Source organism: Strix uralensis, chromosome 4, assembly GCF_047716275.1.
Source record: "Strix uralensis isolate ZFMK-TIS-50842 chromosome 4, bStrUra1, whole genome shotgun sequence".
Lineage (NCBI taxonomy): Eukaryota > Metazoa > Chordata > Aves > Strigiformes > Strigidae > Strix > Strix uralensis.
In genome coordinates, this window is record NC_133975.1 from 93,519,891 (window position 1) to 94,096,606 (window position 576,716).

The following is a 576,716-nucleotide window of genomic DNA, read 5'->3' on the forward strand; positions in this document are numbered from 1 at the left end:
TATTCTCACTGCAACATGCAACTGCAGCAAATCCTTCAACAAGCCCAAGGTAAGGGAAACTTCAAGAAGACATGTTGCCTCCACTGCTAAGAAAATTCTTCACCATTCCTTGTTCACCAATAATAGTCATTTTATCTGCTGCCTAACTTCTTTTTTTTTGTGTGTGAGGGTATCACACTGCTGTGTCCCCACCTGCCCAGGTCTGTCCTGAGAGATAGGAGTCTGCTCTACATAATTTTTGGTTTTGGGGAACTGATCACTCTAGGCTCACTGACTCTGCTCTTCCCGTTTTTCCAGCCAGTGAAGCTGTATCATCAGCTGTATCGTCTGCATCCTCCACATTTACAAAAAAGCCAGCTCCACCATGAGACATCCATGTAGCCTGGTGGCCTTCTGATGGAGTCGCTGTGAAAACTGTCCTAGCTTAAAGCCAGAATATATATTTTAGAGACCAAGACAAAGAACAGATCCTTTCCTAATTACAGGGTGGAGAAAGGGCTATGCTGGGTCATTCACAGCTGACTACAGGAAAGTGGGGTAGGGCTGTAGGTCTGTACTAACCAAAGGATTTGCCATATCCTTCTGGGAAAGAAGCAGGTCTAGGTCAGCCAGCAGAAGATCTGCCAGGGAAAGGGCCGTGGGTCTCAGCCTTTTATCTGAAATTTAACTTCATCGTAATGTCAAGAGCTCAGCTGCTGGTTCAGCACAACCCTAATTAAAACTGTATCTTATGTCCCTTTAATGAATGGTGTAACAAATGGGAGTAGGCACTGATCACATATCAAGTCAGTTCATGTTGGCTGCTCCAGTAAAACATGAGCAGTACTTGCACATAGATTCAAAATAGCTCTTAGCCTGACACACAAATGGAGTAAGACACAAACACAGAGTTAACTCCTAAAAAACTTAAGGAAAAACATGCTTTCAATCAAGATTCTGGGAGAAGAGGTCCTTTTCCTCCCAAAGTGCCTGTCCTAAGTTTGAGAGAGGATGGATGGATGGATGGATGGATGGATGGATGGATGGATGGAATAAGACAAAAGAAATGATTGAAATCACTGACATGTTGCTTGTTTTTAACAGAAGGAACTGGTTTGGGGTTTTTTGGAAATAATCAACCACATCTTCCATGAAGTCCAGGGGGCCAATAATTGCTCTTTGCCTCCTAAAAATTGAGTCTTGGAGTGGTGCCAACTCTCAGAGAAATAAAGTGCTAGCCAGTGGCAAGAAAATGCAGTTTGATTTATTGTACACCTTTAAAGTGAGTGGTACGCCTTTTCTATGTACATTAAAACCAGCAGCCTTTTAATTATGGACTGGTTATTTCTAGTAGCCTTAAGATACAATTATTATCTGTCCGAATGAAAAACCACCTGGGTGGCAAGGCTGGAATACAGGCCTGCTGGTTTTGCCCAAACAAGGAGACTCTAACAACTTTCATGGAAGTTTTAGCTGCATAAATACTGTAGGCACCTACCCTGCAGCTGGATACAACCCTGTACGTCCCATGTCCAGAGCACAGTGAATGACATTGACTACAGTTTTGCAGCAAATAAATAAACAATTTGGCTGTTTTCATACCCCTTTTCTTTCCAGGAATGGTCTGAGTTAGAACTTGACTTAGAGGAATGTTTCTGGAAACAGTCAAATGAAAACAAATATCAGAGAAAGGTTGAGCGTACCCAACTGTAATGGTTGTGTCCATATTTTTGGGTGGCGGAGACAATACCAGGTGACCTGCATGTCCAAGCAAAACTAAACAAAGCTCCTTGAATTTCAGCTATCCAATGCCAGTAGCAACAGCTTTGCGAATGAGCTGCAGATCAAGAATTTCTCCAGGAATAACTCTCTGGCAAGTAAACATTTGGCAAGTATATTCAAATAGTGAATAAATCTTGAAGATACTGAAATCTACTTGTGGGCAATTTGTTAGCACAAGAAGAGATGGAATTTATCATAAACATCTTTGCCCAGGAATGACAGGCTCATAGGCTAATAGAAATTAATTTTCCATCTCTAATACTGGGCACTACTTCTGCCTGGTATCAGAGATCTTGACACTTCTTTGGCATGTGATGTTGAAAACAGCCAGTTGCAATTTGTGTTTGCTTTTAAATTTACAGTTTAGCCGAAGGGGGAGAGAAATGCTTCCTGTTGGGAGCGAATTCACCCCTCCACTGGGCCCACACAGAGTAGGCACCATGCTTTGAAGTTCCCTGTAAAACCTCAAAGCAGCATGGCCCCACCTGGCCCTGGAGGGAGGTGTGTCACCTGGTATGTGACCTCTCCGGCTGTGGCTGGGGCAGGGACAAGCTGCCTTCAGCGTTTGAGGTTAACACCTTGTGCTCTGCCTGCGTTTTCAAGTCTCCCATCATCACAGTTGTGTAGTGATAATGAACCTAGTATGGATGATGATATCCCCCTCCAAGACAATCATAAATTGCATTCCTGATGCAAGTGCTATCTTAAAGAAATGACCCTCTACTCCAGGCCATTATCCAAGCATGCTGGAGAGGCAGGAGGTGATGGTCAAATTTTACACACACAGGAGCTCAGCAGCCTCAGGGGAGCTGAGATGGTGGGAAGGCAGCAGGCCAGGAAGATCAAAGGACTTTCTGAGTCACTGGCTCATCAACTGGGTCCTTGCCTTCAAGGACGGCGACAGAAAGAGTGGGAAGGGGGCTTGCTGGGAACTCTTTCTCAACCTCCTCCCCTGTGGGGATCTTCCATCAGCCTAAGTGGAGTGCCTACTTCTGTCCTGCTGAGACAAAGCCCATTGAACTAGGTCGAGCTCTGCCCCCTCTGCCGTACGTATTGCCAGGGACCCCGCTGCAGCGGGTGCTCCTGTGGTCTTCCAGGGGAACGAGTAAATTGGATCATTTCAAGTGCGCTCCCACACAAATGCTCCGCTGGGATGAGTCACCAGGAGGAGGCTGGTAATCTCAGCAATGCCTCGTGCCTGGCTGCAGTGTTAATACAGCACTGAGGGGAGCACACATTATCTCCAGATAAGAGCACCTGCAGGGTATTCTATAGGAAAAAACACATTTGCCTTATTTTATGGGGAACTTATGCAGAGAAAGCCCTACTTGACTTTGGAAATATCTGCTCAAACGTATGTATGTATTGTCCAAGCATGATGGTACAGAGTTGTATAAAACATTCTCTAACATGACTGCAGGATGGTTGTATTACATGCAAATAAAAAAGCCCTGTGGGTATTACACAAGCCCATTTTGTGGAAAAAACGATTACAGAAGTGATCTAGGTGGCTTGAACACATTTTATTGGAACTGTTTTTGAAAAGACCTTCACTCATTGCAGCCAGGTGCATTAGTTTCTGTGAGGACAAATGTACAGGGTTTTAAGAATGTCATGTGTGTCAATAATAGAATTATTTTCTTTTCCTACAGATATTACAGTTTTAAAGCCTTTGATGATCTGCTCTTCCTGGACTGGGCACAACTGCTGATTCCCCTTGTAGTGTTGGGCATGACCCCCTTCTGATGGGAGTCAGCTCCCCTTTTCAGCTACTGTGACAGAATTGAAAATGTGCCCAACAGGAAAGCTGGAGCAGGTTTGGCATTGACTCTGTCTCCCCTTGGCACTCTTGCTAGGGTAAATTTGCAACTGAAATTCCAAATTTGGCAAGAAAAGGAGGAACCATTTTCCTGGCAGCCCTCCATAGGTACTCAGGAGAGTGGATGGGGGGTGGTAGCCACAGAACAGATGGCAGTGTGGGCTGAAGGTAGGTAAAGTGGTCAAAGATGTGCAATAAATAGATTTAACAAATATGTTACACCACAACATGTGTGACACATGCATGTAGATTGCCATGAAGAGCATGATGCCAGGGTGATACCTCACTTACACAAATGACTGGGTAATTGTGCCGTATGGACGAGCACAACCCTTCTGTCTTCACATTATTATGTTTTTCCTGAGTGATCTTTTAAATAAAGAGAAAGGCAGCAAAGTTGATAGCAATCTTTGAGAAACTGGCATATGAGAAGAGCCTCAGCCGTTATAGTCTCAGGTGGGGATAAGGCTGAAAAGAGACATGATAGTCTGCAAATATCTGCACTGTGTCATGATGGAGAGTGGATGTTGATGCAAAGTGCAATAAACTCAAGACAATGTAAAAAAATACATTAAGGGAAATAGTTGGGGAAAAAATCTACAGTGCTGAACACCTTTGCTATTTGTGGCCTACAGATGGCTCTCACTTTTTAAAGTTACTCAGAGATGGCTTTTTATGTTGTACATCAGATGTTTGTTTTTTTCCCTGCAGTAAGAATGCTTCAAGTATGGAAAAATGTGTTCCTGGGGGCATCTGCTAAGGTCCCATCCCTGGAGATTTCAGAGGCGTGCTAGATAAAGCAACCTTGGTGAATATTCAGTAGGTAAAATCCTGCTGATTACAGGGAGCAATACACGATGAGCTGCCAGGTCTTTTATTATCTATGACTCCATGACTATTGGTAGTGAAGGGAGTTTTTGCACAAAAGCCTTTACTGGCTTTATTTATGCCACGGCTGCTTCCAGGAAGGGGGAATCCATCATGTCAGAGATGAATGCAAACACAAAGCTCTCTCTCTTGCCCCCTCTCTCCTTTTGGACTGTCCTTTCATCTGACATGGAGACTGTGGTGCTCTGTGTATACTCTGCAACTTGATTTGCTTAAGACTTCCCAGAAACAAAGAGACACTGAGGGCAGGATCACCTTAATATAGTAACTTGACTGTTTTCTGGGAACTGCTTGCTTGGTTAGAAGAGGAAGTCAGGGAGGGAAGGCCGAGTCTCACAAGAGTGGGCTGCAGTGATGCCCCGAGAGCCAGGCAGGGAGCCAAGAGAAGGATGCTGATCTGAGTCCCTTCACCTGCAGCCAGGGCACATCATTCCTGTGACACATTAGAGACCTCAAAGCCCTGGCAGATTAGTTGAAAGGTCATACCCAAATCACTGTTAGGAGTGATGCAAAATTGTCACCATATCATCAGGTCAATAATACCCAAGGTGAGACAGAGAAAGCCCACAGAACCACTTTCATTTCCTATTTGGTGCAGGTAGCTCTAGCACTGCTCTTGCCATTGCTTCCACATTTTAGAAGCCTGTGGTTTGCTGTGCTGCTTTCCATAGGGCTCTGACAACTCTCTAATTAAAGGATGACAGAAGGCAGCTAAGCTCTGCCCGGCTTTGGCTGTGAGGGCTGTTTTGCAGAGGCGGGGAGGCAGTGAGCAGCAGAGGAGTTTGGCATCACGGCAGAAGGGCTCTGTGTCCAGAGGCAGGTCATCATGGGAGGAGAGGCATTTTGGGTAGGGTAGCTACCTACCCAAAATGCATGACAGGCAAAAGCTCAGGAGTTTGGCTACAGAATAGGGCTTGCAGTTTGCAGGTGGCCCACAGCAGATGATCCATCACACTGAGCCCAGAAAGATGGGTTTTTCCCATGTATTGGATGTGTGTGTGTATGAGCAGGGCTGGCTGAGGGTCCTTTCTGGTACTGGCAAGACAAGCTTTTTCAAGACTACGGAAGCTCTAGTTAGCTTGAATTGGCCAGACCATGCCCAAAATCTGTCTGTGCCCCAGCATGGAGGATCTAACATCTGGTATCAGACTTGAGGCCTTCCCTGCTTCTGTCTGTATAAACAAATATGCAGCTGCACTGACAGACACACATACAGAAAATGGTGTCAGAGATTTCAGCTGTCCCGGAGGTGACAAAACAGCCAAGTAGTCCTGAATGTGCAGGCAAATGCTGCAAACTGGCTTTTGCCAAGGTTCTGCCACTTCCTGAGTTCAGGATGTGCCAGTCCTGCTCACAGGCCAAATTGTGCTGTGGGGCTGAGATTCAGAGAGGGGTGAGTCCAAACCCGCGCATGCATCCCCCTCCCCCTGTTTTTGTAATTGCAGAGAGATACAGAGCTCGGTAGCCTTGCATGTAGCAGCCCTTGAAGAGCATTTTAGTGAAGAAACTGATTCTTCAGCCACCTTAAGGAGGGAAATGTCAGTTTGACAACCCCTTCGTGAGCTGCACAGACCAGCCTCTCTAAGAGAGGGTCAGAGAAAACAAGAGTGAAGAGCGACGAGGGGGAAAGGCAGTGGAGAACCGCAGGTGCTGAAGCAATGGGGACGTGGGGAAGATCTGGTGTAATGGCGATGCAGTGTGCTGGCAGCATGACACACGGAGGAGCACTGATTGAGGAGAGCTGCAGGATGGCTGGAAGGTAAATAAACAAAGAGATTAAGCTTGTCCTGCAGGACAAAGGACTGCACATGGCAACTCTCTCAGTCTGACTGCCAAGATACTAAAAATGGATTCTCATGTGTGCTAAGCAGGGAGTCTAGATGATGAAAGTATCAGTTTCTGTGGCCTGTACTGGTCCCTTGCTTCAAAACCAGCAAAGGTTACAAGTCCTGCAGAGACAAATGGCACAAAGAAAAGGGAGATGCTCTGAAGGACAGAAGTGTGTAACTCCTTTCAGCCCAGTGGCCCCCAGCTGCCACGGCTGGGCACAATGCGGGGGTCGCAGGCAGGTCTGGGAAGCAGCACAGCCCTCAGCGTGGGGTCGCTGGTGGTTGCACCTCGTAATGCTGCTGTTTCACTCGCGCAGGCGTGCATGGGCTAACCTCACTGAAGAAGAGAGCTTGGGCTGCAAATGCCTCTCAGCTCTGGGACCTTTCAAACCTGAGAGCTGCAGTCACAGCCACAGGTCTTGCTCTCCAGTGAGGCAGCTTTCCCAGCTCCCTGACAGGCTGCTTCCCAGCTTGTTTGACGGGAGCAGAGCCTTTCACAGGGTGCTGGTGCCAGGGGAAGGGATGATGGTCACAGAGGAGAGCACAGCTGACAGCAGCACGGATGTGGGCTGCGGGGAACCAGGTGGCTTCAACACCGCTCTGGCATTATACAGAGCTTTCCAGCTCGAAGAAGCCTTTGTTTGCCGTGTTTGCAAAAGCTGGGAGGTGCCTTGGGAAGGGGTAAGTCTCGCCCAGAGGCGGGAGGCCAGTGCAGGCTGTGGCAGCTGGGCTCCTCTCCCTTGCAGCCCCGGTTGGCTGGCTCCCAGCCCAGCCAGCAGTGTCCAATGGCGGAATCCTGAGTGGCCTCCATACTTGCGTGAGGCCAAAAATACAGTTCCCACTGTGCTGGGAGGGCGGTTGACAGTTGTCATGTGAGGGGATGATGCTTCTTCCCACCTCCCCTGCCCAGCTGTTTTAGCAGTACACAATGGGGTGGCACTAGAGGATGATGCTCCACATCCCCTGCGTCAGGGATTCGTAGATCCCATCTACCTTATGGGAGCTCACAGCCACCTTCGTGCTCCTCATGCACCGGCCACCATAGCCCTCCCATGTCCCCCCACAGGACTCCCCTCCAGCTGTCCCCCAGGGCTTGCCCTCTGCCAGCATGGGGACACAGCCCTGGAGAGAAACAGTGAGCCTCTGGTGTTGGGCAAATCCTCACAGACAGAACTTGCTGTCCTGGTCTGGATGCCTTCGATCACACCACGGGGGTAGGAGGCCCTTCAGATATTTTTTTCCTTGTGGAGGAAAATCCCACAGTGCCTCATTTTTCTGTGTTTGGCCCCAAATGACCTCCAAAGAGCAGAGTGTGGCATTTCAGAATCCCAGATGCTTTTAGGGGAAATGATGTGTTGTATAAAGCAGCCTTTGAATTTTTTATGTGGTGTGCCTTAATCCACATGGCATCAGGCTCATGCTGAATTATGACAAGAATCAGACACCCATGGTGCTGAGCTATGATGCTATGCAGCATACGGGAATAACTTGCACGTGGATGGACAGGAGAAATCTTGACAAGGATCCAAAAGGGAACAATCACTCCTGAAATCCCAGGTCAGATGAGGATTTCCTAGTTACCATTTCCTGGTGCTGTCCAGGGCTGGCTGTTGCCTACTATTTATGGAAGGATGGCATGGTTTAAGTCCCCAAAGATGAGAGGGAGAAGCTCAGTTTAGTATTTCTGCTGACAAATAGCAATATTCAGGGATCAATACCAATGTCACAGAGAGTTGTCCTCTGCCACATGAGATGTCCAGGGTATCTTCTGTGTCCCTAGATGGGAATGCACTGGTAAATCCAGTGTCATCACTGTCAATCCTGTGTGGATGACCTGGGCACTTTTGACCATCTCAAACAGCATTAGATTCCTTCATGTGCAACTCATTTGAGCCCCCAGCCTGCAAATTGCTCCCTAAATTCTGCCCACTAACATCCACCCTCAGCGTGGGGTGAATCCACAGTTTCCTATTGCAAATGCAAGAGGGCAACCACACTGACACTTGTGGCAATAGCCATAAATTCACATTAAAAGGCTTCAAGTAATAGCATTGCTGTGTAAAGAGAGCCTTTGAAAAGCTTGTTTCCAAATGCTTAGCAGCAGGATTAGAAGGTTGCTGGCTCTTAGCTGCGAGCTTTGCAGATGCTAGGGGCTGGCAAAGCAAAATCTGTATCACATGAAAAAGTTGATCAGGTCTGACTCTCTCCTGCCGTGAGATTACTTTTCTCACTACAAAGCATTTCTCCTCACCAGTAAGTTCAAAGTACGTATGGGCATGAAGATAGCGTATTGTTCACCAGCCCACTGTTCTGCTGAGCAGCCGCCTCGCTTGTTCTCCATCTCAGGTTATAAACAGTGTTGAGAAGCTGCAAAATTGCTCCCAGCTTAAACGACAAAATCATGATAACCTAGCCTATCTTACCCTACTGTGAGCTTGACTTTAATAATCCCGCTTAATCATTAAACCACAATAAGAGCAAGCCAAGGAGTTTAAGGCAAGAGCCAAGCCGAGGCATATCAGAGCTCAAAACTTGAACTGAGCACAGTCAGCTAGAGACAGAGAAAGCCACATAAAGGGATAGCAAAGCTGTTGTGCAAAGGGTCAGAAAGATGTGGCAGAAAATTCCTATCTGTTGGACTGGCTGAAGAAGCCAGAGCCAGCTGTGAGCAGCCAGTCAGAAGTCTGCAGTGGTGCCCTATTTACATCCTTTTCTCAGGAGACCAGCTTGTTATCTAGCACACACACTCCATTCAAGCCTTGCTGTTCACATAGATGCTTTGACTAAACCCTTATGCCTGATGATTACTGAGTCTAACAATGGTCACTGGTTATTTTCCAGAATGCTTTACCCTCCACTGAAGGGTACAAAGACAGCAAATGGACACACCTATTCTTTGCCCACCATGCTGAGTATTATCTTATGGCATATCGATTTTTTCTAAAGATGTTTCACTCAGAGGTGAGGTTAAATTTAAAAAAAAAAAAAAAAAAGGAGAAGCAGGAAAGGAGATAATATTAAAAAATAAAACTTCAGAAGACACACTGCTTCTGTCACTCAGCTGGAGACACTGAGAACAGGGTTAGGCCAAGCCCTGCCCATGGAAGCATCAAGGACTCGCACTGAATCCATCACGATTATTCATGTGCGCATGTGTGCATGACAGACAGAACAGATTTCGTCCTTATTGCTTTGACTTTTCCAGGATGCTCAATTTATTTGCGCATTTCAGGAAACAGACCAGTACAATCAGATGTTCTGTACCTGGGTTTCCCTTCCCCCACCCCAGAACAGAAATAATTATAGGCTAAAAGCATCACCCATGCCAGAAGATGAGAGAACCAAATCCTTTCCAAGGCAAAGGACTCACCAAAATCACCGTGGTTTCACCTGAGTCAGGACTAACTGAAGAACTTCACCACAGTCTGTGACAATTTGCTGAAGAGACAATGAGTCCATTTTGTATTTTCAGACCAAAATAATAGACTGGATGGGGGTATGCTCTTGCTTCAGCTTCCTTGAAAGCGGGGAGTGATAGGATTGGTATTGCTGAGATCATTCCAGAATTTGGGTTACCGTGCAGAAAACTGACTCATGCCTTGCAGTCCAAAATGGGGCATATTTTGTCTTCATTGTCTTGCTACCAGCTCTTGTAGGATTTGACTGCAGCATGGAAGCATCCTGATATAACTTTACAGTGCATCATGTTGTTGTTACTGTAGTAACTTATTACTAGGACACCTTGTGTTATCTTTATTGCTGCAGTACCTGGTACAAATGTACCACCATTTGTCCGCACACACCATTATTACTGTCTTATTCCCCAAACTAATTTACTGCAGCGTCCTGTTGTGTCTTATTGCTGCATTATCAAAATGCTACTTTACTGCAGTGGCCTGTGTTACCTTATTGCTACATTTATCCTGGTATTATTATGTCAGCTTACTGCCACTTTTTATGGCTGCCCTGCTACCATTTTATTACAGTACTCTATGGGATCTTAGCACTGAGTTATACTGAGAGTACATTAATCCATTTGCTTTAGCCTAACGCTGTCTGCACAGGCTTGTCGAACCTTCCTAGTGCTTGCCCTGGTGCCATTTCGCCACAATAGCCACAAATGCTCTGGATACTCTATTATCCAAGTAACAGTGTACAGCCATATTTCACAGCCATAGCCCTGTAAGTATGGGAAGCTTTGTAGCTAGCTTGCACAGCATGGACATCATAAAAGCTTTACAGACTGCCTTTCCTTGAAACAATGCCGTTTAGAACATAAATAGAGGTGGAAAGCCGATTTCCTAACTCATCTTCAGGACGATGAGGTAGTTGGAAGACATGGGACGCTTATAAAGCAGCAGATTACTGCTTGCAACACTCAACAGGACACCGGTGAGTGTACAAGAGTAGCATCACTTGGAATAAGCAATGATGTCATTAAAAAGCAATAATTCAATGATGTGGTTCATGTGGAAGTAGTTACATGTTATTATCATCATATGTGAAGTAAAAGACATGTGAAGAGCAGTTCATACATGTTCCCAGGAGGAGGCCTTGTCTACTCTCATGTTTGTTTTAGAGAAATTTAGTCAGGAAATGAGGAGCAGAGCTTTCTTCTCTCCAGAGAATAGGCAGCTCTGTCCGCTCAGCTAGCCATTACTGAGCAGATTAGCTTGCACGAGTGTGCATTTAAATGGCAAGCTGTTCAGCATCCAGGCCCCCTGATGTACGCCCATATGCATGCTCTCTGTGTCTGTAAAAATTCCTTCCATGCACTCAACTGTTCAAACACAGCATATTCCCCACAGGCAAAACACTGCGGCAGCCAAGACGACGGTCCTGCAGGAACGGAGCAGGAAAGCCAGAGCAGGGTGCTTCGCTCACGGGGCAGCGGCACATCTCCAAGCTAAAGCCTGGCATTGCTGCTCCCTGGACAGACCATAACCCAAATTCCACCTGTCCCATGCACCCACCAGCATCCTCCAGTCCTGTCCACATGTGCCTCTATGCTGCAGGACACTGAGGAGTACCTCCATGGAGCTACCCCATCCTTCCCCCAGGAGAAGACCTGTCCAGTGTCAGGAACTCACTGCAAAGCAGAGAGCCCCTGGTAGCACTTCCCTATCTCTGCATCTTGCTACACACCAGAGTTTCATGCTTTATGCATGCATCCCGCTCAGGAATGCTCTGCAGACCAGTTTGTGGGTTCACAGGACAGACCTCCTGTGGGAAATGCCTCAGTCTAGAGGCTGGGCAGCCCTGGCAGTAGAGTAGCTTGGGGTGTGAGCAGCTGTTGGTTTACAGAGCTGCAGTGACACATGGCAATGGTGGGTTTGACACAGATAAAAACACCATCAACAAGGCTCTGGGAAGAGCCAGCTTTTGCATTTTCCTAGTGACGATGTAAGGGGACACATACGAATATGCATGAGTGGACAACCGGGCCTGGTATGCAAAGACCCACTATTATCCGAGGGGACCCTCTGGCTGGGTGAGCAACAGAGGACAAATGGGTCCTGCAAGGACAGCTGCATGACAGTTTGGAGGGGATCTAATGTCCCCTTCAGCGGCAGGACACCACATGAATGTACAGGCACAGCCACGATGGTTCCGCAGCCCTGGAACTCACTTGCGTGTCGTGTATGTGTAGGACGAACTTGGTCTGAAGACACACAGCAGGCTGTTCATGGGAACAGGCATGTGTAAAGGACAAATATCATACTCAATATTCTACTGTACATTCATGCACGTGTAGAGGGTCCTATGGACCTTAGGTAAAATCGATAATAGGAGTTCTCCAGGAAAAAAAAAAAAAAAGAGGTATCAAAATGAGAAATGGCATGGGTAAAGAGGGAAGGTAGTTTTTCTGACAGAAACTACGCTGGCCTGATTTTGTGCATACATAGGCCTTAGATATTAGAATAATACTTGCCTCAGAAGTGAATATTGTTGCTAGCCAGCTGTCTACTTAGCTAGATGGTTTTGCCTAGGCAGGAATGCAAACTTGTAGCCATATAGCAATTTCTACCACCTGCACAAAAAAGCCAGTTTGCCTTGGCATGAGTGAAGAAGGCCAAAAAATGTCTATTTTCACATATGCTTCAGATCTGAACTGCTTGCAAAATACAGGAGGTTTTGTGGCACTAAGTCAACTGAGTCTTGAAATTTTCATATATAGGCAATATACTGTATGTGAATGCAGTCCATTTTCCTATCTGTAGCTAGTATGTGTGGGGTTTTTAATTAAAGTCACTTCAGTTCTGTGCTCATCCTGACCTTCATACTCCCAACAATTTGAAACAAGCTATTGGGTCATCTCTTGCAGTTGTATTCAAGGGCTGTAGGTCAGATGAGTTTTAGTGGAAGCTCATTTCCTCCAGCAGTACAATTTCACTCTTACAATGGTGCTTCTCAGCAGAGTCAGTTATCTGAGCATTATACCACAGCTGGGTGTGCTGCTGTTTAGGAAGGGTTACCTGGCACCCAGCGCCCTGCCCATTCACACTTTGCTTCTGCCAGTCCCATCTCCATCAGTTCCCTCTTCACTGTAGACTGAATTTTGATACCTGCCCACATCAGAGTTGCCTTTCCCTGTATACACATGAGCAGATTTTTGGCCCTCTGTGATTGGAGTTGGAGTCCAATTCTATCTACTCGGAGTAAAGCTTGAACATCCATCATCGAGTAAGTATGCAAAACCTTAAATAAATAAAAAATCAAATACAGTATAAAACAACTCACTTTTAAATACCGCATGTGTGTGTGTGTGAGAGAGTGTGTGTGTGTGTTTGTGTGTGCATTACACATCTAAAACATGACTTTTTGAGCATCAGGCACAGTCTGATCACGTTTGCACTACACGCACATGCAGAGCGATTCCGCCGATGTCAGAAGATTTGCACCAGGATCAGTCTGACTCAATGGGGCAGATCCTCAGATGATGAAAACCACTCACACTCTTCTGACTTCAGCTGAGGATCTGGCCATCATCTCTTGACCTGCTACATGCTATTGGAGGGACAGCAGGTGATGAACCTAAATAGTGCTTTTTTTTTTTTTTTCTTCATTGCTTTAAAGGAGGGGAGACATAGGAAAGAAAAACAAAGTCAATGAATCTGCAGGAGAGATGCATTTGACATTTTGTGAGAAGGAGAAGCAGCTTCCAGCAGATATTTTATTGGATCCAGATGGCCACAAGAAAGGGAGCAAGTGAGATTGCGGCGCCATCTATTACAGCCATGTTTGTGCCAGGGAGAGAAGAGATGAAGGAAAAATACCAATCCCTCTCAGCTCTTCTTTCTCTAAGTTGCAGCTGGGTCTGTTTCCTTATATAACAAGACAGCAAGCCCTTGCCTTGTCGACCTTCTGCCTATGGTTAAGTGTGCTCCTCCAAACCCCAGTCAGAAACAAAGTACCTGCACAGAGCTCGCTGTCCTTATAAAGCTGTGCAGGGAGGAAAGCGTCGATGTAAACTGTGAAGAGAGGTGCTCCCCCGGCACATGGCTCTCCGCTTGCGCTTGCCCAGGCTCTGTTCCCCGAGGGGACCTGCTCTCCCCGAAATGCCCCATCCCCGGCAGCGGTCCCAGGCGTCTCTCCCGCGGGGCAGTGGGCTGAAGCCATCAGGAGGACTGCATCAGGCCCGTGAGGCGCTTGCTCGCCAGAGACTTTCCCTGGAGGGAGGGACAGACAGACAGACAGAAGAGACCCGGAGGCGTGAGTGATGCTGTGGGATAGCTTGGCTGTGAGTGAGAGGCGGGGGCCTTCCCCCAGAGCGGGGTGCATGGCTGCCCACCCCGGCCCTGCCGACAGGGAGGCAGGTGATGGGGTGAGCGTGCCCCCAGCATTTCAGGTGCCTGCGGCTTTGCCCCAGGCAGGTGGTTGGCAAAGAGGGGTTGTGGCTAGCAACGTCCAGGTGGCTATCGTTCAAGGGGACGCTGTATGCTGAAGATGTTTCCTTTCTCCAGTTACATGGGAACTGGTGAAAGCAAAGTCCTGCTGGTGCCAGGCCACGGCTCCCATGCAGAGCCCTACCCCAGGCCGGGCAGGGCTGCAACACCGAGGCTGCAGTGAAAGCTGGGACATCACAGCCTGTGAATCAGTATCCCCTGCACAGCGTACATCATTAACAGATCTAGGAAAAAAGTCTTTTCAGAACTAACTTAGCCTGTCCCTGCCCTGCTGCCTCCCCACTTTGTCCACTCCTTGGTCTCTTGTCTCCTCAGTCACTGCTTGCCCACTCCTGCCCGGCCTCCCTGCCTTCCCCGCGCTCCCCTCCAAGCCACCACGCAGGTGCGTGGCCATGGCAGCCTTGCTTGCACGCTGTGGGCACCCACATGAGCTTTCCCACTGTCTGGCGGGACCAAGGACCAGGGAGAAGGTCACCTGCCCATCTGAATCCCTTTGCTGGCATAGGCCACACAGTCCCTGCTTTCAGGAGCAAGGGAGGACCTACAGCTGGGCCTCTCCATTTGCAAGCAGTAGGAAGGGTACATCCCCACAGGGGATATTGATGGCTTTGCAATTACTGATGTAACAGTGAAAAATTGTTTCAGGTATTGCACCAGTTGCTGTGTTCCTTTGGTGAGTTTTCCTCTTGAAGAATGATGTTTTTCTTAAAAGAAAAAAAAAAAGGCTTGATTGAAATAAACATCCAGGGAATACCAGAGAGCTGTGGAATACCTAGCAGCTCTTAAACAACCTCCCCTACGTTACTATATTTAGCCAAGATTTCCTTCGCAATAGAAAGTCTTACTAATTGCTGTTTGAAAGAGCCACAAAAAGAGCAAGAGAAACAGATTATACAGTGAAAACGAGTATGTGCAAAATGTAGGAAATTTTGAAATGTAAAATTTAGCAGGCTGTTTGAAATAAGCCTCGTTTAACAAGTTAACACCCTAACAAAAAAGGAACATCCACCCACCACCCCCCTTTAATTTCTAATCTCATCCCATTTAGGGCTGTTGCAGGAGGATGTAACTGTTCCCTTATAGAAGTCTCATTTTGTTATTCAGATGTGTGCCTTTTACCAAATAATTTGCTCAGCTGCACAAACACATACTGCCGAATCTGGCCACTTTCTGTACATCAGCAGTTGTCTACTGGAAACACTGTCATCATTCAGACTGTCCTGCCCAGGATGAGAGCGCCACAGTCACGGCTCGCACCCAGGTCACAGCTTGGGAAGGACCAGCTCCCTCCTGGAGCTCAGAAGACATGCCAGCACCGCTGCCATTTAAGGCATGCATGCTTTCTTACGCTATAAATAAAATTCTCGATTATTATTATTATTTTTAAATACGCTTCTGGGAAGCTTGGCCCAGTATTACCCCAGGAGGTGGCCATGTCTTCTGCGGGGCAACATGTCAGTGCTTGGGGGGCTGCAACCCCGGTTGTCATTTTGCTGCTGTTATGGAATACCAGAGAAAGAGAGATAAGGAATTATCAGTTCCTGGATCCCCTTTATAGGAAAAACATAAAGATGTGGAAGTTAATTTCTGGAAGAATAACATGGCTGGTTTTAGAAAAAAAAAAAAAAAGTTCGTTTCCACCTATATTTGGATACTTCCTTAGGAAAAAAACCCAAATAAGCCTTGGGTTTGTAAAATGACTATTCAGTAAGACTCTAACTAATCTGCGACAGGCAGTTTCTCGTTATCTTCTCACAGGCAGGCGGCTTGGGGGTACGCCAGCTCCCTGCGTCAGGGTCCAGTGGGGGTGAGGAGCAAATTCTGGTCCACATCCAGTCCCGATTTCAACATGCACGTGTTCAAAGTGGGAAGGGGGAAATGCCAGTGCTGGGCCGGGCCAAGGGGAGGGAGCAGCTGACAGAAAGGCTGCCCTGGAGAAGGTGGTGGGTCAGAAACAAAGCCAATGGCTGTGGTTTCCGCAGAGCAAATGCTCACTCATGGGTTTCCCAGTGGCAACTGCTCCCCGTCACAGGCAAAGGTGGTGGGCTCCATCTGCAGCTCTCCCACCTCACGGGAAAGGCGTTAGCCTGGGAACCCAGGTCCAATGGCTGGTTCTGCTGCAAACTTCCCGCCTGCAGGCTGGGATGAGTCCCCAGCGTGGAGCCTGGCTGCCCGGGAGGATAACGGCGTCAGGGAAGTGTGAGGTGCCGAACAGCCTCACGCACAGGGACATGCAAACAGATGGGTGTGAGAAGCTCTGTTTTAAGACAGCGAGAAGCAGGCAGTGATATTGCCTGCGCAGCTGTTGTGTCCACCTCTGTGATCAGACAGATGGCGAAAGGATCCCTGGAATCACACAGAGGGTGAAATTTTTGGCTACAAGCAAGAGTGCTGGGGTGTGAGTGCAATGTTCAGCTTTGGTACTTTAGTGGCCCCCAACTACAGGCATACTGATGTAGGGGATTTTGTTTCAATTCAATGCAGAGACAAGCATCAGCCTCACAGCGTGGGTCTGAGCAATACGAATGACTGCAGGCTGGGGGTGGGTGGGATGCAGGCATTTGGTTTGGGATTCTCTCATCTTAGACATCCTCATTAAAATAAAGAGGATCAGGAAAAAACTGCATTTCATTAGGAAAACTGGTATCTGCTTCCTGTTACTAAAACAAACAACAAGGGAGCAAAATGTTGTGTCACAGGTGGAAACGCTGGATCCACTTGCTAAGGTAAATCAATATGACTCGGTTGCTTTCACAGAACTGCTGCTGATTTACACCAGCTGAGGGGCTGGTCCACAGGCATCTCTGTTTCAGGTTTAGCCCTCCAGGGCTTCTTAGGCACGGAGTCCAGGTTTGTGCTAGCCGACTGATAAAAGCCAAAGTGCAGCACATGCAACAGCTCCTTTGGGATGGCGCAGCAGCTCACTGCCAGCCTGCCAGACCTCTCCCCAGGACCCCCAGCCTGCCTGGCCAAACCCGCCCCCCCTGCTCACCAGGAGGGCATCCACGGCCAGACACTCTGGGATGGCACCAGTGGGCCTTAGTGTCATCGTGGTCCTGTGTCAGAAAAGAGGCGTTTGGGTGACCAGGCGAGGGTGGCCTGTGTTTGCCTTGAGACAGCAGAGGTGAGGTGCACCCCTCAATTTCCTGCAATCCTGCGACCCTTCCCTGAGGCTTGTGGGGCGTGAGCGCCTGGCTCAGTCAGGTGAAAGGCTTCTCTGAGAAGTTGGAGGTGGCTAAATTGGGTCGTAGTTGGGTACAATACATGCCAAAAACGTTCAGGCCCAAGAGGTCACGTTGGGTCTCATCTGACACTTGGCCGGGATACCCTTGGGGAGATCTCTGAGTGAGTGAGGAATTTTCAGATTATTACAATGTGGAAATCTGGCACAAAGAACAACTAGTTTCTGTAAAAAGGTTCAACCAAAATTAATTTTCTCCTTCCACATGTCTTTGTTTAGCATGAAACCAGTGAGTTCCCCCACATTTCTACCTAGTCTTTTCCTACTGAAGGAAAATGTCCACAACTCCTGCCTTATTTCCAGGAGAAATTTCATCTAAGCTGTGCTGACAGGGAATTTGGAAAGTATATGATTTCAAGCTCAGCATGACTATAGTGCTTCTTTTACTCTGTCATATGCATATGCTGAATAACTTAAGGCAGAATTAGAGTGGATGTAAGGAATAAACTTTTTAAATGGAGTTTAAAGCTTATAAAGAAATCCCCAGTCCTCCAGTTGCAAAATATTTGTCACTACAAATTAGGGTTACGACAATTAAAAACCCAGACTGTTGTTGCCCAAACAGCATAGCACAAGCAGTAGGGCATATGTTGTAGGGCATATGTTGTGTGTCTTGTTGGATGCAGGAAGGCTTTCTTTTCTCTCATTCCCTGCAAGCAGCTGAGCTGTAACACAAGCTTTCAGGCAAGGATCACTTGCGGCTTCACCGTGTCTTGCTAAAGGTAATGTCTGGTTCTCTCCATGCAGCTGAATGAATTTTTTTTTATATCCCTGAACACTGGCATGACAAGAGCCTCAGTTTTTAGAGGCAGTGTAAAAATCTGAATTTGGAGTAACCCAAGGAAAACGTCAGGGAATTCTTAATAAACCTTATGAAAGCGCCCCCCAGAATCTGACTTCCAAGTACTTGGCCCATCCTACTGCTTGGCTGCATGTCAGGCAGAGGACCAGACCTCGGCACTTGTGGACCATCAAGGGCTCTCACTGAGGCTCAGCGAAGTGAAGATTAACCTGTAGGTCACGGGAGATGCTTAGCATCTTTGATGGGTGAGCCTTTGCTGAGCAGCTACTAAACTAAAGTGTAAAATGCAATTAGCAATTATTTTAATGAAGCAGAATTCAGCAATTTAACGTAGGCAAGAAGCCAAGTAAGAGAGGAAAGAAATATGTCTGGGATTTGACATGAAAAGGAGACAGCGCTCCTTCCAAACGTCCTGTATGAGCCACCGGAGTCTCCATCTTGCTCTTTGCTTATATCTACCAAAACCAGCACTTTGTACAGTTGGGAGAGAGGGCAAAGGCTATGAACTATCTGTTTTAAACAATTTTAAACAGAACGTTTAGTTTGGTCCAGTACCTGTGGTTTCACACAATGCTAACGTGCTCTGCCCAGCACAGAGTGCACTTCGTGTATCTAGCATGCAGACATTCACCACCAGCATGCACGAGTCAGCACTCCCATGCATGCTGCCAACAACCTACCTGAACACCCAGGCAGGATTTATCCCATAGGGAGCTTTGTGGCTGCAGCGATGGGGGAGAGGAGGCATGTGGGGAGCTTCTGGTATGGCAGCACAGGCTCTCCTTTCTGCCATGTCAATACCGACCAAAGCGCTTCCATGCTGACTGGTCACCTCCCACTGCACCCACCAGCTTAAGACTTTGCTATAGCTGACTCCACTTCTTGCTTTCCACCCCTCTTTGGTCTTCAGGGCTGTCCTTTTCCCAGACTGTTGCCCAATCTGCTCCAGCCAGAAGCATCACCTTCTCGAAGGAGAAGCCATCTCCTGGGGAGTGGCGTTGCCCCCTCCCTCTGTGAGACCCCCAGCAGAGAACTGGGGTGTGTCTGCACCTCCACCGGACATGAACAAACCCTACCTCCATCACCTTGAATTTGAGGTTTTTCACATGGTGACAGGCACTACTCAAATCTCCTACATTTTAGCTAATGTACTACAAGAACTTTGGCAGCAGGCAGACAACATCCTGCCACCAAACTTTACTTCTGAAGAAAGAGATTGCCAGGGCCCTAGCCCTGCCAGCACTGTTTGGTTTTCAATGTTATATTACACTGCAGATCTTGGGGAAATTTTATTTTTGTGTCATTTAAAAAATATTCTTTTTATTAGATTTTTTCTCATTAAAAGATACATTGCAAACGTAAGATAAAGTAACATAAATTAATGATGTTAAATATGAAACAGAGTTAAAACATAAACAATAAAGGAAAATAACTTAGTTCAACACAAAATAAACACAGACACGTAAACTATGAACATATATAACATAAATTAGCACACAAATGCGGTGGATAATGCCACCAATTAAATGCTGACACAGACTGAAAACAGGAGCTGCAAAGTGGCTGTAGAGGGTAAGTAGGGGAGTGGCTGCTCCCAGCGTGCAGGGTGCTCACCCATTCTCACCAGCACGGTCTCACGAGTTACCCCCAAACTCCTGCAGAGTGGGCCCCACTCCTCTTGTAAGGCTTGGCTGACAAGTTACCTGAGCTTCTCACCATTACTGCCCATCGCAGCGAAGCGATGCATTAGGTTTTTACATTTGATACTGCTTTTTTTCTCTTCCAGCTTGTATCACTAAGGGAACAGATCAGAGCTGCAGTCCAGTTAAAGTTGTTGTTGTCCATACTCATTTTATTTTGTGAGGATTTCCTAGGCTTCCTAAGCGAGGCATTGCACTTTGCTTTGAAAAATACCAGCACACCACTGCGTATGGCACAAACCAGGAGCTGACACAAGCCCTGTACTCACCCACTCCTAGAACAGCTTCATAACAGTTGGGGCTCTCCTCTAGTATCCTACCAGCACCAGGAGGAAGATCCTCTTCTGCTGTGGAGCAGTCTGGGGTCCTTGCATCTGAGAATGTTTTTGAGCCAATTTCGCCATTAGTTGAACCATATGGATGGCTTAAACTTACCACACGGAAGGAGGGCCCTTCAGCACAGCCCTGCCAGGTGGGCCTCGGGCTATGGATCCAGGGCTCGTCCTTCCCTCCAACAAAAAAATGGGAAGACAGAGGCACAGATGGATCACTGCAGTCAGTATACAATGGTGTAGTAGAGTGTTTTTTCAGGCCACCTCAGAAAATGCCCTTACTGCATATTGTTAGTCTAGCTCTCAGGCAGGGTGCGATTCTGTTCTTCCCTTTATGTGCAACCAACTCAGTTTGTTTAACTGTCTTCAGGGGGACTGGGAACCAGATACGTAAATATCTTGCACAGTCAGAGGGAAACAGAACCACCACTGAAATATCAAACCCCTCTGGAGTATCAGAATAAGATTGGCTGAAATTGCAGCAGGGGCTAAGTCCACCCTCCCCTCCCAAACACCTTGCTAAGGTCCTGGTTCAGTACCTGCAGCCAGCAGCTAGACCTGTCTGTAATGGAAAGGTACCAACTTTTATCTTTCAGAGTTTGTATGTGGCTGGAATAAAAGACAGTAAATGAATAGCAAGTGTGTCCTGAGCTCCACAGAGTGCCTTTCATCCAGAAGGATCCCAAAGCACTTCACAAACCGTACACACAAGGATCACTCACCCACCGCTGGAAGGTACCGACCTCAGGGGCGAAAGGCAGCTGTCATTCTGCAGCACTACACAGTGGTCTTTGTAGGAAGGGAAGTGAAGAATAACTTATCCACTAGAAACAATGAATACTTATCCTTCAAAGGAGCCCCTGTACACAGAACAGACTACGCAGCACACATGCAACACATACATCCCACCACTTACCAAACTGACGAGCGTGCAGCGTAAGCCTACGCAGCACAGGCATTTTCCAGGTAAGGTGCTGTGCCGATACCAGGAATAGATGTGATGTATTCAAGCGTGCAGCAGCCAGTCAATACATGCGCTGTACAGGCCACGCACCCAGTCCTCCGCAGTGTCAGGTGCTGACACTGACTAGTTATCGCCCATAAGAGAACAATCAAACAGGTTGTGGATGTTGACTGGATCCCCTCACACCTTGGGTACATTCAGATGCTGTCCATCACCTATGTAATGCAAGTACCTTTTCGCAGCAAAACCCAGTATTTGTTAATGACGGGAGTAGTGGAGCAAGGACATTTTCCTTTAAAGTAAAATATCTTCCAGAGATAAAAATAAACCTTTTCCCAGATGTCTTTTATTGGTGCCAAATCTAGGAAACTCTGGTATCCATTCCTATATCCTTCCCTTCTAGCTGTCTGTTCTGATATCCACTTCATTAGCATTTCAGTGTATCACCTTTTATACTTCCCAGTTTTTCAACCACTATTCTCTACCCATAATGGCTTAAACCTTTGTCTTTATTATATTGCACGTCATGAATACTTTCCATGCCTTCAAATGCTGTTATCTATTTATGCAAGCTGGTAGAGCTGGGAAAGTGAAAAACTGGGAAAGCTGGTAAGTATATGACATTTCTATGAGATTATCAAGAAACCAGTTAAAAAGAGAGCCCCGATGATATCAGGCAGCAATTCTTTCTGCAGCCTTATGCCTTCTTCACTGTGTTCATGGTTAGTATTTGTAATACATCACAGTGACACACAGCTGTGCAAAATATCAGCCAGTTCACCTGAGAAAGATAAGATCCCATCAACACATTTCATGCATGTGACACCATACTCATTAATTAAGAATAGGATCAGGACAGTTTGAGTGTGAGTTGGACTCTGATCCAACAGCAGACAAACCCAGAGGACATAAAAACCAGCACGAGGCAGTAGCAGTGGCCAAGGGATGAAGCTGAGGATCAGGAAGATGGGAAGTGGCAGCAGGGAAGAACAACGGTAACAACACGGAACTGGAAGAGAATGCTGACAGCATCTAGGAAGGGACAGCCAGGCAAGCAGGGTAGACATGAAGGCTTTCATAGCTGTATAATGAAAATGAATACATACATGTGGAACTGAAACTAAATGTGGGAGTTTGGGTTTCACTGGGTACTGAACTGGGATGCACTTACAGTCCTGAGCCAAGGTTAGTTCGATACAAAATAGCCAAAAGATACCAGAAAGCTAAAGCAAAGGAAATGCTATCATGAAAATGCTTGTTTGCACCACTGCAAGGAGGAGGAGGGTGTTTAGGCTCCAGACAGAAAGCATCCTGGCCACTGAGCAGGACAACTATGTCAAATACAAAATCTCCAGTCCTATTTTCATTCCTGGAAAAGTCATCCTTGCATGAGAAACCAAGGTGGGACACTGTCTCCACAGTCATTAAGGATGTAATGTGGGACTTTGACTACAATGCTTTGTATGCTACAGAGCATACAAACCCACCCTGCTGCTGTTAACACCAGGACTACAGCGGCTCCTGCTTACCAGGTTCTGCCTTCTGCCTACTGCAGCTCTGCGTCCGATGGTTAATGAAGCTGGGCCAGTCTTTCGATTCAGTTATTCACCTATGTCTGGGAACTGAGACAATCTTCAGTGTTCATTGACTTGCTGTCCCGTACAAAATGTTTCATCCATAATTATATTCTTAATCTACAGTCTACTTCCCACGCAGCTCAAACACAGGCCACCTCTTCCTTCATCTTACTCTCTTTCTGCACCGAGTTGAATTTACCACTTGGAAAAGCTCCTGGTTTCTTCATACCTGACTCCTCAATACATTTCACACCACATCTCTTCTATCTGATGTCCTCTATTATGCTGACTTTAAAATAAATGTCCTGAGTCTTTTAGTCTCACTACATAACAGGAGGGCTCCTTTTTCCATTAAGTATTACACTCTTTACAGACTGTAACGGTGAAAGATAAAGTACAGTCTGTAGCATACCATGTGCAAGCATAGGCTGTAGGCAGCCACAGCAGGCCTGCACATGTCACACCTCCACATATACTGTGCTGGACCACTACAGTTTGAGGAAGAAGGCAGGGAAAACACAGGAAAAGGGATTTCCCACAGACTCCAATATCCAGCCAAAAGCCTGGCATTTGCAGCTTCACCCCCGAGTCTGCAGCACTCTCTGGCTGAGGCCGTTCGGTTTGCCTGGTCCTGCCGTTGCTTAGGCTCAGTTTCACAAGGGGCTCTGGCCAGCAAATGCCTCTTGCTTCTCCCAGGTTGTGCAACTCTTCTCTCCGTCCTCACGCAGTGGAAAAGATGCACAAAAGCTTCTTTACCTTCTTCAGGTAAAGAGCTTTTTCAGTCCAGGAATGTAACGACTAACAGTGTACCACATCAGTTGGTTCAGACAGAAGTTGTAAAAACTCTGAATAAACAATATATTACTGGTCTGGCTACTCTCTTGTCCTTTAAAGCATGAAGATTGAGAACTCTGATCCTCTCAAAAGCTGTACGTGTGTGTGCACCTTTTGTTCTTAAAGAAATGTCAGCTGGGAATAAAAGGCAGAGATCTAATCAGCATTGGGTCACCACCTCCATATTGAGTCAGAAAATTTAATACCAGTCTTCTTACAGGGGAAATTCCTTCCTTGGAATATAGAAATTTTAGGAAAGTTTGAATTCAAGTCTGAGTATCATGGCCCAGGCTTATCTAAATTACCGGCCGAGGCTGGTATCCATAGGTTTAATCCCTGTTATTGCTGGAGTAACCATTGCTGCTTTTAGAGATAATACTCAAGATGCTGCAAGATGCAACAAAGGAATCCCCTCCTGTTTCCCCCTTTATTAAATGTAAATGGACACCAACACAAGTTAGGCAGAGACTTGGTAGCTTCCTTTGCGAGACAAAAGCAGCAGTGGTTTCTCTAAATGTACTCATTAAAATATATTTTCCTTCTACTCTTGGCTCTGAAGGATCATCTCGGCTTATGAGAACTAAGCTTCTGTCTATCTGATTATTAAACCATTTCTAAAGCAGATGGGAAACTACAGTGGTTTAAACAGCTAGGCTGAGACTGCATGGCTAAAAATAGTATAGCAGGCTCCTTTTAATTAGTAAGATGATCAAATATGACAGAAGAGAGAGATGTAGATATATGGATTTGTGTGTATGTGTGTCTTTAAAATTAAGTTATTACCTCAATACCAGGTATTATTTATAACATATATGATACATGATGTCTGATTTTTATGATGTCATTTATCTTCACTTGGGAGAGGAGACAGGCTAACTCTGCTTTCATAATGTCAATTCTTGCTGGAATCAAAAGGAAAATTGTAATAAGATAAACCTGCCACCATGCGCAGTGCCATCATTTTTTAAATGAGGTGGATTAGTAAGTGCTCTGATGCAACAGACTGTCAGATTCGCCACTCCCTGAGATTGGCCCTTCCCCAGGGTCCCTGAGGAGAGCACAGAAGAGCCAGTCTAACTTCATACCTGCGATTTCAGGGCATGGGAGCCCAGCATAGGGCTGTAGGGGTCAGGGACCATGATGTCTATCCTACCACTGTGCTGCCCACATATTTTTGAGGACTCTTCAAAACCTGAACAGGAGAGAAAAGAAATCTGCTGCCCCTCTGCTGGGCACGCCAACGCGTGCCCTGTAATGATCTGCTCCATCGTGCGGACATGGCCCTTTGGTGTTCACCAGATGACTGATGACCGTGATGCTTGGTCCTGGGACCACACAGCTGCTTCCCAGGCTGTGGTGGGAGGCTGCCATGAAGCACGCACAGATGCCGCAGCTGCAGGCTTCAGGGAGGTAAGCTGAGGAGGTTGAGGATGTCTGGCACGTTGGGCGCTGGGTCAGACAGACGTCCCCTTGCTCCAAGAGGAACCCAGACAGGGAGACACTGCAAACTATGCCCTTTGCTACACAAGGACCTGACCAGTGGTGGGTACAACCCCCTTCTTGGCCACTACACAAAGGTATCAGCTTTGAAAGGACTTGGAAGTAAATGGTGAACCCTCCCCACAGTGAGAATTCTCCTGGCAAAATCTGGCTGTCAGTGTCCTGCTTAATGCAGACCATATAGCACCTGACTTCCAGAAAGATCTGGTGCAACAACTTGGTGCATTCATTAGTCATGAGCTGCCTTCTCCTGGTCAAAAGTACCAAGGCAAGGAAGATGAGACAGTGGGTCTTGTAGGAATTGAAGAGTGATATGAAAAAAAGAATAAATCTGTAAACCCCTGTTCTTTCTTATTCCCCACTGATTCCCTTGAATGTGGCAAGCCTCTGGCTGGTTAGCAGAGCTCCATGGTGACTTTCTAAAGGATGTCAAATAGTCTGGGGTTAATCTCTGTCTCCTGGGTTGTGACTCTGAGATAAGCAGGAGCCCTGCGGGTAAGATGACTTCCACTTGCTCCAAGTCTGTGCTCCCAAAGCCAAGCTGTACAGCTTTCCACCCAGTGCAGGAGAGCAATTCAGAAGCACTGAAATTTAACCCAACTAAGAGACAAAATGCCTGCAACACTGTTTGCAGTTTGTTGACAAAGCTTTACTGTTTCTTTTTCTGAAGTGTTGTATTTTTTTCCTGTCTTTCTCAAACAAGAGATGGTGAGATCTAAGCACCTAGTACAAGCAAACCTAGAGAGTCTGACTTTTCACTCAAGTGAAGACTCACTGTCTAAGGAGCTGGGCATGTCTGCATTCTGACTACAAATAGGCCTTCTCTGGTGTGGAAAGCACCCCTGTAAGTACAGCATCATGAGCAAGGAAGGGGTCATGAACCTCCACCTCCACGCTCCTGCTCTGGCTCTATGCCACCTACACTGTTAGTGGAACTAAGTTCCCCAAATTTGAGTACAGCGATGCAAAAGGAAACATCACTAGATATACGTCTTCCCTCTGTTGCTTATCACAGCTGAAAAATTATAGCAAATTCAATCAATAGTAACTGCTCTATTTGAAGAAATAATGAGGAAACAATGACTTTTGGGGGAGGTTCTCAATAGGCCTGAAGTGCCAAAGTACTACAGGGAACAATAACTGATTGATGCTGGGAGAGAATTTGCTCTGTATTTTAAAACACATTTTAAATATTCTTATGACCTTACTAATCATGGTGATGCAGAGGCCACTTTATTCCCCACTGTAAGTGTCTTTGAGCTATTCCTCAACTAAAAATTTTCCTGATATTTCTGCTAAATGACAAATGTCTTCGGTAAAACTGTGTTCTTGAAATCCGTATTTAAATCTTGAAATTCAAATGCAATTAAAATTCATGTTTTTGCCCAAAAACAAAGTTCTGGAGGTCTACCCCAAGTTTTGCATCATGTTTCCAGTTCCTGTAGCTTTGGCAGGGATTCCCGGTGAGTGCGAAGGCTGTGGGGCACATCTGGATGGGCAGGGCCTGCCAGGCTGGCTCGGACCTCCAGGAGCTGCCCCAGTGGGCAGCGTATCGGCCAAAGTGCCCAGGGCCTGGAGCACGGGCTCCCACGGTAAGGTCAAGCCTTCAAGGACCTCAATTCAATCATTTCCCAAAATGCTGGGTCACATGCCACAGTCAAATCTGGAAATTTCCCTGGGGGTCTACTGTGCCCTCCCGGTGCCAGACAGAGCAGCATGGTCTAGAGGTGGCCCAGGTCCATGGGCAGTTTATAGTACAGCCAGTCTGGGAGCCACTACTTCATCTCAGTGATGGCTCTGTAAGGCAAATAAACTTCTAGCCCTGGTTGTTTTGAATGTTCCTCTTACAGCCATCACTAGAAATGTGACCTCATATTATTCTGTTTGCAAAATAGGTTTAGGGCTCCCCCCTGAAGAGAGATGAGCACTGGGGCTCTGTTCCAGCCAAACCTTAAGCATATGCTTAACTTCAGCACGCCTGTGCATGGTCAGCTTGAATATGTGATCCTGTAATGAGCAATCACTAAAGCATAGTGGAGCTCTGGGAACGAGGGCTGCTGTATTGCTCTAATCCTACGCAGTCGGGGAACTGCAGTGCAATTTGGAGAACTAGAGCATGCAGAATTAACTTCATCTTAATTTAGTCCCCTGAGTAGGCCATAAAGTTACCACTTTGGTAATGCTGTCCTCTGAGGACATTATGACATGCCAACACAGTTTTCTCATCTGATGGTAGTGACAAACTGCCATAATGCAAAGTATAAAAAATTCAGACCCTTCCTAGTTCTGGTAGCTACCATGCCATCAGAGGATGACATTTTATATCTGTATTAAGAAAAATGAAAGAAAATATTTACAGTATGCTAGCCAGTAAGACAAAGATGAACTAAAGTGCTGACCAATCTACAACTATTTTCTTTACAGGAACTTACATGATAATTCTACCATCCCAAACTGAGCTTGTCAAGTTACCTTTCAAATCAAATGCAAGACAGAAAAATCCATCCTTGGCTGTGTTACTGTAAACCCAGCCAGTCTTGTAAAGTGAGAGTTACTCTTTCGTGTATTTGGCAAATCTGGGAGCAGAATTTAACCACTCGGTGTAAATATTTCTGCATAGTTTGTTTGAAAAAATCTTGCCTACTCCTTTTTCTGGCAGACTCTTAGAAAGTAGTAAATATGCAGATGGGCATAGTGATATATTTTGTATCAACATATTTTAAATGTGTGCATATGCATTAGCTATATAAATACATTCCCCAGGAAGTCTGCCAGTGGATATACTACAAAGCTCTGCGTGTTACATTTGGGTTTGCTTGTGCAGAAGCATGGCAGCATCAGAAAGAACCCTCTAGGCTTATTTGCTCTATGACAGCTCACACTTACCTGTGCAGTATCCCCTTTTCTATCTGTATGTACAAATATTTTATATTGATATGCCATGTGTATGTATATAGTGTATATATAAATACACATACATACATACACACACGAATGCAAGCATATATATTGTATATACACATAGTCCAATGCCTTCATTACAAAGCTGTTATAAAGCCACAAGAAGGTCTGTGAACTTTCTACGAAATATTGTTCTGTACAGTAGCTTCTATGGGAATCACCTGCGTGATGACTCTCTGCTGACCCAGTATCACCTTACAACTAATGATGGGCGATACATGCAGACCGTAGCAGTATGCCAAAACCGTAAGATATATCAAGTCAAAGTGTACGTAATACTGAACAACACAAGAGTAATTCCCCACTGACCCAGTTGCTGCATCTTCAGCTCTAGCCCTGTGCTTGCCCTGTGCCACCCCATGCACATGGCCTGTCCCCCTGTGCTGCCCAGTATCCCTGCTCCTCCACCCCACCTGCAGCATCTGCCTCTGGCCCTGCCCCCTCTTCCTGCTCTTCCCTGGTTCTAGAAAATCTGCTGCACTCGCAGACCCCTGAAAGCACGTGGGACGAGTGGGTCTTGCCCAAACTCTGGGGTCCTGCCCTGGGGGCTGGAGAGAAGCAGCCCCGGCCGGTGCCCAACACCTCCCTGTGCTGCAGCATCCCTTCGCAGCCAGACCAGCTTCCCCCACTGGAAGGACTGGCTGGAGGCTGGAGACTGGCAAAGGACAAGAGAGGAGAGGACATCTGTCCGCTGCCCTTGAGATCCCACCGTCCCCTTATCTAAAAGGTTTAACAGTGTCATGTTTCTTGCTGTTACTGTGCTCCTTCTCCGGTATCGGTATCACAAACAAGTCAAAGGGTATCGCCCATCACTATTTACACGAGCACTGACAGACGGGGCAACGGAAGAAGCAGCTGCAGTGTTGTGGGTGGATATGTACGTGTATATACATACGGTATCGTTAACCATGCACTACATAACCACACGGATATTGTTGCAATGGTGCTATGAGAACCATGCTCTTCTACTTCATTGCACAAGGAAAAGACATAACAAATACCGCAGTGGGAACACAGCAAAAAGACAACCTTGCGTTCAATTCTAGACAAAAATCAATTTGCTTTTGCAGTGATGATAAGCTAGAATGAGCATTATGGAATTTTGCTTCCCGCTTCCCCCCCCCCACCTTCTGTAGAGCTACTGTTTAGATGAGCTACAGTATTAAAAGAGAAGCTGCAAAGATGCTAGCTGAAAAAATAAAGGATGAAATAAAAAGTCAAGCATCCACATTCCCCCCAACTAAAAATGAAGTTCTGAGGAAAGGGAGGAGGGAAAAGAAAAGGAACTTACCACACTGCGAGTGAACTTTTCTAGAGAAGTTCTACGACCTTGCTCATTCTCTGGCTTAACAGGGAAAAAAGTGGGGAGAAAAAAATACAGAAAAAAACCCTTCAGCTTAAATGCAGTTTTTCTTAACAGCAGCAAAATATAAGGAAGCAGCAAGGGGGAAAGTTGTAAGAAAAATTTAAAAAGCAGAAATCAATGTTTGCAACAGCAAACATAAAAAACTAAAACCCCTTAAAGGATGAGAGACATCACTACTTTTACTCTCGGAGAATGTCACCTTTTCTCCTGTGAGTTTTTTGAACGGTTCAAACAGGTCTGTGCATCTCTGCGTCTCACAGCTATTGGTATTGATCTCTTGTTCATTGAATTTTCCTTCTGTGGCTGTTTGAGCTGGGACCTCTGGTTCTGGTTAACATCTGCCAAACAGCTGATTGGAGGCTCCCATCTACTTGCTTAGAGAGATGAAAAAAACCACAGTAACTTTTACAATATTAAAAAGCAATGTGTGAGTGAATACAGCGCTGGACGAAAACCACCACTGAACTCATTGCCAGGGAACCTACACTCCTCTATTTATCCAGAGGGTAGAAGCACATTTCCAGTAAGTTTGGCTACACTGAAACACAAGACAGCATACAGAAAGATACAGGCAGACTTGAGGCACTGGTATTTTTTTCTCTGGAGTACAGGACTATTCATATGCAAGAAGACATTCAGCTTCACTGCGAGAAGACAAGCGTGTGTACCATGGCTTTATTAACGTATCCCTGAGAAGGTTGCTCACTGCAGCACTTCATTCATTTGGCACAAGGGAGATCTAATTGTCACTAACAAGGAAGAACTAAATAATTTATTGGCATGTTTGCTGGAATATCTAAGAGAAGAAAATTGTTATGGAGAAGAGAAGAAACTAAATAATATGAAGGAAAGCTCATTGCAGTCAGAAGGCTGTGGGCACTGCTGATTTCCAGGAGAGAAACTTATTTTACTGTGGTGGGACAGCAAAATGGAGGTGATAAGATGGAAGTAAAACTTCAGCCAAGGGAATAAGGAGCTACATATAAGGGAAAGCCACAGTAATGATGGTGCATGACAGTGCACCAGAGACAAGCATTTCACTGGAGGTGCTCATCAGAGGCACCTGCCTGCCATATCATAGGCCACAGATTCAGCTGCAGTAACAACCTCCAGGCCAAAGCACCCATGCAAAAACCAGACCGGGAAGATGTAAGGAAGTCAAAAGCATATCAGATAAATTGGATGAGAACTTGTGTAGGTGACTCCAGGCAAAGCCTTCTGATTCTTCTGCATGTTCATCACAGCTGCCATAACCAGCAGCTCTCTGATGTCTACAGGGTTAGTCTGAAGCATCCTAGGCAGAGAGGGGGCTGATCCTCCCTGCTGCATCGCCAGAGGTGAGAGCAGAACATAAGGCCCTTTTAAGACAAGCAATAGTCTCTGTCCAGAAGAGTCAAGCAACCTCCCCATTATAACCATTTGAGGAAGTCACACCCTCAGCTCTGATGTCCCAAAAGTGGTATCAAAAGTGAAAGCTAGAGGCACGCAGTTTTAGCCAACACTGAGGATGACGCCAAGGCCTCAGAGCGCATACCAAGCAACAAAGCACACCTCCTGGCTGGCAGGGAGGCTGTAACGTACCCAGTCCATTGCTTCCCAAAGGAGTATTTAACATGCACTAACCCCGGGGTTAGCTCTCTCTCCCTGCATGTGAGAGGAGAGGAAAGGGAAAAGAAACGTCAGCCTCCCTCTTCTGCTGAGTGCAACAGCAGTGCAAGTGCTCAGAGCACCACAGACCCCCTCCTTGAAGGAGCCTCAGAGGAGTCCCTGCACCCCAAGGCAGCAGAGGTGACAGAGAGAGGCTGCAGCGCTGCCGCCCTGGCTGAGCACCTCACGACGAGCAGGATTGAGGACAGCAGCGCGCAGCCACGCACTGGCCTCCGTGCTGGCCTCCTGCAGGGGCAGCAAGACCCACCGGCAGCCAAATTAAAGGCACAATTTCATCCAGGAGAAGAAATACCTAGACAAAAGACAGACTGTTCTGCAAGGCTCCCTAGGGGAGCAAGGCACTTGGAGTCTGCAGCATCACATTGCTGCGGGCTGGAAAATCAGTGTCTGGCCCAACTGCATTTTGGAGTGGAGCTTTGGTGTGCACTGCGGGCAAAGGAGAGCAAGCTGCTGAAAACAGGCCACACTGTGTCCCTGCACTTGCCGTCAAACTTTAGTGTCTCTGGTTTAGCTACCAGCAAGGTGATGCAGCTTCCCACCCAGCAGGAAGGCAGGATGGTGGTTTCCAAAGATGATGTGCACCTTGTTGGGGTGCTGAGAGCTCGTCTAGCACAGGGTGACACACACAAGGCTGCTTCCCTACCACGGCTGAAGACACGCGTGGGGAAGCAGACACAGAGAGCACCAACGGTGTCCCACAGAAGTGCCTTGCAAGCACAGGCTGCAGCAACCCTCCACATTTGGCACAGGGACGGCAGGCTGGGACCAGCTGGATGCGTGGAAAGCTCATCCCCACAGCATCCAGCTCTGAGTCAAAGCATGACATTTTCTAGTAAAATAAAAAGCAGCTGAGGCAGGCTGGCTGCAGAGTGATGAGGCAGCTTGAGCAGTTTTAATGGCAGTGGGTGTGGGTGCTGGCTGTATGGCTCTCCGGCTCTTCCCGCCTGCTTGCCTGCAGACCGTGCGGCTGGCAGCCCGCTGCGGAGGTAACCGCCTGCCTGCATCCCTCCAGCACGGCACCGAGGCGTGGAGGCTGCCTTGCACAGGAGAGGAAGGAAATTTAAAAATAACAAAGTGGAAGAAGAAGAAAATAAAAGAGACTGAATCAGACATTTCTCGGTCCCGTGAACAGATCTGGGGTCCTGCACAGGGAGTGTCTGACAAGGCTGCGGACCTCAGAGCCATGCCTGCTGCAGCACCACAGCAGCGTTTGTACAAACACACACTGCAAGTGCAAAGGGCAAAGGCAGAGAAACACATGTGCGTGCCAGGTCAAGCAGTCCTCCTAGGTGCAAGAAAGGCCATCTTTGCCAGTAAATACACCAACAGATTCTACCAGCTAATGGCAGAGGACACATGCAATTGGATAAAATATGAAACAACCACCCCCGCTGCAGATGAAAATCTCTCAGTCCAGGTAGGTGCAGGAAAACAGATCTCACCACTTAGGAACCGTTCACTAATTATTGACGGTCTCCTCCAAATTTTCCTTTTTTTTCATGATTCATTATTTAGCCAGCCATCCCGATTTTAAGTTCCTTTGTGTAGATTCTGCTGGCACAGAGCAGTGTAAGTAGAAAAAAACTTATGAAAACCAGCTGACACTGATTATTAAAAGTAATTATGAGAAAATTGCTCAGCATCTTTACAACATACAAGCCAAGTCCTGCCACTGATTCAAACTGGTCATGCGTGACTTGATGGGACCGAGACGGGCACAGAATCGGCAGTAGGAACCTTCCTGGACAATACAGAGCAGATGGGACAGGGGGCCTGGATAAAAGCAATGGTTCAAAAGGTGTGTGCTGAAAAGGGAGCCTGTCCCTCATGGCATGAAGCTCCTAGCCATTGCCTTGCTAACCCTTTTTGCCAGGGATGTGAAAAGGGGTAGGGAAATACATCCAAATGCTTGGTCTTCTGAACTACAGGTCTGCAAAAACCTCTCCCTCCCTCCCTCTCTCCATCCCAGGATTCATTTTGTTGGCTATTGAATCCTTTTTTTGGCATGAGACTTTAGGGCTTAGGGTGGGGTGGGGTTTTTTTGAACTTTAACTTGATGGAAACCATGTGTTCCAGAGGGAATGGCGTCAGACAAAAATAAAGGATAATCCCTTCCCTGACCCTGGCTCAGGAAAAGGCCAGGAGCAGGTCCTGGGCTTCTCAGGCAGTCATGTCCACCTGTCCAAAGTGAGAAAGCAAAGGGCATGTACAGTGCTACCAAATGGCTGGAACAGTATTTTGCATCTGTTTTGTGTCCATTTGTATAGGACCACAGAGAACTCGTCCTTCTCTGAACCAGCTGGAGAGGAAAACAATGTTCTAAACCAAGCAAATACCAACCTGCTCTTCTCCCCGTGTGATGGGGCTCACTCCCGTGGCTTCGCAGCATGTCTGCACTGCAGCTGTAGCCACCTTTCCGGGCTGCTCCCCTGCCTGTGGGCAGGGCCTGATGGCGGGAAGGCACCCCGTGCCAGGCTGACATGAACGCCAGTGCCATGACAGCTTGGCTGCCGTTTCAGCTAACGCGGAGATACCCACCAATGTCACCGTTTCACCTTTATGGGAAGTAACGGAAAGTGCCTTGAGGTCTTTTCTGTTCCTTTCTCTCTCTTATCCTCAAAAATAACTAGCAGAGCACGTGTCTGGATGCTCCTTCATCGTTAACAAACCTCCTGTGCACCCCCATGCCCCTCCATGGTGCACTAACTCATCTATGCTGCTCTTTCCCCAGGGAGTAAACCCCTGTTTTGCAGCCGAGTCACCCAGCCCAAACGCTTCTTTGCTTTGAGCGAGGAGGTTTGTCACAGCATTCATTCTGACATGAGGCTCGCTGCCATCTAAGGATGTCCAGCCACCATTTTGGCTACTATGGAGGAGGGCTGGGGAGCAGTGCGGTGGTGATTACCTGCTGTAATGTAGCCTGCAGTAATGTGCCTATCAGCAGAAATAGGAGCAGATCAACACTTGACTCTGCACAGCACAAGTGGGGCATGTTACATAGATACACAAATAAAACGTGATGAGTCGGTCGGGGATCTCAGCACCATCCAGCTCTTCGCTGCTGAGCCAGCTGCTTTCAGCAGGCCTGTGATTTCTACCTGCTGCAGGGGGAGGCTGAGCATGGAGCACAGAGCTCGAACTGGGCCAGGCATACAGGCATTCCTCCTGAGGACAAGGCTCTGCCCTCTCATCCCTCCTCTTCTCCAGCCTGGCAGGGGAGGAGGACTTCTGTGCAAGGCAGGGAGCTACACTCAGCTTTCCCCCTCTGCAGCTCACTGCTTCCAATCACACCCTTGCTGGAGGCCAACCTCATGTTCCCCGCTGAGCACCATGAATCTGCAGGATTGAGGCCAATAATACTGTGGTTATTTGTAATAATGAGACTGGGAAGAACGGAGGAAAAAAATCTAGAATGGATTAACAAAGTATGTATGCCTGGTCTGTACGCGGCCTATGTCCACTGTCTTGCATCAGTTAGTGGTGTGAACAATATGTTCCTTTTATCCTCCCTGGTCCCCATCATAATTCTGTCATTGTATCTCAGTCCCGACCCATAACTTCTCCTCCCTCCCTCCCCTCCATTACTGCACTCCCAGAGCAGGGAGGGGAAGCTCCCACATCTGTGGTTATTGTACGGTGTGGAGAAAAAGTAACTCTTCAAACTTACAGTATCTTACAAATTTCAAAAATGTCAAGCATGTTTTGAGGCACTAATCAAGCTTCTCCACCTCTCCATTGAGCAGGTCACTATTATTATTCCCATTTGACAGAGAAGAGGATATGAAGCAGGCAAAGTTGAACGTTCTTTTCGCTGAGGTCACACCAGAAAGTAAGTGGGGGAACCAGGGGAAGTGCATGGATTTTGTGGCTCCCAGTCCTGTGCTCTAGCCACACAGTCAACCTTTCCCTTTTTTCTGCCTTCTACCCTGTTTCCTGCCAGAACACAGTGCTGGAGGGCAAAAGATCCCAAATGACACAAACTTATCCACAAAATATTCATGTGTGAATCTCAAGCCATAGAGATGCTCATTTGCTTTGTACAAGCAACTCTTTTAGCCCAAGTCCATCATGCTGTGCTTCTGACAGAACTTATTTCCAGTAATAAAAGTAAGGCTGTGTCATAGTGGTGTGGTATAGAGGCAACATTAGGATAACGTCTTGGGGCAAGACATAATCATGCCCCAGAGAGACGTATTCATCAAGTCTTAAACAACTGCAGTGAATTTCTACTCACATCAGTGAATCCAGGACTTCATATTCAGTCTCTAAACCAAATCCTCCATCCACGCAGGCTCTGATATGTCACTGGGTTTCTCTCTTCCTTCCCTCTGCTTTTCAGCTATTTAGAGGCATTTTAAAGGGATGCCTCTCAAACCTGCACCAAAGATCTTACTGTGTATCTCAGCGTACAGAAACTTCATGTTCTTTCTGTCAGCATCTCTGCACCTACACTGTTTCAGAAACGTTCACTTGCCCAACACAATGCAACATGATTGCAAAGAGCTTTACAGATTCTGGAGTAACATCAACTCCCCTCCCGCATCATGTGAAGCTGGTGAACAACTCATCTGCACAGATCTACTCCTGCCTTTTTTGTGCCTTGCTATGTTTACTCATGCACCCACAGCTCTTTCTAAAAGAAACCTGATTCTTACTTTCACGGCTGCGTTAACATGACACCAAAGCCTGCTCCTCCGGCAGTGTGCGGGGGGATGAGGATGTCATGCTGACACATCCAGGGCTTGATCTGACAGCAAACAAGGATTGCAAAAAAACCCCACAACAACCACCTCCGGTTTGAATGGGCTCAGCTGGGAGAAGAAAACTCTTCTGCTTTCAAGCACATGAACCCTCATGTGTTCAATGGAGACTTGGGGGTGGGGGAACCATAAGCTGATAGGAGCAGGAAGATGGCAAAGGTTTTTATGCTTTGTACCATCAGAAGACCTTGTCTGGCACCTCCTTCTCTCCCCACAGTCTCTGAACTCTAAGTCAGGTCTAACCTTTCCAAATGTAAGCAGCACTGGTTTATGCTGTCTCAAACCAGACATTTTGAGACATAAGGCCAACTGCTGCCCTCCATTACCTTCCCCTAATCCACCTGCCAGTAGTCCCAGGCACAGCAGACAGAGGGGTTTGTCTCCTTTTGTCACCATATGCATGCTTTTAGGGCACACAATGACAATCAGGACAAAAATACCACTGGGATTTCATTGTATTGTGCTGATGCAATGTAATTTGGCAGCACACAGAGAACGAAGCAGAAAAACAGCAGGGAAGATGGTGATGGGAAACCACACACTCAGGCTGCAGGAGTCAGGAGTTGGTTTATGTACAGTCCTGGGAGCCAAATGTAAGTGGGACACGTACACGTGTACATGCATGCACATGCACACAGGCGGACATGTAGACTTACGGGAATAAGTCAGGAGGTGCAGGAAACATCTGAACACAGCCACAAATGCAGAGGTCATTAGCTTACCTCCCAGACCCCTCTGAAGGAAGGGACACTTGGACAGGAGCTGCTGTTACTCTACGTAATCACTCCCTGAACTGGGGGTTCCTGGCAGAAACATGGTGCTGGCAGAGCACATGCAGACACCAAAAAGGCTAAAAAGAGCTCAAACCCAGTTCTCCTGTGAGACAATGTGGCTGGAATTCTTGATTACTGCACGGGTTGCAATTATTTCTCGTCTCCAAAAAAAAAAACCATCTCTGGGGAGCCAAAAGCAAGGGAATGGGAGAAAAGGAGCATGGGAAACACTGCAGGGGGATCTACAGGTAAGGCATCCAAAGGGAAATTCACATGGTGAGGCTAGGGAGGTGAAAACCAGAATGGGTAAGATTTGCAGCAGCAATGAATAGATTGATGGGTTCTGCTTCTCATACCAGACACCATCTTTGTCATGAGGAAGAGGCGATACAATTTTAATTGCCTGCACTGAGTTTGGGTGACAGCTGTGCAAGACAGACACTTTTCTATGTTATTTTTACCTTGTGTCACCATGTTTTCCCCAAAACACATGTTGAGGCTGTACATATGGATGCCGTACCCTGTGTTCCCAGTGAAGAAAACAAAAGTGCTCATTCCTTTCTTAAATAAAGGAAAAAAAAAAAAGGAAACAATATTTTCATTTTCACACTAGCAGCAAGCAGCAGGCGAGAATCAAGAGGTGCTAAGAGATGCAAGCACGTCCTTTCCAACAGATACCTTCTTCTTCGCCAGCAATAAGTCCTGGTAAGCATTCGAACGGAGGAAGCGCGCGTAGCTGTCACTCTTCATCAGCTTGTAAATGTGCTCCTGTGGGACGGGAGGAAATGAGAGACAGAGAATTGTTATCAAACCTCATTTAGACATCACAGGGAGTTAAAACACAGCGAATTAGAAGGAAGAAAGACTGATCAAAGTTCTAATTAAGTCTGCTATTATTGATTATCTGTGTTGTGGTAGTGTACAGGAGATCCATCCTGGGGCAGGACCCTGCTGTGCCTGGGGCTGTACGAACATGAAACAAAGAGATGGCCCTCACCCCAAAGGCTGGCACACATTATTCAGTAATCAGCGTTATTCTGCAAAGACTGCAACTCTCTGAAGTCCCCAGGTTATAAGCAGGCATCTAGCCAGGCTAAAACTACTGGGATGTCTCAAGAAGGAAGAAATAAACACCAGAAACTGTCCCATAGATTACATTCCATTTTACCACTCATAGATACTTGAACTATCACCCAGCACTCCCCTCCTATTCATGGAGAGGAACTGATACCTGGACACACTTAATCTCCACTTAAGACACATACGTAAAGCAAGCCAACCTGTTAACGTCCAGAAAAAGCCCGTATCTCTGGTGACTACGGTGGGAGGTTATATGATTAGCTCAGATCTGGATGGCTACATCACATGTATAAGGTTGTATCAGATGAACCCCTCCCATAGGGTCTTTTTTCCCCTAGCAAGTCAAACTACTGATACCAGTCTGCTCTGAGAGGTCTTCCTACATGCATCTTCAAACTTACAAAGTGGTGTTTCATTGCAGCAGAACTGAATGCCTACCCTTTTCCAATTTCCTTGCTTAGTTTTACTTTCCTGCTGAGAATCCCTTAACGCAGTCGACTCTTCTCCTAATTATCCCTGGATTTGTAATAGATACTATCCCAAACACCAAGAAAATCAAATCAAAATACTTTGAAAAAATAAAGACTGAGAACACACTAAAGGAACTCAAGAGAAAAACATGCACCCTGGACATTTCTCTTAGACTTTGCCCAAGGAAGCACTTTTATAGAGTTAATGAGCAATTTTATCTATACTGATTTATACAACGTGAAATATCCTCTCCTGCCCTCAAGCCATTGTACATGAAACTTTAGAAGAGCCAAACCAGACTGAAGCCACATAGCTTATTTCACAGTGTTAACAAGCCAAGCAGAATTCCCTTATCTTCACCATCATGGGTAATTAGTGATGACCTGTCTATACACAGAAGAACTGCTTAATTCAGCTTTCTTACACTATTTGGTATAGTCCTAAGAGGGGCATAACTGCCACTGGTTTTCCTACGACACAGCATAAACGTATCCTTTGAGCTGCAACCTGGTGTGGAACAATTTTTACTGGTTAATTTCCATACTTGCTTCTAGCCCTGACAAATCCTCATTTGTGTAGCACTATCTATCTGAAGGATAGCACAAGATTTTGCAATAGAAATGCTCATATAAAGCCATTTAGCAACTGTCACCCTTCCCTGCTGCAGAAAAACACAAGGGAGGGCACAGCTTCATACTTCTCACCTACAGCACTGTCATGAGATTTCACATCCAGCTGTGGGACATTTGTTCTATCTATTCAGGACAGAATGAGCCAAGTATGCACTAAGACAAGAAGAGGGAAAATAATGCACGTCATGGATACGGTTGTCAAAAGGTTTCTATCTCTCTGGTGTGAATAAGGATTTTCAACATCAGCTCTCTCTCAAATACTTCAACTAGCAGAAACTCAGGATACAGCTGATTTGCAACTGTATTGCAACCAGTTCACCTGTATTGTTACCTCTTAAGGTTTCTCAAGGAGACTTCATGTCCTTCTAATGAGTTCTTCATAATTACCTGGGAAAAAAACCACACCTAACTATATACCTAAAAGTCTTTTTCCTTCCTCTTCCAGGACCATGAGGAGACTGATGAGTAAGTGGGGTGGCCACCTTGTAGCCCATCAACAGTAAAAGGCCTGAGGGGGGTCTCCAGAGCCTCCCTCCTCTTAGTGGTTCTCCCCTGCAGCACCCATACATCCAGGGTGCTGGTGGGAGGGGGTGCTGAGGTGGGCAGGAAGGTGCTATGGGGCTGAGGTAAGGTAGTGGGCAACAGGGGTATTCTGATTTAACATTTTGATAGACATGTGATTAATTTTTTTTTACTGCCTTGGACTCCAAACAGTTTCTTTACCTGTTGTCAGACAACTGGGTCTGCTCTGAAAAACAAAGATTACATTTTTGGAAAATAACATTCAGTTTTCATTGCTGTGCAGACAGACCACATGAGCTGTTTGCAGGCAAAGGAGAACACACCAGGCTGGCCATATAACCCGCCAGCACGCCAGCGACAACTATCATTCTTGCTCATGTCAAGGTGACTTCATGTATTTGACCTTAAAACAGTATAAACTCAATATCCAGCTGAATTCCAGGTAGGGCTCAGACTCCCAGCTCATTGCTCTAGCGTTAAGACAGCAATCCTTTAGGCAGTCACACTGCAAAAACAAAAATTTAAAACAGTATCTGGCTGTGGAAAGGGGGAAAAATTACTTTGATCCTGAGATAAGTGAACCACAAGCCAACTTCTTAACTGAAGCCCTTCCCTGAAAAGCAGGACCATTGCACACCCACAGCCCAACTGCCACCGCAGTTAGCTAATTGGTATGAAGCATTTTCTCTGCTTTTCACATCTTGGAATCACTGAACAGCAACACCGCTACCTTTCAGCTGTTCACCAAAGATCTGATCAAACAGGGAATAACTATTCCTAGGCTTTGAATGCTAATGAAGAAAGAAGGCTGAGCATAGGGGAAAGGGAGGGACACGCACAGCTTCAGAAGCAAACTTTACTGCTTAACTGCAAGAATTCAAAAGGCTTGCTTTGAAGAAGCTCTGGACTGGAGGCACGAATGATACACTGATCATTTATTTTACAGCACTGCATTTCTGAAGCACCTACTGGAAGTCTGAGCCAGTTGCTCAGGTCAGCAAAGATTGCCTTCCAATTTGCAACAGTACAGGACAGCTTACATTGCTGCAGCCAAAATCCCCGCTGAGACTGCACCATGAAGATTCCTGCTAAAATTGTGGCTGCAGCATGTGTTCAGGCCAGTTACACAACAAATCTATCTGCAGGACAGGAAACGCCAGTGGCTAGGACATTTGTTTTGATCTTTAGTCTACTCTGTTCTTTGCCACCAAGCTATTTGCTGCTATACTTTGTAGAATCTGCAACTTTCTAGGGAGAATTTACAGCTAGCGTTTAGCAGCTCCTCATTTCATAAATACACTGGAGGTCTAGCAACTGAGCATATTCTTCTGTGGAAGCCTGAGCAACACAGGCGTATCAACAGAGGCATGGGCACAGAATTAGCTGCTCTGTGCAACTTGTGCCAATCAGCTTGTCCCCTTCTATCATGGATTTTTAACTCACTTTGGATTATTGCAACCCACTGGTCTCTAACTTCTTATTGAGCAGCTGCTTTTGTTCTTCCTCTTTATCACATGGTGGAGGGGCAGCACAACCCCACCAAAGACTGAAATCTCCACCTGCAGCCAGCAATGACGCACTGCTGCATCTAGTGATGCACTTTATACACATGCACACTCCCTGACATACCTGACACTGCTGGCAAGAAATCTGAGCCTTCTCATCCTTACACTGAGAGAACTCTGCATTTTGTAAAGTTGTTTATTATAGGGTAACGAGCTCATTATTACTGGCTCCCTGAATGCACAAAGCAAATGCACTACTTGTGTAAGTTTTACCAACGCAGCTGCAGCTCTAGACATTACAGTCTCTCGCACTGCGAGCATTCTGGCCAGAATTATCATTGTGATATTTCTTTGCAAGTGCCATGGGAAGTTCCTGTGCCATACCTGCACAACAGCAGGAAAAACTTTTCATCTAGGTAGCGTAGCGTCTCCCAGCCATTGCTGGGTACCACTTCCCAGGTAGGGCTCAGACTCCAAGCTTCCTGCTCTAGCCTTAAGACAGCAATCCTTTAGGGAGTCACACCGCAAAAGCAAAAATTTAAAACAATCATCTAACAAAATTGCTCAAGTGATCTATTAAACCATTAAACATGGTAACACCCTGCCTTTAAAACCAGATAGAAAGAAGAAAAAAGAAGTCTTTCAATATTTAGCCAGGAGTTGAAAGGCATCATGCATCCCCCTGGTCTCCCCTGCAGCCTTGCCAGCTACCTCTGAGCACCAAGCCACCATCTCAGGCCACTGCAGCGGCAGCTGCGAGTGGAGACAGGGACTGACTTGACATGTGCAAGCAAGTCCTGGCAAGCTGGCTTTTTGAGCTGACCTGTCACTTAGTCCCTCACACAGCGTGCTGTTGATGAGTGCTGGCTGTACTGATGCTTCCCTGCGAGGATGGATGCACATTTAGAAATGTCAGTCTAACATGGAGGGTGACACAATAACCTGCTTTTGTAATTATGGTGGATTTCATCTCCAGGAAGCAAACAATTCCCTTACAAGACTTGTCCAAGCAGAGCGGGTTTGCTGTCAAACATCTCCAGAACTGTTCCCCAGATCCTGAACCAAGGCAACAGAAGCAATAGGGTCTGTGTGCATCTCTTCTTGAGAAAAAGGCAGACCCCCTTTTGTGTTTCATGTACCCAAATCACACCTCCTCCATGGTGGTGAAGAACTATGCAGCAGTCCTGAGGGCTATCTGGCTCCACTGAGCATCTTCTCTGTACCTAGGCTTGTATCATGATAGTTACACTTCAGACAGCGTAACCATTCCACTTGCCATTGCATGATGTAAAGGAGAACAAACAGTAAATTTTAAAGGGGGAAATGTTGTCACTTCTGTGAATTAGAAAACAAAGGAACCAGCCAGGTAAATCACAAAAACAAAATCTTTTCCACAGTTACATGAAACCAAGAGGAAATCCCGCCCCTGACAGCTGACAGCTTAAGTGCAGGGAAATAAACCCTGATAAGGTTCAGTATCTCTCGGCTGTTTTCCTTACACAAGCTCTATCTTTGGAAAGAGATGAAGGACAAGCTCTGTAAATTTTCTTGACAAGAGGGGAAAGGGGGAGAAAAAAAAAGAAAGTTTGCAATCCAGACGGGAACGTGGGAGGTAGTTGAGATAGCAGAAACTGTCTCAAAGCTGCACCTGCTTCAAATCAGTGTTTTGCAATGTGATCTCAGGTCTCTCTCCCCCCTTGCAGGCAAAGCGCAGTGACCCTGAGGAGGGCACAGGTGGCAGCCAAGCAGGACCTTGGGAACACCCAAGAAATATGTGGGAAAAAACCTGAAAGATAAAAAAATAATAACAACACCTGACTCACACAAAGCACCTGACAGACCTCAGGAATTGTGCTCTCTGTTAAGAACATTTCTTTTTAGCAGAAAATCTTGGTTCTTTCCTCTGAATTGTGTATATGAGATGAGAGTAGTGTTGGTGGTTAAACATCCATTTCTAATCCCACCTGTATCTTACCCACTATTACATTTTGTGGCAGGTTTGAGACTTTCTGGGGGTTGTGAAGTCCAAGCACAATGTTCTCATGACCTTTGAACACCAGTTAGATTCCAGAAAGCCCTTAAATTTTAAATTGCTGATAGAAAGTTTTCCCTGTTTGTGTCTAAACACAGCTGTAAGCTTTAGATGACAAGGGGGAATAGGGGGAAATTGCAAATTCTTTGCTCATTTCAAGCACAGGTTTTCCATTTAGCACATTTTTAGCCCATTCTGGGGGCCTTACACTAAGACTAGATAGCTGTTGAGATTCGCTTGAGTCCCAAGGGCCCACTTTGCCCTTCATAAACCTGTCAGAAACCTCCTTGCTGTAGCTATCCCACTAACATCTTTTGGATTGTTTTGGAGCACCCCTTCACCCCATCACCAACACCTGGTATTAAACTAGTGAGAGCTGATTTGGAGACCCTTTTGTATTGCAAGCATGTGAACACCAGCAGTTGCCCCTCTGGTCAACTGCAAGGGAGATTTGCAGAATGTCAGACAAATCCATTAGAAGAAAAGCCCACAAGCAACATAAAGCAGTAGATTAAACAACTGAATAAATAACAGCAAACCGCAATGAATGTTAATGTTCGTTCTACCTGTATGCTGGGCACTGGGGAGGAATTTACTGCAGATTTGCACATGAGAGAGCAGTGCCTCAGTGAATGCCTTGTGGCCTTCGCTGGAAGGATGATAACAGATACCAGCTGAGGACCTGCCCGGGGTTCGCTTTTGGAAGAGCTGTCTCTACAGCACAAAGAGGACGTGGGAAGAAGAGAGCAGGGAGATGCTTTTCTGAGCACACCGTGTGCAACTGCTGCACCTTCCAATTAGACTTGGCAGCAATCTAATGTCTTTCTGTAGGCACCTCTACTCTGCACGGACATCTGTGGCGGAGGAGGTGAGGCTAACCCCTGTGCCAGCACGCATGCATACTGCAGTCAGCAAAACCTGCTATCCAGGTGCTGTTGGAGATGTATCCTATTCACCCTGCCAGCCCATCCTCAGGAATCCCGCCTGATCTGCAGGACCCCTACCACACCACCACCAGGATCTTTCAAAAAGCCAAAGAGAGGAAAGGAGACCTACTCCTCTTTAGCAGTTACTTGTGACACTGCTGAATGCAACAGTTTTTAGGAGCAATTATGATCAATTGCCATTCAGTCTAACTGATGGTGCTGAAAAGCACTTTGGAGAAAGCAGGAAAAAATGCTGCATCAGCTTTGGAAGCAGAAGTAGTTGGTAGCAGGCACAGTTGAGATGAGGCAAGCAGTGAAGAAGCTTCAGAAGAAAAGACCTTCACACTTGTCCTGACTGAACCTGTCACGGAAAACACCAGTGTGGGGGGAGGAGGCAGGGAAACATAGGGGTTTTATTCCAATTCCCTTAATGTCTCCAAATCCCCACTATGAAAGCCTCTGGATCTGCTTATTCTGGTCCCTGCGTTTAGGATTTTACTCGTCTCAAAAGTGCTGTACTGCCTGTTTTGAGCTGTCTGCATGCATTAAGCAGGGAGAGGCCCCCTCCCGAAGCCTCACTGGTACCTGGCAGTACTGCCATCTAGCAGGGCGAGGGGTAAACGGGTGCTCCGGCTGCTGCCAGAATGCTAGGCTTTCCCTGATTTATAGTTTAGAAAGAAATGCTTCAGGTTGGTAAATGGCACATAAGGGTCTTGGCCTGAGCATGAATTGCTCTGGAAAATCTGAGCAATATCTTTTTTGGCCACTCTCAAGTTATTTAAGTGACACAGTAATTTACACCCACTGTTTTAGTTGGTGCATTTTCTTCACACTCAACCAAGTTGTTTTTGCTACTAAGGAAAAAAAAAGGATGAATAATTATACTGTAATATAGACTAACCTCCCTGCTAAACTAAAAAAGCATAAAACCTCTTTTCAGGCCACAAATGAAATTACACTGGGCTGAAGGCACAGGAACGTAAGAAAGAGCTTTAGCAGGAGGGATAACTGTAAGCAATGAGAGCTCATTTTGAGTAATACACAGAAATCCTTTGTTTAGCCCTGTAGATACATAGTTGGAAACACAATGTAAATCTTTTGTGGGAAAGTGCATTGATAAAAGTAACACATAAATTTAGCTTTGGCTCCTCTGTAAATTAATGAGAACTGGTTTGCTTCATACCTTCAAACATACAAATGGGAAGGCAGAGCTGCCAGGGGTCTGTGGCAGATGCAGTGCGGAGGACTACAGAGGCGAGGGGTTGTCGAGCACTGCGCGGTTAAGGGGTCAGCCTGGTACTGCAGGAGGATTTAGTCCTAAATATAGCAAGGGCTATCCTGGGAGGCAAGAGTGGGCTGCCGGGAGTCTAATGCCATATGAGCAGCTTTAGGCTTTGAGAACAATGATCGTGGCTAAGAGGCTGATTCTCTCAATATGGGCCAAATCCTGGCTACTGGCAAAAAGCCCAAGTGAACAGGTTTTGCCTGGGAGGAGGGGACAACCTCGCGTAGCATTTGGAGACTGGCATCTCTTTTCCAAACAACACGGTTCTAGGAGTTGCAGCAACAAAGATGGGGTTTGCCACTCCTATATGTGCTGTGCTATAGCTATGAGATGTAACTACTTAACTTTTTGACCAAGAGCCTGACACTTGCAGGGCTGTCTGCAGCTTCCTCTTTCTGTTTTCTCTGGAGAAAATCCTGCCAAAAAGCTGAGTTGTGTCATGGAGAGGAACACACAGAATCCCTCACGCATCAGAAAGCAAATTCTGTTGCACTGAGACAGTCTGTGTCCCATAGGTGACAGAGCAGGATGCAGCCCTATAGAAACAAGCAGCATGCAGCTTCTGAGTAAAGGTGGCTATGCTCAAATAGGGACCACCAGCCCTGCTTGGATGCCTACCTAGAGAATATGTGCTGGATACATAAGCAGCCTTCCATGCCTCACTGACATTTTGGCTATAAAATACCTACTGCTGGATCACCTTGGACTGCCTTTAAGTGATTGAGCTCAAGCTCTTGGAGTCCATGCTACAAACGCATATCGAAATCTTACAACTGTGCCACCAGATCCCATCCCGACAGCATACAACATTCGTACCTGCTGTGGGCTGAAAAGAGGAGATGTGAAATGCATTCTTGATAAATCTCCACAGGGTTGGGTTTTTTTTTAATTAGAAGGGTGAACACTTTTAGAGATAACAAACCCTTAGGAAAATTCAAGACCGCAGTGTTCCTGCAGCACGTGGGTTTGGCAGGTGTGGAACTGAGTCATCTGCAAGAACATTCAGCCATTGTCCATGAGAAGTGGACTCCTGGAGTCCTGGCTTATCCAGCAGAAAGGGATGCACTTGCAAGCACTTTCACTCCCTGCTTGGGAGAAACAGAACAGCATCAGCTGCTTCCTGACCTTCACACAGAGGAAATGCTCTTGCTCTGGATTTGACATGCAATTGTTTCCTGCATTCAAGAAGCACAGTGCACACTACTGGCACAAGAGTCCCAGAGTCTGAACGCTGAATTCAATTTTTAAGCAAGCTAGAGACTTTCCCATGTAATCCCTTTAAAGGTATTTTTGAAGTTAGGAAATGTCTGGCACATGAGGCACTGTTATCGCCTGTGCATGTAGTTATAAGCCAGCTTGGCAGGATCAACACCCCGAATAGCAGGCAGACTATTGTCCTGTGGGAATATGCTGACTGTTCTTGTCACCCCACTCCCATGATCTTTCGTTGGATAGACCTGCTGTCTTCTGTCACTGTGTGCAAGGAGATGCATGGCATTTTCGTAGTCCTTTTTCTGCCCATGTGTAACAGAGGGGCATTAGCTTAGGGGGTAGTTTGATCCCTGATGCCTTCAGAGACAGAAAGGCAACAGCAAGACAAAGGCTGGATGTTAGATGCTTTTCATATAACATGACTACTAAACCACAAATTAAAATGAAAGGCAAAGGATAAAAAAAAGTACTTTCTGATGTGTGGTGCATATGTACATTTCGAAAAAAGACCCCAGGAAAGTAATGACACTGAATATCTGCTCCTATGTAGACCTCTGCTTCAAGTCTTTTGTTTCCTGCTTTGCGCAGCATCAGGCATGCCAGCATAAGCCTCCACCAGCACTTTCCTATTTTTGCTCCAGACACCTAATTGCTCTTCTGGGTGCATTTGTGGGGCTCTTGGTTTTAGATTCTGTTTGGTTGTAGGTTGTTCTGTAAAATCCACAAGGGAAAGAGCTTGCATTTTTGTTTGTGTGTGTAACAAATACACAGCAACAGCGAGGCTTTGCATGAAGGCTGTTTCTACAGTCACCATAACCCACACACAGGGAAGGCAACTTGAGTGCAGCCGTAAGGAAGGATTTTCTCCTCCAGTCCCACAGAATCAGAACCAAAGGAGGAGAAGAGAATACAGGTCAAGTGCTCGTACAGCCTCTAACCTCTACAGGGACGTCCAGGCTGTCAAAAGCCTCCAGGAGGCCTGGGCACCATCCATGTACACATATGGATGCAGTGCTGCAGTGCTTTAAATTCTCCGTAGCGCAAGCGCCAGGTCTCTGAGCAGCGCTGGCTCAGGCGGACTTGAACCCCTCTTTGAGGCAGAGCACCCAGGTCTGCCCCATGTTCCCTTGCTGACTGCCCACTGTTACCTTGATTCTCCATCCTTAGTCACCGTCCTTTACAGGCATGCATGCAACTGGGGTGACTGGGTGAAACTTTAAGAAACTAGGAATAATGCTTCTTTAAGTTCTTACATGAAAGATGATACAGATGCACAATGAATGATTATTTTCACATTTTCCTTCCATGCTGTGATTTTGCTCAAGACCTACAAAAAGAGTTCTGTATGCCCACTGAATGGGCACCAGGCACACACTCCTCTGTATGCTTGCTTTCACGTCCTGTGCATGCCTGAAAAGACAAAGTCACCGGAGGAGAGGTTACCCTTGGTAGAAAATGACATTCCACTTTCAAGAGAGCCTTGCTTACACTTGGAGTTTGGTTTTGAATTCAACAGGATCCTGTCAAGTTCAGTCAGCACTCCCAGCTTCCTGATGGGACCAGAATGCAAACTGAGGACTGAGGACTGATGAATCCTGCACGGGCTCATGTCTCTATCACAGCCCAGAACAAACTGAACCAACACCTGGGGCAACTGAGAGCATGAACTGGGCCCAAATCTTAAACCTCAGACTAGATTTAAGGAAGAAACTTTTTACAATGAGGTGGTGAAACACTGGAACAGGCTGCCCAGAGAGGTGGTAGATGCCCCATCCCTGAAAGCATTCAAGGTCAGGCTGGACAGGGCTTTGAGCAACCTGATCTGGTTGAAGATGTCCCTGCTCATTGCAGGGAGGTTGGACTAGATGACCTTTAAAGGTCCCTTCCAACCCCAACTGTTCTGTGATTCAAATCTGGGCCAGGTACAGTTCTGGTTTGAGCAGCCTGGAGTTTGGCATTACGGTCTAAATCTGCTCTGGAATTAGCCAAGGATCTGCATAGTACAGTTAAAATCCCTAACTGAGCCCAGATTAGATCTGAATTCCCCTGAATCATCTTCACAGATACAATAGCCGATTAGTTCAGGTAAAGGAATGTCGATCTAAAACTCTATTTATTTATTAGAGAAGAAAAATAAAGCAAACAGGAAGGTAATTCCGAAGACAATTACGTGGCTTACCTTACTCTAGTATACCTGGCTCTGAAGCCTACCAGTAAATGCCCCTACAAGCAAACATTACTACCAGGCAATACTAGTCCCCAAAGTCAAGGAACTGAGGAAAGGATTAAAGACTTTCTGAAGGCAGAAAGACATTTCAGGGGAGGCAAGGAGATGCTTGAAGGTGGGTGTGTCGGATGTTTAAAAACTAATAATGTATTGTACAGTTAAGCCCTAATTGTCACACTCACAGCTCCGGGTTCCCATGTTAAAGATGAATTACTTTGGCCGTCAGCAGCTTCATCAGCCAAGAGAGGCCATTCAGACGGACCCGCACCTATTTACTTTCCAGAGCTGGCTGTGCCTGCTTCATATGGCGGGGCCCCACACTGGTTGTTCAACGATGCTGATAACTCCTCTGGGAGCTTACATCCTGCTAAGCAGTTCACTGTTTAATTGAACTGACCTTTCCCGACGGTGCCCCTTGTATTAAAAGCTGCTTTACTCCCCAGTGAAAATGGTTTGATAATCATAATATTTTACTCAGTGGACAGTTGTTTAAGAGCAGAAAATAATCAGCTAAATTGGCAGACTCGCCTCTGGAGGGGCCCAGCACTAAGATGACAAAAGGTGCTGCAGATCAAGAGAGCTGGCAGAGCTGATGATCAGGACAGAGGCAGGAGCAGGGGCTGTGCTGCTCAAGGATGGGGGATGCCAACAAACTGGGTGGCTGGGGGAGGTGAGCACAGGCTGAGCTGGCACAGCACACTCTGATTGGAGCCGAGGCGAGCTGGCACAGCTGGAGCGGGGCACAGGGTGGGCGAGGGCACGCACAGGAGACACAGCAAGAGAAGGCAGCTCTGTGCAAGCGGAGCGGTGCAGGACTGCAGAATGCTGCAGCAACAGCGAGGGACACACAGCAGGGCAAATATCTTAAGCTGGGATGGGGAAATGGCAAAACACTTGCTTCTGTAATACAGGAATCCATCTTAGAGAGAGGTCTGTCTGAAATAATAAATGCACACCAAATTCAGGTTTGGAATTGGAGCCCTTCGAGGACGTTTGGAGCTGAGATTTTCAGTGTCACTTTTCTTAAACAGAGGAACCATTTGCCTTCAGAGTGTGAGTGGCCTTGGGATGAAGAGGTCTTAAGTGAGAGGCATGTTTGTTGGGAGCCCCTTTTTCTCCCTGTTTTCTTCTAGGCCAGTTGTCTTACCAGATGGTCGTGCAGCAGCTGGGAGAGCTCTCTGGGGCTGGGAGCCAAGGCTGTGCAAAGAAGCACATCCATGTAGACTGTTAAGCACCTGGTAACAGATGATGCTTTGCTTTTGACTTATGGTTATAATGCATTCACTAGCCTGAAGTATACTGTGCTCTGCTACACCTTCCCCTTCCCAAGTACAGCAATGTGTTCATTCCCAGCGCTTCTTACACAGAACTGGCATTTTGCAGGTCTCCCAGGTCAGCATAAGGGCTAGAGTGCCACATCACTTTCTCCTATTTTTCCACTGCAGGAGCAGCAATTTCATTTTCTCAGTTCAGCCAACCCTTTTCTTTCCTCTTAGTATCTCAGAGCTGCAGGCATTCAAAGAATGTGCTGTTCAGTAAACTAAATTTTTTCTTGTTCTTTAATCACAAGGACATTTCAGTTGTTTTCCTCTTTGTGCTAAAGCTACACAGGACAGGACAACACTCATATTTTCCCTCCCACAGTGGGGTCTTTTGATTGGTTGTGTCTGGTTGAGTCCCTAGGAATGCGGGATGTGTGGCAGCTCTCATGGGCTCCTGGTGCCAGGGTGCTGAGATAAGGCAGCTGGGCTACAACCTGCTGCAGATTCATGGACAACACAGCCCCTGAGGTGGCAGGGCTGACCTGGAGGAAACGCCAGGACAGTACCTGGGAGATTCAGAGTGCACTGGGGGGACCTACATTGGCTCCCATGAAGTGGATGTGCAAACAAAATAGTCCCCTCTCCAGGGTGAGCCAGTACAAGCCAACATTGCTCCCGCTCTGCCAGGGCACTACACCCTTCAGCAAGTGTCCTGTTTCTCCCTGCTTTTGTTAGATAGCCTTCTTAGCTATCTGGTCAAGCAGTCAGAAACAGGTTCCTTGGCCTTTGGAGAGCTACCAGAAGTCCACTGCACAAGAATGTAACTGGGTTCTCCTTCCTCATTGCCCTATCGTCTCTTGGCACAGATTCAGTCTCCAAGAGGACCATAGCTGGGCCTGAAGTTCTACCTTTGCCTCATACTTCTGTGTCTGTGAACCAAAACAGATGAATTGAGGAGATCCGTCAGCATAAAAATCCTCTGAAATAAAATTAACCCAAGGAGCTAAAATTGCAGTCTAACTGCAAGAGCTCCAGCTTGATTTCATCAACTCCCCTTTGAATGGCAATTACATTGTGAACTGATCAGTTCAAGCCTAAACCCTCCGTGTCTTCTTCTGATTAAATACCCATTGTCTAAACATCCATCTTATTCTCAGTACTTCTACTTATCAATTTAATCAATTCCCCCATTATTCACCTATCTGCCTTAGCCTGCATTTTGCCATCATAATTTTTTTCAGGTGATGCAAATTTGCAGTTCTTGTTCATTATAACTGCAAAGCAAAAAATACATCCTAGCCAGAATGTCTTCATTCTCCTGTGTTTCTCAGCTTTAAAAAGAACATTTAAGTTGCCTGATATTCACAGGGGATTGCCTTGAAACTTTGCATAGGTTCCTTCTATGCTGGCCCCAAGGAGCAAGACTGCATTCAGGAAAATACAGTATTTGATGCTGGTTTAAAAAATTCATTGCCTAACCTTGTATAAGTGGTCCACAACATCTCCCCTGAGACAGAAATATTTTGTTAGTGGAGTATTTTGAAGAACTGCCTTTGAACGCCAATCTAAAGAAAATATAAGAACAAGGATTCTTTTCATTTGCTGTTGGTTTTACTACATGCTTTTGATAAAAATGATTATGAGGAAGATATCTTTTAATTGTGGCCCTGGTAATATTTGCCAAATGATCCCTTCTTCCTTTTTCTTTTTTAGCCTTCATAAAATGATGTTTTCACTTTCTCAGAAGGTTATGCAGCTTTATCCTTGCTTGTAGCAGTTTTTCTCAAATTATCTGTTTTCCTAAAGGCATTTTCTGTGTACAGTTTATCTGCAAAATTTCCCTGATAAATCTGGGGCCCTTAGGAGGGAAGGATTAAGCTCACTGCATTGCCTACTGTCCTATCGTTATTCTAAGGTATTGTCTGGTGGACAAGTTTCTAGCTGTGTTGGAGGGAGTTGCTGCATTTGGGGTTTGGCAGCAGGGGTGGATATAATTAGCTATAAATAAATAAATGATAAAAAAAAGTATATTAACCAGTATTTTGATATGATATCAGCCATTCTGTAAATACTCCAGACTTTGGTGACAGGGAGTACAGAGAGCCAAACTGAACTTTATAGCACTCTTTCATCTCTGCTTTCTCTGAGACATAGCTCCAGCTCGCTGCGCCTTGCAGACTTGTAAATTTTGGAACATTTGTTCCCAGAGGAGCATTAGCCTGTTATAACTGATAGATTCAAAGAAAATATCATTTACCCAGCTTGAATAGATATTCTCAAAGTCACTTCCAACTGTGCATCTCCTTTTTCTTACAAGTGAGCAGTGACAATGTGATAGTAGAATATCACAGTAAAACTGAGAGTTTTATTAGCAGCAGTTCCACAAAATCAAAAACAAACCTGTGCATCTTCATATGTATATCTCCCTGGGTCTTTGACATTTTGGCTTGTTTTCTCATAGCTGTGGGAATCCAGGTTGATAGCACTTTGGGCCCCAGGAGCTAGAAACTCTTGCCAGATTTCTTCCACTCTGGTGGTTACATCCTGTAGGGGTTGTTTCTTGAGATCTTGGACAGCCAACCAAAACCTGTACTAGGCAAAAATTAGAAGGGGAGAAAAGAGAAAAAGAGAGAAATCTAGGTAAGACTTTGTGGATAAGTCTGGGTGGAGTTCCAAAACACAGATGTAAAGCCTAACCCACATCTAGCTGAATTCACAGAAGACTCTCCATCTAGCATGATTTCAGGGAAGGTGTGGTATACTTTACACTAAACCCTTACACCAGGGCTAAGATCAGAACCACGACTTTAAGAAGTGATATGTTCTTCTTCAAACTGCCCCTGAAGAAGTGTGACATTAGGGCACACAAACAGGAAACCTCCAGAGCTAGGCAGCTGGAAGAGGGGAGCGGGCTCTGCCTCCCACAGCCCCGCTGCAATCTGCTGGTCATTCCTGCCTGCAGGATCAGTTGTCCGGAGGGAATGCAAAGTGCAGAACAAACTTGATATCATATCATTGCCAGGGTGAAATTGTAGCAATGGCACTCAGAGAAATTTTTTTTTTTTTTTGACTTGTAAACTGACCAGCATTCAGATGGATGTCATGGGAAGAGATGAATCTTGTCATGGCCATACTCCAATTTTACAGGGATATTTTCTTGACTGGACCACACTTACAGACTAAAGTAAGTTCATAAACATTGAGAAGATAATCTTTTTGACAGCTAAGGGCATAATCCACATCTTGATCTGTGAAACCAAAGCCCATAGAACATTTTTGCAAGAGAGACATGCATTATCTTTTTCCCTAGAAAAAAAAGAGGGTATTTTGTTGGTGGTGCAGGTTTATTGTTGACAGAAATATACTCTTTTGGTTGATTAATTCAGAAGATGCATGGTCCACAGCAGCCTTTTGGTCTGGTCAATTCTATCTTCTAGCAAGAAAATATTCCCCGAGGCCTCTGCCTGTGGAACCCAGGTCCTGCAACCCGGCTGAATGGGCACAATAGTGCTGTACAGGGAAAATAGGTACAGAAGGGACCTTTGCAGTCACCTGCAATAACCAGCTCTTTCCTACCCCATGGCAAAGGAGCCCATTGCCCAGGGATGACAAGGAGGGCAGGGCTCGCCTTGGCCGTCCCTGCCCTGCACTCCTCTCGGACACTCGCCTCTGCTTAGCGGACTGTGCAGCGGGTACAAGGTTTGTCTGGGTCACTGCTTGTCAGGGGATCTTGCAAGAGCTGCACAACTTAGAAAATCCTGTGTCCCCTCCTTGTCATTATGGGACACTACTAAATAAACCAGCTGAACTTGAACTGAAAGCCCAATTTCCCACCCTGAATGACTCAATGGTGCCAGTGTGCTGCCACTAAGGCAAATATTCCCTCATGGTGGAAGAAGGAAGATACAGTCTCTCGCAAACCAAAATCCTGCTGGCAGCAAGGGTGGGTGGAGGAGCCAGCAGCCTGGTGACTCCTGCCCTGTTTCTGACCCTCTGCTTCCTTACCAGCTGCAGGCAGTACCTAACCACCCCAGAAACACTGGGGTTATCATAATCAAATGAGGCCACTAACCCCCATTTAGCCTGGTTCCCTACCTACAGTAGAGGGAAACGGCCAATTTGGGAAAAAAAGACTTCTGCACTGCATGCAAGGCCAGGCTAAATCCTCCTTGTCTGTCCCCTACTCCTCCTGTACCAGGAGGGGGCCTAATGCCACAGTCCTGACTCACCCAAGCCACTTGATGGTATTCCTTCATACAGTTTTCCCTGCTCCCTGGCAGGCTGTCAGTAACACGGACTGGGGTACACTCAGACACTACATCAGTACTTGAGGAGTCACATCCTAGTGGTGCTCACACAGTGACATTTGGTTTTATAGAATGAAATAGAGTAATTGGGGTTGGCGGAGGGGTATGAGTGGTTGGTCTTTTTCCATCTTTGAGACGTTAAGTCTGCCTGATGTCCTGCCTTGTTATTTGAACCATAAGTGACACCCTCACTTATCACATGCGCGCAGAGAGTAAAGGGTGGCACTCACAGTGCAACAATCTGATGCCATATGTAGCTTTCTTTACTTCGAAAATATTTTATCATTCAATTTCAGATGTGATGGGAACACGCGAATGCAGAAAAGGGATAGAGAGAAAAGATGCTAATCATTCCAGAGTAGCTGGGACACTTCAGACAAACACTTGGCTAGAGAGAACGTTTTCTGCTGGCTTATCTTCTGCCCCTGGAGCCGGGGAGGCGGGCTGGGAAAGCATGCTCGTGAGACAACCAGGCATACTGTGAAGTGACAGCTTGCCAGAACAAGAGCACCATCCATTTTAATAACCATTTGGCTCAATCTGAAAACCAACCAACCAGACCAACCTGACACTAACAAGAACAAGCTCTTTTTACTGCAAGCGATTGTGAATTCATGCCCAAGGCTGGATGTCCTCTTCAAGGCAAAGGGGAGTTTTGTCTTGGTAAAAATTTCAAAGCAATTCACTGTAGCTGGTATCTGAAAATCGAGGAACATCAAAGAGGGGTACCCAGCCCCGCAGTCTCAATTCTGAGGCAAATTCTCTGCCACGAGGAATCATCCTGAAGCCAGTGCATAAGCAGGGTTGCCTATGGGATTTATACAGCATTTACAAGAGAGAAGCAGGTATTTCTGCCCAGGAAAGGAGCAGACACACAATGGCTGCGCTGGAATTTGTGCTCAATTATAAAGTGAAAACACACTGAGTCAATCCTGCGATTTCTGAAGCATAAGCCCAGCCCCAAGGAGTCAGCAGAAGATCCCGCACTGCCTCCTCCCTTTCTCTGGGAGGCAGATGTCCGGTGGAGAGCTCTTGCACAGGACAGGGGAGGAGGGAGATGTCCTCGTGTGTCCTCTCTGCAGGCACCCTATAAGCAGAGCAGGACTGGCACAGGGACTGTCGGCACAGAGGGAACAGCAGCATTGATCACAGGTTCTTTGTCCTTTATAAAACAGCATGTAAGATCTGGAGAAGGCTGATAATATGGTGTCCTAAACTGTTGTCAGAGGCATAAACCATTCCAGCCTCATCCAGCTTGTAATTAAGCTGCTGTCACTTGCATACCCCATAATGGTGCTTTATCCTATGCAGCCCCCTCAAGGCACTGAATGCTCCTGGGCCTCGGCATGCCAGCTCTGCCTCCCCGCAGGGCGCTGCGGAGGTGCTCCATCACTGCGGGCTGCTGTTTGCAGATGGCCCTTGGTAAAAAGACTGCTGGGGAAGGACAGGGCGTAGCTTCTGAGGTACATTGTAAAACAAAAATTAATTTTAAAACCAGATCAAGAGGAGAAACATGGATGACTCCAGAGACTGAGGAACGACTGTCAACATAAGGACAGTGCTGTATCCCCATCTTGGGGGAGGACATGACACCACTGGCTTGGCAGTGAAATCACCAAGTGACTGTCTTGAGTTTGGAATCTGAGCGCACTCCTCTCCTCACCCAGCAGCTCCATGTCAGTATCTGGTGCACCTCCTGTCTCACATCTCTCACCATTCACAATCTTGTTTTCACTTCCACTCCCTGAGAGAAATATGATTTTAACATCACAGTTAGGAGGGGAAATACATTAAAGTAATAGGTATAAATCAACATGCAGTTCAGAAAGGGGAAATATTTACATCTTTGTGTTGCTTAATAGCCAGATCCTCGGTAGGGTGAGCTTGGCGTGGCTGAGACCAGCAGCAGTCTGTGTCCTCCGTGGGGCACGCTGGGGACAGACGCTAAGGGCACAGGCCTTCACTAACGCGGCACTTCCAAGGAGGCCACAGTGCCGGTGTGAGCGAGGGCGAGCTTCCCGCTGCCCAGCTGGCCTCCCCCTCACCACCCTTCCTCCTCCCTCCTCTCCCAAGCTGCGCACCCCACGTCCAAACCCGAAGTCCCTCTTCCTGCTGCCTCTCAGCTGGCTGGGGCACGAAGCGTCTCTCCCTAGCTAGGGCAGCACCTCGTCGTTCGCCAGCGAGCAAACAAGATGCCCGTTCGCTCAACGAATGGCAGCCGGCACGGAGAGACGCCGGCAACCTCACTCCCGTCTCCCGGGGGAGCAGGGCAGGGCGGCAGCCGGTCCCGAGGCCCGCACACCGTCCCGGCAGCGCAGGCAGCGCGCGGCCCCCTCAGGCGCGGCCCTGCCCTGCCGCCTGCTGGCCAGGCGGGAACGCGCCCGGCCGCCCGCCGCCCCCACAGCGGGAACCCCGGGACCGCCCCTTCCTCGGGACACCCGGGACGATTCCCCGGGACCGCCCCTTCCTCGGGACACCCGCGACCAAGCGCTAGAGGCCGTGTGCTGCATCTGCCGATTCGGTGGCTTTGGGAGTTGGTTAGAAAATTCCTGTATAAACGCTTTTTATTTGGGAAACAAGGGGCTTGGGTGGGTTTTACTTAATAGATGTGCTCTCTGCCATGCCCCAACTTTTCCCTTCCTGACAAAAAAACCACCAAACCAACACACACTGGCAACAAGTTTCAGCCATTAGAGGTCATATAAGATGTAAACACTTTCTGCAGGTAAGATTTTTTTTCCAGATAACTCGATTTTCAACATATGTTCACAATAACGCACAAAACTCCTGCATTTGTGCACTGCAAGCTCCACAGTGCATTCCTATAAAGCGTCATGTGTTCCCTATTTAGGTCTATAAACAGGTGTGCAGTCTCCTTCCCCTTCGGGTAAAATTCCCGTGTCCCATATTTCCACTTAGTTGTTTCTCTTTCCAGCTGACACTCTTTGAAGTTGGTAAAAAAAAAATTCAATCCACCAGTTAGATGAACATCTCAGCAATCTCAAGATGTCTCGGGAGATTTCCAGGTCATAAAAAATGTATAACAACTCTCTGTTGGCCTTTTTTTTTTTTTTTAATTGAAGCTTGGCATTTTGTCTGCTATATTTTGGGTACTTCAAAAATCAACATAGTCAAAACAAATTGTAGATGAAAGATAGCAACAGAGAGGAGAAAGAAAAGAGCAAGAAAAAGAGTTAAAATAAAGACAGAGAAAAATACCCCACTGACTGGCTTTCCTGCTCTCACATAAATAATGGACAGCCAGTAAATAAATAAGTTACAGGGCTCAGCTGAGCCCAGGAGACTGGTGGACATGATCCTGCAAGTTTATTAGAACACAGAAACACAGCTGGAAGGAGACCTGGGAGGTCACTGAGTCTAGTCTGCTGCTATCTCTGGCAGTGCCTCACTTAAGACCCCCACCGGGACCAATTTTTCTCAGGGAGGAAGATATGGAAATACCCCACCACAGTCAACCCTGTGATCTGGGACTTGCACCACTGGGCACAAGAGCAGAATTTGGTCCCCTTGCTATGCCACTGAATTATATTCATTTCAAAGCATTCTCAAGTGAACACTTCATGAAATCTTTCCTAGCACTACCAGGAATTTCTAGGTTTTCAGCAGTAACTTTCTCAGGTGTGCCTTGAGGACAGTGCAGGGGCTTACAGGACTCCTGCCAGTGTTAATGAAGAGCCTACTGACATTCCCAAGAGAGAACACATCCCTGCTGCAACAGTTCCCAGATCTCTGGGAGGAGAGTCCTTAAAAGGTAACTGCAAATGTAATTTTTCCAGCAGGGTACCAGATGCTGTGCCCTCTGAAAGTTCCTTACAGCCTCCCAGGGTTTGAGTGGGATGCACCTCACCTAACTGTAGATGTCTACCACGCAGACACCATCACATGAATCAGTCTCGCCAGGCTTATAGATGGTAGAGAGAGACAGGTGCTTTGCAGTGTAATTTAAGTGCTTTTAGCTTTGTTTCCACTTAAAGCTGAAACAAATCCTTCCCAGGTGATTCACTGACTCCTCTTCAGCTTCTCCTCTCTCACTCTAAAGGGAGCCCGGATGATACAGAAGAAAGCACATGCTTCCAAGCTGCCAAATTAGGTGAGACAGATCCCAACCTTGCTGTTGGGTGTAACTTACACTTTGCTTGCATGTTTAAGCATCCAGCAACTGCTTTCCTTTCTGCCAAACATTCTTAATGAGAATCCAGGAGCTTTCTCTGCCACACCTGAACCCTAGAGAGCCATGTTCTGCTCTCTAGCACCACTGCTAACATTCCATCCTATTCCAGTTTTCTCTGTTAATATTTCCACCTTCACGTCCTGTTGTTATTTAAAGCTTTAAACAGGCTTGCTAATACTGATCCAATATTAGTTAATAACAATGCCACATAAGCCAATACCATGATAATGATACCATAAGAATGACAGCAGTGTTCCCATATTAACTAATAACGATACCAGTGTCTTCCAAAAAGAATGCAGGATTTAACCTCTCTATCCCAACCCACTGACTTGCAGCCTCCTTTCGCTACAAGCCATCTCAAAACCAAAGAGAACACTCATCAGCAGGAGGGGCAGCTCTGACTGACTGAGGAAGGTACATGCTTGCCTCCTCATAATGAAACTTTCTCCATTTGTTTGAGTAGGATGAACATGGGGGACACCTGTCAGTCATAAAACCTGCTGGATTTCATTAGCGCAACCCCAGATATATTTCAGAAAACCCATTTGAGGAGTATTTCAATACAGTATATTAATTTTGCACTTCACTACAATTGCAAATGAGCACTACTGTACATAAGTGCAGTAAGCATATACAAGTTCAGTACCTGTTCAGCAATAAAATTTCAAGCTCATTTACGTAATTTAGTAACATTCCCTTGTTTATCTTACAAGTTAACTTTTAGGTTTTTAAAAATAACAAACATAAAAGTGTGTTGATTTTTCACTGTTCTGCTGCTGGCAGGCTTTCTGTACTTCTCCTCCGACAGGCACATCTGATAAATACGATGGTCAGTTCCAATATTGTTTAAAGTCACTTTCTGGGGAATTTCCCTTTCAGATCTCGCAGGCTAGCAGACTGCACTAAAGTGGTAATTGTTCACATGCTTTACTAGTGTATTTGATTTTCTAAGTGAAAAAAAAATAACAAAACATGAACTTAAAGGCTGTGCAATCAAGCTCCTAGTTGGTGTAAACGAAGAATGACATCAAACCTGCTCCCTACCAGCAAGGACCAGAACCCGCCTGACTGCATGCTCAGCTGACAGATTTCCTCATCCTGGGAGCAGGCACAGTTCTGCCAGTGAAACTGCGAGCTCTCTGGCCATCTCTGCTAATGATCACTGGGCCTACTGGAACAGGACTGCCCCAAAGAAAGAATGTGACCATCCACGTGCTGAGACGGCACCAGAGCACCACAACAAAGCCTCTGCAGTGTAATTCACTGCGGGTTTTTACTGGATACCACCGTATCTAGGGCAGTCAAATGACATTATTGCTGGATCCTTCTGTGTCTCCAGGACTAACCAAGTGAAGGAGCAGGTGAGGACTGTTGCAGATATCCATGAAGTGCCTCTGACCTGCTGTAACCTCAGTTAAAGAGCAAGGTTAAGGATCCCACACACGAGTACAAGAGCACAGTCCGGCACCCCGACACCAACTTACACCCTCACCTTCAGCACAAGCCAGTGGCTGCAGCCTGCCCTGATGCCAACCCCAAGCCATCTGCCCTGCTGGTAACCACCATCTTCCTGCTTCTGCACAAATGCATGGATGTGGCAGTAAATTTGGCTGTTTGTCACATGCAGGCATGAGTCTGAACTGTAACCTCAACCACTGAGTATCAGCCTCTACCTGTGCAGGCTGCCTCTCTGGCTGGCATGAGCCCTCTCCCATTTTCTTTGGGCTTTGCAGCACCAAAGCAATGAAGCTAGCATTAAATGTCCGCAATCCTGAACACTAATCCCAAGTTTTGTCCCACTCCTGTTTCAAGCATAATCCCGGGAACCCCTGGGAACCCCACTTTCTCAGAGCTCACTGTAGTGTATTTGCTTCTGCTGATAGGGGACCTGTTGTCGTTTGGTTGTATCTGAAAGATACAACAATACACCAGCTCTTCCATGGACCTCACCCTCTCCACAGCAGGAGAGCTGCTTTCCCTAAAATAAACTTCAGGGTTAGTGTTGGAATTAGAGTTAAGATTCAAGACAAGGATGATAAAACCTGTGACAATATCCTGATTAATGCTAGGACAAGCAGGGGACTCAGATCCTTGCTATGTACGCAGGGTTGTGGCTTTAGCTTAGGGTCTATGGGGAATATCTAGTTAGACCTCTCTTTGTCAGTGTGAGAAGATACCTGGTATCAATATGGGAAAATTACTTAATACAGTAGTTCTGGGGTATGCAGGGGTGACTAATGAATCCTAAGGTGTTGAGTTTGGCACCTAGTTTTGCAGCTGGAAAGGCTGAAGAGATAGGCATACTCTTTGAAGCATTGCTACTCCAGAACGAAGCATGCTGTTGGCACTTCCAATGTCTTTTCATCAATTCTGCAATGGCACTCTATCTTGAAGCAACGTGCTAGGGACAGAGATGAGGTTTAGAACAGTGTTATGGACAAGGCCACAGCAGCTGGACCTCCTAGGAAAGGTTTTGTCTTCATCTAGTCACCAAAAAACTGGCAACTTATTACTGCTGCCTATTCCTGCTGCAGTTGAAGTAGCAGAATTGTCCGCATGAGATTTATACTCTTAGTCTGATGTAGGATCATATGGGTGTCTACATAATGTTTCATAATAGAAGTTTTGTATTCTTCACAACATGAGAAGCCAGGTATTCAGAATCCCCACACAGAGAGAGTGCTATTAAGGTGACAGTCAAGCTCTTGAATAGTTCGGAGGTGCCAGAATTAAAAGTAGGTGCTGGAGACCTGATATGGTGACTGCCAGTACTGCAACAGTTTTTAGCCACATGATCACCATACTCTGTTTCCCTCACACGACCCCTGCCACAAATACACATGTAAATCCTATATATTATTAAGGGGCTTAATAGTGATATGCTGTGCCTCATCACATTATTACAACTTTGCAAGTCTTTGCATGCGATACTTGACAACACTGGCTCTGCTGAACACTGTTCCTGAGATTACTTACATAGTTCTAGTGTAGGCATCCATAGCAGTGCTATGGGCCAAATCCTGCCATTCTCAGCTTTATTCAAATGGGTGTTTTTAGAAGTTCAAGGCAGACCAAGTATTGCCCTTCACCTATCCAAGAAACTAGGATTGGTCCCATTCATTTAGTTCAAGTCAAAAAAGGTTTCACCTGAGGTTTTCTGAGCTGAATTCTGATTCCAGGAAACGAAGGAATTGGTCTCGTCCTACTGGGTCCTTCAGCACCTCATCCATGGAGAAACCCCATCTTTTCACACGCTGCTGACTAGGTTCTTTGCTGTTTGGAGAGAAAAGGGAAAAAACAGATGGAATGTGCATTTCAGCCTGCTGTCTGAGCAGCTGCTGCTGTTTCTGCTACGCAGCAAAGGGAGGAAGATTATCAGATGAGGAGATGGTGTTTTTTTCTCAAGGTTTTGTAGAAATACAAGTTAGCAAATAAAATACAAAAAGAAGTGATAAATATCAGGGTCACCATTAAAGCAACTGTACTATCTGGGCGCTATGTACACAGCAAAAGAGAGACAGTGAGACATGATTTTCAGAGTAATTTCTGGTAGGTTTCATGTAAAGAACAGCATATCATACTTGAATGATTATCCATTATGCACTTCTTATATATCTTCTCAGATGTATCTTGGGATTTCTTATACATCAAGGCAGAAATTTGCCAGCAGTGTTCCCTGGGTCGCTGGTGAGCTCCAGAGCATCTCCTTGTGTCCCACACAGTGCTGGCTGGTCACTTGGAACTGGCTTCAGATTTTCAGTTCCACATTTGCATTAAAAAAGCAGTTTCACTAAGAAGCAGTGCAGACAAGATTTCTAAAAATGATTACTGGTTTGTGGTCTTTTATTTTTCAGTGCCTCTGATTTTTGGATGCCTAAGTCTTGGAAGACTAAAAAGCATCTCTCTCCCACCCTCCAAGATAATCAGACTCTTATTTTGTGTCTCAGCTGGGACACTGAGATGCAGAGGCACCCTAAAATTACTAATAACCTTTCTGCTAAATTATTTCTTAATATAACCCCACTTACATAAGCTGTTGTTTGAATTACCAGACATGTTGCAGATATGCCTATGGGGAGAGGCAGTGCCTGGGAATCACAACGAGGATCCTACAAGACAGTCCGCGCATCAGAGCGTAATCTGGGCTCACAAAGTGTTTGAAAGCTTCTGGTGTGATGGTGCCATACTATGAGACAACCATTAAAATACAGCTCAGCTGCTCACGTTTGTGACAGTAGAGCCACTGTTAACAGTACATATCTATTAAACTACATGTCTTGTCATGTAGGTTACATGTCCACAGCGATTCCTAATCCTGGAGCCTTAGGGGACAGTGGCGATCTGTGCTGAAGACAAATAACCCAAAGGGGTAAATAAAATGCCCGCTTTGATTTCCTCTTGGTGTAAAGACTAAGCAAAATTGATGGGCAAGTCCTCACTTGAAGTGCAGAGCACTTGGGATGGCTCCTCCTGCACTCACCCAGGAGCCAGCAGCGCTGCGGACAAGGGCACAGATGCCATCCTACCTGCTAAGTGAGCCAGCCCAGACATGGGGACATGAAAGCCATGTTTGTGCAGAGCTATGCACTAGCTAAGCTGAATCTACAGATCTGTAGCTGCTCTCCTTGCTCCTGCACAATGTTCTAGCATGAACGAAAAAGCCAAAGTGCTGTCTAAAATTGAAGGCTTTCCATGGTGTTTCCTGAGTGCCATGAAGGATGAACTGTAGTGGCACAGGGCTGTCCAGGCTCGGCAGCTGGCCCTTACCATTAGCAGTGAGAGGCTCTTTGTTTTCCTGAGCAAAGGCTCTGCTCTCCTAACTGAGGAAACAGCTTTGCAGGCAACACAAGGGCTACCGCAGCTCTCGGGGATCATTTAATTATTCATGCAAGTTGCAACTAGATGCAGATGCAGTGAGTTCTCTTACAATAGAGAATAAAATGGAAATACAGAGCTGTTTGTTCTTCCATCTCCCAACAATACAACCTTCTCTTTTTCATCAGCAGGAGAATCACCTTCCTTAACTCTGAAATCATAGCAGAAGCCAAGCATTTATTTTAAATTCCTATAAAGTCTGTGACATCATGTTAATTGTATTCTTCAGGAACACAGACATCTTTTCTGGGATTTGCAGATACCTCAACAGATGTGGAAATAATGGACGGCTGGATTACCCTGTAGGTGGGGGTTCCTCCAGAGAAGTATTTTGCAGGGCTGTATCTAGTTCTAGCCCTGCTAGGGAGGATGGAGAAAATGAGAGAAACTGACTAAAAAGAAATCCAAAATATTAAAATTATGTGAAGAGGGGCAGAGATTCCAGAGCAGCAGGTGAAAACATTTTTCACAACCCAGACCACATGGTTTTTAAACAGGGAAAGAACTTGTCCTCTTCCTGGAACACTGATTCACTATGAATTGGCTTTCTTAGGCTGGTAGTATCTTAAAGTTTACATTATTATTCAAGAACACACAGGATTAGGTTTGGCATTCTCTTTGCAAAGATTTGCTAAAGTGAACTCCCAGTTCAGATTTGGTGCTGAACGGCAGCAGCTAAACACTAGGAGAAGCTGCTGAGCAATCGCAGTAGTTGGCCACAGGATGTGAGAGAGCAAGGAAGGTGACATGTGGTGTGGTGATGCCATTCAAACCTGCTGCAATAGCTGCTAGGCATAGAGGCAGGCAGGACAACTCTAGCCCCACTACAAGGGCTGCGGATAGCCTGTGACGGCAAGAGATGTAGACACCAGCCCGACCTCCCTTGCACCAGCATCACATGGGCAAAAACCAAACTAAATTGTAGTGCTGTGCTTGCTTTTTGGAGAAGCTCTCCAAGGTGCAAGGCACTGGAGGTCCTACAGTCATTCCTCCTCCTTTTCATCTACTAGACACCGTAACAGAGACAAGCCAGCTTGTTCACTAAGAGGTGAGGCCCAGCTCCCTTTGTCAATGTATTATAATTCTGACCCGCCAAATCTTACACATTACGTGTGAGCTACACTTCTCTGGCTCCTGTGCCAAATCCACCTCTGCACAGTGGGAACGGCCACTGCCCTATAACCCATGCTATTCTGCCAGCAGCATCTCTCATGGGATCCCAGGAGCAGGGCTGGAGCACTGCAGCTGAGGGAGGACCGGAAAGCAAGCTCTCAAGGGTCAAAGGAGCCATGCCGGAGCAAGTATCTCTTAGCAGTATTCTACACCTGTGGAATCTCTGACCTGAGTCTGTGCATGTCCTTGACAGGCATGAGAACATCCATTACCTGACTTAGAATACCACACATAAAGTCATATGGAAGTGGAAAGGCTGAATAATTCACAGAGGAAGTGATAAGCCTCTGTTTAAACTTCAGCTATGTACTTGTATCTTGTAAAGTTAAACATCCAACTTCCTATCCAAGCAGGGCAGTGGGAAGACCATACAAACAAAATGGCAAGACAACTCTAACATTACTTAAAACTACCAATTCTTACCTCATTTCAATGTCCCACAACGCTGCATCATCGCTTATCCAGGGATTGGAAGGTTCAGCAGGAGTTATAAAGGGATCATATTCCACATACTGCTCTGTGTAGGCTATTAAACTGAGAGATAAAACAAAGAAGAAAGAAAAGAAAGAATGAGGGCCTGTATGCTCAGTCACATGTCAGAGAGGTACAGCTTTTCTTTTTCTTTTTTTTGTGTGCTTCTTTTTACTTTTATAGGTATTAATCTGCTTCTCAGCAACCACAGGAGTCCCTTTTCCCAGGGATGGTGCATGCAAGGATTTCTCTGCAAACACCCACCTGCTCACTGCAATATCTTCCTCAAGCTTGTCTCTGTCAAGATGCCCACAAAAAGTCCAATGAGGCAACAACTGCATTGCTATGGTAGGACTTTCACCAGAGAGCCATAGGATGACTATGAAGCACATGTCCTCCTCTTCATTTGCTGCATGTTGCTATTGCCTCTTGCCCTTTTGTTTTTTGCAGATTTTTGCACCCACTTAACTTTATGCATTATGAGTAACTAATCTAAATAAGGTCATGTGCTGTAGCTAAGAATATACTTTAATCTTTGGAGGATCACAGTCCTGAGCATCGACGCTTCAAGATATAGATAAATTTGTTGTTATGTTGGTATACCATTTAGTCTAATGGCACTATTATAAAATACTTCAACAGTAGTTTATAATAATTAACTTAGAACGTAAGTAAATTATATGCATGTTGGAAAAACACCTGGCCCTTATACTGGCTTGCTTCATGACGAGTCAGATAAGATATACAGCCTCTAACCCTCACTAGGATGACATTCAAAGAGCTTCCTGGGAAAAGGACTGTGTCTGATTGCATAAGTGATTCAGGAATTCCACTGGGGTTGGGGCTAGGGGTGCATTTTTACAAAAGAAAGACAGCATATATGAAATAAATCAAAAGAAATTTGTCCTAGTCTATATTGGAAATACTCTAAGGCACTTTTTAATTTTTTTTGCCTAGGTCTGCCAAGTAATTAACTACGTTAATTGAGTCTCATCATTCTGAACAACTAATCTACTTGCACTGTGATTGTCCATGCTAAACTTTACCTCTGGTTTTCCACATCTCAAAAAGGCAGGAGAATGAAAAGACCCTGTGAAACAAAGGGTCACAAAAGGCAGAAAGTTTCCCTGACCTGCTCTACAGTAATTATTTCTTTTTGTTTGTCCTAGCTCTTATCATGAAGCATTAAAATCATACACTTTTGTAACCACAGCAGGTTCCCGTTGCCCCTCAGGGCACTCAGGGCTGTCTCATCTCATTTCATTAATTACATTTCATGACTGCTGTGGGTCAAGGGTTGGAGGAGGGAGCAGCGTCCAATTTCAGAGAGCAGCAGCAATCCCTGAGACATCAATGAGAGAAAGGGTTGTTTAAAAAAAAAACAGCAAAAAGGATCAATCAGGAGATATCTGCTGTGAAACTTGAATTGCTCCTAATAAAATAATAAGAAGGCATCAGAGGTGCTAGTACAAGTACTAGCAAAAATAAAAGGGGAAAAAACTAAATTAAATGAAACAAGCGGGAATTGCTAAGCACATTTTGCCGATTCAGTATAATGACAGCAGTGGAATCATTGCCTCATTATCTTCTTTAGATGGCTACAGGAGGGGGACTATGAAGGGAAAGCATTTCTGTTAGAATGCAAACCTGGACTTTTGGCCTTTCAGGTGACACACTGTAATTCTGGTAGAAAAGGGTGGGAAGCATTCACTGAAGGGTGCAGAGCTTGCCTTGAGAATCCAACTGTCTTGCAATCAGGGGGCCCTGCTGAACCTTCATGGTAACTTTGAGGAGCTGAGAGGATAGCACAGATTTTCATCTAGGGAGCTGAGATTGCTTCTGGTAGGAAGACGTTCTGGTTTTCCCCAGCCATTTCTGTGATGCCACATGTAATGGGATTGCATTAACACTGCACGATGCAGTCAGGGAAAACAGTAGGTAGAATATATTGATATTTTATCTCAATAGTTCTCAAATCCTATTTCCAAATCCTAAACCTGACAGTGTGCAGGTCCCAAGTGGGGAGAAAGGGATGTGGAAGAAAGAAGAAGAAAGTTGTTTCCAAGGTGTCTGGAGCAACTGAGGGATGCCTGCTCCCACAGTTCGTGCAGACCTATTCCTGGAAGGGGCACAGGGAGGAGAGGCAAGAAAACCTTTAGTAGTGGGCATTTATTTCACGGGAGCTGGGGATAACCTTTGGAGAGCTTTTCCATTCCTCTTCTGCTGGACAGAGGCCATCCCATAGAATAGCACGCATTCACGGAAAATGTATGTGATTGGTCTATCACTACTAAAATAATTTATATCTTATTCCTATAACAGATTAGAGAGCAGCTTGTTTCCCTACCACCCCCTGCCTTATTTGCTCCTTGTTACTTCCCTCATCCTGCCTGAAAATGCCTTTGCACTGTACTGAAAAAATGGCAGGTGGTGCCACTGTCAGGCTTGGCTGTCGAAAAGAGCATGCCAAGAAGTCGTCTCCTGCACCCCGATATGCCACACTGTCACTTAAACTAGTCCCAGCCTGAAAAGTGACTTGCTAATAACGGCATCTCCTCACACAGCAGATTTGTTCCAAGCATTTGTATTCAGTGTTTTACATCAGGCTTTCAGGCCACACAGGATTTTATTTCAGGCAATCGTTTGACTCAGGTCACCCACATTCATTCCTCCTCACCCATCCCCACCCCTGCCAAGCCACTGGACACATCAGCCCCTCTATTTCCCTCCTGCCTGCTCCATGACCCTCCACATCCAGGCTGCACTTCCCACCACTCTCCGCACCAAGCCCTGGGACCCTCCAGCAACGCTGCCACCCAAAGCCATCACATAACCAAACACTTCTTCACAAGATATAAATATCACAACCATGATTTTAATTCTTTGTAATTTCAAAATGAAACTTTCAAAACAGGAGAAAAGAACTTTTTGATTGTTCTTTTCTCCTGGTTATCAATTTGCACAGGTTTTCACAGCAATATTTTCTTATCCAATTTGGAACCAGTTAAAAAAAAAAAGCCCAAAGCCCTTTCAAACCAGGAAACTTTTCTGTCCAGTTTTACTGCAAACTAACAGGTTTTTTTTTGGCATTGACAGTGTTATATTTGTAATGTCAGTAGCTCCTTATGAATAACAGGTGTGTTACGTGGACAGGATTCGATGTTCACAAGTGAATGAGTTTTACTGAGTCCATCTTATTGAATAAATACCCACCTAGAAAAAATTCAAGCAAAACAGATCTGCTTGCTTGTAAACTACCAGCCTGGAAATCATTACTGTCTCAGTATATTAAGGCCATTGTAAGTAAATTCAGTACCAAATGTCATTTTTTAGTAAAGCACAAATGTATCCTCTTAATAAAAAAGAACCAGAAAGCCCAAAACATAAATATGAATGTGCTAATTTCAAACAAACAGTATAGTATATGCAGGATTTCAGGGAGCCTCTGAATATTTTCTATTCAACTGGATAAATTTTCATTTTAATCATTAAACTTTATGAGTCAATAGGAACTTTTAATTTGCCTAGTTTAGCACACATATGCTAACTACAGGTGCAGGCACTGCAAAGCACATTTCATAGGGTAATCTGGTTTTAATTTGCTTAAATAAAAATTCCTCTATTATTTCTCTACAAGGCACCAGCCCTTATTCACATCGCCCATGTTCAACACAGTTGTGCTCTAAAACTGATGTTACTGAAGTGCATGCCTATCCCTGCATTTGTCTCAGCAATTCCCCTGCAAATGTCTGTAACTTATAAGTATCTAAGTAAAGGTGCTGTCATTCTCAATTAAATTTGAGTTTATTCTTTACCTGTTTATACTTTCCTACCAGAACGAAATATTCTGCAAGTCAAATTGTGCCTTGATTTGTCTCTATGAGAAATCCACCTCTTAAAACACTGCCTTGAGTAGTCCAGGTACAACCCCAGCACTTCCCATAGGGTTTCATATGTATGAGTGGGAGCAGAAACCTACAACCCCAGTATGAACACGGACATGAACGCAGCTCCTTCCCCAGAGCTGTGCCAGCTTACAAGAGATGAGCACTGAGAGTTCATCCACAAAAGAAAAAAGGGCATTTTCAACTTGAAACAGGAACAACTTTTCTGTAAATAAACTCTAGGGTTGTGAAGGGGAGGGAAACAGAAGTACTGCAAGGGTTCTTTCTTTTGCAAATAACATTTCTTTTGCTTTTACAGTATGACCACATCCTCATTTTTCACCTACTTGTTCTCAGAGGCAGAAGAGTGAGTGCAGAAGTGCCAATGGTCAGCAGACGGGCAGCATGGCTGGTCAAGGAGGGGGAAGCACAGAAAAGGGACCAGCCTTTGTGCGTTCCTGCCCTCTGTTTCTGGAAATGCCAAACTGGACATGAGGAAAGAATGGGAAATCATGCAAATGGGACACTCACCTTTCTGCTACTTTGGACATCTTTAAACAATGCCTCTCTATCTGCACGTTCAGAAAAGTTATCTGAGGAGAGAGATGACAAGGACATTAACAATCCAGGAGCTCTGCAGCATGCACTGATCATATCCCTACATGCTATTGATTTCTCTTTCCAAACAGCCTGAAAATAACTCAGAAGGAAATGGGACCCTTCCCTAGGTATTAGAAGCAGCTTATTAACGGCTTCCAACAGGAGTCTCCATTTCCTATGGCAAAGCCCCAGGGGAAGCTTCAGAAGACGTAATTAAAAGTAGGAAAGGCACATTCCTACTTTGGCGCTGAGGTTCCTAGACTACTCAGGATGCAATGTGATCCCCTTTTTACACCACACTCCTCTCTTCCATTTCTCTAACTGACTGACATCACAAGACCAATAACCATTTTACAGCACATTTGCACTCTGCTATATACTTCATATAGCATATACTATGTTGCCTTACGACTATGTTGCCTATGACAAAAAAAGCTCAAGAAATACAGTGTTCAGGTTTAGTTCAGAAGACCACCCCAAAACTGGATGCCCAAGAAACATGTTTAAAGCTGCCTTTACTAAAATGCTGACCTAGCAATTCTTGCCTGTACTTCAGTGAGTGCTTCTTGTTTCAGGAAAGTAATTTCAAAGGAGAGCTCCCTGTGCCAGGGCAAGGATGTGCGAGTTGGCTGGCCATTCCTTAGAGTGATTGTGCAAATAACTTTTTCCCAATTCCCTAAAAGCTCTGACTGGACTGTTTAATAGTAATGCACCAAACAATGCCTTTCCCCACCACCTAGCCCCAGCCTGCACGCCCGTGTGCTGGCTTCTTCCCTAGCTTTTGTCACTGCCCACTTTTCAGATATCCTCAGTGATCTGGAAATTAATCTGTCTACTGGCCCACAGAGAGAGCAATAGTAGACTCAAAGGTCAGTATTACCCATAATATGTATTGTCATACAACTGCACTGCTCAATTAATATATATATATCTTTAAATACTACTTTACGTAAAGTATGTGAGGATTAAGGACAGGTAATGCATACAATTGGTTTTGCTGACATCTCCATAAATTCATGTGGGGGTTTTTTGCAGGTAACAGTTCTCAGAAGAGTTGCCATATAGCCATCTACTTACCTGTTTCCGGAAATCCTCTTTTGTAGTTTTGCGTACAGGTTGGGAGGGCATGTGTACAGGGCTTTGGGGCTGAGACTCTTCTGTAACCCCGTATACTGACTGTGAGGAACCAATAAACAAACAGAAGAGATTACGGCATTTTTCTCTGTCACGCAATAAGGAAAAGTGCAGTATGCAAAACAATAAGGTAAGAAGCCAGCAATTTCCTACTATTTATATCCACACAGGTCAATAATCATTCAACCTGGAGTAAAATTTACAGATCAGACTGTGCTTACAGGTGCCTGCATTTGGAAGATCTGCAGGCACATTAAGAAAAGAGTTTATTTTAAATGTTAAAATACAGCTGCTAATTTTTAGGAGCTCTGAGAGCTGTGTGTGTCAATGCTTGCAGGATGAACACTGGGAACGGTTGTTGTGGTGAACCAAGTGGAGAAAGAAAAGACAAGAACCTAATCCTATGCCATTTTCTTCCACTTGGTTTAATGTCTTGCTGTAAAACTTATCAGTGGATAAGGAATGGACTGGATGGTTGCACTCAAAGAGTTGTGGTCAATGGCTCAATGTCCGAGTGGAGACCAGTAACAAGTGGTGTTCCTCAAGGGTCAGTATTGTTTAATACTGTGCCTGTTTAAACATCTTTGTTAAACCAGGGCTGTTTAACGTCTTTATCAGCAACACAGACAGTGGGATTGAGTGCACCCTCAGCAAGTTTGCTGATGACACCAAGCTGTGTGGTGCTGTCAACACACTGGAGGGAAGGGATGTGCCATCCAGAGGGACCTGGACAGGCTGGAGAGGTGGGCCCGTGCGAACCTTATGAAGTTCAACCAGGCCAAGTGCAAGGTCCTGCACATGGGTCAGGGCAATCCCAAGCACAGATACAGGCTGGGCGATGAGCGGATTGAGAGCAGCTCTGGGGAGAAAGACTTGGGGGCATTAACAGATGGAAAACTGACTATGAGCCAGCAATGTGCGCTCGCAGCCCAGAAAGCCAACCACATCCTGGGCTGCATCAAGAGAAGTGTGGCCAGCAGGTCGAGGAAGGTGATTCTCCCCCTCTACTCTGCTCTCATGAGACCCCACCTGCAGTCCCGTGTCCAGCTCTGGGGCCCCCAACATAAGCACATGGACCTGCTCGAGCAGGTCCAGAGGAGGCCACAAAGATGATCAGGGGGCTGGAGCACCTCCCCTGTGAGGACAGGCTGAGAGAGTTGGGGGTGTTCAGCCTGGAGAAGAGAAGACTCTGGGGAGACCTTACAGCGGCCTTCCAGTACTTTAAGGGGCTACAGGAAAGGTGGGGAGGGACTCTTGATCAGGGGGTAGAGGGACAGGACGAGGGGTGATGGCTTTAAACCGAAATAAGGTAGATTTAGATTAGATACAAGGAAGAAATTCTTTACTGTGAGAGTGGTGAGACACTGGAACAAGTTGCCCAGAGAAGCTGTGGCTGCCCCCTCCCTAGCAGTGTTGAAGGCCAGGTTGGACGGGGCTTTGAGCAACCTGATGTAGTGGAAGGTGTCCCTGCCCATGGCAGGGGGGTTGGAACTAGATGATCTTTAAGGTCCCTTCAAACCCAAACCATTCTATGATTCTATGAACTACAGATTGAATAAAGAGCTTAACCAGGTGTCAATGGGCCAAGTTCAAATGAACCTCTCAAAACGAAAACCTGAAGATTGACTTGTAGTCATTCATTTTCAGAACAGAGACATGCACTGAAAACAGTATCAGTTACCCTTTCATTTAGTGGTTTTGCTTTTTATTTAACATTCATAAGAGACATGTGAATAGCTCTGATGCAATTTAACTTCCAGTGGAAGTTCAGGAGTCTGGTGTCACCTCCAAAACTAATATAATACACAGAAGAGCTAAAACTTGCTGGAAGTCAAAGGCACCCAAGTTGCTAGTGATCCAGCCTTTGAAATGATTCAGGAGAGTAAACAACTCTGAAAAATCTGTGCCCAAATCATTTCTGAAAATGGGACCTAGGTACTTTTGCCAATTGCTTTTAATTTTATGGGAGTGCAGAGCCAGCAGACATCTGGGACACACAGCTCCTTAATGCCCTTCCTAGCTATACCAGTCACCCAGTCTGTACCTCTCTTCTGGTAAAACGGGAATAGTAAATTCACAGATTAGAACAAAACAGAACTGATACCTGCAAAATTCTTTTTTGGTTCCCATTGGGAAACTCTGATATACTGTAGCAGTCAAGCGTGACCTGCATTTAAAAAACAAAAAACAAAACTAAAAACTCAAAACTGACCTTTTTCACCTTCTGTGGGTTTTTCATACGACGACACTTTCTAATGTCCATTTCTGTGGTGTTCACACAGCCCGGCTGAAAAGAGGTGTTAATCGTATTACTCCTCTGTTTACAGTCCATATGCTACTTTACCTTTCTAAAATACACAATTAGATCTTGTCCAAAATTCTTTCCTGATGACCCATAAATTATTGCTAAACAAGATAGTACATATACCCGAAGTTGGCATCTCAGCATCAAAACCATTTACTTATAACTTCGGCACCAAAAGGAAATGTCTTAGCTAAGAGGAGAGCTTTATCTAGGAAGTCTGAGCCAAACTGCGTAAGCTGCTTTTCTTCTGTATGCAGAATAATCTTCAAAATGACACGTTTATCATATATTTCTGTATTGGGTCTGGCTGAGATGGAGTTAATTTTCCCCATAGCAGCCCTCACAGTCCTGTGCTTTGTATTGGTAGCTAGAAAGGTGTTGATAACACACCAGTGTTCTGCCTACTCCTGAGCAGTGCTGGCACAGCATCAAGGCTGTCTCTCCCACTCTCCCCTGCCACCAGTAGGCTGGGAGTGGGCAAGATCTTGGGAGGGACATTGCGAGGACAGCTGAGCCAGACTGACCAAAGGGATATTCCATACCATGTGATGTCTGCTCAGCAATAAAAGCTAAGAGAAAGGAGGAGGGGTGGGGGGCATTCTTTATTACGATGTTTGTCTTCTGGAGCAACTGGTACGTGTACTGAAGCCCTACTTCCTGGGAAGTGGCTGGACATTGTCTGCTGATGGGAACTAGAGAATAAATCTTTAGTTTTCCTTTGTTTCCACAGACACCTTTTGCTTTATTAAACTGCCTTTATCTTGACCCACAAGGTTTTTTCTATCTTATTTTCTCCCGCCCTGCCACTGAGGAGGTGAGCTTGGTGGGCACCTGGCATTCAGCCAAGGTCAACCCACCACAATTTCTAAATCAATACTTCCATGCTGGACAAGCCTAGAATATCTAAAATAATCTTGTGAACACTTGGCTTGTTTTGAACTGTGAAAAAATCCATGTGGTGACTTTCAAGGCAATGTCTTTGTGCAATACATTGCACAGTTCTTGCTAGTATTAAAACTTTCCAGTCAAAACCTGGAAAGTCCCATCATTCAAAAAGAGCTTTACCACAGGCCTGTGAACATCCCAGAATGCTCTTTCCTGGCTGTCCAAAATCTTTCTTTCTGTTTTATCCTTTTTCCTGTCGATTCTGAAAACAAAAGCATAAACATATGAGTCAACACACGGGTAATGCTTTCTTCTTTGTTACAGTTCCTAGCTTGGGTTTTAACCCCATGACAAAAAAATTCATAAATCCACTTTTTTTGTACAGAAATGTCACACTCCCATTTGCAAGACCATGTGCCATGACCAAAATAGCACTGATGTTTGCTCCAATATGTGTCAAAGGAGATTTTCCTATTAAGGTGGAAAATTTATTGTAACATTTGCTTTTTCATCTGGTGAGGAAAACCACCTTTCCTGATATTCTGTTCCTAGACCCTGATTTGGCAGGCTGGGGAGGTTCATGTTTGGCTTTGGCTCTGTCAGGAGACCCACCAGGACCCTCTTTACTCCAGGTGAAGCTCTCGGTCAGTGATGGACAGAGGTCCTCGCCGGAAAGTCCTGTTGCACGCTGGTACCCCAGCAGCACCGCTGCTATGACCACAGATTGAGAAGGGGCAGTTATCCCAGGCGTTTCCAGCAGGAACAGCATGGGCAGCACTTGGGGCCACCCTCCTTAGGGCTCTTCCCAGCTGCCCCGGTGTTGGCAGAGTGAGGGGTTACAGCACAGGTGACTGGAGCTGAGCTTGCTGCGTGGTCCCGTGCAAGCTAGCGCTCACCCAAGAGACATGCAACTGGGCCAGCACAACTGCAACTCAACTGCAGCCCTGATGCAGCCAGTGAATTGACTCGCTCAAAGCACACAGACCAAAGGCCGCCAGAGGTTGTTCAAAGCAACTGTTCCCCTGTTCTGGCAGCATTGAGCAATGCATGTCTGGTGCCTCACTCTCATGCTCAGCTCTACCCATGAGCACAGCAAAGTCACCACGAGCTTGCAAGATCTACCTGCAGAGACACTGGATGAAGCACAGGAAAGGAGGAAGTACTTTCACCTCCAGAGCGGGACTGAGAAGCTGACAGCGTCTCTCTGCTGGGTTCCCGCACTGCTGCCACCCAGGAATATCAAAGCAGTGAGGAAAAAAAACATGTGAGCTGGGATTTTGGATCAACAGGTTCTCCCCTCTCCTGTTTTTATTTTGGAGGGGCAGTGATTCTCGGCTAAGTCTGTGCTAGAAATGTACCAGGGGGATAGAAAGCTGGGGACTGAAACTGAAGTTTCTGAACACCCCTCCCCACAAAAAGCCCGAGTCCTCTGAAGTTTGGTATCACTCTCTGAATATTCCCACTGCAAGGCTGAGATGAGAAACCAGCTCTGCACAGGCTCTGTCCCTGCCATCAGACAGCAGTCACTGCACTGTGCTGAGGAGCAAAGGCAGACACCCAGCCCAAAACCTCTTTTTTCTGAGCGAGCCCTTCACGCTCAGCCAAAGGGGAAGGTGAAGTCTTCTGCCAACTTCACAGCACACAGCACACACAAACTGGAGGGACTCTCCGGAGGCTCTGGGAATTGTCTTCAGGGGTGCTTTATGCTGAAGCCAGGTTCTCGGCTCAAATCCCCAAACTTAGTGATAACTCAGTATTTCACATTTTAAACCATGAAGACACAACATAATTAGATGCTCTGTGGCTGCAGTTTTTGAGCAATGTAGGTACAGCAATGGAAATCCTGTGTGCATGAAGATGTGGAAGGCAGAGCAGAACTTGATAATCAGGAGGAATGTTTAGAGGTAGTTTTGCTTTGTCTTCCCTTTTAATCAATTCAGGGCTGTGAATTACACTGTGAATGCCAGCACTGCCTTGTTGGAAACCTGAAGACTGAACCATCACATGAACTGGGAACCAAGAAGCTGAAACTAGCCAGCAATAAAAGTTGATAGTGATCAGTCTGTGGTTATGTTTCAAAGAAAACTGAATGGAGAAAAGATGAATAAGCAACAGTGATCACATCAAGAATCTGATATTTACATTTCTTTTTTTAGGTAATAATTGTATGCTGTGGACAAAATGCAAAATTTTGTTTTGACTTAGATTTTATTTTTTTTTCATCTTGACAATAAACCTTTAAGTAACTGAAAGCACAATTGCTATCGTAACTTCTAATTTTCTCTTCCAAACAGAACACTGGTATTCCGGTTGGAAAAAAATCCCTTAATTACCTTGTAAATTAAAGGATAATTACCATGTACTTAAATAGTGCATAATTACAATGTTATTAAGCAAAGAATTAATCAAAATTCCAAAGAGCTCAGCCACACCCTCAAGAACTGATGTTCCCTAACTTTTTAGCAGCTAACGCTGAAAGTGCAAATTCCTTCCAGTGGTACAGAGTGTTAGTACTGGTGTTCTCATGTGACATCTTCACCAACCTTTCCATTTTATAGGTGACAACTACATGCACAAAATGGACATGGAGCGTTTTAGGCACTAGTTTGTAGACACTAGTCTACAAACCCTGGACCATACCCATTTTGCAGCAATAATGAAAACATGCTCAAATCATTGAGAGGCTTCAAACTGTTTTCACAAGGGAAGATGAGAAAAGAAAGGTAGATTTCAATTATGAGCAGAGGATAGAAAAAACCCAAATACTAAATCTGGATGAGTTTCATGCAAGTGGTACTCAATTCTCCATGCTAATTTAGTAGCACAAGTCAGACTGCACAGAGTAGAGGTACGATGGAGTCAACTGGGATTGGTATAAATGAGAAAATCAAATCCAGTCTGCTGTAAATACGACCCTTATAATCACTTTGAAGTAGCAGTATTTTTAAACTCAGAAATACTTTACGAGCATAGAGTAACACAGACAGATGACAACATGCTGTTCTTTCCATTTATACAAAACAAAAATGCTACACAAAAGTAGAAGCAGAATGGGCAAGTGAATTGCCCAAGCTCCCATGGTGAATCCTGGCTCAGGAGCTCCTGACCAACATTTCCATGTACAGATAAATAAAACCATCTTTCAGATTCCAGCACCAACCTTCAGAACTGGCTATCTATTGCTGCTCTCTAGACTGCCAGTGATTAAAATTTACCAACACCTTCAGAGCTTAGTTGCAGTAAAGACTTTGACAGAGTTTTATCTTTACAGAATCCCCTTCACAGCTCTAAATACTGGTGCAGTTCAGTGCTCCAGGTTTACTCACTTCACTTGGGCCTCAGCTTGCATGAAGATGAATTCCCACTTTCTTGCAAATGCTCTCTGAAGTCTTGCTAAGTTTTCCTGACAAAAGATGAAAATAGTAAGAACAATTAATCTCTGTAATTACAACAACTGCTTAAGAGCACAGTTATCATGGCAGGTGTTTATTTTATTCTTTTTTTTTTTTTTTTTTTTTTTAAAAGCTGGAAAACTCAAGACACGGAAGCCAGTATCTTGCAGGCAAAACAAGGCTGTAACACATCCTTTTGGGCTGCAGCCCCATAGCTGCAGTCAAGAGGGCCCTGTTGGGGAGAAGTAATGGAGTGTGATGAAGACAGCCTGAGCTCTACTATGAAAATAATGATGGACTTGTTCCCAAAAGATAACACTGGGAAGCTCTGTGAAGCTGACAAATTCCATTTCTGATAGCAGATGGCTGCCACCTGCATGTTTCCCTCTCATCCCCACTTTCCCTTCCTCCCCCCACTGCTCTCTTCTCTTCAGGCTTTTGCAAAGGTGCAAAGCCTGAGCATCCCTTGCTTTACTCATCCTGAGAACTGCTGAGAGCATTACGCAGCTGCACAGCACTGAGGGCTGGGGATTGCAAGGATGATTCATAAAAGGAAATAGCTTGTTTGTCTGAATAATGAGCATCACTAACTGCAAAGACTGGGTCCAGATGCAGCCCTGCTCTGCATCTGAAGTAAAGAGTTCTGGTCCAGCCCCATTACAGAGAGTGTTGTGATCTGAACATTCAGAGGTGGATGTGACTTCATCACAGCTCAAGGTCAAACTCGGGACATGGCCAGAATTTCAGGCTCAAATGGCACCCCGAAGTCACATATCCACACCCACCCTGACAAGGAGGCCTATGAGACCATTAGCCTGACGCTCTTCTCCATTACAGCTGATTCAACTGTTGCAAATTTTCATTGAAAATGAACACTATTAATTCTACTGCCCTTCTTTTTATACCTCTTCCCTTTATTTCAAGAAAGTGCTTAAGTGCATGCATTTGAATGCTAGAAGAAATCTTCCTACTATTTACTTTAAACTCTTGTATAACACAAGGCATAAAGCTTGGCCCTGTTACCAACAAGTCTATGTAAGAATTTCAGTTCATATACACGGAGGAAAACACTTAAGCAAATGATTTACAGCTGTGCTGAACTGTGATGATTTCCTCAACTGTGGCTATGAGAAAGAACTACTAATTATCTGCAAAAACAATTTTTTGTGGGCTTCTCTTTCTTTTTAATTTTGTTTTAAATTATGTTCACATGTGCCCTCCGGAATAAATATGCCGAAGCCAATGAAAGATCACGATTGAAGCAGTATTTGAATCATGCTTATGTTTGGCCAATTATAAACAAAATTGAATACAATTATGCAAACTTAATCATATCATCAAGACCCCTGCTCTACCAGGATAAATGGAGGGGTTGTCTATGAACGCTGCAAGCAGAACCTAAAACTGAGATGATGTCCCCTGAGATGCTTTGTAGAGATTCTCTTTGGAAACTCCAGGTCAGTGCTGATACCTATGGAGAAGCATTCTCATGCCACATCTCCAAAAATGTGTACTAAATGTAGAAGGCTCCTTCCCACTCCTGTAAGCCTGTTTCTCTCACTTGTGCTTAGCTTACATCTCCATTGCTGGATCTGCTTCAGCTCCCATAATGACTAGGAAGAGTCAGTGCCATTCTTATCTGATTGTCTCTAATTAAGAGAGCAAAGTTTGAATGCAGAAGTAATCTCTAATTGTGCAATGCAATATTCACAAGAAAAACGAGAGACTGCCAAGATCTAATTATTTGCCATCACTGGAGCATTGCTACTCTCAGTAGACAACGATGTGCAAAAGTACTTAGCCATAGCCTCCCTGTATGTGTGTGGGAGTGTGCGTGCTGCTGAACAGCCTTTTGTTGCTTTATGATAGATCTTTAGAGTACTTACAGTTAATTGGTTGGCTGTGAGCAATTTTAATGGTTTTAATAATGAAATCAGCAATATGCAGAAGAGAAAACTCAGCAAAAGGATATGTAAGTGCATGCAGATGATAATATTCCTTGCTTTATGCCCGTACTTCAAGATTAGAACTCTTGGGAACTCTGGATGCATTTCCAGGATGGACTGGATAAGTGGCAATTTTTGCATGCCACTGAAAGGACCAAATGGCATGTATATATATATCCATGTGCACAAAAGCCACAAAATGTAGAAGGTAAGGAAGAAGGAAAAAGTCCATTCTTGGAAAAAACCCTACAATATACGTAACATAAATGTTTTCATTTTAATAAACATGAACACAGAAGTCCACTAGAACTGTCTTTGTAAACAAACCCTCCAATGAAAAACTCCACATTGGAAATTCAGCTGTTACACTGTTGAGCTAGTAAACAAAGAAAAGTCAGTATGATAGAAAGAAAAGTTCAGCTGGTCAGAGCGCTACACTGCCAGTATTCAAAGAAACTCACACCAGCCCTGCCCCTCCCGCCTTCACCCTCCCACTCCTCTCCACCCAAACCCTGACCAATCTGAAGCCAAAGTTGGGGATATTTTTATGGATAACCATTTCATAACAGAAAACATGCCCTGAATAAGCTTGAGTAATAGTTTTTTATATTGCACACAGAAAACAGTCCAAGTCTAGTATCTCAAAATCACTTTCATAACTAGATAGGTCATCAGCAATTTAATTGCCCAGTAATGCACCTGAAAAGCCGTCATTTCCGTGTGTTAATATCTGCTGTATAAACCAAGAACTGTTAACTGGAAACAGGAAAGGAATGTAAGCTTCTGTGTAATTTGCCCCAATCTTGGAGGGCTGGCTATCCAGCAGATGCTTTAAGATGTTGCAAAGCCAGGGATGTTCCCTGATCGTATACCTGATGTCTCCAGATCAGCCTTCACACAATTCTGACAACTAAAAAAGGACACAGTAAAGGCTGATGCCAAAGCACAAAATGGCAGCATTCAATTGGCAAGCAAATCCCTCCCTGTACCCCCCAGCTTTAAACTCTAGCAGCAGTGTACCTACGGCTTCATAATCCGCCAGCTCCAGCCTAGCTTTGTTCTGCATGGTCCGTTTGCAAAGATAGATGGCTAAAGGGAGAAACAGAATGGAAAACAATTACAGACAGATTATTAGTACTAGATCTTAAAAAAGAAAAAAGTGGTCCATGCACTGTTCATTCTCATCAGAAAGCAACATGAGCCAAGAAATGAGAGGGCTGAATACCCAGCTGACATTACCCACTAGTAATCTCAGAGGCCTTAAACATCTGGGACATCTCATTTAAAAGTGCTGAGAGTAGATGCCAGGACCTAACAAGATGTCTGAGAAAGGCACAATTGCTTCTGGGGCTGGTAAAAGATTTAGCATTAGCAACCTGTTCCTCTCAGCACTTTGGGAATATGCCTGCCAAAGTGAGCATCCCTGCACTTCTTTTCCCCTTTTGTTTAAAAAAAAACAAAACCAAAAAAAATCAGGATATTGAAGTGAAAGAGAAATACAGGCTAGATCCTAAAGGTATGATCTGAGCATTTTTTCATATGCTCCAGCCACTTACTCCACACATTTCAATTGGACAAGAAAAGCTTTCTCACACTTCACCATAGGCAGAGACTGCAGAAACTGATGTGGTTTGGGATTCTGAGAGTCAAGATGAGCCCGGTGCACAACACCAAACCAGTCCCAGGCTGCCTTCTGGGAAAGCCTCAGCTGGACCTGCTAGCTCACCCCATTTCCATTACAGGCTGAAACACAAGGTCCTCAGCACATCCTGTGTCTAAGTCAGGTCTGAACTACATAATAGAGGTCCAGTGCTCTCATTTTGGGATTAATCTAGATGTGAATTTTATAGATTCCTTGTGTTTTGCCCTCTCTCATGCTGCAGGGCCAGGTACTTATTGTCCAGCAGCATACCAAACCAGACAGGGCAGAAGGCAAAACATCATCTACAGAAAACTGCAATAAATCTTTTTCAGAAAATTTCAGCTTTTCTTTGTAAATCATGGGGTTTTGGTTTGCTGGTAAATACAATTTTCTGACACCTTCATGGATGTTTTTCATTGGAAACCTATTCTTCTACTGAAAAAAATATATAAAAAACAAACAGTGCTACTTATGTAATTCTATTCTATGCTATTCCTATAATTCTAACATTTATATAATGAGCCAATATTATGCATGGTAACTAGAGCTGATCAGTTCATGTATATTTATGCATCTCAAGGGCAGTTTCCTCTGTAAACCATTTATAACACCAAATAAAGTGAGTCAGTCATCTCACGGTATTTCTTCATGCTAGGCAGTGACCTGTCATTAGCAAGTTAGTTCCTGTCCTGCAAGTGGATCCATGCAAATAAAAAAAGTATGAAGTGCTGCTGGGATTTCAGTTTTATTTGGGTCTACTGCTAGTTTGGGATTAATTCCTGGGAAGACTCCATCTGTACAGACCTCTGATATGCAAAGACTGATTATAAGCATATGTTAGAGATTTCTGGGACAGATGAAAATCGAAGTCACTACAGGGCTCAGAGCTAATACAGTTGCAGCTTGTCCAGCTGTGGGTCAGCTCATATAGGGCTTTATTTTGAGGCGCACTGCTCTACTCAATGCCCTTGCAGCACAATAATCTGATTGCAAAACCAGTTCTTTATCAGATACTATAGGAAAAAACCAGAACTTCCCTCTTTGGATTGTTATTCTGATATTTACAGAATACACATCTGGCACAGTTCAGACAGTTATATATGGTGACTGTAATATCTGGACATTATTTTGCATATAATGAACAGCATCATGTTTTCTCCTAAGCAGTTCCCTCACTGGGATAAACACAGAAGTCTGTGCTAGCTTCCTTGCAGATGAGGACTCCAAATGAACTGTCACATGACAGACACCATTGCAGGCTACTTTTCCATCTCAGCAAATGATTTCCAGAATCCATAATGATAAGTAATTATTGCCCGGGAAAGAAAAAGACAAAAACTGATTATTCAGGGAGGAGTTCTAAACTGATTTTAGATTATGAGATATTTCAAAAGAAGGACTTCCAGAAGCTCCTGTTCTATGAGTGCACACATGGATTCACTTCCTCTTCCAATGCCTCACCAGGATGCAACAATTGATTTTATCATTTAACTGTGAAAAAAGTGCAGTTCTGGAAGAGACAGCAATATTGCATGCAGACAGCTAAAGATAACAACACTGACATATTTTCTTTATGTATTATCACTGTCTGCAGGCCCTCACACGTTTAACACACCATGTTGCAGTTTATTAGCTCATAAACTATGCTCAGTCTCTTTTTTACCAGCTATCATCTGGTAATCTTAAAAAAATGGGAAAAATAAGTCTGATGTCATATATCAGACGACTTTAACTATGAGTTGCCATCAGTTATATACTGGTTTATTGATCAGCCAGATGAGTGCCCAGATGAGGTAACTTTTTATTGATCAACATATCAGATTCAGCTACAGATCAGAGTATGTCCTCCCACAAAAGCAATATGGGATTTAAGATTCCCAAGGAGCTGTATTCTGCTCACCATAAATCCTGCCAAAAGTAACAGAGCTATAGGAAAATGAAGGTAACGGTAGGTAAAACCCTGGTCCCACTGAACTCGACAGCTACAGCTCCATGGGCTTGAGACACCCTGGGATTTCACTTCATGTATTTGAGACGGGCACATATCTGCCTCGGATGCTGCGGTCTGACAAGAAACTGCTGATGAAAAGTTTAGATGGCCAACAGTAATTATTTTAAGGATATTTTTTTCCATCACAAATTTTCTGTACTAACTTTCTATAATGAAATAATTATACTCTCACCATAATCTGTATTTTCTGGTTCCCAGCAGTTTGAAGGCCAAAAGTAGGGTGCCTAAGAAACAACATAGGCATTTTTGTAATTTAAGAGATGAAAAACAATTCAGATGCAGAAAAACATTGCAAGTACAAAAAGAAGAATCACAAAGTCTACAGCCTAGTCTCTGCCCTCAGGGGAAACACTGCTACAGATCTCAGTAAGAGTGAGGATGCTTTTCCAGGGAGGTATCACCTTTAACATTCCTCACTGCAGGGAAATAGAGATGCTGTAATACAAGCATCTCTTGAGGAGGATGTCCATTATCATGATTATATTTTAGACACTGTTGCCAGCTCATCTGAATGTGGATCTTTTACCCTCTATCCCCAGAAACTCCTCTTTTCCCAGCAATTCACAGGCACCCTGAATCTATTCTTTTTTTTAAGAGCATGAGAAACTTCATGGCTCTTATATATGCTACACACCACTTGCTTTTTTGGAGCAGCTACCAGTGTGGTTGGCAGCATACAAAACAATTTACTTTTTAAATATAACAGATGACAGAGGTCAAAACTCAGCTGATTAGAGTTGTTCTGAAAGCAGAAGTCCCGCTAAGCTTACTGCTTTTGTTTTCTATCCAGGTCTGCATATTGCAGTTGCTACAATTAATAACAATATATTACTATGTGTGGCTGTATTTCAGTTTTAACATGAATGAAAAATAATGTACCTGTGATCACACAAATTACAGAACACTGTTTTGCATTACTGATGTAATGCCACAAATGGGTGTAGGACATTACACACAGACTATTCCTTGCACCAAAGTACAGTGGGAAAACATGGAGGGATCAAACAATACAAGGTTCAATGCTCCTCACTGACATGCATCTTATGAACTTCACAAGATGATAAGCTATTGTCAAAGAAGGGACCGGTGCTGAGGTAGAAAGTGGCAGGAAAAGAGTAATGGAAAAGAAACATGTTTCTATCAGGTTATTTTTGCAGAAAACAGCTGAGGAGAACTGTTGCAGGAAATTACAACAGGCAAAGAATAAGCAAAAGTTGTAGGAAAAGATAAGGAAAAGAAAAGAAAAGTCAATAAGCAGTCAAGACAATTTGATGATGTGATTTACGCAGGCTTAAAATAAGGAAAAGAAATTAAATGATATTGAAATCTAGCTCCTGAGAGCTGCACAGGACTTCTTATGGTGTCATTCATTTAAAACAGAGAAAAATAACTAAATGGGCTATCAGTATTACCCCTGCTTTTGTAAAGCCTTACATGACAGGAGGAGCAGGACTTCAGAAAAGCAAGGGAATTGTAATGAAAAATCTTAGTCTGAATGATGCCAGGTAACCAGAAGGTGGGGTGAGATAAGGGGAGGTCTTTGATCTCCTGGGCTGCTTTGTTCACTGTGCCATTGGTCTCATACGATAACACAATACCACATTAGCAGTAGGACAGTGAGCATGAGCAGCAGCGAGATCAGATGCAAAGAGGAGAACGGGCTTTTCAAACAAAAACTAAAAAAGAGAAAAAAATGTAAAGGAGGAACAGGAGGGTGAACAGAAGAGAGGCCACAGGAAAGATAAGGGAGCTGGCTAGGATCATGTAACAGAAAAACACAAATTCAGCCAGCAGGATTAGGCAGTAGGACTCCAGGTTTGAACTTACTGCTTCTTTTAAAGTTATGCAATCTGTCCAAAAGGAGTTGTTGCAGCACAAGCACTCAGTTATCTAGGAAGTTGACAGCAGCAGATTTTGGACAGGGCATGAAACTCAAGCGCAGGATGCTTTAAAAATTCAACACATCTGGAGGCACAGGGACACTGAGGGATAGAGATGTCCCATTTTAGGTGACTGCCAAGGTTACACATCCTTTGTAAAAAAGCCAAGTCTGAAGCTTGCCCCCTTCCACACCAATCTGTAACCAAGAGAGGATAAAAATTTGAATTTTCTGCTGTGCCAGAGCTTGAATGTCCAATTCCAAAGCTTGCCCTGGTCCATTCTGGACAGGAGGGTGGCTACTCAATTCTGTGCCGAAGTTAGAACCTGAAAGCCATTTTCTTTCTTCTGGTTTAGTTCAAATCTGAGTACAACAGCCTTGAAACCACATATCAAAAAAATCGCAGGACATATCTGTTCATTTATGTAAAAACTGTGGGTCAGAAATTAGAAGAGGGTGGTTTGGGATTCTAAAGCAGATCTTTTGGAAGGGACTTCATAACTTTCTAAGGCCTCAATCCCTGGCTTCATAAACCTAATGGGTGCTTAGGGATAAAGAGCAGGTGATTTCAGCAGTACTACTGCAGGGACAGTAGAAGGGGCCACAAGGGAGGCAGAGGGCTCACCAACCTGAAAACGATAGAACGTCCCATCATCTTTCAGGGTAAGGACATGATCTGAGATTGGAAAGACATAACCCTGTGCAGCAATAAGACTTCCCAAGTGTATTGCTTCCCCTGCGAAAGAGAGAAAACAGCAGGGATATGTCAGGAAGACGTGCACTGCACACTCCTTTGCTTTCAGCAGCGGCTCTGGCAATGACTCATGCGAAGACCTGGTGCACACATGCCTCTCTGTAGCCACACCACATCCTTATGCCTTCCAACCAAACTGTGCAAAGCAGAAGAGCAGAAATCAGCCTTACAATACAGATGAAACACTGCTCAAATATTTAACCTGCTGGTTTTGTGTTTACAAAATGTCACACACCAGTTCAGCTCTACAGTCTGAAATTCAATTCAAAGCACATTATCCACCACAGGTGACAGCTGACAAGAAGACTGTTCCATCAGTGAACCCCACTTGCCTCTACCAAATCTGACTAACACCTGCAACACTAGGTCATTAGCAGCATGTTTATTCATAAAGACAAATCCTGACACTGTAGCACTGCCATTCATTAGAGGAAACGGTGCAGAGGCAAAGGGGAGTATATAGCCTAGCAGTGCCAGGGCAACCTTCACCAGCCCAGAGGCACATCTGCACAGATTTTCAACCAATGTCAGCTATCAAAAGCTGCATCAACTTTCTCAGAGTTGCAAAATACACATCAGCTGCTCATGCACCCCCAGGTAGATAATAAAGCTATTGTCTGCAGCTGAAATCTGGATTTTGGACTTAACTGGACTCATGAGAAGGCATGTGTGTGTAGGGATGCCCTGGATGAGACAGCACTGCCTCCATCTCTGCTTTTACATGGTGACAGTAGGCAGCAGAAACAAACTGGGAGGGGTGAGATGCAGGATTTTTTCCTTTTTTCCTTTTTTCCTCCTTTCCAGAGGAGGAAAAGAAACTTCTGGACCTGAAGATCTTTTCTTCCTCTTTTTCCAATAGTTCTTAACTGTGCCAATATGATTTTGGCTTCTCTGAAGAATTAACTATTTGGACTCTGCCCATGCACTGATCATTATTTATGGCTGATCATCCATTTATCTATCTGTTGTGATAAATTAGCAGCCATCATCTGATCCTGTAATGGTGTCTGTGTCACCCTTGGCTGGTATGTCCTGTCAGTCATGGCTACCTTCCTCCACACCATGAGAACGTCCCACTGCATTTGCCTGCTTAACCACACACATCCACCAACTTCCTTTCCAAGTTTGGGAACAACCTTAAAATCAATCAGTCTTTCTCAGGTAGCAACAATTTCACAGACAGGCTAAGACTCCTACAAAGTGCTTTCTGTGTGTTGCAGTGTAAGGCATTAGACTTAATTAAGATGTTGATTCTTATCTCTTTCCTGCCTTCTTCCCTCCAATGCTTAAATCAACCTTGTTGTTCCGCTACTATTTTAGACTGTAGCAAAATAGTATCTACTGTCTAATGGCACACGCAACACAGATAGAGTATGTGCTCCTCCCCAGCTGTGGTCACCTTACCTGGATCATCAATGCTGAGGTTCTTCATAAGCCACTGCACAATATCAGCACCTTAAAAAAAAAAAAAAAAAAAAAAAAAAGAGAGAGACAGAGAGAAGAAAGAATTAAACACTGAGACCAGAGGGTTTAAGAGCCCTAGAGAGATAACACTGAGATACATACAATATAACTGACATGACTTTTATTCCATTTTCCTTTTTATCTCCACGGAGGTTTCAGAATGTTTTTCCTTCTTGTGACACACTATAATTATATACTTACTGACAGGTACTAAGTCCCAAGAAGTATTCTGTGTGATAGGGGACTTGATATACTTTAAGTCAGATATTACTCTAATGGTTCCATGTAACTTGTTCTCTCTCAGTTGCTTCTCTCTCACCTCAGCACACCAGGAGTTATGTTTCTGCAAGCACTAGCTAGCAAGGAGACAAAGGAGCATTTACTGGCACCTTGCACCTGTAATGTCACAGGCAATAATCTAAAAGTACAGAACTAAGTTATCAGTCAAAAAAAGACAGAGGAAAGCCTCGCTTATGCCAAAGACAAGCAATATCTTGGAGAAGGAAGTGGTATTCAGTGTGCCTCTAACCAAGCTCCTGTTGAGCTGTCACCTGCTAGTGACTGCACCAGCAGGATGGTGGCCAGGAGCAGGGAAGCGAGTCTTTAAGGCCTATCAGGTAGTTTTTTAGGCTTTCAGGGCCCATCAAGTAGTGCAAAGGTTGTTGCTCTCTTCGAGGCAGCGTAAAGATCTCTAGGAGTGATCCTCTGCATGCATACAACCCCTCTGTTGCTCGCATGGAGATCATAGAAGTGGAAAATGTGTCGCTGTTCATTAGAAGCTAAGGCCTTTTAACAAGATACAACATGACAGGGCAGCAAAATTTATTTAAACCCCATACTCACAAAGTTAAGCTTAAAATGAAATATAGTAGTGTATACAAGTCAGCTAACTTGACTTGTCCAAAGTCAAAGGCAATCAGCAAGGGCACTTGGAGGCAATTTAGCAAGTCCATGCCAAGTTACAGCAGCGTGCAGCACAACCTAACAATGCCCTGTCTGGATGCAGACATTAACACCCAGCCCTTCTTAGCGTACTGTCAATTTGTTGAGAAATAGTTGCGTCTGCATACAGTAGGCTAATAGCCCTGGTAATACTTAGTGCTATGCTTTGTGATATATCAGTTGAAGATAGCATACAAAAAGGAACTGGTCAACCATATGGTTCAGGCTTACTAAACAAACCCCAGAGAATCTTATTTGCATGGAGCACTTCTGAGTTCAGACATGGTGGGCACTTTAAGAAACAGCATAACCCACGTGATGACTCTTCCAGAAAAGTCTGAAGGACATTTTGCTTTCCACAGGCCCAGAGCATCCCCACACCCTCAGCAAACCTTAAATAGAACAAACGTCAGGAGTCACAATTACGATGTGCCACAGAGAGAAACAACAGGCTCTGCTAGTGTCCCAGGTCCCTGCAACATCTGCAGGTCTGAGTGACTCACCCATACAGGTGAAAATCCCACTAGAAATGTGGATTCCCGCTCTCCCTGACAACGCAAGTTGACCCACGACTCCGCAAGGAGCACCAGTAAACCCTCATCAGCCAGGCTTCAGCAGCAAGCAGGAATATGAACCTGACATCCCTCGTCCCCCACCCAAGGCAAGTGAAACAACCTACTTTTCCCCTGCAAGCAATCAGCAGAGCTCATAAAGATCAGGGAAGCATTCACTTAAATACTGGGCAAACAGATGTGACCAACAAACATCAGCTGGACATTGTCTCAATCTGTCTTGAAGGTATCAACAAACCAGGCACTAAAGGACCCATCTCACAAGCTTGTAATCTCAGCTCTATGGTCACTCTCCGCACCTCCCAACTCCACCTAGAAGCAATTTAAGTTGCCACTATCCAATTTGGAAAGCTATTCCAGAATTCTTTTTTTTCTTTTTGGTTTGGATAGATGGAACTCTCCTTGTAACTTCCCAGACTAAGTTTATTAATATGCAATTTATTTGATACCATACCTTTCTTATCATTCAACGGAAAGAATTCTTCTTCTTCCTTGATAGCTTCTCCTGAGTGTTTCTTCAGAGGGCTGACACAACCAACCAAACTCTTTTAATGTCCTCTTAAGATGGTCTCTCTCTGCTTTAGCATTCAGCAACTTTTCAAATTTAAGTTCCATTTCTTTACACTGGGGTCACCAGAACTGCAGGCAGTACCTTGCAGAATATCTAACCAATGCCTCTGGCAATGCTGCCAGCGCTTTCTTGTCTCTACTGAAACTGCCTTGCCATGTGCATCCTAAAGTCACATCATTTTTTGTGAATAGTAAATTTATTCAGAAAAAGATGTCTGAGGGGTCCAAAACTACCTGCTAGATGAGAACACATCTAGTGAACGGTGCTTGCTGAATAACATATGGGAAAAATGTTCAGAGCCAGTAACTGTTGTTTTGACAAGTTTGTTAACAAAATATTCTATTTTATAAATATGGATGTTCCCTTTTGCCTTTTACAAAACAAAAATATCCTAAAGATACAACAAAACATTTGGGGTTAGAAAACCATTTCAAGAAGAGTCAAACTGAAGTGCTTCTGTATTGTTAGAAACAAAACAAAACCTCACAAAACGTTGTCTTGGTTCAAGCTAAACCAGAATCTTTCTTGGTTTTTCTCTTCAGTCCCCAATCTAAACAGTCCACTGTTTCTCCTGATTTTGGTCTCAGATTACATGCTTGCAGTGATCTCTTAGGCATCTTATTGCCAAGTGACGTGACAGCGGATATCTGAAAATCACCTAGAGTAGCGCATTGCTTTGCTCAAGGGAGATGAAGTACATTGCATGATCCCTTTCCAGATATACAGGAATACTTAATGCAGGATTAAGTCCCGCTCCATTTTACACAGAATGATCGTGTCCCCAGCTCTAGGCCTCTTTTGAGGAATCTATTCAATTTTCATCAAACTACAATGAAAAATTCAAGTAACGCTGAAAGCTGGTTCCTCAGTCTTTCTTCCCCCCGTTATTAAGATTTAAAGAGAAAGGTTTAAAGGGGTAAGTAAACTGAAGGCACCAACTCAACCAGAACTCCTGTGATCAGCCACTCTGGAATATAAACAACTCTTGAGATCAGGGATTTTAATTTGTCTTTGTTAAAAACATGAAGTCATTCCTGAATGTTGCCAAGAGCCTGGAAGATGTTATAGCTGTTCTCCAGTTGTCCTGAGGCAGACATATTATCTTTCTGCTGAGTTTGCTGAACCATTATTTATCACCTGCCAAGACTGATTACTCACCCTCGGGACAATGACAAGTCTTTCCTTCCTCTGTTAATTACTGTCATCATTAGTAGCCATGTCACTAATTAATATTCAATCATAATGAAAACTCTTTACTGCCATCTTCATAACACCTTCAATTTTTAGGGTTACCCTCATACATTGGCTTTGCCTCTGCTTGCGGCTGTTTCTATCACTGCAACCTACTTTTGTCCCCCTACAAATACTACTTATGCCCTTCCTCAAATGAGAAAATTCAGATTTATCCTTATAAGACACTGTGAAGACTTGAGTGAATCCTTTACAAGACTCTCCTCTGTGAGATCAAGACACAGATTCCTTTATGTGTAAGTTTTCCAGAAAACTTCACCTTAACCTCTCCTGTAGGTTAAGCCTGATGGATGGTCCTCACATGACTCACCTTCCCAAAAAGATCTTTTCTGGCTGATTTTCAGACTCCGCATTTCACAGGCTCTTTCAGAGGACATCCGAGGGAGACCCTTGACCCTGACGTGTTTCCACTAAACATAACAGGGCATTTGAGATCTTCTGAAAACAAATAGTTGCATGTGTTTTTGTAATAGAAAGTGTTTCTAGATCCAGGTAGAGGAATGGCCCCCATCTCCTCTATGCCCCTCTCCATATATCCACATTTCCTCTGAGTCAGTATGCTCAGTTCAAGGATAGTCAAGTGAACATCTTCTTACTCCTCACCTATAATGAAATATATCGTTTTCCTTTAGGCTCTTATTTGAAGCTGAAGTAGATCAAGTTGCTTAATACCAACAGAATAGCTGTATTTCTATGCGCAAACAGATTCACAACGACCATTTATCCACCTACCTGGTTTAGAGACAGACTAGCACTTTTATATTTCTTGCTATTTTCTCCATTTTCTGTTCGGCCTCAGTGATCCCATAATAGTAGCTAGTGTTCTCAGAAGGCCATTGCCTGTCAGCATGACAAATGAGTGGCCAGCCATGAAAAGATAAATTAAAAAAAAGTTCACAAGGTGTGAGGCCATCGGCAAGATACAGTTAATGAGGTGAGTCACCACCACTGTATTCGATGCCTTTTCTACTCAAGTTGTTCTACCTCTTCCAGAAAATCCAGCACTTACTTGGAAAATGTAGAGGCATCTATAATCTGATTAGCCCACCTTCCACATGCTGTGTGAAATGGCAAAGGCAGATAGAATGCTGTACCCTCCTCCAGCAATTTCTAAAGATCTGCTGCCTGGCATGGAGACTGTGCCACTGGTTCTGGGCAAAGGAGCCAGGACCACAAGGGTCTGCTTGTCATCCAACAGAGTTGGCATGTCCCTGACAAGGCATACACACGTACACACACACACACACACATACGTATACAAATAAAAAATACATGAGTATTTCTGAAACTTCAGCAAACGTGCACCTTTGCATTTCTTTTTAGGCCTGATAAGACAACTGCATTTTTTGCTGAGTGTCATGAGATGGCAGAGCTGGCAAGTCCTGACAAGTGGAGGTGCACAGTGATTTGACATGGGACATGGCATGTTGCCCAGGTGTGGCATCAGTGACCAAGGACTAAAGTCTGTCCTTTCTCATGGGAGTTGCTAAGCTGAGCCCTGATCACTGGATGCCATCCAGCAGCTACAGCTGATCAGGTGGGATGCTTTGGATCGCAGATTGTTTACAGACTCACCTTGCACTGACAAATACCAACACTGAAGAAAGTGACACCTTAAAACAATAAAACCACAAACCAAACTGTCTGATCATGTTATGAAAGATTTTGTCATATATGCATGTCTATAGGAAGAGACATAAGATTGCCTTGTTATTTCCTGTCTTTTTCCAGTGTTAGTGTAACCCAAATATTCTCTGAACATATTTTAATGATTTAAAAACCAGTATTAAATATTTTTGCATAGTAGTGTGTGGGGTGTTTTTATTTTACAAAAGGAATATGAAAAATGTGAAATGTTCAGCTCTATCCTAGACCTTATCTACACACTCCATGACACACTCTGTGGGCGAACAAGCTACATGCCTAGCCTCCATGTCAGTCACTTCCAAACTCAAGGTCCAGACAGTCTTTTTATGCAAGTGTGAAAATGTGTTCTCCTTCCTGTCACTTCATTCTTGAAAACAAATGAACCCATTTTAGCACCAAATTTTCCACACAATTTGCTCCTGAACTCAGACCAATTTTTAAATATTTCTATGAGAAAAGCAAGATTGGAAAAAAATAAAAATTACAAGCAATCAAAATGTCATAAGAATACATGCATAGGTGTACAAGCAGCCACTCAAGCTGCTTTTTACCCTGTCAATCACAGCAATCACACTATTAAATGGAAATAATGTGTTTTGGTCCCTCCACAAATAGCACTGGGTCCTTGGTAAATCTAGGACAGAAAGGTTAATTAATTATCCACACTTTTACCACCACACTTACAAAAATAAACAAATGAACATCATCCGTGATAAAGGGCAAAATGATTTAATAAAAAATTTCTCAAGGCCTCCAGCACTCCCTGCTACTATTTTTCTTACACAGAGTCCCCCACCAATTCCCACAGTGATTTCAGCTAGGTTGGAAGTATAGACTCCTGTTCACAGTAAGGATTTAATGCAAACCACTGATATTTACAGTAAGAACAAAAAAAAGAAATATCTAGGTCTCTCCCTAGTATTCTGTTTCAAATATTGGGGAAGCACTTTACAGAATTTGCCTACAATAACCACATAGATAAACAGCAATGCCAACTAAAAAAATATCTCAGCAGTTGACTCAGAAAATGTGGTAATCGCAGCTCTCTTCCATCAGCATGTGGTAATTGCACCACTCAGTGTCAGCAAGGAGCATCATCAAAGCTACAACAGCTTAGAGCTTCTAGCAATAGCAATTTCCCTTTACATTATATTCACTTAAAGTTTTGTTTGTGAATTATTAACAATAATTAGCAGCAGGGGTGTTACCTCTTTTTGATCAAAGCAAAGTTTCTAAGGAGTCTTTTTGTTCATTGTAACTTTTGAGTGCTTGAATTCACAGCTTACTTTTCTTGTAATAAAAAAAATAAAAATATAATACTTTGTGTGAAGTAAAAATTATGTTTGTTAGGAAGGTGGAAAACAGCACATGGAGCAAAGTTCCACCTAAACATTCCAGGATGATAAGACAACGACAAGGACAGAATATTTGTAAATTTAATGGGTCCAAAATCTCTGATCCTCTACCTTTTGCTGACAACAGTGTGGGTTATTTATCACAGTGTTTGGGCTGATATGACATTCCAACCATTTCCTCATCCCTTCTCTGCCTCCTTTACTAAGTGTTATCTACAGAAAGCTGTTCAGTATGCTTGTCTATCTACTCCAAATGCTGGTATTTCAGAGATGAGTCCCATATAAATACTAATAATTGGGTTTTGTATGTTGCTTGTGAACTCAAGAAGCACTCTGTAGCTCTGTTGCATGAGTGCCCATATGTGTGTAAACAAAACCAATTAAAAATCTGATCACAGATTTATCGATAGCCTATTAAAATTAACAACTCTGATGTTTGACTTGTGCACGCTTCTGTCCCTGACACCAGGCCCTGAAGCAAAATTAACAGCAAGTCTATTAATAAATTCTTTCACAAAAGGGAGTCATGACCCAGACTTGCAGCTGCACTGCAAGGTGTTGATAAACACTTGTGGTGTTGGGAGAGTGACAGAAGATAACCTTCCAAGGAGGGAGAAAATGCCACACAAATGTAGTCATGGTGGGGAAAGAAGATGAGCAGCTGAGGGAATCAGGTCAGGGAACGAGACCAGGTGGAGGGCAGCACACCCGTCACAGAGCTGCTTGTGTGCTCTAAGAATTGTACAGGAATTTCTAGCAACCAAGTGCTAATACGCTTTGAAACAGCTTACAAAGTAATGGGCTGCAAATTCACAATTTAACCATCAGCACTGCAGTGTAAATTTGATCTTTGTCTCCAAAATGTATTTTACATGTAACACACGCACACACAATCTCTCCTGCCTGCATTTTAAATACAGACAGATATGAAAGATGAAAGACGGAGATTTGCAAAATCCAAATTCCTTGTGTATTTTCACCCTGTTAACAGCTCCTTCTTCTGAACTGCTACTTGGAGGGACTTCTGCCTTCTCATCATATCAGCCAGGCTACCAAAGCGCACATACCCGCTATGATGCAGACTTGTAGAAGAAGATTTTCACTAGGCAGGAATCAATAAATGATCAGACATGACAGCGCAGAGCTCTGTGCGGACTAATTTACCCAGGTAACAAAGATAAATTAGATCATAAGGTCTCAGAAATATCACGGCCAGACTGCTTTCGTTACAGTGCTCCCCATCTAAAAATAGTTCAGGTAGCTTTACAAGGCGTGAAAGCAAGTGGCAGAAGACATACCCGAAGACAGGCTTCTGGCTTGCAGTACCCTCCCATCAACAACACTTAAAAGCAGGCAGCCAGCACTGAGGAGCAGAAGGATGCCACTAGCTGAGAGCTCTGGATTTAAAATGATTGCTCTACAGTGGTATTAGTAAGGCTGAGTTAGCAAACCTCTTAATGGACACAGTTAATCCCAGTGAGAGAGGTCTGCCAGGACAGCTTAAACCAGGTCCTCAACTGGAAAAAAAACGATAGCAGCAAAAGGTCTTTTTCCAGTTGACCTGCACCAATATAAAGTGTTGGTGCTACGCCAGCCTCAGCCTTGTTCTCACTCCACTTCGACAGAGCTGTGTCACATCAGCCCAGCCCTCGCACCCGCTGCTCAGCGCCTCTGACTGCTGACACACCGGCACTTGCTCACACCAAGAGATGCCAGCAGTAGTCTTACCGCAGGAGCAGCCACGCAGATTTATTTGTGCTAAACATTCCTCACCTGCCTTGGAAATCATGAGCTGCTATCAGGTCTGTGTTACCTACACAGCATCAATAAACATGCTGACAGACCCAAACACACACACCCTCCAGAACCCGGAATATACCATAACCCCAGTGCAATCCCCTCTGCTGTTGCTTCATCTGCTATAATTTGGCCTGCTCTAAATTAGAGACATACTGTGTGACCTGTGCCCACATCTTCTTCTCTCCCCAAATGCAACTCTGAACAAACTGCTGTTATTATGAGAGGAAACTGCAGAACAAAAAAAAAATTAATAATTCCACACTTTGTGGCATTCAAACCTGAACCTGTTCCTCCTATAACACCCACAGAAGACGAGCACATTGCCTTGAGAGCCATTATAGAAGTATACAAGAGGCAGGAAAATTGTACCTTGCAGTCCCAGCCTTCCAGCAGCAGTAGTAACAGCATTTCATAGCAGCATCAGAAGTCACCTCCTTTTACAAATCGCTAAGAACTGCAGATGTCTCAAGATGTACCTTTACACCTACAATTGATCATAAATTTACAGTTGCTTTTCAGGCTGCTCTGCCTTTGCATTACTCAGACTGCTGAAGTGGCTCGTATAGCTTAGCAGTTTGGCTCTTTGCCATATAGTAGTGTTTAGACCCTGTTCCTCACGCTGTCAAAATGATTCAGCAGCAAAACAGCAAGGGAAGCAACTCCGAGCACTGCTGGAATTGGGGCTTTTGAAGATTCCTGTGTCATATCTTGTTAGGGCTGAAACATTTTTACTGCTATGCAATTCATCCGCACAGCCTTTAAATCAAAGGCAATCTTTCTGTCATCTCCATCATACATTAGTATTTTTAATAACAACTTTTCTTCTCCAGGAAAGAGAAGGATCGATAAAACGTAGAAGGAGACTGGTGTATTTCAGCATGCGACTATCAGGTTGCTTCACACTGCATCCTCATTCACAAAGCGGGTTTCAAAGGCTGTCACATCAAGGTCCTCCTTGCCCTCACCAGTGTTATAACAGTTTCCCTGCGAAGGTGTAAATGTCACTGACTGGTGCAAGACAGTAAAGTGCTCTGAAAGCTGCAGCATTTTAATGATTTTGGCACAATATTTATTTACTAGGAGATCTGACCCTGTAGTCCTCACCTCCACTGGGTTCCTATGAATTTCTACAGTAATTCTGTTTGCAGAAGCGCTCAATTTTTAAACCTTCTAAAGAGCTCTGGCCACAACAGATCTCTTTCACAAGATCACACACTTCCATGTTGAGTGGCAACATTATTGTCTGTGCTCTCTATTACAGATAAGGATAATCAGCATCATCAAATTCTCTAAGAAACCAACTTTAACCTGACACATTGCTACACTTTTCCCTCTTATTCTTCAGGAAAGGTGAGAACCACATGCAGTGTCTGCAGTGATGCAGTAACAGTCATGTTACCTGGAAAATGAAATAATATGACATCTGTAGCTCTCTTCCCTCCAGGAGTTCGTTGTCCTGAAAATGAAATAATTGGCTTTTCCCCCCCTTTCCCTGCTAGGCCTTTCAATCACGTATAATGCAGGGTGCATTAGAGTGCAGCTGGCCTCACTGGAGCTCTGTACTGGTGCAGCAGTCAATCAGGGACAACTCTCCAGTGCGATTAAAGTTGCACATATAATTTCTTTTAGTCAAGGGTAACACCGGATGAATTATGATCATATATTAATTGCTGACAATTTACTTACTGCCATGTTAAACAAAGAGACAGTATTGGTAGTAACACTAGAGGTCATATTTTAAACTGGGCTCCTTAAGTCATGTGTTAAAGGTGCTTATACTGGCAAGGAGCAACTGATTTGCCCACAACAGCTTGTTCCTGCATTTCAAATTTGGGCAGAGACATTTATATCAGGAGGAGTTTTAAATGTGCAGAGTGATTTAATTATAACACTGAAACAATCAACAAGCACAGATCTGTTAGTATTTATAATTAACAAGTTCAAAATAGGTAAATTATTGTTCTTTCTTTCTTACATTTGATGGATTTCACAGGGCTGCGCATAATAATAGAAGCAGTAAAACCAACAATCAGCGTCTCTGAAATACTAGACAGGAAACACCATTTTTAAATATAGGTAAGTCCTTCAAGTTTATTTTACAAAAAAACCTCTGAAAATAAGAAACATTTTGAAAAGCTGAAAGCTGCATTAAACGGGTACTATTCAGTTTAAAATAACTGACTCTACTGTCAAAACACTGTGTGGCTTTTTAGAAGGCATTTTTGTTTCCACACTAAGACAGAGGGAACTTAGTAAAACATTTTCCTTCCTTTCTTTTTCTTTTTTTCCCTCTCCAAGAATTTGAAGACCAACATTTTATTTAACTCCTTCTGATGTAAGTATGGGTTTGGACTCGGAAAAGCTGGCGGGCTGCTCCGAAGCAGCGATGATTTGAGATAGCAACAGGCACTGAATGTGGGATGGGCTCAGAGCAGCCACGGCTGCGTATTTGGTTGTTATCCAAGCAGGAGCACAAAGCACAGCCTTCATAAAGCCATTCATCGTGCAGTGAGGATCAGCCTCGTTCAAAGTAGCTCTCTTGTTTCGGAGAGCTTCGTGGTGCAACACCCCACAGCAGTGGCACAAACCAGACAGGGCTGCTGCTTTCCTATTTCCACCCAACAACACCTCGGTCTGAGGCCCAGCAGCTTCACCTGTTTCTTTCTGGAGGCCTCTCAAGGGTGAGGGGCAGTTGTCGACTGTCACCGCTGACTCTGGACAAAACCCTGCCTGGTATGGCTCTCTAGAAATACACTACTGGGCATATCAGCTGCTTCGTGTTCTCTGAACTCAGTCATGTCCTTGCAAGAGCAGCAGGAACAGCCTCAGACCTCACATTTCTGAGCAGGCATAGTTTGCCTGGGCAAATTTGCACAAAACATTCTTATAATGCAGCAAAACACATTCTGGAGCTTTTAGTTTCCAAATAGGTAAAACTCAAAATTCTCTCTATGTGAAGCAAAAGCTTTTTTCCGTGCCATCAACAATGTGTTCTGTTAGGTCTTAGGAAGTACTTTAATTCATCACAAGTTTTGGGAGAAAAGTCTTAAAATATCTTCAGAGAACAGTTTCACAAGTGATTGGAGAAACTAGAACTGTGTAAGCACTTTAACAAAATATCTTCCTGTAAATATTATAATTTTTTAAAGGAAATATATTTCATTTGTGCTCACAAGACTTCTGTATTTGATTTTCAGTAATAACAACTGTTTCACATTTATACTGTAATATCCTCAGGGTCCCACCAGTAGGCGCTGGGCAAATACAGAGTTAGTCCTGCCTCTGAATTTCATTACACACTAAGCTGGCTGACAGGGATGTCAGAGCAACAGTTACGTTTCAACGAGCAGTGACGGGAAGCAAACGCTGGTTTTGCAGATGTGAGTGTGTCTGCTGGAAACCTATTTCAGAAAGTCCCAAACACCGACCACCGAAGAGGGACCACACCATGTGGATTTTATGGCCAATCAACACTTATTACAGTGCAACCAAATCTTTCCCGGGCTTACAAATATTCTTCGAACACTTTCAAGACCACATTCTCATTTAAAAGACACATTGCTCCTTCCCTCGTTTCACCTTTTGCCCATTCTCCCTTCTCCTTGCCCCAAACCTCTGGGTGGCAGCTGTGAGGCTGAGCGGTGTCACCGCGCACCAGCCCTGACACAGGGGACTGCGGAGAGACCACGCGGGGGCTGCCGCGGGCAGGGCGGGCAGAGAGGGCAGGGAGGGCAGAGCGGGCAGGGAGCGCAGAGCGGGCAGGACGGGCTGGGAGCGCAGAGCAGGCAGAGCAGGCAGGGAGGGCAGAGCGGGCAGGGCGGGCAGAGCAGGCAGGGAGCGCAGAGCAGGCAGGGAGCGCAGAGCAGGCAGGGAGCGCAGAGCAGGCAGCCGCCCCGCGCGGCCGGGAGGTGGTGGTGTTGCCCAGGGAACGGGAGGCGGCGGCGGCGGCTCTACCCGCGGCCTGCCCGGCCCTGTGCCGGGGCCTGGACCGCGTCAGCGGCTCCCCGGCAGCCGCGGCCACCGGCCCGCCTCGGGGGCCACCGGCCCAACGTCCTGCCCAGGCCCTGCCCCGAAGCCCGCCGACTGCAGCTTACCGGGCGCTGGAAGCCAGCAGGCCAGGCTGACGGCAAGGCAGAGGCAGCCCGCACCGGGTTTGAAAGCACCGCTCATGATCTTAAAACGTAACTAATTTGGCAGATAACGACAGTAAACGCAGACTCCAGGCGGAAAGGAGCGGGCACGTTCCTCTCCCCGCCCCGGGAGAAACACGGCAGGGAGAAGGACGCCGTCTCTGCTGACACCACTCACTGGGTACAGGATTGGTGAGACGAAAAGGTCCCAGGAAATCAACACGCACGCGGTAAAATACAACAGGTCACACTATCAGGTTGTGTCTGAGAACAGGCGTGGAAAGGCGGAGGGAGGAAAAGCTTTGTTTATCTTCTGTTTATTTTTCACTTTCGCCTCAGGACCACGCGTTCGCGAGGAACAGGCTCAGATGCGTGATGCTCCTCTTTTTCCTCAATGAGTCATCAGCATCTCGCACCAACAGTCCCCGAGAAAGATGGCAAGACAGCGGACGCGGCGCTCCCATCACCGCACCGCCAGCCTGGGCGAGCTGCCAAGCAGCATCTGTCACCCACCCCATCCCATCCCAGTGCAGCCAGCTCGCCAGCCCACTCCCAGAATAAAGTTAGGTATGCACGGAAATATTTGTGAGACCTAGTGGGAATGCCAAGCTTTTTACTGTGCGATAGACCTTGCCTTTTATAAATGTATTTGCTTCTGTTTCACTAGGGAGGTAAAGGGACATCTTTGTTTCTGTGGATCTCAAGAAATGCAAAGTCAGATAAGAGCCTGGACTCAAGAGGAGAACTCCTACGGCTGAACATCTGTAATCCAAACTTCTTCTGTCCTCCCAGAGGAAAGTAAACACCCAAAACTGAATGAGTTAAAGCTATGACCTTATGGATTAAACTGAATCACAAGAAGGGAAATGTAAGCTACAAAGATACAGAATGTATTGAGAAGAATGAAAGTTTTGAAGAAAAAAGAAAGTTTTGAAAGTACTACAGTAAATTTATCTAAAGAACAGTATAACAGAAACAAGTAAAGAAAGTCAGTCCCCAAAGAGATCATGTTAAACCCAGGGGAAAAATGAGACAAAAGTAACTTCTGTCTAACAAAATGTTCTGTCACATAGAGAGACGGGCACTAAAAATGAGATAAAAATACAGGAATCCATGACTTTGTCTCCATATACCCGTACAATCCCTCCTCGGGAGCACAGGTTAGAGAGTAATTTGCTGGACTGCTCATTGTATGATCCCCGCTGCAAGAACAAGCATGAAGGTGATGTTTGGAAGAAGTGGGACCAGAAATCCCACTGTACAAAAGCCAGGTATCTCAGTGACGGTTAATCATGACAACTGATTAAGTATAACGACACTCAATACATGTATTAATGTTATAAATACTACACAGATCTCAATACAAAATACCCTTCCAAAGGCCATATAAAAAAATCACAAACGTAATCAACTCTGACATAGCAAAGGCATCCCAAGTAGCCTTGTATTTTCTATGAAAATGTGCAATTACCAAGTTCCAAACCAAGAGTTACACTGGAAAAGAACTGTCTTTGGTGGGCTACTGGGAAGCCTTTTCTGGATCTGTCCTCTCAGGACTGCCAGGCTAGGTATCTCGACCACAGGAGATTCCGAAATGAAGTACAATCAAGAAATTATGCAGGCTCTTGTGCTACTTGTAAAACTCAGCTGGCATTGACGATTCTTCCCTTACTCTCTTTGCCACCAGCTGCACATTTTATTATCAGTATTTACTGACAAAAAGGGTGAAGGAGACAGAGTACCTGTGCTTCAGCTAAAAGCAAAATACAGGCAGGAACTGTATAAAACTTCTCCCAGATTACCCCTATGACAAAGCTCCCTAGAGGGACCTCGCAGACTGCGAGGGTTACTTATTCCTCCTCCTGGCCACCTAGCATTATCACAAGGAGAGTGCCAACAATTGCCATTTTTTGCGATGTAAAAGTTTTTCCATAAGGAGTTAAATTGCAAGCCATAGATCAGTGCACACACCAGCAATTCTGGGAGGAAGTTTTGAGAAAAGCAATTCTGAGATAGAATAGTCTAGAAAGGCCAACTTCTTTTATTCTTTCTTTCCTCCTCCTCCCCTGTGGCCATACCTCACATTCCTCGGTCAAAAACCACAGACAGAGTTTCTTCAGCCGTCTGCAATCATGCCGCCCCACCAGCGCTGGCTGTGCCTTCTCCTCCCTTGCTGCAGCCAGCATTTTGGGGTTTGTACCAACTGCACTGCTAATGGCACTGTCACGACTCTGCTGAAGCCAGTTGAAAGCATGGCTGGTCACTATTTACAACCATGGTATCTCACAAGCTCAGCAGATTCTGTCCACAGTGATTTATTCTGAAATAAAACTTTTCAGCCTGTTCACACTCTGATTAGCAGTAGCTTATGCTGCATATACAGAAGCAAGTGCAGATGGGCCGAGCTGTACGCTCTCCTTCACCAGCTCAGGTTTGTTCTTCCCTTGCAGTTAAAAGGGAAAATGAGACAAAGTGAGTGGAGAAAATGTACCAGAAGCAAGAGGATAAGCCTGTAAAAACCAGTCCCAAGGAATAAGTACATAGATGTTGAAAACAATGACAGGTATGCAAAAATAAATTACGCTTGCAAAACCTAAATGGTCCAAATGCTTCTCTGAAATATGTTAACATACTTTTCACCAAAGCCTACAAGAGTCTCTGCATATGCCTGAATGTGAGTCAGAAATATAAAAGATGACAAAGTCCTTTTCCGCTACTCATTGTATCTGGACTTCTTCATCTAGTACGTGGGAGCTTGGCAGCAGGGATGTCCAACTTCAGTTCTGCTGTACATGTTGCTGTACAGCTTTGGAACGACCATGTAATGTTTCTGCAGGTCAATTATATCACTGAAAAAGTGTAATAATAATATTCAGGTATCTGCCAGCGGGGCTGTAAAGATTAATGAATTGATGTTTACCTAGCACTTTGAAAACATAAAACACCATACAGCTTCATAGTGTGTTGAACAATAATACCAATTCCTGCCAATGGAGTAGCCAGTCTTGCTCTCCTGTGCAGAGTCCCTCCTCTGTAAATGCTCATTTCTGGTTTTACTTTGACAGAATGAAACCTGTCAGTGCTTTGCAGATTTTGCTAGCATTATGCCCAGAGCAAACTACAGCAGGTCCCAAAGCAGGTAACTCAGAATATTCTCTCCAATTTAAGAAATTGAAAGGGCAATATTTACATTCTCTCACCAGCTTACTCAGAGACTTGTGCATACACTTGACAGACTTGTGCAAACACCATCAGTCTATGACAAGGCCATGCAAACCTGAAACCAAGATCCCAATCAAGTAACTTTATTGTTACAAAATATTACTCAGCATTTGTTCAGTACTGTCTAGTACTGGGCTGGTCCCTTTTGTAGGGCCCAAAGATACTAAGCTCATTCAACCAAGGACCATGTCCTTTATTTGATTCCATTCTTCTTAAAACGGTCTCAGACAATGACCTCACACAGCTTCACTCCATGTCTGTGACTATCCATGCTGCAAACTTCAAGCAAAGGCTGCCAGATTATGGCTAAACCAGCAATTTGCTGCCAGGAGCTGGTCTGGTGAGAGAAGAAACTAAAGCACGATTTGATACTAGTTTCTGAAAGTCTTGAGGGTCTTCTTTTGCATTTAAATTTGAAAACACACTGAGAAGCATGTCACAGATGTGGAGATAGCCTTACAATAAAGTGCAGTGCAGCATGACAAATTATTGACCCACTTCTTAGAGAAATATCTCTCACAGCAATGACATGTCCTCTTCCTTCAACACACCCTTCCAGCATCTAACATTGCAAGCCACAATCAGCATCTCCAACTTTCCCTCTACACCCCATTAAAAATAAAAAACTTTCTTCAAATTATACCTATAAAACCCCAGAATGCTGGTCTAGACAGATGACTGTGTTTCTGCCAGCGATGCTTTTGATACTGTGACTTTTAACGCTCCTTAAATTTAGACCCGGACCTCACAAATACCTGGCTTAACAGCAACAGTTGGTCTTCTGAGGCTCCCCTAAGGATATCAGTTCCCAGTAAACAACAAGCACTTGGATCCATCAGTCAAAACCAGTATCACAGAAGCCTCCAGAAAAATACAGAACAGGCCAACAGACTTGTGGCTTCATGAGTAGACCATAAAAAGATAAAAAAATCCACAAACAATTTAAACAGCACAAGATATTTTTTAAAACGTGATTAAACTGTTCTCCTGCTCTTCCTCCAGCCCATGGGAAACAGAACTGTGGCCCCCAATCTAGACAGGTAGTAAGCCAAAGGAGAACAGATTTATCCCTTGTTTGAAACAAACACAAAATGGTAAGGATGTGTTTATTTCACCACTATTTCAGATTTAAGTTTGCAGAAAACTGGCTGATTCAGGATATGCAATCAAGTCCTGCAAGCAGAGCAGTGACAGCAAAGCAGAAAAGCATACACCAGGCTTACCATGGGCAACAAAAAAGCAGTTTTCAAACATTTGCAGCTGCTCAGGAGCTAGACAGTTGTTGGTAATACCCATCTGAAGCATTACTTGCAGGGATGGTCAGCTTATACCTTTTGAGCCACACAGCACTCATGAAGGGTTCAAGTGAGGTTCCCTTGCACAGGACCTTCTAAGGTCACCCAAATCCCTGACTGCAGGAGAAAGAGTGCTCACACCACTGGATTGACATCAGAGCCAGCACGGGGAGGTGGGTACCATGGGAGGCCATGGGCATCTCCAGCTGCTAATCATTCTTCCAACTCTCACACTTCTGCGGCTTACAAACTGCGGTCAGGAAGTTGGTTGCCTCCAGTCTTTTGGCATCACCCTGTCTACCCACTCCGTAGCACCAGAGTTGCCTAGCTAGCCCAGTGAACGCTTTGACCTATCACCACACGAAGCTGTCCTGGCTGGGCAATAGCTGGTTGGGTTAAGTTCTAGTATTAGGGAAGAATGTGACTACCCACAAATACACACCAGTTTGACCACTAATGAATTCCTCCCTGACAGGAGGAACCCACAACACCCCCTGCCAAAGCATATGCTAATGAAACAGCCACACTGTTGATCTGGCTTAATTGCTTTGTTAGTATTAAAATAATATAAGAAAAGTTGACCTATAGCAACAACAAATACGGGCCTTTATACTTTCTGCAGAAAGGATAATCAGTGGTTATCAGAAATGGAGATAAGTAGGTCCCCAGTTGGCTTAGATCCAACTAGATTTTCTTCCATGAAGATATCTTTCAATTTTATCATCTGGTTATTAAATCCACATTTTTCTCTTAAACCTATTTTGAGTAATTATATGGATAATGCTGGTTTAGAATGCTCCCTTTCATGAAACTAAATTGTTGGGTATTTGTATGCTGTCTGTAATTTGGTATTTAAAGTAGTAATTCTGAGAGCAAAACAATGCACCTCCTTGCCTGCTTCTCCTTTTCTTTGTAGTTGCTTGCATCCCTTTGCCTCCTTGAAAACACAAAGACATGGACATTTCCCTCAGATTATTACTGGCCCATGGCAGCCTAATAACCATTCATGCTTTTGAAAACTTCCCCTAGATAGATTTGTTACATCTTTTGACTATAAAGGTTGTCAACCCAGACAAAATACCAACACAACAAAAGGTGTCCTACAGACAACCTTTCTGTATTTTTAAAAGATGATGCTGGACACAAGTTTCAAAAAATGCCAAAGTGATTTAGACTGTTGCATTTTCAAAACTGAAAGGCCCTCTGGAGCCTACATCCTATCAGCTTTCAACAAAGATGTATTGGCATAATAATTAGAGCCATTTTTTAACATCAGATTTACTTTTTCAAAGGCACCTCAAGTGTTTCACATAGCTATGTAGATATTGGAGGAGCCTGCCCTCGGTTTCAAGCATTCAGCTCTTTCTTAAGCTAGGCATAAGTCCCAGACTAAATTCCATAATTCATCAGGTTAATTCTTTTTGCTTTACAATTCAGCAATCAGCATTCTGTAAAACTGATTAAGATTTCTGAGAAAACCTGGGCATATGTTTTTCTCTAGTTACACTTTCATGTGTGATTACCAAATAAAAAAAAAATTCACAATGTGTAAACATTTTAGATCATACATAATAAAATTAAGAGCTACGTAAATCACATCAGTCTTCCAGTACCGCAAAGATTTCTTCTAAAATGACCAATGATGCATATCTAAATTGTCCCTTAAGGGTAAATGGATAACATCTTGTATGAAAGTACTAACTAATTGTCCTGGTTTAGCCAGGATAGGGTTAAGTTTCCCCAGCAGTGGGGGAGGAAGCTCTAGCCGGGTTATTCAATCGGTGATCGGTGATCATGTGGGGTTGGCGCAGCCGGGTTTTCTCTCACTGCTGTATTGGTAGATATCTTGCTCTGTTCATTGTTATTACTGTTACTGTTATTGTTATTGTTGTTGTTTGTTGTGTTGTTGTTGCACTGTTGTATTAAACCTTTCCTTATCTCAGTCTCGGGGCTTTGTATTTCACTCCCTTTGTGGGGGAGGGGCAGCGGCCGCGTTGTCTCAGACCCCGGCAGGGGCTAAACCACCACACTAATGCAACGTTAAATGGACAAAGCACTCTGTAGTTCACACACTTGATTAACTGTAAGCCACACACTTTAGACCTTGGTGGATGTTTGGGTTTTTTGTACAGAATCACAGAATCATCTAGGTTGGAAAGGACCTTGAAGATCATCCAGTCCAACTGTTAACCTAGCACTGACAGTTCCCAACTACACCATATCCCTAAGTGCTATGTCAACCCACCTCTTAAACACCTGGAATGCAGCTGCCATTCATGTTAATGTGCAAGTCTATACAGGTTTTCATCAGAGGTAGGACAGCAGAATTCAACAATACCTCTCCAGAAATAAAGTTTGCTATGCAATGGGACAAGACAGGATGTACTCTGTGAGTGACTCCCTCCCTTAGCAAAGAGAGGCAGAAACAGGCTCAGAGACTCAGTCAGGCTGAGCAGGCACTGCCAAGTGACACAGCTGAGGAGCAGATGCTACCTTCCTTTAATTTAGTAAAGCCAGCAAGGTGGCTTAACAGACCCATACAGACATGACGCAAACCAGCTGCGGGTTTTACCTCTCACTGCGGCAGCATATTAATCCATCTCTCTCAGTATCAGCTGTGAAGGACGCCCCTCCTGTGCTACAGGGCAAACCTCCAGGTGCATATTAATGATCACTGTTACCCAGAGGTAGCCTGAAGTGAAAATCTGTAATTGCAGGTGACCATAACAATCAAGATGTGGTAGCTTTTCAGCTTTTCCTCACACACACCCCCAAGGTCCCTTTCCTATGTGCTGTCTTGCCACACATTAGAGCACATCTGCTCTAATCCCTGAGAAATGTGGACTATTTTAATCTGACTCTGCCCAGGATCCTGCTTGCCATGTCTGCATCGTCTCATAGCCATAGTGAGGAAAGGGATGGTCTTGTACCTGGGTCTCCATGTTCACCTGCGCTACAGCCCTCATGTCTAACACCAGGAAAGTCACTTACTCTCTTATCTTCACTACTTGTGTGAATGGATATAATAAGACCTCAGAAGGGTGCTGTCAAGCTGCACAGTTTAGTAACGTAAGAGACAAAAAAAACATATGAAACCACAGGCAAGGAGCTCAGCTGCTTGTGTCTGACCTGTCTTCTTCACTGGTGAGTTACGGTGGTTAATACAGGTTTTCATTCCTGAAAAATGAAAGGCACTCGAAACATACAAAGGCTTTCTGAAAGCACCACTTTGATAATTGTAAATGTCCCTGGTATACAGGTTGGGAGAGGCTGCTCCAAGCACAGGAAATGGCAGAGAAGAAAGTGTGAAGCTGGGAGAAGAAAGAGGACACCAGAAGGTGGTGGAGGGTTAATGGTACCAAGTGCAGAATGAAATGATTGTGGGCTCGAAGCAAACCATGCTGGATGAGGCTGCGTGCAGCCTGCCAGTTGGAGGAGGCACCACACACACAAATGCAAAAAGAGCAGAAGGGGACTAAAGGGTGAACTAGGAGGAGGAGCAGCAGCATTTCTTCATTTTAAAAAAGAAGCTTTTTTTAAAAGCTGCTAATTAAGGCACCTACTGCAGTACACAGATGCAAACCTCTAAAAAACTACCCCTAAAATAGGCAACCCCTCTTCCATGAACAAACTAGTCCAGGAATCCCAGGAAAGAGGAGTGGGTGGTGACAAAACCAGATGTCTTTTTTTAAGATCTTTTCGTTCGACAGCATGGGCCCTACAGAGTGAACCCTACTTGAACAACAGTAGTCACAGACCAACAAACCTCCAGCCTGACACTGCACATGAAAAGTTTTTTTCTTAGTCTGGTACTCTACACCCCAGTGTGACTTTTCCAGTGCTCTCACAATCTGCTCCTATAGTGTTGGTACTATTTTAACTCACATAATGTGAATCTCTCTTTCAGAAAATGCTTCATGGCCTGAGAATATTTCGACGAAAATTCACACAACACATCCCTGAATCTATCCAAACTGGTTACAAATCCTTTGACTGCTGAAGAGAGGTAATGAAAGGGAATTTAATATTGAAATTTCTAGATTAAACAGTTGACAGGCAAGTGCTAGAAGACTTGGTGGCACAGAGGACAGCTGTTTCCAGAGCTGTGCCTAAATTGATAGTCTAGACGTTATGAATGAGAGCTTGGCAGAGCTCAAGAAGCTTGTCACAGCAGAGGTGGGTATCCAAATTTTAATGATTCAATTAAAGAATGCCAAGACTGGTGGAAAACAGTGAGCTGTTTCTACCTCTGTGTCCCTATGACTGCCCTCACGCTACCGTGGGCGTAATTACATAAGATGCACAATCCTTAATGGAAGGTGGAATTATTTAAGGAAAACAGCTGGCAAATTTAGAGCTAAGTAGGAGCACAGAAACGTCAATGAACCAAGAGTGTGTCAAACATGACCCAGATACCTAATTAGAAGATATGCTCAAATCTAACTTGCACGGGGCTCAAGAAACAGGCTGACTGAATACAGTAGAGAGGTATGTTCTTGAGCTTTATTGCCCTGATTGCATCAGATACTGTTCTGTCTTCCCACTCTTCACCAGCTTTAATGTCACAACCCTAACAAATTTGCCAGGAAAGGGGTGGGGAGAGCAGCATTACAAAATAATGATGCAAAGAGCCTCATCTGTGAGCTTTGAGGGGGGTGTCCAAGGCTGCCAGAGAGCTTCCCCCAGCACAGAGAGGTGGGAACTCAAGGCTTTGTGTCTGTCCCCAGCTGACCCACTCTGAGACAGCACCCGGCCATGGGGACTGAGGAGCTGGGTAACCCTTCTGCCTCAAGTACCTCAGCCTAATGGGACCCTGCATTCCCAGAAAGTACCTGAGGAAAGAAAACTGGGGAATGTGGATGAATCTGCAAAACCTGAACACCATGGTTTGTTTATGTTCACACACAGAACAAGCGTCTGCAGCCAAGTCCCAAGCCACCAAAAGGATTAGCAATGTAAGGTAACATAACACATTAATTAAGAATGGCTCTATGAAAGCTAACTGTAATCAGTCAAAATATTATTTTCTTAAAATGCAGCACCCTGCAAGAAGAAAGCTCTGTCTACATTTATTTTAGTTTTTCCTTATGCTATTCTCCACCAGGGCAGAAAAATACATCCTTTGTGTTTTTAAATAAAAGTATCCAAATACAGAGGAATACACTCATGGATGTCTGCTCAGCTGTCCTGTACAAAAATCAGGGGAATCTACAGAGATCTTCAGTTATCTGAATGAGAGTGGCCCCATGGGACAGCCCATACAAGTTAGTGGGGAAGAACAGTCTTCAAAGGAAGCTTGTAACGTGTCAGTGTGCTCTCTTATTGTAGTCAAGACATGAAATCAGGTTTGTAGACTAAGTATGTTTCTTAACTCGATGCTCAAGGACCCTTGCTGGCAACAGGAGCAAAAAGCTGAATAGAGAACAAATGAGCAGTAAGTCATTGACGGAGACAGCGCTGAGATATGCAAACATACTACAAGAAAAGCAGAAACTCATTAATTTGCTTATGTATCATGGATAAGAAAAAAGGTAACAGAGTGCATACCAGACCCCTTCTTGACAGGTGTCTTCCTGTTTGGGGATTTGCACCCAGTAGGCAAACGGGTAACATGAGCTGTCAGGTGTGGTGCTCCACCTCTGAGGGGGAAGGTGGTTGTGGAGCAGGATCAGGGAGGTTACCTTACCTCTGTACTTGGCACTAGCACAGCCGTTAATGGAAAACTTCAGATAGTTCTGGTGCTCACTGTTCAAAAACGTTGTTAAAAACTTGGGAAAGGGTCCAGGGGAGAAGCACAAGAGGAATTAAAGGCCTGGGAAAAGTGCTTTGTAGTCAGATATGCTTTCAGGGACACAATTTATTAAAAACTTCAGAAAGTGAAGCAACTATTTCACTGCAGTGACTAAGTAGCTTTTTGGGGAGAAGAGATGTCTTCATTATCAACCATAACACCAGCTTCAATACCAGAAGGTGATTCTGACAAAGTCAGACCAGAAACAAGGAATAACTTTTGGGCATATTACTACTTTACGGGTGACAGTAACTTTTTTAAAGGTTACAGTAGATTTTTTATGCCAGGTATTTTAAAATTGGATACTTTCCTGTAAGATGTACAGTTGTAAAGAGGATTTGAGGCAGGAAAGCTGTATGTAAGCAGACTGCACCAAAGGACCACCACAACCTCTTGCTGCACAGGTCAGCATGTTGGACAACAGTCTCCATCCCTCCTCTGCCCAGCCACTGTCAGCCCTCTCCTCCTGGGAACATGCGCTGCCCTTACAGTTCAAGGACTCACAACAAGATTTGTGAGCCTTTACACCTGTGTTATTTACTGCTGGGGACACACAGCTTCAGTGTCTAAGCTGGTCACTGTCAGCTCCCACTGGGCACAACATGGTGCCCAGGCACACCAAAATTGTGACAAAGCAAGTTTCTGAAAGCAGCAAACAAAGGCGCAATGACAAGCTCATTTTGAAAGGCTTTTTGCTGCGTTTTTTGTTGGGTTTTTCTAACAGTTTCAAGTGGTGTCTTTTCAACTTCTAGGCATGTGTCATCTGCGAGTACATCTTACAGCTCTCTAAGAAAGCCACTCACTGTGTCAAGGACCCGACACTCTTTGGAGCTCTAAAATCCTACTTAAAGAAAACAAATCTGTAATGCGATATCCATGTAGCAATGATGTAAATGATGAATAAATGATGCTACAATGCAAAACTATGAATTCCATTTTAAAATATCTAGTTTTCTGACTCTATGTTTTCTACTTGACAAAAGAAACAAACTTTGATGAACATGCCACTGTCCAATTCATTAGTTTCAGTAACCACAGCCCTGAATAGCCTTGTGATTGAAATTTTATCAGAATACAGTAACTGTTATTTCTCTTCCATGGCTACTACTGTTCCCATAGAAAGCTTACCTGTTACTGTGTCTCTGGTAGGAGAAAAATTTAGACACCATTCAATAAAATAACACTGGACATTTGGCAAATATCTCATTTGCTAAAACGTGTGGTTTTCAGTCAAAAATTCAGGAAATAGGAATGAAATTTACTCAATACTTAGGGCAAAGGTAAAATATCAAAAAAGAAAAACCCATCAGAAATTATTCACTCAAGTGAATTTGACAATGATTCTGGCATCAACCAGTAAACAACCAAGTTTCCAAAAAAAACAAACCAAAAACCACAAGGAAAAAAAAAATGCAATCCTATCCACAATAAAAATAGGTACAAAAATCACAGAATAAGACTTTCTATGCAATACAACACAAAACCCCACAATAGTTAGATGTAAAACCTTCCATTGCTACAGACATACATTACTGTTCTTGTCAGTCTATGTTATGTTCCTTTTTTTTTTTTTATGTGAATATAATTAGCTTTTCACATTAACCAACTTCTCCAAGTTTCTTGCATGTTTTATTACTCATTTCTGGGTAAGAGTTAATCTGCAATCCTGACCATACTGTGGAAGTATCTGCATTGAGAAAATTCTCATTGTGCAAGTGACCTTGTAATGGAGCAGAATCCTGAGACTCTCTTCTTGCAAAGCATGCAGCCATCAAATAGAATTAACTGAATGAAGACCTAATTGCTTAGTTTTATTTCTCTGCAGGACCAAAATATAATTTTCTTCCCTGCATGTGGTAGTGAATCATACATCAAAAATATCCAAGCTCATCAATTCACACCATACTCAAAACAAATCCATGGGAAACCAGCATGCAATTTTGAGAGATTTATCCCCACAGAAAAAAAAAAGTTAAAGAAAACATGCAAATGTGTATTATTTATAATGATGGATATGTAAGGAAAGCCTGAGAGGTTTTTCATTTTCCTGTTTGCCATTTCTGATGGAAGCCGTATCTACGGCACTCTTAGGCGCTATGTAGTGCAAATACATAACAGACCAAAGAGCTGAGTATTCCTACTGCAACAGACAGAATAAAAAAAGTTATTCATCAACTGTTCAGGTAACACAGCATGTCCACCCTAGCACTACGTCAACCCCCTTCAGCTACAGCATCTCCTAGAGACGTACGCTAACTGTCCCCAGTGTGGCTTTTAGCAACTGTGATTTCTGACTGGTACACTATTTATGGCTTGTAAAAAAAGCTGTGGCACTATGTAATTCTTTCTACTATTTAAAGTGAAAAAACAAAACCAACCCTTCCTTTTCACCCCGCCCCCAAGAGTTACATTAATGGTAACTTCAGTTTTGTAACTGGAATATGTCATGCACAGAACCCACCATTCACCTATCAAACCTAAGGTATGTGTAAAAGAATAGAAAACGATTCATGAGACTGGATTTACAGTTACTAAGATTAACTTCTGCATTTCATTAGAGGAACACATTGATTAAAGTCAGGAAATTTAAACTCTGGAATAAAATGTTGTGTTTTGCAATATAAGCCCTTTAATTAAAATGCAAGTAAGAATCTGCTCAATAAATAATACCCTGAAAATTACTTTGACTAAAGCAGCCAAAGAACGATAGATAAGAATGAATAGAATATATGCACGGAATAATGAGGCAGATGCATTCACCGAATAATGAGAGGGATCTATTTTTCTAATGGCTGGAATATCATTGAATTAAAGCAACAGATCCAAAGTAAGGGTTCTCAAATTACACTCAAAGATTTGCTCTTTCACATTGCTATTGATTACCATTGGGCACTTATATATCACTGCTTTTGCAGAACCTCAAGGTAAAAACAGTTTGTCTAAGGCTCAGAACTCCACACACGCCTCAGTGGGTATGTGGCTTCTCAGGCACAGCGGGAGCAAAGTTGCTCTGCTGTGTATTTGATGCTTAGCAGCCCACAGGAATGTTGGAGGCAGGGCAGAAACAAAGCAAGAGGTGTGAAAAAACAAACCTCTGTTGGTAGAGCCTTCACCACGCAACTCCCAGGTTGCTATGAAGTGGAGACAGGAGAGGTGAAGTATTGCAGCTCAAGTGCAGTCTGCTCAACATGAACATACAAAAATCAAAGCCACGCAGTACTTATAATTAATCTCTGCTCTTTTGCTGTGTCATTCAGATCTGGAAACAAACTTTTGTAATAATGCGGCGCTTTTAAAGATAGCAAGATGAATGCAGAAAAGCATTAATCATTCATTCCTATGAATTTCTACAGGCATTGAAATATTGTTGACTTTACTTTTTAATGCTTTATTCATTAGCCACAATATTCCATCAGCTAAATGCTGTGTTTCAGAATAAAACTGCAGTCAGCAACAAGAATGCTCTTAATATGTAATGTTTTTTGTTATTGTGGCTGAATTAGCAATTCATCTAAACACTGGAGTTCAGCAGGTAATTTATCATCAAATCTGTCTCTATTCCAGCTTTTAGTCTCTACCGAAAGACTGAAAAGGCCTAAAAGCAATTCTTGAAAAAAATAAAAAAATTAAACCATTTTTAATAGACCTGTTTTGTTCAAGGCTCATAGCTTTCATTTGATGCCTTCCAGCCCAGTAATTTTTATGCTCATATTCTTCAGCAAGAGAAATTTTAATTTTGTGTTGTTCTAACTTCTGCCCAGGTGGCTGGAAGGTCTTCTTTGTTTCATCTTCCCTTTTGAAAACATCTCTGGTGACTAGGAAGAGCAAAGTCACTGCAGAACCATTTGCTGATTTTGGAGATTTTTCATTTTATTTTTATTGCACAGGAACATCCGTGTTAGCACAATGATTATTTAAGCTTCCAATTATTTAAGATTCTGATCTTCACTTGACAGATGCACAAGTTCAAATCCAGCAAGGACAAGGAGGATCAGGATGGACCTTCACAATTCTAATGTAAGAAAGTTAAATGCCTCATAATATTCAGGGCTTTTAGAGAGCACTTGAGAGGCCATTTTGCTGACTCAAGACTAAAGCCTCAGGATGTGTTTCATAAGCATTCTCAGTGGCCGAAGCCAAATTTTACTGTGCCCACTGCTGTGATGTGCTTTTCCTCCAGTGTTTTCCACCTCAGGTATGAGTGCTGTCATATGATAGTACATGATTAAGTAAAACGTCCAATTTTGGTAATTTTTAAAGCGATGCTTAATTTCATGTAGTCATTTAGGATTTATCACATAATGTGTTCACACATTATTAAGGGATGCCTAAGCTTCATGTGATGTACAAGCACACTCATGCAGAGATGAGTGGTGCAGATAAGAACAGAGAACTATGAACGAGACACATGGAAGTGGCATCAACAGTCAGCTCTGAAAACCATCCTTCCCCTCAAGGCTTAGAGTAGCTGTGGAGTCACACATACCGCAGTGCTGGGTTCATGCCACACAGCTAGGGAGGGCCACTGCTGTGGAACGAGCCACACACAAAACGCCCCACACAAACTACACCTGAGCTGGGAGAGCACAGTACAAACCGAGTGTGGCTTGTGATGGAGATGAAGCTGCGTGAACTGAACTATAGCTTGGTTGCAGCAGAGGGCAGTGACACACAAACGCTAGCAGCCCTCATTCTGCATAGCACCTACAAATGCAGAAGCCCATCCTTGTTTATTTCTAGCATACAACACTTAGCACTCTTAGGCTGCTTCTTCAGAAAAATTTTACAGAATTTCACAGAATCATCTAGGTTGGAAAGGACCTTGAAGATCATCCAGTCCAACTGTTAACCTAGCACTGACAGTTCCCAACTACACCATATCCCTCAGCACTATGTCAACCTGCCTCTTGAACACCTCCAGGGATGGGGACCCCACCACCTCCCTGGGCAGCCCATTCCAACGCCTAACAACCCGTTCTGTAAAGAAATGCTTCCTAATATCCAGTCTAAACCTTCCCTGGCGCAACTTGAGGCCATTACCTCTTGTCCTATCGCTTGTTACTTGGTTAAAGAGACTCATCCCCACCTCTCTGCAACCTCCTTTCAGGTAGTTGTAGAGGGCGATGAGGTCTCCCCGCAGCCTCCTCTTCTCCAGACTAAACACCCCCAGTTCCCTCAGCCGCTCCTCGTACAACATGTGCTCCAGACCCTGCACCAGCTTCGTTGCCCTTCTCTGGACATGCTCAAGTGATTGAATGTCCTTTTTGTAGTGAGGGGCCCAAAACAAACACAGTAATCGAGGTGTGGCCTCACCAGTGCCGACTACAGGGGTAAGATCACTTCCCTGTCCCTGCTGGCCACGCTATTTCTGATACAAGTCAGGATGCCATTGGCCTTCTTGGCCACCTGGGCACACTGCTGGCTCATGTTCAGCTGGCTGTCAATCAACACCCCCAGGTCCCTCTCTGACTGGCAGCTCTCCGGCCACTCCTCCCCAAGCCTGTAGCGCTGCTGGGGGTTGTTGTGGCCCAAGTACAGCATCTGGCATTTGGCCTTATTGAACCTCATACAGTTGGCCTTAGCCCATCGCTCCAGCCTGTCCAGATCTCTCTGCAGAGCCTCCCTACCCTCGAGCAGATCAACACTCCCACCCAACTTGGTGTCATCTGCATGCTCCTTATGTGTATTTAAGTGTATGCATGTGCATAGAGATATATATTGAACATTCACTGTTTAAAATACTAATTCTGGATGCTTTCTCTTATTTCTTTGACAACCATATCCTAATTCAATTGATCTTATTATCCCTGTTGTCCTCTGGAAATCAAATCCTTTAAACTTTTGCTTCTCTTGCATCTTGAAAACAGGCAAAGAATTGCTACACTTCAGAGCGCTGAGTTTTGTCTTTCCCTCCTCCATACTTCTCACCCTGTGAAAGGTAGGAAGCTGGATGCAGTTAAGAGAACAAGGGAGGGAGGAGGGTGCTGTGGATGAAGACAGCATAACTCTTCGGCTCCTTAACTGGGTTAATTTGTCTCCTGGCATGGGAATAGAGAGCTTAAGAGAAAGCTACAGGAAAAAAAATATGCAAGGCATGTGCTCCTCGTGTAATAGCTGACTTGTCTAATGCTATGCAATTCACAGCAGCTTTGAAATACTAGATTAAAAGGTCTAACAACCTTCTTATTGAGGGATGGACGGATTACATTTCCACTGAGTGTAATTTGAAGAAGAGATGCATAAAAGAAGAAAATCTAAGTTGTGATGAAGAAGCCCAGTCTTGACTTGAATTAGTTTAAATTCAGCTTGCTCAGAGCAATTGATTTTTGATGAGAAATAAATGGATTTGTATGCTCAACCTGTGTTTGCAAGCTAGTTTCCACCACACAATTGCACAACTGTCGAATTTACTGTGTGGCATCTGCTGTACATAAATGTGGAAATCCATCAGAAATTATACAGTACTACATATGTATATATAAATATATGCCAATTTTGACCCATGAGCATGTTTCTTTGTATCATTTACAAATCAGTAATCACCCAAACTTAGTCTGGATACTGATTTAAGTTTTGGCAAAGTTTTATTTTGTCTTGTTTTGCTTGTTTTAACTAAATAGGGTCATTCATATTTATTGATTGAACTTGGTTTATATCTACTAACTTGGCCTGAAACACAGTCAGTAGCACATTTCAAGTCTCCTGTTTCTCAAAGCAAAACTGCAGAGGAAAGACAAAATTCAAAAAATTAAAAGAAAAAAAAGATCTACCTGGGCTAGAAGTTCAGACCCATACACTCGTTTTGACAAATGTTTCAGCTGTTCGGGTTCAGAGACTGGTGCTGTCCCAGATCTAGGCATGAGTTGTCTAGATCTAGAATGAAACTACCCAAATATTCCAGGAAATCTGTATCAGGCTCAGTCCTCCAGTTAAAACCCTGTGGGCAGGTGATGCAAGCAGCTGGACAGAAGTCAAATCCATTTGCAGCCAGCTTATGGAGTCTTTTGGTCCCAATTAAAGCAGTTTCTGCAAGGCACCAAGGCAAGTTCTACCCCTGAAAAAAAGTATTAAGAAAGTGAACATTGTGGCAAAGCACTTGGCCTCACACCCTGCGCTCCGGGTCCTGCTAGGTAATGGGTGCTAGCTCTCATCAGCATTGCCAGTCCTGGTCCTGCTCCCCACACCACAACCTCTTTCTTTGTACAGTTCCTCCGAACAGGGACCTTTCAAACCCCGGAGACAAGGAACTTGCTCTTCTCCCTTGCGCCTCTGGCTGCCACATCTGGATGGGAGATGAGTTTGAGCTCCTCTGAAGGGAAAAGGCAATGAATACCCTCACACTGACACCACGGGAGCTCATTTTGCAATGGGTGTATGAAATTCTCCAGCAGAACTTGTCTGTCCTGAATTATGCCTTCAGGTAATGCTATCAATAATAAAGTCTCGCTTTCCCAACACTATGGGATTTCCATATTCCAGCCAAATGCATTTTCTTAGAGCGAGTGACATTCTGCTGTGTTCTGGGACAACTCTATAGGCATTTGCCAAGACACATGCTGGCTCCTTCAGACAGAGACACACGGCAGTTTAAACTTGGTTTAGATCATGAGTCTCGAGTAACGACAGGCCATCTGGCACATTTCAGTAATACTGGCACTTTCTGCTCAGAGAAGTCCGGGACTTAAATAAGACAGACGTGGCAGGTCAGGAGTGAAATGCATTGGCAGGGCTGTGTGCGTGAAGCTTGCATGGCAGCACTTAACCTCAGCCAGTACAGCCGGGACATCACCCATCAATCTGTTCACAGCCGTACAGGCAGCTTTGGGAGCAGAATGAGAAGACAAGCAAGTGTCAGGGTGAGGGTCAGGAGCAATGTGTGAGCGAGGTGCCAGCCGGGGGACTGTGGCTGGAAGGAGCAGGTATCACTCAAAATGGAGCTGTGGGGACAGGCCTGGCTAGAGTCCGGGGTTATGGGTCAGCATGAAGCTGTATCAAAACCTGTCGGAAGGAGGGCAGAATGGTGCAAGGCTTGCAGACTGCACGCCTCCCTTGGGCTGCAGTAGCAGCATCCAAGTAGTCCCTTGGGATGCTGGTACAGAGGATCAGACAGTAACAAAGGACCAGGAGAAATCTGGAATGAGGTTAGGGGCGGGGGGGCAGATTGCAAAGTATGAAGGAGGCTTTTTGCACTGGAAAGCTCAGCTGTTGCAGCACTGGCTTCTTTTGGCAACGTTGTATAGGGCCAAGTCTGAATCACTGGGAGAAGAAAGTATACACATTTGGTCCTCCTACCAAACAGGAGGTTAGTTTTAAGATGCAGTTGTACAGAAATCAAAAAGAAGATTAGAAAGCCAGTTTTGTTGCTGGTTACTATAATGAGATGTTCTTACAACAGTCTGATGACTGGGAAAATAGATAATTGCTGATTTTATTTCATTTACAGAAACAAAATCATTACTGAAGAAAATGTTTTCTCACTAAAAAAGAAATGTGCAACTCCATTTATTGCAGCAACTGCCATCATGTGCCTTGGTTGATGACCCAGTCTGGGCATGGTCCACAGCACTTCTTAATACCTGCCCTCAGTCAGTTTTTCATTCCACACTCTAAACTTACCATTGGACAACGTCAGATATGTGCACACAGATGCCACACAGACTTTCATCTTACTTTCATTCTCTGTGGCTTGCCCATAAAAGTGAAGACTTAACCAAGAAGACACCAGTGTGATGTATCCTCCTTTGACTGACCTACTTTGAGCCAAAAGTCAGGGACGAGGATACACAAATCTACTTCTAATGCAGACTAAAACGTGCCTTTGGCACAGCATCCCCACACGGACTCATCATACATTCAAAAAAAGGTTTTTACATCCTTTTCCCAGATTCCTGTTGTCGAGAGAGGACCATTAATGGTAACTCCCTGAGGCTCCTTCTCCTTGTGTTACACAATGCCTCATTCACAACTTGGGCATCAAGACTGATGAAAGCAAAACAGAGATGAGTGGTTCTTTCTCTGGTATTCAAACTTTAAATCAAACACCCACTTTGCTGTACTATAAACAGAGCTGCCTGTTTAGAGCACCAAGGCGCTGCTGTAATGTTTCTTTTTCTTTAAGATTTTACATTTCTCCTGTGAGAAGCAATTACAATAGAAGTGTCAAGCAAAAATAAACCCCTGTTAATCACAGTCACTGTGAGACTGCCAAGTAAAACACATCTCAGCGTTGTTCTATTTTTCAGGTAGAAATAAAAAGTGTGTGAGAATGTCAGGGTCTAGAAATTAAGCTCTTCCTAAGAGGGGCTCCAAAGTTTTTGAAAACAGAAGCTCTTCTCTTGTGTTCATGACATTGAGTGGAATTATACAAGCACTAAACTTGACTATCCAATGATCATAAGAATAATTCAGGTTGGAAGGATTCTCTGGAGGTCATCTAGTCTAACCTCCATCCAAAGCAAGGCCAAATGCACAGTTAGGTCAGACTGCTCAGTTCAGCTGGGCTCAGGGGTTTCTGAACAGCTCCAAAATGCTGGTTCCACATCCTCTCCAGGCCACTGGGCCCATGCTCAGCTGCTCTGACCATAAACAACTTTCTTCCTAAATCTAGTTGGGACTTCTTTTCCTGCAACTTGTGCACATTGTCTGTTAGGTCTGACCCTGTCTTCTCTACAGCCTCTCATTCCCTTCAGCTTTCCCTTCTCCAGACTGAACAAAACCAGTGTCCTCAGTTTCCGCTCAAACACAGGGGCTCTTGCCTCTTCAAGTGTTCCAGCTCTTTACTCATCTATCACAAGTCCTGAAATCATACATAAATTAATTTTGCTACAAACAGGCAGGTCTATGCATCTGAAAGGAGAAATAAGAAATGGAGAAAACTTTGGGCCCTCATCTGAGCCATTATTTTCCCACACTTTTCAAACTCAAAGGCTTCATGCACTGCCCAGTGCATCACAAGGGAGCTGCCTTCAAATCACCTGAAGGGAATGGTGCTGAGCTTGTACCCCTCCAAATCTGAGGATTTTCTGTGATCTGTGGGAAAAGGTTTTGTTCTTATTTTATCTTCATCTTTTCACTATTCCCTGTGCTGTGAAAAAACAGCCATTTCAAGGTGATGCAATTGCAGCTGCTGTTCCAGAACAGCAGAGTGCAAGGGAGCATCTTCCGTTGTGCCAGGGAGCTGCCAAACAGGGTGGTACCTAAGAGTAAGTTTAATCAGTTCAAAGATGCTGTGAGGTCTCCCATTTCCTTTTTCTTTTGAGTAACAGGTGGTGGCTTGATGACTAGATCAATTGCTTAATCAATGCTATGAATATTAATAGGGATATCAGAAACCTGTTTTAGCTGAGACAATTTTAAGACATCCAGCCTGTGTGTTGCAGACTTGAGCTTATGGAGTAGGTTTTCAAATCAGATAAATGGTTATTTTCCCTAAGAACCTTCAAGAACAGTTAGTTCATACCCAATCCAACCATAACCTGAAATTTAGTAATGCAATTTCCCCATCTCATTCTAGATTCGTGTTTCTTTTCCACTGTAAAACCCTAATCCTGCAGCTGCCAGTTACACTGAGTCACCACCCTGAAATCAATTTCAGACAGAAGAGCCTGTTGCTCAGTAAAAAGGAATTAACTGGACTGACCCTCATTTAAGTAAAAACTTTATTCCAATTCCCTGCCTATCCCCAAGAACCCCGTAGATTTGTATTCCATTCCTGTAGCTTAAGTTGGACATTTTTTCCTGAGACAAGGATATCGAATCACGCTCCTGAACCAACACAGCCTCGAGCTCCACTCAATCCAACCATTTTCACAGTAAAGATATTTTTGAAGTGCTTCAGCTCAGATATGCTCCACCATGGGGAACTCTTTTTGCAATGGTTTAACACCAGCTGAATCGTCAGCATACCTGTTGACAAGATATATTTCCCCATTATTTTACAACAGTATAAAGACCCCAAGAGCAAGTAAGGCCCCTTTGAACTGCCAGTCGTCTCTCAGTTATTGGTGTTCTGTCTATATGTAACAATGCAACTTTTGCATTTTTAGTGATCATCTGAATTTTACTGCAGTGAAGTCACAGCCACAGAGAATGAAGTCCTTCACTTTTCAGAACAGGAGGAGAAACTTCCCTAAACAGACTTATCAGCGTGTGTATCTGGTCTGATTTGGAAAGAGACTCCGCAGGACAGAAAATTGTATTTACTTTACTGAGATACACAACATCATAAATTCTAAGTCACAGGAGTAGTTGGGTAATCTCATATAGGACAACAGTCTACTGGTAGAGAAAGGGAAAACGGTAGTTTTGTGCCACTGTAGTGAATACTACTATCAAGTTAGTGAAAACAGGTACCAGAAACTCAAATACAAATACTCCAAGCAATTTACATCACCCTGAATAATCTCATCATATATCAATGGCAAAGTTCTTTGTTGCACTGGAAGATATTCTGTCTGGAAATACATGTAGGAATGATTCTGTACTCTGACTCCCAGTTTCTGCACCATCCACACTCTTGTACATGCAGCTTTAATAAAGCAGCACGCATGCATAAAAGGTATTTCACATTCCTCTATCTGTGATCAAAGTCCAATAAGAGTATCTGGGTATGAGTGAGAAAACAGTTTCAACTTTCTTTCCTGAGCTCTTCCCTACGATTGACCTACCCCTATCACAGGGAATGACTGACTGGTGATACTGTGATAGTCACAAAAGCTACATGACATTTTGAATAACTCACCTCAAAGAAATAGAAATTCTTGCTTAATTAAACTGAATTAAGAAATCTTGGTTCAATACTTCACCCCGTAACAATGATGTGCAGGAAAAATAAGCAGAGGGGGACATTTTTTTCTTATGTTCCTTCTTTTTTGTGGCCTTAGTAGTCTGTTTGCTTAGAGCCAGCAAGTACCAGCTCATACTCTCTTCCCTGCTAACCAGGGTCCTTACCGGTGACGACGCTGGGGATTTTGGACAGAAAACTCTTGACGGTGCGGATGGGAACTCCACCTGTTTTGTCATCCTGCATTCTTGTAATGATGTCTTCAATCTGTCAAAAGGAAGGAAAGACTTAATGGTTTATGCAAAATGGTGACTGTAACATTTATATACCATGAGTGCTTTGGAGCCCTGCTTGTAGGATGGGCTTCAAATACACCATGTGAATTACTGCGCAAACACAGACCTAGAGACACAGCCTCCCAAATTTAACCCTGAGACTAGAAACCATGAGACAACATAGACCAGATTGGAAGATGGTGGTCAGATACTGACCATCCAACAGCAACTGTGCTTTTTTTGCTGACCAAGCCTGACAGAAAGCTGTTGTTTGGTCCACATGTGAATTGGGTTAGCCTCTCTACTGCAACCAGCTTAAGGAGCTTCCCATCCAGTCCACTTTCCCCTCTTCTCCCATATTCAGTTGAACCCTCAATACTGTGACCTTGGGAAGGTTTTCAATTTCCAAAGTGTCCCAGCCAGTCACCAACAGCCTACAGCTTGAGAAGAGCATGAGACAGAAAAACCGCGGGATTATTTCCCCTGCCTTGTGCTGCAGACTGGGATGGTGCGTGTCCGTGGTCGTCGTATGCAGTAAAAAAACAAAAGTAAAATATCATAGAGAAAAACTTAGATTTTCACAGCCAAGTTAACTTTTACTTCACAGGCACACACATAATCCATCAGATACAGCAAAATATACAGCCATCTTCAAAAGCCATGGCACTCAGAGGATCTGATTACTGGGGGAAGGAGCTTAATCCTCCTCCTGTTTACTCTAAAACAGGAAGGGATTTTTGCTCCTTTTGGGCTACTCCTCCTGCGTTTACTTGAAGGCAACGCCAGAGAGAACAAAAAGCTGAACATAAGCACAGTGCAGAAATTCGGTATCTCCAAAAACTCTCTTCAACTTAATAAGGTCTCAGAAGCCCAACAAAAATAAACCTGAAGCTGTTGGCTCTGTTAGCTCTAACAGTTGACAGCACAGATCTGCCTGCTGCTTCTGACAGGGGACTGAGGCTGACATTGGCCAGACAAGGAGCACAGCTCTGATTTTACCTAAAGATTTTCTCCTCACAGATGCTACAAAACACAACCTCAGCAGAGAGGTTACATGGTGAGAGCACGGCCCTCTCTCTCCTAAAGGTAGCCTGAGAGCTCAACCAGCTCTCCAAGTCTGGAAAGCCGGCTCCATTTAGATGTGCAAGTGAGTTTCTTTCACAGACTTAACACCTACATTTCAAAACAAGTTTAATTTCAAGTCTTCCCGAGGCGTTAAGACAACCTCCCTGCCAACTTCAGACACTGAATTTGATAACTGTGTTTTTAACCTCAGGCTATCACTTAACTGAACTGTTCGCACCTTGTTTATATATTATTTTTAAGTTAACACATGCCCTGAACAAATTCTCAGTGGGAATGAAGTCACAAAGATGAAAATATCCTGAGATATTTAATAGATTACGGGAGAGTTTGGTACCTACAGTTAATTTGCGATAGAATAATTCTAGTTTTCCCCCAACCCAAACACTATGAAAATTAATACCACCTTTTCCCCTTTACCTGAACTTTATGCAAGATTATTTGCTGATCAAAACAGTTTCTCCCAGTCAAAGGATACCTGGAGGAGGAACTGCTCCTCTCAGGCTGGACAAGAAGCATTTCACAGCACCTTGTGGTGTTGTTGAGAGGAGCCTGACAGCACCACCCATCACCAACCCAGACCTACGAGGCTACAGCATTCCTACACCAGACCTGCCAGGGGGACAGGACAGCTTGGTTGCCTGGTCAGCCAGACTAAGAACCACTTCAACAAGGCAATGAAAAAGTCTTTTTGTGACCAACTAGTTACGTGTCTTCATCCATATGCACTTGTAGCTGGCATCAGAGAGAGATTTTTTCCATGCATATTAGGAGGAAACTACCCTGGAACGTGTTATGAGTCTCATGTTGCCAGGAGCACTTAAGGGCTTTAAAAACTGTAAGCATAATTTTTGGTAAAATTGTTGTGTTCTCTTTTTCTATTTCAATGAAAAGTTCAGAATGAAAAATAAGCTAAAATAATTGTTTTGATGCAGGAAAATAAATTTCTTCCTCTTTTGCTCCCTGTAAGCTAAAGGAACACCAGACATGATTTATGTCATTATCACCCCAAGAAAAGTTCCATTTCAAGCAAAATAAACCTTTAATTATCTTAAAAGCAAAATATATTGTTTTTACCGAAACTATCCCCATTTCAAGCAACTGAGCAGGCACTGATGTCTCAAATGGGGCCATTAATTTGGGTTTCAGTCACAATCACAAAAGCCTACTGCAATTTTAAATCAAAATAAACAAAACTGCCTCCTTCCCAAAAGGCTCCTTCTTCCTCTTGTCTTCCAGCCTGACTACTTGCACTTTCTGCTCTCCTTATTTCTGAGCACTGGATGTTTCTTCTTTCCTTCCCTTTTACTCAGATGTCACATCTCCTTTCTCCCCTGTCCTCTCATCTGATCCAGACAGGACTACATATGTCATCCTCCTACACATGCCAGCATTTGCAGTCTGCTGCCCGAGAGCCCGCATGGTTACAGCCTCTGGCTGTGCATAGTCTTTCCAATCCCAACATGCTTTCCTTGTGCGCTCCAGCAAATTTCTACACTGCTCAAAGGGGACAGTATAGCCTACTCAAAAAAACTCTTAAAGTTATAATCGAGTTTTAAATAAAATATTAAAAAACTATATTTAGCATTCTATGTCAAGTTTTTGTTCAGTACACTGCAAAGAGATCTGACCCTTTGTACTAGCCTTTGTGTTTTGCATCCACCCAGCATTTGCAGATATTACCACCCTGGGTCCAAATTCCTGCCCAGCTATGGAAATGTTTCATGAAATAAGTGATACTGTGACAATGTGGAAAAAAGTGATTATTCGAGCTTCAAGTGTAGAGAAAAGCAAAGAGGGAACATCAAGCGTGAAGGTCACTTTCATCAAAGCTTTTCATCTTAACTTTTAAGAGAGCTACCTAGACACTTCATTGCTAATGATTCTCCCTTCAGTTTCTGCATGTCATTAAATATCCTTTAGGTTTCCCTATCTGGCAGGGAATAAGAGTCCCTGAAATAAAAAGTCCATTTCATCAGGCTAGGAAGCAGAAAGTAGTAATACTAAGCGTTCTTCACATTTATCACTCCTAAATGAGCAAGCTACAGTGAACTAACTTCTGCCTGGCAAAAGTCATGGTAAGAACAGGCAACATTTTTTTTTCCTATTATGGGGGTCACTGCTATTTCAATCTGGTCTGATTTTGCATCAGTAAAGGGAACCATTACTCTTCCCTCCAAGTGGATTCTGGGTCAATATCTCCCTGAGAAAAGCCAGAGCAATTTATGTATCTGCTGCCACTGTTAGCTACACATTGTAATGTATGCCTAACAAATGAGATCTGTCTTTCTTCCTGACTGGTTGCTGACAACTCTGCTCCCTACATTTGTCCAGAATGATTTTATTTCACATTACCCCACTTTCAATGCATTGAAAAGGGCTTTTGGCTTCAGGAACACATTATTAACGGAGACAGGACTCTACAGCAGCTAGTTTATGAGAGTTTACCAACATATTCTGTTACACAGAACGTGTTGGGGATTTAATGTATATGTGGGATTTGTTGGTATTCATTAGACCTTCTTCTTTACCACTATCAGCACTTTTGCTGGCCTAAGGAGGGTGAAGGCACACAGTAGAAGACCTTGAATTTCTGTCTGTCAGAGCTGAGATGTCTGTCACTGGGAGATGAGAAGTCCCTTCTCTGAGGCAGGGGAAAATAAAATATTTGTTGATGTGTTATAAGTAAGTCATTAATAGAACAACAAATATAGAACAATAGAACAACAAATATAACCATCACAGTCTGGCAACTTTGGGTCAGTACTGCACAATATTCCTAGTGTTACCATTATATGGGGGAAAACAACTCTCAACTTTGCAGTAGCTTCTCCTTCTCCCAGAACCAAAATAAAGCAGGGATCCAGACTGCAGCACATTAGTATGCACAGTCTTGCTGAGGCCTGGAAGCACCCTGCTTATGGTTGAGGCTGACCTTAGAAGCAACATGCTGAGGGAACGGCAAGTAACACACAAAAAAGGAAAGCCAACAGCTTCCACCTCCCACAACCCCATCCCTGGACACCAACAGCTTACTGGAGCTACCTGGCTGAACCTGTTTAACTGCAACTGAGCGATTACTACATAATGATGTCAGACGCCATCACAGTCCCATTTTGCCAGCTCATTTTTGTGAGCTAGTGAGGGAAATGGTGCCTTTTTTATATTCTAGCCTCCGAGTTAGCTGTACATACTTCCTCGGACTCAGTGGGAAAGGTCCTACTGCCTATTTCTGAATATTTTGGTAGGCACCAGGTTCCTGTCTGATTACTCTCAGGAGGTACCCTACTCTTGGGGATTCCTGTCACCAGCTAACCTGTGGCTAGGGAGTCTCTGAGCATCACTCATCAACGCCAACATTAAACGTATAGGGTTAGATAGACAGCCCTGTGAGATGCCAAATATCCTCTTCACAGATGAGAGCTCTCATGAATATTGGTGGAGCTGGATAATACATGGAGGAAAGGATCAGTCTGTTTTCAGCTAGCATGATGGCAACAATAAATACATCTGATCTTTTACTCTTGACTGAAATATAGGTTTAAAATAGACCACTTCTCACGTTGCCAACCCCTACGGGTTCCACAAGCGCCTCTGACCAGCATTCTGACACTACCAGCATGACTGCCTTCTGCAACGTGCTGACTCCTGCCATGCAGCCCCACACACGGACAGACAAGGAAAGTTAATTTGACAAGATGTCTGAAGCCAACTTGCTTCACCAGTCCAGACAATTTGACTCTGCTCAAACACAGGAAGAGGAGACTGAAAAAGAAAAAAAAAAAAAAAAAGGCTAATACACCTCTCTTCAGCACCCCCGTGGGAGAAAGGACAACCTTGCCTCTGAGACAGCGCTGCAAAGCAGCACAGCAGCACTGCCAGAGAAATGCGGCGTGACCTTCAGCAGACAGCTTCATCTGTCTCTGCCCAAGTCTCCCCTCCTGTATAATGGAGATAATACTGAACCACACAGGGGCAGTGAAACTTAATTCAAAGATGTCAGAGAAGGACTTGGAGTGCCTCGGATAGTGGATGCTACACAACTATGAAAGATATGCTCCCCATCTCCAACAACATTTCACAATCCCAACAACGGCAACAAAACCAAAGCACAGCAGAGCACTGATGCATCAGCTGCAGGGCCATTTGGCTGCTTCCCACATGACTAACTTCCAACGATGGCTGGGGACAGGGACACTGATGGAACTTGTCCTCTTCCCGATGGAGCTTTTATCTCTGCTCCTTTTTACATTTCAGAGCTTATTTCAGATAAAGGCAGTGTATACCACACAGCTCCCTCATGCTTGAGTGTGTTTCAGGGAAGAAAGAAAATAACAACTATGTTCTTCGAATGTTTATTGGGAGGGTGAAACAGAGCTAATAATATCACCTTGAAACTGATAACATGCTTTAGTGTTTATATATCTCTGTTGTGAAAAGGAGGGTACCAGTGAAAGAACAACTACCAAGGCATGATTATTTGCATACTGCTGCTAATCTAGCTAGAGCTTCACAAAGTGAGTACCTACTCAGCAAGTCATCACATGGAGGGACAGGTTTCACCACATCAATTGAATTAACCAAAACCATGCTTACGGAAAAAACTGTGACACTTGTTATTCAGCGGCTGAGGTGCAACACCAGAGTCTGGAGAGTACCAGACAGCAGCTTTTTGATCAGTCCACGCCTCCCCTAACACAGCCTACGGCAGCAGCTCTGCACAGCACCCCTGGCTCGGGCCTGAGCTGCGCTATAAGAAAATGTAGTCATGGAAAATGAGAGCTGGAGCTATTCCCCTCAGGCAGTATATGCACAGTTGGAAAACAGGATTTAATATTCAGCAGAAAAACAAAGCTTAGCAAATTAATTCAGCAAACAGAGATTCTCCAAATGAGCTGAACTAATGCAATTTTCTCCCTCCTCAAAATCAAGCTTTTTAGTCCATCAGTGTCAACAGTTAAAAACAAGACATCAATGCACCAGTGTTATGCAAACTCAGTTTTTCATTAAAAGCATTTTGACAGACAACTTTCAATGAACTCAAATTCTACATGAGCTATAAGTGCTTAAAAGAGGAAGCTATTTTGGCATGTTAGAAAGCTGTGTAAAATACTAAAAGTGAACTCTTGTTTACTGATTGTGCAACTGTAATTACAGTTAGCAAATGCCTGAGACTGTTGCATTTTATGGCATAACAGAAGTTTCTTGTGAATAGAGGGGTGCATTTTTTCCCCCTGCTTTCTACAGTTATGGTAAAGACGTCAGATATATGCATGTAATCAGCTTGAGAGATCTTACACCATTTAGAGCATGGCCATTCTAATTAGAAACCTTCTCAGGTTAGCTGCAAATCGGACCAAATATTTACTTTTCTCCTAAGCAGAAGTGTTAAGCTTTTTATGACTGTAGGAAAGTATCATAAATACCCAGTGAAGACAATGTGAATTTTAAAATAAAGCATTCCAATGGAAACAAAATGGCCCTAGAATTATCACTGAGGTGTGATACAAGTCACATTTTGGTGAAAGAAATTATACCCTTACTGCCATACAGTATGTATTGAATAGGGGTGGCTTTTGTGCGACTTATGAATTAAGCAAACACATATGCAAACCTATGCACAGATACACACATAAGTGCACAGATTGTTTCAGCTAGGAAAACTGTAGAGTGGAATAATCTATAAACTGTTTCTCAGTGTGCAATCTGAATTGAAGGAACCCCTTTGAGGAAAAAAGGAAGAAGTTCAGTCCCTCTGTCCCCTAAAGCGTGCTGCTAAGGCAGCATCTGGGCTGTTGGTGTTGCCAGCACTGAGCCTCCCAGACCATTTTTCACAGGTCACCAGTCACCTAGTACTAACTACTTCTGACCATGCCATCCTCAGCAAAATTTGAATGGATAATCCTGAAGTGCTCCGCAATGACTATCTGCAGATTGAAGACCAAGTCAAAACAGAGCAGCAGCATGGGTTGAAATATGAAGGAATAAAGTTACAGTAGGAAATCTAGAGCTGCACTTACAGTCTCCTTATGTCAATAACCAAGAGGGGCTTGGGGGGAGCACGAAAGCATGTGCTTTCTTTTGAGAAGCTTTTACTGAAGTCACCGACTGCAGGGACTGACTGCATTCTGCTGCCTCACACTCCAGCCAGGGTCCGACGCACAAGTTGCTGTGGAAACGGTAGAGATTTTCTTTTCTGTTGCATCACTGCACCAAATGTAAAACTACGCAGGTCTCCAGATTGCTCATACAGTGGTGAATGAGAAGGAGTGGAGCAGATGTGCCTACCACAGCCCGCACGGGGACTATCATAGAAGGAGTAAACTCCGTACATTACATGGTCGAGCCTCTTTGCATGCCCGCTCCCATGTGGGCATGCACAGTTGGGCCCCTTGCCACTCCCACCACAAGCAGGGCACCAGGGTGAAGCCCATTAACCCAACCTCAGGAATGCCCAGAAGCAAAGCCATGACCCAGCTTCCATCTAAAATAATGCTGCACAAACTGCTTGAATTGGCAAGTGCCAAAAGTAAGCGAGTTTAGTTCAACAGCTTTGATTTTACTAGTGTTTCTTTTGGAGTTAGCTCCCACACCTTGAATTTCACTTTGAGTTCTGGCCATCAACTAATCATTCTCACACAAGACAAAATTACACTGAAACCTGGTTTTGTGCTGGAACAACTGAGAAAGCTCCAGGAATCTTAAATCCTCCACCAACACTGGGCTGAGTCTCCAATTTGTAACATGATTTGAGGCCAGTTTTTCAAGTCTGATTAGAAGTAGTACAGAAGAGTTTTAGTATTACACTAGATTACATGAAATAATCAATAATCCTAGCCTGTGGGGGTCGATGCATGACCTGGCATGAGAAAGCAGCACCTCTCTCTCCTCCACAATGCTGAACTGCAGTTTGAGAAACACAGTACTTGGCAGAGGAAGTTCACTTTCCTCTGGAGCATCAAATACAAAGCACTTCCAGACAGAAAAATGCTGGACTTTGGTGGGTCACCAATCTGTTCCCACACAGGAACTTGCAGCTGCCCAAATCTTAATAAAAATGAAGAGCTGGTAATGAACTGCACCCAAACCACTTCAAACCATATCCACAAACCCAAGCAGACTCCCACTTGCAGTTTCCCAAAGCTGGGAAACGGACAATATTTTCAAGGCTCATCATCCTTCTCCTAAGCTGGAAACACAGAGCTGCCACCTCCCACCCCACCTGCCTTCAACACAAGGCTGGGGAGGAAAGGACCATCCAGCCACCTCCTTCACAGCACCACTGGCATGTGAAAATGAGCCTTCCCATGTAACAGGGTGGGAAAGGCCATTCCTGGGTCTGGCAGAAAATAAGTTACTTTGAAGATTGATGATTAGGTGTAAAAAGACAAGTTGTTCCTCATGAGTGACTTTTTCTCCCCGCTGCTACAAAATGCAGTAACTGCTACATGATTAATCTGAAATATTTTGCTAAGTATATTACTTATTGAAATGAAGTACAGAAGCATAAATATTAAGCAGATAAGAAGTGGGGATGGAGTTGGTGGATGCCCAATAAGAGTTTTGGCATTCCTGCTGCTGTCTTGAAAAATCTGAGTAATTATGAACAGGGAATGTCATTGTATCACCTCAAACACTAAAGAGGACTGTGGTTCTCACTTTTTTTAAAGCAAACCAGATTTTCTACCCCACTAGCAGATCTTCAACAGGGAGTAAACTCTGCAGTTGAGGGGGAAAAAAAAAATGCTGCTTTCCTGACCATATTGTGCATGCAGAGGAAGAAAACAGAAAGAAAGTAACTCCCATTTAAAGTGACTATTTTCTGTTTAAAACTGTAAGGCCTAAATTTGCACTTGGATTTAGGCCCCATGCCTGAGGGAAGATTTGTGTTCATACCTTTGTGAAAGGGTAGAAAGGTATTTGTAGTGAAAAAGGAGGACACATGGAGCATAAGACAAGACCTTTACACTGTGGACTTCTTGTTCAATCTGAGCTTCAGCAAAGCACTATCAGCTGCAGGCAAAATCAGATGAAACTGTGTAGTATGAACTTGAGAATATTATGATTTAGTAAGAAATGCAGTGTACCATTGTTTTCTATTAATTTTGCTAAGCTTCATAAACACACTCCTAACTTCTCCCACACTAATGAAGCTACTTGGAGCCATTCAGAAGACAGTTCATAAGCTATTTCTAGTATGAGATACAAAAGTTTGGTTTTGTTGTTCGCTGCAGGAAAGCTGTACCACAGGCTCTGAATCTCTACCGTTACCTTCCCTAATGAATTGGTGAGGGAAACTATCCAGCACATCCTGTCTTTCTGTTTTGGTAGCTGATGGGCTCCTGTGGCTTAGCTAAAATAAATTATGCAGAAATATGTACGCACACACCAAATGTTTCTCTTCAAAACAACAAAAAAGTGGGGCTTCAGGAATTGTTTTTTCTGCCCTTTTTTTTAAGCATTCCTCTGTGTATATAATACTGTGGCACATAATACAGTGTGACAGGTCATTTCATGCATCATTTAACTCTTTGCACTGCAAAGTGCCATACCACAATAAAGATCAGATACACCCCCCTCACCCCCCCAAATGCTGTGAAGTAGATGCAAAGCAGAGCAGTTTATAAATTATGGGAAAAAGAGGAAACCCTATTCATGACTTAAAGACGTTGTATTTTGTTTCTGTCCCCCTCCATGTGATAGCGTTACCTTGCAATTTTTTTTTTGTTAGACATAAAACTAAAAAATTACTTAAAATTATAAAAGCAAAAACACAGGAAAAAAACTCCGCAAATTTTCCACCCAGGATTAAAAGGTATCACTACAAAAGGAAATGTTATTTTCATTTGAATTTCAAATCAGAAAGAAGAAAGAGGCCTTGTGAAGATTTGTTTGTTGGAGAGTGAAAGAATGCAGATTTGGATTTTTTGTTTCATATCTCTACAACTCTTTTCTCCATATTGCTTTTTAATGCCTTTTAAATACATATATCAAAAAATCGATAGTGTTATGACCACAAAAATGTACCAGATTACAGTGTTGGAAACTGAAGACCTTAGTTTAGCCCATGAAGAGACTAAGCTGAAGTGCTTAGCACTGTAAGACTTTCTGTACAAGCACTGGGGAAGAGTTCCAGACAAAAGGCAGTGATGGGAAGAGCTGGTCTATCTATCCACACCATATCCAAAACACTCTGCAAAGTACAGATACCGGTTTTTTTAGTGAGTTGATAAGGTTTGGTCATTTAGCAATTACAGAAAAAACATTTTTCAAGTATCTACTTCACTCTCTGTTAGTGAGCAGCAGTAAAAGTATTAGAGAAAATTTAAAATAAATCAAACCACATCTGATACTGTCTGACCAAAGTAATCTTAATTTAGGAATTAATTTATTCAAATACACTAAGGTATGCCAGTTTGCATAACATAGGAGTTCCGAAGCCTCTAACTGAGCCACTCAATTGCTTTGGCCCTTGATTTTGTTAGCAGCTGTTGCTAGAATGAAAAAAACCCAAACCTCACAGATTGCTAAATGGAAGGCAAGAATTAAAAATGCACATATAATTCTTATAACATGATCATCATTACTGTTCATTAACATTTTCATGCACTGCAACTACCATTTATTATTCTAAGACTGACTGGTGCTTTCCCTTTGGCAAAGCAAATGTTGCAAATCAAACAGTAGTTTTAAGTTCTGCCGTGACTCAATTACTGTCCTCACCATGGGTGAAGTCATTTACTTCAATGCTGATTTTATGATTTATTCAGTTGTTCTACTACTGTTAGCTCTGTCCTTTGGTAGCAACAATACTGTCTATTTATTAAGAGGAATACTTAAATAAGACAATTTATAGCAACACTTAAAAAAATAATAAGTTTCCTTGTTCATATAAAAAGAAATGTCAAATTCTTTTTCCCACAACAAAGTTTTCTCTCTGCCAATAATGAATCAAGGAACACATCGCTTGAGCTAAGCTTATTGCTGTTAATAGAAATGATGCCATGTCTGCTTTGCTTTCAAATCTCAGCATCAAACTGCTGTTTGATTCAGCTCTGGCATTTAATGTGTTTAATGCCCAAATGGGGCTCTACTGTTCCTTTTAACCCTCTATTTTACAATATATAAAAGAGTCAGAGATGCCCCAACTCTGCAGAACAGAAGTGCACTTTGGTTGAGCAGAAAGAGCTACAACTTCTGTGAACCCTGCTGGAGACACCAATTTTAAAGACTTCTACCTCTTGACACCTCACCAGTATTTTTTTTTTAATTCGGGGGGGTGGGGGGGTGGGGTGAGGAAAGAGTTACCTGTAGAATGGAAGTTAGAAATCCTACCAAGATATTGTTTACTTTTGGTAGCTTATTGCTATCTTCTCTACAGGGGCGTGTGTAAGAGACAACCGAAGACACCGTTCACAATGAAGAATCATCCAGCAAGAGCACAAGGTGCTCTCGCCTGCCTCTCCTGACAGCAGACAACACAAGAACCTGCCTCTGGCCCTTTAAACAGCTAACTTGCTGGTTTATTCACTGAGAAAGGACAGAACAGAACAGAAGGAACGGACACTGCATCCTGTGCATCCTGTGGCCACAGCTGGGTGGCTGTTTCAACATGTGAACATACCAAATGAGAGCAAATGAGGTACCTCCAGAGAATGAAATAACTACTCTTACCTTTTTTTATATTGTAGTCATGTGGTATCTGTATCCATACAGAGGTTTTTTTTTTTTTCTTTTAAATGCATAAAGTATGAGCTCCAAAACATAAATAGTAAATAATCCTTTTGCATGACACAGGTACTTTTTTCTCATGGATTTCATGTTCAATTAACTGTGTTTTCATGGTGTGGAAGGAGAACATCTAGCATAGGTAACAACACCATAAATGTATTAAATCTTATTACACATAAACAACTGGTTGTACAACATGGTCTTGATTTCCACTCTACCCTACTTTCTAAAGCAATGGTTTCTGCACTAGCATACTTTTGCTTGAAGAATACTGTTTGATTAAAAAAAAAAAAAAAGTTAAATGCCTATACATCTCAGTTATGTAAGTCTGCAAGAATGGTTAGCCAGCACATCTTTTCCACTACATTTTTAACTGCTTGATGCTGAAAGATGGAATTGTTAAATGCACAACTATGTGCAAGAGTAGATTTTTCTTAATTGTCAATGACAGGTGAGAGACAGATGGGTATTTGGTCACAGGTCATATCTAGCTAATGTACTGAAACAGAGTAACATACTAAGCAGCACACATAAATAACATGAGTTTTAAACACACAAGTTACAATATAAATCATAGACCACATTAAAGTGATTTACCTTCCTCATTCCAAGACGGAACTAAAGCAACTCTACACACAGATGGGAAATAAATACATTTATGGTTTTAGAAATACAATGGGATCACTGTTTTATGATATTTTAAATTGTTTTCTTCTTCCAACTTTTTATAAACACACAACCCTCAGGCATATGAGTTTGACTTTTAGCTACAAAGGGGTTACATATTAGTAGGCCTGACTTGCACCTTTATGCTGTTAAATCTTATTAGTGCTCAAGTCTGACACTAGTACTTAATGGTAAATTATTAACAAAAGAGTATAAGGGGTTTTCACTTTGTTATAAAATCATCTTCTTACGAGCTAAGGTCATTACTAAAGTCACTGAAGTATTGAAATATTCACTACTGAGGCAGATTCAAAGTCTCTCTGTTCTTTTTCTAAGAAATCTCCTAAGTTTCTTCTCTGTCTGACTGCAAAGCAACATAACTATCTCTAAAACAGAAGTGAAAGATATCTAACACACCTTCCAGCAACTCATCTTTCAGTGTGCTTTTTGTAGCAATATAGTTATAGGTCTGTCTATAAATGGACAGAAACAAAAGTACAATAATTCTTGTTTGTAAGAACAAACCTTGCACCAAAAAGATTTCCTTGGAGCTTACTCATCTCACAAAAAATAATACATTTTTACCTACAAATTCTACCCTATAGTAAAACTATGTAGTTCTGCAGCAGTGGGTTGTTTTTTTTTTTTTTTTACTTGCATAGTAAGAAAGAAACCTTCAACAACAAAACAATCCAAAAAACTTACTCCAGAGTATTTTCTCCTTCATGTTCCTCTGTCCTCAGCAGCCTCTTGTGCCCCTTGCCCACCCTCGTTTGCTCCTCCATCCAGATGCCAGTTCCTGCCCCTAAGCCTCCACCACCTCCCTCGCTCATTTGCACAGGTTGTCTGAGGATTTGAGCACACGCACCTCTAAAGGGGTAAGTGTTCTATCTATTGAAATACAGTGCCACATTTAAGTCTCACTGTCTTCATATTTCTGCACATCAGAACCAGACAAGCGGTTCGGCAACCTTCGATCTGAAACCTCTCCTAGGCAAGGAAGGGAACACAGTAACCATAAGCCCTGTCAGACTGAAAGCCAAACGTGCTAGCTCACACCAGAGCTGCAGTGGATGACCGCTTCCTCCTGGATTGCTAACGCTCAGGTTGAAGACGGTGCTATGACAGTAAATGGTAGATAAAATGTTTCTGCAGAACCAAAGGTGCACGCACTTGACCATCAGCTACCAGGCACAGAGGAGTCCCGAGCTGCCTGTATCCAAGACTGTGCAGCAGAGAGAAAAAAACGGCTGGGCTCTGAGCTCCATGTTGCCATACAAACTCTGACTGTTTATTACATTTGGGAAGCTTATGATGCTATTAGTCTTTGCCGATTAGCAGAGGAGATTGGCACAGATAAATTACCAAAAACTTGTCTTAGTGTTTGTCCGTTACATTAGTTGAACACCGTAATTAGATGCTTGCTGTTAATATATCCTCACGATAGACTTCTGGGGGCTTTGGTTTTTAACCTGCTAGCAGAGAACAGATAAAGATGTTTAAACTAAAACCTAGCTTTGATGAACATTTTTCATTGTGATCAGCTCCCAAACCTAAAAATGTATTCATATTTTTCAGGTACTTTGAGTAACAAGCTTTGCAGTAAGCTTCAGTAGCAGTTCAGTTTGCCGCTTGCTTTCTACAATCTAAGAGCAGTTTCTTGCTCTGACATGGTGTTACTTTTTCTGTAAGATGTGGAAAGATCAAATGCGGATCCTTCTATTAATTGCATGAATACTGCAACTTGATTAAAGCTAAGAATACTTATTTGAAGTAAAAAGACAGATGCATATAATTCTCACCTGTGCACATGCTTACACTGTAAAAAAAAAAATCAAACTTCAAATATGAATGAGTGCAAGTGAACTGAAATTTTTTTTAGACTCAACCATGTTTGAATGCTGTGTCAATTCACATTTCCACAACCATGATTAAATGCAAAGGGCATACAGTGAATTTCTATTTCTTCTCTTTACAGAGCATTCCTTTAAAAGTGACATTTTATGTCCTATATAAATGCTACCAAATGAGAAACTTAAGAAACCTCTGAAATAAGCAGTACTGACAGATTTTTCTCTACTTATTTTACCATAAGTCAAACAAAAGCGAGTGAGCAGGATTTGGCACTTAATGCTAGTAACTTCACCAAAAAAACCAGCCCTACCACCACCACTGGTGAAACAATCAACAGGAATTAGAGACTTAACCCCCATCTAACATGTCTTACGATGCCAGTTGTCTGAAACACAAAGGCAGAAAACATAAGACTGCCTAAATCTGTTACTTAAACAGGGTGGTGGGTGACAGTGGTGGAGTATCATTACACCTGCAGTCAACTCAGCAAGACACAGCTCTGCATTTCTTATCCAGCCGACCAGCAAGATATTAAAAAGAAAATGAGTAACAACTGAGTAACTGGATAAAGAAGAAAAAAAAAAAAAAAAAAAAAAAGAGATTCTCTACAAGTCCTCTTCAGTTTCTGCGCCAGTATCAAGTGATCCCTATTAGAGCTAGAAGTATGCATGAAAAGAAACAAGACCTGACAGCCTGGAGATCAGCAGCTCAGGCTCCACACTGGTCTCTGCACCTGCCTTGGCTCAGCGGTGCACAAGAGCTCGGCAGGAGCTGGGCGAGAGAGGACGGTGGAAGGCCATCAATAATACATGTCCGATCAGCCAGAGGCAAGGAGGAGGGAACTGCACGCTGCAGGGTGGTTTCAAAGCTGGCGTTCTTGAGAGCGTTCAAGGCCATTACTGTGAGCATGGCCACCCTGTATTTACTGGTGCCTTCCAGTAGATAAATGAGCTGCTGGAAGGGGCTTACTCTAGACTGCATCCTAGACCCGAGCAGCTTGCCAACACACTTGCAGAGAGATGGGACAGTCTAACAGAAATTCAACACCAATTCTTCCCCTTTCACATTCAGGACTCAAGTTCATATGCAGGGAGGTCTGACTGCATTCTCACATTTGCCACTGTTATCAGAATTTGGCTCCTGATATACAGGCTACTAGCAGGCAACTAATGCTGCAAAAGCTTTCTAAAACCCAAACAATCCATGGGTTGCTCATAATCCTTATTCAGACAAAAGATTCACCATCAGCTTCCACATATCATTTGTCTGGTCATTTCTGTTGATATCCTGCGTTCTGATGCATCACTCCATACAGTCAGCAACAGCCTTTTTGATTTTCCTGGGACACACTTCAACATACCCGAGTGCAAAATTTTGTAGCACACAATCACAGCCTCTGAAGTCCAAGTCATCCTGAGGGTTTAATGCTAATTTTCCTAGCATTTGCTGTTTCCTATCCTGTCTAGATTTCTGTCCTTCCCACTAGCCTGCTGCTAGCAACAGGTGACTGGCGACAAGCATTTTGCCTTTGCTTCTGTATATACTAAGAGAGTAATTTGGATCCTTTTGCTACAGGACGTGCAGCTCCTCTTTGTCAGTTCCCTGGGCTTCAGGGAAGGTTACTTCCCACCTTTCTGCATCTTTACCTCTGAGCACCTCAGTCTCCTCATCTACTTTGTCATCCTGCTCCCCACCACACATCTGCTTCTCTTAAAGTATGAGAACTTGTCACTTCCCAGAACCCCACTTGGGAGAGCTCTCTCGGGGGTACCACACGTGCACAGGAGGGAGAGTGCTGCAAAAATTCAGTTTATTCCATCTTACTGCCTATGTATTTGATTCTCCGTCTGAAACTCGCAGTTTGTACAACTTTTGAACCCACTGACTCGCATTTGGTGGGGAGGGGAGATACCAGATACAATTACAATTCTACAGGTTCTACAAAAACAGGGGAGGACAAATTCTTGAACAGAAAGACAAACAGTCTAGAGTTCATTATATACAACATATCTGATTACCTGTGAAGAAATTCACAGGAAGCTTGTCCTCCATTTCAGACAACAGCAGAAGTGCAAAATTTGTGTTGTTTTCAACAAGAACAATAAACATTTAATATCACAATCATAAAAAAAAAACCCCTACTATTATCATCTTGATAGGTAATTACCACTGGGTATCACCAAGTTAATTAACATTGGCTTATCATTAAGCACACACTGTACTAGAAACTTCAGACACTGCAGGAATCCACGTTTCCAGTTTAACTAAATATCTACTGAAATACCCATTCACGTAGTATAAATACACGTGTACCCCTCCCCAGCTTTCCACGCCATCATTTCACATGGCAGATTTAAGAATAAGTGACACTCAATTTTTTGACATCTCCACATAACTTCAGTAGAAGGTAGGTTTCCTCCCTGTTTTTAGAAATTAAACTGCTCAGTTACCATATAGTATCTTTCAGTGGTTTTCTTTCTAATTCTGTGTGGGTGTTCATGTTCATGGGAGCTTCAATAGGAATTTGGCCAGGAAGTTTTTCTTTATAAAATACCATAAAATATTTTATGAAATTATTCCTTTATTATTTAAAAAACACCTCTTAACAATGACAATCTCAGATTTTCCATAGCTTTTTACATTCACAGCTGCAAATAATTACTTTCTGATTATTTTCATTGAAAAGCTTATTAAAGTTTGTTTCTGAGCATTTCTATTAAAGTGTAATAACTCATACCACTGGAGAGTTGCGTGTGTAATTTGTTCACTCCTCCTAGCTCTGTTCCTACATACATTGATCTTACAGCAAAATGCAGGTCACTTCTGTATCAGTTTATTGATAACATACTGACAAAGCTATTAAGTAGATATTTAGAGTATGTTGAGTATTGCCCAGCTGAACAGAACAGTTTAAAGCATCTGTGAAAAGTAGGAGGCAGGGATACATTCATGCAAAACCACTGAACTAGACCAGTTGCCACTGCCAACAGCTACGTTTTGGCTGATGAGTCTTTGAGCCAACAACTTGCTATATGCTCTGCACATGCTAATACAGAAATGAATTATCCACAAGTAGTATTATTCTGAATTGCTTTTAGCTTTTTCTTTACTACAGCCTTCCCCAGATCTCTTGTGCTACTTAAAAATATTTTAATGACATTTCACTCATTTAAAAATGCTACATGTATCCTGGTGCATTTGCTTCATTTGAATGACGCTAGAGGCAACCCTTGGCATGCCCTAGTTGCTGAGCTCAAAACAAACAAGTCTTTTAGCAATGTATGCACGAACAGGGGTCCATTGCTGTATAGCTCTGTCCTAAGTGGAAATATCAAAAAAGCTACAAGAAAACCTATCTTTTTCAATAGAGTCCTCTGTTTTGTTCCTCTAGGAACTGAAAACTAAACTAGCATAAAATATCCTTCTCTCCCCTCCTTTGAGGTCACAGTACAACACATGGGCAGCGGCTGCAGATACAGGCAGAGATGAGCAGTGTGCTGCCTAGGGGGAATGCTAAAAGAGACCCTGCTTCACAGAAATTTTTTAAAAGCCTGCACTTAGTCTCCGATAACTGTATTTCTATTCTTGTTATTGTTGCTTTATCTGCTAATTCTTCATCAGAATTTCCTCCTGCAGAGAGCAAAATGAGAACTCCTTCTCTTTCCTGCAGTTTATTCAGCCAACCAGCCTTGGTGGCTGAGGTCAAGTGGGGACAGAGCCACAGCTCCTCTGCCAGCCTGTGGCCTGCTTTGCCCTCCAAAGCAGGGCAAATGGGGCTATCCAAGCAGCATCTGGACTTGAGATGCTGTCTCTTAAAGCATGCTGTTGAGGGATCAATCTTATGCTCCATTTTCTTTCACAGTGTCAGATCACAATCTGGTCTCTTAAACCAGCCACAGCCCTTCTACAAGTTTTTCTTTTTATCAATAAGGATCTCAAGGAATTGTAAAAACATGTGACTTAATTGTTTTTCTCTTTTTAAACAAATAGAAATTTAGGAAAAGTCGATGTTCTGTCTCTTCAGTTTTATCTGTCTGCATAATTTTTAAAAAACCCTTGTGACTACACAAGTTACAGGATGCTGTTTCACACAAACTTCTGCTGCTTACATTGCACTAAGTCACATTTAGGAATTGGGTCTGCCATCACTAAGGCATAAGCAAGCTACAAATACAAAAGCAGCGGCTATTACTATTAACACTGGGACTCCAAAACTTAGTCCAGGGACATTTTTAACTACAATTGACATGAAACTTGGATTTTTGCTCTAACTTAATGAGAACTGAGCATAAAACTATTTTGGTAGAGAAGAGTTGCCTTACAAACCTGTTGCCATACGTAAGAAATAGTCAGTGACCTTCACAGCTGGGTGAGGAGTTATGGAAAAGCAAACCCCAAGAAGATACAGAGCCCCACTGACTCAGACACAGGCCAGGGAATTTAACCCACTGTTTGCTCCAAGTCACAGCCAGCAATCAGAAATGCAGAACTGCTTGCTTGTCTTTCTCATGGATTTTAAAGGTCCTTCTCTAACACAATTAAAACTGAATGCCTAAACATGACTTGAATAAACAAGTAAAAGCCGGAGCAGGCCCTGGGCTCTCACCATCCCCTCTCCTTCCTTGACCCAGCCGGCCTCAGGGAGGGGGACAGGCCACCACCGCTCCAGCAGCTCCCACGACTGGTGGCTTTTGCCAGTAAGCATTTCCAGTCTCTTCACAAAAAGAAAAGCACACACGTTTCTGGGTAAAGGCAAGGCAGCCCCTAATTCTTGCCACAGGCAAACCGGGGACAGGCTGTGCCACCTCCTCAGTCCTGTTCAAACCTGCTGCATGGGTTAATGCGGACGAACAGAGTTAGATGAAGCCATGCATGTGGGACAGCTAATGGAAATGGATGCAGCTTCCTGCACAGACACAGCAAGTAAAATGGCTCTTGCCTAGCCAAGCAAAGTATCTTTAATTAGAAACACACCTTCATGAAAGTCTTTAAAAGGAAAATTCAATTTGCACCTAACTTGAAGGTTTTTTACATTGCTTAATTAGTAGCAACTATCCTAGCTAATGAAAACTAAGTACCTTCTTCACATGCTGTTACTTGAGAGGTCATGACATGCAGCTGCACACGCAATCCGGCTTTCACAAGAGCCCTCTGCAGACAGAAACAGTGACAAAACCTGACATTTGACAAGGGCTGATACCACCACTGCAGCAGCTTCGTGCAGGGTACCCAGCCAAGCCCTCTCTGCAGCTCATCTCTCTGGAGGACTTTGCTCTCCACAGCTCCTTCAACAGGCTCTTCCAAGAAATGAAGAAATGGCATTTTTCATGTGAGAAATGTCCCAACTGTAAGAGGCAGGTTGCCCTGAGCATAACACCATGCCTTAAAGTGAAAGCTGTTGCATTTCCTTGCCCTGTCTCCATCCTGCCATATCAAGCAGCAGCTTAGTATTTCCAAGCTCCTGATCTTCCCTGAGCAGAGGAACATTCACAGGTAGTGTGGGATTGCTACCACAGTTACTCTCACACAGCTCCTGAAATCATGCTCATAGTTCCTAGTAATCATAACTCCCTTCAGAAATGCCAATGGGCATAACACCATGCTTCAGGGATTGCAAGTTCACAGGAAGATTATACAGGGTGCCTGTTGTACACACAGGGTGCTTCAGCTCACACTTGCTGAATGAACCACTGCAGTAGTTTAGGTTATTAGTGCCCCCAGCTGTGTGCATGATAGGAGTTGCAAATTCCCCCCAGCAAAGTCTGCAGAAGCAAATCTATACTTAAATTGCAGTTCACACTCCGATGTCTTAGTGCAAATGCCATTTCAGAATAGCTTTAGGGTATTATGCTGGACTGTGAAAGGATGCAGCTAAAGCTTACACCACATATTCTTTTCAGTCACTTGTAGAGAGGGTAACATTCAGAATAATAATATCTGAAGCCACTCTAGCAAGGTTCCCCTCAAGCTCATCCCTAGCACCCTCCCCCCCTTGTCATAGCCTGTAGTGGACACTTGCAAACACAGTCATTTTTGTTTACATATTGTCTGTTTCTCCTCTAGATCTGACTTCCAGCAATGCACTCATAAGTGCTACTGAGGATACCAGTTTACCAGCTAAACTCTTAGCTCTCCTCTTTTCAAGATGTTGACCACTTGCAATTAGACTGTAACAGGTATGGCTGTTAGTATAGCTCTTATTGTGCAGATGACTTTGGAAACACCAGCCTCTAAGCAGTGAGTCACAGCAGTCATTTACCTTTGGTTCCCAAATGGCATAACCCCTGAATTTAGTAACTTGAAAGCCTCAGAAATCTGGGTAGAGCAAAGCAGAGCAAGCGTGTCTGCAGCATGGGACCCTTCACCTCTCTTCTCCCTCAGGAGAAAGCCCACCAGATGAGAGTAGGCTCACAAAAACCCCAAACCATGGCACATGTCTAGGATCTTCTAGTCTCACATGTGGCACATCCCTTCTGCACAGTGATTGGAAAAACAAATGCCTCACTGCTCTCAGTGCCTTGGTCTCCTTTAGAACCTCCAGCCACCTGACCTTCGTTTGAGCTACTCAACTTCAGCAATTTTCTTTTAAGTCTTTAATTGAGATATAATCTGTCCAGTTCAATAAAAAAGCCTGCACTAGGAAAAATCAAGCGTTTCACTTAGAGACCCCATTTCAGAGGATCTGCTTGTTTTCTTTAGCGGCGTATTTTGTGGGGGATGTACCTACCACCTTTGGCAAAGGTCTGGCAGCATTGCAGAGTCTTTGACAGTGTTCTAGAAGTGACTTATTAACTGATTACGGCAAGACTGCAATGTGCTGGTCACATCACTTCTTGACAGCCCAGATGGTGAAAAAGATGCTGTATTTTGTTCTTGTTACACCTTGGTTTCCCCTTGTTTTTATTTTCATCACCACTACTCCATACCTGTCAGCTTCTTCCCACTCAAAACAGATTTTTTTACTTTAAGTACTCTTTTACAAAACTGAAAGTAAATTAAGTAATTAAATATGCATATACATTATATTACCCCAAACACTCTCGTTTTATTCAACACATAGATAAAGGGCATTTCCCCATTCAAAGCAGAATCTGAAAATTGCATACTTATTTAAATGAGATCTCAAACTATTGAAATGTACAGCAAAGCATCAAAGGTTACTATCAAACTCTGGTCCATTTGACAATAGCATGTATTTAAACTACTTAAAAGCTTAATGGAAAATTGTACAGTTAAAAAATATCTTTTAAGTGCAATACACATTTCCATAAAAATACTGACAATTAAAACAGTTCACCCTCCTGTGGCAGCAGTGACCTAAGAAAGCATATTTGTTGGATCTGTTACTACTGGCAATTTTCAGTACACCAGAGCAAAACAAAGAAAAATCAAGGTCTTGTTCTCTGCAGGAATTTCACCCAGTGTGTCTCAGCAAGACTTGGAAAGCCTAAAGCCAGCCCATGCTTTCGTTGGCAGGTGCAAGCCAGCTGGGTCTACCAGGATCTCTCTTGCCCTACACTTACAGCAGCTGAACCATTAGTACATGACAGGGATTTCTCGAAGTTTCAGAGCACAAGACAAAAATCACACCAAATTTACTCTGAACTGTTCAATAGCACCTTCTCCTCCCCTGGCAGTTTTCCCTGTAAATGGTCAATATATTACCCTTATCCATTTTCAGTGTTACAGTCACTGATCGTAAGTAACAGAACACACACTTGAGGACACAATTCAAGCAGTGTTATGTTGCTTCATTCTGTTATCAGCATAAATTTCAGCATTGCATTTTTCCTGGACACTTCTTATCACAGGTATAGTGCCCTGTCATTCCTGATTATAATTCTGTAACAACCTTAAGAGATATGTGTACATTTAAGCTAATAAGATCAGGTTATATCCCCTTTCTCTCCACGTTAATCTACGTTGTGTCCTCTGCCACAGTACTGCAGACCTGGATGTCAGCAGAGCAGTTTATGACCAGCAACAAGCTGTGCTGCAGGTCACATCTGAGTTATGTTGGCAGATCAGTTCAGAAGCCTGGGCTGGAATAAAATTGTGGCACAAGAAAGCAGGCATGCTGTCAGAGCTGTGCATGCGTAAGCATCTGTTTATGTGTCTAGTGGTGACCACGGCGGGGAGCAGGTCCAAAACTGAACTAGCACAAGGAATTGCTAAAAATCAGGATTAAGATGCATTGGTAGAGCCATGCAGGAAACTTTGCACATAGGCTGCCTACCCTGTGTCTGACTCAGAGCTCTTAGTCACATCTGTATGAATAACATTCATCAAACACTCAAATGCAACTGTTTGTGGAACAGTATTGCTGTGACTGGGCCAATTCAAACAGTGCAAGGGACTCTCCCCTCTGCTGCCCTGGGATCCCACCACCGTGGCTTAGGCAAGGCTGTGGGCAGTTAGGGAGCAGAGGTGGGAGGCCAGGCTCTCAACAGGGTGAGGGGACAGTAGGTGCTGGAGCTGTGGTGTGGGCCTAGATTCTGAACCATCAGTCCCAATAATCACTTGAACTCATTAATGGAGCTGCTGAGACTTCCTTTGTTCCCATGCATCACTTTGGAGGCAAGCTGTCTGTAAGTGCAAAGCACTGTTAAATTTTTTGATCAGTGGTCAGACTCTTCAGGCAAACACTGCTCAGTCCCGGTGACTTATCATGTGCGACCCCATCTGCCTTGGCTCCTCCAAATTTCTAGCTCTGACAAAATCTTATCTTCTTTTCTCTGAAAGGTAACCCCAAGGCAGGGGACTCTTCCTAACCTTTAAAATAGATAACTTGTCAAATCCTCCAGTCCCACAGTTACTGTGTGCTATGAATCTGAAGCAACAGTTTTACTCTGCCCCACACATGAACATGAATACCTGACACAGGATTTTTGTTTAATTTTTAACCATAGACGAGGATTCAGCTTGGCTCTGCAGGTTCTTAGCAGCGGGTGATGGGAGGACAAGCAAGTGTCTGAAAAGCTTATACCTGCAATCTTTTAATGATGACAGCACTCATCCGCATAGCTTCTTTAAGTAATAACAACTAAGATATTTTATAATAGCTACTGTACAAGATGATTCCAGGGGACACAGCTACTACGGGAGTAATCAATCCCATAGGATTAGAAGCAGTCTGCTGAGCCTAATGCCTTAACATCTGAGAATTATTCATCATCTCATGATAACCATATTTTCTCTAATGTATTATTACTTATATGTTAATGGCACCCTTACAGCATTGAAAAGCCTGTCATGCCCAGCACCACACTGCTGTTTATTTCCTGTATATATACCACTTGCTGTCATCAATGTCTCTTCTCAAGCCTTTTTAGCTGTTGACCCAATTTAATGCCTTGCTGGAGATTGTCTTCCCAGCTGTAATTACAGTAAAAAAGAACTTCACAATAAATGCATTTCTCCAGCGCCCATAGCATCTGTTAACTCTTTTCTCGGCATACATGCTTGCCTGCTAGACACATTCCAAGAAGATACACATTTGGTAGCATAAATTCTGTGTCTTCCCAGTATAATTTGCCTCAGAATAAATATTTAGATTCTGTAGTATTGAAAACCAAGCTAACGCTTTAGCTGGCATTTTACAGTACTATACATGCTTAGGAAAGAACTTGGACATTACAGCAATTTGTAGTGTGTTACAACACTGCAATCCAGCTTTACCTCAGTGGTGATTGCAGCATGGCCATCAGTCAATTTAACTTAACTTGGTTGCTCTTTCTCTGACAGCTTGACACTAAGATTGCAACAAGCCCTATCTACAACATGATAATTAGTAACACATTAAACAGCTCATACACTACGCTCATTAGATTACTTTAAGAGTACTTGAACTGAATGACCTTCAGATATAGCCCTTCTAATCCTGTAAAGTGATATATGTTCAGGGTTTATTTGAATCTTCCTGTGATTTCTCAGGATTCTTCCCTTTCCGCATCCTGAATCTACATTAGAAATAGATAATAATGCTAACAACTTGCTGGATAATCCTACTGCGTGATCATTTATAGTATCAGATCAGGCATCCCAAAACTTAAAAAAAAATCCCCACAAATAAACAGGCCACTACTATTTCTTTGTTGCCCACCACTCCCTACATTTTGAGAAGAAAATGAAACTGCGTTGAAGGTGCGCTTGTGGATGTTCCCTTCTTGTGCTCCGTGTATATGTAGGAGGGACATCATCCACTCTTTGCCGCTCTTCAAGGAAAAGCACTTCCCTGCCCATATGAACCTGATGGAGCTTAGAAAACAATTTGCCATCACAGTCAGCCTTAGGATTTCCAAAGCTGGGGCACAGAGCTGATGGGACCATGCTGTCCTGTGCAGATAACAGGCACCAGCTTTGAATGCAGAGTGAGCATGTCCATCTGGGCTCAAGGATCTCGGGTACGGTACAGACTCATTTCATGCATAAGGAGGAAATTGATAGGCATGTGTCAATCCCGACACCAGGTGAAGGTACTCTTTGACATCAAGACACCCAGAATAGAAGGATGCAGAGCCTCCTACACATCCATATTTGTTAATCAGATCTGGATATGTAACACTCCAAGAAAGTTTACTGCATCCTAACTTGAGAGAGATGGAGGAAAGGGAACAGGGCTAGATGCCAGCAGGGAGGGATGAGAAAAAATCAGCCATGTCAGTCCCCGCGGTATGTGTGACACTAGAAAGCAAAGCTTAGACTGAAGTGTTCTCTGCCGTTTACTAACACCTTTTGTAGGATGGGGATGCAAAGTGATGAAGCACTGTCAAGTAAGGAACAAATATCACAAACGAAAACTCACCAAAAGACAGAAAGCTTGTGCCAGTCTTGCCCTAGCTTTCACATTTACCCCAAACTCACATAGAGAATCTTCTCTACCAGATAATTAATAAGGAGAGGAAAGTGCTTGCAACAATACAGTCCCATTAGAATCAGTGGAAAAAAATAACAAAAAAACCTACCAGTCACAGGTAGGCAAATGCTTTATTCTGACACAATCTTTGTTAATACTAACAACTGTTAACTCTGAAGCAAGAACCATTCATTCACTCTGTAGGTAGCACACAGGGCCTCCAGTCATGCTTGCCGTATGCATGGGGAGGTACAAATACCACCCCAGGACAACTGGGTGAATGTACCTCATCAAGTGTTTGTCGATCTCCTATCCAGATACAGCTCTGTGATGCACCACTAGTTATATAGTGTCAGACAGACAAGATTATTCAACCTGAAAAGGAGTATTGTTCAAATGAACTTAGTTTCCTCACACTTGATAGGGGGTAGAAAAGACTCACTGAACCCTTCTTTCTCTTTCACATGAGGAAAAGGAACTGCTTGGGGAAACAAATGTTCAAAACTTAAAGAGATAAATTCCTTAACGTAAATTACTACCATATTTCTCCACAACTTCCTCTCAACCTACTGTCTTGTTTTGCTTTTAAATGCTTGCATTGTTTTTTCTTTTAAATTGAGCTGTAACCTTTTTGGGGTCAAGCACAATCTTATTCTATTCGCATACAACTAGGGCAGTGGACACAATATTCTATAACATATAATTTGGTTTCTTGAAGCTGGTGAATTCAATATATCAGGTTGCTACATCTGGAGACATAGTAATTCTATGTGACAGTGACGAGCAATCACAGTAGGCTCTCCCGAAGCCTACGCGTTTGGTACATGATCCTGTTTAAATGTTAGACATAATACACCGTATTACACAAAGGATTGATTGAAAGAACACTCCATGGTAAAATTCAAGACTACACAGGAAACACCTTCTTAGAAGAGAGCTACAAAGATGCTCCTTACTCCTCTTTTTTGAGGGAAAAAAAGAAATCCTACAAGAAATGAGTGGTAAGAGGGCAAGGGAAAAGACCCTTCAGTAATCAACAAAAGAGGGGCAGAGACCAGAGATGATCTCCACTCAGTAGCTTGCAGAAAGCGGGAGCAGTGGTTGTCATACAGCCTACAAAGTTTTGTAGTGTCATGCTTTGTGACGACCCAAGAGCTGCTATGCATGGTCAAAACATCGTGGCCGTGTCTCCAGCATCACAACACCAGGACTTAGCAGTTCTCCAAGTCACTGGTAGGAGATATTAAGCTGCATTCAGGCACTACAGAAAGTGAGTACCACTATTCAATAAAACTTGCAGCTGTTCAGTCTTATACAATGGGACAGGTTAATCAAATCTCGTGCTTCAAGGCATAATATGATTGTCTACAAGATGAAGAAAGCACTTCTTGCCCATAGCGTTTTTATGAACAGTTCTTATCTTTCTCCAAAACAAGAAGAGAAATAGGTGTCACAAATACGGTCAAATCCTACAAATTATGACAAATCATATGCAGGACGCTAATTTCCACAAAAGAATTATCAGAATCTTTTTATCACTTCTACTTGCTTCTTTTTTAGTAAAAAGAGATATTTGAAAAAGGCTGAAGTGCTATGAGTTATTAACAGAAAACTGGTAGAAAAATGTTCTAGTCTCTGCCTTCTCTATTTTTAACATACACTTAACCTGAGTACATTCACAGCCTGTTGATTAAAACTTTTTATATGCATGTTTTGTTTCACCTCACATTAGAAGATTATTTGTAGCTATGGCACAGCTAAAAAACATCCTCCTCTGCTAAATGAACAGGTATGAAATAAACACCATTAAAATCAAGTTATTTTAAGCAGGTATTTTCCTTGAACTGAGGCAGTATTGGCTAACTTTCATTTATGATTTTTTTCTCCCCAGTGGCTAGACTAGATTTTTTCCTTTTTTAATTTATACCTTTTTGCAATAGGCCCAAGTGCCTTGCCTTCTGTGCAGGGCATGAAAAAGGTTAAAGTTACATCGAGGCTGTGAAGTCAGCCTCTCAAAAATTAAGAAATTCCAGAAAACAAGGAGAATACAATTAATGACTGTATGGTTCAAGCAATTTGCTCACAACCACGCAGGTTCTCTGTGGCAGAGGCAGAAAGCAGCAACATGGGCTACCATTGCCCTGCCTTCTCCTGCCTGTTAAACTCATCCGCTACACATCTGCTGCCTTCTGCAACAAGTCAGGCGAGGCCGTAGGGGTGAACTGCCAAGTTGTAAGAAACTCCACAGAACAGGGACACATATGGTAAACAAAGGTGCAACTGCAGGCAGAGGTAAGATTGTGGAGATGGAGACATTTAACATCCAATACCTCAGGAGGAAAAGCACTGAGATGAAAAGACATCAAGCTCTTCAGGAAAACCATGAAGTTGAAAGACCACAGCTGAGCAACACAGAGGACCAGCCCCTTCCAGGGGGCTGCAGAGCCCATCCTGTCCCCACCTGCTGACAGCTGCCTAGCTCATCGCATGCCTTACTAGGACTGCTTTGCTCAACAGCCCCCCAGTTATACCCATCTACTTTGTGTATTGCCCAATAAATAACTGCTCTATGCTTTAACATTGTGAATATCCTGCTTGCAGAGTCTTTGTGCACAACAAAAGGTACCTCAACAAATTGACCCAGAGAGGAACTGTTACAGGGTTGCTGTAGAAAATTTAAGACTGAAAAGTATGGGAACTGCTCCCACAATAGTATCTCCATGCACAAACTGTGACTAAATATCTATTTTTTCAAATCTGTTTGTAGAAGAAAGAGTGAAACAATCTACATTTACAAGGATCGATCCTGAAGATTTATCAGATTACCATAATAGTTAACAGATGAAATCTGTATGGGAAACATCCCCTGAGGAATGAATTTTACTTCTCAAACATAATATGAATAATACATGACAAAGTAGGGCAGAAAAATATACCTGTTTTTTCTTTATGGCAGTATCACTGCACAGATGGCAAGGAGCTCTTATTAACCCCAGTAACAATATTTCATCATTTGCACAATAATCTAAAATTCTAAGAGCAAGACTTTAATGACAGCATTAGGTAACTATCCACAGCTATTGCCTAAATTGCCAGACAATCTGTAATGTGAACATTTTAGTTTTGCGTAAAAAAAAAAAAAAGAAAAGAAAAAAACCCAGACATGGTGGAGAATACATACTGGATGGAGTTTTTCCAGGCTGTTTACTAGCACCACGGCATACAAACTGTCAAAAGGTTTGAATTGATAAATCAAAGTTATAACCAGTGACAAAATTCTTAGAAAAAAACAAGAATAACTTGTCAAATTAGCTTAAAGGATGTTCACGGTGGGATGCAAAGGTTTTGGCATTCTCCAGTCCCTCTCCACTCACTGATCTGAGTGACAGAAATTAGAGGGTTTGAGAAAAATAGTTCTCATGAATACCTGACTTTTGCTTGTATCCTGATCAAACCTGGGAAAAATTTCCTGTGCTAGGTACAAGGAGCTAAATATAATATCATTAACATAAGATTTTTTTTTTTTTTTTACTGTAGATAATTTGGGACCCAATTCTGCAAGGTTCTCAGGTAGGGAATGATAAATTGCAGAGTAATACTGCAATTGCAAAGAGGATGGGAGAACATGTGAAAGCAATTCACTGCCGCTTCAAAGCCTCACCCCAGAAGAAGAGGTATATGGGACCTTTGTAGGTACTGGAACCCCAATGGCTGCAATTTGATGGATGCAGAAGAAAACACAGAAGAAAAGTATAAAGTTACAATTGGTACAGGCTCAGGAATCACACTTAAATTCTCAGGGCTCAACTCTGGGCACTACCATGGTTTACTAAGGGGAAAAAAAAAAAAAAAAAAAAAAGTTGAGCATTACCATAAACTGATCTGAACCCAAGTTCACATCTGGTTCCAAACATTCATCTGACCATTTCATCTTCTATCCATTTTTGGTGGAATGGCTAAAAATGTGGATCTTTAACTGTTTAAATGAACTGAAAAACAGTAATTAAGCTGTCTTCTGGTTCCTTCCATAAACAGAAGGCAATCTTGGAAAATGCTGAAAGAAAAACTATTACTGTTAACATATTATTTCTTGCCTAGAAGGAGGAAAATATGCTTTTTCCAACACACCGATTTTTTTTTTCCACCCCCTTAAAATGCATTTAAAGCAATTTTAATTTGAAACACTGAGGTAAAACCTCTGATGACCTTTCAAATTCAGGAAAAGACAAGTGCAATGACTGATGCAAGTCTCTTCCATCATCCTCCTCATTTTTCTAAACATAGTACAAAATGCCATTGAATTGTCTTCTGGGAAGCTAAACTTCAGAGTTCCTTCCTCTGCGGTTATATAGGAAGCTTTTCCATTTAAATCCAGGCACTTTTTCTGAAAAAAGGTGCAGAACTGGCAGCTAAGAAGAGTCCAAGACAGCAGAGAACAATTTTTAAAGTCTGCCAATAATGAAACCTGAGAGAGAAACATTCAGGTTTTTTACTTTCTGTAGAGTGTGCACTTCTAAGAGTTCCTTCTTTACCAGTCAAAGCTCCCAGATCACATCTCTTGGGGACAGCTGGCATTTTAAGGCTCTTTTTCTTCACAGCTTCTGAAATGAGGTCATTCTTTTTACTATTGTCACCTTTTAGCAGACTGAAGTTTCTTTTATCAAAATCTTATCTTCTCACAATGCACTTCAGAGAAAACTTTCTATCAACTTTTCTTCAGTTTGGATTTTGTAAGGAAACCTGAACGACTACTGAAAAATTTTCCAAATATAGATTCTCTATTTAAAAAAATCCATTATCTGAGTTACTCTGCTTTGAATCTACACATTTTTCCTTTGGAGCTCAACATTTCAAAAAAAGTACCTAGCAGAGCAAGCTCCTCACACAATCTGCACCATTCTCATTAGACTTAGCTGGTACCACATTTCAGAAAGCTGCTGAAAGAGCAGGAATGATTCTGACCATATTCATGCCACATCACTAGTATTTTCTTGACTTCACCAAACTACTCCAAACTTGTATCAGAAAGGTAAGCTAAAACTCAGGGCACATGCACCAAGTGGAAACAGGGATACCTGGGCTTATTCTGCACTGAGATTTCTGGGATTTTTATCTGAAGTCAGCTGTGCACGAGCCTGTGGCACTATGTCCTGCTGAACATACACCTGTAAACCCTGCAGCGCTGCACTGTGTCCTGCTGCCTCAGCCCCTGCTCACGGGTGGGTGCCCGACCCTTGCTCCATTAGGTACTGTAGACATTCCCCCATGTCCGCTGTCTCTGTGCTGATTAAATATCACAGGATCTGATTCAGCAGCATAGGAATCCTATTTCTTGTTGATCGAATCCTGTTGGTTTTACTGGAATTAGTTCAGATTTGGACAAGCCTAAAGCAGCGATGAATCAGACAAAGTGCTTTTGAACTCTAGTTCTGCAAAAGAACAAGCTCTACCATCCCTTGTTTTCAAAACAAGGTGTTTTTTAGAAGATTTTCAGTTCTTTATAACTGAAAGACTTCATTATTCTGCTGGGTAAATTAGGAACACATACTGGTTTGCCTCCTGCATAATCCCTTCAAAGAACTCTAAAATATTTTCTAGTCCTTCAAAACAAGTGAGCAATTTCAAAATGTCAAGTTGAATTTGGCATGAGAATCAAATTAAGAAATTGCCTTTCATTTTCATCATATCACTGTGTCAATGATGCACACTGCAAATATTTTTCCAAAATCAAAAAACAGGCAATGCGAAAGTAACTGGCAATTTCTTTCTTCTGTGTAAATGTAACCTCCCCGCAAATAATTTTCCAGCTGGCAGCTGGTCTGCTTGTACCATTTTCTTCCCATTAGTCCTGATTTAAGCTTAGAGGTATCAGGGCCAAGTGGGACATGGCTGCTACACTGATGAGATCTTCCAGTTCCCAGCTGATGTATGGGAGCCCACCAGGGCACAGCATTGGCCCGCACATGCTGCCCCACCACCGCCGAGGCAAGGCCAGGCATCACGACAGGAGAGCTTGAGGGAAAAACACAAGATTTCTGCACTGTGCAGCTCTCCAGGGAGACCAGACTCTAATCTAAGTAAGAAGCAACCTAAAAGTAAGTTTCTCCATCTGCAAACTGTATGCTGTTCACATTTTACAGTTCTTGGTAGTCTCCACAAAATCCTGCTCTGACTTTGTGGGGATATGAAGAGGAGTAAATTAGTCTTAGGACTGAATGTACACTAGGAGGCAGATGTCTGGTTAGAGTCTACATATGATTTTAGAGTCTTTCCGATGGAAATATGCAGTGTATCTTGCACATGGTAGGCTGCACTATGGAAAAATGTTTACAGCTATACCACAAGCCATGAGAAATTAACACAGTTATTTTTGAGTCATGACACTTGCCAACACTTAACTGAAAAGCAGGAACCTTTTGATGGAAATGGTGCCTGTTCCAGGTGAGCACTGCAAAACATGCCTTGGGAGCAGCGTCACTGCACCAGATCAGCTCTAAAAGGGAGCTTGGAGCTTTCAAAACTGGAGATCAGGCCATATATATGCCCATATGTTATTCAGTCTAATTCTAGAATAAAAGCAACCATGTAAGTGACATCAGGGACCAGATTACCTTTTCCACCTGTTTCCTGCAGAGGAAGGAAGAGGCAAGCACAGAGACCAGAGGCTATAGAGGGATCAGATTAAATGCTGCTGTGCAACATTTAGGCAGCTGGGGAGCCACATCAGGTAGGGTTGGCCACAGGGCAGCGGGAGCCAAGCACTGCCTCCTCCCTCCTGGGGAGGTACAGGAGACTGCCACACTGCCATAGCCCACAGGGTCTTCTCCATTTCAGGCTTCGATGAAGAAGGGGACTCATGGATGACTACTCCTCCCTTTTAAGCAGTACAACACAAAATGCAAAACCACAAAAACACTGGTGCTGGGTCAGACCAGAAATCCACCTACTCCTGCACCCTGCCTAAAACACTGATCAGCAGAACATGTCTAGAGAAAAGTGCAAGGGCTAGGCAATTGCAAAGATACTTCTTCTAAATCTACTTCTGTGCGCTAGTTGTGCCTCCTGGACATTTTATGTGGTACTCAGGCTTGAGGGACTTCTTAATATTTTTTTTAAAAGGACTCCTTTCCACTGACTGCAAAAGAACATCTTTTACAGGTATGGACTTGGCAGAGCAAGTGTCATCTTTGCTTCAGCTGCCCCTTGTAATGCAATAGTGTTACAGCTGATAATTTCATGCCACTTCATAATTAATGTATGCCTTCCAGCACCCAGATGAGTTCATAAAGCTGCTTTGACAAGTGAAAAATACGAGCTGAGGAGAGAGCGAATCACCTGTCCACAGCTATGAGAAAAGTTAGCAAGAAAGTTAAAAGCAAGTCCATAGCTTCAAAGTTTTGATTCTGCTTTAAAACCAGTCTGTCCTTACTTTTACATTTCACTCATGAAGTCTTCCAAAAAAGCTAGAGAAACTAAAGACTGTTATTGCCTTCACATTATGCCTGAAAGTGCTATTTTCATGGCTGTATAGACAACGACATTACAGATGGTTACAAAAATCAAGGTAATAGTTTGTGAGGCATAGTGAGTACAGCCTGTTTAACTGCCCAGTGACAAAGTCATCATTACGGTCTTCATTCAGAAAAGCATGGAAGCATATACCTACCCCATTCCTATGAAGTAGAGCATTTAGGTGTGTATTTAGCTTTAAGCACCTGCTTAAATTCTGAATCACTTATTTTGGGAGTTAGGTGTATATTTACTGCCCTTTCAAAGAGGGATGGTTTGCTGATGTGATAACTACATAAAATCACAAAATGTAATCCCAAAGGAAATTAATTCAGAGGCTTTCTGGAATATCATCCCACCATTCAAGCTAACCGGGCAGGGCCTTAGGCTGAACCAGCAGAGGGAACCCAAATGCTGCACACTCGGGCTGCACCCAGCAGCAGCAGCGTGATTCATGTGCACACAGTGGTGAGAGCTCCCTGCTTTTCAGCTGCAGCACGCCTGCTTCTGCTAGAGCCACACAGAAAGACACACTGTTCTTAGTTGACTCATGGTCTACCACGGACACATGGACATTTCAGTCTACATACATCGAATTTCTTAAATTCGTTTTAAAGGATAAATATATTAAATGTAGTGTGTTTATACAGCCTAAACTCGCTGATTTACCACTTCATTCATACTATGCCTGTCTTCTATCACACTAACGTCCACAATATGCACCATGATGAACACCTGAAAGAAAGGCAGGCATGTAAGGACTCAATCCACAACTGTGCTATCTTAATTATTTTTTTATATATATAGCTGTTTGGTAGCACATTTGTACTGTTTTCTCACTGGATATACTGGTTTGGGGGTGGGGGTTGTTGCCATTGATACAGGTTTTTCTGGCACAAAAAATTTGCAAGTGGGAGTTTCTCCCCCACTGCCTGAGAATTTCTTCTGCTTAAGTGTTTTGGAAAAGCTACAGTGGGTTTCCCATGAGTTTTCTGGCAGCCTACATGAATCCCTTTTCAGCATCTTGAACTGAATTTGCATGTGAAAACAGACTACCCTAAAACAATTACAATGTCAACTGATTAAGAAACTCCTGCACTGTCTAGGGTTGTGGAATTTATTTAAAAAGGACAATGAGGACTTTGTGGACAAGTGAACACACTTGAAAGACTTTAGGAAGCTCGACAATTGCTTTTTTCTTATAGCATCACATTCTGTGGGAGAGAGTTACTGGCTTCTCCGTAAGTTAAATTCACTCAACCACACACCATTTCTTTCACGTTGGACTGTCCACAGCAAAGTTTCACACACTTCAACAAGAGCACATCTGTCTCTTTCTCCTGAGATGTAAGCACTCAATAGATATTCCACTGAGTGAGAAAGGCAGCAGAGCCACATGAAAAGAGTGCATGGAGTCAGAGGAACCCTCCACTGAGTCAGACCAATGTGGATCTGAATAGTAACTCCGCACTCACTTTAGCCACTGCCTTCATGACTCCATAAAACATGATCAACCCTCCTTCAGACTTCTCTCCAAACTGAAGAATCTCAGCCATTTCAGCATCTCCTCATAAAATGGCTGCTCTATGTCCTTGATGATTTGAGATGCCCTTCTCTGTATGTCCCTAAACTCCACCACGTCCTCCTTGAGATGTGGACACCAGAAACATTAGCTTGCGTAGACTTCATATGAGGAGCAAAAGTATTTGCTGATTTCCTCTGTCAAAAATATGTAATTCCCCTCCAGCCCCGTTTCCTCTACGAAGATAATCTGCTGCTGACATCTGTTGTCAGTAGTGAGGGTAGTTTAACAGGGAGTGAACATGATCTAGTGAAAATACTCTCAAGTCCACATTGCATGCAGCTGGATTTCAGAAACTGCAAATGGGTTACATCCTCCCCCAATCCCAGAAAAATAAAGAAAACAGTGGAAAAAAGAGGGTTTTTGCATAGATGCAAATCTAGCAAATTTGTCACAGATGTTACTTGCACAACTCCCTGATTTGCCTTTAGACAAAGGATAAACTCAAGGGGTTGGGAACCATGAAGTGGGAAGTTCATTCTACTAATGTTTACATGGAGAAAGAAAAGTACAACCCTCTTGTATTTTTAGACCAGAAACATGAGACCATAATTCATTATGTCAAGCACTGATGAAGGTTTGGGGAAGAAAAGAAAGTAGGTTCTGGCTTAATTTGGAATCACATCGGATGAATCCAAAAGCAGGTCTGTGCTTCTGTGATTTATAACAGGATATTGTAATAGCAGGATAGAAGTAGATTTATATGGCCTGTATGTAATTTAGATCCAAAAAGAGAGGCAGTCACTTCTAATGAGCCTTAGCTGTGAGGTATCTCCCCCATTCTCTTGCTTGTCAGGCATTTCAATTATCTCCCTTGTACTTCCTTATAAATAAAGCTGCAAGGAGATGTTCTAATCCAGGCTGGCTGGAAAAACCAAGGGCTCAAAGGAGCCAAGATTCACTCGCATAATAACTGGGTTTTAACTCAGAACTACTGAAATCAGTGATTATATTCATACGCAGAAAAAAACCAAAGTGTTTTACTACCACAAAAGTGCAGTTGTATTTATCCCACCAGGGATACACAACAGTCACCACCATCTCTGGATTTGAAAGACAAAAAACTCCCAGACATGTGCAATGTACACTTCCAAAATCCCCAGTTTCCAACATCTGGATTTCTGACCAAGGAAAGGTCAGCGTTACTCTCAAAAGCATGTAATTTCAGACACTGACAACTGTGCTACTATCTGAATTGCAAGAGAGTTGTACTAACATTGACCAACTTAGCTCTACAACCTTTTTCCTTCTTTCATCTCCTCTCCATAGTTTGTCCTGCGCTTTGCCACATGCAACATCTCTCTCATTTCAGAAGACTATTATATGAATAAAAAATTTTATAGCATTCATAATGTAGAATATATCTATTTTATGCCTCGTATAATACTGTACATACACATGATAGCACTACTTATATGTTAAATGGACTCTATTTTGCTGCTTTGCAAATATATTTTCTGGCAAGTCAAGAGCTTTTTACAGAGAAGATTACTTTCCTGAATATTAAATTCAGCCTACACTAACAGGAACACTCTCCAGTCCTTTCTCACATACTTACTCGCAGGCAGCCTTTGCTAAGACTATCTTTTGTTTGTTAAAACTCTTTTTAGCTTTAATAAGCTACAGCTTCAAAATATTAACTACAGTTACAAAATACAGAGTTTGAAAGTCAATTCTTGAATGAAAAATACTACTATTTTTTCACCTGCACATCCATCCAGACTGCTGAGATCCCATGAAACACACACAGCTCAAAGCAGCAACTCCTGCACAGAGCATGCCTAAGAAAGGGAAGGGGAATGAGCTGATTGCAGTAAATACCCAATATTAACCACACTCAGAAACAGAACAGCCTCATTTACCTGCATGGATTTCATCTGGGCAGTTGTGTTCCAGGAGTTTTCCTAGAGATAATATCTATAAGTAGCCAACCAAAACCATGAAGTATATACAATTTTAAACTGGGCAAACAGCCAACTCTAACCTTAAAATGTCTAAAATACAATCCTGAAAGGTACAACACAATTTTATTACCAGAGGACACTTTCTGCTTTCACCTCTTGAAATTCAAAAAGCTAATTAACAATGTTTTGTTTTTCTGTGTCTGGAGGGCAGGTTAAATTTAACCTAATTCCTCTGCCACAGAAGGTGACAGCATTTAAAGGCATCAACACCACCATTTTCTTGCTCTCAGTTACTTATTGTTCTGGACTTACAACTGACTGGTAGTATAAGGAAGCACATACTGCTCCACTACTAATTTGTTTCAGATTGAAACTAGGAATTAAATCCCCAATGGTAACCTCAAACATAACACAGCACTTTACCAAATATGTATCTTCCCAACAAGGGGACAGTACTTGGATCCACTGTGTACTTTTCACCTGACATTGCCGTGCTTACAAAAGTGAATAATCCTTCCATGGCAAGATGGGGACTGCTATGTTAATAACCTGTACTGCTCTGGTATAGTGTCTTTAGGACCACAACAGTGGTCTGGCCAGTTACTGTATATTTCCACCCTGGGGGTGGGTAAGCACTGGAGGAGGATGTTCCCACAAACCTGAGAATTATCTAGCCACTGGGTGTCCTGAAGTGGCAGCACCCAAGCTAAGGCCAGGCCAGGTCCCAAAAAAGGGGCTTTTTGGAAAATGGCCTCCTTAGAACAACTGTGTGGACGTTGGTAGATGCCTCACAAGAAGGGTGCAACTGGTTTTGCAGTTGTAAAAATATTTTTCAAGAGTGCTACTGTTCTCAGAAATTACATTTTGCCTTAAAAAGGCTGCTGAATCACTGGTTATTATTGGCACTCAACATAAATAATAACTACCATGAAAGTGACCTGGATTTACCAGTTCATCAACTACGCCAGTAACCTGTCTCCTAAACTGGCTGCTAAGCAAAACCCGGTAACTTCAGTCCAGCACAATATTTATACATGCACGCAATATTGCTAATTTTGTGATTGCTCTGCTAGAAGAGAGAGGAAAATGGAGCTCCCTCGTATTCTTTTGAGTTTGGAGCACACTGTGGAGTTGTGCTTAACTATGAAAGAATAGGGACAGTGAAAGGATGTGAAGGAACTGGTTGGTTGTACTTGTAGGGCATCCCCTGCAACATACCAAGCACTTCCCAGCTTAGCACAAGTGATGAGCAAGCATATATACATACACACACACACACACAACCCTCCCACAAAGGGATATATATGCATTTTAAAAGGACGAAGGTGTGCCCCTCTTTAAAGAACACTTTGCAAGGAGGGTGGGAAGCAGAGGGTTTGCCATTACTCTATTTTAAAGCGTCTGCCTAAAAACATTTTAATTGCTTACCAGCTACAAATAAATGTATTGCAAGCAGACATAAATATAGATTTATTTTGAAACAATTGGCATGATTACTTTTCTTAAGTGATTAAAATTACTATGTAAACCAAAGTCATAAACTGAGTGAAATGATGGACTCCGAAATCACCATCCAAGCATTAAAATGTCCAAATTGGTAGTAAAACACTTTTATGTTCGAGTAAATATTTCTTCCTTCTATTGATACTTAAACCTAGGAATTCTTGGTGGAAATTGTTACAACTGGAACTTTTTATCAACAGAATTAATAATGAAAACAAGAGCAAAACCAACTGCTAATAATTATGCTATAAATTTAATTAACAGCAATGAAAAAAGTGACATTTTAATTGACTCGTACCATACGCAAGTGTAATACAGGACAGTCAGGCAACCATCCGACTATATCAATCCTTGTGATAATAGAAAAATGGTAAATGGGAGGGTAAGAGAAGACATATTCTTTTGCAAATCATATAAATACCACAAATATAATCTATATTATTACTAATTTTTATGTGGTCACTCTTAAAAAGCTGAAGGCAAGTTAAAGTGTGATTAGGTGCTGGGAAGACATGTACTGAAAATACTTCATAAAAAGTATAGAAACTGTAGTAGTAATCTGAAAGATGCTGTAATCTCCCCAGACAAACTCATCCTGAAAGAGAAGCAACGAGAACTGTAAGAGCAGAGAATCACACATGGTAGAGTTTTTTAGTGCTACTAAAACTGCATTTTAGAGCAGAAGAAATATAGGTGTGAGAAAAGAATTTCTATTTTAGTAAATGTAGGCAAGATGTATTTGCCCAGAGAGAGGTCCAGAGGACAAAGCAACCCTGCAGTAGAAAACAGGAGCTTCCCAACACACAACCAGTTTAGCTACTGGAGTAGCTGGGGCCGTCTTTCAGTACTACCTAGGACTTCCATTTACTGTTACAGATTTCTCTTTTGTAACACTGACCATAGCTTTGCATGCAAGAGTAGGAACAACTTTGCTAGATTAAATCTGTTTTCTTAAGCTTGTTTGATTATATTATTGCTCCCAGGTAATTTGCAATACTTTGGGAGTAATATATCTCCATAATAAAGGGCTAAAAATTCAGCAGCATATCTTCTACTGCAGTCTGATTTTACATAGTGCTTACCATGGCACAGAATTGCCGATGTCATTATTTTTTAAATGTGGGGGTTTTGCATAAATTAGACTTTAAAATGGTGTAGTACATTGCCATGCTGCATGGTTAGCATGGTTTGAGGAGTAACCTTGGCCTTGGTGCCACAAGCTGGGGCGGGAAGCTCAGTTCTAACCCCCAGGAGCACTGTCCTCAGAGAACCTCCCTGAAGGCAGCGCAGAGTGGCAGGAGCCCCCCAGGTCCTCCAGGGTCCCTGCAACGGCTACAGCGCACGCAGCACCACACTCCCTCCTTTGTGCAGTGGCTCTGTTGGTGCGGAAACCCTGCACCTGCCCTTCTCTGCTTTCTCCTGCCCCCACCAGCCCCTCCAGGACTTGACAGGCTTCACAGTGGAAAAATGCAGAGGCTAATTCAGATCAGATTTCTAGGTATGGGTCTGGAAAGACAAGACTATGAGGGAAATGAATACAAAACACAACCTGAGTGTCCACTGAGGTAGAGGCCGCCCCCCGGCTGGTTCCATCACCCATCCCCAGGAGCTCCTCCATCACCCCAAGCCTCACCAAGCCGAATCACGGAGAGCAGCCACACCCTTCCTGAGCTCTGCCTGCACCTCTCTCTCCTTACACTCCTCCAGAGATAAAGTTTCGATACAAGCGCGAATGCCCATGGCTGCTCTGCCTGGGACTCAGCAGCTGGGGTTTGAGTTGTGCTGTCCCCTGCCCGGCGCTCCACTGCCCAGGGACATGTGCTGCATAAATGCCAGGGACAGGCCTTTAACCAGGGTCCTTACTTTGGCTGCTGCTCCACCCTATAGCCAGTGGTCCTTCTGTTAGGGACTTATCAATACATTTATAGTAAATATGACACAACACTTGGTTATGCAGACTTTCTGTGAAACTCAGGATTTTGGGTCTGCTACCAGGTTCCCAACAGATCCTGCTACCAGTGATCCTGCAGACCAGGGGCTGGGTACCAGGTTACTCCCACTGTCTCGTCCAGAGAAGAAAGCCCCGTTGCCTTCTGCCTTGTGAGGCAGGAAATTTTTGCTCAGATTCCTGTGTCATACTTATTCTCTGGATTTCTAATTTGTGAATCCTCAACTGTTTAATTAAAAAGAAGCTGGTAATCATAAAATTGAAGTTTAAACCTTTGAATTATTTCTTGACAGTGGTTTACTTATTTGCTTATTCAAATCAGATGCCTGGTACGTGCCTTCCAGCTACCCAGCAACCCAGAGGTATGTAGTAACAATCCTGTCTTGCAGTGCTGAAGGAAGGGACCTGTTCTGAGAGGGTTCTTCCCTGTGATAGTCTGAATCATCATGCCATCATTTCTTGATGAACAGATAGCAACTTACCTCCTTGACACAAAACAGAGTCAGTTACTGTATGTCTGTGTGAAGCAGGCTCAGATAAGAGGTTTTTTTCTGGGTTCCCCTTCTGGGGATTGGGTGTTTTGCTAATCCTTATAAAGCTCTCAGTTATTCCAGTGGCTGACACGTTCCAAAAACCATCTAATACCCATAATCATCTGTGAGACAGAGCTAAGTGAGCTGCTATGAACACTGAGCAAGTATTTGTCAATTTTATACTTCCAGAACTAGAAAAATTCCAACATTTTGATACAAAGGGGTGTCTGACAACAGTTCAATTTCTTATACGCTCTCCATTGCTAAAATATTGTTATACCTTCTGACATAATATTGCATTTCAGCAAGTTTGGTGGTAGAGCACACCACCAAACACAAGCACTTCATCAGAGGAAAAAGTAAGCTATTAAACCTGTGTTTGTATCTCTTTTAAAGTAACTACGGACACTAAGGCACTGCAGGCAAAAAACTGAGGTGGCAAAGAAACCTCAAAACAAAAATGACTGAAGCATAACTAGGTTATGCTAGTAGAAAATACCGCCATGTAAACATAATATGCTTGGATATCTTTCAGTGCTTTCCTGTTCCTTGAAACCATTTGCATTATGTTTGTAAGGATACATTAGTGAAGATGAGCAAGCTTAACAGATAAAGTTTCTGTGATATAATATCTTAAAATTAGTAATTAATATTCTAATTTGACATAATTAAAAAAAAAAATCTCTTGAAGCAGACCAAGAAGAAAGCTACATATCAAATAGTTGGTTAAACCAACATTTTAAATTTTCTCTCATTTCCAGAAGAGAGAGTTTCCGCACAATTAAAATGAAAGAAAACATTCACAGTTAAATTCAAACACCAGAAGATGTGAGGCTGTTAAATGATGCTTTCTTTTGCTACCAAACATATAAGTAAACAATGCTTTGAAATTAGCAAGTCAATGTTTGGATCAAAATTGCAAAAAGTTGTTCTAGTGTGAAGCCATTTAAAAAAAAAAAAAACCAAAACTGTTGTTCACAGCCATTTCTTAAGTTAGTGTTTCTCAAACATGAGATAATTTAGTCTGAGGACAATTTAGTAGCCCTCTTATGCTGAATTCCACCAGACTCTGTGAGCTTGTCTTGACAGGATCCATGCAAACATCTCACAGTGCTCTCCTGTGGTCCCCTGACTCCTCTCTGCATTTTCTTTGAATCCTGGGATTCAACAAATTCCAAATCTGAATGCAACAGTCTGCCACGGACTTGGTCATGTCAGCTTGATCACACTGATGCTCTGTGAGTTTGATGAAAAACAACACGAGCCTAGATAGTTTTAAAGATGTTCATTCTACAAACGACCACTTTGGGTAGAGAAGGCCTGAGTTACGAAGGCCATGACATTCACAGCTTGGTAACTAAGTAACAAGTGGTCATGATGACACAGCCCTCCAGTCCACAACCCCCTGATAAAATTCAGTTGCTTTCAGGTTTCAGTTCAAACACCTAAATCCATACACTCCACTCAACTGTCACTCAGCTTCCTTACATAAACTCAAACCAGGATTCGGAATGTCAGACCCCAGACATCAGGACTTGGACACTGTACATATTTCTAGAAGCAGTGAGAGGTGCAATATCAATGAATTTACCTTCCTTCAGTAATCTGAAAATCTGTTCCATGCTGAATATATTTGCCTTTCAAACCACCTGATTTAGTTGAACCACCTTCCCGACCCACTCTACATAAAGCTACTGGTGTGTTGATCAGAGATTCATCCGCAACGGCAGCCCTGCACACCGCACTTGCAGGTGGTCGGTAAATGGCCCACCAGGCACAGCAGCTACTTGTACTTGGCCAGCGTGCTTGTATATAATTTATTCACATGTATATGTATGTGGATAAAAACCTGACTGTGTGCACAGGCAGAAATACTGGGAATAGCTGAAGTCTCTCGTGGGAGCACCAATGTTAACAGCACCCACCGCCTGTGACACGGTCCTGACTGGAGTCAGCACCCCTGCTCTCACTGCCCCAGCCATGGGGACGTGAATCACAGTCATGCTCTGCACTCATCGCAAGAGCAGACTGTATGCAGGTGGCACCGCCTGCTAGAAGAGCTTAATTTTTTGTCAGCCTACCCCTGCAATTCTTGGACTCTATTTTAGAAGGTTCTTCTGAGCAAGAAGAAACAGCATAAAGGACAGTGATTGGGGTTTTGAAATGTTTAATCACTGCTGTCCTCAGAAAAATGATTGTGAAGATGTCAAGCTGCTGAACACAGGCTGGCCACAAGCTGTGGGCTTTGGGCTTGTTTTCTGTTACGGCAATCTCTCATGGGAAGGCAGGAGAAATACTCTCAAGTAATGTACCTCCTCCCATGTCACTGGCATATTTCTGTTGCTTAGACAGTAAAAAATGGAGTTGGAGCTGTGAGTGAGGCACTAGCCAGCTACCACTGAAAGCCCAAGCAGTATGAGTCTGTCACAGTCACCTTTGCCTCCTGGTACCACCAGTGCTACCAGGTACTGTTGGTGCTCAGCTGTGGCTCACAGATTTCGAAGACTCCAGGAGACAGCAGACTCCAGAGCCTGAGGCATTTGTGAGCAGCCGGGAAGAGCCCAGGGCTGCAGTGCCCTCCAGCAGTCCCAGAGCCTGTGCTGCTCTGGCATTAGCCACACTCTGGTGGGGCAGAGACTGGGAAATAGAATTCAGGTTAGAGAGTCCTGCCAACTTCAGCTGCCCCCATTTACAAAGTGAACAATGTCTCCAGAGGAACAGGAGCTGGCTTGGATTATCTCCTTTCCCAAAGTGAGGTCTGACACCACCAGAAGATGCAGTCAGATCCCAGTTCCAAAGTGCACACACCAAGTACTCTCAAGTGATTCAATCCAGTCAAATTTATAATTTATTATAAAGGCAGAATTTCACACAACAGGAATGCTACCCCTCTGCAGCTGGCATAATTTGATTTCAGCAAATTGATCTTAGTTTTAAATTAAATGAACTTTTGCAAATATTTATTGCTTTAAAGTATTTGTTGCCCTCACCCCACTTTCATTTTGCTGAGCAGGCTGGGTATCCTCTTCAAATAAGTGTCTCTTCAAGTAAGCACGAGCATTACAGGTTGATACACAATGCGAGGACATACGAATAGAATTTTTTTTAAATCTCCACTGCCCAAGCCTCTTGCTCTCACTGAGCTGTCCCCCATTTGTATCCCCCAATCCCAGTACATCCACCATGGAAAACAGAAAAAGCAACAAACAGTCTCATGCCATCTTGAAAACAGTAAGCCCTATCTACACTGATTGCACAGTCCTAACACAGTAATTAACATAACATTTTCTGGCAAAAAGCAAACCTTCTGGCCAATAGCTATATACCAATAGTTTCCAGGGCTGGCAGCTCAGAAGAAAACTGCCTCACTATACAGATTTCCCCTTCAAAGCTGGAGAAAAATACACATTAATTATAAAACGTACAAGGAAATGCTCAGCAAATAACTTACTGAACCGCTGTGGTTCTCTTGTGTTACACCTATTTAGCGGTCAGGTGTGGCTTCTGGGTTTGGAAGACTCAAGGAGAAAGGGAAATCTATATTACAGAATACCAATGGACATGAAACTAAATCACAGAACATGCTCAGTGGATTTCCCTTTCATAAATATCACTTATTACTTATAGCAATAACTCAACCTATAAACCAAAATATTAGCCTCTAAAGGTTATTTCTTAGTTGCAGTTATAATCTCAGTCAAAAGCCTTAAAGATAACTAGAGACAAGGGGATGAACAAAGCCACATTACTTATGTGAACTATCAAAATGTGAGGCACAAGAGATTTTGCTTCTATTCATACTTCTTATTTAGCACTTTTGCTTTTCTATAGCTCTATAATCAGTGATTATGCAGCCATAACAATTCAGACAAGATTTTTCTAAGCTGACCCTTACAACACAAGTTTAGCAAGACTACATTATTTTAAACATTTTTCTTCATATGTGGCATCTGGCCTCCAAAATGCTCTGCAGATAACAAGCTAGAGGAAATTTTTTCTCCCATTCAGTTTCTCGCTTGATATATTAAAATATAAAACCTGAACTACAGTGTAAAGATAAAGAAGCAACTTTAAAAAGCATGGGAGGAATTTAAATAAACTCATTACACAAATCATTGTATTAGGCTTACAGAGACCAACCTTTTGTTTAAAGGAAAGGAGATTTACATTTAGTGAGTAGCAAAGACACAGAAGTGGAAAAGATTTGCTGTTACAGACAACATACAGAGTTATTAGACAAACTGTAACTGTGCAAAAAGCTGCAATGAAAGCCCTCAGCCTTCATGTCCAGAGGTACAGCAATCCCACACTGAAGATAAAAGCTTCTGCAGCCCAAAGCAGCAGACCTGGCCTTATCCTCCCTTCTGGCTCTCTCTGGCTGGGAGGCACTCACACAAAGCTGATCCCTGCTGTGTTTCCCCAAGGAAGCCAGTGGGTCTCTCCAGCACCTGAAGAGACTCTGAGACCACTGCTAGACCCATTTCTCTCCTTTATGCCCTGTAATTTATTTACACGAGACATACACCAGTCCCCACGCAGCCAGCCATACACACAAGGATACCACAGCAAGTCCCACTCTGACTGCAGGAGCCAGCTTCATGCTCCTGGCATGAATAGGCTGAAATTTATGAGCTAACTACTGAAATAGGGACAGAAAGTTTCTGTGAATTGGGGTAAATGACAATGGTATTTTTATTCATGCACATCTAAAAGGTATCAATAACGTGGGACTCTGAGCATTGGTAGACATCAGCTTCCCCCCACCCCAGTGGACCTTTCCCTCCTTCCTCCTCTTCTGTCAAGAACAAGGGAGAGAAATCACTCATCCACCAAGCCCACCAAATTTGACACTCAGCTCAGAGCTGTCTTTAAGCTTGTAATTTCTTGCACTCACCTGCAACCAAACCATTCTTATTTATAGCAGACGTTAATTATTGTTTCCTTATCATCAGAGTTACATGCAATCTGATTTGCACGTCTCTAAGCCTCATGTTGGTATCTGTTTCTTTGTTTGTTAGTGACTAATTTCAAATGTTTCATTAAGCCTGAAACAAGAGAACTGAGGCAGGAGGTTAAACCATCACCATGGGATTCCTCCGCTCTCTGACTACTGTCTGTACTTGAAGAGGACAAAAATTCCTTTGGATGCTGCAGATGTCATCAGACAGCCCAGCCTCTCCCACGTGCTGGATTTATACCTTCCAGTAGTAGCCTTTACAGTTTGACATCCCTTCAATCCCTTTGCATGACAGAACTGCCATGTATGGCTCAGGCCATGCTCTTCAAAAGCAAGCCATGTATTCCTGCTCAGTATAACAGAATATACTATGTTATCTTCTGTCTGAGCAGGACCACACACTGGCTTTATGCACAGACTGTTGTCTCAGCTAAAACCAACACTGAAGCAAGATGGGATTTGTTTGCAAGGAACAGCATGGTTTCAGCATCTTATATCCTTCAAAAACCTAAATCATTTCAGAGACACCATCTCCCAGGCACCCTTGAGCCATGGCTCTTATGTTACCTAACCTAGATGCTTCAACTTAGTATTTTACTATGAAAAGCTGTTCTATAGCTTTCATTTTATATCTCTACAAACCTCCATCTTCTGTGAAAGTGCATTTATGTGAGTACAGGTGCAAGGAAAGATGGCAGGAGATCCTCCCTCTGTTGCTGAGTGACCTGTTGTTTATTGAGTAACTTTTCTTTTGGGGAAGGGCTGGGCAAGGAGTCATGCAAAGGGGAAGACAGACCTCTCTCTTCTCATTATTATTTTGTCTCCAGGTTACGGCAAGGAAAGTACTGGACCTGATAAAGTCGTGCCTGCTGCTTCCTGAAGTGCTAAAGACATGCCCTGACACCATACAGTCTTCTAAAAATCTCCCCCCTTGTCAGTCTGCTATTTGGCACCTATTTCAGGCTGTCGAAGAGTAACCCCCATGGTGGATTTGCAGTGGCTGCTGCCATGGGCCCAGCATATGCAGTATACTATATATACCACCAAGGGCACTGTTAGCTACCTGTGGCAATGCATTCGTCTGAGTGTCAGTCTGTTTGCTGGGGCTCTGGTCATTCCTCTCTCTTTTTCTTTCTCTCTTTTTTTTTTTCCTAAGACAGTACCTCTTCTCTCCTGGAATAGGCATCAACTTCCACAACCATGCATCTGGAAAATGAATATTTAATGAAACTTAATGAAAACTTCCTGCTCTAAAAAGCATTTCCAAACCCAACAAGCTACATTACCCATCATTTTCAACTCATGCAGATGTCCAAGTAATCAGTCAAGGGCCTACAGAGTGGTATTAAAATGCTGATATCAAATGAGTCACAGTTGCTTTCCATTTACAATGTGCTCTATAAATTACATGTTTTCTTTAACTTATCTAGAGAAGGATGACATGCAACTAGATCTAGGAAATCAGAATTTTACTGTTAACTTGGTATTGGGATTAGAATTTCAGATTAAGCAGTCCAAGTACACTTGCCCTATAAAGATGTTTTCTTTTTCCAATCTCTAGATAGATACCAAGCTATGGGAAGATACTTACATACCTCAAAGGCATTAAGCTTCTTTGATTCAGCACATGTACTCCTTTTTGAAAAGGAAGAAGGACTGTAAATTTACAGATACTAGTATTTTCTACCTATATACATACTTAAATTCACCAAAAAGAAAAACTATAACTAACAGAAATACTGACTACAGCAGAATTGCTATGAAAAGTGGTTAGGATTTTGTTGTTCCCTTCTTTTGCCTGTTGCTGTTCTGCTTAGAAATCAGCAACATCTCCATATTACTACAGTGTGATCTGTAACTTTTTAATTTAAAAAAACTGAAAAATCTGAAGAATAACTATAGATGTTATTTTCTGAAATTGGCTGTCATGTTTATATTTCACTGTTATTGCAGTTATTTGTAAGCACCTTCTTGAGCTCGTTGGAACAATAATAGAAAAAAGGTTTATGTTGGAAGTAAAGATTTGTTTCTCCTAGAAATCCATTATCTGTTCTGACTCCTGTCATTTACCTTTTTCCACAGCATTGCAGTGCTGTGGAATCTGAATGTTCATACAGATTGCCAATATTTTCACCAATTTTAACAAGTCATAAGGTCAACTCCTTTCAGAGAAGATAGGAAAAAAAGGCAGAAAATCTTCTGAAAATTTATTCACCTTTTTCACATTGGTTAGTATTCTCTTTTTCTTCTGCTTGGACTATCTGAAAATAAAATCTTAGACACAGATAATCTATTTTCAAATGTTTTAAAATAAATGTTAATGCAGGAAAGTTTAATATAATGAAACAAAATTATTTCTCTAACAACAGTACCTATCCTGAGAAATCATGACTCAGTGCTGCTCAGATTTTCACAGAATTCTGCCCTCCACTCACGTTGAACTCAGCAACGAGAGCAAACTCATTTGCTGGCATTATAATTTGGTACAGTGTTAGCACAAGATTCACCTGCCTTTACTAATGTTAATGTGCCTTTTTCCTAGACACTGCATAAGACCTTCCATGATCCTGGAGCCTCCACTGATGGAAGGACAGGCTGGTGGGACAAGATGAACCCAAGTTATAAATGTTGCCTGGGGTTGGTCTGTTAATCACAAAAGCACCTCTAAACACCTACTTGTAGGGTTTCCAGGAGACACCTCAGCAAAGGGAGCAACAAGAGATCAAAGTCAATGAAGAACTCGTGAAGCAACTACTTTTTCCTTCCTGCGCCTCCTCAGATGTGCAGGATAGATGAAACTCCCACAGGAGACTGCTCCCACAGACTTTCGTCCAGCCAAGAACTGCTCTCTCGAAGAGAATGATTCAGGACAGAATATTTAAGCCTGGTTATACAGCATACAATGCATACAGATGTGCACTGCTTTCCAGCCACATTCTTTCACAAAATGCAATAGAACAATGACAAAAGAGTAAAATATTTATGAAATAGGAAAGCTTAAATTGGTGTTTTTTTAAGGGAAGCAAAATGTGAAAACTCTTATCTGCTGGTTTGCCAATAACATAGAACTTAATCTCCCTTAGAGATGTTTTATACAAGGTTAATACATATTTTCAATAGAAATACTGTTGATTTCTACCAGCAGGGCAGGGGAACCAGCCTCAGTGGTGACCTTGATCTGTCATTGACCTTCACTCTCAAGCTTTGAGAGGGACAGACGAACGCTGAAGGCAGCAACTGGCGCTGCAGCTGAGGAAATCAAAGGGCTTTACTTGTTTCCTGTGTCTGTTAATTTTAAGTGAATAGAAGAAGGGAATTTATGCTACCACGACAGGCCAAGAGATGCAGTTCTAACAACATCAAGTTACTTTTTTAATTAATATGATTAAAATGAATTTTCTATCTATAAAGAAATTGAATATTCAGAGTTTAATAACTGGAAGATGGAGAAATGAGAATGCATGCTCTAAAAGCCTTCCAGGAAGCCCTTGACAGCTTGCTGAACCTAGTTTCCTTAAAAAATACTTCCTTGCTATTACTAGAATTGTTAAGCTATGATACAGGATCCATGCAGATGGACTTCTCCCTCCCCTACCTCTATCCAATGCCTCTTTCTCAGCCAGAAGTGAGATTTCTGTGGAGCCATGAATTCCTGTACAATATTGCTTGCAGGTGATGAAAAAGCAACTCTGGTGGCCCTTACAAGGCACGAAATGTATTTAAAGATTAAACAACGCCAGGGCTTTCCCATTTTCAGGACAAGATATAGAAGTAATTTTTCTTTGAATTACCTGTAACTGAAGTCACAGTTTAACACACACACATTCATACAAACACGCATCATTAAGGATTTTTTTTTCCCCTGAAGGCAGAGAAAAGCAAGGAGGAAAGCCGGCAGGTACTGTTATGACTGGCAGTAACAATATTGCAGTACTAATGTAGGAAGTTGCTACTACACCCGTTTCTTGGTCTTTAGAAAAAGGAACATAATGACTAACAGTTGCTTTTTAAATACTTGCAAGGTAATTCAGCCACAACCATGGCAAGCACTGTATGTAGAGATGCAGTTCTTAGCATTCCCACAGTACCTGCCTTTTGCTATCACAGTGGGGCACAGATGAGTTAAGTGCTTTACCCATCCTCACAGAGGGAATCAGTGTCACGGGTAACAGTAAAGAACCAGCAATACTGGCCTGTACCTATAATCACTGGGAGTACTTCTATTTCTTTACTCCCTGCATCTCCACTGTGCTTTCATATTCAGAAGTCCTTTCATTTCACCACTACCAGCTACCCCTCTAACAGTGACACTGCTTAAATTAACAGTTAAATTAAAAAATATTCTCACTGACTTATTTTCCTTAATGAGACCACCAGTCTTATCCAGAGCAGTATGCTCAAGGTAAATAAACACACACTTATTGACTGCAACCAAATCATGGCATACATCATGAAGAGATTTATTTTCTTCCAGATTCTTATAAATAAAAAAGCAGTTGTCACTTTTCTTGATCAGGTATGACTGCCTCTGTCACTGTGGTTTGCTGCATGACGCACACAGCGATATTGTTTTCATTGCCCTCATTAGCATGCTTGCAGGTAAGCCTGGTTGGTAACTCTGTAAGCCCTTACAGCAACTGCAGGGCATAAAAGGCTGTTCTGAGTGGTTTTTTTGGCTTTCTGAGAACATTTCCTAATCTACGTGACCCAACACAGTGGAAACTGCATTTATGCAGAACGAAAATATAACTCTCCACCTCAGGAAGCAATTTCATGACAGCAAAGAGGCATCCCTCAGAGAGCAGAAAATTCATTAAGCAGTTCAGACTTTAAAACAAGATTATAACTCATCATGGCAAGTTTTCTTGGGGGTGGCATCCTATGGTAGGGAAGAGAGAAGGAACTGGGAGGTCATGTAAGACCATATATTGTTCGGCTAAACTGAGGAAGGTGATCTACTGAGCAACTTACAGTGCATGTGCAAATTAATGTTAACTATACCCAATATTTTACTAGCTCCAGGTACACAGAGCAGGGAAGGAGAAATACCTGGCACCTGTTTCCAGGGCACATAGCAGGAGGTGTGCTGGGGAATGGGTACTGTGCTGTGCCATTCTGGAAGTCAGTGTCTGTTTCAGAGGATTCTTTATCCTTGAAAAAGAGTAAGGAGATGGGTTTTCAGATTGTTCAGGCCTCTCAGCACAACAGCTACAGTAAACAGAGTCGTAACAAAACTAAGGACTGGAAACAACAAAAAGAGCCTTTCCCCAAAGCCCAGCTTATGCACTTTAGCCAAGCCTCAGCACCAGCAATGATGTTCACTCCCCTGGGGAGTCTTTGCACATAGGCAAAGAGCTTCCCACCAGGGCACTTCAGTGGCTGCTGAAATGGGAAATACGGAGTTGATCTTGACTGGCAAACTGTAAGACTTTGCCTAACTGAAGCCTGGGAAAGCCTTAGCTCTCCTTACACTTTCACCATTTTAACATGACCATATGGATGGAAGCATTTTTCTTTTTCAATTCCCCTTAATTTCATCTCAGCACATCTTTCCCTAACAAGCATTTTTCTTCTTTTGATCCTGCTGTGTCTCCATACCTGCAGGATCATTCCACTGCTCATACTTTAAGGTAAAAGTAAGTTAAGCCTAAATGATACTTTATGCTGTACAGCAGATACCCTGCAAGAGCAGTAGCTGCATATTAAATAATGCCAGCATCCTCCATGAACTATATTCCTATGGGCCAATTTGGTCAAGTTTATGAAGTGCTCCATAAAAGACACAGACATGGGATGAAAGGCATTCAAGAGCCAGATCACAACCTGCTCAGAGCAAGTGAGCCCGGTAAGGACCAGGAACTGACAACTTATCTTTTTTTTAAAGGAAAGTGTGTGAGGAAAATATGACATCTACCTCCCAAATTAAGCATCTAACTCATCATTGCTAGATGACATGATGCCATACCCCACCTTCTCAGCCTGGACTGCACTCTTCAGTGTCAAAGAGAAGACCACACATTTCAGGAATTCTAGATGTAAACCAAGCAACTTTCACATGATGATGAGAGGATGTTTACCTTTCTATGGCATTTGAAATCCACAAGATGGTATGCTGCAGCTGGGAACTGCATCCTAAACTCTTGAGGGAAAACATGCAGTGAAACAAAGTCCTGTGACTGATTCATCTGGGTTCAGTAGACTGAATTCCTACCATTAGCTATTTAGAGCAGGACTGTCTTATAACCCTTGATAATAATAGTTTATCCAGCAAACTAGAGTAGTTATATGAGATACAGACATTTAGGTTTCATCCTGATGGCAACTCTGAGAGCCAGAAGAGATGATAAAATAAGTATCTGTGTAGTTGCAGACAATATGGAAAAGGTAAGTCTAGCCCTCAGAGCCTGGGACCGGTAGTACGCATGGACTGCGACAACGGGCATCACTGTAATCCAACCTCTGGTGCCATGAGTGGTTGGACTGAAATAATTCACAGGGCTACAGATGATTCATGCCCACATGCTGAAGATGATTTCTTTCGGTAGGAAGCATTTGTTTAACATCAGGCTGATGAGCTTGTTCTGTAATTTGCCACACAGAAGAGGAAATCCCTAATTCATCGATTTCCAGTTCTTCACTTCCCGCACACCACAGGCTTCCCTCATTAAGATGGAGGTGCTGAATCTCTGCTACAGGTGGGGAAAGTCACATAAGCTATACTGCCTTTCAGTGAATCAAGGATATTGAATTGCCTAATTGAAGCAGCATTAACAATACAGTAGCACTTTCCGCTTCCAGAGCACTTTATTGCTGCAGAAATCAAAACACTTCACGAAGACGTAGGTTACAAAATTCCTGGCTCTGTATGAGCCTGGGAATAAATTAGCATATTTCTGATCAAATGCTCTTGTGTTTTTAGGCTGACTTCTACCAGTCTGTGCAATTTGAAAAATTGTAGCTCACAGCTACAACTTCTGTGAGAACACCTTAATTTTGCTTTGCTGACCTCTGAGTAAAAGGGGTCTTTGTGTTTTTGTTTTACTCAAGTAAAAGGAATGCAGTGTATTAGTAGAGCACGAATTACCTAGTAATCTCCTAGTAAAGCGTGGTAATGAGCTCAGGCACCTCTGGTACCCCAAGTATACTGCATTTGAGCAACATTTACAGTTAGTCACAAACTGGTAGTGTAAAGATGACCCACTGGTTCATGAAAGGGAGGAAAGAGTGGCAAGAACAACACTGACTGTGGGTTAGAATCACAGTACCACTAAACAGCCCAGGCTGGAACAGATCTAGAAAGATCATCCATTCTGAAGGTTTTAAAGAACAATTTAGACAAGCTTCTGTCAATATTTGTTGAACTGATTTGAATCTGGAGTTTGGTATGTCTTGGTGACCCTCCCCTTCCTCAGTTTCCTACATTCCAGGAAAAGGAAGCAAAGGGAAGCAGGGGAGTAGTAAGAAGAAGGTATAAACAGGGAGATGCTCCTGCAGCTACTAACTGGTGGAGAACAGCATCAATGGCCACATTTCCCTGCACCACGGCTTGCGTCAAAGACCAGCTTTTGCTCTGTGTTTGTTCTGTGCTTAGCACCATGGACTCCTCGTCCACTACTCCTCAGCAGTACACAAGCTCAAACCTCAAGTGGATGACACACACTCCTGATTTTCCCTTTTTTTTTTTTTCCTATTCTCACAGTCCCTACCTCTGTTTCCTACCTGTAACAGAGCTGTACTTTTTCCTGACCACATTTCTTTGCTTGCATGTTTTATACACATCTCCCTACCCTTCAGATGCTTGCACCTTTGAATCATAGTCTCCAACTCATGGATTTGTTCAAAGTTCTCAGTACAATCAAGCCACAGTGTTAATTAGGACCTTTAAAGGCTATCGTATTTTTATTCCTCTAACTACTAACTAATAATTAAACTGAATGGATTATTTTCTCAGTTGTCCCTGACAATTCATTTACATGCACAATGCTGCTGCAAATTACAAAATAAGAAAAATAATTCTGCCTTATCATTACAAAGCACTTCCCTTGCACCAGAATCTCAAAAGGGGAAAACAGGTGGCTTACAACTCAGTGGTAATTCCTTCCACAAAAGAATAAAGGAGTATGAAGAGAGAAGAAAACTGTTCTCCCTTGGTCTTCATTCCTTTGACATTACAAGCAGCTTTTCAGTATCTGGTCTTAAACGCATGCCTGCAGAACACGTGCATGTTTGAACTACGCAGTTAGACCTGTACAAAGAGTTACTTTGGCAGGAGTCCTTCAAAGTCCCCTGTTCTTTACACACACCAGTGGAAAAGATGAAATTAAGATTCTGATTGTTTTGAATAACACTGACAAGTGCAACAGAACGCTGATTGTATAACGAAATTTTAAAGATGCCAATTACAGTACACTGGAACATCACCTTTAAAAAACAAAACACACTGAATGTATAACATCCATATTTTGAGCAGATTCCCCCCCTAGTATATTTTACACAAGGAAGTCTAATTTGGTACAGCAGATCAGCAAGTCCTGCAATCACACCTGGAAATGAGTGGGCAGCACTCACCCCAGAGAAGCAGCACAGTAGCTGGGGAGATTCTGCACAGTTCTCAAAAGGTATCAGCCGAAGTGCTCTAACGGCGAGACCCTCAGGTTCTGCCGCTGCCTCCCAAGAGGAGCAGCAGAAGCCCATTTCATGATGCATTCAGGATGAGAGTACAGAAAAGACAGGGAAACAAGACCACAGGGAACAAAATGGATGGGTTTGAGGAGACTTGGTAAGATGGCTTAGTGGATTTGTCTCATTTTTGATTTCTGGAATTCTGAATCATTGCGTGACAGTATACAGAAGCTTTGCTTTTCATGTCCTGCAGCACTGTGTACAGTACAAAAACTCAGAGCATGTCTGATTAGAGTAGCTTATGGCATACATTTATTAATACTCCCACAGCAGACCAGTGTTTCTTTTCACATCAACCTATCACCATAAAAGTGATTTGGGAAAGACCTGGAATGGTCTGACATACTGCTATGTAGTTTTTTATTCTAGCCAAATGGAGAATGTGAGAACAAAACCAATATAATTTTAAAGAGAAAATGAGAGAGAGCCCAGAATACACAGATAAACGGCCACTCTGTTGGCAAATGGTAGTAATGGGCAGTGAAGCACCAGAGTTTGTAATTTCCCTTTCAATTAGCAAAAGGAATGAATGCCATCACAAGCAGCTCTCTACTCCCAGCCCCATTTCCAGTGGCCTGAGCAGTACGATGTTTCACTGAACAACCCAATGCTCCTGCACGAATAAAGTATCCAAATGCTTAGTCAGGGGATGGCTTCACCATATTCAAAGCAAAAGTCTGCATCTGCAGCCCAAGGGCTTACGCACCAATGCTATTGCAGTGTCCTCCCCACCGACTGAACTCCTCCCCACGCCTGTGAAGTGTTGGTTATCTTTGACATTTCCATCTCTTCAGGTGTTCACTAATTTAAAAACCACTTATGCTTATGCATCTATTTCTGCTTCACCCTCCACCAAGAGTGGATCTACATCAAGAAGAAAATTCTTTCACTTTATAGAAAAACAAAGGAAAACAATTCAAAAATATCAATAGAACTAATTTTTTTTAAATTACACCTGGATAAAAGTAGAGGTGGGCTAACCTAAGAGCAAAAAGAAAGAGGCAACTAATTAAGTTAGTTACTCCATTCATTTCACATTAATTTCACTCAATTTTTGACATTCACACTTTAAAACTCCCAAAACCAACACCCAAACAGAACAAAAAGGGGTAGCCCATCTTCCAGCGGACTGATTGCTTTTGCCTGATGCATATCTGTCAATCAAAGCGCACACATTACCACCCACAACTGATGTCAAATAATTCTTTGAACTCATTCACCTTCCTTCTCTGACTCCCAAAACACTCCTATTGCTTTTTTGGTGCTACCAACCACGCAAATTTTTTGACAAAAGGATGAAAAATAAAGGCATGGCACCTAATTCATCTTTCACTGCATGAGTTTTCAGCACTGTAATTGCACTGACTTTGAGCAGATATCCCACCTTTTGAACACAGTCATTAAAACAGGCCCATAAATTCTGTTTCTATCTTGCTGTTGCATTACGTTATTTGCCTTAAACAAGGAACTGGTATGAATGCCACTACAGACAGAAGAGAAGGGAGCACAGACCAGTGACAGTAATAGACAGCAATAGCTTAGGCATTTCTAATGTTAACAGCACTCAACTAACATGCAAGAGTAAGCATGACAAAAGTCTGTGTTTTATGATCTGCTGTTAGGAAGGAAGGAAAGAGAATTCCCCATAAAACACAGAGATCCTACCTTCTGTTACTGAGGCCTAGTTTTCCAAGCGGGATGCATTTGTAGATGTGTATATATACACACACACAGAAAAGCATGTGTAATTTCCCTTCTTTCTTCATACACTTCCAATTATTTTATCTTCTGCTGTGTTTTCTTGGGGAGCAGTGACCAAAATACTGTATTTTCACTCTTCATATTTCTCCTCTACTGTATTTCCTCAAGCAATAGCTATTACTTAAGTGACAGCTTTTACTTTTATCACCCCAAGGAATCTCACGGGTTCAAGTGTTGGCTTATAGTATATAGCCCTGATCATATGCAACTTGGCTGAGCTTGGCTGAGAAGTTGCTTCCAAATTCTGAACATACAGAGAGTCCAACAATACTTAATATTTTGCATAAGGAACAGACTAAGGTGTCTCTAGCTTCATTTTAGACATATGAAAAAACACATGGTACCTGAAATAAGTGAGAGCTCCCAGACCTGCATACAAGCAAAATGTTGATGGCCAATGGCCATGAAAATTGGAGTACTGTATCTTTTGTAACTAAGGCACAAAATATTCTGGAGGTAACTTTATTACTGACAATAATACACACTTTAAAAAAAAAAAAAAAGGCAACAGTTTCATTACCAGATCCCAGGCTGAATATGAGAATCTGACAGGTAAAAACATTCTCTTATGGATGGGCACACTGATAAGAAAATATTGAGAAGAAAAGAAGATAAAATCATGCTGTGTCATTTTTTAATGTTTAATTTAACACATGGAAGGAGCAGATCTGAAGGCACTTATGCAAGATGTCAATTAAGGAAAATATACAGACTCTAAAACCTACCCTAGTTTCAGACTGAGAACTATCATACTCTAGGGCTTGCCCCCTGTCCTTTCCTTTTTACTTGCTATTACTGAATTGTCCTGGCTCTCAGCTAAAATGGGTTCCAAGCCAAATACTTCCATCTTGTGTTTAACAAAATTATTTGCACAACCTTGTTTTCTTTGACTCTCCTGCAGCACTTACTATCACCAGCTGGGTTGCTCCCTGCATCTTAGCAGCCCCTGTTAGTAAGTGACCACCTGAGATAAAGGGTATTTCTCTGACTCAGGCTAGAAGGGACAAGCTACCACAGTGGGGCACAGTGAAGGCATATGTCTGGGATGGTGGAGAGCAGTGAACAAATGGTGGAAGGCTGGGAAAAATACCTCTTGGCTTTGCCATAGCAGCCTTTCCCATGAGCCCCCAGCCATGACACATAAAAGGGATGGAGAGACACACAAACTGTCACCCAGTGATAGGGGACCACACTGCTGGATGACAACATCTCACCAGTATTTCTACACAAGAACATGGCAAACAGATGCATATAAATGCACCCACTTTTAAAGGTAAGTATCTAATGAAACCAGGAGGAATCCATGATCTTACTTTCGAAGCCCTACTATTCCCTGTCTACTCCCCATCATTTATCCAGTGTTTTGTCTAAACACTGCAATAAGCGTGGGATTTACCAGTTATGAACAGAACTTTAATCTGAGCTATACTGCCTTCCAGATGCTTGTAAAACAACAAGTACGTGGATCAGTAACAACTGCTCACCTCCAACCCCACATCACTGGAAGGGAGCTCTCTCTTTCCCCCTTCATGCAGGAGAAGGACTCCTCAGAGAAACGTGAAAATGTGTCACCTCCATCTTTATTTCCATCTCAGAATCAAGAACTAGTATATGAAGCAACATCAGGCATATCTTATTGTTATGGTTTGGATCAGGGAGCATCACATCTAAGGTGAAATACGGACACTCTATTCTTCGTAAAAGGGTGATCAGCTCTTCCAGCAACTGTTGGTATGATTAAGAGGAAAAGCTTTTCTGCTTGCTAACTGCTAGGTAGCTGGGTAGGCTAAATAAACACTGACACTATGACAGACTTCAGTGAGTAACACTGGCAAATGCACAAATTTACATCTGTATTTAAACCCGAGTGCAAACTGAAACATTGCTATTACCAGGAAAATAAAAAGACCAAATGCGATGATAATACCCTAGACTTTGCAAATGGAAAGGGGGGCAGATGGATTTTTCTATTTACTTGGCAAGTGGACATTATACTTTTTGACACTGGCTGTAAACCAAGTGAAAAAAATAATAATTGGGTAAGTAGCAATTTTAAGCAAGACTGCTGCATTAAAGGACACGTGCTGAGCAAGTGATAGATTTCACTCCTAAAAAGATTGGAGGCTCTTAATGGATTGTTAAAATGCTATTACAAAAATGGTTTAGAGGTCCACCCTCTAGAGAGTTGTAAGGGCATTACTTCCTACATACCAATTTGATCCTCACGGGTGTGCATACATGTGCATATAGTACAGTAATATGGTGGTGCTTTGCTGTGATGAACATAGAGTGTACGTCCACTAAAAAGCAATAAAAGCCTATTCAGTACCTCACGTGAAATCAGTTGGTACTCTCAGACATCTTTACAGTTATACCTACATGGATGTGACTTTAAATAAATGAGTTTCATTTCAGTCTATGACTATGCCCAAACCTGATATCCTGCCTTGCATGGCACCATGAGGCTTTCCAATGCTAACAATCCACTTCCTTTTCCATCTTCCATCTCTAAAGTGCTGACAGGCCTTGCTGATGGGCGCTCCTGATGATCTTTTAGAACAGTAAAGATTACATAGACATACAAAATTTAAAGATAAGAAACCTCTAGAAAAAAAATGTGCATTTACTACCTGCGTGACTGAGAGATGCTCAGTGCCAAGGCATCTGTTTTCGGCTGCTAGCCCATGCACCCAAAGGGGTTGGTCACAAATGCCAGATGCAAGACATCAGACTCCTTCTCGTGCATACAAGTTATTTTTAGTAGCACTTTAAAGTTCAAGAACAGTGATATATTTCTGAATCTGTCTCCATGTTTGGTACTCTGACTGTCAGCCTCTGCAGGGTGCTGAAATATGGAGTGGTCTAAACATACTCACATCTCCCCTGCCACCCCTTGAAGTGGTCACAGTCAAGTAATGAAGGACAGCTTGGGGAAACCTGTTATCAGTCTGGTGGTATCGTCAGCAAAACAGTGAATTTATTTCCCCATTAAACTCCTCAAGACCTTGCACTCCTAAAACCTGATTTTTTTCCCCGACACCAAAATTTGTTCCAGTTTCAGGTTTTTTTGTCACCCTCATCATTAGAAGTCTCCCATTCCAAAAGGATATTCCCCCACTGGCTGTGCTTCTAGTGAGTCAGGACAGGACATCAGCTTTTTTCATATCTTATCAAATGTGTTAAAATTATCATGGAGGTATGTAATCTGCATAGTTATGCAAATAACTCTCTCCTTGAGAGTTATTTTCAGACTCAATTTTTCCTGAAGAATCAATGCTCATGTGGTAGTATGGTCTATGCATTGGTCTCTGTGGGTCTGTCTTCCAGACCTCTTGCTCTGCAGTCAATTGCCCGGTTTCAACCCAGTTAAGCAGACTGGTAAGAGTCCAAAAATGCCAAGCTTATAGATGTGTTTGGAAAACAGAAGTGACGAGGCAGGGAGGGGAATGCAAAACTTAGCATCATCAGACAACTACCATCAAAGTAGGTTTTGTGGGTTTTGTCTCACAGAACTATTTCTTAATCATCCTCTTTAAAGAAGGACTGCAATTTCAAATATTACAGGAAAATCTAACCATGACCATAAATCATAGGTATTCAACCCAGGTAATGATAACTGATAACCGTTTTCCTTTTTCCCTACCATAGTAAGGCGATGGTTTCCTACTACTCACACAGTATTCACCTTATTCTGAGTCTTAATAGCTCCACTGCATCAATGACACAGGAATTATATAAAGCTGCACAAGAATAAAATTAGATTCCACCTGTGCAACAGAAGACACCCGAAAGCCAAACCTTGAAAAAAATCAGGAAAATATTCTAGCAACAGAAATGTATAATGTCAGTGACAATACAATACAAAATTTGCTGTTTATTTTTCCCCTGTCCTAAAGGTGGAAGGTAAAAAAAAAACTAGTGCCATCTGCCAAACCTAGTTCTAACTTCCCAAGACCACCTTGTCGTCACTAGCTTGCCAGTGAAGAGGGAGTAATTTGCAACAGCAACCAGTATCAGCAGGCTCTCCATCAGGCAAAATGCGTTACCCAGGCAAACACCAGCAGTGGTAGCAGTCTGCAGGCACGGATTACAGGAAGCAGGGACTGCTCTGCCTGCCTGGCAGCTTCACGTAACACTTTCTGACAGCAGACTTACTCCCTCTGCCAAGCTCTGCATAAACAGGGTATCAGGAGTGTGCAGAGCAAGGCTACAAAATAAAAGAGCAAACAAAACCAGCTGTCTCCAGTGGCTGCTCTGATTTTTTGTGGTTTCATCCTCCCCTGACATTGCTTCTGCAAGTCTTCCTCTCCAAAAAAATATAAACTTCAAAATATATATTTAAATACTACCATTTTTATTAATATGGCAATTATAGTCATGCTTGCTTAAAAGATCAGAGTTTCAAAATTCACAAGAATTTGCAGTTCGGAAAATTCACAATTCACATGTACCAAACTTCATACAACAGGGTATTATCACAAGCTGGGAATGCTACGTTGCACTGTAAGAGCCAAACTTGAAATTTCATGAAACAGTTTTCTTTCAAAAAATGCTAGTCAGAAGTATTTGCCCAAAACATGGTTAATTCAATGGATAGGTACAATTTCAAACTAAATGAAAGGGTATTTGTTCCTGTTTTGTAAATTTTTTCTTCAACTCTAACTTCTTTTTTTTTTTTTAGTATTTTAGACTTCCATGTGTTTGAAACTTACTACACAGTCGTTCAAAACCTGTCTCACAGCAGATATCTTATACAATTCTAGCAGACATTAGGAGTGATTTAAAAAATAACAGGATCTTCCCTTTCTGGGATGAATAAAAATGTTGTAAATCAGTCCCAGTAATTACTTTTAGATATTTTACTAAATTGCAAAGAAATCTAAAGTAAAAATAAACTATTGTGTATTCCTATGCTGAGAACACAGCTTAACCTCTGGTGTTGAAAGAATACAACAGGCCAAATCAAAAGAATTTATAGAAATACACGCAAAATTATTTTAAACATGACATGTAAAATGACTCTAATAGTCTAAGACTGAATGCTAATGATTTATGTATCCAAAATACCCACAGGATCTGTGATTTTTCTGGACTGCAACTGAAAGCTCCATATTTAGGCTCTTTAGGAAGGACAGGCGGGGGAGACAAGGACAGGGGGTCACCCTCTATGTCAGTGACCAGCTGGAGTGCACGGAGCTCTGCCTGGGGATGGATGAAGAGCTGACCAAGAATTTATGGGTCAGGATTAAAGGGAAGGCAGGGACAGGAGATGTTATAGTGGGGGTCTGCTACAGGCCACCAGACCAGGAAGATCGAGTGGATCAGACCCTCTATAGACAGATAGGAGCAGCCACACTTTCACAAGCCCTGGTCCTCCTGGGGGACTTCAACCACTCCGATATCTGTTGGAGGAACAACACAGCAGGGTGTAAGCAATCCACGAGGTTCCTGGAATGCATTGATGATAAATTCCTTCTCCAAGTCATGGAGGAGTCAACGAGGAGAGGTGCTGTGCTGGACCTTGTTCTTACTAACAAGGAATGAGTGTCAAGCTCAAGGGCAGTCTTGGCTGCAGTGACCATGAAATGGTGGAGTTCAAGATCCTTAGGGCAGCGAGGAGGGAGAGCAGCAAGCTCAGTATGCTGGACTTCAGAAGAGCAGACTGTGGCCTCTTCAGGGATGTGCTTGGTAGAGCACTGTCATGGTTTGAACTCAGCCAGTAGCCAATCACCATGCAGCCAGTCACTTACTTCCCCCCACCCTAGTGAAATAGGGGAGGGACAAAAAAAGAAAATTCATAGGTTGAATTAAAAAAAACAGTTTAGTGATAGTAACAAAACAACAGGAACAATAGAAAGTCCAAACGGGTAATACACAATGCAGTTGCCCACCACCCAGCAACTGGTATGCAGCCTGCCCCCAGCAGTGGTCTCAACCGAACCAAAGATCCCGCCATGCTGACCTGAAAACAGAAAGGAGAAAGCACTTGTCTCCTTTATATACTGAGCATGGCGTCATGTGATATGGAATACTCCAATGACAGATCCAGGCCCGGCCCTCTAGCTGTGCTCCCTCTCAGCCCAAGCAAAGTTAACTCTATCCTGGACGAAACCAGGACAAGTACCATGGGACAAAGACCTGGAGGGAAGAGGGGCCCAAGAAAGCTGGTTAATATTCAAGGATCACCTTCTCCAAGCTCAGGAGCAACGCATTCCAACAAAGAGGAAGTCAGATAAGAACACCAGGAGGCCTGTGTGATGAACAAGGAGGTCCTGGATAAGCTCAAATACAAAAAGGAAGCCTACAGAGGGTGGAAACAAGGAGAGGTAGCCTGGCAGGGATACAGAGAAATTGTCCGAGCAGCCAGGGATCAGGTTAAGAAAGTTAAAGCCCTGATAGAATTAAATCTGGCCAGGAAAGTCAAGGGCAACAAGGAAAGCTTCTATGTCGGTGATAAAAGGAAGACTAGACAAAATGTGGGCTCTCTCCAGGAGGACATGTGAGATCTAGTTACGTAGGATATGGAGAAGGCTGTGGTCAAGTGCTCCAGCCACACTGCCCGAGATGCAGAAGGCAAAGGGAGGGACTGGGAGAATGAAGAGCTGCCCACTGTAGGAGATCAGTTTTGAGCCCATCTAAGGAAACTGAAGGAACACAAGTCCATGGGACCTGATGAGATGCATCCACAAGTCCTGAGGGAACTAGTGGATGAAGTTGCTAAGCCACTATCCATCATATTTGAGAAGTCGTGGCAGTCCAGTGAAGTTCCTGCTGACTGGAAAAGGTGAAACATAACGCCCATTATTAAAAAGGGAAAAAAAGAAGACCTGGGGAACTACAGGCCAGTCAGTCTCACCTCTGTGCCTGGCAGGATCATGGAATGGATCCTCCTGAAAACTATGCTAGGGCACATGGAAAGTACAGAGGTGATTGGTGACAGCCAGCATGGCTTCACTAAGGGCAAGTCATGCCTAATGAATTTGGTGGCCTTCTATGATGGGGTTACAGTGTTGGCAGATAAGGGAAGAGCAACTTACGTCATCTACCTGGACTTGTGCAAAGCATGTGACGCTGTTCTGTACGACAACCCTGTCTCTAAGTTGGAGAGACAGGGGTTTGATGAATGGACCACTTGGTGGATAAGGAATCGGCTGGATGGTTGCACTCAAAGAGTTGTGGTCAACGGCTCCATGTCTGAGTGGACAGCAGTGATGAGTGGCGTTCCTCAAGGGTCAGTATTGGGACCAGTGTTGTTTAACATCTTTGTTGGGGACATGGACAGTGGGATCGAGTGCACCCTCAGCAAGTTTGCCAATGACACCAAGCTGTGTGGTGCTGTCAACACGCTGGAGGGAAGGGATGTGCCATGCAGAGGGACCTGGACAGGCTGGAGAGGTGGGCCCGTGCAAACCTCATGAAGTTCAACAAGGCCAGCTGCAAGGTCCTGCACATGGGTTGGGGCAATCCCAAGCACAGATACAGGCTGGGTGATGAGTGGATTGAGATCAACCCTGCAGAAAAAGACTTGGGGTATTAACAAATGGAAAACTGACTATGAGCCAGTAATGTGCACTCACAGCCCAGAAAGCCAACCACATCCTGGGCTGCATCAAGAGAATTGTGGCCAGCACGTTGCAGGAGGCGATTCTCCCCCTCTACTCTGCTGTCACGAGATCCCCCCTGCAGTGCTGTGTCCAGCTCTTGGACCTGCCCAAGTGGGACTAGAGGAGGCCACAAAGATGATCAGGAGGCTGGGGCACCTCCCTTATGAGGACAGGCTGAGAGAGTTGGGGTTGTTCAGCCTGGAGAAGAGAAGGCTCCAGGGAGACCTTACAGTGGCCTTCCAGTACTTAAAGGGGGCTACAGGAAAGGTGGGGAGGGACTCTTGATCAGGGGGTGGAGGGATAGGACAACGGCTTTAAACTGAAAGAGGGTAAATTTAGATTAGATATACAGAAGAAATTCTTTACTGTGAGGGTGGTGAGACACTGGAACTGGTTGCCCAGAGAAGCTGTGGCTGCCCCCTCCGTGGAAGTGTTCAAGGCCAGGTTGGACGGGGCTTTGAGCAACCTGGTCTAGCGGAAGGTGTCCCTGCCCATGGCAGGGGGTTGTAACTGGATGATCTTGAAGGTCCCTTCCAACCCAAACCATTCTATGATTCTATGAAAATATTTTTCAATGCCTGCAGGTTACTTTTGAGTTAAAGGGATAAACTGTAAAATTAATGTCAGCAAAGGTTAAGGATACCGTAGAAGTACAAATCATTCACTCTTAGTCACTTGTTCCTACATGTTTTTCTGAAATGAAGATACTGCAGTACTTGTCCACAAAATCAGAATAGCATTAATCTCTGCTCCCCTATGCTTTCAGGACTGCCTTGCTTTTCTTCCATAAAAAATACTGCCGTATAAATAAGCACAGGTTTGACTTGTGGCCTCTAGCTCACTACAAACATCTTAGGGTGTTGCAGAAAGCAACTGATTCTCAGGCGACCCCAAGATCATACACAGACTGACACTTTGAAGTACCACAGTTTGCTGAATCTGGTCCTCCTCATCTGCACACAGAGTTCTTTTAAGGGTGCAGAAACAGACACAAGGAAGAAAAGAAACTGAGGACACTCAAGCAACTGCCTCATGAGCTCAAAAAAGGGAGAAAATCAAAATTCAGGAACAGACTTTGTAACTTAAAATGGTGAGGATCCTAGCTGCAAACCTTGAACTCTTACCGGGTTTTATATATGATCCTCCCATGAGGAGATTAACGCAAGCTGAAAAAACACAGGGCTATCTCATTCTGAAAGGTGGTATGCCCTTTGGGGACATTAGGTAGTTAGCAAAGATTACAAAGTCATGCTCAGGACACCTTTGTTAGGAGTGACACAGACAAACTGGCCGAATCTTTGGTGTACGAGAGAATGAATCAAGAGAAAATAGAAAGTAGGCACACAATACCCATTTAGTTTTAGTCTATCGATATTAACGTAACATCATTTTGTGGTTTTAATTTAAGCAAAATATTTTGTATATTTCAATGCACTGTTGACATATCTAATTTTAGCTCCATATTATACAATATTGTTATGCTTTTTTTTAACTCCAAACAAATACATGACTCATTTTATATTCCACGGACATACAAATGGAAATTGCCTTCTATCACAACAGCTAGTAGACTTTTGTAAAGGAAATAATAGAGCATGTTTTCAGATTAATACATCCACAGAACTGATCCTTACCACTCCAACCATGATACTGTCTGGGCTCCCTACTATTGCTCACTGTTCCAGTGCTGTTTAATAGCTTCAGAAATACCTGTTAGTATTATACCCAAGCTGAGGCACAGAAGAAGAGAGGAGTGATGGGGTAAAGGTGTCCCCCACTCTCTTCTCTTGTTAACCTTCATTCTCCTAGAGCTAGAAATGCCCATATTCCCAGCGAAGCTCCTCAAATTATCACTGCTCCTCAAGTGCCACAAACAAGCTGGAGCGCTACACGTGGTCCAGGGAAGGTCCCCGTGGAATGCACAGGGAACACAGAGTGTCTTCCCGAGTGGTGGGGAGGAGTATGAACTGTGTTCCCATCTCATGTCCAACACTGGGCAAGGTGCAAATACACCCTGTGAACCAGAATTCCTGCCAGGCACCCTCTGCCCAAACACAGCTCTGATCCCAAGGCAAGGCACATAACAATCATATATTGGGTCACACCGGCACTTTTTCTTGCCCATTAAAGTTTTCTGTCTGTGATCATCACCATGTTCTTTGGAGGAAGGAGCTGAACTCACCCAAATGGAGTGCTACACACAGAAGCAGCTCTAAACAAAGAGGGTTGGAGGTTTCACTACATGTTTGGATAAAAGCCTGCTCTAGGAAAAAGCAGACCTGCCTCTTTTACTGTACAGCACTGCACAACAGGCACTGAGATGATTATTAAAAAATTTCTGACAGTAAACTTCCTCTCTTACTTTATGGATCTTCAAATAAGCATATACATGTATGTATATTCATATATAAATGTAGATATATAAATACAGACACAAATGTTTTGATCTCAGTGAGGTTGGAGTACTGTTTTAAAATATTTTATGACAGAAAGGTCTCTGGATGTTTATCATCCAATTCTGTTGACAGGCACGTGGGCTTCCTTAGTTATTTGCGGAGTTTCACTTACATCATGTTCTACACCTTATACTGGTCAAAGAGAAAGCTGAAAGCAGAGATCTGCAATGGTCCCAGGACTGTCTGTTCCTCAGACTGCAAACTTGTTAGCGCTTCTTCTGAGAAACATTTTGCTGATAACACTTAAATGAAATGTGTATGAAATGAGAGCCCCTTAAGGCCTCACATAGCTTCCCAAAAGGATCATTACGAGGAAATGGAAATCTGTGCTGATCTGCATATGGAAAGGAGGACAAATGCTTTGTGAGACATTATAAAAAGCGGTAAGGCTTCATTTCCATGTCAGGCCAAAATAGATGGCAATGACTTCATTAACATCTTATTCATGCAAAGCATCCAGCAGCATATGCAGGACATGGTATGGAACACTGGCCTCATTTTGAGATCTGTGTTATGAAAGATTATCTCCTTATGTCCCTTCACTACGATATGAACTGTTAGCAGACTTGCAGTGAACTTTTGCTGTTATCTCAGAGCAAGCCACAGTGGCTCTTCTTTTATCTCTCAAAGGACATTTAGGTTTACTAATTGCTTTTCAAAAGGCCAGTTTGCTCCTGAACAAAATTGCTAATGGAACAGAACATAATCACGTACTACTTCCATCACGATCATCTCACTGTTATCATCTCACTAATTTTATTCAACAAATATGAAACACAAGCAGTTTATGCACCTATGCAACCTTGATTTTATGTAAAGAGCTGCATCAGTCTGTTTCCATCACCAACAACCTGTATATGTTGTGGATTTCTAAGCTGCCTTGTTCACTTTTATCGTTTGCTTACATTAAGGGAGCTGCTTTGTGTACAAGCTTTCAGCTTTGGGGCAATTTCTGGAAGAACAAAAATGATTTAAAGGCACAAGAGTGATCACCTGACAAGGACAGATTAAAAATTAATAAGGGAAGTTTAATTGAACATGTTCCTGAAAACAGGGGTCACATAATGGACCATCCCTTAGGATGAAAACAAATGGTTCATAAATGCAGAACTGAAAATATTGAAATAGAATTGAAGCAAGGAAAGAACTAGAACAATTTAGGAAATCTTCCTAATGGTGGGGTCTGTTAGCTCCCAAAATCTGTTCCAGCTGGCTGCTTGATAAATGGGGTTTGCAGGTGACAAGGACATGTTTTTTCCCCTTTCTCTGATTTGAACGCATAAGTCAGCAACCTACCATCACTCCAAATGCTTTCCCAAAAATCCTCACTAAAGGGTTAAGTCCAGCTACTGTTAAAATCCATTTCATAGCAACTTCTCGTGCTTGACTTTTGGAAGTCATCACAGACCAAATCACTGTGTCCTGTCAACTGAAGAGTACAAATCAGGTAAGTCATGAATGCGTAAACTAATTCCAGTGTTAAAAGTCAGCCCTCAGCTCTTCTCCACCAATACCATGCTGTTCCTTGGACCAATGCACAGCTTTCCATAGGGATGATACAAAGACAGTTGTTGTTAATATAACTGAAGATCACTTTCTGCAAGTGTTCCTGTATATGTTGGCAAAACATTTGGAAACGTTGCAACTGAAATGCAAGGATCAAAAGTCCTTTGCTAAGCTGATGTAGGATGCAATCAATACACATTTTTACTGAAGCTGCAGTTTTGAGCTGTTCTGAGTTATAGAGAAATTTTGCAGTTCATTAACGTTACAGACATCTCTTTCTAAGAAGCCATTCTTATGTTGTTTTAATTTACTTTGAAGAACTTCATAGGATTACAGGAAAATTCAGGTTGGAAGGGAACTTGGGAAGTCTCTAGCACAATCTTCTCCTCAAGCCAGGCTTAGCTGTGAGGTGAGGCCAGGTTACTTAGGGCTTTGTCCCATCGGGTCTCAAAAACCTCCAAGGATAGACATGGCACAATCTCTCTGGGCAGCCTGTTCCCTGCCTGCCTGGCCTCACAGAATCATCTAGGTTGGAAAAGACCTTGAAGATCATCCAGTCCAACCACTGACCTAACACTGACAGTTCCCAACTACACCATATCCCTCAGTGCTATGTCGACCCTACTCTTAAACACCTCCAGGATGGGGACTCCACCACTGCCCTGGGCAGCCCATTCCAACGCCTAACAACCCGTTCTGTAAAGAAATGCTTCCTAACATCTAGTCTAAACCTTCCCTGGTGCAACTTGAGGCCATTACCTCTTGTCCTATCACTTATTACTTGATTAAAGAGGCTCATCCCCAGTTCTCTGCAACCTCCTTTCAGGTAGTTGTAGAGGGCGATGAGGTCTCCCCGCAGCCTCCTCTTCTCCAGACTAAACACCCCCAGTTCCCTCAGCCGCTCCTCGTAGGACATGTGCTCCAGACCCTTCACCAGCTTCGTTGCCCTTCTTTGGACATGGTGAAAAAGTTTTTAGCAGAAGCCTGAGAAATAGCATTTCTTGTATGAAACCTGTATCAGAAGGCATTTGTGTAGGTTTGCTTCGTGATAGCTGGGTTTCTGCTGCTCTCCACAGTGTAGTTTCACTATTAAGCAGCTCTGCCAGGTTAAAATGAGGTCAGACTCTGATGACAAACACATGGCTGAAATGGTTCTGCATTCCAGCCAGAAATAGGTCATCTCAGAACACCTCCCTGCTTTTAGCTCAGCTAAAATGAAACAAAAGTTTTTGAGCATTTCAAAGGCTGAATTTTAGTGAGCACATTGTAAAAACAGTAGTGTAAGCTGGCAAGCAGGGCAGGAAAGAGGCAGTTAACATGAAATTTGAGCCAAGTTTTTCCCAGTGAGAGGCTGGCCTGTGCTGGCTGTGAAATCCATCTTCTTTCTGGAAGGGGAGAGATAGGAATCTGGTGGATCAGAAGTACCTGTATGTTCAGTCATCAAACACATGCTTAACTCCACACGGTAGTTTTAAGTTGCCATGTTGTAATGACTGTATTTCACTGATGGTTTTCTTTTTTCCTCCACCAAATACCAGAGCACAGACCCTGTGCCAAGATGAGCGAATGCATCACACAACAGGGCTTAACATTTGTATTGAGGACAAGGACTTCAACCATCTCGACGATGATGGGCTTAACATTCCCACCCTGTTGCCCTTTCCAGATAGCCCTTAAATTAAAACTTCTCCCCAAACACTTGATCAACACTTGATCATTACAGTTGCTAAGTTCATACTGCACGGTTTTGACAAAAGTTACTTTACCTGTAATTCAGAACAATGTTACCAGGTACTGTTCTTTTAATGTAATTTCATAGAAACATGTCTAAAAACGACTTGGACTCAAGCTGGGGGGCACCACTGAATATATCAGCATTTAAATGATCCAACAGTTCAGACAAAGGCCTTTTACTGCAGTGAATATTATCCCTGACTAGTACTGAGCACCAGCATACCCTCTCAAACATCAGACTGGCACCAATCATGTGGTCTGCTGAAATAGTATCTCCATATTAGGCATCACTATCACTCAACCACAAGACACAGGGCATTAGTTAATCTGGTTTCTGATCTTCCTGCACATAATGTGTCCCAAATGCCATCTGTTCCCTCTCTTCCTGGGTAACGTTAGGAGCAAGCGTTTGTTTCAATGGAAGGGCAAAGGGAAACAAATGAGCCCGTAGATTGTTCCTTCTGTCAGGACTTGTGCCACAGATAGTGGGGAATTTACCAGAGACAAAGTCCTGGCTCAAGACAGCAACTTTTTCTTCCCCCAAGAGAGCATGCGTCAGCATCTACAGCATTTACAACTTCAACAGGTCATGGTGGGGATAAGCCAAGGCTTTTCTGTGACAGAAAAGAAGGCATAAATGTGTTGTGGGAGTTGCTTCCTACACCAGTAGCGCTGGACATTTGTCCCAGTAATAGCGAAAGACGAGGCTGGGAGGGCAAGAACAGACTCCTTACAGCACAGTTTAAAAAAAGGCATGGAGTAATGTTTCATTAATAACATCTTACATAAAATGTATTCATTATCTTGATTCTCACTACTGACACTATAGTTACACATTCAGCAAACTCATAATAAAGTCTACAGTTTCAGAGGTACAAAACTTGGCCATAAACAACAGCTTTCCAACCCCTATTTTTGTAGACAGGCCATTAACTTAGTAACAAGTTAAAACATTTCCTTTTTAAATTTGACCATGTTTTGGCAAAATGTATGAATATCATAAGCTTTTTGTTCTGCATATCATAAAAGCATGTATAAAAGCCTTTTTTTTTTTTTTTTTTTTTTTAACGCTTATAATCAGCTCTTGTCAGTCAGTAACGTGGTGAGTGCTCCTGGGAGGGCAGGGGGGTGTAAAATCAATCAGAATTCTTCACAGCGCCTGTAGTGAAAATTCCTGTCATCTCTATGAACATCCCGAGCTTTTAGTTTTCTTTGTTGTGCCTTTTAGAAATCATTATATACTTTGCAAAGGCAAAGAACTGAAACACACAGAGCTCACGTCTAGGCAGGGTGGGGATGAAGAAGGAAGGAGTGCACTCTCCACATCAGTGCAAAGGCCATACATTTCAGACTGTTTATTGTTGTTATGTTCTGGTTTTATTTTTACTTGTTTTAATCTTTCATTAGATTACTCATATCCTTTAAACTACTTTTTTCCCTACGATATTATAAATTGACATACTACTTACATGTCGTTGGTGAACTGCATATGGTGCCTTTGGCAGGAACTGTACTTAGTAATTTTTCTTCAATAAATGAGTGATAAAACACTGCTGTTACTGAACATAAAGATGCAGCTTATTACCAACCTTACTGCCTGCAATTATTTCTGTTAGTAGTCTAATGGTAATTTAAAGACCTGTGCTGCCAGTTATAGGCCAGATCACTGGCCCACTAATAAGCCAAATATACAAGAAAGTCTACAGATCGTTATGACTTCACACTTTGATCTAGGCTAGACATGAACGCACAGTTCAGACATATAAGATAAGAGAGTTTTGAGGGCAGAAGCTATTCACATAGGTCCAGACACCAAAATAAATGCACAGAAGGAAACGTCAGAGATAACGCAAATACTGCCATAGCACATTTTCATCTGCACATTTTATACTTGATGGTATTAATATCATAATTTTCCATTTCAAATGTTTAATGCTTTCTCATATATAACTTTGTTTCTGTGCTGCTCCTTCTGTGCATGCACAAATGTAGGAGGATGGATGGGGGGATTCACTCATCTTCCTTTCCCTATCTAGTCTAATACAACTGCAGGAAGTGCAACTGTTGCCTTGGCCCTTACACTCCCATGCAAACATTTTGAGAGTCCTGCACGTTAGGCAATGGCTTCCATTAGGTTGGTATGGCATTTTGTTGCTTCACACATACATATTTGTTTCAAAACTCCAGGTCTTCTGACTAAGATGAGCAAACAGGCATCTCAATGGGGAGGGAAAGGGCTGAGGCCGCTGCTCCATTCAGTGGCTGCACCGGTCAAGCAGGGCAGCTCCACTAGAAAACATCACCAACTTTCAAATGATGTGTGTGATTACCTTTAGCCTCCCATATGACTTTTGAAGACAAAGAGATATAGATTACTTGAAAAGTAAACCAAAAAACTCCTAGTGGTCCTGACAACACAAAAGACCACTACTTCTTTCTTCTCTTTTAAGCTTGCAACTCTATATGCATCAGCACTTCCTCAGGTCTTGGACTTCACCCTTACCAACACATTCCCTTCCTCTCAATTACAGCTCCCCTTTCAGATCTCTGCTTGCTGCATGCATAAATAGCAATTCCTCTCATTCTTCCTTTTGCACAGAAGCATGACCATATTGCACAACTCTCAAAAAAAATTCCAAGTCAAACACTGATTTCAAACTACAGCTCATGACAATTTGTACATTTGGCATCTCCAGTCTCTCTTCTCTCCATTTTGATTTAACATTTCATTCTTGTTGGCCCATTCAGTTAATCTTGTTGCTGTTAAATACAGTAGCCTTTCTCCCTGCAAATCCTGCCATCTGGAACAGTCTTCTACTTACATTTCAGCAAATCACTTGCTCTTAAAAATCTGGAAGCATATCTTGTCTCCCCTTGCTTGAAACTAAATTCCTTTCTTTATCACTGAGAAAGTAATACCACTGCACGTAGGGCTGGTTTGTCCCTCATACCCAAACCTGTTTCTAAACTGCTGTCATGAACCACTCTCTTCAAAATTACAGACACACAAAGCAAAACCCAGATCTTTCAGACTGGGTTCACAGACCATATGACAAAACCATGAGGCATCTGGGGATACAGTTTGCCTGAAAGCTTTTACACAAAATAAAGCTGTCTTACTCCCTTAACTGGCCAGTATTGCGTGATTACTTGTGATGAAACAAACAGCCTCCAAATAAACAGCAAAAGTCAGTTATTTGTGTTGTCTACTTTGAAAATATTTGCTTGAAATAGAGCAATTAGTAATTCGTCAAACAAATGGTGACAGCTGATAACTGTTGCTGATATACTGCCTGGCATTACTCTCATGTTTTAGAATCAAAAAATAGACAGTAATGTACATATATTTCAACACTTTGTGCATTACTAACTATCTCTTTCAAGACTCAATATGCTATCAGAATTTTAACTGAACAGCCCTCACTTTTTTAACATCATTATTCTGTAAACATGGCATTTCAATAATTCTGAATATAGCATTACCCCTGGCTGTTGGATAGATAACAACATAACCTCAGGATGGCAACCAAGGGTACAGACAAAGGTCTGTGGTCAAGATTCTCAAGTGATGAGGCCTCTGTGCATTAGGTCAAAGATTTTTACTCAGACTCATAAGCTGAAGAGCTCATTTCAAAGAGTATCCACTGCCCTGATGAGTTAGGAATTGAGAGCCACGAAACATGTCTGATACAGGTATGACCAGCTGTCAAAGGAAAACTACAGCAGCTTTAAGCCAGTGATAGAAAGGTATGGGGTACTAAGCCCTTCTCCTAGCTCCTAGCTCACTACATTTTTATCATATGCTGTTCTCCAGTTGATCTGGCCTTCAACTGGGGTGACTTCAAATCATTGCCATGGAGATAGGTCTGTGTGTGAGTTATCACCACTGCGCAGCTCCAGTGAGACAAAAAGACACACCCACAATAAGAGAAAAGAGATGGTACCATCTCCTGTCCCAGGTGCTGAGGTACACAGTACAGTCAGCAGTCAGATTTTTTTCTGGAGAGCTGCTCCATCCTGGCTGGCCTTGCTTGGTGACCTTGTCAAGGGCGAGCACCTCGTGCCTGTGTGCATGAGATCTCTGGCTGAGATCCGATGCAGGACTGCAGAAACCTTCCAGCTCTTTTCATGGGGGCTACCGGGCAGGCTGAACTCGTTTTTATCTTCTGCGTTTTTAAAAGCCACATTCATTTTATGAAGTTAAAATATTAACTTCATTTCCCTTGCAGTTATAGTACCATAACAATGGCTAAGACACTATATTAAGAGATGTATTTTCTACTTTAGTTTTTCTTATTTTCTTACATTTTTATCTTATCTCTGTAAATCACAGAATGTATGAATCACTTGGCAGAATATGACTATCTCCAGTCTCAAGCACAGGAACTAGAAGTAGGAAAATAAAGTTTCTTTTCTGCTATAGATGTGAGACTTAATCTAGGAGAATGCCAATGGAATAAAGTCACTATTTTTACCCTTTAGGGACACAAAACTCATCATTAGAACTTACAATTAGAGGAAGGATCTGCAAGCAATATAGGTTTTAAGATGGAAAATTCTTCACGGGGTAAACAGGGAAAAAAACATAGCATCAGTTTAAAGCTAATCACAGCCTGAAATCTGAGAGAGATCAGTACATAGCAGGGTGGCAAAATAATTGAAGAGTCCTGGTACAGGATCCTTGTACACATACAGAACAGTACAGTAAGTTTTATTAACACCTGACCTAGAGCACTGCCTACAGGATATGTGAACATCTCTACTGCAGCGGACATTTTTTGGGTAGGCACGTAACTTAGTGCAATCAATGGCCTTTGGAAATCTCAGCCTGAAATAGGCTACAAAAATGCAAATATTAAGCCTTCTCTAGAAATCCTCAGACAAGGTATGTGCAAACAATATTATACATATTTTGCCTTGATTCTAAATTTCTCTGACATCACAAGAAGATCTCTTCCCCTAAGGATCTAGGGATTATACCTCTATGTTTGGCATGTTTGTATTTGCTTTAGAAGTCAACCTGAAAAGTAGATTCCAGGTCATTTTTACAAAGAAAGTATGTTTATAGATAAAATGTTGCCACTAGCTGAGACTCAGAAACTGTTCTTTCACTTGCTTGTAAGTACCATCCTGACACATCACACAGCATAAGGAAGGAAATCCCAGCTCCTCAACTCCATCTCTACATTGGAAGTAGCAGTCCTTAATCAGATGTGAAATGGGCAAAGGAATGAATTAATGTCACTCGAACTGCACAGAACAAGAGAAGTGAATTAACGTGATGAGTATTTGCTGCTCTCAAGGCAGCAAATTGCAGACTGGCTGAATACAAATAAAGAGACAACGCATTACAAAAGATGGTTGATTGGTTATTCTTGACTGCCAAAAAGCTGTTCAGGATGCACCGAGAGAAAATTTTTGCAGCCAGAAAAAATGATTTCTGATGCTGATATGAAGAAAGGCAAGGAATCACTCCCTTCCCCCCAAAGCTTAAAATTACCTACAGGTTCTGGTGTTAAAAACAGAGAAGAAATCACATTGAATACAGTTAAAGACAGATTAAATTAGTCATTTACTTACTGCCTAAAAAGATGCTGTTTGGTGACTTGGGAATTACTTCAAAATGCATTTTTTAAAATACCTTAGTTGGACTTCCTGGTATTCTTGCTTACGCTTCTTCCCAAAGATCAGAAAAATACATCTTAAGTTTGGGTTTTGTTCATGTGCTGCATATAAAAGGTTATTTCAAGACACTGCAGCCTTTGTTAGGAACACATCTGAGGAAAGCAATTTCTTTTAATTTAGCCAAAGAGAATATTTTAAGTCATTCTTTGTTTATCTGTTTGGAAGAAACACCACTAATTTTACTGGAGTCTTCTACCTGCAGTGCAGTATTAGTAGCTGCCTGATAGTGGCTCTACACCCAATTTTGAAAACCCTGTATGAACGGAAGGAGACAAGAAGAAAATATGAAGAATACTGCATCCTCAGAAATAGCTAGAAATTCTGGGTTTAAACCTTGCATCCACTCCTACCAAAGCCTGAAGAAAACCCCAAATATCTCCTTTAAGCCTTGTTATTTCTAGGCTTCTCTGTACAAAGGGAGGTGGAAATATTTAGGCAGTCACATAACTTTAGGACACCAACATACCTTATGCAGGGCACTTCCACTGCACAAGCATGTTCTTGGCAAGTTCAGCAACAATGGTACACTTGGTGATTAAATGGAGTTGGCCAGCGGGCTCCCAAGCAGTGCCAACTCACTTGGGCGAAGTACAGCATGATGGTGCCCAGACCCATCGTGACTTGGGGCAGAACAGTGAACTCAGCCTTACAGCAATCTGATTCTGACAAATGATGTCTTCAAAGCACATAAATAAACTTCACTAATAATAATACATGTATTTATAATGCATCCTTCCTCCAGGAATCACAAAGCGCTTTACAAATATTAATACATTCTCTGTAATAGACTTCTTGTTTAGCAATCCCAGGATTTATATCCCAGTACAATTGGCAAACAACATTTCACTTGAATGAGAGGTACTTCAGTGGCATCATCACTTGCTGGCTTAGCATAACCACTCTGTCTTCCTTCAAACTAGCATTCAAACACAATCCCTGTGCTATCTGAAAGAATAAAAGAGCTGAAGTCTCATCTCTGGCTTAAGGGCTGTTGGCTAGGTTGAATGAAAAGGCTATTTCACTAGAACTGATAACAGCTGGGAATAAGAGTTATCTCACAGTAACATCTGGGAATACATGAATACTCTGGATTTCATCCTGTTCTTTCAGTGGTGAAATTCAACTGAAGCTGTAAGGCTATAAATCCGAGTAGAATAATTGGACTCTACTGCCAAGCATGTTTATTCTCTTAAGGCCACCTAAGCTTTAAAGCTAAAGGGACATTTGCATTACAATTTACTGAAATTATAGTTCATTTCATCAGAGGGATTAAGACTCCAGAACTATTTGGACACTAGGTTGGTTGCTATCGCCCATTTTTATACCCAGAAGATACAATCTGCCCTCAACTATTCTTCCTCACACCCAAAGAATGTCTGACCTAAACAAAGTAATTTTTTTCCATCATTTCATTGACTGGTGTGTTTTCTAGCCAGCCAACCACAGGCACAAAAGCCAACATTTTCCAACACTTGATGACTTTGAAAAAAAACCTGCAACAGCAGCCTGTGGGAAGTCTGGGGAGATCAAAGAAACAATTCAAGTTTGCATTCATTCGAGTGCCATCCTATGTCTAGCACTGTCTGCAGTGATGCTACAAGAACCACATATTACTGTTACACTCAGCAAGCACAGTAACAGAGCTGCAGAGGCCAGCAAACAAAAAGCACTGTGCTGCACTGAGTGCTCTGTCAGCAAATGGCCAGAAATCCCCAGAGAACAAAAATTATACTGTGTACATCTATGTAAGTTTCTATCCGCAACCTCAAATGATCTAAAAACATTATACCAATGCATATTTGACATAGATTGGCAGGGTGGCGTGTAGCTACCACTTCACCTATCAATCAAAATAAATTACTTCCAGAGTGGTACTACATGGAATGCTGTTACGAAGCTGCTTAACGTCAGGATTGGAGAACACCCTAACTCATTTAAAGTGCCAGGAGATTTTAGGAATTAATATGAAACTGAAGTCAAGCCCACCTGTAGATTTAAAACTTCCTTATTTACAAAGCTTCTTTAATAAGAGCTGGTATCCAAGACCTCAGCTTTATGTTTCAGGCAGGAGATTTTGCCTTTGCAATAGAAGGCTGTGGCCCAGCCAGATTACCCCATCTGGAGTGATAAGGAAAGAGAAGCCAGGCACATTGATACATCTCAACACTGGCTGTTTTTGAAAGTTGGCAATAATGAATAACTATCTAGCATTTATATTGCTCAGGGGGTTTTAAAGGATTTGTCTTCTCTCACCTCCTCACAGAGGACATCAGATGAGCAGCAAGGTGAACAGCAGGAAGCTGGGGAGGACCCCTGGGATGCAACTCAGAATTACGTGTGTCCTCTAGTGGAAAATAACTAAAATTCATGACTGGGGATAAGAAAGTCCAGCCAGAAGTGTCCATTCACTAGTGCAGGGACAGAGGGGCTGCACTTTGCTTAGCACAAACAGTTTTGTAACAGTCTTCAAAAGTGTATCTGGAAGGATTCCCAGATTGTACATTTGATCCTTTAATTTAAACCTCCGAGAACGAGGGCAGCCACAAAAGCAATGAGAAGGATTAAAGGACTGGTTTCCTTCTCCCTCTCCAGCACTGTTAGAAGAGGGTGAGTCACGTACATCTTTTCTTAATCACTGAGCTACAACCCACCTTCCCCCTTCTTCTTCTCCCACCTCCCCAAGCCTCTCTTTCCAAACCCGTTTGCTATTACTAGGCAAATACAAGACCAGGCCTTCCCGTGACAGATGTGTACAGCTGTCAGTACACAGCAGTAAAATAAGCTGCAGTTTCCACTTTCCTATAACAAATTACAAATCCTATAACTCTTTCTGTGCTAGATAGTTACACAATTCAGTACCCTCTTCCTGGAAAGGAAGTTAATTCACCCAATTAAAACAGGAGGTGAATCAACAATGCTGTTATCACAACTGAAACATGGCCAAGATACTGAAATGAGCATCCTTACTGTCACACTGAAGAGATGTCTGTGCTGTTTCTCATGTTCAGGACACAGAGGGATGCATTTGCAATAACTTTGTTTAATTTGCCAGCTCCTTCTCTTGTCACTGGAGAGAGAGAGAGAGGCTGCTCCAAGGGGAAATTCAGGACAACAGAAGTTAATTTCTTCCTCTGAACTGTCCTTTCTAGGAACCCTATGTGTCCTTGCTGACAGGCAAAGTAATATCCATCACCAAAGACTCAAGGCATCCCTTGTACATATTCCTTCGAAAAAGACTATGGCATTTGTGATTTTCTGTTTTGCCATATTTCAGGCCTCTCAGAATACTAAAAGCCTATTTTAACCCTTTGTGCTTCCAAAACAGTCTGCAGATCCACTGGACATATTTTGGAGTAAAAACATAAAAAATATTAAAAATCATTACTCAAAAACCTGAGGTTATAAAATAATCAAGCCTTGAAAAACAGGGTGCACAAGACAGAATAAGAAGTTCACTGTCAAACACGCTTGGCAAAAGCGTGCATGATCTCGTCGTTATTACAGGTGAAATGGTTGTTTAGATGGCGACTTTCTGGGGTCTTCAGGAGCATAACACACATTCTCTAGACCCTGAAGCTTCTTCCTAGTGAAATGAAACTGGTAATTCAGTTACCACCAGAGATAAGCAATGTGGTGAGTCCCATCAAGCTGAGGGTAGCTTATATGCTTCGTAATAGCTTAGAAAAGTATTTGTAGATGTTCTGATGTCTCTAGAAACAAGTGTCCCGATACAACAAGTATCCCATTTTCTAACGCACTAAACATGCAGCACTGATTACAGAACCTCCAAGCAAGATTATCCTGATGTATTTAAAACATGCCCACATATGGATATGTCAGCAAATCCAGACTCCTTGGCCTCCTCATTTTCAGCACCATGTCAATTTTAAATGATTCTGGCTGAGTGAGCTGGCAGGTTGCTGAAAACACTGTCAGCAACTGGCAGGCTGACTCCATTAAAGTACTCAATATTGCTAACATCCATTCAATGGGACTTAAAAATCCCTCCTATACAAAATCAAATTCATAAGATTCTCCCTCATGCTGCCCACAGCGTCAACAGCTCACAGATTTCAATCCACACAAGTGCAAGGTTTAAGTGGTCCCCTGACCATGGGTCATTTTGCATTCAGGGTTCACACAAAAATAAAATTGCAAATGGAAAAATGACTGGAACCACAGAGGATATAATTTTGACCATTAGTCAAAAATCTGCCTAAGTTCATGCAAAACACAAGCTGATTCACACACCAGCTTTGTAATGATATCTACAATGAAGCTGTGGGTGGGGAGGGTGGGAAGGGGGTTCCCAGGTTTTCTTGAAAGGTCTTTGCTGAGCTATGGCAATGTCAGACTTCCATGCCTAAAAAGCAGTTTTAAGGCTCAGAATTGCACTGCCAACTCCACAGATGGCTGAAGGAGACTATGCCACCCAGAGACTGGGGTCTGTGTTTGAATGTATTTGATCACTGAATTTCATTTGGCTTCAAAGTACAAAAATGTTTTCCTGATGCTGGTAAAAACCCACCAAAACCCATGTATTTTGTAAAAACAATAATTCTGAAATTAACGGCTGCGAGTATTTAAGAACATCTTATCCCATCTCCAAAGCCAAAAAGGCTCCACTGCAGGTGGCCTTGGAAGAGTCCACGAATGCGCAGAGGTGGACCACCGAACTACTCCTGCCTCAACCTCCACTTCCTAATACTCTCCAAGATCAAATGAAACCCCAAATCTTCTACTTGGTTCACTACACGAAGCTTTAAGGCCTGTGACATGTACAAGCTGGAACAGACAATGTTAAAGGTCCAGCTTTTAAACCTACTTATTTGAGTTCGAAAACTGCACAAGGCAAACATTTCCATCATCTCACAGGGAGCGTGACTTTGGACTCGCTAAAACCCTCAGAGGCGATGTCCTCACTGCTCATGCCAGCTGCAGGAACATAATGCCTAATTTATCTCTGTATCATTAGATCAATACTGTTAGCAACCTACTTCAAGCAAGCCTCACTGTAGCTTGGTAAGTGTTCAAGCTTACACTGTCTGTCTTCATCCAAAAACACTTTGCATTCTGCTGGTGTTTAGGCTAGACTCAAATACTTAGCTCTTCACAGGGATTTCTCTATTTCTGCATGATAAGAGCTCCTTGAAGAAGGAAAGCAATTAACCTCCATGGAATCTGTGGAACATATAAATCTTCCACACCTCCCTTTTAAATTTATATACAAGTTGTAAATGGCCAAGTCACAACAAGAACCTTATGAGGAAGGTAACTTTTTTTTTTCTGGAATTAATCTGTTCAATATGTATGTGAATGTCTGAATAGGGTCAGACAGCAAAGAGAACAAACATAGTATACGTCATTTAGTACCAATATATCCTACAGATATAATGAATAAAATTAACCTGCAAAATGCAGATCATCCACATAGTACGTCATGTGAAAATTTCCAGCTTTGGAAGGCTGGAGTTTCCCCTCCCCCCCTTACTTTTTAAACATTTTGATAGCATGACCACTTTCACAATGGATGAATTGTTCCGTACACATTCCATCCTAACTTACTTGCTGAAGGGTGGATCTAATTATGCAAGAGATAATCCCATTTTCTTGAGAATCTGTTTTCCTGAGAAAATATCCAAGGAAGGTTAGGGGATACTTTGGAAAAGTTTGCTTTGTAATTTTGGGGGCAAATCTGTAAACGCTCTTCTAGGTAGATTCATGTGCACGCTACAGGATATATATATTTGCTGGATTAAGTCAAGCCTATCTGAAATACTGATAAAAACAAGCTGTACAGTAGCACAACATGAGGACACAGGAGAACTGAAATGATAACGGCTCAGCTGTCAATTACATCATCTAAGAGAACAGACCACTGAAGAAAAACCTCTGTGATGAGTAAACAAGCTCCATCCATCTTCACACTCAAGTATGAATAATTTCCTAAGCAATGGTGAGATGTTAAGTCATTGCTGTTCCATCACACCTACCATCATTCCCCAACTCTCTCCTCCTAACCAGAAGGGAAAAAAGGCCCTGCAGTTAGCATCCTAGTTTGCTCTTCATCCATAACATCTTCTCAACCTGCCATTTTGCTCAAAAACAAGAAACTTCTTACTAGTGCTGTAAAAAGAAAGACATTTCATTCTGGAACAGACAAAGAAGTCTCATTACCCATTTCTGAAGCAGAGCTGGAGCTGTCAAATCTTTATGACCTTTAAAACAAATCCCATGAAAGACTTGCTTACTTAGAAGCTGTCCTGAATTCCCTGAACACCTACAATGAATAAGAGATGGGAAACATTTATATGAATTACAGTTTTACTAATTTATGGGTTTATAGAAGATTTTAGTAGTTAACTAGTTAATAGCAAGAAGTTAGCTACTCACTACCTGGCAGTAGCTCTGTGCACATAATCCTGCCCCAAAACACCATCCCACCTGGCAGTGCCCACTTACTACCCAGTAAATCCCCATCATCTCACCTCTTTGGTCCCCAAAATATGCATCATACCCTGCTGAACGCTCTGGGCTGGCTTGAGCTTCTCAACCCAGTGCCCTTAAAGCCCTTTAGCCCCCAAAATACTTCCTAACCCAGACACCTGAGCTCTTGCCCCCGACACCCCCATGTCTCCAGCCCTCTCTCAGCCCTCTCCATCGCTGTCCTCCTCCAGCTGCTCCATGTAGCCAGCTAAGCCCATCCCCTCCTTGACCTTCTCTGCAGTGGTTTTAGGGGTGATCCAAAAAGCCAGAGCCAAGCTGCTGCTATGAAAAACCCACCAAGGCACAACTTGGAGAGCTGAAAAACAGAACAGGCCTGGGAGAAACCCCAGGCTGTACAGCAACCTCGTCTGAGAAGCAGTCTCCATTGACCCGTGTCACTGCAGCCTGAAGAGCCAAGCCAGGAATAAAGAAGGTGGTACACAGCTGCAGATATAACTGGAGGTATTACACTTGCAATTACCCCAGGAGCTGGGGAATATGACTAATGCACCTAAGAAAGTTGATACATGTCCTGGAGGCAGTTTATATTCTATTCTACCCCTAAGCAAAAAAGTAGGCAGCACAGGGAAGGAATGATCATAGCCACCCGCTCTCCTTTATCCTGACAGACCCTTTTATTTCCATAGGGCACTTTTGCCAGCATAAGTCTCCTCCTGCTCTATAGCCTGAGGATTAGAAAGCAGTCAAGCAGTTTACACAAATGCCTTAATTCGACAGTAAGTCTCCTTAGTTTCAGCATCGTTCATTACCTTTGTCTTTTTTTTCTTTCTTTCTCTTCAGTTCTGCTGAATTCTTTTCTTAATGGCAATCAGCAAAGAATTAAAAGTAATTATTAGAAGAGCAAGAAGAACATCTGGAAAGTGGTATGCATCATACCAAACAAGCTTTACAACAGAATCCTGAATTAATCATCTTGATTTACTTGAATATAGTTGATCAGACAAGTATATTTTATTCTGTATCTAGGCCAAAGTTTTAGTGTGATGTACTGGGATAGCTAGCTAGGTGCTCATCAAACCTCAAAAATAAAATTGGTGAAATCATGCCAAATGCAATTGAGTCAGATGAAGCTGGAACAAAAAACTGCACAGTGGCAGAGTACTGTTTGTGTTCCTCTGAGTCACACATCACAAAAGGTATTTAAAATATAATGAGACTTCATGCATTTGGAAGACGGAAGGCAGTTTTTTAAAATTATGCCAGCTTTGTAATAGAGATGCAGTGAAAATTAAGTACGTTTCCTGACCAGCAAACTTTCTGTCTCAGTAATTAAAGGCTCGTGTATTACAACAAAATAAATGTGATCTAGTTGCAGGAGCTTTCAAAAGCAGTTGGTTGAGTTTACAGGATGAAGCATATAGTAGATACATAGAAACCCTCTTCCATGAACAACACTCCCAAGAACTTGGAGCCCCTAGAGAGATGTGTATGGAGAGACTTTAGTGGCAATAGTATCTGGGGGTAAACAGCTGGATCTACTGAACACAAAACAATAAATGCAAACACATTTCTCTTTCTCTCTGAGAGTGAAAGAAGATTTAGCTTTTCACCAAGGCAGTTCCTTCACTTCTGTTGCTGAAGCTTTGCCAGTGGACACTTTGGAAGTGATGTGCCCAACAGGGATGTCCGAACGCACTGTGCTTCCCAGGCTCACCACCTCCCGCAGTCCCTACAACCCTGCAGCTGCCTCTCCTCTGAAGGACCTTCTTCCCCCAAGCAGTGCCACTCAGATACACCAGTGTCCATATCATCTTGTCCTCACAGCCAGTCTGCGCAAACAAACCAATACCCCAGGTCACTCATCTGGAGGTAGCATCAGAAACAGATTTTTAACTAGAATCATAGGTCTACCCAGCCTCCAGATCTACGAGAGAATTGTAATCTGATATAACACGTTATAATAGTGGTAGTGAAATAGTAGAATTATCTCTTTAACAGCTGAGAACTTTGATGAGAAGCACTACAGTGCTCACCCTCTTGGCCTTCTGGATGCTTCAGTCTGTACACATGTTTGGACTAAAATGTCAGTAAGTTACTTTCTTTCTCCAGGAGAAATCTGAAAATTAGTTTTAGCCCAAAACAAATACCCTGGTACATGACAGGCACTGTTAGGGAGCCATGCCAGCAGAGAATTTAAAAAAAAAACCAGCATCACCAACTATTTCTCATCCTCTGTTCAGTGAAAAATTGCCACAATTAGAACAGCTTGAAATAAAACTCTTGAGGGAGTTGCAGTGTTTTAACCATCCTAATTCTCTAGTGCCCCACACTTCTCCATCTTGTGAGATGTGGCTCACATACCGCTGCATTTGGAAAGTGAAACGCTACTCATTTCCCCAAGTATGCATTTTTCTTGGGTAAGACAGCAGTAGAGGTTTGGATCCAGAAGGTTTACAAAGTAATGAAACGTAACTCTACCAAACCCCTCCTGCTACTGTCAGCAGGCCTCTTTGTTAGCTGTAGCCAGCTCCGCTAGCTGTCAGGCAAACACTTCTGATCAAGACTGAGTTTAAGAGAAAGTTTCAGATCAGCTTCCTTTTTGCTATTGATCGTGATTGTCTTCCCAGAGTAACCCATCACTTGCAGCCCAGCAGTGCTCTCATCAGGAGAAGCGGGCTTGACAACTTAAGTCTCAGGGCACAGAAATCTCCCTGTCAGTGAATAAGTGCTGTCATTTTCCATACATTACTCTACTCCACTCTAATTACAGCTCTCTTGGCAAGAGACCTGGGTGAATTCTGAGGAACTGACAAATAAACCCAAGCAAGCACTGCTTACTAATATTTACCCAGTGCTAATAGCAACTTCTTGTAGTGCCACTCACTTCCCAGAGAGCACATGTTGCACAGATGCAACTTCAGAACCGAATTTGCAGGAACACGCTTCCAAGTGCAGGTAGATCAGACAGGTGAGAGTCTAACCACACGACACAGCCTGATCTCCACAAGCTGCTGCTTCTGCATCAGTGATGATGCTACTGACAGAAGAAGTGCCCAGCAGAAACCCTGTCCATGTCACATGGCAGAGTGCTTCTTGTCCCATTGGGGTAAGACACAGAAGGAACATCCACTAAATTCCTCTCACTTTCACCAGTGCTGTCACACTGAGTCCACTCCACGAGCCAGACACAGGCCAGGCAGACAGCCTGTTCTATATTCACATGGTGAGCTACATCTACGTGAAAGAACCAGACCTCACAATGCAAGTTACACGTTTTCAGTTAGCGCTCTCTTGTTTTTTAATTATATTTTAAGATGCAGATATATGTTTATGTTTTAAGACAGATTTTTCAGCCATGGGTGTGGTCAGGTCAGTAGATCTGCCCTAATTTTAAACTAAGCACGCGCTTTTCTCCTCTGAAGAGACTTCAGAAAGTTTCCCTGCTATTACATCAGTACTTATTTAGTATGTACTTTGACCCAAAGGTTTTACGACTCATGTGAACAATTACTGAGAATCAGTGAAATTTCCTATTTTGGATTCAAATACAACTTCACCAGGAAGCAACCTGTAATTTTTATAGTAATTGATTATCTAAGTTATATATTGTTATTGTACTCCACTTTGCATCTTTACATCATGCCTGCGCTACCTGCTGCATAAGTGCAAGAACAGAAGCTAATGTCTCAAAGTGAACAGGTCACCTTCCTTGTGAAGGAAAAATGTCAGAAACTTGAAATATTTTAAGGCTCTGCACACACAATTCATGAAATAATTAAACAGACACATTTTTCATTCAGAAATTCCTACCTCATTTCAGCCATCACTTCCTGGTAAGCGATTCTGCATTAACAGTTGAGTCTGACTACAGCTGGCCCTGAGCTTTCCTCCAAACCCTTCCCCTCACAGCAAGCACGCTGTAAGTAGCTACAAATTGCGAATGCTCTTCCAAAACTGAACTTTCCTCCAAGGAAAGCAACTTGGCATGCCACACCAGGACAAGCTGGTGATTCTTGGCACGCCGCGCTGGCCAGGGAAAGCTTGTGGCCACCTGTGCTGACCGAGTTCCCCCAAACGGTGCAAGAGGCCAGAGAATGGAAGGAAATGGATTAACAAGACATTTAGGTCTAAACTCCTAAACAATCTAAACCTTCCCCCCCCCCCCGCCCAAAAAAAAAAAAAAAAAAAAAAAAAAGAAAGAAAATAAAGAGCCTGGGTGGACCCTGGTTAATTTTATACTCTCCTTTGACTGCTTTCTATTTTTTAAGCACCTTCTAGGGCTGTAGTTTTTTCTTTATGTTGCCAGACTAATACATTCAAGGAACTGAAAGTGATTAACAAAATGAACTGCTTTCCATCAGCAACTTTTAGGCGAACAAAAACTTTTTAAATCAGGGTGAGCTAAGTAAGTTCCTACTTTATAAGTGGAAAACAGAGCAGTGATTTATTCACAGAAGTCAAGGCAGGGAGACAGTCCTGCACTGATCAAGCCTGTCTCCATAACTAAGCGGGAGATAATCATGTGTAATGTGCAACAAGGGCTGTTCCTCTTTCTCTAGATAACAAACTTCTGATGATATTCCAAGCACAAGCTAAAATTTGCCCCCCCAAAAGTATTTAAATAAAATTTATAGAGGCAGGCAGTGAAACAAATCTGTGAAGGAAGCTAGCTCGCTAACTATTCTAAAATAAAAAACAGAGCCGTCTCCTGTTACAGCACACCCCATATTTCACAAACCTCCAACACCATTTGATGGAGGCTCCAGAACAGCACTGTTTATTTACTATGGCAGGGGAAGCATAAACAAACTCTGCCTGTAAATCACATTCAGTAAAATTACATGTTTTGTTCTGAAATATGGAGCTTGTTTCCCTGTGGCCTTGTATCTTCTGCAGTCATTTACATCAGCATGAAGCATATCCATGGTCTAAAGAACCACTTCTTTGATGCAGCAGCATTTTACCTACGTGACGTAGTCCTCTGCACTGCTGTAAATGTCTCAAATGGTGCAAGCCTGTTGTGCTTTGGAAGAAACAGCACTGTCTATCTGTTGGACAGTGCATGGGCATACATACATTAAAAAAAAAAAAAAAACAAAGCAACCACTGACATTGAAAATCTGCCTATATATTAAAAAGAAAGTTAGGATGGGAAGACAACAGCTAGAGTGGACAGAGTCAGTCTTCATTAATACTGTTTTATAAAGTTCACAAATATATCTTACACATGGAAACACTATTAAAAGTGTTTCCTACATTATAAGATCATGCAAGTTTAAAGCTTGCATTTTAAAGTTTTAAAGAGATGTCAGAATTACAGTTGCTTCAGCAGCCTTAATCCAGCTAGCAAGTATACTCTGGAATACAAACTTTAAATGCTGATTTAGGTTTTCTTCTACAGGGTCCTTCCCTCAATCACTGCATAGAAACTATAGTTTCTATAGCTACTAGACAACTATTAAGCGTGACTGCTTTCTCATCACACTTCCACATTTAGCTGCAGGTCTTGCATACTGCACACTATTCACATTCTGCTCAGAAGCCTGAAGTATTAATTTCCTGCTGACCGTGCCCATATTACCATCACAACTGAACCCAACTGCTTCACCAATATTAGTTATTTTTTGCACTGTATAATCCATGTTTTACATATTTGTAACTGATTTACAGAGAGATCAAGGTCAAAAATATATTCACTGACTTTCAGGAACCCCAGCTGAGAAGCATAGGATATGATCTTCTCTCTGGTTTAGGTATAATTTCATTTGTGGTTGTGGTGCTTAACCTTTCTGCAAACCGGTACCCAAGTTTCATCCAGTAAAAGAGGATCTTATCATTACTAACAAGCAAAAACTTTGGTTTAAGCTACTTCAGGAAAATGATGCAACAGGCAGGAACGGGATGAAGCTCACCAGGACAGCTCTCATCTGCCTTCAACCAGATCACTTCTTCCCGCAGTCTCTTGCTTCAGTCACTGTGTACTTTTCAGCTGCTGAAGCAAATAAACTACCTGCAACAGCCTCTGTTCTGTACTATAAATGAGACCAAAGCATTGTGGAAAACTCAGAGTGCAATCATCCAGTTAGAAAGACTGTATCACAATTTAGAAACAACGGGGGAGGAAAGCAGGGTCATGGAGATACCCTTTCTTCTGACATTTCAGTGCCTTGTGAGCACTGGCCTTTGTAGCCTTAATAATATTATTTGGAGCTACCTTGTTACCTGCAAAACAATCTAGGAAGTTCTGTGGTCTTTTAATAGAGTAATTTTTTTAAAAATCCCAAAGATTCTAACAAGTGGCATAAAATCAATACCCAATTCTGTTTTAAATCTTGTGGTATCTGCAATTGAGTTAGACAGCCTTTTCCTAGACACTGCACAGGAACCCAGGGAGTTTAGGAATGAAGCAAGCTTCATCCTCCGTGCTGGTTTTAGAGTGAGACTCAGCCTTGGAGCCCAGGGCCGCAGAAGTAGGGACAGTGATGGTTGGTCAGTGTTGTAAAATCTTAGTTATTAAATTCAAAGAATTTAAACCATACTGCATGTAACCATATGTAGGGTGCATACCACCTAGATGACACAAAGACCAAAACCTGAGCTGAAAGTCCTATTTTTGCTCCAAAGCATGGGATTGCTAGAATTCTTCAAAGGAAAGTTCATGAAAATACTTACATGGGGGAAGAGCAGATATTCTTTAATTCTGTTTCAGAAATGAGCCATCTGTTCAGACCCATAATCATTAGCACAGAAAACTTCAGCCTAAACAGTTAAAGTGTGACAAAAATTATAAGCACTTGAAAACACGGTCTTAATAATTAGGCAACACAGGTAGCAAGTTAGTATTTTCCAGTCCTTAACATGTTTATACACTGTTGGTTCTTCAGTCGCTTCTAATATATCTGATCTAACTGTGACATTAACCCTGCTCTGAGCAGGAAGCTGGACTAGATGACTTCTGGGACCCCTTCCAACTTTACAAGGAGAGTTTTCAATACACTGGTCTTTTCAGGTAGAGACCAATTCTGTTTTTTTCATAAGACCATGTGACATCACCACAAACTCAAGTCTTATAAGCAGTGACTCGAAACTCTCAGCATGGGAAGCCACCAAATAAAACACTGACAGGCTTGAGCTCATTGATGCCATCAATTTTCCAAAACATGTCTTTTCACTTTAGGCAATTCTAGACCAGAAACCTGGTGTTAATTTCTTAAATACCACCTTGTTAGCCAGTAACTATGTAACTCATCAAGCTTTTATGATCACTCTGTGCCCTGAATTACTGTCTGAGAAAAACAGAACTGTCTAGGATCTCAATCAAATTATTCAAAAGAAAAAACAATCCAGGAGGTACCAGATTTACTATTTCAGTGCTGTTTCCCTATATCCACTGAAGCTTCAGTGAGGTTTGCCAACTTCTCATTTGGTTCCCTGCGTACTTGGGGGCAAAGCGCACTTATTCTGTATGTAACTGCACCCTTAAGTGTGACTGAAATGTGCTTTTCATCTGACATCCTGCAGAGAATTTAAACTTAGTTGCTTTCATCAATACAAGTGCCTATGCAGCTAGAATTTCAGATCAAGCCCCTGAAGCCTTAGGAATCATTATTCTCTCCTCAGGCTTGCTATAAACAAGCAGATCATGAGGAAAAGGAGGATGGATGGATGAAATAGGGATGGAAAAGAAGGGGAGGAGGAATTAATTTAAATATGACTTCCCCATACCAGAAGGCCTTTCTGTGCTCTAAAGTGTGTTGCCAAGTCTAGAGTTTATGTACAGTGTGAGCTAGACTCTTGAAGTTATTTGCAGAATACTGAATAGATTTTAAAATCCTGATTTTTAGCTTTGAGGACACAGTACCTTTTCTGTAAATCAATAGGATAACAGAACAGGGAAGCAATGCTCTTCCAACCAACAATAATGCTCTTCAGTTATAAGAAATGGATTTCTTGGTATTATATATATTGTTGAGGGGAACTTAGGTACAGAGGTAGGAAAACAGTGAGGGTGGACTCTGAACAGATGCATTTTGAATCAGGGTTGCAGCTCCCCTCACTCACTTTATTACCAGGATCTTAAACTATGTCTCATTACTGCAATTCTCTTCCTTTAATGTTTCCACATGAAACGGATTAAAACTCTAATATTTGGAATACCATGGACTGCATCCTTCCCCAATGCTATTAACTCTTTCCAAACAGAAAAATATTTAATTACAGCAATAGAAGTGAGAGAGAGAAAATAATATTCCAGAAGGAAAAATTTTGAGATGATGAATGAAGAGGAAATGGCACAGTGAGGAAACGCATTTCAAAAGAAAGGCTGCACATGCCGAAGGCAGGATGCTCTTCAGAGGACAAGTTCAAATGAAGAAACTCAATCTGAAACGAGGGACTGACAAGCACGATGGGAGATGAAAGCAACAGGATTTGGCTTAATACAAAAATGCTGAGTCCCGAGTGATATTATGTATTAAATGTAACTCTTGAAGAAGGAAAGCACAGTCACTGCTAGGCAAAGGAGAAGATGCAAGCGAAGGGTGAAGGATGCTTTGGGAAAAAGACAGAGACACATGCCATAATAACAACAAAGGATGATGACATGCTAAGCAGCAGCTCTTGGTAATCTATCAAGGCCTTTCCAGGATAGGGGAAGAAGAAGGAAAATGAATATCCTAAAATCAGCTGTGTAACAAAAAACAGCAGAGAAGCCATGCACAAATAAGAGTAGGAAAAAAATCCAGCTCTAACCTCTCTGCTGCCAAGCAGAAAGATTCTTGCCTGAGGAGTAATGCTCTGGGCCTTATCATAATGAATTTCTCTGTTTAGCATTAGAAGAAAGCTTGTCTTTCTGTGATTCTTTACCACTGTTGCATGACTAATACTTTCAAGCACTGCTAAAACAAGCTACGGAACAGGCATCCTTTCTGATTCTTCCATACTCCTCATGCAACATGTACTGTTCCTGTTGGGAAGCTGGGTTTCGGAAGGTGTTTGAATTGACCGTAGGCGTCCAGTGTGCAGTATGTGTAGCACACAGGATTTACACAAAGCACTTGCACTCCAACTGAAGCGCCAACTACTGCACTCCTCCATCACTCCTCTTACTTAAAACTCTATATCTTCTCTCAGCCTCATCCCAGAGGCACAGAAAGCATTACAGAAATAATAATCCCCAACTAGAAAGTGGTACCTTTCTGCATTACCCCATTTTCTCTCTCTGCTATCTGAAAACTTCAAGGACACCCAAAGTATATGTAAGGGAGCAAGTGGGAAGGAGGGGTGACTGGTAAATTCAATACAAAGAGTTGGAGAGTCTGGCTCCACTTTGCACTACACCCCCACTGCTGGGAGAAGCAACCCACCATGCAGTCACAGCTTCTCCCTTCAGGCACTCTAAACAACATGCATTCCTGGATATCACTCATTAGTGACATGAATGCACAAGCCTTCTGTTCCTCTTCTTCATCCTTCTCCCCCTCACCCAGATACTGCTTCTTAGTAAAAGTTCTGCTTCTTGAATTTTGTAGACTTACTTCCCTGCAGGCAACAGGGACCAACTGTAGTGCCTTCGGTGATATGGCCAGATTAACCCAGCCAGCCACTGGCTCCTTAGTGATATTTGAGTGTAGAAGACCTTGTCTGCACGTCCAAGGTGCCTTGCCTTTGCTCTCCGTCAGCAGACAGCTTGCTTAGAAAGACTGATGAAAGGGGAAATTTAGTCAAGTGTCCCCTGCTCTGCAGTAACAGCAATTGATCATAAATCTACAGCACAGATTAGTAATTCATCAAGAATTAAACAGTATCAGGTGGCAAACTTGAGAAATGCAGCTCAGTGAGAGAGGATAACATAGGATAGGGCCTTCCTTCAGAGCTACCTGGAGCAGCATAGAAGGCACCTATTCTGCTTCCCAGCTAGCAAGAGGTGGCTGGGGCAGGGTGGGTGGGAGGGATGCAGCTGCAGTGATTGCAGCCAGGCAGTGCAGTGCAGAAAGCAGAGTGATAAGACCGCCAGCACACCGCAGCAGTGGCAAGGCACACTTGCTGCCTCCTGTCCTGTCCCAGTGCTCTGGGCTCTCTGAGTTTACTGCTGTATGTTGAACAAGAAATGAAGAAGCAGAGCTGGGGACGAAAAAGCAGCAGAAGGTGTTGGAGACAACTGATGTTCCCTCCCCTCTATGGGAAGGCTGTCTTCCAGTTTGGAAAGCTAAAAGGCAATGCAAGAGAGCAGTGTCAAAGGGGAGCACAGTTGCCAATTTCTGTGTGTGAAGTCTGGCAAATTGTTCATGCTTCTGCCTTTGAGGTCAACGACAACTGTACTTCAGATGTCTTCAAGAAATAGACCGAATAGATGAAACTGAGCATCTGTAAACTACCACACATTGCAATTCCCAGCTTTTGCCCATACTAGGGGAAAAAAAAAATTAATTTGCCCTGGACTAGCTGTGCTGAGACATGGTGGGTTTTGTATCCTCAAGAACCCATATGAAGAGTGAATGATGACACAGCATTTTAAATGAACCAAAAATGTAAGCCTGAAAGGAACAAAAAACCAAGGTTCTGCAAGAATGGGTGCTGCCACACAGCCACAACATATGCCATGAACAACGCACAGCCTTGCTGTGTTTTATTAACTGTTTTAATGACTACATTTGTATTAATACAGACACAAAAACTACTGTAATCAGTGTCCCGCTGCCCATAAAAGCCTCTGTTATGCAGCAAGGTCTTGAAGTTGGGATCTCTGCCTGGTATTTGCAGATCTGTCAAATCCCATGTATCTGACGCAAGACAGAGAGCTGGCTCCCCTCATACTCATCTGCAGCACAGCCTGGACCTCATGCAATTAAATCCTGGCTCCTGCTCCAATGCCCCATGCCACAGTCAATCACATACCCAGGCTCAGGGGGCAATGCATTACTGTAGAAGAAAGATGCCAGGTCTGCACTTGCACAGCACCTTATACAGAGGCCAGCCCTAGAGAAGGCTCCTCAGGGTAAAGAAATAGTCAGACAGAAATAATCAGGGGACATAAGATCGCAAAACAGGTGCAGCTGCTGCACACCAGAGTGCCCTCTGTTCCTTCTTCCAGCAAATACCTACCTGCAATGGCAATGATGGGGAAGTCATCAGTAAAACCTTGTTTTAGAAATGGTGCTCAAGTATTTGTACCATTAGCCCAGCAGGTTGTCAACTTTTACTGTTTCTGTCATCTTAGCAGGATTCACACAGCTGATCTCTTGAAAGCAATTAATCAGTGTCCTAAATTCCACCCACCAATGAGCCCTTATGCACGGTTCTTAAGAGGAAAAAATTAAACTTTTTAATTAAGTTTTTCCATCAAAAATCCAGTCCTGCTGATAATGGTCAGGAAGGTATGCAAAAGTAATTACTCACACAATCTGTTTTTCACACACTTGCCACTCTTCTGGGGCATCTAGCCTTCCTCTTCCAATTCATTAGCACCCCTGCCCTGCCCACAGTGCCCCAGGAGCAGCATGCCTCTCTTTTCCTTCTCTTGGATTAAATGCTTCGGTACATTCACAGGTGAAGAATTTGGACGCCTTCCTCCTTGCCACAATTGCATAAATACATCTACATTTGTTGACTGTTTGCAGGAGCCTGAGAGCAAAGGAGGAATCCAAGCCACTCACTTCCCTGGTGAGCTTAATTAGCATGTCAGACAAAAAACGGGGAAGAAAATTTATTAAGAAGCTATTTTCAAAATTGCAGCCACCTGCTAGATAGTGAAACTCTTTAGCCCTTCCTCAAACAAGGAGGGACTGCTGGGCTCAGAGTAACTTACCTCTCAGCTGCCAAGGGTACAGCACCAATCAGTTAGTGCTAACTCTAACGTGAAATTTTGTGACTTAAGGGAAAAAACACAAAGGCAACATGACTACCTACACCACAGTTACATGTCTCCTAGACCCTTCAGGGGAGACAGAAACAATCAATAACAACTCCCACATTTTATGATGACCATTTAACTTTCAATACTTCCTACAGCAGATGACAGGCATCTCGGTTTATTATTTTTGTCAGAAAACACTATATAGACTATATGGTTTACTGTATAACTTGTGTTGTGCACCACTGTCAAAATGAAGGCAAGTTAAATCATCAGGGCAATCTATTTGCACCTCAGCTGGTTTGATTTCATTGCTTGCAGTGAAACCACTCCCCATCAGGGAAATGGTAAGCAGGGTGCTCAGGCATTCCCCCTACTGCTCAGCATGTAGATTTTGAAGATTTTTACAGGGAGAAGTGATACCACTTCAGCCCATTTGTGAAATAAAAACCACATACCCCTCCCTGGTGAGGAGGGCCTGCCATAGGAAATCTGCTGTAGGAAACCTTCAGCCCTTTGGCCAATCTCTGACCTCCTTTCTACGGAAAAGACTATGTCAAGAACCAGGAAGTTATGCAGCAAGGTCCGAGTTCTCACAAATAAATCCAAGGCATACTATCACTCAGGTAATCAATACCTGTACTGAAACAATCCTTCACCAACTGAAAACTGAAGTGCCCACCTGTCAGTCTGGATTTGCTTACCCTTCTTATTCCACAAGCATCTCACAGATCAGCCTGGTGGCACTGCAAGGTTGCTTGTGCATGTATTCATCATGCAAAGGTAAGTCAGAGAACAGCAGCAGATCCTGCTTATGAAATCATGGCCATAAAATCTCCAGCAATGTTCCCACCCAGCTCCTCAAGCCAGGCAGTCAGAGCAATACTGTCACATAAGGACAAAATTTTCCTAGTCCTTGAATATTTCAAAAGAGAGATTGCAAAGTGGATTTGGACTTCTCAAACATGAGAGGAACTACGCAAGTTGTAAGAAGGATGGGAGCAAATTGCTTTCCCCTTAAATCCTTTCTGCCCTTTCCTTAACAATCTCTACATCTGCTTCACTAGACCTATACAAAGCACCTGAAAAACCACCAGAAATCCTACCACCATGTTTTTAGCTTTGAACTTGGAAGAAAGTTTCTGGACAGAAAACACCAAAAACCTCCATTTCCCCAGCTTTTGCTTCTCCTCTAAACTGCTCGGCTGATGTTGCTTCCACTGACATATCTGGGCAGGGCCTCCACAAATGTACCTTAACACCCAGCAAACCAGCCACCACCGTGACAGCTGGTGTCGTGTCACACCTCAGCAGTGTAAGAGGAGGCAACAGGAAGTACCTTAACCTACCACCACCCAGAGGAGACTCCGTGTGTCCTCCTATTTTCAGAGTCTGGAGTCTGCAGTTTCTTGCAATGCAATCTGTTTCTGGAAACCTATGCAAGTAGTCCTATTTCAGGGGAAAAACAAGTGGCACCTGTCTTTCCACAGCTCAAGCCAATTCAAGTAGAAAGCCTTCAACCAGTACCTGTAAGAAAGTCAGGCTATTCCCTCAACTGCCTGACTTTAGACACTGACATTTGAAAATCTGGTCTTAGCTTTTATGAAATATGACCTTTATGGCCAAGATCATACAAACATGATAGAGCAGCTAGAGTTAGGGTTGCCACCCTGAAGTTTCATCCTGTTTGTATTTCATGTACTGAAAAAATTCTGAGTCTTTTCCTCAAATTCCATTTTCAGAATTTGGGTTTAAGGCAGCTTGGGGGTACAGTATTCATTGTCTGTTTTGTTTAAGCTTTCAGACTTCCTGGCATTGGAGGAGAAGCTGCAAATCTGAGGTCCATAAGGTGGCTATTAATACATTATTAATGTTAAGTTAATGACTCAGCATTCATCTGCTGCATATATTTCTCCAACCACAGAGACTGAGATTAAATGCTGCTTGTACAAATGTTTCCTACATAAAATATTCTGTAGATTATGGGTCTGTATGCATTGCTAGATCTGAAATAAGATTAATCCCTTTAGGGTAAAAGTAAAGGAATGACGAAAATCTCCTGACCTACTTTTTTCTTTTAAACTTGAAAGCAGTACTTTTACAATACCCTTATCTTTCTCTTCCCAAAACACACAGCAAATATTACAACCTTGACTGTGTCACTTGATTTTAAAAATACAGCTGACTTTACATCTTTGACTAGAGTTACTTTCAGGAAAGCCTAGTTCACCGATTATGATTATTTTTATTTTATAGAGTCTGAATATGTTCCCTGACCCTTAAACCCCTCAGCAGCTTTGTGACTCTCCAAAGAGGTTTATTCCACAAACTCATAAATCCATCCATAGACAGGCAGCATCAGGGCCATCTCTTGTTTGGTTTCTGTCACGTGATTTTTGCCCTTTCTGTCTAATTTAAACAATTTCCTAAATGTTTATGTTTCTCTTTGACATGGCTTCACCCTTGTTTGCTACATGTCACTTTTTATATGTTGATAAGGTTTTTTACCTTGCCTTTCTTGGATAACTCAGAAGCAGTTATCCAAGATACTAATAAGTTTTCAAATTCCCAATTTAAACAATTAAGGATACCTAAGTGCTCAGCAGTCTCATAAGCACAATTCTGCCACAAGTTGTTGCTATTTAATGAACTGCTGATTAGAGAGTACTCTTCCTCTCTGCCTCTGTCTTTAATAGTCCCTGGATGGCCTTTACATACAATTTCCTTTCCAGTAATTCAAAGCAGATGGTCAGGCACCAGTACACTGTGAGCGTGTGTGTGAGCACACATATACACAGGTATTTGTGTGGAGAGAGATCAAAGATATATATATAAATAAAAATTAATGTAAATCAAAGATAGGGAAGACCCTAAATATGCAGGCCTCTGATGAGGCAGCAAGAAGAAACAAGATGATTACTTATAGCTATCCATGGATCCAAAAAGCAAAAAAGGAACAAAAGCACTGATGGACATAAGAGAGCATTTTGGGGCCGCATCATCTGTACATAGTAAAGGATTGTCTATTTTGATCCTCACTACTTTAGTAATCCCCAGATGCACCCTCCATCTCCAAAAATAAGTGATTAAAGACAACAGCACCAGTTGGGAGGGAGGAGGCACTACCATGAAGCCACCAGTCCATGACAGGATCACTACTAGTGCTCTGTTTCTCCTAATATCTTTAGGTGCTTCATACAGACCAAAGCAGCCCTCTGGCAGGCAGCAGGCAGCTGCGAGGCAGCCATTCCTGCGAGCAAGGACAGAGGCTCACACCCCAGCTGCTCATCTACGCACCCCCCGCAGGGAGCAAAAACGGGGTCAGATGGAGCATCCCTTATATGTGCCTATTCCTCTCCACTGACTAGACAGGAATGCAAGATAAACACAACAAAATTATTAAATAAAAGCAGAAGTATTCAAACACCTGTCACGTAGATGTTTGAAGTCAGATGAAGCTAATTACCTTGTGTGTCAGAGATGCTTCCCCCTCTAACGGAGCACTTATTTGTACATTGAGGAAATCTGACAAGTCTTTTGAAGCCCTCTCACCGGCTGCTGCGCTGCAGAACAGCTTGTTTAGGGTATGAACTTTTCCTGCTGCATGATGTGTATTGGGTGTTCCCTTAAAGCCATTTGCCTTCAACCTTTCCCTGAAAATGGATAATCACGTGGCATCTCAGCTAACGCCTGTGCGGTTCTGGACAGGCTTCTGCACTGCTTCCAGCGAGCGGCTCTCCAGCTAACCAACCCCTCTCTAGTTGCCTGAATCATTTTATGACCAGGTCAGATGTATGCATTTGCTTTATTCTACAGATGTATAAAAAAAGTTGCACTTTCATTCAAGGCCTTTATTTGCCAAGATTAAAAATACTTAATTAGCATCTTCAGTGGATGAGGGGAACAGGAACAGAAAATTAAAACCACTAAGTGTAAATAGATATTTTTATCATTGTTGTTCAGCAGGAAAACAAAATTCTCCTGTTGTGACCAGATTCAAGAGATTTAATTCATTAGGAAATATTCCACCTCCTGCAGAGTAGCAGGAGCCCGAGTGACAGCTCTGTGTAGCTGTGCAGACGTTATACCCACCCACTCCACTTGCTGCCAAATTCAAGTCTCTTTCCCTAGGCGAGGATATTTCTCATCAAGTGGTAAATCAAACACCAACTCTACGGAGAAACCTGAAATGAGGACACTGACAAAACTGAAAGGCAGCAACTTTGAAAACAGATAAAAACGCAACACTCGGTAGGAGAGCTGATGGTTAACCAGGGAAATTCACTGCTGGGGAGATCATTTGGGCAAATAAATTAGAGGGATTTAAGTGGTTTGAACATCTGTAAGAACACGACTAATATCTGCATTTGAATTGTAGTGGGCTCCATTAACAGAATCAACTTTTAAATCAAAGAAGCTTTAAACTGTACACACAGTGGCTTTATTGAAAAGTGAAGCACACTGCCATGGGAAAGGACCCACTTTATGAGACATGGGATGCAGCCCTGCACTATCACCGGGCTATGCCGTGTAGCCACCGGTGGTGGCAGCAGCATCGTACATACAGGAATGCCATTAGATACACCTTACTCTGCTCCAGTATTGCAAAACATAGAGTATTTCAGTTTTGGAAATTTAATTGCTTTAATGTGATTACATGAATGACTGTGATGAGCTGTGTATACCTGCACATTCAACATTAGTATAAGAACATGCAAAATAGGAATTCAGATGCTTTTATCTTTTATTTCCCTATCTGTAGAGTAGGGATAGCAATCTTCTATCCCATGACATTGCATATGGATTTATCCATATTTATAAACTGGTTTGAGAATTCATCTGCAAAAGAGAGGGTGGTGAGAGGGCATTCAGCTCCTCTGGGCAAAACAAGAATGGGTAAGTTTAAAATCAGCAAAAATAACTCCACAGAGAAATCCCAATAGTAGCAATACTGTACGCCTTGATTACCCCCTCCAGAGAAACCAGAGCTACAGGCAGAACACTGACCTAACTAGATCCTACTAATAACCGTTCTGAACATGGCTTGGAGAAACTCTGCAAGGATAGCATACTCACACAGCAGAGCACCAAACTGCAATTTAGTTCAACAAGAAGCAAATCTTGAATTTTTTAAGATCCTGGATATTAATCACAGCTTTTAGATAGTTTTACGGAAACAAAGAGATTTAGTTGAGCGTATGTCCTTGTATTTAGCAGATGCCCCTGAAGCCACTGTGGCTGTCTTCCTGATCAAAGGCCAAACCCTTCACTGAAGGGCACAGCCAGGCGACCCGCATTGCCGTGCCCCAGTATTGCAGTAATGCAGAGCAACAAAAGACCTGCAAGTCAACAGTTCGACTGCTGGTTAAAATCTCACATTCAGGTCAACTATTTGGCAATCCCACTGCGAGAAACGTCTGCTCATGCATGATTTGTGCAGATAGCCCTGGGAAGGATTCAGAAGGATACTGTCCGAGTGCTGTGAGTCTACTGAGCTTATGAATGAAAGTGAGGGAACCAGCACCACATCCACACAACTACACGTTGCTATTCCTGTTATGCTGTAGTTTAACAATCTCAGCACAGCTCCTGTACTCCCAGCAAATTTTAACCACACAAAAGTCTCTTGTACCTGTGTACAAAGGAAGACAGAAGAGGGAGGTGTTTTCTGGATGGTTCACCCCCCCCATTATTATTTGGAGATTTGGGTGTGTTTTAGAGTATACAGAAGAGACACAAAACAAATATTAGAACAAGCACACCTGTGCAGAAAGCTTTTTCTTTGACTTGTATTTCCTTTATAATAAGCAAACAAAAAACCCAAACAAACAAACAAACAAAGAAAAAACTAACAACAACAAAAGAAACATTTACTTGGACTGTTACCTTTTCTAGGCATGAATTACTGAGGAACTCACACAGGGAAAGCAGCAGGGCAGGACAGACTGGCACAGCGAATTGGGAAGGGAATTTTGGCACAGCAGCTCCCTTCCTGCACACAAAAGCCCTGCCTGCCCAAAAGTGCCGTTTCTGACAGGGGAGCTGCAGCCTCCTGCTTCTAATTCTCCTTCTGAGCTCATGTCCTTCAATGCCAAACCTTTCCACTTTCACCACTATTAGGCATGTACAGAAAGAAATCAAAATGCACCTTTCTGGTTTCTTTGTGGAAGTCTGATACAAGCAATAGAAGAAACAAATTTGAATAGAGATACTGATGAAACACTGATATAAGCGACTTAGGAACAATCTAAATATTTTTTCTTTAATCCTTTAGAGTCATCCTAGTCAGCTTTAATTACTTTTAAAAAATTGAGCTGAAATTTAAAAATGAAAAAGTCATTTTACTAAAATTGCTTTTCCCCCCCTCTCATTTACTCCTTTCCTCCCACCCATTTTTACCCTCCCTTCCATTTGTAAAACAAGTCTGAGAGTCCCTCAGGTACAAAGACTGGTCAAATCTGACTTTTAACATTTTGCAATCCAGTTATTCATCAAAACCAGTGAGATTAGGGTGTTTTTTTTAATAGAAGAAAACCACATGCTTTCTTGCTAGTTAGTTGGATTTGCTTCCTTTTTTAAAAGCTTGAAGTGGAAAAAAAAAACCACAATGCCAGTTTAACATAGTAAATGTTTGGTTACAGTTTAGAGCAGTTTTACAGCAGAAAAAACTCCCAAGGCTCAGCAGGAAAGCAAACATACATTGATCTATCTGAAACACGCCTGCCCAGCACAATGACATTTGTGTCATTGAGAAGTGAAGTCCCATTCTCCTCCCTTACCCATTTTCAAGTCAGTCATAATGATTTGTATAAAATTCAGAAATGCCAAATACAAGAGAACCAAAATTAGATCTCAGGCAATCTCTCAGAGAGTCAGCATCTTTCCAGAGGATGAGAGGAAAGGTTGTATCAAAACACTAACATACAGGAGTGGTGACCCATGGTGAAAGCAGAAGTCTGCCAAGCCCAGTACTGGTCCTCTGACACTAGACAGGAGCAAACGTCTGAGGAAGAGTGAAAAAAACAGGACTAGCATACCACAATACTTTGACAAAACACTCTCCAGTCTCAAACAGTTTGTCATTAAACTTGCTTTATGTTTGATGGGGGTAGAAATGAAATAAGATCAGGATTCATAGGTAATTATTCAGAATAATTACAAAAGAAAAAAACAAGAATAAATAGGTTTTCTTAGAAAGACGTAACTCCTATATCAGAACAACTAAGAGACAGCATGGTTCACAAAACACCTAGCGTAAAACCCTCAAATGAGAGAATAGCACGTGTGCTTCTTTGGTTTAATGCAACCTATATATAGAAGGGAGTGGGAGTATTAAGACGTAGTAACACCAAGAGATATTACATGCAAAGAATATCCTCCTTCCACCCCAAATAACACAGCTAACTCTGTGTCAATTATAATTCTGTCTGAACATTAACTGAGTTTTCACTAACGTAATGTTACCATAACTAGGTGGTAGAAAGAGTCAAGAGTGAAAATTTCCAACTAGTGGGATTAAAGAGCCCAGATCAGGCAATAAAAACTATACAGCTAATAATGAATTGTTGAGGAAAGTCCCAGTAGCATTTCCTTACACAATGTACAGCATGAAACCCTGCTTGGTAGGCAGAATTTCCCTACCTTCCCCCTATCAAAAATAAGCAAGCACCTGCAAATGCTGATAGGTGTTAAGCGAGAGTATTTCACTGAAAGCACTGCCCTGGGACAGGCTATAAAGCATCCCTGAAACAATGTGATTCATATCAAGTACCTCAAAGGGACCATGTTTTGTGTCTATCTACAGCTAAAACCTTTATCTACTATGGATAAAAACAAAGCATTGCAGAACGTCACGTCTGCTGCAGTTGAGGGGGGAATGGAGGGAAACCAACCCCCACCTACAATACTGGGACAGAGGAAAAGAGAAAGCAAAATGGGGGTTGGACTAGTGGAGCGTTAAAGGTCCCTTCCAACCCAAGCCATTCTATGATTCTTGAATTCATTACACACACCTAGAACTACATCTCTGTAATGGATTATTGTGTCATGGTTACCTGCTAGACCCCAGTACTGTCTGCTTGGGTAGAAAAGAAGTTGCCTCGGGGTTCCTAATACTGATTCTCTAAAGCTGGAGGTGAAATGTTTTATCTAAAGTACCTGTACACTTGAAATCATGAAAATACTACTGCTCAATTTTAATTAAATATTTCCATTTGTAATGACACTGTATTTTTCCACCACCCACTTAACACAGGAGATACAAGAATAAACAGTTACCAGAACAGATACTAAACATTATTCAATGCAAACCTGTATTTAAAAAAAAAAAAAAAAATAGTATGCAGTCAAGAGCTTCAGATTCCAGAAGGGCATAATTAATTCAGAAAGACTCGTATGTTGTAGTGGTACCAACCACACCAACACTTTAGAGAGGTGCAAGATGTACCCCACTCGCCAGGCTGCCGGTGTTGCAGCGGAGCAGGCACGGGGTGCCCCTGAGCCGCTCGGCCTCGGGGAGGCAGGAGCTCCCATGGGGACAAGAGGGAACAAGCTGCCTCCCATTCTCAGTTGTGAATCTGGGGTCTCACTGGTGCAACAGACACCACACAGGCCACTGGAGTGCTTCTGTTTGTGGTGCTTGCTTGGGGGTGCAGCAGAGAAGGAAACAAGGAACAAGACGATTAGAGTGGCAGGATGAAATAACCTTTATTAGCATTCTTAAATTGACCTTGATTCAATAGCGCTTTAGGATTATACACATTACTTCTGCCTGCTCCTAAATACTCACAGCACCTCTCTAACAGACACAGATTTTTCTATTTAAAATGTACTACTAAGATTGTAGAATAAGCACAACCACCTGCCAGCAAACTCCACCTGCTCTCCTCCTGTCTGTCCAGCACAGCCCTCTGCAGACACCTGTCTCAGGACAGGAGAGTCAACTGGCTCGGAAACATTATGGTGTTGTTTCCATAGACCCCAAAAATTGATACTGGAATACGCAAAAAATGCATACTACAATATGCATTAAGACAGCAGACTGTTCTAGTTTGCTCAGGATGCTTATGAGAGCTTACCCACAGATGCAATGATCTAAACTGGAGCTAAGCAGGCAGAGAGATGCTCACCTTTCAGCACATGAGCCGGCCCCACTAGGTACATGCTTAAGACCCTACATGTACCTCCATCTGGATTAAGGCAGAAACACTGAGGTGGCCAATACAGCTTGAATCAACATAAAATCTCAAACGCATGAGGAATATAATAAAGCAGATAGGAAAATCATGAAAGAACTCCTAGAGAATACAGCTCAAAAGTAAAAACTGTTGTAAAAATACTACTTTCAAAACAGACCAAAAAAAGCCTGACAGTGCTGAAGTGTTGGGGGAGGAATATTTGTAAGGCATGAAATATTAACTATAACTAACTATTCCTAAAAATATATATATTTGGCAACAACATCACTTTTAAGATTGATAATGCAATCAGCCCTTTTACAGATTTTTAATATTTTGCTTGTAAATATTCTGTGACTTCCAAAATATAGATAAATTATTAAAAAAAAAGAAGAAAAAACAAAACCCAAAAGAAATGAACAGTAAAAGCTGTTACCTGTTTCACTGGCATTAGTATTCTTCTAGAGAAGAGTATCAAGAGAATGAAAATAATCCCCAGGATTATTATTCAAGAGACATGAACAGTGATCTTGGCTGTATTTCTTAACATTAGGAGATGTGAAGTGACAGAAACATACACAGAGAGACATCTCATCTCTGGGTGATGATCTTGCCAAATACCAGTTCGGGTATTACTGAGATACTGTGATAAAAAACAATGCAAGAGAAAGAAATGAAATTTCTTTCTACACTGCCCTTCTTTCTTACTCTTGGTAGTTTTATTAGTATCTTGTATGCATGAAAATGCTTTTGTGATCATAAACATCATCTTGTGTTCTTCATTTAATTCTCCTCTATAGTAAATAGAGCACATAACCGTGCACATTTACTGGGTAAGAACAAAGTTAAAATGACCCCGGATTTACAAGATATATACATACTTTTTATGATTTCAAACATCATAATATCCTGAATCTTCTGCTGTTCTAGCCCTTCTGTTTGCACATGAAAAGTATTCTGTTATATAAATTGTACCAGAGACAGAAATCTGCTTTGTTATTTTATTTGATTTACCAAAAGTGAACATTAGTTATTCAGCCCATATAATTAACTCCCAACAGAGACAATATTCTACATGCAGGAAGACTCTGCTTTGGGCAATCGAACTGAGTTAAGCAGTTCCACTTGAGCAACTTACCAAATAATTCAAACTGGGAGTGGGTATAGGAAGCATGAAGAGATGCTGAAGCCCTCCTTTGTTGCACTTATGTTGTGGCATCATTGGGACGCTCCATCATTTTATGTCCTTCCTTTCCATGTGCCCTCCTTTCATTCCTGCTCACTCCACACACCATGGACACATCCTCCTTCGTTCCTCCGCCACCCTTAGGTGTGCTCCCATCCAGCCCATGGCATTTTGGCTCTTGCCCCCGCCATACGCTTCCTCCATCCCCCTTGAGACTGGGCAGAGTGAGCAAGGGCTAAGTGGGTCACCACAGACGCAAGCAAGACATTAGAAAACTTTTTCTAACATAAAGTACACTACAGAATCGGTGTACGTGGCTCAGGATATATGCACCTGTGCAGATAAGGAGGTTAAACAAAAGTACATCAGGAACGATGCAGCTATAGTTGATCCCATCTTGATGCTAGATCAGAAGAACTCTCATCTTCCTTCCAGCCCTATATTTGCTATTGTTATCTATGCTACGTTTTATATGGTTAGGTTTATGTAGACAGGCACACTCTATTAGAATAGAGTGTATATATAGGCATGCGTGTGTGTGTATGAACAAAGACAGAATATCACCTTTGGGGATTTTTTTTCCCCCTCCAAATTTTAGACTAATTCAATTATTAAAATCCATTATATGCAGAAATATAATGAATTCCAAAGAAGTGTATCTGCACTTCAAAAGCTTCCTGAGTTTAGCAAGCTCCAGAAAGCCATGAAAGATGCTTAGACCTATTCAGAAAACATACTGTCTGCACATATACATGCAAGGATGAGTGAGAAACAATAAAATTAGATAGTGAGACTGGCCAGCTCTGCTCTTCTCTCCACCGATTTTATTTAGAACCTCTCTAATGAGGCATATCCATAAACCCTGAGTCTAGGTATGCTTTATTTTTCCAGACTTTAACAGGCAACCTTTCTTCCCCAGCCCTGAATTTAGAGCAGTAGAAGCTCACTTTACAACAGTGAGAGGTGACACTGAATTTGGAAGTTTTCAGGTCACCTTTAGTTAGGCTTCTTCAAAGATTCTGCAAAAAGCTGTTAAGTTTCAGCAGGTATTTGAGAAATATCTTCCCTTAACCTGGAGATAAGCAAGCTGAAGTACAGAGCAGAAACGTAACCTTTCCAAAGTTATTATCTGTACTGATAAGACCTCAGGTTTCTCCAGTGCATTTCCAAAATCTAACCCACCTGCAACACGTGTTATATTATCTTCAAGAGATGAAGGCAGCTTTGATTTTATTCATATTTTTCAGAACTCCCCCATCCTTGATTTAAATCACTGGCTGAAAATGCTTTTGTCTACCATGACATTTACTTTTTTCACTCATCCTGTGAACATAATTTATATCTCTTATTAAGGATACAAAGCACAAACAATAATTCTTGCAAAAAGCTGAAACACAGTATAGAGGATTTTGAATATAGATGTCTGGAGAGAAGGGAGAGCATTGAGGATTGACGCAATTCACCACATGGATCAGATTCAAATTCAGCTGTAAGTCACAACTGAAAGAAACATGAATAATGGTATCTTGAGCTCAGTCTACATGTCACTAAGACAAGAAAATCAATTTGGCATTATGGGTCATCTCTTAGTGGACTAAAACAACAGCTTACATTACAGTTCAGCAAGTAGACAAGCTAGAGGATGGGAGCATAGATTGTGTTAGCAGATAGCTTGCATGCACCAGGCAACGAAAAAATTTCTCACTTCAAGAGTGCTATGTTCACTCACAAGTTCTCAAAACATAAAAGTCAGAAAATCAGAAAAAAAACCTATGAAATAAAATCTTTAAATCAATTTTAAAAGGCAGAGCAACAGAAGTAAAATGTATGTAATGTAAATGTAAAAATCTCAAGAACTCTCTAATGAACGACAAAGTGTTTGTAAATTACGGAAGAAAACAAAGTTCATTCTTTACTCATTTCAGGCTTACTGAATAGTCACTATTTCATATAATTCATCACTTTTGCTAGGAAGGCAATGTAAAAGAATTTTTTCTTATATCCTCAAAATGTACATATCGTCCAGAAAACATCTTATATACATTTCTAGCCCCAACATTTGAATGAAGCCCTAGCTGAAACCAGAAGGCTGCTGTTTTCTTTTATCTCTCATCATCATCATCTTCTACTTGACCAGGGCCTTACAAGTATTGCCTTTCAGGAAACTACCCAAGCCTAACTAAAAGACTTGTTTAGCGTATAGTTTTAAATGAAATAATCATAACACTGCTGCTAATTCAACCTTCATTAAACACACTCCTTGACTTTGTTCAAAGGCTGTAAATGAAAATACTAACTGCAATTGCTCTTAAAACTGGTCCTTGACAAGTTTTGTTAGCAGTCTTCCTCCTAGCAAGTACTTCTTTCAAACAAATGTTACCCTTTCAGATGATACATTTCTTACCCACCTTCTAACTCTCATACTAAACTCCATCCTCTCCCATGCATCTCCATTTTAAACGCTTTAATGAAGTCCACAAAGATAAGCACTACTACACTTCTCTCCATAGAAAAGTATTTATTCTTAAAGAAATCTATAGGGACTTTGGAATAATCTTCCAAAAGCCACTTTTCACTTGGCTTTGTGTCTTTAATTAATCTTCCCTTCAAAAGTGAATCAAGAGCCTCACATTTGCAGAGGAACGCTTGCAGCCGCATGGCGAATCCAGCCACCATGGGTCTGCAGAAGCTGTGCCAAGGAGGCGACTTCTGTGCATGACAGTCACTGCCACACACAGCCAAGACAGCGTATGCATAAAGACTAAGAGATGCAGAAGGCCAAGGAGCTTCTAGGGTGTATAAAAGGAGAAACATGCAATAACAGCAAGTTATGGAACAGATCCCATGAAGAATATTATCTTTGCTGTTTAGGAAAATCAGGGAACACCTCCTAATTTCCTGCTGTCTTATCTCATTTCTCGTCTGTGGTTTATCTTCCGTAAAAATCACAGAACAGTTGTCAAACTGCTGGTGTAGGTCCCTTGCTTGTGTCAGCAACAGATTCAATAAGCTTCATTTGAATGTAACGATTTCAATATCAATAGCAAGCAAGCATGACACTCCTCCGTACTCTCAGCCAGAGTAGCAGCAGCATGGAAAAGCTCTTTCTTTAGCACCTGGATAAACAGCAAAACTGCCTTTGATGTTTTGCTTTGAAGTCAAGGCAGAATTAGCTTTTTAGTAGCATTAGGAGTGACTCATTCACTTTGGATGCCAACTAGGATACTCTGACATTTTTATTTTTTATCTTTGTGCTGTCAGAGAAGAGACAGCTCTCCTGCTAACTCCTCCAGGAATAATGATTATTATCTTAAGGACTCCACATCCATCTCAAACTTGCTGATCCTCCCTTAAAAGGGTTAAAAGAATCCCCCCATACCCGTGCATTAGAATTCACTCTAAGCTAAATCTAAACACAGATTGATCAGACCCCAAGAGTGTGAGAGGAGGTCTCCGAGTGCAGTGCTGACAGCACCGCCAAAAACTCTGGTGCTGTGGTAGCCCACTTCCCAAATCCAAACAGTAAAAGGAGGCATGTGCAAAGAAACTATCACCAACAAAACCCCTGTATTTCAGAGACCAATTCATCTACACTTACTATTCTGATAGTGGTAAGGAGGGATTTAGACCCTACAAATTGCATTTACATCCATGGCCCCTTCTGTTCTCCCAGTGTGCAAAACCATGAAACACTGCTGTAGAAGTTCAAAGATTTGCCAACATTTCTTCAGGGCTGACCATGTGTATGACATACAGATGTCGAGTCAACATTTGCACATAGCCAGTTAAAACACCACTGGTCATCAAGACCAGCATGCAGAGGTAAAGGAACCATTTCTTCTGATCCAAACAGACACATGCTCCCACAAACCCACAGTTACACTGTCCTGTACAAATAGGGCCATTAATGATGTTGGTGCATGGCCATTAATTAGCGGGTCATGGGAAACAGCTGTTCTTTGCAGCAGATGGCAAGGGCCCCCATCCATCGTCAAATCAGGACCAGATCCTTACTGTAATTGCCATGTTCTACTTTGCCTGAAAGATTCCTTTAAAGACTGGCATTTCTTCAGCTGCAGAAAGACCAAAAACCCCTGCTGCTCTTTGCCCCCACAATAGCTGATAACAAACTGGATTAGAGAAAGGCAGTAATCCCAGGAAACATAGGATTTCTCATCCATGAAGGACAAGTATTGTGGCTTCTTTCATAAAGTACTTACAAGCCACTGTAGTAAAGTCTTGGAAAGTGAACAAAATAATTTTCTCTCTACAGCGAAGAAATAATATTACCCTTCACGCCTGAGATATTCTTCCTGCTCCACAGGATTAATTTCAAATTAAAACTCCTGGTTTTAAACACAGCTGGCACCTAGAGAAAATGAAATATGGTGGGAAAAAAAAAAATCTATGGATTTTCCTAATTAAAAAAAAAGAGAATGTCCCAAAGCACTGCTTTGCTTTTGATTTTTTAACTTCTAACATTTAGGTTTGTTTGGGGGAGGAGGCAGAAGTGCTAATGCACATTTTGTTTGTTTTTTTACTTGAAAAGAAAGATCCAACAATACATCTTACTGGAATTAAGAAAGAATTCCATGAAAGCACTCACTTTGCAGCTTGCACTACTAAGCCTGTCCTACGTGGCAGATGTAACATCTGTCACAAATTCATCTTTTTTTGTCAGGTCAGTATATGAGGTCAGTTCCTAGCCTGGCTTACACTCCCATATACTCTACTGATGTCAGAGGGTCCCAGGTTGTATAATAAGTGCCAAGCAAGTAGGTGAAGATCAGGCCCAACACATTTACTGCGTAATCAGAGCAAATGTTTGAAGCTTTGACCTTTACCATTCACATGGCATAACTTCCTTTATCTTTTGTACATTTACCACAGTTGCTTTACAGCATGCAGAGAATGGCCCAGGAGTAAAATTCCTTTAAGACTCAGCTTCAGGAATCCCACTGAAAGGTTTTGGGCACCTCCGGTGGGATAGCCTAACCACTGATGTGTTTTTAAAACAGAAGTTTACTTCAAAAAGCAACACATCAAAAAACACAGTTAGAAAATTTAAAAGTGTTTCACACTGACCAAGTTTACAAAATACACCGATAGCATGCAAAGTTGTACTGCATCAGAACAATTTGGCCAGAAAAATGTCGCTATGATGATGACTGTAATTTTCAGATCAGCATCACCCCACCAATTAAAGAGGCGGGCAGTTGTTAATGCAGGCAGTCCACCTGACCACCATCTTAAAATTGAGAGCCAAGAAAGATGCTGGTTTACAACCTGTAGGAGGACTTCTCTGCCCTGCCTACTATTCAGTTACAGAGAGAGGGGAAGACTTTTCAGAGATTCCAAAAGCTTTGGCTATTTTTTAAAAAGTCTACAAGGGAAAATTAAATACAAATCACAATTATTCAGAAAGTTGAGTTTAATGGTATGAATCAACTGGGAAAAGTATATGAGTTATCACAGTGGGACAGTATGAATGAAAACTGTATGGTTCAAACTGACAAATGGTAACGCACTAGATACTAAAAACACATGCATTGTGACAACACCATAAATCGAGCATATACTCAGAGTAGGTCTATACAGAAAAAAATGATTATGACAGTAGGAAGGCTAAAGCCAAGACTGAAATCTAATACAGGGTGAGAACAGAAAAGTTAGGGCATTTGGTTAACCAAGGGCTACAGGAGAAATTAAATTATTCGATTGTAATAAATCAATATTATTGCCAAACTGTCAGAGAATCAGGGGGCAAACCAACATGAAAAAAATTCAACAACATCAGAATTAATTTAAAAGAAAGACACATCATCACAAATATATCTCCAGATTCTGAAATAAGTTGGCAAACAGGGCCAAAATTCTGAGTCTAGCTTATTCATGGTTTTTAATAAAACCTGAGGATGTCTCCAAATAGAGATGTCAGTCAAACAAGAAACACAGCTTCATATAATACAGAAAAGTATAAGCACAGCTCTACAACATTTACATCTAAAATGAATGCAAAGTCATAGAGTTGCTAAGCATCCCCACTGGGTAAAAACATGAGAAAATAAACCATATTGGGCAGACTTCTTCACAACAGCTAAAAATAACCCACACAGAGAAAGCATACTGGAACCAGCATCCCTCCTGTGCAGAATGGCAATATTTAAACCATAAAAGAATTTTGATTTCGCCCCTAAAGATGAAAAATTAGTATCTTCACAAAATTACCATTTTCAGTAAACCCTGTATTTATTCCTGGCAGATCTGCAAATCAAATTGCCCCAGCATAGGGCTGATTTCTGCAGTACCTCATTGTCCACACATGCCCAAGGAGCTGCTGCTGTTGCACCCCGCAGATGGGACTGTGAGAACAACTACTTCTGAAGGGAGAGGGGAGCCTGGTTTTCAGTTTCTGAGCCACGAAAGCCTTAGAGCCTGGAAGCAGGGGCTGACTTACAAGTAGCTACTTCTACCACATTGGCACCGTATTACCACGCTACTCTTTTTGGTAACCCTAGGTAATGACTCTCACAGGTGGTACAAGAGCAGCAGTGGACAGAACACTAACTACAGACATATTCCAAGAGACAAAAATATGTCCTGCCACCTTCATACAGCTCTGAGCCAGCTCCAAACCATACCTTTTAGTGTGCAATATCTGAAAGGTTCCCAAATGTCAAGAGAAATGGTTAGACACCTGGGGTCCAACATCTAGGAAGCTCTGGAGTCCTTCCTTCCAGAATGAAGGAGTACACACATCTCATGCAAACTTGGATGTACTCTAAACCACAGGGTTACAAGGAGTTTCAGTAGAAAGTGCCTCACATAATCATCTATGCTAATCCAAAAGTCCACTACTTTCCTCCTCACCCCTCTCATAACAGTAGGAAATCTGGTTTAGGTCAAATGAGTGGAGAACTTGGTGTACAGAAGAGTAAAGTCAAAGGCTGTGGACTGCACGGGGCAGAACATGCGTTTGGCTAGGAATCTGCTACATCCTAGCAGATTCCTAATTTGCAGGTTATTCTGCAGTTAATTTTACAGAAGGTCACAGCTTTGTCTCAATTCAGTGCTGAGGAAGATATTTCATCACAGACCTCAAAACCTTATGCAAAAAAAGTGACACATCCTCATGAAAAGTATTTTCAATGAGCCAGCATTTTGAACAAAACTCTTTCCCCCACCTCTAAGCTAAACCTTCATAGAAACAGTCATGTTTTCTTGCAGACCTCAGACCGTTTACTGCATAAGCCAGATCCAAAATTTGTCACTAAATCATCTGATTAGGCTAAACATTTTCTGACAACACTGGAACAGGATCTTTGCAAACAATGAAAGTCAGTAATAGAGAGGAAGAATCAGCAATTTATTATACTTGTCTTCCTAGTCAACCTCAAATTATAAAATGAAACAAAGATTGCCCCTGGAAATAAGCATTCAGAAGGTTCAATATTTTCATCTCAATGATATGCTGCAGGGCTGCTCCACTTCTACATATTTTATGTATATGGTAGAAAAATGTGGGCACACACAAGCAGTTAAATGATGACTAGTACAATTAGCTATAAGCTTGCCAGCATGACAATGATTTCCTTGTCTACTGCTAAATGCAATTTTATTTTAATTAGTAATTGCAAGTTACATAGTAGTGCTGAAGTCAAGATTGGCTGTTCCCCTGATAACACAGCATGTCTGACAAAAGTCTTCATGGCCCATTTCTCTCATCTTGTTCAAGTATATATAGCTGATTTCAGCTGATTTCTCTCTCTACCTCTAGTGCAAAAATTCTAAAACTATAAATACTCAGGCCAGAAGTTGTAGCTTTATAGCCCTTGACTCCTTCATCTGGTTTTCTCTGAGTTTCTCCCCATAACAGCAGGGCAGGAATTACATTACTTCCATTTTTTCATTGAAGGATGCTAATCTAGTAAAACACAAATTGCTGTGGGAAAAGTAGAAAACAGAGAGGATGTGATTAACTGAATACAAAATGAGTTGCACACATTTTTCCAACACATAACCCTCTAACTAAAACTACACACAGGTTCTCAACCAAATACAGAGATTGCTCAACAGCTGCTATGTATTTTTAGGGACAGAAAATCAGAAGAAACCTTGCCAGTTCATTCAGTCCTGTGCTTTTGCAGACTTTTGTAAGGGAAGTTACAAATTCCACATTCCTCCTAATGGAAAGCTCTTGAGAAGCTCACTCCTTAGAAACACCCTCAAAAGTCTAGCCCAAATTTTCCTACAACTATCAATTTCCAGATAGCCATACTTTCTACTAAACTGAAAGGTTCTTCTCTCTGTGCATTTACCAGCTCTCAGCACTTGGACTTTCCAGTTCTCTGATACTTGCCTTTCCTGCAACTCCTCTTCTGCATCACTTCCAGCTTTAGTATAATTGTTTGGATTTAACAAGGACAGGCTTGCATCTTGAACCAGTCAGTTCCATAGATTTCTTTTTTATTACTAGTCTAATCCTCAAGCTCACACCCAGTTCTTTCCAGAGCATCCTTCATTCCTTTCCCATACTGACTATAGCTGTTAGCATTGCACCATCTGAGCATGTTGTACTCAGGTTGTCAGGGAAAACACTGAACAAACTTCAAATAGTCTTTTTTTTTTTTTTTTTTTTCCTCCATGTTTCTCTACTTGCAAATACTGCTGTGTTTGGGCAGTAGCATGCCCAAAGGAAAAAGCAGTTCTGCAGCCATAGCAGAGTAGAGCAGGAACACTGGGACTGTAATGTCTGGGGAATTCTTTCCTGGAGCAGACATGCAGAAAAGCAAAACACTGGATAAGAAGAGTAGAAAGACTTTCTAGAGCACACAGATTTAATATTTAAGTTTAAAAAAAATCTGCAAGTGTAGATTAATTTTCACCAATCAATATTTATTATTCTTGTACCTGCCTTCAAACAGGAACTGAAATGATTTAGATGAATATCTAGTCAGGTCATCTAGTTCCACTTCAATCTCTGGAAGCACACTTGGTAAAGTCTTCTGGGAATGCTATTTTGAAACTTCATATTGTAATCTCAACAGCTTTATCTCCCTCTGCAGTGTGTATCAGAATTTGGTCTGCTCTGAGAGGTCTTGCACTGAAACCCAAAATGTGTGCAAGTTATGTCCAAAATGTATCTCTTCAATTTTTACTTCATTCAAATCCAAAGTGTACACAACATGACAACCAAGTGCAAGCTGAGGTAGCAAAACAGACCAAGAGAATTCTTCTTTAATCTTATTTATTTTTTATTAAATTCATTATTATTATTAAATTACATTTTTAAAAATTAATTTAAGGTCTTATTTAATCAGGCAACAGAAAATCACTGGAGCCAGGAATGGAAATGAGGAGTTGTGAGTGTGTGATATTAACATCTAATATGTTGCAGCCATCAAGTGAGCTCCTGCTACAGACAATGCAGTTTTGGCAAAACGAATTAATTACTGATTTGTCAGACCTGGAACATACCTGTCTACAACAAAAGTTTCAAGACAGAGATTGGTCATGTAGCACTATCCATGTATATTTGTCACTGCCAGAAACACCCTTTTCTAGTTGGGACTAGGTTATTTACTTTCATAGAGATGTTATAAGGAGGTTTTTTTGTTTGGTTTGTTTTTTTAAGGTTTCTGCTGCAGCTGGGCAGTGATACAGACTGGGGAAAGGGGAAAAAGTTTACAACTGTTAAGGGATGCCCTGTGGGTATGCTGCTGGGGGCAGGTGGTGGGGAACTGGTAACATTCAGCCTACTCTCACCCTCCTATAAATGCAAGACTCAAACGGAAGTAAGGTACCCCCTACTTACCATGTGGTAAGTACACACAGAGAGAGGTAGGAATTGTGGTGTGATCAATGAGCTGTGAATTCACAGCATAGCTTTCTTATTACTTGCACGTATAGCCATACTATAGACAATATCTCATGCCTAAAATATTATTTTAAATAACTAATATTATTTTAACTGCAGTGTTTGACTGAAGCATATTCTATCTCACCAAGTCTAGTGCTGCATACAAATGGCACCAGATGAATGTCAACTAATAAAGAAGCAAAAAAAACTTTTTCAGAGACAAAACCAGCACTAAAGAATGAGCTGTGACAAGCAGTTGTTTCACTGATTTAAAAGTAAGAAAGAGAAAAACTGCAAAAAAAATGCATTGCTCCTCTTTTCTTAAGTACCTTGTTTCTACAGAGGAATCACAAGTAGAGCTAAATGAACGCTGTAGTATTCAAGTCATGAGATGCATTCACTTGCATCCCAAGGATTCAGCCTGCAAGGTCTGTAGATGAAAGTTTCCTTGGAAGCTCAGTTTTGTACTCCTGTGGCCACAGGAACTTATTGCCTCCCATGACCAAACCCTGACTTGGCCAGAGCTTTGAGGTGGAAATGCTGAAGACTTCTCTAGTATGAACTTCCCACAGTAGGACAGAATTTAGAGCTTAAAAATCAGAAAATCTTAGGTTTATAGTGATTGAAAACTCAAAACATAATTTTTAAATCAACTCAAAACAACTACAGAAGATGGAAAATAAATGAGAAGTTTCTGCAAAATGTTTCCCCAAACCTTGAAGCCCTTGAAGGCAATTCCTTGCTTCTGTGCTCAGCTGCAATTAACTCAGTGGCAGCTGACAAATTCTGTGTAGTCAAACTGTTTGTCTTTCAAATAAAAACAAACAAAAAATTTGCCTTTTTATTTATTCACTCTTACTTACTCTTCGCAATACATCCTGTTCTTACACATCCTTCAGCCAGAACAGGCAGGATGTGATTTGAATATGTGCTGGAGTAGGAAAGGGGAGATGTAGGGCTTCTTTCTCTCCCAGTCTAGTTTCTTACTGGAACTCTCACTGCAGAAAGCAATGCTTTCCCTACCTCTACCTTGGGGCCTTTGCACAAACACATCACTGCTCTCGGCTCTGACAACTCAGGGAAGCATAGCCTGTGACTGCAGTGTTTGTATAACCTTACAAACTGTTCCACAGCTTCAAAAAACAAGCGTTGATTATGGCAGCAGAATAAAAAACAACTGTTACTAAACAATACAAGAATGTATTTCTCCAACTGGAAACAAACAAGGTTAGAATAAAAGTCAACAAAATCCATGATCCAGAGCACACAGTAGAGCTCAATCTGCCACCAATCAAAAAACCACCACTAAAAAATAAGAAAACACTTCACAATTAGTAAGCCCTAAAAAAGATTAGATAAAAAGGCCACCCCCAAAAAGCACTGCACCTCTGCAGAAGGTCTCAATAAAAGCAGAAGGGAGAAGTTAGGAACTAACGGACCTGCACATACCAGAGTTCACAGACCGATGTGATCATGATGAATAGCCACACATGAGCTACTAACCCACGCCTGACATCCTCCGTCGCACAACAACTGCAGTAGCTGCTGGGAGCTCATTACCTTCCCATAATAGTTAGCTCATGCCCACAGTGGAAGGAAATGAATTTTGAACTGAAAAATGAAGTGTTCCCGAGCAGATGTGTCATTCCACAACAGACGATCTCCTGCCCAAAGGCACAAGCCCACATTAATTTCACAGTGCAGCGAGGAAAAGGTGCTCGGGCTGACTGCAGGTGCCAGCTGGGCGTGAGAGCAGAGCCCTTCAGGAATCCACAGCACAGGTCGCATGGCCTTCATCACTGTGGCATAACAAACAGTGGATATTTCTATCTACCCTTACTTACTATGATCACAATCTTGTTAAACTTGAATAGCCATATTTTTAAGGTTTTAAGCACCTGAAAATATAGGGAGACACCCCTCATGGAGTTTTTAAAAGTGCTAGAGAAGACAAACACTAATCCCCTAAAGAAAGAGATGCTCAACTGTCATATGTGTTTTAGAAGTATGTCCACATAGGTACCCACAAGGTTTCTAAGTAATCCTAAAACCTAAACCCAATATGCAATATTTCGCATATTTTAGGCACTGATATGCTTGGTTTCGCAAGGCCAGAACTACTCAAGGTTCATCTGTGCTTGCACTGCCTTATGAAGTATCCACACAGTGTTGCACTGGTGTCAAATAAGCCTGCACCATTTCAGGCCCAAAACTTGTGCTGATGTGTCCACCCTGCCACTTCTATGTCCAAGGATTTTGTTTTGCTGAGCACTGGAGGTCCTGGACAGAATGCACTGGAATTCATCCACAAAACATACATTGTTAACGGTTCTTCCCTGTCAATCTCATGAGTTGTGCAGGTATTGCAAAATAGTGCCATTTCAAAGTAATCCCATGGAAGATGAAGGAGACGCTGCCAGTTGCTGCAACACTGATAGTCACTGATGCAAACATGCTCCTTGTGCTGGCAGTGGTTCAACAGCAGCCAGGGTGAGGTAGAACAACTCACCTGTGAGAACTTCTGCAGGGACCTTTCTCCAAGCACTATCATTCGCTGAGCTGTCACTTCCAGATTCAGCCAAATGGCACAGATGGGAAGTGCAGCTGGTCTGGCAGTTAAGCTACATCCCCAAACGTTTTTAGAGCACTCGGAAGGTGATGCTGAGACTGCTCTGACTGTATCCATCCACTGCAGCACTTGCATGCCAGAGCTCCTCCAAAATACCTCTTTTTCAGGGTGGCTTTGCTGTTCCATGAAAGGATTATATGGGCAACTTGGAGATAATAAATTCACAGTGACAGTTCTAACCTTAATAAAAACCCTTTCAAGATTTCATAAATAGCCTAATTAACAGGTGGGAAGAAATGATTACCTGAGAAATGTTATCCTCCAAAACAGTATTTGAAATTTATTAACAAGCTTTATGCAGCATCCATTCTCCTGTCCTCTTCCTGTGTTTAATCTCCTGAGGATGAAATGATTTAGTCTAATTTAGGTATTAATATAAGAAAGTAATTCTGTGCCTGTCATACACAGGTGGTCAAATCAGCTCACCTCACAGCCCTTTCTAGTCTTAGAGTGTAAGAAATTATCTATTTACTGAAATTACCCCAAAACTATGCCAAATTTTGGAACTAGCCAGTAAAAAACTTAGATTGCCACTGTATTTTAAACAATAGTAGGTGGTAAAAACAGAGAAAGTCTCAAGGCAAAGATATCCTCTGCTCAATACAATTCGCTCTTTCAAGGACTTCTTTGCTTGGTTTTGCAGTATCAGAAACGGAATATGTAATTCATTGTAGGATGTACAATTTCAGTATGTCATTTTAACTACTTCCCATCACTGTAATTTTAGAAAGAACCTTAACTTAAAAAGGGCAGTCAGTCTCAACCAGGGTTAGGGCAGAAGGTACAAATATAATCTTTTCCTGCACAGGAAAAGATCTTCTCACTTTCCAGGCTACCAATTACTTGATACACTATTATTCTAATTGGGTTGGTGGTGTAGAAATGGATGATAAATTCTTACTTTGAGGAGACAAAAATTGGGCAAAAGCCTTCTAGAGGGTCTAGTAGAGTCTCATTCCAGTAAGTAAGCTAAGAAACTCTATGGAGTACATGGGATTGGGACAGGAATAAAATGCCAGAAGGGAAAGAAAACCCCCTCAACTGATCAAATATTTCCTATCTGGTGCTATGACCCACTGTGAAGAAGTATCAAGCATTATTTAACAACAAGAACTACAAGCTTCGGAGTGGCTATGTGGTGCCCAAGAAGGAGGTGTAAGTGTGCTCAGTTAAAAGCTCACTGGGGCCCCGAAGTAGGCACCAGTGCATCAAAGATCTAGGAAGGAGAATGGAGCACACAGGAAGGGGAATGACTGAAAGCAATATGCAAAAGTTCCTGATAGATGAAACTAAAAATTTGAAATTTGGGCATACAGTCAAAATAAAACCAGCACCATCCTGAGCCATTTTTTTCCCTCTTTTTCCCTTTTGGGACAGGAAGAGGACTTAAAAACAAAAGTTTGAATTACTAATCCATTTTATAGGTATTGTCCACATACTTTAACAATGAGAATAATTTGCTTCCATATACCTTAGGTAAATTAAGATTCAAATAGTGATTAGTTTTATCCCTTAATGCTCCCTACTCCATGATGGATTTCTGCAGACAAGAGAATACGTTCCTACAGAAGAGCTTTACACAGCACTTGAGGAGGTCAAAAAACAGCAATTCCTGAAGATCAAAGGCCCATTGTGCTATTGGCACCACTGCCCCTGTTAAAAATAATCTCCAAAATGAGGATTACTTTAATGTTCCGTGTCATCACTGTTGCTATGACAAAAAAAAATGGGTTAGCCAGACAGTGAGTTTCACTGTGCAATTCCCACTTTTTCTGTTTCACTTCAGCAAACAAAGTATTAAAGACACTCTCCACTAGTGTTAATGAATCACACCTGTAATTGCATCCAGCTATGATGAGCCATTCATACCTGGCTGATACAGGATAAAAGCATTCCAGGGACGTTCAAAATGAAAAATAATCTGTAGCAGATATGAAACGGGTGCAGATTATCCTTAAAAATGGGCAGCCCTCCTCGTACTCTCAATTTATACTGGACCGTTGCACATTCACAAGACAAGTTCCATCAGATACACTGAAAGCCAGAGCTTACTCATTTATAGAAACCTTCCCCAACTCTCCAAATCAAAGCATCAGAGGGTTTGAAGTTAGAAAGAGCAGCGAGAAATAACACTATTTCTCCACCCTACCAATGCTGCCAGAGGAGAGCAGAGAAGGCTCAAATTTAGCAAAACACCAGTTAGGTTGATATGAACTATGGTACTACCTAAATAGGAAATTACACATTTCTTACTCCTCCCCACAGAAAGTAGAGGTTGCAGGATTGAATTCTTGAATTGATGCAGCTCTGGAGAGTGAGGACTTCTCATCCCCCCTCCTGCACCAGTCCTCCTCGAATGATTCTCCAGTGTTCAGAGCAGCCACTGGATCATTTATCAAACCAGGAGAATGATAAATGGGGATGTACATAACTGAATGGCAGAAAGGGAAGAGCATCACCAAAAAAGGTCCCTCCCCCAGGTCCGTTGAAACGCAGCTTTAATTGTGAAAATAGAAGGCATCATTTCTTGCAGCATAATGTATTGCTGTTTCTACAAGTGAAAAAGCTTTTAAAAAAAAATCCATTGTTATGAGAGTATTAAGGCTACTCCAGCAATCCTCTTACCAAACATCTTAAACTGAAACTGTGCACCACTCGTAATGTTCCCCTTTTGAGGGTCATACTCTGCCTAACCACACAGTCACATACCGTATCTGAAATACCACCATACATGCACTCCATTTTGCCAGCTATCCTTGATAAGTATCGCAAATTTTAGTATAGTGAATATGAAACTGTGTAAAAAGGATTGCAGAATTTTTGAAACTGAGAAATCGAGCATTTTCTTAGTAAAAGTGCAAATTTAATTTTATGTACTATAACTTATTAAGAATTAATACCAGACATTTTTCCCCAGCTTAAGAAGTATCGGTTTCATATTCACACACGGATCAAACTTTAAAAGACTCAATCTGTAACAAGTTTTTGAACTTTTAAATGTATGTTTTATTAATAAATCCACCAGCCCTTACAGTGGCACCCAAGACAAAAGCAAAGAAAAAGCAATACAAGCACTCAAAAAAGGAATAAAAATTGTTGCAGTTGACCTTTTTCTTGCCCCTCTCCATATAACGTGAGTAACATTTGCAGAGCTGGAATACAATCACAACCAACAGGTTTTGTAATTATCGAGTGTCTAAGCTTCACTGTACATTTAATCACCTGCAAACACCATTCACTGCCTCACATACTCCTCCACTGTGAACATTATCCTATAATTAAGCAAGATGAACGTAAACAATGTCATAAGAACATGAATCTCATTTTATGCAGTGCAGTCTTAAAAAAAGAAAAATGACTGAAAGAAAATCCAAAATGTGTCATCCCACACATTCAAAAATAGCAACATGACCAAGTGAGGTATCTAGAGAAAAAGTATCCAAAATGTAAAATGCCAACAACTGGCAAACTTACTGTAGTCATACTGCAAGTTGGATTACAGACTTTTTAATAATAAATAAATAAAAAATCTATATGTCTGCTATAGGCACAGCTTTGGGTGTCTCCAAGCTTAACTGATGCAGTATCTTCTCCCTGTAATTGCTTGAGTTAATGATACAGAAATGCAAGTGCTCAATCTTTGTTCGTTTTGAATTCTGAGTATGCCATTACTTATTAATCCCTCTATATTTCTTTTATGAAGTGCTTTTGTTAATGATCCTATGCTATATTAGGAATGACAGTGCATAGGTAAATGAAGATATAAAAGCATACTCACAAAAATAGCTCAAAACTTTACAGAACCACGTATCCACATTATTTACCAAGATGAACAACCTTCATAAAGGAAGGCGACTGTATAAAGCTATAAAGATACTCAGCAGCTCTCAGAATATAATATGAACGTACATTTTTGATCTGAGGTTTCATTACCTGAAAAAGTAGAGTCACTTTGACTGCGTCACTCTAGAGCTCTGTGCATTTAATCATTCCAATATTTGGCTGGCAGTTGTTGACTATCTGTTAAGGACAGCACACCAAAACTACACAAGAAGCCGCTAGGCAACTGGCTGGTCAAAAAGATGACCTCTAGTTAACCTTATAATATCTAGCGGGGTTGATCCCCCCATATTTTTGGCACAGAGGAATTAACAGCCAATGCCACAACTCTGGTTCCGAAGACTGAGCAGTCCTTTCTGCATCTTTTACCCAAGCCATCACGCAGAGATGCTCAATGTGAAAAGAGAACCTACGCTGTCTGCCAGCCTGACATCTTCTGGTTCTGGTACACCAAAGAGACACTACCATACAAGACTTTGGTGAGGCCCCATCTGAAATACTTTTTAATCAGGTCACTTCTGTTCAAAAAAGAAGTATCTGAACTGGAAAAGGTCCAAAGAAAGGATTTGAGGATAATCAGGGAAGTGAAGAGCACATTCTTCCTAGAGATTATAAGCTTGACTTGTTTAGTCCTGTGGACTGAAAGCCAAGAAAAGACAGGATTGCTCTTCCAGCATAACCACTGGGGAGGGAGGAAGCATGATTAAGTCGAAGGACAATGACAGCAGTGAAGTAAATGGGTATAAACCTGCCCATTAAGAAGCTTGGCCTGGAAACGTGAAGAGGATTTCTAAACAGGCTTATATTTGAGATTGATTACTTTATGAAAGGCATTATACGAAATGCAAAAGCCAGGACTGCAGTCAGAAGCCCTTACATTCTCACACTTTCCAGACTGTGAGCAGTTCAGATCAGGGCTTCCTTCTTTCTCCCCACTGGGGCAAGAAAGAGGCATATGGGCATCCTCGGGGCTGCTGCCTCCTCTAGGCATGCTCAGCTCACCTCACAGTCCAGGCTGCTCAAGGACACCAGCCACCACCTGAACCCCAGTTCCTGACTCGTGCCTTCTGCCCAGCTCCTAAGGAACCAAGAGGGCAGCCTGCACCACTCTCTAAACCACCCAGGGGACTGTCCAGGCCCTGGCAAAAGTTCTTGAGTTCCTCAATAGCCTGGAAAAACATTCAACATCAGCGCAGCACACTACAAAGTCTGTAACGCCACCAGGAAAGCTTACACCTTCACACTTTGCTTCAGACTTCTTGCAGACTGAATACTCCGAGGCATCTTCCAGATTGTACACATTTTCATTTTTTTTTTCCAAGAGCATAAGGAACAATTAAGCAAAAAAAGGATCTGAAAATTCAGAACACAGTTCTGTGACACAGGATGAACTGTGTATCGCAAGTCAGTCCAAAAACACTGAATGACTTGGATCCTACTTTTTTTTTCCATGTAAAAGGACAAAGCTTGGATAATACAAACTTCATTAACCGGGTAGCTGTATGAAATCGGGGAATACTTGTCATCCTCCTGTATCCAAGACCAAGCACGTAGCACCAGGTGCTGCAATCAGAATGTTATTCCACTGTGATGATTTTTAATCTTCCAATAGTGAACAAAAGCTGATCTCATTAAAAGACAAACAGGACTACATGACTACTTGAGTTAAAGGAAGAAACAAAATTAAAGAAAATAGAGACCAGCAGTGTTTCTGGCAAAGTACCACGGCTCTTCAAAGTCAGAGCTTGTGTACTGAACACTGCCTAAACAAGCCGGAGCTAATGTGTACCACCCTAATGTCTTCACTGGTTTGCTCAGACCCCGGGGAGATGGGATTGCTGAGTAACGCAGCTAAATTATTCCTGCCACCTATTAGTAAACAGCCTAATAAACCCCAAAAGGAGAAACAGTTTTCAGGCATGATGAGGATCTTCACAGGTGGTGTGCAAGAGTTAGCCATGCCAGCAGCAGTGCAGGGAAAACTAGGGGAAGAGTCTGCATTTAAAATTACCATAGGTAAAATACAAACTGTGAACTATCACATCTAGTAAAGACAGATGCAGCAGCACAAGAAAGTTGGAGAGCAGCAAGGGTCTTGCCCAGGGCCTTCAGACATCATGAGACACACAAGTCCTGGGATATAGCCAGTCCAAGAGCTGTAACTTCCCCATCCAGCGCACTGCAACGATACTTGGGTTTAAGTAAACGTTATCATTAAAAAAGTTCACTGGAGAGATTTTGCACCTTACAGCCGTATTATTACCCTCAAATGTCTGAACAGAAAAGCATATCAATTATTATTTTATAACCAAAACCTTCCTCAGCCCTTTACCCAAGCCCCAAAATAATGAACCATGTTGGTCCTTTCTGCAGGAGCTGACCCACTGTCCCTGACTCCCAGAGAGGTATTCAGGAACGTGCGTCAAGCAAAGGATGCAAGTGGCTGAAAAGCCGTACTGTGGATGCTCTGTAACGAGAGCAGTGTGTCACTGTGCGACAGGGAGAGAACAGCTGTGACTCATTTCATAGTCTACTGAACATGAAATGAGTTTGTTTCCATCTGTGATAAACTGTGCTACCACTTGCAATACATATTAGGCACTGCTGTTATCATGTCTTCTAATACCATGGTAAAAATGAAAGACTAAGCAGGAGTGAGTTCTCCAGTTTCTGCTGCATGAGACAATGACAGAGTTTTGGCTGTAACTGGTCTCACTTTTAGACTTGATGATCAGCCCTGCGAAAACAACTGAGGGCCAAGTGTTGGTCCCCTGTTTGTCAAAATGCCCCATTCACATCAACACTGAAAGCCTGTTCATTGCTCACTGCAAATCCCCAGCTAGGACACAGAGAGGGATGCACAGTTCCAATGATCAGAAAAAAAAAACATTTTAACAGTTACTCTTAATGTGCATCATTTTTCTAACACCAGATCATGAGACCTAATAGCTTGTCATTACCCAATTCTTCCTTCCAAGGGACTGTAGTAAATCTTGCAGTCCTGGCAGCTGAAATACATGAACCCCAAGAGCATTTCAAAGTCAAACATGGCTCCCTAATCATGCTCCTCTACTCACTCCCACGCAGGCTAAAAATGATATATCCTCACAAGTTCCCTTAGCTGTCTTTCTACCACAAGGACCTAGCGCGGCACCAGGCCCCATGGCAATGAAAGCTGCCCACGCCAGCACTAGTGTCAGACGGTCGGTGACCAAAGAGACACCCTTGTACATTCATCGGGTTAGACGTCTCCACATGGCTGATCTGCCATTTGAGAGCGAAAATGGGATGGCATGTGAAAGTCTAATGAATACACATGGATTTCAGCAAATATTTAATGAAGTGGCATCCAAATTAATCACAAAATGATATCATGAAACTAAATATTTTGACAGTCAAACAGTTGGCTTCATTACCACTGTCACCTTTCCTGTGACATTCGCAATTATTATGTCATTTCATATCGTGACAGTCAAAATAAGTTTGTGTGTTAGGACACAAACAGATAACAGGCTGTTTTTCTTTCCAATTCTGAGTGGAAAAAAAAAGAGATATTGTAACTTCCAGTACAGTGCAAATTTCAGTTTATGGCTAACTCAAACTGTCAAATCTTGGCAAATCGGTACATTATCTACCTTCTCCTCAAGAAGTATTCTGTTAGCGGAAAGTATAGGTGCTTTCAATGAAGAAATAAAGCTTCAACAAAAATTCTCAGCAAGGTTTCAGAGTTGTGTGCATTTTGCTATCAATCTGCCAGTAGCATACTTGTTTTATTCACATAGCAACAGAAAAATATCAAAATTAAAGAAAAAAATTAGTTTTTCTCCACACCAGTACATTTAATGGGCCTCAGAAACACAACCTTTATTTTTTCCTTCACTCTTTGATCAAATGCCAGATGCGACAGATGCGGTATAGCTGTAGGAGGTTCCCAAACTGTGACACAGTTGTACCACAATCTACCTCAAAGTGGTACCCAAACACTGCCTCAACAGCCTAACATCTCTTCCTGAGCACAAGCATGGCTAGGCACAGAGCCAGGAGCCGCTGCTGCTGACAACAGTAGCATCTTTGCAAATTTAATTCAGGAAAGCCAATTTTTTAGCGTAGGACTGGAAGTCACAGACTTCTGAAGTTTAATTGCAGTCTAAAAATGATTCCTTGAGCATCCTCAGGTACATCACTGTCTTTCACCTGTCTCATACACACCCTACTTTTCCTCACAATTTCATCTTGGTGCCTTTCACAGCTAGCCATAAAGTGAGATTTCATATAACCAAATACAAACACCTTGACAATAACAGTGTTGAGCTTCACAAATCTTTTTAAAAAGGTGAACAGACATTAGACAAACTGTGCATCCTGCTTTTGCATTACACTGCACTGGTTTCTCAGGAATCAGAAGGGCTGAATTTCGCAGAGTGTTGCTAAGTAATTTTAAAAGGGAAAACAAATAAGCAAAATGCAGGGGTCAAATACTGTGGAAGTTTTTAGACATTTAAGAAAAATCTTTGCTCTCAGAGGCAAATTTTTTGTTAAAAAAACCAACAAAACCTACGTGCAGCCCAAACACCAAAATAGGGCTCCTCAAGAGCACTACACCCCAACCTGGGTGCAGGTTCCTGATGGAGGACCAGGACACAGCAGTGCCTGCAGAGAGGAGAAATGAAAGTCCAGGAAACCCACTTGTTTCCCCATTTAAGCAGGCCAGACCCTAACAGACAGTGACAGAGTGATGAAGAATACCTTTAATTTTGTGGCATTTTACTTAGGAACATCTTTACTCTGAAACTTGTTAGATACACAGGCAAAGTAAAAGCGTTCAAGCTTGGATAATTGGAAGTAGGGTGAGGCCCTGTGTTTGGGAAGGAGGGCCTTCCCTCAGGGAAATCCTGCTGCAGCTTTGCCTATTTCAGAGGCCAAAAATTTTCTCTGGAGAAATTATTTTTATGAGCCACCAATGATTCATCCTTGGCAGAGTGATTTAACTTTAGTCAGCAAAGCTGAACTCCAGCAAGAGGAGGAAAATCACCCTGGTCTTTCTGTCATTTTGATGGCAGAACTGAATAGCTTCTTGTTAGCAAGTCCCCTCCAGAGCATTGTTGGATGCAAGGAATGCTACAAATACAATTTACCAAGAACACACTAACACTGGCAGTAAGAAGCTCATTAAGGAGAGTAGCTATCATCATTAGACAGGTAATCCCACCTCCAGGATTTTCTGCAGCACAAAGTTCCTACTACTCAGCTCGTCTCCAAGGGTATAATTACCTTCTGGAAATGAAGTGTGGTTGTATGGGGGAAACTTCTGGGAAAGGTTTGGTTTCATACCAATCAGTTAAATGCTGAAGGCTTTACATGTGCTAAAAGGCTTTAAAAGACCATGTCATTTTGTCAGTGGGCTGTTTAGCAGCAAACGTTTGCTGTATAAAAATCATTATCTGATTCAGTCTTTATTAGCCTTGTCACCACTCCAGATAAATGAGATGAACTAATACCATCACAGTTGCTACTTTACAAACACACAATATACGCTTGAAATTAGCAAACACCTCTTTCATAAGACCAGGTCTATTCTGACCTCAGCAAAAATACTTAGAAGAAATCTGAGGGCATGGTAAGCATCGCAGTTTTTCTTCAGCTAAAATTATATAAATATAGAAAAGATCCTTTGCTGAGAAGGACTAGCAGTGTTAAAGACAGCATGTCAAAGATAATGACTTGCACAGCTAATCCTTGTGTATCACACTGCGTATTTACCCCTTGATATAATAAGATCTGTGTTTCTTAGTTGAATAAGAATTCATCAGCACTAATATCATTGGCAGAAAGAGGACAGAGAATGTATATCTTGTAAATAGGCTTTATAAATAAATAAATCAGTAATGGGTTTTTTCTTTCCATCTAGCTTCCATTCCAAAACCTATTTGTCACAATCCAGCAACACAGGAATGTTGGCAATCTACCGCACAGGTGATATTTAAAAAATAACACCATCTCCAACTAGAAGACACATGCCTGAGGAAGCCTGTTCATCACTGCAACCTCCTTCCTAATCTCGGATATCTTGGGGGACCTCAGTGTCCCTAGGTGAGGCATGGCCTTCCCAAAGCCCAAACCAGACTTTCAAAAACATCTTTGGTGGGTGCACAATTAGAATGTGTCTACCAAGATGCTGATCTACAGCTCTCAGATCCAAGCTGGCTCAGTTCAGCAGCATGAGTTCAGGTCAGCACACACCAACACATAGCTCACTCTCCAGATAAAGCTCTCTCCAAAACTTCATGCTTCCCAGCACATTCCCCTGCTGTAACTCAGTTGCACAATATAAGCCAGAAGGCCTCATATTTTCACTTTCAATTGAGGGATCAATCTCAAGTGTTTAGTGCTGAAATCAGGACCTACACCTTCCTTCATCCTTTCCAGTCATCTTTGGCTGGGCTTGCAAAGCCCTCTCTTCCCCTGGGGGAGGGGGAGAAAAGGATGACATCCCTACAGAAGTTCTCCTAGCACCGGGGTATCCACACCTGCTGTATGGACAAGGACAGGTCTGCGTGGTTGCCTCGGGAGCCCCTTCCACAGCGAGTCTGGTGCAGCCCAGAAATATTAGTGTACCCACGTGTCCAGTGGCCACCCGCACAGTATGCAGGGTGAATGCCATGCAGTAACCCCAGAGTACAGAAAAGGAGGCAAGAACGTTCAGGTGGCCAAGGTATCTGTCAGACAGGTTTCTATCTGAGGTTCCACATCCTTGCTCTAGGGCTTCTCATAAGAGCACCGTACTTCTGTGTGCTGCATAAATCGCAATCCATTTATCCTTCCTAACGGAAATTACAGACCTGTTGAATCATATCAATAAAGGGAAATAAACTGTTTGCTGAGGTTAAGAAGATGAGCTGGAAGACAGCTAAGCAAGTTGAAATGTTTGCTAACACTAATATTTCAGATGGTGTAGCAGCCTATTACAGGAGTAATACGGAGCCCCGTTGCTTAGAGTATTTTGAAATAAACTGGAGAAGTTTCAAATATAACATAAACCTGAAGCTTTTATCAGAACTTGGAATTTGTGCTTCACAGACTATCAGACAAACCTGTCCTACAGTTTCCTCTAATATGTTTTTTTAATTCCTTAAACTCAGACTAGGACAGAATGGTTTAATTTTGTAAGCATTTTGGAAAACAGGAAGGGTATGTTTTGAAACAACAAGAGAATCCAAACCCAAGTAGATTTATTCCACTGTGATTCATTATGATTTTCTATAACTTGACTTTAATTCCATTGTTTACTTGCTTTAAGGTAAGGACTGCCAATCTTCTGAAAACCCACCAGATGGGTCTTCTGTAAAATACTTTTTAACTTCAGAGGGAAGGTGTAGGGTTTCAACCCACTATATGTTCCACAAAAATTACCAATTTACAGTCATCTGCTCTTAGGATAAATGCCTACTCATCTCTTTGCCATATCATGAACCAACAAATGGAAATTAATCCAAATGAGCTATGATCTCCTCAGTGAAACCACCAGTCAACTCTGGAACTGCTTTGCCAACTCAAAGCATCAAAGGATCTGGCCCCAAATGCTCCACAGCATGATAAGGAGTGAAAGCATTTAAATCATGTTTTCCACTTCAGAATTTAATAATATTAATAGCTTATACTGCTTAAAACTCCAAAGTTCATGTAGTCCTCCAAGTCTCCCATTCCCCAAAACAGAAGGGAAGGGAGAGAAAGATGTTCTTCTTGCTATAAATTATCACGGTATTGGTATATCCTGGCAAAACATCTTCCGGTATAACTCAATTTTAAACTACTCTCCTTTCAGAAGTAGACTACTCTGTATCATGCCCAGAAGCAAATATAATCACAAAATACGTACAAGACTGTTACGTTAAATTTAAGTTAGATGTTTATTTTTTGCTTTTCCCTTCAACCTTTACTTCTTTTAACTGTTTTATTTCTAATTTTGAGGGGCCACAGCAAGAAAGGCATTTATAGAAACTTGAAATTGCATTCCATGATGTTTTATTTTTTGTTGGGAATGGAATTACTTCTTCCATTAACTCCGTATTTGAGTTACTGACAGCCTGTTCTCAGCATCCTGATTTACTGCTAATGATGACACAACGGATGAGACCATTTCTAAACACTGGTTAAATAATCAGCAGAACAGTTTCATTCAAAACATCAACTCCTTGTCACTGTATATTTTTTTTTCTTTTAAGCAACACGTCATTGGTTTAAACCAAAAAACATAAAATAAAAAAAGAACAAACTCACTCCTACCTCAGGTTTCCTCCCACCTCTGCTGCATTTAGCACAGCAATCAACAGCACACCGAAGCCTTTGTGAAATCGTTGTTCAGGACGGCAACAGATAAAGCCATGAAAGATTCTAGATATAGCCTTCTGATATAAAAATTTAAATAACAGTTATATAGAATTATTATTAGCATGCATATTCTTACAAATCAATACTTAACTTTGAACCAGGAAAAATAGCTGTAAAACTATATAGTTAATGAGAGAGTTTCTGGTAAGTGGGTATTTTAATCCACACCAGGACAGCTGGAAAAAGTACCTTTTCAAATGTGAGAAAACTCAAAGTAATGAAACAGAGCCGACCTGTGTTGCACTTAGCAGACATTGCCGAGAAGAACATACACTCGCCATTTATTAGCCCACACTTACCACGCATCTCTTCTACTCTATGGCTAAATAGAGACCACATTGTTATTATGCAGTAGCTATTATTTAGCTCCTACATCTCAAATTAGTTTAAAATGTCATCATAGAGGTTCAGGCCTGTGCAAATACTACAACCATTAGTTGATGTGGATTTCTTCATCATTGTTTCCTGCATGTCAGGGGAGCTCCAATGAAGGGACAGCAAAGGATCCACCAAAGGATGGATTCAAGCTGAATGGCAAGGTGATTTGTGATCTTTCCAGAGTAAAAGAATGGTTTACAAGCAGAATGTTAGGCCCCAAATCAACTGATGAGGGATCTTCTCCTAGCAATTTCACTGCTAACAGAGCATTGCACATGTCTCAGTTTCATGAAATGAATAATGAAGAAGCGTACAGGAGAACTGAGAGCTTTTAGGTTGGTGCTGGTTGACAGAAGATGCTCACACACAAAGTTGCAGTTCAGTGACAACCACCTTGTTGCATCCCAGGCACAGGAATGAGGGGCCAGCAAAGATGGGGAAACCATGTCCTTGCACCAGCTGAGCTCTACACTGGGTTACAGTGCAACAACTCTGTGAACTAGCAACACACACAGGCAGCCCTGGCCTCCTAGAGTCCCAACAGACATCAATCTTCTGTATCTGTAAAGGTTGCACAGCTGTTCCCCACCCTGTAAGTGCTAAATAGCAACATCTATTCTTCTCCATGAAGCATAGTGGAGAAGAGAAAACCAGAAATCCTGATCTACTGCCAGAAGGACACCCATGGCAGTGTGACAGCAGACACACACACCTAGAGACCATATCTGAAACCTGAACTGGCCAGAGGCAAAGTCTGTGCCACACCAAGTCTGGCCCAGGACATACAAAACTGAGAAGTTTCAGGATGTTTCTTACCCCCTGCCTGTCTGTCTTCTCAGCCTACTTGTGGCTTCATCAGGTGAGAGAAACCTCTGAAGCCCCTGCTCTCGGTGCTGCTCAGCAGAGAGATTTAGCTGCCTGAAACCGGCACGTACCCACCAGCCTCATGGCAGCAGGCTCAACACAACAAAAAAATAACAACAAAAAAAGGCTTTTAAATGAGTCTGCACCAAAACCTTTCAAGAAGCTTCTTTCACAAAGGTTTTAAAATCAATAGAGCAGTGCTCCTGCTGTAATTGCTCATTACTAGTACAGGACAGAAGTACAGGCTGCAATGGGAAGAGAGGCAGAAGGCCAAATTCATTCCTGATGTAAGCAAAGAGGTCACACAGAGGACAGCAAAAACCATAACCTCTCCTTATGTGTCTGAATCTGACCCATAGTGCTCAAAGATCACAGTTGCTGATCACTCAGACAAGACCATGGTGTGATTCAGGCATCTAAATTAATCAATAAGGACAAAAAAACCCTGAAATGCACCATTTATTCACTTTGTGATTTAATTATTCTTTTAAAGAATAGTTGCAGCCTTAATGGGATATTTTCAATTAATTCAAATGGTTTCTGAAGTTCTTGCATATGCTCCATTTTTCTGATATAACTCATTTACAGCTGAGGGAAGCCTCCACTTACAAGGCTACAGCTCTCCTCTTTGTCAGAGTTAATAGCAATTCCTACCGCCAACATTCAAGCTGTCAGTCAGACAGACATTTGCTATAAACATCTTCATTTCCTTTTATTTCTGCAGACACCTTTAAACAGCACCACCTCTCAATTCATAAGCCATGTTAGTGCTGTTAACTGTAGTGCAACATCTCTCTAGACAGTCTCGCATAAAATTAAATGCCCAGTTAGCAGCTTACAAACCTTACAGCAGTTGGTTTTATTTTCCCTCTTGTAACAGAGCAAGCAAGAACAGCAGACTACTACAGCATCGTCTAACATGGCTTCTCTATCAATCCAGTGGCATAAAATTAAAAGACTATCTTAAAGATGAAGTAAAACACTCATTCATACCTGACAGTTTTGTGAGGCTACCAGGCAAAAAACTGCTGCAGACAGATTTCTAAAATCAGGACAGCTCAACTTGCCAAGGTTAACCTGGTCACGCACCAGGGCCTAAGCCTTTCTCTTGCTTAAGGACTGTTTAATTATGCATACCGAGTGCAATAGCTCCAGCAGGAAAGTTTAAAACAGACTCTCACAGCCTAACACCAGGACATTTAACCAGAACACTGCAAGGCTACAGACCAATGTCTCCCACAGTCCAGGGTAGGGATTTTAGTCCCCAAAAACATAAATAAAAAATAAATCTGAAGGGTCTCAGTTACACACTGAAGTGAGGTTTGAAAACAGGTTTCATATGAAACAGGATTATCTGTTCCTGAACGTCTCATGAAGTGCTTAAAAAGTGCTCGGATGCTTTTGAAGTACCAAAGAGAGTATGCAGCCTGTACACCAAGTGATATTTTTCACTTGCATGGAAATAATAAGGTCCTTTAACTTAAAATCAATTTTCACGGGGAACAAAAGCCCTCAGAGCCAACCATTTAGGATGCTTCATGACAACCCTCATCATTTATTCCATCAGCAGTTTGTCCTCAATACATAATGATTAAGAATACTTTTTGAAACACTCTCAACATAACCCACAAGTGTTAGAGGGCATCCTTATGTTACGTATTTTTATTTCAGCAGTATAATCTGCATTGAGCACAGTCCTTTGACCAAGCCACCTGAATCCTGCCCACCTTGTCCAACCCAATCAGGACTGTTTTAACATGCAAAGTTTCTGAGCAGTTCGATAGTTAATATTTATGGCAGTGGGGGAAAAAACCTTGACACAACAACAAAGCCCAAACCCATCACCTTTAGTTTAAAAAAAAAAAAAAAAAAAAGACACAAGACATCACACAACCCATCTCCAGCAGAAAGCCCAACCAGCTTACTCCTCATAACAGATAGGTAAATATGCCACAGCGAGGGGATGCATGGCAGCGGCAGGCATGGAGGCAGGCTGCAGAAGGAACCTGCTCCCTCTCCATTCCCAGGAAGGACCGAGGCCTCACAGAGCCTCTAAAGAGCAGAAGAGAGTTACCCTGAACTCAGCAAATGGGGCTACCACGTTCTGGCTGATGCTGCAAGCCCTGGATGATGCCGGGAAATCAGCAATAATGTGGCACAGCTTTTCTCACTTGTTCTGTTCTTTATCTGACTACTGAAGAAATTTCTTCTACAAGTACTGTAGCAACACCTTTGCACCAAGCTGAAACAATCATGCATATGAATGTGCAGTTCTCCACAGAAGACACTAGAATTATTTCTGGACTGTTTTCCTATTCCAGACAAAATTTGTTTAAAGAAAATTAAATTTTCTAAAAATTAATGGAAAGCAAAAAAGTATTTATATGGTGGTGCAATCAGATAATGAGGAAAAAACAAGAAATACTGTAACAAAAGCGAAACAGGTGCATAAAGGAAAGCCACTTTTCTATGTCCCTTTTACCACCTCCCAGCAGAAAAGCCGGGGAGCTCTAGATAAAGACTTCCTTTTTTTCCACCCTTTCTACCCATCACATTAAATTTCAGAGAGAGAGGAAGCGTCTACAATTTTATTTTACAAGCCCTCTGGAAAAATAAGATGGATTTCTCAAGCAACAGGAACTCTTCAAGTCTCTTTCATATCTTTTCTCTTGCAAATAGATGCCTTCAGGGAGCACCCCCCACCCCCCCCCCCCGGCCCCCCCTTTAAGCCCAACTACTGATTTAAAAATCAGGAACTCCGGGCTGACAAGCAGCAGATTCCCAGAAGTCCAGGGTATATTAACATGAAGCTCTCAAGCAATGTCTCAGAACTTTCCAGCCCGTTTTTATTTTCTGTAATTTAAGGTGAAACTGTTACTAGAACATATGCACTAAGTGGACTGTAACATGCACCGGGCTCTCAGAACAACCTTCTCTAGACTCCGTTAGCTCCATACTAAGAGCTGCATTTTCCAAACCCTGTTCACTGCGGGGATTCGATTAAAAATTAAAACAACAAAAATACAAAGCACTGCACAGAGCCAGTGTAAAAATTATGGTAATGAAGCATGTGTGCTCATTTAGTGTAACCTTTTAATAAACATTAAACAAATTCTAAAAAGCAAACTACTAGCAAAGCAGAGAAATACTTGCATAGATCCACTCCATACCACATTGGAATTTACTCCATACTGGTCTGTTCTTTTTTGAGCCCCATTTTATGCATTCAATAGGAACGTTGAACTGACCAAGCACCTCAGTTCCCTCAATACATTTCCACTGCAGTTTTTTTCTTCTGAACATCCAAGCAGGGTAGGTGCTGGCATTTACATTCACACAAAGTAAAAAATCAGAGCTGTATGCATCAAAAGTTATTGAACTTACAGCTGGGCTTCATCTGTGGCTCACCATAACATAACATTATCTGGAAATAATGTTACTGGACTGCACCAGCCCCTCACAGCTGGGTGCTCAATCTCACATCTGCCTGCACACAGTGAGCCCATATGGTAGGGTACATTCCCATCAGTGAACATGTTATCACTGTGAGCTGCTCGCTGATCCCTAGCTAGCAAATATTAGGGAGCTCTGGGCAACCCAGTTTTCCATCAAGCAGAAAACCTGCCAAGCTTAGCCAGCACAGCCTGCTCTGTCATTCAGGGCATACCTTACTCAAGAGATTTAAAAGTGCTAACTGCTGTAGTCCAAAGAATAACAGAGTGCCATTTATTCAGAGTACAGCTCATTTCTGAGCACATTATTAATTGCCAGCAAGTTTAATTTATACCTGATACAAAAGTATCTAGCTGGGCTGTCAAAAATACAGGTTTGTATTGTTTGCTATGAACATAACTATGTTACTTGCAATATAAATCCATTTCTAGACTTGCTTCATCTTTTTGTGGCCAGATCTGTATCTGAATTCAATAGGTCATCTCTGGAAAGTAGTGATAAGTCACTGTTCATGTTTATTCTTATTCAAACCGTAGCATGCCTGAGCATTCCCTTCTAAGGACCTGGCTCTCACAATGATAAATGCTGTGGCAATTCAGTAGAAGAGCAAATGGTAAGATGAATAATACATAAAAACAGTTCTCAGTAGTGACTATCTCACAACATTTTACATTTGTTCTGTGGGCTAAGGAAACAGAAAGAAAACAGGTGAAATCACTTCCTGAAGATGTCTCAGCTGGTCAGTGGCAGAGCCAGCAACAATAAAAATTTACGTCTGCTGACTCTTCTTCCAGCACTCAAATGGCCATGTTTGTGCATAATAAGCACTACTGTGAGCTCTCTCTTCTTTATCCCTTTTTTCGCAGCCAACATAAACTGAACCAACCTGAAAAGTTCAGGTTAAAGGACAACAGTAAGTCAAGAGTAAAGTGGATTTGTACATCAGACTGACTCTTTTTTTCCAATACAGAAGAGCACTTAACTGCATCAACTCATAAAAGATGTCCCCAGGAATGAGGTACATCACAAATTCTGGAAAAGATGTGAATACAAACAAGAAGAAAAATAAATGGAAAACTGAAAGGTTATGACTAAGGTCTTGTGTTGTGGTTTTGGTTGGTGGTTGTTTTCTTTTTTAAGAGAGAACCTCCTCCTGTAAAGAGCCCTTGAAAGTGAGAAAGCCCAAGCAATCTCATGTCTTTTCTCTGCATTGGCTTACAGGACAAAACACAAAAACTGTGAAAAATGTAATTTTGTAAGCTTGAGCTGGCATCAGTTGCATCTGACAGTGCATCCACTTGTTTCCATGTCACTTCTGTGAGTCCTCACAAAATCCTATCCACAATATGAGGTCCAAAGAATCTCAGCTCATCGCAGCGAGAGCACTTCCAACACGTAAGCATGCCCTGCTGCAGTTTCTTGACTTAACTCTCCTGGTGATGAGCAACAGTCCAGTTAAAAGGATCTTAAAGGATAATAAGCAGAGACTGATCAGCCCCCCCATAAAGGTTCACTGTTTCTAGACAAGGACAAAGCAGAGAGAAGACAAATTAGATGTAGGTTAGCAGGTTTTGCAACATCATAGACACTTTCTTCAACATTTCATCACCAAAGCATGGCTAGCAGGACATGTTAAACACAGAGAAGCATGTCAAATGCCTCACTAAAATCTGGGATTATTACATCCTTATTAGAACATGAGTGCTCCTAAGACATTACGAGGAAGGCCAAAGTCCTGCATAAATATTTTGTAGTTCAGCGTAATATCTTGTTATCATTGCAAAAGCATTCTATCTCCTGGGCAAGAACAGAAAAAGGAAAAAAAAAAAAAAAAAATCGGGAAATTTTTATCTAAAAGCTTGGAACTCAAAGATGGTGAATATGGCAAAATGCTTACATGCATTTTTTCATCCACTGTTGTATGCAAAAGCTGTTTTGTTTACTCAGTTACAATATATGATAGGCAGGAAAATTGCCAAAGCTGAGTCTTATGCCTGTCCTTCAGTTCTTCCAGCGGTATGGGTAGGACTAAATCGCATCTGTTCAAATCTTCATCAGGAATCACTTGTCAGTCCTTTTAGCCTCTTTTATGTAGCACCACAAATACAATCATCTTAGTGCAGAATTTTCCCCAGCATTGAGGGGAAGCACTTTGCCATTGGCACCATTGTACTTCCTTTAACATAGCTCTTAGTTTTGCATCCAAGTTTGAGAAGTAGTAACAGATGGAATTTGAACTTTATGTTGACACTGTGCTAAAATCTTAGCACTCTCAACTGCCCATTCACCTCGGTTTCTATTTCTGAGAGTACTTCCACGTAGATGTGCCATGAGTTGAATGATGATCCTATTAAGCTTGCAGTTGCATTTATGAACCCTAGCACTGCCCCAAAAAAGAGGAAAGCATGTAGCCTTGTTACAACACTAAAATAACAATCTACTCACTTTTTTAAATACATATAATATGTGTGGTCAAATCATAGGTAGACACTGGCTGGAAGGGACAAAGGCATAAAATCAGCACTGATCATATACAGTGCTGCTTTTGTAACAAGATTGAGCTATCATATATAAAATTGAATTTTAAAACATTTTTTTCTGCATTCATTGCTATGAATATGACTTAGAAAATACAAACTATGCTTGAAATACCGTAGCAGTATCATGCTTAGTAGCAATCCAAAGCCAAGCCCATGATAACTGTGAATGATGCAATCCATCCCAGAAAAGCAGTGAAACCTACAGATAATTTACATGTTCCCAGAACTTCACCACTGCTTTGGGGAACATGTAGCAAGGCACATTGGGCAATACTGACACCTAGACATCCTCTCAGACCAAGTGGCTCCGAGACGTATTCCCCAGGAGAGCAGCAACCGTGCCCTTGAACATCCACCGGAAAAATCCAGTTTTCCTTTGAGGCAGACATAAATTGTAAACACAATACATTGCAGCTGAACAAGAAATAAGAGCACGCAGAGAGTCCGGTATAATAGTTTTGCACTTAGCAACACAGGTGGGTTTTCTCCTGACTAATCACTTTGATACTACTTTCATTACAGATTTCCAATATGCCTGTAACAGAATTGTTGATCTGCTCTACCTGAGTACTACTGCATCCAGCTCCAGTTTGGTGCATAAGAAAAAGGGCTCTGGTTGCTGCACAAAGAATCAAATCCCTAAATTTTAGATACCTTAATCCTACAAATGTCCATTTGAACCTTTCAGCATATATATATTACGGTTCATCTTATTTTTCATTTCTGAACACTATGATATAAAAAAGGCCATGAAGATGATCAGGGGCTGGAGCACCTCCCCACTATGAGGACAGGCTGAGAGAGTTGAGGTTGTTCAGCCTGGAGAAGAGAAGGCTCTGGGGAGACCTTACAGCAGCCTTCCAGTACTTAAAGGGGGCTACAGGAAAGCTGGGGAGGGACTCTTGATCAGGGGGTGGAGGGATAGGATGAGGGGTAACGGTTTTAAACTGAAAGAGGGTAGATTCAGATTAGATAGAAGGAATAAGTTCTTTCCTGTGAGGGTGGTGAGACACTGGAACAGGTTGCTCAGAGAAGCTGTGAATGCCTCCTCCCTGGCAGTGTTCAAGGCCAGACTGGATGAGGCTTTGAGCAACCTGGTCTAGTGGAAGGTTCCCTGCCCATGGCAGGGGGGTTGGGACTAGATGATCTTTAAGGTCCCTTCCAACCCAAACCATTCTATGACTCTATGATTCTATGATATAAATTTATTTTTATTTATATTATTTCTACATTTTAGTTGCATCAACTATAGCACCAATTGTCACTGCAATTTAAAAAAAATGTAAAATAACCATAAAGCCTGATCATATAAATATAAAAGTAAGAAATGGTAAAATTTGAAATGAAGTATGCTAGTGTTGTTTAAAGGAGATACTATGCCACATTCAAACTAAACTTTCTGGAGAATCAATGTGAAAGGAAACAAATTCCCAAACCTCTTTTTTTTTACATGAAGTAGAATTGCCAATTCTCCAGCCTTCATGCGATGGCTGGCCACCTTCAGGTCTCTTCACAGGGACAGAGATACATGTACCATCCCGGGAAGCAGAAAACAAAGCTGCCCTTCATCTTTATAATACATTGTTCAATACATAAATATAACCATAAAGACCTGATTAAGTACTCCAAGTCTTTTAAGTTATAAGATTTCTACTGTTCAGGGGGGGAGGGAGGGAAGGAGGGAAGGAGGGAAGGAGGGAAGGAGGGAAGGAGGGAAGGAGGGAAGGAGGGAAGGAGGGAAGGAGGGAAGGAGGGAAGGAGGGAAGGAGGGAAGGAGGGAAGGAGGGAAGGAGGGAAGGAGGGAAGGAGGGAAGGAGGGAAGGAGGGAAGGAGGGAAATGCCTTCAAACACTAAACTGTCCTCCTTAATAATCAAATGAAGGGATTCAACGAGGGCTGATGGTTTGACTCATAAGACATTCTAGTGCCACAGATGCTGCGCCCTTCTCAAACAGCCTGTGCACATGTGATGGGGCCTGAAGACACAGTAAGGTAGTGAACGGCAGGCTGAGGAGCAACTTCACAGCTTCCTGGCTCTTCCTCACTGGTTCCCAAGGATACTCGTAGATGAACATATGCTTTCAAAGTGAAGTTTCTGGCTCTTTCCACACTGCCCCGGAAAGGCAGCCAAGGCTCTGTAAGCTCACAGCTCACCACACCGGGCATTACTTTGCCTGGGCAGACGAGCCCAAAGCACCAAGATCAAATAGCACCACAGCATAGAAGAAAGGAGTTCTTAAATTAAAATGCGGTATCTTTTTTTCTGGAAGCTTATTCACATGGTGAAGTTGTTCTTGTGAGAGCCATCATATGAAGCTGTTGACACAGATCAGCTGGATACAATTGTGGCAGCCCAGAAATAGCCCCTCTTACTTCCATCCCATCTAACTCAGTTCCAGGGTAAGCAGAGGTATGAAAAGGTATAAACACGATACTTCATAGGTATTCAATTTCAGGCATTTGTGGTCTCCACTGTAAGGGCAAAGGAGCAAAGTAGGAACAATATCTTTATCCTTTTTAAAGCAGAAAAAACAACCTCGGAAGTTCTTCATAGTGATCTCAACATATCTCCAATACTAACAGTAAACAACAAGTAAGTAACAGAACAAAAAGAGAGATAATAATGATGCGACAAGTCCAAGTCTTTTAAGTCTTGGTAACAACTTCAGCTGTGTAGGAAGTTACACCTCTCATATCCTTCTTCCTGACAGTCCAAGGAATGAAAGGATTATCATCTACCCAACCAACCCACAAATAAAGAAGTACCAGCATGCCCAAGACAAACAGTGGATACAAATGCCTTTTCAATAAACCATGGATATCCCATATTTTAGTCAATAAACACAAATAAGCATAGAAACATGTTGTTTTGCATATATATGCATAAGCCTGGTTGTACTGAGGGATACATACATGTCAAAGTACTTAATTAGATCAAGGAAAAAGGAAATGTAACATAAGATATTTAGGTTTCGTTACTGGCTAGACTGCATCTCTGCAAAACACATTCTTGAGAAATCCACTAACAACTTAAACACAAAAACATTTCTGAATAAACTAAGTAGCGTTAATTTTGTGGTAGTCAGAAGCATCTAAACCTGAATCTTGCTTACACAGATTTCACAGGGAAATTAGCCTACATTTGAAGCATAAGTAATAAGTAAATCTTGCAACTTACTAAGCATGACTATCCCATCCTCAGCAGGTTATGCAGAGGTCAGCAGACATCAGCAATGCATCTTCAGTGTTACAAAAAAAATAATCCATTACTTCTCTCTGAATAGATGACAGCTTCACAACAGACATCAGGCACTGAAGAGGTCACCCATAAGGTTTGACTTGCAGTTAGGCAGAGCCTAGCACTTAACATAGTGCCAATGAACCCGACTGCTACATCCAATAGTATTGACCATTTCTATGGTCAATCTACTCGTAGCCTTTGGGGGAGCAACCCATTGCCCCAAACTGTCCTCTTGAGAAATATGTGCCTCTGGTAAATCTGCTCCTACCCATAATACTACAAACAATATTCATGGTGGTTAAGACACAAAAAACCCACAAAACATTAATACGCAGTCGCTGAAGTAAAAACACATAGGTAAGATGTGTCTTGCACCACTACATCTGGTGCTCTGAAATACATCACTTTTCTCTTGGTAAAAGAAACTAAGATGCCTCTTCAGAAGAGTATACTGACAACACCAGACAAATAAAGCCACTGCCAATGCACACCACGCCCCTGCTGTACTGATGGTTGGGCTTACATTCTTTGGTGCAATGCAATCATAAAAACAGAAAAGTGTTTCACAGAATTTCATGTATGGAAAATTCATACTTTGAGACCATTTTCTCTTTTCATATTTCATATATATGTTTTGTATAAAGCAGAAAAAAGTTTTCAAGAAGAGCCTAAGAACTTACCTACCTAGGAAAAAAAAAAAATCCAGAAAATTTATTTTCAAATGGCGATCCTTTTCATATTGACATTCTTGTTCCACAATAACTTCTTTGTCTAAGATGAGTTTATGCAATTTGCAATTGAATTATATGAAACTACAGGAAGGGAGCATAATATCTAGGTTGGGAATAATCATAAAATAGCTACCACAATTTAAATTCTCAACACTCAGCTTTCTTAGTATCTTTGCTACACCTTTATTGTGAAGAAAAAGTCCCATGGTTTTAGCATTCTTAATATTGTGAAATTTTTTTTCTTTTTTTTTTTACATTTTCTCAGAGTTGAGAGAAAACTGATGGGAGCACTTCTGGTGAAGAAAGGAGGCTGGAAAATGTTCCATAGCACTATACACGGGGAGTGACAGACCTCCAGTTATACATGCACCCACACTAGACAAAAGTAAATGAGAATGGGAACATTTCTGATTTAGAACCACCTGAATTTTACAAAAGTTAGGGCCATCCAGAAGTTTCCTCTCTAAGCAGTATACAAGCTTTACACAGTTTTACTGTCCCGAAGACCACAATGGGTATGATCCCCACCTCCATGCTGTTTAAAACTGGCAAATAGCGAAGCTATTAGAGTCCTTATCAAGGGTATCTGCATTTCAGATAATCACTCAAGCAGCAGGACCATGCTAATGCAACCCAAGGCACTGAACAAATCATCCAGGTCCAGGAAATATACTCATTTATGGTGCCACCCACTAAGGGTCAAACAACAAGGAAACACGTATAAAGAAAGAGGATGTTTACAAATGAGCAAACAGCATAGGTTAACATGAACATTAGACGTACTGAGCCACAATTCTGAAACTTCTTCAGACTCTCCATGTTCATACTGTATTTCCACTATAAGAGCTTTAATTATCATAAATTAATCACATCCCCAAGGCATTACAAGGCAGCAGGCAATTGTAGATGCCTCTAATCCCTCTGGAGTGTAATTATTTCATAACCACTACACTTCAGGGTTACCTGATTGCCATTATGGAAAATTTTATTCTCTCTCCTTTCTCAACCCAAGTCTTTTAAAATTAAATGCATCTCTGACCTATTTTACACAATCCCCATTCTTTCCCTTAATATGCAGTGTAGGACTTCGTTCTTTTCTTTAGACAGTAGAAGGCGGCTAATCTTATTTTCACCACCACCACCACTTTATGGCATATCTAGCACAGCATAAACTACTTGGAGGCAGTATTTTCAAAGGTGACAGACTGGATTTGAACAGAGATTTATTCATTGCTTGATTTAGGAAGGATTATGATCCTCAGCTTCACAATGAAAAGTTTACAGAAGACTTGTTGCTGTAAGAAACCAGGGTCAAATACATACAGACATGTTTTCAGCTACAGCTTACCACCTTTCTGGTGGAAGGTATTTTTGAGGCGAGGACTCGTTCCTCTCAAGTTGGTTCCATATAATAAGACAAAACAAGATGTGGATCAACATGAACCTTTTTTTTTTCTTAAATTATGAAGCCCTCTTTGCTTTGTCCATCTCCACTCTCAAAATCCTGAAGACTCACAAAAAGAAGCATAAGCAAAAGAAATCTCGCTTGAGGAACAGACCTTTCCATTTTTAGAGACTGCCAATGGCAGATGAAAATTCCATTTTCCTCACCATGAAAGTCCAGGTTAGGAGTATAAGGAATTTTAGAAAATACAAGAGAAATGAATCATCCTTTCCTCACCCAGCCCCTGGCAGAGTATCCCTACAACTTCCCATGTTACATTCAGGCCTCTGAATGGGAACAACCAGGCCAAAGTCACAGCTTTCAGACTAGGGTATTCCCATTTCTAGGTCCTTTCAGTACCTGTCTATGCAGCTCTGGCAAAATCTGCAAATCCAAAAATTGCAACGACAGAGTTCCCACATTGACACGCGTACTAGAGCAATAACTGGCAGCGCTCTTATGGCCTTGGTGGGGTTGACATCACACACCATCCAGATTCTAGCAGAGGAGAATGAACTAGACTGCATTTGACCTGATGATGGAAATTTTGGAATATGCTAAAAATATAATTCTTTCCCTTAAAGTTTAAAGATCACAAAACCTGCTAATATTTCAGGCTTTCCTCTCCCTGTTTAACAGGTCTGAGGTCCTTATGCATTTGTTCTGTTGAGCTCCCACAGGAAATAAGGGCAAAGAATTAGTAGCAGAAGAGGTGAAATAAAAGGGGGAAAAGTACATTTCAAACTGAGTCTGCTTGCTCAGCAAGAACCCAGGCAAGTACACTGTCACTCTTTGGCAGAAGCAATAAAATAATCAATATAACTGAAAGACATCATTAGATGTCAAGCACCTTAGCCAAATCCTGTGGTATCCGCCATCTGATCTTGCATCCTGATATTTCTCTCTCTCTCTCTAAAGTACACTTTTAGAGTGGGACTCTGAACAAATGCTTTCCCTTGCACTATTCAGCAATAATGCACTGACATTTTAAACTATACAACAGTCCAAACAGCTGACAACTGTCTCTTGCTACCACTGTAGCTATTTGGCATGGTAGCAAACAGATTTATCTAGCATATTTTATTTATGTGATATGCCAACTGGATGGTTACTAATATTGTTTTTATTTGAATTTGCCAATTTTAAAGCATTTCTTCAGACACTGAGGAAATCTTAAGTATTCAGGAGCTTAAGAGTTCTGATTTTCGAAAATGACACTCCAGAGTTTCTTTTCTAAACTCATTGAGGGCTCCAAGGCAGATATCTGGTATTGTATAGATGTCATAAGTAAAAACTTAGGGCTGAGTTTTTCAGAGTGGTGTTTTAAAATTCTGGCTACAGGATAAACCTTCATCTCTACTGCTGGTTTAAGCTGCCATCCAAAGTGTTTAGAGTAAGCTCTGCAGTTCAGATGCCAAGCTTTCTCCTCTAAGGACAACTGAAGCAAGACAAGAGGGAAACAGTTGCTGGGAAAGTAATTTGCCTGCACCAAGTCTCCTGAGGTAAACTCAGACTCATTAGATAGGAGCAATTAAAAAACTGTCTGCAGTTCATTGTTTTCTTTAAGGTATTGTTAATAAATCTCCTATAGATATCTGAAATATTATTGTAGGATAAATTAGGACAATGGAGACAAAGACGTCAATAGTTCAAAAGTAACAATCTAGCCTATGTAATGTGGACTATGAAGCATGTATCTTTAGTAAACTGTGTTAAAGTTTGAAAAGGGATCTATCAATGACTTTTAAAAGTCCTTCCATTTTCTGTTCTCCAGTGATTTCTTGATGCATTTCTATAAACATTAAAATGAAATACTGATCTTCTTGATAATGGAAACATTTTGTTTTAAGATTAATGACCAAAACACAGGAAAGTGCTTCAGTTCACTAACCTGCAAGTCTATACCTCAGTGCGGTTAATGTTGTTTCATTAATTGTCTACAACATGGTGGAAGGGGGCCAGTTTTAACTACTTAAATATATATCAAGTCGGTCTTCCAGAAAAAAAGCAGCACTGATAGTTTTCCAAATCATGAAAACTGAAGGTCTTATCTTTCAAATGGCTCCAATTCCCACAGAATTACCAACACCACTCTAGAAGCCTGAAAATAGCACTTTATCATGTTGTGGGGTTTTTTTTCCTTCTCTGATTTAGTTATTTGACACTGTTTCTTTCTCCTCAAATGGAGCAGAAATGAAGACAGCTAATCCGGACAGAAAGAGCTCAGCACACTGGTAAAAATAAACTGTTCAACACATTTATATACACAGCCTTCAGCTTCCATATAATTGCTTTGAATCTGGCACTGAGAGGGTAAATATCTGTATCCTGGGCTGCACCAAAAGCAGTGTGGCCAGCAGCTCGTGGGAGGTGATTCTTCCCCTCTACTCCACTCTCGTGAGACCCCCCCCTGCAGTGCTGTGTCCAGTTCTGGGGCCCCCAGCATAAGGACATGGACCTGCTCGAGAGGGTCCAGAGGAGGCCACAAAGATGATCAGGGGCTGGAGCACCTCCCCACTATGAGGACAGGCTGAGAGAGTTGAGGTTGTTCAGCCTGGGGAAGAGAAGGCTCTGGGGAGACCTTATAGCAGCCCCCCAGTACTTAAAGGGGGCTACAGGAAAGCTGGGGAGGGACTCTTGATCAGGGGGTGTAGGAATAGGATGAGGGGTAATAGTTTTAAACTGAAAGAGGGTAGATTCAGATTAGGTATAAGGAATAAGTTCTTTCCTGTGAGGGTGGTGAGGCACTGGCACAGGTTGCTCAGAGAAGCTGTGGCTGCCCCCTCCCTGGAAGTGTTCAAGGCCAGGTTGGACGGGGCTTTGAGCAACCTGGTCTAGCAGAAGGTGTTCCTGCCCATGGCAGGGGGGTTGGAACTGGATGATCTTGAAGGTCCCTTCCAACCCAAACCATTCTATGAAATAAGAAAAAAGGTATTTCACTTTCAATAAGCAAGTGCTAATCTGAATGGCCCGATTTGGTGGAGTTGCCATTGTGTTTTTTGAGAGTGAGATGCAACACCAACACCGTAACACCTTACCATCAGAATTGCTATCTCTGGCAGTCTCAGGGAAGAGTGATGGACTGGGAAGGAATGAAAATTTTTAACTGTATATTGTAAAGTACATACAAACATGGAAGGGAACCTCAACAGAAGCAGAACTCACAGAAGTTTGACCAGAGGACTATGACAGTGTCACAGTAGAAACTTCCAGCAATACTTCAATACTTTGAAGGGGAAAGAAAGAAAAAAAAACAGAAAGCAGCTGTTCAAACTCAGCATTGTCTCCGTTTTCTGTTTGTGCACCTCAGGACGTTCAGGCCCAGCCCGAACTGTAGAAGAAATATTTATTAGTTTCTTCTAGAGCACAAGTTCTTATTTAGAAAAATAAAGTGATCATTTCATACCATTTGCCACTGAAGAGCAAGGACTCAGCATTTAAGAACATCTAACACCTGGTGGAGTACATACACTTGCTGGCTGCTAAGCACTAGGGAGTATGACAAAGAGGAGATAGCTGGTAGAGGTCAGCTCCACAAGCCAAAATGCTGGTTCAGAAATACAATCAATTAATCCCAGTAAGGTGCAACCATTTGCTCCACTGACTTTAAATTGCAGTTCCACAAACCTTAGTTACTCAAACCACAAAGTCACTTAAATATTCAGATTTCTGTCACTACTAGATAGGAGACAGATGGGCAAATTAGCTATGTTTTAAATTTGTGTAACAGAAAGAACTTTTTTGCTAATCAGGATTTCAGTTACTCTTTCATTTAGTTTCTAGTTCTAAAAGGAATACAAGAACACTTTGTTTTACTTTAAAAATTATATCTATGTGATAAACCATACATGCATCTCAAGAAATCAAAAACATTACAACCCATCAGGAGGTGAACAGTACTCTGATTTCACAAGACAGCTGGAAATAAAGTATTATAAGCGTTTCCCCTTGGGACGGGGCTTCTTCTCTGCCCAACTCAGAACCAGAACTGAGCTCAAGTCATGGGCCATTAGACTAAGTGCTGCACAGGCACCGGGAGACAGGGTTCAGACCTCTTCTGAAGAATAGGTAGAAAACATGCACACAGAATGCTAGAGGGGATGTAGTAATGCTAACAGAGTTCTGCAGAGCAGTTTGTTGGTTTGTTTTTTTTTTTTAAATATGCTTTAGAAGTTAAGGCTTTTAACCTAAGTAAGGTAGGGCAAAAAGAAATATCAAATGAAAGAGAATGAAGGGAAGTGGTCATGGATGAGAGGCTGTAGGAGAGAAATATTCTATGCACGGCAGGAATTGACTAGTTTAGCTAATGACAGAGCAAAATGATAGGTTAAAGGCTAAACTTAGTCTGCCTACATACAAGAAGATACAAATATAGTGAGTGATGCCTTCAATTTATTAATGCAAATTTATACTGACGATTAAAGATCAAAGAGGGGGCTGTGCTGAGGGGCAGAGATCCTCCAGCAGTGCTAACCCTGGGCTCCTCCCCAGGTGCCCGCCTGCAGTGGAAACCATGCCTGGGACTTGGGGCAAGCTTTAGCCAGAACAGGATACTCACCTATCTGGTACGTCAAAACTTAAAAGAACTTTATTATTACCTTAAGTTTATAAGATTATACCACTTAAGTGCAGAAATGTTTTCATGTAATACAATTATGATTTTATTTTAATTCCAGGATAGAGACTCTAGAGGAGCATCTTGATTTCATTTTTGATATTTTTATAGTGTCTTAGTTTTCCTTGGCATCAGAACAGAAAAATGCCAAAGTCTTCTCAAAAACAAAACATGAGTTGTCTTCTGGCAAACTGTACTAGCAAGAAGTCACTGATAGAAGAAGAGAGTAATACAGGCAAAGCAGTGCTATTGATATTTTTCATTGAACGGACTGAGGCAGAGTGAAGTCAACTGAATTGAAGAAGGGAAAACAGAATCCCAGATCTGTGAAATTTCTCTCCACTACCTACATCACAGGATATTTCTCCCTCTCTCTTCAAATATGATAAACGCTGTACCTATGCAAAAACCAGACATATACATATGGATATGTATGCACACACCTTTATGTTATACATGCAAAAATATTAATATTGTATGTATGTAGCCTTTACTACTAGAGGACGGTTTTTGTACTGCTTACACCTAATAGTCCAGCGGATGCTCTTCTTAAATTTCCTCTTCCTGCTTAATTTCCTATATGATCAATATTCAGAAATTACATACAGATGATTTAAGTTTAAAACAACTGAAAAAAAAAATGGCCCAGTCTACTGCTGCAAAATCACGGAGAAAATTTATACTACTGCTGGACACATCTAGAAGGATTCAATAATCAAACGTAAAATAATTTTACTGCCTAAAGTAAATTAGAATGATGTCATAGAGTGACACCAGCAGCTCACAGCCCCTTCCCACAAGCTGCAACAGAATATGCAAAAGGTAGCAGAAGGGGCTACAGCCTTTATTTTCACAACTCCCTTTTGCCTGTTTTCAGAAGTGCACCTAGAGAACCAGGTTGTCCAGGAGGGAGCACAGGAGGGCCTTCCAGCCACAGTCCCCTCCAGAACAGGCTGCCATGGTCAGAAAATCTCCTTGGACATCAGGTTCTGCCCCTCTGGTAACACAGTCAGTGCAGCACTGCTCTCCTAGAGAAATTTTCTCTCTCTGGCATTCAACCTGAGCTTCCCAAGCTGTAATTCATGGTCCATGTCCTTTGTTATATCATCTGGCATTACCGAGAAGTGCTTGGCTCCATCAGCTTTGCGATTACTCTTCCATCCTCTGTAGGCTTCTATTAGATTTCCTCTTTGCCAGGCTCAACAAGGCCAGCTCCTGCAGCCTGCCATCATGAGACACATGCTCCAGGGTCCTGAACACCTCAGCAGCCCATGCTGTTTGGACTTGAAGTTCTCCACTGAACAAGCTTTACCCTCCTTGCTACCTGTCACAGTGGTGACAGATCTCAGGTTTTAACAATCATATTGCCCTAACTTCAAAAACCACACAAGAATTTGCTGATTCCTACCATACCTAAGCTGGCCTCTCAGTAAAAACGGACTTTAACTTTCTCACTTATCTGATTTTCTTTTCATTCACAGCTGACACTCAGGGATAGATGCAGCTCAGCAAACAAAAATATACATACATACACACACACTCTTCTTTGTTTACAAGAAAATTCTTTAGGGCAAAATCCAGCAACCCTTTTCATTTGTACTTGCACAAGTCCTGATCAAAAGTTTGCTGAAGGGAAGGGGAGCATATCCAATGACTTTAACTGGTTTGGGGTTAAGCCATTAACAATCCTAAAGACAGCCAAATCTGAATTAGCATTGTTTTCAAGGAAAAGTCCAATTAGTAGGTGGGAGAGCTCCAAAGTAGATGCAGTATGCTTCAGAAGCTGTAGTGGTCATACACTGTGTAAGATCAAGTCCCTTGCTCAGTATGGTATTAAGGCAGCTCTCAGACTTTAACATCAGCTACTGACTGAATACTTACTTTTGTTAATGATAGTAAAGGTATCAGTCTAAGTATCTGGGACAAATCCCAATTTGAGTTATTGCATTTTGATCCAGCAGAATCTTTCTACAGCATCTTCACACACAGAACACTTTTTTAGCTCTCAATATTAAGCAGCTTTCAGCTTTGAACTTTATACTTGTTCAACCAAGAGTGGCTGCATTTCAGTAGTCTATGAAATTATTATGTACAGTAAAATCTCTAGAAACATTACGGGTATTTATTTCATTTTAATTTGAACCCATTAGTTAGAAAGAAGACCTATTCTATAGAGGCACATCCAATTCAGCAAATTTAGCTTTGATTTTTTAACATTATTACCACTAAATTACTTTCCTCCAGAATTATATTGGCTGAAACAAGATACTAATTTTGTCTCAGACTAAACTACATACTGAAAGCTACTGGCCACTTTAATTAGTTTAGCACTCCCAAAATCATTAAAATGAAAAAAAGTAGAGGAAACTGAGAATAAGCTGCATATCACACACTTAATTTCCTCTGTAGCTTCATATTGCAAGTTTGATGTCAAAGACGGTAGTTCAATCATCAATAACGAAGTATCCAAACATGGGGCTTTTTCACCAACAGACAATCCAAAAACCATGAATAAAGACACAGTAACTTAAAAAGGCAGGTGACAGAGCAGAGACAGCAGTGTGACTTATAGGGAGAAAAAGCACAGATGATATGGAAGGCAGAGGACAGTTTATTTGCCCTGTACAGTTCAAAATATCAAACCTCCCTCCCCATTCCCAATACTACTAAGCCACCCTTTGTCCCCAGCATCACCATGATGTCAAACACCTCAACTGACCTTCAACGTGTTCACTACCCAGAGACTGTAACGCAAGCCTTTTGCATTTATTTCTTTGAAGCTTTGCTCTCAAAGGCTCTCTTGATAGGGCCAGACAGATTACCAGGACCACTGACGCTGTTAGTATTGCTGATGCTTCAGCTGCCTTGAATACAAATAAGTACTGTTAGCTGCTTCTTCCTGAGGACTTCAAACATTTTCACTGGGATATACACACAGGGCAAACTTCTGTATAAGCTAAATGACCTGCTAGTTTTAAAACAAGTCCCAGCTTCCCCACATACCACCCAGGAAGCAAGGCAGGCAGACACAGACACCGAGATTGGCAACAAACATGCAGACTAAGCAGACTCCTGGATCCTCCTATACCTATTTTTCCACATTACTTATAAAGATCCTCTTGCACACATGAGCTAAGGAGGCAGAGACAAAACGTGCATGTCCTCAGGTGACGTTCCCTGCACTGCTTCAGAGAAGAAACGGCCACCAACCTCAGCTTCCCTCATAAGGTGTCAAGACAGTAACTTTGAAGGCATAGCTGGGAACACCAGCACAGACTCTGGCTGTGCTTCTTACGCACTTTCTTCAGCTGCCCACCCTGGGAGTCCACTTGCTGCAGCAATGGAGTAACCTAAGAAGCAGAGCAAGCTGTCCCTCTGTACCCCTGCAGTCCATCTGCACATGCTTCCTTTCCCCCAGTGCCCCTATGCTCATTTAGAGAGAGCATCACTACTTCATCAGGCTTCAAAGCATTAAGATCCACCAGAAGGCAGGTGGTTCTGTCCTCATATGCTACCACACAGGAGTTGTCTTACCTTACGCTGCCTGCCCAGCCAGTCATAATAAATGGAAAAGGATGATCTACAACATTTTCCTCATATTTAAAATTGGTTTTGAGGGACCTAGTAACCTGTGCCATTATTCTATCTCCTTGCTTCTCCACAGAACAAGATGTAATCCTCATGTTTCTGTAAATTATCACGATGAGGTATTTCATGAGAGGTTTCATTTTAGCTCTGCAGATACACTGCTTCCAAAGGATGTGTTTTGTACACCATGACTTAATTACTAGCACCACTGCTGGTAGATTTGTGGTCTTTATTTGATGTGACCATCCTGCTGCATGGAGCTCAGGACATGGAATCTGACAAACATATCAACTTCGTCAGCTGAACTCCTAAACCACGAAGAAAGTCAAGAACAACAAATGCAAGGCAGGTTAGTGGTAGCATTTGGATTACAACACTGAAAAACAACTTTATGAACACAGCTGAGCCAAGCAGCTCTACAGCAGCACCGATGAAGTACATCAATTCACTGCTGCCACTCCAGCATAGCCAGAACAAATATTCTGATCCACACCATTGGAGGGCCTCCTCTTTACATAATGGATTTGATGCTAGCAACTATTTCCCCTTTAAGAACAGCAGCTCTAGGATGCTATTTAATCAGACCACCATCTATCCTGTGCATTCCCAAATGAAGCAAAACCAGCAAATTCTTCTTTTCTATCTGTTTCAAAGACAAGGGGATAAAAAACCACAATGAAAACACTACAAAAAGCCATTAAAGTAACGGACAAGTGATTTTGTCATCAAGTTCTTTATACACTGGACACAGACCTTGGACAACAGTAACACAACAGCACTACCCATCTGGGATTTCCAATGCCTTTAAGAACCCTACATTTAACAATTTTGAGATGCACTTTAGCAACCACAACAACAAAACCCCCAAAATGTCAAATGCATAAATTGAGGCCACTGTATCCCGAATGATTAAACCAAAGTGATCTAATATTCATACTTTCCCCAGAGTACGTCTCTTTGTTTTTGAGTGCCGTCTTGAGACTCCTTGGCAGAGAGGAAGACTACGAAGTGCAGCTGAGCAGTTCTCTCGCCTGAACTGCTCTCAAGACAGCACTTTGAAACAGGAAGAGACAGGACTCAGGAGAACATATAAATATCTTATAAGGTGCTGGAACACTCAGTAATTAATTTTTCAGCAAGGAGAAGCTTTTATTTCAGCAATGTGTAAAAAATAAATTTTGAATTCCATACCCACTGCCTGGCTACTCATGCTCTGACCCAAAGTAATAGCAGAAATGGAAGAGTCATGATTAAGGAACCTGCATAAAACAGGCCAAGAGCCCCTGCTTTTACTTAACCCAATTTCCATGGCAATATAGGAGAGCTATATTTCCGTTACAGAACTCTGTGGAAAATTTTGTTTTCTTTCTGTATGAACTAAGAGAAAAAGAGCACTCTGGTTTTAATTAGGATTGGGGGTGGGGGGTGGGGGGGTGGCGGGGGGGTTGCGAGATCCTGAAAGGTTTACCTCCTTCAGCACAGAAATGCTTTTCTTGTTCTGGAGTCTGGGGTAGGTTAGACAAAGCACAAAAGCATTAGCCGCATCAAACAGGCATGTCCAATTTTTATGGGAGCACTACTTTAAAAGTTACAGTGAGCCAGATTCAACACACGATCTGATGGGGAAAAAAGTGCTCCTCCATCCCTCCTCTCCTTCCTAAGCACCGATTTTGCCTGAGGCTCTTCCCACACAATCTTAACCCATCTCTCCTCAATACATTGCTCTTCCAACATGTGGGACCACTTGCCCAGTTCCAAGCTATTCTCTGCAGTTCCAAGTAAGAAAAAAAATTAGTGATAGCCTCAATTATCTCCCTGATTAGTTGACCTCTGCCAAGATCTGGAGGACAGCTTCAGACATGCACCTAAATGGTTTCCTACACATTTCCACTTTCAGCCAGGAAGCCATGGAGAATCCATTTCTTGTGATGCTTCTGGAAAAATTTCCAAGATCAAGAAGTTATCAGATTGGAATATGAATTTGAAAAATGTTAAGTTCCCCTTATCTCACTGGAAGGAAGAAAGAAATTAAGTTCCTACACCACTGCTGCAGCCCACCACTGATGCAACAGTCCCATAATGAGGATGATAAACAAGATTACTTTTCTAAAAAATGTAATGATTTTGATATATTGTTTCATTCCACAAAACAGAAAATGTATTTGTTAAAAAACAAAACAAAAAACAAGAGTCATGGGAGGAAGGAAAAAAGCCAACAGAAGTCAGGAGTCCAGCTGTGACAACACACACCTGATGCCACAGGATTGGGTTCAAATACCTGCCCTCAGTGAAGCAGCAAAACAATTTAAATCAATGCAATGTGTGGGGTGGGTGCATGGCACCTGAGGTAGTCTAGGTCTTCATCTCTGGATGTGATAAATACACCACCAGGAACCCAGTAAAAATCCTTACTGATACCTTGTACACAAGTTTTCATAAACAGTTTCTTTAAATAAAAAAATTCTCACCCTGATATCCCCAAACATGTACCTCACAGCATTTGGTTCCTCTGTGACTTACAGAGCTATTTTATGATGAGTCAACTATTTGTTCAGCTGCCTGCAAACCTACTGAGCTAACAATGAACAACAATTCTTACTAAATATTTCAGATGTTTCTTTCAAAGGTCTCATCCTTAGGAATTCAGGAAGATAATACTGATTTCAATTTTGTCAACAGTAATTCAAGTCTTGTACATGTGAGAAGCCCCTTCAGGAGTTTACCCTGGCGAGGTGTGGGGGTGCCTAGGGAGCCCAAAGGATTCTTCTGTGCTGAAGCTGCTGCCTTCCCTTCTAAGCTGCTAATTTCCCACAGGATCAAACTGTCAGGTCCTGTGGATACAGACCCCAAAACCATCAGAGACAAGATGGACAGACTGTATTTTCTGGACATCTCAATTCATACTACTTCAGTGTCTCTAGGATATTTTCTTTTGCAAGGAGTGTCTGTCTGCTACAAAATCAACCAGAATCAAATGATTTCCAACAGACCCAGAAAGAGGTGGCAAATTGTCACTGTTTTCTTATGCTTTAGATTCAAGTCCAGCTGCGAGGTGTAAGCCCAGAAGTTAAAACAGCTGCCTCCTCTCTTCTTACAATCTCCCTCCAATAACCAGTTTCCCAGAACAGGGATTTTGCTCGCCCTGTTCAAAATACTCTTGGAGTGGCGCGGCTGCCACAGAGAAAGCTGGTCAGCTGATAAGTATGCATAAGTATGCAAAAATTTAAGACACTAGGGAGAAAATAGTTAAAGTAATGGAGCCGGTTTACCCATTCCTACATGTTTTTGTAATTCATTTAGAAAGAAGCATCCCAGCTGCTTGTCCTTGAACGCCCCAGGAAGCTCTCTGCAACTTGACATATTTAAATGGTTTCTCTGGTCATCAACTCTTTTTCTCAGCACTTCAAATGCAAAATCAGAGGAGTAAAGCAGTGTTCACCACGGGGTATATGCCCCAGCACACGACCATGTCCCTCTTTTCATTGCTCTCCCTCAGCCTGGCAGATGAATTCGGTGCTATTGAGACAACATTGGCCTAAAGAATACCCAACCTTCAGTTAAATTTAACCAACTTAAAACAGCTATACTGTGAGAACAGTGAGACTGTCAAATGAAACACTTGGGAGGGGGGAAAAAAAAATAAATTCAGGAAACTGCAAAATGGAGTATGTAGCTTCAGTGTGCCTTTGCCTGCACCTCGGAGGTGACTCAGGGCCTCACTCTATGGCCAAATGTTTCTCAAATAAGTCAAGTTTATGCAATTAAAGACAATGATGACAGCAACATACTACAATTACAGCTTGCATGCAGCCCACAAGTGGAGTCAGATGCTTTTAAGACTGCTGAAGAACTGCTTTAAGTACTTCTAAATATCTTTTGCAATTCTAAGTCAGAAAATGCTGGTTTTTTAAAAGCAATCTTGAGTCTTAACTCTCTCTCCAAAATGCATCACCCTTCCAGTTCACTAATTCTTTCTGCCTACGTTTGGTGCATTCTCCTTCAATCTTCTGTTTTTCCTTTGAACACTTTTACCCATGAACGTCAAGATACACAAACACACACAAAATTAACAGTTTAGCAAAGACAGAACCAGAGCACCACAAAACTTTTAGCCTGTCACAATTTCATGCAAGTTTGGGTCAAGGTCTTTCCTATGCCACCTGAAACTCTCAGACATCTCTTAAGTGGGAGGAAGAGAGCACCGCTGATGCTAAACACACTATGAAAAACTTAAACACCATTTTAACTGTTGAAAAAGAAAACAGAAGTTTCTTTCTTCCATGCAGAAAGGAAAACTTGTTATAATTCAACATGTTTTAAGTGCCTTCCAGTCAAAAATACTTTTTTAAAAAAAAAAAATCACTACCGAAGTAGGTCACCTTTCCTGGTGGAAAGAGGACCAAGGGAAAAAGCACTTAGGCACTCTGTTTCCAAAGAACAGATGCTTTCACGTTATTAAAAAAATGTGGGTTTAGTCACTGCTTTTTCCACAGATAACTTCTCAGATACAAGCCAATGGTTGAACGATCTTCAGCATACAGACAACAGTAGTGCCATTATCAAAGCTCTGTTTTTTCATGCATAGGAAAAATATAATTAACTACAGTTAATTTTACTTAACTTTACTTTATAGTTAATTCCAGTTAATTTTGCTATTAAGAGCCCAGTGGGGAACAGTGCAAGTGACAAGAACCCAGTGCTGCCAAGGTTTATGTGACATTTTGTGCAAGTTATTGAATGAGATAATTTGTATGTAGCTACAAGCCATGTTTAACAAAATTGTGTGGATTTACTGATGGGGAAAGGCATCTAATTATAGCATCAGTGAATGAAATATTCCCTTTATCTGGGGCACCACTGAAACAGCTCCTGCAGCCATGGTCATGCCAACAAGCAAAGGAGAATTGTGCTCACAATTACAGAGGTTATTAAACAGCCTCCACAGCCCTCCAGTTCCAGGTCTCCTTGCTAAACTGCCAACTAATGCAAGACATAAGAAAAAAACATGTGAAATGTTAACAGAGACAGAGAGGAAAATTCTTCATATGCAATGGCCACCAAACCTGTTTTCAACAAATGGGGGAAAAATACAACCCAAAATAGCTGGTAGAGGAGGAGAACAGAAGCGACATCTGCAGCACTATGCTCTAAGACTCTGGTAGACAAAACCATTTTCATCTAGACCTCAAAAACATAACCACAGAACCATTTCTATTTGGCTTCAATCTCACAAACCCCCTTTTTTTTACAAAATTGAAATATGAACAAAATTGGACTTGATCAGCTTTCTCTCTCAAGAAATAGATCTGAATAGTTCATTAACACGTTCCTTGATTAAATTCTTCTTCCTACCTATTCCACTCATTCTTTCAATTAAAGCATTAGAAAAATACATATTTTATCATTTCTTCTCATGTATGCCACAAATATGTATCACTTTACCTTCAGAGGTACTGTATTATTGGTCCAAAGTACAATTTCCACACACTTCAATGCAAGCTAATATTAATGAGCTCCATTAACATCAAAGAAAAGCAAAGTAGGGAGATATCTTATTTAAATGAACACCTTTGCTCATTCCCCCCCCCCCCCCCCCCCCAAAAAAACATGTAGCCTTTGAACTAAAATATCAAATATACTCAAGAATGAGAATACAATTTTTTGTTAAGCAGACTTGCACACTTCAGTGTCTGGTTAACCGGTTACTTCTCGTCTCCTTCAGTTCATTTAACTTTGGAAAGACAAGGAAAAAGACGACACAGGACAACAACAGGAGCAATAAAGAAAAAAGAATAAAAGAAATTGCTTCCCCTTGAACATGGTATGACAGCTTCTCATGAAAAAAAGAAAGCACGCTTCAAAATGTCTTACGATGCAAAACATGAGTTTTTAAATGGAACTTCATTTGCATATTTTCATGGTCCCGCACATGTAATTCTATTTATTGAAATGAATCCTCCCACTCTATCACAGAGCTTTATGAACTTTTCTTATGAAAGAAGTTCATAATCCTCTGGAGTGATATTTTATTAATCAGGATAGAATAAGGGTTTACCTAAAGTTCTATGACAAAACAAAAAAAAGTGGGATTGTGTGCATTTCATCCAATTCCATCCAAACTCTTCTCTATCATCTTAATATTAGGGTTCAAGACTGCATCTGAAATAGTGAGAAGCTGCCTCCTGGAATGAGTCAGGTTAACAGCTCTCTACTACCTCACTACTTTGTTTTGTTTTTAATAAATGAAACAATCCCATGGCTAAAATGATGCTTTAGGCAGAAAGAAAACACTCATAATCAGCCTCTTGCCCAAAACAACATGAAAAAGTAAATCAACAAACACAGTGAAAATACTCCAAGACCATAACTTAAAATGCTGACAACAACAAATACAGAGAATAACATGAGAAAGATGCTGGGGGAATAGGAAAGATCCCTTTCCAAAAATGCAAGGCACTAAACGCTACAGCTAGAAGAGCATAATCCTACCCTCTAGCCGAACCTTCCCTTTTTATCTTGGTATTCTAAATTTGCACTGGTCGCTTTGCTAAAAATATACTTTGAAGTTGTCATAGCTATTGGTCCTGGCTCGTCTTATTTCTGCCTGTGAGAACAGCTAAAGTAATAGATCACTGTAATTAGACTTTTATGAGTGCAAGAGACAGTTTGTTTCAGTTACAAACAGGAACAGAGAAAAGATGAGCCAGAGAAGAAAGAAAACTAAATAAATAAAACAACTGCTTCTGAATATGGAGAAAACTACACACACAAAAAAAGAAAGATAACTATAGGCTTATGATCAAAATCTCTCAAATGCAATATACGAGAGGTAAGGCAACCTTTACACAAGGGCTAAAGCCACCTTTTCCAAGAACAGAAAGACAGATTCATATCTGTAAAACATGAACTAATTATTCTGTGCATGCATTATTTGAATGGAAAGATTTAATGCATATAGGATATATAAGAAAATATATCATATACACATATATATCTCCCTCTCTTTTCAAAGTATCTTATATATGTTCTAAGAATGTACTTCCTATATTAGGCTAAACAATATAGTCAGGGAAAACCTAAGTTATTTGTTCATCCTCATTACTTCAAAGGCATGTAAGTATGTGTGCACATATATATGTATGTATTTATATATCTAAAAAGAGAAACAAGACAGCAGTTATTTTATTTATTTTTATTATAACCTACCACCTTACATGCACTTCCCTATTCATAACTTTGCACACCACCTACTAAGCTGAATCTTTAACCTCAGCTCAGTCTTAACTATTACTGCAAAACAAATGATGGAAAGAAACAACAAACCACAGTGTCCAAAAGCCCTTCCTGCAGATGGATCACCTCCACCTGACTCTAACAACATGTTTCTGCCACTTGTACAACAGCTTTGTTTGTGTGTAAACAACGATGCAAGTCAGCTTCTGAAGTCCTCTGGGCACTAACTTTGTGCAATCTTACACTAATGCCTTAGGTCATTAATCATTCATACTCATCTTAACAGATGCGGAAATCAAACACACAGTTCCCAGATTTACCACAAGGTTCCCGTGACAGCTACAGTCAAGGTCAGTGGCATTAGCTTTGTTCAAGGACACCAGCACATGTCAAACTTCAGCAGTACAAACTGTTTGCTATTGCGTGACTAAAGGGTGTTTGAAGGTATTTTAGACAGTCCCTGTTCAAGGTAATCTGAAGAAGGTACAAATCTAAAGCTAGAAAGACTTCTTGGCTCATTGTGTCTCCTCTTCTACTTTTGCAAGAAATGATGTCACGCAGGCCTCTTCAAAAACATGCCTATACCTATCCTAAAACCAGCTGGCTTCCCTGGCTGCAGTACTCCATGGAGTGACTGCTCCAGAAGTCCAGTTTTCCAATAACTAGGAACCACCTCCTAATTCCCAGATTGCACTTATTCATCAGAAATTTATAAAAATTTGTGTGCACGCCAGTACTATCCTCAGTTTAGTAAGGTCTTCTCCCTGTCTGACATCCCTTAGAGCACTCTTGCAGAGTAATTACATCTCTCCTAACTCATTTTGTTTTGTTCAGATAAATAAGCCACTTGTTTCTAGTCCATCCTGTGTAACCAGGTCATGTTTTCTGAAGACAAGAGATGACAACAGAGAAGACTACACCATGACCTAGATGAGGCCGTTATCACTGGTCCTTTGCATAATACTACTGACACCTTTCACTCCCCTTGAAATATTTCTCCAAGACATTCTGGGATCATATTTGTGTTTTTCATTGCCATTGCACAATACTGGACAATGACTGTCCTATGACTTACCAACGTACTTGGCTCTCTCTTCTCTGCTGCTCCTGCCCAACACATTTGTTGCACCCAGCCGCTCCCATCTTTGTCCTCTACTATACAGCCTCTCTCTCTCCATAGGACTAAATTTAATGCCACTGCTGTGATTCCTCTCCCCAAGATTTTATTGTATGAGGTATGGAAAGGAGAATTATTGAGTGTTACACCTGCTATTACAGGAAATGCCAAAAGGGAATCTCCTAGATAAAACACACCTGCCCTTCACTACAGCCACAATTTAACAAGTGGCCCATCTTGCCCACAGGCGTTTCCCCCTCTCTATGCAACACTGTGCAGTCAAAGTTACTGACACAATAAATCAGTTGGATAAAGAAATTAGCAAGGTTCAAAAAATGGTCAACTTTTGTTTACAGCCAAGGCACATGAGTACTTGCAGTGATAAATTAACTAAAGCCTCCTTTTCAATGTGCAGTACAGAAGTGCAGAATTAAAGCTGTCCTGATGCCTAACCTGTAACACATCTTGGTAACACGATTGGGTTTAAATTTATTTTCCAACATTAACAATGCTAGTTTTGGGGTTACTTATCAAAAACTGCATGTGTTTCAATTCCTGAAGGACTGATATGTAGTCTCAAATTCAGTCCTAGTTTAATCCTGGGTTAGGGCTGTTAGTCTGGAAACAGAATAAAAAAGAAATGTCAAGAGCAAGATCTTAAAATGCCATAAAGTAATCTTTAATGACAGTACAGAAAAATCTTTGGTTTAAAATTTGAAGACTATGGGTCTGCAGTGTTACCAACACATGCATTATCATCGTAATTTTGTAACAGAAGCAAGTGTGTGAGAATCTCAGATTTCATGTACAAAAGTAAGGTTCAAGGCCTTTCTTTACATGCAGCAGAATCCTAAAATATAACTCAAGAGACAAATAAAAAGAATGCCAAAAGTACTCCACAGTTTAAATGCATTTTTAAGTTCTGCTGCCTCTCACTAGGAACAGCATAAAACCTTGAAAGGTTTAGGAGACCTCAAAAAAGATGCAGACTGCTTTCATTTATTAAAGTATAAGAGTTCTATGCATGAAATCCACCTCATTTTAACACACTGCAGCTTTGTATTTCTTTGCAAGAAGTCATCATGTGGACTATACCCTTGTGTGTTTTGTCTGCTCTTGGTTACTTGGACAGTGTCCTATTGAGATACGTTTTCCATGTGCTATTAGCACAATGGAAGAGCAAACAAATAGTAGTCTTGGTCTTCTGACTAGCTCCCAATACCAGCATTACATTTTTATCTGAACAGCTAATTTTAACAACAGTCTCTTCCCCCATCTTTCTGCTTCGTGGTCCATACATTTTTTGCATGCATACATCTGTCTTCACAACTGCTTGTTCTCACATTTCTCACCCTATCACCATGTTGAATCAGGTCTGACAGCAACACTCCACCTATTTGCCACAACTGGAACCCTGAAATCTGCCTGGAGAAAAGCTGCTAAGGTTGCTTTTTTTAAAAAAAAAAAAAAATGATTACAATTCAGATCTTAAACCAGCATTTAAAAAGAGGGTAAGGCTGCCAAGTACTGAAGGTAGCAAACAACTCAGATTTCTCTGAAAGCATCTTGCGGCAGCTGCAAGTTTGTATTACATTTACTTAGAACAGTAATTGCCTTTGGAAATTAGATTTTCCTGCTTGTTCAAAAGATTTACAATGAGTAACCATAAAAATTCAAAATTTAACTCACTAAGTGCCAGTGTTAGCAAGCATATATAGGAGATGTGTCTGCCCAAATTCAGCAGAGATGGAAATGTACCATCAGACAATCCAGGTCATTTTTTTGAAGATACCCTTTGATATCTCTCAGAGCATGCATGCTCACAGTGGTTCTAAACATCTCTAACAGCACAGTTTGCAAACTCTTCCCCATCCTAAGAGATCTCTCACAGGAACAAGTACACCTTGCTATCCAATCTAGATTTTCATTCCTGTGTTTTCATCCTTGTTATATTCCCCAGGTACTCCTAAACAATTCTTCCTTATTGGTATTTTTAGTTCTTCTTTAAGTCAAGACCTAAATACTTTGATTTTTCTTTTCTTTCAGTGACATGACAATTTTCTACCATCTTTTCTGTAAGAAGATTTGATTCGCCAAATTTTGGTAATAGATTGCCTAATAGATCTGGTGCCAGAAGCTGTCCATGAACTGTCTGTCCTTCAACATGGTCTGCAAGAAGGTGAATTTTCAGACCTGGATTATTTGAATGATAAACCGAAGAAGCCCCTGGAACATAGTAACCAGCACTTAGAAGCCAGAAAGGCAATCAAGGGTGGCTGGATTTCAAGGGGATGTGACAGGCATTTAAAATCAATTGGTATTTTCTGTTACTGTTTGCTTGGAGTGTGTTTTTCTCCTCTCACTGGCTTTTTATTGCATTTTTTTCCTTCCATGCAGCAGCACCCACACAACGCTCACAGACTGAAGTGAGGACTGGGATGTCACTCACTTCCCCAGAAGTCCTTGTGTATTGACATTACCTGCTCCCACAAAAAGGAGGGTAGAGCATTTCAAACAGTCTTTTTAAGCACCGCATACCACTCTTCCAGTAGTAATCTCAACAAAAAATATATCAGCATCTTCTCCAGATGTGGCCAGACCGATGGTTCCTACATTTTACCCACAGAGCAGTACTTAAATGGCAATGCAATCTTTGTAGCACCTTTAAATTTTTCATTGGGTATCACTATGCCAAAGAAGATAAATGACAGCACATCCTTACTGCAGCACTACTGATAGCCCTAAAACCAGCCCAGGACTAAGTACTGAGACATACAGAGAGATGAGAGGAAGCACAGATCCTAGGAGTGGGATGCAGCTTGCTTAATTATAGATGTCTACCATATGTCATAAGTACCTGACAGCTAGGTGTTGAGGCACCCATGAGAGTCAATGGAGACCTAGTCAATAAAGCTCATGTAATTTAGGGTACAATTTGTTTTAACAAGCGTAGGGTGAGGCGTATCACACCCTAAACACTACTTACCCTAATGAGTGCATCTGCACTACCTAATTCACACACAGATGTCTTCCAGAACAGTAGGGCAACATTGAGCATTTCGGATTTAAAAAATAACATGCCTCACAATTTGATAAATATCAGCCCCCAAAAGGTTAACCATGAAGGTAGAAAATAAGTCTTATCTCATTGAGACCATCTGCTGTAGCAATCAAAGCAGTTAGAATCCATTTGCTTGCAGGAGTCCATAGAGAGTATCACAAACTAATTGAAGTCAAAATAAATTAGTTTATTTTGCTCTGCACGGCCAAAATCCATCCCACTTAAGTTTTACCTACCTAAGTAAAGAGAATAGCCTGTTCTAGGCTTTTCTGCATAAACAAAACAGCAGAGGTTGCTCCAAAGGGACACTGAGCACCGCCTAAGATCTGATTTGTTCTTTAGATGTGTGTATCTCTCAGTAGTGATTATAAAGAAAAACAGGCTACAACAACCGCCCTGTTGGCTTATGAACTTCAAATAGACCTCAGTGAGTCTCAGTAAAGAGGGCATGAACAATTCAGGGTTGTATTTGTAGTGCTTTCTTCTCTCAAAACCCACAAATATGACAGTTATGACAAGCAATAAAACAGTTGACACAGCAAGAATTACTGTGGTCCCATTACTGAAGCCCACCCTTTTTCTTCTTCCTTAGGGGAATCAACAATTGCATCTCAAGATCCCTGCTGTGAGAAGTAAACCTTTTCTTTTACTGTGACACAACACCAACCCTGGACCGTACAGGGCAGATTGTGTTCTGTATTTCAGGAAGTCCAGTGCAGTATTTTTCTCATTCATTACTGGCAATCAAGCCATTTGAAAGGAAATGAGAGATGAAGAGCTAAACACTCATTTGGAGAGAGGAGAGATAATCAAGAGAATAAAAGTCTTGTCTCAGATTTTGCATATGATTTCTCAACACTAAGGAACATATTATTGATGTGTAACATATATAACTAATATCAAACAGTAAATTAGATTTAGAAAGTTAATCACCAATGGAAATTAACTTTGAAGAATAGGTAATATTAACCCTATTCATAAAAGCAACAAAAACCCTCAACAAAAAACCTGACAGACATGCGTTAGCTTAATATTGACAATACAGAACATAGTATTACTGAACAACACATGGGGCACGCTCTTCTGAAAGAGAACTATGTATTTTGACAGATGATGTATTATGAGGGGCTGGTAATACTGACATCCGAGAGCATCAGTAAGGAGATATGAATCAAATGACAGGAGTATGTTCTCCATTGATACCACAGAACTTACAAGGCTCATTCTACAGTGACAATAATGAAACATTAAAAAGGCAAAGAAATGGAGAAATCCATAAGTAGAAATGCCATGAGATGAATAGAAAGTAAGGCACATTCAAATAAAACAATGGCTTCAAGAATAGGTAAGTGGATTCTCTGCAGAGTCACAGATTTAATACCCTAATCATCTAGATCATGCAACTAGAAACTTCTTTCATATCCCGTATCTGCTTCAACTTGCTGGGGTGTTGGACCTCTTCACAAACAGGTTCTAAAAAGATAATCTGACTAGCTGACTACTGCTACTTCCAAATTAGCAGCCAAAGTGTGTTCATAACACATTCAAAACAAACAAGCCTACACATTACCCAGAAAATTTTCCCATGTTAACAATTCCAGATTCCAAACCAAATATGCAACAACTAAACCAAAGTTACGGTTATCAAAAAGTAACACTTTAAACAACTTACGTTCTATATGAAACCTAAATTATTTTCTCAGCATATGAAAGTCATCAAGATTGCAACCATGCAAGTAGAAAAGAGTACCATGTACACCCAACACACTTTAGCTATTTATTGCTATTTTGTAAGGTGTAAAAATGAGTGAAAATATAAATTTTACCCAGGATCATACTACACGAGGAAACTTGATTTGAGCTAGCATTGTAGCTCTTGAGTTAACAGAATTGTAACTTGAGCCATGCAAGGAATTTTATTTTTGTTAGAACCATACAGCACTTTCGCATGCTACATAAGAAATATTTTACAGGCTAAATAAAATGTATTTACGTGATTTCATTAAATTACAAAAAGACTCAGATACACCTACCCCAGAGTAAAACAATGCCTTAGCAAATGGGTCAATAGGTTGCTTTCCTACAATACCTCCAAAGTACTTCAGAATAAGACATTTTATCATGGCAAAAGAATGTTCTTTGACATCATGTGTTGCTGTTATTTTACCTTTGTCTAATTCATTTTTCACTAGCACTTGAGAGGTTTCTCTTTTTTAATTTAAGCAATGCAACGGAAATTAATAACAACTGCCTGCAAAGAATCAAACTAAGTTATGCAACAAAAACCACAATAGGAAAATAGAAAAAAATGCACTGAAAGATTGTTGTATGCCAGCTGCTTTATGCTTAGTGTGATAAAACTAGGAACCACATACGAGATTTTTGCAAAAAGCTCCAAATCTTTACCTTTCTGTAGACTATCATATTTGGAGAACTCTCCTCTGGGTCAGTGGTTTCCACATTACTTGGATCTACGGGCGCCTGGGCCATGTTTGCCTCTCGTCGCTCAGACTGCAAGGACAGAAGCAAAAGTCAGCATCACTCCAGGCTGCAGGGGAGCAAGGCAAGGACACACGACTACCTCCAAGGCAGACAGACGACAATGCTACAGAGGGAACCATGCTCCAGACTTCACCCAGTGCAGGATTTTATCACACTGCGTCAGACAGTTAAATGCATCGAACTGATTTGTCTAAAGCACAATGCCCCAAGAGCAAGACTGTCAAGTCACATACAGCTGTGGCTAGGGTCATCCCACACACACACACACACACACACTTCTCCCCCTGTTCTGATTGTTTATCATAAGCTCCCATTCAATAAAAGACAAATTAATACTTTGCACACTTCCTTTCCTTGCACAATCAGCTTAGACTTTTCTAGGAGCTTTTGAGGTACCCTCAAACAAAAAGCCAAGGAGGATAAAAAGCTTACTGTGAGACAGAATGAAACCCCGCTGGAATCAGCAGGTTCAGACTGTCAGACACACTGCCAGTTGTCACCTGCGGACACTCGGAGCCACCTTTGGCTTTCCCCAACTCCCAGAGAGCAGCCAGGAACCAGGAAGGCACCGCTGCTTGCTCAGGGTAAGCACCTCCCCTCACCTCTTCTCACGATACAGCTGGGAAAAGGCAGCAGCACACAGACAAACAACTGTGCATAACATGCCTTAACCTGAACTATCTTCTAGAAGCAGAGAAATGCTGCCTTATCTCCTCCAGGGCATGCCAGGCTTGAGGCAAAAACAGTAGTTTAAATTTAAAAAAAGGGGCTCAGGGCAGGGAGGACACTTTACATTCTAAGTCAAATGTTATATTTTAAATTTTTCTTCCACCAGCACATTTGACAAGTTACATCTTAAATTAAATGCTGCTGTGGAACCATGTGGTGACCTTTCCTAGCCTAAGAGGTAACATTGCCTTTTACAGACACTGGCATTAAAGCTGTTTGACAAGCTCAGTTTCTTTAACATCGAAAGTATCAAAATTTCACATCTCAACACTTTAAAATTATAGCACTTCGAATGATTTACACAAATGTGCATTTTCACAGAACTACTTAGTCATGATTTCAAGGCACTGAAGAATTAGGCTCTGGGTATCATCACTCAATTGAACGGAGCAGGAACTAGGTAGGGATTTTATGTAACTTTCTGAGGCAATTACAAAGCAGAGTTGAAAGCATATGTCAAGTCATCCGAGTTTCAGCTTCACGTGGAGTATATAAAGACCGCATTCACCGCTTACATTGTATCTGAGGTTATATATGCATACTTTAAAAGAAAACAATTGCAATTAACTTCTAATTGAGCAATGCTCCTTTAAAGAAGAAATTTCCAATTTCTAATCAAAAAGCCCTCTGCATCATTACTTAGCTGCGCTTCACTGACTGCATTATTCACTTTGAACATCCACATTTACAAGTTCTGTTATTCTTGTTATACTGTCAGCTCACTTAATCTTTTCTGATACTTCAGGATTTTCCCCCATAGCACATCTTGAAGCTTTTCATCTACTCCAGTGAAACAAGACAAAAACATCTTGCACGATATGCAGTAGTGGCTGCCATGCTCTGCACGGTGACATTAAGAGAGCCACCAACCGCCTCTGAATATCTACAAAAGATAATCAATACAAATGAACTTGTTGTTCAAAGACAGAAATTTGCAAAAGTTCTTCCCAGTGGTGCCCAGCATCTTCTGCTGGGTTTCGGTCAGAAGCAGCAGGAGCAGGGCCACCTTTGCAGGAGTGACAGCAGGATGGATGTTGCAGGGGACAAGGCTGGAGACAAGGCAGGACTGACGTGCACCCCGGAGCAGAGACAAGTGCAGGCATCCCGTTCACGCAGCCTGGGCACTGTTGGTGCTGGGATGAGCCTTAGCGGGGCCCCTGGACCAGGGCTCCTGAGGAATTGTCAGGGCTCTGACCACCACCCAAATTTCTTCTCTTTCTTTAAGACTGCTTTTTTTAAGAACATAAAATCCTTTCTTAGACGGCATTCTTATTCTAGAGGAAAAAAAGACTATGGTCAAAAGACTACGGAGAAAATAAGACAGTGATATCACATGGGCATGCTCTTGGCTCTTCAGGGTGAAAGCATGGCAGTGCTGGATCCCCATGGATCCCATTACACCTGTGCTTTTTAATATGGCAGTTGAGTGAAGCTCAGCACCCAGTGATGCAGGACTGCTTCCCCTGCACTCCTGCCATGCTAAAGCCCGGTTTCAAGCCAGTTCACAAATGGGACATTCTCACTAGCCTGAGGACTGTGGCACTGACTGAACACACCCGATGAACACAGATGAACCACTGGCTACATGGCAGCAACACCTCCAAGGGAGAAGCAACGTCAGCATAGCCTCAAGGGAGCACAGCTCCATCTCTGCCTGGGGACCAACCACCAGGGAGAAGGGCGGAGAACAGCCCAGACCTAGGGCTCCAGTGATGCAGGCTATCTGCTGCAAACAAATGAGACTGCTCACCTTCAAAGTACAGGTTTTCTACCCTGATACTATGTTAATGTGCTGCACTTGCAACCCTTTAATTAAGTAATAGTATGCAAAAGTCCACATCTGACTTGCACAGTCCTCTATTAAAAAACAAACCAACAAAAACCCATAGCCTGGCGCAGAAGAATTGCAGGACTAATTTTTCAAGAGATCCTATTGAAATCTATTCTTTCTACACACTTTTTTCCTCACTACCAGCCCAGTCTACTCAAGATGCAAGCAGAAAGTCAACCCTACATCACTACACAGGTTAAAAACAGAGTCTGCCCTCTGAACATATTTGCCCTCTAAACACGTTTGCAATGCATCAGCCAGAAGAGAATCCAGCTCAGACTTATACAGATATTTCAGTTACACAGGGCTGAGAAGGGCAAAAACAAACATTTCATTTAGGTTTTTTAAAAAATTAAAAGTGCTCATGCACAGCCTCCAGTTACAAGCCTCACCAATTACTACCTGAAGAGTACTGTCAGCTCCTTACTCCTACAGGCAGTTTACTACATTACCAGCGGCCAACTCATACCAGCCTGCACCCACACATCAGCAATCTAAATCCAAATGTGTATCTTCAAAAAATAAATGGTCCCTAAATTCCAACTTTCAGGTTCAAAAGATGCTGTTTTCCCACAGCTGTTTTTCTGACAATAGCCATGCTTGCAGTAATCCAGACTCCTCAGCAGCAAAAGTGATAAAAATTGAAAACCATTTGCACTAACCACTCTTTCACTCTGCCACACACAAGGAGCAAATCAGCAGTCTTCCACTTCTTGTTTATGGATAAGATGGCCTATTAAGCCTTTCAAAAATACTCCCAAAAATATGCTAAAAAGAGAGGGTGCATTTGCCTCTTGCTGATTTTTTTCCTTTTTATATTTCATTCTTTATTATAGAACAGTTCTGCTTTTTCCTGAGAAACATAAGCACACTGGACCAGATAGGCAACTGCTGACAAAATTCACTGAATCATGGTGAGCCTCTCTTATCTGATCAGGCTCCTCAAACTCTCCCAAAAAAACAGAAGCTGCAAAGAGATACGGCTCCCATATGTTACAATAGGATCCTTTAAACTGGAATAACCAATTAAAATGCTCCAGAAAGCAACAAAACCATTTTTTTCCACAGCTCACCTCTTCAGAGTTTCTGATGCAAAGTTTAATAATAAAATTTCAAAGACAACAACCTTTACATTTTCATCCATAAATACTGTCAGTATTTAATCTCTGTGTATATGTAAATTCAGTTAAAACAGCTAAGCAGTAAATTAAGAGATTCCCATTAGTGTTCTCAAATACCTTGATTACTGTAAGAAAAGACTATTGTAAACAAGACTGCTGTAAGAAAACTCTTACAGGCACAAAACCCCATATACTTCATAGAAATTATCCCATCTAAGAGTCCTTATACGCTCTGGGGATTATAAATAATAAAGAAAAAGTATAAAGTTAGAAGAAATTCTGCAAAACAAACTATTTAGTGAAAATATCACCTGGATTTAACAACCCAATAGAAGGTCATATTTGAACTTCTATCCTGCATTTTAATAAATCAGTTGTCAACCTTGCACATCTGAGATAAAATGAGATAGTTTGTTATAGATGCAAAAATTTAATACCAGAGAAGAGAATCTACTACATGAATCCCTATGTAGATATCAATCAGCACCGCTCAGCTGAAATACAATTTTTGGTGACAGTAAGTGGAAATTACCTTTATGCTATGTAATTATATTTCAAGGGCAGCTTATAATTGACACGTAGTGCTAATGTCAAATCATGAGAGATTTAGAGCTTTAGCACACAATCATAGTGTAAAATACAATTTCATGTCATTAATATCTAGCTATTTTTTTTCTGATTAATTATGTCTAGACTACATCACTTTTCACATGCCTGAGAAATCATATAACCGCACGCCTTGCTGAACTGATAATTGCCAATAGGAAAAACCCCTACCTGGTCTGCTAGAATATTTAGATCAAATAGATCATGTTATTGAGGTGACAGGAAGGAAGAGATTGGGAGAAAAAAAAAAAATCAGTTACTCTGAGTTCAATTAGTCACCATTAATATTAAGTTGGTATTTCATATCCATGACAAAAGTCTCTCTAGAACTGCACTGGGAAGACAGACATTTATCTTTATGTTCCTCTCCTGGTTAACTATTACTTCATTAAACTAGGACTTAGGCATGCCAAGCAAGGCATGTATACCAGAGGACAACATATAGCATATCATAGAAGTCATCCTGTTTACCAAGGTGAAAACATCAACCAGAGGATCCCCAGGTCCAATCTGGCTATAGTCTGCTTGTAACTGGTGTAGCTCAGTCAGAGCACTGCACAATTCACCTCTACTCTTCCTTCAGAAGCAGACCTGTATGACTAGTGAAATAATTGAAGAGGAACTGATACAACATCCATCTGAACCAGTAAAAGCTGGGAAGACTGGAGCTGAGATCAAAACTCCACCACCTCCTCCAGTATCCTTAGCGGTGAGAAGGGGGAAATGCTGGTATTGCACACAGCACTGCTGACCACCCACTCAGTGTAACAAGACTCTGCAAGCACGTTCCTCTCCTGAACTAGATGACTTAAGGAAGAGTGAAACAGGGGCTGGGTATCCCTGTGTAGGGAGCCACGCCACAGTTAGGAGTGATGGACTGGAGCAGATTTGTGCCACTCTGGATACCATGGCGCTGCTTCCCTGCATGGAGCAGCAAAGGGAGCCTGCTTTTGATCAGTGAAGTACAGCTCCCAAAGCATCTAAAAATCCTCACAATGACTGTTTTGGACATCCAATTGTAACTGAAGTTACTCTGAAAGTACTTTCCCAGTGGAAGATCATTCCAGACCTTCTGTGCCTTCTTGCAAGTGCTGAGGACTGCAGTACTATCAACAATATTCAGTCTGTTGCCTTTTTTAAGGAACAAAGTATAAACACTTCCAGCAACTGCACTTGATGTTCAAATTTTTGCCAAATGAATTCCTCTTTGTGAGAGCACAGTTTTGTTTATACTGGGAGAATTTGTGAATTCTAAAGGACCCCGTTCCTCCTCTTGCTGAGGTACCAGTTCACAGGAGCCCCATGCTGAAGTACTGGAGCTCAACACTTCTCTTGCTCTGCAACCAGCAGGACGAAAGACAGGTGTACATCTCGGCACGGAAAGAGCAGAGACTGTTCCACCTCACCCTGCCAGAGCAGGAAGAAGGGACCCAATTCCAGGACACTCCCCTTTTCTTCTCTTCAGGGAAACTGGGATCCTGATGAAGACTGGGATTTCCAATTTCTACTACTCTTACAGACATTTCCTAAAGGTGCAGTCCTCTTCCATACATGTAACCACGTGCTTCCTGTGAAAAACTTGCCTCAAAACATCCTATAGGTATGTCTACATTTCCACACAGTACTAGGGCAGGGAGCAAGCTCAAGGCTTCTGATCACCCACGCTGCTCGATTGCTAGTTTGCTCCCAGGTTCTCTTTTGTAGAGCTCGAAACCAGTACGTGGACATCAGCCTGGGAACACAGCTCTCTCTCATCACCACTTGCTCCCAAGGGTCAGCACGGATGACCTTAAACAGAGTTTGGCTCCCTGCTTCTTAACCATTCCTCCAGCAGTCTCCCAATAGTTTCTGCAGCCCCATACAGCCTCCTAGCATGTCCCAAGTCACACGATGCATAACCTCATCCTTCTGGTGGGCTGCAGGACAGCCTCACATTTATTAAACACTGTACTTGGAAAACTGACCACTGTACCTTCAGGTCACAGAGATACCATCTGGTCGGCAGAAGAAACCCCTCTGGCCAAGGATATGCACTATGGACACAGCCATCTTTTAGACAGAACTAGCTCTCAGACATGAGGCAATCCAAGCCACTTGGCTTCCTGCAGATAGACACAGTCTACAAGTTTAAACTCAGCCCACTGTGTAATATGATGTGAGCAGCTGGTTTCTGTAGGTGCTCCTCTCCGATCACTTGCGGGTCCCAATTATGTATGTCCTTTAATGAAAGGAGTAAATATTCATGGTGTGGTTGTCCAAGCAGAACAGAATTTTTTTCTCCATCTGTGACAACTGTGGCACTAATCACTCTGTCACATAACTGTATAACAGACAACACTAAGGATGGACTGTTCCAGTTGTTCCAGTCATGTTCACCACACGTGACCTGTCTCAGTCACCTGGCAAATGATCGGGCTGTTTCTTGATAAACCACGGAAGTTGATTACTTTCCTCCCCTATCCCCAGGGTGCCACACCCCATCCTGATTCTATATATTTCTAAATCTGCAGATATTTGTAGCTATTTTAGAATGCTGAAAATACTGTCTGCAACTGGATGCTACATCCAGGAAAACTAGGGGTGGAAGCCAAGATTAAGTAACTTTCTTGGCATCTGACACTGACTAGGTCCTGAGTTCCCTGACACCTCACTAAAGGCATTCTCTTTTTTTTTTTTTTTTAATAGAGAAATATGCACTACTTGTTTTCCGGTCTGTACACCCAAGGTGTGTTGGAAGCATTGCTGACTTAAAAGGAAGACCTTTCCCACTTTCAGAGTTTTCAATCCATTATTTGACAGACAGATAAACAAGGAGAGCAAGACAAGCAAAAGGAAAAATGGAATGGGGATGGGTGGTAGCAAATACTGACACATGAACTGTTTATTAACAAGGTAAATTTTTCCCTTTATGAAATCAATTGTTAAAATGGGCACTTGCATACCAAATTTACTTTTAACGGACCAGAATGATGTTATACCTAGGAAGAAACTCCCTCCAATACATCCATCCTTCTTCCAGAGAATTCAGAACAAAATGCAGTATCCACCTGTAATCAATCTACCTTCTAATAAAATAATACTGCTGTGAGTGCAAGGGCTCTTGGAAGGGCTCCAAGCCAACATGCTGTTACCAAGGATAGCTACAGAGAATGTAACAGCAAATATATGCTGAATATTTAACTGAAACAAGTGTCAGTGCTACACAAATTTAGAAATGCAAAGAGATAGATATAGTCCAACTTTGAACTTCATCTAAATTGGTGATGCCAAACTACCGCAGTATTTATAAAGTGCTATCCAGTCTGCAAGGAACAGTTGCAAAGGAGGGAGCTGAAGTTGTATTTTTGTTGTTTTGCAACAATGCCAAGTTATTGGCCAGAATCATTCCCTGTGGAAAATGAGTAACTGCACCGATAATACAGAGCTTGTGGGCAGACTTCTAATCCCTTCTCCAATATAAATCCTTCTTTGAAAAAATCATTTCCTCGGATCAGTTAAAGTGTGCTAAGAGCATCCTGTCTATGAAGTTGGTCCATCAAATACACCATCTCTGAATGTGCCTTGTGCTCTATGCACCATAGAAAATACTACTTGCAACTACAGTAAGCTACTTCTGGGAGATGGACTGCATTTTCTATCCAGTAAGTTGAAAACAACTGAAGAAAAGTGATTCAAAGAATGAGAAGCACAAACTAATGGATGCTCTAATGCAGGCTGACAAAATCAAAATATTAAAATAAAAAAATATAGGCCCCAGTACCTGTTAGATTCCAAATTCAGAATTACTCCACATAAACTCCCTCTTCCAAACAGATCTTGCTAAAATAAAGCTACCTTCAAGTAGTCTAAAGCAAGTTGATATAACAACCAATCCACCCCTGCACTGATCAGTGACTGCACAATCTCATTTAAAACGCCCCAAAGTGCTGAGAGTTCTTGCTGGTTGTTCATTCTCAAGAGGATGGAAAATTGCAAGTACCCTGCAATCAAATAAAATGGGAAATCTGCTACCCAAAAGCACAGGTGCTTTTGAAGATTTGCACCAGGGGTACTGCATGGTGTCCCATGAACACAACTGGTTGCATCCCATGTACTTCAAGGACATGATGCAATATACTATGATTTCACTGCCCCACTGTTTATCACAACACCACGCAGCCTTTTCAGATGCAAATTACGTCCAAATCACTTCAGTAATTGCAATGTATATCTAAGCCACTCCTGAATTAGCTAGCTCAAGCTCACACCCCCACACAGTTCAGCAGAGTCTACAAATCCCACTGCAGTGGTTCATCTACCCTCAACTCCACAATGCCATAACCGAACCACCATAAATGCCAATATATGCTATGCACATTATAAATACTAATATACTTTACTACTACTGCTGTTATACTATAATTCTCCTATAAATACAGTTCCTTTAAGTGAGCTAATACGTGTCGATGCCAGACTGCTGTTACACTAGTGAAGGCATAATCTAAAACTAGTTGCTCATCTGTGGCAGAGGCAAATATTGGTTTTTTTACAAAATGATAAACTAAATCACAATGAAATTAAGTGACTCTCCACATTCACATAATGGATGTCAGAGCAATAAATTGAACATATATGCCCTGACTTTCAAACCATTAGCTATCACTTGCTCAACACACATCTCCATAGCATAGTAGGTCTGTAGTAATCAATCTGAGGAGCTTTTAACTCCCCTGTGAACCTTTCACCACCGATGCCAGGTCTATAAGCATAGTGAAAAAGATGAAACATTGTCCCTTTCCACTGGGATGATGTTTGTAACGTGTAATTGAAGATTCCCCGCAAAAATACACCACTAATTCCTTTTCACTGCCTAACTACCTTGTGGTGCCCACCACCACCATGTAGGCGAAGTGCAGTACCTGGGCCTTACTCTGCTGCTGCTGAGTCTAGGAATGGATAGCTGTTTCCAGCATGACAATGCAGAGCTCCTGGGACGTCCAAATGTCAGAATCTTATTGCTCACTGAAATTTTAATCTACCTCTCTTTCTCTCCACATTCTTTGCCACCAACTACAGAGACATTAAAAAATAGTATGAGATCTGGTGCAACACAAGTGGGTAGCAGCAGTCTCTCTTGACTCCACAGTCTTTCTAGAGCTTGACAACCAATGAGGAAAATACAAATTAGCGCCTCTTTCTTGCTCCTCTTCATAGAGCACAACAGCAGAAATTAGCTCATTCCCCAATCACCACAATATGCTATTACTCCAGCTGGAAACAGTAACTGAAATCATGGAAAAGCCTTTCCATGATAAAATTTATATAGATTAAGAAAACACACTGTATTCACTAACATTAATATCAACCTGTAAAAACTTCAAAAGTTGCTGTATCACTACAGGGAAGTTGTAATCAAACACAGTTTAGAACTCCCCATGACACATCTATTATTACCTTTTCAAGGGTATAAAGATAGGCCAAATTTTTCAAAGACTGGGTGCACTCTAGTCACCTCTAAAGCCCCATAAATCCACCACCATGTGAGCAGTGCTTTCACAGTCACCTCACAGAAAGTTAAGAGATGAAGAGCGGAGGCAGAAATTTGCAGGAAAAAGAAGTTAAGAGATGTAGGGACATAATAATTTAGTTCAGAATACAAAGACAGATGTTCAACTACACATAAGTGCTCAAAGATGCACAGAGGAAGTTTTGTAGCCTGAGGAAATCGGATGTGTAACTTCACAGGAACCAAGCCACTGACTTGTCCACATGCTTCCCAAAACCCAGGGTTTTGGGTGGTGACCATCATCACCTACAGGCACCTAAGTGTTTCTGACTGGTGCTTGGCCAGCACAGCTCTGGTCATCTTTTCTCTCATATGCAGACAGAGCTGCAATTATTCAGGGTTAAAAATGCTACTACACCTTCTGTGACAGCACAGGGCCACAATGTCTCGCTTACATCTTGTTTGATAACTTCAGATGGCAGAGTTCTGTCTTCCGCCACATTGGTGACAGCAGTTCAAAAACTGCCATGAAGAAACACCCTTCCAAACCATCAACGTAACATTCTTATTGTACCCAGGTTTTCTTTGTAATTATTACACCGTGGTATGAATTGACATAGATAATAATGCAGTCATGAAGAAGTTGATAAGGTTCCCATGAGGAACCAGGAGCGTTCCAGTTGTGACAGCTAGATGCAATATTCATACTCTGAACAGTCCAGAGCTGCTTGGTGAAGTGGACCTGTGTTTATACACTTTCCCCTCTAGAGAGCCTAAGTGTGCTTGCAGAAACGCGGACCAAAGCTCCAGGTGATGAGCACACACAACACAATAACCAATCGTAAGGGCAAAACTGCACTCTTGTAACACTGGGCATGGGAAGAGCAGCAGCTCACCCTCGTTCTGCTGCCACTTTACAACTGCAGGGTTTTATTTAGATATCAAAGGTATCTCCAGTCAAAGCCTCCAGGTTAGCTATCCCTCATTCTTGAAAAGCTGAAGACTCATACTGTTATTGAGGACAGCAAAAAAATAATCACCCTACAACACCCTTGTATTTCCATTAGGAAGCCTGAGCCACAGCACTGCAAGATTCAGAAGTTTCACCACAGACTAACATCGCATCCTAACGTACTGTGTTAAGATGACACACTGCAGCTATTTTGTCTTCCTGCTACTCCACATACAGCAGCTTCTTTTCTTTCCCTGCCATCTGCTAGTTTGCTGCAGTCTGCTGGGACAGGACTGCCCTCCCCTTTTCTCCCCTTCTTGGCTGCTCAAAGGGACGACGACAGATCCTCACATTTCCAGCCCAGACACTCAGCTTTCCTCCAGCTGCCTTAGAAACATCAACCAACGCAGAGTTACTCCCGTGAATGAACAGTGCTCTGCTCACCACTGCCGTACCAGTGTGCTCCACCAGAATTACATGCTAGACGCTGAAACACCTTGTAAGTGGTTAGCAAGGAGGTAATTGCTGCTTTAAGAGGACACACCTTTTCCTCTTATCCTCAGGTGTCATTGATTAAAACAGCTATCTGCACTACCCACATCACAGGAATCATCGGAGAGAAACTAAGGCAAGCAGTGTCGACAATGACTATATACAGCTTCTTATTATGCCTTTCCTTAGAAGGAAGGGCAGTAAGAAGTAACTGGAAAAATCAGTCGGGTAGGTGAACAGCAATCTTCAAACATTTATTACTATAAACCTCAGTATGAGATGTATAGCAAATAACTATTTCTCCTTCTGATCACTACTACAGTTCAAAATCGAAAAAAATAAGAGCTATCTAAACTCCACCACACTTGTAGCCAGTTAGGAAAGAAATTGAAATATTTGCCATTAATTATTCTATTAGGTCGTTAGAAAAAGGAACAGCTCATCGAAAAATAAAGTCAATATTGGCAGAGTCTAAACAGTTTCTTCAGCATTTAACACACACATTCAAGCAACGAACACTGTTATTCTGTGCTTGTAACCATATGTCCCCAAGTCAACAACTGCTCTTCAACATCTGACCTCCTTTTAAAGCAGATTTATAGAGAAGTATAGCAAAAGCGTTCCCAGTCAGCTGGTGAGAAAGTATTATGGATCATAACCACAGGGCGAACAATTGCTAGTTCTTCCGATCTGCAAGATTAGAATAAATCTGGCATTCAAAAACAAAAAAGGAAAGCAAAGATACACAACCTTCCATTTCAAAATAAACCCAAATTGACCTTGGAGAGTATTTATGATGATATCAAATGCCTTAAATCCCCAAAGCTTTGAACTCCAGTTAAGCTCTTTCACTATGCTTTCCAGCGAGCAATTACAAATAACACTGTACCTTTATAAAGTGCTTTTCACACTCACAGCTCTCAAAGCACTTCCCACAGAAACACACAAACACAAATGAAACGCAGCTTTCTTTGGGGTGGGAAGCCACCAATTATACAGTGTGACACGCCAACGCAAAGGTGAGTTTTACAGTATGGCTTTATTTATCAAAGACAGATTTTCCTGCTTTCCAATCCCTACACACCGGCAGTCAGCAAATAAAAAACAATCAAGGAGCAATCATGCATATCCATAATCTTTCGTTCCAGGGAAGTGTTGGGACGTGTCCCGCTGCTCTGTAGCGCACAGGCTACAACCGGGGTGCCGTTGTGGCGAGCCCCTTGGGGTCAGCTGGAGCGAGCCCCGACTTACCCAGGCCGTCCCAGCGAGGGCTGCGTCCGGCAGCAAGAACACACGGGACGACAAGATCAGAGCCACAGGCGTAGTCAGCTCCTTGGAGCGGCAGCCCTGACTGCTATTATGTCTGCACCGTACAAGCGGCAGCGTGCCGTTATCTACACAAAAATCCGCGTCTTCCTCAGAAAAATACACTTGAAGCTCCTTGTTGGCCCTACAACCTATTCCTCTATTTATGCCGTCGCAGCTAGTGACTAAGAAGATGCTTTTAGTGTCACAGGAGATTAAGGCTCTGGGAGGAGAGTGCCCGGCAGCTTTACTCTCACACACCGATCTGTCTTCATGCAAACGCACTTTGTCAGCGGATGAAAGTGTATTATTGCCACACACCGCCGAAGCGAAACAGTTTCCCAGTCTTCCCACGGGGCACCAGCTCCCCCTTCAAGCCGTACCCCAGCGCTTCTCCGAGGCCTCCCCCCGGAAAGCTCTGCGCCTTCACGGCACCACAACTCGCCCCGTGCCCCCCCCCCCCGCCCCGAGCCCCGGCTGCCCCGGCACAGCCCCTGCTCCTGCCGGGACACCGCTGCCCCGAGCCCCCCCGCGCCCCGAGGGGTGAGGGTACCCCCCACAGCGCCTGGACGGAGCCGAGGCGCCCCCGGCGACCCGGACCGCGACGCGGGGCCGGGCCCCCTTCCCCAGGGCCCCGCGGGGGGGGCGAACCGCGGCCGCCGCTGCGCTCGGGGGGGGGCCCGCCCGGCCCGGGAAGAGGGGCACAGCCCCCCCCCCCCCCCCCCCCCGGGCCAGTACACACCCACACACCCCCCCACACCCCGAGGTAAGACACGCACCGCCCCGCACTTGTCCGCTACTACCAACTCGAAGCGAACTCCCCCACCCCGCCTCGAGGCCGCCCGGGCAGCGCCCTCCAGCCGGGCCGGGGCTCCGCGGTGGGCGGCGGGACCGGGACCCCGCTGCGGGGGCAGAGCTGAGCAGCCACCGCTCCGCCAGACAGATGCGGATAAAGGGGGAAATCGCGGCGACGAGCGCAGCCCCTGCCCCAGCCCTGCCTGCAGCCCACTCCCATTACCTTAGCAACCGCGCCGCCGTCCCCTGCCGCCCCCCGCTTCGCCTCTCCTCAGGGACGGCGGGGGGCCCGCACCATGGCGTGCGCCTGCGGGCGGGGCCGGCGGTTTCCCGGGGCTCTTCTCCGCGCCTCTTCCAAAAAATCCCTCGCTCTCCTCAGCGCCCCTCAGGCTGCGGCGGGGACGGCGGCGCAGGCAGTGCTGCCGCCCGGCTGCCGCGGGCACACCGAGCCCCGCCGCGGCCCGGCCGGCCCCTCGCTGCCGCGGGCACACCGCGCCCCGCGCCCCGCCGCGACCGGCCCCTCGCTGCCGCCGCCGAGCCCCCGCCGGGAGGGCGGTGGGGGGTGAGGCGCGGGCGGGGCCGCGGGGGCGGCCCCGGCCCCGCCGCAGCAGCGCCCGCTGCGGGCAGCCCGGGCCCACCTCCTCGCCCGGCACCGGCACCGGCACCAGCGGCCGCCGCTTCCCCCCCGCGTTTGAGCCTGTCGCCCTTCGCCGGTGACGCGGGGAAACTTCGGCCCCCGCCATCCCGCCACCTCGGCCGCTTCTGGGCGACCCGGCGCAGCTCTGGAGGAAGCCGCTGACAGGCCTTGTATCTGCCTTGCACTCTTCCTTGTGTGTGGTATCACACGATTAAGGCGTTGGGCATAATTCTTCCATCTGTAACCACGAAAGCCTCATCTCTGGGTCACGCTCCTCAAACACCCGGGATTGCCCAGCTAAACCCTGGGGTCACAAGGAGCCCGGGACTCGGCCCGCCGTTACCGATCCTAACAGGTACCACAGCTCCAGCCAAATCCTGAGAGACCCAGCTCTTGTAAGCAGACCTGTCACAGGGGCAAAAGCCTTTGCTGTTGGCTAGGATGAGTTTTCATACGTTAATTAGGTGTGCAAAGGAGCTTGCATGCTTCCTACAGATATTCTCCACCGCTTTCCCTATTGGATTTTTACTCCTTTCCTTTTCCTCCAGAAGGCAAGGTAAGTCCACCTTGCCCAAAATTAACCCTCAAGTCTGAGAGCGCTATGCTGGAAAGCACTAGGTTTCCGTGCCCATCCCTGTGCCAACATTTTCCACGTTTCCAAGGTTTGGTTTCCACACATTGCACTTGCTATTGCAGCTGAAACTCTTTGTGGTAAGGTTGGCAGCTCCACAGAGGAAAGGCTATTTTACCAACCTAGGGACCCTGTCTTAAAAGCCCTTGGGTGGTGTCTATGTTCCTCCCTTTCCTAACATCCTGGATGTTATCAAAACCAGGCTTATATTTGATAAGCCTGCTGATTGACAACAGAAGCTATCTTGTGCAGGGATGTCCTGTTACGGTTGTGGTGCGCGTGGGACATTGGACGTCTGGTAACTACAGCAATAATTCAAATTATAAATTCTGAAGAAAAAATTATTTCTGGTGCAACTCTGCATTACTTCCATTTCTACTGGATCTTTACCATTCTTTACTACTCCTTCCTTAGTCTTGCAAGTGTCAGGTTCCAGCCTGCAGTTTGCCCATGCTCACCTCTTCTAAAACGTCCTTTTCAGAGACCATGCATTTCTTTCCTTGTCACATCAAAACTCCGTCTTAGGGGCAAAATTCTGCTGTTGTGGCTCACATGAGCTCGTTGACCCTTACCGGACTTCACAGGGTGTTGATTCAACTGATTTGGTTCAGATTTGAGCTGTGGGCATTTAAAACCTTCTGCAGCAGGTCAAAACGTTCTGATCTTGGTGGACCTTCCCTTATTTTTTTAGTTCAAAGAGATTGCACTTCTGAAACATCACAGGATATTTTCGGGATACTTTTTTGAAATATAATGAATCTAAAAATATTTCCATTTATATCAAGTTTGAATTTAAACTACTTGTCATTCCCTTCAGATAAACCTAAGCATGTTGCACATTATTTGCCACACAAAGTTTTCTGGCAAAGGGAGGAAGAAGAGAGTGGCTGCCTATGAAACACAGATTTTTTTTTTTTTTCTGAGATTTTCTCAGCAAAGCATTTCAAATCAGTAGTTATATCAAGTTATGCTGGCATATGACTTCATATAACATCAAGGATGAAATATTTCAGTGTCTTATATCAGGTCTATTCAGGAAAAATTGTTTCACCTCTGTACTACACGTTCTTTATTCTCCCAGATCCCTCAAAGGAGTGTACATGCAGTAGTTAACAGGTGCTTAAATTTATCAGGTTAACTCAGACTAAAATGCATGTTCTATAGAAATGCCATTTTCAAAATACAGGATTGAAAGAAAGTATTTCACATATGTATTAACATTGCAATTCAAAGAAATTATGAATATGTTTCCTGGCAGTGTTTCCAGGCTGAGTATTACCATACTACGGCAGCACACGATGCTGAGAAAGGAAGCTGACTGGAAACATTAAAGCAAAAGTGACCACTGTGCTTTTTTAAATTGTGGTCAACAGAAGAAATTGTAACCAAAAACAACAAATAAAAGGAAAGGCAAATGATAAATAGAAGTATTTTAAATGGTATTGGATAGTATTTCATGTCTTATTTCCACAATCTTTGTCTAGTGGGTTCTCTCAAGTAACAACTATTCTTTGGTCCCTTGAAGGAATAACTGCTATAGAGAAAAATGGCATAGCAACATTTTTTAATTTCATGCATTAACTACTAAAATAAATTATACATAATTAAAACAAAAAGAAACCAAGCTAGGTTTGTATTTGCATTGATCCTTATGCTGAAAACAATGTAGTCAGACTTGGTTCATCACAGAGATCATTTCTCAGTTTAACCTCTTTCCCAGTGGGAGCGTCCAGCGGTTTGATGAGTGTGATTAGAGATGCAGGAACAGTTCCATTTAGATCAGTGGGACATCTCGAGTTGATGTAGAACTAAGCACATACAGAAATGTTTGTGGAAAAAGACCTTCCATCTGAAATGCTTTGTTATGCTCAGTAAGCACAGGGAAAGAATGCATGGCAAGGGACTGCTGCACATTTTTCCAGCCAGAAGGACAGAGTTTCGTTGTCCCCTCTCTGCTGTACTTTGTGATGAGATCTTAAAGCCAGAAGAGACCACCATGGTCCACACCAGGTATAGAACATCACCTGTCAGTAATGATACATCATTAAAGCTGAAAGAAGCCAAGCTAGATTTTCATTTTCACTAACATTTACAATGAAAATATTTGGTCAGCTTTACTCTATAGCAGAGACTGATTTCAATGACCAAAACACACCTTTTACAGAGTTAGCCTATCTTTTACTGAACACTGCATCAGTAGAAAACTTCCCCCACACCTAGTAATACTCTCCTAAAGTTGCATTATCCTCACTGCTGGGAAGGGGTCATTTTATCAGCTTTGAAAGGTTCAACTTTCAACCACTGCATATAGTGGCTATGACACTAGAGATACACATGCTCACAGGGCCTGTGCTAACTCTCTTACTCACAGCTCAACAGTGGGAGTCTTCAGGGTATTTCAAGAGCTTCTTCACATGGTGGAGAGTCACAGCACAGCATGTTCCCCTGTGATTATCTGAAAAAAGGAGGAGTAGATATGGCTAGCTTTCTGCCAGCAGCATCCTCCTCTCCTGGTGCTTGAAGAAAACTGAAAAGCAGAAGCCGGTATGGCTGTGGTGGTTGTGGTGTTCCATGGTACGGCCAGTCCTTTCCTCTCAGTTCGCAAACCAACAGTGTTGTTGATCTGATGAGTAAGCGTTACCCCGTGGCATTTACTTCATAAATATTCAATAGTTGTTAATTACAAGAAAAAATGGAGCTGCTGGCTTGGGGGTGGGTGCTGAGACGTCACTAAACCAGTGCTTTTTCCCATGAAGGCAGTAAAGCGGAGAAGTGCCTTTCTCTGGCTGAGTGCATGAAAAAAGCAAAGAGGTTTTCAGAGTCATTCAAGGTAGGTTCTATTTTTCATAAAATGTTTAATTTAACAGTGACCTAGTTTTACAACAGCTTTCAGTGTCTTGGCTTTTCTTATCTCCTGTGTCTTAGCCTACATCATTAGAACAACAGAGCAATAGGCTTTACAGACTTTGTTAAGGCAAACTAAATACGACCTTAGCTGGTGGATTAATTCTTCTCTCCTATTTTGTTCCAGGCAGTTGTTATGGCACATTTTCTTTGTAGTTTTAAGGAGGTTTTAGCACATCTTTTATGGTACATATTATAGATTTTTTTAAAAAAAAAATGTCAGCTCAAAGCCCTTTGCTTATTTCATGATACGTTTGGGTATCAGGCTGTAGCAGCAGTCTTGAATTCCTCAGCCTTTTTACAGAAGGATCCTTTGTTTTGTGAACATTCCATTAACTGTATGGAATTCGTGACTAGCAAATTTGGAAGTTTACAAGCAGTACAGGCTCATGCTAGCATTCTGCATGAGCAAGTTTTGGGGTGCCATTAATTTTGCTTACCTTGCTTCACCTACCAGAAGGAAAAAGTAATTCTGCATGTTGTCATTGTGACCAATAACTGGCAGTTCTGTGCACTACATACAGTACTCTCAACTATTGTTTCATGGTACCCCGCTCATGTGATTCCTAGCTTGTCTTTATGGAAGTATAATTTAAAATCTCCTGATCCTCTATTGTGTGTGCTGTGTTGCACATGGATTCAGCAGAAAAAGGGAGCAATTAGAAAAAGGGTTGATTTCAGCCATGCGGCCCCAAAACACATTAGGTCTGCAGAAAGATGGCTCTTCCTTCCACCTCCATCTCAGGGACTCTCAGGAAATGTTATCATTGGAGAGTCGAGTATGGGGAGCCTTGCTGTGCTGAGTCCTTCCTGCATACCCTTCTCTGGGGGGAAAGCCAGCGCGGGAGGTGCTGCCGCATCTGCCAGGTTTACACGAGTGTGAGTGCTTTCTCTACAGGGAGAATTCTCCCGTGGGGATCTCAGCTCACCAGAGGTTTCCATTGATCCACGTTAATGTGCTTTGCAAAAATTGAACGTGTCAGGCTGAAGAGCACAGGTAATGTATACTGGCAGTTTCCGAGCCATGAGTTAAACAGCATCAAGCCAACTGTATACTTCTACATCTACAAGAATCGTACAAGCTAAGAGAACAAAGACAACTTAATAGGAACCATTCAGAGCCAGCGTGCACTGGCCTCGTTGAGCTTCACTGAACTCCTCCCTTTGTGCAAAGGGATTTCAGCTGTCTTTGCAAACATGAAATTTGTGTCAGCTCTAATGCTTCTTAAATTTTGCGTGACTTCTGACAAACTTCTCAATGACTTACTACCATCCGAAAAAAAACCCAACATGGTGATGAATTTCAGGCATGGAGGAACTTGTGCCTTGAATCTAAGAAAATCACAAAACCAAAAGCATTGAGAAAAATTTTTTTGTATAAAGCTAAAAATATCAGCATTAGTAATGGTCGCTCTGTTCGAAGAACACTGTAGGAAAGCAAAATTCACAGTATTTGCAAATGCACCTGGGACAGTCCAGAAGACCTTGTTGCTGGAGGTATTAAACAGAGGTTTGTGTAAGAAGCTTTGCCTCATATTGTCTTACCGGGAGTCCCAAAATGGACCAAGAGCAATACAACTCATCAGAAGGGACAAGATTCAGATTCCTCAATATTCTGGTTCTTGCTCAAGCATAGCAGAGGCATCCTTTTCTCTCCTCCCTTGGAAATCTCACATATGAACTAATCAGAGCACTGGCTGAATGAGGAGATTAGCGCAGTCTCATTCTTTCCTGTACTAAAGCCTGGTCTTTAGAGGGGATTTTAGTTTTTTCTATAACAGCTAGGAATCTGCTAAGATCTCTCCACCTCTTCTTTCAGTTCACCAGAAGATCAGTTCCTTGACATGTAATGATTTTTTTTTTTCTTTTCTATACTTTAGTCAGGAACAGCCTTCTGCCCAGACTCCATCCATCTGATCTGAACTTGTAAAGTTTTCCCCGACCAGGCAGAGACTCCACTTCTGCCATGTTGAGTGTCCAGATATTATGAAAGCCCACAGCACTAAGTGGCAGAAATGTGTGAATTCCCACAGAATTCAGGATTTCTCTGGTCAGTCTTTACCTGCTGGACTGGAACAGGTGCACAAGGAATAGTTACTTTAAATAAATCACAACATCCCTGGCTATTTTCTTCTGCAACACTGCAAAAGTTTCCTTTGGGCTTTTTTCTCTTTGAAATAGGTTTTAGGATGATTAATTACATAAGCTGTGATGGGAGCTGCTGCGCAGTGGGAATGAGGAGCCTGAAGTGTGGAGGAAGGCATGAAAGGTTTAAAAAAACCCTTAAAACTAGCAAGATACAGTATGTGACTTTCATAGCCCTGATCATGCTGTTTGTATGCTATATCCCCCTCTCACCACTATTTATCTGTGTCTTATTAAACTATGCATTTGTCACAGCAGAAACTATATCATCTCCTGCTTTTGAAAAAGCATTTAACATATGGAAGAAACTGCAGACATCACCATAAAACATGTTTCTTTTCTGTACTTGGATGATTTATAGTACCCACCAACACAGTTCAAGTATTGAAACGCACGTCTGTGTGTTTGTGTATCTATATATATATTCACTTTGTGTACACACACATTTTTATGTCTAAAATCTTTTCTCTAATAGTTACAAAAAATTTGCAGGGTGTTGATGATTTATCCAAATCACATGGTGCCATTTCTCCCCCTTTGGCTAATTTATGTAGCAAAACATCACAGTGCATTTTCTGATTTTGGCAGGGGAGTTTAATATTTGACATTTGCTCTTGGTGAATATTCAGTTATTTAATTTTGTTTCCTTTTTTTTTTTTTCCTACAGTAAAGCCTAAGCAGTCAAACATTTGTACAATTTGAATAAGAAAAGTCCTTAAAACTCACTTTCAAATGTAAGTGACTATTAATAGATCATTTTTCAATTATTGTTCCAGCTTCTCTGCTGCTGAGAAAGTACTGCACATGGAGGAGATCTGGCTGAGCAGGGGTCAGCTATGCAGCACTCACTGAGTGGGAGGTGGGAGGCAGAAGGACTCAAAAAACTGTTATTAGCCTAAGAAACCTGATTCTTCTAGGCTCTCACTAGGGACGGTGGGTAGAGAGAGCTGGAGAGTCAAAGCTGGAGCATAACCTCAGATGCTCAGAGGTGTGCCAGAAAGAATCTTTCTTTCTCTCTGCAAAATGCAAGAAGACCATAAGAAGGTTTGCCTCACTGGACTGCAGTCAATCTTCCCCAGCTTTGTGAATCCCCCTTTGCCTACAAAGCCAGGAATCCAGATGCCAGTTTTGCAAATCTCAGCAGTGTGAAATATGAGATGGATCCCAGGGCTCAGTTCTGGTCTTGCCTTTCACCTCTCTGGCCAGAAGAACTCCACCAGCAGCTCTCCCCTTGTAACACGCTCCTTTACTTCAATACTCAGCCTGCTAAGCTATGACAATAAAGAGACTGATACAACACGATTCAATTAAAACACATTTCAAACTCTTCTGCTCTGTTAAACTAGAACTTGAGAACAACTCTTGTACAATGCATAATTCAAAATAACACATAGGGCCTATTTAAAAAAAACATGGGTTTAATTTTTTTCCCTAATTATCCAAGAAACTTCTTCAACCATTAACAACTCCACAAATCTTTAAAATATGTAATACGCTTCATGTCAGGATCTCAAAGAGCATTATAAACGCTACTGAAACAGTGACTTCTCAAATCCACTTGTGGGTAAATAACTATGACGGGCGTGGTTGAAATTCTGCCATTCTTCAGCAGCTTGGGATGAAACGTTTCATTTTATGGATCAGCACAAGGCTGGCTTCTTATTTTCTATCTTTTTTGGGTTTTTATGTTTCAGCAAAATCAGTTTAACTGGCTCCAAGGAGATTTGATGAAAAAAGGCTTTTGCCCATGATAAATATATTCACATAACTGAATATGTCCATGTTTTGAGGCTATTGTTAAAAATGTATCAGGGAGATGGGCCTCGGTGACAAGGATATGCCATTCTGTGAAAATCTGCCCAAATTTTGACAAGTTACAAATTCTGAAATTTTCAACTTGTTCTTGCTTACATTCTTAGAGAATGAAGGCTAAATTCCCCAGAAGATGATTGCAGTGATGCATATTCAGAGTAGTATAGTTAATTTTAACTAAACATGTAAAGTACTCGGGGAGGGGGGGTGGGGGGTAGGGGGTCTGCTTCTTGTTATCAAATAGTAGCACAGTAGGGGATTGAAAATCACTGAGTCTGTCCCACCACTCAAGGTAGGCTCAGCTATGCCTAAGTTTCTCCTGACAAGTCCTTAAAGACATTCAGTGCTGGAGATGCCATAGACACTCCAGGAAATTTATTCTAGTGTTTAGTGAAACACTATCTGTACAAAGTTTCATCCTAGTATTGAAGATGAGTCTCTCTTGTTAAAATTGGAACCCATTATTTCTTGTCCTCCATCATGGATGTAGAAGGCAGATGATCACTGTTCTCTTTGGAGCAGAATTTCACATTTTTAAAGACTTTTACCCATTTTTCTGTATGAGATTAGACAGAATCAATTTTCTTTCCTTACAGCTTGTTTTTTCAATGTCTCACCATTCTGACTGCCCTTCTCTGGTCCATCTCCAACAGCTCCACGTTTTTCTTGTGTCCACAAGTGTCCACACCTCTCTCACTGATGCTTTACTGGTGCCCAGCAAAGCACTCTGCACCTGCACAGACAGCCCAGGGGAGTGTTCCCCTTTTTTGCACCAGCCCAGCGTTATTGCCTCCTGTTCAATTTGCGGTCTAGGATGCCTGCTAAATATTTTCCCACAGAATTGCTGTGAGAACAGTTCTTTGCTGTCCTGTGTTTCTGCAGTTCCTCGTTCCAGTCTAAATGTAGCTCTTATTCATATTGAATGCTACCCACATTTTTCAGATCGTATCTGCAATTTATCAAGATCACTGAATTTTAATCCTGGCTTCTAACGTACTTGCGGTCTCTTGCTGCTTGAAATTATCTGCAAATTTAATAATGATTCTCCTTGTGTCATCATCCAGCTCATTAATGAATTTAATGAATACTACCAGACCTAGAGCAATCCTCTGTGGAACTTCATGCAACTCATCCTTACATTTTGACAATGAAATATCTGTAACTGCTGTTTGTCTGCTGATGCAGCTCAGCATCACGTTTTCGGTACAAATGTTTACAAGTTCACAATTTACCTTCTGCAAAATAGTTGCTTAAACCTCATCCTTTCTTTTTTATTTCCTTTTGCCAGGAAATTCTTTTATTAAAATATTAATGGGACTCAGACCTCAAAGGAGATTGAGCAGAGGTGAAGCAAATTTCATGTTTCATTCAAATACTTAATTGTGGGAAATATCTTGAGGTGCACTTTTATTAGCGTTCAGAAAAGGTAGTCACTCTGTAGGTACTGCCTGTCTCTCATTGTCCTCCCTTCCAAAAAATTTCTCAAATTTTAGCTCAGCAGCTGATGTCAATAATACACAGGAAAGCATAAATATTGAAATATGGAGAAAGGAAGTCTTTAATACTCCATTGGACCACCTCACTTTGAGTAAAATCTTCGTACCCGCAGTGACTTAGAGACCTCATGCTGCAGTTTTCCTCCTTTGAACCCCCTATTGTGCAAAGGAATAATACCCTCCATGACAGTTAGAACATATTTAGAAAAGGCCCACAGATCAGCTCATGTGGCTGTGAGCTATAATCTACCCACACATGCTAAAAAAACAGAGCTCTTTTCACTCTGTTATAATCAGCTGGTCCTCCTCATCCTTTCAGAACACAAAGGAAAGTCTCTCTTCCTAGATGCTCAACTATTCAGTTTTTGTAATGATTGGGAAAACACAAAAGTAATTCCAGTGTCTCTCTCTCTCTCAAGCAGGCTAGGTCTTCCTTGCTTCTGCATGTCTGATACATGGACTTTCCAAACTGAATAGTTCCAAGTAAAATACCAAGAATCAAAAGTGTATCAACCACTTTTGGAGATCTAGCCTAGCTGGGAGCTCAGACATCACCCTGAAATGACAGTCAAGCTTCTGTTCTTTATTAGGTCTCATGCTTTTGTTTTGCTTTGTAGCTCTGAAAGCTCTCAATGAAGATGAAACTTCTACTGTTCTGTCCACATCTGCAAGGAGCTGCATGTTCACCCAGTGCCACCCCCATGGACATAGCCTCCAACAACCAGTCCAGCCCACCAGTCCCCTGGGGTGAGGAGCACAAGTTCAGTATACAACTGATCTAACAGGTACTTCCTACCAAAACGCTCTCTCTTCACCCAAGTCCTGCCCACTTATTCCCCACACTTCCATCAGATCGATCTAGTGGCCACAGGACAGGTCAATTTGACTGGCAGATCTGATGGAAAACAAAGGCAACAAATGAAGCCTACTCTGCAGCTGGAACTGGGGGGGCAACATTGCCTTTTTCAAAGACTATTAGTTTTTAGCTCATTTTAGATGCAACGCAAAGCATTACCTCCACCCGCTCTCTGCAGTTTATCTCCTTCCTACCCTCTAGCCTCCATGCATAAGCCCCTGCCCACACATTTTTAGTTGTCTGTTTTTAATTATTTTCAGCAGTTTTCATTTTTAATCTACAGTTTAAAATCCTATGTTCCATTGCAAAACCCAGTCTCAGCTCTTCTCTGACTGCATTTTTTTAAAAAACAGACACATTTTTTTTGTCTTTGCTAGACCAGTGTGTACATTAATCTTCCAGTCAATTTCACAGTAATTTAGATTATCAGAAATTAATTCCAAACAAAGCTAAAAATACTCTGCTTATTCTCCAGCTCAGTCTTGAAGGACCATGTTATCTGATGGGGATGGTGCATGGACCCAGGCAGAAGGACTGCTCTCCTGCACTGACTGAATCACGTTATGACCTCTGCCAGGCAAAAAGTTAGGACCTCCTCTAAGACAGTGTCCCAGACTTCCTCTGTAGTCACCAGGGGGCAAGTAATTCACCTACTTTAGGTACAGATTTGATGACAGGGTGCATTGCCCTCTGGAGTTGACACCATCTCTTCCCTCTTTTGGGGAGAGCCAGGACAACCACCTCAGACCAGCTCTTAAAGGGTGGGAGCTGGGGGAGAAGAAACTCGGCTAATGAATTTTAGTCAGAAGGGACCTGTTTCTGCAAAGCACTTTGAACTCCTGTGGAAGTTTTGGATGAACCGTTAGCCTTCAGGATTGTTTCCTAAACCTAAGGAGAAACCAAATGTAAAAAAAGTGGGCTGACACACTTAATTTGGGGGGGCGGTTAATGATTCTTTTTGACATTTAATGACCTATCCTATTACATATTTTTAAAGGAAAATTGTAAAAATGACAAAGGAAAATGCAAAAATATTACAACATCCTTATAGACAGCATGTATGAGATCTGAGGAAATCCAAGGTTTCTGGCTTTGCAGCCACCATTAAAATGAGATCATGAGACCAGCAGTTCAATGCATAACAATTTTCATACACAGCAACACAAACTACCACACTAGGAAAAAATAGGACCAGCTTCAAAGATGCTTTTTACACACAGCATTGGCTGCAGGAGTAGCAGGCCTAGTCCATCAGTAATATTAAACAATTCTTCTTTGTCACTGAGCATGCAGATGAAAATCTTCAGTGTCTGTTCACAGAATCACAGACTATCTCAAGTTGGGAGTGACCCATAAGGATCATCGAGCCCAACTCCCTGCTCCTCGCAGCAGTACCTAAAACTAAACCGTATGACCAAGAGTGTCGTCCTTGAACTCTGACAGGCCTGGTGCCATGACCACTTCCCTGGGGAGCCTGCTCGAGTGACCAACCACCCTCTCAGTGAAGAACCTTTTCCTAATGTCCAATCTGAACTTCCCCCGAGGCAGCTTCATTCCATTGCCTCTTGTCCTGTTGCTGGTCACCAGAGAGGAGACCAGCACCTTCTCTCCGCTGCCCCCCATGAGGAAGTTGTAGGCCGCAATGAGGGCACCCCTCAGCCTTCTCTTCTCCAAGCCGAACAAACCAAGTGACCTCTGCCCCTCCTCGTAAGTCCTGCCCTCAAGACCTTTCACCATCTTGGTCACTCTGCTCCAGACACACTCCAATAGTTTGACGTCCTTCTTACACTGGGGCGCCCAAAGTGCACACAGTACTCGAGGTGGCATTGCTAGCTACAACAGCTGGACTGTCAGAAAAAACTCCCTAAAAGGAAACTGGTAACTGCAAAAAAAAAAGTGAGAGATGAAAACAGAAGTGAGTGAGACTAATTAAACACCTGGTTTTTATCTTCCTGAACCCTTCACTTGCTGCCTTAGACCATCCTATCAGGGTCATGATACAACCCACTCTAGGGAGACATCTTCCTAGTTTTCACCCGATTGTTTTAAAGCTGTTTTTTTTTTCTCCACTGAAGTATTACAATGCTAGATATGCACCAACATTTTAAAAATTTTTCCTATGCAGGTATTCAAGTTTCAGCTGCTGCAGTTTAAGAAGAAAACTGGCAAAATTTTAACAGGCTGCCTTATCAGGAAGGGAGTTTCAAATAGCTGGAAATTATCTGGTTTTAATATATCAGCTAGACCCATCTCCACATTCTAAGCATTTCTGGTCCAAGTCACATTAAGGTTCTAAGTAGCCTTAGGCAGGGAAAAAAAACGTGGAGGGGTAGAGAGGCCATGGGAATGTCCTGTAGTCTTAAGCTGCCCGTTGTCTATCCCACAACTTTATTTACACAGGGAACACTTCTACAGCTACTGCTGAAAAATATCCAGAGCCAGTGAAAAAGAATGGAGAGTAAAATCCTCTTTTCAGAAGTGTCGTGCCATCTGGTACATGTAAATACTATCCTTTTACAAAAACTCGCCAGCATATCGTGGGTTTTACTCAGTCTCTTCTTCCTTCAGTGCTTCTGCCTTAATTTTAACAGGTACTACAGATTCTGAGAATATATATATATGTAGGCTATTATCACCTTGCATTTTGCCCAACCTCAGTATTAAGAAGAAAATTGCAATGTCCTCTTTGTAAGAAATGCACTTCCCTACTTAAACCTGTGTTTTCACAGACCTGGGACACTGCCTGTAGGCTGCTGCTTACTGCAATTAAGAGTCTCTGGAAATAAAGACCGTGACTAATTTTGTGTTCCAACAGGATTCCTATTTCACATTCTCCCTTTATTTGGGAAGCAAATTCAATGCTGTTCTCAATTATTTTTTTCTAGCTTTTATTTTTGGAAAGCAGGTAGTTCTTTTTCTAATTAATTTTCTTAATTGAAGCCCAGTCCGAAGGGCACCATTCATTCATTCTCTACTGCCATGATACACCTGCTCTCCTCAGATGTTACTCTGTCCATGCGTGCCCCCCTCCACTGCTCCCCATCACCAAGGGTCAGCTCTGACCCTCCATACCTGTACAAAAGCATGGCCTCCCATTTCTCATTGCCTACATGGCGTGTCAGGACTTCAGACAGGCCATAGGAGGGTGGCCCAGCCCAGCCCTTCACTTTCTGCTCATCACAGACCATAATGAATGTGAAAAAGTTCAGGTAAAAGGGGATCCCTGAACACTTCTGTTGTTTTCTTTCTGTAAGCAGTGTCTCATTTTTCAACCAACTCTCATATTCTCATACTTGCCATGACTGTGGCACCCTTGTCCTGTAAGGTATTTCTTCTGTAGTGTCAACATGGAATTACGCATTTCTCTGAAAAGAAATGGGGAGACTTGCATCATGTTTACAGCAAAACTGCTAACTCTGCTGATGCTGGAGCAACAAAACAGCATGTGTCTCAAGTCTGGCACCAGAAACACTTACACTTTCATTTTCTTTACTGTCCAGAAGTTATAACAGCATTCCTAAACAGAGATTTGGGTCTAGCTTTGCAGAATTCATATTCTGAAATCAGAAGACATAGTTCATATATGAACTATGGCTCAGAAATACAGAATACATAAATACAGTTCATAAACACAGAATTCATAGCTCATATTCCCCCACCAAATTGCTACCTTCGGTCTACGATGCTCAGCTGTACAGAACAATCCTTGTTAGTCCTGCTTTCATCAGTGCCATAATTTCTTCAGGACTCGATGAACATAAAATAATACTGGGATGCATAAGGGAGGAAAAACTGGAGCATTAGAAGCTCTCGTTAAACATTTATATTATCAGACATAGACTGACTGGGACTACAGGCTGTTATGACAGGCATTTTTTAACAAAGGTAAACAATCCTCACTCTGCGTTGCTTACGGCCTGTCCTAAGACAGGCCCTCCCGCCCTCCCAGGCGTACAAGCCTGAGTGTACCTGGCACAGCTGCCTTCTCTGCCCCAGGCAGGGAAGACAAATACACTCGGCACTTATCCAGCTCTTTGGACAAATGTCATAACTCAGTCCCTGAAGTCTTTGGTGGTCTGGCTACCCAGCTACAAACAGTACAGCGTGAGCATGTCCAGAACATACACAGATAAATCTAAACCTCTTGTCTTTCCACAGTATAAACTAAACCCTTACAGCATATACCCCTTTTCAGGATATAAACAAGTCAATACACTCTCTCCCACCACCAACCTTTCCTCTCCCCTTGCTTTTGACAGAAAAATATCTGGACAGTAATCTGAGATGACATCAGAGGGATGGAACACCTCTCCTATGAAGAAAGGCTGAGAGTTGGGGTTGTTCAACCTGGAAAAGAAAAGGCTCGGGGGAGACCTTATAGCGAACTTTCAGTGCTTAAAGGGGGCCTACAGGAAAGATGGGGACAAACTTTTTAGCAGGGCCTGTAGCAATAGGACAAGGGGTAATGGTTTTAAAGTAAAAGAGGGTAGATGCAGACTAGATATAAGGAAGAAATTTTTTTATGATGAGAGTGGTGAAACACTGGAACAGGTTGCCCAGAGAGGTGGTAGATGCCCCATCCCTGGCAGTATTCAAGGTCAGGTTAGACGGGGCTCTGAGCAACCTGATCTAGTTGAAGATGTCCCTGCTCATTGCAGGGGGGGTGGACTACATGACCTTTAAAGGTCCCTTCTAACCCAAACTATTCTATGATTCTATTATTCTATGATTCTAGTTGTTACAAATTAGGGTTATAATGGAATTCAGCCAAAGAAAATCTCAAAAACTCTTTCCTGTAATAAGAACAGAGGAAAAAGGGGTAGCAAAATCCTCACATGACCCTTTTCTCATCTTTTCCCATCCCATATACTGGAAACGTGCTTTTATCTGTACAGAAATGGGGATGGAGAGAGGCCTCCAAGCCCCATGATGCAGAAGGGCTCTCTGTGAACCATGGAGAATTTTATACTCTGTAGCACAGAATAAAAGTCAGTTAAAAGTACCTGAAATTCTGTACAATACAGAAATGGAGTTTGGGCATTTAGTTTTGGTTCAGTTCAGAGATGCTTCTCCTCTGAGTCCCTTCTTTGGCAGGGACGGAGAGCCTCAGCATGTAGCCTCAGCTCTCATCAGTTACCAAAAAAAGAACTGCTGAGATGTACTGATTTTTGAATGCTGTATGGGCTTTGGACTCTGAGGGGACAGACACTGGAACATCTCAAGCTGATAAAATACTAGAGATGAAGATCCTCTCCTGGAGAGCGGCAGCCTCTCAGCCTCTTTGGAAAGGTGAGTACAACCACAGACAGCATCTGCTGAGCTGATCTTCCTCGCCTGTCTCTGTCTGCAGAGAGCTGCTCACTGAAGCACATCCTAAAGTAAGAAATTAATAATTAGAAAAACCCCAAACCTCCTGTGTGTTGTCACAACTAAGTTGGAAACCAGATCTGAAGCCTCCCAAACTCTTGGCATCCTGTGAAGAGCAACAGAAGGGAAAATCTTTCAGCAGTCCTTGTGTCACCTCGCATGCCATTTAATAACGCTTTCCAAGGCTTTCAAGGACAATGGGTCCTGATACAGCCTTGCTTGTCATGGCATCATTTGTGGTCATGCGGTTACTAAATTACCCCAAGGAAAGTAACTGGGACTGTGTAAGTGACTGCTGGTACTGAATTTCACAAACCTCCTGAAGAACATCTCACAACAAGAATTTCCATCGGTTAGTTTATGAAATAGATAAAAGCACCCCTTCTCTTTTTTTTTCTTCATTTGTTGTATCCCTTTTCTTTCAGCACTGCCCCGTTACTGCACTCAGGAAGCTTGCACAGGACCTGCATGTACTTTCTCTGTATTACTTAGCATTGTGCAAATGTAACTGTAACTCATCTTCTCAGTAAATCATGCAGGCTTCACCTTCTCCATCTGTTCTCATATGGAGATCTTGCCATTTTCCAAATTATTTTATTACCTGTTTTGAGGCCATTCTACATTTCACGGATTTTTTCTGATAGGTAGTCAGAACTGAGGGCTGCATCCTGGGAGACGATGAGGTATTTTTCCAGGGACAGCTGTATTTGCTATTCTTCGCTCTCCCAGCAGAATGGTGGTATATTTTCTTCTAGTTCATATTCCAAAACTCTTTCAGAACACAATTTTCTTTCTGGTTCCCAACTCCTGGCTTCCTGGCCCCAGTGGGAGTTTTCCGTACCAAGTATGGGGAGAAGCCCAGGTGCAGCTAAAATGGGGCCACAAAGGAAAAGGGACTTCAGAGCTGGAAGCAGCAGCACCACGTCACCTCCTTGCTGTGCTGCAGCTCCTCCGGTGATGCCACAGCCCTGGGACATTGGCCAAAACAGCACTTACCTTGCAGACACTGGCAAACCCCACACATTTCCTGACGTAATGAGGAACATCAGCAGCTCTGCCTGCCAAAATGCAACGTGCGTGTTTGTGGCTGGTGGTACGAGCTTGCGTCCCCTACAGAAACCAAATCTCTGCGGCCTGAGTACTGCAAACAAGCATGGGGCTCTTCCTGTATAAAGGAAATGCTTTTAAATTATTGTTAATTGCAGAAATACACTGTCAGTCTCTCCATTAACTGTTTTCAGGATGGGGGAATGCAACCACTCCCAGAAAACTGTAATTAACTCTTTCTGAGATTAATTCCCTGCTTTGTATCTCAACAGGAAAAGTAGTTTTCTATCCTTGATATGATTAGGTGAGAATTCTAGCTTGTAATGTCACAGAAAGACGTGTCTTAAGATAAAACTTCAGCGTCTCATTCTGTGCCAGACTTGTGGGGAAATAAATTTTTAGAAGAGCTTTTCACACTTTATTTTCATAATGGGTGGGAATATTTCTTTAATACTTCAGTGACTGGGAAGAAGAAAACCCTATCCCTCTTTTCCTCTTGAGGTCCCCCCAGTCACCTCCAAAAAGGGTAAATATAAAACCATCAGAAATAATGATCCCTTTTCTAAGATACTCTATTACTTGTAGGGACAGACCCAGTTACCTTTCCTTTGGAGTGATTTATTAATTAAACATCATCTGTATGAGATGTTATATCTCTGAATGTCTTTCCTGTCACTCTGCTAGAGGAGCTGAAAACTGGAATACACATGTATTACTGTTCTGGTCATTTTTTGACAACATATCATAAAATAGAGTGTCAGGGACAGTAGTAGGACCTAAAAGACTGGATGATCTTTTCCCAAGGTTCAGGTTTTTTACAGGAGCTTGCAAAAACTGTCTTACCGAACTCCCATCCAGCAGGCAGGCTGGGAATCTGCCATCACTCTTACTCTAGTCTCAGCACTGCTTTGACATCTTGCGAAACTTTGAGCTGAAAGAAACTAAAATTGCTTTTTTGCTTGCTAAAGGAGATGTATCAACAGTACATTATCATAGTAAACTAAGGATGTGAAATGGCTGTGTTCTTGTCTTGCAGACATTCATCCTGAATATATTTCCATCTTCTTGAAGTGCAAGAATGTACTTCAAAACACAGAGCAAGAGAAAAAACAGGAGTGCCATAAAATAACCTGATTAAAAAATTAGCATCTTAACACAGCTTCAGTTGAAGAAAAGATCAGCCCCATGGCCCAAAGAAATGCAGCAGCAGCAGCTGGGGAGAGAGGCAACTAGGGCACTCAACTGAAGCAGCGTGTGACGGCCGGGCGAGGAAATACAAGTTAATGACTGTCCTAATATGCACCACCTTGCCCACGTGAAAGGCTTATTAACCCCAACAGGAAATAATTGCAGCTTTTTTTAATTTACTCAAAATGTACATGTCAGAGCAGTGACTTGAGGACTTGGTTTGTTTGATTTTCACTCAGCCGCCGAGGAAGACACAAGTACAGGCAATTGCTACAGGCAATAGTTGGTAACTACTGATTTTGATTTGTGCAAAGATGAAAAAATCTGTGCTCCAGGGAAACATCTTTGCCCTCAGCTGTTGCTACTGGTCAGAGCTGCGGGGTCTCAACTTTGGCCTCGTGAAACCAGGCACTTCCCAAGCACAGCAGGTACAGCTAGTGCAACACCTCCCCAAACCCCATCTCTGCAACATCTGATGCAGATACATGTAGGTACACACAGTGTCCACTGTGTTGTCCTATTCAGGGACTGCATCAGGCATGATGCAAGCACTCAATAAATGCTTAATAGTAGATAAAACTGCTCTATCAGGTGAAATAATGAACCACAATATTGGAGATAACTTCTCTCCAAAACTTGAACTGTAGAGAAAAAAAGTAGGTAAGTGTCACTGACCAAAGTCCCCATAGCTTGGTGACAGAACTTTGTAAGGAATGTTGCAGGCAAGTTTTTAAATGTCAAACTTACGCAAGGTGAGCTTGGTGCCAAGAGGCACTGCGTGGAGACAGGGACCACCGGTGTCACCTGTGGTTTGGCCATCCCTGTTAAAAGAAGAACTGATAATTTAGACAGTCCTGTATTTCCTTCTAACTTGGTTTTAATAGCTGAAGCCCTTCAGAACACAGTAATGTTTATATAGCCACTTAAGAGAGCAAATTAGTTCCTCAGAAAGACCATTAACTTGGGTTTTTTTGCCTCTGTGCATTGTAACCGGTTATGAACCCAAGATTCACAGCAGTCTGATTCATCTAGAAATTCTGAAGTTGCCAATATGTGAAATGTAATTTAATAAAGAACAAAAGATGGACAAATTAATTCAGATAGAATAAGAAATGATCCAATTCTTTGCTGAAGTATTTAAAATAACACAATTAGGAACAGGGATATCTGAGTCAATCTCTTCTTTAAGTAGTTTTCATCCCATTCAGTCTGACTTGGTACCTCCACTTTATTCCATGGAAAAATCCCTGTGACTCCAAAGTGCAGATGGATTGAGTTTTAACTGTACACTGCACACTTTAGACTTCATAGATTGTGTAAAGCACAGCAGTTCTGGCTCTATGCTTGGGGATTCTGTTATCTCCAGGAATACAAATTACTAATAGTAACAACTCAAGCACTGTATCACAAAAAACATGTAGGGAACAAAATCAGTAAATCCTGAATAAGAGATGGAAATGCACAAGGAAGAGTGCTTATAGAGCTGTCATTTGTTTTTTTCTTAAACTGAAGTCACTATGCACACTGTGTGATGTCATAAAATGCTCTACCTCTGCTAATATTTGTTTCTCTGTTAAGATTTCCTGGTAACATACGACAATAGCAACATTGCAGGCCAGATCCTCTGTTTCTGTATTCTAGCTGTGCAGAGTTGGCCTATGGCTGCTTCCAGTTTAGGATCACACTTTGTGTTTTCACCACCTTCATATATAAGTAATATGCTCTAAGCTGTGTTTTTAAGGTATATAACTGACTGGCCAGCGCTTATTGGAGGGTTATGTTTGCTTTCCACGATGCCTTCTTTGCTTTTTCCCATAGTATAGTTTGACAGTTCCATATTGCAGTTTCCAGTTGTTTTCACTGTGGTGAACATCAGGAGGTCTGGGTGATTTCAAGTTTTCTATTCTTGGTAACAATGAAGAGAGTCTCATCCACAAACCGCAGCACATGGATGTACAGGGATCGGTTTGGACAGTTTCAACAGAATTTTAGGTAAGCTTATGCCATAAACCTGACTCAGTTTCCTTACACATTCTCTAGGTTTCCTTCCCCCAAGTCACTCATAATAGCCACTTAAATGCAACACATTAATGATGTATTTGATGACTATAGAATAAGCATATTCATTCCAAAAATCCATCTGTCCCACAGTACTGGAGATCCGAAAGTCAGCTGGGCTAGTGGTGGCACCAAATGGGACCAGTAGAGTGATATACTACTTCTTCATACTGCAGTAAAAAGCCAAAGTCTTTTCCCTACAAAAACCAGGACAGAGAGTGGGAGGTAGGGGCTTGGAGAGAGAGAAAGAGAGTGGGAGAGAGATTAAACAGCCTCTGGTATTCAATGCCTGTGGATGACAGTTTCAGAAATATTTCTAGGGATATACTTGGCAGGCGCTTGCCTGCGATTTCCTTCTAGATACATGTAAACAGCAAAAGCACACAAACGGCCTCTTATTAAAAGAGATATAATTATCTTAATTTTCGTACATGTACAAAGACAGTTTAGAAGCTGGCTAAGGCATGGCTCCCATCACTGCCCCCTCCTTCCTCCTCCACCCCTGGGCAACCTGCCCTTCCAGCAGCTGGTACTCACTGAGTGGAACGGCAAGACTTGAGCTCAGACCTTTGCCATGACAAGCTGAAGTGGTTTGTGTTCCCCTGGTCCTTTCACAGCACCTGCCATCCCAAAGTTTCAGACAGGGTCCTGGGAGACTTAGGGCTGAGTTCCCAATCCTTTTTAAAGAGGTGAGAGTGCCTCTGCACTCCAAGATCCTCTGAAAAACCTACAGTCACAGACCCACAAAGAAACATAAACCACGTGAGAATTTCCTCCAGTGTGCAGAGACAGTTTGTCTCTGGGTTTGAAATCTAATTCCCCAGGAGAAAAATATTAGGTTATAAAGAAGAGCATAGATAGATGAACGGAAGATTGGGAAGTAGGAAAAGAAAATTACAAGGGGGAAAGATGGAACGAACAGAAACAGGGAGACAAAGAAGAGGAGGGGGAGGTATTGAAAGGGAGAGAGTATGAATAAAAGCTGGAAAGGACTCTTTCACTGTCTTACTGTCACTTTCTACTTGGTTCCTATACCTTTTTCTCAATTTTTTTTGTTTGTTTTTTCTTTGATTGAAAAATCATAAAACATTTATAGACAATCAAGGGAGAAGGAATGGGTGCAACCCACTTCTGCCTGCTCTGTGATCCTTTATCAGCTGTGCAGGAGCTGTGCACAGCCACCCCCTCCTGATCTGTGCTGGACACCCAGCTCAGGATGCTGGCAGGAGCAAAAGCGGGGTGAGGGTAAGGGGAGAGAAGAAGGATTAGCAAAGGCAGGAGAGAGCGAGGTGCACAGGGCTTTGGAAGGAGGTCCTGGCATGGGGGAAGGTAGTCAAGCAGATGAAAAGCATAGAGGAAGAGGCTTGTTGGCCCGGCCATGCTGCAGTGGCTCCAGGCTGGCTGAGGATGCTCTTCAGCGATGTATGGCAGACCTTCACTGCTGGCCAAGCTGCTGCTACTGGTTCCAGCCAGCAACGTTATCTGGGAATAAAGAACAAAGGCAGGAGAGGAGGGGAAGGAAGGAAATAGGGAGCTGCCTCCTGCCACCTTCTAACATCAAATGGCCACAGGACTTCAGCCTGGGAACCCTTTGAAGTGTGACTGATCCTCGTAAGCTACTGAAGTGGGAAAAACCTTTTTATATAAAACAAAAAAAGTTACATCAAACTAATGTCACCACAGGGAATGCAAAGCCATAATCCCCGAGTGGAAGCCAAACTGCTGAATCCAGCAGAAGGATACCCACAGCTCTACAGAAGGGGCAGGAAGGAGGACAGCGATGCCCTTCATGACTTTTCTCTTGATCCCAAGGATTTGTCATGCATCGTGAACCGTGCCAATCATTTGAAACATAGGCAGCTCTGGATCACCTCTAAAGCAACTCATATAAAACAGGAAGGCTCACAAAAATGAGTCAACCCCACTGCCCTTCTTAAACTCTTTGGGGTACCTGCATGTTTCAGCAGAGCAGAGATTTCAGGTAGGACTGATAAGTGTGCATTACCAGTCTGGAAATTGGTTTAACTTTTTTAATTGACCTGACATACTACTGCCACAGAAACAAATACCGTGTACTTGTAAACAGGCTGAACTCAATCATAAGCTTAGCAAAATACAAATGACTGTCATACAGTGAACCCTCAAATATATGTGCAAAAAGTACCATTGCAATTAAAATGTGAGATAGTAACTCAGAAAGTAGACTGATAAGTAATTTGTTCACTGAATTAACTAACCTCCTAGCTACACGAATAAATGGTAATTATAGGTATCATGAAACAGAGTCAGACAGTGTAACTGTGCTGTATGAAAGCACATATGTAACTTTCCGGCATGAAAGTGTGACCCTGGTATTAAAGAGAAATTAGATGAAAAGCAGAAGAAAAATCCCAGCTCAGGATCCAGGCGGGTGGAACAAAGCCACAGTGATACCTATTCAGCTGCTTTTACTGCCTTACCATGTCCCTGCCAGAGTTATGTTCCACACATCTCTGGAGTGACAGTGCTGGTGCGTATATCAGTACCGAGATTACATGCACGTTGCTCTGGCTTATTATCATCCCTGGAATTGCTACTCTCTGCCATTACCAGTGACAGGCAAACTCCATAACAGGAGTAAACTGTTGGCTGCACAAATTCTATTTTCCCTGCAGTATATTTGGTTCTAGCAGGCCTAATGTTAAATGCACATATACTGGGCTGGTGCCAATGCACTCTTCCCCCTCCTGGTCCTTTCTGCCTGAAGCTAAAGGACTGGAAGGAGAAGAGGAAATTGGTTTTGTTCCGTTTATGGTTGTTAGGTATTTATATATTGCTTTTGCAGTGGCAAAGCTTGCTGATTAACTCTGTGACCTTTCCAGTGCCCAGTCAGTTCAGAAGAGGCATGGGAAACACTCTAGTACACACTAAGAAAAAAGAGAAAGAGAGCTGAGAGGAAAGAAAGCATGGGAAAGAGCCAAAGAAAGGAGACAGGGTGGAGAAGGGAATGAAGGGAATTCGGTCAGAAAAGCAACAAGTACATCACAATAAAACTTACAGATGCCCCCTCCGAAAAACACACATTTCCAGTCACAGCCATGCTTTGTCTTTATTCCCAAACCTGGAAGAAAGAAAACATGGTTGAACTTGTGTAACACTGCCATCCAGTGCTGCCAGTGTGCCCCAGACTGCAGCCCCACTTCTGCGCCCTGACCTATCCCACCCCAGAGCAAGGCCACTGTCCCAGCAGGGCCCAGTTATCACTATCCTTAGGGCAATGTATTTTCTCACCCGTGCAAGTCCTGGCAGGGCTCTCGCCTACAGGGTGTGGAGAGGATTGGAGGGCGCAGCTGTCCTCTGTCACTGGGATGCCTGGAGCATTGTAGATCACATCACCTCAAAAGGCAAGCCCATCCACATATTTTCTACCCTGTTCTCCATTTTTTTAACAGCTCTAGAAGGAAGGTTTCTTATTTGCTAAATACAATGACAACTAGTTGCTTGCTCTTGGGCGTAAGAACTGATGTGGTAACTGGTGTCCTCCTTCCTGGAAGGGGGACATTGCTGTTCAGCCCATAAGGAAATTGGAGTCACAGACCAGTCATGAGGATGCTGCTCAGGTTTTGCTCGAATGGTTACCACAGTTAAATTTAATGAGAGGCAAATTTCCTATGTTTTAATAAAAAGGAAAGTTTCATCTCCCTCAAGCAGCTGGAAGGGATATTCTTAGACATTTTTCAGCCTTGCCCTGATTTTTGTCTTTGAACTGACTAAAACCATCGTCCAATATTCTGAGACCCTTTTCAAGACCCCTCTCATAATAAATACCATACCAAATAACTTACATGCAAAAGCCTCAACATATGCAAAAGACAGCCTTTGTCCTTCTCTTGCTTCAAAGCAGAGCTTTTCTTTTTTGTGATGCCAGTTCAGAGCTGTGTGCAAGCCTCTACGAGGCCAGCTGACTCCCTTTTGTAGAGGAACAGTTTTCTTCTGGATCCATTTATCAACCTTCATCAGAGAGATGTCTGGAACTTTTTCACTACTAACTAAATTGATAAATTTGCTACTGAATAATTACAAAAATAGCTTCCTTCAACTGAACAGCAGCAGAATGGACTACATTGAATCACAAAAATAGATCTGTTGGCTTTTGAACATGCTCCAGCAAGAAGAGTGCAGCTGAATTTCATAAAATACAGCCACTTTCTCTGCTGACTTGCATAGTCAGGAGAAACTGCCTTTCAAATCAGGTGAATTTGAAAGGAAATCTTTGATGTAACACACAGAATAATGTCCTGCATAGCGGAGGGAATATAAACAAACAATTGCTTCTTCTTTATTTCACTGTAGCTATATTTAGTTAATATTGAATGGATGATTTGAAAATTTCATGTAAGGATTGATAGTGGGGATTGTATTTTTATTCTTGATCTGCAGAGATACATCATTATTAATTAAAGCACATACTGTACATGCTGAAGCCAAGTAGATAGCACATAGTCTTTTCCATTTCCATTATGCTTAAGGTTTTTCAATCAAATTTCTGGAATATGCAGAGTTATAACATTGTTTCTGAAAAAAAAATGTCTAACTACTGATTGATGTAGATGGAAAGATGCAATAATTATTATTTTTACTGAAGAAAGCAAACCCCAAAAATTTGGTTTTGGTTGCATGCTGTTTCTGGGCATTAGGTTTGCCTTACTCCATGGAAGAGTGTTAAACTCCAGAAATCTTTTCAGGTGAAAGATTTCAATCAAAAGCTATCAGGAAAGGACCTGTGTTCAGTTTTCAGTCTTCACTCAACCTCCTCAGGCTTTTATTCATCTATATATGTTGTTTCCACCTGCTCGGATAATCTTCAGCCATTATTTCCCACTTCTGACAATTAGAGTTTTGATTAGAGGTTGGTGTTTGATAGCAAGGAGCACAGTACTGAGCATCACCTGTGATGTCCTCCAGCACCAACCTCATCTTGGACGCACAGGCTACACTCTCTGTGCTTCACCGACCCCAGACACTTTCAAATGGGGATAATAAATGCCAGAATCAAAAGGCTGTTATGAGAATTATGGGCAGCCATTAGAAAAAACATTATGTATTTCAAATACAGTTCATTACTAGCAGCATGCCAGAGGGTCATTGTCCTACTTTTCCTAGTTTCCAACTTGGAAGAGCATCTCCACTTGGGCACAGTGACCTCTGACACTTTGCAACTACAAAAAAAGCAACATGGAAGAACTGCAGATCTTCCATGCAAATGTGTACGTTGTGCCAAGCACAGTAATGACAAGGTGAAAATCCTCACTCACAGAGAGCTCACCTTTTAGGACTGAAATGGAAACTGTGTACCTCTTTGTATGGAAGAGGGTGGCTGGTCCCTGTTAGTATCAGCTTATTACGGCACCTGCTGTCAGTGTGGGCAGTGAAACCTGCTGGCTTGGTTTCCACCATCACTGACTTCCTTATCCCTGCTGACAAATGTGATGGAGAAATGTTTTGTCTTAAATGTGAAGGTGGGCCCTTCTGTTTTTAAGTTCCCAACATCAGTGTCTAGGCAGGACCTGATTAACAGAAGCAGTGCCTCTCCAAAAATCTGGTGTGTGAAACATCTCAGCTGGGCAACAAGCGGTCAGAGGTCCCGAAGACTGACCTTAGATGAAGGTCAAGTCGGGCATTTCATTTGCCCAAGGCAACATACATGCATGAGGGAGAGATCCTCAAGGCTCACAGCAGTTGAGGGTGCTGGTCCAGTTGCTGGACCACTTCCCAGGCAGCAGGACACGAAGACCAAACAAGCTCCCCTTGACTCTGCTGCTGCTCATCTTTGCAGCTCTGCTGGATAAATCAGCTGGATACATTATTCCTCTACCACTGCAAAGCTGAGCCTTATCCAAATCACTGAGAGACCTGGAGCCAGCCCTGATTGTAGGTATCTCCAATGTGAACTAACAGGTATTTTATCTGCTTTAGCCCCCTTTTCATAAAAAATTTACTAAAATCTGAATTTTGGACTTCAGCCAACTGGAGGTCCTCCAAATGCATCATAAAAATGAGTCTTTCACATACACCTTTTTTGCCATCCTCCAAAGACCATTGGTTGCTCTTCCCACCACTTTCTGTTCCCAGTATAGCACTATATTCCACAGTTATCTCCTGCAGGAATCCAGACTTTCATACTCCATCTTTATATTAGCCCTCAAAGTCTTTTGGTGCCAGAAATGCTCCCAGTTCAATAATGAAATTACATTGAAAGACCCAGGAATAGAGGAAAGCAGTTTAAGTTTCTGTGAAGCAGAATCAATTTGCAGCAGATTTGTGTGTTTCAACTACATGTAGTACTTACCTTGTATCCAGACCAGAGCCATAGAGGGTCATGATGGCAAGTCCTGTTCACTTCCATCAGTCAGTTCTCTGAGGTCCAGAGGAGGAATGCTACCCACAGTGCATCTTGGAGGACTTTGTCTCATGCATTTCTAAGTTAAACATCTTCAGCTATTGAACAAGAACTCTGACAGACAGAAGAGCAGCGCTGAGGGGAATTTTAGGCTTCCCTTTGCTCAGACAATTAATATAATACAACGATGGCTCCCCATTGCCTCCCATCCTGCATAGTTATGCAGGCTAAATCTACAGAGAGATTCTTCCTTCATTCAAAATGCAAATCCTCAGAGCCCCTTTTTCAGCTATTGCCTAACTCTGGAGCTGGCTGAATCCCCGTGACACCTAAGATCCCATCAGTAAAGCTCTCTGGTTGCTTAAATTTCTGCCTCTGAGCCTGCCCAAATATACTCAAGTCCTGACAGCACTGAATAACTCAATATTTCAGTCCTATAGGGATTCACAGATAAGGCGTTCCTCTTCTAGCAGCTCTGTCTGCTAACTGGGATTCTGTAGGAATTTCGACAACCCAGAGCTAGCACAGACCATAGGTGCAGGACAGGGACGGTGTGGTGATATAAACTGCCGCTGCTATAATAAGGAAGAGGCGGGGAGAAAGAGGGGCAAAGTATTTCTGAAGAGCTGGTTGTGGTGTGTTTCTGTCACTCCTGGGCATACCAGCAAATCTCTAGCCTAAATCTTGCAGGAGGAAGACTTCACTCACCTGGTGAATATATGGATAACAGCTGGGCCAGCCACCTAGGTAATTGATGACCTGGATGAGCAGCATGAATGAAGGGAGGTGCCCCCATCATCTAAAATTAAATATGTGGCTCCTGCTCCCCTCTTAGCATTTGCTGCTGACCATCTCAGAGAGTCTCTGACTCTGCATGGCAGCTTTTGTAGCTGTAATTAGGCACCTAAATATCCACTTAGCTGGGCTGTTCATTTCACTGGGCATCAGGGCACTTAAGAACTAAGTACTGAGACACAAAAATCAAGCTCTCTGCATGACTTGGCCTCTACTTTGCAAGTGAGCTTTGCCTGGGAATCCCATTTTTCCCCTCAGATGATAAAAAGCTTGCAAAGCAGCAAATTAGCCCTCTGGATTTGATTATGCATATGCATTAGTAATGGGAGTAATCGCACTGTCTCAGTCACATTGCACAGTGTACTTACTTGAAACCAAGCTGAAGAAATATCACTGGCAGCTACAGGAAGACAGACCAGATAAGAGGACACCAGGTGCAATGAGGCTACAAGATTGTCATCTCACCTGCTCTGGTAATTAATGGCCACAAGTCTCACTGTGCTGATCATGATTCTCCCTGTCACTCCTTTCTGATGAAGGGTTACTATCAGATTGTCATCCCTCTGCTAGACATCCTCTTGTATAAAAGATAAAGAGCTACAGGAGGAAGTTTATCTCCTTACTGTATATTCACTAAGAGCCTCAAATTACCCGACTGCTTCCCTGGAGTCGCCTATAGAACAGGGATGTGCACTGGGTATCCACTGTCTTAAGCTGAAACAACCCAGGGCTCATGTCTGTGCTGCTAGTCCTGCACTGCTGTGCAAAACAAAAAGCAAATATGCAGGGAAAAATTCCTCTTCATCCACCAAGAAGTCCCAGGACACAACCCTCGTCCTGCACTAAGCCCAGCAACATATTACTCTGAGCAATACAGGGCCCCAGCTGTCTGTTCACTCAACAAATCATTTAAGTTGAACTGAATGTGCGAGGCAAACCAGAAGCATTCCCCGTGGGCACTGTGTAGTGTTACAAAGTACTGGAGATGGTTTGTGTGTGTGACTAGCACAGGCTTAAAAAGGGAAGCTCGGTTTAGTTCGAATTTTTAGAGAAACATCTTTTTTTTCCTTCTTGGTGCAAACACTTGCTAAGTCAGAGCGCTCTCCATCGAATGCAGTTTTGCCTGTTTTGCTGCCAAACTCTCCTGGTCCTCCGTGATCTCTCCCAGAACAGTTGGCACTGCTGCCCGGTTTCAAAATAGTCACTTGCCTCCCACATCCTTCTCCTTTCTGAAGACCTGCAGGTGTTTTCATCTTCTTTGACACCACGTCAGGTTTTAATTCCTTTATCCCAGCAGTAGACTTGGATGTCTCCAAATGCACCCAGTGTCCTCCAAGTTCACCCTCCTGTCTATGATTTTATAATTAGTAACTCAGAAAATAGCAAAAAATGGAAATTTGGCACAGTTATCCTGTCATTTGACTTCATCAGATACAGTCAAGTTTAAAGATCCATAACAAATTACTGAAGAAACGTGTCTTCAGATGACACAAAAACATCACATTCAGAGAGGGATGTGTAATGGCATTTGAGAATGAAAAAAGTAGACCCTACACTCCTGAAATGAAAATGTTACTGTCAGCTTGAGGTTTTATTAAAATGATAAGTGAAATAGCAAAATTTTAGGAGTTGAATTTCATGCAATATTGACAACACGGAAGAGAAATTCTCAGGCAGGCCACAACCTGCTGTGCCACCATGATCAAAGTTAGCTATTTGCTGGCAAAAGGGAAGCATGGTTTTGGAGCGTGTACATTTAAGCGTGTACAGTGATCTGGAAAAAACACCAACCCTTTTGGTAAAAATGGCATATCTGTCACAAAGCATAGCTCTCGTGAGTTGAGGTGCTGATGGTAAGGACTGACTGACCTACAGAGCAAAAAGCATGTGGGGGAAATCGTACCAATTCTAAGGAGAGTGAGCAGATCACATGCTTCAGCTGCAGGGTGTGCTGTGTATGGGTGATGGTAATAAAATGACCTGACAGAAGCTGTGGAATGCAAAAAGTTTTTACTATCTGATTCTCCATCATCTTTTGTGTTATGCTGACATTTGTCTTGGCAAAGAGAGCTCAATATGAGTGCATAACACAACCTCCATCTCCAGTGAATGGAAAACTCTGAATAGGTATGTATGTGCTCAAAACCTATTTTCCATAAGTGTAAGCCAATATAAGGATTACATGACAAAGAAGAGTCAATGCATTTGTGTATGGAGTTTGAGTGAGTGACGCCAACCCAAGAACAAAAAAGATCAAAGTGCGACTCTGCATACACACATGCTAACTGGGAAAAATATGTCACGTTTATACTCAACAAACCTTCTAGAGCTGTGTATTTCAAGTAAAACCATATGCTACTGGATAAAACATGCTCCTGTCACTTTTTCCTTCTCTCTGTCCTATAATGCCAGGACAGCCATAAGATGATTTATCTGCATCATCAACTTAAACACCTTTGGCCAAGACGCTGGCACTGACAGAGAAGATTTTTTGAAGAGTACAGAAATCTCTTCTCCATTTACCTAAAACACATCCCTACGGTCGTAAGTGTGGAATGAGATCGCACCATTCAGCAAACTGACTGATCACGTAGAGTCTGGCATTTCTCTTTGGGCATTAAAGCAGAGACAAAAAAATCCATACACAACTCAAGATCTAAATAATGGAAGGGACTTTCAGCACAGTTAATTAAAGCATTGAGGTTGTTATCTGCCAGTGTCCACCCATCACAGTAGGAAATACCATCCTTCTTTCCAAGGTCCCAGACTATACATAACAAAAATGAATTCCTTCCTCCTCCTTCCCTCTCCTCCCTTCTAACCTTTGCTGCAACGCTTTGTTTTTCTTCTGAGAAAAACATGTATTTTATCATCCACTTTTAAATATTTATTTGTGAATTTAATGTTCTTTAGTATTCCTTAGTGTTTCAGCTTCCCCCATCATTTTGCCAGAGCACATTAATCCTGATTGTTGAAGACTAGGAAAATGTTGGGGTTTTTTTTCTACCCTTGCTAAAATCAGTGTGATATAAACAGCATCCATAGCCAGTGAAGCCTGTGGTTCTTCATCAACACAAAGAGCAAACACAGCCAGGACTTACTGACCTGCAGAAAGCTCTAGCTGAAACTGTGGAAAACTGCTGCTGCTGGCCTCGACGGCCCTTGAAGAGGGCAAATACATATATATGCTTATGTATACATGTGTGTGTATATATATATATACACACACACATATATATTTATATGCACGCAAAGAGTAAAAGGAGGGAGTCAAGTGAATTTCTGAAGTGATGGCTCTCCTTTCAGAGAATTATCCAAATAGCAAAACCACCATGGGAGAGCCCAATAAAGCTAAAGGCAGTGCTGGCTGGAGGGACAAAGCTGGTGGGGTCCGTTCTGAAGCAAGTTCACTTCAGACATAAAAAGCCACTATCTAAGAGAGAGGCAACATGTAGGATGAAATATCAGGGCAGAGATGGGCAGAGCAGGCAGGTGCTGCCCTCAGATTAGTTCCCTGCATCCCCCTGCTGAACTTGTTCCTGACATTTAAGAGCTGTCACTGCTATTGCCAGTGCTGGAAAGAGGACAGAGCCTGCTCCCAGTTTGCTGGGAGAAGATAAATGCCCTTTGGGACTGCAGGGCTAAGCAGCATATGGAGGAGAAAACATGTCCAGCCATCCTTTTCCAGTTGAGGAGACATCTGTAAGCTCTCCTAAGAGGTGACCTAAACACAATTTATTCTGCATTGCACTTTTATCAAGCATTAGTGCCCTAATTAAAATGATTCACAGTCCTTTTTTAGTTTTGTTTCTGTGTTATCCCAGCTGGTGGTGGCAAATGGGATGAAGAAGAGATTTTAATGCCCCTTTGTATGTCTGACAAGAGACAGCTTATCTGCTCTAGCCTGTCCCAAGGGTCCTGGCTAGCTTTCAGTTCTGCTGCCACCGCTGGCACGTCAAATGCCCTTGGCTTTTAAGGCCAGATTTCCTTTGCAGTGTGGAAAAGATGATGAAGGACAAAGGGAACTTTTTCCCTCTCAGCCACATGCTGGCAGGCAGTTCCAGCCTGCCGGCACTGAGCTGCTGCACGGTCAGCCCTGGTGCTGGCATCACTCCTTGAGGTGCTGCCAAAAAGGACTGTGGAGGCCCAGCTGTCCCACAGCGAAAGGGTGGCCCCATGGTGATGCTGCACACCAGCCAGTCCTGACACCTGTATCCTCTGCCCTGGGGCCAAGGTGTTTTCTTTGCATGAGACAGTGCAACTGGAGCTGTAGTCAAATACTGCAGGTAGGTAGCTAATACTAAATCACCCTAATTAAACAATATCAGACCTTGGATACTAAGTGCCTAATGCTAACATGGCATCTCAGGATGGAGAATTTTGGGTTTTCCTCTAGGTGAAATGAAAATTCAAGACCTAGGTCTTGACTCCCAAGGGAGTGCAGACCTCCTTGCATAGACAGCCTACACCACTACTACAGTGACAAACTCTAATGGCATCATAGGTTTTATTAGCTAGATCAAGGCTCTTTATTTTGCCTCAGATTGCTAAAGTGCTCTTTCAACACTTTACTAAACTATTGAGTGGCTGATGTATACTTTGACCTCAAAACTTGTCCAGATTTTAAATGAGTTTCAAAAAAATTTCAGGCAGACCAAACCCATATGACTATATGGAATGGCTGCTTACAATTCTCGGAACAAATTCCTGGGGCTTTCCACAGCTTTTATCCAAACAGGGGGAAAATACTACAACTGTTTGATGCAGAATCTCTAGTATTCACCCTCCACCACTCTTTCAACACATACCCTTGAAATACAGTTTTCAGAATAGATCTAGAAAGATTATAAATATCTAAGACAGCAAATATACTAAGCTGAAGTACTAACTGAAGTCCAAACCCTAAGGATATTTAAGATCACAACAAATTCAGTAACAGTCATATAAAATAAACTAGCCGAAAAAGCAAAGAAATAATTATACAAAAGAGATGAGAGTAGAACAGAAATGTTGGGAAGACGAATGTGCTAGTGTGTTTAAGATCTCTGCAGAGCTCAGTTTGCATTGTGTCCCAGGATCTGTGTTCAGATGGAGCCACGTGCACATCTTGCTCTGTCTAGAAGGAGCCACAAAATCTCTGCTGTCACCCTGCAGTCAGCAGCTATATCTATTTTGGGGCTCAGTGCAAACAGACTTTCTGAAGGAGCAATGAGGAAGGGAGCAAGAATAAAGGCTATCACCTCCAAGATCTACATACATTCAAGTGGGAGTTACTGCCGTAATAACATGAGCAATACAAATCCCAACAGAAGTCCTGTCACTTCTTCTTACAAGTGTCCCTTAACCTGATTCTCTGCTCCACCTCCTCCTTACCCAGGCAATATTTAGCAATGATCTGGTAGTGGTGGATCACAGAAGATCCTCACAGAGAATTTTCCACGCAGAAGAAACACCCTCTGATAGTGCATAGGTTCACAGGGGATCATAGCTTCATAGGAGATCTACAGGGAGCATCACTGAAGCAACAAAGTTGGAAGGACAACACTATTGATGACCTAGCTTACATTTAAGAAATCAGCAGTGACCATCATTGCCAATATTGCTCAGGAAAATTCAGTGTAAGCATGGTACTTGCTAGTAAAAAAAAGGATGTGTCGCACCTGTGAACTGTGGTGAATGGCACCTCTCACTGCTTTCTGGTATCTTTATTAAAAAGTTATGCTGAGTGACTGTATTCAGGAAAGAGCTTTAAGATTTTGGTGACACAAATAAGCAGCAGCAAGATGAGCTGTGGAATGGGTAATAACTTATACTGTAGATCATAATCATCTTCTGTCTATTATAGCCACAGAAGAGTGTGTGTTACCAAGAGAACATGAAAAAAATTGATATCTAATTGAGTCACAGGGCAATGACTTCTTTTGCTACAGTGGTCAGTTTGAATTACAACGAGCATAGAGCATAAATTATGATACACAGTCTATGCTGTTGTCCCTGTATTTTTAGGAAGCACTATTTCCATCAAGTTTCTTGGCCATACAGGAAAATCTTTCAGGTCACTCATTAAATAAAAGGATAAGTACAAAGCTGGCCAGTAAATTACAAGTACGTATCAGAGTTCAGACCCTTGTATAAAGGAATTTCATACGAACTCTGAAAAGAGGATAAAAACAACCTATGTTCTAAACATTTCTGAGGGCTCCCAAGTGATGACATATCAGTCAGGAGTGAGCTGGTGCTACGCACCCAGGAGTCCCTGCGATGGAGCTGTGGCAGCTGCTGATCCTGCAGAACCAGGCGTGTGTGTGGGGACATCTCTGTGCGACGGTGTCCGGCTCTGCCGGCTGCGTTAGGGGGAGGAAGTGGGATGTCTCTGAGACTGTTTAATTCAGAGCAAATAACCTCACTCCCAGAACAGGGATGTGGTCGCAAGAGTACGGTGTCTGTCCCTTAATCCATCCCTCTCCATTCCTGGGGTGACATGCAAATGTGAAATGATTCCCTGGTTTAGCCAGCAGTAAGTAAAATGCTCTAAAGCATTAGAGCTGAGCACCACGGCTCAGCCCTGACAGGAACCTGCGCTAGCCACTGGCTCTGGCAAATGCTGTAGTTCTCCCATCTTGGGGCGGGAGAACTCTGCCAGGGTTTTTTTGGAAGTCTTTGTGGTTTCTACAGTTATCGGATCGTGTCATGAATAGGTCTGCATTTATTGTCAGCCTTGTGATGCTTTCAGCCCTCTCCTTGAACACAAGGCTTTCTGTTACCTTTCCAAAAAGTAGAGCTGCTAAGCAAGGAAATTACTGGGAAGGCTTCCATAAGTACTTCCAGTCCTGGGGAAATCATAGCAATCAGTCTAAAACAGAAATTTAACAAACTTTCTAGTAACTTTGTTGTACTAACTGCACACTACCAGAGCTACTCACAGTAATTCAACCGTGCTATAAACCATCTCACCAGAACACCCTGGATTTTCTGTCACCTGCCTTGCTCCTCTGTCATTAGCTGACACGTGGCTCAGCCGTTCTATCCTTATCCCACTTGCCACACTGCTTCGGAGGTGAGGAGCAGACACAGCAGAGAGGGGGAGGACATTAACAATGCAAAAGTCCTAGAGAAAGCAGATTGGGAGCTACATTTATTAATTTCTCTGCTACAGTAATATATATAAATACAAGCCTGACTTACTGTCTGTGGGCAAACGCTGCATGCCAAGTCTGCTGGCAACACATCAAACTCCCTAAATAGGAGAGACCAGGGAAGAGGTTCTGGAGCCACACGTGGGCAGAATGGACAAGCTGCAAACTGGCATTGGCTCTTCAAAGGGGATGCTGCCAGTCCTGCAGCTCAAGATCAGTGCAGGGGAAGGTAGGCTGATGAAGGAACGTCATGTCTAGCCCACAGCACACAAGCTAATAAGAAGAGATTGAAGCAGTATGGAAATCCTACACACATGAAATCTTAATGAAACACAGTTTGCTTTTGCACAAAAGAAAAAAACCTGAGACCTTGGAGAATTACATTAATTCCCTTAAGATTCACTTAATGTGTATGTTACAGCAGAGGCACTTACTATTAAGTACAAGCCATTTACTAAAGTTTTTTTACATTACTGTAATTTCCTCTTTTTAATGGCTTTGCTTTATTGGAAAACTTTCCTATTAAAGTTGATTGTTATAAGTTGTCCTTCTTGTGTAGAAAAGAGACAGTCAAGTATGCAAGGGGAGAGGATTACAATGCCCCTAAATTAAACACATGCTTAAAACGCTTTGGTGGATGGTTAAAGCATTAACCAATTTACTGGGTCTGAGCCTTGAGCACAGTAAAAATTCCCATTCATCCTTAGGGGGAGCTCAGCCACAAATTTCTGTGACAGTGTCTGCCACACAGTTCAAACTTCTCAACAGCAAGAAGTGCCAAGGTTGAGATTATAAAACTGATTCATGCTTAGGTCCTCAGGAAACCAACAAGTCCTTAAGAAACCAACAATACCAGCATCAAAAGGCTTCAGTTAACAGTGCTCATCAAAAGAAAACTTTACCTTGGTTTTTCTTTTTTCCTAGGCATGGAGTAATCCTGTAAGAATTCTTTTCTAAAACTGGCAGGTGGATGCAGAGTTGGTTTCATCTGATGGATGCTGTAATTTTTTTGCCCTCTGTAAAGGCGTATGGTACTATAGTTACCCCACTGATGCTCCCAAAGTGGAAGAGGATGATGCAGGAATCGGGTACTGACAGCTGAGGTCATCTCACGGTTGTACTGCTCTCCCAGCTTGCTAGTACTACGTGTTGCCCTGCTGCGTGTGCCACTTCCATCTCCAGATATGGGGAAAGATAGATGAAATCAGGAAGGAGTCTGCTGGAAGAGCTAGCAAAGACTGGGGGCAGTGCCCACCACAATCAATCGGGGGCCTGCCCATGGAGCAACTGGAGTGAGAACAGCAACTCAAAGAGGCTCCAACATTTGTTAAACCTTCAGACCTTTTTCCATTCGTTGTTCAAGCAGGACAGTACAACACAGGCTAATGGACGGAACTGCTCTTGTTACACGATGGTTTTGCTACACCACGCTGCTAATGCTGAATTTATTTGTAAACTCTGGATTGGTCTCTGGTACATAGCAACTGGTTTGCACATACATAAGCATGCAACTTGCTAAAAATAGGTGCAGAATTAAGTCAATACTATCCCAGTGTAGTCAAAACCATTACTTGGCAGCATGTGGCACAGCTCCCCTGCCAATTTCAGTAGCTGGGGCAGGGAGGTAAGGTGGACTCTGCACTGCTGACCTCCACACATGGTTACAAGTCCCCTTCCAACCTGCTTAATGATGAGAACTTAATCTGGAATACGCACAGAAGGAAAAAAACACTGAATGTGATTGTGCCATTTCAATGAGCCTAATTAGCTAATAAAGGTCAGTCTCATTAGAAGCTCTTCAGGGAAGGATCCACTGAAAGAAATTAAACAGCAAAAGAACTTTAACAAGCTGTCCTGCCTTGCCTGCACCAGGTATTTCAAGGAGGACTCTATGAGAAACCAAATTTCTTGAACAAGCGATGAAGGAAGGTGTTGATACACAGACGTTCTGTGACAATGAAAATGTATTTCTTAACTGCCAGAAGATCATTTGCATGTGGTGGGGCTCTGCTTATTCTCTGCACAGGAGATAGTGGCTGCCCTGTATCCATAAGGCAAGCTTGCTCCTGAACGATATTTCTTATTTGCCTCTCTACTTCCCAGCACCCAGAATCCCACCTCCCTCCCTATCCTGGACAGACGAGCTCCTACACAGCACCCTGATATGCCATTTCCTTTGGTTTCAGCACATTCTGCCTCCTTCAGCTATGGGTTACTAAAAGTTGGTGCCTGCTCATGGGTCTGTCATCCTACTGCTAGGATAACTCCATTCATATGTTCATTCACTCCAGTAAAGACCAGTCATGAGTTATGTCTATCTCCTATTTCCCTCCTCAGGAAAATCTACCTCCAGAAGTCATAATGTGTCACAGTACTAAAATGTACAACCAAGTTACACCAAATATTTTTTCAAAGCATAGAATGGATCTTTGTCATGGTCTCCACACTGATCACCCCAGCTAAAGAAAAGCTTTTAGCTTTTTCCCTGTTCTGAAGTGGCTTAGATCAAAGCTGTAGGTGGGTTGGATTTCCTCCCATGTTACTAGAGCTTCCTACAGCATAAAAGGGGTAGGGAACAGGTCAGGACATTTTGGAAGTTGGAAGTTTAACTGAGAAAGGGACTGATAGCTCTCTGGCTTGCACTGGGCACTGAAAAAAAAAAAAAATGCAATGGTGAAGGAAGAGAAAGTGATTCTCTGCGTTTTCCATCACTAGGCCAGACAAATCCAGCAGCACCACTCCTGATGCTAAAGTATGTTCTAGTTCCAGCTCTCCTCTCATCTTCTATGGTCCTTCTGCCACAGCAGATCCCAGAAACATGGGGGTCTGGGGGAATAATGTGGAGACAGCTGTTTCTTTGGACCCAGAACATGCACTGGTGTTAATGAATACACATAGCACCTCAGACGCTTTGATATCTATACCTTTTTAAGGAGACATGAAGATATTTTTTAGCTGAGCCAAGTTCATGGGCCCCTGTAGGAGGAGCTTTACCATATCTTCTTGCCTGAGACCAGAGAAATTTGACCTAGCCCTCAAAGAGACAACCATCTCTTTGGGACTAGGCTGATGCAGAGGCTGATTTTTCATGTCAACAGTCACAGGATCAGACTCACCACATCAGTCTGTCCATCTCACAGACATCTACTGCAAGTCCCTACAGGAGGCACAGGCATCTCTTGGCAAAGCAGAGTAGTAAATGTATAGGAAGGGTGTACACGGGTTCAGGGGACTCTCACTGCTATTGGGGAGCAGAGTAAAATAGGATAGGTTTCTTCCACAGGGCTATTGTCCCTCCTGTGGCTAGATCTGTTTCAGAAGAAAGGTCTGGAAGAAGACACAACTGGTCCAAGAAATCTATACATATGAGATGCATAGCTGTTACCCAGAAAAAGAAAGGGATAAGGGGAGTGCCATTCTTTACCAACGCTGAAGATGAACTTCCTTACCACTGATCCTGCAGTGCTCAGCAGGCCCTCAGGATCCTGAGTTGTGCTTTTGTGTTTCTCTGCTGGATACCTTCCCCATGGGATGGAGCTGGTGGTGGCTGCGGCATCATTTGCTCCTGTTGGGCTCTTCTCTAGATGCTTTGTGCAGCTTCAGGGGAAAAGAAAGAAAAGAGACCGTAAAAACTTTCTGAGCATCCTTTAGATGCTGCTGTCTGTGACAGGATGCATGTGGGGGTGTCTTCCTTCCCCTACTGTGGAAAGAAAAAATACATTTTGGATTTGTTCATTCTTTTGTAGTAACCACAACAAAGATGAAGAAAACATATTCAAGTTAGTTTTCTTTTTTAGGTAGACAACATTTTAAAAAATTCCCTGCAATCTTTTGCCTGAAGTGAAGAATAAGTGGAGGAATCAGGGGGTTATCAAGAAAATAAATGAAGCAAATCCCCTATATTCAGATTTTTAAACTATTTCCTGTCAAAATGTTTTGATTTTCTTTGCTTTGTTTACTTTATGTGACTAAAATCAAAATTTAACTTCCCCCTAAATATTCACCTTAATAACCAAATTTTACAGAAAATTATTTGGATTAAACTATCCTGACTAGCTCTTTTCACATCCATGGCACCCTTTCTGACTGATGCTCTGCCTTAGTGCTACAGCACTAAGTTACTGCTGTCACGGGGCTTACAAAGGTAACGTTTGGGAAGACTTCGGCTTTTATGTTTGCTTGTTTGTTTTTAAAGACAGATTTTAAAGGACTTTGAGGCCCTGAAGAGGCCCCTTCGCTCCCAAGTATGCAATAGCTCTTCATGGAGACTGTTTTTCCCTCCCTTGGTTTTATACAGTGACGTTTGCTAGCTTTTTTTCTGGTAAAATTCAGCTTTGTCCCTAGCTGGCCAGAAGCAGCTCTTCATTCAGTGCTGGTTTGCCCCTTCCTTCCCCGTCTCTGCTTTTTTTGTGATTTTTTTGGACTCCAACCTTTCTGGACAGGGAAGCGCAGCCAGCCGGCAATAAGCAGGGAGCTGCTCCACCCAGTGGGTGCAAGCAGCAGGCACCACACAAGCTTCCTTAGCAGAAAAGCACAGAAAATCCAAAGAGTGGAGGAGTTTGAGCGAAGGATGCATACCCCTGTCCCTCAGGGCGAGATCACATCCCATCACGTCCCATCTTCCAGCAGCTCCAACTGCAAGTGGTGTGATGCAGTTGGGAAATCAATTCTGAACCCAGAGAGCTGTACCCAGTACAGTTTGTTACTCGTAATGCTGAAGCTGGATGCAGTTTGCTGCCTTGGGCCTGTCTACAAAGGCTGGCCAGTTGCATGGACACTGTCCTGGCCAGCCAAGGGTCCCCAGGCTGACACCAGTGAGTCGACTCAGTTGGCCAGCCAGGCTGGGAGCACGTGGTGCATATATCCCTGGCAAGGGAATGATGGGGGCCACCACAACCAAGAGCAGGCAGGGTTCGTTACACCAGAAGTAGCACAGTGCAAACATATTCGTGCTAGTCTGACCCCATGAAACTTGGCTGCGAATAAAAGCAGTCCTTACTTTTAGTAGTCCAGTATATCAAAGCTTATGTGTTGAATACACATCCCCACAAAACATAACTACAATATCTCAATAGATGGGGGCCAGGAAAAACTGCTTCTGCCTGTGCCCTGGCCTTTCCCCTCCTGTGCACTTAGCACTGGGCACAGTCACAAAGGTTTTTGTGTCAGTCAATACAAGCAGCTCTGCAGACAGATGATGTGAAGCCCAGGCAGAAGCGCTCCTGCTCTGCTGACTCACCCAGGCAGGCAGTCCAGGTCAGCCCCATTAATGTCAGCTATGAAATGTTAACAGCCAAGTCCCTTGGGAGGAAGATAATAACTCAAAGGAGAGACAAGGCCAGGGCATATCCAGTATAGAGAAATACTTTAAGGTTGAAACTGTAAGTACAGCACTATTTTGGAAGGAGGTAAGCTCAGATGGTAAACCACTGAGCATTAGAAGCTACTGAAAAATAGCCGTAGAGCTGGATTTCTGCCTATCCCTTTCTGCAAAGGGATAAACTAAAGGGAGATTAAAAAAGCAAGTTGTGACACAAGCAGCCCTGGATGGAAAGAGAAGACTTCTGTGTTCCTCATATAAACCAGCTGGTTACGACTTGACCCTCAGATGTACTTTGCAGGAGGCTAGAATGACTCCAGGTCACCCCGGGCCAAACAGCACTTAGTTCATGATCTAATCCTCATACTTTTAGTCAAGTCTGCAACATTACTCTGTTTCCTGTGAGACAGCAGAGTGTTGTTACTATTATTATTTGATAACTTCATACTGCAACAGCTGTGAGAGCATCGAGAAAGTTCATCTGAATTGTGCAAGGTGCTGCACAGATTTATAATTGATGGCCTCCCCTTGAAGCATCTCCAGCACCTTAACAGCAGGCAGAACAAGCACTTGTAGCAGGTTGCGTAACAAAGCATGTCAGGCACTCTTCTCTGCTGACCAGAAATTGAGATGGGAGCCCTTTGATGCCTTCCTCCCTCAGGCTTGGGTGCATGGAGGGCCTGGCAACATCAGGCAACTTCTCTGCTCTCACTGTTGCTTCCACTCGTCTCCCCCAGGCTGCTGGGAAGATGCTGAACACACCACTGGAGAGGTCTGGGGGAGCTCTGGAGCCTGGGATCACTTGGGGTTAGGCTTTCACAGAGGGCAGGCTTCTCACGCCCCAGAGGACCTGAGAACTCAAGGGAACCCATTCCAAGCGTGCCTTCACTACAGCATTAAAACAAAATTTTAAGCAGGAGCAGCCTCTCTCCATGTCTTCCCTCTCCACATTCACATCAGGTTTTGACAGTGCTTCCAACCAGAGCTAGCTGGCCTGGTGTGGACCACATGCTCATAACTGCTGGTTTTGCATAATTAATAATCTACTCAGCTTGCTAATGTGAATGCACGCAAAACACATTTATTTCAGACCTACAGTGTCAGGTTTTATGAAACTGCTCCACAGCTACTGCCCAGATGAACAAAATGGTTGTAGGAAGGTGTAAAACTTCCCAATTGCAATTACACACACGTTCATTCTCTGCTCCGTAATACTGCACAGTGCTGGCTATGCACTGACTGCAAAGTACTTGTGGGACTGATGAGCCTTTTCAGGCTGGCTTCAAACGCTGAGAGGTCTGTGGGGCAGACAAATGTGATCTGTCAGAGGTGGCCAAAGAGGCCATTTTGATCCGAAGGATGAGCCCAGCAGGAAGACGAGATGATGTGTGTCAGGCTGTCCCCTTGAGTGTCAATGTGATCTCTGGACCAGCCCTGCTGACTGCATCACCTTTGGCCCCCTGGCAGGCCCTTTGGTTCCTCATGGTGCGGCTGATGAGCTCCCCAAGAAGAGCAGCTAGGGAACCTGAAATACTTGCATTGGCTGAGTAGAGAGAAAGACCTCAGCATTTAATTGCTTTGCATCCTCCTTGCTGGACTGCAGTATTTGCAAACATTACATAGGATAAGGAATGGTTGTTCCTTATGTCATCATGGCAGTAGTGATGGTGCAGTGCTGCAGCTGTTGGGCGGACAGGCAGGACTCTGCATAAGTTGCTACCGTTAAGTTATCATACTGCCTCTTTCCCACCACGGCATTAGCAGGACTTCGGGTAATTGCATTTGCTCACTAGGCACTGAGTGCAAGAATTGGATTCTCAAAACGTGTCTTACAAGTAGAAATATAATGAGGATGAAAGAAGCAAAGTTCATCAGAGAAAGACACTAGACATGGCAGGCTACCTACTGGCATTCACTCACCTTCATTTTGAAGGTAGGAGTGGAGTCAGTTTTTGGTGGCACCTCCAGCTTTGCTGATCCACATTTCCTTTTAGCAGAAGTGAGACAGGGGCAGGAGAAGGGTGAGATCCCAGCAGCAGGTAAGTGCAATTTTGTCTCTGATTCTTGCTGCTTGTTGGTGGGAAGACTAGAGCATACACATACAACTCCATTACCAAATCCTGCATCTTGGCTTTACTCTGCTTGCCCTGGGGAAATCGTTGAGATAGACTGCTCTTCAGCCAAATCTGTAAGGACAAATTTTTCACCACTCATCAAACCGCTTGTTCTTTTTCAGCTTGCTCAGTTGAATACAACTGAGCGCTTCAGCTCTGAGCCTGCTGTAGGAAAAGAGCTGGAAGAATTTGATAGTAATGGCAATGGACATACACAGGAGGAAGAATGGGCTGGCCTTCAGGACTTTGTTGGGGCACAGGCCTACAGAGGATATACCTCCTCCTGTTGCCCTTTCTTAATTAATATGTGCTCCGTGTGGCTGCAAATTTGTGGTCCCAGGCAGGGGTAGCAGCATCACACTGCATCCAGCTGCTCCTTGGGTCCAGAGAGCTGCCAGCTGCCCCTAGGAAAGAATCTCCTATGTGTGGCAAAAGCTCTGTTTTATAAACCCTGTGAGCAAACCAAGTTTCCAGCTGTTCCTATATGGACAAATACATTCCAGCATTGTTTTCATGCTTACATAACTTCACTGGAAGCATCAAAAAACAGTCAGCAGTTTTCTTTTAGCTGAAGAACACTTGAAGCAGCAATTTTACAGATGATGCTTATAGGTTAAACCAACCCTACCACCACCTGATGCCCAGCTGAACAACTGAAAACTTCACCCCAAGAAACACTAAGGCACAGCCAGGGTATGTTCTGCATCTGCTGCTGCTTTAAGATTAGCAACCATATCCATTAGCCCACAACAGCGGATGTAAAAAGCAGGAACTGCACATTTCTTATCACTTGACAGCTGATTCCACCTGCTGAGAAGAAGGTCTGCTGTCTACAGCCTTGATTCAGCACAGCAGGAGGAAAATGGCCTATGACAACTACACTACACATCTAAAATTCTTTACAACCATAAAAAGGTAGGAGGAGAAACAGGGATTGAGCAGAGCTGCCACTTATTAAAAGTTAAAGGAGCATTCTTGAGGAGAGAGTGGGTTTTGCAAGAAAACCAGGATGTGCAATTCTTTTCATCTCCAGCTTGCATCTGTGGAAGACGTGAAGCAAGAGGAGAATAAGGAAATTATGCAATAAGAGCATTACATGCTTTCTTTTACCAGTGAACTTCTGCCAGACTACCAGCATGCTTTCTTCTTTATCATGACAGCTATGTAATATTAATGGCATTTACTAGCAAGAAACACAGTTACCCCTCAGAAACACAGCTGCAAAACCAACAATAAATCAGCCCTGATTTCTTAAAGAAACAAATTGAAACTTTTATGCTTGAAATAACATGTGAACACATAGATTAAAAACTATAATTGTAAGGAACAGGACCTTTTTCCCAGCAGACAGCATTCAGGCTTGCAAAGGAGAACAGTTTATTACAATCACCTGAACTTCAACATGGCCCCCAAGTGTGTGGCTGCCCCATCTCTTTCCGTGAGGCTAACAGCAACACTGTTCCTCCACAATGTTTTTCATTAGCAGAGAACACTGTTCCTATATGAGTTTTTTTTTATAAACAGATTTCAAAACACTTCACAAGGAAAGTGGAGCTCCTATATCCATTCTCCTCACTGGAAACTTGAGACAGAGACATGAAATGACTTGCACAAGATTATTCCCCCCAAAATGACCACACTGCTGGGAAAAAAGCACAAACCTCCAGAACAACTGCCTGTCCTCGTATCTAATGGGCCAAGCTTTTCACTGACCTGTGACATGGCGGGGTGTGTCCAGCTCTGCAGGTCAAAGAGCAGGCAGATAATAGCATTTTTCTTGCCCATTAAGGAACAGCCTCCTGGATACTAAAAGACAACTTTTGAGGAGGGGGATTATTGGAAGCTGCTCCCAAGAGCACCACAGTCAATACCGCTGGTGCAGCCCTGAGCTTGGAGTTTCCCCCTTTGGTTTTTAACACGCGTTTAGATGCCATCGCCACAAATGAGAGGATTGGTGTTCAGCTGGTGTCTGCTCTTCACAGCGGGACCGGGGAGAAAGGGAGTGATAGTAGCAGAGTGGGGAAAGCCAATAAAGAAACCAAGCGACGGGAAAGGGCTGTGTGTAAAGAGAAGGCAGCGACAGGAGGCGAAGGAACCGCGGGCTGGTAAGAGACGCCCTGGCTCTGGAGGGCGGCCCTGCCCCGGATCCCCCGTCAGCACCTCAAGTCTCGGCTCTGCCTGGGCTGCAGCGGGACGGGCAGACGGGGGGTCGGGGCGAGCTGGGCTCCCAGCGCTGCCTTCCGGGCTCGGGGGGCTTCTCCGCAGGACGAGGCCGGGCGGCGGGGCCGGGGCCGGGGCCAGAGCCGGGCGCCCGTTCCCGGGCAGGGCGGGCAGCTGCCGGTTGCCGCGTGCGACAGGCACCAGCAGAGGGCGCCCCGGCCCTTCCCGCCCGCCGGCGGAGCGCTCCTCAGGCGGGGGGAGCTCTCCTCAGGGCCGAGGGGAGATCCCTCCTCACACGGCACACTAAAGCTGGGCCGGACCTCGCTGGGAAGCTGGGACAACCCTGTTCCTTGCCCGGGTGTCTCCGTGACAAGCACTTAACCTGTGGCCTGAGCGAAGAAAACCTCGCCTGAGAGGAGAGGGTGCTCAAGGCTGACCTGAGGGGACACGATGATCCGGGAGGTCCCAGGCTGTGACTGCTGGTCCCCACACCGCCGGGCTACCTGCTGCCTAACCCTGGATCGCATCGCTTTACTCTCTCTGGGCCAAGGTGCTTTGCACAGGGAACACAGCTCATCCTGCAGTAAAGGGTCTCTCAGACTAAGTCCTACAGAACTGTTATCGGTGACCAAACTGTCCACAACAGAGTTAATTACTCCCAGAATTGTAGGGTCAGTGTAGGAGCCTACCTCCCTTTTCTTTCATTTTATTTCATGGGAGGGGAAAAAAAATCCTCCACATTGCCTTATCAGGGCATTTCTCCTCAGCAGCTAACCACCCTGACATGTCTTCCCCAGTGGGCCTCTCCACTCTGCTCACTTGAGACACTCCCTGACCCACAGCGAGAGGAGTCCCTACACCTGCCACCAAAGGGTTGTCACACACGAGGAGGAGAGGACAGCTCACCTGATCCAGCAGGAGTCTGCTTCCCAGTAAAGTGTTGCAAGTCTCTCTCGAGTTGGATGCAGACCCAGACTTTTGATTACCTGTGACAGGTAAGAGGACAGAGTGCCTTGCAAGGCCAGCTAGAAAAGCCTTCAGAGGTGCCTGAAATCTTAGGGAAGCTGAATTAGCAGCAACTGAAAGTAGCCTGTTTTAAAGCATCAGTCCCACTTAAAAACAACATCTGTGAGATACAGTAGATGTGTTCTGCTCAAACTATGGCAAGTGCACCTATACAGAAGATGCATAGATAGACCTGGACTGATTTCTTGTGGTCAAGGTCAAAGATCCTGTCTTCAGTGGACTTTGGCTAGAAGAAGCCTTAACCAAGGTGCCATAGGAACAGAAAGCACATGACGCCCTCTGTGTTGGTCCAGAGCACCCTTTGCCACTTCTCCAACTCAGGACAAACACTTACAGGAAAACTAGCATTTCTAACAAAGTTTCTACCTTCTCCTAAACCCTAGATAGGCAAAAATTGCTGGGCAAAGGTCAGGCATTTCTCAGGTGTTGCCTTCTACATCTTTCCAATGGATTTTTTTTTTCAGACACTGCTCAGAAAAACATGCTAAAGACAAGGCTAGTATTTTGTGGCTTCTGCCCACCTCCCCCTTCATCATTACAAAAGTTGGTGTTCTCAACCATGTCTGATCCCTCCTACTGCATCAGGCTACCTCCCAGCTGCCTGGCAGGCCACAATCTGCTCTTCTTCTCCTAGTTCCTGTCTGCTACCGAAGGCACATAACGTTGCAATCTGACAGCCATGCAAGCTGCCAAAATCCTACCCAATGTGAGCCAGCACATCCTGAATTTAGTGCAGATCTTCCTATTAGCTTCAGCCGGCATGGATCAGAAACCCTCTCTGCTGCTGAAAGTCCTTGCCAAGTCAAGGGGCTTCTGCCCCCACCTGAGCAGCTCCCAGCCATCGCAAGGCTGTTCCTAGAGCTGGATTCTTGGTAAGGGCAGTGACTGGAGAGTTAAGCAGAGGCAGCCTCGCAGCACTCAAAGCCACTTGGACCAGGCAATTTCCCAGAGTGTTGTGTACATCTGAAGAAATCACAGCAGTGACAGGAGAAGCAGTCAGGTCCATATTATCATCTGAGGCCAAAGGGAATAAAAGAGTCCTGAAGCCAAGTTCCTGGCTTTGTCTCGGCAATAGCTTAATGCTCTCTTCTGCCTTCTTAAAACAACAGAGGAAAGCTGCCACGCACAAACATTTTTATCATTTTCTCTCAATACTCAAAGTACCTGACACAGCAAGAAGAAATGTCTCCACAGAGACCATGCAGTCCTGAAGCACATTTTGGAAATAGCTGTTGGGCCTTATGAATAAAAAGTGAATTACAAAGTGCATTAAGAGTATCACTGTGTCAGCTAATACGCTACTAAGGGTTTCTGGCTTTACCACAGACATCAGATACAGAAAAGATCTTATTAGGCCTAGCTCATCCTTGGGGAACACAGCAGGATTAGTCTCTGAAGGATAAGTACAATGCTTTGTTTCACCTGAGCAAGAGACCACTGTGATTTCCCATGTGCAGGGTCCTAAGGACAGGAGTGCCAAAAAGCTGAGCTGGGCAAGTGCTCCTCCGCTCCTGTCCAGAGCTTTACACCATTACTGCAAGCCCAAAAGGAAAACAGTTCCTTGCTGATCAACTGTCATTTGACTTAATTATAATCCTCCTATACCTACCTGGTTTCAGTCACATCCTTTTTTCCCCCATCACCTGGCAATGTTCATCCCTGTTTTCCCTACCTCTGCCAGGGGCTTGTGAGTATCCACAACGCACTTGCTCAGAGCAACGACGTCCACAAGAAAAGGAAATGCTCTGAAGAGCTAACCCAGGCACTGACCTCTCCTTCTAGTCAAAAGTGGGGCTGAACACTGGCTTGCAGCTTGTCAGAGCACGGAGAGGCCTCAAATACGCTGAGACATGGTTTGTGAGGGGCTCCTGGGATATCACACCAGCTAGGGACTCTTCATGTCCCCCAACACACCCCCTTACCTGTTTTTCTGCCTGCTGTCCTGTCCTTCATTCCATGGATTACTTGCAGGTCCTTCCCCCATGACAGCTGTCAGGTAGCCCCAAACCTGCCTTCTCCCCATCATGTTTCCTTTCATTGGGTTTTCCCACTTCTCCTCCAAGTGCAGTGCAGGATTTGGTAATCCTTCTTGTTTCTGGGCTCTCTCCTTCCAACTTGCCTGCTAGATGGTAGGTCCCCATTCCTTTCCCCATCGCAGGAGCTCTGGGCACACACATCCCTGCATTGCTCCCACTTCCAGTGGTTCTGTCCCCAACCTTTTCCCCATACACATCATCCCTCAAAGCATCTGAGGACAGAGCAAGATTGTTTGATAGATTAAGGTGTTCTCTGGGAGGAATAGGAGCAGGTGGATGATGGAGGCTGGACTTCACTGTGAAGAAGGTAGTTGAGGTCTCTATTTGGTAGTGCTGCAAAAGCCAGCACTGGCCTTTTCAGATTACACCTCTCACTCTTAATGAAGCACCCTCATGCCTGGGCTGGACACAATTCTGCTGTCAGTTGTTTTCATTGCCATTGGTCCCACTCTCAACTGGAGGAACTGAATAATCACTGAAAGAGCAATGGCTAAAAAGGAACTTAAATGGCATACACCAGGGTAGAAATTCTCATAGCCACGCCAATGTATGCTTTAAGCCAAATGAAAGAGATTGTTAACAAGAAAAGGTGGGAGAAAATACAAGTTAAGCCAATAGCCTGGTAGTGAGGATGCTTCCCTGGGAAATGCAATATCAAATCCCCTTAGAGAAAGGCAGGGAAGCAGAGTCTTTCAGCATCCCAGACAAGCTCTATACCCACTGGGCTTTTTGGCAAAAGGGAGGTAATACTGACACTTGGACTGTCTCTCTCCCTTTCCACCTCCCACATTGTTGTCTTGCGGGAAACTCTATTAGAGGTCCTCGAAGCAGCCGTCAAGTATGTGGACAAGAAAGACAGTGCACACAAGCGCCTGGTTATCCTGCTGAAGGGCCTTGAAGCAAGCTTCTTCCCCAAAAGTTCTCTAGGAATATAAACTCTCATGGGATAAAGAGGGGATGAATGATTTAAAAAGGGGGGGAAAGAAAAGGTGGAAATAAGCAGCAATCTTTCACAACGAAGGGAGTTCACCAGGGCAGTATCAGAGGGATGAGTGTTGAAGGCTGCGATGTTCAGTGGACTCGGTAAATTACCTGGAAAATGAGTGGGTAATAGATGTGACAGACCTCCCAGTGGCATGAGGATATGCTGAGTAAAAACAGAAGGGTTATCTGTGAAGGGCTGCAAAACAACCATATGCTACCAAGTGACAAGGTGAGAAAACAGAAAAACTGCAACCTAGAAATTCAGAATAATGGACATGGGAAAAGCAGTGCTGACCTCATTACATCAAGGTGGGCTTTTGAGCTCAGTCTTAGAAATAACATCAGCTTAGTTTATGTTCAGTAGCAGTCAGAGAGGAAGCATTAGGAATACTTTGGGAAGGGGTAGAGAACAGGATGGAGAATGTCAGGATAACACGGCAGTGCATCTGCATCCTGAAGACTGTGTGCATTTCTGGTCCTGCCTTCTGCAAAAGGACTTGGCAGAATGTCAAGGGCTTGGAGAAGAGCAACAGGAAAGATTTGAAAGTGCTTCCATACAGAAAGCAAGACTTAGGCCAGACTACGATTGAAAAAAAGACAACTGAAGGACAATACAATAAATGTATTTTAAGTGATGAATGGTCTGGGGACACTAAATAGGAAGTAATCATTTGCTGTCCCAGCCTTGCATAAACTGAGGAAAGTCAGGTGAACTAGTGGGTGGAAACTCAGAATAAGTTAACGGGGGGTTAGCTCAGAGCCTCTGTGGGAAAGATCCAGGAAGCTTACACGGGTTCTAAAAGACATAAAAGTTTATGGAAGAAAATCCACTGAGGGCATACAATCATGACCCCTCTGGGGAGGAAGTCCCTAAACCGAATTGCTGTAGGTATGTTCTAGGGGAGTAACCCCGTACATCTGCCCTGTTCCTGTATCAGTAGCTAGATGCCCAGTGCTGAACACCGAGCCAGGCTGGCTTCCAGCTGAGCTCGCCTGCGCCCCAGATGGGGAGTACTGCTTCAGATCAATAGAATACTTGCCTTATGTCAAATAAATAAGAAAACATGTTATTAGTATTTATTCATGTCCAGATGAGGATAACTAAAACATACCTCAATTTCATAAGAACTAAATTATTAATATATCTGGTCTCGGACATTAAACCAAAACTAGGTTACAGCATAGACATGGTAGCAGAAGAAACTTTCAGCTGCCATGAGCAAGGCATTAAATATATAGATGGCTACAGACAGGCCAGAAGCATAACATCCTATGACACTACATTTTGATTTTTTTTAAATTTTTTTTTTACTTTTAGAATCAGCCTGGCTCTGTGATGCTGTATCATTCCCTGAAAATGTGAAAACAAATGGATTTGGCACTAATGCATTTTTCCATGCTATTATGATTTAAGAAGTCTCTGTGAGACTAGCTGATAAATACCATTACAAGCGCTGAATAGTTTGATGACCAAAGCTTTATATGAACAAATAATTAATGCATTACTGTACATCCCACAATTCGCCTGTCAGTTCGCTTCTGGTATGTGTTATCAGACCAAGCCCTCAGAGAAGTTGGAGGAAAGTGGATGGCATTAAGATTAAGATGTCCTCATAGGTTGCTACTAATTTTGAATGCCTTAATTTGTAAATTCATTGTAGGAAGTGATTTTTAGTCGTGCCTTACATACAAGGCTTTGACCTCGTGAGTACACAGTAGCAGTTAAGTGATGACTGCTGGTGCCCTGAAGATCGGGTGTGCAGAACTACCGAGTACTTTGGCAGGGGACCTTTGCGACGTCCCCTCTGGTCTCACATCAGAGCATGACAGGTCTGGGAAGTGAGTCAGTCCTTCAACCCACTCTTCAGGAGCTGCTCCGGGCACTGCTTACATGTGTAAATTCAGCTTACTGATCCTACAATTTTAAAATAATGCCAGCATAGACCAGTACATATGAAATATGCTATAGTCTGCTAACAGACTGTATTACAGAATCACAGAATCACGGAATTGTCTAGGTTGGAAAAGACCTTGAAGATCATCCAGTCCAACCATCAACCCAACATTAACAGTTCCCAACTCCACCATATCCCTCGGTGCTAAGTTGACCCTACTCTTAAACACCTCCAGGATGGGGACTCCACCACCTCCCTGGGCAGCCCATTCCTACACCTAATAACCGTATCTGTATTTCTGTATTGAAATGATATGAATTATATTTTATGAAAAGAACTCCAACAGGACATTTTTTACTAACACGTGAAAACACAGGTAACCCAATGAATTGATTGAAACCACTGACTAAGAACATTTGCTGAAGCTCTACAGCCGTGTCTCACCGACAGGCATCCCTCATGTGGGAGCAAACAATGTATTCCTCATTTCAGTTTTCCAATCAGTGCAATGCAGCGATCAGCTCATTTAAAGCTGAGAAACCAATGGGAAACTGAAGGAGGAAGGCTTCCCCCCGCTTTTTCTAATCTGGGTTAAAAGAGACTTAGCAATTCCAAAAGTTATGGGACAGGGGGACCTGGATCAATAGTTTCACTTAACCAACCAAAAATAATGCCTTTCTGTTTCAAACAAAGTAAGGTCTAACAAACTTACTTGTTCTTCTATTATATCTTACTTAATGTTATTCTTTTTAACTGATAAAATTTCCTGTTTTGTTGTACTAAATTTCAGTTACCATCCAAACAGACACAAGTCAGGCATGTAAATTAATCAAATTAAAAGCCCGAATGCATCATCCATCATTTTCTGACGTAAGAATGTGGACATCAGAAAGGTGATTTGTTAAAATACATATAGCAGTCCATATCTCAGTAATTAACGTATCCCAAATACATTACCTCCCTTCTGCCAGGAGAATGTAATTACAATACAAAGGGTCACGTTTAGCTGCCAACCAGTGTGTTTCAGTGCTATGAGACACATTGAGAATTAATACATCTTTCTTCAGCAAAACATCTGAAAAGTCTAAGCAACAGGACAGAATAAAAAAAACCTATAATGGATTTGTATGTGTCCAACAGCAATTATATTCAACTGTTTAAATAAGCTTAATTTAAGCCACTCTCCTGATTTCTTACTGCATCATAACCAACACATCCAAATCTTTCAGTACAGGGTGCAGCTCAAATACAAGCCAGAGCCAAACCACAGCTGCTGGTAGACTTACAGGGAACAAATCCTCCACGGAGGAGGGTTTGCTCAGTGCGAGCACCAGGCCTTCTGGCTCATTGCTGCTGACAAAAGAGTGCGGCACCCAGCTTCCCCAGGGAAAAGGGGAAGATCCTTCTCCCCTGGGAGCACAGGATCCCTCACGCTGGCTCAGGCCGGGGCGCGAGGACCCCTAACCCGCCTGTGGTAAAGTCTGCGAAAGCTCTCACCGCACCCAGCGCAGTGTATGCAGGGGAAGCTCGTTAGTGGCTACAGAGAGCATCAGGTTCCTCCCCCAAGCCTGCAGATCCATTAGGCTTCACTTAACAACCACAACTCCAAACGCAATAGTCTAGAAAGTGGGCCAGCCAACCTTTTCTGAGCTCAGCCTGGAGCCTTGGCCCCTGGACCCGGCACAGAGCTGCCCCGTGCTCCTGTCAGGTGTACCTGGGCTTGCTGCCAGTGGGCACCTCACCTGCTCAGGCCCTTTGGGGGGTCCCACTCGGACTCCGTCAGCCCTGTTGTGCCTTTGAGAAATCTGGCCCTGTTCTCTTGCTTTCCAAACTTTTTCCAGGTGTCTCTGTAGTTTCCCCAAAGGACTCAAGTTCTTCTGCTTTCTTCCCCGACCCCTGACACTCTTCCGAAAGTATGACCCTTCCCTTCAAGCCTCCTGTTTCGAGCTGATCAAGGCTACAAAGCCCACCAGTACAAAGCTATGTAAGGGGAAACCTTGCTGTTGTTCTCCCCCTCACACAGGGACAGAGGTGAAGTTCAGGAGCCAGAAGAAATTCAGCATTTCACCCACTTCAGCACTTTGTGAAACTAATACAGCCTTTATCTGTGTATTTAGATACTGCCACTTGTATTTTCAAATCTGTCCTGTATAAAACCACTAAAATATAGGCTATTTTAAAACAGACTACACTGCAAGTAGACAGTATGCCTTAGAAAAACCAAAACACCTCCTCCCACCCCAAAGAAAACCTCATGAAGCTGAAGCAAAATGTTCCCAAAGACATGCTCCAAGACTACTCTGTCGCTTCTCACTTGGGAAACTTCAGTAAGAGAGAGACCAGTGCATGTTTACATGCAGGGTTTCGCTCTGCCTCTCCCTCTTCTCTTGTCGTGAAATGGCTGATGTCTCAGAGAGCAGCCCTGGTTTTTCCTGTTCTGCTGGCCACTAGCTTGCTGGGAAAACACCTCAAGGGCTCTTGTCCAGGCCAGCTGTGGCTCCTCTATCGACTGTTGTGTAAAGAACTTGTCTGCCTTTTCTTAACCACAGACGGGGATGTTTTTGCCCGCCAGCACCTTTCTGTGAGGCACTTCCCATCATTTCTGCCCATTCCAGCCACAAGTATGGCATGACGCAGGTAGGGTGCCTGAGACCCGCAGGAGTGGCAGGACGTGGGGAGGACATCTTACAGCAGACCAGAGACCCACACTGCATACTCTGATTCTGATGAGTCGCCTCTATGTAGGCTGAGATATGACCCATATTTTGACTGTCTAATGAAGATGACTCAGTTAAACAAATCTGGCTAAAAACCATGGGTTTTTAGTGCAGAACATCAGCTGAGATCTAACTGGGAAATCAGGGCAAACAAATCAGAGCTGTGGAACTAATGCTAGTTTGAGTGTTGCTTTTAGGTCATGGAAGCCTTGAAAGTGAAATCACAGACAAGGGGGAGACTCATGTTTTCCATGCTACAGGTGTAACCCCATCAAGTTTCTCATCAAGAAGAGGAGACGATTTCTTGCTTGGTGCTTGAGCAGTTAGTGGAATACAGTGCGGCACTCAGATGTTTGCCATGAGGGACTTCCAGGTCATCTTGAAAACTTTACGCATGCAAAATTCTCCAGTTTCAACAGTCCTAAGTATGGTAAAACACGGGCAGGCATCAACATCAAGAGGCAAATACTCAGTAGGCAAGAGGCTGATTCTATGTACCTCCTCTCTCTGCCCCTCTTCTTCCCCGGGCTGCGTGTTGAGCATAAGCTGAGGAAGAATATAAAGCAAGGAAGGTCACAAAACAATCTGCCAGTCAATAATACCATTAGGACTTGCAGGTTGTGGGGACTGACCAGTCCACCGATGTGAAGCAGTTGCAAGAATGGTGTTTGTCAAATGCTTGTGCACAGCTTGAAAAAACCTAACCTCTTCAACAACAAAGTGCTGAAAGTGCTGCAAAAAATGTTAGCAGTGAATAGATGTGTATTTATATTATTCCACTATTAGGATCAAATGTGATGGGTCAGGGAGGAAACGAGGGACTGAAACCTCCCCCAAGCTGCCATCCATGCTATGCCCGCAGCAGAAGTTGGGACAGCAGAGCTCTGGGCTGCTCCTCTGCGCAGAGATGGAGTGAGCTGAAACCCCCGAGCGACGAAGTGCCAGGCAAGCACACGCTGGTTGTTTCTGCTGCATGCAAGTAGACGCATCCCAGGCGTTATCTCCGGCACAGAGCTCTTCGGGCATGACATGGCTTGTTCCTTCCATACAGGTAAGTTATCACTGAGCTGCCCAGTTCCAGCTAAGCAAACTCAATTTTGGGTGTGAGATGCAAAGAAGATGCAAATGCACCTTGACCCCTTTCATGAAAACAAGCGAGCAGCCAAACTCTTTTGTTCAGCCAAGCGCTTCCATTGCTCAGCTCAGTTTTGCCCTTCAGCTCAGCCACAGGGAGGCATCTTCCCTGCCAGGGTCAGCGCAGCAGTCACCCTTGCTGCACCACATCCTGGGGGGCAGAGCAGCTGTCACCAGCCACCAGACAAAAACAAACAAACTGCTGGAAGAAAAGTGCAGGAGCAGATGGGAGGATGCAAGAGGGAAGAACAGGAATGAAGCTGAAATCAGCACCAGGACAAGTCCCTGTTTTTCTACACCCCTGTGGCCTGAAACTTCTTTTTAGTTAGTAGTTGGTATCATTTGCCACTATCACAACATGAGGTTAGGAAACCTAGTTTCAGTCTCTGACTTCTTTGTGTGCCAAAAGCTCACAGGCCTCCTTCAGCTGGCAAGAGCATCATCCGCCCAGCAGCTGTGCCTCCCCGCCTGGCAGCACGTGCTGCCTCCTGGCAGGCAGCGCAGAGCTAAGCAGAACCAGGGGACTCAACCCAGGTCTTGGTTAAAGCATGAATAAGTGGTACTGAGTACAGAAATGAGAAATCTCTAGAAAAAAAAGTCAGAACTGTACTGTAGGAAGTTGACTAGTGGAGCAAACAAAGCTCAGCACAAACCAAGTTGCAGGGCCTTCTTCCTGCCAGGCTCAACCCAGGGAAATCAGATGTGGGTGCTCTGCTGCCAGCCCCAGGCAGGGGACAGCTCATAGGTGTTCAAGGAGGGTACAGACTCCTGTGTCATGAGCTCTTGGAGGAATGTAGGCAAAATGTAGCCTGCAACTGCTGCTGAGGTTACACATTTATACTAATAACCCTGATAAAAAGAAAATCCTTTTCACGATGAGGACAGTCACGCATTGCCCAGAGATACCGTGCAGCCTCCATCCTCGGAGGGTTTTTTTCAAGACGCAACTGGATAAAGTCCTGAGCAACCTGGTCTGACCTGACCTGACCCTGCTTTGGTTGGAGGTTGGACAAGAGACTTCCTGATGATCCTTCCAACCTGAGTTACCTTGTGATGGACCACTAATTCTGCAGCCCCGAGCCCTGTGGTTTGGAAAGGCTGTGCAGCTTGCTGCAGCACCCTGGTTTTACTCCTTGCAGGAGCTCCCACTCAAGTTGGCCACACTTCGCCATGCCACAAACAGCCCAGCCCACTTTAAATCATTCAGGCACCAAACATCTGGGAGAAACACAAGCTGGTTGTGACACATGGAAACCACCTTCTGGAGGGAGAAAGGTGCATCCAAGTGCAGGGGGAGCTGGCGAGAGGGACTTGCCTGCTGTGACCTTGCATACCAGGCGGGGCAAAACACCGCAAGTCCCTCCCAGCAGCCAGCTGTGTCTCTCCAAAGCTGAGCGCAACTCCCCCAGGCTGCTGCAGTGGAAAGCGGGAGGATTTCTAGCCTTTCCTCAACAGCGGCTGCAGCTGGTCTTTGTTGCAGAAGGCAGGGGGAGGCAGCTGCCATCAGCCACCGCCTGCCTTGTGGAAATGGGGCTCCAAATCCGGACCTTGGCCTCCAACTAGTGCGACTCACAGAAACTCCTCATCCTCGCTCCCCTCATGCCCAGCTGAAGCTGAAACCTCCGCTAAGGAAAGGGGCTCTTACTGCAGAGCTCTGAAGCAAGTATTTCTATGAGCTTTTTGCACCCCTCCAGCATTGCCTCAAACAGCACAGCAAGCATTTCCTTGCCACAGCTAACATCAGGAAGAGGCAAAGGCATCTGTACAAGACTCATCATCTCATCACCCAGCTCCTGTCCGATAGTAATCGCCTCAACAAAGCCCATGTCTCTGCTCCAGCTGCAGCGGTGGAGGAGGGACAGTGTCATCTCTCCTCCAGGGAATCCAATTTTGGATGCCATACCAGCTGGTAAACAGCAACCGCCTCTGTTCCCCTGCTGTCTTGCAGCAAAGCAAGTTGCTCACATACAGGACTAACACCGTACTGAAGTGTCTGCTAGGAGACAGCCAACTGCTTTAAATGATTTGTTAACAGTGTACCCAAAAGAAGGCACTAGGAGGTGAGAGAAGAATTACGTAAAGGTTTTAAAAACAGACAAAACAACCCTCTCAAGTTGTGCCTGGTTCATGGGGACCTTACCCACAGGAGGAAAAGTTGGGGAAAAGGCTTCCTCACAATATGCATTCGTCGGGTCTGGAGCACAGCTTCCTACAGAAACAACAGGCTGTCATACAGTAGCCACACTTTGTGTGGAGTAGCACCTGTGTGTGTTGTCGTTCATCCCCACATCTCTCCCCTAACCCCAGAACTGGCTCCCTAGTCTCCTTCCCACCAGCCTCTCCCCTCACAATCCCACCTTCTGCATGTCTTACAGCTCACCTCTTACTGGAGCCTGATACCCTCTGACCTGTTACCTACACCCTGCTTCACGTCTGAGAGAGTATTATTGATCATGCAAGCTGCAGTCCCCCTGTGGTGACCCCCAGATTTGGGGATTTTGAGAGAAGGCAGCCTTCTGCTGCTCTACCAGCCACATCTGGCTACCCAAAACACTGCCACAGGGAGAACAGCACCTTTGCACTGAAACATAGACAAGGAATACAGAACTGTTTCCAGGAATATAAAACATCACTTTCTCAGGAGAAATGAGTGAAATAGGACACAGCCCCTGATACCCACACTCCTTCCCCAGCCACCTGCCTTCTGCTTAGGCCAGTACCTACTCAGGCTGTGAGGAGATGCCTGCGAGTTAGATCTTGCCCCGGTCTAGGCTGACCTAGCAGTGTGCATGGTGGAGCATGGGAACGTTGGGCGTGAATTCATTATGAATGTGGGTAGGGCAACTCCTTGACCCGCAGGAAACTTTCTGCTTCAACTCAATTACCAGTATCCAATTGCAAATGGTAAGACTAGTTTTCTTTCCAAGATTCAACCCATTTTTCAATCAGATGCTTCTACTATGTGCTCTTGCTGCTTCACAGCTCTCTTGGTTTGGTACTTCACTGCTAGAAAGAGATGGATTTTCTTTCTCCACATGCCTTTCAAGGATCCATTCAGTGAACTTGGAAGACGCTTTCCTGCAGGCCGACCTAGTTCCACAGTTTTGAGCCATGCAGAAGGGTCATCTCCCAGGTCAAAGGAGGAGATCTGGAAAACGAAACAAACCTAACACCACCAAAAGCTGCGCACACCCTTGGGCAGATGTGCCAGGCAAGTTTGGTTTTGACCTACATCAGCTTTGGTTTTTCCAAGTAAGTTTTAAAATCCTGATAAATGATAAAAAAAAAATCACTGCTCCTCCTTTACCATATTAACCTGGTGAAGCTCAGAGTCACTGTAAATGGGGGAAGAAAATATATTTGTACAGTAATATAAGTAAAAAATCAAGGGATGAAGTACATGTATACATACCAAGCAATGGCCTTCAGAGGGATAAAAAGTAGAAATCTGATAGAGAATGAAACTCTGCTATCGCTAAGCAGTGAGAAAAGTTGTACAATAAGAAAGCGGGAAGAAATGGAGACTCTGGGAAGTCTTAAATAACAAACCCAATAAAATCAGAAGAAAATGGTTTAGAAGAGCCTTTAAAATGAGTTTTATTGTCAGAATTTTACAAGTAGCCTTCAGTGGCATCATACAAGAACTCTGTTGCAAAACTCTAATAAATAGTCTGCCCCAAGTCCCAAAATATTTTTTGAAATAAAATAAAAACCAAACTTAAAAATAAAGAGAATAAAAGCAAGACTTCAGGATGCTCAGAGATGTTAGCAATATTTCCCATTTACAAATAATATCAGGCATTATATAAATCTCCTTCATACAAGTCATTAAAAAACCCAAGACATTCTAAACCTTTACAAAAGCACTCCAGAAATAGTTGCAAAGAGATCTATTTCCATGACAAAACATTAGAGGAGGACTCCATGGGGATTAGCATCACAAATGAAGTTTGAGGTTGAAGTGTAGCATGTACTTGTGTGGAGCAAGATTAAAGAGCATGAAAAAAGGATCTGAAAAGAGCATGGAAGTTTCTGTGACAAGACTGTGCCTGGTGATTTTAATCTGTCTATTTGAGAATGTGGTAAAGGGGAGGGAGTGGATGCTCTTGAAATTAACCCCCAAATATACTGCGCTTTATGCAAGGCATTATTTATTAAGGTAGTGACTATCCTCAGAAGGGACTAGAAAAGGTTTCTCAGCACACTGCACAGTTCAATGCCCGTGCAACTGCGGTGCTTGAAAGTCATATTCTGACACCTAAAAGGTATTTTCTGGAGAGGTAACATGTTGTGGCAAGTTAGCAGTTCCTTCAAAGAACAAGAAATTAACTTTCCTGGCATGAGGCAGTTTGGGAAATCTCATGCTAGACAGTTTCACTGGGGATCGGGGATTTCAGAGATCCAATCCTATCCCAGTCCTTTGAAAAATACACTGCTCTAATTCACCTTTACATATTCCTCTGTCTACCATAGTAAAAGATTTATAAGAGCTCTCATGTAATAAAACAGAAGTTGAATAAACATTTCTCAAATCTGTTGTGATTTGAGAAGTCCAGAGAAACAGAATGGGAGGGCGGGTGCATGGAGATGGTTTATGTGAAATTTCATGGAAACAGGTCAGGGGAAAGAAATCTTAATCTCTTTACAACTTCAGCCTAAGTCTTCTGCACATATGCAAGTAACAGATTCCCCTGGAAGGGAAGGGGACTACACTTAAGCGGTACAGCAACTGTACTCGGTATCTCTCAGCCTGCCTGATACAGTACGAACTGCAGCATGCCTAGTTTTGCTGTTCGTGAAGTTACTTGCAGCCATTGTTTCCACGGGAAACAAAGGCTACCAGAAATGCTAATGCAATAGATGTGTGTAATATGCCTCACCCATGGCTCGCGTCTCTAGTCTCTCTCCAAATGTTATGATGCTGGTTGTACTGTACCATACACTATGGACACGCGTTCTCTGTAACGTATGGGAAGGTAGCACTAGCAATCAAGCGCAAATTGCTAAGGAGACACCTAAAACATTGCATTACATCCCCTTGTCTGTGGCATACTTCAGAAAACAACGTAAGAAGAGCAGTAAAATAAACATTTCTTTCTAATTTTCTAGATGTCATAATATTTGCCAAAGCTGCAAGGAAAAGCAGATTACCTGAAACAGAGAGAAAGGAGTTAATGGAAACAGAGGCAGGTGGAACAGCAAGCCTGATCCTGCCTCCAAATAATTTTGTACATAACAGATAAAGAGACAATGTGCAAAAAATAGACATTCACATTTTAGCAGTTAAACTTTTATTTTACCTTTTTAAAATTATTTACTTTGTTTTTTCTACAAAAGGCAGACATTGATTGTTGATCTGCAATTGTTCTGAGTGCGCGCAGAGATGCAAAAAAGGGTTATTGGAGGATGAAGGACAGGGAAGTGCTCTGACTATACTTTCACATGTCATGATTAAGGTGGCGTTAAAGCTTAAGTCCCAGTAATAATATTCATAACAGATAGTTTCCTTCCCCGTACACTGTTCTCAGTTCATATCAATTGTGTTGAAAACCCATTCGGTGAATTTCTTCAGTTTCTCAGTTGCATTCTGGGATTCCTCCTGTAACCTCAAGTTGTCTTCCCGCAAATGTTGCACTTCAGCCTGAAGACTGGCCTTGTCCTCTTTTTCCTTAGACATGAGGAACAATACAGATCTTAGCGGAAATGTCAGGTCACGCTTCCTACATATACAGAGGCGCAAGAACCTCTTAAGGAGAGTGTGAGTCTCATTCTTTATAAAGATTTTATGTGCAGTAACACATGGTTTCATATCTAAGGCACATTTGTGACATTTCATTCCTCACTTTTTACTTGAACAAGCAGGATTATTCTCTATGAAATTCTAATATAGAAGCTGGCTCCCCAAGTGGTGAAATAAAATTGGGCATGCCCCCTTCTGTATGTACAACATGTAGGTACAACTGCTGATAGTTAACTAAATAAGGGATAGGAAATAGTCCTGCAAATAATTCCCCAGCTGTAAGACTTTTCGTCTGACCACAGCAGGTCCTTCTTGGTCCAAGCAGGCAGTAACACAATACAGGAAGTTTCCACAGTAGAAATTATATGTTTAGATAATACTCTGACTTTTCAACATCAGCAGGATATATTTACATGGACTACCTTCCAACCTTTTGCAGTGTCACCTGAATTAGGAGTGGAGGTACTCTGAATCACCCTAATTTAAGCAGAGGAATCAGATGCCTACACATTTAGACACTCCACCCTAGCCTTGCATAATTAGAAGTATGGCCTGAGAAAAGTAGTAAAGAAATGTCTTTTTCTCATACAAGGATGAGACTGTCACAGGCTCAGGCATGGCAAAGCAGGATTACACAGTTATTAGCATCACCTATCAGCACTAAATGTATGTTTTCTGTAGATGAAATGTTTACCTTCCTTAGATCCTCTTGCAGCATCTTCAGCAAACCTTCCAGTTGGTCCACTTTAGAGGCGAGAGTTGGAGGAGATTCTTTACTGTTGAAAACAGGAAACAAGAATAGATACTGGTATGATTTACTATCTTCACACAGGGTAGCTAAAGCCTTGTCTATACCAAGTGGCTTTATGTAAATATGCACTCAGGTACACGAAGAATTCACAGAATGAACGAAAAGAACCTAACAAAGAGAACACATGAGCACATTAACCAACAGAACTTTAACTCTTGTTTAATTGGGGCCATCCCATCATTTGACTTCTCCCTACTTCTACTCATTATACATGCCTTGAATTACCATTGCTTTGGACACGTTCATGAACATCTCAGACAAGAAAGAACCTGCAAAAAGGTTCAACTGTACTTAGGATTCTTCCGTTTTCACTTCCCACCACCATCTTCATGAGAACTTGTGAAGACTTCTGTGAAGCCTGGAGATGGCTTCCAAATAAAGATGTTCCTACTCTTTTCCTCCATTTGTAGTTGAGGAAGCCTGCATAGCTGCTGTATTTACTTACCCTGTGTAAGGCTTTATCTGTGCAGTAAGCTGGTCCTCAGCCTGATCACTACTGGAGGCAGCGCTCACAGGTCTGTGATTTTCATCAGCAGCAGCAAAGAATGAAGCCCGCTGAACTGAGAAGGCAAACAGACAGAGAAAAACAATGGCAGCAGTAATAATTGCCTGTTCGTGCACAGCGCAGCAGCTACACTGCAGGATCTCAAAGCAATCTAAGAAGTCTGTCTCAAGCAAGATAAGGTGATGATAAGACATACCAATATCCACTTGACAGAAGCAAACTGGCATTGCAAGTGCTTGCACCAGGTTCTCCACCGTACTGGATTCAACAAGCAAGTACCAGCTCTGGCACAGCACTGCACGCTCACACAGACCACGCATCGCCCTCAGGCTGAGAAACTCTCCAGGAGGAAGATGCTAGAGAGTGCAAAGCAGAGATGTGCCAACGGCGCTTGCAGAGTCCATCCAAGGCCAGTTCCAAGAGAGGCAAGAAGCCAAGCTGGAACAAGAAGAGCTGTGCAGAACTTCCTGTGTGACACTACCCAATAACTCAGGAACTATATTTAGCTTCCTTCACTCCATAAAGGATCCCTTTATCTTGAAGAAAGAAAAGCTCACTGTGCACAATTTAGATGTGGAAAGAAAAATGACCAATGTAATTTTTCAGAACCCGAAATTTTTTTCTTATGCCTTAGAAAACATTTTCAGATAGAAACATGAAACCTCTTTTCTGCCTTGTGTCTATACTTTCTTGTCCTGTAACTGCTCAGATGTTTTAACACATCTCTAAATCACTGTCACATGTGGTGTGACTGTAAACTACCAACTGCCCCTACCTCTGGAGTTTCCTAGCACAAACAGTAACATAAACACTTTTTAGTTTAAGAAATTAACATCTCTCTCCCTCAGCAGCTGCTGGTCTCTCAGTGGAAACAGAACAGTATTGTCTTTTTCTGCTTGGCAAATTTTTACTCAACTAGGCTAAAATTAATGCGCCTTGGTATTTGATGGAATTTTTCCTGCTCCTCTCTTTTTTCCTTTGAATGAAAATACTGAAGGTTAGTGTAGCTCGGGGATCCAGGCAACTTATGTTTCAGCTGGTTCCAGATATCATTATTTGTAACTTTGGGGGCTTGTGCTGAAGACACCAATCAATGATGTAGAAGAGAGATGTCCAGGATCATAAATCAGAATTTAGGCTGCTTGGTACTTGTCAATCCCTACTGGCACCTGGCAGGGACTAGAGACTGGGATTATACTGACATCAGACAGCCGTTCTCTCTCCAAGTCAAATCTGAATATATCTCTACAGTGGTGAGATGAAGGTGCCAGCCAACACATTACCTGAACTATCAGTTTGTTACCTTCACTGACTTTGTTCATACCTCTGCAGAGACACACAAGTGAGTTTGAGGCCCAAAAGAGTGAGGGATTCAGAATAATGAGGTCAGTCAAATCTAACCAAAGAAAGGGGATCTTTTATACAGAAATTGTCAACCATAGTGAAATGCATTAAAACCTGGGTTTCATCCCTATGCGGTGGTGAAAAAAAATCACTACAAATTCACAGAATTACAGAATCATCTAGGCTGGAAAAGACCTTGAAGATCATCCAGTCCAACCGTTAACCTAACACTGACAGTTCCCAACTACACCATATCCCTCAGTGCTATGTCAAGCCGACTCCTAAACACCTCCAGGGATGGGGACTCCACCACCTCCCTGGGCAGCCCATTCCAACACCTAACAACCCGTTCTGTAAAGAAATGCTTCCTAATATCCTGCCTAAACCTTCCCTGGTGCAACTTGAGGCCATTACCTCCTGTCCTGTCACTTGTCACTTGGTTAAAGAGACTCATCCCCAGTTCTCTGCAACCTCCTTTCAGGTAGTTGTAGAGGGCGATGAGGTCTCCCCTCAGCCTCCTCTTCTCCCGACTAAACAACGCCAGTGCCTTCAGCCACTCCTCATAAGACTTGTGCTCCAGACCCTGCACCAGCTTCGTTGCCCTCCTCTCCTTTTGAGGAGTAAGGCTTACTTTGAATACTCTTTCCCAAGCCTGCACAGCAGAAAAGAGACATGCTGATCCTACAGCTCCTATGGCAATAGAGCATACATGTCTGTCTTGAACACCAGCTTAGACATGCGCTGTCTTAATGATGTATATGGCTACTACCAGAGAACAGCCAAGAAAAGCAAGTTACTTCACAGCCTTCTCCAACCATGCAGAATAACATCTAAAAGATTCAGAATCAGCGAAAACACTTTGATGAAGGTGGGACAGCATCTATGCAGAGATTAGGAAAAGGCACTTCTGTTTGAAGCACGTAGAAGACTTTTCCATCAGATTATAGTAACTGTAAGGTAAACTCCCTTTGGGCTGAAGTACATTTAATTTTAAATTCAAATACACCTAGGCAGCTTACAGTTCTCTTCAGTTTACTAAGTGTCAAGGAGATGGAAAGTGCCATAGGATGAAACAACACTTATGTGCAAGTCTATGTATTCAGAGTATGCAAAGGGAACAACGGCAATGGAAAAATATATACCAACAAGGCATATTTCCCAAATTACCTTGGCAGCGTGCTTCAGCTGCACTACAGAAACTTCCTGCTAGTGCAGTAAGAAAGCAATCATTAGTGTGCTCATATGCTTTTCCCCTGCTATTTGACTTTACTTCTGCACTTTCGTGCCAGACGTCTTTTCCACCCTAGCTGTAATGTCTGCAACTGCTCTACATGATATGAAAAGTAGCCAGTTTCACAGAGAATTGGCCAAACCATAGCACAGAGGGATTCCAGTAGGAAGAAATGGTATCTGAGTATTACATACTAAGTTTTCGGCTGTTAAGACTTGAGTTGCTATTTTAAATGAGCTTAAACTTTGGACTACGTAGAAACAGTAACAACAACAAAAGCAAGAGTCAACATTAAAAAAACCCCAAACCCAGTCCTTAATGAAGCATGCAGAAAGACCAGCTATCTAAGTATTACATTCTCTTACCTTCAAAGGCTTTGGCAGCGTCTACCAAGTTTGACCAATCCAGATCAGAGGCAGAATCAGGCAACGGCATAAGACCAGGGTCTGGCATGGGCTGCCGTCTTTGCTCCTGAATATCTGTGAGGGAGCTGTCTGACGCAGAAAACTCTCCTAGAGTAACACAGAACAAATTGTAAACTCCATAAAAAAAACCCCCAAACTCCTGTCTTAATACTATTGCATCCCTATTTTTCATTTTTCTGGGATAGCACTTTTGGAACCAGAACTTAGTAGAATGTTTGATCAACTGTAGTTGACCAGATACAGCATGTTCCAAGCCAGTTTTCTGAGATGGTGCTTCTCACCAGGACACTCAGGTCATTTCTAACCTGCCTGAATCTTTGCAGCTTAGCACTTCAAAAGCCAATCTCTGCCTCCCCCCAGCACTGGGGGCAGTACTCTTCTACCCAACAATTCCTGCCTCTGCACAAACTGCAGATACTTTGGAGGGCTCTGCAGCTTGCTGGGCTTCTACATTCTCTGGTGTCTATTTGCTCCTGTAAAAATACAAAAATGTGGGGTTTTTTTCCTCCTCTCTTTACCATCTCATAAACCAGTGCGAGCAGACTTAGGCCTACCATGATGAATCAGAACAAGAAAACCCTTGAAATGACTTCCGAAGCATCATGCATCTCTCAGCAGTTTAGTGAAACCTCTTGAAATTTACTGAAAAGTAACTGCACCCACCTGTAAGTTGGTACATGGCCCACTATGGAAAAAACGCTGGGAAGCTTGACAGAAGGATAGAAAGTCCCTGTAATTTTTGTGCAAACTGGTCCCTAGCAAAGTGAAACACTTGAATTATTGCTACTAATCAGGGAAAGACCAAATTCTGAACCAACAATTACCTATTTCAATCTACTGGCCGGACAATCAAAAAAATGTGCAATGCCTGGTCAGTCAGCACATGTGTAAGCTCAGAAGCAGCAACAGCTTGCTTCCTCGTGCACTCTGTCAGGGCGTAAAGAAAGCTTTGAAAAATTTGTAGGTGGTATTAAAACACCAGGGACGTAGGGGTGAAGAGATGGACTGGGCACCCGGGAGGAAGCTACGGAGAGGAAGTGGTATAGTGAAGAATTCATTTGGACCAGAGAGAGCAGAAAGACAGTGTGGTGGGCAGGATGCAAGCCCACTGGAAGACAACTGCCACAGGTTGTGTTGCTTATTTTTGCCCCCCCCTTTTTTTTGATAGTCTAGTAACTATATAACTTCCATAACTAAAATAACTTTCTAATAACTTCAGCTAAATAATACTGCTGTCTGGGAAACAATGACCAGAAAAACTACACTACTCCTCTGCTCAAAAATCTTGAATTATTTTTTATCTCTGTACGTGTTTACTGTTTATAAATGTAAGTTCAGCTCAATATTAACATTGAGGATTCTTGTATCATCTCCCCAAGAGAGGGCAGTTATTTAGGAAGTACTTAACATAAAAATATTTACAATTAGTGAAAAGATACACAGAATTAGAAGAAAAACTAACCATTTGAAAAATTGCCTGTCTTAAGAGTGTGAGCTTGATTGTTAATTAAGACAGATGAGTAAGTAAGAATATCTTTAGCTCACTGTTTTGCCTCTTCAAATGAAGGTGCTCTGGAATGGCTGTTCTTTGTTATTAAGATCTTTTAATTCGAAGAATTTTGAATAGCTGGAAGCCAACAAATACTTGTGGCATTAAATATCCAGCTCTACTTTATCCTTCTCTCAGCAAGGGCAAGTGTGCGTGGGGGAGACAATTTGTGTGCCACTCAAATAGCTGGTCCTTTTATCATGCAGGCCCTACATTTTATAGAAAATGGAAGATCTTGTTTTGTTGACAAATGTAGAAAGCTTATGTGCTAGGAGGAGTAATTGGTTTGGTGCAGAAGAGAATGTGACAGTGAAAGAAGGTTTTGTGGTTTTCTTTTCAGAAAATACAGGCATCTAAACGAAAAGAGGCCAAGTGCTGCTTTCCACTTCTACTCAGATGGCATCATTAGTCTTCTGACCCCAAGCCCTCAGAAGCCAAATCCACCAGCCAGTTACAAGTGTAACCAAGCCTGCAAAGTTATTTTAATGCATATAAAAAGCAGAAGTGAAGAGAGCTCAGTTTCCTAACTCTTACGCAAGAAACATGTTATACAGAAACAACAGCTCATGAAAATGTCAGGTTCAACACTGAAAACTGATGCCTGGTGATCACAGACAGATGAAAAGAATTTAAAATAGATTTCTTCAGCAGCCCTCACTGTCAAATGTATCCTGTGTATTTAAATACAGACTGTGCTTGGGGCTCACTATAGTGAGTTGAATCTATTGATAGCTTTGCGTTTTCCTCTTGAAACATACGAAAACATGAATAAATCAGAGCAGATATGTACTTCAGAAAACACTGCAGAATCCTACACTGTGAGATCTAGCTCTATTTCTGGAAAACACATTTAGTACACATTTAGTTATGAGGTACAGCGGGAACCTGTGAAAATTCCTTTTCTCACCAACTGAGACATTCACATGCAGCAACACATAACCGATAAGATAATCCTACTGAGACTTTCAGTAAACTAATGGGGGAAAGCTGAGTGCCTTCCTGACAGCAGTTTACCAAGTAACTTTTTCTTGTTAGCTGTTGATACGTGACTAAAATAAGTAACTCAATCCTGTAAAATGAATAGGGTAAGGGAGTGAATTTAAAAACAGTTGGTGCAATAAAAGCTGTATCTGGTGTAGCTATACATCCAAATGCCCACTAGTATTTAACCACTTTCATATCATTGTTTTCTTAATAGTATTTGGTTCCCATAATCCCACACTGAAGGAACTGACACCTGAAGTTGTCACTGGTGAATAACCAGGCATCCATTATTTGCCCACTGGTACAACTGGTGCAGATGACTCCTGGAAAAAATGGTGAAAACTTACAGCCAATGAGGCAAATTTTTGGGCTCCCTCCACAAGGTACCTGCATGACCAGTCATGCAGTCTTATACCCACTTAAGTGAGGCAAAAAAAATTTCAGGCAAGCGACTTGACCCTCCTCATTTTAGCAAAATCAACATGGAAGTACTAATTGCTGTAAAACATTTTCCCTTAACACGATTCACAAATTATTCCTTTGAAAGTAGAAAAATAGGAAATACTCTTACCATGTAGTGATTTCATTCCCAAAGTATACGATGGTCTCCGTAATGGCAGCGACTTTGGGAGAGATGGGTACGTGCTGGTGAACAGTACATCATTTGGCATGGCTTGGTCCAAGAGCGAGGCCCGTGAGGTGAAGAAGTGGTCCCTTTGACCACTGTAAATACTCTCATCTGACAAAGTCCTTTGCAAGGCACGCCTTGTGGTAGGAGTGCTGGGAAAGGGAGACTGACAGGACAGAGTGTGTGACTATACATTCATAAAAACAAATAAAAAGAAATGAGAAAAAAAAAATCAATACAGAAACTTTTGACGTCTATGTAGAAATAGCTTTTTAAAACTTTTTTTTAAAATAAGAAAGCAAGTGTTAACATTGCATTTTTTCAGAGCGGATAGAAAAAAAGAACTAAAGGAATCTGCTTTGAAGGAGATTATAACTAGGTAACACATATAGGTCTTTTTTAAGCCTATTTCACATTCTACCTTGTAAACACCCTTCAAACTTCTCCTGAAGTGGAAATCTCAGGCAGGCCTTGCAGATTCTACAGCTAACCTGTAGCACAGATCATGTTTACAGAAACAGACTGAATGCTGGATAAACCAGAGTTCTCCCTCCTGCCTGGGGGAGGCTGCCTTCCTGCAGGCAGAGCACCAGCAAATGCCAACTAATTAAAAGTCTCGTATTACTGAGTGACTAGGAACGCCCACCACTGCTTTGATTCTTCAGAAGGATTTGAATCAAAATTAAGTAAATAGTCCCATGAGTAAGAGAACTTGTGTCTTACCCCCACCATCATCCCAGCTTCCTCCACGCTCCACGTAGGAGAAAGCAAGGCTGTGGTTAGCCCGCAGGTACGCACTCTGGCCAGTGCCAGTGAGCTGCTATCAAAGGACGCATAACCATTCCCATCAGCAGAGAGTCTGATTTTCATGAAACCTGTAGCAACATGACTATCTCTAAGACACAACGTTTCTTTACCGTTTGGTTGAAATTTGGTCCAAAGGCTTTCATGGAGAAATGGCAAACAGAAAGGGAGACCTCACCAACCTCATTCACTTTGTAAGCAAGTTTAAACAAAAACAGAGATAGGATGATTTCCAGAAAGAGGGATTAAATATTATAAAGGGTTGCTCATTTGCACATAAAAATAGTTCTCTCTTCTCAGAAAGAGGAAAAAAAATTACTTAAACAGACAGTACTCTATTCCTGTGATAAAATCCCACACTACAAGGTGGGAGAAGAGCGTGAAGGAGGGACTATTGGTACTGTACAGCGGAAAGCAATCTACCAGGGTGTTTTTTTTTTTTTTTTGCCAAAACCTTCTAATTCTGATATTAAATGATTGCTGCACATTTTTGTTTTATGATTCAGAAACAAGTAAGATTACTTACAAAAGCCTGCTATCACCAAAAGACAAGGAAGGAAAGAGAAGCCATGTCCCATGCCAAACTTCTACTATGTCAAACTCTCCCTTCTGCATTGCCTCCCTCAGGACATGCCCATCACAGTATGAACCTTGCATATACAGTTAACATTACAGAAATTACAACTTCTGGTACACAATTGTCACTATGTTACATTGAGGATCAAGCTGCTTTTTTATTCTTAAATTTAAAAGCTCAATCAGCAGGTTCATGTTATGATCCAATGAAGTCTCCCCGTACTTGTCCTGAAGTGGCAAAGGAAAAGAAGGGGCTGCTAAGTCAAGCAGTGTTTACTTGAGGGTGGTATAGTTCACTTAGTGCTAAAGAATGAGGAGTTGGAACCACTGGTTAATATCAGACATTGAGATCTAAAGTTGCACAGATATGAACATCTGATGGAGTTGTAACAGAGGCAATACAAGCAGGAATTGTCTTCCAGTAACAGAGCAGAAGGAAAAGAAAGAGAAGCCTGATTTGTCTGAGAAGATACGATGCATAAGTAGTAGGTAAGGAGATAAGGAAGGCTGGGAAGATAATAAAAAGAAGCATGAGACAAAATCACAGCCTAGAACAAATTCTACTAGCAAACAAAGCCTTTGGCAGCCAACAGTCATGAAGGAGGAGGATTTCTGATCTTTGTGCAGTGAACTAATGAAGGCCATTATTATCATTCTTCTTTTTTTCTGTAAACTGTCAAGAAAATGTTATGCTGTAAGAGCAACTTTGTTGTAAGATGAAATATAAATCATGCAGCGGGCAGAAACGATGGTTATTTTTAGACCAGAAAAGATTTAATTTATTGGTGCAATAGACTGTTATTAACTTGCTGAAATTTATCAAAAGTGTAAGCTGAGTTAACATACTTGTTATAGTCACCAGGAAGTAAAGATTAGGGTAAGAACTGATTCACTAACCCTGAAGCAGAAAAAAACTCCAAAATGGGGAACATACACAGTTTTCATGGTCTTCAGGCCACCTCTTTAAATAGAATGGAATTTCTTGGAATGAGAACAATCCCCTTTCTCAAAACCACCCACAGGAGGTGCTCACATTGCCCATATCCCACTCCCCTCAGAACCGCCACAAGCCTAAGAAGATACTGTGCCATTGGCAAGGTTTTTTTTTCCTCCGGCCTCAAAGGTAACATCTGAAATAATCTGTACGGAACCTAGCACTTACAAGTTTTAATAAGGCACTTCGGGTTTTTAGAAGCAAAGAAAGAAGTTGCAGCTCTCTCTTCTGCATGGTTGCTGTGGAAACCATGTGGGCCCTAGGTGATGAGCCTGAGCTGTTAAGCAGACTGTACGTGGTGATGGTATAAATCAAGACTTTCTCTTCAAAATGATGGACTTTTAAAATTAACATATGCACTTTTGTGTTATTATACACATTCTGAAACACATCAGGAAATGTTTCTAACGATTTATTCTATATAAATATTTGCTTAAGTTTAGGGAGCATTCTTGGTCCTTGTGCATAACAGGATTAGAGGCATAAAAGCGTGCTTTTTGCAAGGAGTTTCAATACTGTAAACAAGTCACTGTCTAGTGATGCAATCAGAGAAGAACAATTCAAATGCATAAGACAACCCCGCAGGATTTTGCATGAGCCAGCAGTCCTAAATGTTCTTTGCAATTGGCATACTGGTCTCTCTAAATTTGCACACAAAACTATAATAATATTGCAGTGACTGTAATGAAACTGTTCCCCAAACGTACTTCTCAAGTAGCTAAATCTGTGACAGGTGGATGACTTTCTGTCCATGATGAGAATTCAGGGAATGCCTTGCATTTCATTTCCCTGTTATGGGTTGAGACTAGAAAAGATCCTGAGGCACTCTTGAGTCCAATGCAAATTCCAACCAAGTGAGCTCTGTACGAATGAACGATTCAACTTTGACTGCTTTGAAAGCACTCAGCATTTTCTACGCAGAAGTCTTAGAGCTTCATGGCTTTCATCCTTTTCCAAGTTGTGAAGCATTTGCTGTATTAGTTGATACGCCTAGGCAGTAACGAACTCAATCTTCAAATTCTGACAAAGTGTAACTTTACACATTTCTTTTTGTAACAACAGAACCATGCCTTGAAGAGGACCTGTGCATTGCTCTTCAGGTATTCTCAGATTTCACTTAACTGTGACAAGAGATACCCAGGTGACTGACTCTTTAACATACCTTAAAATTCTTCTGGGATTCAGGTGTTGGGCTATCAAGATCTATCAATTTCTTCAGCTCTTCTTCAACGGTGGACTTGGATGCTCGTTTCGGTGATGCTCGTAGATCTCTTGCTGAAGCACGCAGCCGAGGGTGGGCCATTTCATTGCCATCACTCTGGTGACGTCTTAAATGAAATGGAACAGACACATTCAGGTCTCAAAGCCCTGGGGCAGGAGGCATGAATGAAACAAGAATTATAGCACCCTCAAGATTAATAAAGAAAAAACCTAGGTAGGGGGCATAGAGGAGGGAAGGAGTTTTGCTAATACAGCAGAGCCTCATCTTAATGAATACCTGTTGAGGCAATAAACTTGTTTAAAAACATCAACTAGCAACACACTTAAAGGTTATCGTAATACATTTTCCCAATAAGGGACTGAATCTGTTAAAATAACATGTATTCTGTACAGAACTAAAAAATATATATGTCTTCAATGACCCCAAAAGCAGCAAATCACTACGTTTCTTTAGTCTTTTAACTAGCTTTTTTAAATGCAGTTACCACAAAGTTTCACCATCTCCTTTTGACAGCCAGTTATTGGTATCGTCCAAGTATACTGTGCTTGACCCAATTAAAGTCAAGAACGGTTGAACTGAAATGGGCTTTGTGAACCATTTGCTTTCCAAGTCGTACTAGACTTAAAAGGAACAGTATTTTCACTGGTAAGTTGTTTCTCAATTTCTCTTCCAAAAGAGACAGTTGCATATTGTAATGCAGAGAGATCTCTGCTTGCTTTAAGCCAGTTAGATGGGATACTGGCACCGATCTTAACCAGGCAACATGGAGTGCCACAGAGTTAATGTACAGCATGCACAGTACTACTACATGGATGAGAGGCTTAAGGAAAACTCAGGTTCTACATTAACAGGATTTTTAATATTTGTTCAAATAGCATTTTGAGCCACACTTAAGAAGTCCCAAAGAAAGATAAGCTTTACTAGGACTAAAATCCATACAGCTCTCTAGAAATGATAAAAAAAAGGCTTTTACAAGTTCACAGGGAATGAGATTAGCTAATTATCAAATAATTAAGGCTAACTACATTAGAGATTAAATTCTACAGAAGACACAACATTCTATTAAACAGTCTTCAGATCTTCTTCCATAGAGAGAAGTGTCACAGATCTCAATGTTTCTTTACAATTAAAGCAAATAACTGAACAAGAGAACCAAAAAAACAGTCTTACTTTCTTGAATCCATAAACCCCACTGAGTTTATGGTCCCTTCTGGCTTTTTCCAGCCAATGAGATACTTGCTAGTAGCACCCTGGCGAGGGTAGAAAGTCCTAGGACCAGATGAGGAGGAAGAGGAGGAGGAGAAAGAAGGTGCGAGCTGGGGAGAAGTAGCAGAATGAAGCTCTTCTTTTGGTGAGCTTCTGGCACTGGTGAAAACAACCGGGCTGGCAGAGTGTCGTGAACTCATGGTACTAGGAGAAAAACATAATAAAGACAAAATTTGCCTCAAATGTGTATATGCACCTTGTTTAACTATTTTTAAAGCAGAACTCTGGGCACAAGATGTTACTCTTATCAATAGTGGGTAGAGTAGCAAAACCAGTTTGCTTTTCTTAAGGGCCTCCCTCCAACATTTCATTAAAAACATCTCGCGCAGTCATGAAAAATCTTGTGAGCAACCTCTAAGGATGCAATATACCAGCTTCCCCCTCACTCCCCTTCACAAATGGGAAAATCTAGGGGCATGGTCATTAGGCAGCTTAAAAGTAGTACAAGAGATTGTAGTTGAATTCACAAAAAAACTCAAATCCAATTTCTTGCTGGAATTCCTGGCTGTGGAATAAAACATATTTTGAAGGAACTTAAGCAACAGGAAACATCTTTTTAAAGATCTCAAAACAAACCAAAGAAGAAACACACACATCTTTCAAACGAGGTCTTCCTGGATTTTGCCTGAAAAGCAGTTACCCTTTGCAAAAAAAAGACTCTTAAATTGAGAAGTTTGAGCAGGCCTCTAACATATATCACAGCCTGTCTAGACAGAAGAAAAGAGTTGGGATGACCAAACTGCAGTTTATTGTCGGAAAGAGGAGGAGGGGGGGGCTTTAAACGGGAGCTACTCTTTAGTTACGCAAATATTCAAATCTGATGCAACTTGCAAAACACCAGGAGCACTAGGGCTTAAGACACTATTTACTATAACAACCTTAAAAGGTCAGGCATTTCTAAGTACAGTTGCGGACAACTTTCTGTACAGCCTTAGTATTGAAATAGCATTATATATTTGGAGACTAATTTTCGATCAGCTCGCTACACAACTTCGCCACATTTTCATCCCTGTATCCAACACTGCAAGGAAGGAATTCGAAACAGATGGCCCTGTGGTAAAGAACAGTTTCTGACTGAGAAATAAAAATTAGCTGGAAGGCTGAATAAAGTCACTGACTAATCTATTCTTTCTTAGCTTAACAGAAAATTCTTCACCACTCTCTCCATATCTTGATAAAACAATGCATCTTCACATCTCACTTGCTGGAACAGAAAAAAGAATTGAAGGTTAAATTTATGTTTTGACCTACATTTAGTCTTGTAGAAGTCAGTTATCTAACCTACACCACTTGTCTGGCTGCTGCTGTTGTCAATGGAGAAATATCCTTAGGAGGTGATTCTCCTCAGATTAGGTGTCTCAGATATACATTATGCTACAATTAATGCTTTGGAGTTTCTCCTCTCTCTCCACTGACAACAGATAGAGTCTAAAAAATCACCTTCAACTATGTTTTATTTTCATATGGTTCAAGTTAAGCACGCGAGTCCCAGCAGTTAAGTGCTGTGGATTTAATGAGGAGTCTGAGTGGACTGTAACCTTCCCACCTCAAACAGCACCAGCTGCTGCAGCCTGTGCTTCCATCTAAGGTACACAGGGATGGCTGCAAAGTCCCTCACACCACGGGCAAGATGCATCTCCCCACATGCATGCAAATCAAATGACAATAATACAGATTTTGTATTACAGAATTATTTTTTTTTCTTCCCTCCATCTGTACATTTGAAAGGCCTATACAAAAGATGGCAGACTAGGAAAATATAGGAAGGTATTTTCCTGTCCACCAAGCCCATAAATTTGGTGCTGCACATCACAACCTTCGTATCTGTAACAGATATAAGTAAACGTAATTCACAGCAAGAAAGCAGAGAAAAATAAGAGCCAGTGGCAGAGGCAGTAAATTTCTCTTCATTCCCCCTTTTCTCTTCTTTTTCAATACTGAAAGTTCCTACACATGCTGAGTAAACCAGCCCATCTGTGAGGCATCACCACAGCAAAATTAAACCTCCAAGATTTGGGGAAGATGGACATGTTTAAAGAAAATGTATGGGGCTTTTTTTTTTTTTAAATTTTTATCCCCTTCTAAATGCACTCAAGAAGTGGAGGAGTCTTTTGCTTCAGTGTAGGAAAAGAGAAATTCAGATCACATTTGAGAATTCTTTAATACATCAGGTAGTTCTCAAGGAAATGCTAGTGATGAGAAAACATTTCTTGATAAAAACCAGGAACAACAACTAGATAGGCTGGTAGTGTTAATCCTTAATCTTACTAGTCAAAGAGAGTAAAAAATGATGTTCAGTATGCTCTACATAAAATGTACATGTAAAATGCATATGTAGATATAATAATTATAATATTTTATTATATATCATATAGTATATATACATGGTGTATTTTAAGTATTATTTAATATTTATTACAATATGTATCATGTAATAGATGCTAAGAGCAGCCTAGCAAATAAGCAAGAAAATTAGCATACACTTTGAAATACACTTTTCTTTAAAGTGTATTGCATGTTTTGAGCTGTGGTTTTACAATATAGTATTTTGGGAGGATATTCTTCTTCAGGAACTATGCACAGAACCGTGGCTGTGAATGAAGCTTTTCACCCTACAAGTAAACACAGGCAGGCCCATGGGATACTGACAGATAGAGAGACACCCTTGTTAACTGAGAGCAAAAGGCTTTGAATAAACTCTGGAAAAACTAAATCAGAGCTGGAGCACTGTGGTAGTGATGGGAAGTTATTAGCGTATTCAACACCAGGAAGGATGCAGAGGATTCCTCATACTGTAACAGACACCTGGGCCAGCTTGATTATATCTGGAAGAAATTCAGTCCTCATATTCTCAGGACACAGAGATAGCCACTGTTGGTCCCCCACCTCCCACCTCAATTATTGAGACATCAATGATTAAATTAAGGAAACAATAAAATACTACATGACAATCTGCAAGAATTGCAGATGAACCATTCATAAAAGTACTCTACAGTCATTAAATAATATTTTAAGTATCTTAAAATTATTAGAAGTAATGAAAAAGACACTTGGTTAGAAATAGCCATGGTTTTCCTTTTAGTTTTGGTAAGAGGACTGTAAGAAACTGTACAGTTTAGGTGGAAATGAAAGTTTGATTTTATTTTTTTCCTAGGGAATTCATGCCATCAGCCATATGGCTTCATTTAATGACACAGAGCTATAATGATTCTGTATAATTACTGGCCTACATAATGCAATTCTCCTGGGATGCTATGAGAAATCTGCACAATCATCAGGAAGGACTCTGGAAATGGGGGTGGAGAAGAAAAATAAAACCCAGCCAGAAGCTCTGCTGTAAAAGTTAATCACTATAATTTACATTTTGCCACCAATTCTCAGGTACAAGTTCTTTTATGCACCATCAAATGATCTGAACGCTAATTATCACTCCTGTCTTCTACAGACACAAACACTCTAATTTGTGGTTATTTTCTTTTCTTTTGTCACAGAGTTCTTTTTAGGGCCAAATTCCTTTTCTTCTTGCTCAGAAACCCGACTCTAAAGACATTACAGACATTCTGGCATCCAGAGGCAAAAGGTAAAAAAGTGAAAAGCCACAAAGGATAACAATTTAGGAACTGATAGAGATACACATCAATTAAGCTGTTCATTTCTCACAAAAAGTAGCCTGTTCAGAACGGTCCTTCAGCCTCCCCTCCTTTCCCTCCTCGAAGCAGGCAGCTGTGGTTACATTTTGGACATGCCAGTTTAACAAGCCTCCAGCTCCAAGCTGTTGTGCCACCACAGAAGGAGCAATAGGGGAGCTGGGAGCAAAGAGCTGGGCCCACGGGTTTCCTCAGGTCAGCATTGCTGCTGCATGCAACCACCAACCGAGCATGCCATGAGAAACAAAATGAAAGCTTTTTAGTCCAGGCTGTGCCTTTCCTTTATTGTGAGGCAAATGCATGTTCTAGTCTTCAGAAATAAGAAATAATAAGAAAAAAAAAAAGAAACAAGTCAGTCTGTTTTTTCTCCACCAAAATAAATGATGTGGGTGCAAGGATTGCAGTATTTCTCAAGCCCAGTGTCTTCTACAAATTGCTACTACTCCTCTTTGCCAAGAGCTGCATTTTTAACAGCTGATTTTTAAATGAAACTCGGAAAAAAAAACCCAACTGTTTTCTTCAACATAAAGCCTAGGGAACCTTTATCTGGAAATTGCAGTGCCAACCCCCAAAAAACATGCAGAGAATCATTTCAGTATCATCAGAGAAACATCACGTAAAATTAATCCAAGCCAACCAGAGAAAATACTGTGTTTGGAGACACAAAGCTACCATATAATAAGTTTGCAATCAAGTTGCAAAGTATACATCCATGGAAGACAAAGATGAGAGGTGTCAGGATATGCCTGCACTGCGAAGATGTGTTTCTCTCTATTAAATTTTCTCGGCTTTTCTACTGAACTAACCCTATTTGGTGCTCAGAGAAGAGGAAACCAGACCCTCAGATGTACAAAGATGCCATTCCCATCAGGCACACCTTTACAACGAGGCTTCCAAGAGTTACATGTAAGTTTTCCAGGCTTGAGTTGCTTCTGAAAAAATCCTTCCACATAGAAATGCTACTGACAACTTTATTACAACCAGCATTTTGTTTAAGAATCTCACATTTAATGCCACTGCTAGTTACACTGAGACAAGTACCGCAGGGCATGTGGTTGATTCTATATGCATTTTTTAACATTAAACACGCTTGTCTTAATATAAAAGGTGTAAAACTGTAGATAACCACCACATAGATTTTTACCTTCAAGAAAGGGGCACACGCTAGCATTGCCCAAAATCTAAGTAAATCCCTCTGCACAGCGTTTCCTACAGAATTCTTCAAGTCCTTCATGTGTGCACAGCTACTGGAAACAGCAGTCTCAAAGACCTGGGTGGTATTTATACCAACTGAATATGAGCTTTAGTGCCAAAAATGGCCAACCAAGAGAGGCAGAAAACCAGAGCGGGATCACCATTAATAGATCACTTAGTCAAAATTACCATGACAAAGTACAGGGAAACTATTCACTACATTACAGTCTCTATGACAACCCCCTATTTGCAGCTACTGTATGAAGAGTTGTTAAACTGTCTGATAAACATCTAGCCTTGCATAAATGCAGCTTTGCTCAGAACGATTAGCAAAAATTGCTTCAGACTTCCAGTCTGTAGGTATTTTAGCTGCACACTCAAAACAGAGGCACCTTAAGAATAAAAATGCAACAGTCAGGCTCCACAAGGTCAACAAATTATAATGATCACACATCTTCCTTAAAAGACCTGTGGTTTTTTTTCTTGTTGCTAGTATGACACTGTATGAGTACTTTTCAAAAGCACACGAATACTTCTTGGGAAATGGGTTAGGAAAATGGTCTAAAATATTTTCTGCTTCTAGCAGCTCTGATTAACTTGTAAAGTGGGTATCTTCCATCTGAGGTGTTCAAGCACATTATACATGTACTTGATATTGCCAATTTTACAAGTGGCAAAACCAAGGGAGAGAGGGAAGGTGACTGCAATGTGTCATACCCACAAGCTTGCAGAAGAATGAGATTAAAATCTACATGCTGGCACTCCCAAGCAACTTGCTCTCAGTACTGATCATACTGACTGCAAGCAGATTTCTAAACTAAAAGACCGGGAAAACTGTGAATTGTCTGAAATGTGTACTTGCAAGACTAAAAAAGAACCCCATATTAAAGCGTTCATTAACAAAATGGACTGATCTCCTTTCTGATCCACATATGAACTGCAGTTGTTGCAAGATATTCCTTATGAGCGCATCAGACACGTCTGTCTTATGTCAGTTTAGTAGCAGCAGCATGGAGTATGCTCTCAAAGACATTCTCTTTAGTGTTATAATCAGTAGGCAGATGTGAAGACTAAAAGTGGTCTGAATTTTCAAGCATTCTGCACGGCGAGATCTTTCAAAACACTGGTTAACATAAGTAGAAACCTCTCTCCAACATCCACTTCCAACTTTTGATGGGTTAGAGAGTGAGAACGGGAAAATGAGCGTGGAGAGGTCAACCTCAAGAAGTGAAAATTACCTTGTATGCGAGACGGCATCACTCAGACTGTAAGCACTGTTCTCCCTCGTTAGCGGGTTGGAGGCTGGTTGACTCTTGCTGTGAATATCTAGGCTCAGCGAAGACTCGGTCTTTCGGTCCATGTGGCTCTCTTTTTCTAATGTCCTGTCTGCAATGGAGACCACTTCGCTGGAGCTATGCCACAGGGGTGCCACCTTCTCCTTTGCCAGCCCTGTACGGGGAGATGTTGCTGCTCCCAGGGAGGCAGTGCTGCCATGGCTGGGTCCGTAGGAAGTGGTATCTATGCCGCTATCGGCTGAAGTCCCTTGAAGATAGTTGTAGCTGTTCAGCTCTGATTCGGTGCGCTCTCCGCTGTCGTACCATTTCTCATCACTGTGAGCACTGGAGGCATTGCTGGAGAGAGTATTGCTGCTGGAATGGCTGGAGTAGTGGCTGTCAGACTACAGAAGAAACAGCAATCCAAAAAAAACCACACTTGTAGGTTTATTTCAGAGTTATGGCAATAAAGAGGAGAAGGAAATAATCAGTTACAAAAGCCACCACTGCACAATAGGAGCTCTTCTACCCTGAGGTATTGGATAGATACATTGAGGAGACTAATAAACTCTAAAAATTCCATTCCAACACAATGCATGTGCTCTGTTCTGGGTGCACATAAAAAGCTTTAATGGGGATTTGGAAGCCATGTCTTAACTATTCAGAGAAAGCCAGAGTTGTTTGTATTTTGTCCCAAAATACGCTGTTTCCTTTCAAGCACAGTACTGTTCAGCCCACTCCAATGAAATTCGCTGTGTAGACTCTGACTTGGTTTATAACTACTATAATTAAAAATATTCTAATTTTAAGACTCCAGTGTTTTAGAACATGAAACAGAACCAATCCTCAGAAAGTGCACATTATTTTAATAATCCAATGCCTATCAAAAGGTTAAAGTAGGGCAAAATAACCACTGTTCTTCCTAGCCCTTTGTAGTAGGGTTTATTTCCTCCTCAGCAGGAGTGTCCTCTGCAAATGACCACTGAAATGCTGTTTAACTAATCTGAAATTGTTTTCCAAAGGGCAGAATTACAAGAAAGGAAGCATTAATGCAATGCTTTTAAGTTGTCTCATCAGGGCATGTCTGGCTGGTTTGTATGTTCTGACCTTGGTTACAGCCAGCTGTTACAAAGAAACTGAATGCCCTCAATTCCATAGTGGGCAGTGGTGGGACATCCCATTACAGGAAGAATTTCTTGCCATACACTCATCATTGCTTAGTAGCTCACCCACCTTTGGGGTATTTATATCCCTTTGAATTCCTTAATTTTAGTTTCCATCTACAGAATTTATCTAAGTTTGGATCATCTATATAATCAGAACTGATGCAGTTTTTCAATAGGCAAGGCACTTGTTTGGTGACCAGATGGCCTCGGAATAAGGGAAGGGGTGGAAAGGAGACTTAGAACCACCTTTCCTATTCGTCTATCCCTGGAGTTTTACCAAACAGGCATGGGCAGAGATCCCAGTCAAATATAAAAAATTAAGATACTGTTTCTAGAAAAGGGAAAAAAATAGAGAACGGATGTACACTGAGAGCAAGAAATCTCAGCATCCACGTTTATTATACTAAAGCAAGATTTGACAGAAAAAACAGGAGGAATGTTAAGTAAGTTGATCTGGACTCCTAGTTATCTCCAATTAAAGTTACTGCTCTTCATTAGGAACTGCATCACTCCCCCATCCATCTGTCCACATAATAAAGATTTATTTTAACAATGACTAAATGAGAAGAATACAAGCATTAATAATTCCAGGCTGCACTTTGCATGCAAGCTAATGAGTTCTGTATCGCATCATTATACTGTCAAATACATCGCATGGAAAACAGGTCAATCTAAATATAAAAACCAGTTTGTGCTCCTAAAAATATGAAGACAGGTGTGTTGGGCTTCTTATTGGTTGAGTTTGTTTTATTTTGTTAAATCATAAAGATGTGTTTTTATGAATTAATAACCTAGAAGCAACACGGCCAATTGTATTGAAAGAAGAATGCTGGTAAGCAGGAGCAAATAACAGGAAACAATTATCGACTTTCACACCTAAATAAATGCAACTAATACTTTCTGTATAATCATGCAACACAGCTCTGTAATTTAGCTGATTGTGCAAATAAATTAAAAAGTGATATAGCTTCTTGGGTAATTTAAAGTTTAAAGGATTTTTTTACTCTAGTGACTGAAATTTTTAAGACATTTTAAATTTATGAACATTACTGCATTTATCTATCTCTCTGTATGTAAATCAGGAAGTGACAGTCTCCAAAAAGGTGTGAATATTTAACTCTGCGGAGACAGAAAAACAGAATTTACCATTCAGACCTTAAACGTGAATGAAACAAGAAAGCTCTTTCTCAGCAGAATTCCAGCAGATCTCTCAGACAAAGTCTTCCAACAGTGTGCAAGGTAGGTTAAAGAAAGGAAGTAGTTACACCAGATGAGGAGAATGGAGAAAAAACCAAAAGCAAGATCACTACTCTGTTTCAAAGCAGCAGCTTTCTGAATGTTGCATTATAAAATACATTAGTAAACTTTTAAGTCTCACATATGAGGCCGAGGAATAGCTTTGTGAACTCCCGCAAATCCTCTACTTATCACAAGAGAATAGACAAGAAGCTGCCGTTCAACTGGCAACAAAACTTTATTAACTAATAAATATTTCAGTAGGCTGTGCTTAGCTTCTGTAGGATTCTGGACACAACAGGTCTGGCTCCACTGCTTCCTCCATGTTCTCGCAGGGCACAGGGCTTGAGGATTTTTTTCTTTTTCTTTTTAACTGACACCCTAAATATAACTTTGAACAACACTTTTGGTATCAAGAGCTTGTGGAGCAAAAGCAAAACATTAAATAATTCCTTTTTTAGGATAACTTACATGACCCTGCTTATTTGGAGACAAGTGAACCACAGGATCCTGTCTCATCAGTCTTCCACTGGGGCTTTCTCTGAAGGATGGCAGTACTTTTGATACCGCTGGGAGATGGCATGTTGGTTCTGCAATACAGCACACAATGACGTACTGAAGAGCGTGTGCAGTGAAACAAACTAAGAAAATGCGTAACCTAATTTTATGCTGCAATTTTTCCAATACTACCATTAGCCAAAACTTTGGATACCTAATATGAAATTCACTCCAGATAAATAAATACATATTGTGACAAAACACAGGTGAGTAAGTGAGGGCCCATTCCTGCCTGGCGTAAATCAGTAAGACCATGAACAAACAGCAGCCACCATCCTGGCTTTTGTTAGAACAACCTGAATGGTATCACACCCCCATTGTCCAACAGCACTATATCAGAGCATTAAAACAGCGGAATATTCATTTTCACAGTGTATTGACATTGTACTGACATATGTGCATTGCCTGTGGAGGAGAGATTAAAATCCTGGAGATCCACATTTCCTTAAACTGTATTCTATGCAAGGCAGGACAATAGCAAAAGTCTACAGTGATCATTTAAATGAACACATTTTCTCTAGTACAACTACTAAGCATATTTCTTGTCAAAGTTAAGGTGAGTTAAATAAACATTTTCTAATTGAAGAGATAGCAAAATTCTGTTGAAATCACAGTATTTCCTTAAAAATTGATGGCCATGAATGTGGAAACTGCACAGATGTACAAAAGGAATACTTACTAAACTAAACCTGACAAAAGTGGATGGAATTCAAATCATCCCTCTTACATGGGACACTCATAGGAGTGCTCTTCGCCAATTCAACTTTTTTTCCCCAGGAGTTAACTACGGAGGTCTAGAGGGCGTTCAGACACAGCCTGTCAGGTAGGTAATTGCTTTCTCGGAGCCCAAGGTCAGTATTTTAAAAGAAGCTCTCTCAGTTGTGACTTTTTACATGTATCTTGTCTCCTGTGGTTATGCAATATTCTGCACTTCTAAAAATGCTGCTTTTAAGTAGAGTATGTGCTCATGAACATCAAGTACTTAACAATACCCGTGGTAATTAGCAGTGCTTTCCTCAACACAGCTACAGTTTGTTCATCTTGATCTGCAGCATTACTAGCTTTTTTAAAAACAAATGAAACAGTTTTTAAAGATATATATATATATATATAAAAATAATAATAATTAAAAAAAAAAAATCGACCTTGATTTCCCCTGGCAAGTGATAACAAGCAGTGCTGGTGCACGAAGAACAAAGGTCTTCCGTAGCTAAGAATGGGCCAGGCAGGAGTGAGTGTGTGGATTCACTGCACCTAATGCCTTATTTACCTTGAGACAGATTATCCCAAGTGGAAATGTGCCTATTTGTCATAGAACCAAACTTTCACCTAGATTCATGAGACTCACAATGAAGTCTCCAGTCAGAGATGCAGCTTCCAACTATCTATCAATGCAGGACAATAGACAAGAGACAAAATACAGGGATTATATATCAGTATGCATTTCTCAGCCTTTGCCAAATGCCAGAGCCATCTCTTCTACCACACAATTGTTCTGGTTCTTTTTGGCCTCATTTATTTATTTTGCTAATATGGTGACACCTGACATTGTAGAACAGAACTTGCTGGCAGCTCCACTCAGTGTCAGCACCAACACCCAACTGTTGGTCTGCAAAAGTAATGCTGAGCAAAAGATCAGTTTTACATGTGTCGTTACCATCACACAGTATCAAAACATATGTGATTAAAAATCGTTCTGTCAAAACGAGAACTGAAGATCAGCATAATCACAGCTTTTTTGTGAGAAGTATGGGGGGAGTTGTGAGGGAGGGACTGACAGATGGCTTCAATAACAAGGCACAGCTCACTGAGGTTGTGAAGGTATGTGAACAAAGTACATCTCCAGAACTTGTGGTTGGCATTTGCCTTAAACTCCTGTTGATCTCACTGAACCTTATTCTGTGTTCAGCACTAGTCCATTTATATAGAACAAAAGCTGTGAGGCAGTAAAATGATCATCTACATGCATAACAGAAAAAGTTTGGAATTGTTTAATCTATGGTAACAAAGTTAGAACAAGCCAATCTAGCAATCTTGACCATGGTCATCATGTTGGATCAGTACTGTTTGTAGGCAGGACATTTCCACTGGTGTCAATCTCATCAGTATCCACTCAAGTCAAGCCATAGCTGTAGCAAAAGGTCTGTGTACAAAAACTTCAAATGAAGGCTTAACAATGCAAATTCTCAGTACCCAGCTGTTTTATGTAGTTAATATGTTCCCTCAGCTGACAGCTTAATTGCTAAGTGCAATGAAAATGTATACACTGGTGGAAGGCGATTACCAAGCTATAGATTTACTTCGCTATTTAAACTTTAATTGCATTTTTTCCATTTTGTACATGGTATTTTTACAGCTTCAATGATCAAACAATCAATTTGCATTTATATAGCACCATTTGAAAGGGAGCATCACAAGCACTTTAGACAAACTAAGCAAATTAAACTAAGCCAAGCCACTCAGGAGTGCAGGTGAGGTCAAACAAGTCCTCAACAGCAAGACAAATTAATAAGTGTGTCTACCCAACCGCTTCTAAAAGGACAGAGTGTTTCAAGGTAAGAGCATTAAGGTAGATTTAGTCCCACAATCAAATGAAGAACTGAAATCGGTTCTTCCTCAGGTGATACTTATAGATCTTAAGGAAACAGACTGCAGAAGCTAGTGCATGCTCCAGACCTAATTATTAATCCTGATGAACAAGGTTAATTTTCAAAGACACTGAAAACACGGTGCTTAAGAGGGTTGTCTCTCTGCATGGAGAGGTATTGCCAAAGTCACCTTGTCCTTAGCACCACTTACTCATTGTAAAGAATTAATTACCTACCCATTTGGTCAGCGATACTATCCTCACTTCTTTGCCAGCTGGGTGTGGATTTGCCGCTACCACCCGTATCTGATTGCGTGTTCTGCCTGTCAATGGAAGCAGGGGATCTACGGCTAATTCCAAACCTGTTGTAACACCCCAAAAAACAAAGCAGATAATGACTTTAAACATGCATGATTCTCACACAAGGGGAAAAGAGCACTTTTAAGAAGCTAGTGTCAAACAAGGGGGCAGAGCAATACATAGCACATCTGCTTGAGGGATTTATAATGCTTTTCCATTTAATTTTTGTGGCAGCTCTCAGGACCCATTTAGCACCTTTAATGCGTAAGATTACAGTACACATTAATTTATTAAGCATCTCTGATCAAGAACATCTCATTACAGTGAATACAATTAAAAAACAGACCAAAACATCCAGGAATAAAATTATTAATTTTCATTTACATAGATGTTTACATGGAAGAGCGACCAGACGACCAGACCTTTACACGGTTACAGAAAATTGACCACAACAAGTAAAACTTAAAAGTCTGGATAAAAGCCACGTAGTTTCGAAATGAGGTGTGTTTATCGGGAAAAGGTAACAAGAATGGATCCCTTTTAACTGGGAAAGCACTACCTCAAACTAGTCAAAGTGAGAATCAGAAAGTTTGTTGGGACAATCCCATGGATCTCAGCCACTTTCCTGGGTTCTAAGCAAAAGGCTATAGTAAGGTCATACCTAGGTATGGCCTAGTACGGCCTACTAAGGCATACCTAGATGCAGACACATTCAAAGAGCACAGACCCATTTCTGACAATATTACACTGCCGAATACTTTAATGAAGCATTTATAGAGTTGGTTATGGATTCCCAGAACCTGGGGATTGTAAATTCTGTAAATTATTAAGTTATTTGATCTTTAATTTGAGTGGACCACTGTAAACTAAATACAGCTGTAGGAAAGCAGTGAGACACATATACCTATTGCTGTAGAAGAAAGAATAGAGCAAAAGGAAAACTGTGTTCAATGGACTTTGTAAATCCTGCTAGGTTAGTCAGATGGATTTCGGCTCAATAAAGATACAGGAAGCTCAAGGATGCCTTATATGCCTAAAAGCTTGTAAGAATTAAATCTGTAATTCTGTATTACATATAAATCATTTATAAGTCTATAAGAATTATAGTTGGGTTCAGAATCGATCATTGAGAATTCATCAAGAATAATGTATTTCTGAGGGTTTTTTTTTTTTTGAAATCAGACATACCCTGAAGGAAAAAAAAAAAATCCCAAGACTCTACATGCACTGAGTAACACCCAAAAGTATTACAAAAAGCTGATATATCCTCTTACATATGAAGGAGTTTCTCTAGCTCTAAGTGTCTAACATAGCAACAGAAAATAAAATACCCAAACTGTGCTTTCTACTCATTCTACCAGCTACAGACTGCCCCACACGACCTGCAACATAAAACAGACATCTGCCCAACTGTCAGAACAAGTTCAGTGTGGTTATCCCATTTGAAAGTTCATGTCCTTGTTAACTCAAATGAACCCACCAAAGAAACATCCTATGACTCAGAACAATAAAATCCCACTCCCATCCTTAAAGACAAGAATCTGGAACATGCCTGTACATGCAGCACAGCTACAATACATCACATTTGAGATTTGGGCCTTCTAAATTTCACCCAAACATGATTCGACTTCCCTTTTGTTCACCACTCCCTGGTATAGCCAACATACAGTTTAATGGAAAAAAAATGGAAAAGAAAACCTGGATATATCTGCCTTCTGAATACAAACAATTTAAACTGAAATTGCACTAAGTGAGTAATGTTTTCCCTTTTCTGTTCACACAGACTAGCTATGATTTCAGTTAATCAAATACCTAAATTAAACATGATTAATTCAATACCAATTCAACAGATGCATAAAAAGGTCTAAACACAACAGTTCAAAAGCTGTTTGATTCTTTGAACACTGATCTCAGGTGATTTTCAAACTTTTAAGACTTGTAAGATATTTTGGGAAGAATATCTTTTCATGATAAAATAACTTGGAAGTTGGTATCTAAAAGAAAAAGCCAAAACCCCAAGAAACCTTGCTGCGATGAAGCTGCACTGCATCAATATTTTATTTTCTATGAGTTGTCCTCTTACCTAAAACCCCATAATGTTCATCTGTATAAAAGCAGTCAATTTTGCATTTGGCAGATATTTTATGATGTGGGATCTTTTTTTCAAGATTAGAGATATACAAAACCACCATGTTTCTAATTTCATTTCATTAAAATCACTGCTCTACTAATTTGAGCAGCAAGAACTGTCTTTAGATTGCCTTTTTTTAAATGAAGTGGGCTATTTAAAAGAAGGAACAATAAATGCAGGTGGTGCTATATTCTATGCTGCTTAAATATACAGCCCATTAGGTTAAGTAGGAATGAACCCAAAAAACTCGAAGGAGAAATCAATATGGATTAAAAGAACAGTGAAATTGTTTAAATATACATTTTATATATATGTTATAAGAAGAAACTCATTATTTCAGTATTTTGAATTTTGTTTTTACATTCTACGATCATTTATTACATATACGTACCTTCAGGTAAAGACAGGATAAGTATACAAAACACACATATATACATCAAGACCAATCTGGATATTCTTGAAGGCAGTGAGGTTTTTGCCTATACCCAGCTCAGGACAAGGACCAATAATCTAGAAGAGGCAGCAGTTACTGCTCTTACCGATGTCTGACAGAGGTTGGACTCACACCCACGCTTCCAGTCATTTAAGTTTCACAAACTTTCCAAATCTGTCATATCATGCAACAAGAAAGAAATGTATACACAAATTATGCAGTTGAGATTTCCTGCACTGGGAAATCTCAGGGACTGGCACACCCAGGGCACGCTGGAGCCTCACCTTGGGAAGATTACCTTCAGGACATGGTGCCCCTCCGCTAGGTACCTACTCCAGCCCACCCTTCTCTCCAACATCTGAACAATTGAATGCTACAATCTCCCTCCCCTATTTTAACAACATATATGGCTTAATAACTGACCAGCTCTGCCTGGTACATCAAACATCACTACAGAGCTGCCCTGAATCTGGTGTCTCAGACAAATATCAAGAGATGGATGCACATGGAACTGCAATGATTTTTAGTAGTGTGACAAACATTACTTTGCTTATCAAGGCAAGGGAAAGTTTCCTTTATAATTACATTTTTCATGCTTTCCACTTAGCCTAAAAGAAAATGTTTGGAAAGTCCTGAGTAGATATGATTCATGTGTACAAGGACAGTATGGGAGGCAAAGTGTTTTTTCTGTAAGAGTAGAACATAATAGTCAAATAATTAAGAGTTTAATAAGCAATTTTTCTTTAAAAAAAGCATCCAATAAGGAATGTGCAAAATTCATATATTAATTATGTCTTTCACTATGCCCTTTAAACAGTGTTTTCTTTCACCAAATTAAAACTTCAAAACCAAAAAGACTGTATACGCAAGGTTTCTAGGACAAATCTCTGCTGAACTTGCAAAATGCTCAAAGAATGCTATAGTGAACATATGTGTATAAATTAACTTAAAAGATGGAAAAGGGTTGGGATGGGCACTGGTGTGCTCTGAGGCCAATTCAAAACAAACCACAGCATGTCTGAAAATCCCTTCCTACTCAAGCAGTTATGGTTGTGATGGTCTGAGGACGTATGGCTCTACCTTGCTTGTAGAGCAAATGATGTAGTTGGAAAAGAGCAAACAAGATATTGGGAGCACAAGCTGCTCTTCAGAATTCAAGGCAACACAAGTGCTGCTGGCATGAATGAGCCAGGAAGTATGCTGTGTATAAAGAGGTAAGTGCTTCTTCCAGCTGCAGAGCTCTGGATACACTTCTGTTTAGTTTCCTTACAGCAAAGTTTAATGGGTTTAAAGCAAGTCGCCTAATGTCTGTAGGACTTAAGCACAAGCTTAAATAACGACCTGAGCAGGTCTCAGTCTCATGAATCAAAGCATTCATGAAGGTGTGCAGCAGAGAAGAGTCAGCCTCTTCAGGAAACCTCAAGTTAGGCTGCAAGGAGAGGGACAGGGAGAACAAATCTTCAGCACTCTGCAGCAAGAAGCAGCACTTGTTCAAACACATGCTCCGAACAGCATTCTCTGGACTGACCCAGAGCAGTGTCCTCTTACAGGAACCTCAACAGGCAAAAGACAGTGCCTGGCGCTAAGCAGTTCCTGACAGTGCTATTTAATCTTACTAATAATAGAGAAAGAGATACTTCTACTTTATAAAAGACCCAAACCAGAATGAATTACACACCATGACCTGCAATGTACTCAAGACGACTTCAGAGGGAAGCTTTGCAATGTGAACTATCAGCAGTTTTGCCCCTTTATCTTCTCTATAGGAAGTAATTTGGAATGTGGTAGACAGCTCTTCTGCTGCCAATTATTTTTTTTTTCCTACTTGGAGATACTTGATTTATTGCTCCTTTCAGTGCTCTCTGAAAACGATACAGATTTAATTTCTTCCTCTGTAAGTTGCCCCTTACACTGACATTGGATCACTTCACAGAGTTTGAGGATTTCTGGAAAGTTGGAAGAGAGCACCTACAACAGGATGACTATGAATATGTGAAAAAGATGATAGCGGATTACTTAGTACTTTTGTGCCTACACATCTGAAGTCTTAGTTGCACTCAACACTACTTTGCTTCAACTATTAGCACAGACTGCAAAGTCCCACACCTATTACTTATTTTATTTTAGAATCCAAACCTGTGAAATGAAGCAATTTGCAACATGAAAACAGTACCTTTAATGAAGATTTTTAAATATATAAAAGTTCCTTCTGTACCTGAGCAGCTGTAGACTAGGATCAGAGAGAGGTTAGGTCACAAAGGGAAAAGGTGGAAGCAAGGGATTTTTAAAACTGACTTTTTCAAGAAGCATGACAGTGGTATTTGAAAACAAACATGTTTTAATGCGTGTAAACAACAGCTGACAGGAGGCTACGTAAGCACTCCTTTAGTTTAATATACATTACAACAAATGGAACAGAGAACAAGAAAACCTGCCTAAAAAGAATATGAAAAAAGTCTGGTGCCTACCCTTCTGGCATAGATTTTTGTCTGTATGTGCCCCCACCAGAGCCAGTCTCACTTGAGGATGATAAGTTGCTTGGAGAATTACGGCACTGTTGCGATCTTGCTAAGGCAATAGATGAAACTGTGACGTAGACATCAGAACCAGGAGACAACCTGTTCGGAGCAAATGAACCAGTCGGATCAGCAATACTGAACAGCAGTATCATAGTGCACAGCATGATGGACAACATCATGAAAACTGTCACATCAGCAAAGAACATGGCTTCATGGAGACAGCAGAAATGAAGTCAGTTGAAGGATCAGATGTTTTCCCCTTATTAATCTACTGGAGACCATGAAAAATCTGCTGTAAAAAGATGGATACAGGGGAGTAAATGAAGAGAGGCAAGTGTGGAAGGAAAATCCTGGCACATACTAGGAAAACATCCCAGTTTCTGAAGTCCTGACTTGTTTTTACAGATTGCTTGCAAGGAACAATGAAGCACGATATTCCTCACCCAAATACCAAATAGAACAACATATTTCTAATTCTCAAAACAAACTCCTGCCTGTAATTTAAACTAACTGTAGTGAGCTGTCTATGCAAACTCTTCTAAGAGTATTGAGCTTATCTCTATGACACCAAACTTGCCCAAATTAAATCACAAAGACTAAACAACTGTAATGTTTTTTATAAACACCTTAAAATCGTCCCTAAAAACTTAATATTCTAATATAAAGCTCAACATATCAGACCTCTGTTTGAAAATACAGACCTGAGTCATATGAAGCCTTCTCCTGTTGGAATAACCACACAGCAAATAAACGGGTCAGAATTACAACACATGCACCTGGGCAGGATGGCTGGAAGCAGTAGGCTTATACTGCTCAACTTGTATATCTTGTTCTGTAGTTGAAGGCTTTTTTAGATCATTTTCTGCTTTGTGCATTTGGTTTCCCAAACCCCAACCAAATTCACTGCTGCTAGCTAGTTCTTTGTTCTGCTCAGTGGCGACCGAAGCCATTCAGAACTTCTGCAGTGACTTGAGTGGAGTTTGAATTACACCATCCATGAACACCAAAATCCTACTGTGAATGCAAACCTTTACTCATTTTAACTAGGAAAAATACTGTAACTTACACAAGTTAAACAGCAATTTAACTTTTAACATTTAAAAAAATGCGTATCGACTTTGGTGAAACACACAGATAGTTGCCTCAGTACACAACTTGGGTCTGGGGATTTACAAGATCTTAGCCTAGCCATTTAATCTATATCTGCAAAGGAGTGGCAGATTTTAATCAGCTCTCATTATACTGTAAGAACTTTTAAAGTTCACAAACTCTTTTGAAAATGAAAAAACATTGCACTGATTAATGTTACTTGTGTACATGTATGTATCCAAAGAGAGAGAGTGTGTGTGTATATATATATATTTAGATCAAATGTGGTTTTGTCCCCCCTCAGTACTTCGCAAAAAAGCAGTAAACTAACAAAATCTTAAAAGAGCAGTAGGACTGGACCAAACATCTTGGTCCTCTGGAATTTCATAAAGCACATATGACTAACAGTAACTCCTTCCCAGACAAGAAAGGAATGACCATCACAAGTACCATACCAAAGTCAGTAATTCCCTTCTGCCTACTGAACTGAATTTAGCTTATCTCACTTTTATCAAACAACAATTCTGAATATTTGATTGCAAAGAACACAGTTTAAGAGTTGGAAACTTGGGGAGCCATGAGCCAAGCAGTTCATTTTCCCAGTGGCACTCTTAGAAAAAAAAAAAAAAAAGTTCAGCCAACAAAAGTATGTGCTCTCAATAGCATTCACTCACCTACATAGGCACACACATTTAAACTCAGTTATGCTTGCAGAGCATAAGTATGACCTTTTTTCCCCAATAATAAATTAGAATTTATGGCAAGGAAACAAATTACTTCTTGCATAATTTCTGTAAAATGATTTCCTTTTGGAAAATGCTTACATTTTCACTTCAGATTCAGATACGCCTTTTCTTTACTTCCTATGCCTTACCAAAAAGTGACAGTGCTGTTCAGAAGGAATGTCAAGATTTCAGAACTATGTTACAGAGTTATAACTCATTCACAAAGATGAAAGACCTTGAGGGCAAACAAAATTGCATTATAAATGTGGTCTGAACAACAACAGTGAACAACCAGTCAGGTAGGACATCCTATTATTTAAAGCAGCAATACATTTTGTTGGTACAGTTCACAATAGCATTAAAAAACATTAATAGTGAAAGACATTTCATTTTATGTGAAACATATAAATAAGACAAAATAAAGTAAATTAGTTCGAATTGACTTTTTGAGCTGCTTTGAAATCTACTGATGAAAGGCACTTCCCAAGACAAAAGGAGTATTGTGCTAGCAGTATGTCCCTACAGTTAAGATATTCTGTGCTTGTCTTTTATTTATAATTAAAACCCAAACTAAAACAAGCTATTATCTATTTCAAAAGACAGCTTTAAGAAGAAATTCCAAAATGGTTAAGTGCAGGAGTCCCACAACTGAATTTAAAAATAGGCCAAGCGTCCATTGCATTACACAGATACAATTACACTGCAGTCAATTGACCTGGGATTATACCATGCATAATTTAGTTCTAACAGATCTAGTTCATCCTGAAAGGACTGGTTGAGTCTTGCCAAGTATGGGAGGAAAATCACCTTCTGTGACAGCAGTGAGTGGGATGGGCATACGTTTATTTTGTTTAGTATGACAACACTGACATCGAAAGCATCCATCTTGCTCTTAATAAATTAATTTCCATGTCATTAGCTGTAATTTTCCCCACATCTTCAGTATGCATAGGTATGTAATATACACATCATAAGAAAAATGTCAGTCTAGCACGCTTGGTGCCTATGGCCTAAGGCACTCTGTAACTGTATGATCATACACAGGTGCCTCCTCCCTTAGGACCTCTGCCCCATGTAGTTTTATTTTGTGCTGTAACTTCTCCTGCAAGAGCTGCGCAGCTTGGAAGTGGAGGCGGTGCCGGCTGGCAGAGGAGAAAAGATGGCCTTTTAGTCAAGGCATTTCAGTGCCGACTTAGCAAACTGAATTCTTATCTTGCGCTTGCTGCAGCACTCCAACGTGACCACCGGCATACTTGTTAAAGAAAATTTTTCATTCATTGTCACCAACTGCAAGTTTCTCACAGGCCTTATTTCATTTCAAGCCCTGATTTACTTCTGAGCTGAAAACTTACCAAAGCAGCTGAAGTCAACTAAGCTGTAATTTGAATATATAAAATATTAACAATGCTGGGCACACTTCCAAATATGAGATGCCCAAAATAAGACATAGCAAATGAGTAGAACATAATTTCTCTCTCTACCTTTGTTCTTAATCTGAAGAGGGCCAAAGACATCTCTTCTCACGCAAGAGTTTTGAAAATCAAGTTTAATTAATACCCATGAAGCATTCAAAAACTATAGTAATGGGCGCCACTGTAAAGCTTAGAGGGGAATTAGTAATTGCATCTTTACAGCAGGATTTGAATACCATCCAGTAAATAAGGGATGGAGTAATGAAGAGGAAAATAAAATATTAAATAGCTCTTCTTTAATGAGCTGCATCCACTGTGTGAACTGAATGAGGCAGATGTCCTCTGTTAAAAGAAATTCTCATAATTTAACCAAAGGAAGTATCAGAAAATATGGTTACACAAGAGTTCTGAATATAATTGCACAGCAAATCTTAATTCTGGCATGCTTACCTTCCATGCGTTTGATTTTTGCCATCCTAATAACACTGCAAGATGTGACAGTTCTCTGAAAACACTGACTCAATGCTCTCATGTTAAAAAGGAAACCAAACCATTCAAAAAGGAAAAAAGAACATCAGCTTGGGGAAGGGGATAGCAAATGAAACAGAAAATGCAATTATGCTGTCATATTGTACCTTCTCCCATCAGACAGTATACCTTCTCAAATATTCTTCAATTTCATCATCGCATTTCAGAAAACATGTATTATAACAAGAAAAGATACAGAGATAGGCAATGGGACAACCAGAAGTACAGAATGGTTTCCGTATGAAGAAACACTAAATAAGCTATACGGCCCCATGGATTATACAGAATTTTATCATATCTGCTTCAATCCATCCAGACATGAATTATATTGAATTGAGCAAACAATGATTAGTCATTATCCCTCATGACAAAAAAATAAGCAGGAGACCTCAACTATCACAAGACCAATGAGCAGGCACCTGGGTGAAGAGATACCATCCGCAGCTGTTGAACACCATGGAACAAGGTGCCTGGGCTCCAGGCCATCTCAAGGAGCAGCCAGCTGGGAGGCTGTCAGACCTGCTCAGGAGCCTTCCTTTACACTTGTAAGCATTTCTTATGCTTTTCCCTGGTCCCTGCTGATGGCCACCGTCAAACAAGAGACACCAACTCTTGACATGACACAGCTCTTCTCAGATGTTTTTGGAACTCAGGAGTTCGGCCATCCAGCCAGGTGTGCCAGCAAACCTTTGATTTTCCACTGCTAGGTCCAGCTCTAGGTCCCGGCACCAGTAAGGAACGCATAATACGTAATCTCACATTAGTACACATTTTAATTTGAAGAACATTTTGAAAACTTTAAAATAACAAATCCTCAAAGCCTGTGAGGCAGGCAATGCTCGCTCCCGATGCTACAATGCTCACTTGACAGGTGGCAAGATGAGCACAGACACCTGCTTGTTTATGTTAGGAAAAACATCACCGATCCAAGCTAAGCAGCAGCACATTAGGATTTTTATATAACATGGGAACAGTTTAAACTAGAATCTATCTGCAGGAATTAACCTATAAACTGCTACTAGCACAGTTACTGTCACCGATTACACACAAGCATTGTTCAAAGCAGTATTGAAGTTTCAGGGCAAGGCTGTGCTCTAAAGTCCTCAATAAGACTTAAAGCCAGTCTTAAGGAATATTGTTCTAACACTTCCATACTGTGGAATTTTACAGCCAGTATTTGACTGCAGTCATGCTGTAATTCAGTTTTTCGTTGGGTTCAAAATATTGACTGTGTTCAGAAATTTTCTAGTTAGAGCTTTGAGCTTTCATCCAGAACAGTACTGAACTGCACACTGAAGTGCACAAGTCCAGCAGCATGCTTTGCTCACTGGTTTTCGCACTTTTCAAACATTTGCTGAATCAAGTTTTAGTTAAGACTGCTTACAGTTTATGATATTTAAGAAGAGATTACCATCTAACACAATCTCATTTCCTTTCCTGGCCAAGTTTTTTCTTAATAAAATCTGGAAACCAAGTATACAAAATAAAAACTGAAAATTGGGAAGGGGGTGGGAGAACCAAGCTCTAAAATGACATCTTCTCCAATGACATTAGCTCTGGCATACTTCACATATATGTGGTTTATTGTTCTTTTCCTTAATGTATCACTCTGATATTTATTCTGGGTTATAGGCTATATAGTGTCCCGTGTGGACTACTTAATGTTGTGAAAGAAGCCATAACTTTGAATTTATTGCATTTATATTATTAGATTTTCCAGTCTTAATGTTGCAGTAACATTAGAGATTTATTTTAAGATTCATAAAGTTTCGTGTTATTTTTCCTGCCTACAAATATGCGCATCCACCATTAATACATTGAAGGACCCAGGATACTATGAGGACCAGGGAGAATTTAAGTATAAGCTAGTGAGATGGGTACATGAAGACAATTCAATAAAGGCAAATTTACATACTCTGCTGGTTAGGCACAGGATTGGGCATTTGTCTGCCTTCTCAGAATCGGGGACTGTCAAGCAAGCTACTCTCCCACCTACAATAGCAGTCTCCATAGGGAGGCTTTTATTTACATGAAGTGAAATCCTCCTGTTCTCAGGACTGGTAATGCATCTTTTATTTACTTTTACTATAGTTAGAAGGACTAAAGTGAAAATATCAACAACGGTAAAAAACATAAATTTGTTTAATTCAGTATGCATAGAGACTCTAGCTATAAAAAGTGATCATCAGTCAACTATCACTAGTAGGTAATTCAAAAAGTTACACCTGTACTCTCTGTACTCTGAGAGCACTTTGTACTCAAAGAGGGAAATGCTTGTCTGTTAAGCTGTTTTTGTTTAAATCCCTCAAATATTCAGGTTTTCCTGAATTAATGTAAGTCATGGATTTATTGCTGACCATTAAAATAAGTCCCATGTCAGGTCTGATGCGTCAGAAATATATAATACCTCTATATCATTCTTTGAAATCCCACCTGCTGGAGCTAGAGCTAACGACAGTACCAACCTTCTGTGGTCCCACGGTATCAGCGCTAGTTCCAAAAATCATCTCAGATGCAGAGCTCAGAGGGCCACATGGATCAATTTACTGGGGGTTTCTCAGCTGCCATGTCCCTTAAAACACAGATCACAAACTACAGATTGCTGTTTCTTAGCGGCAGATGAGATATGCCATCATTGCGCCCAGCTCAGTAAACAAAGAATGTGCAATCAAAAGGCAGGAGCGCAGAGGGATAAATGCCAGCTCCAGTCTCAGAACAACTAAGTATTAAGATCAGTCAAACATCAGCAAGCCTGAACTGCAGCTCAGCACTGCAGAAATGCAAGTGGTAGCTAGAGATATCTAAACCACAACCAAAGATCAAAATTGAGGTTACAGCTATAATTTAGTACTGAAATTACTTATTGATGCTGACCTTCATAGGTGTTTCCAGCCTCACTGACACTTAGGCAGTACCTTCTTTGTGAAAGCAAAGCTCTAATGGTAGTAAGGAAATATAGGTTAGCTGTACTGCTTTGCTGATGACAGGCGTTTTCTTCTAAAATCCCTTAAAATTTCTGTATAGAACATAAATACTGCAGAGAAAGAGACACTGAAGTAGCCGGTGGGGTCATATTTATAATCCTGTTAATTGGAGGGCCCTTGCTGGATCACAGGGACCACTATATAGATCCTGCTACCCATATCACCAGGTTACCCCTTGGTCATCCATTTCTCCAACCAACCGAGAGCTCAGCAAAGTACAAATCATAGGGAGCAAAGCACAGCGGAGCAGCATCGCTGCTACCTGCACCAGAAACATGGACAGATTCCAGCACCTCCCGAGAGGTGATCTTTAAGCTACGGAAAGTATGAATGTTAGTGGGGAAAAAATTAAATGAGACAATAGCTAAGAGGGCTATGAAAACCCCATCTTTGTTGATTTTAGAGATTTTAAACAGTAAGAATAGAAGTACCTGAGCTTTCCCAAAAGCAAAGCTTTCTCTTATCATGCAGAGAAAAGGCAAATGAGTCCCAGAGTGAGCTTTTTTTCACCTCCTGTATTCCTTTAAAATGACAAAAACGTATTTTTCCTCACTTTAACTGGAAACACATTAACCTTATGCAGCTGCTGTTATATTTAAAGTTGATCCAGCCAAGACTAACATGTTTAGCAGACCAGAAAGATAAGAGAGAAGACATTTTTCAGGCATCAAAAAAAATTCCCAGCCAAACTTAAAAGCTAAATTGATAATACACTTTTAAGGATTAAAAGATCCAAGAGAACCCTTTTTGAAGAATAATTTTAAAAATATTTAAAAGGATGTCTAGAGATGAAAAACCCCAGCCACATACCTTGAAAATTAAGGAAATGGAAAGTCAAAAGTTTCATTTTTTGAAAACAAATACCGAGTATATGGAAATGTAATTTTCACTTCACAAACATTTGTCAGGCCATAACCCCCCTCTAGAAGCATCCAGTGACTGGATAAATCTTGGATGCTTTAGGTGTGTGATCTTGCCCACAGAGGATTTTATGCACAAGAAAAACACAGTTAACACCCTGTCTCTCAGTGCAGCCAGATGCTCATGCTCCTCCACATGAGGTGTGCAACAGCCAGCTGCAGACTGGAGACAAAACTCTTTGGTTACATATTGGGTTTGCGTGGCAAGGTTTTGGTAGCTGGGGGGTACAGGGGTGGCTTCTGTGAGAAGCTGCTCGAAGCTCTCCCTGTGTCCGGCAGAGCCAATGCGGCCGGCTCCAAGACAGACCCGCCGCCGGCCAAGGCCGAGCCCATCAGTGACGGTGGTAGTGCCTCTGGGATAACGTTTTTAACAAGGGGAAAAAGTTGCTGTGCAACAGCAACTTCAGCCAGAGAGAGGAGTGAGAATATGTGAGAGCAACAACTCTGCAGCCACCAAGGTCAGTGGAGAAGGAGGGGGAGGCGGCACCGGAGCAGAGATTCCCCTGCAGCCCCCCGTGCAGGCCCTGGTGATGCAGCTGTGCCCTGCACCCACCGAGGTTAACGGAGGAGCCGATACCCACCTGCAGGCCAAGGAGGACCCCACACCAGAGCAGGGGGATGTGCCAAAGGAGGCTGTGGCCCTGTGGGAAGCCTGCACTGGAGCAGGCTCCTGGCAGGAGCTGTGGTCCCAAGGAACCCAGGCTGGAGCAGGTTTGCTGGCAGGACTTGTGACCTGCAGGGACCCATGCTGGAGCAGTTTGTGGAGGACTGTCTCCCGTGGGAAGGACCCACACTGGAGCAGGGGAAGAGTGTGAGGAGTCCTCCCCATGAGGAGGAAGGAGCAGCAGAGACAACGGGTCATGAACTGACCACAACTCCCATTCCCTGTCCCCCTGTGCCACTGGTGGGGGGAGGAGGTAGAGAAATCGAGAGTAAAGTCTGGGAAGGGGTGGGGGGGAGGTGTTTTATTCGTCATTATCCTACTCTGATTTGATTGGCAATAAATTAAGCTGATTTCCCTAAGTCAAGTCAGTTTTGCCTATGATGGTAATTGCTGAGTGATCTCTCCCTATGAGCCTTTTGTTATATTTTTCTCTCCCCTGTCCAGTTGAGGGGGGTAGTGACAGAGAACCTCTGGTGGGCACCTGGCATCCAGTCAGGGTCAACCCACCGCTGGTTAATACCATGAAAAGATGGAAGTGTCTGAAAAAAACCAGCAACTCAACTGAATCTGATCTTCTGCCACTGCCTTAAACTTTGCCCAGGTATTACTATGCCTTCCATAATTACAGAGCGAGATTCTACAGCACTGGAGAGAGCAAAAACACCCAACACTCCAACTCCTATTCCTTTCAAATTCAGCATCTGCCTGTCCTTAGCTGTAACAGGCAGATACGGCCTGAAGCCATGCAATTCTTACGTTGGTCCAAATATACCATTAGAGAGCTAAGTCCAGTGTCTCACTGGCTTCTGCAACCTTCTCCACAATCTTCCAGATTGTTAGAAATTATTAGTGCTCTCAGTGTCACAAATTTTCTTTTGCAACTCGCACTGATGGGAGCTTTAAGTATACATATATTCAACTTACAGAAAGCTACAACTGGGGAGGCACTCTCTAATCAGTTTGAGTGCAGAAGTATGATAGATAGTGTCTAATGAAAAAGAAAGTAAGAAAATTAAGTCCTTACCAACTATTATGATTTCCTAACAAGGTGTCCTACACAGAAGTTTCAGTTTCACCTTGGTAGTTTTTTGGTCTTGGCTGTACCAGCTTTGAACATTTTTATTTTTTTTAAATCCCCAGTTCTTCAGGATGTGAAAAATGTTTTGAGTTAATTCATTAGAACCGTCTTAAATTTTCTATAGTATACACCTTATTTTCACTGCTTTATATTTTTCAGCAGTGTAAAGCATGATCAGAATCTGTCTACAACTTTTTTTTTTTTAAAAGGAATTGTCCAAAAGAAGAAATACAAGCTACAAGCTTGTTTCCTTCAACAGATTTCTTTGTAAATGCAGAGACAGTGACAGATTCGTATAGATAATTGAAACAATGACAGTTCATTTGAATACTATCAAATACATCTTTTTCCATGGAAGAATGAAAATACTGTGACAGGATGTGCCTGATACCTTTATCTTAATTATAATCTCTTTCTTGTTTAAAAAAAAACCAAACCCACAAAAAACCCCAAACCACCCTGGAGAAATGCAAACTTAAAGCAATCTCATCTCTAGCCTAAAAAGTTTGAAAACTCCCCAATCACATAAATTTGCTTTTTGGGCTGCTTAGAATTCTCTTGCTAAACACCCCGTTAGATGCTATTTCTGCCTTGGGAGCTTTACGTGATCCCAACAAGCCTATAAAACAAGCTAACATTCTGATTTACTACAAAATGCATAAGTTCAGGAACACTTAGATCTAAAACCTTGATTGTAACTAATTTAAAACTTAAATAACAATGCAGCAGTTCTAGAATACCATCCAACACAGGGACACATAGCCTAACAATCCTGTAACACTTCATTTTGCGGCTAATCATGCCAGGAAAGGTATTTCCTTTTGGCTCATGTTTCGCCCATATTCATATTGCCTTTTGACTAATTAAAACCAAGATTAAAAGCAGTTTTCAGATGCTTAGATATGTCTAGCGTGCTTTTTTCCAGACAAGATGCTGAGCAGCAATGACAAGACACGTACCTCCGACTCTCCAACGGGCGCCCATCACTAGAAATGCTTCGGGGGATGTTGGCTGCTCGTTCTGGGGGTGGCATTTTCCCTTCTCCTTTCCCAGAGCCAATCCTAGATGTTACTGGACTTTGTATTTGGGATGGTACCTGAGCCACATGAGGTCCCTGTCCTTTGCTTGCATTTCGTTGCCATTTGTTATTATTTCTGAAGGGAAATTTGAATTCATACGACATTCCTTCATTCACTTTGTATTCCATCACTGGCATACGGTAGTTTTCTGAAGAACTCCTGGAAATGAAGAAGTTTAACATGCTGCTATAAATAAATGTTCACAAGGATAGAAATCTGAAGGCAGAAGCTGAATCAATTCTATGAAACAGTAAATGTAAGATTTGGCTTTTTAGACACATATATTTAACAAATTTTAACATTCTTCATCTGATTACTGGGTTATAAAAGCAAAAAAATCTGCTTCAAGGATACCTCCCCTCTTCCTAATTTAAAAAAGTGATGGGTTTTAGAACTTACCTACACCCAGAGAAATAAAACCCGAAATGTTTGTTCTTTTTGAGAGAAATCTTTCTGATGCACATACATCAATGGAGACAAGATTCCCATGAAATAATGCATTACACTTCATTTTCAAACACCTTTGGCTTTGGAGTATCTCAGTTGGTAAATTTGCACATTATGAAAACAAAACACTTGCTAAAAATTGTAGATGCCAAACCCAAAAGATGTCCATTGCTTCCTACGGATGTACAGGAACAGGACAGAAAAAAAACTGGAGTGAAACATAAGCTAACGCAGTCCACGTAAGATGCAGTGTGAACTTCTGCATACATTTAAAAAGAGAGATTTGGAAAGTAGATGTGACCTTCAGCGCCAGTGAGGATAATTTGACAAATGTATATACATCTATTTAAGTGAATTTTTTATTGTGATTACTTATCTACACACATCATTATCTAACGGGAAGGAAAAATAAACAATCAGTGCAAAGTTTTCAACTTCTAGCTCTTCCTCTACGTGATTACACCATTAGTACTGAGAAATATCAGTATCTCTTCCCAGCTAAAATACAAACCAAACCACATAACCTGTTATCTGGCTATGCTGACATCAGCAAGTTGTGCAGCCTCATATGAGTAGACAAAATGAAACCATTTTGTGGTTTTACTTTGGCCTACCCTCTAGTCTTGACCTGCAAATTAAATCAGCAGCTGGAAGGCAGAGGTGTGCTTCGGAAGCACATCTAGTTCAGCTTCAGCTGAAAGGAAACGTTTGTGTGCTCCCGGGCCACCCTGATGTGAACCACTGCATGGTAGATGGGGATGATCCGGAGGTTCGTTTTCAAAGTCCACTCACAACCTAACAAAAATCTCGAGACTATTGTTTTTAACTTTTTCTTCATGTCTCCTGCTATTCCTTCCCTAGTGATTATATCCTTGAGTACTTTGGGTTTCTCTTTTTTTGCAAACATAGTTACAGTTTAAGAAGCAAGAAAACACAATTTCCTCTTGCTGCTGTGTCCTTAACTTGAAGGTCAGCAATCAGTCCACTAAATGAGTTCAGGGGCAGTGTTTTAATGACCGCCTTTTAGTAGAGATATAACCATAACAAGGCCTGCCCTCTGTGTAGGGCATTAGATTGTGAATCAGGGTATTTGGATATATTTTTATACCTGCTACTGACCTTGTACACTTGCCTGTTGGCATGTCACCTTATCTAACTGCATCCCTGCTCTTCCTCCAACTTCATGCCAATCAATTTATTAGGATAGGGACTGCTTCTCATATGACTGTACTATACCATGCAGAACTGATCTTCCTCTTAGTTATGGTTTGTAGAAGTTACTATAGTAGAAATACTAAATGACCTCCAGAGGACACAACGGAAGGACTCCAATTATGGAAAACTGACTGCCAAAAGAGAAATTGCTTTGTGCAAAGATTTAAGTCAAGTCTCTAGTAATATACGTAGGATAGCTACAAATTCAAGACAGTTCCTAAACCTAAATGATTTTGGATACAGCAAGCAGGATAAAGAGGTGCTTTATGAAATTTTATAACTAGGCAATAATCCACCACGAGCATTTACTCACTGCAGGACAACAACAAAACTCACTGATGCTGAGTACCATATTTCAAAAAGTGCAGTAATTTCTCTTCCCACTATGGGTTTGGATCCAATAAAGCTAAATCTACTTTTGGCTGTACTTAATTTAGTTCAGGAATAATAGGATCTGTGCTTTCCACACAGATTTTTCTGCTCTAATCCTTTTGCTATGATTGCAGCTAAACTTTCCATTTGCTCGGGCTGCTAAATACTGTACAAAAGCTTTCCAAATACCTCATGGGTGACCTTACGCCACTGCTCATTTTAATCCCTGACATGTATTCAATTTTCCACTGACAACTAAAGGACAAATAAAACTCCTTTACTCTATGCTCCTGTTTAGCTACCAGTTACGAAAGGAGTTAATATGGTTCACAGTAAAAACAAACACGGATTCTTCTTTTATGGAAGTACGAGGTCTTTGCTTGAAAACACGATTTCAAATCAATGCAATAAATATGCATTTAAGCTCAGCCCCAACCTTCAGTACATAAAGATTTAGCATCTACCCCTACAGAAATATTGCCTGAATAGAAAACAGCAGTGCAAAACGCTCTCTCAGTCTCTCACTGCAAGGAAAACATCGAACTTTCATAACTGTACTTGCTTCTTCTTGGCAAATCTGGCATAAAAACCTTGAGCTAGCCTGCAGGCAAATTTAGTCTATTAAAGATCATTCCATTTTAATCATATAGTATTTGCAAAATATTAATACAGGATGTCAGGAACATGGGAATCCAATTTAGTGATGTAGCTGAATGCTGCAGACAACCGCAGAGTTCAGATGGGAGCAGTAAAACTTACAGCAAGCTTTAGTGTGAGTTCAGGAAAAATGGAGGCATTTAATGTCCTATTTAGAAAAAAAAGCACATATTACTGCTTATTTCTGATCAAGCAACATTTTAAACCTATAAAAGCAGTAATACAGTTGACACAAGCCTCAGGCTTAACAGGGATGGGAATTGAGAGAGATTCAGCAAGATCTGCTACTAAGTAAAGAAGAATTATAATTTGCAGCAATTTCTCTGGCCAGATCCATACCTCTGATAAACTCTCATCGTTTGCAGCCTTTCTTATTTGTGAAAGTAGAAGAATGTAAGTCTGTTCATAGCTTTCAAGAATTATGGCCACAGGCATTGCAAACTACCAACAAATGGGACAGGAGGGAAGGAAATGTACAATTAATTTTGATGTCTCAAACACACAACTGTCAACAAAAAGTTGTTTAATTTCCACGTTAAATTCCATGGAATTTCAAGGGTACATGAGGTTCTTCAAACATTTTATTAAACCACGGTATTCAGTGAATATTTTGTGGGGCCTGGAGTCTGAATATGAGCAGGTTTTCCTGCCCTCCTCTTTCATCTTACAATACTGGATGCTGTATTATCACTATACCATGGGTTTTGGAGGTTAACACTTATTCTGTGGTGTTTCTTTCCACCCGACCCCACAAATCAAAATACAATTTCAGACCAAAGGTAGCTACTATACAATACCTGCGTGGTGTGCAGTCCTCATACGGAGGGACGATGACAACCTTCACTGTTACTGATGTTCTGAGAAGATCAATCATTTGCTCATGGCTTAGAGTGGCTACAGCCACCTTGCAGATTTCCACCAGCCGGCTGCCTTGTCGCAGTCCCGCCTGCCACGCATAGCCATAGGGTTCAACATCTGCCACAATGCCTTCATAGTTTACGTGGAAACCAAGTTGACCCAGACCATTCCTACGCAGAGTCATCTCCACTGTTTCACAGCCCTTAGTCACAAGCTGTGAATTGAAATGAAGACAGAATTTAATACACAGAGAGACCGTCAGTGCTAATGGAGGTTTAAGGGCTCCATTTTTGTACAGTCAACCAACTCCCAAGACAATGGTGGCACACGATCAAGGAATATATATAACAGTCCTGGGTACATATCAGCTGAAATGGGTCTTGTCACTCAAACTAGTATTTTCAGTAAAGTCTGGCTACCCAAGTTCTTCCTTGAAATTTTTACTGAAAGCACAGGAATTTCAGAAGATGCATGGCAGCACACAACAGAAAAACACATGGGAGTTACACAACACCTCTACTTTATATTTTGCACTTTAGTAACCAAACAACCACTCTACATTTCTAGCTGTATCAGTAAACTGCAACATTACTTTCAGTCAGAATGTGGTGGCATGCCACTATGAAGCACAGTAAACTGGGGTCTATGCCAACTCTTCTACGTATCATGAGCATGAATACCATCAAGAGCAATTTAATAGGGCCTGGTTTTCCCTTTTTCCTGGTCGTTATACAACTACAGTTGTGAAATTACAGGAAAGACAGTGAAACGTAACACACTCTTTCATAACTTGGATAAAAAATGAGCATGGACAGATGTTTTATAGACAGATACCATGATTCACTGCGTTTTTAGTTTATCACATGCATTCAGAGAATATCTGAACATTGCAATAGGGATTGGGACTGCACCCTGCTGGCAACATAATAAATCAGTCTCAAAGATATTACAGCTTCATTTGAAACAAGATACAACAAGCCTATAAAACAGAGAAAGGGAAGGAAAATGAGGAAAGGAAATAAGGTGACACTTCTGTAGTTACTGTGTGGGAGCAATTTATGCATCCGAAAGCTCTGGGTTTTGTTTTTTCCTTTTAATATACTGAGATATTTTTGACACACACACAACCAGCTGAAGTTGGCTGATATCTGATAAAAGTGAAACCAATATTGGATTTTGAGAAATAAAAGCAGGGAAGCCCTTACAGATTTAACAATAAACAAGTAGAACAGTTTTAAGGATCCCAAGCATACTTAAACTGAAGCCTTACTTGGCAGCAGGGCGAGAGAAGAAAGTAAAGAAAGGGAACCAAACAAGAGAACACATTCTAACCTCCAGCCTTTTGACGATCTCTTTGATATCATCAATGTTGCTGATGAAGCTCTCCAAAGAAACACATTCACCCCTCTCATAGAATATTTTGATATTTGTGTCCGTTGAAGTCCACCCTATCACATCTCGACAGGAGCAATTGAACACCACGCTTTTTGTGTCCTGTTCAATGAGGACTACAAACTCATTAGAGATGCCTAGTAGACAGTCTATTTCCATACCCTTGCTGTAGTCTTTTGCATGGACACTCCATACAATAGCACCAGAACTATAGATCTCTGCTCCTGGATAAGGCTTGGACTTTTCTTTCTTTTTTGAAGCAAGCGAGATGAAGGGGAACTTGCCAGAAGGGTCAATAGGTGTGTTGGTGACATTCTTCTCTGCCAAGTCTTTCAAGTACTCTTGACGGGTCCTGGTGGCCATCGCACGAAACTTCTCTGATTTATGAGCAGCATTCTCTGCATTAATGACTTTGGCTAGCAAGAAGTCCCTGAACACATTTGACTTAGGAAACGTGACACCTTTTGGAATAGGTGGTCCAAAGGATGGTACATCTCTGGATCTTGTCACAGCCACACTAAAAAAAAAAATAAATAAAAGAATAAGGAAGAAGCAAAGTCTTTCACCATATGCAAATTCAACAGTTTTTGAATACAGAAAATACATTTCCTTTTTTCCTTAAGCCCTCATTTTTTCCTCTCTTTTTCTCGGCAATATGCCTATATTTACATTTTAATGTTGCCACTGTGATTATGTCCCCCTTACTGTATAAACAGAAGGCCACTTATTTTTGCATCTAGGCATTTTTGAGTCATCCTCAGTACCACAGCTTAAGGAGCTCCACGTGCAAAATCATGGCTTTTTGATAAAGTAATCACTCATGTCTGGCAGTTCTGAATTTTGTTAAATTTGTAATACACATTATCACAAAGGCTAGCTTATAATTTAGCTACCTAAAGCTGAAAGGCTCATCTGAAAGCAACATGAAGCGTATGACCAATACTTGAAATACAGATAAAATGGACACATTAAAAAGGTAGAGACAATAAACTCACCTCACAAGGCCAGTTTCACTGTGAGAATAATTGTATGGTGACTGAATGCATATATACACATCACACTACTGATTGTTTTAAATTTCTGTATTGAAAACTGCACTAGCTGATATCGCATGCTAGTGACAGAAGCGGACTCCAAAAATACTAGAAGTTTCTTAGAAGTTTGGAGGCATATATTAGAAATAGATGCTTTCTTTTTCAACAATTCCTTTTAGTTTCCGTACCAAGCGATGGACTGGACAATAAGATGGCCTTAGGCAATGCTGACAAGCTCAGCTATTCTGCCTGGTCAATTCTCTTTTGATACAGAGCAGATGAGAGTTGTTTGGCATCACTGAAGATTTGCCATTCCAGTCCAGTATCATTCACTTGGCAGTCTGTCCTCAGAGGAGACTGACAACTGTACTGCAACAGTTTTGTGACAAACAGTCCAAATATGATTTACCACATATCTATAACTAGATCTGCAAAAGCATTAACTGATTTTGGCCAAAATATCATGGTAGTGTAGTTTTATAAAGAAAAGTAGGATGGAACTTAAACACACTAGAAATGTATGTGGTGTTTCATTTGGAAGACTGGCTGGTATTATCTTCACACTTTGTTCTAACTTATCTGAATCCTTAAACATAATCAGAGAAATCCCCCCCGCCAAATCAATAACTGAGATTGCAGAAATACTAGTAAAGCTTTTTTTTTTGTGCAGTGGGGTGGGCACACAGGAACAGTAAAAATAAAAATTAAGTCACCCAATTCTTAACCACATCTTCCGGTTTTGGGTGGTGGGGTGTTTTTTTTTGTTTGTTTTGGTTTTAGTCATTTTGCTTCTTTAAAATTGTATTTTGTGGCAACTGGTATTGAAAGATATCATTGAGTGTCATATTTCCTTCAAATGTATGCCAATATATCTAACAGTATACAACAGGGGGTGCTCATGATGCAACCATCTGACTCTTGATCATCTTCAGTGGTCTGTACTGTTTTGGCTGGGATAGGGTTAATCTTCTTCCTAGTAGCTGGTAGTGTTGTGTTTTAGATTTAGTGTGAGAATAATGTTGGTAACACACCAATGCTTTAGTTATTGATAAGTAGCCCGTATCTTAAGTCAGGGATTTTTCAGTTTTCAGGTGGGGGGAAGAGTGAGCAAGTAGCTGTGTGGTACCCAGCTGGCAGCTGGGGTTGAACCATGACATGGTCCTAAAGGGCCTGTTATTATGAGATAGAAGCCTAAGTGTTAAACACAATTACTGGATATAATGAAAAACTACCAGTGACGTCTTGTTTGATTAGGTTTTCAACATCATGAATCACAGGGATAAGAATTTAATCTTTAACATATGCTAGAGAAGTTTCAAAAAGTGAACGATGCTGACAGAGAATCCAGACTTTTGAAATACTGTTTATCTTAGTTGTGAGGAAGAATCACTGGCCAAGACAATGCTTGATTTTATACCTCTTATGTAGTTTTTAATATAAATTCCAGTACATTTTTATGCTATATGGCTTCCTGTTTTGTCTAGAATTATGAATCTATGAAACTGTTCCAAATAATTCCATGAAAAAGAAGTCCAACTTACTTTGAAAAGTTTCCTAGAAAAACTTTTCACAATGGAATTCTATAAATTTAAATCAAGTGTTTGCACCGAGAAGACAAAAAAAGAAAAAGGATTTTAATCTTCAAGACAGTGCACAGAATATACAATGCTCTGGTGGTCTCTTGTATCAAAGTGAACACTGACACTCTCACAATTTTTTTCCTACTTGCTCCCCCTTCCTTTAAAATTTAAGCCTGTAGCATCACTATAGCTGAAATCCTCAAATTTTATTCACTAATATAGTAACCAGTAAGGTTCCAGCCCTTGTAGTTGTGAACACTTCAAAAATGAAAGCGATTCAGAAGTCTGAAGGTCAGAAATAGAACCCTGAGACATCTAAAATTTATTAGTGTAACGAGTATAAATCTTTCCCATGCCTTTTAAAAGGAAGAAATTGAAAATATGCAGTCATATTATTTAAAATAATAACCAAAATCAGATCTCTCTCTTATGTTTGTAAAATGCAATTCAAATGGAAAAATGTATCTGTACCCCTTGTGGATGTACTTCTGACTTTCCCTTTACTTCAAAATCAGTTTCTGTACAGAATAAGAGCTGAAACAGGCTATGTCCACAAAAATTATGTAGCTGTGGAATGTATCAATAAGCTGCCTTAAAATGAGTATCAACACGAACACACCTACTCCAGGAGAGTTTAATACATGTACAAAGTTCCGCATCAGTTTCAGAAGTGCTGTGTGAGCTTTACCAAAAACTTACAGGGACAGAAAATCCTTTAAATCCTACTATATTTACTTGAAAACCATGAATACACCATCTCAGATACTGCAGTCTTAGCTCTTCCTCTAAATAAGCACTTGACTGAAACACTTACGTGAACATTTGTATTTCACAAGTTAATTCTAAGGCTACCTCAATTTCAAGATAACTACTCTAAATCCATTACTCTGACGCTTCATAGTTTAAATGAAGTAGCTTTAGAAAAGTTTGCTGACACCAGTCAACATTTGAAAATAAAAATACATGAAGAGTTCAGGATATAACAAAGGTTAAAAGTTTCATTGATCATAAAAAGAAGTGTAACTCAAACATTTTTATATGCTTTCAATTTAGTTAAAAAAATGTATGCTAAATAGGAATCTCATCTTCCAATTCTTTACTATATGTTATTAACAATTACCATTTTCTATTTTAATCATACTGACTTTAAGGTCACACTAAGATTTTTTTTTTGCTGCATAATTCTCTGAAATGTCTTTGTTGGACTGAAATAAGAAATGAAGATATTTCAGACAACATATTTCAGAGAGCTTAGCTTCTGAGAGGTTAGTCATACTTTTTCATTGCCTTAATTTCAAAAATGAAACATAAGCTCAGATGACCAAATTATCTGAACAAAAAGTGAATTCATAAGAATCAAAATAGAAATACTCTTCTAGCACACTTTTAATGAAGAGAATAAAAAGAAAGCAAGAACAGAATTTTAATATCACTCCCAAATACTTGATATGCATGTATGTGTGTACACACGTACTGACAGCATTAATTTACTCATTAGGCATTTCCTTTACATACTCATGTGTGTCTATTTACTTTTAAAAGTAATGTTCTAAATTCACATGACCCAAAATCTCCTCAATCCCTATCTTTCATTATGCTTCCCTACTGAGAATTTAAAGAGGAATGATACCTCCCTTTGTACTCAAATTTCCTGTTTTCAGTGAAACTAGCAATAGCTACCTGTAACAAACGCTGTCAGTACAGGGACCGTGCACTCTTACAATGACAAAGACGTGCTGGAAGTGGGATCGAATGTTCTTTGGGCTGAATGGTTGTGCTCCAGGCTCCTGGAAAACTATTGTCACAATATCATTTCCAATATGTCGCTTTCTCAGAAGCTTTAACAAAAAAAAAAAAAGATGCATAGGTTAAAACACAGTTTTTCCACAATTTTTGATTATTTATTTCTCATTATTATAAATTACTATTGCTCAATTTTTTTATTCTGAATGATACTTCAGGCTGAAAACTGAAACAGTTGAGGATTTATATGACAAGTACCAGAATGTTAGTTATTCATCTAATGAATTTCAGGCATGGGCATTTTCATTTTCATAGCTATTTCATTTCAATATGTAGCATACAGGAAGATGTTGTTAGGAAAAATGTTAAGCTAAACAAAGAGGAAAAACAATAACAAAACCTGCTAGTATCAGAGTTATCAGTGATACATGGAAGCTAGGAAACATTCCCCACTGCACACATTTTTACAAGCCAGAAGTAGGTTCTATTTCAAGTTGAAAATAGTCATCATTGTCCTTAAGACATGGTATAATGATTTTCTTGGATAATAAAAATCCATGACGACAGTAAAAGAGAAAGGTAAACTACAAAGTAGCATAATATTAAGTGTAAAAAAGCAAACTAAAAAGAATGCTGTGTTATCTGTTATTGTTAAAGGAAATGTCTATTTTATTTGCAGAAACACAAAATAACATTGTTTCTAGTGTAAAATGCATACACATCATGCACAAAATGGCCTAACAAGACCAGGTAATTTATTTAACAAGACCAGGTACTTCAGAGTAACAAAGCAGGTCAGCCTACACAGCTCTTCAGTGTAATACAAAAAAATTAAAACTAAAAAAGGGATTTTGTCTCATGTCATCTCATGTTGTGTGCTGTGCAGGATGCTTAACCACCCACACATCACCTCTGACTCTGTGCACATTACAATCTGCTGAATGCAATCCTTAACGTGCAATGGACTTTCCTGCAGAAGCATGAAAATGACATCAAGTAAGACATGAACTCTTATTTATGTAACACAGATGTGTTACTAACATTATTGTATATTTGCATCAAAGTTTCAGTAAATAATGCATAATTAAATAGCAAACAGCCCTATTGGAGAAAAATCTACCTATGATGTACCTACAACGATCTGCTTTGCTCATCCTCCTGACACAGAGATGGACAGATTTACTTTTGATACTTTTGAGTCTAAGTGCTGTCTTTGCTATTAAAAAGTGAAAGTTCTCACAAATATTCAATAGTTCAGCTATTTTTGAGATGGAGGAAAAATTCATTCTAAATAGGCATGAGCCATCTTACCTGTTGCTTGTTGTTTGGAGTATATGGCAACATAGTAGAAACATGGAACATGATTTCATAGTCCTTGTATGTTGTGTATAGAGAGTGAGTACCCGTTGAATCAGCTTCAGTTAAAGAAAAAAGAGAAAATAAAAGCATCATTTAGAAAAAGTTTAAACACAAAGTTTCATTACTATCAAAGAAAAGCATCAGCCAATACAAGAATTGCTATTCATCCTTTAACCTAGATGAAATGTCTGCAAGTAAAAACCCAAAGTTTATTCACCTGCCAAAGCAAATGACACATAGATGGCACATGTAATTTTGCATACTTTTCCCAATGAAGAACTTGTTAGGAATAGGGAATCCATACCAGAAAACCCTGAAGAAGGCCTATTTAGGCATGAAAAGTGATAACAAAGTCTGAAATAATTTTCAGACACTGCCCAATATCTCAGGCTAATCAGAATGAAATTCAACTGTAAGGAATGTGAAAAGGACTCCAGAAAGGAAGGTAGAAAGATACTGCAAATGAATACCATGATCTCATGCATAATTAAATATCAATGGACATATAACCGACAATATATGAAAGAACCGAATGGGTTCTTTTAAACATCAGGACTCTAAATGAACTGTGATGAAGTCAGATAAAACCTTCACTTAAACAGGTGCTTTATGGACAGGAGCAGTCAAAAACCCAAATAGGATGCTAGCATGCTTACAGCTGATGATGGAAAAAGCCCACAACAATGACATTATGATGCTGGTATATTAATCAAAGGTACTCTCACCTGTTTGGGGTTCTGGCCACCCTATTTTAAAAGTTATAGAAGAAAGAGAAGGGATCCAGAAACAGGCCACAAAAATAATTATACGTGGATGGAGAGACTTCCATGTGGAGAGAAAATGATAAAAACTAGGATTATGAAGTTTAGAAAGAAAAAAAGAAGAGGGGATATTATTAAGTTTTACAAAGTGTTGGCTGAAGACAACACTTGAATACAGACAAATTGGGAACTTCTGTTTTTACTTTTTCCTTCTCTTAAAAAAAAGAGATACCTTGAAAAATGTTCCATTAATTTAAGTAGTAACACATTTGAAGCTGAAGTAGTGAATATATTCTATTAAATGTAACTGCTGTCCACAGCACAAAAAGCCCATTTTCAAGCAGAAATTAAAAAAATAGATTTATATATGGAAAAAAGCATCCTGGTTATTTGAAGTTACATAAACATGCTAGTATATTATATAATCCCAGATATTTGTAGCAATGTATTTTTAAAAGCTGTTAAATACTACACCTTGGCATTTTTTATTGGCAGAGAGATGATGTTACTAAGGAGATAATAGCTCTGAATTTGTGAGGCATTTACAATAACATAGATACACAGTTTATTTACCCAGATTTTGGGTATAAGCTTTCACAAAAGGTTTTTGTTTTCTGTCAAATTTGGAATAATAAAATAGAGGTAGCTTTGCTGTAAATGAAAAACCGTAACATCACCCATAAAATGAAATAGTAAGTTTTCTACATTATAGCTGCACCAAGAATTTGCATTTCTAAATCATCTATATAGAATAAAATGGGAATAAGAAAAAGATTCCTACAATCTTATCAAAGAAATCTCAGTTAAAGTTTCAAGGAGATCGGGCGCTCTTTTCCAGCACTCAACATTGCCATTATGAAAAACTAGCTCACTGCTAAATATTTTCTTTTTAATGCTAATTGTAACAGCACAACAGCTGAAAGAGAATCATCTCATCTTGCAACTCAGTTCACAGCAGCTTCTATCCTCTGCCTGATAATTACAATCCACACTGAAGGAGGCAGATGCACCTGAAAGTCACCTAAACATCAATGTAACTCCTTACTGGCTTTTTCTTGTCTAACTTTAAATATGCTAATTTTTACATAATCTTTCATAAATAGAGCATATAAAAACATTATAAAAAACTGGAAAGGGGGAGCAGGTGCAAAAAGAAAGGGAGGTGGGTAAGAAGACAGACAGGGGAAGGGGCCCAAAAGGGCCTGGGGGGAAGAGGAAAAGGATAAAACAATTTCACAAATAAAATGCTAGAACACCACCTATGCATTTAAGCCAAAATTTCAACTTTCCTGGATGGATTTCATTGAGGCAGAAAAGGGTTCTCAGAACAGCACTGGTTCTGCAAACTAAGTAATAAGGCTACAACCCAAACCACACATTTAACGATTCCAATTATTTTCAAGTACTTCACAGCTTAAATCCCTGTTGTTCAAACACAACTACAAACACAAGTCCATATCCACTAGAGACTGTGCATCTTTCTTACGATTCATATTTCTTCCTTCTTACAAGTCCAGAATACTTTTTTCCGAAGTACAACACAATGATTACAGGTGTTTGCTTTAAATCAAATCACTGCCACTGCAGTAAAATCCAAGACTCCGCACTGGAATATATCCATCATTTCAAGGTCAGAACTCTAAGCCAGCACTGCAATCTACTTTGATTTCCTTGTATTTAAAAGAGGCCCAAGGGATCCACAAACTCATTGGCAACTTATTACACTGAAGACATCCCCTCCTGCCATCGGTTTATGGCATACCCATCAATGCTGCCTTCTCAGTCTTGTCCCATTACTTGATTTGGTCAGTTAGCTGAGGACTTATCTGATCTTCACCTTCTATCATTATTCACCTTTAAAAATACACCTTATTCCTCTGTCCTTCCGGTGTTTCTCAGCTATCATCACAAGGACTGTCTTAACAGACTCCCATTCAAGCATTTTTTTCCAACATCAACAGTGCTCGAAACTGTGACTGACACCAACAGCATACTGCTGATAAATTCACCTCACTGAAGCCACAGGACTGTGTCTCTGCTTCTACAGCAGCTTTTAAAATCTCTGCACTAGAAAACTATAAAATCCAGTACGAGTAGAAAATCTAACTCAGTGTTTCAAAGGAAAATATGTTGCAAGGAATTGGAGGAAAACAAAAAAATAAACAATTGTGATGAGGCAGGAGAAGGAACAGCCATTGCTACAAACTGCAGCAGTGCTCACAATTAAAAGGCACAAGAAGTTTCAGAGCTTAATGTTGTTCCCATCTACCTTTGCTGTTAGAAGGCCCTGCTTATTTTTAGTTTCTCCTAGTTATTTGCCCAAATTCAGCACCTCTCAAACCTGCTCTCCTTTCTATTATACACAAGGATTACACCAAACACTCATGTTCAACCTCCAATATCCTTTTCAGACATCGTTTGTGAAGACAGAATCCTTTATTTTGTAACAGAAAAGTTTGTAACACAAACACAGAGAAATGCAGATGGACTTCCCCCATCCCCATTTCTGCTTCTTAAGCAATCAAGGAACCTCTCACCTCCTTTGACTACTGGTTTCCCAGTGAATGTCTCATACCCAACAGTAGGTCTATTCTTAAATGCGGTTCAAAAGATGTTAAATAGTACAAGTTAAGAAGGTAATCTATCTGTATTGTTTAATTAGAAACATTGGGGTTTATTGACAATCCCTAAATGAAATGTCAATTTGAAGTCCATTCATTCCCTAGATTTTTAATCTATTTAGTATCTTCTGTGCTGGTTTTATATTCTCATGTTTTAACCAAAAGTCATGCAGTATAACCATCTAATAGAGAAACCTACCATCACTAGGTAAATTTATAATCTTATCAAATAGATAATTCCTAAACTCCTACAACTCACATTAATCAATCGCCTTCATTTCCTGCACCAACTATGGTACCACTCTGCTGGACACACATGCCAGGTTACCATCATGCATCATCCAGCTGATCCCATTTACTAATTTAAAACACTGAGAAATAAGACTAAGTGAGGGGGAGGGAAATAAAGCATAGATTACACCTAGAAAATAAAGTAAAATGACTGACATCATAATTTGAAAGATTACTGTGATGTTTGTTACTTTAAAGTGATGCCCATAAACTTCTAGCAACTGTGCGATAGATGACATTTTCAAGCTCTATTTCCTATCCAAAGTCTGCAGGCTGCCAGGAGATAGACTGCTTCCCCTCTGGTAATGCTAGAAATATACAAACAAAACTTTAAAAGTAGCAGCTCTGTTCCACAGTGACACTGGCAGAGATCCAAACCTAAAGCCCTTGAAGGATCCAATATACTTAAATAGGCTTTCAGTTAATAGGATGCATGAGATTCCTCCTTTTAAAAATTGGCTCTGTTACGGATACTTACCAATTAGGCCCCTAATTCTAAAAAATTTCTAAGAACAACAACTGTTCTGAAACTGCCTTTTGGTAGAGCAACTTTAGTTTTCTAAATTTGCATAAATTAAAAACATCTTGTGAAAATTTCCAGAGTACATATACAAATCAGCTTCCCTCCATGCTGAGAAAATCTTTCATCGTGTTTTACATCATTCATCTGCTTTTCGTAGGTTGCAAAGTATTGTCAAAAGCAGAGGAACTAGCTAAGTAGCTGACACAGCACTGACCTGTCTTGCAAGTTAATGCACAGACATTTCTTTTTAAGATTATCTTTGCAATCAACTGTGCTGACATTAAACGGAGTTTTTATGCAGGAAAATTTCCCGAGTAATGAGACTGAAAGAACTATTTCATGACAGTAATTTCTAGAAACAGAAGAGCACAGAGCTGGAAAAGGGAGAAGCTCACTTCCTAATAGCTGTTTCAACAAAACCATATAACCTAAGCCACAGTAAAAACCACAACCTCCTCTCCTTTGCAGGCCTTTCTGTGTTAGGGCCAAGGCAGAAAAGACTGATCGATTACTTAGGGTAGCTATCGAAGAGGTATTGCCTGTCTGTATTCTGCTGTTCACATATTCCCCACATCTGAGATGCAGCTCTTGCAACCATCTCTGGTCTTTAGCATTTTGCCTATCACAAGGTGCCCCCCCCCCCCCCCCCCCCCCCTTTTTTTTTTTTGCCATTTCCTAAGCAGAATATGCAATAAGGGTTTCTGAATATAGCTATCCAAAGAGCCTAGTGTTGTCCCCAGAAAACCACCTTCTCTTCCCCCACTTCCAGTCTGGGCTTTGCACACTGGCAGAAAGGAAAACCTAGCACCATCAAGATCCATTACAAAAGTTTGTTGCCATTGTTCACATTGGCTGCTGTCTAAATCTGCTTGCTAAGAACTCATGTATGCTGTGTAGTCATGTGTTTCCTCAGTAAGCTTGCAGACATGATCTGAAAGATTTCAGACAACTTAGGAGTTCCTAGGCAGTTCTAGCTGATGAGGTCCCACGCATGTGAGCCTGTAAACCCTGAAAATGTAGGAAACCCTTCATGAAAGCAGCAGTTTCCACTCAAAGCACCCCCCTTCCTCTCTGCTCACAGTGAAGTGTTCATGTAAAGCCTTTTTTTATTTTTAGATACAGAATGGAGCTGGTAGGTCTACTGGGCAACGTGAAAAAGACAGGTCAGCTCTCAACACAGAGTAGAAAACCTTCATTACAAGATGCCAACTCTTAAAACCAGGAGAGATTCAGTCAACTAAAAGTTTACACACATATCCATTCACGAGGTGCTAGATTGCAGTACATAAAATCAAAACCTGACAAAATCATTTCCTCAAGTCAGAAGCAACAAGAAGGAACTCAAAACATTACTGGAAAATTCTGCTGTTTAGAAGAAAATTTCAAACAAGTACTTAAAGACACAGTTAACAGCTTTCATGGATATATCTGAGCAGATGAATCAACTCTTAATCATACAGCATTTACATATACTAGAAACCAGTGTGTGTGGACTGACACCAAAACAGGTGTCTTAACTAAACCAGAAGAAAAGGGAAGAGAAGATTTTACTTTATTGGAAGTAACAAGGAGGTCACAGTATAAACCCAGAAGTTATGAAATAATAAATATTTGCTGTTTTCCATACCCATTTCATTTTTGACCTAGCTTATTTTTGTAACTGATAAAATAACACGTTGGCAATGCAGAAAAGGAAAACCCATCCTGAGAATTATTGTATAATATAATTCCAGTAAAGGCAAGAAAATATTACAGCAAGAAACTGCCTGGATCTCATCTGGAATCACGCATATAATCTTAGCCGCTAAATAAAGAGACTGAATTCAAACTTGGATGAGTGCAGAGGAAGGTTACTAGGTAATACTGGTAACTGGGGGGCACTGGGGGGAGCAGAGAAATCCATGCCTCCCTTAACAGTAAGAGAGATTCGGCTTATTAAGGGTAATGTCACAAAAGCACAGAGGAGACATAACAGCAACATGTAGATGCAGTCAAGGGAATAAATAGGGAATATAAGTATTGCAACTAAAAGAAAGCATGGTCAATGGCAAATGTGTGTGAAACAGGCATTAATTTAGGTTTAAAACCACAGGAAGTTGTGTAATGCTCTGAGGAGAGATGATTAGGCTGATCAAGAACAGCCTGAAGAGATCGCAACATGATGCCTATAAGAACTAAGGACACAAGGCAGAATGGTGGAGCACTAAAGCACATCAAGTTACTGTACTTGTGACAGGAGACCCAGGACATGAGCAGTTTTTGCTGCACAGAAGTTGATGAATGCCTTTCAGCTTTCATGAATCAACTCCTCATTTAATTTCCTTTGCTGCAAGTGAGCAAAATAGCAAAAGATTTCCATAGGAACTCGTTAATTCAAATACCCAAAGGAAAGACCAAAATTTCCCCCTGAGTGTTTTTAAATAGATTTAAAAATTGAATATAGCATGTACTGGTTGATAAACAGGTATTTCACATGCTTGATTCCAAAGGTAGGGAGTTTCTTTTACAGATACTGTCACCCAAGATCATCTTTCCATTGCATTTTTGTTGCAATATGTTTTACAGTTAAAGCTGATAATATAACTGCCAAATCCAGTTTAATTTCCGTAACTCAAAAGAAAAATCACAGAGGGAGGAATACATTTGATAGCAGGAGTAAGACAAAACTGCCTAGAAGAAAAACTACATGCAACAGACACAGCAGGAAAGCAATAGATCAACTTGCCAAGGTGGAGCCATAGATGGGCTCTCAAAACTTTTTTGGTGACAGTCTATTAGCATATCATTAAAAAAAAAATATGGCATGCCAAGTGTATTGATTACTCTTTAGACAACACACTGATGATGGATTTGAAACGCCAATAATAGTCACAGTTACTGGTTTCTTGTTGCAGCTTTAGTGACAATTTCATATCGAATTAGTACAAAAATCCAATCATTATCAGAGTTGAAAGACCATATGGGTACAGGTCAAATTACACACTTCCTCTGCTTTCCCTTCTAGTATTAAGCAACTATATTCCTACAGCAAAGAGGTTATTTTTAAGAACTCTATAAAAAGTCAGTTAGCAACCATATGATGCATTTAGTTCACTTAAGTGAAAAAAATGAAAAAGCCTTACTCTTTGTATCCAGCTGAGCACGATACTTTTCAAATCCCTTGAGTCGAACTCGTTCTCCCAAGAGCTGAAGAAACTCTTCAAAGGCTGGACCTGCTGATTCATTATTATACATTTCCTCTTCTGTGCTCTGCCCAGCTTTGCAGTACATGATGCCCACTTTAAGTTGGTAACTTAACTGTGAAGGGAAAAAGGTTAAAATCTTTTATGTATACCAAATGATGGAGCAACTTATTTATTGAATTCACTTTACATTTTTTAATAAACCCATAATTCACAAAAAACCCTACCTAATTATCAGTCTAATTTCAAATGTTAGTCTGTTTCCAAATACTCTCATTGTTTTTCACAGTAATTGCCTCAGTGATGGCATATTTCATCTGAAGATGTCAAAATGCTTTCTGAAGCAAAATAAAAATTAATGTTCCTTCTTTTCATGAAGACAACACTGCAGCTTGCAAATGGTGAATGTCTTACATTGAGCCACATGGAAACATTGGCTGAGTAATGTCAGGAACTTGACTCTCACGCTTAGGCTGGTACCACAGTTACTATCCTATGCTAAACCTTTCACACAGAAGGGTAGGGCAAAGCATGTGCTGACAAAATTAACATTCCCTCACCTGAAAGAGAAGATAAAAATTATTCACCTATTAGTGCATTCACCTGTTAGCAATGTTGAAAGAGTCCATGGCATTCAGTTGGCCTCCTCTGACTTAAAAATGCCGTAACAAAGAAAACAGCTAAATTGAGAAATGCTGGTACTAACTTAAAGATATTATTTACTAGCATAGACCGTCAAATACATTTGTGCTTTTAGTTCCATTTTTCCTCTAATTTGGTGTTTGATGTTCCTAATACATCAGAAACTGAAGATGTGAATAAAGTAATTTTTTACCCAACCATAATTGTGATTCTTCAAAGCAAACTGTTCCCAACAATTCCAAATTGAGGCACATAAAAGAAAGACACGTCTGTGCCCTTTATGTCTGGACTAGAGAAACCAAAGTTACAGAAGGGAAGAAAGCAGCATCCACAGCCATTTACTTGCCATCTTCAACACCAATTTCACAAGCAGGAACTCTGACTGGCAGAACACAAAGGAGAGTTTATGCATGTAATTCATCTAGTAAAAATGCATATTTATTGCAGGGTAAATCATCTTTCCTCCCACACATGAATTTCTGCAGAGGCTCCATTTTAAATAAATACCACGCAGATCTGCCAGAGCAAAATCACAAGGAAGTCTATCGAAACTGGCATAAGGTTTCCAAGTTTGGGCTACAGGTTAGCGGGAAGTGAAAACAGTTATTTGTGAGGGCACTAGAAACTATGTCATCTGAATGTACTGTGATTTGCTCTCAAAGTTTCTATCACAGGTCATGAGACAAAATGTTTTGAAACTTGCTGGGATGATGTAGACACACATAATTAAACTGAAATTAATTAATTTTAACTTCTTATATTTATGGTGGGATAATTTAAAAGCCCTCAGAAGTGGTCCTACTCTCTAATTAAAGTGAATTTTAAAACTAATAACACTCTGAAAATTGCAACTTTATTGTATTCTTCTTTTACTACCAAGAATGAATTGTGCCAAGGATAAAGTACTAGCAGTACAAAAATAAGGAGGAGAAAAAAGAAGGGTAAAGATCAACCTGGCTTGATTACTCTGGTTGAAGTTGAGCATGAGTGACACTTCTAGGCTGTTTCTTTTTTTCCCCTTCAGAACGTCCCTTATTTTATTATCTGACACAATGACTATCTGACTTGCATCTTTTAAGTATGTCCAAATTTCTTACAATAAAATAGGAGTACAGCATAGAATCACAGAATGGTTTGGGTTGGAAGGGACCTTAAAGATCATCTAGTTTCAACCCCCCTGCCATGGGCAGGGACACCTTCCACTACGTCAGGTTGTTCAAAGCCCCGTCCACCTTGGCCTTGCCCCAGGGAGGGGGCAGCCACAGCTTCTCTGGGCAACCTGTTCCAGTGTCTCACCACCCTCACAGTAAAGAATTTTTCTTATATCTAATCTAAATCTACTCTCTTTCAGTTTAAAGCCATTAGCCCTCGTCCTATCACTATATGTCTCTAAGTCCTTCCCCACCTTTCCTGTAGCCCTCTCTAGGTACTGGAAGGCCGCTCTAAGGTCTCCCCGGAGCCTTCTCTTCTCCAGGATGAACACCCCAACTCTCTCAGCCTGTCCTTATCTCAAATCTTTTTATGAAAGAATATTTTTATGAAAATTATAAAAATATTTTTATGAAAAAATATTTTTATGAAAGAAACATTCACAGGCCAACTTCCAAGACTGCAACTGAAAGGGGAAGAAAAAAAAAAATTGATTTTTTTGCCTTCAAGTAATGTTTCCATTTCCTTTTCTCTCATTGTTAACTATTTGAAGTGCTTTCTGTGTAGTTATAAAAGAAATATGCTCTTTCAGCACCAGAGACCCAAGCAAAACCATTCACCTTTAAGAAGGAAGAATGCATATTTTGGACACTGAAGTATTAAGATTTGAAACAAAGCTATTTACTGGTAAAATAAATACAAAGCACATGCAAAGTAATTCACAATTTCTTATTATGATTATTTATTTCAACTCCCCATTCACTTAAATAAAGAAATTCAAAACAACCATCAGTGCACACAATGTTCAAAATCCAGACACAGATGGATGACACACTTTTTTTTTTTTGGTAAAACGTTCTGCGTGACAACTGTTTAAGATTAAATTTTCTCAGGAATCACAGGAGCTAGATGAGGTTTGAGGGTGTATTCCTGTGATCTCTGCTTAGCTAGGAACTACATGATCCCACTCACTGCAAGCTTACTGCCTCACAGCAGCCAAGCTTCGTGCCCCTGCCAACAGGACTATGTGATCTCACAGAGAGCCTAGACCAGCTACTGCTGACATGTGGGAAGGCAGGAGAGGAGACAAGAGAGGAAGGGTGTGAGAGGTGGCATGGCTGTCACTCCTGACAGAACAACTGCCATCACTTCTCATATCATCAGTGGCAGGTCCTGACTTGGACCATTCAGGCAGCGTTTGCTGCTCAGATATGCTCTCTGTCCACTCCCAGAGAAATGCAAAGGATGGAAGTGTTTCATGGGACCACAATGCCTTGACTGCACTGCTAATTACATTAGCTTCTAGTAATTTTACTTAAACAAGTTAGAACAAATAAAACCATTCTCACCAAGCACACCTACACTATTTAAGCTTCAAATTCTGATGAATGAAGTATTTTCAAGGACATAGACATAAATGATGTCCGCAGTATCCACAAGCAACCAAACAACTGTCCTTTATTGCTTTGAAAATGTCAGCCTAAGTAACTAAATAAGGACTATGCAAAGAGCAGGCTATACCTTCTAGCTGTGTTCTTAGATTTGCTGAACTTAAGTTTCATAAGGACAACACAAGCTGGTATTTCTGAATCCAAAAAAGCAGATCTGGGGGAAGAAAGGCATGCAGTCCCCATTTCTACACCTCCTTCTGACAAATCTCGGGTCCTTAGAAGTCTATTAACTCCAAATAAAAGCTAAAAAAGGAGTTGAAGGATGAATTCTGCTGTGGTAAAATTCCTAAAGTAGCAGCTTAATTTTAATAATCTAAAAGTATTTACATATTTATATACATGGGGAAAGCACACTTCAAGTATTTGTCTAGTACCGAGTGAAAGACAGCAGAAAGCACATCTTGGACTTAACCAGTCAGCAAATTTGTATTATAAATACGGAACTATGTTAAAAACCAACTGACATTTTGCAGTATTTCTATGAATGAGGAATTGCCATAAAGATAAACTTCTACTGGAATAAGTCAGTAATTACCCTGATATGCAAATTTCAAAATCATATTTGGAAGTAAACCTAAAGTTGCCATGAACTCTGCATTCAAGGCAAAGATTAGTAGATGGTAATTAGCCAGGAAGCTAGTGCAGCCCTGCGGAACAACTGGATTGCTTTTTAACACAGAAACATTCAAATGAATGCATTTTAATAAAGCCAGTAAAAGAACAGCTAGGTGAAAGCAACAGAGGCCGTATGTACAGAACAGCAGATGCTACCATGACTCTAGGAATCTAAGGGGAAGTAAGAAACGTGGTATTTGACATACAACACCAGTGCAAAACTGGGGCAAGGGGAATGTTCCCATTCTGACACTGGATGTCATATGCAGCTATTGAAAGAGTAAGAGAGACAGAGCTCAGCCATTAAAGTGATATGAAATTTAGAGAAAATATGTTGCAGTGAAAGACTTGAAAAGTGCAATCTGTTTAGTTTATCATAAACAAGACCAACAGATGATTTAATCACTGCATACAAAAACCTTTGCTGGAAAAAAAAATCTCACACTTAAGATGTAGCAGAGAAAGATATCAGAAGTCTGGAAGCTGCAAATTCTTAAACATGAAAACCACCAACTGCTTTAAAACCTTACTCAAATATAAAAAAAGATAGCCTATCTTAATCAAAACTTGTGCAGGCAAACTTGGCTCAATGAAGGGGTTACTGGGTGAAATTTAATGGCTACGGTCACTTTATAGTCTTAACTCTTCAATTTACAAAACATTTATTTGCTATATCAAACGGGCACCTGTTCATGCTGTAATGAAACACTGCAACACTCAGCAAGAAGTGATAAACATTCTGTGTACCTAATTAGTAGAGCAGCTGTTACCCAAATTTTTCTGTTAGCTTGGAATTGATAAAAAATGCAGCTTCTAATTAGCAGAGAGGGTGCTTATCTTTTCCTGTTAGAAGTGTCAAACTGTTTCATTACCACAAAACCAGAAAATACTTTGATGTAGTAATACAATTTTAACTATCACTTGTCCTTAATGATTTTCAAAAGTTTAAGTAGTAACAGAAAACCATACTATATACCATATTGAGGGAGCTTAATGACATATAGGATATGAAATAAGGGTAATTTAATCTCACGCTTTTTTAGATATAGCCAACTTCTGAAGCAAATTATGCTAAATTACTTTTCAAATTAGGTATTTACCAGAAATAATTTTGGAATTTATTTTTTAAAATAGAATTTTCTGCTAAATATTTTTTTCCTCAGTAGTGTTGACAAGAAAATTTTCACAGAGATTGCAGGTTCTTGATGGGCATATCTGTAAGGTACTGATCCTTGACTCCAAAGGCTCACTTATGGAGCCATGTTGAATTAAATTCCATTTCCTCCACTACTGAAACAGAAAACTTTGGAAAGAGACGGAAATATATATGCTTGAGTCTTCAATGCCTGATCAGCTTGATTCTGGATGAAGGGTAGATTAGGCTTACGCTCGGGTAACAAATCATAAACGCTGAATATGTGCGTATTTGAAATTACTGCTCTAATCATCCAACGAAAACACTCAGGCCTCCAACTTATTAGGATCTCATTATGTTAAAGAGAATAGTTATACTGAGCAGTGTAAGCATCTAAATATTCTGTCCTCCTTTTAGCAGGCTATCTCCTCTCAACCCTATGTGTTCGCTGGCTCATTGCAGTGTTGTTTCTCTGCAGAAGCCAATAAGCACATGCAGGAGATACAGCTGATAGAGAGTATACTTTAATTTCCAAAAAGTCTTAAAACCCCTAAATAGCCAGAGTACAGATAAAGGAACCCACTTAGACATGACAAAAGACAAAAAAGAGCTGAAGAAAATGATCAGCAGAGTAAGGCAGGGATCTGAACTTGGACATACAGTATTCAACACACACTTTAGCAATCCCATAGAGGTGATGAATAGTAAGGTAACTAAATTTGCTAACATTACTGAGTTATTACTCTACAGTATTGGAGTTAAAGACTGGCTACAAGAGCTACCAGAGGAACTTCTGATAGCAGATAACTAGGCAAAAGAATGGCAGATGAACCTCAGTGCAAGTAAAGCTTGAAGTGATCCATGTGGTACAAAGACACCCAACTTTGTATCTACATCAATGAGCTCTGACTTATACCCCTAAGGAACAGGATCTTAGGCGTTTATGAAAAGATACTTCCAATCTTCAACAGCAGCCATAAAGCAAATAAAATACCAGTAATTATTAGAGAAGGAAGAGAAAAGAAAGCATACTAAATTTTTTCCCCATTTTCAGAACTGCACTCTTAAAATAGACGTGGGAGAGAAGGAAGGGAACTGGAAAAACTCCAAAGAGAGGCAAAAGCATGATCAGAAACTTCTACATGAGAAATGACTAACTGAGCTAGGACTCATCAAACTGGTAGAACAGAGCGGTAGTATAGAGCGCTCTATAAAAGCCTACAAGGTATCAGGAGCTAGAAAGTATCACTCCATGCTTGTCCTGTTCTCATATTCTTAGCCAGGCACTCACTGTTGGTCATGGTCAGTGACAATACTGGGCTGCACCTACGTTGGGCTGACCACACATAACCACTCCTGTGTTAGTCTGGATGCTCTGTGACAGTCACAGCTACCCATTTCTTCATCGTCTTATATCATATTCTTAGTGAAACAGATGAGGTTCTGAAACTAACTAGAGGACAAAGTGTTTTGCTCAAGTTTTGCTTCTGGTAGGTATTTATTTGGGGATTCTTCATCTTGCCCATTTTAATAACCAAACCACAAGGAGGCTGACAAAATCTTCATGATAGTCACTTATAAACCTGTTTAGAATAGCTATATTCTCTCCCTTGCGAGGCAGATAATTAGACCTTTTTCAATTTTATGAGAGCAATGTTAAGACTGACAGCAAGAAGAAATACTTAGATGTTAATTCTGTGCAGTAAAGGCTGATCGTGAGAAGCAAAAAAGTCCAGGAGAAAGAGACAGTCTCAGTACTCAGAGCTGTTAAACGTCACTGTTGAAGTTTTTAATCATAAAATTCACTTCAGTCATGGTCTTTCATTTTGCTAAGTCTAAGCTATATAGCTAATGAGACTCGGTTCCATCTTTAAGAGACCACGGGACTATCACCTAATTGAAAACCACTTGTATGAAGAAGCAGCTTAGAATATTTTGTCATGTAGTTTGTTTCAGGGAAGAAGAAGAAAGAAAAACAAAAAAGACAGGCAGCACACTGGTAATGGTTGTGCCAATGCAATATTACAACTAAACATTTAGTAACATGGGAGATTTCTCTTCTCATTATAATAGAAGTAAGAAAACCAAAACAGAACTCCCTCCTTCCCAGTCTTTGAAAAACTATTATAGTCTCTTTTAAAGTAAATTAAAATAGACAATTGCCGTAACTTTAATCTAAAACTTCAGACTACTTAGAGCAATGAACATGATTTCATACATACCAAATATTCTGCAAGACTTGGGAAAGACATGCAACATAACTCTCCCTACAGATGACAAGCTTTAGTTTAAATGAGGCATTTTAATAGGCTGACTCTAATCACTTAAAGCTAAAAGGTAATTTTGCAGTTCATGGCAGTAATCTGACAGTTTAAGACAATTTGTCTCACTCCGTAATTCTGCACTTACCCCTTGTTCATCCAGCTTCATAAGCTGTTCTGTGACTTTCGGAGTGTTGAAGGCCAGCCTTAGGCAATGGATATTCAGCTCAGGAACCACATACTCCAGCACTTCTTTTAGGGGAAGTCCCCTGGCTGTGCAATGCTTCGCAGTTGAAGGGATAGCATCTTCCAGCACAGAGCCTCTTAATGTCATCAGCTAAGCATACAAAACAAAAATAAATTATATTTTGAATTATGCACTGAGAAAAGGCTGATTAGCAATAGCAGTGGAGCAAAATGTACTATTTTTCCAATTCTTAACAGAGATTGAGGACATTAAGTAGCTTGCGTTGCATGAAACAGACACCGATATGCAAAATGTCACTCACTGATAGCTAACAGTAGTCAGAATATCTCAAATGATTCAACAGATTTAAATTTTACAGGAAACTAACACTTGGAAAAGGTTAGTAGTAGTATTTCTAGCAGAGCATAGAAGTATGCTTCTCAGATCTACCAACTGTCACATATAAAAGTGGAGAAAGTAATTTCCCTCCTCTTTGCTTGCTTCTAGCTAATACAGCTCCCATTAGTTTTTTCAGCTTTAACCAAAAAACCTTCAGTTTCCTCTGCACTGGATGTTATGGAATAACTCACTGATACACTTGTATTCTGTGTAAAATAAACATGCAGCATAACTTTGTCATGAGACTCCTGGATTGTATGTATGTAGACAGAAAGCTACTATCAATGCTGAAAAGTACACAAACCCCACACATAGCACCTGGTTTTGCCTGCTCACTTCTAGCTTCTTTTACTCTCATTCATGAGCTGCTTACCTCACTGGTTCTGAATATGATCCTGTAGTTGTATTGAGGCCCATTTTCTTTGATTTCCTCTGGCTTCTCTCTTCTTATACTCACAGCTACTGGACCCAGGTTCTCATCTGCCCCAAAATAGTTCCAGTGTTCTTGCATAAAAAAAAAAAAAAAAAACAAAAAACAAAAAACCCACAAGCCGTCTTACTTCTTACACTTCAACTATATTTTCATGCTTAGTTGTTATATTGGAAATTGCCAGCTCCACTAGAGTCAATAATAGCAAGTCTTCAGTGGTACTAGGATTTCATTCTCATGCTTGAGTTCTCTAATGAGCTCCCTTTACACAAGAAGGCTGAAATTCAACATTGCATCTCTGCTTAGAGAGGCCTAAAACAGGATACACCTCTTACACTGGCTCTTATATCGAAATCTGTTTCATTCACATTGAGCTAAATAAGTACAACCAATTTCCCCTCCTTAAAAATAAAAACAAGGAAGTCAAATGCACCAAAGTGGAAAACTCACCACTCTATGTTAAAATGGGAGCGGCAAACAATTGTACTTAGCAAAGGATGTAACATTTATTTTTGCATGGAAAAAGCAAAATACACTCAAACAAGTTACTCAATAAAAAGGGGAGAAACTGATGAAGATGAAAAAGAAGTTAAAAGACTTGTTCGTAGTAATAAAATCAAAGCATAGTAGCATAGAAAAACAGAATAAAGTGCAAGAAACAAAGTGACTAGCATAAATATTTAACAGTGAAGTGTCCAACAACTCAGAGTAAATTTAAAGTGCTAAGAGTCTAAAACTAGCCTGGTTGACAAGGTGGCAGAAGACAACAGGCTGGAGAAATTGCTCACTAGGCAAACAGTAGATTATTTGATGTATATTTTTATATTTGTTTAACTGTACATATGTAAAGCCAAAAAATATTAGAAAAGTGCATTTGCAAAAGCTGAAGCTCAACAATTTAAGAGACTGGTGTTGAAGGCTCTTGTATTGAACCTTCTGAGAGTTATAACTGTCTTGAGTGATGCCAGAGGTACATCACCATGAATGCAACAACATATAAACAAAGTTGCACATATCTCAAGTGACACCTGAACTTAAACATACAATACCTGAAAGGAAAATTTAAGAGAAACTGTCAAAAAAATAGAAGTCAAACATTGTACAAGAAAACTACGTTCCATATCATCACTTTCCATATGCTGCATATCTGCATATATGAATTTATACATGCACAAAAATAGAAAGTTAGAGCTATCTGAAAATTCAACAGTTCAAAGAAGAAATGTGAAATTCAGTGGAATGAAAAAAACATGTAACTGCCCTGAAAGGAAACATAACCATTCTGCCTGAACTACTATATACAGACTACTTGTTATTCTTAAAACAACCAGAACTTGAAAACAAGAACTTTAAGAGCAGTCTAGAGCTATTCTGCTCTAGAGATAAAATGTAAAATATTTTAATATCATCATCAAGAATTGCATCTTTAAAGATACTAAAAATAGATACTGAAATACACTCCATCCAAAGTGAATGGCAGTCATTTTTCCAACCACTTGCAGTGTTAAAAATTTGAGTGCCTCATTTTTTGTTCTATTTCTTTTTAAAATTGTACTTCTGGTTCTTGCTATACTTTCCTCCAACACACTAAATGTTTTTCAAGTAGGTGCTCTCTCCTTACGAACTTACTTGTGCCCTAGAATTACACCTTTGTCTTCACATAGCTGTCCACCCCTTTAAGCCTGTGGGGGCTCTGTTCTGTCTCCTAGTATCTGGTATTTTATTACCCTTTCCTCAGTGTTTTCCATTTAAGATTTCAGAGCATGTATGACATAAAAGAAATATGCTCACAGTTTTATAAACCTTGCTTTCTATCAAATTCCTCTGCAAGTCATCAAAAGCCAATACTCTGCACAGAGGTAATTAAGATTCAAAATACTTTAAATATCTTGTGGAATATCCTGTAAATATTGGTGTAAGTTTTGGGTGACTGAATTAGTCATGAGTGGGGAAATTATGAATAAATTAGACCATCCACATAAGCTTAATTAAATCTTTATATTACTCCACTGATATGAGCCCTGTAAATGCCAGAGAGCTTCTGTTGTTTAAAAACCTAGACCATCTTATTAGCACCCTAGCTTTTCTTCTTCCTCCATTAAGTGATTTGTTTTTTTCAGGATGTTTATAGCTCACCAAACAGTTTATGGCAGAGAGGGTCAATGCAGAAGCAGCACAGTCACTGAGAACATGAGATCAATTTTCTATCAGCATATTGCGCAGCTTCCAAAAGCAGATGTAGCTTGGCCATCTCCACACTGAACTGCTCAGTGAGTTAAAAACATTGATGTAACTTTTAAAAGAAATTCCAAAGGAAAAAATTATATGGTGGTAATACATACTAGAAGGGTCCAAAGATTACATAAGTTTTCTGTACTGACAATTCCATAGATGATAAAATTTGTGTATCTTGTAACGAGTCTATCCTGCAATTCAGATAAGAAAATTTTCTCAGGAGAAATTACATCTTGAAAACACATTTAGGAAGGCTGGTAAGAGGAACATTTGAAGCTGCATGAAAATACACGTGCAATTCTGTATAATTTGATTAAGCTTTTTATCTAGCTCCTATTTATTTGGAAAAATGCACAAAGTAGTGTGGAATTCTACACTTCTCTGCTAAGAGGAAATGTCTTTTATCCTCTTTCATCCTCTTTCCCTTCACTCTGCACTGGGCAGTTGTCTTTCTCACTCTCCTATGCATCTCTCCAGTCCCATCTTCTATTCACACTGTCCTCACCTCTATTCACATTTACTACAGGGTGTCATTCACTCTTTACCTTCATCTTTACTCTCCTCCTCTACCCCGCCTCTGTATTCGTTCTACAAGCTACAGTAAATACCCCCGTATCTGACTACTTTTCGCCATGGCACAGAGGTGCATCTCCATCTAATTTTCTACTACATCCTGAATTTCCTTGAATTCAACCATCTTCCCTTTCCTGGAGCAAGAAAAGCAGTAGCAGAATTTAAGTGCATGAAACTTAATATCCAATATAAAGGTAGTTGATTAGGACTTCTACTGTAAAAACAAGGGCTACTTCACAAGGCTTTTATGCCAAACATGAACAGCATAGTAGACAGCTTTTTCCTCCACTCCACACAGAACCTCATTGAAAGAGACACTTCTCAAGCTTGACATTATTTAATTTACTTTGAAAAATTATTTAATTAAAATACATTCAGGGGACAACTAGCAACATCCATAAATTAATTTATAAATCCAAGCCAAAAAAGAAATCATTAATTGCTGGTACCTGGTCATTAAAACAGATTATACATACTTTTTAAATAGTTAAACGTTTATCACATAATTCAAAAGACACTTCCAATGAAAGAACCTAAGTGAAAATACTCATTTTCCTGGCAGATATTTACGAGTTTCCCTTGAAAAGGAAATCCAAGTAAAAGCACTTGATTTTGAGCGAGAAGGTTCTTTTGTGCTTTTACCATATTTACCTTTGTATTTCATGTACAACTGATGTATTCTGTGTAATCAGACTAGAAGTAAAAATCCCAAACATTTCACTTCAGAATGAAACTCTGCATCAAGTATTTTCCTCTAATCCTGCCACAGTATTTACAGCACCGGAAAACTCTGCCCAGCAGTTCTCTGGAAACAAGAGGGCAGCATTTTTAGAGCTCAGTCCTATAATGTCTTCAGACTCTTGCTCATGACAGTCTAGCCACATACTTGAAAGGGACTGATTTGGGGATGGAATATGCAGCAATTTACAGCATTGGAGCAAAGAGTTTTTTCACTGGCTGTCAACAGTTAAAGGAAAGCCAACTAACAGCTCAGTTGTTATAAAACCAGCTCAGGAAACTACTCCTCAGTCAAGTCTTCCATTTTAAGCCAGTAACTCAAATTTCTCCTAAACGGTAATGATGTTAACTACTACTGCCTGATGATGACCAAAGCTAAATGGATGCTCTTCGTTCTTTCCAGGAGAGCTGCAATTCCCAGACACAACTGGGAGGGCAGAGAGCGCAGACAGCTCCTCCGGAGCAATAGGCTCTCTTTACTAAGCAGCACTTAGACAAGCTGATGGAAACAAATTTTTCCATCCCCATGGTTTTATTACTACTAATAAATAAGTCTTTAATATCAAGCTATAGATAGTCTAATAAGAATGGCTCTCCTTGAAAAATACTTTATTGTTAATAATTAACCCATTACACCTAAATGTACAAACATTTATAAGACTTGATCCAGAACACACACACAAAGCTTTTACCCATGTATGGGAAAGAAATTCAAGTCTCAGTGATAAGTTATGGCCAGATGTTTGGAATTTCTAAGAAGAAAACATTATGATACTACATAAGTCTGTGGTTTGCTTGTGTCTCAAATACTGTCTGCTGATCTCAGCTGGAAAGGTTCAGAGAAGGGCAACAAAATATGATTGAGGGGAATAACATGGTTGAGGCTTATAAAATAACACATAGCGAGGAAACGTGAGAAAACCAAACTTCTTCACCTAGCAGTGAGACTGTTTAACCTGATGTCCCTAGTTTTCTTTCAGGAAGCCACTAAAAATTGGCTCTCTATGACCAGTGCAGTCAAGCTGCAGAACTCCTTGCTGCTGTAGGAGTACTTGTGAATGCTAAAAGTTTATTCAGGGTAACAAACACCCAGATAAATGCCTGAAAGATATGTCCAAAGACTACTAAATACAAATGATATTATCACCAGGTTAAGTAGTCCATTATTTACGCACCTCCAGAGGCTGGCAAAGTATACCCAGAAAGTATTGCTAGGCCTTTGCCCTACTCTTACTCTTCCTTTAGTATCTGTAGCTGGCCTTTGCCAGAAGATAGGACTAGAAGTTTTGGCTTGACCTAAGATGACTCTTCCCTTCCCTGGGAACTGTAATTTTATGTCCAGAAGTAGTGAGCTCAAGGGTTTTGCTTCTATCTCTCTCACTGTTTTTTTTTAAACAAACTGAAGCATTGGGGTCAACAGTACAAAATGGTGGGGGGTAGGAAGTTATGTATTTAAGTAAGAATCTCACTTCCTCACACAAAGAGACATCTTTTCTTGCATTTCAGTAAGAAGGCCTGAGCAACTTGTTTCTCCTTTGTGTCAAAGAACATACCTTTTATCAAAACCGAAGTTCATCAGCTCTCTTAGCAGGTATTTTCTTAGAAGATTAGTTGCAAGGTTTTATACTCATCACAATCATAGGACAAACAAAAATGTCAGAATGCTCTACAAGATAAAAATAGTCCAAAAAGTATCACAGAATCACAGAATCATCTAGGTTGGAAAAGACCTTGAAGATCATCCAGTCCAACCATTAACCTAACACTGACAGTTCCCAACTACACCATATCCCTCAGTGCTATGTTGACCCTACTCTTAAACACCTCCAGGGATGGGGACTCCACCACCTCCCTGGGCAGCCCATTCTAACACCTAACAACCCATTCCGTAAAGAAATGCTTCCTAATATCTAGTCTAAACCTTCCCTGGCACAACTTGAGGCCATTCCCTCTTGTCCTATCGCTTATTACTTGGTTAAAGAGACTCATCCCCACCTCTCTGCAACCTCCTTTCAGGTAGTTGTAGAGGGCGATGAGGTCTCCCCTCAGCCTCCTCTTCTCCAGACTACACAACCCCAGTTCCCTCAGCCGCTCCTCGTACGACATGTGCTCCAGACCCTGCACCAGCTTCGTTGCCCTTCCCTGGACACGCTCGAGTCATTCAATGTCCTTTTTGTAGTGAGGGGCCCAAAACTGAACACAGTAATTGAGGTGCAGCCTCACCAGTGCCGAGTACAGGGGTAAGATCCCTTCCCTGTCCCTGCTGGCCACGCTATTTCTGATACAAGCCAGGATATCATTGGCCTTCTTGGCCACCTGGGCACACTGCTGGCTCATGTTCAGGCAGCTGTCAATCAACCCCCCCAGGTCCCTCTCTGACTGGCAGCTCTCCAGCCACTCCTCCCCAAGCCTGTAGCACTGCTGGGGGTTGTTGTGGCCCAAGTGCAGCACCCGGCATTTGGCCTTATTGAACTTCATACAGTTGGCCTTGGCCCATCGCTCCAGCCTGTCCAGGTCTCTCTGCAGAGCCTCCCTACCCTCGAGCAGATCAACACTCCCACCCAACTTGGTGTCGTCTGCAAACTTACTGAGGGTGCACTCGATCCCCTCGTCCAGATCATCAATAAAGATGTTAAACAGGAGTGGCCCCAAAACCGAGCCCTGTGGGACACCACTCGTGACCGGCCGCCAATTGGATTTAACTCCGTTCACCACAACTCTTTGGGCCCGGCCATCCAGCCAGTTTTTTACCCAGTGAAGTGTGTGCCCATCCAAGCCACGAGCAGCCAGTTTCGCCAGGAGAATGCTGTGGGAAATGGTGTCAAAGGCCTTACTAAAATCAAGGTAAACAACATTCACAGCCTTTCCCTCATCCAATAAGCAGGTCACCCTGTCGTAGAAGGAGATCAGGTTTGTTAAGCAGGACCTGCCTTTCATAAACCCATGCTGACTAGGCCTGATCCCCTGGCTGTCCATTATATGACTTTTAATGGCACTTGAGATGACCTGCTCCATGACCTTCCCTGGCACCGAGGTCACACTGACAAGTCTAGAGTTTCCTGGATCGTCCTTTCTGCCTTTCTTGTAGATGGGTGTCACATTTGCCACCCTCCAGTCCAATGGGACCTCCCCAGTTAGCCATGAGTTCAGGTAAATCATGGAAGGGGGCTTGGCGAGCACATCTGCCAACTCTTTCCGCACCCTTGGGTGTAACCCATCCGGTCCCACAGACTTGTGTGCATCCAAGTGGTGTAGGAGGTCTCTGACCACCTCCTCTTCAACTGTGCTGCCCTCAATCTGCTTCCCCTCCCCATCTCCCAGCTCATGAGGCTGGGTGTCCAGGGAACAGCCAGTTCCACTGCTAAACACTGAGACAAAGTAGGTGTTGAGCACCTCAGCCTCTTCCTCATCCTTAGTTACCTACCAAGTAGCCCTAGAACAACTGACAGGTAGCTTCTGGAAATCTTTCCTTCCCACCCACCCTTACATTTGGTGAGAAAGAAAAAAACAAACAAAACACCCAACCAACCCAACCTGTTTTCCTTCTGATTAATTCTAAAAGCACCATGTTTAGAGAAAAAAACTTTTATTTCAATAATCACAGATTTTAAAAATTTTGCTATACTGAACTGAAGCTAGCCTTACTCTGTCTGGCTACTTACTACATCTATACGAACTGCAAACCCCTCTAACACAGAGACATCTTAAAAGAAGGGACTCTATCAGATTAAGAAACAGAGATGCCAGAAAAGATCCTGTTATCTTAAACAAGTCAGAAAATGTCTTTTCAGGCATTGAAGTTAAGAAGGGAAAACGTCATACAAAAAAACATGACTGCCATGTAAAATTCAAACAACTAACAACTTCCTTTAATAATTTTTTCCCATGCATTGTTATTCTTTTTGTTCAAAGCTTAACCTTATTTCAAGGTCAAATTTGTGCAACTTTCACAGATTTGTTCTTGTGCCGGCTCACCAATACCCTTAGGACTAGGTTGTGTCGATTATTTCTAATTCATCTTAATTACAACTAGAAAGAAATGGAGATATAATGGTGACTGGCATTGTAGTAGCATGGGGGTGTGGTTTCCCTTAAGAATAAACCAAACTAATAAATTGCTGTTGCCCCAGGGCTGAAATCCCACTCACACCTCCTTCCTCTTCTGCTGTTCATTCTTACTGCTTATGGGCCACTAGGCTTTGGCACTTCTCGGACTGCAAGGAAAGCTGATCTGACTCACTAAAACTTGTGAGAAATAACCAAGCAACAAAAAGCAAATTCATTGTGATGGCAAGATTTCTGCTTGGTTAGTGAACTGAACTGGCTTATCAAGTTTTCAGAAAACAAGAGAACTGGTACAAGGAACAGGGAAGAATAACTTCCCCTTTTAGTGCTGAAATGCTGTTAATCAGGTCAGTTTCGTAACACGAAACTACACCTTTAGTTACTGATCACAAAACTCAGCAGAGTGATAAGGAATCAAATTGTTCCTGAGGGAGGCAGACAGGAAGGTAATCGCAGCCAAAGGTCTCTAATCTCAGGCTCTCCCCTTCAAACACACCTCATCCTACATTGCACATCTGGCTTACTGTTCTTGGGAAACCAGCATTTTTTCCTCACTCTTTTCCCTCCAAAGGACATGGATTAGCACTCTCGAAAACCATGCAGCAAAGGCTACCCCTCAGCCCTAGAAAGACTGCAGAGAAAGGAGACTATGGAAAGGGTGACAAGAGCCACGCAACCAAGGGACAATGCAGGGAAGAAGAGGTGAGAGATAGACGTATTTCAAAGCAGTAAGGGAAAATGGGAGATGAGATTATTCGGTGCAACATGCAGTTAACAAGTCTTTTTTCAACTGACCATCCACTCATTTTCACCAGGCATCCCTGCTGTTTTAATCTGCAGGAAACAAGATGTTTGGAGTTGCTTTCCCTGAAGAGATGAAACCCAATCCTGACCATTGGTAGCTAAGGAACAAACACTCTTCAGGCCAGTCATTAGACTAGTTCTATCCATCAGGAGATACCATAGCGAGGCGCACACAATTCTGCAGACAGAAGTCTTTTACAATTCAAAGGACTTTGGTCTGCAATCCTTTTTGATCATTTTCAGACTCAGGAAGAACAGAGAGCAAGATCTGCATCTCAGTGCCAGCATCATTTGGGGGGGAGGGGGCAGTTTTCTGCATACCTTCAATGGAAATTATAATCCTTGGCTTCAATAGAACCATGTGATAAGAGAATTGTACTCTGTTTTTTCAGAGTGTGTTGTCATTGCAACACATACGTGTGTATATATATATAGTTATGTATATACAGTGCTGGTTTCTGCAAAATCCAACAAATTAGGATTTTCTGTCTAGAATGATGTCTATAATGAAAATAGTGAGCAAGAAAAATGTGGTTTTATCTTTATTTATATTATTGACTTAAAATAAATCCCCCCCCATTTTGAAATGGATGATTAAGATATTAAAACATCCAAAGATTATTTTAAGTGCTAACTTTTCAAGATGCACATTCCATTAAATCCTCAGTACGTCAAGTCTTGATGTGGAGGGAAGAAAGTTCTCATATTTTAGAATTTTATTTTCTTTTTTAATTTTTCAAGTGCCAACCCCTTCCCACTCCCATGGATACCAAAGCTGTGTTTGAATACATTTATAATTTGTAGCCATTGCTACCTGTTTTATCAGTACTAAAATCAACATTTTTTTTACTCCAACACTGTGACTCTATTAGACATAGTATGTACTGATCAGTAAAATATACCATGTTTAAGCACTGATGATTTAAAAAAAATATATATAATTCTTACAAATACTGCTACACATCAGCTGAACTTTGTATGTTGGTAGAACAAAAAAATCATTAATAAAACACAAGAAAAATAAAATTTACCTACCTTTCTGATAGAAGAATTTTCGATAATAATATGCACCAAGGTCTACATGTTCAACGATGTATCTTTTCACTCTGTCCAGATGTAAAATCAGATTCTCCTTGGGAACTTCCAGAACTGCTACTCCGGCGTTTGTGCAATGAGAACTCAGAGTTGACTCAAACGAGGCACTTTCACATCCACTGAAGGAACCTGAATTAGATTTGGAAAGGCTAATCTTCCTCTCCCCTTCCCCACCAATCTCATTACGAAAATAAGGACAACTCATCACAAGTTCATTGCTTTTATCGTCCCCTTGGTCCATATTGAGACTTCCTTTTGAATTCAGGTCTTCAGTGCTGCCCATTGGAGAATTGAAACTTGCAGAATGGGACAAGGGTCCAGAGACAAGTGATGCTACAGCAGCAGCAGATGCACCTGTGGTTGTGTTCCTTCTTTTAATAACATTATGCCTGTTGATTGCTGCTTCATTTAAATCAAATAAAATACTCTGTACATCATAATGAGCAAAACACTTTGGACAAGTCCAAGGCTTGACGCTATCTTCTGACCTGTTATCTTCAAGATCTGAAGACTTTCCAAGTTCTCCTTCACCTTTGGCATTGCGCAGCTTACGAAAAATAGATGAATCTCCTGTCTCTGATTTTGAGCGTCTCTTAAGTGGCTTCTCCCTTTCCTTAAAGAGTCTCAGGTTTTCCCTTTGAGTAATAGGTCCATCTATCACATCTAGAGAGAAACCTGAACCTTTGCTTCCACTGGCAATCAGGAGTTCACTGAGCTTAGTTGTGGCTGGGCTTCTTTGATCAGACTTTTCATCTTTATAGCCCTTCAATAAGTCAAAAAAACTTTCCCCTGAAGTTCCCTGTTTATCTATTGAAGATGTGCTGCCGTACTCCCTGTGCAGAGATGGTCCAGATTTAAAAGTGGGTGAAATACATTCATCAAAACTATCCACATCAAGCTCACTTATGGTAATGTCGCTGTTGCTGCGCTGTCTTATTCTGCGAAGAGCTTTCCTTGGGGAACTGGGATAGCCATCAGGTGTAAGAAACCTGGAGTCTAGATTCTCAGATTGTCTGGTCTTGTTCTTAAGTGTGCTCTGGATGCTCTTTAACATGACAGAGTCACTAGCATTCAGGTTAACAGAGCTTCCCTGACTCCCAGGACTGCTTTTAGAAGACATGCTGTCAAGACAACTTGATGTTTCAATGTCTTGACTAGATCTGCTTGTTTCCTTGATGTTCTCCTTCCTCGGAGGCCAATCAGCAATCCTTGCCCTGACCCCCATTTTAGGGACTCCAGGGGTAGAGGTAACGTGATGGGAACTCTCATTGCGAGGCGGTCCAACTGGCGCCATGACTGCAGATCCTAAGCTGCCATTCTGTGATCTAAAGCGCCTCATATAAAAGTCATCCGAGTGGACTTTTGAGGTGCCATCTGTTCCAACTGATACCCCAGTGGCAACAGCCCTTTCGGTCTGGGACCGCTTCAAGCTGGTCATGATCTTTCAGTATGTTTAACCTTAGTAGGTTCCGAGAGAAAACACAGTCATTTCTGCTTTTTAAATGCACAGTTCTCTTTTGGAGAATAGTCTCCAAAATATACAACGGTTGCATGAGATCTTAATCATGGACATTTAAGGATACAGTTAAATGCAGGATGTCTAGAAAATTCAGATATTCAGTAGGTCTCGATATGCAATAATTTCCTTTAACTTTTGCATTTTAAGAAGTAGCCATACTCCAATACATTCAAATTGTTTTAACATCACTTGCGCTCCAAAGCGTCAGAGTTGTAATCCAATTGCTTATGCTTCTTTTAAGCCTAGAACAGAGAAAAAGGGAGATAAAAGCATTAGTCATTTAATATATGTTTTGTAACTGAAACTATTGAAGTAATTACACAGAATTAATATTTCTAACAAACGTGCTTTTAAATCTCATTGATCATCATCTCAAAACCACAGATTTGTGTTATACGGTGATGAAGAATTTTCTAGATATTGTTCGTCTGCCTTCTGAAAAAAGTACTTTTACATTTAGACTTCACACCTAATACAATTTTTTCCTTATGGACTGGTTAGTAATACTTTTTAGTTGGGTTAGCGGCCAGTTTTACAAAGCACAAGTAGGGTGTTAATTTCCTCAGCCGAAGGATACATACAAGCATACATTTCCTGTAGAAGCTACAGAGGAGTCAGATCAGGACTCCAAATTTGTTTATAAACGTTTTAAAGAATTTATCATATACAAGTCACACATCCAAGTAGCAATTAGGTATTAACAATGCCTATTCAACTTTTCCATTAATGTAAGTAACTATAATATGCTAACAAAAAAAAGGAAGGAAGCTAATTAGCAAAAAGATTACAGAATGATAATAAAGAGAATGGCGATCAGTACCATTTATTTTGTGTTTTGCACAGCTTTATTTGAAGATTAGCTGGATAGTCCAGAAAGCATCTATTATCTCTGCCCAGATTTCACAAGATATAAAAAGACTGAAGCTAAATAGAAACACATACTTTTAAATAATTTGATTTGAAAAGCTCCATTTATTTCCCTGGCTAACAAAATATTGTCTGCCAGAGCTCCTGTATAATCCAGCTTTACAAAGCCGTGGAAGTTAAATGCCTTCCCATACCTCATCAGTACCAAAGTGATTACAAAGCATTTAGTATACCACCCCTTTGAGGAGCTAAAAAAAAAAAAAATCCACAAGTACATCCTTGCTGGTAGAAGACAAAAGCATGTGGTTGTCAAGATAAAATCTTGCATTGCTGTGTACATCCTTTAACACAAAGAAGTTAATAATTTTCAAAGGTTGAACCAATTACACAAAATGTGGCCTTTAAATATTTGTCAAATGTGTGCAGAGAAATGCTGCTGAACCAGCACCGTGTTAACAATGCAGTATTGTCTATAAATCAAAGCTTTCTAATGCTTCCAGGGAAACTAGTACTTTCTGCAGTCTCTTCTCAAAACTATGGAGTACTTTGCTCCACACTAATTAAATATCAAGCCAGGGCACTTTCTGTCTCCAAAGGTAGCCTGTTTTAACTTCACTTGCCATAGACAGCACCTCTTTGAAATAGCTGCTATTTATATAAAGCTGAACACATAAGGGATACTTAAAATGTAAGCTGACTGCATCGCACATAACTAGAGCGGTGCGAGTGATCTACGCTATTATTGTATTTGCACAGCCATTTACATAAGCACAGTTACTTTCCTTGTAATTCTGCTACGATACTGCTGAAACAAGTTTTTTCTACCTATATAATTAGAACACCTTTAGAAAGGCAATCTATTCATGCAGCTGTTGCAAGACTATAGAATTTTCAGCTGTAACTTTTTATTAATTTCTAACACTCTCCAGCCTAAGAACTGATCAAGCTGGTAAAACAACTTCATGAACAAATCAGATCAAGGAAGGAAGAATGCAAACACTGTGTGCCATCACATAACCTAATGTTCTGTCTATGCTTTTCAACGATGCTGTAGCAAATATCATTTATGCAATAAGCTTTACAAAATGGGAACACTGCATAGCCCTTTCTACAGAGCTATGCAGGCTCAGTTTATAGGCAGAATGGAAGGAAGTAGAATGAAAACTGATAAGGATTTAGGGCAGGAGGAAAACAGGCTAAAAGTGATAGCGAAGGAAGAGTCAAGTTGAGGGTGGAACATAAAACAGGCAGAAGTACAACTGTCCACTACCACATACTCCTCTTCACTGCCTGCAATGAAAGCCAAGATTTTTGACCCTCACCATTCCCCTTCCACTGTCGGTATCGCTCAAAGCAAAGTATACATCTCCTCCCCCTCAAGCGCTGGTCCTTACAGGAACAGATAACCTACTAGTACAAGTTTCTCATTAACTTAAGGGCAGACGTTCACACAGCAGCTCTAACAATTCCCAAGCTTGGTGTTAACCATACAAGCATCCAAATGCTACCAGTTTCACCCACATCTCAGATTATTATTTTTCCTTTAAAAATTTCCAAAACAACAATCGTAAATAATTAAGGATATATATAAAAACATACATCGAATCACATGTGAAAAAAATATAACTAAGTAGTCTGTGGAACTTATTCGTGATCTTTTGTATGTTGTTAGTTACGTGACCACACAACACATTTTCCAAAGGAAATACTTTCGCTGTTCCTTGACTCAGCATTAAGGATGTCTCACTCTGGGGACCAGCTGTTTCATGCTTTACAGGTTTTTGCAACTGTCCTACTTCATCTGCTGTAGCAGCTGAAATAAGACAATAAATGATTAAGGTAACAGTTAATATCATACTCTGAACTCCAGAACTGAACTCCACCCCTTGCCTGTGTCTACATGAATTAAATCGCTTATGTCAAATTTTCTGGAGACTTTAACTACCTGTCTGTGGTTGTTTCCCTAGACCTTCCTGTCCTGGTTTTCTAATTTGAGATCTAACAGTCTGATCTAAAAGGTTCAATTAGCTCCAATCAAAATAAAGTGAAAATACAACATTTGATAACATTAAAAACTCCTAAAGTATAGACTCTGGGTACACTGGTCATCAGATTTAATAGGAAAGGAACAATAACTGCAATCTGTACTTTAACATTTTCTCATATTCATTACTTGCAAAACATGACAGCATTAAAGACAGGGCGAATCGCATTTTATTTGAATGACCATCAGTGATATTATGAACTGGAATACCTGCAGGAAGTTAAATATTAAGTAGCAGAATTGCTAACACAAAATATGTAATCTATTAAAATTAGTTACAACTGCAAGATAAGACAGTATGGTACCTACTTCTAAAGACAAGAGTAGTAATTGTGAAGAGTAGCTATTCCTATTTTGTTACTATAGAAAAAATATAATTCAAGGCAGAGCTATGAATATCTATGTGAAAAGAATATGGTGAGGACAAACTAGCATAACCAAGAAAACATATGCTTCTCCATTTAATCTGAACTAATTGAGGAGACCAACAAAATACTCAGATAAATGGCTACATACGAAAAGTTGTAAATTAAAACCACATGCAAAAACTACAAAGAGGTCCATGAAAATCTAGTAACAATTATATCAAATAAAAACCAGTTAAGAGAATAAAGCTTGGAAAAACCAATGATCTGCTTATCATATTGGATGCAATAACTAGTAAAGCAGCCCAAGGATCTGTTCAAAAAGGGTCTCAAATCCATAGGACAAAGTTTACTCATTGCTTTTTACCAGCACCAGAGGACCTTTTGTCAATTCTCAACTCAAAATGAGCTACAGACAAACCTGTTTTCATTCTCCCCCTTTCTATTTATAGCTGTCCTCACTTTGCTCCCTCCTCCAAAACCAGGGTTCCAGGTGTAGGACATAGGACCATTCCAATCAAACTGAAAAAGGTCCTTGTAAACAAATCCCAAGATAGTTTTGCAGTCCTACGTCACTCTTAAAAGACAGTTAGGTCAAGAGATTGTGATTTCTTCTTCCTCATGACTGATATTAGCCACCAGGAAAATGAAGACCTACCAGTCAAGATTTCATCCATAGGCCTCTGGATTACAAAGAAGCGAACAGAAGCAGCTGATTAAGAAGAAATGTCTCGCTCCAGTCAACTCAGGGTAGTAAAAAAAGCCTAAACTACAGCACACTAATCAGTTTCTATCTTTGATTCAGGTAGCCAAATAAGATAATTCAACATCTGCTTGTTCAGATGAATGGAAAATAGATCAAGCTTAATGCATCAATTCAGAGACCTTCTATGATAGTTTTTCCTAGATTTAGTTTATGTGGGATTGTGCTCTTTTTCCTCACAAAGTAGTGATTTTACCCACAACCAAGTCTTACTCAAAGAGATTTAATAATTACTCTGTTATCTGCTAGGAACATGCTGAGACTTCAGATTGTAGGATCACAGATGCTAATGATCTTAATGCTCTGATGTTGACACAGATAGATTACAGGGCACCAAATTATTTATGATTCATAATATTCCAGAGGAAAGACTTCATACATCACCATCAGCCCTCATTAAAAAGTGGCATTTTATAATTAAAAATTTGGGAGGGAAGGAATCTGTTTTCATATTCCAGAGAAGTCTCACTTTTGCTAGGCCTCCATACCACTCCCCTACCCCACCCCGAACAATAAAATATAAGAGGATGGTAAGTGAAACATATTACCAAGGATATTTTAAAATACTGAAAACTGTAGGATAAGGAGCTCAGAATAACATTTTACACGCGAATAGTTTTTTAAAAGTGTAAAATCATCTCTATTCCACAGGGTTTACTGAAATTTAGCCAACTTGTGAAATGCAGTGTAACACACACACGTTACTGGTAGTAACCCTTGTTACTATTACTGGGAAAAGAACTGGCATTGCCATAAAACCTGAAAACTAGCAGCTCCGCTGAAACCAGAAAAAGAAATGAGAACAATGAAAAATATTTTATATACGAAAGCTTATCTATTTGTTTCACAAATTCTTACCTGAATTATACACTGATCAAATGGGTGTGTGTGTGTGTTAATTTATCAGCCAATTACGTTATTATATGTACAAAATAATGTCTAATTTCATAAAATTAATTCCTCAGAAGAGAAAAATTCAATTTAATCTTTAGAAATACTTGGCTTTATGTGGTTACCTATTATTAACTTTATTCTTCTCTTCCTAGGATTACTTATATCATTACACATGGAGGAAAGTTAAAGGGTTCATTTTTCAGAGGAAGGTTTTTATCAACTGAAAGGCTATTTGAAGACTAGTGTTTGGTATTTTACTAGCTTATCAGTTTTATTTTTGTTACACTTAGAGGAATTGCTGGTTTTGTGTTAGCTGAATTTGTGACAATTATCAGCTCTGCATAGGATGAAAGACAAGATTTCCCCTAACTCTTCTTTCTTCTTCCCCCACCTCCCCAATTTATGTTACCTACAAAATTTGTCACTAATCTACATGTCAGCAAGTCTGTGTTTCTACCTTTTTCTCTGAATGTTTCCTTGCTCCCTAGCCCTCAAAAGAAAACCTTTGCTCTAAAGAAACTGAGTGACATCTGTTGCCATATACACAACGATCACTCAGTAGATCACCTCATCTGCAGAGATTTAATAGTGCTTTATTCTTAACTTCATTCTCTGCTGAAGAAGCTGACACTACTGTGAACTTTGTGTGTGTGTGTATATATATGTACTTAGGCAAAGTTACATTGATTTTAAGATGTAATAGTAATTAATGTGAATTACTCCCATCAGCTTCTATGCTCTTGCAGCATGCCTTTCTACAAAGACAAGCTTGCTCTGCCACATGGGAAATAACTGGAGGGTGTGAGGTCACTAGAGAGGGGTGCCAAGGTTGAACTCGTGCACTGTGGCACTCGGCAAAATTTGCTCCCTCAGGTTATGAGCCCTGCTAAACACAGTCACAAGCCGTCCGTTGGCTCAGAGTACAATGAACCAGCTGGCCTCCCTGCGCAGAAGACCATGAAGTCACACTCAATAATCATTCTCACTTGCAGTCTGTGGTAAAATGTTCATGACCTAACAGGATGTTAAATGAAGCATAATAAAAGCTATCAAATTGAGACAGATATATGAACACAGGGGACAGTAATTCCCTACCTGTGCATTTCAGCACATTTTCTCCATTATGATCTCCTACTCATTATTCTCCATGTAAACACCACAACATCTCAAGCCAGAACTGTGTCCTCTGTTTTCACATCACTTTTGTAACCATTAATCAGGACAAGGATATCACAATACTCAAGTGTACAAGTTAACTGTTGCTGAAACAAACCTTTTAAAATTCCTTTTAACTGAGAGAGGGAGAGAGAGAGAAAAGGGACTGCACATGCTTATTCCTACTTCAACACTCATGCTCCAATTTGGTACCAGTGTCACTCAGTTAATCAAATGCAGAATCCCTTTCCCAGAAGCTAACTTACACAATCTGAAAAAAAAGATGCTGACAAACCTTACTGGATGCTATACTGTATTCTATGACTGGTCTGAGATTGTTAACAACAATATTTTTGATAGCAGTGCTTGCTCTCTAGGAAGTAACTCTAAACCAGTGCCAAAACATGAGAGCAAAATATTCTAGTTCCCAGATACCACCTCTCAAGAAAGTAAATTTTTAGCAACTATAGAAGAGTTCCACTTACACCCCCTCACCCCCCCGCCCTTTTTTTTTTTCCAAAGACATGTTTCTCTTCTGTGTTTCTAGCTGTTGATATATTGCATCCCTAGGTAATAGTTCCAGAAAGAGACTGCTCTCTCTGGTGTGTGGACTCCTGTAAAAGTTACTTACCTGCAAAGAGCCCAAGTTAATCAATGACTAACTTCTGATACTGTGAGACTCTGACCTATGAACAGTCAGAAACCAAAACCAAACACAAAAAAAACCCAGACCAAGGAACAAACCCCAAAGGAAATGGGCTGATACTTGCCGGTATGGGTACAGTTCAGCACATCGCCATACATTACGGTAAGTACCACGAATGCACTTTCCGGAGGTTTGCATCTTTGCTCATACTTCTGCAGCACCAAGGCTCATTCGCCACCACCCTCCTCCAGCCCGGCCACAAGTTTGTTTCTGGCATAGCTTCGGTACCAACCCAGAGACACAGCTCAGCCTGTGGTCTCTGTGCTGCGCCACCCGCCATGTTCCTGCTGGCCACACTTGGCACGCTAGTGCCAGCAGTCACAGTCATCGCCACGCACCTCATCGCATCCCACAAACATCAGAGCTGAGCAAGAGACCTCAGTCTGGAAGAGGGGGAAAGAGTGTTCCACATACTACTTTTAAATTTCCAGTTGCTTCTAAGTAGTTTGGAGTGCAACTCAAAGCTAATTGTTTTAATGACAGGTCCCTAATTTGGTAATAGGATTATTAAAAAATATAAACCCATCATTTTGATAGTGTTTAAAGTATTTTTCCCAACACCATTTTATTTCTTTGCTCTATCACTGCAGTTGCTTCTCCCTAAATTTGTGATTTGGCAAAAGAGTTGCAAGGAGCTGTTCTACTGTCTTCAGGAAAGTCACCCAGCTCTCAAACCTCCACAGAATACCATTTCTCCATAGGCTGATTGATCACAGAGTCATGTGTTTAAGGGAGAAACAAAAGCAGCTTTTCAGAAGTGAGAGTTAAATTTTACCTAAAATTAATAGGCTTTATTCCCAGCAACCCCCGTATTAACCACCTAGAGTGTTTCATATTCACACACATTCCTAAACACACTCCTGCAACTTCTGCTCCTGCTTTAAAAGTACTGCTCCAGCACTGCAGAGGAGAATTAGGAGCAGGGAGATTATTACTCAATACCCACATGAGCTGTTCCCAATTCCTGCATCACCATCACTCCTTCACCTGTGCCCCAGGCCTCCTCAGCACCCAGTCACATACCATCTTCTCACTTTAAGCCCAGCTGCTGGCACTCTCAGCTATTGCCCTCTACAATCCTTCCTTCTCAACCCAGGGACACCTCTGCCATGCAGCAGCCCCCACCAGAGTAGAACAGACACCATCCATTTGAATTTCAGACCATGCTTTCCTCTCTCAGCAAAAGCCACTCAAAAGACAGCTGAGCATCTCATCAAGCAAACAATCTTTTTCAAGCTTCCAAATAACTAATAGCTGTTCAATGAATTTGCTGCCTTATCTACTGGCCCGACAACACAAAGCAGATTATTGACTCGAGTCTGTTCCAATTCCTGCATATTAGAAAAAAACAACAGAAAGCTATTAGAAGTTATACAGATAAAATGAAGCACTATGTAAGTGAAAAAACAAAGTTCAATACTACTATAGAAATAAAGTATTTTGAAAGCAGATGGCTAGAAAAAAGATTTTCCTTCCGTATAACCTATTAAAAAGGTCTGTTGGTCTAAATGGTATTCTTTTGTGATAGCATACACAAAGTATTTTCCCCTAAAAAAGGTGTCTTGATTCTGTGTGTAGGTACATATACCATGAATATTTTTGTATACATATATCTACATATATTTACACACAAGTTGTGAATGCTTTTGAAAGCAAGTTTGAGTATACTGTAGACAAAAGTACATAAATATAACCACACACTGTAATTAGTCATGACGTCATTTAAACAATTGTTCCCACAACTACTAATGGTTTATACACTTCATCAATCTGCATTCACTACTGTTATATTAAGAAAAGCGAACAATTTTAAACCTAATGCCACCAAATTTTCATTGTATGTTTCTACAGGAAATTTTGAATTACAGAACCTAATAACCTGGGATAGGCTCCACAGTAGAAGTGTATTAGGTATTCAGATCATTCAAACTTTGGTCAAGTACAGACAGCATAAAAATTAAGATACCGAAAATCACAGTCCAGACTATAAAGTCATACAAGGGCTACAGAGAGTAAGAGAGATCTGTTTAACAGTTCATATGTCTGAACAGATAGGGAAGTATGTAATCCTCAAATAATCCTTGCAAGAAGTATAGTGGCTTCTGCTTCAGGAGACTGCCACAAACAGTCAGGTGTGAAACACCAAGAAAGGAAGTAAATTAAAAACTTTAAAGGAGGATGCACACTTGTAAGCAAAACCTTGGACAATATTTTGAATTTTTTTTTTCTTTTATGATTGTGGACAACTGGAACATTCAAACTGAAAGGCACTCAGCAGAAACCTCCACAGCCTTCCACTGTAAATCCTTCTGGAAAAGAACCTGAAAACTCATTAATATTTTTTTCAACAACATGCCAGTTTACTTTTTATAAAATTACAAGCTTTGTATTACTACAGTTTTAAACCCTCAACAGAATACTGGTGTAAAGAACTTGATTTAAAACTGTAGAATAAAAAAAAAAATCAAAAGAAATAAAATGCCCTCAGGGTAGGTTAAAAGTGAGGGTTTAAAGAAAAAAGTTATAACTGTTCTTATTTAGATACTGATCTTAGAAGATAAAAAAAATTAGAGAGCAACAGATTTTATATGAAAACAAAAATAATTCCCAGCAACTCTTCACTTTCTCATGTTTTCCATTCTTTTCATTTTTTCTCTTAGACCATCAGCTTCATACTTTTCCTGCAATCATTTAACTCACAAACAGCAGTCCCTTTTACAAGCCAGACTCTGGTGTCCTTTCACTAGAACAGGCTTAAAAATTAGTTCTGTATTAATTGGCAAAGGATTCTAAATTACTAACATTAGCAAACATCTAGACCAGTATTTTACTGATGTTGATGATTACTGTGTGATGAATTTCTCCAATATATTCCACCCTAAAGGGGGAAACTGAATGGGTGCAATCTTCTTTCTGGAACCATGTTTTGTGTTTTCTGAAGTCTACTTTATGCATACATGCAAATAAAAACTATAACGACATGAAATAACATTTTTCTTCAGACAATTAAGTTGTACATCTAGAAGGCATGGCAACCAATTCAGTAAGTCACTACATATTCTTTAAGTAGTGCTTATGGCAACACCTCTCAGCCCTCCAATATAATGGATATTGCTGAACTAAAAAGGTTACAAACCTTGATGAAGGAATATATTTACTATGTTTGGTTTCATTCAGAACTAAGCATGGGGATCATCCCACAGACCAAAAAGGAAAACCATCTTAGGTTACCATTTGACACACATGCTGTGTATATCTAAACTTATGAGGCACCATAAATCCACCAGGAAAAAAAGCTTTTAGGTTTTTAACTCTTATATAACATAAGCAGGCATGACATCAGAGGTCCCTGGGGACAATTCACTTTGCTATTTTTGAGAAAACACATATGAAGAGCTTTCCATCCTTTGACAACCACATGTACTACACATTTGTTTTCCAAAACACCATCTTTATGGCTATAAAAGAATAAACAGCTCAACCTCCACATAGGACTCTATATGGCTTTTGTTAATTTTCCTGTTGGTACTTCCAGGGTCCTTTAACTTTAAGACTAAAAGAAACACTGTCTTAAGCAAGCATTCACTAATGTTTTGGGTATGAAAACCTATCAGAAAAATACAGATGGGATCTGTAAACAACTGAAATTGATTTCTGAGCACTAGGCACCAGGCAATAAAGTGTGTTACATCTGTTAATGATATCACCTTAAAAATCGAAAGGCATGTCTGAAGCTTTCAATGTGAAATGCAAAAGACTGATAGATAAACCAGTAAACAGCACTAAAAACCTAGCAGGGAATACAGTAAAACTACAGAAGCCTTGTACTTTGCTAAATTAATTAGTATCTTAATGATACTCTCCTATTGCATATGGGAATGCACACACGAACACAAGACAAAAGCCAGACTGGTTGTACCTAAACTATTCTTCTACATCTAAAATGCTTCAAATCCTAATAAGCATGAATAAAACAATGTGGAAAAAGAAAAAAAGATTACCTGCAAAAATATATAGTTACTCAGCAGAAATCTGCATGCTGCACAATTGCAACATTTATGATTTAGAAAATAATAAAGCTAGATATAAATATTTCGGTTGATTCATTTCTTGAAAGCACTGTGCTATGAGTGGGTGTTCAGGTGGGATTTCAGAAGACTTAACTAGAGGAATAACTCTACATGCTGAAAACCGAGAAAAGGTTTTTCATTATTTTGAAATGCTCTCTTCTGCAGATCTCAGCAGTGACCAACAGGTAGATGACACCCTTTGCTTTGATGATGTAGGTACATCGTGTTCTATAGTTCTAATATATACTATATAATAAAAGCAATTGAAAACATTCAAACAGGCAGTACTTTAAATTTAAAGATAGCTATACAAGTCACCCAGCTGAAGACACAGTTATCTCCAGTAACTACAAAGGGAAAATGATACCTAGCTGGCTATATACATCAACTCTCAAGGACTGATTGTAAAAATTTGGGCCCAACCATTGTGTAAAGCGACCTACGCCAAATTGCAATACTAGGGAGAAGTAACATAAGCAATTCTGGTCACGAATCCAGACAGTCAAGCTGGCAAAGCAGGATACAAACTGAAAAGAGCAAGCAAGGTGGCACTGACACCTAAAAAACACACTTTGCAATTTAAATAAGAATCAGTCTACTACAAGCACACATATGCCAGCAGTACTGGCACTTCATCCAGACATCTTAAATTTTAAGAGGCAAATGTAGGTGGATGGTCGGATGTTGCTGGTTATCTCAAAGTGTAAGTAAACTTGTGTGTGTCTGACCTGCCCACCTGTCCATGCAGGTGCACCTCAGGTTTCACAACACTAAAGGTGTCTTTTACCAACTGTCCTTACAGCCCAAGACCAGTGAATTTATTCTTTAGAAGATTTATTGTCTTTTCTATAAGCTGGGCTACAATATCTGGCAGAAACAAGAAAAATAAACCTACCTCTTTCTAACTGAATCCCATAGTCCAGCATGTCTACTTCAGATTTTTGCATGAAAAACTAAGGAAGTACAATGCAAAAGCCTTTTTGCTCATATGATTTTTTTTTCCAGGCATGGTCAGTAAAAGGAAATATCTACATCTGTTCCTGGTTTACATGCATGCAAAACGTTTTAGAAAATGAAAACAGATTTCAAATCATTTAGATTCCAATACTAAACCTTCAAAAGCAAATTACCTACAGAAAGTACATGTGTGGGTGTATTCCTGTTTCATTGCATCAACAGCCTTAATCAGCCCAGCATACTATTTCTGATTATAGTTCATTATATAAAATCACGTTGATAACAGTTCAGAAAGAATGTTTCTTAACCCTTTCTGAAAAAGAGAAATACTGTTCTTGCACCAGTTTTCACCCTTGAGGCGTACACGTTGCTGGGTGACCTCCCTGAGCCATGCACGGCTTTGTAAAAGCCTTAACAGCCAACTTGAAACCACAGGAATCGGCTTGAACTATCCATCAGTATAAAGGCTGTGGCTCGTCCCTATGCAGAGTATGGTGACACCTGCAGCATCCTCTTCAGCTCCGCTTGCCACCGCAACCCCCAGGCCCTTGCAGAGCTGCTGCAGAAAGCAGACTCTGAAGGCTAACGCACCTCCCCGCTCACACAGAGCTGAAGTGATTCCCACTGCACCAGCTGGAGCTACGTCTCCTGTTCACAAGCTGAAGGCCCTGCTAGGATTTCTCAGTTTTTAGTAACACAAACAGTACTTTGAAGCCAAATGTGCGTTCTTCAATTTGCAGGGCTGCATCTTCTTAAGCATGCACACTTTCTTTTTTGGTTTTTATATACTCTTCTATTACTCTGAAACAGGAATTTTATCAGTATCACATACTATCTGTTAGGCAGATCAATATCTGAAAACTTCTTGAAAATGTCAGCAATTGTGAAGCATTGCAAATAAATTCTTGGTAGGATTTCTGATCAGAAAGGGATCATACCTGTACTCTACAATCAGCTTGTCACATTTCAAGATAAATTAGGTCTTGATCTCACCCTGTAAAGATTAAATGGTTTTATACCTCCTTCCATTAAGGAAACTTTGCTCAATGATACCATCACTGTTGAAAGCAACTCATCTTTCTGTACTGGAATACAGAGTTTTTCCTGGGGACAACCTTTAAGAAAAATGCTCGTGTCTTATGACAATTTCAGTAGCCGATTCAGTAACCAGTGTGATGTTAGCACCATTAAGGTCTTCATCATAAAGCGAAATTTCCCCTTGGTTATGACAGCAGCAGATACTTTGACAAGCATCCTTTGGCAAAACCTACCCCCCAAACAGGGGGTTTGAATACAGGCAAATGTAGTAATGTCACACTTGGTGTGCTTTGGGAGCGCAGAGAGACAGCAACAACAGCAGCAGACTTCAAAAATTCAGATTCTACATACTTTTAAGAACTCTGTTGTGTTACCATTATTTCACTAGTAAGCCACAGCGGTGTCAAGCCACAGGCTTTGAATCTACGCAGAAACATGAAAGATGTCTCGGGAGATGAGACTGAACAAAAGCCCTTCGCTGTCAGTGGGGGCAAATTTCGGAATTTCCACAGGCCTGTTGAGAAGGGAGATTTCCAGTAGACAACGAACTCACACAGATGGGGAAACCAGCGCTCTCAAAACACAATTTTTCACTGAAGGAAATCCTCTTCAATACGTATAGAATTTTAAGTCCTCAGGATTTTACACAAAGATGCCAGTGTAACTATGTTAACTTGTGTGCACATATGTGTTTGGGAGAGAAGGAAAAATTAAGAAAAAAAAAGAAAAATCAGACCCCATCAGCTCAATTTGGGTTGTAACCCTCACTAAACCTCCTCTAATCTGCAAGCCTACCATGAGCATAGCAATGAGATTACAACAGACAAATCTGTTTGGAGTGGGTCACATGCAGGAAAAAGCCGTTACACCTAAAAACATTGTACAGCTAGTTCTACAGATACTTTTTTCTTTGTCCTTCATCCTAACCATGCAGTCATTTGCCAAATTCAGTGAGGCAAAAAATTGTTTTTTGAGTAGTGAGAGATGGCTCAAAGACACAGTTTTAAAACTGCTTGGTGAGCACTGACTCCCAAGATCACAGGAGTACTTCAAAATACTTTTATAGAGAAAATATTTAGTTTTCTTCAAATTAAAGCTTTTAGATAAATTTCTGCTCACCTGTACATTAATACAGACTTGCCAGAAGTTCCACTGAGGATAAGCAATCATTCTAGTTGTAAATTTCAAACATATAAACTATGATGAATAAATAATCTCTTTCTGAAATTAAACAAGATTAAATTTCTGATACTCTTGAGTAGTTCATTATGTCAGAAGAGGGAGTAAAGTTCTTTTTTTTTTCTGAATACAACAAAAAATATAGTTACTGGAAGGCAGAAATTCTGCACTGGAGCAAAACAGATTTTTTTGAGTCTTTAGACTTCTTCACATACATAATTAAGTGTCTGTTCTTTGTAAACTGTTGCTGTAAAAATATCACCAGAGAATTTTTACAGCCAGACAAGATGTTTCCAGTTCATTTTAATCTTTATTAAAGATGCAACAACTGCTTAAGGCAACTCACCCTACTATATTTGGTTCACAGAACAACAGTTGAAATCCATCCTTTCTTACAGTCTAACATGACAAATAGTTTAAGAAGAATTCATAGTCCTGAGAGAATTCAACTGTTTACATATAGTTCATACTCCTTCATAGTGCAATGATAAGATTCATCAAGAAAGCAACCGAAAATATTACTGTTTCAGAATGTAATATAACATAGGTTAAGATTTCTCACAAGGCATTCATATTACCCAGGATACTCCTGATTGGTCAAAAATTGTTGCAAGTCTCCTATGTGATCATTGCACTAAGGATAAGAAAAATAAATACAATAATTAATTTTGCCAAAATTAATTTATCAAAACAGAATGATGTAATGGGGAGAGAAGTCCTGCCTTGCAGATCTGTCACAATTCTTTCAAGGTATCATCCAGTATGAGACACATCTGTTTCATATGTGACCGATTTCCTAAATCCTCTAAAAGACAAGCTTGCTAAAGACTGTGAAAGAAAAAGGGACCATTAGAAGATGAAAGGGGAAGGCCTCATGAATGGCTAAATAAATAAGGACAGGATATAAGGGAAAGGACTTTCACATGATCACTTCCACAGAGGAGAGGTTACCAACACTGGGCAACATGCAGTTCAACACTGTTGTGTATCATCTGGAAAAGACAGTAAGACACCAAAGTCTGATGATTATGTACGGTTAACTGAGCTGGTGACAAAAGATTCAACAGGGCAGAGATTCGACAGCTGGCAGAAGGCAAAGAGTTGCAGAGATCTCTCTTGATAATGACTGAATTGCATGTATCACTTTATTGCTTCTTCAGGGTTGATAAATACACAGAAGAGACATTCCCTAACTAGACATATGGAGTGATAAGTCCTAATCACCTTTTTGTGACTTAAGAAACATTTGCAGATATTGCAGACAGATCTCTGACAACCTTAGTTCAATGTTCCTGGGCACCAAAATGCAAAAAGAAGCTTGGGGGAGTGTGGAGTTATGTGCTCCGAAATTGTGGTGTGTCAACTGAAATATTACAAGCAGTTCTGTTACCCTAGAAACATAAAATTTCTATAAAACCACCAACAAGTACGTATAATTCAACTATGAATCTCATAACCATTACTTATGGATGCCAAAACTTAGATGAAAAAGCAGTCAGATTAATGCATGTAAGAAAAAAAAAAATCTCATTAAGGGCTTCAAGTGCAAATAGTTTAACATGCAGTTGAGCAAGTTCTTCATTCAGACTTCTAGAAACTAGGAAAATATACCGTGAGATGTATAACTATTTGCTTGCTCCCACCTTTCTCTTCCATACAAAGAGATATAGCAGCTGATTCAGAACAGCTATTTTTATGTTCTTACTGAAGATTTATTAACCTATCAAGTTTTATTAATATGAGAAACTAGCTTAAAGGAATAGATGCTATTTATATTGCCATCTCAGATGAAAAGCAGTAGTAAAGCCCTTAAAGACTGTTACACTTACATTGGCTATAAGTTTGAATTAAAAACTTAGCTATTACTTCTGTCTTGCAAATTTATCTCCCCAAATCAACATGCTACTCTACTGAAATGACTTTTAAAAAGGGTCATTAGGTCAGAGCAGCCAATAAACTGTGGAAGGAAAAAAAAAACTACCAAGGTAAGGAACATATTAGGAAGAGATGCCAACAGCAGGTTTGGGGAGGTATACACTAATGCAGCTTCTGGAAACTAAATTACTCTCAGAACTAAGCTGACTTCAAAATATTCATTTAAGACCTATTGCTCAGATGTCACCTATTCCCAACTGTCTGTCAAATCACAAAATATAAGCATTTTCATGTTTTGGCAATTTGCAAATGTATGCAATCACAGTAAGAGGACTACATCTAATGGTATTTTAAAAGCTAGTTTGAGGATTTTTCCTATCACAGCAACTGCTCTAACAGAAAGCTCTTTCCCTGAAAACCTTGTCTGTCTTTACCCTACTGAATCTAAAACATAAGCATCAAAGTCAGATCTTCTCTGAATTTCCCCCTAAAGGAGACTTTGGCTCCCTCCTCACTGATTACAGATGAAGTCTACAGAACCACACTCACCAGGCTAACATTAGCTAATGTGAGTGGCACCCTCCACTCACAGCCCCCCAACAGGAAACCTTTAGGCAAAGCCATGTGAGGTAATAGGAAGATATAAATCAAATCCAGAAGAGTGGAAAGGTACAAGATTACTTTTAACAGTCTGAGAGTCTGGATAATAAGAAAATAAACAGAGGACAGAAAGGATGTGCCTGGGGAAGACAGAAGCATAACAGCTTTTTTCTTCTTAATGTTATTTATCCCATCCATTCATTCATCACAGCCAACTGTGAAAGCTTTCTTGCTAAAACAGAAGGGAAAGCTTTGATCTCAAGGTGAAAAGCACATTATATGCCAAACTACATCATCAACAGTACCTATCTTAAATTGAAAAATCTGCATACACTAGGAGATGTTATAGAGCTGTGCACTGCCACTATACCACAGTACTGTGATGCTGACATATTAGAAATGAACTGTGCAAACAGTGCACTGGGAACAGACTGATACTGCCATTTTTCAAACCATATTGTTTTAGAATCGGTATCATAACTTCCCACTCTTACAAAATCATCGCATCAACCCCCCCCAACTCTATTTTACCTAACCTCAAGAAGTCATCTGTTCCAAGTATGGCATGAGAAAATATTTTAGTCAGAAGTGTATGTGGAATGTGAGCAAAAGAAGAAAGCGCAGTGAGAGAGAAAAAGCAGAACATAACCTGGATGAAAGTCACATAGAAAGGAACTGGGATGCTGCATTAGTGCTAATACATGCGAAAAGAAAGTCAATGGATCTCCCGCTACTACTCCTGCAAACAATGACTGAGAGATTACAGCATTTGGGAATGACAGAGGAACACCCCCTTGAATATATGTAATAATCTCAGTTACATGATGCTAAAATTTTCCAGTTCATTACATTTTATAGACTGAATATGACGATTATTGCTCCTGTGAGAATTAAGTTTTTATTGAGCTTGGTTACATCTGAAATCTTTGTGAAAAGTATTCATGTTCCTAGTAGAGATTCAAAAACAATTTTTTGACAAATGGAAAAATATTTTAATTTTTCAGTTCTTAGCACTGTGTTTTTTCATGTAAATTACACACCCAAAGCAAATTAAGGTAATCCTATCTGACTTAAGAATTTGCAGAAGGGATCAAATTAACTTTAAAAAGAATGTTTAAAGTACAGTAATTCATTTATTTCCATTGTTCGGACAGTATTTCCAGCTTGATACACTTCCTGCTGCAGCACATTAACTCACAGCACTAGTGATACCCGCAGAACCCAACTCACATTCACAATAACACATCCATCCCTACCTCACATGTCCCTCAAAACAAGTGGCCAGAGCTCCCTTAAGATATATCCACAGAAGAAAACAAAAGCATCAAGAACACAGACCAGAGACCCAAAATTGAACTTTACAAAGAAGGCAACCCACAGTGCAGAGATTAAATAAAAGTTTGAGAAGCAGAAATGATGAGAACTAATTGTGAAGGAGTGTGAATACATCCTTCCACTTGTCAAATCTAGCATGAAAGGTTCCTAAATAGAAAACTATTTAAAATATTAATAAGAAAAACATTTCTTAACAGAAATAGTTATGTATCAGCACAGCAGCTAAAATGTATGTACTTACAATACCACAAAAATACACCTTTAACATCATTTCTATATAGGAATTTCTATATAGACCAGCCAAAAAAAACCCCACCTGTATTTGTGAGAAACAGAATCAGTGAGAAACAGTATTTGTTTTTTGAGTTGCAAGTAATATATAGGGGTGTAACAACCCAGTGAGTAGTCTGAACAGATGATGACTGATAATGAGAAATGGCAGCAGTAAAGTGCTGTATTTCTAGGGTATTGATCCTAACAAATATTATTTTAGATCAACAGCCTAACTTCCAGCAGAGATGCTGTATTAGCACATAATTCCTGCAGCTAATGATCAATAGTTAATCAGCAGAGGAGAAAATAAGCAGAGAAAAGCCTTTGGTACATACAGAGAATTACCAGATATCTTGAAATACCTGCGCAAAATAAAACATGTTGGCAACAAGAATGGGGGAGAAAACAGCACTTTAGTAAAAAACACGGTATTTTTATGCATGAACTGACAATGTAAATAATTTACATTAAATCACGATTTGGTGATCCTTTTAAGCAAACTCATTTATGACACACTGTCAACAACTAAGAATGTCTTTATTTGAGAGCAGATCGTCATGACAAGCACCTAGGAACTAACAGGGTATGAAGTCCAAATCAAACTTCAGGCTTATAAGCACTTGGCTTTAAAACAGTGGATTGGTTTGTTTTCAGCTCATACCACTCTAGTCTTCTAGATTAAAGAACCTTATTGGTAGAACTTGAATTAACAGAATTCATCCTCTAACTTGTTAAACCTTTAAAACATAAATGTGGGAACAGGATAAAGATGACAGGTCTTCTGTGTTAAACAAGGTGTTTTAAGGGGTTTTTTTAGTAAAACAAAGATGACCTTTTAGTCAAATAATTACTTGAAATAATCACTTTGTGCACAACCAAACCAAGAAGTACAGCAGGCTGTGCCATACAAGAAGTGCAATAGATAGGTAGTAAATTCTTTAAGTGAATAGAAAAAAAAAAAATGTTCATCACTAAGGGGCTCCTGTTACCAACAGACTACATTTTTGGCCAGAGAACACACTACTGTGGTATGCAGCATACTATGCATTGCTTCTCTGATTAAGTCATTAGCCCAAATAAAAATAGGCTTCTTGGCAGTATGGATTTCTCACCAAGATAGGGGTCCATTTTGTATCTTTTTACTTTGTAAGTAGGAAGAAAGTAATACACAGTCAACCATTAACGCAAGACTCAAAAATCTAGTGTAAAATGATTCACAAGTCTTCCATCTAACATACATACATGCGGGTATATTCAGTATAATTACATACATTTATTTTCAACAGTCTTCCAATTACCTCAAAACCACAGTGTTATTTCCTTTTTCTCCAAAATCAAGGGCCAAAGCTGACTTCTATATCCATAAAATGTATTACTGATTTAGTTGTAATCCTCAGTAGAAAAAGCAAAACAATCAAGCTGTAGATATGCAATTGGCATATACAAGTGTGCACGCAGCATGAATAAATCAAGAATACTATGGGGTTTCCTGGGAAGTAGAGACAGAAACTTTTATCAGTGGCTCTGATAACCTGCACAGAAAATGGTTTTCTTTGCCAGCTCTCTCCTAAGGGTGCATACTGGAATGTATCAAGGCTTCACAACAAAGAAGAGAACAACTCTGATTCACTTATCAAGTAAAAAACCAAATAAAAACATGACAACCATGTATTTGAAAGATGAAGTAATGAGTTGCAAATGTAATCTCCTCTTCCAAATTGAGATTGATTTTTTGCTTCTACTAAATAAGGCACTGGAATGCACTAGGTATGAAAAGAGAAAGAAAACACACATTTGCCCAGTAACCTCTTACTAGACCATCTAAAGAAACTCAAGGATCAGGTATGTCTTGCACTCTGAAATTGGGTATTTTGCAATAGATAAACAAGCATTGTCAATATTAGTATCTCCGCCTGATTACTCACATTATTTGACAAACTTGACAACGTTCAAAACCAACCTGTTTCAGAAAAAAAATCCAAATGAAACGTGTATTTTCAACTTCAATGTGTGATTAGAACTACATTAAAATGATACAAAAATCCTAATGCAGCAATAGGGGACATATGATGCCACTTATATTTTTAGGTTCAATTTTTAGTATTCCTGTACTGTTTTTATCACCGGGTATCCGCTATTTCAGTGGCAGGAGACAAGAAAGCTCTTAAAAGGCAGTGGCATTTCAGACCTTTATAGCTACATGGATGAAGAACTTACAGTAAGAGGAAAAAAACCCACTGAAACTGGAGAACAGCAGCATGAAACTAAAATTTTTTGCCCTGGTTTAGTAACCGAGAGAGAATTTGCTATAGAGATTCAGAAGATTTAAGCACAAATCCTGTGCACCGTTAAAATCCTCCTCAGAACATCCATGTGTGAAATCTCAGTAGTGCACAGAACTTGTGCTGGCCATCTGATTAATATCCAAGTTCACAACACAGGGGCAGCTTTATCAACCACATTTTCATCTGATACCCACAGCTCTGACAACTGGACAGAAAGAAGAAAAGAAATAATGTACTAACGTTACCTACACTTCCAGATTTTTCCAAACTAAATTCTATTTCTATGATTCCTTACAAACTGAAAGCTTACAGAATTTCATAACATGTAAGGTCCTGGAGCTGGCTCTGCAGGCCAATTATTTAACAAATGAATATAGTGCTTTAACAGCTGCTTTTCATTCACAGAAGTTGAGGCAGTTATGATCTGTAGGAGAGCATTAATCCTAATTAGGTCGGATCCCATTGCCAAAAAGAGCTGGATCATCACTCTGCAAAAGATTTCTCAACTTAGTGCTTGATTAAGAGCTCCCCTGCTGGGAACTGTGTTTATTTTGAGTTGTTGTCTTGTGCTGCCGTGAGCTTCCTGAATATCTACATGTGTGTAACAAGCTTCTCAGTGAAGGTAGCAATAAAGGAATCAATAAAATTTACATAAGTCTCCTGTCAGATACAATTGGTCATGATTGTAGTACTGAGAAAAGGAGCGGTCTGGGTAAACCACAGGACTAGGTGTAGATATACATGAAGCAAGGAGCCCATGTTTTCCTTTGTACTATCTTTTCTTCTCCTATCTTGTCTTTCTTAAACTCAGTGGTTTTTATGTTGGGGGGGGGGGGTGTTTTTAAATTGGACTCCCAACAATGCTAAATCAAAGATAACTGAGGAGCTTCTATGCAACCACAGCTTTGTTTTAACAAATCTGTAGGCTCCACCTTTCAGGATAATTGAAGGAAAAAACTCCTCAAACACCACTGGCTTTAGAAGAGCAAAGTGGACTGAAAAAGATGGACAAAGCAAGCACTGGTATGAAGACAACGTGCAGGATGGAAAGAAACTAACCCATCACCTCCCTCCCTGCAGATCTGATTCACATTACTGATGGTTACTGAGACCAACAGGCCCCATTTATTTGTACAGTCCTAGTGCTCTCCTCTCCCTAGTTCATACATCCACATATCCTTTCCATACCATGAAACACGACAGCTATAAGCAAGCCTGCAGATGCACACTGCCTGGCAAAGCGACAGGCAGCAGCACATCTGGCCATCCAGGACAACTATGGTCTAGGTTTTACCTCACTGTTTCTCAGTGAAGGTCTAGACTCCTCTACTTAACCACCAATTTTCACAACAGTTTATCCTGAGACCTTTACAACTCTGTCACCAATGGAAATCAGCACCCTGTTAACATCCAAAATGTTGGTGCATTTTTTTTTTCCTTTTGGAGTGAGGGAGAAGAGCTAAGAGAAAGGGACTGATGGATGGGCAAGTCTAGCCACAAAAGCCTCACTTCCTTAGCAAGCCCAGGCTGAACGCAGTTCACTACAGAAAAAACCCTCTAAAAAATTAACCGAAAGACTAGTGAAAGGATTTACATAGTACAAATTCTTGCATGTTGACAAAAACCAGAAACTTTGAAAGGAATACCTGTCGAAAGACCCAATCTAACAATGCCAAAGGGAAGGCATGACAGGGCTGCTTTTCACATGTCTTTAAAATGTGAAGCCACTAGTTGCTAATTGATAAAAGCAAAGGAGATCCCACCCAACACCTGCTACAGCAATTCAGTTTAATAGCAGTCCTTCTCCAGCTTTGACAATTACTCCCACTCTCCCCTGTGAGACTAATGGCTTGCTAAAAATAAAATGGAGATTAGCATCTACAGTGAGCTGCCCGAGAGAGACACTATTTGACAGAAGGCGATATTAATCAACTTTGTGGTGTGCTGATGTCCGAACTTCACTTTAAAGGAGTTCATTTTATATCTAGAGATTTGGGTGTCTGGTTAAAATGACAGCATGCAATATTACATTTTGTTCATGTTATTATATTCTACAGCCTGCATCCCAGTATGCAGTAATAATGTTCATACTTCATGGGGAATAATTCGGTACCAACATCAATTTGTGTACAGCAGCTGCTAAAAGCTAAAGTTGTAAAGAAACAAGAGATGACAAGGCAGAACACAAGCCCCTCCCCCCCCAAACATACCAGCAATTCATGACATTTTCGCTAGTATGTGAATCTTGTCTTTAGCAAGTGGACCAAGACTTATCAAGTCAGGGTGGGGGGTAAGGATGGGAAAAAGAACAGAAAATACGTTTTTTTTAATTTTTCTGAATATGATATATAATATGGTTGTCAAAAGCATCACTCAGTAGCTTGTATGTAGGATGCAAGTAACTATCAGTCTTCCAAGAGAACTGTTCTTGATCATTTCACATTAAAGTTGAATAGTCTTTAAGTAACAGACCACAGAAGCAACCAATATATAAGAGAAAGCATTTTAAAAAACAATGTATTAATGAGTTGTGTAAGAAAAAAAGGCTAAGATGATAAAAATCATACAGGTTTTCTTAAGTTTCGCTTTATATTAAACAGTAGGAAAAGTAGCTAAGTATACAGTGGGAAAACTCTCAGCTTTTCTTAAAAACAGCAAAAAAAAAAAGGCTCCATGTGATGATTCAGATACTGTACACAAAAAACCCCAACCCATCCAAAACCCACAAACAACCTTGAGTTTGTTTTCTGGAGATAAGCCAAATGAACTCCATACTTCACATCTACAAGATAGCTAACCTATGTCACACAAAAGAAACACTTTACATTAATTACAGTTGTTCTTAAAAGAGGGTGGCCATCATACGAAATTGTTACTGCCCTACCTGGTCAAGAGGGTTAGGATTAAGAAAAGATACCAAGAACTACACATCTGGATTTCCCCCTCAAAGATGATAACAAGGAAATTTCTGTCTGCCTAGGAAGATAAAAAACAACCAAAAGTCCATTTGTTACTCAGCTGTATGAAAAGCTTACATTTTAAAAAGAAAAGAAGACATAATGGATGAGACCATTGGCAACAAATACATCTTCCTGTACAACTAATATACCACCGGAACATAGGTGCTGTTGTCAGGTGAGATCAGACAGAAGACCTAACAAAAATACGGACAACTTCATAAGAAGACAAAGGTTTGGTGGTGGTTAAGAGGCAAGAGAACTGCAGCCCAAAAGCTGCCTTTTAACCCAGGCTCACTTCTGCCACACATTCATCTCCAATGGGGGATGTATAGGTTAAATGAGTGGTACTACAACATTTCACAGTTCTTCCTCCACCAGCCTTGAGATGTGATGCCTAACATCAAACAGATTGAAAGAGCTTTCCTCATCATATTACATCCCTATTTAATAATCATTGCCTGTAAAAAATACCCATTTTCAGGTCAAGTTTTCCCTAGTGCCTTTTACGTAGTCTCATTGGTAGCAAATATTTATATATAGAAAACTAAAATTATCAGAAACAAGATAATTAATATTTAACACTAATGCATCATAAAAAGAGGATCTTTCATTATGGATAAGCTTCAAACAAAAGGTAAAGGTATCACATGATAAGGATATTTAACCTATGTACGTCTCAATCCCACAGAAACTGTTAGGTTATTTATTTATACTTCAGCATTGACACTTAGGCAAGAATCACCACATAAACTGCATTAGTATGATGCCAATACCTCCTGGCAGTGAGCCATTTATTGATCTCTTCCAGCCTCCATTAAAACATCGTTGAGGAAGCTACAGCTGAAAATGTGAACCGCAGATAACACACAATACTTGTGTAAACTTGGCAGTAAACTAATCAAGTTTAAGATGAATTTTGTTTCATGATTTTTCCTCTTCAAATCCTTTCCATTAAAAGGACAGATATTAAAAAAAAAAAAAAAAAAAAGGAGCCCACCAGAAAAAGAAAAACCTGACCTAGACGGCCTGCAAGTCTAACATTCATCTCTGTAAAAAGATCCTGTATAAAGTAAATATGTAACCCCTATTGGGACAAACTACATTTTACCAGAAAGGAAGAAGTAATTTAAGACCAAATTGGCAAATGTCACTGTTATCACAGAAATTTCTTTCAGAAAGTATTACCAGCTTGTTCACAATGAATGTCTCCCGCATGATTATTTAGCACACATGAAAAATAATTTGTTGATTCCAGATAATCTGCCTCTGCTTTTGCCTCATAAAATACTGATATGTGCAAAGAAATCCCCTTTATTGTATTTTACCACCATCCAAAGAGGTGTCCCAAGTTTCTATTTTACACAGAAAAGCAAATGGCTACAGAAAATACCAATTTATATTCAATTTTCTATACAATATCACGTTTGTTTTTTTTTTTTTAATCAGCTAAGATTCATTTTAGTATTTAAGAGTCAAAATATATTTTTATTTCAAACTTTATTGTAAAGTTACAGAGCAACAGGGATAAGCTTTTGATGAAGGTACTGGACGGGCCAACCAGGGTTGATACACAGCTGGATCTGCTGTTCCCAAACCAGGAAGACCTGGCTGGGGATGTGATGCTCAATGGCAGCCTTGGCTGCAGTGACCACAACAGAGGTGGATAAGAGCCTAAGGGGAGCGAGGAAGAAGAGTAGCAGAGCACAGATCCTGGACTTCGGAAGAGCTGACTTCACCTTACTCGGGGTAAGGTAGGTAGGGTAAGGTAAAGTAGGTTGGACCCCATCGGAAACAGAGACCAGCATAGCTAAACAGGAAAGCCTGGATGGGCAAAACAAAGCAGTATACAGGAGAAGGAAACAGCCAGAGCCTAGCAAGCACGAATTTGGAAACACTGCCCAGGCACATCAGCTGTGTCATATACGGTGGTACCACCACATGGAACCATTGGTAATTTAAGACAACTAAATAACTTGAGATGAAAACAGAACCACTGTAGTAAGTGAAATAAGAAATAAACCAAAATGTTGACTGAGCCAAAAGAATTTAACAGCAAGATTGTGTGTTAATCCTTACTGCTAGCATTTCCTCCAGATTGATTTTTCTCCCATATTTGTTTTGTTTGAAAAACCATGATGGAAACACAACAAGCAACTTCTAACACCGGAGAGTCCAAATCCCAAACGACTGGATTATCTTCCCTCGTTTCCCTCGGTCTTGCAGATTTCAAGAGTATTCCATACATGCAACATCATGCTCTAACTGTTCCTCAACAGATCCTGATGCACAAAGATACTATATAACCCACTTCAGAAACAGCAGCTCAACAGGTATTATACCTCATAGAATAAGGCTCAGAGAAACATGTTTTCTCCTTCCCTTCCCAAATTGATTATCCAGACACTTAGACATGGGTGTACCTTATTTCAGGTAAAAATCAAATGCCCTAAAACTTGATTCCACCTTATATTACTGACCTGTAACAAAATACGAATGTTTAATTAAATATATTTGCTTAAAATACTAAAAAAAAATAAAAATTCCAGAAAGAAAAGAAAAAAATCCACATTACTGTTTAACCTCAAAGTAACTGTAACTGACCCACGAAATGTTCATTTGGACTTTGATGAGCTGGAATTAGCTATCAATAGAGCTTGCTAAGAGGAAAAGCCTGAAGTTTGTAAGGAAATGGCATAGTAATTCAAAATAAAGGTGACATTGTGGCTATTTAAATGTAATTTGTTGGCGAGTTGCTATAAAAATTATGTACACTTTTCTCTTTTATAAAAAGAAATACAAAACCCAAACAAAAACAGAAAAGCCAGCCAAAACTGCTGCAATTACACTGGCAAATATGATATAACTAAGTTTTGAGAGTGGGCTGGCAGCAATGAAAAACTTTATGTACACCAGATTAATTTTAAATTTTTGAAACTGAAAATTACATGACTCAGCCTGTACTCATCATCTCTATGAAGACATCACTCTGCTGCTGAAATGTCAGCTCCTCAGCTTCAGCACCCAGCAGAAATTGAAGCACAACGTTTGCTTTCTTTCATAACTTAGCATTTTGGCTTGAATACTCAATAGCTATGTCCTTTCTGGAAGTTTGAAGCTAAGCCAATGCAGCACTCTACCCACTACCAAGTCACACAAAGAAGAGCAGATGCATTTCCTACCATCACACTCTGCTCCACGGCGGATTGCTCTATCCACTGTTGAGTTTAGTGACCAGTTGTGCTCCCCTCACCCCCACAAGCCAGTGTCAGAGTTCAGCATATAAACACAAGCATTTCCTCATTAGCAACAGTATGTGCACTGTTGTTACGAGACAATTATCTGCAGTTTCTACCTTAACACACTAAAAGACAGACAACCAGCATGCACTGGAAACCACAGTAAATGTAGAAATACATTTCATCACTTTTTCTGGATGGGTATTTCAGATGGACAGTTTTCACTACTGGTTGAAAAGCAGTCAGGGAGATAAGTATTCAAGTTGCAATATATCACAGTGTGATCTTGTGTAAGCCCTAATAACATCTCAGATGGATTACAACTACTTTTAAAAAAGACTGACAACAGACATGGTATTTCTGTATGTCCTTTTTTAGTCTCAATCCAGATTTACACATTAATAAGCACTATACCACGGGTTAGCTTCAAAGTATAAAAAACATGGTGTCATTCCTAAATACTTCATCACATTTATCAATTGAATATTTTAGTTTTCGAATAAAAGCCATTAACAGAACTATCATATTGCTCCTGAGTGACTAAGGAGGTTTTATGCTACATATACTTTCAAACATAAGCAGCAAAAGAAACTAAAAAAAAAAAAGCCCTCAGCATGCATTTAACAATTACCTTGTGTTGTTATGGTAACTAAATATCTCTGAAGAAGCAAGAACAAAAGGGGGGGAAAAAAATCCCACTGCAAATCCTCCTGTAAATTCTGTAGATATATGTATTTTCTCCATTGTAGATTCAAATGAATGCAGTGCGGTATTGCTCCAAGCATCACATCCCCCCTGAGATGTAGGTAAACATTTTTAAAATGCTAATGGATATACTGAAGCATGAAGTTGAAGCAAAATTTGATTCCTCTACAAGGATGACGGCTGCTCAAATCAACTGTTCCATGAGACCATTAAATTCCCCAATCCAGGTATCCTCTAAGAGGCTCCCAAGGAATCTCAACACGCAATTTCTCTGGAGCTCACAGGTGGAAAACGCCAGAAAAACCTAAGGACGGCTAAAAGGGGGGAAAAAGTATTCTCTTACAGGATACTACACAGAAGAAAGAGGGACAAGCCAAGACCTCTCTCTTCCCACCCTGCGTCCCTGCATCCAAAAGTTTTGGTGAACTTACCCTGATTTAACCGATATCCAAGAAAACAGAAAACCTAATGAACAAAATACAAAAACAAAAATCAAAAGTCTGTTTTGCAAGAACTGAGATGAAGTGTCAAGGATATTTATTTGAATATATATATAAAGAGTTTATGGATGAGGACAGGAATTTATGGTTTTAAGCAACAACCATAGACTCAAATACTTGCTTTAACCAACCCAGAATCATTTCGAGAGCTTAAGAAGGTTGAGTGGGGTGTCCTTTTCTGGAATTACAAATCTTCTGTTTTAAGTTCAGTATGTCTAAAGCAAGCATGAGAAAGTTCTTCATTACAGAATTATTGGTAAACACATCTGCATGACTATGAGGAAAGTTGTACAGTTTTCACGCAGAGGGGAAATCAGGTTAACAGTATGGTCAATAGTAGAAATCAAAGAGCGAATCTGTAGAGACCCTACCTGCTGATAAATTGCTTCAATTTTTAGGAGTCTCTTTGTGTAAATGCAAACAATTTTTTAAGGCTTACAAAGATTACCACTTTTCTGGAAAAATTTCACTCAGGAAAACCAAAAAAGTCATATCCCTTACAGCACCTTCCAAATGTTAAGTTCCTACTTCAGATTCAAAGAACAGCACATGCATTTCATTAAACTTACACACCAACCCCATCCCCCCAAAACCCTGAGGTTTACTCCTGGAAGTTGCTGAATCATATTTAAAGTCAATTGAAACACTTAAGGGACTGCAATCAAGCATTTACAGTGGGAGCTCTCAAATAAATCTCATTGTAAAAAGCAACGTTCCTAACCTTGTCAAAAATGCAATGGTAAATAATTTGTACTGTCTAACAAGTGCTGTTTCAACTGCTTAGCCTAGTACCTAGCACGTGCTTTACAAACCAGCAATATACTTCATTGGTGAGGGGAAAAAAAAGCTACTGCTTTGAACATTTTCAGCATGTACCATCATCCAACCTACCCAGGATTTTAGGGAGGTTACAGCATACTTGCAGCTTACGCATTTCATGCTGTCACTCAATGAACTGACTGTAGAGCTATCATTTTAGGTATAACTTCAGTCAACTTTTTCCAAAACACTGAAGTATAATGTTGCACACTGTAGATAAAGTATGTCATGGGAAGCATATTTAAACAATGAAAAGCATCCCTAATTGAAAAAGCATCCCTAATTGTGACCCTTCAGATACTTCAGCAACTGGAGCTCAGACAGAAAAATGCTAATGACAAATATAACCTTGAATTATGAGAATAAGAGACAACTATTAATAGAAGGCTAATCTAAAGTCTCACTTTACATAATACACAAAATTGCAGTAAAGTCCAAGTTCACTAACATCAACAATATACTTCAGAGCTCCATCTAGGCTGATGATGACAAGCATGAAAAATTCTCAGAATTTTTAAAGTATTTTGTATCTAGAAGAGTTTATTCTTCAGGCCCTTGAAAGCAGTATTTAATGACAATTTGACATTACCAGAGGGAAGTTTCTCCTGACCATTCATGAACTACTACAGTTTGACTTTTTCTTCCTGTCTTTCTGGAGACCACAATGAAAATGTAAACATCGTGTCTTTATGGCAGAACAAAACCCGAATCTTAAGCAAAAACGTAAGAATTCTGGGGAACATCAACTTTGCAAAACTCACCAAGATTACAAATCCACTCACACTTTACAGTCACTATGGCTCTAATTATTTTTCAAGAGGATGCTTCATGAAAAGGATAGTGACTCAGGTGTGAATAATGGCAGAGGTCCTGACAGCAAGGTTTATGAATACATTTATAAATATTTTTAAACTTTTCAATCTTTTGGCCAAGAAGTTGTGTTACTGGACCCAGAACTGAAGAACAGAAAGCATCAGACATTCTCGATCCCTGGGGCTCACAAGATTACAAATACTGCCTCAGCTGTAAAGCCAGACATACTCTTTGACCATTGCCAGATAGCTATTCATTGTCAGCATTTATCTCAAATTTTGATAAAAACTACAAATTAGGTAGAGTTCTTTTAGATCTGCTAGATAGGGCCTTCTATACCTTTTAAAAGCTAGCATTTTAATCTTTTTTTTTGGTAGCACAACCAGATTTCAAAAGGCATATTAAGTGAAGAATGGAGAGAAGCTAGTGTTTTAACTTGACATCAGTTTGGTAGTTTAGGAAATTACATGCATATGAAACTACACAGGGTAACTTAAGCAAAGCTCACAGACTAGTAAAGATTTACCTCAATCTATTTAAAGTGCTACTCAGTAACCTTAATATTCTTTCAAATTACTACTACTGACCCGAGCTCCCTAAAGGCACAATCTTACAAAGCAATTATTTTCTAAGAACTAAGGCGGTTCTCAAAGCACTCAGAAATCAGTATACCAAGAAATTACACCAAGCAATGAAATGGTTTCTGCCCATCACTGAATCATGGAAGGTATGATCCTGCTTATCTGCTTACAGTCAGTGCAGTTCCACATTATATGTAAATATTTTACTATCTCCCCTATCACTTGGAAAGGGATTGGGTTTTTCATTTAATCACATTTCAAACATGAGCTGTTTACTCTGACCATTTAATTTTTTTCTTCAGCAGAATATTAATGGTAAAAACTGTTTCCAAAAATAAGTGATGTAACAGTTTGATCACTATTAACTACTTTTCAACACAACCATTGGCAAAAAAAGGGTTAAACCATTTAAACTCCAAACTGCACCATACAGCTTTCCCCAAATCACTGGAGTTGGACTGAAAAATCAAAACAGCACTAACCTCAGTAAATCTTACTTTATCCCACTAAGTGATCAAGAAACCAAGACAACTCTAAAAAGACCATGAAATGAGTAACAGAGCATACAACTCAAAGGTATAAACTGATGTTTGTCCAGGAAAAAAGTATTTAGTAAAACTCCTAAGGACTCCTGTAACAGATTAGGAGAGTCACTTCAGCCACAACTCCCAGGTGACTCCTGAACTTTCTTAATTTGCTGGAATACTTTCATACAAATTTGAAGAGTGCTGTCCGCTGCCTAACGAAATGGAAGCTGGAAAAAGCCCTGAAGTTCAGCCACACTTGTCAAATCAAATATTAGCATTGAATTTGCTAAATAAAAAAAATCAGCAACAATTTCTGCTCTTCTGTCAAAAATGTAAAAGCTGGAACAAGCCATCAATTTTTATTGACTCTAGTAATTTTCCCAGTGATCAGAAAAAACAGTGTTATTTTAATTCACACACATTAAACAGCCTGACTGATTTACTGTGCTAGCAGAACAGATAAGGAAGGTCTTCTCCAAGAAAAGCCAAACCTTCGAAATGGAGACTGAAGTCTGCTGAATAACAAAACAAACTGATTTCCTGTGGCAGACAAATCTTATCTAGGTATGTCATTTAATTTCTCTTCATGAAATATTAGAAGGGTTATTACCTATGATGATCAAATAAAGATATGTTTCCAAGAACATTAATGTCTCACATACTTTAAGGAGATCAAACAACAGATTTTCTAAGTCTGTATTAATAAAGCAATAGCTGCATAACTGACTTGGCTACATGGGGGCAGAAATGTAGGATACAAGTCAGCTTAGAGCATATGAAAAAGATGAGAGAAAAATTCTTGGGAGATAGAAAGGTGGTGAAATTTCCTCTGACTCATTTGAGGGAAAGAATATTTCTTCAAACTACAAAAGAAGAGTCCAATGAGGCTTTGTAAACGTGAAGCCATCCTTCTGAATTGAAACCAGTCTCATTAATCCAGCAGTCCTAATGCAAAACCTTTAGACCAACTAGAAAAGAGTAAAAATTAGAAGCACGTTTCAGCCAGCGTTGTGCAACTACGCTGTCATCCTGTGAGGTATCAGAGAAGTTATGACAGCTCCCGCCCTACAAAAATAAAGTCCTGAGGAGAGGAGGAGACAGGGCAAACACCTCCCATCAGCCTGGAGGAAGAGTGGAGCCACAGGGTTCCCATGAAATTTCTGAGACTCTAATCTACTGGAATACCAGATCAAAACCAGAAACTTCAACAAACACCAACTCAGAAGACTCAGAAGCATGAGAGAGACAAAAATGGGCTGATTCGAAGCATGTAAAGATATTCATAATAGGTCTCTTCCTGAGACATTAAGAGCCCTATCAGCCCTGTTTAGAAAACTCAATCCTGACTCTGATCTACACCTTTTGGTCATCTCAAAGACCTGACAACCCATATCATGCAGAATTCCTGCATCAAATTGGTAGACTTCGGAATATTTTTATCTGGTATAGTCTTGGATAGGAACGAGTGAATTCACTGAGTGGAAGAAAATCATAACAGATACCAGCCAAGTGAATTGTTAAGAGAACACTAAAAAATACAGAAATTCCGACCAAAAAATGACCTGAGTAATGAAGTTAGCTTAGACAACATTTCACATACCCCTTCTCCTCCCAAGCACTTGAAACATTTGGTACAGACATTTCTACTCAAGTCTGGTCTTTTTTCCTGATGTTAAATGATATGCAAGGAAACTCAGGAAAGTAACGTGCTAAAAATGGTGTATACTTGACATGCATTTTCAAGCTTTTAGCAGATTTACTACTGTCCTGGTTAAAACCGTACCACTGTAGACTGGGTGCATACAGTTGTATGTTTATGCGGCCCATAGTTCTGTTAATGACAGCAGCAGCACAAAGTGACAATACTGAGGGTAACTATGTACTCCAGATGAGGCAGAATTGCAGGTGGCTGAAGTCTTCCTTCCCCTCCCCTGTCCTGACAGCGCACTCTTCCGTACCTTAGGTATCTAAGCTCCAAGTGCAGGTCCATTTAACCATGTCAGGCCACTGCTTTCTAGATGGATCCAGAACTCCAGGTTGCAGACGGGACCCCAAAAGGTCACCTTCAGACACCAAGTACAACACACAGTTTGAAGATCTAATTACTGTGCTGAGCAAGGATTCTGAAATCAACAGCATCCTCTCCGTCAACAAGCAATTATATAGACATAACTACAGGATTTTTAATGTACAAAAAAGACAATCCATATTTTTAGAACAATGATCAAGTTTAGCATGGCAAGGCAGGAATAGAAATTGCTTTTAAATCCAGCAGCACAAATGTTTGTTTTAACCAATGCCAAATTACCAACAGTTTACATCAACAGAAGAATCAACTTCATTTAAAAAAAAAATCTGAGCACAAAACAAGAACTATACAACCTACACTTGAAATTTAACAGAGCATACCATTCACTAGTTTACTGATTTTCAAAACATGCAGACACAAGCATAGCACAGTACAGTCCCTTTTAGAAAAGTCATCACAGATCAGCTCAGACAGCTGATGTTCCAAGTGGGCAGCTGAATCCATTCAAAGAGTGAGTACGTATCAGGATGAGTAACTCTACACCCTGCAGAAGCAGTGAGAGATGAAACACAAAAAGCCGAGAAACAAGCAGAGTGTTTCAAAGAGAAATGCAGAAAGCCACAGTTAAGGACACATGAGATGGACACAGTAACACAGAGAACAAGGTAGAAGTGCATCCAAAGCAGCAGACTTAACCAGGGATCCTCACTCTGTTCCAGGTGGCATAGCTATCACACAGCAGAAAATGATAAACGAGCTGGGTGACTATTTATTTAGCAGATACAGCATTACTTTCATGCCAGCATGAAATACTTCACCCTGTCTGTAGTTGCCTTCCAAGGCTTTTCCATGCAATATGAGCTACACTGAAAAAATCCATATGCATCAGAAAAAGAACAGCAATGGGATCCTGAGAGTGAGACACGTTCAGTTTAATTTGAAGCTCCAGAAGTGATTAGTACAGCAGAAAAGAAAATTAGGTAGATGTGTTAAAGTATAGTTATTTTCAGTCTCTGAATCTTAAAACTGCAATATCCATTTAATCAAGGAAGTTAACTCTTTGAAGCAACCAAAACTTCTAATATGCTCTACTTTTTTTGAACTGGAGGAATCTTAGTTTTGAAGTCCAAGAGTGTGAAATGTTGGCACGCCCATCTAGCCTCGTGATCTGCCAAACATATCAATATTTTAAACAAGGATAAATCGCTTTCAGGATAACTCATCATGAAAGGTATTCTGAAAAACACATCTGCAGCATTAAAAACTGGGATATCGACACCATCTATCATGAAGACTGTGAAAAATTTCTATTACACAATCTCATTTTAGTTGACTACAACTTCCAATCTGAGCAGACGTACTTGTAAATTCTGGTTCGTTAATGAACATGGCACAATAACAGCCGTTAAAAAAACCTCTTCTCTCTACATTATTCTGGTCATCACCCATCTTCCCACACACCAGAAGCTGACATTTATTGTAACTCCTGGGAAACAATCAGGCAGGTGAGAAACAAACCTAATACTTGAAGATGTCAATCCAAGAAGCTTCAGAAAAAGCTTTAAGGTATTTATATTGTACCTATGAAATATATAATATGCATAACTATATTTATGCACAGACATGTCTGTGTAGATAAATACATATAGATACTATATGTATGTTTAAGATAGATTAACTATCTGCATGCAGATAGATATCCTACGTAGCTCACTGGACACCTAAAAGAAAATTTTGGCTAGGAGGGAGGACTTAGACAAACACCACTGTGCAGCAATGGTTCTACAGTTTCAGTACAGTATAGTATTGGGAAAAACTCCACAAAAAGTAATGAATAATATACTGCCAAAGGGGAAAAAGGTAGATTTTACCAAATAAAATGATATGCACAAAGCCAATTTCAGAACCTCTCTAATAAATATATATGAAAAACCATAGCTTTGTAAAGATATTAACATATACTTTTGATATTTAAATAAAAGGACAATCCAGAAATTCTGGGTAAGCATCTTTAAATGCAGTCTTCTACAGAAGTGTTGTTTCAGGGAGAAAGGTATGAGAAATAAATCCATGCATTTAACTAAAAATCTTAGTAATTTCATTCATATTCACCTTCATTTTGGCAGTATGTCAGGACAATTTATTAATACTTATGTATAAAAAGACCAATTAAAAGTTCTGGCATGGATCACAATTTTTTATTATGTAATTTACACTGGAACAAGCAACTGTCACTTTTCATTGTTCCACTGTGCTGTGAATTTTACTGTGTGTGACGACTGCTGGAAAAGTGCAAGTTATAACACTGGTACTACTGAATTGCATTTCCTTGCAAAAAGACTGCCTATGCAGTATTATCATTAAAGTCATCACTGAATTTATTACTAAACTGCATTTCTTCAGGGATTCGACTATTACCCCACTACACCCTACAACTGCCAATGAGAACAATAACAACAGAGAATCAGGACAATTTTTTTAAAGATACCTTTGTATTATCCAATGAGCTATTAGTTTATTTTAAAAAAATTAGTCAAACATCACTTCACAAGAGAACTTCAATGTCAGTAAGAAGCTTTAGTACAGAATAGTGCTTAAAATAAAAACAAACAAAAAAGGAAATATTTTATTTTGCAGAAAACTTTTTTGAACGCTCTAAGCTTCACAAGAAAACTGTGCCACATACACAACCCTGAAGACAGTAACCACTTCCGTGGTTTGTTCTTAGAATACAGAGGAACCATGTTAGAAAAAGGATTATCCCACAGGATGATGTGTCAGAAGAAGTTATGTAGTAGATGAAAAAGAAATCGATGGACTTTTTGATTGTTGCTATTGTTTTTCTTCTAATGTTACCATCTAATTTAAAAATAGACTCAGACCAAACAACTCTAAAGTGATACAGCCCAGCCAAGAAATATCAAATTCTTTAGTCCAAGATGCCTAAAATACACCGAAGTCCACCTTCCCTATTACTGCAAATACTTTCCAAACCATCTGAGTGTGAAGTGTAAGGGAAGCAGCAGCTGGAGGCTAGGAGACAGCTGAGCATCTGGTGGAATCAGATTCTGTAACATGGTGACCTAACAATGTGCCAGCCGTTATAGAGATTATTCATTTTATAAAAGTAGTGCATTTTGCTTGCTAGACTCTACAGTTTCAAATGCTGAAAACTCTTGTGGATGAAGCATGTGGTATCTTCGGGTAAAAAAAAAAAAAAAAAACAAACCAATCTGAAACATGCTCCCAAGCAGCTTCTGTAAGATGCACCAAAAAGTTCCGCAAACACACTTTCACCAGAGCAACCTACGGGGCTGACAGTAAGTAATCATTACAGCAGCATGACACTGAGCTAAAAGCAGAAAACGAAAATGACATTTCCCTGTAGAGGAACAATATGTCCTCTATACCTCATGTCCATTAAATCTCCTCTTTTTTCCCCACCAATACTACCTCGAGCCCCTACTGCAATCCCCGCAGGCTTCCAGCTCAAATTCTAATCCACAGGGCAGTATTCTTAGTTTCCACTTACCCTTCTCCTGTATTTCACAGAGATTCATAATGAAACTCCCTATGATTTCCTGCTACATGCCCTACCTGTCTGCTCAACCTGCCAGCCATACAAGAGGTGCACAAATAGTATTGTAACCAGAGTAACAAAGACACCGATCAGTCCATTTAGTGACAGCTTAGGTGCAAAAGCAAAACCACGAGAGAATTAAAATAAACAGATTAAACAGAAATACGGCCAGGAGAAGCACAAGAAATCTACAGCAGTGTATGACTAGAATAAATCTTAAATCCAAACAGCCTCATTCACTTTTTTAAAACCTTTGTGAAATATAGATAGATCTTAACACCTCTCTACAGGTAAAGCAAGGAATAGATGTAGGAGATGCTTTCTCCACTGTCTATTCAGATTAGCAGCTGAAAGACACTGTATCAAATGGAGGACTGAAGACAAACAAGACAAGGGTGAATGCTAAATAGTAAAGGGAGAAGTTTTAGAGAAAAAAATCTTGCATTTTGTTCAGTAAAATTTTGTTGAAAGATTTGTTTTGAGGAATTAGGTAAGATTCAGTCAAATACTTCCCTAATTTTGTTGTAAAGATGAGAAAGACGTACAAGAGTAATATGTGGCATGTCTCTTGTACATCATAAAGCAGCTAAAATTAGCCCTTTGCAGGTTAAACGGCTGTAAAAAGTCGTAAGCATCTGATTAACTCAACAGGAAACAGACTGCTAGAACTAGTGCACAAATACTACAAGGCTCTCAGAGCCCCATCAATATGCCTCCGTCCTAATCTGCATATAGTCACCTTCTGGATTTGACATCACTGATTAACTTTCACATCCCAAAACTGCCAAAGGTCCATACTGCTAGAACACTCTTGTTTTCTTCTTAACACCATTCCATTAGGAAATTGTTAAACAGCTTTCAGCTACAGCCATATTTTTTTTTCTTTAAATCTCTGGGTGACAGCATTAGTAGGAAAATACATTTTATTAACCAGACCTTTTAAAAAACACATTAAAGATTAGTTTTAAAGTGGTATAACATGCTTACAAAGATTCTTGTTAGAGCTCAAAATGCACATTTCATTCAGCCATTAAAAAAGGCAAATAGTATTTATTATACATTAAGCACTACTATGCCCTGAGGTTTCTGCTTAAAGCTCTCACATGTAAATGTGACTGACAAAATGGATACGACTTGTTAGCCAAGGCAGAACTAGCAGTAAGGGAAATGTTTCATCCTCTCTGGGACGCAGCACAGTATCATGCTTCTGCTGTTTCTGCTTGCAGAGAATTGGTTCCTGGGAGGACGATGTTTAATTAGCTCCAAAGACATCCATGAGGTACTCGTTTTACAGACTGAATGATAACGCAAGCAGCACAGGTAATACTACACATCAAGTGCCATAAAGGTGACTTCTTCACTGCACAGTAATGGAAAGCCTCAAGGAGAACAGTAAGGAAAAAAAAAGGCAGATGTAGATACTGTGCCACCCCAGTTAGGGCCAAATTCAAGATCTTGAGGGGACAATGTCCTATTACTTAAGAAAACAATGTTGCTTCACCAGCATTTTTTTAATAAGCATTGACTCACACCACTGCATTTTCCATCTTTTCTGTATTACTCTATCATACTACTTTTTTATTAGAACAGGTATGTTTCCCTCCTTCCTCATAATCCATTGGCATTTTCTTTTTAAAGCCAGTAGAGTCCACCCTGAAGATGATCTCACTGTCAACAGGAAAGTGTATAAAGTGCCCCAACTAAATATTTCTCTTCCCCAGTGACAACCTTATGCACTATAAAACATATCAAATAGCCAAATTCATATCCTTCCAAAATGGACTTCTCCAAGAGGGAAAATCATTTCTTCAGTGTCTTCTCTATGAGGGCCAGAGATGCACATGACTCAGACATCAGACAGACTAGGATTACATCTTTGCTGGTGAACACATAGAAAATCACATCAGACACCAGGAAAGCAAAAACAGGATTGATATTTTGTTCTTATCCTGCCTTTGGCCCTTTCTCATAGTTCTTGCTCCTTCAAATAAAAAAAGTAAAGTAGGAAGTAATGTTTGTAAACAGTTATTTTTTTGTCTGGACTAAGCACAATACATCAAGATTCACACAGAAAGGACAGCAGCAAAGGAAAAGAACTGGTAGAAAGGAAGAGGAAATTAACTACACATCATTATATAGCATTTTTTTGTAAAAGGAGCATTATTCTATCACATTTCTACAGCTGACAAGAGTTTAGAACAAAACACTCGTCCCAAGTAAAGAGCAGGACACTGCTGCTCTAAGTTTACAACAGTTAGGAAGGAAAAAGGAGGATTTCATTGACAGAAGAGTAAGAGAATAATTACCACTTGCACAACCATAATCCCCAAATTCTAGTAAATGGAGGTGAAGCAAAAAAAGTTTGTTTTTCTTCAAATCCTCCTTTTTTTTTTTTTTTCCTGAAGTTATATCTACAAGGGCTCAGAGAGCTGACCAAGCATGGACAACCTCAGAGCTGCTTCAAGTTTTGCCATGTCTTGGCTCAACTTCAGTGCTAACAATTCTGTCTGACCCAGCAAAACTACTTTTGCCAGAACCAAAGTACCAAAGAGTGTATGCTATACCTGTTAAACAGATGCCATGTAACAGCTCCACAGGACACGGTGATCCACGGACAACCCTCTTCCAAATTCCCAGGATAGGACAACGTAAAAAAAAAAAAAAAAAATCCCAGTCACTGTACCAGGGAGGCAATACAGCACTGGTAATATGCCCCCTCTCCTCTACTTTCAGATATCCATATGGGGAAACTGGATTGAAGAACTGATCCAGATCTAAAGTATGCATCTAATCAATGGCTTTATGAAGACAGCTTTGAGCTAGTTTCTTATCCAACTCAACTAACTACTGGCAGCATTTCAGGGGAGAAGACAGAGCTAGAGGTGAGAAGTGACCATACAAGAGCTGCAGCCGCAGTGTGGCTTTGAAATGCTCCCGGAAGTACAACATGAAACAAATGTCCCTATGTAAAGTTTAAAATGTAACTAGCTGGAAAGTATGCTGCCTTCCCTCTTCTCTCAACTGAAAACAAAGATGAAAGCTTGTGCACAGGTACACACTATCTTCTACAAAAGACACATGGGAAAAGCATTTGAGCCTATACTGTTACAGCTACTGTGCATGTTAAAAACACCACTTAGAGACAGACCTCCTTTCTGCCCTGCTTTATGGGGCAGTGCCTAACCACCTTCCTAAATTCAGGGGTTAAACATGTACTTCAGAATTCCATTACATTCCCTGAACTGGCTGGGAGGCAGCTCTGTCCCCAGTGGGCAGGCACATTGGGGGGGACACAAGGCCTAGTATGGGAACCGGTGGATTTGGGGGCAGCCAATACATTACTACAGAAGTAGCATTCATTATTCAGACTATCAGTTGGCATTCACCTATATGACACTTGGATGCAGGCAAGAGCAGAGATCTCTCACATCATAGGGAAAAAAAGTATGTCAGAAGATGTGCTTGACACACACCCTTTGTGGGGAACAGCATTTTGCTGTAGCCTAGCAGTTAATACTGCAATCCACCTTCAGTTTTCTCTAAAACAAATGATCAAATAAAACTTCTAAAACTTCACAACCAAAAGACGAATCTGGAAAAGCTGTTGCATTGTTATTTAGACAAATTCTTCTTTCATATACATAGATTACCGCTATACAAATGCTCAAATAATTCTGCAGATAGCCACTTTTTGCTGCAAAATCTCTGCCGCATTGATTTCTATAGCAAATAAAAACATTTGGCAGAATTCTATTTACTAATTATTAAATCTAACCTAGACAGTAGTTCTTCTGACTCTATATCAAAATACGCACTCAAGTCATGACCCTTCCGTGGATGAGATGTATATTGACATACTGTAAGTGCTGGTCATCAAGGATAAAATTATTAAAGAACTACATTTAGGAAGGGCTATTCCCACACGCTTTAACAAGCTAAACGCTCACAGCATCAAACTATACTTTTAGTGAAACTTGTTGTCAGTTTTATATGGGAGATAACTGAAGAAAAAAAGAAAATCATCTATGTAAAAAACTGTGTTTATCACTCCTTTAGCATAAAACTGATTTTCAAAAAAAGCATGTATTTTCTTTCAGAAAAGTTTTAAATACAAAGTGGCCATTAACCAACTGTAATCATGTACCGTTATGCATGCAAGGAAAAAAAAAAATGTAACACATTCGTATTCATTTAGCTGGCCACAAGTGTTTTGCACAGTTTTCTGTACTAAATAGCAGCGAATGAATCTCTCCTGACAGATATAATTTTATTTTCATTTTGAAATTCCTCTCAGCTTTGAGGTTTCACTGGAACCTCATTACTAAAAAAAAAAAACCAAAACAAAAACCCAACACCAAAAAACCTGCACTTTGCTGTCTACAGCAAAGTTGGGAAAGGATCTCTGCGCAACATGAAGTGCTGACTGAAGCTCACTTTGCACTAGGTAATTCAGGTGCCAAAACCAACAGGAAAAAAAGATATTCTTCTCAGCAGTTGGCCCCTAAGTCTTAAAAGTAAAAATCAGCTTGAAACCACTATAAAGAGATATGCCAATTAAAAGCATTTTACAGAATAGAGATTTTAAACATACAGAAAGGTAAGGCCTCTTCTACCAGAAAGTTTAAATCAGTGCTTTGCATTTTGTTTTTTCTTACATAGTGATGTTCTAAAAATCCGTTTCTGGTGTGGTTTTTCTTAATAAATCAGATATTCCATATATCTTTAAAAGTCACATCATTGCCTGCTTGAAAAGAAACCCCTCATTAACCTATGGAATAGATGAGAAGCAGAACTATGACAGCTGAGGATCCAACAATGCCATGGGTTGCTGGCTCTGCTGAACAAGTAGTACCGAGGAAGAGTAATTTCTAATAGACATATAGTTCATTGTGGATTAATTTACGATGTTAATTACACTTAAATTGGAGCCAACATTTTCCTCGTGTCCATTAAATCTCCTCTTTTTTCCCCACCAATACTACCTCGAGCCCCTACTGCAATCCCCGCAGGCTTCCAGCTCAAATTCTAATCCACAGGGCAGTATTCTTAGTTTCCACTTACCCTTCTCCTGTATTTCACAGAGATTCATAATGAAACTCCCTATGATTTCCTGCTACATGCCCTACCTGTCTGCTCAACCTGCCAGCCATACAAGGGGTGCACAAATAGTATTGTAACCAGAGTAACAAAGACACCGATCAGTCCATTTAGTGACAGCTTAGGTGCAAAAGCAAAACCACGAGAGAATTAAAATAAACAGATTAAACAGAAATACGGCCAGGAGAAGCACAAGAAATCTACAGCAGTGTATGACTAGAATAAATCTTAAATCCAAACAGGTCATACAGTAGCAAGTACATAATTTGCACTATGTAAGTAGAGATGCTACTCGGTCTCTCCTTTTGTTGGTAAGTCTGCTGCAGACTCATTTATCTAATGTTAACAAGGCTGCATTCTGTAACATAAAAATTGTAATGCCACCACCAATACAGAAGTCCATCTCTTGATTATTAATTCATGAGGTCTTTCACAAAACAGGGCATATGTCCACAATTAGCAAAACTGACCCACTCTTCCAGCAGCTTCACTGGACTCGCTGCAACTACCCAGAACTCCTAAGCATAAGCCTGCATCAGAGTACTGTTTGTGTGCAAAATATAATTGCATGCAATGCACATGCTGTTGTCAACTGAAAATTTCCAGTTTCCTCAAGAACTTGACTCAAGCACTTCATATAGTCTTACATAGCTCTTAACATCCTAGACACAGAACATTCCCAGGTTGCTCAATCTGTAAGATCTATTCATTAAACACTCTCAACCCAAACAGCTAGCTCAAGAATTAGACCTCCAGCATTTTTAAAAAAATTTGATTTCTTAGTAACATTTTAGTGTTTTTGATTCCAAGTAAAAAATTCCTGCAGACTTTGGAATAAACAGCATCTATTAGTCTCCCCTCCAAGCAGTTAAAAATGAAAGGAATGTTGTTTATCATCCTAAAATAGCTCTCAGTTAAACACTAATCATTACCATTGGTGAAAAAGACAATTTCAGTCATATGACATTTAAGTTCTACCCTTAAAATACTGTGTATTAGAGGTCCTCCCTGCCACTGTGTTTTGTGGTTTGACATGCATTTTAAAATTCCTCTTCCCATGATTTCTCAGTTTCACAAAAATATCTCGCATCTCCTTGGAAACCTGAACACAACACAACAAAAACTGCTGGCTCTAATGCTTAGAAGCAGGTTAGAAAAAGAACTGCATTCCCTTGCTAGTCAGGATAGAGTTCAACACTTCGTTTCTCTTTACTAATGTATCTAACAAGAATCTGTCTCACTCCCCCATTAATTTTCTCACTTGCCTTCACAGCCGTTCACTCAAATCCTATCGACTCCTTCACTTCTAACTTGCACTCACTTCAAGGTTTAATGAGTTTTCTAAGCATCTATGTAGAAAAAGGTAAGCAATTTAAGGAGGCTGGCAATACCCAAGCAATACTTCACACCAAGAAATAAGTCTCCCCCTGAAAAACTGGCAAGAATGAAGAGAACTAAGACCCCTTTTGCAGAGATATTTAGAACTACAATCTTAATCTAAATTAGTTGGTTTCTATACCAATTGCTCTTGATCAGCAGAGGATACCAAAAACCAGCAAACTATTTTCTTTTGGGTTCCATGCCCATCTGTAGCTGCCATAATCCTTGTTTGGGGAACTGCTGTTTAGATATTAATGCTCTGCTACTACCACAAACAACGTTCGCCCCCCAGTTCATCAGTCCTTTAAATACCACTCCAGTTGCAGTAAGAAAAAAAAAAAAGAAGCACTGCTTCTGCTCAGAGCAGCCCTTTGCTGCAGCACTGTTGCAGGTTTAGCCAACATTCCCCTTGCAAAGACACCTTCACCATTACAACAAAGCACATATTCCTCAATTAAAAGCTGTAATTCTGAAGGCATTTTCTACGAAGTATACATCTTCAGTGGCATAAGATAAGAAAATTCTCTCACAGGAATTTCTCAACTGTGTTTTCTCAACTGAAGCATGGTGGGAAATTTGAATCATCCAGTTATTGCAGCTTAGTTGAAAGCCTCTCAGAGGCAGGAACCAAGAATAACAAGCAGCATGGAAATATCAATATGAAGAAGAAAAATCAGAAAGATTCTCCTTCCCCTCAAAAAAGGACAGAAAGTGGCACACGAATGGCAGAGCAAGAATTTCCTTCCCAGAATACTACAAGAGCAAGAGAAGGTATTCAACTAAACTGAAAGCTGACACCTTTACAATCAACAAGAAGGGATACTTCTACCTAAGGAATTCACTGCTGAGGGATACAGGACTGCAAAGCCAAAAGCTTAGCAGCATTAAAGGGGAGAACAAAAGATAAAGTTACATAGTAATATAAAACGTTTAAAAACAAAGAACTGGAAAAGGTACAAATGTCTTTGAGTTTTATGACACAAGGCAAACTAACAGGATCCCAGAGAGATACACCCTGGAGTATATTATTGTCATAACTGCCTATTATAGATTTTTTTGCATCATCATCCCAAGCATCTGTTACTACTCCTAATTAAAGAACAGATGGTCTGACCCAGTATGGCAATTCCTTTGACCCTATATTTATCAGCAGGTGGGGAAATTAAGTTTCAAGGTCTCAAGCAAGCAAAGCAAGATTAACAAAAACAGATAGCTAAAGATCTCAAAGCCATCTGGTATATGACACTTACTGAAAATAATATTCTTGAAGATTACGTACGATGTATTTTCCACTGTCTCTGTACCGAGAAAACAGCCTTCCACAAACTGCACCAGATGCAAATATGACTTAACTCCAGAAACACAGAGATTATCAAGCTAACAAATGAATCCTTTTTCATGTTAAAACTAGTGAAGCACAGCTATTCCAGCTGTACAGTGAAATCTGTAGAAGTGGAACAAGTCAGCAAGTTCAGATAAAAGCTAGAGGCCATTTTGAGTGAAAACTTCTAAGGTCATACACATCAGTAAAAGAAACAAAGAAAACAACATAGGCAAAGGAAGTAAAAAGTGTAAGAAGGTATACTTTTGTCTGTATGTTTTAAGTGCAGGTTGAAAACGTGTCAAGTGCACTGTAGAAAGCTACATCCCCAAATCTCATAATGGATGGAGAAGACAGCTTGAAATAATTCTCTGCACAAATGAATCCTGAGACAAGCATTAACCAATAAGGCATATGAAAAACAGTACACTTTTTCAAGTGAGTAATGTGCTTCCTTCTTCAGGAAAGAACCTTTCAAAGCTTTACTGGTAAAAAGGGCACTTCTGGTAGTATGCACCTGTATGGTTATTTCTTTAATACTCTGTTGGGAAAAAATGTATTAAAAATTAAAATGGCTGAAAAGTTATATTCTTATGAGTCACAGGAGCTTCTGATGAGCCTGTGTTCTACAAATGTGCATATGAACCTCATTAAGTTGCCAGGAATTATTATTATTGTAAGAAAATAAATAAAAACTGCCCTTTCCACTTAGAAACAGTCACAGGGAGTTAATTAATACACACACTCTTAAATTAAGAATCACCTGAAGGAGACTGAAGCAACAAGGAGGCTGGTTACCAGGGCATTCTGTATGAAGGCACCAGAAAGATCCTCCTCAGCCTAACCTGGAAGCAGCATTCATCTGGTACCAGCAACAGCAGACATCTAGTCAAAAAAAAGAGAGCCTCCCCACAGTACATGCCAGCAAGCACCTCCTCTATGGCTAATACAATTTTACAATACCATTACCAAGGACAGTAAAGTACTTCTAGCATTCTATACAAATCTTATTAATTTTCTGTAAATAAACCAGACAGATGAGCTGATTTCTTGCAAATGTAAAATTTAATGAAAATTCTCCAGATAATTCCTCAGGAGGAAAGCTTAAGTCTCCAAGATATTCCTATGCTGCAGATCAGCAAGATGTAGAGAGGAAGGTTAATCTCATGCCCATCACCCCTTCCCTACTAGAAACATGGACATCATTCAAGCATCATTCTCCTAACATTTAAAACCTACTTCTAACGTAACTATTAACCTGTGAAGTGCTCAACTTTTGTATGGCTGTCACTTAAAGCGTACTCACGGAAAACCATTAGATGTGACTGGTTCAAGTCAAACTCTCCATCATTTAGTTACCTGACATACTTACTAGATCTACAAATTCTGTGTTGGGGATGGTAATTCACCAGGGTGCCAGCTAAAAAGCACATTTCACACAATCATTTACCACTCAGGAATAACTTTTCTAATGTATCTAGAGGTTAAAAAGCTCCAAACCTACCAGAAATTCATTTCACTGTATGAAAAGCTAAGCATCCCCTTTGTGCATGCATGACAGGGGGTACACGCAGAGGGATGAAAAGAAGTAATTACGTTTTACTTGAATCCATTATTTCATTTCATTAATTGAAAAATAGTCAAAGATGTTCTTAAACATGGAAAAATTGACACGGAAAAAAACAGATCGAACAATTGTCCAAAAGTACCTTGGGGGAAAGTGAGTTCAATACGTACAAATTACAGCAACTGAATACATGAAGTCACACTGCACTGACTTAGTTAAACCAATGTCATCCCTGTGCATGAATGCTCTTACATAAGGTTAAGCCCATTTTTCTTGTTGTTTACCAGGAATATTTTTACTTCAGGACTGACCTCATCTTTTTCTAAGTTATAGGTAAAAAGACACTAGACGTTCCTATGTCTTTTCTACAGTGGATTGATGATTTGATATTCCACAGCATGGACACAAAGTTAACTGTGCACCTATATGAGTTGAAGAAAACACTTTGCAAAAACCAACTGGCTGCCTACAGATTTCCGTATCAATCTAAATATACCTGCATTAAGTATTGAATGATTGAAGAAAAACAGGTCTGATAACGGCATGTTTCTGAAATTATGAAGAGTTCTTTAGTTTTCCAGTTGTTCCCAGTAAGTTTAAAATAGAGAGTAAGCAAGCTTAACAGAAAGTGTTACTGAAACTCATAAAAAGGGGACTATTGTGAAAAAGCAAAAGCTGTGATTGCACATTTCAGGCAGTCTGGTGCAGAGAGTTGCAAGAAAATAAGAAAATTTGCAATCATCACAGACTCCCTTTGAACCCAAGCACCTTTCAGATAGCAGACTACATTCTCACCTCATAATAAGGGTTTTCAAACTGACACCGTACATGCCAATAACACAGTACTTCACTGTGGTCAAGTTCTGAGGACATTATACCTACCACCTGCAACATCTTCAACCCCTGCTCCCTTCCTTGAGGGAGTCAATATAGAGCGAAACAGAGCAATAGACAACCCATCAAAAGAGCTAGAAAAGAGACTCGGGAAAAGATGAGGTTTAACAGTTCTTAACTTATTTAGGACACAAGAAGCTCTTTAGATCTAAACAAGGAAAAAATAAAACATCTGCAAAAGGAGAACAAAAAGAGTGCTTAAGAGTGTTAAAAATAAAATGACAATATGAATCCATAAGGCAATAATAAACTAATAAAATACAACACCAGCCTCATTTATGAATCTTCCATGTATTATCAAGTCACCGCAGCCCATCTCTTCTGTTCTTTTTTTTAAAGCTTTGTGAGGTCCTCCTCTTGCACACCCCGAATACATACTCTCAGTTAAAATGCACTGTTATGCTGATGCAGAAATTGTGCTATAAAACTTGCATTTGCAAGTTCTTATTGTTTCTCAAATTTGTATTAGCCTCAAAAGGTAAATTCTATACACATTTTATAGCACAGTAAAATATAAATATTGCCACTCAATGTCCAGGTGAATTAAGTCCACATTTCTGATTTAGCCTGCATCTTATTGCATTTGCTGTTTTTAAGGAGGGAGCAATCTATGAGTACGTTTTTACCCATAAAAATTTAAAAGGAAGTTCTCCAATTAAAATATTTTCCCTACAGATACAGTAACTTTTAATGTGCACACATGAAAAGAGCTATGGTGGTACCTTGACAGGCATCTGAAAGACACTGACAGCCAGCAAAGCTTTATAAAGAAGAAAATATTTTACAGTGATGAAAAAAATTAAAATATCCATACAACAGGAGTATTTGGTTATACCCAGTTACATTTAGAATCACTATAACTTCAACTCTCATAATACAATGCTGAAGCTGCTTTCATTTTCTGTAAGAATTTAAAAATGCTGCTGCTAAGCATCAAGGAGGCACTTGAGGTGCAAATGTTCTTACTGAACCCTGCTTTGAGGGTTTGATATAAACCCATCATACCCAACTTCTGTAAATATTAAACACATCTGTAAGCACCAAAAATTTCATGACAGATAAAGCAGACCCACTCCACAGTTTCTGAAAATTTCCAAAAATTAACAGTAGGCTGACCAGGAAAAAAAATCTTATCAAAATAAGCTTCACAATAGCGATTTTCACTGGCTGTTGTTTCAGATGGGTATTTGTATATTATTTGTTACAGAAAAACCTTCAAATTCCTACATCTGAGAATACATCCTAATTGAAATGCGTTTGTTTGCATAATCTTAAACACACAGCAGTTTTAAGTATCCTTAACATATATTTGAAGTCTCAGCTAACGCTAACCAGAAAGCAGAATTACCAATATCCATGATTCCTACTAATATTTTAAAAAACCTCTCCTGTATCTTTATATGCAAGACAAGTTTCCGTTAACACATACACAAGCTTAGCAAAAGGAAGTGTCTTCTCAGGACTTTTAAGAATTGTGAAAGCGCTCTTCACTCAGCCACTCAATTTCTGAAAAACTGTTTTACTGTCAGAAGCTTCAGAAGGTGAGGTCTGTCCTCCCCAGGAAAATTCTGGGAGGGAATAGGTAGTTAGCACCAGCTCATGGAAAACTACCTGGCTTCTTTCAAGACCATTCTTCTATGAAGCCCCAATCCAACACCCTTGGCCTCATTAACCAGACACAAACATGCAAGGGCAGAGCTCTGAAAAGCATCACAGAGGCACAGGTGGTTGGGGTGGGAGGGGAACATGCACAACCCTCCACACCTTCTGCAATCAGAGCTCTACAAAATATGATGTCAAAATATAAACATGGAAGGAGGTTGATGACTGAAGTTAAATGGGGGCAGGCCCACTGATAAGAAACCAGAGAAATCAACTGTCATCCTGCCTAGTCTGGGGACTACCAAGAAGACTATCAGAAGCTTCCAAGTTGACCTGCAGGTTTTCTGTTTTCTTTCTTTCTGATTATTTTGTTCAGCATTTTGTAAGACCTATTGAATTATTCCTATTCTATTGCTCAGTTGCATGGTTATCAGAAATATGTTGGTCTACAGATGATGGACAGGCTCCAAATTCTGCTGCTGGTTCAGATACACCACAATCTGAGAACAAACATTGGTAAACCACATGAGAGTAATATATTTTCTTTAATGATTTCTTTTTAAGTAAACTTTGGGGTGTAATCCATCAAATTGACAAGCTGTTGGCTGCCCTTGCTTCTCCAAGTTGCTCCAGCTAAGCTCATTGCTAACTCATCAAATAATTTGCCTACTTCCTTATGCCTCCAGTTATTTTAATCTGGCATGTGACAGCACAGGGTCTTGGCCATTCCCCTGTTATTCCATGCTTTGCACTGTTTGTGGCCATTTCCCCAATCACTGGTCTACTCCTCTGATGTCTTCAAATTCCTAAGTCTGAAATTTTAAAAATGAACTTAGTGCATTTTTTAAAAACTAAATGTAACACTGGACAATTAGATGAAATTGCAGGTAAGACTATTTTGCTTTCAAGAGTATCATTGTTTTGGTACAAGTACAGAACGTTTACATAAAGCAGGTAGAAGAAAAAGGAAGCTCTGCAGTTTTTGTCGGATTAGCTGAAATCAAACCTTCTGTCAAATCCTTTCCTAGTTCAAGTTCCTTCATTAAATTATTCCTCATACACTTTTATATTTGAAAACCAAATTACTTGAAATACTATTAAAACCTTTTATATAAAATATAAGCAATTAAACCAATAACTAAGGCTTCAACTTTTCTGTCACTAATGACATGGGATAGGGGGTTTTTTCAATGGGACAAAAGGTCAAAGGTTTCTGTGTTGGAGGCTTCAATAATCTTGATGATATCTGCTGGCTTTACCATTGAGAGGTTTATGCGGTAAGCCATCTGTATTTGTCATTCATTCCCTATACCAAAAAGCCTGATGAGAATTTTAAAATTTGAATTATGTAGAAAGCAGCAGAGGTCACAACTGGCATTTTCATGGTACCACTACTATGACTACTAAATTCATACATTTGCTTTCATGACCACGGGCCAACTTCCTCTCAAAAGACAGCTAGTACAGATAGTGTCCCCCCCTCCCCCCCCACCAAGTAGTCTGCAACGTTATTCTGACTTTTAGAGAGGAGAGTCCTATTCCTTAACTATTCTCTAGGCTATGTAGATGCAGTTTTCCACTCTGGGTGCTGCACAAAGTGCTCAGTTTAGTTATTCTTGTTATTTACATTATAGTAGATGAAAATCCTTCCTATTAACAGATTAATACAAGGGCCTGTTTTTAGTACCAGACAAACAAACACTCTTCCGTTCTTTTTCTACATGAAACTCAGTACAGCCACTATTCATTTAGCTAAAGAAAAACTCATTCACACAATTCTTTCCAAACATTAGCACATGTACAAAAACACAATTGGCTAGAAGTCATTAGTGAAAGGTAGGAAAAAAAACAGACTACATAATCACAGATGTTTCAATCCAAGTAAGAAGCAGCGCAACATCAATCCACTACCACCACAGTTCCCAAGACCTTGACATTCAGACATGTTTTCCCTCTCACACTGTAGCGGATGGGGAAGCAGGGCTGTTTCTGGCTTGCCCCAAACCTTGGCAACCCCCAGTTTAACAAGCCAAACAGCCTTCTGCACCCCATTTGTCTCTCCCACCCCAATCCTTGTAACTCCAGCTGAGGCAGCTCTGGTTCTGTCTAATCCAACTCCCCCTTCCAAACTTTGGCCCTACTTGTCTCATGCTCCCCTCAGCTCGGCATAATTTTTCTGGCTTCCTAAAAGGAGAAAACTAAGGGCTGGAGAAAAGGCAAAACCCTTCTCCTGTGCATGCTGCATGTCCTCAGTAGGCCTATCCTATCATAAAGGAATTGCTGTTTAATCAGATAAACACCATATTCTTTTCAAGAGACCACAATAGGGTCCTGACGGGAAGACTCTTCCATGAGCATATAGCATCTCAGGAAAAATGAGATACCTACATCACAACACACGCACACAAAAGGAAATAATTATGGTAGCGCACACAATCTTAACTTCTAATACCCATGATTCCAGAGAACTCAATGTTTCTGAACATCTCCTAAAATGTGTTGCATCACAGGATTTCTGAGAATTATTTTACAGTGGGAAAATACGCAGCTGTATTCTCCTAGACTTAGATATTTTTCTGCACTGCAAATCAATGCCAATTGTATGTGCCTATAGTCTCGAGCTGTCTAAATGCCACCCCATTGATCTATCCAATCTGTGTTAGAGGTAACACAGATACCAACACCTATGAGGCCTGCAGGGACTGAGCGGGGGGCCCACGCCAAGCCCAGGGCTGCAGTTTAACATTACGGCTTCAGCCCAGTTGATGGCCTGCTGCTGCCAGGAACAGGGAGACTGAACCCTCCCATCTCCTCCGTTCCTTCCTTCTCTATTTCTGGCCTACAGTCATGTCCTCACATTACAGACACATTCAGCTTCCAAACCAGTAGAAAAACTAACCCGGTAACAAAAACTAAATCAGTCTCTTATTGCTGAGATGATACAGCAGATCAACTTATGGTAAGTGTGAGAACTAGGGAGAGGAACAGAAGAGAGGAGCAGAAACAAGACTTCCATCTTTCAGGGTATTCCTTACCTGTAATGCAAAACCACCAGTCATAATTTAAGTCTATAAACATTTTCAGTAAACTTTACTATATCCTAAAGGTTTTAAGAACTTGTATATGCCCTCCACATTAGAGGAGAAAAAGCAAAATATAGCACATGTATATAGAAAATTCATGGCTCAACTAAAATGAAATTAGCTCACATTACAACACTCAAAGGAATGTCTCCTTGTGAGGGCAAAATACGTCTAAGGGTCAACTCACTCCACAAATACCTACTTCATAGCTATTTGTGAAGCTATTTCCCTGAAAATCTCTGTTTCTAAACTGGGGAGAAAACTCTGAATTTCTCTTACTCAAGCTGAAGAAAAACTTCTTTATGAGCATGCATAGCTGTTTATCCATACTGTATCACGTACTGCAAACACCATTTCAGTAGCCACTGACTACTGCTGACCTTACACTATGAGTTTCAGAACAAAGTTAAGACAAAATACAATGTTTAAGGAATTAACATACACAACGCATCCAGAGCATAAAGATCTGTGTTTCTAGGAGAGATAAGTTTTGAAGACTCGCCTTCACAATATTCATGTCTAAAGAAGCAAATATACAGTTCTTCAGCAGTTCCAGTAAACCTCTCCTTCCACAATTCAAGATTAATAACAGATCCAAGTGCAAACAAAGATCTCACTGGGTGCCCATCTTCATACACCTTGCACAGAGCTGGTTAGCCATACTCCTGTGATGGAGTTAAGTAGGGAGCTCGAGTCCCTCCCTTTTCCTCCTGCTCAAAATTTCTAAACCAGAAAAATAAATCAATTCCTTAACTCTTCTCCAATATGGTTCTTACAATCCAGAGTGGAGCTTTTGGCTTTCACTCCAGTACTTATTCCCAAAACACAGGTGTAAAGTATAAAAATCAATTAATAATGTTTTGATATAAGACAGCTCACCCAGACATTACACAGGACAGATTTACTGTTCTCATCATTAAATATAACATTCAGAAATCTCCAGAGACTTGTTTTTCAAATGTTGACAGAGACAAGTACTGCTTTTATTATCACTGTTTAAGTTCATAATAGAAGTATACTATTCATTTCAAATGACCAAAGCCAAAAAAAGGAGCTTCCCCTGAGCATCGATCATTATTCTCAATTGTAAATCATTAAAACTGTATCATGTACTAAAACCATCCAGTTTTTAAATTGTTCAGACTTCTCTGCACACCCACAATCCTATTAATGCATTCAACTAATTCATATTATGAATTTTATGTTCATAGAAAAGACCTTCACTTACAGAAAGATGGTTCCTCTTGGAAGTATCACAGACATTTGAAGAAGGGCACAGGAAATCTCTCTTCAAAGATGCAGCAGCTGGTAAAATAGAGACAAAACTAAACAAAATATAAAGTATTCTTGTTCAGAGTTAACTAATTTAAGATCTAGATAGCCAATGAGTTGGAGAACGATATTCCTGAAAAAAAGAACCTTCCACCGAGAGCATCTGTCACAAAATCTCAGCAGTATCAAACAGTACTACTTTCATAGAATAGTCCAAGCCGTCCAGGGCTTTTTAAAACCAAACAAGTAATTATCTGCAGTTTTCCTATCCTCAGAACCTCCTTTTGTTACTCATTCCTGCTCACTGCTTATAAATCAACTCCTCCCACCTTTCCTCGTACTGTTCCCTCCCCCCTCTTTACCCTTTTTTCTTTTAAACACTCTCTGGCTCTTACAGTCTTTCCTTCCGCCCCTCCGAGTGCCTGGCTCTCTGTCTCCCAGCCCAGCATCTTCTCCTTCCTTTCTGTTCTTCAGCCCTCTGGTATTTGAATCACAATCGTTTCCTCCCTCCGCTCTGCACTGGATGCCAACACATAGCACTACCAGTACCGAACAGACTGTCCCTGCACTCTCGTTTCGGAGACCCACAGCTCACAGAGGCCGATATTGCAGAAGAAAGCGATGCAAGGAGAAGACATGCTCTGGCACTGCAGCCACGCACCAGGGTACGCTCAGGTGCCCCGCCAGCCCCTGCAAAGTCCGGCCAGCGCTACAAACAGTGAGTGAAGGAAAATGAGGGTCCTTCAGCAAACTTAGCTGCCAGAACAGTAAACCTAAACTGTGTGTGAAATCTGTCCAAGCTAAAAGTCTTTGACAAAAAGGTCTTAAATTGGGACAGAACAGCCGCTCTCTAAGTTCCAAGCCATGGGACTGCTAGAACAGTTATCTAAATAACTGTAGATTAAGGTAACCAAAACACTGGGGTTTTTTTCCTGCACTGCATGTCCCAGAGCTCTGACCTATGAGTCAAGATAGCACTATCATTTCCAGAATGGCATTTAAGGCAAACCATCATCAATGCAGAGTCACCTGACACCAGGCTGTGAACCTCAGCAGATTAAGAACTGACTGATGAGCAACTCCACCTCCTGTTCAGCAGGGCAGGACAGGGCACACAGCTGCAGGCAACCAACTCAAGATATGCTACCCTCATTCATCAGGCAGAGTCACTCAGAAAAGGATCGGTTTTAACTGTACAGCTTCATACTGTGCATGACAGTTTTATCCAAGTGCATTGGAACCTGCGCTGCAACACCACCCACCATGAAATATTTGATTAGCTGAATTAATAAATAAGACATCTAAGAGACACCCCCTGTGCTTCACAAGGCAATACAAGCGCGTGTGCTGTGCACTGGAGTTCAGCCTTCATGCGGTCATCCTCTCTCACTATTCCTGGGTGAAGGACCCTCAAACAACCATCAAATCAGCAGATGGGAGAAGCCAGGATCACCCCTTCCAAAGGGGGCACCAGCTTAAAAGCATTCAGTGAATTAATGCATAGGCCAAATTCAAGGCTGTTCCAATTTAACTCAATTTTTTCTATTTGCAACTTCTGTTGTGTAAGCTGCCTACTTTATCCTCTGATGGCTTAACCAGCTGAAGTTTTTGGTTTTGCTTTTTAAATCTCCTTGAGACCCCAAAGAAAACAGAACATCTATGACTACCATTTGAATAGTAGGATTTATTATTTCAACAGCTGTTCACAAGTAAGATTAATTCCACTAACGAAGGGGAAAAGAACATAAATAGAAAAGAAAAATCAACCTTCACTCAAAAGTATAACATTTTCCTAAGGTCATTAACGTAATTCTGTTGGTTTAGGGCTTGCAATTTTTATTTTTAGCAAACATCCTTAAATTTTCTTTCCAGTTAAAAAAGGCAAACTAATGTAAAACTGCTGCATAACTACATTTTCAGTTCGCCAGCCATTTGGAATTATTTCCTACTTGTTTTGCACTTAAAATGACTTCCCAGACATAACAGATTAAACAGAAGCTCATGCGTCAAGTAGAAGTTATCAAAAAACCTACATGGAAAAAAATACTAAACCAGATTGAATTTGCATCTGCTTGTCTTCTGTTGCTCTTTAATGTCTCGATTTTACCAGTATAGTCTATTTCATAGAATTAAAGGAAGAGATACAGTATCTTCTTGGAGTAAGTGTTTTTAGTGTGCTGTTTGAGTGGTGTAATTGGCAGCACCAGCAAAGGATGTTCAATACTGGTTCAGTAATTCACAGAAGAAATTTGTCAAACAGCAATCATTTAGGAAAAGAGCCATTAGAGATTTCTGGATAGTCACCAGTCACCATGGCTTCAGCTTTCAGCACATGTAGCGGTGTTACAGCGATCTGAACAGATTTTTTTGAACCATGGTCCTCTACTAAGGGGTTCCAGTCATCACAGGGGGAGACCTATGAGTCAGGCAGTCCCAGGATCTATATTACAACATACATTTGTAAGATACCTAGCAATACTGTACATTGCTGAAGTTACAGCAAGTCTGCTCAAATGACAGATATAGTACAACAAAAATAGTCACATAGGCCACTCATTTGTCTGGCTTTTATATCTTTGCAAGCCAAGAACCACCTTCTCTGCACTCTTTTATACTGTTCTGACTCAGGCAAGACGACCTTTAAGTCAGTCCTAGTCTTGCCCAGATAGGAACTGCAGAAAAACATCATACATGTAAGTAGGTGGTTAGCAATATGAACACAGGATTAGTTATTCTCTCCAAGTCTTCCTGAGTAAAATACCAGTCCAGCAAAGCCCTGCAAGATAAGTTTTGGGGATGGTGGGCTACAAACTGCACTCACATATAACAAAAAATTAGGAGCTTTATCTTTTTAGTTTTGAAAAATATCAACACTGCTCTCAAATTCATTAAGAATGAGTACTTAACGGCACCTTTTCAATAGCATGCTGGCTTGGATAGTCCACGTTGATTCTGGATCTCAACCAGGCCATCAAAGCCTACAGGGATGATGAAACTTGTGGTGGCACGTAGCATCGCCAGCCAATTTTAGAATCTAGTCTAGACAATGAAGGACCCCGATACTCTAGGGCTCCAAAAGGAAGCGGCAAGAAAGTTAATGAAAGTAACACTCAAAAACCATTCTCCTTTTAAAAAAACCCCTGATCTTTGAATTAGAAAAATTAAGTTTCATCCCGCTACCTACAATAATGTGTACTAGAGTATAGAAATAACAAGTCTAAATAACTTCTAAACTATTACTGATTTGCTTTGAGAACTAGTAAGACACAGGAGATCCCAGTGCAATATGAATTAGGGTACGTGTTCTTTAACAATTGTGAAGGAGTGGGAAATTACTTAAGAAGTGGTAAGACCAACGATCTCATTCTGATGCTTAGAAAGATTTGGATATATTGCCGGGGAAAAAGAAGAGGGGTAAAAACTGTTTTAAGTTAGGGGAGAAAGATAAATTCAGTCAGGAAGCCACATCAAACCAACATAATATTCTCCCTTGGGTAAATGTCTTAGTGAAACATCAGGTATAGTTTATGTAAATGACATTTCTGACACTGTTCAACATTACCTGGAGACCACAGATCCAAAATAATCAGTGTAGATAAGCATAACTAGCAGAAAATTCACTTTCAGATAACTAAAGCAGTGGCTCAGTATAAAAAACAGGAAGCATTTCAGGTCGGTTGAGCTAGAACTTGACCTGCAGCAAGTTTTGCTTAGTATTTTCATTATTATTCGGGGTGACCAGAGGCCCCCTTGAGAATCCGCAAATGTCACCAAACTGGGGGGTGGCAGTTGCAAGGCATACAGAGGAGGAAATCCCGATTCCAAGTGAGCTTGGGAAATCAGGGATTCTAAAGCCAACTGGATAAAAGTCCATGCTGGTGAAAGCAAAACAAAATGCTGTAAGACTGAAAAAGATAATTGAAGTCATAAACCCCCCCCCACACACACAGAGAATTGGCCATCTAAAGAGCAATAAAGTAGAAAAGAACTTGGGGAGCTGTACTGGATCACAAACTTAGTCATAAACCTGATGCTGTTCCCGAAAGCCAAATATTCTGGAAGGTCTTTGAGCACAAGAAGTTAAGGTATTTCAAGTCTACTCAACACCACTGTCCTAGCTTTGAAATACCACATAGATCATTCTTATGCATTCTAAGGAATAGATCCCAAAATGTGGTTCTAAGGTTACTAAAAACAGATTTGACAGCAACTGAAAACAAAACCTGTTCTTCCTCATACATATTTGCTTTTCCAAGAAGTGTTTACATTAAATGAAAAAAACATAAAAAGAGGTCTTTACATATAAACTCATTTTTGTGACTTAAGTGAGAATGCACATGAACAGATTTCTCTTCCCTTTCACCTCCCCTCCTCAAATAGAAAAATTCCTTCCAACTTCAGTCTCATCTTTTCCTGGTCTCTTGAAAAAGTAACATGAAATACTTTAAATAGAATTAATCAGTGCAGTTACCAAAAAAGTTACACAGTCTACACTAATGCTGACATCCATACTAATTCTACTGCTTTTTCACATTTGACAATTCATCTCTGAGCAGTCACAATTTTAAACCAAGTTTCAAGGTGAGGGTTTTTTTCCTTTAGAAAGTAGTTACATTCTTACTCCAGCTGATGTCATACACTGTCTTTACACCTTTAATATAAAACAATTTAGACCTTACCTATAGTTGTGTATGCGCATATTTATTTTAGCTCTGATCACACATGTATTTTAGCTCTGATTTTAATTTTCAGCTTTCCTCTGAAACAGCAGCAATATTCCAACTCATACTTCACCAAAACCCGACATGTATTTACATCAGTAGACAGACTCACAGCATCTATCAGTGCTGAAGTGTCAACAGCACATACCAAAGTATGACGCCATCTTTCAGCCTTTTAAAGAATTCAGACTTTCAGCAGCTCTTGTTTAGATTTTACACCACCACCATCCCAACTCCTTCATCAACATTCCTTTCTGCCAGAAATTTAATAATAGTAAGTTATTCACATACACAAGATAGTTTCTATGAACCAGCAGATCGAAACAAAGTGTCAAACACACACACTTATAATGGCCTTAAAACTAGAAACAGCAGCATTCCCCTTTTCCTTTAAAAATATCTATGCATATTTACTAGGTCAAAGATCTAAAAGACAGAATAACATAAGAGAGCAGTCTGAAAACCCAAGGCTCCTTATATATCATGTGAAAATACTTGCTGAAAGACAGAACAAGACTTTGATTACATCTCCAGGACTATTCTAAATCATTTGTAAAACTAGACCATGAAGTCTCGGTCCAACAGAAATGCACGAGAAGGAATGCCTAACTCCTCCACTTACAGGAAACATACCTGCAGTACTGCAAGAGGAAAGAAGGCAACAGCTGGCATATGTATAAAAAAGTGCTATTTCTCTGATACTATAGACAGAATGCAGTGTTTTCAGAACCACTAGCACCCATTTTCAGAAACAACTCAAAACACTCCAATTATCTACTTGTGTACAACAGATTTTGTAAAGTTTTAGAAACAAACCTTCTTATCGTCTCTCTTTTGCCTTGCATCTGCAATAACAGAGAGAGCATCAGGAATTTGGCAAACAAGTTGGAGAAAAACATAAAATAACACAGTAAAAGAAAACAAGTTACCACATGTTACCACATCCACCTGAACAGGGCAGCACCATTACACCTGGTGGGAGATAAATGCTGTGAAAAATAGGGAATAATTATGATGTTATCATTGCCCTGAAGAAGGCTGATCTCTCTCCTAACATAGCATTTGCCATCAGAAAACAATTTTCAAAGTATTTGTCTCCTACATTGAGAACTTGTGAGACTGAACAAACAGCAGTGACCTCTTAAATATCGCAACACCAATCTTACTCACCAAGTCTTTACAACCGTCTACCAAGTATGAGAAAGAAATTTGTGAAGCCTCAATGCCTCTAAAAGGCAAAAAGACACTGTATATGGAGAGACTGATGATTAAAAGAAACAGTAGTATTATTAATCTGTGGCAAACCAGCAGGAAAATTTCAAGCTCGTGGCTCCTGGTCCAACATTTCCATTTTTAGACAACAGTTTTTCTACATATCAGGTAAATCTTTAACAATCAACCCTCTTAACAACAAAACACAAAGAAAAAAAGAAAAAGATTGCATTAGAGAATAAACAGCTGTCTACACACATACTGAAGTCCAGAAAAGCAATCCTACATCATTGTGAGGGATTTCAGTCTTGAAAAGATTAGCCAGAGGCCTCACAGTATCATCAGTGAAACTCCCTAGGCCTAGGGTTTGCTTTGCGTTCTGGGGATGGGGACAGGGGTAGTTAAGTTCCTTTTTCAAAGTATTTTGGCAGAATACAGATGATTTTACATTAGACTCCATTCCAAAAAATAAAAGATAGTTTATTACTGGATTTTGAAGTCTGTACCTGTCCAAATACAAGAAAGCATCATCTGGTTTATATAAAACTACAGCAAAGTATTGGCCTACATGTTACATTTTATATTGATTGTACTGTTATGATAAGGGTAAACGATGCTGAAGTTTCTTCTGTTCTTGCTTGTGACAGATCTATCATTACCCTGTATACTCTTACCAATATAATTCATGCACTAAAGCACACACTGAAAAAACTCTCAGATTGATAAAAGGGACTTAACATTTACTAAATTTAGTTGATAATACAAAATACTTTCTCTAACAAAGGAATTTACAGTGCTGTCTAACATCAGGGTCATCTTTGGTTCATGTGAACTCACAACACAGTATTAAAGACCACAAGTAAAATGTTGCTTTTGTTTAAAAGGCACCAGATCTGCATTACACAGAGAGGTGGATATAAATATAAGTATCTTTCTAAATATTCTCTACATTTCTCTACTACCTGACAAGTCTATAGTCTCTGCATCTTCAGTGCAATTTGTAATTTTTTTAAATGTCTTTTTATTCAAATTGACATCCAATCTGAACTCTTCTCCCTGAAATTTGAGGAAACTTTATTTATCTGTTGTTAAAGAGTATCCTATATTACCAAAGCATCTCTAAGATCATCCGGATGCACATTTGCCACTAATAAAAATACTAATTACACAACTATCCTAGAACAATGCCAGATTACAAGCAGAGCCAAATTATTTGGTGAACATGGGGTAAAAGTAAGAACAAGGCAATACAAATGAGTCTATCATGACTAACAAAGACTAGCAAAACTCAGCTTCTTATTGATTTGTGCCCTATGCTCCAAAGCACCTGCTATCTCCACAACTTAATACTTGTAGCTCCATTCCCTGAGAACTGCTCACACTGCACACCCCATCAGGGCATTACACTGGATTTCTCTCCTGTCAAGCTACCACTCTGATATTAAGTTCCAAATGGTTTGTGCATTGAGACTTGTATCTATCCATCAAACTGATGGAAATCAGCAGGTTCAAAAGCTGTTAGGAAAGTCTAGAAAACATAAAGGCAGGCTTAAAAAATAGCACATACATACAAACTAAGAGTATTTCTATCCAGCATAAAAATTAGGTTGGTTGGTTCTTGTTTTAACATTCCCCTATCAAAAATATCTCAACCAAATAAGATAACTGATTTGTTCTCCTTTGTGACAATGTAATCCTGACTGCTGAAGCTACAAAAGGAGGTATCTTCCAATTATTTTTCTCTTTAGGTTTGAATTGTCCATATTTACGAAGTCAAATAACACATACTGGACATTCATCCCGAACATACACTAGAACACAGACACAATTTTATTTATACAATCAACTGCTTTACAGGAAAAGACATTTTACAGAATTACTTTCTCATAAATTCTTAAATGGCTGTAAGAGTTGAATTAGAGATGCACAGAAGTCAGCAGCATGGCAAGAGGAATACTTTCATGATAGAGCCACATGGAAAAATGCAGGAATGTGAGGTTATTGTTTCCCTGACCATACAAATGAAGAGCTACTGTAAAACTATGAGACAGCGTGCAACATTTATCAATCTGCAAAGCAAAGACTGAAACGGCAAGCTGTGCCTGGCAGTAACTGAACTGCATCAGCAAAGAAGTACTAACAGCAGTACGGATTTCCACAAACACTGGTACGTCTGCGCTATGGCACTGTAACCAACACTGAAAAGACATCACCACCACAAAACGTGACACCTGCCATGTTCCTTTTTAAGCAGCACCTCGTAAAACAAATCCCTGTAACTTTTTTTCCCAGTTAAAATAGATGCCCTTCTTATCCCACCCTCCCCCTTTCAGAAACACTGCCTTGTCAAAGGAATTCTTTGTTAAAACTAAAACAGTTCAGGAAAAAAACAAAACAAAAACCCCACAAACAAATAACAAAAGAACCACCACAGGAATAAAAGCTCCGGGCTCAAAATCTACAATAAATACTTTAAATAAACAAGCTTAAACTCACCTAACAGTACATTAAAATAATGATGGAAACACTGAAGGTAAAATGTTAGGAGGTTCCCCTACTTCTGAGCAGCAAAGCAAAACAGAATTTAAAAAAGTGTTGGTGGGAGGGAATTGGGAGACATGAATGAGCTTATCAGCTGCTCAAACCAGGAACAAGACTTCTGCAAAAACCACCTTCTGGTGTAATACAAAAGACAGTCTTTTACACAAGATACAAGGTAACATCTCTGTGCCATCTATGTTTTAATATACTCCACATTTTGGTACTATAAAACTGAAAAGAAACCCTATGTACTCATGTATGTTCCTGTACCACAAAGTGCAAAAACATTCTGACATAGCTGTTTGATTTTTCATAACACTACTAAAAACATTTCAATATAGTTCTACAACTCCTTGTCAGAAGTACTTGCTATAGAAACAGTATTTTTCAAACACTAAATCTGAAATTGTAGGTCTGGTGCACTTGTGCTAAAAATAAACTAATGCTGTAAGCCACAAAGCTAAACTGTATAAAAGCAAGCAAATACAGATTAAATAACAGTAAGACGAAAACTGTATTTTATGCCTAGACAGATCAGCTGAAAAAAGCATGAAAGAAGGATATTTTTAAATTCATATTGGCCATGATTAGGATGATCCTGAGCTGCACTGACAATCCAAATGCCAAGCAAGAGGTACTCTTTCAAGGCCAATTTAGAACTGGAGTATAATCACTGCATAGGTATTAACACAGACTAAGATTGTTTTATAGGCAAATTATATTTGCAGTTGAGATGACAGAACAGGCAGCAATCTCTGTAAGGCTCATAGCTGGAGCACCAAACCCAAACGTCGGCCTCAAGGGTTGGTTCTATTTGAAAAAGGGAAGAGAAAGGTGTCAGTTCTCTACAGCTTACCGTAGGACACAGAAGAAAACTTCTCATATTTTTGCCATAATGGAATTATGGCCAAAAAAGAGTCTGTCAGAAAAAAACTGAACCAGTAACTGTAGTCCTTTCGTTATAAAAGACTAAAGCAGCTTTTGTAGCATCTTAACATTTTGTCTAATGGTGATGTTTCTTGACACCTTCCACACCAGAATTTCAAAGTATGTATTAATACACTCTTGCAATTTCCCACACATACAGTAAAGCTCTAAGGGTCTCAAAAGGTTTCTTACATTGATTTGCTTCAGAATCCACTCATGCAAGGGAAAGGCTAAATCTCCATTTTCATTTAATAGGCAAAATTAGAAAACAGCTTAAACCCTGATTATATAAAAATGTTAGAAGGTCAGCCACAACCCTCTTTGCTCTGTAGATGAACAACTCCAAAGTATCCTTATAGCACTGAGACCATTTTGTTCATTGTCTAGGGACCCCTACAGGTTGCAGGTATGTAAATGCATGGCTAACCTAGAAAAATAAAGAGCCATATTACTTGGTGAACATGGAGTAACAGTAAAAATAGGTAATAAACACACAGTAGGCATGCCTTTGGACATGTCAGTAGAAGTATTATCCACCTGGGGTAAGCACAGAAAAGTTTAAACCCTAACCATGAATACAGGGGCTCAAATTCTGGAAAATTTTACATGCTGCAATGATTCACAGCTCTGAAGTACCCACTTTTAGGTGACTGTACCAAAAAGATAATAAAATATGATAAACAGATCTATTACCAATACTACATGGTATTTCTCGATTCCTTACCAAATTCATTACAGTAAAGACTATGAAAATTATCTGTAGCCATCAATTTATACTCCCAACACTCACACCAAAAAAAAAGCCCACATCACCACCACCTACCCATAGACAGCATCAGGAATTATTCTGAAAAGAACACCAGTCCTTTATCATACCACTATATAAAATTTCTGCCTTCAGTACCAAATGCAATTTCCTGTCCTGTATTCCTCCATTTACAGCTATTGCTGTGCTCTGTCAGCAGGAGCACCACTAGGCTAGAGGGAACTTAGATTTGACCAAATACAGTAAGCTAACTAACACTGAATTTCCAGAAGACAGACAACAGTTAAGACTTTAAAGTATGACAAAATGCACCCAACTTGTCCAAATATTTAACCTGCTCTTTTAAATCTCTCTAGTATCTATAAAGACGGTCACGAGCCTCAACATTCCTTTCTACATCCAAGCTATTTTAATAAAAGCAAAGCTAAAAAACCCAGATTAGACTTTAACTAATAACGAAATGACAACTGCTTTGCAGAATAATCCAAGAGAGCGCATGGCCCACAACTTAATTCCACAGCAAAAATATTAAATAGCCACCGCCTTTACCTGATCTTCTCTCAAATTTTCAGTCTTGCCAGATCTACCTCTGGTTCCCTTTTACAGTCAAGGACAGATGCAAGGAGAAAAGATTTGCAAGGAACACACATCTGTCCCCCTTCATTCCCTCACAGCCCAGCATGTAAATGTTTAAAGAATGCTATAAACTACTGATTCTAAATTAATCCCAGCTGGGAGGGCACACAGGCCCCAGACATTTTGCAGCTCATCCTCTTTCCAAACAACCTTCCTCCCAACAGCCACTTGCTTTCAGGGAAGAGAGGCTAAAGCAGAAGTTACTCCTTCTCAGACAAAGAAAGGGTGCACTGGTTCTCAATGGGTGTTAGAAGGGAGGAAAAGAGCAATAAAGAGAAAGTTATGCTGAAGAAGATAAATGCACCTAAAAGCAGCAGAGAAAATAAAGGAAAAAAGAACAGAGTAAGAGAATAAAAGAAGAGCACAAACAAAAAAAATTAAAATTGGAGTTTTAAACAATGATTTTTCACTGCTTCCTCATATCCTGAAAAATCGTATCTATACTACTACACGTGCATGCACACACTTACTGCACCTCTGGGCTATGAGCTTTACAAACACATTACCAAGAGCACAGCAGCATGAGGAAGCAAGAATAGCAGTGGCTGTTCCCCTAAGGTACAGGGGTCTTCAGGAGCCATTGTATACCAATACTGACAAAGCTGGTTTAAAAAAAACAAAGAATTAAAAAAGATGTTATCTTCTCCAGCATTTCTTGTGTCACAGCTACACAACTAGAAGCTTCCAAACAATTCCAAGTGTGTAGGACCAAGTAAACAGGTTGGCCCAACCAGCAGATGAGGAAGCAGATTTCCCACCTTTATTTTGCGTGCATAGGGAGTGGGGGAACTAGAGGCACTAAAAGCTGGCCAGGCCAGCATCGCTCTTGAGGCAGCCTAGAGCAGCTGCCACATCCATACACGCAGCCTCACAAAAAACAGGACACTGATGTGGATGAAAGTGAGGACCATCTTCACATGATCTGGGAAGGTCTGCACACACACACACACCAACCACACAACAGCAATAAAACCAAGAAACCCAGCATACTACATCCCAATTTAATTATACCCAGCCAATTTCTCAACTTCAAAAGACTTTGCCACCCTGGACTTCCCAGTTCAGAGAAAATTCTCCTCTTGTGTATTTTCCAATATACAGAGATGCAAACATTTAACTTAATGAGATTTAATGATAAATCTTGCTCCTCCCCCTTTCTATTTCTACTGGAGATGGACAGGCATGGGAGATGTTGCAGCTCAAACATGTTAAGACATCCAGCTTACTTCTGTAAAAATACCATACATAAAGCCAAAGCTGTGTTTTCAACTACCCTGATGAGTTAAAAAAATGTTTGCAACTTCTACAAATTATAAGCTTCCTGTGTTTATAAATGTATGAATATTTATGTAAGCTGAAAAAGACTCAGTGAAATGAAATATTAGTGGTATTAAAGGTCAATATAATAAATAGCATAGCTTCGAGGTACTGAAGAACTGTATATTAGTACCAAACCTGCATATATGGAAACAGTGGAATGAATGAGTGACTGATGACATAAATTCATCTAACAATGTATACAAGGCATAAGTCTAAAGAGACCAACATACTAAAAAAAGTATTCAAATCAAGGTTAACAGGAAGCACTGTTTATTAATTGCATTACTCCTAATGCTACAAAGATGATGGAGACTCCCTTTTTACAAGGTGTCACTAGAAAAGACAAGGGGTAATAGGTACAAGTTACTCCTGGGGAGATTTCAATTGGACACAAGAGGAAAATTTTTTGCAATGAGAACAATCAGCCACTGGAATTACCTCCACAGGGAAGTGGTGGTTCCCCAACACTGGGCACTTCTAAGACTCAGCTGGACAGGGTGCTGGGCCATCTTGTCTAGACCATGCTTTTGCCAAGAAAGGTTGGACCACATGATCCTTGAGGTCCCTTCCAAGCTGGTATTCCATGATTCTATGATAATGCAAAGGCTATACAGCATCATTCACATTATGTATATATACATGTATGCTGCGTTATATACATAAAAAGGCATGACTAATGCCTCATGCTGATGGGATCTGTAAAACTAGCATCACACCGCCTAGTAGACACTGATCTTTATCTTTCATCAAATGGAGCAGGGTTAAGTTGTGGTCTTGCATTATGCATAAGCAGTGAATACAATTAGACTGAAGAGCAAGTTGATCTTCTTTGATCTCAAGTGGAAAGTATAAACTCTGATCTTCACAGGTGACAGCTCTACGCATTACTCCAATTTACTAGTTGCTTCCTTGAATCAGTATACGCAATAGAAAACTCGCAACACGTAGTTGTGGCTAATCTTATGCAACCCACTAATGTTTAAACAAGCAAGAACAGCAAGTAAGAGAGCAAAGCAGTTATGTTATTTTGTTTGGCACAGAGAAACTGTAATTAGCTCTTGTTTTTACAGTTCAAGAAGGATGCTGAAAACCTGGAGGAAAAAAAAATTAAAATGCCTATAGGAAGAACACAGAGAGCAAGAGAAGGAAGGAATGTGATCTCTCATCAAGCAGGTATATAAAAGAACCACCAGTGACTGGAAACTACACCTGAAGAAATTCAGGCTAGAAATGAGGCTTCTTTTGTTTTCAAGATAGATGGAATCATTTAAGAATTGCTCATTTCCAAGTTCCCAGAAATGATTTCATTGAAACTGGATGCTTTCCAAATAAATGCTATATTTCACCTTGGTGTATCTGTTCTGAAACACAAATTTAGGAAATCCAATGGTCAGTGCAGTTGTAGTAGTAGCAGTTGCATATGTTCCAGAAACACTTTACAAAGGAACCAAGCGTTTTCCCTCTACAGGTAAAAAACAAAGCAGAGAAATAACGGTCAAGAGCAGCACAGGAATAGAGTTCACAGTTCCTAATTCCAGTTTTGCTACCCTGTGGTCCCTTCTGTTGGGTTTTTGGTTTTTGGAGGGTTTGGGGGTTCAGGTTTCTGTGGGGTTTTTTGTTTTGTTTTGTTTTTTGAGGGGGTGATCATGGTGGTGGTTTTTGTTGGTTTGTTTTGGTTTAGTTCTTTGTGTTTGGTATTGTTTGGGTTTTTTTAATTCAGCCCGTGAACTTATTTTTTTTTCCTGCTTCACAGATTCCACTTCTGTTCAGCGTCTCAGATTTAATTGCCAATTCTTATTACTAACCTGCAACAATGAAAAATATTTTAACTGCAGAAATCTGTTGCTATTGAAGTTTAAGAAGCACAGCACACTGTACTTTAGCAATACGCAAGCTGAGCCATGCAGAAGATCAAAATACCAGGGTTGCTCATTCTTCACCAGCCAGTCCCACAAAATGTTAATATAGCAGGACCAACTACAGAAAGCATCTTGTTTGTTGATCAGTGTACATTTGTAGTCATACATAGTACTAAGTACATAGTTACCCATTCTAAGTTATACTACATTCCACATTTTACAGGTAAAACTAGAAAAAATTCATACACAGAATAATGTATGTCTTTAATCTACCAAAAGCTCTCCCTATTTATGCAAGCTACAGAACTCAATAATATGAGTTTTACAAAACCCACTCAATTTCCAGGGCATAGGATTGCAGTGATTAAGCACACAGACTCTGTGACAGCCTCAAGCACGCTATGCTAAAATCCATGCTGTTAAATCCTTGCAATCTTTTTTAATCCAGGCTAGCTAGATTAAAGCTAACTTGGCTGTGCCTAACCACTTTGAAATCAGGAAGTTCGCAGACATAGCATATGCACCCTTGTTCTTGGCCTGCCTAGTCAACAGGTGCCCATAACAGAAAAGAGCGTGGGTCATTACAATCCATACCACTAAGTCTTCAGTCGTTCTGAACTAAGAAAAGAGCGATCAAAGCATAAAACCTTCATCAGCTTACGGGTAGCCAAAAATTAATGGGATCCAGGCTTTTCTCTTTTCGTTCACTCATATACATGTAGTTTTTGAATATGCAATTCTTTCAGTCTCATACACAATGAAGGTGAGACTTTTCTCATGAACACCCGTTTTCCGTTATAACGGACTTATTTAGCATATTTAGTTTTGTTGAATGGTCCAACTGCAACTCTCCAGTTCTAGAGTACATCAAGAAAAATCTCCCAACTATCACGTCTCAACTTCTGGTAATTCACCACACTGGTTTTAAACACAAAAGAAGGTAAAAATATGCTAAGCATTTCTATTTATTTTCCATTTAAAGATAATAACTGTAGTTATTGCAATAACACAGCATAAAAACATTACAGAAGGCAGTCGCTAACTTGGGAACATACATGCATCAATGAGAGCACCTAATACCCCTAATCCTTTTGTGTCTCAGGTGCATGTGTGCACAGGTACATGCATGCAGACGAAATGTATGTATGCACTCCTCAAGAAACAGCCTTCCTTTCTTTATAAGAAAGCCAAGACTGTAAGCACTAATTGCAGGGGGGTTTCCTAACTTTCTTCAGACTCCTTGGAGAAACAACTTGAGGCACAGACCTACACAATCCTAATAACACAAACCCTTTGTACAATCACCAACTAAGCCTTGGGGAAATTTCTGAAAGAAATGAAAAGCTGCAAAATGTAAGAAAGGAACACAACTCTGTACAACTCCTCCTGGCCATTCAGAGAAACGGTACCCATACAGCTGCCATCTCCCATTACAGGGAACACGGCACTACGTACTCTTAAACACACCCCTGTGAAAGAGCAAGGGTTACTGAGGCAAAATCTTTCCCACTCCAACCCCACCTCACGCAGCCAGGCCTTATTACAAGTGATAAATGAAGCCCCAGGGCTTCAACCTGTCAACAGGAAAAGAATAGGACAGATAAAACCAGCAGCTTTAAACACTGTCCTCCAAAATATAACTTACAGTCAACATCAGCCACTTAAGCACAGTGACCATCCCTTCCTCTTTCCTTCCCCCAGTCCTCCTCTTTATTTCAAGTACAGATCAAGGAGAAATAAGCAGTCTCAGCTTAAGTTGTATGTAGAATTTTACAACTTTTATTCTGTCAATATTAACACAAGGATGTGGGGATCTAACAAAACTAAGTTTATGCTGCTGAATGTCTTGCACCTAAATATCTTTACAAATCCAATTAGATTCCATATTTGAAACATAAGCAAAAAATAGCTTTATTGAAGAACGTTACTATTTCTAAAGAAAGCTACCTGTTAACACAGATATGCTTTACTAAAACATTTAACTCCCAACTGTAAAACCTTTTCATGAATTTCAGTAAACAAGACTAGGTCTATAGGACCATAAGCTTATGAGCTCATAAACTACCAGAACTGTTACTAGTGAAACCAATTAAGTTTTAAATACAAATTTGTATAGATAAGATTTGCTACGAGCTGGAATTTAACTATTTAAAAAAATTCCACTGGGAAACAATTTCCATTAGTGAACAAAAATTGCATGTGTATAATAAAAAGGAACTTACCACCTTCAGTAAGTATTTCAGTGGTGTAACATGGTGACACCCATCAATGGAAAAATTGTTTAATTACTTGAACATTCTTTACAGAAAATATATGACAAAAAACAATCTGTGGAATCTAAATATAGCAGGGGGAAAAACTGTTCATTTACTTTCCACTAGTAAGTTAAATTAATAACTAAGAGACTGTTTGTACTTCATCAATCAAGACAGTCCTTTTTCACTGCCCATGCCCCACTACACAGTGTTGCGGATCAAAATATGACTCTTGGGACCACAAACTTCAGAAACAAAACAAACCAAACTTTCGTATAGTGTGGTAGGAAGAAGATGGACACAACATTTTTCTCCTCTGTCTGTAACTTTGATATCTACACAGAGAAAACCAGAATAATAACTGCATGTAAAAATCACTAAAGATGGTGCCAAGTGAAAAGGTAAGATGATTCAAGGGGAAAGACAAAGTAATTAAAAACACAGCCTTTTCCAAGGGCTCCTCCAGATCTGCCAACAAACATGTTTGTTTCCAATGTATGTCCTCTGAAGGAAGGTTTTGTTGCTACAATAAATCAAACCTCAGAGGCTAAGCAGTTCTCTGCCCACACAATGCAGCTTTGCTGACACTATTTTGGAAAAACAGATTTAAATTGACACTTTCAATACAACAACATTGTCGGAAACTACTGCAACAACAACTACAGGGCAGATTCTCTCAAATAAGAAACCTATTTGTTTCTTTAGACATCCCACAGACTGATGAACTGATGTTACAAGGGAGGGGTCTTCTTTAGTAGCAATGTTTATTACACTCCTTGTCACTTCCAGACTGGACTTCCTTTGTATATCCTAGAGCATTCAATGTTTCTTCATAAACAGATCATTCAAGTCTGTTCAAGTGGAAGGGGCTGTGCTTTTACCGCCTGGTTGTAAATCAGCTTAAACGGATCGAAGTCCAGATCCCAGCGCTGTTGTTCTCCCTGCAAGTATTCCATTCACCTCCCTTCAGGCAGCACTACGGCTTGCCCAACACATTGAGTTAATTCAGGAAGCTGATCCATCTGAAAACAAATCCACCCCTGCCCATCTTTGAAAAACCAACATCACTGCTCCCCATCCCTCCTCCCCCACTCCCAAAACCACACACTGCGGTTTTCCAACCTTCCTGGTATGCCTTCTCGAACCAGGTCATTACACACCTGTGACGGACTTGCATTTGATACAAGATTGAGGGCAAGGCTGCATGGGCAGAACTGCAGCATCTCACACTTGCAGGATCCTTTTTATCTTTCCACAAACTCCTTAAACATATATTATATTTCTCTGTGAAAGGATAGATCACGTACTGAAAGCCAGTCCTTTTCAAGACACAGGAACATTCCGATTAATCATCCCTTTCTTCCTTACAACACGAGTTTAGTTTCACAAGTAGATTAAAAGAAACCACCTACAAGAACTACTGTGTTTTAGAAAATGTGACAAAACCAGGCATTCTGTCACAGCCTGAACAGAGTCCAACCTGCTTTTACAAACACTTCTACAAATACCTAGGAGAAAAGGGGGAGGGAGTAGCCATCTAGTCCCCTTGCATCTCCCTCCGGAAAAAAGCTCTCACGTATAGAGGATGCATTCAGCAACAGACTGGGATACAGTCTGTCACTTGGCGGCAGGCAGCCTACTCGGGTAAGCCATCCTGGAGACCACCCCTTCTGTATTGTATGAAACACTACATGCTACCAGCAGTCACAAAGCCAGCACTGATTTTGTGGCAACTAGCACTACTCCAAAGGGTGACTGTCAGATGGTACAGAAGAAAGTGGAGCATGCACTCTTACCTATCCAAATTCCTGAGAAGGCAGGCACACACAGCTTTATCAAAAACTCCTACTGGCTGTCATGTCCAGCTTCAGATGAATCATAGCACGGTGAAACCTAGAAGCAGAAAAAACACGGGTATGAACAAAATTTCAATGGGAAACGAACAGGTGAAATCTTTTTCACAAGGTAAAGCATATTGCAGAAATTGTGTTTTTAAGAACCCAAAAGCAACAATGAAGACTAATAAAACCCAGAAGCTATTAAGATTTTGCGGTTAACTTACTCATCTGGGAGAGCCTGCATGAGAACTGTTTCACTATAACAATTCCAACCTTTCTTTTAGCACCCTTTCTCTGAACAAAGTTATTTTCTTCCAGAACACATTCTGCCAGGCACTTGGAGATTAAACTTTTGGTTACACCTGAAAGGGGACATTTAGCAGCACTGTGGCCCATGTTTTCCCTCACTACTCAACATAAAGCCTAACATACATGTCAAACACAAGGAAGAGCAGGAGTGAGTTTCTGTAAGTCACCAACTGTAGTCCTCTAAGAAGTCTCCCAAGAGAAGCAAGGGAAAAAAGTTTCAAAGCTGGTCCTTTCTATTTACCAGGTGCCGTAATAAAATCTGCATTGTTTCAGCATTAGCCTTAACATCTGACCTCTGTGTATTGCTACAAAAGGCTTGCATCTGTAGTTGATAGGAGCTCTCTAAAATTAGACTGGGCAAACAGATGTAACCATGGAGATTTATGCTGCAGTCCCGAGAACTCTGCAGAGGCACAAGCTGAAGGTAGAGCACATACCACCAACGAATTTTTGTCCTCCTCTACTCCCACCAAGCTCACGTGTTAGAGATGTGCAGTGAATCATATCAAAGAGACGGATTAAAAACAACTCTGAGGAGACTGGAAGAGAAGACCTAGATCTCTTCTTTAACCTGGTTTTCCTCAATCCAGTTTGCTTCAAGACTACAGACGCACTTGAGCTGACATGAGGCAGAAAAGGCATGGGACAGGATGAACAGACGAGGACGGCTGCTTTCAGCTTCAATGCCAGCATAAGCTGCACATAAAACCATGGTACAAGCACTGTTTATTTTATTATAATGAACTCTGAACTTTGATACGTTGATAAGCAAATAATTTTAAGTCACCCATTGCTACTCTCCCAATAGTATTTCTAGACAGAGTTGAATAAGGTTTGAATATTGGTGGCAAGAACATAAGCATCAACCAGAGTTCTTAAAGAAGTGCCAGACAGCATTACCAACAGAGCTCAATAATGTAATTATTGCTATCTTCCTTTAGGCAATTAAAAATATAGCTTTCAGAGTTGTTTTTTTTTTTTAATTGCAAGTTTAGGCTTATTTACAAAATATTGTGTAAAATTAAGACCTTGGAAAAATGAGAAGAAATCATCAAAAGAGCTGCAGTACACAAAAAAATTAATCATCTAATGCACCAAAAGCAGTTTCCAAAAGGTAGAGAGCGCTAAACTCATATTTAAAATAAGGTAGCATTCCAGGAAGAACTGCATTTTAACTTTCATATTGCCAAACTGAGCCTGACTTTCAAGTAGAATCATATTCTAATTCTGGGGTAGAAAAGTTCAATTATAACTCAGTGTAATGAAAGAAGTAAAAGGTTTAAAATCTACCTACTTGTGATTGCTGCTGACATTTTGGCAAGTCATTTGGGCAGCAGGTAAATAAATAATTTCCACAGGTGGTGGCCTTCTGGTCAAGAAAAATCTTCCTTGTTTTCTTTAGGGTGAAATTCTTCACCTATTCAACCATTACTAACATGCATCATGATTCTAACCAAGAACTCTCCATTTTCTTTGGTGTTAAATTATAGACCTGCTGCGTAAAGACAACTTTTTTTATTTTTTTTGTAAAAGATTGCCTGTGAAGCTCAATTGTGATTGGAAAGGCCGCCTACACAGCAGAGAGAGTGAGAAAAAACACACTTGCAGAGCTGAAAAAACATTGGTGTAGGCGTACATAAGGAGGGAGGGAAGAAAGAACTTGGTTCTACTGGAAAAGGCTATTTTCCTACATCACCCTCGAAAGAACTAAAATGTGTTACTTGAAGAGAATTCAAAGAATTGTTTGCTACGTTCCAGATGTCAATATGCAGCACTACAAGATGAGGAATCCTTGCAGATTCATCCCCCTGGTTTCAGAATCTGCCACCTACCCAAGGAACGCTTCACTTCCCCCACTGCTCTGCCACATCCTGCAAAAGTTGTTTGCACAGAGCAGCGAGTCACCTGCAGAACAGCAGATCAAAGCTTTAGAGGCCTTGTATGATTAACATGAGGAAGTACTGAAATTGTAGCCACAGCCTTTTAAAAAAAAAAAAAAGAAACGGAGGGGGGAAGAGAAGGGTCTCTAGAAACACTAAGAATAACTAGCATTTATTTAGAATCTAACAGTATTTGAAACTGCTGAAAAAGCAGCTACAAGAAGTTCAGATGTTTCTTTCTCACAAACACTTTAAAAAAAAAAAAAAACAACACTTTCCTCCCTAGCTTATGCAGCCTTCAGTCCATGCATCTCCCAAGAAAAGTGAGCAGGCCTTTCAGGATGTCCTATTAACTAATCTGAATGTTCAGAAGAAGGAACACAAGTGTCAGTGGAAAATATCCTTCCCACTTTTCTTTAGGAAGGCACCACCTATACACATTATAATTTCTAAATAAAGAAGTCTACATTAAGCACACTCGTGCCATCATAAACCTATGACAATATTTTTAATAGGTCTGTTTTTTCCTTCATAATAAAAACAAAAGGCTTTTGACACACATGTGTTAGCTGATTATTACTGTAATTACTACCAGAGAAATGAAGACATGCAGGACAAGTTTCACCAATAAACTTCAACAAACATGAAATGACGCACTGCAGCAAAAAGATGCTGCTGCTGTCACTCCCATGGCACTGGACACCAGCCTGCAACCTATTTTGTGAACCCCAGTCACAAGGAGATAGGACTTCAGCACCTAACTCCCTGGAGTGTTCACACAGGCTGGTATTTCCAAAGCCCTGTGCCTAGTAGATGACTGAAGGCTGGCATTCACAGTACTCTGCCACAACAGAGAACAGCCTAAAGAGCAGTACTCCTGAAAGGCCACCTCCAACCAAAGCTTTCACAGGGCTCTAAGTTTCATCTCCAGCCAAACATATGCTGTCACTGAAGATGCTGAATGCCAGAAACTGATAAACAACATTACTACAAAGTAGACTCCATTTTCATACATCTTTTCAACTATATGATTGTTAAGCACTAATGGCTATTACTCACACCCATCAGAAACACAGCTAAAACAGGATTTTGAAAAGCACCAAGTCTGATGACTTGCACAAACCTATACGGCAAGCAAAAGCAGCACACTCACAAATCACAGCTAAGCTCTTAAAATTACTCTTAAAACACAAGACAGTTGCTCCCGAAGCTCACTGAGGCACAAATTCTGGGTCAAAATGGCAGGCAGGGATGAAATATCAAAGGGAGGTTTAAAACTCATCAGCAGTAGAACCTACAGGAAAAAAAAAGGATCTGAAACAATTAATATGAAATGGTGAAAAAAACCCACATAAGCAAGAAAAGAAGATGACGTAGAAACAAGTACCAAAAAATAAAGGTGTATAAAAAGCATTAAGAATTAAAATCCCTTATTCTAGGAAAACTGGAGTTGTGTATTATGAAAGAAGGCATATAAACTCCTACTAACCTTTGAAATTATAGCCATCTTGACTTTCACCCTGTTGAATACTGAAATACTATTTCTGACACATTAATAAAGCCTCTCTACATACTCATACACGTGTAATTCTAATAAACCAAAAATGCATGAAAATATTACACAACAAATGAATCACATACATAGAATTTACATCCTAATAAAGCATATCTTCTTATGCTCGGCTTGTCAAGCTAAAGAAATTTGCTTCAAGAGTCACTGCCAAGATAATCTGATCTCATTCTTCCATGAATTTCACTTCTAGGTAAAATAAAGTTTTATTTCTTCTTAGTGAGAACAGAACAGCTCAAGGTAGTTTAGAAGGCTGCTTTTTACCTTCAGGCTCTAAGATCTCCAGTTGGACACAGGCTACTAAGGAAAGAAAAAACCCTAGAAGGGACAGAGGGCTTTTGGGATTCTCAGCTGCTGTTGACACCAAAATTCAGGGAGAATATTTACCTTTTGCTTTTCAGACACTAAGACCTTCAGGAATTTCTCAGAGATATGCTACTAACAAGGAAGAAGGCTGAACTAGTGAAACTTTTTTACCTTCTCATACCTTTTTGTAAAATAGAAGTATAGGAAGAGATTTAAAATTGAATTATACTTCGATTTTTGAACGAAGGAAGATTCAGCTCAGGGTGGGGGTGGGTCTGGGTTTTTTCATTTTGTGTGTTGGGTTTTTTCCTCTCATCAACAGTAAACTAGAAATCTGATGCAGATTTACAGCCTAATACAAGCCTTTGACATCATAATTATACAGTATCAATCAAAATTAGTAACATTGCATTTAATTAATTAACTACTTTGCTGCCCTGTCAACAGGAGTCAATTACTGTAATTCTTAGCATTTTTCTCAAAAGGGGTAATGGAACGTCATTTAACCTGAAAAGGCTTCTTCTGATGTTCCCAGCATCCTTTTAGTGCAGTATGCCATAACTTTTCCTGGTTATTCACAAGCACCGTGGCTTACACACTTTCACGCTGAGGCTGGTTTTTCTAGCCACATGGTGTATGACTGTAATAGCATATGAATGGGTTTGTCTACCTTGAATATAGTTGTACATCCTACAAGTAAAATACCCATACCAAGAAAATACTGCTGAGTTGAAAGAGCTTCTCATCTATGAACTAGCGCTTTTGACCAGTCCTGAACTAACCGAAGTGAAACAACCATGAAAACGTGAACTTCAGAATTACTCCTGGCAACAGTAAGCACTTTAAAATAAAGAATGCAAATACTTACATTTGAAATGGAGGAGGAAACCAACAAGTGCAAAGTCCACTTTTTTCCCCCTTAGATGAAGTAGTGACCCACCCTTTTTGCTGTCCAATATTCTCTCCTTAAAAGTTAGGTTTTCTTTTCAGAAAAGTTGTCCTATTGCTCGTTTTTCATCTTAGCTTTCTATCAGAGCTAAGCTGTAAGAGGAGGACAGGATTTTCCACTATAGAAACAGATACTGTTGCCAAGCAAAGAAATAATAATCTATGGCAGAAAATAGTGGAGGAGCAAGGATAAAGGGCAAATTCAGCAAAGATTTTGCAAATTCACAATTTGAAAGCTCATTACTTCCCCATTTTGCTCCCTTCCCCCTTCATCAGTAATTTCAATCCATTTGACTGCTGTTAAAAGAAATGAAAAACTGAGCTGGCATCCCAACTGACTTGTGTATTTGGCATTTTAAAGCTGTTTGTCAATGAAAACAGAGGAAGCACCATAGAGAATATGCTGCTGTTAGGAAGCTTTCCACTGATAAGGGTTCAAAGAGCTTTGCACATAAGGTAAATATCATTAAACCAAATACAAAGAAAGGGAAATCAAGGCAAGAGAAAGAAAAGGAGTTGCTCAATGTCATCCAGCAGCCAAATGGCAATCAGAAATATTAGCTTTCCAACTTCTAGCACCCATGGCAAAGGACCATAACGACTCCTCTTTATATGAAGGCTTTCATCAGCACTTTGATGAACTGATAATACACATAATGTAAGCATCAATACATTAGCTAGACCAATTAGATGCCCATAACAAGAAGACAGAGAACTGCTTAACAGTGAGCAAACTAAAAGCCATGAAAAGCCATTACTGAACTGCATCTGCACACACCAATCAACCAGTGGGTTTCCACTGGCAACAAATAAAACATGAAATCACATTTCCTCAATCTTTCACGATACACCAGCATACTGCAGAAACTTCACTACTTTACCCTTTAACCACAAAAAGTGTTTAAGCCAGAAATATCCAAATGTAGATTTTGGTTAACTGCATGTGTGCTGTGAGCACCACTTCTGTAAGGCTCCAGTCCCTTTCACAGCCACGCCAGAAACATACACCATACATCTGTCACAGAAGGAAGCTTCACAATAAAAGTTGTATAGATGTGTACTGCCCCTAAAATTCATTAAAAGAGGCCTTAACTACATCACTATAGTTTCAAAATATCCAAGAGAATAATAAAAATTCCACTCTGTTGAGCAGCATTTATTCAGACTTCAAAAGCTTTGAAACTGTGTCAAACTGAAAATCCTAGTAATCTCTAAGAAGTTTCACACTCCATAAATCATATCTTCTTCTATCCTTAATTCAAAATTCAACTACAATAAAAAGACAATTCTTCAGCTAGAAAGTTTTTTGCATATTTAACCAAACTTTTGCTCTCCTATGGTGCAATCCTTCCTTCAAGGAAAAGAAAAGTTTCAGCTACACCGCCTTATGAGATAAAGCAGAACTCATTATTTCCATCCTACTAAAAGAGACAAAAGTAATTCAACATATTTTCTCCTGCTGCACCCAAGGCTTCCACTTTCAGGGGAGAAGCCTCTATTACACCTGCATTTCATGGGAACCAATAATCTGTTATTCCATAAAACACAAGCACCTTACATCTCCATCTGACTTGCTCAGGAGACCTGGCAATTTCCATTAGTGGGGGTTTCTCTATCCATTCAAGCACCTTCTAGCTCTTTGCCAGGTTAAGATAAAATTTTAAAGGGTTCTTTGCCTGTTTCCCCAGGAAAATTACAAAGTGTTTTGTAGTCTTCTCAGTAGATAGCTTATTTATCCACATTATTCTGTTCTATAAACAATGTTTCACAGTCATCCTCTTGGTCATGCAACTCTTCCGGAAAGAAATAAAGCATTTTTCTGTCTGCTTAGACAGCATCAATATTATTACAGCTTATATAAAAAAAGTTTTGTAAAGAATTTATTGAAAACAGGCACAGTCTAGCAATTTGACCACGTCTAAGAGCTCTGCATAATTCAAACAAGCAATTTTACTTGTCTGTTCTGCAATTTTCCCATTAATGAAAATAATATTTACTTCACAGGGGTCAGAACGATTAATTTCCATGAAAAGCTTGAATCTGAAACAGAGGGTAATTTGATAGATCTCTGAGGAGAGAGGGTGAAGAAAAAACAAATTAGATTTTATATTAATTTTCAAATGAGAAAATATTTGAGTTGCAGCAGAACCAGCTACTTTTGCATTTCCAAGAATATTAGCAAAATTACACACAATAAAGAAAATTCAATGTTAATATAATTTCTCCCAAACTACATGCCCAGCCATGAACAGTAGCAGACTCTTCGACACCAGATTTTTATCTGAACAGACAAGTTTTGGAATCTGCCTTGATTCTTATCCATTCCAAAGTTGCTGCAATATCACTAATAAAATAAGATGTAACATCTTGAGAACTCGGAGCTCATTTATACGTGGGAAGAAAGAAGAGAGTGGCAGAACACTCTGAACGTATCACTTTTAATAAACCCAAACCAAAAGAGAAATGTAAGAAAGTACCTTGTGAATCCAGAGACGATTAATATAGCTAACTATTAAGGATTCATGAAAATCTATTCCCAGCTTCAACTGTTCAACTCAAGGCCAGAAAAATTACCCAGTCCACATCAATGCGCTACATAATTATTCAAACACTGTTCTTAACGTGGTCTCACTATTACAGAACCATTTGCACCCAGACTGAGCAGCTATAGCTAGCTGAGAACCTGGTCCACACCTTTTCTTCTTTTGTTAAAAATAAAGTGATTTTGAATGTCTGGCTCTCAGCAGAAGAAGCCCTTATTTATCAGTAAATATACAGAAGTATGAATTCACAAATACATACTTTTCCTGCTTTTTTTAGTATAAGCAGCACTGAGAAACCAAGCTACTTCAGGTAGATTACTTTGGGTATTTTGAATTAATTTCTGCAGTATGCTCAATAGAGAGCAAAGAGTCTTAAGAAAAGTGATCTTTCTCAGAGCAAGTATCTGATGGGCAGCACATTATACAATACACACCACCTTGACACTGACTCTGACACTAGATACATCACCTCTAAAAGTACCATGGTCTGAAGGCAAACGAGTAATTACAAGATACAAGATTGAAATCAAGTTAGGACATGGAGATATAAGGAAGTCAGGGAGGTTTTTTGCTCCTATTTTTGGCAGGGGGGGAAGCTGAAATAACATATTTGTATATCTACAAATGCTGCAGTTAAAACATTTTGTAACTAATAGCCTTGGTTACAGAGAAGAATACACTGTTGAACAACTCATGATTTTAACAGGAATACCAAAAAACTAGACACCCTTGTTCCTAAAGAAACTGCAATTCTAGGAAAGAAACTAAAGTAAGAAAAACGTTAATATGGGAAAATAGATTATGAAGAAATAAAACAGCAAGGTTATCCATTCTTAATGAAATACATGAAACATCCCCATGTTGCCACAAACAGATTCTACACTTCAGTAAGTATTCATTAGCATTGGGGAAAAACACAACCTAGAAGTACCAGAGCAGAAAAAAGTGACTTAATATAATGCTGTAGCATAAAATGTGATAACATAGGTTTTGTTGGGGTTTTTTTGTTTGTTTAGATGAAGAAAACTGAGCTTACTTCTATATTACAAAAGATATTCTTTACAGAAAGGTTCACTAATGTTAGTAACTGCAAACCTGCAGCACCAGACCAATGTAATCCAAAAGCAATTACAGAAGTTGCAGAAGCTACAGATGTCAAAGAATGCAAAACTAAAAAGGGTGTGTGGTGGGCATAACGTTAGCAATTAGAGAGGCCAGTAAATAATGTATTTTTTTTTCCCCCAAGCCACAGAACCACAGTGGAGGAGGCATGACACCTCTGCCAGCTGCAGCACTCCTCCAGAAGGCAGCCATGGTGTTTTCGGCAGCTCAGCTATGGTCACAGCAGAAGCACCCGACTCACCTACCACACTATTCACATGTGTTTTTTAATCAAATACATTCTGTACACCAGAGATTTCCATTAAAGAGGCGAAAATTGTCAATTCTTATGCCAAGCTAAAAAGTTCAAGTGTAAAAGGAGAATCAGTAACTAAAGTGCAAGACCTGTACACATTGCAAACCAACATTTCTTTTTAAGCAAATTTCACAATCCAAATAGCATCTTCTGCTTTAGTCCATTTGAGTCATTGTCCATCACAGTCAAGAATACACAGTAACAAATTCTTCACCTGCTTCCCTATATCCTTTAGGGCACAACATGACTACTCTTCTAAATAAAAGCCTTGAGAAAAGCCTGTTCCAGTGATTCATTCAAACAAACATGCCAGCAAAGGTTTACAAATCACCAGTTGAATGTAAAAATAAATAGTGAATATAAATCTTGAGGGGAAAAAATTAACACATTGTTCTTTAGTTATTAATAAAAATATTTGTCCATTCATATGAGATAACCAAATTGTTGCACAGCTCAGTGAGCTATACTAACAGGAGAGCTAGAAATCAGCACTATTAGGTAGAAGTTATGGACTCCACATGACATGTCATTCTTTTGAATATGTAGATATAGGAACATGTCTTTAGCAAGGAAAAAAAAAATGGGCTATTCTCTTACATTAAATAAGAACAAACAAATCCGGTGACAAGTAATCATTCTGAGATACTGTCCACATCATTCCTATCTAAAAAAACTTGCATAAATGCCTCCAGTGAAACCCATCAAGCTTTATTTAAAATTTTTCAACTTCAAGGCTAGCTTTAAAACTCACTGTCTTGAGAACACACAGACAAAGCTGCAAACGGTTTCACAAATAGAAAAATACTTCACAGAAAAGACCGTCTCAGCTGTATTGTGGCTATTTGAATTACCTAACAGCAGATTTAAAAATCTGTAGGGTTATTATACGATGTCACTGACAGTGTCTACAAGGAGCCTAAGGCAGGCGTTAAATTATTTTTATTTAATCCTAACAATATGACAACGTCATTGCTACACATGCATAATGGTTAGCTTCCAACTGGGATTAGGAAAAGCATGGGAAAGAAAACATTAGTTAATGCATCACATGGAATTCAAACAATCTCGAGCAGGAACGTGGGGCACAAGCACAACGTTAACAAATCCTCCTTAAAAAAACCCAGCCATACCATAAGTGGCAGCTGATTTCAGAAACAATCTATTAAGGCCGTACAAGGCCAGTCAAACCCATTATAAAGTATGCACGTGCTGCTGGTGGGGGAGAGGTCCCTTCCCCCGTTCTTTGGAAGTGTTGGTTTTCAGCAGGATTGATCCCTCGCTTCAGTCCACCCTGCAGCTGCACACATCTGTAAATGGAGGAGGTAGGAAGGAGCAGCTGAGTCAGAGCAGAGGGAGGACAAGAGCAAGATGCACCCTTCCAAGGGCTGCACGGGCTTGTGCCAGGCTGGTGTGGCTGCACCTCTGCACCCCGAGCTTCCAAGGAGAAAAATTCTCAATTTTGCTAGGAAAATACAGATCCCATCCAATACTGCTACAGCAGCAATTTTCAAGAGAGATGGCTGAGCTCTGAAACACCCAAATGAAAAAAATCTCATCTCATTGGCTTTACGAGTTACCCCAGACAACAATTCATCATTTTGAAGAAAAAAACCACAACTCAATTTTAGCTAAAATACTAATTTTGTCAGGTACAAGAAAGCTTAAAATCTGTCAATACACTCCACAGTTAGGTTCAGATGTAGTTTGACTCTTATTCCAAGAGATGCAGCAGAAGCATTTGAAAAAAAAGCAGCAGATGTAGTTACCACACATGGCACAGTTTCCTTTTTTAGCATGACTGATGTAAGGGGAATTGAAGATGAGCTTCCACAGTCCTGATGTCCCATCGATAGGAGACAAATCAAATAAGCTCAGACTGATGCACTCTGTTAATGGATCTTCTCCTGACCTGTGGCAAGTAATCTCATAATTCAAATGTAAAACTGCTCTGCTGAACTAGTTTTTAAGAAAGGTCATAAATGGTTATCTAGCAATTACATACAACAATTTGCTGCCCAGTTTCAAATGCTCAGAGAACACAGCATTATTGGCACGTTATACCAAAAGGGGTTTAAAATCCAGAACAGAGAGATCCACTGTCCCATATATCACTTCAGTGTTTGGTAGCTTTGATTTGGTAAAGGTCTTTTCTTGACAAAGGAATGTTTCCAAATCTAAGGACATGTATTTTTATGCTGTTTCAGAGGGTACCACGTGCTCTGCAAGATAAGGACTTCCCCATCACCAGGGTCTCAACCACCACAGCCACATAAAGCCGAAGTGTTAAGAAAACAGCACTCCACTGCACAGGGAAAACACCACACAGCAAACCCATACTCAGCACAGGATTGCAATTACCATGTTCATAACAGCACTCTAAGATGCACAGATTTTTAACACATTTCTAAGAATTGTACAAACATTATCTCCAGACAGATTGGTTGCACACTGCATACACAAAATAGCTGGTAAGATACCCTAGAAAAGCTGTCAATAACAACACAAAGTTTACGCCAGAGGAGAAGGAACTCCTGTCACGCTGGTCACTCCTTTCTTTACAGTGCAACAGGGTCTTGATTTATGGACTCAGGTTGCTTTCAAACACAAACATCCCTTGATCATAAGTATTCCTCACAGTTCTCTGGCTTTCTGAAATATTTTTATCAGTGAAGCATAAGTAACAGTTCCTTTCCTCCCATCTAGACTCAACACATGAAAAACTCTCCTACCACCAACCTCACCCAAAACCCCACCTGTTATTTGAGTGCCCTTCTCTGGAGGGAAGTGTTTGCTTTTACCCAGAATGCTCCTTGCAATCCCTGCACTGGGCAGCAGGCTGCAAACACAGTTCCACTAAGGAGAGGACAGGAATATCAACACTGCACAAGGCTCCGAAGGAAAACTACCTTCACCAAACCATGCTGCCAGCCAGGATCGTGTGTGCTCACAGATTTGGTGCTTTGCTGCTCTTCTCACTCAAGCACATCACTTAGTTTTGTGTTATACAAGTTACAAAAAATAAGTCTTCCTATGTTGCAAATCAAATCTTAACTAACTGCACATGGTAATTAAAGGAAAACTGTTAGAGCCCATACAGAAGGACCATTTCAGGAAAAATAAATAGCTGTAATTATGAACATCAGGCATAAATAAATGTAACTAAAACAAAGTAGTACTCCTTCAAAATAAAGGTAATTTAAAACAACAAAAAACCCTTCAGATGAGTGGTGTCACCATGCAAAACAACTCCTGAAACCCTTCTGCCCTGCGGCAGGCAGGGAGAGGAAGGACCAAAGACACCAGTGAGGTCCTGGGGTGATCTTATTTAAGTAAAACCAAGGTAAACTCCGTTCCACGGCAGTTCACACCAAGAAAAAACACGCTTAGTGTAATGGCAGACTAATTTGGCTATACAGTAATGAACACAAAATAAATCTAGCTACTGAGAGAATATGATAGGAACTCTCCTATTCGAAACTGTCTACCAGCAAGCATGTGCTGTGTTTACAACTAATTTTGCACCAATTAAAATTCTGATTCATATTCATGAATTTGCCAACAGTTGTGCCTAGATCTGGAAGGAAAGGGGAAGAAATGGGAGAACAGCAAGATGCCAAACCCCTTACTTGAAGAAATTACTGGCTAAAGCCAGTGTTTTTATAAACTTTTTATGGACTTCAGAAAGTTTATAAGTGTCCTTATATTTGAGAAATAAAACCTAAGGCTTTCAAACAATATACCTTTAACTATAGTTGTTATTATTTTCTTAATCATGCTTATATTCACAGCACAAATACCACACTTCAGGACTCAAAGGGATTTTTTTTGCAGCTGTATTTTTTTAGGTTCATTTCACAAGACATCTGTTTCTCAGAAAGCACATACATAATGGGATATCTGCCTTAAAACACACTCTAAAGTAAAAGGTTCTACCTTCTTTCTCCTTCCTTTCAGGCCTTAGATGGCAGATGGTCAAGAGGATGTTTATAGTAATAGAGGATGTTTATCAACCAGCCTTCACAGGTTGACAAGGCTGGTGCCTTAATGAAAACATCTGACAATGCCTTTTAGCAATCAAAGTATTGAATGTGTGATGCATTCAAATAATTGTTAAAAAACACTTGGAAAATACTAATCCTGAACTCACATCTGCAAAGCTGCCTTCTTACAGCTATGTGGATCTAAATCCCCAAAATGCAACCTTCACTCAACCTCTGACATATTTAAGCATTACTTTAATCCAGAGTAAATCTCAACAACACTCATGGAGCAAACAGTCCCCAGTGTCTTACAGGATTGAGAATGAAATACTTACAAATTTTGTGCTTTCTTCATATTGCAATTTTAATTAAACATCCTTTTTCTTTTGAAGACAGAAAGTGAAAGTTTGGTAGACTGATTAACCAGGTCACAGTCAGACTTGCATAAACTACCATGCTAAAAGCTATACTAGCATACTGGATTTGCATGGGTTACAGAAGACGTTGTTTGTTACAGGTCAGGACTAATCCATATTCTATGTATAACTTACTTCAAGCATTCCTCCTTATGGCCCTTTTGTGAAACAAGAATTATGCTATTTCAGAGAGACATAACCAAGGTAGGCGGGCTGAGGGTCAGAAGGTCTCAGACACCCTCAGCCCCCTCAGGGACCCCTCAAGGCAGCCAACCCACACACAGCTCTGGACCATACACTTCCACACATGAGAGTTAACTGTCACCACTGGAATCATACTCCATTTCGCCTCCATTTCGTGCTTCTGCATTTTAACAAGATTTCAGCTAGTCCTCCAATTACTTACTACTGGAAAAGGATCATCTTTTAAAACAAACACAAACCAACCAAAAACCCTGAACCAACCCACCACACACTAAGGTCTGACTGCCCAAAATGACAGACACTTGCTTAACAAAGCACTTGAACATATACATCCAAGTGACACACAAAATCCTACTTTTGCCCTTCAGGGTTAAACTGTCAGAGGGTAATGCCATGCTTATGTCAGTCTTCAGGAAGCAGGAGCTACAGAGGACAGGATTCCTGGCTTTTCCCACCTTCTCAGTATTTTCACATGCTGTCACCAACAGCCAGCTGGTGACGTGGTGAACCAGATCAAAAGAGCCAACTCAACTGGAACCTGAAATGTCTTCTTCAGCAGGTTAGCTTTAACAAAAAGCAATTTCCAGTCGAGTTTGCTGAATAGTTACCAGAATGCCCATGCTAGCAAAAGGCTACATGGGAAAGCGCAGAGCAGTACAAGACCACAGTTTTTCACAGTAACTGAGTCAACTCAGGCTGGATTAAAATTGCCTGGAGAGCTACTATATTAATCATCTACAGGGGAACTACAATATTAATCATCTACATTTCCACAAGTCACCTTCCAAAGCTTCTGTTCCTGTTGAGAATTTTCATTATCTTCTGCCCAACAACACGTAAACCAGGAAATCGGATCTGGTTTTCAAACAAGATTCTCTTCCATCACACCACCAGGTACAGCAGAGTCTAATTCAGCACATCCAAAACACAGCCATTAAACCAGAGCCTAATAAAAGTATGTCTCACAGAGATCAAGGGGACCATGAGCCACATGAAACAATACAGACACTGCTAGTTGAAACTTCACAAGGGTGCTTGTAGTACTGGCTGTAAAGGATAAGTAAGCATTTCTCAGACTTGAGACAGTGCAATTGATTTCCCCCCCGTGTACTTATTTTTCTTTAAATCAGTAGATCCAAGTCCTGTAACATATGAACTAAGACTTACTGTGCATCGAGCTGACCATTCACAAAGTGACTGCTCACAAAACTGTCTAAAGACTTTCACCTTTAGAAGATGTTAAACTATATTTTAGCTCCTAAAAACACCCCAGTATTAATTTATAAAATATTTATGTACATGAATTAAATTACTATAAATCTAAAAAGAAACTTCTAAATAACTTGTAAACCTAAGATACTTCTAAACGAAAAACACCATATATGGAAAGCCATGAAATAATGGTGTTGTGTTCAGCAACATTCAAATTAGATTATAAGCATAATTGCCACATGTATACAGCATACTAATTGTAAATATCTAATATATTTAGATATAGGGCTCTAGGGAACAAATTCATGTTTTTAAAACAAGGGAAATCAAAAGAGTATTAAGGATTCTTAATTGTCTGTGACCTAGCAAGGATAACTAGTATACTTCTCACTGGGTATCATTCTTACTGATTGAAATACCAGTAATTTCCCTGTAGACCAAAGCAGATCTCATCAAATGACTAGTATGCCCTGAAGAGGCCATAAATTAATAATGGTATGCAGTGACTTGATACTGTATGGGGGGAGGAACAACGTGGAAAAAGAATACCCATGATCTCAACAAATTGCAATTTGCTTCTGAACAGTATGCTATCACCAATTTCACCGGCAATAGACAGATGAAACAGGTAAATGACTTGCAGACTCCCATGTCAAGATCTTAAAAAGAAAGCTTCCATGCAAGCTACATCATGTCAACGCCCTAGTATCTAGAAGACATCATTAGCTCTGAAGTTAGTGACAGCAAGTTACATCTTTTAAAGAGTAACTTGGCTTTACAAAGGGAAGTAAATTTCAAGCCCTGCAATATAATGAATTGAGAGCACAGCTGCTGCAGTACAATGACAGAGAAGGCCACCTAAGCTGCAGATACACTTTACAGGGAACCAGAAATCTGAAATCTGTTCCACAGATCAAAATACATACACATACAGACACCTGTACAGTTCTATACTCATCTGTGCTCCTAAAGAGAACAATAGATGACTAAAGACAAAAGCAGGTATGCAAAAAACAATCAGCAAAAAAGCAATGTTTCCATATTTCAAAGTTATAGCAGTACAGGATTGAGTTTCACAAGCATTTGAAAACATTCTGTAAGTACACCCAATAAGAAGGCTCACATCAGCAAAACCATTACTTATACTTGAGAAGTGACATGTATTTGAAGGAACTTGACTGTCATGCACAAAACCAGAGTATGATGGGTTTAGTTAAGAGAACTATTGGTGCTTCAGAAGACCAAAAGACATACCAGGACACCACAAATACTATGCATGTGAAGAAAATGCCGTATTTGTTAACTAGATGCAGTCACAGGAAAAGACCTGGAAGCGTGGCTTACATGGAGAAGAGCCTTCCAAAGAATAGGTTATCATGAAAGCTAAGAGGCCTCAGAAAAATCCTTCAGACTCCTGCACTACCTTACTCCAATGTCATGTGCTCAGAGCATCTCATTCCAGCAGATCTGGCCAGAACAGAGGACTGGATTCCAGGAAACAGGCAGGGATTGTACACCATTTGGGCAGAGGGGGCACTCTGGGGCATATTAACATAAGAGCTGCTTTTAAGAAGAAGTGATCTATATAGAAACAGGGCATTAAAGATACTAAAAAATCTCACCATTGTGATAAAGTTACTAGTCCAGAGTGATCAAGGGAAAAAAAAAAAGTATTTTAGGTGCAAAGACTGTAACATATATAAACCAAATTGACCTTTAGATCTTTAAGTTTTTCCTATTTTATCGCTTATACTTTTTTAACACCTTTTTCCAAATGTTTCATATCCAGTATTTGCTTTGTTCTGTTTTAAGGGCAACAAATGCAGGGAGTTACATTAAGGACCTGTACAGGCCGCAAGAAGATACCAGATGAACTCTGTAAACTCAAATACAAACTATGCCAAAGAGATTCACGTATGATCTAGTTGCAGGCTGTTGGCAAGAAGAATGCTTGGCCTTCATGGCGAGACAGAAGCTGCAGGTCAGCGGTGGTCTCAGTTCTCGCTGGAGGTGAAGCACTCAGTACATCTTGTAGGAAGAGCACTATCTAATTTCACTGTTCTGGAACAACGATGTTTCTTTTAGATAGCTTTTGCTGCTTACATTTGTAAACCCAGAAATAAATATGTTCACACACAAGGCATTGATAAGTCAGTCCAGAAGTGGTGGATATTTGCATTTCAGCTGCCCTAGACATTTCATTCAGAGCTCTCATTTGCACCCTACTGCATCCCATGTGGCCACTGCTGCCCAAGCCATTTATAGTTAACCAAGCTATTCTCACCACCTTTCAAACTGTGGGTTGGTCAACTATCAGTTCACCGCTGACAAAAATCAAGTTTCTTCCTACATTATTCTACTTCTCACAACCGAAGAAATTATAAAGGGGCTTTTTTTATATATATAACTGAATCGATATTACATTGACTTAAATCTATGCTCATTTCTAGTTTTACCAGATTTCCTCAAATGTAAATAAAATGCACACTGCCATCTTCCTTTTTACCTACAGAATAAAATAGAAACATCCCGTAAGTGACTGATTTTTGGAGGGCATTGCAGGACACTGTTGCAGCTCATTTATAGTGGCTTTTTCATTTGGGGGAGATGAAAAAAGGGAAATAATTATTTGAATTCTCATGCAATACAATCAATTTTACTCAAACATGCATTAACACAGGCATTACTCTCACAGTAAGGAGAAAGGCTAACTATCAACAAAAAGTTAAGTCACACAATGTTATTTTAGCATCAGGCTGATAGTGTCATTGTTATCTTTAATCAGAAATCTAAAAATCATACCAATTCAAAATGCATCCTTCTGCCATGCAGATAAAACAACAGATAATATTCCTAACCCCAAGCTCCAAACAAAAAGGCATTAGAGTAGCGGGTAATCATGGTCTTTCTCCCACAGGCTAAGCAGAAATATCCTACAACTAAAACAAAATATTAGAATCATAGCAGCAAATTTGGTGGACTTTGCAAGTGCCACAGTTTGATGTCAGATTCAGACTACAGGAACTGCATGTATAAGGTATGAATACATTAAAGCCTGAAGGAATTGGACAGAGAAAGCAAACAAAAGTATTGTTTGTAATGATGCAGAGATAATTGGGGAATTCCAGTAGACAACAGTAGTTAAAATATAAAGTTACAAGCAACCACACATATACTTTACTCAACATAACCGGAATCCCATGTTACCAGGCATGCCACCCTGCCTGGCTTTATACATCTGCAGCAAGGCAAAGGCTGCATTTACCAAAATTACTTCTAGTTGTATAACACTGACATCCATGTCTCTCAAGCTTTATGCCTACCACATGCTGATCTTGCCATTACCAACCAATCCACTGGCAGGAATAATGCATTGCAAGCCAAGCAGGAATTTGGGAACACCAACTTAAACATGTAACAGAGGAAAGAGACAAGAAGTGCATAGAAACAATCCTGCAAACCAAGCTCAAGGAAAAAGAATCTTATCCAGTCTCAAGGGGAATGCTAGAGTTTAGAGATGATGTATTTGTACACTGTAATGTTTCTATAAATACCATTCTTTTGATCTAAGTGTCTGATCTTTCTTTCCCTCCAACTTATACGTGCTGTCACCTTAAGAGGTACTCCGAGCACAGAGAAAAGAGGACAAACCTGAAAAAAGCAGGTTAAATTGGAGCAAGTTGTGAAACATGGAGACAGCTACTTGCTACATAAGTGTGAAGACTAAATCGTAGATAAGTCCTCCTGCTTTTAAGAAAGTGCTCGTAAGAGGTACGCCCCAAGAAACAACCACCACTTTAACATGTGACCTTTATAAAAGGTTGGATTTCCAGATCTCATGAGAAAGGGATAAGGGAAGAAGCTTTGCACTGAACTTCTGAAATAGGCAAACAACAACAAGAATTACACAGCATTCATGCGTGAATATAAATTAAAGGCTGTTGCAGGTTTTTGGCTTTTGTGGCTGGAAGAACTGGTCACTCAGCTTATGCCAGATTAAAATTAAATAAAAGCTTCAGGTACAGATAACACCTGCTTTGCAATGAGGGAAGCCAGTGCCCCAAGAGGCTTGCCAGTTTTCTTCTTCTCAATAATGTCTCAAAACCAGAAGAGAACACGGGGTACTCAGTACTCAAACTGGCTTCTAGAAATAAGACAAATTCAGGTTATTTTTTACCTCTGAAACCTTAGGTAACAATGCTACTTAACCTTTGACCAACTACTACTTTAAAACATAATAAAACTCAAATTAAAAAAAACAAAACCAAAAAACAGACCCTTGCAATGCTTGTGAGTAATTTCACTTACGGGAATATTTTCTTGCTGAAATTAACAAATTAAGTGCCCTCATGTTGTTACAATCAGGAACTAACACTATCCTCAAGGCAGATACCTTTTCTTTGACAAAAAATGAACTTTAAGTAACTTCTCCAGGATCTTAAAATGAATCAGTTGGGGAAAAACAACAAAAAAATCAAAAATGGAACAAATTCTTGCAATATTCATCTACTCATCCATTTGTCTTCCTCATTCATTCTAAGCAAATCTTAAAGGTGACCATAAAATTATCGTATTGGGGTTTGAACCCGTAAGTATGCCCTAAGTAAAAAACAGCCCAAACCCCTCCCAAAAAACCCTGTAAATCAATAGACAGTAAGCAAAAAGATGTATACCTGACTTGAGAAAACTCTCATGAAGTTTTATTTTGCAAACCTGGTCACAGATGTTGTCTGGTGTACCTTTAACACATTCATTCATTCCTAGCTATTTCTTGCTTTTAATTCTAGTTAAGCTTTGCTGTTGACTGTTAAGATAAAATAAAATTTCTGCTAAACTGTGTAAAATGGAAAACACTTTAAAACAGAGTAATTTTTTTTCCTGTTTCATCGAAGGAAAGCATCTTTGGTTTGGGTCAGCCCTAAATAATTAGAATATTACAGAAAATTAGGAATTTAGAACAACTTCCAGATACTCTAGCTCAGGAAATTCTGCCTATTCTCAAAGAAAAAACGTTGCTATTTTATAGCTAGAAATTAGATACTTCCAAGGTGAGTTTTTCCTCTTTTCTCCAACACTGCTTACATTCTACTAACACAATGGTATTTACCTGACAAGAAGCAGTATCAGAGATGCAGCCAAAAGGGTATTTGCAGGACAGAGAAAGTCACATTCACAAAATTAACTATTTCAGGTAAACAGCAATGCATAAACAGGAGTATGCAAGAAATAAAATAAATATATTTATCAGCAACTACACTGCAATGTTGCTTCTGCATAAGCACTATCATGGAATATACAATCACCCGTTCTTCAGCACTAATGAACTCTATAAAATACATTAAAAAATATTCCCAGGGTGTCCCAATTCTGTACACAGGCAGAGATTGCACAAGTAGTCTATACAAATCTTAACATTCTGTAGTAGGATTCAAACTGGTGAATCTATCGGAAAAACATCATCTGTAAGAAGATACCTTGCACATAACCTTTCCATATTTTTACACTGTTTCTTTAAACCTAGAGCAGGAATGCAAAGTTTGTTTTTACTTGAAAGTGTATTTTCAATATAATCTGCCTCCAAATTTGAAATACTAAAGGAGAAATGCAATACACTGATTTTAGCTACTTTAAATAAAGCATTGGTGGAAAATCCCGTCCCAATCCTACTTCTTAATTAAAAAAACGCACAAAACAAAACAAAATCTCGGGCACGTTGCCTAGTTTTTCCTTCATAAGCATCAAGTTTTTGGGAAAAAATATTAGTAGGCAAACAAATTGCAAATGAAAAGTTCACAATGCAGTCCAAGGAAAATATCACCCTGTCTAAAAAACAGTGTATGGTAGGTCTTTCATGAGAGGCTGAAACCCTCTAACTTGTTTTGCCAATATAAAAGAGCTCTTTTATAACTGTTAACCGACAAATAAAGCAAGGAACATCTCTTCATATCCCCATCCAAATCTCTCATGGTTGACCTGAGAAATCCACTAGCTATACCAGGTCAAATGAGAAGCACTCTTTGTTGCTTGAAAACAACTTTCACATGCCTCTCAAGAAAGATTAAATTTATCAGTAAAAAGCTCATTTTCAATGATGCCATGCTGCTTTAGGTCCCAGGTGTACGCTCAGAGATAAGTATAGGTCCACTAGTGTGGCATAAGAAGGGCTAATGCAGCCCCACTGGGATCACCAGGGCAGCTATTCGCTCTGGCTCATGTATGCACAGCTGCACCTCTCCCTCTTCTCTCTCAGCTGGCAGCTACACCCAGTATAAATAAGATTCAGCTGAATGCCACTGTATTTCAGGTTTGGGTTTGCCTCCCCCCCCCCCCCCCCACTTGATTCCAGATTTTGCATTTGTGGAAGATAACTGCAGTTTCCTTTTCCATGCTATGGTCCAGGAAGCTAAGGGTAAAAACAGATGAGCTAGGAGATAGTCTTCTATTCTAAGATAAACTAATGAAACATCATGAGTAGGAGTTATAAACCCCCAATACTCCTTCAGCATACACCCTGGGTGTGTCCATCACATCAGTCAGACTTGGCACTCCCTATGGTTGCAGTTCTGATCTGAAATTCAAGAGAAAAATTGTTGTGGTTGGACAAAAGTGAGGCAACAGAGACTGCCATACTCATTTTTCTCGCCTCACCCTTAGAAGATTTTTGGAGCAATGACAGAGCTGTAGGAAGTGTGCATGAGTGCTCCTAACTGCACCAGGGGAAGTTCCCTCTGGTATGTCCCACAAATGGAAGACACAAGGCACGCTCAGACAGATCTCATATTAATTGTTTTTGTATATTCAGGCCTTGATTCTCAAATAGCCAGAATCTCATTCAAGTCATACCCTGTCAGTTAGCATGGAAACTATTCACAGTATGTTTCAGAGTAAACAGGTAAGTCACTGAAATCATCATGTTCCTTGAGATTGTCATGCATTTCAAATTCCCTTCCTGTTTATTACAAAAAGCAAACAGGTAAGAGAGATAGATAAATATAACTGTTTGACCACAAACCAACCCATGTCCGGCTATCAAGTGTCTGTATTTCACTCCCCTTTTAGAAAGGAAACAGATCTCTCTCACAATGGAGATCTAAATACATGTTGAAAGATGACTGCCGTGGTCCTTCTAACATCCTTCACATCAAAGTACTTAAATCAGTATCTACGTAAGAATTCTAGTTATTAAACTACAAAAATGCAGGTAATAGAAATACGACAATAGATTGGGATTGCAATAACTCAAAAAGTGGGCTAGTTAGTGCAGAAAACTAGCTTGAAGCCTCCACCAACTGCAGATTCTTTCCATGCACCATCATACCATGGATGATTTTAACTCTGGTATCACTTGGAATTTTGTCCCTAATTCCAAGAAATCCTGCTCTTGTCCGTTTAGGAATAACCCAGAATGGGACCTTATTTTGTTCATACTCACAGTACTATGACCATTCTGCTGTACTATTGTAGTTTGCTGCCTTTTGCATGCATTTCTGCAACCCTCCGAAGAAGCCTTACAGAGCAGTCTCTATTCCCACCTATGCTATTGCATTGTTCTATCCCTTATAAAGGATAGTAAGTAAGAAAACACATCTGGGAAAAAAGAACATGTAGACCGCAGAGGAAACATCAACAAAATATGCCTTTCACTGAAAAGAATCACAAAGTGCTTAAATGTGACTGAACTCATTTAGAAAAGGAGCTACAATAAAGCCAACTTTTAAGGCATACAGACAAACTGAGGTTGGATATACTAAAGAAAAGGGGTGGAGCTTTCCTGTTTTGGTCTTGAAGACCCTCAAACAACTTAAGTCATATGGTGTTTAATCAGATACTTCACAAAACTGTCCGTGAACCAACAGGTCAGTCTAGCCCCCAACCCCAGCACATCTATAAATGTTTAAGTGTTTTAATGCTATTATCAACCAAACTTTAGCCCACAAAATAAATAATCCGCAGACCAAACATACAACATATCCATAAAAAAAAACAAGGCAGAAAATTTTGAAATGCAAGTACACAAATATGTGTCTCCATGAGAGACAGGGACATTCTGTAATGAGGATACCCCAGGGTAGCCCCTCACAAGAGACCTAAAATTATTATTTGCAATTGCTTCCATTTGCACTTCAGAACCTGAAGATTTCTGAATATTTCCTAGAAAGAAGTTTTGCCAAAATGGGAAATCCAACGCAATGGCTTTATTTTAAGGTGCATCTCAATTGAAAAACTGACAAGAACACCCTGAAATTAACACACATTTTCTCAAGGAGAAAAAAAAAAATTAAAATTTGCACATTTCTTTTTCAATGGCATATCTGACACTAACATGAAGGACTGCAAGAAGTCCTGACAGTAAAAACCTCACTGAAAAAAGAGGGATGAATCAACAGTTTGAGAACTGCCACATTTGGAAAGTGACAGAAAACACCTCTTATAGAAGAAAAAAAGAAAAAGAAAACTGAAGACTATTTAAAATATCAGACATCTCATTTTTATTAAAAGATGCATCGTATAAAACAGATAATTTTACCGACTACTGATGAAATAACACTTAAAAACTTAATTACAAGCAAAAACTCTCTAAAATTATTGTACTCATCTCTGGCTTCCAAAGTTATATGAATAGATGGGAACACAAAGTCCAGTATTACAAGCTTAACATGTATCCACAAATCTATAAACTCTGGATTATGGAAACTTTTGCAATACCCAAGTTAAACAGAACACTTTAGAGCTTTGCCTCAGTCACCTGTAAAAGACAGGCTCCAGAAATGATGTAAAGTTATGATTAAACCTTCTCAGTTACAGACAGACAGGTTTTCATCTTGTATCCAAGGTCTGAATCCAGAGTTGGACACCCACATCTGGTCACACAGGGGACGTGCTCCTTCTTATTACTTAAATTTCAAAGTTTCAGAGCCCCACATGTTTCCTGAACTACAATTTTTTCCCCCCACAATATTAGCGAATAGCTCCGTAAAAATACCAACATAAAATTTACTGCCAAATTAAATATTATTCTCCAGCTTAGCAGCTTCCTTTCTCTTGGACTATCTCTTGGCAGTTACAGTTGCATTTACACACCTTTTGAAACTAGACAGTCTTCACTACACCCCTCTGCTGAAAAGGGTAAGAAGAGCAAGGCCTCCAGTTTACACACTAGACGGCAACGTAAATCAAAGATTCAGATGGGAGTTGTGGCATTAGGTTAAGGTTAAGAATGGCTTTTTGATGGGGCAGTCTCAACCTGATTACTGTAAAAAAAAAAAACACGCAGTTGGATGCATGTCAAGTAGGATTCTACAGTTTATTACAAGTCCTTTTTCTAACAAACAGATGAGCAGGAACATCCAGTCTAGTTACTCAAGAACAAAGTACAATCCAAAGAAAAAAGCACATCCTACTGAAATTGATCTAAACAGAGCACTTTGCTGGGACACAAGAAGAAAGCCAGTTACTGGGACAGCTAGAGTGCTATGGTTTTCCACAGTCATGGTCCTGGGCAATGTACAAGCATGCCCAGACCACCAAACCAGAACACAAACTTAGCAACTTACTATTGCTCAACCCCCTTTTATTTTTACATAAAGGGAAGTATACTACTATTAAATCAAGACAGAAATAGATTTTCTTTTTTTCTTTTAATTACTTTAAATAGTAGGTATTCCTGCCCTCCTGCAATAAATTACCAAATGCTGGGAACTTTCATCCAAGGAGTAGCATGGTATTAGGACAATGCCACTTTCCAGATAAGTATGTTTAGACCAAAGCTGAGAAAACATTTAGTGAATAATTAAGCATATGATTTTTGACATAAGCAGTCTTCATTTTGACTAGCAGCTCCATCTCTTTTAATAAGAACACCAAGCATCCAGGAAAGTTTCTAGATATAGTCAGGTATTAAGTGTCAAAGTAAAGGGGGAAAGAGAAGTAGTAAATTGGGTAACTATGAATAAAACAAAACATGCAGCCTACATTTTCATGTAATAAATATCACATATGTCTTACCTTACTAAAAGTAAAGACAATATGAGGCCATAAAAAGTGAAATGAGTGTTTCTGGTGAAGTGGAAAGAATGCTAAAGCACAAGTAACCCTTAACCTTGATACATCATTCCACAGGGATCATAAGTCAATTACTTATTTCAGTTCTCCACTGAGCCTTTCCACCTGTGCATTGCTTTGTAGATAAAGTATCTGCTGTGACTTTCATTACCAGCACCGAGGAAACCAATGAACCAATGAAGTTTGATCCCAGCTACCTTGTCCACAACTACAGTGGATCCAAAGGTCTTCCAAACCTGCATCCCAACAAGAGATACCACAGAGGTCCAGTGCTAGTGAATTCTTATAGACCCCAAGAATCCAGAAGCCTTCATTACTCACACAGAAACATAATGCCAAAATGAATACAGAGCAACTTGCTTACTGGACAGGACACGAACACTGAACACACTGCTACAGGCTGCTTAGAGAGTTTGTAGAAACTCCATCCTTGGAAACAGTCAACACTTATCCAGATAAAGTCCTGAGCAACCTGGAATAACTTCATCCTGGCACTGGACTACATGACTTCTCGTGGTCCCTTCAAACCATTATTGTTTTAACATCTTAAACTCAATTTTGAATGTCCACATGATAGAAATATATTTCCAACAACCCAAATTTTTTCTTTATACCAGCCAGACTATTAGTAAACTCATATGTAACTTCATTTAATAATCCACTATGTTTTTTCAACACTATGTCAACACTTTATAAAATGCAAATTAGACTACAAGCACCAAAACAGCCTTGAGTTTATCGCTACAATCATTATGAGTTACGAGTCTTACCATATCAATGGATTTTCCCAGTTTAAACTTACTGCATTACTAACAGATACTTTCTTCATTGGATAGCACCAGTATACATGAGAAAGGCAAGAACAATATTAGATCTGACTTAATTAATATGAAATGTTGGACAAAAGATGAACAGACAAGAAGAAAAATCTAGATCCAACACATAATTTTCAAGCTCAAGTCTTCTCATTTCTATTATATCTAATTAGAAAAGCAACCATTCCTAATTAATTTTCTCCACATACACTGTATTATATTTTTTTGTTACCAATGAAGCATGCATTTTGTGACATCCAAAAAAGAAAAAGACCAAAGCAATTCTGGAAATATGACTTATGCACTTAAGTTGCATGCCAAATGTGTACTTCACTGCAGTGACAAATCACAATACTATTTCAAGATGCAAGTATGAATAAAACTCTCTTTGCCTTCAGGTGTCACATTTACTATGACAATACGCTTCAGCTTTAAGCCATACAAAATTACATTCAAACTGCAAATTCATGGGAATAGCCATTCCAGAAGGAAAAGATGTTTTGTCAGTACTTGCTCTTCCTCTTAGATTGAGCCAATTTAGCTGCTATCAGACCTGAAAATAATCTTATAGCAGGAGAGAGATGACTAGTTTGTTCCCTACTCCTAGCAACAAGAAAGAACACTGTCCGTATTCCACCTTGTGCACGTTTCCTCCAAGCAATTAAAATTTTAATTTAACTTTAGTACTACTGAGAAGGTCCATGCACTATTTCTCAAAAGCTGAATCATTACTTTGAGTTTTACACTTAAACCAAGACAGACCTAGCCTTTTAAACAATCACTGCATTAATGAAACCTGTACTAGCATAACTCATCTCTATCTAGGTAGTTGCATGATTGATGGAAAGATGCATAATTTCTGATTTATTTTATTTTACTTTCATAATATATATCATAATAATCAAGTATGTGTGCATATATATGTATCTCTCATAGAAGAAAAAAAAATGTATCCTCCTACCCTCAGAATCAGAGCTTTACTCACTAGAACAGCAAACACAGCCAGAGGTAGGCAAGGCTTTTAAGGTAGGCAAAGGTATCCTGACCTCTAAAAAGAAAACAACAGAAAATGAAGCCATGTGAGATTTTGAAGAGTATCCATTCTGAGGATCCTAAGAGCACAATTATGATGTTCTTTCTCTAAGCAGGAAAGGAAGACCAGAAGAGATACAGGACCAACATAATAAAGATTTAGGAATAAAAACTGTTTCAGAAGTGGGAAGGTACATGGGGGATTTTGGAGACAGTCCAAAGAAAAAATGTTCCCCCATCTGCGATTCCTAGCACATCAGGCTTGTGGCATGCCTTTTTATTTCTAGTGTCTCTTCACAACAGATAGCTTGAGAACTAGGCTCTCCAGGCTTCACAAAACAGAAGTAAAAAGCACTCTATTAGGGGTCCTCCTATATACCCAGAGAATAGCACAGCCATCCTAAAGCACAAAATCCATAGTATAATTGATGCTTCCAGCCATCAGGAGCAGCACGGAACTTCACCTTCCATTTCATGTATCACAGCTTCATGTGTCTAATTATCACCTCTCTCCCCTTCTATGGCATAACCATTTATGGCCTGAATGTTGGGCATGTATGTATTTAAAAGGCACTTGTGCTAAAGGCTCATGAGGAAAACGTTTATATTATGCCTTTAAGTATGATATCACTTCTTTGAGCACCAAATTAATGCAAGCAGTTCCCCCTTTAAAAATATATACTGTTATTTTCCAATTTCAAATGAATTAGTATTTTTATTTGAAAATTCTTGAAAATTGAAAACGCTTATTTGAAAAAAGTTAAATTAATTTTACTGTATAAACTCTTGTTCCCATGGGTATAAGAGAAAAATACATTAAATGGCCATGTCATTCAGCATTTCTACCTTCACCTTGACTGTTAAAGCACAGAATAGAAAGAGCAAGGATAACATGTATTTTGCAAAGAAACTTTTTATGGAGCTTGTGATTCAAGGAGGGATTTCCTTCATGCATTCTATTTTTAAAAATCCATGAAACAGGGCTGAAGAGCCAGCTAATCTTATTTCTTTCAGACGTCAGTTCAGAAGTAAGAGGAAAGATTTGCTTTCAACTTTGAGCGGCTTAGCTTGCAGGTCCCTCCCCGAGAGAGAGGCTTGGCTATTACTCAAAATCCATCCAGCCACAAGGAAGTGCTCAACTCCCCCTTGATGTTCCGATGAAACCCAAGAAATGCATTGTATAATCATAGCAGCAAACACCGGAAGAAGGATGTGTGCATGCATAAATACAGCACATCACGATTCGCCCTTCTGGTGAGCTACAAAATCTCTCATGTAACAAGTTATGCCACCTGACCGTCTAAAGGCAGTCTATCTTCAGCCAGTCAGATAGTAAATTAATGCTCTGACATGCCATACCATACAGATTTCCACAAAAAACCCCACCACCCTCAAGAATCTGATTTAAACAGCAAAACATACAAGAGTTATGTCTGAATAGTCACAGAGCAATTAAGGAATGTGAACACCATGCTCAGGAACAGCAGCTACATAAAATACAGGGTGTAGCATGAAGGTGTTTAATTCTATTGCAAAACGCAGTACTTAAGATTTCTGGAGTAAGAGTACCAAAATGTTCCTCAAAGGACATGAAAGTTTCCTTGTGATTGTGATTTTAAAGCACACACAGTAAGAATTAAACGCTATTAAATACTTCTATTACCACAGTGCATAACAAACTAAATCAAGCTAGGGCCTACTTTATATTAGCTGCAGCAAAAACAAAGCGAGTTCCTGAGATAATTACCTAAACTACTTGTCTGTACCATGAGCATTAGGCAATTAATATTGGAACTGCACTGTTTCCGCCAGAGGGAAAGATGCCATATAGTTAAGGATGTACAAGTTCATTTTCTATTGTGCAATGCCCTGTTTGGATTGCTTGTTTCTATCCGATTTGCATAAATTCTGTAAAGTTATCATTTAATTATGCAGTACGCAAATCCCTAGGTTTCAGTTGGTTTAAACTGTTGCAGCCAGAGCACAGGAATTCATCGTCTCCCTGGTAACACACACCTGATCCAGAAAAGGCTCAGACTCAGGCACTGCAACACAGGCAGGCAAAAGCAATTTCTGGAAGTGACTTTAAAAAGACCTTACCTTCCAGTGAAGGAAACCTGCTTCAAACGACTAAATTCACAGCCTCAGGCTTTTAAGGCCCCTCCTCTCCAGCAATGTTCAGAAGTGTTTTCCACCAAGTTAAGCCAAACTACTACACCCATCTTTGCTTGATGATGGTAAAAACCAAACCAACCCAACTTTGTAATCACACCAAGAGCAGTGTTACAAAGGAAGTTACCTGGGGCTAACTCAAGGCATCCCTGAGAGCTACCCCACCACACTGCGACCCGGTGGTCCTCAAGCACCACTGCCTGAACTGACCATGCTGCGGGACGGCGCTGTCCTGTGCCCGACTACTAGGCACCAGGGCAGCTCCAGCTCACAGCCAAATTCCCACACCAGCAGCTGCCACTGACCTAATCTTCCGCTCAAGGACGACCCCCTGGATAAATACTGACAAATATGGATGCTAACAGGAGCCAGAACATTCAAGTCCTTAATGTCTCCTAACAACACCTAAAGTTAATTGGGGGTGGGGGGAGTAGCGGAAAAAGGGAAGAGAGGAAAAAAAAAAAAAAATCAATCCACAGTCATCATAAGATCAAATGCCATGCAACTCCTCATGCTGCCTGAAGGCAAACTTCTTAAAAGCTGACATTTCCCCAGAAAAGATGCAGCAGGACCACAATACATTCAATACATCCAAACAGCCCTATCAAGTGACTGCACCCATCTCTGCATATGTAGTTGGAAAAAGAACAGGAACAAGAAACACAGAAAAAGTTCAGATTCTGCTTTGTTGTTGGGATGCATCACACCCAAGCACCACAGACTCCTTCTAAACTCCCTAGCAAAACAGATGTCGCTAAAGTTTTATATATATGCAAATATCTCACCTTTAACCAGTTACAACAGATCTAATCAAACTGTTCTAATACTCCAAATTTGAGCCTTTTTTCAAAAAAGGGATTCTTTCATCATCCAGCCAATTAACAGAACTATTTTTTTTCTTTAAAAGGCAAAGAAGAAAAAAATTCTTTCCCAACAATCGGTATATAATTTCTCAGCAAGGCTTCCTCATTTCAACTCTATTATTCCAACTCAGGAATGCGTTTTTTCACCCCAAAAAGAGTGCAGCAGAGTAGCTGTGAAAGGCAACATATTGATTATGACCACCATTCACGATGTGAAAAATTAACTGTCAGGAGCACTTTTAATGAATTAGTTCTGCAAACACATGAAAAATGTTCTTTCAACTCCAATACTCCGAGTATTTACAACCCCCTAAAATTATCCCAAGGGCCAAATTACTTTACAAAATTAATTAGTGAAAAATCCCACTGAACCGATTTTTAAATGTATGCAAGAACTATAAAGCACATTTTTTCCCTTCTGCTATAAGTAGCAGCTGTCCTATTTATCTTTCAGGCTTTTTACTCCACACTGGGACTGTTTACACACAAACTTTGACAGAAGTGGGAGAATGTATTTTTAAGAGGCTCCAAAAAAAAGAAACCAACCAGACTATGTGCTTCAACAGTTTAAGATAAGCATGCAAAAATGACCTTTAAAAAGAGCTACACAACTTTCATATTGTTTTGTTGACTAATTCCACTTAACTAGAGAAACCCAGGTTGCCCTCCAGGAAAAAAACATATTAGCCTACACTTACAAAAAGTGATTCTTTGAACTTTTAAATATATAAATATTTCACCTCCAAAAAGACTTCCCCTCCCCATCACCATCTCCCACACAACCCCCCTCTGCAAGTCTCTATTGCCTGGGAAGTAAGACACAAAAATAATGCCCAGCTGGCAGTCACTGGCCCAGTGACAGCACATGAAACAACAGAAAATCAAAGTACTAGTGAAATAGTTTAATGGTTACACTGTGCAGCACAGTTTTCACACGCCATCTCAGAGTTACACAAAATACTCTGCTGGTCCTGGTGCCATGAAGACAGGTGGCATTTCCTTGAAGTTATGGCATTTTTTATATATATATATATACACACACATATACATACACAGACATATATATGAACTAGCAAGATTTCGCAATATTCAGATATTTGTGAACTGTAACAACTGAAGCAAATAAAGATAACACCAGATCACTGAGTTTTCAAGCTCCTGTCATGAGAGAAAAGTGCGATTTCCTCCTCTCAGTGTTTTCAGCACTCATTTCTACCACCCTCTCTTGGGGAAGACATTAAAAAAACCGATCTGAATGAAATAGCATCTCACACACACACGAAATGGTTGATGTCAGATTAATGCAAGCCATATTACCTAACAGTTCGTTATCACCACAAGCTGTAACCTGACAAACTATTTCCCCCCTCCACACCCCATCCTTTTGGGTTACCTCTCTACCAGCTTAGTTGACCTGAGCAGTGAGGAGTCAGACAAAGGCTAACATTGTGAGGAGGGAGGAATGGGGAAAGATGAGATACTGGAGAAGTAGTTACAGAGGGTTTTCTAATTCTCTCATAATGGTCTTTGGTACTTACAGATAATAGATATTGGCCTCTCTGATATCACTTACAAGTAAAGCCTGTTGGACTCCACAAAGCACATAACCCACAAAAAACAGGGAACCAACACATACAATGCTCACAACACACAAGGTTAAAAAAAGGCTTTACAAAAAAGCAAGCAGCAATGCTTGTCAAAGCAGAAAGTTAAAACTGCACAAGCCCAGCTTCCATAGGTTTTTTTGATAGATCATCTTTAAAATCAGAAGGTTTCTGACTTACTTTCAAAGGGCACAAATGCACTGTTTCCCAGATTCTGCTGAGTCTCAGGCTTTTGTTCTGATAGTAGCTTCAACTGACTAGCACTCAGGGCTTGAAGTTTAATAAAAAGAGATTCCTTTTTTAAAAGATGATAATATTACCTTTCAATTTCAAAAAATGGCAGAAGACTACAAGACAAAATAAAAAGAAGTAACAAATTTTCCAAGTGGGCCCAAGAAAGTTTCTAACAGCAAAGAGGAAAACTGGCACATCAAAATTGTACTTGTTACGTGTTGTATTTGTACAATTAATTGTAAAATTGTAATTGTACATGCTGCTTACAAAGAAAAGCTAATCTTTCCCTGTTAGGCTAAAACAAACATTTCATTTTTTAAAAGCCTGTCTGGCATTATTTGGTACGCATGAATTTTGGCCTATGAAACTACTACAAGGAAGCATGCCTTTCAGTATAAACAATTCAGTTTTAAAACCTTATGGCTTTTCATCATTACACAAGAAGTGTTAAACCATCTGTTGCATCTTACTGGTTTTGTTCCCTGGTCATACAGCATTGCCCAAAGACATCACTACTGCCCAAACTGAAGTTTGTGGTCTTTTATCAAGTAGCTGATGAACACAGAGTTAACTTTCTTCTACCATTTTATCAAATACATCACTTATGTTGAACAAGAAGAGAAAAAAGTGCAAGTATTCCAAAGCAAATTTTACCTTAAAGTTGCTAAGACTGTAATTTTCATGTGATACTGTATTTTCTGTCCATTGTCTTACTCCTGCTTAACCTGGACTTATCCCATCTGAAAATAATGGCAACTCATTTTAGTGTGGTTCACAATCATTTAGTTATGCTAACATCAGCTAGACTTAAGCAACATTGATTATGTTAATTGCTGAAACTCAACACAAATTACAATACCGTATCTTCGTTAACTAAATAAAGCCTATATGAAAACTTTTTTGTTGTTTTTGTTTGTTTTCCAGAAAAGGAAAAAAGCATGGAGCAAGAAGGGCAAGAATTACAATGTAAATGAACAGGTTGATAGAGTATTTTAATTTCACATAATTTATCACTGTTTAAAAAATAGCATCAGGAAGCAGGTAGAAAGCTAACCCAATTAAATGGTAAGTGATAAACTTCTAATTGTCTCTGGGCCACCAGCATCTTAACTTTGACACCAATGACAATTACACAATGACTTGAAATGTGAGTTGGTAGTTACTGATGGTCTCTGTATACAACAATTCCAACATATCAGCCAAATCTTTCATCAAGAATGAATATACCCTTTGTTTTCTGTAATTACGATAAACATTGTCCTACCAGTGGCCAACGTTTCCTTACTATAGAAAATCTATACATTTTTCACAAGAGTGCACTCTGCTTTTCAATTCCACCAGGAGTAGACTGTACATTCATCACAGCTGAATGTACTGATAATTAAGAAAAAGCACATCCTACTGCAACAAAGAACAAATTTTAGATAGGTTAAAATGTGAATTCACCCTGGAATCCTTTTTCACCGCCACCTGAAAGAAATCTACAACCCTCTCAACCCGATAACCACACAAGCAATAAGAATGATAGCACAGCAGAAACAGCAAGTCTTGACATTGTTACCAATGTAACGGATGGGTTTTAAGGAAGGTTTGGAGCTCAAGAGAAAAAACCCTGTTGCTGCTGTTGCCCTGTCATCACGACCTGAAAGAAAGAGATTCTGAACATAAAGCCTTCTTCACAACTGTTCAAGCCATACGTTTACAGCCTAGTTTAGCTCCACTTTCCTCATACTCCTTCATTTTGTTGCGTTTTCCATTTCATTTTTTGCAGTTACTTGAATATTCTTGTTTCATCACTCGTATTTTCCTTGTTAAGAGAAATGTTTATTTCACATTTTATGTATTGGAATTTATATATTCCAAACAAGCAGAAGGCTGTCTTACATCTTTTTCATACCATAAAGGCCTGCAGAAGTATTGCCAGATACATAAAACATAATGGGAGTCTTATCTTCTGAAAAAAAGTGTAATGGTGTCTCTTCCAGCTACATGGTAGCTCTCACACACCATATTAATTTTTAACAATTTTAACTGCTCTAAACACTCTGAAGAAAGAGTGCAGACAAACCTAAAATGCCAATGAAACACTTTCATACAGGTACATAAGTCTAATCCTGTAATTCATATTTTTGTGAACTTAATCACATGGCCAAAATACAATCTACAACCACCTGCTGGCCTCCACTTCAACTGCAATACATGTTTAGAATACAGAATTTCAACCCTTACCCGAACCTCCTCCGAGAAACTGTGAAACTGTGCCACTACAATGGATCTGAATGTTTAGCAACTAAACCAAAATGCATTTCACTTCAGACAAAGAACATTTTAATGTGCTAAGGAAGAAGGTGAAGGGTTTGGTTTTGGTTTTTTCTTTTTTTCCAAGAGGTTCACATACTTGAGCTGCCTCATTTCTTCACCCACTACAAAGGCATTGTTTAAATACAGCAAAAAAAGTAATATTGCTGCGTGTTTCTCAAAAACACAAAGGCAAATTTCTTTGAGAAAGAAAGGATTCCTTGTTTGGTGGCACTAACTTTGGATTTAAAAAGATTAAAAACAAGACTTTTTGGGAATAAATTAATATTTCTACCAAAGCAACTGTTCCTTCTCTCAAATACACTGATGACAAAACTTCTGAAGACAAAAGTCTCCTGTTTGTCACAAGCCTCCCACAGGTTAGTTTCCATAGAAGTGCGGGTTTTCCAGCATTACTACTGACAAAAAATGCTAGCATGCACATTAAATGCTTGCTAGACACCTACACTCTCAGCTGACAAACCACATGTTATTTCTCTGGCAGAACTCTTGTAGAGGGAAGTACTCCATAGTCAGCACCTTGGTAGGTAAGTTTCTAACTTCTCCCACTGGCTTCTGCCTCCAGCATATTATTTGCACCTATTGGGTTCCCTCTTTTGTTTTTTAAATACCAAAAAATTAGAAACAAAAAAGTTCTTCAACAATTCCACCTAGTGCTTTTTTCAGATGGCACATTTACCAAAGCCACTTCACTTCACTGCCATGTGTGATGTGATGGATGGCAGAGCAGCCATCTCCATCTGCCTGCTGCTTTTCTGCTGGCAAGCTTCTGCACTGCAGCATCCTTGGCCCCCCCAAGCCAGTCTTTCCACCACACACCCAAGAAGCTCCCTACCAAATCCCAGCCCAGGTTGTGTCATCCCCAGGTGCCAGAGACACCTCCTCAGATGAGCCTACTTAGGAACTCCTTTTGGGTTGCAAAAAAATCTGGGTGCATGTTAAAGGCAAATGTGACTAAAACCAAAACACTCCAGCCAAGAGGTTACCATGGCAAATGAAGATCAGAAAAAAAAAAAAAGAGGGGGGCGGGGAATCACTGTCTAAGGTTCAAAACCAATATCCACTGGATTTTAAACTTAGAGAGATAGAGTGTTTCTCCACAGTTGTATGAAGTTAAGCAACCAGTACTGAAAAGCCTGCAAACAAACAATTTTGCCAGTTACTGGTGCCTTTAAAAAAGGAAAATAAAAAAACAGCAAATTTTTATGGATTTAGTTGCTATATACAAGCTGCAAATGTAAGCAGAATATGGCAAAAACACTTTAAACATATATTAAAAAACCTACCTAAAACTGCATACAGATGGCCCTACACTGTTTCTTCCTCTTTTTTTAAAAGGTAGATATGCTTCTTTATTGTTTTGTTACTGTTTTGGAGGAGCTAAAGATTAGGGGAAGCAACAGAAGAAGTGATGCTTAAATGTAAAGACAGCATTTGCAAAAGAACAAAGCCTTAAGTTTTCACAATGCTGTGAGAATTACATTGCCAATTTTTCCTCCTCCTACCCTCTATTATTCTGTGTGATATAATCATGTATTACATAGAGTCATTAATCAAAAGCTTCTCAAAGCTTTTTGCAAACATCTAGTCAGACCTTATAAAAGAAATAGTAGTTTTCCATCTTTCCAAACAAAGACGACTCACAGACAGGGACCTGATCCAAGACACTGCCATGTCTCAACCAGAACCTGTGTATTGGCTCCTCACTGCTGGGCTGCCTCGCACTCACCTGTGTGTGCTCTTTCTGGTCTCCCTCAGTGAACTCTAAAAATATTTATTATAGACATTTAAACATACAGTTTAAAACCATTTACCAGACCAATCTATCTGCAGAGGAACTGCTCTTCAAATAAGATGCAGGTTTTTCTTTGTATTAGGACCAAAGCATATTACACCATCCATTCTAATTACATCTGAACAGTGCTGCTAAAAAACAGCCTGGCTAAAACAAGATCTTGACCCCAGCAACACACGTTAAGATTTGTAGGGACTGAACATGCCACAAAGGACATTAGCTTAATTTGAAAAGAAAGTTAAGACTTCAGCCCCCTCCTTTCCTTGAAAGCCCACCACAATGAAAACATGCCTGTACAACAAGCATAAACCTAGGCTCAATTTCAGCAATATTCTGATGAATATTTGGGACCTTTAAAGGTCCCTTTCAACCCAAACAATTCTATGAACCTTTCCAGTATTAATGATTAACACTACATAAAATGAACAACTGGGAACATCAAATCCATTCACTGCATGTGAAAACAGAATTCAAAGGCTATATTTTGAAAACAAGGCAGTTTGCTGTCTTCCTTAGACATGCTATTGTCACCACTATATATAATAGGAGTGGCCTTGGTTGTCATGTGGTACTCTACAGAGCAGGAGAACCTAGTGAAGGCAGAAAAGGAGAGGCAAAATCCAACCTAACCTCCCTGTGCAAATCCAGATTCCAGGCAAACTTCTTTTGTACACGGTCAGTTTAGCTGGAGATATTAACACCCCAAACCACTTGCTTACAGTCAAGGATGACACAAATGAGACCTAACTTAAAGGGCAAAATCAGTCAGGCAGGTTAGGCAAAGAGCCAAGTCAGCCTATCTTGGGTAGACAGCACTCACACAATCCCTGGGGCTGAAATTGGGAAGATAGGGAGGGGAAACTATTTGGTGGTGGGATAAGCACAGGGCCTTTTTCAAACACACCTTTGGTCTGTCTCAATATGGTGTTTTTCTCAGAGAATTTGAGAAGTCATATTGTGATGGCATGAACCAACAAGTGTAGACACCTTTCTCACCTGCACAAAGATGTAAGATGAAGAATTGTAGGGTAACGCTAATGTAAATATCCAACACTTCAAACCACTTCACATCATCCCTCCCACCTTCATAAAATTTTCTCAAGACAGGCAGAAAGCAGTCCCTAATAAAGCTTTGAATAGACAAACTCTCCTTTTCACTGTTCTGTAATGTTTTATACTTTAAAAAGAACCACATGCCTAAAAGTAATTTACCAGGTATTAAACTTAAAATTAAAAGGCAACACCCTTTTCTTTATGGTCACCTGACAAAGAAAGTGAACAAATTAATAAAACTTCAAAAAACACATAATAAAATTTACAACTTTCATTACACTATAGTCCAAGCTATTATTAAATAGCTAGTATTGCAGCTGAAGATGCAATATGCCAACTGAGAGTGTAGAAATACTTTTTATAATAAATCAAAATGCAGTTAAAACACAGTAAGACATGAGAAACACAGGGAAACAAGAAATGTTTATGAACATGAGCATCTCAAAAGAATCCTAAGCATCCAATCCTTATTTCACTACTCACTGTTTCTTATTTATTTGCAGGAGAGTCTCAGAATATCTGTAGAAAATACAAACATTCAATTATGAGTGAGCTACTATGCAAATGCAAACCTCTTGCCTCCAGTTCAAAACAGGCAGTAGCTTTGACAGCAAACTGTCTGTTATGAATACTCGGGGTGGGGGGAAGAAAAAAACCAGCCCTTCCATGCCAACAGAGATCAGATAACCCTGGATATAGCCCTGCCTGTCCCACACCATCCAAAAGTCACTTCAGTCTTTTTAGCTCTGCGACAAACTAAAGTCCTAGATCCTCCTAAACCGAGAGACAAAACTGTGCATTCGTAATGCAACCGTGCATTCAACAGCAATGACTGAGCACATTTCATTGCCATTTTTTAAAATAGGATAAGAATACATCATGTTCAACAATCCAATTATGAGCATCTGCACTATCTTCACAGTAGCACTTGTGTCTACACCCTGGAAAGCTACTTTTAGCGTATTCACTTAGAAATCATCCCTATCCTTTCTATTTCACAGCCCAATAATGTGCTATTCTGTATCAACCACAAGATTTGGTTATCTAAAGGGCTGGACAAGCAAACTTCAGCGATTTACTTTAGAAAAAGTAATTTTATGTTTTTTTAAATGAATATGAACATTAAGGGAGACTAAGTCGAGTTCCACTTCATAATTACTCATTTCTATGAACATGTGTTGACATTTTTCAGCATATGGCCATTTTTTCTAAGGCAGAATCTCAAGTTAAATTTCACATAAGTGACTTAAACTGTTTCCCAGCACTCATGTTTTACTCTTATCTCTACCAGACACAGGACCACAAGATTTCCTAATAACCACCCACTTGGAAGTAAGGGATAGAGAAACCTACACAAACCCAAAGATATTCTGCCATTCTTTCTTTCCAAATGAGCATATACTTGGTGCCCAAAACAAGCTCTCCCTGAATAGCCCAATCACTTTTTGGTACAAACAGGAAAGAAAGAGAACCCGCATCCAAAATTACCGCAACACTGTTGCGCCTCCTTGCCCTGGTCACACAGGGCCCCCACACAAGAGCCTCCTTCCCTTAACAATACTTAACATGTTGTGACTTTTTATCTGCTTTACACCTTTCTTTCCTCAGCCAATGCATGCCCATTCTAAACACCTCCCAGTCTAACACACTACTCATTTCAGAAATATTTGCTAACTTCACCTTTACTTCTAGTTTTAGTCTAGCTCTCATTTCAAACCATCTGTAGTAAGGAACAGCCCAATAACTCACTATCATCAAATCTTTTTATCATAAGATAAAAAGCATGAAACTATTAAATGCAATGGCATTCACAAAAATGATGAGAAAGTATGGCAATCCACAAATGTAAACAAATACAGGACATCCTTTCCATAAGGAAGCCAAGGAACAAACAAATTACACAATGCATTTTATAAAAAGCAACATTTAGTGTTTAGTGAAGGTGCAATACAGTAATTCTTTATGGAGGTATAGCACGCAAAAAATACCAAACAGGAATATCAAGAAAATAATGAATTAAACACACAAAGTGCTGTATGCCTTTTGAAAGCAATTACGATTTTGATACAAATCTTTTACATGACTTCTACTTGAATACATTCCCTCAAAAATAGACTGTAATCAGCACAAAACAATAGATCTTTCGTGCTGATAGGCTGTGCTTATCACTAGTTTAAAATGAAAACCAAAACTTTTTACTTTTTTACTGTAATTGCACAGGCCCTATCAGCCAATACAGCATTTTCTTCTCTTACGAATTTTTTTAAATTAAAAAAATACACCAACCTATCATAGTTCTCTACTTTCTGGAAATAACGATCAGATACAGAAAGGAAGCTGATGTAACAAAACTGCAGAAAATAGTTCAAATTGTTTTTATAGAGGAGAAGAAGGAAGGAAGGAAAATAGCTATTCAGAATTTGGAAGCTATTCTAAAAAGATTTCAGAACACAGTTAAACTAATTAGGCTCAATTTTTACAGAGCCGGACTATTTAACTATATTAAGCAAATTTCTATGACACCATAATCAGTAAAATACTGAAACTTCACAACCGCATTAAGACCATCCAACACGGCATTGGTTGGCAGAAGATGCAGTGTCTCAGACCCACAATCTCAATCCTCCCTTGTGTCCACATTAGTATGTAGTAACCAGCAGGTCGGATAACATTGCTGCTCCGGCTGAGAAGCAAAAAAAAAAAAAAAAAAAAAAAACCAGTCCAAGAAGTCAAAAAAAAAAGAAAAAAAGAAAGTCTGTGCAGATCCACGAGCTGATATGATTCACTGCCTATATGTCAATCTAATAGCACTACTGCAAGAAAGGTAAGTAAAATGCTTTGCAGAGTGAAATTATGTAGCAGCAGTGAAATGTTAGGTTGCCTCCACCACAAAGCCTCACCTTACACATGTGATCGTACTTCACCTTTGGCTGAAACCAAACCTACACAGGACATTCTCCAACTGCACGCACCGTGGGAAGGAGCTGCCTTTTGAACACAATGCACGTTTTGAGAAGGTCTGGAATCAGGCAGTTCTGTAACCTACCACAAAGATCAAATCTCATTTTCAATACAGGTTTTAAACTTAATTTTAGGACTCTTTGCCAAATTTTACCTGAATTACTTTTTTTGTTCATGGTTTCAGAACAATGCATTTCCACTAGGGAAATCAGAATCTGTATTAGAAAACTATGTAGTAGGAAATGGGATATTTAATGAAATAATTATATTCTCAGATATTGCAAATCCCATAGCATTCATGAAATAACGTACTGATTTGCCCTTCACTCTGTCTTCTGTGCTCATAAACTGTAAATGCCTTATAGAACTACCACAAAACTTCGGGTCCAGGAACACAACGACTTCAGTATTGCCTCTTGAGGTAGCAAACCAAACGCTGAATTACAAATCATCCAATGACTTTAAAATTCTACTTAAAGACAGTAGCAAAATAACTTAATAGAACTAGATAATATCCACATTCAAAATTTCTTGCTTACTCAGCACACTACTGCAATGCTTAATCTTTATTTTTGAAAAAATTGCTCACAAATTTCAAAATGTTTTGGAAGAGGTTAAAGTGTCTAAATGTGAAGAAATACCAAGCAATGTTGGCTTTTATTTTTTAGCATTTCTATATGGAAAGACTAACTTTTTTTTTTTTTAAAATAACAGACTCAGTATTGTTGTTTTTTCCTTCCACTTTTTGTGGCTTAATCCTGGCATCAAAAAATTTCATCCAAAGGATGGCATTCATGCCGCCAACCCACATAAACTTTTTGGCAGGCTACAGATTCATCAGTGCTCCTCACAAAGCAGCTCTGTGCTACGTGGTGACTGATGCCAGAAGAATATTACCCCAAAGTGAAGTCTAGTATATAAAATGTATGCAAGCATCAGAATCCATACTCTGAAAATTCTTTTCTCTTGATGAGTAACAAAGTCTTCAAAGGCCTTGTAACTCAACAGAAAAAATTTACAGAGTTTGTGCCACCCCACACTTCATTTTTAGCCGAGAAAAAACACTGAAGAATGGAGAAAATACAAAAACCACTCATGGAGAGCATGAGCAAAAATAGACTGACGTTTCCAATGCAAGATATTTCTCTCATATGCCTTTAAGTAATTATTGCTTTTGAAGCCCTTTGTCTATCCTTTGACATTGAAAGCAGATGAGGAATTGTATCCTGAGCAGAAAGATTGGTTCATAAAAAGGATAAAAAGAACAGCACCAGAGGTCTGTGCATTAATTTTTTATCCTTATAAATGCATAGTAAGTGATAAAAGTTTTTCAGCTCAGCTTATCTTTTGCCGAGTAACATACTTCTGACAGGACCATTAGTAGCAGGGTATAGAAACATTAAATGAAACACAGTAAGAGACATACCGTCTTCTATTCCCCGATTCCTCAAAAACCAATTCCCTGAAATCCAGTACTTCCATGCAGCTGCACCCTTCGCAGCTCAAGCTATTAGATGGACTTTGCTACTCAGATTTCTATGAGCAGGTACTATTTTCAGGAACTAATGGACTTGTTTGATGAAATAGACTTATTAACCAGACATGAGAGTGAATAACTTTTATAGGTACAGTATGGAGCAACTCTTTTCTAAAGCATGAAGACCCTAAGCACTCTGAAATGTGCATATACACATATATAAAAATATATGGTTATGTATGCTTATAATAATATACATGGTTATATTAATGTAGAAGCTGGTCTTGCGGAATAATGTTTAGCACATAAACCAAGGTCTCACATTGTTCTGCATTACTTCTTGTTCCTGTCATTCTTGTGGAAACTGGTAGAAAAAACCCAACATATTCTTTTCATTCATTGAGCTTTGCTGCTTTGAATTCATACCTGGTTTTTATACACCTATAAGCTAATTGAATCTGCATCAAACTAGTTGGCTCCAAAAGATCTTCTACCCCTACTCTACACTGCAAAGTAAAAAAAAAAATTACCATGCAGAATATAGGACTGTGGTCCCCACAAAGATAAGGCAGGCAGTTATAAACTAGGGCTATAAATAAAAGCTCAAAGCATGTAACTGCGGTGACCGTGAACGTATGACATGTTAAAACAGTCTTCTGCTCCTTATCCAGCTAGAACTCTCATCAACTCAAAACTTCCTTGTATATCTGTATATTTGTATATTTGCATGCAATTATGCTGTGGCAACAAGTGGACTTAAAAAGTCAAAACACTCTTTTTTGTGAGATCAGCTTTCTGCTTATGGGTTATATTTGTTTTAAAAAAGTAGTGAAAAGCCATTTTTAACAAAAGGCAACAATAAAGTAACTTTTATTTTGCCAAATATAAGTAAATACATAAGACCAAATGTACAATTGTAAATAAAAATAACAAATCATTCAATTACTTGCACTCAAAATTAAAAGATATGTTTGAAAATTCTCCCTCAGAAATAAGAAAAACTTTTTGTGAGGCTGTTAGTTAAAACCATTTCAAAGTTTCAAATAAAAAAAAACTCACCAACCCTAGAAATGCAAAGTCTGAAAAATGAAACAAGTCTAAAATTGGAATTCTTATTATCAGTACTGGTCTCAACATAATTTGTTATGGACTATAACAAAAATAACAGAAATTATCTTTGGCAGTGTAGCACCGTACACTAATTGGTCATGGCAACAAAGTTTTGCTTTTAAATCCATCTGATAATGAAACCTTTCCAGAAATCTGAGAATACAATGTTGTTTTTCTTAAGAAGTCAAGAGCCTTAGGACAGTATACAGATGAGACCTTGAAATAAACAGACCTGTTCCTGATTATCAGTGGAGATGAGCCATGTACACTTAGCAGGCTTCAAGTTTTGTGTTTTTTACATGTTTAATTTTTTTGCAAGTGCACTACTTCAAAAATGTTTTAGGAAGACACACTGTATCTATTTTACCAAATTCCCAATTTCAGAGCCTAATCACCTATCCCTAAAATTTAATATGTACTTGTAGAAGACAAAAATCCTTATATTAAATCTTCCAACCTCACTAGCCAACTGCAAGTTGCCAAGGGAAGTTCAGAAATAGAACCATTCATTAAATAAAACACTGTTCTGCACCAGGCAGCCCAGCGATTCAACTCCAATGCTAAACTTCACAGTGTCAACTGCCATGATCACGTAGTACCTAGTGAGGTTTGATCTCATCCACAATTAAAATGTACATAGATTATATTTATTTGTTTTCCTGAGTGTGTCAGGGATACCTCAGATTATCAGAATTCATTTTGAAATATTACTATTGTCAAATCCATTAACTAACATCTTCCTCATCTACAAAAAGCTTGCTGAAATTTCTTTACTGGCACAAAACTTCAAATGCTAAGACAAGTCTTCTTGAATATAGTTTCAAAATTAGAATTTTTATTATAGCCCATTACACACAGTAACATGTCATACTGAGATTAATACTGCTTCTGTTTTTAAAACTCGGATTATTGTAGAAGTGCAATTACTTACTTACCTTGAGTTAATTACAACAAAGACAAATACGTTTAAGTTGTTCTTTTATCAGTGAAGAACCACTATACAACTATGATTTTAATTATTTTTAATGTAGATTAGTCATATCACACTCTCTACTTCCTCCCCCAACATTTAACAAGAAATAAATAGCAGAAAGTAATACTGCTCTTTGTAACAGGCAAGAAGTGGGGGGGTTTTGCATATGAAAATAAAATATTCATCAATGATAGTATGGCTTTAGTCAAAATCCAGGAATAGCACATAACTTCCTAAATTTTGTATTCTCACAGATTGCCCAAAGCTACTCTGTTTGAAAAAAATCATTGCAGCCGCGTAATTTGGAGGCACCATTTTTCCTCCCAGTAACTTCTTGGCTGATGTAGTTAGCTCACAGATTTTCAGTTCCTTATGATCAACTCCCAGTTTATGGTCAGCCTGCGGTTTGCATGTCACCTCCCTATTCACAAGTTGTCATGACTAACAACTGACATCAGTAGAACAAGTCAGTGGCAATAAATATCTTATAAGAACATTAGAAGCATCAATTTCAAAATAAAAGATAGATACAAGAGAGCTAGTATTTAATTATGGAAATTTACCTGTGGAAGTTCTTTGAGGTTTTTTTCCCTACTTTCATAATACTAAAATACTGAAGGATTGTAGTTAGATTTATCCTTTACCTGCAGACCACCACCACCTATGAAAGCTGAGGCAGATTCTTAGAACTACTGTTGAACTACAGCAGAGTCCCAGGACCCACCCAGGTATGGAACATCAAAAGTAGTAAAGGACAAGCAGTAATCAAAACATAAAGCAGGTAAACTGAACGTATTCAAATGCACAGAAGAACGACGTGTCCAGTTAGGCAATTTCCTATCTTCTTCAGGCTTCAGACAGAACCACATTTGGTCACTTCACAGCAGTTCTATAAGCTGGCACATTTTTATGGAAACTGCCATTTTGTGTTCTAGCACATCAAAAAAAGTTTGACCGATGCCTTAAAGCAGCAAAGAACTTCAAAAATAAAAATGCTTGCTGACTATCTGCAACAATGATCTGGGATATAAGAATTCATTTCAAGGTAACAGGACTGATAAAAAATACCACAGGAACCTACAGAACAAAAGAAGCAGCATTATGATATTAAAAAGATCTCCTTATTCTATTACTGAGCAATAATTATGTTTGGGAGCACATCTTAAAGAGAACACCACTTACGTATTTTCTCCATCAGATGCTATTTGCTAACTATAAAAGTAGCTAGTGCTTTGGTAGAAAGCAATGTAGCCACTGAGGAGAAAAAAAAAAAAAAAAAGAAAATCATTCTTTGGGTACAACTAAAAGCAGTAAGTGTCCTTGTTATTCCCACGATTTCATGCCCAAGAACAGGTCTCAAAAGAGGATTTTCTCTTTGTGGATACCAACGTGAAAACTTTGGAGGATTTGTTTGGCTTATCTTGTAGTCCTGTAATTTTTTTTCTGCAATACAAACAGACTTATCTCAGAAGTATCACAAAGCATTGTACTGTACTTGCAATTAATTTTCAAAAGCAAAATGAACATACACAAACATTATCATCCATGAAACACTGATTAATTACAATTATGGGATTTTTCAGAATATCGTTCTACAATTAACATATATCACTTGAGACACTATCAGAAACAACTTCATTCATGTACTACTTCACAAGTATTGTATTTGGTATTTTGCAACCCCAGAGCCCAGCCAACAGAGATTTCCTTTTTTATATGTTATCTAGACATCTCAGAGAAATACTTCTAAAGACAAATGGACTAGATCTATTCTGAGCATCTTCCCCTTGCTATCTGAAATGTAACATGATGTGTCTCAGATATCCTCAAAATCTAGTGCAAATGATTATTTCACATTACCATACTGGTTCTCAAAACACACTAGCCACCTCTCTACATAGTACAGCTCTGACTGTCAGCCAGCTACTGGGATACTGACAGGTCTAAAACACACCTGTGTATATGGAGGATATTGATTTACCCAGCCGGTGAGGGGGTGACGAAGAAGGTTCAGGGAAGGCGGCACTCTGGGTGACTTCCCCACCACCTGAGCACAGGGAACAGGCACAAAGAGCTGCCTCAGCTGTATGACAGTACTATATACACGGTTAAACTTAATTGCTGTCGCACATTTTATTCAACACTTTAAAGTGTTCAAACAAAAGAGCCTGTTAAGTAAAGCTGAGATTTACAGTACTTGTTCCTTTCAAAAACTGCATTAAGTCAGCTTCTTATTACACAGCAACCATGAGGAACTGTTTACAATATATTAAAAATGCACCTTCATAAGTGTAGCAAACAAGTCAGGGTGTGGTTGCCCCACAACTGGCAGGGAACTAGTGTCTTTCAAATATTTCCAGTTCTACTGTGCAGCAGCTTGGGTTTAAGGCAGCATAATGCAACAGGTTAAAACGCATTCAGAGTTATCTCACGCCATTGCCACAACTACAAGGTGTGCCTTTTGGCTCTGCTTAGAGATACTCTTTATTATTCATCCTACTTCTCTTGCCTGTTCAAAGAAAAACATCATCATTTCTTTACAATAGGTATATAGTAAAGCACCCCAATTTCCATAAAGAGAAGTCCAACCATTTAGGATTTGCTAAAGGAAACAACAAACACACAAAAACTATTCAATGTAGTACACCCAAAAAGTTCAAGAACATACATGGAAGTTTAGGAGAATAGCAAGCGCTCTCTCTCATTGAAGGGTCTTAAAGAAATCAAATTCTCATAGGATGAGCACATAACAAATTACCTGGAAATTACAACCGATCAACAAATACGAAGTGGGAGGTAAGCAGAGCAGTAAGCTCTTTTTAAATGGTGACCAAGGGAGAAAAAAAAGTAAGAACATGATACACTGATAACCTTCCTCAAGGATCTACACTTTGACCTATGCTCATACACATGGAGTAAACTGACAGATATAGAAACATTTGTAAATTTTGCAAAGCTAAAGATTTTGAGATTCAGAATTAGTCAGAGTAACCTTGTCTGAAAGTCACTGTGGATAGCTACAGAAAGTTTGCAGTGACAGGCTGACTGTGAAATAAAATGTTAGATGACATCCATTGCCAATAAATGCAATAGCAAGGGAAAAATAACCTCAAGTGAATCTACATATTAACAGGCTTCACATTTGTTGTTAATCCTTCAGAAAAAGAGTTGAAGTCACTATGGATAACACTGAAAATATCAGCTTTACACCATTCAAAGGACAATTGAAAAGAATTATTATATTTTAGAAAGGAAAACAAAACAGAAATCATCACCCATACAATCTACCACAGTTCTTCTTGACCACTGTTACGACACTCACATTGTCAAAAAAGATAATAGAGGGACAAGAGAAAAAGTGTCAAACAATCAGAAATACAGCACAGCTTCCATACAAACAAAAATTCTAGACAATTATGGCCTTGGAGGGATAAAAAAAAGGCACAGCTAAAATCATGAACACAACCAAGAAATAGTTATCCATGGTATAAAAGGATTGGTGAAATCTCAGTAAGGTAAATATCTTGTCAAACTCTGGTTAAGAGCAATTTTTTTCTCCGCAACATATAATTGTGACCATGGGACAACATTAAGGTCAGAATTACAGTTTGATTCAAGAAGTGAAACCACTGAAAAATCAGGCACTTTTTAATACAACACCCCAAATCTGTTATCTCCAGTGCTGGCAGTCCTGAAGCTAGTAGAACACTGTAAAAATCACTGTTTGTAATATACTGTTTCTTACATTCGTCCCTTCACATTTAAAAAAAAAAAAAAAAAAAAAGAAGGGGGGAGCAAAGAAGAGGGGGAGCTGTTAGGTACAGTTTTAGCAGTATTTAATGCTTGGATTTAACAGTCCTCAAAACTGATACATGTAAAACAGTTTTGATTAATAATCATCTAAGTCACTCTCAGATTATCAAAAGAAGTGTTGTTCTCTCATTCTTCAGTACACATGATATTCAGCATTTCCTGAATGCTACCAGACCTTTCTCTTATTAAAGTTTTCTAGCCACCATTTCAGGCAGGGGAGGGGGTGGAATGTCACAAGGTCACAAACGAGTCACCTGAAACTACAGACTAGCAACCAAAGTTGAACAACGTGCTTCATTGAGGAGCCCCTATAAAACCTGAAACGAATATCACAAATTCCTGTATCATCAGAAGATTCATATTAGGTTGAACTATTCATGTAATGAAAAAAGAGAAGTTTTTAAAATAAAGCCTGGGATACTGACAAGAAGTTAGATGCTTTTTCATGCACCAAATTTTCAACTTCTCACAGCTTGCATTCAATCCTTGCAAACATCTCTTATTTGTGAAGCACATAATTTAAGATTATGCAATTGCATTATGGCTGCCCCAAAATATTATGTGCTGAAAGCACCAAAGTGTTTACAGACAAAGCTTGCCAAACAATCATTCCATCAAAACCACAACTCAACCACTACTGGAGCTAAACTTGTTCAAACTAGACTGAAATACAGATGTAAAGTATTATGTTCATACTAAATTGCAAAATCAATGCCAGGAAAACAAAAACAACACACCTGTTGGAATGCATTCAAAGAAGCAAGCTGCCATCCACAGAGCTGGCAGTGATACCCATGCCATTGTAATAGATTTGAAAGAGGAAAGAAAAAAGCAGAAAAGTTACAGGAACACACAGAAAATTCATAAATACCTCAGATCACTGATATTGTTTAGGTGGCTTGTTCCCTCCCCCTCAGAACTGCACTCAGAAATGAAAGGAGTGACACACTCCCAACAGGAGGAAGAATTAAAAAAAAAAAAAGAGAGACAGAGAACCAAGGAATCTGGCACCTACAGATTTCAAGTACAGTTTAAAACATAACTAGATTATTCTCATCCAACAGCTGCGTATTGTGTAAAGAAAGAGATCTTGTCTCATTCCAGTTTCTATTGTCCAAAATGACCCGCAGCAGCCTCAATTAACATCCTCATTGCAGGATATCAAAACAAAAGAATTACAGAAGAATTGTTGTGGCTGTGAATTCTTTCAGAATGAGACAGCAGCTGCACAATACTCACAAAGTTGCATTTGTTACAACCTATGTTCTTTTTGTTTTACAAATAAAAGTTATATATTTCAGATAAGCCACTTCTTTTTCCAGTTTGACTCACTGCTCTTTAAAAATACATTTACTAACTTTGCTGGTCTTCAGAGAAGGCAACACATAAAGACCCAGAAACACCTAAAGTTACCACACTATTTTTAGGATGTGGTTTGATGAGCAAATCTTTTGGTGCAGCTTCTTGCCTCTCTACTGCTTTCTCAATTGTGCAAGCAGGTACAAGGTGGAGGAGGACAGAGAGCAAAATGACTCAATGACTTGTGTGGCAGTGACGTACCCGGGTGAAAGACTCAGAAGCAAAGTCTAGCAGTAAAAGAGGCCAGTCATAATGCAGTTTCAGGTGTAGATCTGACACATAAAGCACCCTAGTTTCTCATTAAGTATATTACGTTAAGTTGCGAGGCCCCTTCCCAGGCTGTCAAACAAACAGATTTGGGAGACACATCTCAGTATCAAAGCTGCAAAGGAGAGCAAACGAAATCCTAGCCTCCAAAACCTGCACTTAAGCACATTTCAGTCTGAGGTGCTTATATAAACTTAGAGCTTTCAAATGAAAGAAGAAAAAAACCCTACATTCTGTCTTAACCGCATTGGGCACATGAGATTGGCTCATTAAGGAAGAGAGGGCCATCTGGCATGCAATAGATTAACAAGGGATATCTCCTTACAGACGTTTTGAAAATTCACAGAATACCCCTCTATCAAAAACAGCCCAAACTGCCGTTGAAGACAAAATACAAAGCATTTTAGGGAAGAATAACTGAACTCATTACACTGAAGAGCCTAAGTACTCCTCAAAAGAAGGCACTAAGGAAAAAGTTACTAACATTTTCAGTAATTTTCTAGTCTGGAAGGAGCAAATAGGACCTAAACTACTGTTAGCTTATCTGTACCACAGTGTATGTTAAAACCACCTTTACTCTTCCCTCAGCTGTCCTTGTTTAAGGAAACATGAAAAAAATCCACTTGTACACAGGCAAATTACTTTCCCCTGCTCCATCATGTCAAGCACAGAAACTCTTCATGTTTAAAAAGAAAAATGAAGCCAAATCCATGATAACATTGCATTGCAGGAATTATTTTCTTTTGTAGAAATAAAAGAGCTTCAAAGCGCAAAGTCACTGTACTAAGTCAATTTTGCCACAGAATGATCCTTTCCTGTCCATCAAGACCTTTCCAAATTTCTACAGTGTATTTTTTTAGAAAGTCATTCTACTTTTGAGTCCATTAACAACATAGAGCCCACATGAACAAAAGGTCAGAAACTGTTACAATGAATCAGCTATAGCTATGAGGCTAAAGAAGTCAAGAGAAATAACACAGAAAAATCCAGATATGGTTTAACTATATGCTGTGGAATAGATCTTCAAAAGAAACAGGAGGTTTCGTTCTCAGCCCACTTCTGTTCAAGCTTCTTCACAATGTGAGCTTTATACTGCATGCCAAAAAATTATCAGGCAAAACTTCAGTATCTGACAAGAAAAAAAAAAGTTTTTCAAATTCAAATGAAATACATTTTAGGATATTTCAAACCCAAAGCAACTCCCTGAAGTTATTCCTCGGTAATAATCATGACCTCCATATACCAAAACTAGTTTAAAAAAAAAATGCACTGCTTCCCCCAGGTTTCATAGCCAACACTGCACTTCACTTTATTCTTACATTTCAAAATAAGCAGACATCAAAAAATTCACCTCCTTTCCCTCAACAAACTTAGTGTTCTGTCACCACATATCCATACTGTGGAAAGCACTTCATGTCTGCCACTACCATTTTCCAGTTTTAAGTATTCAGAACGATGATATTTTGACTTATGCTGGAATGGAGAAAGACTGGATATGACTGCTGTCTTTACCCTTCATAATTTCCTTTGTCCTTTCCACTTACATAGCAGGAAGTGGCACATTTTGTATTACATGAGCCAAATATCCACATAAGTAAGGTTTGTGCAAGATAAGCGAATTCTTACCCTGCTCATCAATTCCTTTAGATAGGTGTTAGTTCTCGAAAATCTTCAGACTTCCATTCCTGTCACTTAATGTCTGGTCAAGTCCAAAGAAAGGTTGTCACTTAAAATGTATTAAAAGTTGGACATTTGATTTTATGGCAACAGCATCATGACACCCACATCAAAAAAAAAAAAAATTTGAAAATCCCTTTTTCCTCCAAAGTAACTATTCTAAACTTGTTATCTTTGTTATCTTCTTTTGTAAAAACCTTATCACGAAAAATTTAAATCACAGTTGTAAGCATATAAGCAATTCAGAGAATGAACTGATAAACTGAATGGCAAGTTCAATTATGGATGCACCATATGCTCCAATATTCCTTTAGGTATACAAAAGGAATCAATTTGTGCAACTTGCTCAAAATACAAAAAGTCCTTTTGGCAAGATCGTCCTTTAACCGAACCATCAGTTTAAGCACTTGCCTTCTGAAAACATCACCCATCCCGCAGTAAGAACAGTAACTGAAACAAGCACAGGAGTAACACAGTTCTGGTCCACTTGGTTCTGCTCAAGGAATAAATACCTTAAGATGGCAGAAGAACCTGCCAGATCCATATGTTTATTAGCAGAAATAACTAGTGGGTTTGTGCTTGGTGGTTTGTTTCCCCCCACCCCCCCTAATTAACTGGCCTCTAATACTTAAGGTGGCCTTAAAGTCTCTCAAGCAGAGGTACAGCAGTAGCCTTAGATGTACAGAGCTACCTCAAGTTTTGTAACTCCATTTCCCTCTTTCTTTACATGACTAGAACTGCAAATCAGTAAATTCTAAAAATTAAATGTGTATGTCTTGGCAAATGTATACAACCAAGAAGCTTCTTACATACAACTTAACTGAAAGCCATTATCACAATAAATTATGAAAATTGCAAGCATTAATAATGTTTATTATTAGCCTCAATTTAAAAATATGGAAATGTGATTATATCTGGAACACATTTTAATATCAGTTTCTACTTTTTGCAGGCTGGAGTTAAGGCTTACCTTTCAGGAGATGCAGTGATCAGTACAGTCACACTATAAAGCAGTATGCTGACTCAGTAGCATTTTTCCTCAGTAAAGCATCTCAAACAAAAGACAACCTTGTACAGGTCTAGAGTTCAACAGCAGCACACCCCTCCTGCCCATTAACTTCTCTCCTCTTCCACTGGTCCTTAGCCAATGGTTCAGTTAATTACTGTTTGATCTACTCGCTTAGTATGGATGCAATTATGCAAAGTGGAATTTAGCTTTTAAGAAGTCCCCATTTTATCCACTAAAGCACACGAAAACAAAGACTAATCAACCTAGTACTCTGTATCATGTATTCTCCCATCAGTGAAAAGGGAAAGAATAGTCAAAAAAGGATGAAACTCATTAATTGAAGCTATTCTTACACAACTTTTCAAAAACTTCAGCTAAAAAAAATAAAAACGCATCAGCTATGATGACTACCTGCCCACAGAACCTTATGTTATGTTGCCTTTGCAAAATAATACTAGTGCCCCACTACTGCCTTCTGCTCCTCCGCGTTAAACCAATTCTCCTATTTGCTCAAGCAATTTTAGATCAGTCTGATGAACCCACAAGCAACTAAGAATACAAATTAATGATCAAGTGTAAGAAACTTTAAACACAAGCATCCCTTACAGTTTCATGCATGACGTACAGGGAAGGCATTCAGTTCAACCCAGGCTGATGCACCACCTTTTGTGAAAGGTGTATAGCAGCGTGGGAGCCTCTCTTCTCTGGGCGCTCCCTGGTAAGAGCATTGCACCTGATGTCAGAGCGAGACACGCTGAATCTTCTCCAAGCACATGGGCACAGGAAGAGTCACATTACCACTCTGCAGGACTGCCAAGACAGAGAAGGCATTTTACCAGGAATTTCTCTTTTTTCCTGTCAGCTTTTTGGGAGGGAGGGTGGCATTTCAGGTTTTTTGAGCCATTTTTTTTTTTTTTTTGAGGGTGTGGAAGTCAAAGACTAAATCATACACACATTTGCCAGATTACTTCTTTGAATTCACCATCTGGGAAGCTATGGACTAAAGAGAAACAGGACTGCATTCACCTTGGCTGCAGTTGCTTTAAAGTAGGTTTAGTTTCCATAATTAAACCTGCATTTGGTATAGACCAAAATGCAAATACAGCCAGCAAGATCTTTAGCAAAAGCAAAGAGCCAACTTAATAATTCACATATTCCAACCCAGACATATCCTAGATGTTTATCTGGTGTAAACCACTGTCCTAGAAGAAAACTATGACAGAAAGCAGTTTTAGAATAATTCCCGCACATATGCAAACCCCCCTCTCCAGCTAAAGATTGGCTTAGGCTAAAAGTCATAAATATTTCTAGCCATTCTAATATTTTGCCACTAAGAATACCCAGTTTTTAACAGGAAAAAATGTTTAATAATGCACTCAGTGACAAAGAAAAAAAAATTCAAGTTCACCATACTGCAGTTTTTTTCAGCTTATCCATCCTACAAGCAACTCCATGTACAGAACAGTCCACACACAAAGGAAACTCAAGTCTGAAGTAACAACAGTTTTATTTCCCTTCCTCTTATTTTCATCTCCTTATCCCTCAAATACCATTTGTATTTCAAGATATCCAGGAGACCAGACAGACTTTCACCCAGAAACAGTAACATCTCTACAGTGTCCCATACAAAAGCCACCCCTATGTCATAAATTAATGCAGACTCCCCACCCCCAAAATGCAGCCTTGCTTTCTCCTGAAATGTTCAAGAATTACATGTATAAACCAAAAAGAAGGCTGCTACAAGCCTAGTGAGTTCTAGCTGACCCACATCTACTGTAAATATTATTTCAACAGTAAGGATAGGAATCTGAGCAACAAAAATGAAATTCATTACAGAGAAGCAGAAAGTACCACCACATCAGCTATATTAATATCTTAGCTGAGAAGCCTTTTTACTTTCAGTGATATTTCAGAAGTTCCTGAACAGTGAAGTTTCTGTAAGAAATGCATTTAATAGTTTCAAGCTTGAAAAAGTTTGTAACCATGGTCATTGTGGATGTTCTTTTTTTTCAGGTGACATGAAAAGAGCAAGGCGAGGCAAGAGGAAGTCAATGTTCACCTGAAGCCAACATGAAACTATGCACTACTCTGACAGTTTAAAAAAATGGCCTGGACACGGCTTTGCATTTTTAACACAGACCAGTCTTTTCTGGGCAGTGCACACATTTACAAGTTGTTTTAAAAGAACAAACTGTAGTTAGAAAGCCCATGACTGTGACTACAGAAAGCAAGTGGCAGGTGCATGACAAAAGTTTGTCCTGTACAGGTGATAAAATAAATCTTCCTCATGAGTTCATTTTATTCTCTAAGAGGTAGAAAACTGGAGTTAGTTGAAACTCCACATGACAACCCACATAATTTCATGGCAGATTAAAAGAATCATTTAAATAATCCAAGAAGCATGAAGCCATTCAAATAGGCACTGTTTACATTTTTATCTTATCTGTGTCCACTGATCAAATTAACAGAAAAAGTAACATTGGCAAGATAGCAAGAGTGGCTCAATTAGACATAATTACGCCCAATAAATCTTTTCCCATGAGGTGAAAGACAAGACAGCTGTGACAAGCACAGGCTGCAAACTCATTTGTCCTTACGTCCTGAAACACTACATGGTATCTTATAAACAAAGCTAGTGATCCAACCTGTCAAGAGTCCATGGCACAAGTGCTGCAGTTGCCAAATAAATAATGTTGTACGGGTCCCAGCAAGTTTAGCTAAAGTCAGTCTTTGGCAAAAATCGAAGTCATATGACTGAAAACGTTACGGTAGGAGAGGTCTGAACCTAAGCCAAGGGTCTGAATTCTGGATGACCTGGACTTCACACCAAGACAGCTTCTATCACAGCTAGCTCCTGCTCTGGCAGCACTGTGCAGTCTGCTAGACGTCACATGCAATACAGTAAAACATCCGAGTAGCAAGGGCGAAGTGTCTTTTTTCACTGGTTCCTGTGGAATATTGATCCGCACTGGACAAAAACATATTCACTGTCTCTTCTCTGTTCCCCACCTTCACTTCGTTCCTCTACTCACTGTTTCTGAGAACGCCCGCTTTCACATTTATAAGCGTTTATTCTGGCACGACTGCTATTGATTATAACTATGACATATTAAAATATGGTGCAAAGAGCATCCCTACATGCAGATCAAGCAAACAGTAATTTATAAATTGAAAGCTGACACTAAGAATAAAGCAGGCAGAAAACTACTTTTTCCACTCAAAGTCAGACAACCACAACAGTTTGATGGCTGGCTTGAAGAAATACGATATAAATCAATATAACGTGCCATACAACGCAAAATACATCAGTAGGGTAACTGAAATGATGTGCGACTACCCAGTTCAATTTAGACGGAAAAAAACTTCCAAAAGCAGAGAAATATATTGATTAAGTCTGCAGCTGTGTAAAACAAGTTTGGCTACGAATTAGAAAGTCTGCTTCAAGCTAGACAATGTAAATAACCCTTTCTGGAAACAGTGATATGGTAAAAACGATTTAATCAAAGGTCCCTCATGTGTCTAGGACTAAAAATAGACGTTTCTGAAAAGCACCATTTCAAGCTGTCGGTAAGATTAACAGTATCTGCCTTGCAGTGCTTGTCAGTGCTCTGTCTAAACCTAGTAAGTGACATTCATTTTTACTCAGCACTAGTGAGATCTCAGCTGAACAAGTGCGTTGTTTCAGACTTCCCAGTGTAAGAAAGATGGACTGAAGCAAGACCAGCAGAGAGACCACCAAGCAGTTAGGGGGTTGAAGTACGTGAGGACAAGGACAGGCTGAGATGCCTGGGTTTGCTGCTCTGGAGAACGCTTGTGGGATCACCTTGCCTTCTCCACCTATCTAAAGGGAGATTATAGCAAAGCCTAAGCTTAACTCACTACCATTGCCACCACCAATTTACACTGGCCATGCTTTCAGTGGGGTGGGTTAGACCAGATGACCTCCAGAGGTCCCTTTCAGCCTAAATCAATCTACAACTCTGAGACCACCCATCAAAGTTTTCATCCCAATTTTTGATGCTGCTGATTACTCAAGTTATTGAATTACTACAGTGCAGAGATATGTACAAAATACTGACTTTGCATGGAATGATTAAAGTGTCCAAAACCACCTGTGCAGAATCACATTTGATACAAAACAACCATCACCTAAACGTAAGTAGTAAATTTTGCTGTAAAACCAAGCTGTGCTTTAGCTGTCATTAGAATCGTGGCAGATAGAATGACCAGCAAGCCACACAAAATACCAGGTACATGTCTCTGGAGGTACAGAGATGAAGCAGTAAACTGTCTTCTATGCATTTTTTCCCTGTTTTCATATGAAAGAAGATGCTGCATTTCCAGAAAAGAGAAAAACAGACCTCTAGCAGGCTCTGACTCACAAGTATGCTTCAAAACTAAATGCAAGTTTCAGATCTAAAGCATGCTCATGTCAACTGGATATTTCTGTGTGTACCTGCAGAAGGACTACGGCACCTGCTTTTACAGGCCAGCAAAACACTAATGATATGGATGATGTTCTTTAAAAGCTTTTCAGAAAGCGTAACACATTAGATAAGAGTTGCATCAGACTAGCAAATCTAAAAGTGAATTTGACATTCTGTTCCTTCTCTAAAGGAGAGATCCAGTGAGTAGCTCCAGCTTGCAGTTGCTATGTAGCTCACAAACAGAAAGAGAATAGAAATCAAACGATGAAACACAATTTCTGCATAGTAACCTAGAGAATCTTTTCCCTTGACTCCTGACCGGCAACGTGCTGAAGCAGTGTTCAGAAATACTTACAACTGCAACATGTTAAACATCAGAAACATCCTGTGAACATCAAGAAAAATTTACTTTAAGGGCGACTGAACACTGAAACAGAGAGAGACTACGGAGTTTCCATCCTCAGATATGTTCAAAACTCAACTGGACAACATCCGAAGCAACCTGGTCTAGCTGACCCTGCTTTGAGCAGCAGGGTTGGACTAGAGGATCCCCAGAGGTCCCTGCCAACTAAAAACACAGAATCATTAAGGCAACTGCATCTGCAGAGTCAGTGAAGGTTAGCCTCCATATAAACAGGAGGGTCTGTATACACACATCACATGCAGAATCCGAGCTATACTTACATAGTATTTTGCATATTTTGTTTGATGCCTCTAGACATGATCATACCATAAATGTAAATTACTGAAATCCAATAATCAGGCCGAGGAAAGACTCCTCAGCTTGCAGAAAATGTAAACAGAAGACACTCCTGTTTCATTGCACAAGAAAAAACACTAAAAGAAACAGCAATATTTCTCTCTCTAAACATTGCTGATGAATGCCACTACTGAAAAAAAAAAAAAAAAAGAAAATTTTAATGAAATGCCTACAAAAATAACTGGAGATTTTTAAAACCTGACATAGATCTAAATAAAATGAAAAATAATCTGAAGCCATGTGCTGAACAAACATCATGTCAAAAGTTCCCCACCATTTTAACAGTTGAATCTCCTCACCCTACACTTTTTGACACCATAGATTGACATGTCCTGTCGCACCCATGACACTACTTCTGAACCTCAGCATCTCCTATTCTGTAGAAAACTGTCCCCAGATTCTGTGAATTTTTTTGAGTTTTAAAAAAATACACTTAGTCACAACCCTAGAATAGTATGTTTCTTCCTTTCCCAAATAAAGGTCAAAAGCCTTCAAAAGGTGAGACCAATTCATGTCTTGAAACATAAGCAGCAGCTCACAGTAGAATCAGGTCAATTACTGAGAACATTGAATATCTAAATGCCTTCAGAAGGAGATTCAATTTCCAAGCCATGTTTAATAAGACAGATCCAAGTAGAATATTTATGATCCCATAAAAATCTTTTCCTAACAGCCCCCCGCTTTTTTTAAAAAAAAATCTCCAAATAAAAAGATTTGCGGTTTTGTATCTATCAAAAAGATTTATCTTTAATCTAGAAAGAATCTGCTTCACCAGGACTGATTTTTTTTCTCCCTTTTACGAAATGATAAATAGGCTTTGGTTTTGGCATAATATTAAGAATGGATGATGAACAAAATGAAGATAAATGTAATGAAGATTATTGTTTACCACATCTGAAAGCATCCTTCCAGAACTTTAGACAACAGTGGTTGTACAACACATGCAAAGATCATCCCTTCTTTAGTCATTCAAACACTGAATAAAAAAAATTGTATTTACTTGTTAGTTACAAATAAAATTGAAAAGTAAGCTTTCTTAAACATTTGTAGAGATAAAGTTATCAGAAGTTACAGAAGATGAAACGCAGGTTTCACAACTATTAACAGCAAATCTCTGCACTGCCACATCACCAACCATGATAAATTTGATCCAAATGAGACTTCGGCACATGATCAAATTTTATCAAGTGTGCCAGAACATGATACTGAATTGGTATCAGTGGCAGGAAAAAGTGCGTAATATCTAATCCAGCATAAAATCATTGTGGTCTAAACAAATAATGCTTAATGCAAATAAGTCATGCTGCTACCTGGTATGTATTTTATTTTTGCTTTAATTAAAGCAAACAGAATAATTTATGAGATTAATACTTTACATATGACCAGTATACTTTTGACCCAGTATTGGGAGTCCTAAAGCCCTGCTCATAGCCTTGTTGACTTGGTGTTCTAACTTTGTAACCCTAAAATAAGTTTGGATATATCTTTACATACTCTTCCCACCAACTAACACAGCTTTCTGTGCTATTTTTCTCTTCTCTTTTTACCAAGAGTAAAGTTAAAAGCATTGTGTGTTGCAAAGCTCTACAGCCCAAGACTCCAGTGCTGATTGATGCTGAAGGGCTGAAATAGGTTCAGACTTTGACTACTGTCATCTAAACTGCAAAATTGTGTTATCATGGCATTAAAAAAACCCACACCAGAAAAGTTGTTGCCATAGAAGATTTGTGAATCATTATAGTCTGGTATTAGGCCTTGCAAATAATGCAAATAATGCTGGCGAAGAAACCAGTATACTCCTCAACTCTTGAAGGGAAGAGGGATCAAAGATCTCCACTCTCAGGAGCACTGGGAAGAAAAGTGCTTACTGAGCCCAGACTGCACATCATATGGCAGTTACTGAGATCAAGAGGCAGAAAGTGGAGTCTGGCCCAGTTACTGTTCTACATGGACTCAATTTCAACCATCCAGTAGTCTGCTTTTACAAAGACTGTTGACTCTAGGTGTGCGCAAGGGGCTAGAACAAAAGCCATCAAATTAAAAATTAGGAGGTTGGGGAGAAGGAAGAAGTGTTAGAGAGGAAAAAAGGAAACCAGCAGGCACACGCAAAGCATAACCGCACAAGCTGGTTTCCATAGGAAACCAAAAACTTTGAGGGCAACCTTGCCTCAAACCTGTTATCAGAAATCTAGGATACAGCAACTGCAATCTCAGCAGTGACTGCCACGCAGCACAGATACTTGAGCTAGCACTGAGCTAAAGAATGCTATCCATGCATTTGCTAGAACTAGATGAAAACTAAAACGGAAAAACTGCAAGAGTGACAGCGTGGGGTATGCTGGCCAACTATCGCAGAGCACGATGTCAGAGACATTCTCTGAAGCACAGCCAGACAATACTTCACATGTGCATTTTGAACACAATTCTTCCTGAACACTACTTCAAACCCCACACCAGATATTAATACAGATTTAAAGGTATACTTTAAAATATGTTTTACTGGCCTTAGATTTGTCAACTCCTACACATTTCATTTACTTGTTTTGTGTGCAGTCTGTTTTACTCTTTTTTTAATTTTACAGACCATCTCATTCTCTATTGCTACAGGTCAAGATGTGTACAAGTTCACTAAGATAGGCATGTCTAGCAGGCAATTAAAATCCAAAGCAATTTCTTCCAGCATTATTTTAATTTGTAGCATGCCAGCTATTATGCTGGCACCAGTGATCCGCTGACCTCTGAGCTAAAACCGCTGGACTGACAGCAGAACCAGAAACGTGACAGCCACGTTAGCACAATGCTGTCCCCGAGCTGGGTAAGCCCTGCTGCAGAGGAAGGCTAGCTAGCTCACAGGCAACGCTATGGTACTGCTATTAAATGCTATCCAAATGCAAGCTACAAGCTCAGCACAGTGTTGCATTGTGCCACGTAGGCACTGGGAGCTACAGTTACAATAATAAATAAAATAAGACCAGGGCACAGGCTTGAGCACTAATCCTAACTGTCATGGTTTTGTTCAACAGACATCGATGTACAGGAGATCCCATGGGGCAAGAGACTGCTCCCAGTAAACAGCAGGGGTTTGAGCCATGCAGAGCCACTCTTTGGAGCAGAAAGCGGGCTGCCGACAACTGGGGACAGAGCCACTAGATTCCTCAGAGCTGGCTCAAGAGTCTCCAGCACAGCTTTACAGCTAGTTATGAATAAATTCATCCATGGTAAGATGAAATCTAAAGCCCAAGGCAGCTTCTGCTCTGAACACTATTACAGATTTCTCATGTGCATGTTAAAACGACTTGCTCAAGGGCATCTACATTTACTTACTTCTCAAAGTCAATGAGGTAAACTAATGAATGAATACGAGGCACTGATATTACTGTAATATCACATCAAAATACAATCTCATTAGTACCCATAAACGAGTGAAGTCGAGTGCACTCAATGCAGAGCAGCACAATTATCATGCAACTACGCTGCACAACATTAGCTATGTAGATGATTCCATATTTTGCCTGAGATGTCAGATTAGGGCTCTGGCCCTTTCCAGTCCAGCAAAGTACAGACACGAGTATAAAATACTTCCCTATTGTCAATGTTGTAATTATCCTGCTTGATTCTCTCCCTCTCCCCCTCCCCCTTTATTTTTTTCCAATCAAGTCAGGTAGTATTGTCTAAAACTTAGCTTGGGGTGTGTAAGGAAATCAAACTTCATCCCAAAAGTAATTGTTTCTGTCACCAACAGAAACAATTTACAGAACCTTCCCCACATACCCCTTCTTTCCCAGCAGCCTTTCAGATGCAGAAAAGGAGCAGATCAGATCATACTAACTTTACCAGAAGCAACAGTCTGCTCCTCACATGTAATCATGAGACTGGGACAACTGGGTTTTGTTCACAAGACAAGAAAAGCCATACACTGCTATTAAAACAGTCCCTCCCCCTGCAGCCAGGTCTCTGACCATCTAGTGTCTCAGAGAGAAGAGGTCACTGAAACCAGGTGATCTGTTCCCAGGAACACATTGTAAGCCCTTCTCAATTATCCTTCTTGCAGGAAAGATGCAAGCAACTTTTCAGTACAACAATTCAATGAGATAATGACAACAGCTCGATTTCACAAGTAGTTTTATTAATATTGCATATGTTCATCTTAATGACATTCAGCACTAATTAACATGGTCATAAACTCAACAGCAGTGACACCTCAACAGTATCCTAAGTCTTCAGTCCCAAATTTTGAGCACAGGGAAAATATAACACATTGCCTTGCGACCCAGGGTACCAGTATTCAAGTGACTAACCTACCTGAGGTTTCCATACATTTCAAGAAATTTTGGCAACTCAGCTAAGTACTAAGGTGATAACAAAGAAGGGTTACAGCAAACAAGATAGTTACTAATACTAACATTTTTAAGTCAGAAACTTGGTGCAAACAACAGTCACACAGTACTAACACAAGATTCAAAAAGAAAAAACCCACCACCTTTAGAAAAGACAATTTATACTTGGCACAATTGCTCTGAACCTCTAACATGGAAAGGTTTTTGTACCTCCTTTATCAGCAACAAGAAAAGTGTAACGCAGAAGCCAACCACTATTTAAGGGTATTTTGCATTATACTATGCATGCAATTACTTCATTTTCAAAAGTACTATTAAACAACTTTACCTACAAGCACATAACACCCACATACTGTCACAGAGCCAAGAGGTTTTATTGCCACCTGTAAAATGTTACTGAAATAGAGCAGCACTGTTCCACAAGTCCTTGTCTTTCCCCATGTAAAAAAGTGACTGTGAAAGACCACATAATCAGGTAACACCATCTGTGCTATCACAGAATCATCTAGGTTGGAAAAGACCTTGAAGATCATCTAGTCCAACCATTAACCTAACACTGACAGTTCTCAACTACACCATATCCCTAAGCGCTATGTTGACCCTACTCTTAAACACCTCCAGGGATGGGGACTCCACCACTGCCCTGGGCAGCCCATTCCAACACCTAACATCCCATTCTGGAAAGAAAGACTTCCTAATATCCTGCCTAAACCTTCCCTAGCACAGCTTGAGGCCATTACCTCTCGTCTTATCACTTGTTACTTGGTTAAAGAGACTCATCCCCACCTCTCTGCAACCTCCTTTCAGGTAGTTGTCCTCATGGAATTCACCTGTTACAAGCAATAACCTTCTAATTTTTAGCTAAGTTTCAAGTAAGAATTAAATCTAGCCATGTTTTCTGACAATACCTGGAAAAAAAGCTAGTCATTCTGCAGGAAAGCAGTATTCACAATTTTTAGCTTCATCTTTATAGAGTCGCGCTGATTCTTCTCCTACCTCCCTTCAAAGAGATCTTCAATTCTTCTCTCACTTTTAAAGCCAGAAAAATCACATACATCTTTGGACCCTTCTTTTCTAAACTATTAACACTCAGGAAAAAGAGGGAGGGAAAGGGAAAAACAGAAGATATTCACTTGTTCATACAGTTTCAACTACAATATTTAAACACAATTCAAAAAATTGCATTTTCAGTACTGTTATCTACAAAAGTGTATCAGTCGTGTTTATTCTGGATGCTTTAATGCCATGTCAAATGGAAGCTCATTGTTCTGCCAAAAATCTTTTAGTCCTCTACATCAGAAAAACTGACAACTAAGGCAAACAACACTACAATAATTTGCAATTCCTCCTCATCTGTACCCAACTTTTTCTGTCTAAATAGTCAATAATCTAACAACTCTTATTATTACCCTACCCAGCTTCCCTAATGGTCACACTACCTTCACTATGTTCCAAACAACTGACCAAAGTGCTACTTTATTTTAAATCTGTCTACTAGCTCTCCATTCAATCAATCATTTCTTCAAGTTTGACCCATTAATTTAATTAGAAATACACATAATTACACATCTTTCTATTACACATAACTGAAAGATGAAATGAGGATTTTATCTATAAATTCCTTCAACTGTTCCATGATTTCTCTCCTTGGATCAGTTCGAGAGGCCTGTCTTATTTAGTCCTGAGTCACTTAACCTCTTGTCTCAGGAACCTGAAGTAACCTGTCACCTGAAGTTAGAGTGCATCATACTTGGGAATATTCGGCAGCTACTATAAATGGCTTTGTTTTTTTTGTTTTTAAGCAAAGTGCAGGTTTACAGAAGTTAAGGAACAGCAGAGGTCTCTCCCCTCCCCCAGCACTTCAGACATTTTCTATCTCTGCACATTTTGTATTTTTACAAGAAGCGATGTTTACCTTGCATACAATTATTTTTCATGTGGCCAGCTCTGCACAACTGCTAAGTTGTTCCAAATTAAACTGACTGTTCACCCTGCCCCAATTTTCAGAAGACACACATTGTATCTCTTAAAGAGCACATTCACAACATTTGCACTCTTGTCCTTGGCAGGCATAAAGCTGTTGGCAGTTTGAGGTAAGTCATTACACTTAAGATCTAAGAACAAAAGATACTTCCGGGACTTGAAAATGGAAAACCTCAGTTCAGCTGCTCAGGTATGTAAGCACTGGCTTACATACTAAAAAATTGAGATTTAATGATGCCAGCAATCAGCAGATAATGACTAACTTCTGTTAAAATAACAGTGATGAACACCCTTCACAACATTTAATTACTGCTTATTATCATACCTTTGTTTTACCGGAGATGTGCTTTAAATTACCAACAAATTTGAAAGTCTTTACTGCATCAACACTACATATACAAGTGATTAAATCTGGAATATACAGCACACTGCTGCGTGTCCACACTCAATTCTAATGCTGTTGTTTGGAGCCAGAATAACCTCTCTGTTCTCAAGTGTTATCTAGCATATTAATTAACCTTAAAAATTTTCTGGCTGAAAATTGAAGTACAATAGTACAGGATTAAAATAAAAAGAATGTTGATAATTTTAATACATGATAAAAACACCCATGTAGCTCTGCAGATCTTGTGGCTTTGCCTAGATAGGGAAGCAAAGAATTATAAAAGGCAAGAATTAACTTATGGCTCTTAAATTATTCCATGGAGCTTATCCCACAACTCGAATAGCAGAGTAGAAGTATCTGTGGCAGGCAGTACTCCAGAGCACCACGACCATTCTCTTCACTGCACAGACATGCCCTAAAAACCCATGGAACTTAAAATCCCAAAAAGGCCTGTTCAATTTTGAATGAATGGCATGTTTTAAGATTATATTAGCATTTTCCTTTTGTTTATGTCAACAAAGGCATCCTAGCAAAGATTGTCCTACCACCTCTCCGTATGGCAATTTAATAAACAATACTAGATTTGGGACACCATGGGAATTTCCAGAGTTATGCCAAGTAGAGTCGATAACTACCCTGCAAGATGTTGCAGAAATCAACAGGGGGAAGGTTAAAAACACCTGCCTTTCTGTCAACACTGCCTTCTTCAAAGACTGCAAAAGAAGGGAGTCAAGAAAAAAAAAAACATCCAAGGAAAGGACAAACTACCTAAGTAGTTTTTACATAAGTGTCTCCTTTCTTTTCTCACTTCTAAAAGTTTGCTTTAGCAAACACTGGGGGAAAGTATCAGGTTTCACTCTTTATTCCAGCTGCTGTATAACCAATACAGTACAGTCTACTGAACTATTTTATTATGATTCATGCAACAAGCTGTTAAATACATTTGCAAAGTAGATCAGTGCCAGTATCATGTCATTCATAAAGATATGTTTATTTTCAAGGCATGAGAATGTTAAACCGTAACTTTCTTCTGCACAATTATGCAGCCATTCTGCACGGACTGAAAGCATGAAATCCAATTTCAGCCCTTCCAATTTGAAAAAAAAAAATACAGGGGTAGCAATCTCAACCTCATCCAGCAGAAGCGGGGAAACCCCTTAAGATTGATTTGGTGGGGACTAGTACGGTCTTCTAATTGATACATACAATAATATTCCCAAAATAGTATCAAAGATTTTATTTTTAAAACATTTTTTTAAAAATCAGATTGGTAATTCAGAAAGTGAAGAGAGAAGCCTTGTCCACAGAAACAAAAAGAAGAGATCTTTAAATAGTTCAGAACTAATAACTCTAATGACTTTTGCGTAACAGTAACACATTTAAGCCTGCAATTTGAGTTTCATTACCCATTGTCTCTTTTAAATATGTAGACAAACTCATGTTACACTTCAGGAATGTGGAAAAAAGGTCCAATTTTTGCCACAGTTTCTTCAGCAAGAGCAAATTTGTGCTTTGGCCCTTCCAAATACAAACATTCAAGATACAGATGCATACGTTTCCTCTTACACCTGCCTCTTGAAGGAAAATAAATACCCCGCCTCCTTCTTGCATGCCCACAGATAAAGGAAATCAGGTTTCCTGTGGCAGGTTTGCAACCTGAGAGCCAGAACTAGGAAGCTGTGATAAACTGACACCAGCAGTGTGCTGCTACCCAAGCAAAAGACATGAAATGGACTGGATACCAAAGTAAAACTATTTCACACTAGTTCGAAAAAAACCCCAAATCACTACAAGCATGGTCTTGATTTTAAAAAGTTGCTTAAACTGTTATGTACATCTGGACTTCACACAGTAGGACCCTTTGAGCTACCACTCGCTAGCAGTTTGCAGAGCCCAGGGCAGTTTTACCCAGGAGTTCAACCTCCTGCTCCGAGCAGGCCTGACTTCCACATTGCAAAAAGTTGCTCATGGCTTTATACTGTCAAGCTTTAAAAGTCTCCAAGGATGGAGATTCACCAGTCACTCTGGGGTGGTCTGTTCAATGCTTAACCACCCTCATAATGATTTATTTTAATTTTTGTAGTCGCTTTGGTGTGCATAAACTGGATTTTTCCTAGAGGAAACTAAGCTAAACATCCCTCCCCAGAAGTTCGCCAAATGTGGCCCAGTCCTCAATGGTCATAGCATTCCAAAGCGACAAACCACATCTGTGTTGGGGACATCCAGTTTAGGAGACCAGACTAAATTCTGTCTGCAGTAAAATTACTGAAATACTAACAGTGTCGATCTGGGAGACTCGCCACCCCCATCAGCCAGAGATCCAATTCTACTCTGCCAAACTATCTGCTAGCGTAAGACCGAGTGACAAAGCCACACACACAGACATCAATTTTGAAATTAGATGAAGGAAAGAAGCACTCTTTGAACAAAAAAGAAAGGAGAAAGAAGTTATAAACCAGAAAATTATAATCTCTCTTGTAAAACACCAATCATCATGGATCTGCACCAAATACTTCATATGGCAGTGTGAAGTACAGTTATGATTTTGTGTGAGCATGAAGTAAGACCAGTAGCTTATTATAAGACCCAAAAAAACCAAGCAATATGAAAATACAATTTTGGTCATTTCAAAAAGTCCCAAGAACAATGTAAAAATGTTCTTGGGGCTATGCAACTTTTGGCCAAATCAGCAAATGAATGTGTTTAAAAATGTTTGTTAACTCTTTAGAAAGAGCTGTCTGTATTACCACCAACAAGAAAACCCAAGATATCTATCAGAGCTACTGACGTGAACAACTGGCATACAGAAAGTTCTGCTACCACAGCAGTTGCTCTACAGATACTATCTGCCGCTATTAAAAAAAGTTCTGTATTAATCCTATTTCACATCACATCAGCATACAATAAGCCTACCATTTGAATTCAAAGGTCAGAAGACAATTGATTTAGCTGATGGTGCTGTAAAATGCATTGCGACGAGAAATTCAGAGAGCAGAGCCATGCTACAAAGCAGCCTTTCCCACCTCCTGGAACCCCACCATCCACTGCACAGAGAGGCAGCAAAGTAGGCTACAGAGCAAAGTAAGATGCTTGGCAATTTCCCCCACCCAGAAAAGAAAGCATGAAAACTCACAAAATAATACCAGCCAAGCATATTAAACATAACTGAGTCTCACAAGCAGACTTAACAGGCAACTTTTCTCTAACTTAGGCTCAACTTTTGACCCATGATTTCTAGCAATCTGGAGTAAGAGCTTGTTTTCTGAGATTCTGACTAGTTGAGGTTTTTAACTGATGATGTTACAGTGAATTAAGTGAGATATATTGCAGGGTTAACTTGAAATGCTTTCACTAAGATAAAAGTGCCCCTTAACATACAGGTTCAACATCATGTTTCTCTCACAGCTGCAGTAAAAACCAGTCTCTCCAAGGTCTAAATAAGTATTTTGAGGTAAAAAAAATTGTTACCTCAAAAAGGCAAATGAACAACACAAAAATTAAATAAACACCGCCAAAAGGTTTTTGAGCACTGAAGGTAAACCATAACGAATCATGAAGAACAATCCAATTTTAGAACAACTATATGCTATATGCCAGTAGTTTATTTAAATTTTGACAACTTATGAAATAAAACTTGGTCTTCAAGAACCACTTCACTAATCTTTAATATCATCCATCTGAAGAAAGCATTCTTTCCTTTCTACAGAGCTCAAGACCAAAGGCAAAAAGAGCATTAAAACACCAACAAAAAATTCAAAGCGTCTCTCAGGCCTAAGCATGAACCACTATTCCCAGTAACACCTCTTCCTTCTGTATTATGGTTTTAAATAACTCACATTCAGAAAAGTCATTCTATACAGTCATGCATTTGTCAGAACTTGCACCTCTCTCTTCAAAACAGACGTCCATCCACTGTGCAGAGAACCAGAGCTACTACTATTGCATTGCTGCATCCAACACAAGATTAAGTAGTATGAAGAGATAAAGCCACGATTGATTTTGATCCTACTAATCAAAAACAGGTTTGCAAGAGAGGATCCACTTACAGACTTAGTCCTTTGAAACAACACTGACGAATACCTGATCACATTATTCACCGACTATCAAGATTATGAGAAGTGTTATGTCACCACATTCAAATGAAATGCTCTTTAAAATATGTTTCCATAAAGAAAACAAAGACTTGTAAATGCTTAGTCTCGCTTAACACTTAACATAAAAGACATGTGGCACAATCTAAATCAAACAACCCATCCAGCAAACTGGTGCCACAGAATTCAAAATTGTGATTCTCTAAAGAGACTGAGACAATGACATAATGTAGCTTTACATATGCAAAGACAGACATCTAAAACCATTTTATCTGCTGATTCCCGTTCAAAAACACAGCTAAACAACCAAGCAATTCTAGTGTCTCTGCAACTCCTAAAGGGTTTCCCAAAGTTCAGACTGCAGAACTACTATCAAAGCTAACACCGAAACTGCTACAGACTGTTAGTCTTGCACTGCCAGCTGCATAAGGATTAAAAATCAGAGTTAGTCAAACCCACAAAGTTAGTCACTCAGCCTCACCAGTGGTCATATTCTGTGGGTTTACAACTGTGCCTTCAGTTAACCATTGCTGGTAAGGTTCCACTCCCATAAAACACTGATTGCTTTTCATTAAATAAGAGAATATCTCAACTCTCATAGACCCATAAAATCCCACTTTATAAGCCTCCAGTTTGAGAGTCCTCATTCCAACATTAAACTGAACTCAGTGAAATATAAAGCTTAGACTATTTAAGAGTTGCTATTTAGAGGGATATATTTGAAATCAAGTCACTGAAGTCATATCTCCCTGGAAACATACAACACAGAACAATATAACACTGCCCACCCACCCCCCCCCCCCCCACAGGAAGATACTTAACATATGATTAATTTTACATGCCTAATCAACAAAAGCCTCACCTAGCAAGTTTTGGAATGTATGTATTTACACTGACAAAAGAAATAAGTAACTTCACTTACTATTGCTGTATTTCTGTCATAACGTATTAACGAGAAGTTAAACAAATGGGTTTCAGAATAAATGAATAAAATAAAAATCTAAAAGATGGATAATGAAGTAAACAAAGCAAGGATATAAAAAGATATTAACAGATCATTAAATCATGCTTTATTGACTTTTTAAATATTTATATTAAGGAGCTGCCGAGGAATAAAAGGAATCTGCCTGAAGCTAAGAAAGCCAAGGAAATAACAGATCAAAACTGTTTGCCAACTAGCCAACACCTAGGGTCAATGAGAATAAATTTAAACCTCTAAAAATGTCAGCATTAGGGAAACCAACTTGTGTGACTGAAATTCTGATGACGGCAGAAGCTCTGCTTCTTTACCCCAGTAGGGTATCCAGGATTTCTAAGCAGTAGCAGTAAGAACTCAATAGCTTGCAGCAACCCCCTTGCTGAAGGGATTAAAAGACATGGAGAAAACTACTCCTTCTTTTCTACAGTAGACATGCTATAGGACAAAACAGATACAGGAATAGAAAAGAAATGCAAACAGGCCTCAACCCTTTCTCTTACTAGCCTACCTCTCATTTTCCCACTGTATTTCCAAAATACCCTCCTTAAGTCGTAGGACGTGACCGTACTAAAATTCAAAACAACTAGTAGGAATATTTTATGTTCTTAAAATTGTTTCTTTCTCCTATCTTAGAAATAAAAAAATGTGTTCATACTACCAGAATTAATAATTCTGAAATAAACATTTTAAAGGATATATTTGAGACACATTTACAAAACTGAGAGGACAAAAAGACCTACATAAGAACAAAATGCTCTTGAGGCGGCAGCAGAACACTTATAAGCATGATAAAAAATAGTCCTTGAAAACCTGAAGGGAGTAAGAGGCCACAATTTGACATGGTTTTAAAAACAACAGCTTTCCAAAAGTTAATCCCAAACCTTAAAGTAACATTTCAGATAAACATGAAAGGGGGAAAAAGCTCTTCAAATCTAGAACCAATTATGCATGAGTGAAATGACAATCATACATTTTATTACAGAAAAAATAGATTGTGAATTATACATCCCCATATTAAGTTTTTCTTCCTGACTGCAGCTCCACCCTTTCACAGTTCTGTGTCAGTACCTACACCTGTTAGCCTGTCAAGTCAAGCAACTTTTTGCAGCCCTACAGTAGTCAGAGCTGACATCCCATTTTGCTTCTGACTTCACGATCTAAGAGGTTATACGAACCACAACTGAAAGCTAAGTATGCCTATCCCAAGTAGCAGTGTTAAAACCATGCATTTTATTAGCATCAGTAATACCTCCTTAATACACTGTTGAGCAACTAAGTACCCATCCTTTAATCAATCGGTCACAAATAAACTCTGTTAAAATGGGGGGAAAAAAAATCTTCAGTCCCTAGTTACCTATCAAGAAAGAAGAAACACAGTATTTACATAAAACACTCAATCATTAAACTTTTCTTTTTAGCTTTACCTAAAGAGAACACATGTGTTTTTACAACTAAGAAAAAAATAAATCTGAAGTTCCCACACTGTTTCTGGATTAGTAATTGGTATGGTGTCTGATGGCCTAAAGCATTAAAGCCTTGACAGTGAAACACAACTCTCTGCGATTACAACTGCCACAAACTTCTACCTTGGTACTTTCACCTGTCTCTCCCACCACTCCAGCTGAAGGGGAAGGGAGGCTAGCCCAGTAATACCTTCCAAATAAATAACAACCAAACTCTCCACCAGAGAAAACACAGATGATTATCCAGTTTGTACTTGCAGTGACAACACGCAAAAACTCCGCGGGGGGGGGGGGGAGAGACTGTTTTCCCTTTTACAAAACTGGTTTATGCCTTCAATTAAAGGAAACTAATGCTTAATTCGCATAGTTAATGAGCCAAAAAACCCCTCAATCAACTCCACCGTGAAAGGACTGCTTTCTAAAGAAAATGTCAATCTTGGTTCATCCATACAGGTCTGGAACCTAATGAAATCTGACACCTTTACTCTGAAAACAAATTTGCATTGTATTATCAACTGAGGCTCCGTGCTCACAGATGCACTTCATCCAGCAGGCAGTAAAGGGTTCATTAAAGCAGCATCACGAAAATATTTAAAAGCGATTTTGCAAGCAAAATTTTTAAAAGCGATTCTATAAGCAATATTATCCAAAAAAATGCCTCTGTATTCCTCTTTGGGTAAAAAGATGCCTCCTCCATCTAAAACACGCAGATGTGTGGCCAAGGTTATACAAGGAGATCTTCATTAAGTTGAGCAATTCCCATTTTGTATCACTGCTTTACCAGACAGAAATGGGTGAATTCCTCATTAAACGAACTGCAGCTGTATCAGTTACCCAGTGCAAATAATACAGTTATTTTTAAATACAGTATGAGAACATTAATATCAAGACTTCATGCAACACAGAACGGGGGAAGAGCAAACAAACTCAGTGGGGGGAAGGTTATCCCCTCCTCTCTTAACCTTCCCTGCTTCTCCACCACCATCTCCTCCCCCCTCCCAGTAAAAGCCAGTTTAAGGCATTCCCTGTTTTTCCACTCTTCCAGGCTCCTACTGAAGAAAGCAACCATCCGCAAATATTTTGTTCCTCCCACCCCCTCTCTCAGGAGCTGCGCTTTCAGCACATCCCCACCGGCACTGCCTCCAAATTACCTAATTGTTATCATTACTGTGGTCTCAGCACCGGCTCAGAACAAAAAAACAGCCCGATTACACCCTCGCTGGCTCTAAAAAAAGTAAAGAAAAAAAAAAAAGATTGAAGTACAACTTACAGCGCCGAGTAAGAGACAAGTTATCTATCGAGCCTCGAAGGCGAGCAGCCTGCCGCTCCCGGGCCCGCTGGGCTGCGCGCCCTCCGCCGCCTCCGCAGGGGACGGGCAGCCGCCACTGCGGAGCGGCACTGCGCGGCACGGCGCGGAGCGGCACTGCGCGGCACGGCGCGGAGCGGCACTGCGCGGCACGGCGCGGAGCGGCACTGCGCGGCACGGCGCGGAGCGGCACTGCGCGGCACGGCGCCACTCACCGCTGCCTCCGTCCGCCCTCCCGCCGGGGCGCCGGCCGCGCTGCTCCCGCTCGAGGCTGCCTTTCCTGAGGAGAAAAAGACACAAATCTGGCAAATAGCACCGGGCTCGGCTCGCTCCGGCAGGACCCGCGCACGACCCGCCCCCGCCCCCGGCCCAGGGCTGCCGGCAAGGCGGGCTCCCGCCGCCCCGGGGGCGCACGGGGCGGCCGCCTCCCACCCGACGGCGGAGCGGGGCTGGGGGCGGCAACGGGGCTCTGCGGGCCACTTTCTCCCGGGCCCCCAGCCCTCGCCAACTCCGGGGCGGCGGCGGCTGCCGGGCAGGGGGCCGCTTCCCCCACACACACCCCCCCGGTCAGCGGCACGGCGGCTGCCCGCGCCCGGCTCCGCGGCAGGAAGGAGGGGACGGCGCGCAGCCCGCCCCGGCTCGGCGCTCCCGCTCGCAACTCACCCAACAAAGTTGCCGCCGCGGCGGCGGCTGCCGGCGGCTCCGCTCGGCTGGGCTGGGCTCTGCGCGGCGCTCCCCGCCCGCGCCCGGGATGAGCTCACCCCGCCGCCCGCTCCGCTCCGCTCCGCTCCGCCCGCCGCCGCAGCTCTCGCGAGAGGGGCTGCCCCGCCGCCCGCCCGCGCTCCGGCGGCGAGGGGCGGGGGCGAGCGGCCCCGCGCGCGTTCCTATGGCAACGGCCAAGCGCCGGGCCTAGCGGGCGGCCGAGGCCTGCGCCGCGCTCGCCCCGCTCCAGCCGCCCCCCGCGCCGGGCCCGGCACAGCCCGCCCCG

At 41.1% G+C, this 576,716-nt stretch overlaps 2 protein-coding genes across 11 annotated transcripts in view; both read right to left on the minus strand.

Moving 5' to 3' along the window:
- Window positions 1-9,481: 9,481 nt before the first annotated feature.
- On the minus strand, window positions 9,482-297,819 carry RGS6 (regulator of G protein signaling 6). 3 transcript variants are annotated; one of them, XM_074867960.1, is made up of 18 exons: window positions 297,621-297,819; window positions 283,986-284,090; window positions 121,279-121,378; window positions 86,694-86,744; window positions 85,165-85,271; window positions 82,829-82,880; window positions 80,028-80,092; window positions 76,992-77,068; window positions 73,846-73,927; window positions 72,688-72,762; window positions 70,419-70,517; window positions 69,273-69,334; window positions 64,810-64,920; window positions 61,486-61,611; window positions 52,237-52,423; window positions 37,361-37,450; window positions 29,407-29,460; window positions 9,482-13,967 (listed from the first exon to the last, which is right to left on the minus strand). In XM_074867960.1, the coding sequence occupies exons 2-18, from the start codon at window positions 284,067-284,069 to the stop codon at window positions 13,917-13,919; spliced, it is 1,473 nt and encodes a 490-aa protein (XP_074724061.1). In that variant the 5' UTR covers window positions 284,070-284,090; window positions 297,621-297,819; the 3' UTR covers window positions 9,482-13,916. The 3 variants fall into 3 exon arrangements, with proteins under 3 accessions (XP_074724061.1, XP_074724062.1, XP_074724063.1); XM_074867961.1 differs by lacking the exon at window positions 297,621-297,819 and adding an exon at window positions 296,549-296,650; XM_074867962.1 differs by lacking the exon at window positions 29,407-29,460.
- Window positions 297,820-354,806: 56,987 nt separating this feature from the next.
- Window positions 354,807-576,716, minus strand: part of SIPA1L1 (signal induced proliferation associated 1 like 1) — a 223,384-nt gene continuing 1,474 nt past the window's right edge. For 3 of the 8 annotated variants that reach the window (XM_074867967.1, XM_074867966.1, XM_074867965.1), the window contains exons 3-24: window positions 504,576-504,672; window positions 486,499-486,575; window positions 432,592-434,412; window positions 423,085-423,215; window positions 422,274-422,462; window positions 414,813-414,987; window positions 407,447-407,550; window positions 406,073-406,230; window positions 401,719-402,295; window positions 400,326-400,600; window positions 396,718-396,996; window positions 386,308-386,457; window positions 381,213-381,337; window positions 378,302-378,420; window positions 375,393-375,832; window positions 369,218-369,457; window positions 367,988-368,153; window positions 364,395-364,638; window positions 361,231-361,377; window positions 358,231-358,345; window positions 357,669-357,750; window positions 354,807-356,902 (exon numbers count right to left, since the gene is read on the minus strand). In XM_074867967.1, the coding sequence (XP_074724068.1) occupies window positions 356,759-356,902; window positions 357,669-357,750; window positions 358,231-358,345; window positions 361,231-361,377; window positions 364,395-364,638; window positions 367,988-368,153; window positions 369,218-369,457; window positions 375,393-375,832; window positions 378,302-378,420; window positions 381,213-381,337; window positions 386,308-386,457; window positions 396,718-396,996; window positions 400,326-400,600; window positions 401,719-402,295; window positions 406,073-406,230; window positions 407,447-407,550; window positions 414,813-414,987; window positions 422,274-422,462; window positions 423,085-423,215; window positions 432,592-434,089 (5,358 nt within the window). In that variant the 5' untranslated portion in view covers window positions 434,090-434,412; window positions 486,499-486,575; window positions 504,576-504,672 and the 3' untranslated portion in view covers window positions 354,807-356,758. Of the gene's footprint in view, window positions 356,903-357,668; window positions 357,751-358,230; window positions 358,346-361,230; window positions 361,378-364,394; window positions 364,639-367,987; window positions 368,194-369,217; window positions 369,458-375,392; window positions 375,833-378,301; window positions 378,421-381,212; window positions 381,338-386,307; window positions 386,458-396,717; window positions 396,997-400,325; window positions 400,601-401,718; window positions 402,296-406,072; window positions 406,231-407,446; window positions 407,551-414,812; window positions 414,988-422,273; window positions 422,463-423,084; window positions 423,216-432,591; window positions 434,413-486,498; window positions 486,576-504,575; window positions 504,673-575,692; window positions 575,877-575,943; window positions 576,009-576,391; window positions 576,512-576,716 lie in introns of those variants that run through there. The other 5 variants (XM_074867964.1, XM_074867969.1, XM_074867963.1 and 2 more) reach the window with 5 other exon arrangements.

What these genes read in the sequence shown, in the direction of transcription:
- RGS6 (XM_074867960.1), bottom strand. Translation starts at nt 284,069, where the DNA reads ATGGCCCAGGCGCCCGTAGATCCAAGTAATGTGGAAACCACTGACCCA. An exon ending in ATGTCCAAAGTAGCAGAAAG is followed by an intron (nt 64,921 to 69,272) that starts GTGAGTGTCCCA and finishes TTTATCTCTCAG; the next exon opens with TTTAATAGCCTACACAGAGC. An exon ending in TTCAGCTCAGAAAACCTCAG is followed by an intron (nt 52,424 to 61,485) that starts GTGAAACCTTTT and finishes TGCCTAGTACAG; the next exon opens with GTTTTGGTTGGCTGTCCAAG.